We start from the raw sequence: 576,716 nt of genomic DNA on the forward strand, positions 1-576,716 counted from the left end.
GTGTCGTTCCAGAATTTCCTCCTCCGCACTCTCAACCCTTCTGATGTATTAAAGTCTGGGTGCTTATTCCAAATCATCAGACCATATCATTTAACAATGTTTGGCACGTTTATTTATTAAATATTTTCCAACAAAAGCCTGTAAGGCAACAGAAAAGTAAAGCGTAAAATACATTTGACTTAATTGGCAGCAGCAGACGGCATGCATCAGAAGGAATTAACCTCCAATAAAGCAGGATGTGCAGGAAACACAATGTACTAGTTTGATATGGTCTCTCAAAGCTACCACTTCCTGGAACAGAGGCAGAAACACAAGTTGGCTAAGCCTGGAAAAGGCCATTAGATTTATGTGCATGCAATAACTCTCAAAAGATCCCACACATGCACATCTAGAAACCTAGCAAGAAGGAATTCAGGATTCTCTTGCCATGTCAGGGATTTCATACTCTTTTTCCCATTCAGTGTTTGGATCCAAGGCAGATGGAGCAAAACATTTATGCTTCACCTCCAGTGATTCACCCACAATGTCCTTGCCCAGTCTATGATCTGAATATCAAAGCAGTCATGTAGTCTAACAGTGTAGTCTAACAGGAGCTGGTGGAAGGCCAGGACTTACGTAAAGTTGATAAGGGGGATTCAGACTGGAAAGCGGAATGTCTAAACAAGAATTACTGTCCTTGGGAGTAAAGCACATCCTGGAGAAATATGTAAGCTAATTAAGATGTTTTGGGAACCATCTGAAACAACTAGTAGAAGTGTGATAAGAAGCACCCTCATGCGAACTATCCTCATTATGTGCTGCTTTTGGCTGGGATAGAGTTAATTTTCTTTATAGTAGCTAGTATGGGGCTATGGTTTGGATTTGTGCTGAAAACAGTGTTGATAATACAGAGATGCTTTAGTTGTTGCTAAGTAGTGCTTATACTAAATCAAGGACTTTTCAGCTTCCCATGCTCTGCCAGGTGCACAAGACGTTGGGAGGGGACGCAGCTGGGACAGCTGACCCCAACTGACCAAAGGGCTATTCCATACCATATGATGTCATGCTCTGTATATAAAGCTGGGGAAGAAGAAGGAAGGAGGGGACATTTGGAGTGATGGTGTTTGTCTTCCCAAGTAACCACTACGCGTGATGCAGCCCTGCTTTCCTGGAGATGGCTGAACACCTGCCTGCCCATGGGAAGTAGTGAAGGAATTCCTTGTTTTGCTTTGCTTGTGTGCGCAGCTTTTGCTTTACTTATTAAACTGTTTTTATCTCAACCCTCGAGTTTTCTCACTTTTACTCTTCTGATTCTCTCCCCCATCCCACCAGGGGGGAGTGAGCGAGCGGCTGTGTGGGGCTTAGTTGCTGGCTGGGGTTAAACCACGACACATTATAATACTAAAAGTCACACCCCTTGAGCTGGGGACCCTGGCCCAAGCAGAGACCCCTCACCTTTGAGCGTGCGCAGAATATTAAAGTAGCACTGTAGCTTTAAGTTGAAATAAGAGAAATGTAGACCAATAGAAAACTGCTTTGTGTAATTACTTATGCATATGCATAACTAGACTGTATAAATACTGTACCTGTATGACCGAAGTTTGTGCTAGCTTTGTGGAGCTATCACCTAGCACCCATCTCTGTGCAGACATGAAATGAAATACCTCTGCCCTGTGTGTATATTGGTGTCTCACACACCGGGTAAACGACCTCACACTTGTGGAATAACAATGGTAGCTGTTTAATGAGGATAAATGATGAGTGCTGTGTCAGCTTAGAAAGCAGCAATAAAGTCCCAGTAAGCAAGCAGGCTGCCTCTTCCATCTTTTGTCACAAGATCCATTTTTATGCTCTCTCCATGACCTAAATCTTCATATTCTCCAGCCTCTCCCTCTCCCTCTCTTCAATGCATGTCCTTTTGTGTTTCTGAACTCATCGCTTCCCCTTCAAGTGTGCTGCTTTATGTTTTTTTTGTCTTCTAGAAAACTAAGCAGTGCCCTCCTTTGTCATTATCTTCATTACAGCTCTGCCACATCATCATTTGCTTCCTTCAGAGATCACTTTTCATCCCTTTTATAATTGTGTTCCTGCCATGCCCTGAAAATGCTCACCCAGAGATGCTCTTCATGTGCTCTCTTCCTTGCCTTTACCTTGCAGAGGCTTTCACAGTTTGCCCTTTATAACTAATTTTCTGCTTGATATACTTATTCTTTGAGAATATAAACAGAATATCAGGCAAGGCAAGTAGAAGACCCTAAGAGCTATTTGAGTCCACAAATAGTATTGTGGCATGCTAAATCAGGGAGATGCGTCAGGGAATTTTGTTCCCTTTGAGTCAATAACAAAACTTCTATTGATTCAATTGGAGCGTTATTTACCATTAACATTTGTGGGGCAGTTTAAGAACTGCCAGATATGAGGATGTGTGGGAGTAGAATGGAGACAGGCAAGAAATTTTTCATGCCTTTTCAAAGATGCTCAAGGCCAATCAAACAATTATACCAGAGATTTTTCCCCTATTCTGGAGTAGGTCACCTGGAAATGGATAGAGAGATGATAGGGTCTCTGTTCTGTGCTTTGCATCACTGACTAGGGGAGATCCAGAAGGAGATAAATCCCACCAGGCAAACAGATGCCATACAACCTGCATCTGTTTCAAGCACTGCAGAAGAAACACTGGGCTTCCCATATGCTTGATTTATGCAGGGCTGATGTACTCCATGATACCTAGGACCTGGAGAATTTTTTCAGAATTTTTTTGAAGTGCAACAGAGTCCCAAGAAGAAGCAGATAGTAATACTTAATATCTTCCTGATCCATACAAAACTATGTCTCATCTTTTTCCCAAGGACTCTCAACTTCTTTTCCCCTCTTCTTTCAACAGTTCTTATAAAACCATGGTGATCTGACTACTAGTTTTGCTGAATCAATTTTCCAAACATTTGATTTTTTAATAAAGGTCTATATTATCAATATGACATTTCATACAGGCAACAAACAACAGTAGTTTGTATTACATTGTCCTGGTTTTGGCTGGGATAGAGTTAATTTTCTTCCTAGTAGCTAGTATAGTGCTGTGTTTTGGATTTTAGGATGAGAATAATATTGATAACACGCTGATGTTTTAGTTGTTGCTAAGTGGTGTTTACACTGGTCAAGGACTTGTCAGCTTCCCATGCTCTGCCAGGTGCACAAGAAACTGGGAGGGGGCACAGCCAAGATAGTTGATCCAAACTGGCCAAAGGGCTATTCCAGACCATATGACGTCATGCCCAGTATATAAACTGGGGGGAGTTGGCCAGGGGGTAGCAGTCGCTGCTCGGGGACTGGCTGGGCGTCGGTTGGCGGGTGGTGAGCTGTTGTATCTTTCCCCCCCCCCTTGGGTTTTGTTCCTCTCTCGCTCTCTTGTTGTTTTCCTTCTCATTACAATTCATTATTATTATTACTATTATTTTGTTCCAATTATTAAACTGTTCTTATCTCAACCCATGAGTTTTCTTACTTTTGCTCTTCCAATTCTCTCCCCCATCCCACCGGGGGGGAGTGAGCGAGCGGCTGCATGGTGCTTAGCTGCTGGCTGGGGCTAAACCACGACATACATCATATTACTAGCAGCACTCCAAAGCCACTTTGGGATGAATAGTTTCCATAAGGAAAATGAAAACAGATCTTTTGCTCCTGCAAACTGCTTTAATACATTTGAAACTGATAGTGCTGATCTGCATAAGCTGAGAATGTGAACCAGTGGGTCTTGCTCTGTGTTATAAAGTTAATTGTCATAACGAAATGACTTATGATTGCACTAACATTCTGTTGAACTCCTCTTACAACTCCTGTGGTGCTTTCACACCAGTTATTCCTGCAGCTCACAGTAAAAAAATGCATAGATCATTTGATATGCCACACTTCACTGTGATTTCTATACTTTCTATTAGCTCTGAAACCTCTCTGTTAGTGCACTAGTGATGTGGTTCATTAATTGCCCATAAAAGGACAAACATATATTTTTTAGGTTGACATCTATGCTTCCCTTTGCTTTCTAGAACTTGCCAGATGGTTTTTACTGAAGGGCTTTGAGTAGGGTCCTGTCACTGATCCCCTGAAAGTCACTGGAAAATTTTTCTACTTAGTAACAGTAGAATTGTTCTAAAATTATGTGCATGCTTTGTGTTACAGAATAGCAAATAATGCTGTCATGAGCTCACACAACTTGCATACAAGCTGCAGGCATCTGCACCAACTAAACTTTCCTTAACACAAAATAAATTCAACATATGAGATAGCTGTGGAGTCTGGTGGGAAATGGTACCATGAGGGAGAGTGAGGCTGAGGTTGAGGCTTGTCTCTGCCAGCTGAGGATGAGTTAAGGTCACCGCAGTCAGCCTCCTTATCCCAGAGGACATGAACAACCTCCACTATCAAAAGTGAATTAAGATCATACTTTGACCCAAGGGATAGTACTCATCTCTTTATCCATACCTTGAGGGTGGAGTGTGAAATTCCCTTCTAAGCTTGAACTCCAATAATATGGAGGATGACCAAAGAAGGTTTGCACAGAGCTTCACTACTTCTGTGAACAAAGGATGCTCAGAAAAAAAGGAGGATAATCAGAAAAGAACATTATTTCTGATGACAGTTGTTTCTGACACACTTGGTGTTTTCATTATTTTCAGTTATTTCAGGGCAGAGATGAACAATGAAAGTATTCTAAGTGAATTTGGAAAACACTGAACTCATGCAAAATGAGATGAGAGAACAATATCTCATTAAACAAAGAGTACCTAAAAAAGGTTACAACCTACCAGAGCTTGTGCATTTCCTAAACTTTGTTTCTAGACTTTCAAAGGTTTTTCTCAGAGGTGGTTTAATCCACAGGAGCAGACAGTGCTGGAGTAGTTACCAGGGATGAAACAGTTGCACAGAGGTTCTAGCAAGAGCCTGACTTTACCCTGAGAAAGCAGATGGGGATGATGATCAAAGACTCCTCCCTGTCCAGAAGGAGACTGGTGAGGAGTATGGTGCTCTGACACTGTACATGGTGTCAATGACCTGGTGAAAAAGAGACCAGAGGCAAAAAAGCATGAAAAACTCACAGATGGAGTGCCTCACCCACCCAGACCTCAAATGACAGAAACCCAACATGCCCAAATCTCACTCTCCTGACAGCGACTCTCCCAGCCTTGCTCCATCATGCCTGCAAGGTGACAGCATGAAAGTACAGCAGAGCTCAGTGGTGGTGGGAGGTAAATCTCAGAAAAGAGCTGACGGGAGGGGAGATCAGTCCTGAGATACTACAGCAGCAAGCACAAAACTTGACAGTTCACAGACACTTCCAAGGGAGTCTTACCGCAGGCCTTTTAAAAAAATGTGGTTAGAGTTGGAGACCAGTGGCTTATACATCACAGAGCCTGGTAAAAACAGTGAGCAAAGATGTCAGTGCTTTTGCAAACTTGTCAAAAGCTGGGGCTATGCATATGTTAGAGAAAGAGGAGAAAGAAAAAAACCCCATCACATTTGAGATCTTTGGAGCAGCTCTACTCCGGTAACATAAAGTGATAGCTGTGAAAACAGCAGAGTCAGAGGGGTCACCTTTGTGGCTGAATGAGTTAGTCCCACCAAGCCAACCCATCCTGCAAAGCTTCAGAAGGGAAGAACATGAGAGGACACTAAGTTATCTATCCTGCCTGAGCATCGCTGCCTTCTCCAGGAAACAGGATTTACTTTCCATGCATAAGTTGCTGAGCCATTGGGGAAGGTGGTGGATCCTCTCTGAGGAGGAGGAAAAAGGAAATCTGATGTTGTTGCACAGGAACTTGTGGATGTTGAGGTTGACTGTATAATGGCAGATGACCACAGGCAGCAGCAAGTTGGAAAAGAAATTTAAAACCATGCTACAACCAGCTCCTGGTCCCATAGTCACAGCATGAGATTTCACAGAATGGAAAATACCCCTTGGCATACAGCCCTTCATCTCTGATGCTCAGTGAGGAGAGGGTTGGCTCCCGTCACCCCCTCGTCCATAACCCAGCCCCTGGGACTCCCTTCTCTGCAGGGAACCTGGAGAGGGATGCACCATCTGCTTGGGGAGTAGAAATCCCACCTGGGTGGCGAGTACTACCATACTGGTGCCTGGGGACACAATTTGGACCAGAGATGTTTCTGTTCATTTGGTGATACGCACAGCCTCAAAGTGTGAATCCCCCTTTTGTCCATGGGGCCCATGGCACAGTCCATTTTTAACTTTTAAGGATATTCTGGGAAAATGAAAAAAATAGAAAAAAAAAAAGAAAAGAAAAAAAGAACAGAACCAAAGCATGTTTTTCTCCATTACCATAAAGAGGGCTTGTGAATGCATGGTATTAGTATCCCAAAAGCTATTAAACTCCTTAGTGATGGGAAACAGATGGGAAATAAGACAAAAGAATTCACAACTCATGTTAGACTGAATTGAATTCCTTTAATTTCACACAATGAATAACATATGAATAGGATTAACTTTTTTTTTTCTTTTTTTTTTAGTTAAGTGCTCTATACTGTGCTAACCTGATTTGGTAGCAAAAAGACTGAGCTTTGTTTTAGAAAAAAATGTTTAAAAACCAACATCTAAGATCATGAAGGAGCATGACATTAAAGCATGCCAGATGTATCTAAGCCTCAAAGAACATCAAGTCCATATCCATTTTTAAATGTACAAAAATGCTTCATGAATAAAAACTGTTACAAAAAGAACATTTCAAACAATGTACAAGGTTTTTTTCTTGCCTCTATATTCAATAAAATACAAATACATTTTTTTGCTCTAAAATATGTTTACATACAATCAAAGTAGAACATGCAAATTACACTTTAAAAAAGGCTTTTAAAAACCACTTATGAATACAAACTAAAAATTAGCCAGCACGACTTATAGAACAATCTTGTGCCCCATTCGTTTGATTTTTTTAATTTTTTTTTGAAATACAGTATATACATATTTAACACTTCATGTGCATTTATTATTTAAGAAATAGCTTAAAAAAATAAAGAAAAAGAAAAATAAAACAAACCAACATGGGATTGAACTGCTTCCCCATGTTGTCCAATTGGCAGCTCTTTTCATGTTTTTACATTTTTTTTTCTTTTTCTTTTTTTTGTATGTAGTGTTTTATACAACCTAGGCAGGCATCTTAAGGAGAGCTCAAATATGTGTCTTTTGTTGAAATGTGCTTCTAATTATCTCAGAACTGCTGCACCCCAGTTTTTGGATGATATGGAAGGAAGAGGCATTGCAAGGGCATGATGTTTGTTTTCTCAATTCAGAAAACCATCCTGTTTTGTATTTTTTTCTTTTTCCTGTGTTTTTTTTGTTGTTCTTTTTACTCTTCAGGAGTACTTAAATGTGCTTAAGTGCAGTCCTGAATTAGGGCCTGTGAAAATAAGAGTTGGGGAAATCCTTGTGTACAGAACAGCAATTCCTGTTTATTTGTCATATTGCTGTAGCACTCAGAAGCCCCAGTGATGAACCAGCACCTCATTGTAACAGACACTACCCAAAAAATGTAACAACACAAACAGAATATTCTACATGAATGGTCCAAAGCATTGCTGTCAAGTGGAGAGTCATGGGCCCTGCTGTAGGATACCCTAGTAGCTGATGACTATTATCACTTACCTTTGGTTTTTTTGTTTTTTGTTTTTTCTTTTTTTTACAGTTACCCAAAAACATGCAAGGTGCTTCACAGAAAATTTAATATTGAAGGGCTCAAGAAACTGGCAGTATGAAGCTCTTGGAGACACAAGTGGTTGGGTTTTTTCCTCTCTCCCTGCACGCTTGTCCCCATTCCTGGTTTTACGCTGGGTTGAGGAATACAAGACCCACGGAGAGGATGCAAACCCGTGGCCTCATTTCATATGGCTCACAACCATGAGATTTTGTTTCACGTTTTTATTGAAGCATGCTAAGATGTGTGTTAATCTGTGACACAGTGGAGGTGTTTGGAAGGTCTTTTTGGTCTTAATGAGCAAAAGGGCTTTCACTCTGGTTTTATACAGTTCTTGGTAATGTGTGGAGAGAATTTAGAGAGTTCCTCGGTAAATCTTCCTAGTGGTAGGGGAAAAAAAATCAAAAAGCTCATTACTGGAATATTGTTGGGTAATAAACTGCAGGAGTGAGATTTTAGCCTTAAGCCCTAAAACTAAATCCTTTATGATCTGCATGTAGTACATCGCCTTATAATATTATTCTGTCAGCAACTTGCTTATCATATTTATAGACTATGCAACATGCAGAACACAAACTCTGAGTGCCATCTAACAGTATTATCAGCCTGCTTTCATACAAATTAACAAGCTAATCTTCCTGCCAGTCAGGACCAGCTGCACCGGGCTGTTGTTTGGACAAACAGCCAAGGCTGTATCACAGCACCACACTCTACCAGCACCTTCTTGCCATGAAAAACAAACCTTGGGCGTCTGGATAGAGCCCATCCTACACTGACAGCTTGCAGCTACCAAGTCTTGAACGCCACCCTTAATTTCTCTAGGAACAAAAGGACCTCTTAATTTTTTTGCTCAGTGAAGATTATATGGAGTTGTACCCTCTGAGTGGACGCTCTCCTTAAGCACTATGCCTCTAGCAGCATTCTGGATAGTACTTTTTGGAAGGATAAGAGCATTTTTTTCCCGAAGCTCAGGAGCATGGGAGGCAGCAGCCATTCAGTGATCCTTCCCTGGGGGGGTTGCATCCCAGTGCACCCAGAAAGGTCCAGCCCAAATCCAGCCCTTATCCAGCACTCTGTAAGGTCTGACACGTCTTGAAGCCACGATGGGCATTCAATGACAGAATTTGGTCCTTTCGGACCTTTGCTCCACTCGCTACACATTGAAATGTCCTTCAATGCTAATAAAGAGATCACTGAAGATAAAACTAAGGGTAAATTGTTGTCTGGCTTAGTTTCAGCTTATAGGCTACCTGGAATACCAAACTTATAGTTTTTCTTGCATTTTAAGCGACACTGTCACCTACTTTCAGGCCCAAAGGAGAGATGGAAAAAAAAGATTTCTGAATCAACTAAACCTCAGTCCAATGTTTTTTAAGGAAGAAGGGAAGAGCTCGAGGAGGCTTAAGCATTTTTTTCTGCAGGCCTACAACTTCAGTCAGTAACACTGTGCTAATTCAAGAGAACTGAAAAGCAAAATTGGTTGTAACGGAATGAGCAACTGGCCAGTTTATTTCTAAGCTGCATTAATTGGAAAACAAAAAGTGCAAATGAGTATGATGAATGATGCAAAACAAATTGGAAACAAAATTCTGTGATCCCTCTTATCAGTTTTAAGGAGATAGGATCTCAAGGTTTGTTCCAGCCTTTAAAAAAAAAAAAAAAAAATCCCCTCTCCCAGTCCCCCAACCCAATCCAAACCCCAAATGCATTCAGTTTTAATAAGCTAAGGTGCTATCACAGAAGAAAAATCAGTCTCTCAAAAGAATAAGCTGTATGTTTACAGTGTCCCTTTAACACCATAGTCTTGATATGATTTTTGTAAATAAATAACAGAATAGAAACACAATATTTTTTTTCAGGGACTTTTTTTGTTGGGTTTGTTGTTTTGTTTTGTTTTGTTTTTAGTGTCGTGCTATTTGAAGTTTCCTTGGCAATGAGCCAGTTCAAAGATTTCTCAAAAAAGGGAATAGCAGTTGGCTTGTGAATCATTAAGTAATTCCAATCCCCGCTCCCTTGCTGGAATTTTCCCTCCCCCCTCCTGTTTGAATATCCATCTTGCCATGCCAGGTGTTGAGTGTACTGAAGGACTTTCAAAAGAAATGAAATAAAGTTGAAAGTACCTATTTCAAATTTCAACAACTGACTTCTTTTTTAAAAGCATTGTTACTACAATGGAACAGTTTCATGTTCAGCCTTTGTTTCAGTTAAACATTTTAATTGGGCTGTGGAAATGGAGCTTGGGTATTTTACCCAAGTTAAATCAATGGCTAACGTACAACTCGAATGAGAAATGTACAATTTGAACTGACCATTTAAAGAGACGATTTGTCACACACAGTTTGCATCCATGCAGACTGAGAGCTTTATAATTACATTATGTACAAAAAAAAAATTTTTTTAGTTTATTAAGGCAACCACAACTTGGAGAACATGTCCAAAGTGGCATTAATACAATTGCAGTGGTGATACCCTTTGAACATTTTTATTTTTATTTTCAGATAAGAACACTTATTCCTTTTTTTTTTTAAGAAATAATTGCCAAGAAAGAACCTATTTTTCATAGGGTTTTGTTCTCTAGTTTTTTAAAACAAACATCTACTTTATCTATTTTCTTTAAAAGAACATATCAAGGCATTGCTACCCAATGCAAATTATTTGGATCCTGGGTTTCCCATCAATTTCACTGGGAATTGCAAGTGGTAAGAACTGGTGGGTTTGGGCCCTGTCTTTTTACTCTATTTTTTCTGTCCTATTTTTTTTCTTGTATGTTTTTTATATTCTTTTTTTTGGTGATTTTGTCCATGTTTACTATAACTCTATTCCCCAGAAGTGTCTTGCTGTTCTCTACTCCTATGTACCGAGCATCAAAACAACTTGGTTGACGGATGATGACCCCTTTTTCACATGCCATTGAAAATGCCAAGTTGCTTCATAGAAACATGCTATCATAATTGAATATCCATGTACACCTTATTTTAAATGCTATGATATTCCGTCATTCCTTGGGATAGCACTCGAAATGAGCATGCGCGCGTGTAAGGCTCTACTTTTCTATTGCCTATATTGCAGCTAGTTGTAACTAGGCAAGTAAATGAGAAAGAAATATATAGTTCTAGCAGGAGTCAGGCATTTTGGGTTATGCTGCCCCAAGCCTGGTAGGTATATAAAACTGGAAAAAAAAATTTCAAACAGATTATAATGAAGATCACAGTTGAGAAAATTACACTATTTTTGTTGGGGTTTTTTGTTTCTTTTTTTTTTTTTTTTTTTTTTTTTTTACAGTGATTTCTACTATGGTATGGTTACTCTTAGTTTCACCTGGCCTGCCAAACAGAATCAGAGTTGAGCATGCAGCCCTAGTGACAACGTTCAGCTCTCTGCGAGGACGACCTCCCGCCTCCGGGTATGGTATGAGAACAGCAATGCTGAGATGCTGATTAGTTTTGGAAACTCTGCAAAGTAGACGCACTCCCCAACTTTGACACCTGCCCCCCCTGCCCCCCCTTATCCCCTACCTTTCCTGCACCCTTTACCCCTCTTTCCTGGGGGGGCTGGGGCCAAAGCGATGAAGAGGAAGATGAGAGCCCTGGCTGGCACAGCTCTCCATGACGGGTTCCGGCCGCCAAATGGATGAGTGAGTCTGGTGCTGCCGCAGGGGCGAAGCGGACCACTGCCTTCAGTCCCTCAGTCCCGGCGTGCCCCGCTACCGGCACCCGACATCCAATGGGTGCGCTGGCCTTAGGGAAGGCCTTCGCTTTCACTCCCTCTGCCTTTCCGGTGCCGCTTCATTTTCACGTCCTCCTCTTCCTCCTGTGGGGACTTGCTTTTCCTTTTCCCAACCCGGGGCGTCCGGGGTGAAGGGAGAGGGGGGGGAGGGGGGGGAGGAGGGAGAGGAGGTGGCGGAGGTGGCATCTCTCGAGCCATGTGTATGACGGCCTCGATTGTGGCCATGATTGTATCTTGAGTGGCTGCTTGCTCCAATATCAAAGGATTGAGTGTCGGTCTCTGACCTCTTTTGCTGGGAAGGTCAATGCATTTTTCCAGAACGGGCATTTGGTCTCTGGAGTCTTCGTCAAAGGAGAGGGGTTGCTTCCGAGGACGCCCCCTCCGCTTCTTGACAAAGTTATTGCCTGTCTTTGATTGTCTCTGCAGCCTCTTGGCTTTCAGGATCTTGTTCACGTGATCCAGGTTCTTCTTCGTGGACAGGATCTTGGTGTAGTTGCACATCTTGCGCACCTCACACTGGATTGCTTCAATTTCACGGCGCTTGAACCTTTTTTTCAGTGGTGGGCTGGCTGTTGGGAGAAAAGAACAGAAACAAGGGTGGGTCAAACAACAATGAATGGAAACCCTCCTTTGCCCGCTTTCAATGTCATGAAGACTAGATGCTTTTAAGCTCAATAGGCTGAATATGACTACTGAAGAAGCAATGGCTGTGAGAAAGGACTCTGCATAGTAAAGCAACTAAAAGAAAGTGAAAAGATTATTTATTACAGTCCCAGAAGAATTGCTGTTACCTCCTTTTTTACTGTCCTAGATTAAAACACAACTTTGACTATTAAGCAGTCCTCAGAGACTTCTCTACAGCTCTTCCTTCTTCTAAAGCAACAAAGCTTTTCTACAGCAATGTTTTACCATGGGTTTGCTTCGTTCTCATTTCTAAACCTCTAGTGGGAGGGAAGGAAAAGCTGTTTAGCATAGCTGTCATATTGGCCCACCGTAACTATTAAACTTTCTATACCCCCAACATATGCTCCTGATGTCTTCACCCCAGCCTTTGATTCTTGCCATGGATGCCAGTTAGTACGAAAAGTGTTTGTTACCGAAACTAGTGGGCACAGACAAGCTGTGTGGGTCACCTCACCTGTGGCAAATTCATTAACCCTGCCTGAGTTTCTTTACTATAATCTCTGCAGATACTAGCTGAAATTACTCAGTCATATAATTGACTTTAATGGCCCCCAAAGTAAGCTTACTCCTGGTTCAGATCGCTTACTTTAGATCTGAATGAAGTCCAAAGTAGTTAAGTCTCTTGCCAAGGTCACTTTGTGAGTCATTGTCAGAACTGGAAAGACTACCCAACATTTCTTGGCTCCTGGTCCTTTGCTTAGGACACAAGACCTTGTTTGTTTTTCTTAAATTGTCTTATTGTCCTTTACTGAACGTGGCATCTGTTCAGAGTTCAGGATTTGCACATGGATTATAAGTAACTATCCCTTTGTGAGAGAAACAGAACGTATTAATTCTGCCATTGCAATAACTGCTGCTCCCTTTCATTCCTAACATAACCATTCTGCACTGCTGGAAAAGAAATGATGGAGTTCAGAATTTCTTTTCAGTAAAGAATAAAACATCCCACTAAATTAACCTCAGCCCACATCTACTGGCAAACTTAATTTACACCTGACTGTCAAGCAGTCATTTGGGTTTGAAGTCCTTGAAGTTCCCAGAGCAGCCAAGATTTCGAGAAAGGTTCATTTAGGGGTTATCACTTCCTTCATGGCTAACAGGCTAATCTTCTAGCAGTAGTTTCAGTAAAGTTGCTTTTGTAGCATTTTCTGTAGATAACCAGGAGCCATCGAGTAGTAGAATCTCCTCTTCCTCACTATGGGCTATGACAGATTCAGCATACAAACCTCACTCGCTGTCCTCCACTCCTGGAGAACATAAATTATTGGCTCTTATACCACCATGTTGCTTGGATTCAGCAAAGAGCTTGCGTAAACAAACCCAAGTTACAATGCAAGAAGTAGGAGTGAGTCATAAACAAAACACAGACATATGCTCTCTTATAAATAAAAACCTGGATGGCCAACTTCCCAAAGTCTGGTTTTCATTAATTACAAAACAAAATACATTTTCCATATGTAACCCACTTCCCACACCAAAAAGAAAAATAAAACTCACTTGCAGTTTGTGATTCACAGAGGACAAAAGAAAAGAGGAATGCAGTCATTTTGGTACCAAAGAAAAAGAGAAAGGAAATGAAATATCCAAGTTGCTCAGGAGAAGCTAATTAGTTGCACAAGATTCCTCTCAAGTAGGTCATCCCTAAAAAGTGTGGATGCGAGAGCCCTAAGGGCAAGTGGCAGTGAGCTGTTTCTTAGTCATCTGATCAAAAAAAGGTTAGATCCCTGTCACACAAAATTATTACTCTCATCTGGCCTCACTGGTGATTGACATATATAGTCCCAATATTTCCAGCCCTAAGCATTCAACTCCTTTGAGACCCTCCCAGATCCTGAGAGTAGCTTCAGGTCAGAAGATTTAAGAAATCAAACATTTTGCACACTCTTTGTATTTGCTGTCCACCTTTTGCCTTTTATTACTATTGTGAGAGCACATTTTCAAGACTTTTTTTTTTTTTAAATCAAAATGCAATTTTTTTCTGGAAAGTAAAGTTGAATTTTTTCAGTTGATGATGGAAATCTTGAAGATGGGAATTTTAGCAAAAATACAGGAAAAATTGCAAGGTTCATGGTGAAATGAAGTGATTTGGCATTGCTCTCAACTTTCATTGGAAAGAAAGTAAGCCAAAGGACAGGAAACAAATTTGAAGTAAAGCATTATCCAAGTATCTGCAAAGATTTTGTCTTCACTGAGATTTATCTGTAGTCGGTTGTTTCTGCAGCTTAGTATTACCACCTGTGAGAGACTGAAAGAGTTAATGTCTCAAACATTGTGGCAACTTGAGGCGCTATTTGCATGGCGACAGCAGGTCGGTGAGCATGGGGTGGGGGAGAGTGAGAGCAGGACGTGGAGAGCGCGTCGGAGGATGCGCGGTTCTGGGTTCTGCTGGACCTTACCATGTATGGCCAGAGGCCACACAGAGTTTACCTGAGGAAGGGGCTTGCGACAACCCGAGAGACCCCTCGCGACCACCCCCCTCCCCCAGCGCCTGCGCAGAAGATTGAGAACTTTCTAGAACAAGAACCATGTAAGTCCTGAAGGGGCGTACCTGGAGGTGGGGATTAGCCTATAAAAGACACGCCCTCCAGGGAACCACGCACGCGCCCACCACTGGAGGATTGTCATGTCTGTCATCGTCATCGTCATCGTGGGATCCAAGGGTGGTGATACTTTTCCTTTCTCTATCCTCCTCTGTTTTCCTTTCCTTTTCTTGCTTCTTTCTTCCTCTACTCTTCCAATATATGTAAGTTTGGGATAAATTGTGATGGGTTGCCCGGAAAATAGCTCCATTGCCAAATCGCCTCTGTTCATTCGTTGAGCTTGCCAGTTTGTTAAGTTTGTCCATTTGTTGAATTCGCCAGTTAATAAAGTTGCTGGCCAGACTGTTCCTCTGAGTCATTGTTGTGACTCTACCGACCACGCGGCTCTGCTGAGCGGAGATCAGCCTTTGTTGGTACACAAACTGTTGGGGAATCAAAAAGATTCACCCATCTCACAACCCACCGAGTGGGACGAGACACCACCCCATCGCAGTCAATGGAGATCTGGTCTGTATAGTCAGTAGAGGATGACCTCTGTTTCTAAAATGTTTCTAAAACTCAATGCAATTTAAGGTGACCACGGACATCCTTCTGACACCCTGATACTGAATAAGGAAGGTGCAGGTCTCCTGTCCATCCTGCCCAATCCAATGGGTGTCTTAGGCACCCAAGAGGTCCAGGTCATCCAGGCTGAGTGTCCTGAGTGGAGCCTGATGGTGACTAGACAGTGCCTGAGTGGAGCAAAGACAGGCATCTGCTTTCTGCCAAACTGCCTAGTTCTCCAAAATTAACTGATATGCAAACAGTTGTGGGCAGATATCTACACACATGTAAATCTATAAGCTGAACAACACTCTCAGTGTCTTCCTTCATGTTGTTTAGATACTTTTTTGCCCTCCTAAAACTTTGCAAGCTGATAGTCCATTTCCTTTTGGACTGAAACTAATTTTGGAAAAAAAACTTCTATGCTGTTCTATGCTGGCTTACTGCACTAATTTTTATTTCGTAAATGCTTTGGGGTGTTTATGACTTTTTCAGGAAGCTTGTTAGAAGCTACTAATAATCCTTTGGCTTTTCTTCCTAGCAAGCCTCTGAACTTGCAAGCTCTAGGAAGTATTTGAGTTGTGTTACATAGTTTGCCAATAGTCAGAATGCATGTACAATAAGTAATATGCTTTCAAGTCAAGCTTTTTAAAGGAGATACTAGGAAACCCAATATTATTTTGACTAGTGAGAGTCAGGGACATCTGATTCTACATTTGGAGTATGGAGACTATGTGGAAAAGAGTCTGATGGGTCTGCAGGGGGAAGATTTGATGAGGTGTGCATATGACAAAATATCAGGGAGATCAGCCAAAATAAACCACTATTGAAGTGAGAGCCATTAGGTGTTATCAATTCATCTGGAAGCTCTTGGTGAGCAATCTTTGATATAAAATATTTCACTATATTGCCACGTGATATACTGCTCTCCTGAAAACCAAAGCTAAGTACTAATCTTTTCCATTTTATCCAGACAGACCCTGCCCAACCCTGGACCCAAGTTGGTCTGCATTGTTTTTAGGCTTTGTTGTTCTCTTCCTGCACATACTTTGCTGTTTGCATGTGTAAATCTTGCTTGGGGAAGAAGACTTTCATCTTACACTATCTGGTGGAATTAATCTAAAAGGTGTTGAAGGGAAGGTGGGAAATTAGTAACACTATCTTTGCATGCAGACATGAAAAAAGGAATACGCTCCTACAGAGATGATATAACATGATGGCAACCTCCAGGTGCTGAGGATGCGGGGGGGGACACTTTGCTGCCTGGGCACAGTTATCTCCCTAAAATTCCCCAGGCTGCAGAGCCACGCGCTGCCTCCATGAAGACCTGAAGCTATTTGGCACAATCCAGCTCAAAGTGAAGAGAAACTAGAAATACTTGATGCAGCGCAGGCTTTTGTACTTTTCCTTCATCCTTTTCCCACTCTCCAAACAACCTCACCTAGCAGCTGCAAACAAGCAAGAACCAGTGTTAGTCTTAAAAACCACCGTTACATATTTAAAATAAGAGGCCCGGTGTTTCTCCCCTCCCTGGGGTACACAGATGCAGTGAGGCTCCGTCTCACAGACAGAGACAAATTGAAACAGCCGCAGGCCATGCTGGGAAGTCACGGAGGATTGATATGATGCTGGAAATAGCATCTGAGGCAAAGAGAGAAATGTCTACCAAAAATATACGTTTCCAAGGGCAGCTTAAAGCAGGCTGGAGGACCCACTCCAGCACAGCGGTGTTGAATGAGGAGGTGAGCCCAGGTGGGTCAGACCCCTTGGAAGTTCTCCATTGCTCCCCTAACTTTATTCTGGATGGCTTTGTTATGTCTGCAGCACTAAAGATCCTTCTTACTGCCTGTCATTCTCCATCCCTTCGGAGTTGCCCGAGGCCACTTGCAAGAACATGGCACAGAGAAGACTGCTCAACAGCTGGGCTCAGTTTGTCGACTTGGTTTGAATGGAGGAATTTTCAAAGAGCTCCCTATTAATTACAGGAAACCCATAGCGCTGTCCTGTTTTCCCATTAACACAGTTTCTTTCAGTTTTCAACTAAATTATTTTAACATCTGGGCTACAGATAATCCAACAATTTAATTAGACTTCTGAAAATGGAAAGAATGAACTATGCAGTCAAGCATACACTTTCATCTTGAAACTAATCATAAAATATTTGTGTGCTTCCATTCTCTACATTAAAAATCTGTCCTTAGTATATGTATAGGAAAGTATTAAAGACTAAACAGAGAATCTTGATTTTTTAATATAAAAATTTATCTTTATAGAGCTACTTTACAGCATGGATCCCTTGTTTTCACTATTTATTCAGGAAATGAGAGGAAAATCAAAATGAGTGCACTGAAACAGCACTTCAATTGCATAATTAAATATGTAATCATTCCATAACTCAGTGATACAAATACATTTTTTGTGAATGTGGAATCAAAGGGTTGACAGGACTATGAAAATCCTAATGGCTGCATGTAGGGTAATATACTGTGGGTTCCCCATTCCCTTGAAATTAAGACACAATGCAAGATTAACTTCCTATCCATGCCCAAGAAAAGGCATGATGATGCCTGAACGACTTGGCTCAATTTCTGACTGTAAAAAGCTATCACCTTTCTGATCTGATTCAAAATAGAAGCACAAAATATAAGTTCATTGAAAAACATGCTATTCTGACTTATTTATTCTGATATATTTTAAATCACTGTTCATTGCCAATTTCACATTTGCAAGACAGAATATTATGCTAAAATCACTGAAGTATGCAGAAAGATATCTCAGCTGCTCCTTAGCTATTCACTGTGTATTTGGCATGTTCATGCTACAGGAATAGGAATATTCAAATAAATGAACAACAGAGCTGAGAAAGGAAGCCGAATCTTGCTTCAGAGTCCCCTGCTAGACCATACAGGCTGGTGCTACTTGTGTCGTTATTATTGCACAAGTGGTGGTATGTGAATAAAATAGATTTGATATGCCAAGATATGATCATGATAAGAAAGTGTTCGAAAAATTACAGCCTGATTATCACATTAGATATGCACATTTGCAGCTACTTCTCCAATCAGGAAGAGCAGTACAAGCACATATTGTTCAGTGCAGTGCCAGAAGGAAGAAGATGGGGAAGATATAGAGGGGATGGAGGGAAACAACATTACCTGCTTCAGATGTTGCTGATGATGAAGGTAAGAGAGATAATACTGGAGTTGGCATTGCAACACTGTCAACAGCTGCTGGTTTCCTTCTGGTCATCATGTTACAGGCAGAACTTTCCATTTTACTATGAAGTGAAGTCTGGTCTGCTTTTAAGTGGGGACCTGCAATTCCTGGGGAAGGAAATAAAATTCGGATAAATATTGATAAAGCAACCTGTCTGGGGGATATCTGCAACAGAGTAGTCAGCTGCTGTCCTTGCTACCCTATTTCCACATTTTCCTGTGTATGTGCCTGTAATATGGTCTTGATACTAGCAAGGATCATGATTGGTTGGGGTTTTTTTTATATAATTTTGCTTCAGGATGTACCATCACTGATCTCTATAAACAATGGTAAACCAACATAATAATTCCACATTACTACTTTTTATTCTCCAATCAAAACCACACTCTGATATATGTATAAAGACAGACATGCTTCATATCTGTATTTAGTGGGATTGTCTATTTGTCATTCTCTGGCTAGTGTATTCTCCACACTCACACACTTCTCTTCTATAATGACTTGACTCAGTGTGTGTTTCATCTGAGTAAGGAGCAAGCATCAGGAATAGCCTCAGTATGTAATTCCCTGTCTAAAGTACATTATACTTATTTTTTAGGAATCCCCTTCCCAATGAAAATTTACCTTACAACTTATTAAAGAGGTGGGAGTTTAAAAAAAAGAGCAATTTGTCATCCATTTTTCTACCTAGGGATTACAATGCAGAAGAAATGAGTGGTAGAAATATACCAAAGAGGTCAAATATTCCAGAAAAATAAAACTTATGCACTCAGGGCTGGTAGATTCCTCCCTTAATAATGTTTTCCAAACTATCTTATGATTTGAACCCATTTTGTTTGCTTGTAAATGTGTCAAATTTAAACTGCTGGGATTGAAATTTTACATATTAGATATCTGCCTAATACACCTGAATGTGTATCCACTCATTTATATGTAGTATTTCTGTGAGTTCATGTGTGTGTATACATATTACATATATGTATAAGTATATGAATTTACCAAGCGGAAAGGCAGCTAAAATGCCTCAGTTTTTTTGCCCATTTTAGAAAACTCCTAGCAGTTGCTGCTTTGTAAAAACCCAGTAGCCTCACTCTCATGAGACCGGAGCAAAAGTCTACTAGGGTGAGGACTTCATGTTGTTTCTTTGCCAATTTATGAAAACCTCTCCCAGTCTCTATGATGCTGGGCTTCAACGTATCCAGGACAGTCATTCATTTTTCAAAGGTAATCCTTCATAAATTCCTTCTCTTTTCAAATATCAACCTGCACATGGGCCTCAGATAAAATACATCAGATTTTGGCAATTAAATTACATGAAAATTCAAAAATTGCAGAGCAGCTGAGATTGGAAGGCTCCTCTTGAGATCACTTAGTTCACCCCACCCTGCTCAAGCAGGGTCAGAGCAGATTGCCCTGGACTATGTCTGGTCAGGTTTTTAATATCTCCAAGGAGGGAGACTCCACAACCTCTCTGGGAGACCTGTTCAAGTGCCCAGTCATCCTCACAGTAAAAATATGTTTTGTGATGTTCAGACATAACCTTCTGTGTTTCATTTTGTGCCCACTGCCTCTTGTCACTGAGCACCTCTGTCACTGAGCACCACTGAGAAGAGTCTAGCTCCATCTTCTTTACTCTTCCCCATTAGACATTTGTACACGTGGATAAGGTCCCCTTAAGCATTCTCTTCTCCAGGCTGAACAGTCCCAGCTGTCTCAGCCTTTCCTCATAGGAGAGATGCTCCAGACACTCAATCATCTTTGTGGCCTTTTGTTGGATTCTCTCCCATATGTCCATGTCTCTATTGTACTGAGGAGCCCGGAACTGGACACAGTACTCCAGGTGTGGCCTCACCAGTGCTGAATAAATGGGAAAGATCATCTCCCTATCTGCTGGCAACATTTCTCCTAATGCAGCCCAGGAAGCTGTTGGCCTTCTTTGCTGCAAGGGCACATTGCTGAATCATGGTCAACCTGGTGTCCACCAGGATCCCCAGGGCCTTTTCTGCCAAGCTGCTTTCCCGCTGGTCAGCCCCCAACAGGTACTGGTGCATGGGGCTGTTCCTCCCTAGGTGCAGGACTTTGCACTTGTCATTGAACTTCATGAGGCTCCTGTCAGTCCATTTCTCCAGCCCATCAACGTCCGTCTGGATGACAGCATGACCCTCTGGCACATCAATCACTCCTCCCAGTTTTGTATCTTCTCCAAATTTGCTGAAGGTGCATTCTACCCCATCACCCAGGTCATTAATTAACATGTTAAATAGTTTTGTCCCCAATATCGACACCTTGGGTGCACCACTAGTGAATGGGCTCTAGCTGGACTTTGTGCCACTGATCACAACCCTTTGAGCCTGGCAGTTCAGCCAGTTTTCAGTCCATCTCAGCGTACATTTATCTAGTCTGTATTTCAACAGTTTGTCTATAAGGAAGTTAGAGTAGACAGTGTTAAAAGTCTTGCTGAAGTCGAGATAAACATCAGGTTGATCAGGCATGATTTTCCCTTCATAAATCTATGCTGACTACTCCCGATCACCTTCTTGTCCTTCATGTTTGGAAATGCTTTCCAGGATTATCTGCTCCATCATCTTCCCAGGGATTAAGATGAGGCTGGCCAGCCTATTGCTCCCTGGGTCTTCTTGCCCTTATTGGACTGACATTTGCTCTCTTCTAGTCCTCAGGATCCTATACCAGTCACCAGGACCTTTCAAAAATAATCAAGAGTGGCCTCATAATGACATCACCCAGCTCCCTCAGCACGTTTGGGTCCATCCTGTCAAGTCCCATAGACTTATGTATGTTCAGTTTGTTTAACTGTTCCCTAACCAGATCCTCCTCCACCAAGAGTAAGTTTCCTTTCCTCACCAGTCTCAGGGGCCTGGGATTCCTGAAGGCCAGTCTTATCAGTAAAGATCAAGGTAAAGAAGACAATGAGTACCTCAGTCTTTTGCCAGTCTTTTGCCACCAGGGTCCCTGCTCCATTCAGCAGTGGACCCACATTTTCCCTAGGCTTCTTTTTGATTCTTATGTACCTGTAGAAACATTTCTTGTTGCCCTTCTGCCCTTGCTAGATTCAACTCCAGACAGGCTTTGGCTTCCTAAGCCCATCCCTGCATGCTTGGACATTGTCTCTATAGTTCTCCAGGTCACCTATTCCTGCTTCCACCTCTTTTTTGTTTCCTTTTTATGTCTGACATTACTCAGGAGCTCCTTGGTCATTCATGCAAGTCTCCTGCCACCTTTGTTTGATTTGATTTGCCACTCAGATTTGGTTTGGTATGTCTCCACAATTTCCCTGATCCAAGCCCCAGGCCAGCAGCAAACCTCCCTGGACAGCAGGTCAGGTCAGCAGATGGGGGCCTTTGTCCCTTGCTGCAGTGAGCCCCCACTGCTATCCCTGGCTGCGCCTGGATAGCACCTGGTAGTTCCTCAAAGAGTTCCCACAAGTACCCTGATACCTTTCCCAGAAGATCAAGAAGATCTCGAAGCAGAGACAGAAACTGCTGCACAAACTTCTACGTCTGTTGGCTGCGCTCAGCCTCTCCAGATACCAACCAACATTTCCTTGTATTTGCAGCTTGGAGCTGCTATGAACAGTCCCTACCTTTGTCCCTTGCACATGAAATGTGAAATATCAGGAGACCTATGGGTTGTCTCAGAAACTGTGGAAGAGATCTCCAGAAGACTCAGGCACAGAAGAACTGCACTGGTGAGAGGAGTTTGAAAGACAGGGCTACAGAGTGGGCCAGTTGGAGATAGGAGTCCTGAGGGACCTGTGACCTGATATCAGCTTGGGACTTAACAGAGGAGAACGGGTCTGAGCACAGAAATAGTCAGGAGTGAGACAGAATTACAGGTCATGGCTTGGTGGAGATATGCAGAGGAGTTTCTGCCTATTAGACCACACATCCTTCCAGAGCCTCAAATCAAGTATTAAGCATCTCAAATTGTATCCATTCAACTTCAGTCTCTCTCTGCTCAGCTTCTGTATTGCAAATGAGAACAATAATAAACCCCTCATCTCAAGAGCAGTGCTGCAAAAATAAAATTATCAACATTCATGAAACATTCATCTATTCATACCAAGGCTTAGAAATGTGGAATAAATGAGACATGATGTCACACACTGAATAGTGAGAGGAAAATCCAGCTACCAAATAGTTGTTTGTTAGGTGAGCGCTATACATTGAATAAAGCAGTGTCCCACAGAATAACTGGGATATTTGACCAGGTAATTACGCCTATGGGATCGCAGCACTATGGAAATGTGCATATGCAAAACTGAGGTTTCACCACTCCATAGTGCTTGAGTTTGAGCCTTAACATTATTTATTCATTAATGTAGTTTTTGCGCAAGAAATGTGTACATGTGGGTGTATGTATCAATACACATACACATATATGCATGTGCATATGGTACATAATAATGCTAACAACCTCATAAATTCAACATCTGGTTCTAATTAAACTGAAGGGCCTATATAAAGAGCTGTATGAAAACATGCAGCTGTAACCTGTTGACCTCTATTAATAAAAAAAAAGTCTCTGTGAAGCTGTGCTTCAACATATCAAGGGACAGTCATTCATTTTTTCAAAGGTAATCCCTCACAAACCACTTATCCTCTCAAATCTCTACCTGCACACAGTGTTTGCATTAGGGACCTTGATTTATGGATTCCCACTCCTTGGATGGAGAGGCCGACTTCCTGTTGCCGTGGTTACTTGGATCGTGGTTCAAGGTTAAACTACTCCCAAATCAAAATCAGTGGCAGGCACAGCATCTAACAGCCAGGTTATTGACTACCCTAGGATGCTTAAAGGTCAAAGACCAAAGTGCTGCTTACTGCCTTTGGGGTGAGTCAATATTTTCAATATTTTTATTCTGTTTCTTCTGAAGAAGTAGTTGCTGCTCAATTACCACCTATCTGGCTTTATCAAGGTCATACAAATCATTGAGGAAAATCCTCCCCCTACAGAAGAGATACAAATGTAATGAATTACTTCAAAGTCTACATGGCCCAATTGAAGCTCATCGCCAGTGAATCATGGGTTCAGCCATCTGTCTTTTGTTTTAGGCACTTGGTTTCTTCAGCCTGTATCACTCACCTCACTGAAATTCTCATCTAAATTGAGGAACAGGAGTAATTTATGGATCTGGAGCAGCCAATAATGAAGAACCATCAGGTTTCTTTCACAGATACCAAAATGCAAACAGAGACTCAGAGGCACTGTTGGAAACCCACGGAGGTGCAGCAATTTGCTCGCAAGGCTGCGATTCATGCTGCAGTAGTGGGAGGCCTATCCCTTGAGTGGATGGACCTGCTGGCACAGTATCATCACCTTTCATTGGGCTATTTCTTCTCATTTGGGGTGCTCTGTTCAGAAGGCCTTATGTAAGAGAACCCCCCAGTTCAACACATCTTTGAATATGGTGAAAATAAATCATCTGCAACACCATCACAGGGGGCTCAGAGTTTAAAATTCACACACACATCCATGATTCCAGTGTATTTTATCCTTTGTCGCTGCTCCAGAAAGAGAACCAGATGATGTACATGGGTGGCCCGATTCAGACTTTATTTACCACCTGTCTGTTGATCTTTGTGCATTTCCTCCAAATTAGAGCCCGCTTCATACCATGAAAGACCCATACCTTAACTTTCCTGAGTCCTACTGATAGCACAGACAACACTGCGTGCACATGCAAGTGAGCAACGGCTGGCAAAGCAGGGAGGAAATCAATCATTATTTGTTTAATGAGAAAGGGCAAAGGGAAAGGACAGCTTCAAAAGCAAGGGCAGACATGAAGGAGATTATCAAGAACCTAAAACAATGATGGCATGATTATGAATAAATAATCATAATGATCATAAGTAAAAGGGTGAATCAGGAGAAGCACTATTCTAGTTCAGGGCTGTGACAGGTACGCACCCCCCCCTCCGATAAAGATCGGGGCTTTTGGCATGGCGATCACCGGCTTTTCGTGCCTCATTTTCGCGCCTTTTGTGCTCTGCCGTGCCCCCTGGCACGTACACACCTCGGCAGGGGGAGCAGGAGAGGGGCGGGACCCCTTGGTCGCCAGACAGGGTCCACAGCCAGTGAGGTGCCATGGCTCAGAGAAGCTTCTAGATCATGACCAATTATGACCACAGCTCAGATCCGACCCAGGGTATAAATGGGGCGCCGCCGGAGACCCACTTTGAGTGTAGTCTTCTCGGAGCAGTGGGCCTGTGTTTGGGACCTCTCCTCTCGGGTTGGGATGCCACCTGAGGAAACTTCCCGGGACTGAGTGCCCTCACCTCCTTTGGTGAGTGATTTCTTCTGGATATATCCCTGAGTGAGCCCTTCCCCCCCCCCCGGTGAGCGATTATATCTTCTGGGTACCCACAAGAGAGCGAGAGAGTTTCCCGGTTTGTGAGTGAGCGTGTGTGCGCACTTTGGATCATCATTCTTGTGTGTATTGCCGTGTAGTAACAATACCCTGACTGACACCTCTAACCTGTTCTGTGTTAAATGTTATTAGAGTGTTGATTGATTTCGGTTTACCCCTGTTTCTCATTGGTTTCTGTTGTGTGGTTTTGGCTGTTTTGTGAAATAAAGTTGTATGAGCTTGTCCCTCGTTTGAGTTAGTTTTGGTGTACACTGTGACAAGGGCAGACTGGCAGAAAGCCTGTGTATGAGGGAACACAATACTGATGTGAAACTGGCCTTTTTAAAAAAAGATTTATGGGTCCCCTGATACTTTGGATAAAAATCTGGCATTCTTCATTCACTGGCTAAGCAACTTATGAGCTCTGACTGATAATTAATACATTAATTTTAAAGGCCTAGTCATTATTGTTGTTTTTATTAAGTACTTACTTACGTTGCAAGTAATGTGGTCTAGCTCCATGTGGTGCTAGGCTCTGTACAAACAGATTAATTAACTATCCTTGCTTTACTGTTAAATCATGCTCACTCTGCTTATTGCATTCATCTGTTTTCTCTCATCTTGTACTTATATGGAAAGGTTCTTGGACAATATCCACCTTTTCTTCTTTAATTTGTGTACAGAATCTAGCACAATGTGCACCCAAGCTGCAACTCTTAAGTGCCAGTTCAAAAGAGATAATACATGTTAATTTGCCATTGGAAAACAGATAAAATCAGCTGACAAAAACTGATCTCCGTGAAGCTTCTGCTAGGGAAAATTTTTCTTAGAGAGTTCATTGCATTGGATTTCATACTCCCCATGGATTTCTGGAAATCCACAGCTGTACTTAAACTGTTTATGCATCTGACCATTGTTATCAGAAAACTCTTACAGACAATTTTTCTCCCAGTGTCTTTGTACAATGTAGCTATGCAATGTAGATATACAGGAATGCACATCTAAACATTAAGTTTGTCATAGTATTTGCATTTTGATAACTCCTCCATGTTGAATAAAGAACCAGAAGAAACCTTGTATCTGGGTGAATCTTTTCTTAAGGCTGATTTTAAATAAAACAGTCAAAAGTTTGGCATTGCATCGTATTCCAGAAGGGAGAACTGAATTACTATGTGATAAATGTAGTTAAGGAAAGTAATTATTCTTCTTAAAGTAATATTATTACCTTTCTAACTTATGGAATTCATTTCCGTGGCTTCTATTTGACATGTATTATCATTTAAAAATAACCGTACTTTCAATGTACAGCACTGCTTTATGGCTTTAGGTCCTTTTATCTTCCTCCCTTTTCTACCACCACATTAGAAACTTCAAATTCCACCTCTTCTATGAGGGATTTTCTAATCTGCAGGATGTGTCCCCCTGAATAAAACCAAGTTCCTGCAGAATAAAAAAAAAACTACTCTCATTGCCAACAGGCAAAAAATTAAGACATGGAGACTGCTTTATTTCATTCCAGCTATTTTCCTACTTTTTTTAAAAATCAGGATAGCTTTAGAGAAGGAAAGAGGGAGACCAAGAAAGCCATCATTAGATAGATCTTCTGATCTTTATCTGCAGTAGCACAGTCAGAAGAGCTAATGCTATGATGATAGCTTTGAAATCTCTTAGGAATTGGATAAAGAGAAGCAATAGTGATGAACTCCCAGCTAATAAACACAGAGTGCTTATTTCTGCAGAATGATCAATTTCCAGATGTCCTGAGGCTTGTCTGATACAGTTGATTTACTCATTCTCCCTCACTTCACTAATAAAGCTCAAGTCCAACATCAGATTAGAGAAGAGCCAGATTTCTTAAAGGGGCAGGAGGAGGGCTGGCATCATGGCACACAAATCCTGGGAGACATACTAATCTCTTCTGCCTCCTCCTATAATCACCAAGCTGTCTTAAACAGCTGTCTTCCTCTGCTGAAATCATACACTTTATCCGCTTTGGGTTAGTACAGTAATACAGACAATTAATTTGTTATCTTGTTAGTGGAAATTTAATGCAATGATCTAAAAGAACTCTTGCATATTGTGATAAACTTTAGTGCCTCCAGGGCGCTTCTCTTCCATAGGACTCATTTCACATCCCATCCATTATGTAAATGAGATGTGGAAATAGTTTAGTTCCCCTAATGTATCTGTACACTGATGGATTGCACAAAGTCAGCCCTACTGAAACTAATGAGGTTAAATGCATCTTGCCATTCCTTTCTACTTGGGTGAATCTCTGCGCCTGAGTTCAAGAAACACGGTGCAAGTCTTCCTCTTCACTTCTCTATGAAGATAATTGTGTTTCCTGACAGGGACATAGTGGCAACTGCTGCATACCTGAAGCCTTGCAAGGCATTACTTAATCAGGCAGAGCAGCTGCTGTTGCTATATACAGCTGTGGGGTTGTCTATAGAGGCTTCAGATCATCTTCCACTTTTGGGAGGTAGGTCCCAGGACTGCATGGAGCTGCAGGATGCAGGAATCTGCAGCCTACAATAACACACAATGTTTGAAAACAACATAGCTGTTAGTGTTATCCATGCAAGAGCTAAACCCAACGAGGAAACGGTAAGGAAGCATTATTTTGCTCATCAGGATGAGTCTCAAATTCCCATTGCCCCTCCAGCTAAGATGATGATCAGCTGCAATTTGATTCAAAAGGCCAATCTTCCACCTGTTTCAAGCTTATATTTGCAGTGAATTATAATTTCTAGGAGACAGAGTCTTGAGCCTTGCCTTTTGGTTTTGTTTGGAATTGGTTTTTCCTGTATTGCTACAGAAAGAATCATCAATCCTCCATCTCATTCCCTTGCCTCCTCTTCTGCACATTGCCAGTGTGAAAATGGAGGGGGCCTGAGTCATGAGATTGAGGAATAAAGGATGTGCAGCCTTAGTCATGGGAGATGAAGTGATGTGTGTCTGGAAGTTCAGTCCTTCATGTACTCAAAGATGAAAATGGATTTAATGGAGCTGGCGGAAGCAGTTCACATTCCAGGACAGTACAGGACAATAACCTGAGAAGGATGTAAGTGTACTCATACCCAGTCTCCTCTAGACCCCTGCATGCCCTTCCCAGGTCCCACAGCCCTTCAGAGTGGGACTGGGATTTGAAAATGTCATGGAAGAAACCACCAAATTCTGTCATGCCAGGAAGTGATGAGCATGTGAAATGAGGATTTCCAGTACAACTTGGATCAAAGTAAAAGAACGTGTTAGTTATATGCAAGTAACAGCAATCAATAAATTTAATGAGAGAAACCTGAGGGTTTTTCAGGGCTAATTCAGAGTCAAAGTCCCAGGCCTTGTGAACATGGATTTAAGCTAAAGGGGCTTACTAACGGGTTCAGAGTCAAAGGGTCTTCCTGTCCAGAGCCTGAAACTTTTAGTTGAGCAGAAAGTTATAGTTTACAGTTGTTGGAGTCTGACAGAATCAAGAGAGACAGACAGAGACCGATGGTGTCGGAGAAATGAAATTCACCGTGAAATATCTCGGTGAATGAATCATTTAATACATGGTGATGAATAACTAAATTCTCTTGCAGAGGGGGAAGGAGAAAAAAAAATCTTTGAAAGAAGTGAAATGAAAAAGAAGTGTCTGAGGGAGGATGGTTAGGTGGAAGAGTGAGCTAAAGGGCTCTTTTTTAAGGCATAAAAAGTCATTAGGTATGCTGAGGGGCAGAAATAAAGAGACCTACAGCTAGGAGCAAGGAACTACCTAGAGATGAGTAGTCACACTGAGATGAGCTGTCATAGTGGATGAGGATATGCTCACTGGGGAGGAAGGAAATGGAAGATAGGATTTCTTTCTCAAGAACACAGCTGAGGAAAGACAGATGGGGAAATTTCAGTCTGTAAGTAATGAGAAAAGTCAAGGGTGGTGTTTTAAGTTGTTGTTTTTCTTAACAACAGGGATGATAATTTTTTAAATGTGGCAGATAGAGCTGCTATCCCCTAGGCAAATGGAGTTGGGAGCAGTTTGTATTTATCACAGATTAAATGCGACGCTGACAGCTTTGGTAGGAGAGTGCTGGCATGAAGCAAGGGCAGAAGAGTCAAGTTGCTAGTAGGGGAAGGACAAATGAGGCACAAGGGCTGGGCTGGTGTAATGATGGACTCATTTTTCAGGCACATCCAGTGTACAAAAAGTGATGAAATCTAAGAGAAGTTAGCAAAATAATTAGCAAAAATCTTGCTGAACAAGTTTGACTAAGAGACCTCCACAGAAAAAACAGTGCAATATTCCTCCAGAAATGGTAAGGCTTCATTCTCCCTGTGTATGCATTCAGCAAAAGACAATATCTATATGATGCACAAATTCAGCTGATATTTTTTTCTTTCTAACTGAAATGTTATATTTGCATTACACCAGTTTAAGTAGTCCTGTGATGATGTCTGTGTTAGAAAAGTAAACAGTACCAGGGATATTGCTCAAACGCAGCTGTCCATACTGTTGCACAAAAGGAAAACGGAAGAACCAGGTGGCCACCTCCACCATCTAACTTAGTCCAGTAATATCTGAACTGCTCCCCAGAGGGGTTCACACCTTTCTACTCACCACAGCCACAAGCAAAGGCAGCTATGCCATGGTGGTAGGCACTTGGGGACAGGTGGGATAAGGATGGGTTGAAAGTCACAGAGCTGATAAGAGCATCCAAGAGTGCTGACTTCCAAGTTAGTGTTCTCCCTTCTGGGCAGCCTAGTCATTTCATTTTTCTTCTTTATCTGTAATAAGCTATGCCCCAGTTCATACAATGAGAAATACTCTGAGTATGACATGCATTTGAAGTGAAATCTCAGCACTTAATAGAAATCCCCATATACCTTGCAATCTAGGAGACTGTAACGGAGGAGTTTTTATTTTTAGAAGGTTTCGTGCTGTCTTTGTTTTAATATTTGAGTCTATTCATCCCACTTTAATGCTGATTTATCACTAAAATGAGTGCTTGCTTTATCAGCACTGGAGATGAAAAATAATGCACACTGGGAGTGCATATATTGTTCTTCTCTCTCCTTTTCTGTATTTCAGATCAATAGATATGGGGTATTTTTCTACCTTTCATTCTGAAAACCACTGTAATTGACTGCAGTATGAAAACTGAAGTCTGTTTAAACAGATGCATAGGTAAGATCATAAGTGTTATTGCTAATTAACCTCAGCAACAAAGAAGTTTAATAGTTAGCTAGCATTATGGTATATAGGACTTTAATTGTTACCCTATTCTAATGTCATTCTGAAAACAACTAAAATACTTGAAAATGATCAAATAGAGTACAGTATTTGGCATTATTTTCACAGCTCAGGGTTACTGTGAATAGAGAAAACACAAACAGACAGAGCTAGAATTCAGGATTTTTTGGAAGTTCATCCTTTCCCTTGTGTCCTATTAAAAACCTCAATGATATGCCTTTTCTCTGATATGAACTTTAGTGTAAAATCTTTGGATTTTATGTATTTTTCAAAGGAAAATTCAGAAGGAAATACTTCATTGAGAGTGGTTTTCATTAAAATTCTTGTTGGAGACTGCTTCCTATAACAGTGTAAGAAGGATGGCAGAGAGACCACGTGTAATAAGGTCAGAGACTGCCTCTATGGAGTATAGACACAAGAAGGGATATGACTGACGAAGAAGAGGTTAAAGAGGTGAAAAGTGCAAAGTGGAATGAAATAGGGAAATAGATGGAAATAGGAGACAAAGAATAGATTGGAAAGAAGCCAGAGGAGGGAAATCACTTATTACAGACATGTGTGAAAAGCAGGTTGACAAGAACCAGAATAAAGAACATACTGGGAAAACCCTAAATGCTCTTAACAGCTGACATTCGGAGTTACACTATCAATTTGAATGCTGCACATCTATGCCTGAGCCACTCTAAATTTCCAGAGTGCTTTTCTGCACAGCTTTGGTGCAAGCCTGTCTTCAGTTTTCACACTTACTGGAGCCAAAACAGGATGTTTTACGTTTTTCAACCAATGAACTTCTCTCCCCTTAGCCTTATATGCTTATTTTAGCAGACAAAAGCCTAGCACCAGGCAGACAAAATACAGAAAGGTGTATCAGGATAGGAATATGCTCCCTTTAAGCATCCACTCTGAGAGCCCACCATGATGGAACAAAAATGATAAAAGCAGAGCTTTTCTTTAATTATGATTGCTTTCCTGGGCTGTCAGAATTTTATTATCCAAAAGGAAAGATTTAACAGTGGCTGAATCTGCTGAAATTCTGACCCTGACTGAGATTTTGGTCAGGTCATCAAACTATGGAAGAAACAATGAACTTCAGTAAACTGCTAAGCACAGGCTCTCCAACCTTTATGCTTTAAATTAAGATGATACTTTATTTGCTCAGCAGTCCATGTCCCAGTACAGATTTACCTAAGGATAGGTCCCAGTTTCAGACAATTGTTTGCAAAAGCTTGCTTTGGAAGTTTTGCAGAAAAACTTCTTGGGAGGAGGAAGACTAAAGGGATTTTATTTAGCAGTTTGGGTGTGAAAAGGCACTCAGGCCTTGTTTTCTACTGGAACAACTGCCTAGTAAAACAGCTCAATCAGATTCAATATTTTGAATTTTATCTTTGAAAACAAATCTAAGGATTTGTACTTACACCCTCCTGATGGTGTTTTTTTAAATAACTAAGGGAATAGGGGGTTCATCTCATCTAACTTTAGGTGGCTGCAACCTGGGTGTCTACATGAGAGCTATGTGTCTAAGCTGCCATGACAGGCAAGACAGATCAAATTAATAAAGTCAGAAGACTGGAGTGGGTCTTTCATCTGAAAAAGTGGGGTCTACTTCAGTCCAAGATTAATTACTTTCCAGGCTTCATTGGCTAAACTTTCACTGACTATAATGAAAGCTGAGAAATGTAACTCACATAGCAATCTTACACTGTAGACACCCAGATTTGGGTGAGAGGATCCATCCTCCCCCTGAAGCTCTGTGGCCAAATCACAATCTCTCAGGTTTAAATTCCTCCTACTCAAATGGAGAGGCTCAAATGTGGATGGTGCATCCCTGGGACAGGAGTCTAAGCTCTACACAGGCACCTGGTTTTATTTGAAATGCCCTAAGGTATTTGAAACATCTGAGGGAGGCTGGCAGATATGATAAAGGGCTTCAGGCAAGACCTCTGCCCTTCTGCAAGAGCAGCTGGAGGCCAGGCAGGATATCCTAGGCATCTCAAATGACAGTTGACAACTACATGTGGGCAAATGAATTGAGCCCTGAGCCTTCATTTTCGCTTGTCCCAAAGCCTCCTGTGGGTAGGGAAATATCTCATCATTATAAATATCCCCTTGTCACCAATGAAGGAGCAGCACAAACATGCCCTGTCAACTCTTCCCTGAATGGGAAACAAAATGGCTGCAATGCAAGGCATCAAAGTATACATGCAGTAAATTTAAAACTGTGGAAATTTCCCATGATCAAAGGATGGATTTGTTAACCAGGAAGAAAATTAGAAATATTTTCTTCTGTCCCATGGCAAGGGTCTTTTGCTTGACGTTATAAGGAAGTGAGTACATTTTTTTTTCTTCCAGTAAACAGAGCATAAAAAAAAGAAAAATAAAAAATAAAAAAAATCCAACAACCCAGCAATTCGAAATTGTAGGTGAGAGAAAAACACAGGAACTCACAGGACACAGCTGTGTAATTGCTAGTACGTACAGAAGGAATCAATGAAATAAATATAGCCTATCCAGTAGATACAAGAACAAGCCACCCCAAGTGCATAATTTGCTTCATCTGTGTTTGAAGCTAACTCAAAGCAAAGAGGTCAAAATGTCTCAGAATGATTAGACAACTAACTAAGCTTAACATTTCCTCTCCCCTCTTGTTTATCCATTCTTCATTGTTCATTTAATGATGGGAAAAGGCTTTGGAAGCAAAACAGTCATGATGGCTTACACACATGTATCACTTAAATCCAGCTCAACCTCTCAAAAAAGCCTCTAAAGGCAGCCTAAGTTATGGTTAGGTCTTAAGCTGGGTTTCTCCACAGGAATTTTTCTCCTCCCCACAAACATAAGAGCTGTTTCATCTAGAGATGTGAATCCTCAGAGATGGGGAAAAAAACCCCACAAAACACCAAAGACACATCAGTAAAATATTTTCATTGATGAAGATTAACTGTTTCAATTAAATAAAAAAATGTTTAGCAACTGCTGGGCATTTCCAGGGCTTGCTGTGCTATTTCTGTATAGCTGTGTAGCTGTTTCTCATGCCAGGAGTTAAAAAGAGTCTTCTGTTTTTTTAAATGATCTGGAACCACTTGGCATGTGACTTCTGAAGTGTTTAGCACAGTCTTACAAAAACATCATGAAAATTTATCAGCCTAGGCCCCAAATCTACTTGCCTGCCTTGTATCATCAGTCATCATGCTAATGAAAATACTAATGACATTTCAATTGCGTTTCAAGAGAAATGAGCTGTTTCAACCGAACAGGAATTAGAAAAAAAAATTAAATTTTTACACAAGGAGTATATCACTCTCCTTTTTTATTATTATTAATTAGATGAAGTGTTTGGCTTCAGTGAAGGCTGGGGTCCCACTGTACAGGTCACAATAGAGGTAAAAAGTGAGAAATGGGCCACATGATTAAACAGAGAAAGGCAACAAAAGAGGTAAGAACAAGAAATGGAATGGGAAACAGAAACACTCAAAATGTTTTCAAGTCACTTAATGAAGGCTAAGCTAACTTATTTTAGGATTTTAGACGATCAACAGAGAGAATAAGACATCTCCAGAGGTCAACTCACTCCACCTGGGCTAGATGCGTATATTTGGGTACAATTAACTGCCCCTGCAGTTACCCACATTGGCTAGCTCAGACCTAGACATCAAACTTTCAGAAGTCAAAGTATAGCCATATGAATCGCAGGTAAAGCATCTCCCCACCACCTCACAGCAAGTCAGCAAGAAATGCAGCTTCGGTCTCCTGTTTCCCAACCCAATTCCCTATCACAGCCACCATCTCAGGGTCATTGCTAGGATGGGTGCAAGCAGTGCATCTCCTCTGGAGCACAGGGGCTGCAGAAACAGGTGGTTCAGCTCCCCAGGGGGCACCACATAGCCTGGCCTTGCATTGTCAGGAAGGAGTTGGACAGAGGCCCCCCAGCAGATGAAGGTGTCAGTAGGTGGTGCTGATGACCAAGGGGTGCAAGCCCTGGTTTCACTGCACCAGTGCACCTTGATCATGTGCAGTACCTGTTCCCTCCTGCAGCTCACATTTTCCCTGGAGATCATACACATTCATCACATCTTCTTCACAGACTGGCAATTTCTAGTGCAAGTTTTGCCTGTTACGTTTCTCAATTGCTGTCTTTACCTTAACCCACAAGTTTTTTCACCTTATTTTCTCCCCTGTCCTGTTGAAGAGCAGGAGTGAGAGAGCAGCTGGGTGGGTGTCTGGCAGCTGGCCAAGGTCAACCCACCACAGTAGTGGACAGGGAGGGGGTGCCCTTAGGGGGTCTTGTGATGGATGCACATGGGTGCCACGGTCTTACAAAGAAGCAGCTGTGGCAAGAAGCGGAGACTGGTGTGGGACAGCAAGGAGGGGCACTTGCTCCCAGGCATGGTCCCTGCTGTGTGGCTTGGGAAAGCACCAGCACTAAAGTAGCTACCTGCACCAGTGTGTGAGCAGACTTGACAACCCAGGGGATGCTTGCCAGGTCTGATCCTAAACCAAACACTTTACATTTTGGAAATTTTGGAAACTTTTGAACAAAAAGATGAAGGGGGCAATGCAATGCCTTTCCTAAAAAAAAAAGTAAAACAAAAAAGTGACCCTGGAAAGCCACAACAGTTCCCATGTTCCAATATGCTTTGCCATGAAACCAGAACAAATAGGCTGCAACACAGTTTTAAGAGTCGATTATAAAACACCCTATCAGAACATAAACATCCCACATCCGACAAAGTAATCTCTGTGGATCTCAGTGGGCCTGACCTGCTGCTGCCCTCTTCCTTGTATAGTCATGAATACAAATGCAAGGTGAATGCTGGCTGCCTTCTGATCTGCTGACATTTTACACCCGTGTTACTGATGTCAACAACTGCATGAAGGAGCAGAGAATCAAACTCAGGATAACCACTTGCAAAAAAACAGAAGAGCAAGCTAAAGGCATGTTTCCAAGGAGTTTAGGTATTTCAGATCTGAAGTTTACATGGCTAAGTTGATCCCTTCTGAACTCCCACATTTACTTAGGGAAAAGCCTTGTACTTTATGTTGGACTATAATTCATCGTTTGAACAGATGCTGCCCTATCTCAACAGGAGAGTTGTTCTCCATTCCTGCCATCTCACTTTGTGAGTACTAAATCAGTGCAGAGAAATACCTCCCCAACAAAACTATTCAGAAACCTTTGGAGATCAAAGCCCGCAACTTTTGTCTCCTGTATGCAATGGGAGAAAAATTATGAGTTGTGTCTCATTCTGTTCAAATGGACCTTTCTCTTTTTAAGCAAACAAATAAACAGCAAATGCCCTATTCCCACCTGGCATTAGTGCAATGTTATGTTTGAGGCTTTAAAAGCGTAAAAGTCAAACCATTCAAAATGGTGGGTCCTGTAGCAAATGTAACATGGTCCCAAGGGTACCTATGTAGTGTATGGTATTGCTGCACATGGTATTAACTTTTATGCCTTCATCTATATATGCAGTGTGGCTCATTTATAGTTGCTCTGGGAACCACTATGTTTACATAAATTTTAATTTCCTGTCTTTTGTTTGTTCTCTTTATCATCTTTCTAAAACAAAATTTTCCTTGTGAATTTTAGTGCTCAACCAATTATCCACAGATGGAGGCACAGGAGAATTGACATCCTCTGATTTTTCCATGTGGCCCTGGCGATATGCCTTCACTTTGGTTTGGACCCATTAGAAACCGTGGAGCTCCAGCAGTGGCACTGTATTTATACCAGACCAGGCCTGTTCCCATGGGTCATGGTGATTTTGGGCTGCTGCCTCCTGGGATCTGGCCAAAACCTTCCTGCTGCATTGACATGGGACATATTTACTATATCATAACTCATTTTCCTGTTTTTGTTTTTCTTTTAAATGCACACAGCTTGTGAATTGAATGAATCTGGTGGTTGACTTCATATAACGACACCTGAGTTCTATGCCTTCAGATTTTGGTGCAAAAGCCCTTTGCCACCTGCTCTGATAACTAAAACAAGGTGTTTACAGCTGCCTGAAATACATCTTTTGTTCAAGCTTGCAAAACTAGTGCCTCGCTCAGCAGAGATCTGATGGTACCTTGTTACAATACATTACTATAAAAGATTGAAACCTTAGAGACGCCAGTTGCACAGAAAAAAAAATCAATGATGGTCGAGCTACAGATTAATGCAGTTATCTTCATGAACTGTTAATTAAAATTCAGTGTTGACAGGACCAAGCCTTACTACTATTTTTTAGGGAAACAAAGAATAACAGATAAAGCCAAATTATAATAGGTCAGTGCAGCAAATACAAGAAAAATATGGCAGTTCTTGGCAGCTGTGATAGGAATCCTTCCTCTTCTTGAATAATAAAGGCTTTTGCTAATTTTAACCAGAGCCAAATCTGAAAAACCTGCAGTCGTGTGTGACTCAGAGACCCTCAAGGGAACGGGAGGTGGGGGAAGATATGTGTGTGTGTGTATGTCTGTGTGTATAATCTAACAGTGCCCAGAGCTTTTGAGATTCTGGACCACTTCAATCGCATAGGCCAGATTCATTAAAAACCCTGGCTACATTCCAGCAGTTAAAATTGAAGCAGCATATTTATTGCATTTTGCTCAAATAAATCTGAAAACGTGTGAATCATATTCCTTGGAGAGATGGGGAGAAGAAGTAAACAGTCTCGGGCTCACACTTAGAAGAGGGGTATGACGAAGAACAAAGATGCAGGAGGGTCATCGTCACAGGGTGCTGCAGGATGCTTGTCGAGTCAGAGGGTTTGGGAGGCTGAGGGCTCAGCTGCCATTTTCTCCACTGCTGCTATTCTGGCCTCAAATCGTCTGTCTAGTTTTCTCTATTTTATTTATACCTGTGCACACACACATGTGCACGTATATTTTTAAGAGCTTCTTAGCTTATACAACTCCACTTTGTGGTTCTCTGTGGTTTTCCAGATGCTGTTCATGATGCTGGCACCTCACCCCAATTGCAGCTGCATTCAGCTGGGATTCAATTACAGCCTGTCTTGCAAAAGCAGATTGGTTTTTCAAAGATAACATATTTTGGGGAGGGATTTTATTTTTTTTTCCTCCCCAAAAGTAATTTTTATTAAGAAAGGAGAGGCATGACTTGCAGCTTGATCTTGCCAGGTGCTGAATGCCTCCAGACAGGTCCTTAGCATCCTCGATATTGTTTTACTTCAGCACTTTTTACAGAGCACACAGCACCCCGCACAGTTCAATTCTGCGAGATTAAAGTGCTGGCAGAGGAGGCTCCAAGCCCCCTGCTCCTGCAGGGAAACTATCAGAAAAGGCATGTTGATAACCAGTTTTCTCATGACTGATTTTGCAAACAGTAATCAGCTTAAAATTAGCAAACCTTTTCATTGATTTTTTTTTTACAGATTTTTTTGGGAAAGGAGGGTAGATAGGTGTTGCAAAAACAGGAGGTGATTGAATAGTCCTCCAAGGCTTTCTCTGCACTCTGGACCTTCTTCTTCCTCGGGCAATGTGTAGCTCTGCCCAAGGTGATGCTGTGCAGAGAGGAGTCCCATGGCTTGGCTGGGTGGGATACAGGCAGCGTGGGAGGTGAAGGGGGGATCGACGCTGATGCCCAGCAGCTCGATGTGGCTGCACTACGGGCAGGGTGGGAGAGAAAGGACAGGTTTGCAGGGCTGCGATGGACTCTGAGAGACTGGTGTTGGGATTAAGAGCAGGTTCCGTGAGTGCAAGGTCTGGAGGGATGACAGGTTTTGAGCTTCCAGTCCTTGTTTTCACTTAACCACGTTTTCCTATTCAATTATTGGTTGCACTAATGAACGCAAATTAACAATGTTATTGCTTCCTTCCAGCTTTGGGTGGTGCTCAAAGAGGCTGAACACAGTACTAGGACTCGGGACACAGACACCACTGCTTCTAAAGCATCTTGAGAAATCAAACAGAGCGAAGTCATACATCACCTATTCCTGATATTAGACAACAAAATAAGCAGCCTGACTTTTGGGGATGCCAATTGCCCATGGTGTCTGGTGAAATCCTCGGGAGCAGCTGATAGCAGGGACCTTGGCAACCCAGGTGATAAAACATGGAGTTTTGGTGACTGATAATGTACAGTCACTTTGGCAAGTTCTGGTCCACACTCTCCTGCCTCAGTTTCCTCTATCTGTAATAGGAGCAAAACACTTCTTAGCTATGGGGCTGACAAAAATAGTGAGGAATATGAAAGTCCTTTAGAAACAATTGCTTATAAAGTAGAATCAGTGCTTATTAAATGAAAGCATGCTGATGCTGTTTGCTCTTATTGGATCGGACAGGGAGACAATAATAGCCTTATTTATTACTTGTGTACAGCTCTAACTTTCCTTAGTCCTTCTACATGTGATTTATTTGCATGCCATTAAATCCAACTGCCCTTTTCAGAGACTTACTGAAGTCTGTTAGTTGTAGGGGAAGCAGCTTTAGCACAAAGAAAGAGAATGGATCTAGGAAATACAACTGCATGGCTTTGATGGAGGAATTTCTTCAAATTAATAAAGACCAAATAGGTAAGGCAGGCAGAGCGGCAAGGAGACCAGTGTAGGCATGGTGCAGCAGCAGAGAGCCTCAGTATGTGTCCTCCTTGTGCCACTGAAGGGCTAATGGAGCACTGCGCTTTTACAGGTCTCTCGCTGCCTGTTTGACGTATTTAGCTGCAGTGGGAAAAGTTGCATAGGCCATGAAGAAACCACTCTGCATTAAAAAGATGCAAGAGTGGCTTGCAGCTGAGAGCAGCTCAGCACAGCTTCTCCAAAACCACCCAAGGAGTCCTTCTGCTGATGGGTCTTGTGGCCCTGGGCACAGGTAGCGAGAGGAGAAATGGAGCTGGGTTTTGCTTTGCAAAACTTCACTGCTTGGAGTTGGGTTTTGAGAAACAGCATCCAGTGGTGGTAAAGATCGACTCCTATTTAATCTGAATCCTAGAGTTTAATTATAGCTTTGCATGTGTCTCGTAGTGCCTTTTGCTTGAGCAGTGCAAAACATTTTTATATATATTAACAAATGCGGCTACCCAGAACCCCGGGAGGTGAAAAATATGATCCCTATTTCTAGTGAGTGAAACTAAGCATTCCCATTGATTTTGTATCATGATTTCTCTAGAGTTTTAGTGGGGAGGCATGCACTGTATCTAAAGGCAGACTTTCTGTATTATACCAGTGGTATCTGTATGGGCGTTTGAGATAAAGACAGAGTGTTTAATTCCCCAAATAATCTTTCCTTTTCTAATTAGTGAATCTGAAGACATAAAGAGTAATTGAAGGTCCATTCAACTGGTCCTAGGGGAGCATTGCCATCATAGCAGTGGGATGACATGAGATGGTAGCACAGGGACCGAGGAATAAATGAGGGATTTGACCCACAGAGAAGGACAACACTGCAGACCTTCAGCATCCCTGACGTTCATTCTATATAGTGCAAGGAACAGCCATTAATAATTATTTTAATGACGTGATCCTCAAGTACACTAAATAAAATATAATGCAAAGGAGGAAAAGGGAAGATATTTACCCTTCCCATACTAAGCACCTAGAGCCTGTACCTCTCCGTTGCCTGTATCTGTATATCTCTACCTGCATATTGCTGATTACCTATCAGACTGCTAAAAGTGTCTTGGTTGTTGCATGGTTTTTGACATCAGAACATCTACCTTGTCAGTTTTGCTTTGTAAAAATAATATTAACAAAAAAAACCCCAACCCAAAACATAGGGCCTAAGTCCCTGCTTGTGTTGACAGGGAGGAATTTAGAGTAGGTAGGGAAATGTTGTCTAAATATTGGCCCATCTGAATTCTGGAATGTGTTTAATAAAGATATTTTTCATGATGGCACAATCTAGTATCCACTAAAGCCTTGACTGGATTTCTATTGACTGCAGTGTGCTTTGGATTGGGCATGAATAAAATAAAATAAAATGAAATAAAATAAAATTGGGCAATGAATAAAATAAAATAAACATCTACTTTGTCAGCTTGATGCATGTATATTTAGTTGAAAGGTTTCCACTAAGTGGAGGGAGAGTTGTGAAGCTAAATCTCCAGGCATGACATCAAAGATTTGGCTAGAGAAACATATTTATTAAGGCTAAGCAGGACTTTAGTGAATGCAGTTTAAAAATAAAAGCATGGGTCTTGAAATGCAGTGCCAGCTCTCTGCTAATTCCCTCCTCCCTCATCACATCCTTTCCTTTAAGGAAAAACAAAAGCTCGCAGACCACTTGTGTGGCATGTTATTTGCTGCTTGCGAATAGAAACAGGCATGTTATAGGCCTCTGAAAAATGCAGTTTGTAACTCTAAGACCAACTGACCCTCAACTGCGGTGGCACTTTGTGGCCCCCACATGCAAACAATCATCTATTGATTCCCAAAGCCTCCAGCTTCAAACGCACTCTTGTTTTCAAGAGGCTTCCAGTTGCAGGCAAGACACTGTCCTTGCTAATTCTCCCTGCCTGGAGGGTGCTCGGTATTTTTGCTGCTTGCTTGAAGTATTATCAAAATAACGATGGCTTGCAAAGCAGAATTATTGAATGTTAGTTTTTCACTGTTTTGGAGTAGAGGCAATGAACTCATAGTTGTACAAATGGGCTTTTATTACCGCTCTCTTTGCACGTCTGCCAGAAAGAATATTGAGGAATATGATATTGGGAATATACAGCACCAGGAGGAGGGATGGAGTAGATCAGCCACCACTGCAATGTTTCCCAGGGCAAATTTCAGTGAATCAAAGGCCATCGAGGAAAGCTGCTTAAGGCTCTGTGTTCTCTATAAACACGTTACTATATGTACACCACAAACAAATCCACTTTACGGACTATGGGGAAGACAGGGAGGGATCCTACAGAATGAGACTCGAAAAGGAAATGCTTTCAAACCGTATCTTAGATCTTCATCACGACAGCAACAATTTGCATTTCCATTGCCCTCTTCATTTCGAAGTTGCAAATACTCACATCACTTTGGTATACCACCAAAGTGTGGGTGTGAGGTACACAACAGTTGTGCAGCACACACAACACTGCTATGCCAGCAGTTCAGGACAGGCTGAGATCATAATATGTTGGCTTGGAGAAGGTGGCTTAGGCTGTGATGGGCAGGGATAAAGTTGGTGACTGCACTCCCTCCCGGCCATGGCAGCAACTCATCTAGTCCAAGCAGAAAGGATTTGTGGTTTTGCTGGTACATTTAGGTAGATTAATATCAACTAACTGAAAGTGCCTGAACATTAGATAGGTACAGTCAGAGCTTGTGACTCAGGGTTTGGAGATGTGTATCTGAGGATGGAGATTCCAGTGACTCCTCTACATAGACTGTAATTGCTGACCTATCCCCTTGTCATTAGCCTCTCTCATCCCAAAGGAAGCAGTCCTTAATCTCTACTACTGAATGAGACCTTGATGGAAAATGGTGCATTACTCCTAGTGTGAGTCATTGTGGCAACCTAGAGCATTGACTTGGCACGGACTCTGGGGAAAATGAAGGATGTTCTGAATCTCTAACAATTCAAGTCACAACCCTCGCTCCCTCGTGGTGTTTTTTCCAGGTAATTATGGGGCTTCACTTTACTAAGCATGTGATAGATTAAACACACAGGAAAAAAAAAAAGAACCTGTGTTTGAGTAGAAGAGTTAATAGGTGAGCACTGGAGGAGAGCACCTCATGGGCTAGGAAATATTAATTACTGCTTAGGGACCTGAACTTCCTAACTATTAAATATCGATCTCCCAATAGATACAATGAATGTTTTTGGTAGAAAATGGCAGCCCTTACTTTCCCCTGGAAGAGGCATCCAACAAACTCACAAGAATGACAAATAACACAGTGTAAAGCAGAGGAGCTGTGGCTACATACAAAGAAAGAGCCACAAGAGAATTTGCTTGTTTGTTTGACTGAATGTTACTGTATTAAAAACAACTGGACAAAGATTGCAAGGGAAGTCTGGGTGGTAATCTGAGAATCCTGTTCAGACCAGCATGTAGATAGACCATGGAAAGAGAGAAGCCACACAAACGAATACTGCCAGCTACTGCAGCCTTAGCATCTTGTAATTTTATTGCACATTTTTCTTAAAAGTGGAAACTTCTCAAAATGAGTGATGAGTGCATGTCAGGTGTCTAAAAAAACCAAAAAGAGTTACTTGTGATGGGGATGAAAGAAAACACTTACTGCACCCTGGAAATACATGAAATAACAAGTTGAATACAATGGAAACTGCCTTTTTCATATTTGTAAATATTGAAAAAAATTGAATCATTCCCCAAATTGCTGGTGCCTGAGAGTGTTAGAAGCATTTGGGGTGTTATGGCATTGTTAGGGATCAATGGGATCATTGGGATCAATGTCTTCAGATGATAATTCAAGAGAAGGAGGAGGCCTCAGTGAAGTGCTTTACTGAGAGGCTGTGGAAGAAATCAGCTCTCCCTGCAGTAACCCTGAAGGTTTATGTTTATGTGGCTCCAACAGCCCCTATAGCCTCCTACAGGAGGGGAGCAGCACAACCGAACCTGCAGTATAGACCTCCCTTACATGCCCGGCGTGCTCTGTGTATCATCATGTTGGCAAACGTCGGCAAATGCCGGCAAACGCCCTGCACTTCTGCACTCAGGAAGAGACAGGTGTTGGGGAGGTATTAGTGTAAATGGTGGTGGTGTAAGGAGATATTGTTGATTGCACTCATAAATAAGCACAACAAAAGTCTCTCACAAAATCAGTTTACGAGGGTCAGAAAGTTGGAAAAACTGTCCATGAGGGACCAGATCCTAAGTTAGACAAAATGGAGGTTGTGCTGTTTAAGCTACATGGGCTTGCAGAGAAGGTATGTGTGGACTGATTTTTGAGCTCAGCAGCTCAAAAAATGGGCTTTCACAGATTTTGAGTGATGCATAGGCTAGTCTTCTCCAGTGTGACAGATACCACCCCCTTGAACTAAAATGTAATTAAAAAACTCTTAGATGGACACCTTATTACTTTCCCCCAAAGGCTTTCCAGGGGCTATCCTTATCCTCCAGCCAGCATTTTGCTCCTTACAGTAAAATCACACTCCAGGACTGACCTGGTCTGTGTTCATCTCCAAGGGGAGCAATTACTGAGGCTTTCAGTTAATTTCCCACATTTCACATTCCCTTGCTCTTTTGCCCTATAGGAAATGAGGTAGAGAAGGGAGGCTGCGACCAGTGTTACACATTGCTAAGGATAAACCAGCTTCCAGTCTACAGAAAAGTTGCTTTCCCCTAAGAACAGCTTTCTCACTCGGTATCGTTCCTGCAATCATTGACTGACTTGTGTTGAAGGGATATTATGCCAAATCTCTGACACTGGATCTCTGCTCAAGATGCACCTTTTGATGGGGGAATGGCAGTGTAATTGGTTGCTGTAGTAATCCCACAGCATTTTTTCCTGGAAGAATTCCATCTCGTCCCTTAAGCTAACCTGACACAATTTGTATAGTTTGTTTATTCTCAAAGCCCAACTTTCAGAGGGGAAGAATGATGAAACTATTGCAACAGAGATTCCCCAAAGAATTTGGGTTATAGAAACTGAAATGCCAAAGAAAATAAATATATATATATGTACACATACTTAGGCTTAGAATCATTCGTATCCTCAACAATCACCATGAAAATTAAGTAATACTTTATTTACTCCACAGACCATGGCAAGTGGGAGGAAAAAACAAGTTATGTCTGAACATTAATATCTGTGTTTCCAACTCAAAGTTTATTTTTCCTGCTTGGAGTGATATTTGTCGTTTACTTAAAACCTGCACCATAACAAGGTATACATTGATCTTCCAGCACTTTTTTCCTTCAGTGTTCTTTCCATAGTCTCTTCTTTTCTTTCTTTAACTGTTTCCCAAGTTCCCAAACAAGATGACATCAGTTCAGAAATAGGAGGCCTGAGCCCTTGCTACTTTTGGAGAGCAAAGTGTCTTAGCACAGAAGTTGGAGAGGGAAGAAGACAAAAAGCCACAACTGAATGTCCAGGGATCCTGTGGTTATGACTTGTCTGCCTACTAAAAATGCTGTTCCTCATTTTCTGGTGTGTTCCTTGAAAGCATATCTGCCTGCGTTGGTGGGTCTCAACAGTCCAAGTTTAGGTCAGATATATTAGAAATGGAAAACCCATATTAACTCAGCTAGCCTATCCTTCCAGCCATCCCAGAATAGGTCAATCCATTTAGCCTTAAATGACTGGGCTTCCCCAACTTCCCTGGGGGACACTTTTTCAAAGTCTGATAGGTTTTCCTTGTATGAGCTTCTCCTGATGTTAGATTAATTTAGTTTTGGTTACTGAAGGAGAGGGCTTAAAAACTGTCTTCTGATGTGGGAAGGACAGTGCTGTGTGGCTTAATTTGAAAGAAGAGATTTTCTCAAGCTGTCAAGCATCTGCAGAAAAGGTCTTTTAAAGGATCCTCAACTGGGCGAGCAAGGAACTAGGCTTGTTTTTATATACGTACATATAGAGATGGATATACATGTCATATACACATGTATATGTAATATAAAAATTATGGGTTATTAAAAGCTGGTGTCAGGGCAGAACTTAGGCTGAAATGCTTGTCTGAAATGTTTCTGAGTGGTCATCTCCCCAGTCCTTCTGCCCCAGGCTTTTCACTGCTTACAGGGGCAGAGGAACAAGTCCCCTAAGTAGAACTGAACATGACACTTTGCTGTAAGTAAATACGTTACACAGCCTCTTTTATGCTCTTTAAGATCATACAGTAAGACTTAGCTGTGGAAAGAACTCTCCACAGCTATGATGAGCATCCTTCCAGGCTGTACATACGTGATGACCTGGATTATCTAACTATTGGTTGTGTATGAGAATAATAGCTTTAATTATAATGGCACAAAAATCTCTCCTCAAGCTGTGTGGTGCTTGCTGCAATGACAGCAGACATGCTCCTGTGACTGGGAAGATGTTGGAGGAAGTGGGAGGAATGGGCTGGCTCTGGCATTGCCCTGTTCAGAGCAACAGCCTTGTAGGAAGGTTCGTGCTGAAAACAGTTTAGCAATACTGCCGCATAGCCCACATTACCACTGCTGTTTGTCTTCCTCTGCAGGCACTCAGTGCTGTTATTCCCTTGTCCTGGCTCCAACATGCATTACTCACTGACCTCTTTTCAGTCTCCGTGGCTCTTTTCGTCAAGGCAAGCTCTGCTGGCTTTAAGAAAACTGGCCCCAATTCCCCTTACTGGCCTTGACAAAGGAACTGGCAGTAGCTCAACTCTGTTTTTTATCTGACCTTGATCCGATGTGCTACCTTCTCTCCAGAAATTTGCCCCTTGCTACTTGCCTGCTAAGTGGCTAATTTATGCTGGGGACATAGTAATAATTACAAATTTAAAAAAAGCTATTGCCCCCAAACAAATGTTATCTTCTTCTGATAGAGACAGGAATAGATGAAAGGGTTTGGGTATAAATATTATGCCACTGAGGTTTTAAATAAAGACATCAGGGCTACATGTAGGCTGAGAGGGAAGGGGGATTAGAGAGACAACACATGCACAGCATCCTGACATATTTCATGGAACTGAGGGCCAGAGCCCACAATTTGTCCAGCGCAGCGTGGCAAATGGATCTGCCAGCTGACCTGGTCAAGAAACATTTGCCAAAGGCGATGCATGCACGTTGGAGGTGGCCGCATTGGCATTGTGCCAGTGACACCTGTTCAATAGAAGCCCTAAGTCGTGTGGGGTAAGGACGGCTACTGCACCTTCCCTCTGACAAAGTGAGGGACTCTTCTCTGGGAAATTAATTGGAGAAAAAAAGCATAAAGACATCCCTGAAGACTTTGGTGAGGTTTTCTTGTCAGTCTTTTTTTCATCCTTTTGTCTTCAAAAGTTTGTGTGGTTTTGAGAAAGATCAAGTAAATCTGCATGAACTACATGGGACAGGCAGGAGGGAAACATTGTCCTTGACCCTTGTGCAACAGGAAAAAAAAATAGGTTTTAAGGAGCAAATTAGGTGCTTTTGTGTCCTCTTTTTATCCATTAGGGATTCACTGAAGGTGGAGTGAGAAAAAGCATTCACTGCCCTGCAAAGGGAGGCCAAAGAAAGAGGGCAAATGGTGTCTCCCTCCAAACAAGCAGGTTTTGAGCTCCTAGAGTTGCAGAGCACTGCAGTTTTCTCCTGCCTTCTAGTAAACATCAAAGGCAGTTTATAGACAGCTCTATCGAGCTGACAATAACATGACACAGCCTATGGCTGTGATATTATTGCGATTTATATACATAAAAATGGACTGCCACGACCGCTGCGAACAATGTGATAGATGTGGATGTGAGAACAGACAGGTGGATAAATGGGCAGGGAGACAGAGCAACAAATACTATGCTCTAATACCAAACTAGAAATGAAAAGGCGCAAGGGTGGCTTTGCCCTCTCTTTGAGCTCTTCTCTCCTCCCGAAGTTCATCCTGAGGAAGTCATCAGGTTTCTCATTTCCCACCACCAATGCAGGGAAATCCACAATGACGAGGCAGTTGGGCAATGTTATTCTCTGGCAGTTGGCAATGTTAAGCGCTTAGGCAATTGGCAATGTTATTCTCTGGAAACCATAAAATGCTGAAACCTTTTTTCTCAGACATATGATTTCTGCTGACTGGAGACCTACAAAGAAGCAGGCCAGCATCAGAAAGCCTGAGGCTGCTGCAGATGGCCAGGTCCCTCATCCCTCAGATGGCCGAGGTCCCTCGCCTGTAGACTCAAAACCAGTTCAACAAACAGGTTGTGGCACTCCAAAAAGTTCACAGCATCTCCATATCCTGAACCACACTGGCCTTAATACCAACCCTAGCTCATCATAAATGCCCTCAGCACCCCGGGAACAGCTTAAACCCAACCATATGCAGCGCTCTGTGTGATCTCTCCACAAACAAGTGTTAATATTATGCTGACCCCATGTGTTCAGCAGACTCCCCGTTCCTGTGGATGAATCAAACTTGAAGCTGTTAATTTTACAGATGCTGCTAAACCAGAACCTGAGTTATGAGAATCTCTCAACGTTAGCACAGCTGCATGCTTTTGCCCAGTCTTTGCAAATATCCCCTCTCTTTTTAATGGACTAGTAGGGGGTTCAGAGCCCAAACTCAAGTCAGGGGTTTCAGCAGGATTCCAGACTATTTTGTGTATAAAGGACTTAAATGATACAATATGGACTTTTTCTTTTTTCTTTTCTTTCACATAATTTCTTTCCAGCCTACATCCTCTGGTCTGGGTGGCACACAGACTTTCCCAAACACTTTTGCTCTCATTTGAGAATTTACTTACATGTGTTTAGAATATACTAATAGCTTTTGAGACAGAAAAAGTAATCAAAACTGCCCATAACCCATAGTAGCAAAAATCAAGTGTCTTTAGCTTAAATACTTGCTTCCCCAGAAAAGTTGGGAAAAAACTTGCACTTTCAAGTCACTGATGGAGAATTGCCACCTACTACAGCACAGGGAAAGAGTTATAACATATCTAATATATTATCCCCAGTCCAGCACATTATGGCTAATTAGTTGGAACATAAACAGCTGAAGTTAAAATGCCAGAGGCAGACTTTGACTGCATAGCTGTGAGTTCAAACCACATTGCCATGTTTCAAAGAGCTTTGAAGCAATAAGGATTGAAGCAACACCAACATTTTGTCGCCCTACAGAGGAGGGGAGTGCAAAGAAAATGACCTGAGATTACAACCTTGCAGTTGACTTGTCAGAATTTTTAACATATCAGGAAATCTCCTGATTTCAGTAAAGTTCTGCTGATTAAAGGATCAACAGATACATCAAAAGTGCAAGCCACCAGTTCATTAAACAGAAGTTGGGTTAATCCAAACCCTGGTTTCAAAGCTAAGCTGCTCTCTCTCTGCTTAACAGCAAGCAGAGACTCCTTCTTATTGAGAGACTAACACACCTTTATGATGACACTAAACAGATACAACTGTCTTCTTATCTTATAGAAAAAGGGTGCCTGCCAAAATAACTACATTACTGGGTAGCTAGTGTGTTTCCAAAGAGCAGTAAACTCAAAGTTCAGATCAGTGCCATGCCAATAATGAGTCGATAGTAGTCATATATGAGCACAGATAATCAGGAGAGCAGGTAGACAGATAATGCTAAACTTTTATGGCCGTCTTCATTCAAGTATAGGGGAAACTGTAATGATTACCAAGCATCACATTAACAGATAAAGAAAAGAATGGGAAGTCTCTGGCTGCTCTGAGGGTTTTGCTGCAGCTCTGGAGTTTCCCTGCTCCTGGAGCAAATCGCTCTGTCCCTGTGCCTCAGTTTCCCTCCTGCAGTGAGGTACTCCAAGGACAGTGCTCTAGTGATGCTTGGCTTCTCCTGTAAGACCTTCCTTCAAGAGAAACACTGAGGAAAGGTCAGGAAAGTCATTTCAATACAGTGATGCTGATTCCATCACTCAGAGATGCTGAGTGGGAGTTGGTGCTCCCAGACCGGCTGGTCCCTCTATGTTACCTGGTTGGGTGCAGAGAAAAGCATCTCTGAAGCGTGATCCCCCTATCCCAGTTAGCCAGGAGAAAACGGCTAACTGGACTCCAACTGGAAAAAAGTCCAACTGGACTCCAACCCATCCTCCAGCACCTTCGCCCATTTCAAAGCCTCTGTGGCACCCACATCGGCAGTGCCCATTCCCCCACGTATGCAGGGGAAGCCCACTGCTGGTATTACAGCATTTAACCAGAAAAATGAAATGCAAGTTTAACCCATCCTCAGCCTCAGGGGGACCCAAGCCTGCCATCTCCCAGGACAGTGCTCAGAGCATGCAATGAGTTTTCTCTGTGCTCTGCCAGCACTCAGAGGCAGTCAGAGGGGGACCAGCTCAGCTCTAAAAGCTGTAGTGCCACGGTGAGCCGCTCTTAGAGCATTCTGCCAATATGACACATTTCTCACCCAGGCAGGACAAACCTGCCTTGAAAGCACCTCTTGTTGCCTCCTTCCCAGAGAGCAGAGTGGGACTCATCAGACTGAACATGGCTGTCCACAAGTGGAAACACTGTTTTCTGAGCAAGTCCTTTATTGGTAGCAAAAGCTAGTCATTATAGCCAACAGAGTTTAAGGGGCAACTCAGCCCAACCTAAAGTAGATGCTTTTGGATGAATGGCGCCACTGCCTGCATTGACCAAGCTGCACTGACCCCTTCCTCATCCACCTTTCTCATGCCATGCTGGGCTGGTTAGGGCAGTGGTTCTGGGTTTGAGTCCACTTGCACAGCGCAGTATCTACGAGTGCTGCATTTTAGGTGCTGCAACTGTCCATCGCTCACGTGTGGCGTCAGCAGAAATATGCAATGCAAATGAATTAGTCAGAATCCTACATCCTTTCACCTGCAACACAGCCCTACTAAATGGTGCATACATCACCCTCCTTCCTCGCATCCGTGCCGGCTGCAAATTTACGGCACTCAGGGGAGGACGACACTGTCTATTATCCCCTTCCTCTTCCCTGCGCCTGTTGCAACGTGTGGTATTTGCCACACACTCCCTGTATGCAGCAGAAAGGACAGCAGGGCTTGGGCTACGTCGCGGCATCCCACAAAAATGTCTTTCTGCTTTAAACATGCTTGGCGGAGAATGAGGGTCTGATTCTCATCTCCACCATGGCAGCATGAAACAGGAGTAACTTCCTTGCAACCAGGGGGATGAGATGAAAATGAGCCTGGGAGACAGGGGCTGCCTGCTTGATTGATTTATTGCATCAAAATTTAAGCTTTCAAAGATTTTTTCTTTTCCCTTCATTTTTGGTTTTACCTGCTAAAGGGTAGTCACTCCAGACTAAAATAATCATAATCATCATAAAAGGAGTCAAGCTGCTTCTCCCCTAAATGAGTTCATTTTCTTGGATTCCTCTCTTATAGTAGGAGGATTGAAGCAGGGCAGATAAAAGCTGGAGGCTGCGAACAGAGAGGGTAAAGCCACCCACACATTGTAATAACAACCAGTATTTTAAATCTGGCACTACCTTTGGAAACATTTACGGTCTTAAAACATAATTATAAAGATACAGGGGTGGGGGGGCGATGGGAGGAAAGACACACACTGAAAAGAAGAAAAATGAGTGAAACAACTGTTTAATTTCTTGCTCTCATTAATACCAGAGTATTAAATAAAATCTCCCAGATGAATAAAATGACTCTGTTGAGACAAAAACAAAATTCCACTGGACTGGCCCTGGTTTTTGCAAATAGTAATATGTGTAGGCAAAGGAATTCCTTGTCCCTGAAAATGTTTACGACTCAGAAATAACTGAAATCAGAAGTCAATCCTTTTCACAAAAAAGGGCCTTTTTTTTTTCATTTGTTTCTTTCTTTCTCTTTCTCCTGTCTCTCTCCCTCTCTGTTTCTGAAGGTAAGACTCTTAACCCTTTCCAGCTCAGATCAAGGCACAAAGCAGAATTGCCTTAGAGATGTCCCAGGTTTTCCCCCAACAATTTCAGCAATAACAAACCTCTCTGTCTAGGTCAATTATAGAAGAAAGGGGTTGCAATTCACTTAATTTTTGTTATTTCATGTTTTTCAGACAAAGATCTCAAAGCATTTTACAGATTTTAGTGAATCAAACCTCAAAGGGCCTCTGAAAGAGAGGAAAGTACCAGCATTCCCCATCTGCAGTTGTTACAACCACTTCTTTCCAGATCATAATTAGAAACAATTGAAAGGTATATGGAAAAAAATCCCATTAGAAGAAAAAAACATCCTGGTGACTCCTTTTTGGCTTTGTTTTCCACAGTACAAGGACTGTACAGTCAAAATTCCCCTCATTTTCCCTTCCCCTTCCTTTGTGTGCACCATTGGTTAAGTCATCTCCAAGGATTAAAAAATACTGTTGTTCCTTGACTCACTTGGCCTTCAGACTCCCATCAGGACATGGCTAGAAGAGTGTTCATGAGTAACAAAACTGGTGGTGAGCTTCTGCTGTGTCTTCAGGGGATTCGAGAGCAGGTCTTCCCAGTTAATTCTTTCTAGTGTCCACTCTTGAATTTTAAACAGACAGAGACTGGGCAGTCTCACTTGTGCATTTTTGAGTTGCTCAGAAACAAGATATTTATATGCTGAGACAATGCAATAGGTATTCTATTCTTCATTAAACTTCGTGTCTTACTTCTTTTACTTCTTTTTAAACATACATGTTTTCTACTGGAAACACAGAATTAAACTTCAATTTTATTTTATTTTTTACATTTTTAATTGAAAGGTATTTTATTTTTAGATAAAGAAACCTCATTTGAAGAATGGTACTTTTGACTAGCAGCAAGCCCTAGGAGGTTTCCTGCAGGACCAGCTGCTCCAGTTATTAAACTGTTTTGATATATTCCTAAGAAAAACATTGCCTGTTTTCTTTTTTTAGAGGCATGCCATGGAAAATAGAGTACTATATGTTAATTTTGATGTATACTGAAGCTTCCAGTTTGCACAAGGGGGAGGGGGGAGCCTGTTGTAGCCATTTTCCTCTATATAACTTCCCCAGGTGCTTGAAAGTGAAAAGCAAAAATGGGCAGCTGAAGATGTTTTATTCTATTTCTTCCTCAAAAACATCTAATGTGACTAAAAGGGTAACATGCCCCCCTCTGCTCCTTGGAGGGTGGTGTTAGGAGAAGGCAGGTTATCAAAGTGGTCCTTGGAGACATCTCCCATCACATTGCTTCTCTGACATCCAGGAAACACCAAAGGTTGTTGCTAGATACAGGCTTTAATTGCCTAGAAAAGGAGGTCCTTTGATTCACTGATTGATTCAGATAAACACACCAGCATCCACACCTTGCTTGGCTGTGATGCATAACAGGGCAATGGGACAGACACCAGGGGATTCAACTTCATGAAGAAGTACTTGAACAAGTCAGTGCTCTAGATATGATCATTTATGGACTAAGTTGTCCAGATGAAAGACTACATCTTCCATCATTGGTAGAGGACAACTTTTCTAACAGAGCGGATCCCTATACTCTCTGATGTACCCACACTAAAAACCTGCAGGCTGTGTATGTCATGTGTGTTGGTTGTCTCATCCATAGCAAGAAAAAAACCCAACTGATTTGTGGATTGCCTTCATGAATATATTTACTGTGTCCTTTGGAAGTATCTCCATTTGGTGACCATCAGATTTCAAGAAGAGGCATTTTACATATTTTCAGTAATTTTGGATCACACACTTTCAGAGTTTCATAATTTACATGGGGCCTCTTTTTTCATCTGGGAAGACTGCAATGATACTTTGTGGTCTTTTTCACAGTATTCATTTAAACAGTACTTCAAATGATGATAGTCATTCAATTAAAACAATTTGTCTGGAAACGTAGAGGGGGAAAAAGGGCACTGGCACTTTCTTCCTGATTTACATGAGGACATTTCTTGCTTTGGCTACGACGGGAGTTACCAGTTACCACTGGACCCTGTCTGCAAGCTGCCCAGATACAGACTTCACAGGCAGGAAGAAAGCAATGGTAATACCTCAGGAGCATGATCCTGCATCTGTGCATGGCTTTTGGGCCATATTCACAGTCTCAAGAAGAGCAGTTGGGGGCTGGTGGTGGGGTGAGGGATCTCTGACAATCTGCACACACACAACTGGGAAGTCAAAGAAGATCCAACAACTACAAAACATCCAAGGTGTCAGAGTTACTGCACCACTTTTAGGGCATTTTAATTAATTAGTCAATTAATTAGCAATCTCAAAGCAATGTCAGCTGGAAAGGGATAGTGTGTAAGCACAAACTAGACTGTGATTTGTTCCAACTCAGTCTGGTTTTAGGGCATGTGAGATTTTCCAATAAGATCAGGTCATGCGTGTCTTTGTCCATGAAGATTGAGAGTGGCAGTACAGCAGCAAGGCAGCAGCCTGTTGTAAGATCAGTGTGTGGCTCTGTCTCATAAGATTGTACTGAAAACTGCTTAAGATGAGGTGAATTTGTAGTGAGAAGACACAAAACTATAGGTCTGTGGATTTCTTTCACCCACCTTGAACTGTATTCACTACTTACTGGCTGCCTACCTTTAAATTACTACATACAAATAAATGGAGATGGCACATACGATCCTATATATTTTTAGCATCATTAAACATCATGTAGCAATTTCAGTCTGTTAAATAGGCCTGGGATCTGCAAAGATGCTAGCATCTAGATTGCTGCCCACTTCTGAAAGTGAAATAGCGCTAATGATACCCAAAACAGCAGTGGAAAATGTATGCTATTTTATGACACAGTCACCGATAGACAGGAATGACCTTCAGGTGTAACAACTGTGTATTTAAGTACCTACTTTTCCCCAGATGCTTGCTCCAAATAACAACAGGCATTAAGACAGGGTCAAAACAGGCTGAATTGCAAAAGTATCATATTTAGCACACAGCCTTGAGGAGGATATGTGACATTTCAGCCATATCTGATAATACCTGGCTCAGGTCTCTGTGTAGCTTCTTAGATCTGCAAAAACCCCTACCTAATGTCCCTTTAGGTAGTGTTTGCTGCTGAACAGTCTCTTACTGCCTCCAAAACGTGGTGCTAATTAACGTGAACCAAGTTACAATATGTGCTAAAGATTCCAGCTTTGTTACTTATTTAATGAGCTTCCTGGGATTTGAACATGAGGCTCAAAGTAGCAGGGGAAACCTCATAAATAGTTTCAATTAGAAGAAGTTCCTACGCATTACAACTATTTGATAAACTGCAGAGGGAAAAAGAACTACTGAACAGATACAAATCACTAGCTTTGTTTCATTTGTTATTATACTTATTTTCTTCTTAATTAGTGCTGATTGGCTTATGATCCTAATTAATGCAAAAGAATTTGGAATGGTATACAATGGTATGGCTTAGAAGATGCCAGAGTATACAACTGCTAAATTATTGCTAATTGTTATTTACACGAGGACAGGAAGACTAAGTAATGTGCTGCCTAATTAGCATTAAAGATATGGTTTCCATTTCCAAATTAAATGAAGGCAAATGGGATAAAATAATTACGGTTACAAAAAAAATCCTCATCCTTCTCTCTGAAAGTTAATAGTTGCATTGCCAACAATTTTTTAAAAAGAAACAACCAAAATGAGCCAAGAAATAAAAGACCTTCAAGAAAACGTAGACCCTTAATCCAAAGTGGACACTGTTAAAGCTTTTTCAGCTGGCACACAAAAAACGTTTAATGCTATATCCATTACGGGGATATATTACTAGCAGCAAGCACTGTGCCAATCTTAATTAGCGAAGACCATAACGATTTTAGCAGTTAGTACAGGTGTGCCCAGCCTATAGAATTGCTCTGCTTCAGTGGTTGCAAAGAGCTGGTGTCTTCAGTTACTCCCTTCAGAGCCATGCGGGAAAGCATCCAACCCTGAAACATTGGAAAACTCAGACAAAATTCCTGAATTTTATCCTGGCTTGGCCACCAACTCACTGGCTGTCCTTCGTGGTCACTTCACCTCTGATTCATCTTCCTCACAGACAAAGCAAGAGCAATAGTCTCTGGTAAATCCATTGGCACTGATAAAGCACTTGTCAAAATAGCAGATTTACATACCCATATCACTAAATACTTGTATACACATACACATCTATGTTATAAACATACATGCTGTAGTGATTTAACCCCAGCTGGCAACTAAGCACCACACAGCCGCTTGCTCACTCCCCCCTGGTGGGATGGGGGAGAGAATCAGAAGGGTAAAAGTGAGAAAACTCGTGGGTTGAGATAAAGACAGTTTAGTAGGGAAAGCAAAAGCTGCGCACACAAGCAAAGCAAAGCAAGGAATTCCTTCACTACTTCCCATGGGCAGGCAGGTGTTCAGCCATCTCCAGGAAAGCAGGGCTCCATCACGCGTAGTGGTTACTTGGGAAGACAAACGCCATCACTCCAAATATCCCCCCTTCCTTCTTCTTCCCCAGCTTATATACAGAGCATGACATCATGTGGTATGGAATAGCCCTTTGGTCAGTTGGGGTCAGCTGTCCCAGCTGTGTCCCCTCCCAACTTCTTGTGCACCTGGCAGAGCATGGGAAGCTGAAAAGTCCTTGATTTAGTATAAGCACTACTTAGCAACAACTAAAACATCTCTGTATTATCAACACTGTTTTCAGCACAAATCCAAACCATAGCCCCATACTAGCTACTATAAAGAAAATTCACTCTATCCCAGCCAAAACCAGCACACATGCATATATAACAGGACACTGCCTTTGCTTGTCTGAGTTGCCTTGTTCCAATTTGCTTCAGGGCTCAGAGAGTTTGTGCTTCACTGCCAGCAAGGGGCCTTTCATTTACCAGATCAATGCAGATAACTCAGCACAGCCCTGCAGTATTGCTGAATGAAGATGCAAGCTTGTGCATGAAAAATACACAGTTTTCCTGGAGAAAAATGAGCACTGAAATCTGAGCAACAGACATTTCTGTGACCAGCCTGCACTTAAGGCTCCAATGCAGCAGCTCAGACTGAGTCCACTTGGGCTTCATTCTCACTTACATGAAGTCCCCTTTTAAATTATAAAAGAGGCATTTTCCCCTATTAGGGTTTTAGCCTGCCAAACCTATCAAAACAGGGCTTTCTGGAAATCAGAACTCAGCCCGCAGCCTTTATTGATGCCACTTATATGCCTGAAGTTGTGTTTGTGCTTAAGTTAAGTTGCTTGTTGAAGCCTGAAGGCCTTTAAAAGATTTCATTTTTGTCTTGAATGGTATTCACAGTCTTTCATTCTCACTGTAACTCACCCTATGCTGCCCGCCCACACACAGCTCCTTCCTTCCATGCAATCGGCTCCACTCCTCCTCCCGAGCTGCCTCATCACCCTCTTGCACCCTGTGTAGCTGCTGCATCCCACTCCAGACACAGCCATGGTGGCACTGCAGTGGTGAGTGACACTAGCTTCACGTACGTGCCTGAGGATCCATTTAGAAAGATGGCAGCCTATTGCCCACTGTACCTTTCCCTGGGCTATCATCTCCCATTTCAATGATGTTTCCCTGGATGAACCATTCTAACATACTGCACAGCTACACCATGTTGCAGTCTCCCAGCTTTCAGGCTTTGGCTATCTTCTACATAACCTCCCTGGCTCACCTCTCTGCTGGCATATTCATATTGTTTAACCTCACTCGTCTCTGGGTACCTTCAGCTACAATGGCTCCTACTCTGTCCCTTGGAAGTGCCCTCAGAAACCTTCCTTAGCTTTGCTGTTGTACGGAGGACTCCCAGCCAGGCTCTGCCCTGCTGCAAAAACTCACCAGCTTTCAGCTCCGACCCTGCTCACCCCTGTGATTCAGCAGACCTCCATACCCCCACCAAATCTTCAAGGTCTTGGAAGCAGGACATGGCAAGAGACGTGCAAACGTGTTGATGACAGACTTGTCAGCTAGGCTAAACTCCAGCCCACCATGACAATGCTGGGGAAGGGGGAACAGCATTGGGCATGCCCGGGCCCCAGATGAAGCAGGGGCAAGAGCTCTGGGGTGTGTCTAGCAATGTGCCTTCTACCATGGTCTCCTGGTATGCAGGACCTCACACCCTGGCTGCGCCTCGGCATAGTCCCGCACTCTGTCCCCTTGAGGAGCCCATGGCAGAGGCACAACCTGGCACACACGGGAGGCAGCAGGGCTCCACTCCTTGCCAGCGCTGCAGGTGAGATCCAGCATATTTTCAATTCCCATTTAATTGTCATCTTGGCCTGGCTACTGAACAACTGCTTTTTTCTCAGTGGATTTTGCCAAGTTGGAAGTTTTTTATTGTCTGGTTTAAAGCATAATCTGGCTGTGAGTGAAACTGATGGTTGTTGTATTATTCATTTCACCTGGAGCAAGAACAGATCTATATATTTACCCAGAACCTGATACTAGCACTTATCACAGGAGCATCTGAGGACAGGCTAAATCGCGGCAAAACCGCGCACGGAAGGGAGAAAAAAAAAAAAAAAAAGAAGGGCACGGAGAGAGAGGGCTACCGCAGCCACGGCCCGGCCGAGCAGGAAGGAGGGAGCTCCTGACGAGGGCCCGGCTCTGACTCAGCGTGGGTGGGGACAAGAGTGACGGCGGCAATTCCCTTCCCTTCCCGTACAAGAGCAGCCCCCAGGGAGCGCGAGTAATCAGGACGGGCAAACAGGGCGTGGCGCGGCAGAAGGGCGTGGCGCGGCAGTTTGCGCGGCGCGGCAGTTTGCGCAGGCAGGGCGTGCAGGGAAGGCGAAGTCACCCTACTAGCTCAAGAGGAACTGTGAGAAGTGAGTTCATTCGGTAGTCCCCATCCTTTCAGAAGAAACTCAGCTATGGTATTCACTCGTCAGAAAGCGATGCCCTCTGCGCTCGCCAGAGCGGATGTGGCTACCCAGACGGAGCTCCCACAAAAACATGTGGCCACCCAGGTCTCAGGCTGCAGGGAGTGCCTGGGCCTCTCAATGTTCATGCATGGCAGCCGTGTGGACAGCTGTGTGAGGTGTGACCAGGTGGATGATTTGCTCTGCATGGTGGCAGAGCTATGGGAGGAGGTAGAAAGGTTAAGGAGCATCAGGGAGGCTGAGAAAGAGATCAACTGGTGGTGCCATGCTCTGCCCCCCCTGAGACAGGAACAGGAGCAGCAGCAGCCACCAGTAAGAACCCACGATCAAGGGGATCCTGTATCCCCCCCACACCGGGCTGAAGGCAGCAGCTCAAAGGAGGTGAGTGAATGGAGGCAAGTCCATGCTCGTGGCAGCAGGCGAAGGCCCTCCCTGCCCACCTCTCCTCCCCAGGTGCCTCTGTACAACAGGTATGAGGCCCTGGAGGTGGAAGGCCAGTCAATGGAGGATGGGGACGACAGTCTATCTGTCTACACCAGAGGTGTCGCCCAGGTCAGAAGAACGTACCTCTCGTTAACACCACCTCCACAAGGAAGAGAAGACGGGTTATAGTTGTGGGTGACTCCCTTCTGAAGAGGAACCGAGGGTCCCGATATGCCGGACGGATCCTCCTCTTAGGGAAGTCTGCTTCCTCCCTGGGGCCCGGGTGAAGGATGTCACGAGGATACTCCCTAGCCTGGTACGGCCCTCGGTCTACCATTACCCCTACTGCTCTTCCATGTGGGGGGTGACAAAGCTGCAACACGAAGTCCTAGGGCAATCAAAAGAGACTTCAGGGCCTTGGGATGGCTAGTAAGGGACTCCAGAGCCCAGGTTATTTTCTCCTCTCTCCTTCCAGTTGTGGGCAGTGACACTAGAAGGAACAGAGGCACCCAATCTATCAACTCATGGCTCCGTGGCTGGTGTCGTTGCCAAAGATTTGTTTTTTTTGACAACGGGATGGCCTACACAGCACCAGGTTTGCTGGCGTCTGATGGGGTTCATCTTTCTCAAAGGGGAAAGAGAATCTTTGCTCAGGAACTTGTGGGGCTCATCGACAGAGCTTTAAACTAGACTCGAAGAGGGAGGGGGATAATATCAGGCTTGCCCGAGGGAAGCTGAGGGACGACGTGCCACAGTTAGAGGGAGCGGGTGCCAGCGAGGGCACTCAGCCTGTGTCTCTGAGATGTGCAGGGTATGCTGGGGCACAGCTGAAGTCAAACAGAGTTGAGCTAGGGGATACTGAGGCAATAGGAGCCAAGAGGGAAATGCCAGTGAAACACCTCAAAGCACACAAGAGGTGTTCCTCTATGAAGGAGACACGGACGACAGCCCAGCTGAAGTGCCTCTACACCAATGCACGCAGCATGGGCAACAAGCAGGAGGAGTTGGAAGCCATTGTACATCAGGAAAACTATGATATGGTTGCCATCACAGAAACGTGGTGGGATGACTCGCACAACTGGAGTGCGGCGATGGATGGCTATAAACTCTTCAGGAGGGATAGGCGAGGCAGGAGAGGTGGTGGGGTAGCCCTGTATGTTAGGGAGTGTCTGGATAGTTTAGAGCTTAATGATGGTGATGATAGGGTGGAGTGTCTATGGGTAAGAACCAGGGGGAAGGCCAACAAGGCAGATATTGTGGTGGGAGTCTGTTACAGACCACCCAACCAGGATGAGGAGACAGACGAACTATTCTATAAGCAGCTGGGAGAAGCCTCACAATCGCTAGCCCTTGTACTTGTGGGGGACTTCAACCTACCGGATGTCTGCTGGAAATACAATTCAGCAGAGAGGAAACAGTCTAGGAGGTTCCTGGAGTGTGTGGCAGATAACTTCCTGACACAGCTGGTGAGTGAGCCAACTAGGACCCAATGGACCTCTTGTTCACAAACAGAGAAGGACTTGTGAGCCATGTGATGGTTGGAGGCCGTCTTGGGCAGAGTGATCACGAAATGATAGTTTTTGATACGTGGAGAAGTGGCGAGGGGGGTCAGCAGAACTGCCACCTTAGACTTCCGGAGGGCAGACTTTGGCCTGTTTAGGAGACTGGTCGACAGAGTCCCCTGGGAGGCAGCCCTAAAGGGCAAAGGAGTCCAGGAAGGCTGGACATTCTTTAAGGAGGAAGTCCTAAAGGCACAAGAGCAGGCTGCCCCCAGGTGCCGAAAGGCGAGCCGGCGGGGAAGAAGACTGGCCTGGCTGAATAGAGAGCTCTGGCTCGAACTCAGGAAAAAGAGGAGAGTCTATGACCTTTGGGAGAAGGGGCAGGCAACTCAGGAGGACTACAAAGGTGTAGAAAGGCTGTGCAGGGAGAAAATTAGAAGGGCCAAAGCTGAGCTAGAGCTCAATCTGGCTGCTGCTGTAAAAGACAGCAAAAAATACTTCTTCAAATCCATTAGCAGCAAAAGGAGAGCTAAGGAGAATCTCCAGCCCCTAGTAGACGGGGGAGGGAATACAGTGACCAAGGATGAGGAAAAGGCTGAGGTACTTAATGCCTTCTTTGCCTCAGTCTTTAATAGCAGGGCCAATTGTTCCCTGGGTACCCAGCGCCCTGAGCCAGAAGATAGGCACGGGGACCAGAATGGAGCCCCCATAATCCAGGGGGAAATGGTTAGTGACCTGCTGCACCACTTAGACACTCACAAGTCTATGGGGCCTGATGAGATCCACCCGAGAGTACTGAAGGAACTGGCAGGAGTGCTCACCAAGCCCCTTTCCATCATTTACCAGCAGTCCTGCCTAACTGGGGAGGTCCCTGCTGACTGGAGATTAGCAAATGTGACGCCCATCTACAAGAAGGGCCGGAAGGAGGACCCGGGGAACTACAGGCCTGTCAGCCTGACCTCGGTACCAGGGAAGCTGATGGAGCAGATCATCCTGAGTGCCATCACACAGCATGTAGAGGATAACCAAGGGATCAAGCCCAGCCAGCATGGGTTCAGGAAAGGCAGGTCCTGCTTGACTAACCTCATCTCCTTCTACAACAAGGTGACCCGCCTAGTGGATGAGGGGAAGGCTGTGGATGTTGTCTATCTAGACTTCAGTAAAGCCTTTGACACAGTTTCCCACAGCATTCTCCTGGAGAAACTGGCTGCTCATGGCTTGGACGGGTGTACTCTTCGCTGGGTAAAGAACTGGCTGGATGGCCGGGCCCAAGGAGTGGTGGTGAATGGAGTTTACTCCAGTTGGCGGCCGGTCACAAGCGGTGTTCCCCAGGGCTCTGTATTGGGGACAGTCCTGTTTAATATCTTTATCAATGATCTGGATGAAGGGATCAAGTGCACCCTCAGTAAGTTTGCAGATGACACCAAGTTGTGCAGGAGTGTTGATCTGCTTGAGGGTAGGAAGGGTCTACAGAGGGACCTGGACAGGCTGGATCAATGGGCTGGGGCCAATTGTATGGGGTTCAACAAGGCTAAGTGCCGGGTCCTGCACTTGGGTCACAACAACGCCATGCAACGCTACAGGCTTGGGGAAGAGTGGCTGGAAAGCTGCCTGGCAGAAAAGGACCTGGGGGTGTCAGTCGACAGCTGCCTGAATATGAGCCAGCAGTGTGCCCAGGCGGCCAAGAAAGCCAATGGCATCCTGGCTTGTATTAAAAATAGTGTGGCCAGCAGGAGTAGGGCAGTGATCATGCCCCTGTACTTGGCACTGGTGAGGCCGCACCTCGAATACTGTGTTCACTTTTGGGCCCCTCACTACAAGAGAGACATTGAGGTGCTGGAGCGTGTCCAGAGAAGGGCAACGAAGCTGGTGAAGGGTCTAGAGCAGAAGCCTTATGAGGAGTGGCTGAGGGAACTGGGGTTGTTTAGCCTGGAGAAAAGGAGGCTGAGGGGAGACCTTATTGCTCTCTACAACTACCTGAAAGGAGGTTGTAGTGAGGTGGGTGTCAGTCTCTTCTCCCAGGTAACAAGCCATAGGACAAGAGGAAATGGCCTCAAGTTGCACCAGGGGAGGTTTAGACTGGATATTAGGAAATTTTACTTCACTGTAAGGGTTGTCAAGCATTGGAACAGGCTGCCCAGGGAAGTGGTTGAGTCGCCATCCCTGGAAGTATTTAAAGGACGTTTGGATGAGGTGCTTAGGGACATGGTATAGTGGTGTTCTTGGTAGTGTTAGGTTTACGGTTGGACTCAATGATCTTAAAGGTCTGTTCTAACCTATACGATTCTGTAAGGCATCGGAGTCCTATGCTTGTTATCTTTGGTTCAGTCAATTGACCAACATTCAGGAGCAGAGCAGAAAAAACACTCTATGTTCTTCATTTATTGGCTGGGGGAGAAAAAAAGCCTCAGGAACAATGTGGATTAAAGGAGACATTCAAATTTGGAGGACATTTCCTGAGCAGTATAAGAAATTTAGATAAGGTCACATTCAAGAACTCCTTGAATATATATCTTTCAAATCATTTGTACCTCTCCAATGACACACTGACAACATTAATAAAAATCAGAGGCTGTGAACTAAAATCAGGTTCTGCCTCAAACTTATGAATTTTCAGTTCACAGAGCACTGCATGTGGATAGCTCGCTGGACTCAATGCCTTAAGCTAAAAATCAACTTCATATTCCCCCTCCCAGGCTGCTGCAGTTATCGTAAAGTTGTTCCCATCCAATTCCTGTCACTATTGGAGATGATCCTGTTACAAGAGTAGCATGAAATGGGCACTAATTCTTTGAACTCCTTTCTCAGACTTTGAAGTAAGGGTCGAGGCAGGCTGGCTGTAGAGCAGTGTGGGTGCTTGCTCTGTTACGGATTTACTGTTCTTGCTGAAGAGAAAAAAAGACTTAATTTTTTGAGAATATCGCATCCAGCGCTTTTCTTCTCATCATTAAGCTCAATTACCTTTTCACTAAACACACAGGAGAGCCTTGGAGGGGGGCCACTTGAATCTGAGCTTAGGAATTTATCTTGGATAGACTTTTAAATAGACTAAACCGCTACTTATATTTTGTCAAACACTGTGATTTTAAAATCAGGCATCATGAAAGTACTCAGTTTCCCCCTGTTTTTTATAGAGGTTTGTTGACCTTGCATGTAGCAAGGCTTGAGGACTCACTTCACTACTGTGAAAGTGTGCGATCAACTCAGCACAGTTTATTTTCCTGGTAAATAAAGGGAAGATCTGAATTCAAACCTCTAGACCTGCCTGGCACAGATGACTTTGTTTCCCACATTATCAGCTCTGAGTGAGGCCAGCCAGTCTCGGCAAAGGATAGAGGCCAAAGAGAAGGACCTGTAATAAGAGGCAAGTTTCTAACAGTGGAGATTTACTAGATGAAGGGTAAATCCTCCACAGCCTGGCACTTTTATACCTTGCCGGACTATCTCCTCCCATTCAATACCAAGCTAAGAAGGTTCATTTAAATAGTAACCAAGAGACACTCTTTCCTGTGCTGGAGCAATTGGGTGATGGGTTTGGTTTGTGCTTTGCAGCAGGTCACCACAGATGATCCTAACAACGTCGTCTATCTGTAAACCTCAGACCCAGATTCCCTGAGGACAGTCGCAGCAGCAAATGCTCAGCTTGATGCCTTCTCATAAATAACATCAGGGTTAACTGAAGTCACATGTGTGGACACCAAAACAGAAACCAAATATTGAAATAATCACCAAGTTCTTGATCAATAGTAATTATTAATATATATATTATTTGATAGGGATCTGGACCAGCTGTGACCAAGTCTGTACAGAAACAAGTTAACATCTTTCCACCTCTCAGGAAACACAGTAAAACACAGTGAAAAGGCACAAAGTAAGAACCACTTGGTTGGAAACTATCTGATTGCAAATCAACTTCTGTGTATCCATTGTCTAGGCAAAAACCCAGTATATCCCTTGGATAAAGTATCTTTGATACTTTGATACATCAGTCACTCCATGAGCAAAAGGAATGTACTGACTTGGTCCTAGTACATTATTAGAAGCAATAAGGCATTTAAGAGGAAGTCTGCAGCAAACTTAATATTGAGAAGAAAGCAGCAATGAAATAATATATACAACAAACACACAGAGGTGATGTATTTAAGAACCACAGAAAAAAAAATGTAGAAATATGTAGAACACATGCTACTCTTGACTCATAATGCACGAGGGCCTCGAGATCTACAGAGGAAAAGCGCTACAGCAGAACAAAGTCTCATTTTATTACCACAGTTATTGATCGAATGAGTGCATTTTTTAAAGCAGCACATGGCTATTTTCCTCATTTTTTGCTGGTAACAGAATCTCCCTCCTCCCTCTTACCCTTACTGTTTTACTGTTGCTGGCTTTAAATTAAGTCAGCAAAATGATGGCATTTTGTTGCAGCCTAACTGGTTAAATGCTGAAGCATAAAACAAATGGTGTCAAATCATATCCTCAAAGCTGATTAAAAGTAATCCTGCAGATGCTAAATATGGATTACCACAGCAATTACTGAAAATTCATAACCTTGCTAAAAAGGCATTCTAATGGAGTTCTGCAGCATGCTGTAGTTAAGGGCTGTTTACTTTTTCAAAACAATTTGCAGTATAATGTGTGGAAACATGGTCTTATACAAGCTTCATCCAGTTCTGATGACAAAATTGTTTGTGGCTTTTGAGAGCTCTCTCCTGGTATCTGATACCACCACAAACAGTGTTTTGGCTATCTCTATCTGCTGTTGGACCAGCTCTGACTCACATTATGTTCTCATTATATCTCTTACAGTTTAAAAAGGTTTGAAATCTATTTAATTCCTAATTTAAGGCCATTTCATACTATATGTCACTCTAGGGCAAAGACACTTATTGCATTAAGGTCTATATATTCAAGCCTGCCTACTACACAGACTTTATTTAGCACTGTTACACCCTATCACTGGTGATAATCTAATGAGCAAGAATCTTGCAGTTTTAACCCACAACCTCTAAATAATATATGTGAACACAGTAATTATTAAAAACTTTCTATATCCCCTCTTTAGTATAGATTTAGCATTGTTTTCAGTGATGGTTAAATCTGTGCTGAGCTTCGGCAAATTCTTATATTGGCAACTCTGCTACAACTGTTATTCTCACCAAACATCAGTGGTTAAAGTTGTCTTTTCCATGGCTGAGCTCAGATGGAAATAGAACATTGTCTCCCAGCTTCAGAAATGTAGAAAAAACAGAAGGGGAATGGATAAGTGCTTCTCTGTATTTTGATGACCTTTCTGGCAATGCAACTCTGTTGACAACAGCAGAGAACTATGAATGTAACTACAGCAGACTGTTGCTGTCTTCCTGAAGTTCATTTTTTCTAGACTGAAGATTTATGATTTTTTTTCTGATAATAAAAAAATGAATAATTGGGACTTAACTGTATTTTGTTTAAGTGGATAAAGTTCTTAAAGATTTTCTTCAATACTTATGGAGATGTTATAGCTGTAGACTTTTTTCTTATAATCTCCACTTAACCTGGAAAAACAGTAAAAATGAATAAGAATAATCCATGCATGAAGAAAACAGTGCTTCAGTTCATCTTACAGCATTCCTAGGTAAGAGTATTAGAGGATGGAAGCACAGAGATTAAATAATTTGATCTAAAGTTTGGTTAAGGTTAACACATTCTACCCTTCCTCCTCCTAGATTTGAAGGCAAATGAGATACATTTGCAAGTTTTGAAATCAGATGGCTCGATTACTTTTCCATTCCCCGATAAGGGAAATGTTACTCTACATATGGGGGAAACTGATTACGAAGGTACAAATACTTTGCCCTTATCTAGCATTAGTCCATGGATGTCATATTGAAACATGGTCCCTCTATATAAGTCTGATAATATCAAAGCAAACAAGAAATAAATATGTTTCAGCTGATAAAACCATCCTTCCTGTAACAACAAATGAATTTCATGAATCATATACTTAAAAAAAAAAGAAAAGAGAGAGCTAGCTTAAGTATTTTCACACTTGCTGCATTCTCCTACAGCCCACTGGCTGCAATTATGTGCTCCCAATGGATCAGGTTGGTGGTGGTCCCAGTCCCACCATCAAGCATGATGACAAATAAGCTCTTTGCTCACTTCCACCAGCTCAGATTCCCAAGGACATTGGTCACTAATGAGAACTTGCAATACAGGCTCTAGAGAGGGAAGACCCAAAATTGCCCTCCTTAAGCAAGTTCTGTGCTTCTCTCTACACTCTTCCAAAGGCACTAATGAATGTGAGACCTGAGGACTTATTGTTGCCTCCTACTCTTTTTAGTCTGTGTTCAGTCTCCACGAAACAGAAGATGCCAAGTTAATGAAGTTAAAAAGTTAACTTAGATTTTTTCCAGCCTGCTGATGCATTGCCTCAAAAGAGTTATCTTTTGTGTGTTTGCCTGTTGAGGGAAGAGGAAAGGCTTTTAATTATATCTGAAAAGGATTATCCCCATCTCTACAGAAGGGCTCTTGACATTTTTTGAAGACTAGGCACCTTCTGTTGCGCTAGCAATGGAGTGTGTATGACAGAAACAGAGTGTGTTGCCTTTCCTAGTTGGTAAAATGACCCATGCTGCTAATGGCAGAGCCCTCAAAGCTTTCTGTTTAGCAGGATCCTACACAAATACAGATCAATAGCTTCAATTTGATTTTCACCAGTCCATCTGTAAAAACAGTATCATTCATATGTCTGCTGTCAACACAATCGCTCTCTCTGATCCAAACAATTTGTTGTTTGTTCCTATTTGTTCAGAAAAAAACCCTCTGAACATTCAGATTAATCTGAAAAAACTACTCTTTTTCAAACTTCTCTGTGCTTCATAATACGTTTGCTCTATCTTTTATGCATTAAAGAGCAGTTATCACACAGAAATGCAGTTATTCTTTCTTGTCTTTTACAAAAAAAGCATGGAGTGACTTTGAATGATTCCTTCACTAATAGTGACTTTAAACTAAATAGTAGATAAGTTTTAATATAGAATACAGGTACTTCTTCTGGATGGTAAGAGCACTCTTTACCACGCTGGAGATAATGCTGCAACACTGTAAGGTGTTTAAGGAGAAAAGAACATAGAAAGAATGATGGAAGTTTTGATTTGCAGGGAAACATTACATTAATTACTTAAGCCCAAGTAAATGATGACTAAAACTAGAGGTGATAACAATCTTCAGGTGTTTGATGGAGACAAATATAAAGAGGAAGAGGTTTTCTTAGGGTCGTCCAAAGGGTAAAAGTAGCAGTAACGCTAGATGGACAAGATAAATTAATAGGTTTTCTCCACCTCTAATGACTATGATTCTATTATATTAAAACAGAGGAAAAGCTACAGAGAAATACTGAACCCATTTCTAATCCAGACCTTTGCTGACAGATTAAATAGTACAGTAGATTGTAATATCTTCTTTTGTAGTCAAATGTTAATTAGATTCCTCACAGCTGTCTGTATATCCTTCTGAGCTGGCTGATGAGAACATTAACAATGTGAACTGATTCAAGAGTAGAGAGAAACTTCCTTATGAAGGATAATGACACATTTGAAGCACAGACTGGTCCTACCAAAATACAAACCCCACTAGTACGCAGTGGCTCTGTTGCATATTTTATACCATGTGCACATGGCTTAGCTGCACTGGCAGGCTCCAAATAATCTACAAATCTCAGCTCCTCCACCAATGCAGCTATCGAGCATTAAAAAAACCAGAGAAATTGGAAGCTAATAGATATTTTTTTCCATCTTTTCCAACTAGTCATAGGAAATAGTCAAGTCACTTGATGCTTCTAAGCCTTCCTCACACATCTGTAAAATGAGGAAACATTACTTCTCTTGTTAGTTTATTGTTGGTAAAACCTCAGAGTGTCCTTGGCTGAATATTACTGAGGTGCAAACTATTATGCCACTATATCAGTGTCAGTTCCATTCATTCCCAGGCATTTTGTCATTTTCCTGGACCTTTAGCCAAGTAATAAACTGGAGATGGAGGTCTCTGTCCAATTACCTTGTTCTAGAATTGTCTTGAAAACAGTTCTTTCACAGTTAATTTTGTTTTGATTGTATTAAAGATAAGAATTAAAATTAAAATTCAAAACAAAACAATAAATTGAATTCTTCTGAGACACAAATTAATAAAATACTAAGAATGGGGTTAAAATTCAACTTTGGGTTCATTCTTTTAGATTAAATTATCTTAAATCACTGCTTAAACACATAATCCACCCACCTGAAAATCCTAGGACCAAGATTTTGACATATAACTTTCCACTGAAACGAATGAAACTTCATGCCTAAGTGCTCTGCTTGGCTTTGAAAATTCCACCTTTTATTTTAAAACCTAGCACATAACAGACTGAAACAGCTCTAGTTGTAACTGTAAATTTAGAATAAATGACATATATATTAAAGATTTGGGGCACAACTTTTAAAACATCTCCTACTATGTGCTCATAAATAGCTGTGAATACAAATTAGGGCAGGTAGGTGAGCTGATATCACCTTTAAATCAACAAAACAGATATCCAGTTGCCATCGTTTCCACCTGCAGTTTATTTTGCCAGCAGTTAGTTTTGGGGGTAATACCTAAAAACCTTCTTCAAAGGGTGAATACTGCAGTAATGACATTGCTTTCCGTAAGTCTGATGTTTTGTCCTTTTGAAATAATGAAATTAGACCTCAGGTCTGAAAAATGATCCAGCAGTGAAAGGAGAATGGAATATATGATCTAATAAGTCCTATGATTCTTGCTTATGATCTAATTGCCAGCCAAATATAAATTCTTCTTTAAAATAAAATCTGATTTTTTTCATTACATCAAAAAATTGCTTGAAATGTGACTCTTCAAGAGGAACAAAATTTTATTTTTGCACTTTGCTGATGCAGCCTTCACTTGAGCACTGTTCTTGCGATAACCACATAAAGCATTCCTGTTCAAAGGTTCTGTTATTGTCAAGGAGATGAATTATAAAACAACTTTATATTGTGCAATCTGCAGATTTTATTGACAAAGGTGTCAGGAGCAGAACTGGGAGTCTCTCTGCTTGTCATGGGATAAATAAGAGTATCTTCAGAGCTCTTAGCTTTATTCAATTTGTTTAGATACAAGTTGACTGTGAGCATTGATTCGATGCAAGACCGGTTATGGATTTTGAGGTAGGTATGTACAAGGTGGGGAGTAATAGATGGCTCTAAAGTGAGTACAAGGCTGCAATTCACTTGGGAGGCTGCAGAGATCATGCAAGTCCAGCTGTATAAGCATGCTGGATCAAGGGCAGACAGGTCTGATCCTCCAACAGAAGTGTTTTCTCCTCCCACTCCAGCAACAAAATATCGCTTGATCTCTTCTCCCATGGGGGAACATCATGACAGGTCATATTGGTGCGTTAGAGGGTCTCTATTCATAGCCTCTCATTATTTAAAGCTTAGTTTCCCACCCATAACCTCCACAAACAGTGAAAGTCTAAGCTGCTGAGTAATGGAATCACAAAATACCAGCTAATTTACTGGCTAAGACATGCCAGAGCATGAGACTAAGACCATACTTTGCTCTTTAACTACCTGGTTTCTGCTACAACACAATGTCTTTTCCTCATTCATATGCCACCTATCCAGTCTGCCATTTCCCTGGAGACATGGTCTGTGCCTTCATATCTATCTAAAAAGTAGTAGTTTGCTGAAGGCATGCTACAAAGCAGGTGCAGTTAATGTGAATGTCCAAGTAAAAAACATGATCCTAAGCTCTCATCCCACATTATCATGATTAAACCTAGTCCTGAAAACTCTTCAGGCAGAAATACCCTTGGGAGTCATCTCATTGGAAGCCCAAACCCAGTGTGGGTTTCCCTGGGCAAGTGAAAGTCAACATGAAAGTCAGTGGGAATACATTGCTAGGATGGTGGCTGAATGAGAAGAAGATCAAACTCTAAAAGATGATTCAATATCTTTTGCCCAGAGAATAGTGTTTTAGTAACAGTGGAAGCTCCCCCTGCACTTCTCTGCCAACTGGGCTTATAAAGTGTTTCTGCTGGGTACCTCCGATGGTGCTGTCGCAAAGATGGACGGGGCTCAGTGCAGAAGATGAGGAAAGAGGTAAGGGAAGGTGGGATTTATCTAATACTCCAGCCATCTAAAAGTTATATATCTAATCTTAACCAGTCATCTAGTCTGCCTCCATAAGGATAGGCAACTGTCATGTTGATTCAAATCTTTGGTCATATCTCCAAGAGGATTTTAACTGCAAACCAACGCATTTCAGGTCGAAAATCCATTACTTTGCAATTTTCACTGAGTATCAAGCTGGATGGGATTTGGTCTGAAATCTCTGGAATAAAGGATTGCTTCCTTAGTCTTTTGAGCTATGTAGGCACCATGTATTATACCAGTTATCAGGCTTTGACATTTCATAACCCATGCAATATAGTTCAAACCTATCCTTTGTTGCTCTGCATGATGTTGAAGTAATTAAAAATGGAAAATGCTCTGAAACCTTTTGCTGGTAATGGTACTTTAAACATAAAAGCCCTCCTTCATCTTCATTGAAACTCTTTGGATTTGCACTGGTATAAATTACTTGTTCAGCACCAGCAGAATTTTTGACTTAATGTAACACTGGAAAGAGAACAATGTATTTAGGAGGATTTTTTTTTTTCTTAGAAATTGTTTTCTTTCAGCCAGATCTCTAACTATTTCTGTTTATTTTTCAATTCCCAGTGATGGTGAGAAACCTGTAATGTTTTGATCTTTCAAACATTCTTCCCAAAATGCTCCAAGGTCTTTATCTTACAGATAAGTCTGTTCTTCTGTTTTATTATTTGTTCAGGCAGCTATTCCAAACTAAGAATTCAAACATTGTGTCTCTCAACACAAGTGTAAGCTGAAAGGGAAAAGGCAACTTGCACTTTTTTCCTTACTGGGGTGAACTGTCTCAATAAAAAGCTAAAATAGAAAATTAATTAAAACTTGTATGATCCACTAAATATAACTTCACTGCCTGTTTTCAAGTATTCTGACAATTTCCCAACATCATCCAGTTTCAAAATAACAGATCATTAAAACAAATCCATGAGAATGTTATCAGCTGATTGCTAAAGAATAGTGAATTAGGAGATCTGTCTCCTATTGCTAGATATAATCCAGGTTTGGGAAAGCCACTTAGCATCTCTGAATCTTGCCAGTGTTTCACAGAAGGATGTTGAAGAACTCCATGCTGGACCAGTGCCTACTTCCCAGCATCAGCAACACTGAGTCACTGACATTGGAAATGCTGAAGGTCTACCCATGACAGATGGAAGTACAGAACACCAATAAATCATAATACAGAGATGCTCAGATTTTAAGCATAGGGATCACATGTCACTGAATATCTTTTTATCAAGCCAAGTGATTTGTGTGTGAGTACATGCTAGCAGGCACCCAGTCTTGATCTGTAATCTTTAAGAAATGGAGCATCTACACTGTGGTAATCACAGTCATACCTTCATTACCACCTTGGCTTTCCTTTGCATTCCTCTCAAATTGCTCTTTAATCCCTTTGCCCGCATTCAGGTGTCTGAGTCTGGAGCTGAATCCCAGCCCTTCTCTTCACATTGGAGACCCTTCTGCATTCCATCAGCAGGATAACATCCCTCATTCTCTACGTAAATGGTGGCTGCTGTCTGTGATCTACCACACCATTTTCCATTGGCCTTCCATATATTTCTCAAATTAAACACTTCTGCACTATCTCCCATGGCATTTCTTACACTTCGATGCAGTTTCCTCTAATCACCCACAGAGTTTTTTCACTGTTTGCCTTCCAACTCTCCTTTTCTGTAGTACCTACAAACCCTTTCAGTCACATCAGTGTCCTTCCTATCAAACTGACTAATACAGTCTCATTGCTCTTGCATCCACCTTTACCCTCTATCTTTTGTTTTATAATTAGATTACAGAGGGTTTTCATCCCTGACCCGCCCTCGTTATTGTGGGCTAATGATGATAATAAAAACCACAGCATATGCGTGCAAGTGTTTGTGCACACAAGCCTTCCCCATATCTTTGCAGTGCTCTGCTCACTGTGCTCGTAAACCAGACAGTGGGCTGTTTTTGCAAGGCAGCCACAAGTGCTAGAGGCCAGGTCAGCAAAGCCTTCCCACGGCAGACACCATTCACTAGAGTGGGATACCAGGTGCCTGGGACACACAGCGAATCGAATCTGCAAGAGGTGACCAGTGCTTAATCATAAACACAGTGTAGGTACCCAGGGTTGTAGCCTAGCCACCAGTACAGAAACTCCAGAAACTACATCCTGGGGCTTTCCTCACTGGGGTTTCCAACAAAACCTCACTGTGTCTTTGAGTTGCAGTAATAGCAGTAGTACAGCTCTTGCAAGATAAAGCACATCACTGGAGAGTTTCATTCTCTCCTCCTCTCCCATCTTCCTTTTGCAATAAGGAACTGAAAGTATATTTGTAGGAGGAAAGGGCTAATTTGGTTAAGGGCATAAGATTAATAAACTCCTCCCCTTATGAAAATATCCTGTGATTTTTAATAGTCCCAAAGGATCTAATTTCTTAGGATTTAACTCAAAGGACTTGTTCTGCCTGTAGTAAATGGCCAAGTACTCAATAGATCTGCATTAGCTTGGTAATGATCCTGCTGGCATTTGAAATTATGGCTAGACTGATCTGAGGCACATGGCTTAAGGTGCTAAGCCATTGCCTGTTGTCTCTGTTTTTCATTTGAGTTGGTAGCTTCTTGAGGTCCTGAATTAATTCTTCAGGATAATGCAAGCTTTTCCTGGCAGTGAGTGAGCTGTCATGATTTACCTATGTGACATTTAAGTGGGGTAAAGAAGGATTACTCTAAATGCCTGACTTAACCCAACTAAAGTTTGACCTGGCACATTATATTTCAGTGTCATTTTCACATGTGTGGTTTAGTTATTTACATGTTGCTGTCTGTTTTCTTTGGAAAGTTTCAGATATTGAACAAGAGCCAATCTTTAACCCAAGGTTCACATAAACAGCAAACAAGAATGTTCTTAGTACCTGTCTAGAAGCAGTTTACTGACATGCCCTGTTTCTGACAATAATTCTATATGCTTTTGAAAAAATGAACTTAAGAAAGTGTTGGCATGAGAAATGCCAAAATTCAGCCTTTTTACAAAAACGAACTATCATATACTGCTTTAAAATAACCAGTTGAAATCAACTGCAATAAACTGGTGCAAAGGACAGGAAAAGTGGGTCTAGCCTCTGCTGAAATGGCTGATAGCATATATAAAAAACACTTGTCTTAACAGGGAAGGAAGTAAAATGTAACTCTCTTTTCACCTCTAACATCCAAATTTTTTCTCCTAGGCAGTGACACGATGTTCCCAGCAAGCAAATGGCACTTGAGTCACAGGGCTCCAGCCTGCTGCCTGCACTGCCTTCCTGTACAGCATCACATTGAGTTTTGTGGGGTGGAGGAGAAGCACCTTGGACCTTTCTTTCTGTTGTGGTTTAGCCCCAGTCGGCAATTAAGTACCACACAGCCGCTCGCTCACCCTCCCTCCCTGGTGGGATGGGGGAGAGAATCTGAAGAGCACAAGTAAGAAAACAGTTTAATAATTGGAACAAAATAACAACAACAACAACAACAACAACAACAATAATAATAATAATATTAGTAATGAGAAGGAAAACAACAAGAGAGCGAGAGAGGAACAAAACCCAAGGGAAAAAAACCAACAGTGATACAACTGCTCACTACCCACTGACCGATGCCCAGCCAGTCCCCGAGCAGCGACCGCTACCCCCCTGCCAACTCCCCCATTTTATATACTGAGCATGACGTCATATGGTATGGAGTAGCCCTTTGGCCAGTTTGGATCAACTATCCTGGCTGTGCCCCCTCCCAGTTTCTTGTGTGCCTGGCAGAGCATGGGAAGCTGACAAGTCCTTGACCAGTGTAAACACCACTTAGCAACAGCCAAAACATCAGCGCGTTATCAATATGATTCTCATACTAAAATCCAAAACACAGCACTATACCAGCTACTAGGAAGAAAATTAACTCTATCCCAGCCAAAACCAGGACACTTTCATGAGTAGAGATGTTACTGGACTTGTCAGAGGCTGTGCAGAGCAGCAGCAAGATGTGCTGTCAATCAGGGTTTGGGGTTTTGTATGCATCCTCCCAAACTCCCCTGTCTCTCTGGCATGCTGTCCCTCTCCAGGTCAACCTCCAAGGTAGCTACTGGGTCAGTACCTTCAAAGCACTCATTTTATGAGCTCATCACAGCATTTCAGCAGAGATGCATCATTAATCACATCTGGGACCAGAGGAATCCTAGGGAGGAGAGGGAAATCTCTCCACAGTCATTCCTGCAAATAATGTACTCCTGCCCATGGTACCCCTTCCTTTACCCAGGAAAGGCATGGCATGGCTGTCTCTCCCACATGCTGCAAAGCCTCCCTTTGGCAAAACAGCTCTAATCAGTGCTGCTCAGCAAATCACGGCAGTCACTTACGTTAACTTTATGAGTTACACAACTGACATGCTCATGCAGATGTTGTTTGCAGAATATTGGAGACGATGCCAGCCAGACACTTGGCACCAAGACCCAATCTGGGAGATGAGGAGCTTTCTAGGCTCATTCCTAACATTCATTATTTTCATATTTAATAAGAAAATTGACATGACATATCAGGGAGACTGGTCAGTCAGCTACTATGGAAACTATTAGTGCAGAAAAATGAATAGCCTGGCAGTTAAATGTCTGTAACACCCATACTCTCCCTGGAAACAACTTAGAAATAAGGTTATTCATCTGAATTTATCCCATGGTCCCTGGGCCTCATAACAGTGGTTGAAAGTCACTGAAACACTTTGCACTGCTTGTTGCTGGATCTGGGTACTCTGTGGTGAACAGTGAGTGTTTCTAAGGCAGAGTTATCCTAAGTCTTAAAATCCAGCAGGCAGAGCTCAGAAACTTCGCAGAAACACTTGTGTGCATTTTCCTGGGTACAAACCCTCTGGAGATCAGTTTCCTAGTGATGGCTTCAAGGGGGATCTGTAGTGTGATAGGTTTAAGAAAGTCATTTAGGTATAGTGGGTCCTGAAGTCTTTCTTTATAAATATAGTTTTCCATAGTCACTGTCAGTCACTCTCTAGCACCCATACAGGGAATGAGGGTCTTTAAAATGTGCATAATAAGAAAAGTCTCACTAACAGTGGGTCTGGTTGAGCAAGAGAGACAGGTTTCTGGGTGCAACCTGTCTCTTGTCTTGAGTGCCTCTTTTCTTGGGTGACTCCTCTTTCTTGCAACCTGTCTCTGGTCTTGGGTGCAAAAGACAGGTTGCTACTTGCACCCAAGTCCCAGTTTCAGACAATGCAAACGAAAAACTCTCAACTTCATCTTTCATTCTCTTATACTGCTTTCTTCACTGCTTACACCTCTTTGACTATATCTACACAAGTAAATAAAATGAGCCAGCATCCATTTTCCAATCCTGAATGCAAGTGGATGGCATGGCTTGTATTGCTAGGACTAAATTTCCTACCCAAAACAAGGTAGTCTTATCTGTGTCTTTCCAACTAAAAACCATCCCTGGCTCATGATGCCCACTGAGTCATGCTCAGGTGTTATTTGGAGAGAGCTTAAAATGTGCCAGGGAACAGGCTAACAGCAGCTCAGAAAAATCTTCTCCTGTCCCCATTCAATCCACCAGCACAGATGTTGCCTTCGGGTCTGCAGCTCAATTCATCAATTCAACACCATTAAGACCAGTGGATATTGAAGAGATTTGTACTCATGTTCGCAACAATGAAATTTCCCCCAACTCTTATCTTAGGATGTGATGAATCACCTTTACAAAGTTGCTTCCTCCCTCCAGTGACTATAGGAGGAGCTCAGATGACTAGTTTCTACTGGCTGCCTAACTTTTAGGTGACTAAAGTTAGATGAAAATCCCATGTTAAAGGATTAAGGACTTCCTCCATTTTTAAATCTGAATGGTATTAAAACCAACCTTGATTTTGCAGGGAATGAAGAAGTCCTACTTAGAACATATGCAGTTCAGTTCTTTCCTGTGAAGTTGCCATATGGCAGGGGAGTGATGGGAAGAAGAAAAATATTGACAGTGATGATATACCTTATTACAGAGCATACGGACCAAATTTTCCTCTCAGTTACATTAGTGAAAATCTGGAGTGAACAGCCCTGTCTCGATAGGAAAATCAGATCAGTCAGTGGATATACAAAGCCAATTATGAGAGTGAAACAAAAGCAAACTTGAGAAACATTATGGTATAGTAAAGAAGACGTGGTAGGATGCCAGAAGACAGGAAGTCATTGGACCCAGCACGCTTACTCTTCCTTTGAAAAAATCATCCAATCTACAGTAACCACAAGTGGTCAGAATCTTGTTTTATGCCTGAACTTGGCAAACTGAATGAAAGCTGCCCAAAAACATCTGTTCTGGGTTCCAAACATTTATATAGCCCTTTGTTAGAGTACCAAAGATGGCATTACATCAATAGAAAGGAAGCATTGGAGAAGAAAGCAGTACAAGGATGCTAGAGGGAAAAGTCCAAGATTAACACAAGACCTGCAACGTTTTACACACCAATAATTTTCATTTATTCCTTGCTGAACACTCAGCTGATCAAAACTTTAAACTATATTTGACAGACAAAACCAGCAAGTGCTTCAAGGAGAGAGACCATGGTGCATTCCTATTTCCATACTATTTAGAAATGCAACTTAGCAGTTGTATTACTATTTAGAAATACAACTTATAGACAACTTAGCAGCAAAAGCTGCAACGATAGCACTGTTTGTCTACTATGTTACAAAGACATAAAGGCAAACGTAGCTGAGAAGACTTCTGGAAATACAATGGGAAGTATATTTACTCAATAATAGTTGAGTATGGTTTATTTGAAACTTACTCTTGCAACCAACTAGCAAAAGAACTATTTTCTATTCAGGAACCTTTTCAGCCTGTGTAAGATAATCAGAAAAGTATAGTTTTTTGGACCTACATGGTAGGATGATGCCATTCATGTGAAATAGAAGAAGTAAACAGCAAGAACTCAGCCAGACAAAAAAAAATAAAAACCCAAATAGAATTACCATCAGCAATTTTGCACACAAAAGAGTTAAACTGCAACTTAATAAATAAACTATGTATATTTTTTCTTGGAGGCCTATAAAGACTGAGGTTTTGCAAATGAGTTCAAAGACAAACTATAGCCAACTCAGTGTCCACAGTTTCTTTGGAAGCAGCATGGAACATTTGGGCAGAAGAAACGGTTCCAACTATCCAGTGCAAAGCCTATACTTTAATTTGCAAAAGCAAAAAGCTGTGATTTATACCTCTGAAAGGAAGAAGTAAAAATAATAATAATAATAAAAAAATCTAACAGTACATTCTGTGTAGGTTTATTATTTTGCCAACAGTTTGTGGGTTAGATGATGAGGTATGTTCCTGAAGATTAGACATCACCTTTTTTTTTAAACAAACAAAACAGCAGGAAAAATCAAAATTCCCCTAAAGCAGAGGCAGTCCTTGCGAAAGTTCAGAGCTGTTGTGGCTCCCCCTTGGCTCCTTTTTTTTAAAAAGAAAATTCATCAACCAATAGCATTAATCAGCTTTGGCTCACAGACAGCATTTTTGCTTCCAGTTGAGGACAATTAGAGGCACAGTGTCAACTGGTCATTTATTAGGTTGTATAAAGCTCTGTGGATACACATTGTTTTTGTGACATCAAAAAATTCTCATGAAAAATGATGCTATTGCATGTAGACATCCCCTGGTTTCTTCTCCTTTTAAACTCAACAGATTTGCTAGTTCAGAGGAAACTAAGTAGTGTTTTGGAGAATAAATGCACACTGAAAGCGAGTAGTGTAGCTCCACTGACAAAATCAACTGACAAGTGAAAATCAAATGGGGTAAATGGTGAGCTATTAATCCATTCATTCATACCTGATGGTATCCTTCATAGCATAGCTAAGGGAATGGGGTCTTGATCTACTTAAAGGTTAAGTGACGAAATTTAAGAAGATGAAGATTTGGTCCTTTACAGTTATTGTGACAATATTGCCATCACATTATTGTCCAACATGATTTCTTTAGGCCTCCTAAACTATCAAAACCCCCTTAATGGATGTCTTTAGTAGGTGATCCACAAATATGCTCATGATAGAGCCTCAAGAAATTATTAAAATTTGGCCAGATGTTATGGTTAAAAATGGAATATTTTTTCTTGGAGAGGAATCTTTTTCATTGTCATGACTTCTCCTAGCCACCAAAGGCCTATTCTAAGACTGCAAATTAAAAGTAAAAATAAATATATCAACATTGTGCAGTAAAAGAGTCCGGCCAAAATAAAAAAAAAAGTGCATGAAATAATGCACTTTTGGGATGAAACAATGATGAAACAATGTCATTCTGCAGCCTGAAAAATATCACTTATTGCTGAAAAAAGGCACTCATAGGTTGCACATGATTAGATGGTTCTTCTGGGTTTCTTGGCAGTCAGTCCAGAAAATCTATTTCTTTAAACTTGCCTTTAAAGTATCTTATATATCCTAGTTAGAACAAGAGAAATTTGGGGAACAAAAAACCACATTTAGGGCAATTCCAAGTACCTGTTGTAATGCTACTCACAGTCTTCCAGTCCCTAAAATGTGTGTGGGATTTCAGCGCACCACTATACAACTGTCACTCTCCTCCTTAGAGGTAGTTGCCCATTAATGGATAAATGAATTTTCTTTGTAAACTTCATCTCCTTTGGCAACACCCAGGGCAGAAGGCATTCAGGCAGTGTAAAGGTATCTTTCTCCAGGTCCTACCTAGTATAAATCAGGATGCGTCCTTATTGAAATCTTAGCCCTGCCCACAGTTTCTCTCTGCTGAGCCTCATATTTTATGAATCATTGCTATTACTCTGGAGCTGGTTTCCATGAGGGCTCTCATTTTTAATGTTTTTGCTCCTAATAGACTGGTCACATTTCAACTTTCACTTCCTGTGGCAGGATTTATTGAAAGTATTATGAAGACAAAAAGACCCCATGAGTTTCCAAAGTGTAGATGGTAAGAGTGTTTACTATTATGCTGGAAGAGAAAAAGAAGGGATATAAAAAGTGATTCACAAGGACAAAAGCCAATCTGTTAACCAGGGGAAGGAGGAAGAGATGCCTTCCACAGACACATTGTGCCATTTTCTTCTTCTACATTCCTTCTCTTCCACATTCTTTGGATGGGATACCAGATATGGTAGATGCAGTATGGCAATTATTACATTCTTCTGAAACGTGGTAATTGAATAAAACACAGAAGTGTAGAACATCAGGTTGACACATGCTTATAGAAATACATGTGGCTGACCAGTCTTCATGGCAACTGGATTTTTCTCATTTGTGTGAATTTCACAAACTGCATCTTCCTCTTTTCCTTTCCTTTCCTTTCCTTTCCTTTCCTTTCCTTTCCTTTCCTTTCCTTTCCTTTCCTTTCCTTTCCTTTCCTTTCCTTTCCTTTCCTTTCCTTTCCTTTCCTTTCCTTTCCTTTCCTTTCCTTTCCTTTCCTTTCCTTTCCTTTCCTTTCCTTTCCTCTCCTTTCCTCTCCTTTCCTCTCCTTTCCTTTCCTCTCCTTTCCTCTCCTTTCCTCTCCTTTCCTCTCCTTTCCTTCCCTTTCCTTCCCTTTCCTTTCCCTTTCCTTTCCTTCTTTTCCTCTTCTTTTCTTTTCTTCTTCTTTTCTTCTTCTTTTTTTTTCTTTTTTTTCTATTCAATTTTGCCTTATTTTCTAGGACCTTCTAAACCAAGATTATACCCCACTGGCAAATTTTCCTATAGGAGTGTGATAGTCATCAAGAGAACAATGTCATTTGGATGAAATAAGACTCCCTAAGGAACCCCTTAAGAGCTGGAAAATCTATAAAAAGTTCTTACTGAAAGGTAACCCAACTTGTGATCTGGTCTTTTAAAGTAAAATATTAGGGATGCTTTATAGATTTGGGGCATTTCTCGTTATGGGAAAGAGAAGATCACTGCTTTCTTAGGCTATCAATATATATTTGTAGGGCAGCAATAATTCTTCCAGTGAATTTCATGTTCCCATTGAAATGTCTTTACTTGTTTTAAACAAGGCAAGAATTACAAAATGATACTACGCTGACAAGATCTAAAAATAAAGTCGCTTGGCAATTGTGTTAAAATAAGCACTGCTACTAGCTTGATGTAAATAGGAGGGAAACTATATCCTAAGAATGACTTCTGTTGCCTCTGGGCATAGTCACCCAGGTGGAGAAGTGGCACCTGTTCTTCCTTAGGTCATTTATCAGTTCTGGGGGAAAGAAATCTCTGGAGAGCACACCTGTATCTGTAGAGAAGAGGTCAGTACTGCTCTATTTCTGTCTTTGGTATCCCTGCATAACTTTGTGGTTGATGCTGAAATAAGAATTACTGACACTCATGCACAATGATGCATTTAAGTCTGTTGCAATTAGCTGTTTCTCGCTCTGACACTGACCTTCTGGCATTAGACCTCCCTGCACCTTGGTTTATCCGCCCCATGAAATGAGGGTAAAAATACTGACTTCTCTTGTAAAACCAGTCTGAGATTTACTGCTGAAAAGCACCACGTATAAATTAGGTAGAATATTTAATACCTAATAGCATATGTAAAAAGAGCACTAACTCCACTGGCTTGTCAACTCTCATCGCACTCTTGTGACATTCACTTCTGACTGAACTTGATTCAAAGTGGCCAGTTTACATGAGACTCCATTGACCACCAGACAGTTTATAATGGTAAATTTTACTTGGTCTTCAAGGCTTCTCTTATCTCCTGAATTAGGAATTATCCCTGGTGATGAACGTAAATCCTGTCTTTGATGAGGGCATAAGACATAAGGATGATAATAACAGAAGGGATGACGCTTTCTAGTTTTAGTAATGGGTTGGAAAAATGCATATTTTTCTGTGGCAGGGGTCAATACAAAAGGATCATTAATTCAGTCCAATTTAGTGGACTGAACACTATCAGGACAGTTCATGAGGGCCAAGCAGCAATGCCAGGACCCCTCCTGCACACTGTCAGGAGCAACAGAAGCTGCCAGAACCATGTTACGCACATGAAAAGAGCTGCCGCTGGTGCAGGAGACCTGCTGATAGGACTATACCAGCCATCTGCATGGCCATCCAGCCACCTCCTCTGAGGCCATCTCTTCCTGGTGGCTAGCTGAATGGCAGCATCCCTTGGGTGTTTAGTGGCATCACATGGAGTTATACTGTTTAGTGGCAGATACTCCCCCTCTCTCCTGTCTTTACCATGTAACATTTGCCTGTGTTTCACATAGCAGTGGAGGCAAAGTGCTTAGTGAGTAAGTTTGTAGCATCCTTCATTAAGAAGTTACATATAGAGAAAACTAAACCTGACTAGGAGCCTAATGAGCTATTTTGTAATTTGATGAAATGGTGTGACCTACCATTGGACTTAGTCCAAGGAGTTTTGTGTGCTAATCTGATGCTAAGCACAAGAAGGACTTTGGGGATACCAACTTCTCTTGGGTGTCTTGCTCACCATTGAAACTGCATGGCTATAATTAACATCAATCATACTGGAGAAATGGAAGACCAAAAGCTATCTGGGGGACTATAGTGCTCAGGATGAGAACCTGTGCTAGCCAGCACTGTCACTGGGGAGTAATTAGGTCTTCTGCAGATCCTAGTAGGACTCTCACATCTCTAGCTGCCTTCTGGCGCATCTTGCTTAAACACTTAGTGCTGGGTGACTGAGGACTCCAGTATAGATGGAGTAATACTGAGAAACAGGAAAAAAAAAAGAGGGGGAGCTGCCAGCACTTTGGACAGCATTATTAGAGTGAGAAGTAATGTCTCTTCCCTGGAACATTTTAACCAGTGTAAATATATCAATACTATCCACATTTTAAGTAGGCTTCTTTGTGACTCATGATGAATCAGAGGATGCAGCTGCCCTGCTCTGTGCTCAGGTATGGTGTGAAAATGAAGTAGAAAGTGCCGTCAAGTCATAATAATAAACTTTGTTTATAGACCTCATTTCATTTCCAACATTTCAAAGCCTTACCAGTATTAATTAATTAAAATCTTGCAGCAGCTCTTTGAGTTGGGCAAGGACTATTATATCATTATATCAGTTGGTAAACATGGAGACCCTGAAGGCTAGATTGAGACTGCCTGCTTTAGGCACTCAATTTATTTGTTGCAACATCTAAAAAAAATAGGTGCTTGGCTCCAGCAGAATGATTCAGATCACTTAAGGCAGGTGCTTATGCAACCTATACAAGCAACGCAGAGACGGATGCCTCTGAAGTAGCACCCAAGTGATGTTCACATGTTGCTCCATCAACTGAACAGTGAGCTGTGGGTCCTTCATGGAATGATTTAGTGTGGTTGCATGTAGCCACTCAGGTGTAGGCACTAGGAAATATTATTCTCAGGAGTGTGGCTGGGTAAGTGCTTAATTCAAGGCTCAACAGTGGGCAATCCTGCTTACGTGGGAATCAAAATGCAAATTCCCCTCTGAAGGGCAAGTACCTGTGTTGTGGGATAAGTTGGGGGAGGAAGCACAAGATATTAATGGTTTGAGCACTTATCCAGAAAATAGAAAACTAGAGATCTAGGCTCTCCAGGCCAAGGGGGTCTGACCCCAGCATTTCCACTTGTCCAGACTATACCAGGCAACAGGTAAGGCTGGAGTGGAGGCATTGCCTCTTCCTGCTGAAGGTCGACCACTCAACAACCAGACATGTGAGATGCAGAAGCTAGAGAGTTTCAGCCCAATGGAAGGGGAGGTCTTTTGCTTGTAAATCTTCTATTTTAGAGCTCTATGAGATAAATGGCATGAATTGAGTTAGGCCAGGGAACAGGCGTTCCCTCATACCGCAGGCTTAGCTGACACTTAGGAATGCCCAGGTGTTTCCACACTGCCAGACTGACTTATTCCTCTCCTGTACCCTGGTATCCAGGTCCTCCACACTCTGCACTTGTTAGCTGGCCATTAGGGAGCCATTTGTTCCATCCAAGAGGAAAGCTGGGCATGGCCAAGATGACAGTGTGCTCCAGGCTCTCCTCCAGGCACAGTGTGGACATGCACCATGCAACTCTCGCTCTTTACCTGGTGCAATATTGCAATGCAAGTCCTCAAACCCCAGTATCCTTCCTGTCACTTCCCAGAGCACACAGGAAGAAGATTGCTGCAGAAAAGCCCCTATTTTGGCACCTGTGTTAGGAAAAAAACCAACACAGAAATAACTATAATTGTACCCCAGGGCTACAGGGAGATGTTGTCCAGTAGAGATCAGGATCAAGCGCTGTGCAGGATGGATGGGACTGCCCACTTCAGACGCTCCCAGCTCTCAGCTGTGTGAACACAAGCCAGCCTGTAACAAGCAGTCCAGAGGCACAGACTCTCTTTCTGGTTTGGCCCACAAAAGCATTGTAAACATGTCCCAAATTTCTCTTGCTGAGGTGTTGCATGCTAGCTCAGCGCCACCTAAAACTGGTGGGTTTGGTCAGGCCATGACTTAATGAAGTGGGCCCTTTTCAACACCTCGGGAGATATTAGCAGCTCCTCACCCACTTGTGAGTCATGATGGACTGTCAGGAGCTGTCAGTCACTGAACACATGCGAAACCATATGCTTATGTGCTTAAGTTACTCTTAAGTCCAAAACACACTGTCCAGATTTATATACACACTCAGTTTCTCTGGGATGTAGGTTCTTCTTCTGATGAAATGGACTGAGCCATTCCCTGGGACTTAGACACATCCAGTTCGTTCTCATGGGGACTTAAGTTGACTCATGGATGGTTTAAATCACATTCACTTACTTCTTCAAACTATGCAGCATCTCAGAAACGGAGCCGAGAAAAAGACTCAGGAGTCCTGAACCTGGGCTTGAGCCTGATTTATTATCATTTTTACCTGCTAGAGGTTTCTTTGATGTCAGCAAGACTCTATCCCGATTAGCAGTAGAGAAGAAGAATGTGGGTTAATGCATCCTGCTCTACCCACTCTTTAACATAAGAGTGGCTCCTATTAACATTTTAGCAGTTTGTCCTTTTATGCAAGAACTTGCACAGCTGACTTGGCTAAACTTTTAATGGATACGCTTCTAGTGTGGGAGGAAATGTTAAGCGCTGCTTATTGTTACTTAGAATTACACACCCAAATGCCATAGCTTCATCCAGAGTTCCCAGGCATCTAGCTGCTTTACTATCATCTACCACAGCACACTATATCACAAATAAGATCTTCCTTACTGCCTAAAGTAATGTCATTATGCACTGTAGGAGCCAAAGAATGCTAGGTTTGCAAAACATATGCATTGCTTCAGATTGCAGTGAATTCATTTAAGAGGAGATCAGGCAACAACCATTAATTTCAGTGCAATAGATTTCTCTGCTCTTCTTATTTACCGAGATGTTGTCTCACCAGATCAAATCAATGAAATTACGACAGATTGCCCAGCGTACCAACAACAGCCAATATCTGCCTAGCATCTCGGAGAGGCATCCCTTTATCAAAAGTCTCCAGTTTCTGTTCTGCCACATCTCTACCATTCAGTCTGTTTTGTTGGAAATAGAAAAGTTAAAGTTTTCCAATGTACTTGGCTGAGTCAGAAGCTCTTTTGGGCAGTCATGCACAGGCGCACGTATTGACTGCCCTGCTAGCAGTAAATTTGGCCCCACTGTGCCAAAGGAGATGTGCTATTGTCCTTGGGTGCACTTCTGGAGGCCACGTGTGGGACATACACAACTCCACCCTCAGCTGAGGTGGGAAACTTGTTGAAAGTGGTTTTGAGGTTTTGTTAAGAAGCAAAACAGGAAATCTGTATGAATCTGGGGTTTAACTATTTTTTTAACTTGTTGCGCTCCCACAGTATTTTTTTAAAATAGAAAATAAATAAATGTCAGAATGACAAACATTCTGCAACTGACCACATCTCAGTTTTGGGCTAAGCCCAGGGTTTTACTGGTGCAGACTAGACTTCAGGCAACAAAGAGAACCTGGAGTAGTCCAGGGATTTTTTCTTTTCTTTTTTAAGCAAACCAAGCAACTCAAAGGCTGTGTCAACTTACTTAAGTGCTCTTTATACCAACTAATCATAGCTGGCAAAGAAAACAATGCTGACTATTGCTCCCTTCCCTGCCTACACTGGAGGCGAGGAAGGCCAAAGACACAGAGCTGAAACGGCAGCTCTGTGCCATCTGGAGACACTCCGTATCCTCAGCCCGGCTGCTTGGGATCAGAGAAAGGACCACTGAGTTGGTCCTAAAAATCAGTGAAAAGGACAATGAACACGTCAGTGGGGTAAGGAGCATCAGCACAAGCCTGCCTGCCCCAACACACTGACCCCCATATGCAGTACGGCTACCATTGCTGAGGGCATCTGGTGCCCTTGTCCCTTTTGTCACCAATATTCCCTCTGGTAACTGTGAAAAGCATAAGAGCTGGTTTTATAGCCTTAGTAATGTGGGCCCTCCCCAGCCCTGAGAAAACTACGGTGAAACCATCAAGTCGTCTCGGCGACAGTGCCAAGCAGCCCGGGAAGGGGAAAGCCATCACTGCTGGCCTTGATGTGGGACCTAACGGCAAAAACCTCCATCACCAGAACTGCAAACTGCTGTGCTTTGTGGTACATTGCTGATTCACATTCCATGACACTGCTGAGCAAACTCTACCTAGATGTCTCCACAACTCTGTTTCTAGTACTATATAACGCTGGGTTTGGGTCAGATTCTGTGATGAGATATGCTGATGTCATTCACAAAAAACACTACTAAGACAGAGTTACTGATAGGGATAATACAAATTGGCTGAGCTATATATTGCAATTGGGATCAACCAGGCAAGTTCCTCACAGTTTGCTCCCAGTTTATTTAAGCTGCTTGTGTGTGCTGCATGAGGCACTGGCAATGCTTTTCTGTTGCTCCAGCATCACTCTGACGTCAGCACTTTTATTTGATTTTCTGTCACTGTTCTCGCAGATTAAATTTCAACCAGTGACCCACAGCTTGATAGCTTATTAGCAAATCCCTCTGAGCCATCTAGTCCTGCCCTTGCTTAACAGTTAACTCTACATTGCACATACTCCTGAAGCCTCCTGAACTCAGCACCTCCCCATGTGAAAGCTCAGTCAGACCCAGTGCTGCTACAAAAGCCTATGGGGATCCATGCCCAGCTGCATGTTTTCAATGACAAATCACTAATGATTCCTATTATGAGTCCTTGGGTCTTTTCAAGTCTTTGAGGTTGTGTAAAAACTCCTCATGGACAGTCAAAGCTTTCCTTTCCCACCCCTCCCCTCAGCCCTTGATCTATAGAGGAATTATTCTGACTTCCTTCTTGGTGAAATCTTAAAACAGGGCATTCTTACTCCTTTTGTTGTTCAGCATCATTATTGCAATCAGGCAGACTAAGGCAGCTGGGATAATGCTCTTTCAGCTTTCTTTTGCTGTGATACATGAATATAAAACTCTTGGTAGGCAGTGGGAATGGAGAAGCTGTCTCAGATCATGCTCTGGAGGTCACAGACCCCAACTCTCACTTTTGCAGTTAGGTTGGATGGGACACAGGTTGCTGTGTCCCTGAGTGCTTTACAATCCCACTCACTGGCAGATATCTTGAGCTCAGCTCTTCCTATGCCCAGCGCTGAGTCACAGTGACCAGCAGGTTAATAGTGAAGATAGATACAGCCATTGCTTTGTTTTACTTCCTCCATGCATCTGAGCAGATCTCTCACCTTGTACCTAGATTATCAGTGCCTTCAAGCAAGAAATTATATTGTGTATAGTCTAAAGTGAGCTATAGCACACACTTTTCCTTCTAACTCTTCTTAAACTGCTACTTACACAAGTATCCAGACTGTGCACTGTCAAAATCTTAACCCACGCTCTTCCTCCAAGCTAAGAAAATCTCTACAAATGCTGAACCAAGACTGTTTTCAGCACCCAGCAGGTAGAGCACAGACACAAGGACTCTGGTGCACCCCTGCCGAAGCCACGGATGGGACTTCCCAGCCCCACAACCTCTTTTTGCCTTGACAGAAACTTCACTCCAGAAGTCAACCTCACCAATTTCAATGGGGAGACGCTTGATTTATGCCAGGCCGAGATGAGCATCCAGCCGTGATTCTTTATTGCCTTTTAAAGCCAAGAGCCCAGCAGAAGCCAATTGTCTCTGACGCGAAGCTGCTGCACACCCAACGTGGAATCTGCACAACTCCATAAACCAGCAGTGGTCTAAATAAAAACTTCAAACAAGACATTCTGGCATTGGCCAGAAAGAGCAAAGATAAATAGCTGGGAGCCGACAAGTTGTGAAGGAAGAACCACTTGACTGTTGGACAGAGAGCAAAGTAAGAGGCAGAAATTAGGCAGGGTGCTGGGAGGCTTGTAACACTCCCAAAAAGCAAAGGGGTCACAGCATTTAATTTGATTAATTCATCGCCGGTCCAAAAGACTTTGTACTGAGCCTCAAGCAGCGCAATAAACATACAATCATTAAGAGAGGAAATAAAAGATTGGTTGGGTGGTAAATACTCCAGCTCCCTCTCCCACTCCAGCTTCCCTCTTGTTTCTTCTCTCCTTGGTCAGTGCAAACGCTGGAGGCGACACAGTAAGCAAGTGGTAGCACTAAAACAACAACAACAACAAAACTCTCTGTATTTCAAATGCCTTGGTCAAAACACTTTCAAGGAAAGCTTTGACTTGTTTTCCCCACCATTTTTGTTTTCCCTCAACAGCCCATTCCTCTAGGAAAAGCCGTGGGCAGAATGGAGTGACAGTCATGCTAGCTTGGCCTCCTCTCCCCAGGACTGGCAAAAGACTTGGTGGAAGACAACAAGAAGGATGTTTATCCTAAGGGGGCTGGATAATGCTTTTGGAGGTCATTTCAGTAGTTTTGGTTGTACTCCATCCAGGGGCCCAAACAGCTGTTTTGATGCATGTAATTGTATTTACAAATAATGGTATTTTGTAAAGCTCCGATGCTAACTTTTATGGGCCAGATGGTACAGACACTCACCCTGTAACTGTACAGTGCCTGTCTCTCACCACAGGACACAGGGGGAGGGCACAACCCCCCCACTGACACTGGGGCTGGAAAACTTTTGCAGCTGCTTGAAGCTATGTAGGAGCCTGGCGTGTCCGAGGAAACCACAGCAGAGGCAGAGCTGGGGAAAGGGAGGGTGACTAATACTCCATACATTCTCAGCAAGTGAAGTTCACATCTGGCTCTTCTCCCATCTGCTTCAAGCACTGCCACTGCTCCCACGCTGCATTTGCTGGGCATCACTGTGTATCAGACCTCACCATGGCTCTGTACAGCAGGAAACTGCTTTTGTCCCCTTTTCCCAGACAGACACTGAGGTTTACCACAATTTAGATACTTTTCTGCAGTCACATGAGAAAACTATGATATGGAAGATGGGTCTCCAAACCCTGGACCACACATCAGCCTGCCTCTGCATCTATGCACACAATGCCATATGACACCTAGGTCCCGTTGAGTCAAATGCCACTACTGAAGAAAGCAAGGTGGCTTATACGTGTGTTTGAATTTATATCTAATGAACTTCGTTCATCACCTGATTGTCACTTCTCCTCCCTTGTTCCAGTATGTAAAGGTGTATCCATGAGTATATATGCAAGACTCAGCCAGTATGGACATTCATTTTATGTCTCTAAGCTGGTCAGATTAGAAAATGTTCATCAAATATAGTGTTGGACCACTGTTTCCCCTACTACCAAAATAATGTGTTTGCTGCAGAATAATGAACCAACTCTGTGATTCTGGAGCTATAAAAAAAAAATTATTTGTGGAAAGTATTATTATACAAAAATCAGCAAAGTTTGATTAATAAGGCAGTTGGCTAACCCTATTTGCCTGTGTCATCCATATACATTCAGAAGAACAAATATGCTTACCCACTACTGAAATACAGATCCTTTCTTGGTGTGAAAGTGTGGTTGATTAAGGCTTCATGATAATAGTCCAGAACTGCATATGCTGTTTCTTAAAAAAAAACCCCAAACAACACCCCCTTCAAACCAAAACAAAACTCATGGTGGCTTTGCCAATATTTCACCATGTTTGTTTTTGCTCATAGCAAGTCCTGTTTTAAATCACACTAATGCATTTGACTTCTGAGAGAGGACAAACCAGAGATTTATTCTGTGCTGTGTGGCAACAGTCCATTCCAGCAGGAAACTGAGCCATGGAGGGGAGTTTTGTCAGGGAAGAAATCTCATCTGGATAAATGACACTCCTCAGCAGAGCATTGTTACTTATATGTGTGTTTGTACTGACATCAGATGAATGCTGTTCATTCATTTGATTGTCACTTCTCCTCCCTTCCTCCAGTATTCCTCCTATTCTCCCTTTGGAAGGTTTAATCACCCAATGTAAGGCTTTTTAACAGGAACAAAGGTACTTTTAAGATAAAGATGTTGGAAAATAACTTTAAACAAATAAAACATACAGTTGGGCATTTAATAAGTGTGACTTGCATATGTACACATGCATGACACAGCCCCTCTTCTCCCACTCAAGTCATAGGGCCAAACACTACTCACTGTGTGATGCCCATCCTCCATCTAAAGCTGATACTGATTCCTTCAGAGTTAAACCAGCACCATACAGACTAGCTGAGGAGGAAAGGTCAAATCAGAAGAAATTCAGCTTGTAGCACTTCTGGACGTTAAGGGGGGAAGGCGTGGGGAGGCTTGTAGGTAAGTTAAGCATTAATTTGTAAAGCATGTTTGTCATGCTAAGTACCCAGCATTCGGAGACTGATGATTACTACCTTCCTAATAGCTGCATATGATTAACTTTATAGTCCTGTAAATTTACTGTGCATGGTGTCTGTGCTATATCTGCTGAAACCCATGTACTTATTAGCTGATCTTTGAGCCATGATGCCCCATATGCAAGCAAGGCAATCTTTGCTTGTATAATCATTGTTTAAAAAAAGAGGCAGAAATACGGTGAGCATAAAGTAGCATAGACCTTGATTAGTCTCGCTACAAAGACAAGCAGAAATACAGTCCTGCATATAGTGACTTTTGACCTCTGCTTCCCCCCTAGCTACATCCTGGCCTGCAATGTTTGTAACTAGGACATAGTCAAACAGGTCGTATACACAAATTGCCATCTTATTTATGCACCTTAAAATGTTAAATGTGCTTTTCCTCATTTGCTCACCTAAGGAAATAGGGAAGAGGTAACCATTCCTGCTTTTTTCCAAGGCACAAGCTATGGCATTGAGACTGCTTATCAACAATGCAAGTCTCTTCTTCAGCATCACATATGAAAGTGAAGCAGTCAGACACATGACAAAGAGATGTGGAGTTTGCTATGAGAACCTCTTTAAAATACAGCTCTGCTCTCAGTCTCCCCAGCTCAGCTGTGGCACCAATCTGTGGTCTCTCCCTGGGTCCCTCACCTGCGGCTTTAGTAACTACTGGAGAGTAGATGAAAGGATCTGCCATCCAGCCGTGTGCAGTGCCTCAGGTCACAGAGTGCCAGAGGGGCCCCAACAACATTTTGCAAATGCATGAGGTGTACCTCTGGCTGCAGGGAGTAGAAGGAGGGAGTCAACTGAGTCAATGCTTGGTGCACATAACTTGAAAGTTCAGTTTAGGATGTGCCCAAGTGACAGTATGACTGTGACAAGGCAGGATCTGAAACACCTTCTGCTGCATCCTTGCGTATAGGCCAGACTAATGCCACTGGACTAGTCTTCTGCATCAGCCAAACAGGAAAGCAGGGTTTAATTATTTTTGATTAATTAGTCTTTCTAAATGCAAGAAGGTTAGGTGAGCACAAGGATTCTTACAAGCACAGCAATTTCAGAAAAATGCAGCAGGAAGCAACAGGTCATGGGGAGTGGATGGGAAGGAAGGTGGGAAGAGTTATTAATTAGTGTTTATGGAAAGGACTCCATTTTCTCCAGAACAATGGTGGAGAAACAGGCGGTGCACTGGGAGAATAGCCATATGCATTAACACTGCATTTTTAACTCCAAGAGGTCCCAAGAGATGTAAAATGAGCCAAAGCTCACAAAGTCCCCATTAATGAATGGCCAGTGATAGTCCAAGCTGGTGCAGTACAGGGAATGGACGTTTGCTGTGGCCAACCAAGGTGGCTGGTGACACTCCCTCAATGGGACACTTTCACTCTTGGTATAGATTTCTTGTGCAAGGAGTGCAACCAGCTCCTCCAGAAAGTAAGAGGAACAACCCTTCCCTTGACATCCTAACCTTTTTAGATTGTAAAATCATACATAGGCTTTAAGGTTATAAGGCAGGACTGTTTTCTACTGTATGCATGACCACTGCATAGCACCAGAGAACACTGAACTTTTCAGAAATGGCTAAGTGCTGTTATAACACAGATAATAATAATAAAAATAACAACAATACAGTGGCACCTGCACCAGCACACTACACTGAAACAAACTGCAATACCTGAATGCCAAAGAGCACTAAACGGTTCTCCCATCACTCTTATCACAGATATCTCTTCCTAGCGTGGGTAGTTTTTGCTCCATATTTCATCTCCAGCAACATACAATGAAGTTGCAAATGGCATTACTGAGCATGCCAAAATGGTCATGCAGTAAAGATAACACTGAAATTGCGATACAAATCTATTTTCAGCTTTCATCTGAATATTCAGGATGTCTCCTCTTATCTCTGTTATATATTATTTTTGTATTGTGAAAGATGACAAATACCAAATGGCAGGAGCAATCAGGCTATAGAAATTGCCTCCTGGGACAGAGCTATATGTTCTCATAGGGCTTTTTTTCTTTTACCTTTTATTTTTATGATTAGTCAATCACTGTTTAGCCACCTCAGTGAAATGCAAGGTGAATTAGGAGAAAGAAGGTCAAGGTTATCGTGGAAAAGTTTAATCCCTCCTCAGTGGGAACTGGTTAATAGTTATGGCTAGACTCAAGTGCGGACCTCTGTTGGGAATCCCAGTGAAGGCAAAGACAGAGCGGAAAAAAAGCTGCACTGAGATCTTAGACAGTCATAAGCAGACAGATGTTCCTAGGCTTTAATGAGCAGTCTTGGCTCCAGGCCTTTCTTGGCAGAGCTGTTTAGTTTTAGTATTTTTCCTTGTAGTGCAAGGTATGGCTCTAGTTAGCTGGCTCTGCTTAGCTAACTGCTGATGATTTTTCCATCTAAATAATAGCTTGACAATGAAGAAACCAGTTCATAATCTGTGACTTGATGGATTAGGTCATGGGGAACAATTGTTGTAATCATGTTGTAATCATGAAAAGTAAAAATAAATAAAAATAATAATTTTAGTTTAAATGAGAACCAGTTTTAAAAGTTTAATCAACAAATCTGATGGAGCTCCTACTGCAAGTTCTACCACTCCATCTTACACTTTTATCATCATGGACAATAAACTATAGGAAAATAACATGAAATGGACTTTTTCTTTACCAATTCTATTTCCAAGTTAGCCTGGTGGGGATCATGCCCCTACTTTGGAAACTCATTTGGGTTCAGCAGTGCTGAGAATTTTCTCTTGAAAATTTGCTACGCCTAAGTGAAATAAATTGGAAAGTACAGGTTTAGCAAACATCTTCTGTTCAGAAAGCAAAAAGGCTACAAATCCAATTGTTATCAAACTGTGAAATCAGTAACTTCCAATAAATAACTGAGAAATAGCCTTATTAAAAATTTTGAAGACTTTTAACCCTTGTCTGCTAGGACACAACTTCCTTAATGCAATAGCCACCACAGCACTTGGTGGAGAATAATTTTGTTCTTTGTCAGGCATGTAGCAACCCTGATATAACCAGTGACTGAATTCGGTATTTTTTCCAATATTTCTAGGTGTCTCATTTCTGGATGTCACAATTGGTCTGATATAATATGATATCATGAATGGGAATGTTTTCATGGGATAAGCTCTCATTTTAGACTGCTTTTCATTGCTATAGTCCAGATCCTGGTCTCAGTGAAGGAAATGGAAATGTCTAGGTGGCTTAAACAGGAGCAGTCTTTGGATCTCAATCAGTTACAAGTCAATAAAAAACTTAAGAGCCTTACATTGGCAGGTTATACAAATTCTCTGCTCCCTCTGTGTTCTCAGCTGATTCTCTTTTCATTTTGGAGGTTATGAATTACATTTCTTTGAAGCTCTTTTTTAGCACATCAGAATCTCATTCACCACTGGTTTGTTCAGTAAAGTTCACCCTTTTCCAGAACTAAGTGTGAAATCTGCTTTGTGATAAATATATGATGGTGCAGGAGCTCTGGGATTGCTCCCAAGCTAAATTCATTTATATTGCAGCAAAACGCTTGCCTCTGTGTCATCATGAAAGCAGCTCCCTATTGTAAAGTACAATTCAGTCTCTCAGACAAGATTCAGATTCCTGTTTTTTTTCCCCCCCTCTGCAGGAGAGAAACAGATGTCGTTAGCAGCCGAAAGGAGCTTCCTCCCTCCTCATCTACCCAGCTTATATTTCCAAGTAATGAGTCCTAAAACTCTTCAGAGTCAGTCGGCTAGGGTTTATTGTTTCCATGACACCAGTCCCTTCCCACAGACACTCAATGCTCAGGATAATTACTTTACATGACTCCTGCCGACTGGAAGTGACAGATTTACACTAGGATTGTACCCAGGGTCTCCATATATTCAGCCCAGCTATCACCGTGATGGGTCCCTCTGGATCCGCAGTACACAACACCAGTCATGGGACCCTGACCCAGCTCCACATCTTCCTATGCATCTGGTCCATCCCATCAAGAAATGGCTTTTGTATGTTTTGTGGACCAGAGCAGAGGCTCTCTGCTCAGTACTGTGGCTGTTTTCCCAAAGGCTGGGCAATGACTACTACTCCACAACATTAAACACCAGTAGGAGGGATGCCTACCTTGCCAACGTGTATTATAATTGCTGCTGTTGCAAAATGCAATGGTGAGATTTTTGGAGTAAGTGCAACAAGTTATGAGAGATAGGCAAAGGTAGGACAAATATTTATAGAAATTCTGTGTAACAACTCAAAGACTTTTAAAGGTTTTGGCTTAATGCGTGGACAACTTTCTTGTCAATCTCCCCAAAGTTTGGATGCAGAATGGGAGTCAATTACAAAAAGCCAGAGAAGTTATTGACTCATAAACATATTTGCTGTAAATAGCAAGTCCCTCTTTGTTCAGCATTAAAATTTGAATGCAGTAAGTTAAAATAGAATAAAGCAGAGCTTACCTGAAGAGGCTGAAGAATCATAAGTACTTCTGTCCTTCCTATTTGTCCTGAAGGGCTGAATGTCCTTTTCCCTGTAAGTTCCAAACCCTTCAAAGCTTCTTCTTTTATTCCCACTTGCATCATTGTCCCTCTTCTCACTTGAGGAATTCATTTCACCAAACATGTCCAGCGACTCTGACCTTCCATTACTCTCAGTATTACCAGAGTATCTCTTTGTGCAAGAGTCAATGGGATCATTGCTTGAGTCACTTTTATCTTTACTCTGTGTCCACTGCTGGGCATCAGAAAGTGATAACGTAGATAGTGTATCCACTTCAAAGTTAGTCTTTGAGCCTTTGTGTCCGTTTTCACAATGCTGGTGCTTCTGCTTCTCCTTATGCTTGCTTTTCTCGTTGAGCAAGGAGAGGTCTTTATCTGAGCCGCTTAGCCTTTCGTTGATTGCATGGCTGGAGAAGCCAGTGGACTTGCTAGCAAAGAGACCACTCAGATCTTCATGTGTCCCCAATATCCGCTCATCCTTATGCTTGTGCTTATGTTTGTGTTTCCTTTTGTGAAGTCGGCCACTTGAAAGGCTTGTTCCTCCAACCTTTGGAGGGGCCAAAGAGGACTGCATGTCTCCAAGGCCCATTCCCACAGGTGTTTGTAGGTGCACTCCGTGTTTTGCTTTATGCTTGGCAGTGGTGGACATCTTCATATGAGAGCTTGCATGGAATTGGGGTGGGGGCACGGTAGGTCTCATAAATGGGGAAGCCGCTCCGAGCGTGTGAGACAGGTACAAAGGAGCTGGATACTGACCATAGTAACCAAGATTCATCATAGGCATTGATGTGTAAGGCATTCCATAGGGTGCATAGTAACTCCCACTGGGAATAGGGTAACCGAACCCTTGTAAAAAAGGCACCTTTGTCATGGTGTCATTGGTTTTGGCAGGTCTACCACGCTTCTTCTTAGACTTCATGTCAGAGGTCCTGCGAAGATAGAGCAATGGGTCATACTGGATATATGGCACAGGGTAGTAGTGATCAAAATTAATCCTGAAGATGCTGGGATATGGATTTTCATGATAAAATGTGTAACTTCTATGTGAAATCCTGAACACTTGAAACTTATTGATGAGTTCCTCAAGGTCTGCTAGAAACTGGAGGTCATCTCTGTTCTGCAGGCTTTTCCTTTTCCTCTTGTGCTTTGGCTTTTTAATACTCTCATGAGAGAGAAAATTATCCACAATGAGGTGCTTCTGCCGGTGACCATGCCTATTCTTTGTGCTGGTGTCAGATGGGATAGCCTCTGGATTGTCCAGGGTGCAGAAATCAAAGGAGTATCTCCGGCGGGATTCTGAGCTTTTCTCAGCTTGGTCAGAAGTGCTGTTGTTGTCTGTACCTATCCCACTGTCGCTTGGTATGGTTTCCTCGCTGTGAGACTCGCTCACCGGTGACAGTGTGACTTCTTTCAGAGAACCTATTTCACAGAGGTGGGAAGGTGAATTAGCCATTAACCTGGGTGGAGACAGCTTCCAAGTTCCACTGTGCATTCCTTTCTGGGTTTTTGTAGGAAGAGCACTGATAGGTTGAAGATTTGGCATAGTTTTTAACTCTGAAAAATTTGTTTCAGTGCTTGCAGGGCTAAGGTTGCCATTAGTCCCCACTAACTGTGTCGAAAATGGATGAATAGCTGCTGGTGACAATGCCACAAGTGACTGCAGGTTGGAAGGCACTGCTGGGTTTTCTGGCTGGCTGGAAACAGGCCTTGAGTGCTTGATGGCTGTCTTAGGTTCTTCTGGCTGAGGCTGCAGCTCTGCTCTTGGCTTTCTGCCCCGTTTTTTACCAATGTAGATAGTCCCCCTCTTGCTGACATTGATCTGCTTCCCTAGTCTGGCATCAATGGTGGTTGGCCCAGCACTAGACGGTGGCTGAACTTTTGCTTTCAGAGCTATGCTGCTGGAGCAGGAGGACAAGATCTGATTGAGAATATTCTTCCTCTTGAGGGTCTTCATTTTATTAATGGTCTTGATGGTCTTCTTATCCAAGACCCCAAGCTTCCCGACCTTTTTATGAAACTTGAGTTCACTGATGGACTTGTCCTCTCCCGGGACCATCTGGGCCAACTTGGCCAGATTCCGTCTCCTCTTCCTTTTCTTTGTTCCTGGAAATTCACGATTGATTGGACTCACTGGGCTGGTGGAGGTTCCCTCATGAATGGTTTCAACAGTGAGCAAAGGCTGTTTCTTTGGTCGTCCTCTTTTTTTCTTGACAGGTGTGATCACAGTTAGACTGTCTGTATTGGTATACAGAGGGCTGGACGGTGTGATGGGATAGGCTGAAGGAGGCTCCACCATCAGCTTCTCAGATGTTGTCATGGAGGTCTCCCGAAGGATAGATTTAGGTTTGCTGCAGGTCCATCGCCGCTTAGCTGCATGTTTGGGGTGCTGGACCTCAGATAATCTGCTAGCTGTGGGAAGATCAGTGGGTAGGAGAGTGGATGTCACAGCTACAGATTTTCTGAGTCTAGTGGCACTGTTGGGGGAAGCTTTGTCAGTGAGCACACCGCTGTCGATAGCTACTAAGGGGGACTCATTTTCAATCACTTTCCCTGGCTTTGTGGCTCGCAGATCTTTTTTACTCCCCTCTGGTTGAGAGCTAGTCCTGTTTGCTACTTCACTGCTCATAGCAAGTCCAGAAGGCAGGCTTTTCTCCTGGATAGTTTTCTCTATGGAAGATTTTGTGGATTGCCTTTTTTTCCTTTTGTGGCCAGATGTATCTGTTGTCGGAGACTTTATTGGGATAGTAATTCGTACATGACTGGTGTCACTTTCACAACTGCTAGCAGAAATGGGATTCTGCTTCGAGGGTGATGTATCCAACACACTGTCCATTGAGTAAGACTCCTTTTTCCCTTCCATGCTGTCATAGGATTTGCTGTCAAATGCTTTCTGAGCACTCTTCACCCATTCAATGTCTGCGGTTTGGATGGTTTGACTTATCAAGTCCTTTTTGCTGGACTTCTTCTTTGTACTCCCGGTGGGCTGATCGGGGGCCTCCAGCTGCACACCTCCCTCTTGATCACCAAGAGGCAAAAGCCCATTGCACTCAGAGGCGCTGCTTGGCTGAGCAGCTGCGCTGATGTTGTTGGGTGATGGGACTGCACTGCAAATGGCAAGCTCTTTACTACTGGCCGACAGCTGCCCCCACGTGCTGCTGGCACAGGACTTCTTTGCTTGGGATTTGCTGAAGGAAACTCCTGGCTCCGGAGCGGAGACCTTGGTGGCACTAACTGCTTCTCGACTGGGTTCTGTGTTGATGATGCAACTTTGAGAAGCGGATCCAGTATCAGAGCTCGCTGACCAGTCAAGATGGTGCTGGTTGCTACTTTTCTGCTGGTGCTTTGATTTTAAGGTGTCACCGGTGAAGTCTTGTTGGAGGCCCGGATCATAGTGCAGAGCAGAATGTTTTTGTGGTCTGTCATAAACCTGGAAGGTAGAGAAAATAAATAGCAAAAAAAAAAAAAAGTTAGTTTATCAGTCAGTTCATAACCCCTGGTTGCAGCTCTTTATTTGTACAGTGAAGGACAACTCCATAACCAATATGCTTGTAAGGGTTTGGAGCCTTTATAAAGTCTTCTTATACTTGATCCAAATTTGCATTTAGATTCATGCACTGTAAACAATTTTTGTTTTGTTTTCCCACTCTAAAAACAATAGAAATATTTCTGTAAATGTTAAATTGCTAAGGAAACATATTCTATTGATTTTTAATTTAAAACACAAGTAGAATATTGCCCTTCAATAGATGAATGGTGCAACTCAACCTCCTGGTGAGAATCCCTTTTTCCTAAAAAATAATCCCCTCAGAACTTGGTGCTCAACTACAGCAATTAAGCTCTTTGTTGTAAACAAGAAAAATGCAAAATTATCATCTCAGAAGTTGTAACAAACAAGAGGAAAATCCATAGGTCCACTTCCCTATGAAGCCAGAGTCTGCAAAGATTTACTTGCTTAAATTTCCACATAGAAGTCATCCCCACAAACTTAGTGCTTAAAATCATATGCATAGCGTCAAGTGTGTAAGGCACAGTTGGCAGGTTCAAGATTTGCATTACTCCCTTTCCATTTTAATAATCTGCTATTTGCAATGTTGGTAAGAGATATTTTCAATATGATTTCTAATCCAACAGCAGCTCTTCGAGCCGCAGAGGTTACAGTAAGGGCAGAATTATGCTGAAGACTTACAGAGCAAAAGAAAGTCTACTTTTTTTCTTGGTGGGTCTCCTTCAGCTAAAGAAATTATGTTTGCTACAGCTGTAACCTTCTGAAAAGTCTCTCAAAGCAAAGAAATTTTTTTTTTCTTTCATTAACTGACTCTTATAGCCATTTGTTTTCTCCTGTTAAATTTAGGAGCTTTTTTTGGAAAGCTCTGGATCAAACTGTGCAACTGATTTTGTATACCTAGTACTGCAAACAACTGTTCTTAGCAAACTGTAATGACACAGTTCTGAATGCCAAATAAATGATGAGAGACTTAAAATAAATGTGTAACTGAGGAAAGAACAATAGAAAACAACTGTTAAGTGTCTCGTGTTTCTGCAAACACCCTGTTATAATTAAGTTTCTATCATCAGCAGCGTTATGTTAGATCCCCGTTCAGGGTGTTTGCAACAGAGGTTTTGGGGCAAGGAGGCTGTCAGCATAAGAGGGTTTTGAGCTGGGAAAAGAGGTGTCCCCAGTTCTGAGCAACTTCAGAGGGATTTGAAAACTGCTAAACACCCCTAAGCCCATGGTGCATTATTTAGTGACCAGTAAACATACATGTTATGGGCAAATTGATGTTGAGATATCCTTCATGTGCATATAAAAATGGGCATGTGGCCTTTCTGGAATAGGCAATAACAATGAAGCTGTTCTGGTCCATCGTATGAGGAGTAATCAGGGACTCTTAAATCCTGTGGATAGTTCAGCTGTCGTGCACATGGACCAGCCATGCTCAGGGAAAGCAGAGATTTCCAGGAATTGTGGAGTGAGAAAATGAAACAGCGCAGCTGCGGTGGAGCTGCAGATGTCTTGGGTGAGTGACACCCGGTTTCTTCAGCCTGAGAAAAGAGCTGAAAGCATAAACAGCCCTCAGGGAATGAATAGGTTCCTCCTCCTCCTCCTCCTCCTCCTCCTCCTCGCAGTGGCCTCCCGTGCATGAGCCACACAGCGCGCAGTGGCCATGACCCACGCTGCTGATGCCCTCCTTCAGAAAATGGAGCCCACCTGCATCCACGCCCTTGGGATGAGGCCAGGGAGGGGTCGAAAGGAAATCAGCAGCACTCGCACTGAAGTTTGATAGTTTGTTTTTATTTTAATTTTTTTAAACTGATCACAAAGTTCCTGAGCTTCATTTTACCTCAGCCGTTTGGGGCTTCTCCTGTCCCCAGGCAACCAGGCTGGGTGCACTGTCAGCTGGCCATGAGGAGGTGTGCAGGTGGTAGCCATCCCCTGGTGAGGTCCCAGTGGGCTGGAGGTGGGTGCCCTCCACAAAAGCCTCACATGAAACATCATCTTCCCGAGGTACCATGATTTGTGACTTGGAAAAGCCCTGGAAATGATGGGCTGAGGCCTCTCTTGGCCCCCAGGACCTGCACAGAGGCAGGGCCAGTCTGTTTCTGTGCAGATCCTGGCCTTATGGCTGCAAACAAAGCAGCTCCTTACACCCATGTTATTTCCAAAATGCTGAGCTGTGAAACTAAATGACCTGAAAAATATCATTTGGAAGAAAAAGAAAAAAAAGAAAGAGGGTTACAGCCGTGAGTGAAAACATCACACGCTGGCAACACGCTGGTCCCTCCAAGTCCACCACACACACAGAGATCTCTAGTTTAAAAGGAGCAATAATCTCTGATCTATATTTTAAGACAGTTAATAAGGGCTCAGAACTGAGAGGCCAGCTATATATCAGCGATGAATGCTGATATATTGCTTGGCTCCTCCAGCCTCATTTCCTCAGCCTGCACATTATAAAATTATGATGCAACTTCCAACATATCCCTAATGATAGCCTTGTCATTACTCCAGCACTGCAGGCCACCACAACATCTATCTTACAATTCATGAGAAAGATATGCCTATGTCATCAAAGGTGCCAGCTCTGGAAGCATTTAATCACATGGATAAGCACTCCGATTTCAACAGGCCTTCAAAAAATGACCAGTCTGCAGGATCAGGGGAGTCCATTTCCTAAGTGGGACGTCAAAACTATATATCTGCCCAAGCACACAACAGTCTACTGGGTCTCCTCATGCAACTTCTTCCAGCATAACATTTACTATTCACTCTCCCTTGCCAGACACGTCCATATCACCCCAAAATAATTCTTCTGCAGCACAGCAACCAGAGATAATTTGGCTGCAGCAGGTTGGGTTTCACTGGCTGCAATGGATATGTGGGGACTGTTTACCTAAAAGCACTACTAAATCAGTTGAAAGTAATGTAGCCAAGTGTATTTTATTCCCCATTTATCCATCTGGGTTGCTGTCTGATCCCATTGGTCCTAGCATTCAGGCTTCAATTTTCCCTGCTGGGTGAGCACCACCCTAAGAAGCCAACAAGCCCCAGCTCAGCTAACCTAAGCCTCTGCTGAGCTAGTGGAGATGCCAGAGCTGTCAGTAGGGTGAGGGCAAACAGGGCTCTTCAGAAACCTGTATCTTGTTGCCTTTCACACAAATTCATTACTTTATTCATCAGTAAGTGTGCAATATACTGCAGCTCCATAGGTCTTGGCAAGGGGCTGTTGACTTGAACAGAGCTCTTATGGCAGCACAGCCGAGACCGGCATCAAGAATAGTGGGCTTTTTAATGAAAACAGAAAGATTTACCTTTATTTACTTTTTGGTTTATGAGATCCTAAAAATACTTCAAACTTCAGCACCTGCCTCTGTTTGTAGTTTGCCTTTTCATTAAATAGGATTTTCTTCAGCAGCTAGCTATTCTGCACTGGGAGTCTGCTGCTTCTTCTTTTGTGAAAGTAGAAGCGTAACTTAACCCATGCAGTTTTATCACATCTCATCAGACTTGGTCAATATTTCTCCTGATATTCAGTTTACTGGATGTACTTAGTGGGTAATAATCCCATCTTTCCTTTAAAGAAAATAAAATACACATAAAGAAGCTAATAGTTTTCAAAACTGCAAAGAAGTTTGAGCAACATGATCCAGCATATGCTAAACCTTAAACTAAAAAAATAAAGTTTGAATCCTCTTATTAGTAGTATATGATTTTAATGCCAAACTCATGAGTTTCAGTCCTCAGCTTTGGCAATGATGGGTAGACCTATGAGCAGGATACATCCCATATACTGGCAACTGAAGAGCACTGGCCAGAGAGCAGAGGAGGTGGGACTGTGTGTTTACACCTGCCTTGCCAGACCTGTGCAACCCTGCACCTGCAGAGGTGATTACTCCTCTTAACAGTCTTATTCTGGCATGCAGCCCTTGCAACTGAGGGGATGAGACTGTATCAAGTCCCATGATGAGTGGAACCCTATTGTGCAAGCAGTACCCAGCAGCAGAATCCATCCCTCAGGGACTCTTTTCATTTAACTACTGGATGTCTCACTCTGCCTCTCCCTTCCCTTGCCTGAGCTTCTCTCTAAATCCACATGTTGCTTCCAGTCTCAAAGCAAAAAGTGGGAGAAGATGCTAGCAACCAAATCAAGAGCTTAGTAAAATAATAATAAGAAGAAAAAATTCAAGTAAAAATGAATATAACTAAAAATAATAATAATGATGATAAAATACGCAATTAGAGAAACCCATCACCTGAAAAAAACGTGATTGCTTATAGGGGATGGTACCCCCCTCTTCCAAATGCACCTTTTTGAGGAGGTAACACACATACAGCTTGTCAAGAATCTGGCTTGCAAATCAAAGTTAATACTACAATGCCCCCTCTTTAAATCATTCACAGATCCATCTGTGTAATGGCTCCTCAAGTGTAATTCCCTATTAAGAGGCTTTATCTGGAGAGATAAGCAGCTGGTTCCCATGTCACTAATTGCTGTCTGCTGTGATTTTAAAACATCTGCACCATTGTGCTCTTCATTTTCATATTTTAATCACCCTGAAACTTGAAAAAGGTACATCATTGATTGTTTCTGTGGGTTAATTAGTACACAGTCTCCTTGTAGAGACAATTTAAGGCAGTCAGAACCTCAATCAGCAAGTTTGTTTTAAAAATTAATAACATCAGGAGTGTCTGTGGGGATTGGCATCCACAGTGACACATCAGAGTGTGCTCTGGGGACATACCATCCTTTGTTATCTTCTTCATAGACTGGAAATACAATTTAAAAAAAATAAAAGAAGAGAAAAAGAGGAAAGGCTTTCCTAAATGAATAATGTTATTTAGAATCAGAGTTTTGGGAAGTGCTTGCTTTTATCTGAGGGCCATCCCTGCCTCTCCAGCGAGAACGAATCTCATCAAAACACCGTATAATACCTCTGTGTGGTCTAGGAAGTTGTAAGCCATTTTTGGTAGCAATTTTGGCAACCGGGAGTTGGCATCTCATTGGAAATCCATGGGGTGAAGCTGTGACTGCTTGGACATATGTGAGCATTTGCTCTGCTTGCCACCTGGGTTGGCTAGATGCTGGGTCGCCAGGTGTTGTCTCTAAGACATGCAGAGAAGGATATTAGCTCAGGCACAGTGCTCTGCTATGGCAGAGATATTGCATGCAAACTGGACCTTCCTGAGCCAGCTCAGAGCAAAGGCAAGCCTGAATTCATACCTGCTTTAACTTAAGCTTATACTCCAGACAAAGCTGATAACAGACCTTTGGTGCCTAGCAAAAGGTCAACCTGAGATATTCGATACTGAATGAATAAATCAGGCAGCACTGAGGTTAAGTGGAAAATGCAATGGGCACCTGCCTTCTGAAAAATCAGACTGTCCTTCGCAAGGAGCTCCTAAAAACTGGAGAAGCTCCAGGTGATTTGTTCCTCTTGAAAAAGCTTTCTCTTCAGTTTCTGCTTCCTAGACATGCATGAAAACATGTTACTGGAGAAGAAAACCCTTTGAGAGGAAGAAAAACCTGAGATTTCCAGCTCCAACACATGAATAAATAATCCTGGCTCAGCTCATACTTTTGCTCAAAATTGAGCGTTTCCTCTTGTGTCCCAATGGGACAGCTGCAAACTGCTCACTCGAAGGCTCTAATCAGAACTACAGGTTGGAGATATTTAATGTATTTTGGTGAGTACACTGAGCTTTCCTGGGGTAGCATTGCTCTGTAAATAAAAGATGCCAAGCAGAGGAGACACCAGGTTCAGGGCAACTTAACTCTGGCTTGATGTCTTACAGGTTGAGCAGTCATTGACATGAGATGTGATCAATTTATAGGAGGGGCCTGTGGTCAAGTCAGGTCAGTTCATAATAGCAAGTGTCTGAAATGGTTTCAGGAAGTCCTTTAGGTCCTCGGTGACTCTAACCAGGGAGGAGGGATCACAAACTAGCATATGACACTTGCTGGAAGTGCAAACTGCAGTAATGTCTTCTGAGAAACCCCACTGAATCTGGTTCAGAACTGATGTAGGGGCTTTAATTCCAATTAAAATACTAATGGAAAACATGTCAGCAGACACTAACATAAAATTCATCGCTATCATCCCAAACAAGGGGATTTTCCAGAGCAGTTTGACAAATTTATCACTCCCAGAGTTTACTCCTTCCCCAGCTCCCTGAGTCTGCAACAGGACAAAGCCCAAACACCACCACACTCACAGGAGTGAGGATCATTCATTAGACATCAAAAGAGAGGCAGGAATTAACATGAAGCTGCAGGGGGACTACTTGAGAGCAAGACACAGCATGGGGTGGGAGTGAGTTAATTAAGCATCACCTGTTTGTGTCCATTCACCAAACACAAACATCACCAACTGTGGTGCAAGTCTCATGCAAATCAGGAAGATCTTCACTGAAGTTGCTGGAGGTCCTTCCAGATTTGAACTCCCATTGGGATGTAGCTCTGTCTTCCCTGAGATATTTGTGTAATTGTGTCAATACAGAGAAACTGAAGTTCAGGCTTTTGCATTATAATTGTTTTGAGAATACCTATCTAAAGCACTTGTCCTTAAGAAAAAGACAAAGCCATGCATAGAGATTACTGAAGGGTCCAAAGATGCTCACATAGTTACAAATTGTAATTTTTCATGCATTGTTTTCATACATTTCCCATTGTTCCTGGGAAAGTGTCATGATTTGCAAAATAATTCAGAAATTCCAAAGTTATTCCAAATTAATTTTGCTACCAGCTTTAAACTGGATGATTTGCACATTATTTCAATCTTCTGCTGGATTTCAACTTTCATTTTCCACATACAGGGATTGAGGATTTTATTTGGTCAAATTGCAACATGTTTAATTTATAAAGGTAGGATTTGATGCTGCGGGCTGATCTGCTCCTTACTAGTGGGATAGACCCATCTCTGCACATACTTTCTTTATCAAATGTTTAAACAACCCTGCTCTTTTCAGGGCTTTGTATTAAGCACCAAGTCTGGGAAAACTCTAAACAATGGGATTTTTCTGTCATCTCCAACAAAGAGCCTATCACCACCGACATAACAATGCAGTTTAAATATCGTGTTTAAGCATAACACAGTTTGCCGCCTCAGTTTAGGCAGCTGGGAGAGAACAATTGGGCACCAGCTAAGGTGGACTACAGTGGGACTCATACAATTTTGCCCATTCATCTGGTGAGATAACCCTGGTTCTTTCCTTGTTTGGCCTCAAGCCAGCGTAAAGACTTTTAAGCGAGCGTTTCAGACATTACGTCCACAAAGCCAGGGCTCACAGAGCAAGATGCCTTTGCTAAGCTGCATACTTTTGTTTGTTCAAAAGCCTTGCTAATGAACTTAGCAGGAGTGATATTAGGGCTTTATTATTCATATATTAAACATACTTCCATCCCTTCAGAAGTGGTATGGTTCCACAGAGCTCAACCTACTCTTCCCAGTGTGTAACTACAATGTTGCACATCCAGGTTTTTATTTCATCCTGCTCTTCCACTTTGCTCTGTAAATTCAAGTTGTAGAGGGCAATGTATATCTGTATAGTGACTTGGCCAAAATCAAACAGCAGAAGGATCCCAATATGGGCTGGGACCTGCAGAAATGTGAGCTGTAAGGGGTATTCATCTCTGAAAGGTTTGTGGTGTTGTCCAGGACGTTAATGTTTCAGCACGTCTCAGATTACTATACTGGAAATAAGGATGTGAGCAGCTGTGCACCGTAAGTTTCTTCTATAATTTTTAAAAGCCTGCAGTGCTTAATTTGTATTGAAAGATTTATTTTATCCTGCATTTAGTATAGGAATTGCAGTGTTACCCTGAATACTTTTTTTTTTCCAAGGGGTGGGGGAAATGTAAATGGCTTTTCCATTGAGGCCAGTGATTCTTTCCACTAGAGTTAAATAATTTGATTATAAATTGAGTCCTTAAATGTCAAGGAGATGCTGAATTCACCTGAAAACAGGCATTTAGAGAGCTCTTAAAAGCTGTGAGTTCCAGTCAGTTAGCTCATCATTCTTTTAGCATGCACTTCATTTAGCAGTTACTGACCACCAGATTAATTCTTTCAAAGCATCCTGATTGCAGCTAAGGTCTAGCATGAAGTATTGCATGTGAAACCGCATTAGCAGAAAGTCCAGAAATGTGCCAGAACATCTATCTATCTGGCGCAGATGGGTTAAAGCTCATGAAAATTTGCAGGAGAGGTCAAATATCCAGTGTCTTCCCACCTCACTGCATTAAGATCTGAGTCCTGTACCATGAGTGCAGAGAAAGCATCGCCTGTGCCTTTAGCAAATTCACCCTGAAAAGATGAAGTTCAGTGATCTGCAGCAAAATGTGGGAGGTTCGTTCCCTTTGGAAAATCTGCCTAAAGAGGCCATACGTGACGATTTTCTGGCTCCACTGGTTACGTACTGAAAAGTCACTGCACTCTGTGCAAAGCTAGCAAATGGTGTGGGGTGTACCATCTGCAAATGGGACATGTTCTGGACTCTCTCAAATAGCTGGTCTCAGATCAGACTCCCAAGTGGGATTCTCCTTTGTTTTCACCAGAAAAACAATTATCTGCTGATGGAAGGGAATAGGAGCACACTCATCTTCACTTGCACTTCATTCAGTCCTTCTAACTGTTCAAGCAGGCATGCAGTGAAACCTGCCCCATTGGCAAAAAGCAACAGGCTTCAGAAGCTTTGTCCTCCCAGTTTGCCTATAACCTGTGCCTATTTTCCAGCACTGTTGGCAGATAAAAAGTGATCCCTCTCCCCTTTTCCCTAAAACCAGCAGCAACCGCATGAGGTGATAACTCGGGAATTTTGCTGCGTATGTTGAAGATGTCAAAAGCATGGCAGATGTCTCTGTTTCTGAACTAGAGGTGATGCCCTTGTGACACAGTCGTTGAGGATTTTAGTCCTCAATCAGGTGATTTTAGTTTACACCCCTAAGGAAGGCAGGTTGAAGAAAGACACCCAGCACTGCACCGGGACGCCTGAGGCATGGACATATACTATGAGGATGCTAATGCCCACCTGCAAGTCCTCTTTCAAGACTGTAACAGTGGTGATTTTGGGCAGCAACAAAATCACAAGCTGCCCTGGCTAAACCTGAATGCTCTCCTGAAAGAACCGATTTTACCGTCCCTTGGATTTGGCTCCCTGCAGATGCCTCTTTCACCCAGATGCTTTTGCAGGCTCCCCGCCACATCCATAGCAAAGCCTTTCTCACTGGGGGAAATTCAACCAGGCTAGCAATAATGTTTTGGAGCAACAACAACAACAAAAATAATGACACAAAATATTTCTGTGGCAATGCTAGGTGAGGTGATGATGAGTAACACCACATTTTTGGGGCATCGCTGTGCTTTTTCTGAACAACACGTATCTCTGCTTTGATGTTCATCCCTCATCTCTCCTTCATCCCCTCCCTCCCCAGCTATGGCAAAATCACCTTTACTAATAAACCTCCAGCTCAAATAGCAGGTTTTATTTAGTGTGCTATAAAACCAGTCATTTCTCAGATCATAAAAGGGGCTCAACTGGACTGCATCATTTTGTTGAAGTGAGTTTTCTGGTGGAGCAATTATCTTCTAAATGCCATAGTCAGTACCAGTATTTATGTACCAAAATAAAATGCAATTTTCTGTATTTTATTAACTGTGAATCTCCAGTGGAAATCCGTCTGGGAGCTGAACCCAAGATTTAATTGTCCCTTGATTTTATACTTTCAAGACTTTCTCAACCGTTTTCACAACAGCAGCACCAGGCTAACTACAGTTTTATTAAGGTACAGCAGCATTACTTGAAGGTCCTGACCAAGTTTAGGTTTGGCTTCTACACACATAAATCAACAGCAGCACAGACCAGAAAAAGAGAGGGCAGGGAACAGTGGTCTAGAAAAGAGGATTGCAAAGCACCCCAAGCACAGCTTTATGCTTAAATGACCTCCCAAACTTCTCTAGCTTCTCACCTAAGAAATCAGGGGTAAAATTCAGCTTATTGAGTCCCCAGTCTTTCACCCATGAGGTTGAATAGACAGGTGGAAAGCCTTTTAGTATAAATTCAGGCCTGGGATTAGCATCCAGAACAGCAAAGCTTGTAGCTCTCCTAGGTCCAAATTTGGCTTATCCTATGCTGAAGGTCTGGAGAAACCCTTAAATTCTTGAACCTGTGCAGAAATTCAGTGATTTCTATGCACATGCTCCCCTTAGGAGTGGCGACATCAAGACCAGACAGAGCGATGGTGCGGTACCACCAGCACTTCAGAGCACTGCCCTTTTAATTGCCCTTGTTCTAGTAACTCACCTAAGTACATTTCTTTGCTCTACACATGTTGACGAAGCAAAACCATTCACAGCCCTGTTATTGCTTCCTCTTAAGTGCTGACTGTGTGCTCAAGTTGAGTAACCCTATAAAAATACTGACACTGAAAATACAGTCCCCTATCCAAGCAGCTTGGCACACAGGGTAAATCAGAAGCAGGCAGTACACGTTTCAGACAAAGTGCATTTGTCCATCACTAAGGGAGCAAAATTATGCCTCTTTCTTTTCGAAATGTAACTTATTCTGAAGAATTGGCATTGGAAGAGTTGGCAGAAGATAAGTGTTTCCAAGAGCTACTTAAGGAGAGAGAGGGAGATCGGCTAAAGCACAGGGGAACCTGGTGTTATAAGCATCTGAGATACATATCAAAGGGACTAAAAATACGTGGGGACAAGAGTGCCACAGAAGGTCCTTCAGTTTAGCAGATATACAGGGTTTGAAGCTGAAGCTAGAAAAACTGAGATGAGAAACATGGCCCACATTTTTAATAGGGAGTATAAATAATCATGAGAACAGCTTATCATAGCAATGGATTCTCTATTACCAGAAGTTTCTTTTAAATCAAGGCTGGGTGTTTTTCTAACCAATATGCATTAGTGCATGACAGCTATTGGACTTGTAACAGGAATACACTTAGGCAAATCCCCTGGTATGAGTCATGCAGAAGTTTTGACTAAGTGATCACAATGGTTCTTTCTAACCTTAAAAATCTGTGACTATATATCCTCTCTATATCCTCCAGTGTTTTGTCCAACCTGATGTTAAGCAATTCCAGCAATGTGTGTTCAACCTCTTCCTCTGGGAGGCTATATTCCAGCGTAATAAATCTCACTGTTCAGAATCTCTTCTCTCTTCCCCTGGAATCATTTCCATCCCTAGACATACTTCAGTTCTGGTTTCATCCCAACAATTCCTCCTCATCCTTTGCACCAAAAAGAATATTTCACATTTTTTAACAATTCATTTCACTTGCCATATTCCCTGCTGCTGTAAAGTGGTGTGTCCCACTGGTACAACAGAGTTGATTTACTAGGAAGGGCCTTCTATCTCGACAAGCCTGGTGAGATGTGGTTCCCCCAGAACAAGGATGGGCAGCATTGTACCACACATGGTTCTGCAAGTGTGAGCGATGCCAAATGCCATCGGCTCAACGCACTGAGGCTACCAATGTGGCACAGGGGAAGCTACTGTGATTCCTGTTGCCCTTCCTCTGCGCTGGCTGAGCATGGACTTTCGAGAGGCAAATATATGTGAAATATTCAAAGAATCACAGAATCGCACAGGTTGGAAAAGACCTTTAAGGTCGAGTCCAACCGTAAACCTAACACTACCAAGTCCACCACTATACCATGTCCCTAAGCACCTCATCGAAATGTCTTTTAAATACCTCCAGGGATGGTGACTCAACCACCTCCCTGGGCAGCCTGTTCCAATGCTTGATAACCCTTTCAGTGAAGTAAAATTTCCTAATATCCAGTCTAAACCTCCCCTGGCGCAACTTGAGGCCATTTCCTCTCATCCTATCACTTGTTACCTGGGAGAAGAGACTGACCCCCACCTCTCTACAACCTCCTTTCAGGTAGTTGTAGAGAGCAATAAGGTCTCCCCTCAGCCTCCTTTTCTCCAGGCTAAACAACCCCAGTTCCCTCAGCCGCTCCTCATAAGACTTCTGCTCTAGACCCTTCACCAGCTTCATTGCCATTCTTTGGACATGCTCCAGCACCTCAATGTCTCTCTTGTAGTGGGGGGCCCAAAAGTGAACACAGTATTCGAGGTGCGGCCTCACTAGTGCCGAGTACAGGGGCACGATCACTTCCCTAGTCCTGCTGGCCACACTATTTTTGATACAAGCCAGGATGCCATTTTGATACAAGCCAGGATGATCTGCTCCATCAGCTTTCCCAGTACCGAGGTCAGGCTGACAGGCCTGTAGTTCCCCGGGTCCTCCTTCTGGCCCTTCTTGTAGATGGGTGTCACATTTGCTAATCTCCAGTCAACTGGGACCTCCCCAGTTAGCCAAGACTGCTGGTAAATGATGGAAAGGGGCTTGGTGAGCACATCTGCCAGTTCCTTCAGTACTCTCGGGTGGATCTCATCAAGCCCCATAGACTTGTGAGTGTCTAAGTGGTGCAGCAGGTCACTAACCATTTCCCCCTGGATTAGGGGGCTCCATTCTGGTCCCCGTCCCTAGCTTCCAACTCTGGGGGCTGGGTACCCAGAGAACAATTGGCCCTGCTATTAAAGACTGAGGCAAAGAAGACATTAAGTACCTCAGCCTTTTCCTCATCCTTGGTCACTGTGTTCCCTCCCCCGTCTACTAGGGGCTGGAGATTCTCCTTAGCTCTCCTTTTGCTGCTAATGGATTTGAAGAAGTATTTTTTGCTGTCTTTTACGGCAGTAGCCAGATTGAGCTCTAGCTCAGCTTTGGCCCTTCTAATTTTCTCCCTGCACAGCCTTTCTACACCTTTGTAGTCCTCCTGAGTTGCCTGCCCCTGCTTCCAGAGGTCATAGACTCTCCTCTTTTTCCTGAGTTCGAGCCAGAGCTCTCTATTCAGCCAGGCCGGTCTTCTTCCCCACCGGCTCGTCTTTTGGCACCTGGGGACAGCCTGCTCTTGTGCCTTTAGGACTTCCTCCTTAAAGAATGTCCAGCCTTCCTGGACTCCTTTGCCCTTTAGGGCTGCCTCCCAGGGGACTCTGTCGACCAGTCTCCTAAACAGGCCGAAGTCTGCCCTCCGGAAGTCTAAGGTGGCAGTTCTGCTGACCTCCCTCATCACTTCTCCACGTATCAAAAACTCTATCATTTCGTGATCACTCTGCCCAAGACGGCCTCCAACCATCACATGGCTCACAAGTCCTTCTCTGTTCGTGAACAAGAGGTCCAGCGGGGCATCTTCCCTAGTTGGCTCACTCACCAGCTGTGTCAGGAAGTTATCTGCCACACACTCCAGGTACCTCCTAGACTGTTTCTTCTCTGCTGTATTGTATTTCCAGCAGACATCCAGCAGGTTGAAGTCCTCCACAAGTACAAGGGCTAGCAATCGTGAGGCTTCTCCCAGCTGCTTATAGAATAGTTCGTCTGTCTCCTCATCCTGGTTGGGTGGTCTGTAACAGACTCCCACCACAATATCTGCCTTGTTGGCCTTCCCCCTGGTTCTTACCCATAGACACTCCACCCTATCGTCACCATCATTAAGCTCTAAACTATCCAGACACTCCCTAACATACAGGGCTACCCCACCACCTCTCCTGCCTCGCCTATCCCTCCTGAAGAGTTTATAGCCATCCATCGCCGCACTCCAGTTGTGCGAGTCATCCCACCACGTTTCTGTGATGGCAACCATATCATAGTTTTCCTGATGTACAATGGCTTCCAACTCCTCCTGCTTGTTGCCCATGCTGCGTGCATTGGTGTAGAGGCACTTCAGCTGGGCTGTCGTCCGTGTCTCCTTCATAGAGGAACACCCCTTGTGTGTTTTGAGGTGTTTCACTGGCATTTCCCTCTTGGCTCCTATTGCCTCAGTATCCCCTAGCTCAACTCTGTTTGACTTCAGCTGTGCCCCAGCATACCCTGCACATCTCAGAGACACAGGCTGTGCCCTCGCTGGCACCCGCTCCCTCTAACCGTGGCACGTCGTCCCTCAGCTTCCCTCGGGCAAGCCTGATATTATCCCCCTCCCCCTTCGAGTCTAGTTTAAAGCTCTGTCGATGAGCCCCGCAAGCTCCTGAGCAAAGATTCTCTTTCCCCTTTGAGAAAGATGAATCCCATCAGACGCCAGCAAACCTGGTGCTGTGTAGGCCATCCCGTTGTCAAAAAAAACAAATCTTTGGCAACGACACCAGCCACGGAGCCATGAGTTGATAGATTGGGTGCCTCTGTTTCTTCTAGTGTCACTGCCCACAACTGGAAGGAGAGAGGAGAAAATAACCTGGGCTCTGGAGTCCCTTACTAGCCATCCCAAGGCCCTGAAGTCTCTTTTGATTGCCCTAGGACTTCGTGTTGCAGCTTTGTCACCCCCCACATGGAAGAGCAGTAGGGGGTAATAGTCCGAGGGCCGTACCAGGCTAGGGAGTATCCTCGTGACATCCTTCACCCGGGCCCCAGGGAGGAAGCAGACTTCCCTAAGAGGAGGGTCCGTCCGGCATATCGGACCCTCGGTTCCCTTCAGAAGGGAGTCACCCACAACTATAACCCGTCTTCTCTTCCTTGTGGAGGTGGTGTTAATACGAGAGGTACGTTCTTCTGACCTGGGCGACACCTCTGGTGTAGACAGATAGACTGTCGTCCCCATCCTCCATTGACTGGCCTTCCACCTCCAGGGCCTCATACCTGTTGTACAGAGGCACCTGGGGAGGAGAGGTGGGCAGGGAGGGCCTTCGCCTGCTGCCACGAGCGTGGACTTGCCTCCATTCACTCACCTCCTTTGAGCTGCTGCCTTCAGCCCGGTGTGGGGGGGATACAGGATCCCCTTGATCGTGGGTTCTTACTGGTGGCTGCTGCTGCTCCTGTTCCTGTCTCAGGGGGGGCAGAGCATGGCACCACCAGTTGATCTCTTTCTCAGCCTCCCTGATGCTCCTTAACCTTTCTACCTCCTCCCATAGCTCTGCCACCATGCAGAGCAAATCATCCACCTGGTCACACCTCACACAGCTGTCCACACGGCTGCCATGCATGAACATTGAGAGGCCCAGGCACTCCCTGCAGCCTGAGACCTGGGTGGCCACATGTTTTTGTGGGAGCTCCGTCTGGGTAGCCACATCCGCTCTGGCGAGCGCAGAGGGCATCGCTTTCTGACGAGTGAATACCATAGCTGAGTTTCTTCTGAAAGGATGGGGACTACCGAATGAACTCACTTCTCACAGTTCCTCTTGAGCTAGTAGGGTGACTTCGCCTTCCCTGCACGCCCTGCCTGCGCAAACTGCCGCGCCACACCCTTCTGCCGCGCCACGCCCTGTTTGCCCGTCCTGGTGGGCTCCTCTTGTACGGGAGGGGAATTGCCGCCGTCACTCTTGTCCCCACCCACGCTGAGTCAGAGCCGGGCCCTCGTCAGGAGCTCCCTCCTTCCTGCTCAGGGGCTGGGGCGTGGCTGCGGTAGCCCTCTCTCTCCGTGCCCCCTTTTTTTTGTTGGTTAACCGTGTTGGTTTTTGTTGGTTAACGATGTTGGTTAACGATGTTGGTTTTTATGTTGGTTAACGATGGAGCAGATATTTACCTGCAGCCTATGGAGGACCCCACGCCAGAGCAGGTGGATGCCCAAAGGAGGCTGTGAACCCGTGGGAAGCCCGCATTGGAGCAGGCTCCTGGCAGGACATGTGGATCCGTGGAGAGAGAGGAGCCCACCCTGGAGCAGGTTTGCTGGCGGGACTTGTGACCCCGCAGGGGAACCACGCTGGAACAGTCTGTTCCTGAAGGACTGCACCCCATGTAAAGGTCCTACACTGGAGCAATTTATGAAGAACTGCAGCCCATGGGAAGGACTCACGTTGGAGAAGTTCGTGGAGGACTGTCTCCCGTGGGAGGGACCCCATGCTGGAGCAGGGGACGAGTGTGAGGAGTCCTCCCCCTGAGGAGGAAGGAGTGGCAGAAACGTGTGATGAACTGACCGCAACCCCCATTCCCCATCCCCCTGCACCGCTCGGGGGGGAGGAGGTAGAGAACTCGGGAGTAAAGTTAAGCCCGGGAAGAAGGGACAGGTGGGAGGAAGGTGTTTTAAGATTTAGTTTTTATTTTCTCGTTACCTTACTCTGATTTGATTGGTAATAAATTAAACTAATTTCCCCAAGTCAAGTCTGTTTTGCCTGTGACAGTAATTGGTGAATGATCTCTCCCTATCCTTATCTTGACCCACGAGTCTTTCGTTATATTTTGTTTCCCCTGTCCAGTTGAGGAGGGGAGTGGCAGAGCGGCTTTGGTGGGCACCTGGCATCCAGCCAGGGTCAACCCACCACACAGAGGCTACAGCTCAACAGGGCTGTCTGCTGCTCACCAGTGTTTTGCTTTGAGCGAGATCTTAAGGTCTTTTCCAACCTATACGATTCTGTGATTCTGAGATAGGAAAAAGGCTCCAATTAAAGCAAAGCCTTTGTGCTTCCAGCTCTTGCCCTCCAGAAACAGAGTTTTTAGTTAGGAACCACAGAAAGTAAATTCTAGAGTCAGAGGTAAAATAAGAAATTCAGGTCAGGGTTCAAATCCAAGTTTCCTCCACATGACTGAGCTGTTTGTTACCAAGGCTGTAGCTTGGAGCGACTTAGTCAGGTATGAGATCAGGTTTGGAATGACACCTATTAAAATATTGCAGGAATTGGCCCTCCAGCCCCATCTGCAGAAAAGCTTGGTGCAGCTCGTCAGTCGGAGCAGGGTATTCACAGAGGGTGGCTCTGGCCACCAAACTCTGACCAACACCTGGTTTAGGAGCCTGGGTTCCCTATACAGTCCATGAGGCCTCCAGAGAGGACATCAGAGCATGCTAACTTCGCTGACTATATAGGGTACCTGAGCAGCTAATTCAGGCACTTAAATTAGACATCTAAAGGGAAGCAGGATTAATATAGCCCAATTTACATCAGTGTCCCGTAATACACGTTTAACCCCTTTCCTGCTGCTCCATATCAGACTCGAAAGGGCTGAACTGTGCCTTTACAAAAGTCTTTCAGAAATATTTCTTGACCAATAAAATATACAGAGGCCCAACCTGTTCCTGACAAAGCTTTCAAGATTTGCACCATTTTTGGTTTGTGGGGTTTTTTTTTGTGTAGAGATCCTTGAAGTTCTTTGAAAATGCATTTTGAATACAGTAAATTGTGATTTATTTGAGGGTTGCCTAATGTCATCCCTCCTGCCTGAAGCAGAGAATTTTTCATTCCTCACCATCAAGCTATAACATCACAAAGTCTTAATTTGAATTGTTCTTGAATGGAAGACTTCTCTTTCCTTTTTGAGGTAAATCATGGAAGAGCAAAGAGATAATCTCAGATACATCACAGTCTCTGTGCCTTTTCTTCACTGTTCCCAGGCAAATAAAAGTATTTTGAAAACAAAACCAAAGAAAAAACTTATGCACGCAATTCAAATTTAAATCCAGACTTTTTTTGTAAGTTAACAGAGGTTAACGTTTCCTTGTACTCTCCCTGAAAACGCCACGTTATACAAATGGGCATTTGAAAACAGACAAAATCTGTTACCAGGATTCAAGCTGGTCATGCTGTTCAGATGACCACACTTCTACCCTCTTGTTCAAACTTCTATTCCGTCTTTTGAGGTTTGCTCATCAGTAAAATCTTGAGTTATGGATATTCTGTTAGCCACAGGGTACGGCAGCTGACCACAGGAAGAATGCAACTGAGCCAGCTGCCTGCTGCCCAAGGAGCAGCACCACCACCTGCCTCTAGGCATCCTTTGCTCCTGCTTCTTCTATACGGTATTTCCAACAAGAGCACCTCTGCTCCATTTGTGGTGCTTCCAGAGAGGCTTCATCCCGTCAGCACACCTTTAATGAGCAGCACATTACTCAGCCCTCTCAGCCAAGTGCAGACAATGGCTGTGAGACTAGTGATACGTGACTGACGACTGACATGTATCACTCTGCTGTGATTAAATGTGGTTTAAGGTAGGTATACTCTGCTCTAGCTGGGTTTTTGACTCTTGGTCACTGTTCCCCAGGCTTATGGGTTCAGCAGAGGGCAAAAAAGAACATATCATTATGAAAAGTGCTAGGGAGAAAGCACTGTCTGATGTCAGACATCTAACCCGAGCGTGGGGAGTAGGAGCCTTGCCACCCACATGGTCAGTGGATTTTGACCATATTGATGCTGGACCAAGCCTTGGACCTTACTTGGGCATCCTTTGGAGGACTCATATCCCTTCTTCTTTCTTTCAAATACCAATTTATCATTCTTGTCACCTCTAGCTATTTTACCTGGAAAACACGCAGGACTCTGGAAGTAAGCATGGTCTAACTGATCTAGGAGTTTGGAGATCGTTGTTGTGTTCTTGTATCTGCCACTGACTTCAGCATTCCCTGGTCTTTGGTATGTCCAGGGACAGTCTTCTGTAGTGTGATTATTGGGCAAAACTGAACTGCAAATTTGGGAGAGGCTTCTAGTGTTATATAACTAGTGTTATATAAATCATTATTTTAGTAAAGAAGATGTTTCAGAGTTTTTTCCAATTCTAGGGGAGGCCCTGCTGAAGTGAGGGTGTCTGCACTATTTCCTCAAAGGAACACAGGCTGAAAAGCATTAATTTAAAAGAAAAAAACAGTGGATGAAACTCATTAAGTTTTGACCATCTCAGCTAATCACCTTCTCTGAAGGCCCTGTCCCATCACAAAACACGTAACTTAATGAGAACCCTTTTCCAAGAAAATAAGACGAGCAGATCACCTAGTTTAAACTCCAGTGATCTGATTTCCACTCCCACTAGGGTAGCAACCCCAGGACGTGGATGACATATCTTTCCCCCACTGGCAGGTGGGTTTGGCACCAGCAGCCCTGACCAGCAGACAATCTGCAAAGTTTAGCTGAAGTGTGTGCTATGCCTACTTGTTGGGCAAGCAGCAAGACCTAATACAACAGTGCTTTTTGTTAGTGAACTGAAGAAAAGAGCTAAAATTTCTCCCTTCCAACCAATACATCCTGATAGGAAAGAAGTAAAGTTTGACCCTTTCAGAAGAGCAAGGCTTAATGCAGGAGTTAGTGAGGGAGCCTAAGAGGCATCAGAGCAGCACAAAATCCCTTCTGAAGCACACAAGAGGGGCAATAGGTGCCTGTTTAAATTTTCTGCCCACGCTACAGTAACAAGGGCAGCAAGCAAAGCCAGGCTGCTGTCTAACAATCTTGCCTCAGAACCAGTGATGGTTTGGGGAAAATAACTGCAAAGCTATGGTGTAACTCAAATGAAAACATGAAGGTTACTAGGGATACAAGGAGACTCATGGAGTAATTAAATAACCAACAGACACACACCCCCCCACACACAGCCCTCATTTACTCGAAACCCTGACAGCTGTTTATTGAGAAGTAGGTGTTGACGGTTCACTTGTCTTGGATGGATTTCTCCCGGAAATGCTTTCAAAATGCCTGATCCCATTTTCTTGTAAAAGAAAAAATTTTAAAAAAATTAAACCCCCCCACAGACACTATATACAGAGCGGGTATCATTACTGCTGTGTGCTGTGGAGAGGGGACTCCATGTATGGGAAAGATTGAGCTACAAGAGTGTTTTGGAAAATGAAGAGTTATTTCGCAATAGGCCATGACATCTCCCTTGGAGAAAACTTGCCCAGATTCTGCAGATTACTTTGCAGATGGAAAAGGGACAATGTCTGATTGCAATATACTCTCAGATAAAGTCAAATTTGACTTGATCTAGAAACTTTCCCTCCCCAGGGGGCCAACACTGAACATTGAAGGCATCTATCCTTCTTTAAGCTAATCTTTGTATTCAAGTGCAGGTGTAATTGATAACGTCGGTGTAGTCTTCATTGTAAAACAGAGCCATTGAATGCCAAAAGGCTGAGTAAAACTCCCCTTCTCAGTCCTGGCGCTGTGCTATCAACAGCTGAAGAGACAGCTGGCTTTTCATAACACAAATAGGAGGAAAGGGATGAAATGAAAGGAAATTCAGGCTTACTATTAGAACCTGCTGACAGCAAGATGTATTAAGTTATAGGGCAGCCTACAAATGCAACAGGAAACCTGTGTTTTGAACATGTAGGACTAGAAAAAATAATAGGGAATGGAGAAAATGCTACAGGGAACAATTGTGCAATGATAGGAAGAGAGACAGAAAGGTGATCTATCTACATCTTTCCCATTCTTCCCTTCCATGTTTCTGCAGTAATCCCGGAGTTTCTGCTGTTTGCAGAATTTTATTGTGCATAATCAAAACAAGGCTACTCTGATACAGGTCTGAGAAATCTCTGATGATCATAAGGGGCAAACCCAAGGGTATGTAATGTTGAGCAAGGGTGGATTTCTGTATCTACACTGAGCTGCTGGACCAGCACTTCAATGTGCGTATGAGCCCACATTTACAAGTGTCTAACAGAGGTAAGCACCTTATAAGGATCCCACTCCTGACTTTCCTTGCATTAGAAATATAGGCACATTAATCCAGGGCATGGTCTATGTGTGCATTATCAAAGCCTGTAGCAAGAATCAATCCTAGATAGCGTGAGACTTGTTAGCAATGCTCCAGATTCCTGTGATTCTTCTCTCCTTATTCTTTTACTTGGCTTCAAGTGCTTTTAAAACCACTCCTATCCATACATCACTTTCGGGAGATATGCATTAGCAAACCCATCTGAACATATTTCTTTTGAAGGTATAATTAAAACCTTACACACAGTAAAATTTAATTTTTGCACTGGGTCTGAAACCATTTCACCAGGATGCTGCTAGGTTTGCCACACTCCCTGACTTACCAGTCAAAGCAATCAAGCAAATAACCCATCTCACACACATGTTTAAACAGGCCTTACACACTTGCTGCGTGCATTCTCCAGGGGACCTTCAGATGCTGTTTTGTACACAGTGCAGCATGGGCTTTCAGTGGTGTGAAATAAAAAGGTTAGTGCCACGGCAAAAGTTCCAAACACAGAAAATAATGCTCAGGTTGCATAAATAATTAAACAGTGTGCATTTAAAACATGAGCCATTAAAAACAGCCTTTGTGAGGGAAAAATAAAAAGAAACTGTAGGATGCAAGTTAATCTTTCATAAGGCAAACCTTCAGATGGTTGCTTCTTCACGAACACTTCATAGTGCTCGGTTTCCTTTTGAACGAAGCATTCGTACAAAAAAGCGTTTTGACAATCCCACTAGGATGCTCATCCTCTGTGTTCAGAGAGAGATTTATAAAGATCACAAGGCAGGATTGTGAATATAATGATCCCAGGGATTAGCCTTTCTTCCAAGTATGGAAGGGCAGTCCTTTGGACCTATCTGAAATCAGAGAGGGGGCTCTTGACTGTGAGCCAGCGTGTGGCTTTCTTCTCCCTACCACTATCCCTTCCCCACCTTCTCTCATGTGCTTGCAATACTTTAAATACTTAAAAGTTTAAAGCAGTCATATGTTAGCTATCACCTTCCCTGTCAAGGGAAAATGAAGGAATCTCCATTAAGAGTCAGTGAACTGATGCTCCCAGTCAGACTAGATCTACTACTGGGAAGTGCTGTTAAACTCTTGACAAAGGAGCATATTTAACCTACTGGAAAATCAAGCCCAAAGGATAAGAAAAAGCTTATTCAGAAAGCTTGTTCAGTGATTAAGACATTGGATAAGTATTTAGAAGACCTCTTATTTCCCCTTATTCTCTTATACCCTCTTTGACTTTGAGCAAGGAACTTGATTGTTACCAGCCAAAACACCAGAAGAGGTCAGCTCCTATTTAGGCATTTAAGAGTGATTTTAACAGGAGCAGGGCTCACTCCCTAGTCAAGATACCTGATTTAGGAACATAGTCGGTGGTCACCCAGAGGCATTTCTGCGGCCAGGGAGAGAGAAAAAGAAGCACTTCCATAGGGTGATTAGGCCAGTGAAAAACCTAACTTGTGCTCTAGAGGTCCATGGGCTATGGCTGGAGTCTAAGGATAAAAACAGTGTTCTCAGAAGATGATGAGACTTTGCAAAATGTTGTCCCAAATGCTGTGGCTTTCTGTCCAAAAAGGAGAGAAATAATAATCCTTCTCTTCTCTTGCTGCATACCCCCGTTTTGGCTTTAGCCTATAAGCTCCGAGGAGCAGGACCCGTCTTTCACAGTGCCTACCACAACAGGGGTCTGGTTTAGTTCAGATCTTCTCAGACTATCTGAATACAGTGGAGACACACACATTTAACTGAATTAACTGCTTTAATCCCTTGCACTCGAGGACTAAAGGAAAGGGCAATAACATCATAAAAGTAGTTGAAATAGTATCATTCATACAAGAAGAGCAAACTAGCATGCATGAGGAACTGTGTACTACCTGCCAATATTTCCCCAAATTTTTATGCATGTGAACTTTTAAGTAATCATCACATTGGTTTACATAAGCTATATAATAAGTATGTATAACAAATTACATAAAAGCTTGTCATAAAAACAGTACACTGGCAAAGACAAGAACCTGAAAGATCTCATGACTCGATGAGTTTGTGAGCGTGACCTCAATTCAGTCCATTTCTGCAAACAGATTAATGGTACAGACTTTAATTATATAGTCACATACTGCTCTTTTCTGCAGGGCCCCTGCTTCACTGAGTGCCTGTGAGAGGTTTTCATTCCTGTAACTTTATAGCACATTAATCATGGGTGATGAGGCCATGAATCAGTTATGCAAGTCATCACAAATACATACTGATGAAATCTGTAAACCACCACCCAGCACCCATATTCTGATTATCCACCTATGTTACAGATGAACTGTTTTTGGATTTTTTTTAAACAGGTCTGAGGATGTTTAGTGCTTTTTCAGTAGCACAGGGATATCTGACCCACCATCCCCATAATACCATGTGCCTCAGTTACCATGTGGTCATTTATGAAGGGCTCAGTAAGGAAAAATGTGGTGGTCCAATATTCAATGCCTTCAGTGGTGACCTAGGGCAACCTTCTGCATGGAAAAAAACTACCATAGTATCTTTAGACACAAGTCATATCAAACTACAAAATGTAGATAACCCTTTATGTGGTGTTACAAAACCCCTAACTTTGTGATCCATTTAAAAAACTTAAGCTCTGTGACAGTTTAACACATTTTTAAAAATCTCATTTGTACAAGGCAGAATGTTGCTCATTGCAATTTTACATCTATGTGTGTACAAATAAGATGGTCAAGATTTGGAGGGTATTTATCTTTTTTTAATTTTTTATGTATGTTTGGTGCTGGGTAGGTAAAAGGGGCTCTTTCTAGGAACAGCAAATGAAGATAATAAAAAGGCAAAGACAGGTAGATTTACTGTATTTCATTCCTATTCGTCATACAGAGACGTATACAGGTTGTTGCAACTATTGGTGTTATCCTTTCTTGTTTGTGGCTTGAAATCCACCACTCACTGAGTCATAAATATTACATTTGTAAGGACCTTTCAGGCCATTCAAGCCACCCTCTTGCAATAGGTACAATAGTCCCTACTGAATATTCATAAGCATAATTCAGTTTTGCCATCAGAAGGGTCATTTGCCTTCTAATTACCATGGAAATAATGCAACAGACCACTAGTTCTTCACCACAACACATATATTACTTTCCAGTATACTCCAATATATACACACATATATTGTACTTGCCTATTTAATTCACTGCTAAAATATGTCCAGCCATGAGTATGTTGTCCAATAAATCCCATTGCTGACCTGAAGTCTCAAACAAGAAACCTCTTCCAGTGTTTTAAAGTCTAATTTGAAAATGCATAGAGAGCTAACAGCAGCTTTTCTTTGACGAGTACTGATAGTTAAAATAATTTGCTTTAAAAAATTCTGTTTTACTAGGATTTTAGAGGGGGAGGAAATAAGAAACAATGGCTTTGAAGTAATTAATCTCAGAGAAAGAAATTAGATCAGGGTTCATATTTTACAATGATTTACATCTTGTGCAACCCCATTACATTTAATGGGACTACTGAAGGTCTGTGTCAACATGGAATGTGACTCTTCAGGCTTAAGTGCTGTGATTCACGGACTGGGTTACAGTGGTCACTGTTTTTAGGATAAGACTTTATCTCCTGGGACTACTGATAGAGACTTTAGTTTTATTTCTTTGGGGTTTTGTTTTCCCTTTGTTTGCTTCTTTAGGAATATTCAAGAGGATTAGCCAGGCTGTCAGATGCCCATATTTCATGTCTTTTGCTATCACAATTATTCTAAAGGGAGTACCTGGACTCCTGGCATGTCTACTGTCATGTTTTTTGATGGCACACCACTTTATTATTGATCATATAGAATATGTAGCACTCTGAAGGGAGCAGTACTGCCTGCAAGTGAAAACTAAAGGCCAAGGCCAAGAGAGGCAGTATTTTATAAATACATATGGTGATATTCCCCCTCTTAACTTCTATTTGCTTTCTTGTTTTTTCTTTTATTTTCTACCTACAAGAACCTGAAATGAGTATATGTGGGCTTATATATATTTTTTTCCTGTAAGGATTTATAATATTAAATTACTACCGTGGATGAACCAGAATTGCTACACAGTTTTTGACATTGTTGAAAAAAGCAGAGTGAATGCATATATTCGAGATGCTATTGAATGAAATGTTTTGGTGCCTTTCGCCATCTCTCAGGAGGGCTGTAAGAGTATAATGAATATTTAACATTTCTATTCTATTTTTATTAGCTTTTGTAGCACCTTATAAACTACAAGATGCACTGACTGCTTTGTCCCATACATACTTTTCCTGGTTGGGACTGTAAACTGCTAGACAGCTTTTAGAAACCATTCTGAAAAGGGAAAAATACTCTAGCAAAATTACTTCAGATTACTGAACTACCCTGAAATATATGAATAATTCTGTGGGATATTTCATAACTGCAGTTTCTAAGGAGGACTGCAAGCACATTTCTCACCTGAAATGCAGTACACAAGGCCCACTCCCACTCAGGAGTTTCCATTCGAAAGGAAAAAAAATCCCATCTATAAAGTCACTTGTGCTTTGCACAGAAACTAATGCATGCAGGAAACAGATATTTAACTCTACCACCAGTTTATTCTGCAAGGGCTGATGAACTTGCAATGGAATATTCCAAAGGAAACTACACTCAAGTCACGCCGGTGCAGAAGCATTTTCTATTTGATACTATCCTGGCAGCTGTTGGAAGCACTGTGTCCTTTCTCTAGGTGCAGTGACTATGCAGGAGTGGGATGAAATCTAATCTGGGAAACTCTAAATTAAGGCATGCCTACACTTCGTGCTTAGCCTAGGCTCTTAAATTTGTTTTTGTCCAGCTACGACTGCTGTCATGCAAAATCTTATTTCATAAAAGCTTATTTGTACCTTGAGCTTGCAACTCCTTGACCAGAAGAGGATATACATACAAATATTACCTTTTTGGTGTACCACTGCAGAAGACTGTGGGTATCCCCTCTCAAGTGGTACCTGAGTGCTCATTGCCTTTCACAACAGAAGTAAGATATTACAGGCGTTATGGAAAGACTGTTTTTCTCCCCCAAATTGGACACCAGCTCATTAAAATCAGGACAAAAGAACCCCCAAACCAAACACATAGGCTTGAAGCATTACTATGTCCCTTCCCATTTCAAATGTCAAAAGGGTGCTTTTGATCGTGTTGCAGAATTTATCCACTGCCTTCCTAAATATACATAAAAAGATCTTCAAGGCTCAGTTTGAATCTCCTGCCCTCTGACAGGGTGTAGGACCAGAGCCTGCTACTCTGCAGTTTGCTTCGCTTGTCCTTTATTAATGGTTTACCTTTCTCCCTCCTGATACCTCCCAGCGTGAGCACAGAAACCCCAGCAGCTATGTGACCTTTGCAGAGGCAAGGAGGGGAAAGAGAGGAGAAGAGAGTTTAGAGGTGGGTTTGATCTACTCCGCAAACACTGACCACACCACAAAACAAACAGCTGCAAGAAAAGACAAAGAAAGTCTGAGAACGGAAACCAATATATTCTGAAAGCTGTGAGCGGTTAAACGCGATGAAGAGCCACAGCAGCTGACGGGGAGGGAGCTGGGAGTGGGAGGAGGGAACTCTCTGTCACATGCATTCAGTATATTATCATTGTTCAATACTCACACTAAGAACAACCAAACCACAAAGTTTCATAACTTGTAATTTAGCTTAAGGGGGGAAGAAGAAGGAAAAAAAAAGGTTAAAAGAGGAATAATAAAAACATCTCTGAACCACAAAGAACTGCAAGGTGACCTTCAAACAAAATCTGGGGTGAGCAACCCACTTCTTGTCTTCAGATGTCATTCATTTCCTAGCTCGCTCTTTGCAAAGGAAGGACAAAAGACAGTTTCTTGAGTCGGCTGGAGGAAGACGAACAGAACAAGGACTTTCTGTTTCTACTTCTGTGTTCCTGTTTTTAAAATAATAACAGTGAAGAGTATGATCAGAAGTGACTGTCTGGGGAATTTTTTCTTTCAGTTTTTAGTGCACTTCTCCCCCTGAGTGAAGGATCCATGCAAATAAGTGGAGGGTTTGCACCGAAGAGACTGCATGGGGGAAACAGCCAAATTGATTGCACACCCATCAGTTTGCACACAAGCACTGCCAAGTGCCTGGAATACACAGTCCAAAAAAGAGAACAGCACATTGTGTTCTCTTGAACTGGTTTAACTTCTCACTATCTTAGGCACTCCTTGTAATAATTGCTCACATTTAAGATACAAGTCTGATTTTTCACTTAACCTTCCCTTGCTCTTCTATCGCAGTTTTAGTTCATAGATCTCAGGAACCTCAGGAGTGTCAAGATCTTTGATGGCATTTAGGTGGGGAAATGGAAGTGCAGAAAGATGATGTCATTTGGTCAATGTCACCTGTCCCGTCAGGGGATAATCCTGAAATCTCATTCAGACCTCCCAAATTCCAGTCCCTTCTTTTGCAAATTGCTATCACTTTAAAATATGTATGTGTAATAAGATATAAACTGTCATGTCTCAGGATATAAGCCAAACACTGAGCAGCAGCAGTGGATATGAAACTATTTTTCTTATAAGCAAATTATAACTACTATTATTCTCTACTACGTGGTTTCTTGCATGCTCCTTTGAAGCATCTGGTGTTGGATACAGTCAGTAATTGGAAGCTCATAATAAGACAATAATAAGACTTTGACTGGTGTAACAGTTCCTGTGTTCCAATGTTTAATAAATCTCAAGAGTTAAAAAACAACAACTCATTTACTCAATATTAGTATCTAGGAAGTTTTCCTGAGTGAATGAAGGCCAGCTTTTGTTGAATTCAAGCTTTCATTAGCAATAACAAAAAAGGGTTTAGATCCTTATATCCTCATTATAAATGTTAACTTTCTGAATATGAACCCATTCAATTAGTGATGAAATAAAGTCTTTCTTGTTTCTCTGCCACTGCTCCCAGCTCTGTCCTCCAGGTGCAGCAGAGGCTCTGGATATAGGGCTCTCAGCTGAGAATTATGAGACGGTGTTAAGCACCTCCTGGACTACAGAAGATGTTCTGCATTTCCCAAGATGGGGTTAGCACCTTACAGAACATATGCACCATCACAGGATAAAAGCTATTATTATCTCTTAGTAAATGTTTCCCACAGTATGGTAGAAATGAGGCACCTGAGTCAGAAAAGCAGTTAGCCATGAGAAAGCATCTCAAGTCATAAAGAAGTCTGAATGGTGGTGTGGGTCTCCATGAGGGTGTTGGTGTCTCCATGAGGATTTTGGTATCTCCATGACATCAACTTCTTGAACTACTCCTTGAAGAGGTGTGGTCCTGCTTGCTCACACACTTTCATATCCTCAAGCCAGCTAATGAATCTCACTAGCTTTTTCCAGTTTTCCCTTTTGGTGGGAGAAGTGTACAATCTCAATGATTAAAAATGAGAATGATCACAGTTTAAAACCAAACAAAATTAAAAGACTTTTCAAGAGAAAAAAAAATATTATAGGGTTACAAATATAAAGAAGTTTGTGCACTTCTTACAACCTATCAGACCACAGTGGCTCTGGCAAAGTGGGAAAAACAAATGTCACTTCAGAGCCAAGGTTTCACAGGTCACCCTAAAAGATTCAGCTGTTTATTTCCTGCTGGAGAGACCCCTTAGGCATTTTCTGTACCTATGCTGCAAGTGAAGCTCCTGTTGACGTCAGTAGGAGTGTGTCACGCAGGAGAGAATACCGCGCTAAAAGGCCTCTGCTTAACGGCATAGTGAATTTTTACAAGGGGAAGGCACGTGTAAGCTCCAAAAGTGCAAAGTTTCCTCTGTATCCACAGTTCAGGGCAGTGTACAGTGATTTTTCCCCCGGTGTCCTGGTTTTGGCTGGGATAGAGTTAATTTTCTTCCTAGTAGCTGGTATAGTGCTGTGTTTTGGATTTAGTATGAGAATAATGTTGATAACACACTGATGTTTTAGTTGTTGTTGGGCAGTGCTTATGCTAAGTCAAGGACTTTTCAGCTCCCCATGCTCTGCCAGGTGCACAAGAAGCTGGGAGGGGGCACAGCCAGGATAGTTGATCCAAACTGACCAAAGGGCTATTCCATACCATATGACGTCAGGCTCAGTATGTAAAGTGGGGGGAATTGGCCGGGGATGAGCGATCGCTGCTCGGGGACGGGCTGGGCATCGGTCAGTGGGTGGTGAGCAATTGCATTGTGCATCACTTGTTTTGTACATTCTTTTATCATTATTATTATTATTATTATTATTTTCTCTTCCTTTGCTGTCCTATTAAACCGTCTTTATCTCAACCCACAGGTTTTACTTTTTTTTTTCTGATTCTCTCCCCCATCCCATTGGTGGGGGCGGGGAGGGTGAGTGAGAGGCTGTGTGGTGCTTAGTTGCTGACTGTGTTTAAACTACAACAGTCCTTTTTGGCAACCAACATGGGGCTCGAAGGGTTGACATAAAGACAGATCTGTCCAGAGCGTGTTAAAACAAATTTGTTATAAGCATTCATTATATTAGTTTAGTAGCTGCTGGTCACAATGTTGATTTATTTGCTCTCAGAGTTGTTGTATTTGTTCTCAGAGTTGTGTTATGTAACACCTTACTTGCCGTATATACTGCTTATCAGTATTTATGTGCTGTTTATCACCTCTGGGAGGTGGATTAAGGGTATCACTTTGCTGTACTGTGTAACACTGGCTTATGGTATGATAAAATTGTTGGTCGTGAGATCAATCTGGGATTTCTACTCAGCATTGCCGTCACCTCTGTATTTTGGGAGCCATCTATGGGAAATTATTAATAATTACACTTTTTACCTCTTCTCGGAGAGCCAACCTATGGGAGAGACACCTTCCTCCATCTTCCCCTCCCTCTCCAGGCTAGTTACAAAAGCTCTTGAGAATTTTGAATATCCTTGGGATGTTCAAACCAGCATGGTCCTAATTGCTACGTCTCCTGAATGTGTGTCAGGTCTTGCTTAGGGTTAAACAACTACTTAAGAATACTGTGGCTACTCCAACCCCAGCGACAGGCACTGCGGTTACTCCAACCCCCATGACAGGCACTGCGGTTACTCCAACCCCTGCGACAAGCACTGTGGCTACTCAAACCCCAGCAAGAGGAACTGTTGCTACTCCAACCCCGGCGACAGGCACCGCAGCTACTCAAACCCTGGCGACAGGCATTGCAGTTACTCCAACCCCCGCGACAGGCACTGTGGCTACTCAAACCCTGACAACAGGCACGATGGCTACTCAAACCCCGGCAACAGATACTGCAGCTGAACCAGAGAACCAACCCGTGCCTGTATCAGTCGCCCCCATACACAAGAAGAAATCCTGGAAGCAAAAGTCAGCTCGTTTAGTAAGGGATGAAGAAGCTTCTCTTAAGAGGGAGCAGGAGGAAGAAGCATACTGCCTCGCCAGCGAGGAGGCAGACTAAAACTGGGCCATCACGAGAACAGGAGGAAGAAGAGGAAGAATTCCCTGCTTCCCCCTGAGGAAGAACTCAGTGGAAGGGTTCCTCCTCTTCCTTGGAGGGAAGAGGAAGAACTCATAAAATAGACAGTAACCACCTGATCTCTATCCCTAAGTGAGCTGCGAGATATGAGAAAAGATTTCAGCCATCGTCCAGGCGAGCACATTGTCACCTGGCTGCTCCGATGCTGGGATAGTGGGGCCAGTAGCCTGGAATTACAGGGTAAGGAAGCCAAACAGCTGGGATCCCTTTCTAGGGAAGAGGGCATTGACAAAGTGATTAGAAAAGGGGCACAAGTCCCCAGCCTCTGGAGGCAACTCCTGTCAGCTATGAAGGAAAGAGATCCCTTCAAGGAAGACGTTATATGTCACTCAGGCAAGTGGACCACCATGGAGAAAGGTATCGAGTACCTGAGGGAATTAGCTGTGCTGGAGGTGATTTATGGTGACCTGGACAACAAGCAGTTATCCAAAGATCCAGATGAAGTCAAGTGCACACAACCCATGTGGCAGAAGTTGGTACGGAACGCACCATCATCGTATGCCAACTCATTGGCAGTAATGACCTGGAAAGATGGAGAGGGACAAACAGTGGATGAAGTGGCTAGCCAGCTCCGGGAAGACGAAGAAAGTATCTCTTCCTCCCTTGTCTCAGCTGTGGAGAAACTGTCCCAGAAGGTCCAGCGACTCAAAGAGGATAGGTCCTACTCCCCACCTGTACGGGACCAGTGTCTCAGCTATTAGGAGTCAGCGTTCCTCTGCTCAAGAGAGAGACAATATAGAGGGTACACACCACGGGGCACCCTATGGTTTTACCTGCGTGCCCATGGAGAGGACATGAGGAAATGGGATGGAAAACCTACCTTGACCCTAGAGGTGCGGGTACGTGAGTTGCAAGGAAAAACAATCACCAAAGGGGGTTCTTCCAGGAAAATTGCTGCTCTGGTTTCCAGTGGGCAGTTCCCCAGACAGAGTAAAAGGGCTGATCTTACTCCTGATTTTAATGAAGAAACTCCTCACTCGTATGTACAAGAAGTGGGTAACAAATACTATGCCCAGGACTAGAGGGGCCCTGCCTCCAGCCAGGTGGAGGAAAGGGACAACCGGGTTTACTGGACTGTGTGGATTCGATGGCCTGGCACATCAGACCCACATAAGGCTCTAGTAGACACCGGTGCACAGCGTACCCTAATGCCATCAAGCTATATCGGGGCAGAACCCATCTGTATTTCTGGAGTGACAGGGGGATCCCAACAGCTAACTGTATTGAGCCTAACTGGGAATGAGTGGCAAAAGCACCCATTGTGACTGGCCCAGAGGCTCCGTGCATCCTTGGCATAGACTACCTCAGGAGAGGGTATTTCAAGGACCCAAAAGGATACCGGTGGGCTTTTGGTATAGCTGCCTTGGAGACGGAGGAAATTAAACAGCTGTCCACCCTGCCCGGTCTTTTGGAGGACCCTTCTGTGGTGGGGTTGCTGAGGGTCGAAGAACAACAGGTGCCAATTGCTACTACAACAGTGCACCAGAGGCAATATCGCACCAACCGAGACTCCCTGATTCCCATCCATGAGCTGATTCGTCAACTAAAGAGCCAAGGAGTGATCAGCAAGACTCATTCACCTTTTAACAGTCCTATATGGCCAGTGAGAAAGTCTAATGGAGAGTGGAGACTAACAGTAGACTATCGTGACCTGAATGAAGTCACGCCGCCACTGAGTGCTGCTGTGCCGGACATGCTGGAACTTCAATACGAACTGGAGTCAAAAGCAGCCAAGTGGTATGCTACAACTGATAGCGCTAATGCGTTTTTCTCAATCCCTTTGGCAGCAGAGTGCAGGCCACAGGCTGCTTTCACTTGGAGGGGTGTTCAGTACACTTGGAATCGATTGCCCCAGGGGTGGAAACACAGCCCTACCATTTGCCATGGACTGATCCAGACGGCACTGGAACAGGGTGAAAAGCAGAAAGCACCAGGGGAGACTCAAGGTCGACCCCTAGGGTTTTGGAGTCGGGGATACAGAGGATCCGAGGCCCGCTATACTCCAACTGAAAAAGAGATATTGGCAACATATGAAGGGGTTCAAGCTGCTTCGGAAGTGGTTGGTACTGAAGCACAGCTCCTCCTGGCACCTCGACTGCCGGTGCTGGGATGGATGTTCAAAGGGAGGGTCCCCTCTACACATCATGCAACTGATGCTACGTGGAGTGAGATGGTTGCACTGATCACACAACGGGCTCGGATAGGAAACCCCAATCTCCCAGGAATCTTGGAAGTAATTATGGACTGGCCAGAAGGCAAAGATTTCGGAATATCACCAGAGGAGGAGGTGACGCGTGCTGAGGAGGCCCCACTGTACAATCAACTACCAGAAAATGAGAAGCAATATGCCCTGTTCACTGATGGGTCCTGTCGTATTGTAGGAAAACATCGGAGATGGAAAGCTGCTGTATGGAGTCCTATACGACAAGAGGTAGAAACTGCTGAAGGAGATGGTGAATCGAGCCAATTTGCAGAAGTGAAGGCCATCCAGCTGGCTTTAGACATTGCTGAACAAGAAAAGTGGCCAGTGCTCTATCTCTATACTGACTCATGGATGGTGGCAAATGCCCTGTGGGGGTGGTTACAGCAATGGAAGCAGAACAATTGGCAGCGCAGAGGTAAACCCATCTGGGCTGCAGCATTGTGGCAAAATATTGCTGCCCGGGTAGAGAACCTGGTTGTCAAAGTACGTCACGTAGATGCTCACGTACCCAAGAGTCAGGCCACTGAGGAACATCAAAACAACCAGCAGGTGGATCAGGCTGCTAAGATTGAAGTGGCTCAGGTGGATCTGGACTGGCAACATAAGGGTGAATTATTTATAGCTGGGTGGGCCCATGACCCCTCAGGCCATCAAGGAAGAGATGCAACATAGAGATGGGCTTGTGATCGAGGGGTGGACTTAACCATGGACACTATTGCACAGGTTACCCATGAATGTGAAACATGCGCTGCGATCATACAAGCCAAGCAGTTAAAGCTTCTGTGGTATGGAGGGTGATGGCTGAAATATAAATAGGGGGAGGCCTGGCAGATTGATTATATCACACTCCCACAAACCCGCCAAGGCAAGCGCTATGTGTTTACAATGGTGGAAGCAACCACCGGATGGCTGGAAACATATCCCGTGCCCCATGCCACTGCCCAGAACACTATCCTGGGCCTTGAAAAGCAAGTCTTATGGTGACATGGAACCCCAGAAAGAATGGAGTCAGACAATGGGACTCATTTTCGAAACAACCTTATAGACACCTGGTCCAAAGAGCATGGCATTGAGTGGGTATATCACATCCCCTATCATGCACCAGCCTCCGGGAAGATTGAACGATACAATGGACTGTTAAAGACTACACTGAGAACAATAGGTGGTGGGACATTCAAACATTGGGATATACATTTAGCAAAGGCCACCTGGTTAGTCAACACTAGGGGATCTGCCAATCAAGCTGGCCCTGCCCAATCAAAACTTTTACACACTGTCGAAGGGGATAAAGTCCCTGTAGGGCACATAAAAAACATGCTGGGGAAGGCAGTCTGGGTTACTCCTGCCTCAGGCAAAGGCAAGCCCATTTGTGGGATTGCTTTTGCTCAAGGACCTGGGTGCACTTGGTGGGTAATGCGAAAGGATGGGCAAGTCTGATGTGTACCTCAAGGGGATTTGATTTTGGGTGAGAATAGCCAATAAACTGAATGGTATGATGGTAATTGCTATATAATACTGTATGTCATCACTTGGTGGTTATATGCCATATCAATGGTATTTCAGTAAGAATCACCCAGATTAATGAAGAATGAGCTTTGATGAAACCAAGCAAAGTGCAGCAGTGATGGAACCAGAACTGGCTTCAGCATGCAACAATCCAACACCACACACCCTCTCTCCTGCTCTGAAGGACTGTTATGACAGATGGAACCCGAAGTCCTGGACTAAATGAACTCAACGGACATTTTAGAGGGATGGCCCATAGACCAAGGGAATGATAGCTGTGTGTATATATCAAAAGACAGGGAAAGTGGTGGTGATTAATTGGGATGTATTAGAAAGGGTAGAACCTGGGCATGACGTAGATGGTATAGAATAAGGGGTAGATACTGTCCTGGTTTCGGCTGGGATAGAGTTAATTTTCTTCCTAGTAACTGGTATAGCGCTGTGTTTTGGATTTTAGTATGAGAATAATATTGATAACTGTAGCGGATTGATGCACGGACTCCGATCGAGGGATAAATCGAAGACCCTTTATTGAACTATTACATGGCTTATATACTTTCTAATTGTTTGTACATGTGCTACTGAGAGAACTCTTATTGGTTTATATGTCTTGTTCACGCGTCCTTCATGCGTTCCTTCAGCTAATACAATTGGCTATCTTTTTGCAACTTTGCAGTTCCTTTCTTCACAACAAAAAATCACTCCCTTATCTCTCTCCAATGCCATCCACTCCTACTCCTGACACACAGACTCCTTCCCTCAGGCATAACCCAAACTCTCAGTACTTCAGTCTTGTTAACCCTTTCACTCCTGCTATGCCTAATTCCTCCTTAGATAACACACTGATGTTTTTGTTTTGCTAAGTAATGCTTACACTAGTCAAGGACTTTTCAGCTTCCCATGCTCTGCCAGGCGCACAAGAAACTGGGAGGGGGCACAGCCAAGATAGTTGATCCAAACTGGCCAAAGGGCTACTCCATACCATATGATGTCATGCTCAGGATATAAACTGGGGGGAGTTGGCCAGGGACGAGTGATCGCTGCTCGGGGACAGACTGGGCATCGGTCAGTGGGTGGTGAGCAATTGCATTGTGCATCACTTGTTTTGTACATTCTTTTATCATTATTATTATTTTCTCTTCCTCTGCTGTCCTATTAAACTGTCTTTATCTCAACCCATGGGTTTTACTTTTTTTTTTTTCTGATTCTCTCCCCCATCCCACCGCGGGGGGCGGGGAGGGTGAGTGAGCAGCTGTCTGGTTCTTAGTTGCTGACTGGGTTTAAACCAGGACATCCAGGCAACCTTTGCACAGAAAACTCTGTCACAGCAAGTTTCATGCCTCCAAGGGAAGCAGCAGGTTAACACTCACCTCAAGCACTGTATTACCCTGGGCACCCTGGGAGGAGCTGCTACAGACAGAAAATTCACCACTGGCTGAGGCAATGCGCATATCATGTCAGCAACAGCTGGATGTGGCAAGAGTATCATGTCCCCCATAATTGGAGAGGATCAGATTTCTCTGCAGCAGCGAGTGGGAACTGAAGAATGGCTAAACAGCCTGTGGTACAGTATCATGGGAGCCTGCAAATTGCATAGGCGAAAAATCAAAAAGAGCTGCATAGTAATGACAATCCCGTTTCTTCCCATGCCATCTGGTTGCACCATTACTGCTCCACATATCAGGCTGCATGTGTAGTGATATAGGCAACATATTGCTATCTTCAGGATCAGTGGTGCAGAGACCCAGTCTGGGCATGGCGTCTGCAATGACACATGTTTACACAGCCCCTCTACTTCACAGAGCTTCCGAAATTCAAATTTATCCAAACCAGTGAGATATGCCAGGATTGCTCTGCCATTGCTTAGGTGGACAGCAGGAGCTGTTGGACGCTCAAGAGTAACTATCCAGAAAGATAATGGACCAGGAGAAGGTAGCCTGATAACAGGCAACTGGCAGGGACTGAGACTTGCTGTATGGCCATACTTGACTTCTCTGCAATTATATAGAGAGTGATAAACTCACTCTGCCTTGGGAATCCTCTATCTACTCACTGATGCACTATAAAGCTTCCTAGCTAGTATGTGGTCCAAGGTCAACCAACACCACCAATCCAAGCCATCTTGCAGTGGGAACATGACTGGGGCATCTAGGACACATCTCCCTCCCTGCGGTCCATAGAAAGACAATGACAGACTTTCCTGTGCTGAGGAACCTGTCAGAGGCACCCACCTCTTCCCTTGATGAGGGAGGGTGTTTAGGGTGGTTAAGCCTCTACATTAAACACCACAGTTGCTCACCTCAGATGTGGGCTGAGCATTGCTCCAAGTGGCTCGGAGCACACCTCTAGCGTGATGACAGGCTCATCATCTTGAGCGACAGGGCTAGACTCGAGGAATTTGGATACGCTACACAAGAGTCCGCTATTAACAGGATACGCAAGAGGCACAGGTCTAAACGGACACCAAGTGATGAAGTGAATTTGGAGCAGTGCCAGGAAGACTACAGGACAGGAAGAAATGAAAGATGAAAGTGTTTTTAACACTGTCTCCACATGTTCAACAAGAATTTTCTCAAGAGTCTTTGCTTTATAAATGCTCTGTGATGTATAGGATTTTTTCCAGATCTGCCCTTCATCTGATCATTGCTTACACAGAAAGAATCAAATTGCTATGGCAGTTGGATTAATTCTTGCAAAATGGCTCTTTTCTGTTTTTATTCTTAAGATGCAAGGCATGGTAATTCCACGAAAACCTGTGAGATTGCTGGGACTGTATACCAGAGTAACTCAGAACAGAATTTGTCCCACCTTTATCCACATCCGTGCCCCTAAAGAAATGAAGGTGATGTTCTCAGGTCCTCCTTTCAAAACACAGAATGCCTCAACAACATGGGAATATGACTCGAGCAGTAACTAACTCATGAATGATGCAAAGCAAGTACTACCACAAAACAGGTCTCTGCCCTATAAATTAAGGGCTGCTGTTCCACAACTCCTAGGTGTCCCACAGAGGGATGTGTCTTTCCTCAGGCATCTAAAAATGAGATGCCTGAATGTGAACGAGTCACCGTAGGCTTCCTTGATAGTCAATGGAGAGGAACAGGTACCCCAGAGGACAATTCATGCCACATTAAAACAGGCAGCTAAGGCATGTCAAATAGCTTGCTCCCTGGAGATGCCTATTTCTTACTGTTGACTGAAAGGGGAGCCCAGGGTGGCCAGTTCATCCTTAGGCATCTAACTTTAGACATCTAAAGTTGTGTGAAATGAATCACACCCGTAGAGGGATTAGTAGATCATCTATCTTTTATATGTCATAGAGCTTTAATTTTTACCCAGTTACTCTTTTGTTGAGCCCCATAACTTTTGTCTAAAACGTTTCCTCCAAAGAGGCCTTCAATCTTGAAGACATCAAAAAATGAAGAATTCATCACTTCCCCTGGCCCTTTGTTTTAATGATTAACCACTATCACTGTGAAAAACACTGCCGGTTCCAATTCACCCTTGGTTAATATTGTGTTCCCCCCCTGCTATTTTGAAGAGATTGCTGTATTTCTTCTCTGGAAGCACTGATGCAGTTTCAGATCACTAGGTCTGAAGGCCAAGTGGTCCAGCCTTTCTTCCTTTTCAAAAATAAAGATCTTTGTACAAACTTGTACCCACCTAGCAGAAAACCTGCTTCATTTTTACATGGAACTATGATATTCTTTAATAAGACTGATGTCTTTCCATACCCCAGCTTCCCAGGGATCTGAAAGAATGCTGCAAATATTAATAAATTGTGTCTCAGTGTCTCTTTAAATAAATATTGCTATGCACCCGTCGGGAACCAGAGAAACAAAATGGCAGAGAGGACAATTAACTGACTCATGTCTAGAGCAGAGATGGGAGCAGATCTCCTCTCTCCCGATTTATAACAATGTCTTTTAAGCACTGGATTTCAATTAGCACTCTGCCACCTTTAGTTACACCTTGTTTCTTTTCTACTGCAACGGGACATACATGGGTTGGAGAGGAGAAATTTTGTCTTCAGAGCTTGGTTTCCAATAACCAAGGAGCACCTTTTTGTTCTCTTTGTACCTGCTCCAAAAGAAAAGGTTTCCAGTCTCTGACTTGGGCTCCATGGCACTACAATATAAGTGTTGCAATACTCAACAAGTTGCAATCATCATCTAAGGTGGGCTTCACTTACTTACTTTTACATCTACATCAGTAACCACACCAGATCTCAAACAAATCTTTGCATTTGATGAAATGGGCATTTGCAGATAGAAACTGGGCAGTGAGGAGGGCAGTTAGCCAAATCACTACAAAAAATGCAAAAGGCTATGTGAATACTAAATGTGTTAGAAATAGCCCTTTGACACAAGTGTCTGTATTCTCTTTATTTGATTGCTATTATTTATATTATCATAGATGAGGAGTCTATTGCACCTTGCACTGCAGAATCAAAGAACAGAATTGATAGTCCAGGTTTCTATTTTCATAGGGCTCCATCTACTACAGCCAAAGTGAATGAATATCCTGGAAAATATCTCCATATAAAAAAGCCCCACAGCTCTATATAGATGCTAGATGGAGTTAATCATATCATGCAGATAACATGTTTCTGTGATCAGCTTCCAGACACACCTAGTAACAACAAAGTTCCTGCCAATTTTACGCCTTTCAAGCTATTTCATAATGGACATGAACAGGAGACATCCTTAAGTATAAACATCTTTCCTGGTCTTAGGTTCTGGTATCTTTATCTACAGTACTCTCTTCACTTCATATTTATTGCAACTGTGTGCTTTGCTTTTCCTACTTCAAACTGAATACTCCTCCTGAAGGAAGAACTCAGCAACTTTAACGCATCTTGTTATCACTATGCATGTCTAGAGCAGAATATGCTGTTATAAATTGTCCCCACCCACACTTTGCATGATTCGGTGACCTAAGAACTTTGTGATCAGAGTCAGCATAAGAAGATATTGTTGTATGTGCATGCGTGCACACACACACTCTTCCAAATACTACTACTACTGCTACTACTACTACTAATTACTATTATTATTACATTTTTCCATATATGTTCTTTAGCCACATTTAGCTTTTGAGGAACTGGTTTAACTGGATGGTGAAATTGTTAAGCACCTGCAAGACAGAGCTGGAACCTCATTGGGTTTGCTTTTATACCAACCATGCCAGAGCCTGCCCATCAAACCCTGTGCAAATTACTTTTTCCAAACTGTCCAACCAAAATGCAGATTTAGAAATGTCCACATACCTTCCCAGAGTGTTTAGTGTGCTTTAAATGAAGGTCATAATAAAAGTACTAGTTTTATTATTCCACAGTTTCAGCAGATGGTCTGAACTATTAAGAATCAATTTGAGCCTATTAAGAATGTCATCTATTCTATTTCCAGACAATATCGCAGCAGTTCAACCTCATTACTTATCTGTCACTATGAAAAGTAGCTAAACCTTCATCCATCACATCCAGCTACTTTTTGCCCAGAATTATTGATCTATTTTTCCTAGAATTTTTTTTTCTGCTAAATTATTCCTCTCCTTTAAGTTCTACAGCAATGTGGGCATTCATTCCCTGTTCCCACACAGAAAATTATATATGCTATAAGAATATCTAGTCTTCATGTAACACATTTTCTGAAGAATCTCAAAGTACATCACAAAGGACAAATGTATCATTACACCCATTACTCATCTGAGACATCTGAGGTATGTGGTCATTTGTCTACATAATTTAACAAATTTTGTGATCTCTGAAGGTAAATAAAGAAATCAACGCTGACACAGCACAAGCTTCATTTTTTAAATCATACAGGCTCCCAAAATTTCCAGAACTACTGTCAGCTCTTTTTTTTCCCAGTTGCTGCTTTACCTTCTTAAACCAATCATTTTTAAAAATAGTTTCCAAATAAATATTTCCAAATTTTGCCTTGTCTCAAAGTGATTTTTCTTTGGAAAATATGAATAGTATTTCTGCAAATTCTGTTCACTGACTCTTAAAATCTACACAAGTAAATCTTTAGAGCATGTATTTTATTTTATTCAAGGAATGAGTGGTGCTTCACACTGCATCTTAATTAGCAAAGTCATTAGTAACGTATTCCTAAGTTTTTAAAAACACAGTCTGATCTTTGGAGACCCTGTTTTGGAGGATCGAGATTCAGACTCATATTACATACTCACATCTTTCTTTTATCTCTTTTATAAAATTAGCCACAAACTAAGTAACTGCCATTTGATTATGAACAGGATTTTAAACTTCAAGGGTTATCCAGATACATTTGTTTTATCAATCATGTAATGCTTAATTATGTCTAACCTATTGAAACAAGACTATCATCATCATCTATGACTACCATATTTATTCATGCTTATGGACAGATGAGAAGTAATCACTAAAGGTACAGTCATCCAACATATCCTCATGTGACTGCAGCTGTGATATACTTTATTGCATTAATTCAGAGGGGGAAAGGAAAATTTTGATTGCAATAACTCAATCACATTAGGAGAAAAAATATGTAATACATATTATCTATCTATTTTTATATGACAACACAGAAAGAGACACTTAAAAAAAAAGAATGATGCTTTGAATTCACTAAAGAGATATATTTGCTGATATCTAATACAACTGCCACTTTAGGGGAATATGGCTTTTTTCCTATCACAGAGAATATCTGGAAACATGAGAAGCATCAATCAATACCTTCAGTTGCTCGAGATGCAGTATTAAACAAGAGAAAAGACCGCTTCCTTTTCTGCTGTGTTCTACTATGAGTGTCTACGCAGAAGGCCTATGTTCCAGCCAAGGCAATTAATGATTAATGCAAAGCAGACATAGCTTGTTTAGAGAAAGGGGGGAGCCCACGAAACTGAGCACTGCATGATGGCTTCATTAAAAAGAAAAAGGCTGAGCACCATCTTGGGGGGGAAAAAAAAAATGTCCGAAGCCTTTTTCTGCACTCTTTGAACTTCCATCAAGCAGGTTGCTGAACCTTTTTCCTATGGTGTTTCATGGAGTACATGGGAGTAGAGACCAGGTAGAGACCTGTACTGATATTGCCCATCTATGGTGCTCTGTGGTTCTTCTCATCTCTGAGTCACCTAGGTGGGAAATTACTTTGGACTTGATCACTTAATCTACTCCCTGAGGCTGTGGTTGCAGCCACTCTCACCATTAACATCCTTGACACACTGTGGCTGGACTATGTAATACACCGGAGAAGGTATCTCCCAACTTGACAGCTGCTTCTACTTACTGCTTGTAAGATCTTAAGAGCTGTAAATGTCTAACTAATATTTACTCTATTTCAGCTTATGGGCTGGATTTTGTCTTTTGTAGCCAGCTGGAGGGGCAGTGCGGCAGTGGAAAGCACAGGAGAAATTTGGGCTGGCTTGGCCAGAATCCTGTCTGGGATCCCCTGAGGAGAAGACGTTGCCATGGCAGCTTTACTGTTCCTTCAACTGGTGCAATAGCTGCTGTTGCTACATTAAGCCAGCTCTGCTGGTCTGTGAAGGTGAGCAGCCTTCTCCGGGTAATTAGAAAAGTACCTGCTTCCCCATGCACTTCTGTTACTCATCTCTCCATCTGCCTAAGATACACAAAGATTTTGTTATCCTTTCTGCAGGAGATGACCTGCCACAGCTGTCATGCTGTTCATCTCTCAAGATTGTAACAGCCAGCTCTGGCACGTAATGGGCTGCAGCTTTTACTGAGGGACTCAAGCTGGCCCAGTAAGGTACCTCCTAGAAATGAGAGAGTGATGCACTTTCATTTTAGATCCGAGCTCCACAGTGGCATTCATCCTCTCCTTCTAGGTTTTTTGTGCTTTCTCTAGTGCCTATGGCATCCAAAGCTACTACAAAAAATACCTGATGAAGGGCTGAACTGCTCAGGATTGACCCAGTTGAGAACTACAGCCTGGGATCTTCACCTGGTAAGAAGATCTCAGTCTTTTATTTGAAGAACTGAGCCAGCTTGTCCCCTTTGCAAACACAGCCAAAGTGCTAACACCCCTTCACCTCTTACACAAGGTCTGTGGCCTCGATCACACAGATGAGCCAGAGTTGAAGCTCTTTGTCTCTCAAATACACATCTCACCTCACTGGAGAAAGCCCTAAGGCCACTGATGACTGAGCAGCAGACATTCACCCATCTAGCCTGCTGAAACTGTGCCAGATGAAATCAATGGGATCATAAGCATTTAAACAGGAATTACTACTGCTCAACCAACTAAAAACTTCCTTTATCAGACACAGACTGAGTCGCATCCCTTCGTTTGAGCTATAAACAATGCACATCAAACTGGAGGTTGCATAGATCTATGTGCAGGTAGCAGCTTCTGCTCCTTGTCTTCTCAAGGTAACAGCCATTACAGAAGAAGGAAAGAAGAAGTAGGGTTTATTGCATATTAATCTTGCAGTTCTGGAAATGGTACAACTACCATACCCATTCACAGGGCAGTTCTAAGAAGTGAACACATGATTAAGAGCTTTGAGACCTCTATGTTAAAAAGAGACACAGCAATGTTGCTGTGATTTAATTTATGCATGCATGCACTTCAACTCAGACTAATTCCTCAGGGTTAAAATGAAATAGAGTTTAAATCTAACACGGGTAGAAAATCGTAACTAATTCCTAGGCTTCTCAAAGAGAATATCAAATGACATGAAATCCTTAATTGCCCTGAATGAGACACAGACATCTGAAATGGAGTTACTTGTCTCCTATCAAAAAAAAAGAAATTAAGTTAATTCTTTACCTTCTTTCTACCGCCCCTAGAAAATAAAACTTGTTCAAGCATAAAAATAGACTAAGCTTTACTAAAACCAAGTGCAGTTTTTAAGCACCTACTTTAAAAGGACAATTGTTTGCACAACTGATATGATATTATGAAACTTTAGGCATGTCTTTCACAACTGACAAGGAACTGAATGCATTAGACAGGCCTGTTTCACATCAGAAGCCACAAAGGCTCCCAAGTCCGTATTCCTCTGGATTTTTCTCTGAACTCCATTGTTTGTGGTTAAAAAACCAAAAGGGTCTGACCCATTTTAAAATAAGGAAATCATATTTCTTAGGCTGCAAATTATACTCTCTGCTAGCAGAAAAACAACTGGAGCTTAATCCTTGTGAAGAAAGGAAATGTCCCAGGTCAAAGTCACAACACATAATCCCCCACAGAAAGTAGGGGAAAAAATAAAATACACCAGGTCCAGGCTGGTGGTGCAGAACCACATAGCACTGGCAAAGGTTACAAATGGCTCTGTCAAACACAGCCGATTTCCATCTAACAATTAAAGGAGTGCAATGTTTTTGGTGGAAGGTTAGGATTACTTTTTTGGCAAGGCAGAATTGTACCTTTATTCTCAAATTTCGTTTCATGGTGGGAAGTGTTGCACACAGTAATGAAAAACAATAATCTGTCTTCAAAGTCCTTCGGAAAGGTCTAGCTCATTCCAGTTCCTCAGGGCAAAACAAGACAAAGCTAAGTGCAATTGTTTCCATTTCACAGATGGGAAAGACGAGGCAACAAAGCAAAGGATTAAATTGGAGGGGGTTGGTGTGATTCTGGTTTTGGGTGTTCAGATTGCAGTCACAGGCAATCCTTCTTTTTGCATTTGCATTCAACTTCAGGGTAAACATTTCTGTGCTTTTTACCAATGTAGCACATGAGATCACTACATCTGCAACTCATTGTGCAGTGTGAGTGCACCAATTGGCCTGAACATCGGGGAAGTAAGTCCACAAGTTTGGATGAATCTTTGGCTTTTTGCCAACCATGCAGAGATCTTGTTACTTAGAATAATTACTGAGTTAACCTCTTTGCAGGGAGAAGAGGAAATTACAGGAGCCAATTTTTTTGCCAAGCCTTAGTACAAGAACTCAGGACTTCCCGGGTCTCTATCCTGCTCAGATCACTGTGTTTCCTCTACGTTCCCACAATTCCCAATGCAAATAGATTTAGCAATAAGGAAGACACATACCCAAGCAGGAAGTTTGCTCCCGCTACTGAAGGAAAGAGAGACAAAGACAGCATGACTACAGACAATCTAGTACTGAACTTGTGGACTGCTCATTTTCCCTTGAAAACTCAAGTTAATAGCTTTCCCTTTTCTTGGCACTCTGCAATGAGTTGCTCTCTAAGGCACTGACCCTGTTACTACTGACTACCAAGCCTAACACTTATTATCATGATAAGTCTCATTGGTTAAAGCAGCCTTCTCCTAATGGTTTTCACATACACTTTACAGCCTGGCATAATTCACCACTGCCTCATCCCAATGCAAAAGAACAGTGAAAACCTGACATTTTATTTGCACAGTGTGTGTATTTTCTGTAGTGCCAATACTTCCAAGATGTAGGGCAATGTCCATTAAGACCCCAGTTTGTATTGGCCAAATGGAGGTTGAGAGGTTACTGAAACAAGTCTCTCTGTTGATCACAGATCAAAAGTAAGCAAGACAGATTTCATCTAGCCTTACCACCTGTACATTACAGACCACACAATTACCCTGGTTACTCCTTGAATCAAGTCCAGTAAAGTTTAACTAAATCACATATTCTGCAAAAACCTCCTATCATGTCCCAAGGCAGCAAATCTCCAGGAACCAACTTGGTTTAATCTGTTAAACATTTGCCCTTTTATTGTAACTTGTAATTGTCTGGTTTTAACTTCTGGTCATAGGTTTTGTTCTGGTTTTCTCACTGTGGTGGGTACTTTCCATGGGTAATTTCTTTGTATACAGAACTCCATGACTTGCATTTTATTGTATGACACTCTGAGTTGCCTGGCAAGTCAGTCTGTTCAGTCTGTTTCAGTGTCTGTTGTCATGAAAAAGCAATCTGTCCAGGAGAAGAAATTACAAAAAGGATGTGAAATCATGACAGTCCGGGTAATTTCCTTTCCAACTATAGCTCTGTTGACATTAACTACAACATTAGCAGCTATGAATTAGGTTTGTTGTGTACACTTCATGCAAAGAAGAAAAAAAATGGAAAAGTTAAATATTTACTTTCTGACAGCTTATTTTTTTGCAAGTGTATTTTTTAAATAAAGTTCTTCAAAACCATCCCAAACCATTTTGCCAAGGGAACTTCTGTTTGCAGGATCAGGAGATTGTGTTTGCTTAAGCATGTCTGTGGAGCCAAAAGAAAATAAAAAGAAAATAAATAAAAATTTAAAAAAACCTTCTTTCACCCATTCCTCATCCATTATTTTATTAACTGCAATTGCAAGGTTAGAAAAGTACCTACTCCATTAACCTCCAAGGCATCAGACACAGGACTCCAAAGCTCATTTTGTACTTAGTTCTGCTAACTTTCAGCACCTTCTGATACTGCGTGGCACCATGCAAAGTAGACTGGACTGTGATTTTTTTAAATGGCAACTTGGTCAAATCATGCTTTCGGTTATTAACAAATACCATACCCCAGTGTCGTGGTATGAATTCCTTAATACACTCTGGTTAATCTGTTATTATCTCAACCCTTCGAGCCCCACGTTGGGCGCCAAAAAGGACTGTCGTGGTTTAGCCCCAGCTGGCAACTAAGCACCACGCAGCCGCTCTCTCACTCCCCCCTGGTGGGATGGGGGAGAGAATCGGAAGAGCAAAAGTAAGAAAACTCGTGGGTTGAGATAAGAACAGTTTAATAATTGGAACAAAATAATAATAATAATAATAATAATAATAATAATAATGAATTATAATGAGAAGGAATACAATGAGAGAGAGAGAGAGGAACAAAACCCAAGGGAGGGAAAGAAAAGGGAAAGAAAAAAAAATTAATAAAATAAAATAAAATTATACAACCGCTCACCACCCGCTGACCGACGCCCAGCCAGTCCCCGAGCAGCGATCGCAACCCCCCGGCCAACTCCCCCAGTTTATATACTGGGCATGACATCATATGGTATGGAATAGCCCTTTGGTCAGTTTGGATCAACTCTCCTGGCTGTGCCCCCTCCCATTTCTTGGGCACCTGGCAGAGCATGGGAAGCTGGGGAAGAAAAAAAAAAAAAAAGGTCCTTGACCAATGTAAATACCGCTTAGCGACAGCCAAAAATCAGTGTGTTATCAATATCATTCTCATACTAAAATCCAAAGCACCGTACTATACCAGCTACTAGGAAGAAAATTAACTCTATCCCAGCCGAAACCAGGACACCCAGGGTCAGTTCAAACTTTCCACTACATGCTTGAGGTGACTGAATGATAAACAAACGATCAGTGGGAAATTTTGATGCTGGCATATGCCATCTGGTTAGCTTTTAGAAGGAGGAAGTGAGAAGATGTATGGTTGATTTTCCAAAGTAGTTTAAAAGAAAAGAAAAATATTTTTAAAAAAAGTACAGTCCTTCCATCTTCACTTTCTTATGCAGATACTTATAATCAGACTTTTACTTGTACAGAGAGGTGCCAAAATAAACAGGACTTACTCTCAGAGCATCCATTAACTTCAATTTGGGTACTCAGTGTGCTAAGGCTCTCTGTAAGAAAGTTTACTTTTAAGTGCCTAAAAAGGATTGAAGTGACTGGCTAGGAAACAGTCATCCTGATTTGGACCTTTCTGGCAAGGCAAAAGCATGAGGATAATGGGATGTCTGAAATTGATTCATTTCCTGGCTAGATCAAATTCCAGACTGATTTAATATAAGCGGCCAAAGCATAGAGAAAGGAACTAATGTGGCACTGTTCACTGTGAGTAGCGTAAGAAATAATGTAATTAAACTGAGGTGAAGGAAATATAGATGAGACATTAAAAGAAAAAAGTAAATGGTAAGCATAGTTGCATGTTGGTGCAGGTCACCTGAAGGACTCACCATCACTGAACATGCATAGGAACAAATTAGATGAATGTGTGTTAAATAGTTTAAGGTAGAGTTGGTTCTGCCTTAAGGAGGATGGATGCAATGACCTCTTGAGTTTGGTGTGTTAAGACATCTGTCATACATAGCTCTAGAGAGAAAGTATCTTCTAAAGGTGACAAGTGCCAGTACCAGACTGATGCTTCACTCCCCAGATGGCCGTACCTTTGGTACTACTGTGACCCCATAGTCTTAGTAAGTGAGGATGTGATTTGTTGCACCTAATTTAGAAGACTATAGACCTACCCACACCAAGAGAGGAGAGGAGAATAAAGGAGAGGAGAGGAGAGGAGAGGAGAGGAGAGGAGAGGAGAGGAGAGGAGAGGAGAGGAGAGGAGAGGAGAGGAGAGGAGAGGAGAGGAGAGGAAATCTTTTCCTCAACTTTGTGAGAACTTCTTTATAAAAAGCCAATAAAAGAGGAACAAATATCATCTTTCCCTGTGAAATTATATGGCATCTTTCATGTGAAGATCTCAAAGCACTTTTCAACCATTAATTAAACCCAGGGGGATGTCATTAATCTGCTCATTTGTAAAATGCAAAGGGAGCTAACAAGGTGAGGTGTCTTGCCTGCGGTCTGTATGGCAGAGCAGGAGCAAAGATGGAGGTGCAACCTTGAGGCCAAGTTTTGTCTAAACTCAGGAGATTTACTCCTCCAAGACCACTGAAAACAGGATGTTGGTAATACAGGAAAATTTAATTCCCAGCAGTTTGATGCAAAATGGAAAAAAACCCCGTAGCCTCATGGTCTTCGAATGCCATATGGATCTCTTTCTCCACTAGACCACACTGCTTATGCCCATTGTCAGCACTGAAACACCCAAAGGAAAAGCCAAAATAAAGCAAAGACCTCTGGATAGAGCAACATTTCTGTCACATACATGGGCAAACACTCACAGAGCACTGAGGTGGTCATGGTGCCATGTTATGGACTGCAGGACACATTGGCTATTCTAGACACCAGGTGTCTAGGACATAATGACCTCTTAATTAATGGCTAAATAATAACCACTTACAATTAAGCTGTTAGAAGACAGAGGAAAGAATAATGGTAAGTACAATTCCCTGTTTACAGTAGGAATCCCTCCCATTTCTTATGACCTGGGCTCAGTTCTTAAATACCTTTCTTGTCCACAGGTTTTTCCTTTCCTATTTTGCTTGCATAAAAGAGAAATGGAATTTCAGTCCCAAAGAAGCCTTCCTCAGGAAATGAGGAGTATCTCTTTCTGCATTCAGGTTGGGGACCAGAAAGGGAAGAAAAGACCACCTGAAATTTAACAATTGGTGTGGGAATACCCACATATGAACTCCAGACCCTTGGTTTTTCAGCTATAGCAAATTTTCCCTGCTGGGAAACCCTTGGGCCTGTCCATCTGCTGTACAGTATGGTGAATACTACTACAATGACACTTTAACAATAACTGTGCTCTTTTGAACCTCCCCATTCAAGTCACTCCATTGATTACTTGAAGAATGCAGACTCTTGTGTTATTTGATCGGCACATATACTCTGAGTATTTAATCCCCTCAAATATTTTTCAATAACTTCCTTTAATTACAAGGAAAACACGTCGAGTGATGCATGCATTGAAGAGCTTCCCCTCATGTCTCTCTTTTTTTTTTCCTGTTTAATGAAGAATTTGAATCACTTTTCAGCTTCTTAATCCTATAATCCTGGAAGGAATTTGCTCTCTTCCAAACCCTGGGGGTGATAGGCTTATGCTTAGTACAGTACACCCTGGAGATCTTTCAGCAGGGCCTTTCCAGAGGAGTCCCAAATACCTACATTCCTCAGCTGTGTGGCCAGCATGTAACCCAGCCTCACTGAAATCACCTTGCTTAAGTGATTCAAGGACTGACTTCTCCATGGGAGGTGTGGGGATAACACAACCCAGTAGCCACAAGGTGTTCAGAGAACCAAGCTTTGCCAGGAGGAACGGGTGCACAGCACCAAGCAGGATAGTTTTACCAACACATTTATTACATTCAATTATTCCATTCTTCTGGAGGAAAGAAAAAGGCAGGGAAAGGGCCACCTTGCTAATGCTACATCCTTGCATCCTACTGCCTCCCATTCCCCGGGGAGACTGAGGAATGATGGACAAGTCTGTACAACTGCTCTTGTTGGAAAGGTTGGCCTGAGCCTGTTGGCTGTACAGTCTTTGCCTTGAAGGGAGCTGGTTGCATTTGCAGTACGTGACGTTCTCCCCTGTGAGCACGATGTGCACAACACTTCAGACTTGTCTAGTTTTGTTCAAAGAAAAACCTTTGTTGTTGCAATAAGACACCTCTTTTTGCAATGAAACCGAAGTCCATGATTTTCCTCCTCCCGGTTTTCCTGTAGTATCAAGGATCTCCAATGACACTTGAACAGATTTTCTACCTTGTCTTTCCAGGCCGTTGTTTCTCAAGGGGTGGCCTGTGGATCTTTAGGGATCCATAAAATGTCAAAAAATGGTGCATGGAACAACTGCAAATGAGTAAAACCACAGTAACAACCCAAACCCTTCCCTTGTAATTCCATACGTGCCACCAAGCAGACAGGGGAAAAGAAAGCTGTAAATACACTTTCAAAGTTTTGCAGCATTTTTAGTTGGTTGTAAACCAAACACCTTGGGGCTCCCTTGACCAGAGCAGGTCTTGGCTTACTCTCCAAATGACTAAGTGTTCTTTCATTACAAGCAGCAGAGAAATGCCGCTGCAAAGGCATCTGCTATTCACTCCTCTCCCGTTCTAGGTCATGCTCCTCAGCTTGCTTGCTTTTTCTCATTCTTGTTAGTTCAAGTAACCATTGTTTCATTACTGGTTAGTTATCTAATCCTGTTACACATAGCTGTTGTCATTATATTTTGTGCTAAAGTAAGAACACTAACAAACGACTAAGAAACCTGAACAACCCTAAGTGTATCTCAGTGTCTTGCTGAGATAAGATGCTATCACAGGGCTCAGTTGAAATAAGGCTGGAAAAAGAGGAGCACACAGGACATGTTGATGTTAACACATGTGGACACAGCATGGATACAGTGCACACAGTAAGGACATGTGGGGCACGAGGGTATTGCTTGCACATCATCTCCCTCCAGTTGAGGGAACTGAAACTTGAAGGTCAATATTTCAGTGCTGGATCAGCCTGAAAGCCTGGCCTGTTTTCAAAGGTTTGTACATTTTAGTGCAACTCTGATGATCAGTTTTATGATCTGTCAATTGACAAACTTGCTAACACCTTAATAACAGCTCAGCTGGCAGAAGATTATGAAAAATTATGTCATACTGTGATGTATGACTGCTGCTTTCCATTGCCATGATAGACTCCGGTACCTATTTCATACCTGAATATCCCATCTCATGTTGCTCCTTCTACGGGGGCAATGACTTCGTTGCTTGCCTGGCTGAAGCACTGTATAATAAGCAGGAGCATAAATTAGGGGCCTATCACTGATACAAAGTAATTGCCTTTTATATTTTCCATAATTCTTCACCTATTTTACCATAAACTTGCATTCAGGGAACACAATTTTGCTATCATCAGAAGAGAGCTGACATAAAACTGACTGAAGGAATGCACCTCTAGGAATATTTTGCAGCATAAATGGAAAGCTGTGTATATATGACAGTAGTGGATGGGATACATGCTGATGTCCTCTCTAGGAGAAAAGTCTCATTAGAGCAGACAGGACTGACAGTTTCTATCCAGACTTTGCATGTACATAGTGCTGCCCTCACCTCAAGCTTGAAAAGTAGCTGGGCAAGTTTAATGAACAAAGCCCATTAAAACCCCCAGGTTTGCAGAAGGGTGAACCAAGTCACACGGAAGTTGTCACTTGCTGCAGGTCACACGTCAATTCAGGACCGGAGCTAGTGACAGAATCTAGGAAAAGAGCTGAAGGAACAATATATTTTTTTGGAAAAAATCTACATAAAATAGCTCAGGAAGTGTATTTTCTCATATTCTGGATGAAAATAACCATGTCCAATTCTTTTTACAGTCTCATTTACATTTCCTCTCTTTCATCCTTCCTCCTCTCTCCATCTTTCTCAATATAAAGTACGCCTTTCAAAAAGAAAATTTAAAACATTTCCTTGAAAATAGCAGCACTTCATGTTTTTTCCAGAGTTCCTATCTCCATTTTTGGAGCCAAAATTGTTGGGTAAATTTAGTCACTACATATGAACCATTTATTTGGGCAATGCTATACTTTTTTTCCACAGATTTTCTGGTAAAAATACAAAAACCTGAATAATAATCACCAGTCCTCACTAGGAAACCACATACCCATGCCTTTCTTCAGTGCTCACTGCCTTTGTCCTTGTAATAGTTGTATTATCAGCCACGACCCCAATGCTTACATGGCACTTCAAAGCCCCGTGAGGACTATTATCCCCTCTCAAAAAGTAGAAGAAAGCGAAATTTACTGCACAGAGGAATTGGTGAGCTTGTGATGGGACAAAATAAACATTCTGGAAAGGGAGCTCTGGTGAGATGGCTCACCTTGAGCAGCACAGACCAAGGGCTTTTCTGTAGCAAAAGGAGTTTTTTGCTCAAAGAGCCCCCCACCCAGCAAAAACAAACCTGGAAAGGCAGCGTCACAGCAGCCATAATCCTGCCAGGATGAACCAGAGCCTTCAGCTTGTGGATTTGTTGCCTCTGGAGGGTGTTGGAAGAGGAGACATGGGAGAGGGCACAGATATGTTCCCCTGGAGCGGGTGCATTTGGAGCTGGTACTGCGCATGGGAGTGCAGGGGTGAAGAGGAGGGGGATGACCCCAACCATATCTCTGCTCTCTGCAGTGCACAGATGGGCAAATTAATAAGAAGAAAGGATTCCAGCTACCGAATTGCCCTTGTCCGTGCTTGCCATGGTTTTCATTATTGAAAGACTCATTTATAAGATCCCAGGTGTGCTAAATAATAATAATAATAAAATCCTAACCATTCTCATAAACACAGATTATTCTTTCTTTTTATCTAAAACAAAAACCAGGGACGCCCCTGCCCACAGCAATCCCTCCTCTCAGCCCCACCCTCCTCCCTTCCCGGGCAGCAGGGCCACTATGAGCAAAGAAGGAGCAAAGCCCGAGGGCGCTGGCAGGGCACAGCAGTCAGTGTGTCACTGTGATAATCTGCTTAAAGTAGGAGGCCAGGGCATAATTAAATATCCTGGCCTGAAGTCCTAATAGAGCAGCTGGAAGATCTGATGCTCTCCCCATAATAAACTGTAGCTCATTTATTACTGCTTTGCATATGTATCTAGAAATGAGTTCAGCCCCAAGCCCTGACTCTCCCCATGCCCATCACCAGAGATACCAACCTCCTGTTCTCAGATTATTGTTGTGACTGTGACACCTACTTTTATCTACATCTGAGAAGCCACAAAACTAAGGAAGCAGATTTTGTCACATGTTTTCCTGTAGCAGCCAAAAAACCATGCGTGGCAAAATCTTCTTACAAAATCATTGCAAATGCACAAAAAGAAGAGGTGGTCTTTCAGAACACACTTTTCCACGATTTTGTTTTCATAGTATCAAGGAGGATGCATTGAGTTTCCAAACATCCTTTAGCAATTCAGCAGGATGAGGAACAACCAGCTGGAAGTCACACAGCAGCTGGCCACTGGGCTCCTCAAAAGAGAGGAAAACCTCTCTTGGCTTGTGTGAGTCCAACAAGACAGAGAGGATGCATTTGCTGTCTACTAGTATAACAGATATTTAATAACAGGGAGGTAAGCAAGCTGCTTAAACTCATTTGCACACTGTGAGCATGAGAGAAGAGGATATAAATAAATTCAGGATATACACTGGAAGAAACAGTGGGGACAACAAAACAAACAAAGGTTAAGATGGAACTTAGATTTGTGGTGAGGGGATTACAAGACACAGGGGATGCACTCACCATGAGCTGGATGTGACAACCCAGGAGACCCCGTCCAGCTTTACACTGACCAAATTCAACCTTTGCACAAACACCATTCAGGTAGTACAGAGATGATAGCAATAACAGTGGTTAGGATGCCTAGCGTGCATGGCTCTCTCCAATGCCCAGAGCTGTGTTTTTGCTGTACAGGGAGCCTGGAAGTCCGGCTGGGACTAGATGCCCACCTTCTTAAGACAGGTAATGGTAGGGTGATAATTGCACCCTCTGTCATCCTGTTTTCTCCTCCATATGTTTCCTTGTAGTCCTGAATTTGAATGCCTTTCCTCATCCTTTGGTGCCATCTATTTTTGGTTATTCCAGAAAGTGAAAATGAATTTCCTGCTGATGTAAAGCACCATAGCTCCACTTCTGCCATGGAGTTATGCGAATGTAAAACTGGCAGGAGATCAGTTAGGCCTTCAGATACAGCAGACATTAATGGCTGAAGTTCATTCAAAAACTGTAGCTTCCACTTGGATTATCTCACCCTTTTGTCAGGTTAATCAAAATGTGCCTGGCTGCCTTATCCCTGATGCTCAAAGAACACGCCATGTACTCTGACCTTTTGCAACATGCAAGAGGTCTATATTTCACATGCCAGCTATTCATCAGTAAGAATGGGTAAACCTAATGGCTTCCTGCAAGAATGCTATTTTTATAAAGATAAAGAGAAAACCAATCTAATAAAAGCACTGTCTTAGAGAGCATCTGTCATTTTCTTCTAACAAAAAATCCATTTTTGCTGGTAAGACAAATCAAGTCAGCCTCATAGACCTTTTTTTTTGCTTTTCAACTGAAAAAAAAGTAGCTGCAAGGTAAATAAAGTGCTAATTTTCAGGGGGCTGGAATTTGGGAAGGAGCAGACTTTTTCAAGGCTCATTCTTAAGCAGAGGTAGTGGCATGCACCTTTAATGTTTGGATGCCAAGCTGTCAGCAAGTGACTTCAACACCGCCTTTATCTCTGCTCTTTTCTATTTATACATTACACAAAGCTATTTTTTCCAGGGTTTAATTGCACATCAAAGGACCAACTGAATGGATCAGTTTGGGAGGTTGCTGATAGCAACGCTGGGGAATCCTGCAAATGCAGGTCTAAAATTTCAGTTCTTTCCAGTGGTATATTAGCTAATATGGGGAAAGCCAGTGAAACACTTAGCAAGCAAAAGCACCCTGGCTGTGCTTCTTTTATTTGCAAGTTCGAGCTGGACATAGAGAAGATTAAATAACTATTATATTAACTCCCTCCCTCTAACCACACATTTCCTACTGAAGGAAACACCAGTGACAACACTCATGTCAGTCTTTCAGAGACATAGTGGCAGATCTTTGAAGACGTTCAGGTGGCTCAGAGTCCATCAACATGTCCTGAAAAATGCAGTTTGCCCTCCTAGTCATTCAGGGATGTATAAAGTGAATCTCTCAGTTACCTTTAGGTCAAATATATTTGCCTTGGCAAATATGGAATTTGAAGGACTGTTCTAGGATTACAGAAATACAAAAATCACAACATTAAAATTTATTACCTTGGACACAGGTATCAGACTGAGTGTTTCACTGACTTGGTAAGTGAATAGAAATGCCTACACCTCTATATTCCCATTGTAACAGAGATGTGACCACCACAAAGTACCTCAGCTGGCTTAAAACCTTTTTCCCAGCACCAAGCCCATCTCCTCTGAGATTTTATGCACAAGAAAGGTAAACAAGCACAACTCCAGTCTAAGTTGCACAGCTTTTTTTGACACATTGAGTTGATTATTTTTGTCTACTTCCCAAAGCTTTCCAGCTCATACTGACCTAGCTTCTCTCAGATGAAACCTCTGGCAAAGCTGTTGGTGTTTCAAGATCCTTAAAACTCCTTTGAATGTCTCAGTGTCATTATTGCTTATTTATGAAAGGAAAGGAAAAGCAAAACACACCAACCCAGACTCAGGAAATAATGAATAGACAGAGTTCCACAGTCATAAATAAATCAATATACTTCCTATAGCTCTTACACAATCTTAAAGGGTTGTTTTGTTTTAAAACCAGCACCATTTTAGTAGGTCTTTTTGTTCTGCCACTGTTGTGTTACTTTTAAGTGGGCGAGGTGTTTGACAAGTGAGTCTTCAGTAATGACAGCTGCAGCTTTTATTCACTTTTTTGAAAATATTGAGCTAACTCAGAATTACTGAACTCAACAGCACTTGTGAGCATAAACTAAAACAACATCTGACTGGTACACATTGCATGAGAATTTATTTAATGTTAAACCCAACAGAAGCTGATGGCCAAACCTAGAGACACTTAAATGCTGTTGGAAAAACTTTTCCCTCCCTGGATATAGTTTAATAATCCACCATAATCCACCTCTGGGCTTTATTCCACTGCACACACACAAGTATAATTTACCATAATAATTTATAATGGGTGCATAAATTTGTAATAGGGCCAGTTTCCTTAATCTGTTTCCATTCACTTGCAGAAACGTGACTTTCTGAAGAGCACAGCCATACAAGGAGATGGACGCAGGTTTGGGGTGAGGTAGAAGAGCTGGAAGATAGCTCAGCCCTGATTAACAGTGCTTTCTTATGCCACACAGCTCTGCACAGGCCAGTCCCATGAGGAATGCCTCCAAATAGCTTAAGAGAACACACCTGTTTGCAGATACAGCAAACTAATTACATGTAGCCAAATCTCGGTGGAAATAATAATAATAATTAGAATGTTCCAAACAGTACTCATCTGGGAATCTCAATTAGCTTCATAAATGGTAATTAATTTAGCTTCTTAACTCTCTGCAAGATAGAGAATTATTAATGTTCCCATTTTATGGATGGGGATATACACATGCAGAAATGTCTACAAGACATTTAGAGTTAGACATAGACATGGAGTTAGGACAGCACATCTTCTCATGGCCTGTTCTCTACCTTGTGCTGTCTCCCATCATATCAGCTGGTGTTCTCCCATTCTTTTTATGCAAAACTATATTCTGCTGGTTTGGACCAAAGAAGAAATGTCTCCACGGTCTCCTAGGGTTTAACATAACCAAAGTCTGCAGTACCCGGCATGAGACCTGCATTAAATACCATTGGCTTGGCTTCCCCTGCGCTGTGATAGAAAATGTGTCCAGACAGGACCCTACTGGATTTGACTTAGTAACCCAACAGTGAAGTTTCCCTAATGAGGCCTATGACAAATTTGGCTTTATTTCTTCTGCTGAATACTGCTATTATCCAGCAGATGACCCTACAAAAAAGTCAGATTAGACACCAGGAGAGAGACCTCCCTGCCTTTGACCTTAGATGCAGGGCATGAAGTGTCAGGGCTCTGAGAGCAGCACTCCAACGTGTTGAGATAACAGGTCCTTCCCTAAAAACCAAGCCGGCCATACCAACTGTCGTGGTTTAGCTTCAGTCAGCGACTAAGCACCACACAGCCGCTCGCTCACTGTCCTGGTTTCAGCTGAGATAGAGTTAATTTTCTTTATAGTGGCTGGTATGGGGCTATGTTTTGGATTTGTGCTGAAAACAGGGTTGATAATACAGAGATGTTTTAGTTGTTGCTGCACTAGTCAAGGACTTTTCAGCTTCCCATGCTCTGCCAGGTGCAGAAGAAGCTGGGAGGGGACACAGCCAGGATAGTTGATCCAAACTGACCAAAGGGCTATTCCATACCACATGACGTCATGCTCAGTATATAAAGCTGGGGAAGAAGAAGGAAGGGGGGGACGTTCAGAGTGATGGCGTTTGTCTTTCCAAGTAACTGTTACGCGTGATGGAGCCCTGCTTTCCTGGAGATGGCTGAACACCTGCCTGCCCATGGGAAGGAGTGAATGAATTCCTTGTTTTGCTTTGCTTGTGTGCGCGGCTTTTGCTTTACTTATTAAACTGTCTTTATCTCAACCCGTGAGTTTTCTCACTGTTACTCTTCTGATTCTCTCCCCCATCCCACTGTGGGGGGAGTGAGCGAGCAAATGTGTGGTGCTTAGTTGCTGGCTGGGGTTAAACCACGACACTCACCCTCCCCCCTCCCGGTGGGATGGGGGAGAGAATCTGAAGAGCACAAGTAAGAAAACTCATGGGCTGAGATAAGAACAGTTTAATAATTGAAATATAATATAATAATAATAATAATAATAATAAAACAACTTGTAATGAAAAGGAATGTAAAATGTAATGAAAACGACGAGAGAGAGAGAGAGAGAGAGAGGAACAAAACCCAAGGAAAAAAACAAGTGATGCAACCGCTCACCACCCGCCAACTGATGCCAGCCAGTCCCTGAGCAGCGATCGCTGCTCCCTGGCCAACTCCCCCCAGCTTTATATACTGAGCATGACGTCATATGGTATGGAATAGCCCTTTGGCCAGTCTGGCTGTGCCCCCTCCCAGCTTCTTGTGCGCCTGGCAGAGCATGGGGAGCTGAAAAGTCCTTGACCAGTGAAAACATTACTTAGCAACTAAAACATCAGTGTGTTATCAACATTATTCTCATACTAAATCCAAAATACAGCACTATATCAGCTACTGGAAAGAAAATTAACTCTATCCCAGCTGAAACCAGGACACCAAAGGAGTCGCCTCTAGCTTTATAATCCCTTTGCCATTTTAAATCTCTGGATTAGTTATTATATTGCAACATACAGACAATTAGTATGTCAAGAACCCTCAATAGTACTCAGTAAATATATCGAGGATGGGGAGGACTAAAGAAAAAGACTAGTGACATTGATACCAATCTTATCTGACCTTGATTTACCTGCTTTCTGAAAAAGGAAAATCTTTGGGTATCGTCAAAATACTAAAGATGTTTGTTTTAGTTGAGGGTTAACTGAATATGGTATGGACTTAGTGACTGCTCAGTTACTAGCTGTTCCACAAATGCTCATGTGTAAAACAACTTTGAATGTAAGACTGGCCTGCAGGTAAGACAGGAGGTAGGAGATATTCTCATTTATTTTTAACTTGACCGCAAAATAGGTTTGTGACTTGGAAAATTCATTTTTCATTGTGTCTTGGTTTCCCACAAAGAAAACAAGGCATGCAGCTGGTGTCCATGGCAGCTCTGCTAAAGTGAATACAAAGTGGATTAAAAATATTACTACTGGACTGTGTAAGGGGGAGATTTCAGACCCACTCACATTTTGTAGCATTTTGGAGGACTACATAAACTGCCAGACCAAGGGGAACAAGGTCCATTGGACTGACACCACTGGAAAAAGAAACCACCTCCTGGCATGCTCCTCTGCTGAAGCCTACCTCTGCTTTAATTTTCCCAATTTAGGGTTACTAAATGGTTCCCCTGCAAATTTCCTTTGCCACATTTCTCTGATGTGAGCCAGCAGCTCATCTGCTTTGTGTCTATTTGTGGCCAGTATGAACTGTGAGGGATGAAAACACATCCAGAGGATCTTTTACAATTCCTGGTGATGAGGAGAGCTGCAAGCAGCAAAGTGTGTCACTTACATATTTGTCAGCTGCAAAGCTGAAACTGATTGCAGGGTACGAGTAGAGATCTGATAGCCTCACCTCTAGCTGATACTTCATGTGGCAGATCATGTTTCTGGGGTCTCCTTTGCCTGCCCCAGGGATGGCTAGAAACAAGTCCTGCTGCACCCCAGTGAGGATGTGCTCATGTTATCACACCAGCTGCCCGGGACTGAAAGGCCAGGGTAAACCAGGTGCACAAGAAAGCACTGCATGAACTATCTGCTGTTCGTCAATGCTTAAATAGTCACAGTCCTGTGTCGATCAGGATGGTGCTATTATGGCTTTGCTATTACTCCCTGCTTGTGATGTTCTCCAGGCACCTGCACCCAGGAGCTGGCTGTGAAGACAAGCTGGGAGGAAAAACTGAGCACAGGCCACCAAATCCACATGAGGCAGCTGGGAGCAAGGCTGGTACATGCAAAATGTACCATCACTGAGGAGGCTGAAGACAGCAGTGGCTGCTAAGAGAAGATGAAAATTGGAGGGGAAGATGTTACGCACCTTGGAGATGAAGCCACCCCTTGTTGTCTCAAGTAGGAGGACAGAAGAGGAAATGTCATCCAACCCTCTCCAGCCCAGACCTGAGTGGCGAGGGAAGGGAATTCAACCAGCTTTTAAAATCTCTGGAAGATATCACAGCAGTTTACATCATTGAAGTTGTCAGTCAGGCAGATGCACTCTTTAAACGTCCATGATTAGCCCTCTTCCCCAATTAGCAGGAAAAGAATCAGAGCTCTTGTGCAAAGTGGCTATGGAGACACCCATTAATTTCCATGGACTTGAATGTAAACAGTAATGAAAAGCTCCTGCTAACTTTCCAGGGAAACTGACTTTGAGTGTGCATGTGTCCTTGTGTGCCTTTGCCATCTGGAGAGACACAAGGTCCCTCTTTCTCTTCCTGAGACAAAAGCGATCAGCTTCAGAGCCACCATCCCCAGCAGATCCCAACTGCCTGCTCCTTGACAAGCTGCTTGGCTTCTTGGGAGGATTCTTTGTTTTTTAAACTTAGCATCAGAAGAGGAAGGCGAGGAACACCTTTGTATTCACAAAGTAGTTGGGAACAGCAGCAACATCTCTTGCTCCCATGAAACTCATTGCCCCTTGGTGATATCCTGCCCCAGCTGGAAATGAGCACAGGGGGAGGAGGGCTATTCTGGGCTCTGAGCTGGGCCCAGGGAAAAGAGAAAGCATGAGAAAAAAAAAGAAAGAGAAGCTTTGCAAATGAACAGTCAGCATAAACAAAGCGTATCAGCCCAGGCAAGAGGCCGAAGCACGACTGCACTAAACAAATCACAGTGGAATCAGCAATTGGCAAAGTAATTGGCGTTATTACAGCTGATGGAAAATTTCTGATGCCGCCCATGTTCGCTTTCGAAACACTACTCAGACATTTAATTGGCTTGGTTCTCATGTAGCTGATTGCTCTTTTTTTCCTTCTGGAGTGTATCAGGCTTGTATCTACAGACAGAATCTTTCGGATGTGCTTCCCTGGCTCTGTCCTCTGGCCATGAGATGGGGAATGGATCTTTGCACAAACTAAGCAACGTAGGAGAAATGCGTGGAGAGAAATAGGTCTGACCTGGGAAGCTGAATCATTTCAACCTCTGTGTTCCCCCAGTTCTTTGCAAGTTCAAGTCTAGCACTACCAAACAGCCCTATACTTGCAGCCCCTAAAATACTGCGAGTTAAATGCAGGGGTCTGGTGATGTCACCAGCATCTGGTGATGTCATCAAAGGGTGGTTTTGGTGCTTTAATTGCCATGCAGGTAAAATTGCCTTCTCTCTCACACACAAATGCTCGTGTGAGCACCCTCTGGCATATTTCTCACACTATTTGATAAAAAGTTAATAATGGCTGAGTGTCTGTGCTCAGGAAACCCTTCTTCTACTTGTTAGTCCATTTGGCCAAAGCATCCTCATCCTCTGATTTGAGCCCTCTTCCAGAAAACCAACTGTCCCCCATAGGTCAGACCTGCATGGACAGGGAAATTTCAGCCAGAGGCTTCAAAGTCTTTCTCCAGTGTTTTTTAAAAGCCTCACAAAATCATTAATCTGTAGGGAGCAGCCAGTTCCTTGAGGTATATGAAATTGGGGAACGGCGCTTTTTTAAGCTTTCATCAGAAAGAGCAGCTTGGCTTGGTGCTGAGACACACATTCAGCTTTTTTTTAACCTCCATTCCCTAGGTCTAGTCTTAGCCCATTGATCTGCCCTTTAGAGGACATCCAGGTCTAGGAGCAAAAAGCTCTTTCCTTGGCCAGGCAATGTGTCTGTAGGGCAGACAAGGCTGTGGAGGAAGGATGCTATTGCCCACTTCCCTCCTCCACTCCTCTAGTCTGTTGAGAGCTGTATGACCACAAGCTGCCTGAAAGAGAAATGCTGCGGTTGCAGTAGCTCTGCAGCTGCATGGAGGGATGGCTCCTCAATTATCAGGGAGTTGTTTTCAAGTACGCCTTCTCCCTGGAAGCAGCAGGAAGATTTCTGAACCCGCCTGATTGATTCATTCATCAGCTGATTTCACTGGGACACGATCCATTTAGATTTACAGCTCATTTCCAAGGAGGAGGGAGCCCAGAAAGGCTCATCCGTCATATCCTCCATCATTGCAAATCAAAGGCAGCTCCATGCCGGGAGACTCCCAATGCCAAAGGGAGAGGGCATTTGGCAATGTGGCTCCCAGAGATTTCTGGAGCTGCTGGACACCAATTGCCTTGCTTTTCTTGAGAAAAAAAAAACAACCTCCCTGCTAAATAGTCTGGTGCATGATGGCAAAGGACATTCCGGAGGATTTGAAGGGATGTGGTGGCCCTTCAACAGTCAGCACTGCATGGCTGGACCGAAGTGTGGCCCCTCAAAGTCTGCAGTAAGGTTGGCCAATATGGCCATCTGTAACACAGCAAAGCAATTTGGGCACACCACAGGTTCCCGACTCAGAGACCAGAAGGATGGTTTCAGGGTTAAGTCCCTGCTCCAGGGCTTTTAGGACCTCCTCAGAAGCATATGGTTGGGGATTGGGATCATTTTAAACAAGCAGGCGCCTTTCCACCCAAAACAACTGGCTAATTATGGGCAACCCAGTGCCACAGTTAGCTTTTGCAGGGAATTACAGTAGGGAATTTTGCAGGGAATTTTGCAGGGAATTACAGGCCCTCACGTCTCTGTGCCTCCTGAGTCACTGCTGCTACTGCCAGACACCAGCACAGGACCTGGTGAGTCCTACAGAGCTCCAGAAGAAGACCAAACCCAAGCTGCCTTCAAAGCAAATTTGAGACCAGAACATGACAAAGAGGCAGGTTCAACACAGGGGAGGACAGCTCTTCCCTTCTCCATGCCAAACAGGACTTACAGAAAATCCCACTAGAAAGAGCCAACCAACAGGCTATGGCCAGTGATAAAAATGGAAGGACAACACAGGCAGCCTCATCCTATTTGTTTTATCTACCAAGCTGAATATTTTCCCTTGCAGATACCACTTCTGAGTGCTTGTCTCCATCAGAGAAGGGCTGACAGTGCCCCAAGAAGCCAAGAGGGAGATGCCCTCTCCCTTCATCCCAGTTTGGTGCAAGTCTTTGATTCACACCTCATATGAGCCTGTCTACAAAAAGGTAAAGCTTCCCGTTGGAGATGTAGTGAACTCCTGGGATGGGATTTAAGAAGATTGAGGTCTGCTCCCAGCAGTGCTGCTCTGTGGCCACAATCAAATCACCTCACTTAGTGTTTTTTCTGTTCTCTGAAATGGGCATAGCATCCTGCCCTGCTTTGTGAGACACTGAGATTTATGTGCGAAAAGCATGACATAAAAACTAAGTATTGTCACATAAAGCAAGATGAAGCTATAAAAAGAAGCCAAGGTAATGTGTGTGCCATTAAAATCCTGACACTGAGTGCTAGAAGTGGCTTAAATTTGCTGTGGTACTCCCACTGTTCCCTTTTATTAAGCACAGGGAAATATTGCATTGCAGATAAACATTGTGATGTGGTAAATGTCCAGAATTTAATGTCCATTATAACTGATGAAAATGTAGCTTTCATTAGTTTATGAATGCCTTATTCATATACATTTTTTTAAAAAATCCAGAAAGAATGTTTTCCCTAGGCAAGTGCCAAGTAAGAGGGTAAACAACTTCTGCTAATACACCTTCATCTCTTCCCCAAGGCTGTCTCTCCTGCAGAGGAAAGGCTCTTGTTACACATCCACCAGCCTTCTCCATAGTTATCTTGCAAACCTCTCCCAGTGCGATGCACACAACCCCAGTAAGAGCTGGCCACAGCTGGGTGTGTCGATAGGCACCGCGAAGCCTTTTCCCACTGCTGCCTGCCTGCCTCTGCCAACCCTTCGGCTCCCTTCTTCACCTTTTAATGTCATACAGTCTTTGGGCCAAGAACAATAATATATTTGCTTTATGATGCTCTAGCCACGGCAGGGATTTTTATGGACTACCACAATATCATCTTCTTAACTGTGGACATGCTGCTGATTAAAGGGGTCACATTGGCAGCAAGGGAATCTATAATGTCTTTATTTGTTCACAGGAAGGATACACCAGGAATTCAAGTTTCTCTCTCCAGCCTCAGCCTCTCGGTGCTTTGATTCTGACCACCTTTGAGAATAAAAGGGGAATTTAGCTCTTAAATGTGATTCGGTCAATGGTGTCTCGGTTAACACCATCCATAAAAGGACTGGTTTCTTTGTTGCACAGGACAAGGCTGAGACTACAGAGTTGAAATAGGAGTAGCACGAAAAAAATGTATCTTTTTAGCTAAAAAGGGCCAATCGTTAACCATGTAAATAAATGAGTGGCTATTGACTTTTAATAACACACTCTATTTTGTAGCTCATTCATGAAGAGGAGTGAGGAGAAAATGTTTTGAGGCTTCGAAAGATTTTTTTTTTTAAATTAGAGAATTACACATCATGGTATTTCAGTGCCACAAACACCTGCTGACAGTATGATTGCAAAACAGGACATTCTTGAGGCTACAAGAAAATGGGCACAAAAAAGAGAATCCTGTTATCAAGTAAAATATCTGAAGACTGTGGTCGATAATGTGTTTTTTTCTCTGACTTTTAAAAGCGTCACATCCTCAATTTCAAACAAGCAGATGGCTGCCAGAAACACTCTGAAACCAGCAAGCTGCTTGCATTGGACACATCATTTTTGGTGTCTTGGCCTCTTGACTGTCACATTGATTTTTATTTCATTTGGTTTTGATCCAAGGCAATTGGAGAGGATTTTAAAGTCACCAATGACCTCTGAATTTCAATGATGGCATTTTATCTAAAAGAAGAGATAAGGGCAGAAATGGCCATTCACTCACCATCCAATGAAAAAAAAATATAAAGACATCATTTGTGGTTTCAGTTGAAGCAGCTGAAGTAAGCTGCTGAGGCTCTACAGAGAAGAGGTGATACTGCTGGAGGGAGAAATGTTTTGAAGAGCGTGCAGCCATGGCATCACCTCCTTTTGTTGATAGTACACAGCCACAACTGATGACAACTTCAGCTCTAACTCCATGTTCTTGCACAGTAGCAACCCTGAGCTATAAGTCATACCTGCTCCTGGCTGAGTGTCTGAATTTTTGTTTCTTCCCTCTGAAAGAGTGTAGAAATGTAATCTTTGATATGAAGTTGGGTCTTAGGAAATGCCAGTAGATACAGAGCCTTGCATTGCATCTCCCCTGCAACTCAGACTGCTCTGAGCACATCAAACCTGACCTTGCTTCCTCCCAGTAAAAGGTAATATGCGTCTCTTGTTCCTCATATAGACTTCCCAAGACATTGTCTTGAGCTTCATCTCCCAGGTGCTAAATGGCTTGCCATGCAGGAGATAAGCTGAAGCTCTCGGATGAAGGATAAGGCTGATGAATTTGCTCCTTGGCAGCAAGGGGACCTCTGATGATGTGGGTAAAGGTCACCTGGAAGACAAAACTAAGCTGGTAACATCATCAAAAAAAATCCCAAGGTTGACACCCTGTGGCACACATGCCTCCAGCCAAGGGGGACCCTGGCCACTGTTAGTCATGTTTCTCTATATGCTGTGGGAAGTGTCTCAGTCCCTGCGGGACAGCTGAGTGCGTGACCATGTTAGCAGAGTGAGTCCCTCAAGGTTCAGATGGCTCCATGTCAGGAGCCGCATGGGCTGGGGTGCTGGTCCTCCTTCTGCCACACGCAAGGAAGGCTCCTATGACATGGAGTGACCTAAAGAACAAGGAGCCTCTGGGTGTCTTCTCAGTGATTTCAGTGGGCTTTGTGCAAGGGGCTCTTTGCTACTGCCAGCCTGCTCCATTCATACCTTACCCTTCTGCCCGATACTGTCTGTAAGCACAGCAGGTCCTGACTACACTGAATCAAAGAGGAGGCCAACTTCCTGATGAGGGGAGCGAGGCACTGCAGAGGGTACCATTCCTCCTGATTCCCTCTTCCTAAGGCATGTGTAAGGAAAGCTGTTTTCCTCCCTCACCTTGGTAGGGGCTCTCATGAACTCCTTCCAGCCATCTGAGGCTCCTGTTTTTACCCTTCCATCATCGTCCTGCACCTTTTCCCATCCATGGTGGCATGGTGGAGCCACTCCCTTCTCCCAAATGCCTACATCTCCTCGCTTATCCTCACCGAGGTTATGCTCTGCTCACGTCCAGGTTACTTTCTCCCCAGCACTCTTATTATTGAAGTAGAGACACTTATTCAAGAAACACTATCAGTGACGGTAGCATCTTATAGTGCAGCAGCTGCTCAAATTCAAGAGACCAGAACTATAGTATTCCTATATGAAGAGTACTCTGCCAAGTAATTTTGGTGGCACATAGATAAAACACTGATTTAATTTATCTGGATCTAGTAAAATCTGAAAAGAGCTTATAGGAAATCATGCCTATATCTTAGTTAATGAAACTCTGGGCTGCTTCTGGGAAGACTGACAATTGTAAAATCAATGTGCCAAACTTTCGTTCACAGCTTCATTGTGAAGCCATTACAGATATAGCAAAGACCGCCAGACTCACAGGGGTGTGTGTGAAGGCACACATGGGAATGGGGGGCACCACATTTTCTTCCTCCCAAGGCAACCTGGAAGTCTGCGGGGGCAGGAGAGCAAAGAATGGATGCTCTTGACACTGCCAGCACACCTCAGTGTTGCAGGGCTTTTTTCCTCCCGACCGATAACTTGAGCCTGAAGTCACCTCCGCAAGCAAACCACACGAGCCTTTGTTAACGACATTGCTCACAATGCTTGGAGAAGGCTGTTGGAGGTCTCAAGCCATCCATCTGCAACCCATCTCACTCCTCCTGTGACGAAGAGCACACTGGGACCTTGATTAGTTTGGCCAGCCAAGCTGCTACATTGCACCATTAGAGGAGGATACCAGAGCTGATGCAGCTTGATTTTACCAGCGCTCCTTGCAGCTCATTTGCTGCACCCAGAAACCACAGAAGGCTGAAATGAAACTATATGCACCATATCTGCAGGTCGCGTGTGCACTGATACCCTTGTGTTTATGTTAATGCTCATTACTATACATGGAAGGAGGGTGTGCAGAAAACATTGGTCCCTGGGGGATAGCACGCCGTAGCGATTTTCAAGCTGCTTGCTCTGCAAGTAAAAGCCAGGGTGCTAGCAAGTAATGCCTGCAAAGTTTGATGCCTTGATTTCTGCTGTGTGGATCAATATTAACAGTAATATCGTATTTCCAGGGCATACTCAACTGACAGAACTATTGATTATTTGGTATGTAGCAGTGCACTGATACTTGATAGCAAACTGGGACACTGAAACAATAAATGTGCAGTTGTTAACAAGCAACACAGGGCATTAAGTTTCAGTGACACAACTGGGATATTGCTTCCTTTGTCTAAAATGAAACATCTTTAACATGTCAAAAATATAATTTACTTATATGACTTACTGAAATACCTGGAGAAAATACCTTCTTCACTGAAACCTGCAGATTAAGGTCATGTTTCCAAATATGTGCCAAATTACATGAATAATTTTGTCCCCACTGTGACCAAACACTTGAGATATTCTTGAAGGGAAAATATTTTGTTTGATATGTTCAAATGTGTATTATATCAGATCATCTTGTGCATGAACAGATTTTAATGTAAGAAAAGATAATGAAACATTACATTTTGGTTGCAGTAGTTGAGCCAAAGTTATTTTTTTCACCTAGGTTTTTGATTCAGTGTGAAAAAGTAGGCATGTATACATATATTTGGATAGGGCAAACTTGAAATAAAACTTTCTTTATCAAAGAAAGTGTTTACTTATATTTGAAAGACATAATGCTATATCCTTCCATGAGCTGTTTTATTATATATGTCTACAATTGTCTCCTATGGACACATTTAACTATCAACCACCAAACCATTAAAAGGAAATTGTACAGAACACCAGTCTTATGACTGGAACCTATTGAAAAAGGAGCCTTCCTACGGTGAGGGAGAAAGAAATACTTTTTGTGAAGAAAAATAACTTGTGGCACTTGCTGTTGCAGGAAAGAACAACTGAATGGCTTAAAACTCTTTTAATCTGAGCTCGGAGAGGCAGGGGAGGTGACTAGTAAATATGCAGGAAATGCACCTGTACTATACATAGCCTTTTTCTGGGATAATATAGCCTTTTCTCTGCTATCAGTGTGTTGAACCCTGTAGGCTTAGCTGCCTTAGCTGCCGTCTACGATTTGGAGAGGTCAGGACCAAGGGAGGCTGAATCAGCCTCTGATGGTGGCTCCCATCTCTCTCCCACTGCTGACAAATGGAGTTTAGGATGATGGAGTCCAGTTTCTCAGTTGGGCCTGAGCCTCTTCAGCCACTAGTAAATTAAATGTGCCCAGAAACATTCCCAGGCATTGAGGCCAACTGGAACAGAATGGTTCGTATCTCTGCTTGCAACCATGTCTTAGCTTCCCTAACGCAGCAGCTAAATGCAAATGGCTCACTGGGACGAACCCTGATCCATGCTTAGGAATGATTTAGGAGTTTGCTAGTTGTCATGGACCAAAAGCATGCCAAGGACTGGTCTAGTTGTTTGAGTATACCCAGTCACACTCTCATGCTGAGCGACATTCCCAGACACTGCTTAACTTGCTTAAGACATGCAGCCTAAGACATTGGTATGACATATGTCCTTCTTCACCTTTTCCCACCCAAGATCACCTCTTTCCAGTGAGGAGAAGGGAGTTGTATGTCTCTAAGTTTGGTTATAACAATAATCTTTTGCTGGTTCATGATATCACTCTTACTCAGTGAGAAACTGTAGATTACTGCTGTCTGCAATCTAAGAATAATTGCAAGGAACAAGATGTTATGTGTTTAAAATGACAAAGATGTTATGCATGGGCAGCTTAACTTCATAACCAAACCACTGTCCTCTTTTTCCCATCCCACACCACTGTCATCTGCCTGATACTCCATCTTCAACATTTGCAACCTTAAATTGCATACCTCAAAAAAAGCATCCCACCTCAAGCAGTTGCCATATGCTCTAACCATGCTACACTGGAGGACCATAAGATGTCTCATAGGAACTTCTGTGCTGAGCTGCCCAAGGCAAAGCGAGTCTGTTTTCATGGGTCCCTCTGAGCTACAAGAAGCTGAACTCAAACACTTTACTTTGAGAAGAACTGACTCTATCAGGGCAGGGACCATCTGGCAGAAGACACAGCAGCATTAATGCAATCCCACACCAAGAGGGAAGATCTTGGTACGGTGTCCTCCAAGTCTGGGCACCCTCCTACCCCCCACAGGGACCCAAGCACTACAAGGCAGCAGAGGGAGGCAGAGGAAACATTTTGTACCTACACCCTCTTCACCACACACACCACAAAGCCTTCTCAGTGGAAAGGTTTCAAAGCTGTCATCAGAAGCTCTTACTCTCAGATCAGAGCCATTCAGATAAACCTTTGAATGGTTTTGCTCATGATGCTTGCAACACTTCTCTGTGGGCATCACCCGTGCAGCAACCAACTCATGGTTTGCAGATGGAGCTTGGGAAGGAGCACCTTATCATAATGAGTCGGCTGTATTTCAGCAATGGCACTTTCTTGGTGAACAGACAGCACCAAGGCTGCCATCCACCCTTTGCAGTGCCTGCTTTTCCCAAAGAAAACGTGGTGGAGACTTGGGTCAGGCACCTGGAGCCTCCTCCCAGCTCCTATTTGGACACCTCTGTGGCCCTGGCAGCTGCAGCTAAAAGCACCATGTGGGTTCACAGCCTCAATGTTTCACGGCAGCTCCCTGACTTAGGAAGCTGTAATGCCAGGAGGATGGTGGATGACTTCATCCCAGCAGAATGTAATACCTTATGATCCTATGATCTAGTGCAAAAGGCAGGAGGAGTGGGAAGCCCAGCAGGCACCTGATTGAAGAGGCTGGGGGAGATAAGAGGAGACAGTGTCCTGCTGTGCATTTCCTCCACCTCCATAACCTTCTCATTTTCAAAGAGTTTCCATAGGGCTGTGGCAGCTATTGTTCTCCAGACCTGGTGCATCAGCATCCCCACTACACTGACAGCAGTTTGGTATTCACATACCGCCAGCCCTTCTCCCTCTTCCTATCAGGAAAATGAGCAGCTTGTTTGGCTTCAAGAGGAAACAAAACGTGTACAACTCAGATACCCCTGTGCTAACGTGTACAGGGCTATGCTACGTACTCCATAACCAGCATGGGCTGCCTGGGCATACGCTCATGCTCAGACAGACCCAAATGCATTTACATCAGACTTTACAAACACATGTCCATCCTTCCTTCCTTCTAAAAGTGGTCATAGCAGCCAGATCAAACTTTGGCACAACCATTACTGATGAGCAGATTCAGAAATGAATGAGTTCCTTTATACCCAATTATCAAGGAGGCTGAAGATTCATACAGGCCATTAAGATAAAAAGGAGGCTAATTTAAACCTACAGCAAGGCTTAAGGAGTAATCCTGCACAGGCAGGTAGGTAAGGTCAATGTAAAAGTTGTTCTTGTTTCTGTTTGGCTCCGTAAAAAAGAAAAATAATATCAGGGCTGTGCATTTTTTAAAACCTGCATTTTTTTTCCTAAAAAGGGCTGAAATAGGTTTAAGCATCACTGTTATTATCTCAAAAATTACACAGAGACATTTCCACATGAATGTTTCCCTTTGCAGTCAGATATCCATATTCACCATGTGTGCACCTTCGATTCGGGGACTGCAGCTCCCCTGTGGTCCAAGGACTCAGGGTCCATTTTGTGTAGATCTTTCTGCCAAAATGGGTTTATTAGTGACTGGAAATATTGCAAGGTCACCCACAGCCTTGATAGAAACAGCAGGGTAGGACAATATTAGGGAGAAACTGTAAGTTGTAATATCCAACTGTAGTTGGCAATCCCAAGTGTATTTGGATTGCCTGTACCAGTATTTCACTCCCTTGTTTTCAAATGATTGTCCTGGCCCTAGTGATTAACCACCTGAATATACCGAAGAAGGATATTCACAGGAAGGATCTCATGATAAAAAGACTATTCTTGGCCCTCTTTCCATCACATCATAATCTGTCCACTAATATGGCTTGAGATCTCAAAAAGTCATAAGATGCTGCCGCTAAGTATCATTCTGTTCAGCTGAAGGCATTTTTACTTCATGCAGCAGGCAGAGGAATGCAGTAGCAAAGCCTTCAAATCTGTTTGTATAATAGATGAAGTCTTTGCTATATGGCATTTATCTTCCTTCAGGGAGTGACACCTGATAAATAAATCTCTAGTTCCCAGTGAATTTAAATAAAACAAAGGCAAATCATACCCCTGCATGTTGTAAACATATAACTGCAAGAATGCAAGTTCCCACTCTCCCACCATTTCCTTTGCTACGAAAGCTATAAAGTGCTGACCATCCTCAAATTCTGCCAAAATCAAGGGACCCAAATCTCTGAGAACATTACAAAGAGCATGGTGATAACATAGGAGGCACTAAAAGATACATCACTCATTTAGACTAATGAAATGGTAAAATTTACTTTTTTTTTTTAAGTTAGCAAAAAGCAAAAACCAAAGAAAGGGAGCTTATTAGCATATCAATAGGAATAATGGAGTGAAAATGGGGGGAAATCTAGTAAATGGGGTGATGTGTTTCCCAGTGAATAACACTAAGGTGGACAATTTTCAAACATCCTGGGATAAATAAAACACCGAACCACATCCTACCCAACACCACCACATTGTCCAGTTGGTCACCGCTGTACTGCGGTGTGCCAGTGGCAGTGGGTCCATTGGTCCTGCACTGCACCCATCCCTGGATGCCAGCCATCACCTCCAGCACTGACCACAGCTGCTTCTCTGGCCATCCTGCGTCCAAGCGGTTGAACATGGGCAAAACCACAGATCGCTGCCCAAAACAGCAGGGAGAGAGGGTACCACTGCCAACAACCACCTGCCACCTGAAGCCCTTGTCTAGTGGGTCTGCAGAGCTAGTTTCTGTGAGCATTACCATGGGGAAAAGCACTGTTTTCCATCTTCTGCACACCTGAAGAGTCATCACAACCAAATTAAACCCCTCAGCATTTCTCAGACTATCTGCCCACTCCCTGGCTCTCCAGATGCAGAACTCTACACCAGGACCAACAGACAGTTTCTTTAACTGGCAGTCATTTTGCTCCTCTCCATGCTTTCAAAGCTGAGAGCCATCAAAGATTAGCAGAAAAAATCATGACTGTTTTTCCTTAAGAAGCAGTACTGGTAATAGGCTTCAGGAAAAATCCTCCTAGATGCAAGTGATAAGCGTAGACTGTGTGAAGGCTGACAGGTCTGATTATAATTATCACTGAGAGGGGACTAGCACTAACCTCCCTTCTGGAAGGCAATGACAATTCCTGGAAGGGAACATGCAAGTGAATTATCATAAACAAAATCATTGCAAGTGGAACTGTCTTTCACTGGGAAACTAAATAAGGCCCTGACTTGGGGGGAAAAAAACCCAAAACCTTGAGCACTCATTAAAGTTCATCAAAGAAAATGGTACTCAATCATATGTTTAAGTTTTGCTGACTTTGGGTTGATGGGAGTAAAAGAATGAAGAAGGACACTTGAAGCATGGGATGGAGTCACGCACGTACAAGGTGTTTGGAAATAAAGGATATCTTCTCAAACCATATTTAAAGAACATGCTCTGCAACATAACATTAACAGAGAGCCCCAGAGAGCATGTTGTTCCAGACTGAGCTAAATATTCAAAACCAAGACAAAACTCAGGCAGCCTTGTACCAACCTTTCTCCCTCCCTCACATCCTAGTATCCTCACATCCTAGCAGGAAGAAAGCCGAACAGAACCAACATGGCGCTCTTCAAATTGCATCTATACATTAAGTTCCTCAAGTTGCATTTATACATTGATTGAAAAAAAACACATTGCTTTTCAGCAGGGTTTTGAGGTAGATATGGTAGGTAGTATTCCTTCAAGATCATCCTATCCTAACCTTCTTTGTGCTTTCTCTGACAGCATTACATATTTCTTAGGCTGCAGGTTGTTTTGGCATTTCTCATTCTATTTCCATTGGAAACTTGGAAATAGAGAAACTTGGGCAATCTGAAATAAGAGTAGCAGTACAGTAGCTTTTTCTTTCTGAACAAAGGGAAATGGATATTGTCTTCTTAATAGTGGGTTATAACTGCAGAGGAGATGAAGAGGAGAGCCTCAGAGTCAAAGGCAGTTCTAGGAGTTTCATTCTTATTATATCTCAATGGAGTGAAGCAAATAAATTGCGCAAGGAGACATATGGAAGCTCACTATGCAAATGGCCTATTTAAGGCTCTTACTTCCTAATTAGGTCCTGGTGTCAGGAGGTTGGTAACAATTATTCACACATAGATCATTTGGATACAATACAAACTGTTCTAAAACCCAAACCATTATAATGGCATGCATTAAAAAGAAGCCCTATTTAGCTTGATCTTTTTAGACTCTTTTGCTTAGTGCTTGGAATATCAGTTTTTGTGCTACACACATCCTAAATTTCGTGTCTAATACTGCAATAATGGGTTTGGAAGGGGAAAAGGAAGAAACAAAAACTTTCACAGCCATAATCCTTGTTCTTACCTTGTTCACAGATTTCGTCACTGGACTCTGCACAGGGAACCCACACTCTCTTCCCAAATTCTTCATCTGACTCTGTGGCATTTCCCAGAGCAAAGAGAAAAGAGAAAACTTTGATTGTGGGAATGACTGTGCAGAAAATGGTCACAAGCATCCAAAGTTTTGCTCTGCCCTTCTCCATTTCATTACATCATTCTGCATGCCTACCACCACCTGCCAGCCAGGGCCCTCTGAGCACCTGGTGCTGGGGTTCACCCTCGGCCCCACTCAGTTTTGGAAGGTCCCCCAAGCTTCTCCTTAACCCACACAGATGCGTAGGCTTCTCCTCCCAAGTAGCCCTGGTAAGCATCACAGCTTTCCCCAGCAGCTGCAGGGCATGCAATGAGCCATGATGGCAGGGAGTGCTGCCATGGATTCCTATGACAACTCACATCAGAAAGGCTTGGGAAGAGCAGGAAGGTGTCACAGGATGCCAACCCACCTGCTTTGTTTAAGAGTTAAAGCAGGGAGCTGAAGCCAAGGATTACCACATTGCAAAACCATTTAAAACAGGGTAAGTGCTTGTGATTCAATATCATGACTGCGGCAAACCCACTCTGCCCTGTGCTTCTGCACTTCTGGTACGAAAATGAGATCTTCTTCTCCCTTCTTCCCCTCCTGCCTCCTCTCCCCTCTTTGTCCACCTCTCGAGCCATTCACATAAAGGTGAAATATTTTACATTTTCACCTGTGGTGATGCAGATCAGAGAGTGTTTGCTTTGCTTTTCACTGATTTTGCCCAAGGCATCCTTTTAAGCAGCAGCCTGTGCAAAGATAATAGGTGGCACGATTCTCTGTAACTGGAATCAGCAACAAATCAGCCATCTGCCACTCCAGGGGTCTGAGATTAACCCAGCTACTGGACCGTGACTGCAAAGCATTTGCACATTTAGATTACGGAAGTGTGAGGTTACTGGTCAAAAAAAATAAAAGACTGAGAGTGGGGAAGGTGTGGGGAGAAGGGGTGGAAGATAGCCTTGAAAGAGTCCTCTGGATTAACCCTTCTAGACACAAGTCATCTCCTAACAACTCCAAGCAGACAACATTTCTCATTATAAAGTGTTAAAATGATGAGGGATTTGAAGGAAGCAACTTGAGATTCATGAGACATCATGTTTCAGGGAAATACATCCAAAGACACTTCTTTGATACAGGGACAAATAAAGACAAAGACATTCAGCTGCCTTGTCAATGACTTGCAATGCTCCTTGGGAAGTGTGACCAAGCTGCCCAGATGGCTTACTTGGACCACTTGGAAAGTACAAGAGTAACATTTTTGTGCCAAGATGGACAAGCTCCCTTACTCCAGAGCATTGTCAAGATATCGAGGAAATGAAAGAGATCTGCATTCTGAAATATAAAGGTTTAGGAAGGTCTCTTCATTCACTGTCCTCAGTTTACCTTCCTGAATAACAAACATCACATTGCTAATTTGCAACATGGATGCCATTGGTCCGCATTATTATTTGTCTGTATCTTTGGGATCCTCTCTATAAATCTGTTGGGAGTTGTTGTTTGGTAACTGAAGTATTAAGAGGTTTAAATCAGTAGTAAACACAAGCTGGCTCCACATCTAAAAGCGTGAGCCATGCTCTGTGCTGGTGCATGGCAGGTTAGGACAGCCGCCAGGGTCTCCTCTGCTCACTTTGATGTGGGCTTTAATCCCCACTCCTGGCATTTGCTTTTGTAGGTTGGCATCCCATGGTCAGGGATCTCAGGTTAATAAGAGGCGGTTGTGGCCAGAGAAAGAGGTGCAGCTGCAGCCAAAACTATCGGCAAGGACTGCTGGGAAATTCAGGCAAGGTCTGCATGGTGTGTGCCCTTGGTGAGGATGGTAGCTTAAATACATAACTCATCTCATTAAGTCAAAAGAAGCAACTGAAAAGCAAACAGCAAGCACATGTGTGCATACAAAACCATGTATTTTTATGCGTATACTTTATTCATGAAGAACAGGTGGGATCTGGTGGAACGTACAATGGCACACAGATTACTCCAAGTTACTTGGCCAACCCTCTTGTTGACATTTGCCATGGTTTCTTCACCCTGTCCAAGGTTTCCTGGGCCAAGCACTACATGCCCCTCACTTGTGACAGAGAAAAGTGCAAGAAGAGACAACAGCATCTCTTCTGTGCAAGCTCAAGTTCAGCTGCAGCAACTACATGGTTCAAGGCATATCTGAGAGGAGGAAGAGTGAGAGATTGGTTGCTGCAGACATCCTACTCCATACAATGCCTGCTAGCATCACCTCAGAAATGAGTGCACCTCCTAGCATTAATTTGGGACTGATCTTTCAGTCCTCTGCAGAGGAAGGACCATTGATCTGCGAGGAGCTGTGAAAAGAAGAGAGTAAGGAGAGCAGGCTGGAAAACACCTTTAAGTCTCCCTAAATTCCCCACTATTTATCACAGTATTTCCAAAAGGCGTTACCTGAGCAGAATTAGGTGCTCCAAAACCAGGTCCACGTGTCTGCAACCAAAGGTGAGATTTGAAGTAGTTTGGGTATATACTTGGGCATGTTTTTCAGGTGAAAGACAGGTCATGGGGATCATCCCACGCCTGGGACTACAAACTGGGCCAAGCTAACAACCCACCAACCCACAAGCTTCTGAGATGCAGCAAGTTAATGAGCCTCTGCCCCTGCTTTCAAAAGGTCTCCTTGAACTTGACCTGATGGCTGTATGAGTGCTGAAACTGCTGTTAAAAAAGGATCTGGACCCATTTTCAAACCCAAAGGCAGGGGTTTTCTCTTTCTCCAGTCTCCAATTTCTGTAAAGCTAACATAAAACTTCAGATCCAAACACAACACCACCCAGAGAGGAGTATGTGTATGTGTGTGTGGTGGAAGATCTTTGTATTCAGTTTCAACTATTGGACTACTAAAAGAATGCTTGTGCTGGTAACAATTTTTAAAAGATTTTTAAAAAAATCAAAACCCCATATAAAAAAAAAAAGGTACTTTCATGTACCTTTTCCTAGCCTGTGAATGTAGGGAAGAGGGGATCAACACAGGGCAAAGCCTTTTCTTTCAGACAAAAATCACAGAAAAACTCCAGCCCATCCCTTACAAATTAATTAACCTTATGAATTGCTGTTGAAGTTTCAGCCCTATATGATTTTTTTTTTTGCTTGTTTTATCCAGGCAGGCTTTGCAGGAAGGGGCTTTTGCAACCAAAGCACTGACACTGCGTTAACCAGCTCAGCTGAGCCGTGGAGCCACCTGGAAGTTGCCTCGTCCCTCAGCAAATGAGAAGCGGAGGGGAACACCGACGCAGGCGACGCTGCACCTTGCAGAGATTCGCGTGTCCTAGAAGTAACCTTGCATCAGGATACAGAGCCACGAGAGCAGCCTTATGGGTATGGAGAGAGGAGGAGGAGGACAGCGAGGAGGAGGGGAAGGAGTGGCAACAGGAAAACAATCAGAAAACTCCCTGGGAATCAAATCTTCTCTTCCTCCCTAGGAAGAAAATTAAAAAAATAAAAATCCCTCCCCAATACGGAGATGGCAGGAGGGGATGAGCACACTCGCTCCTTCTCTGCTTATAATCCTTTCCAGCAAAGCATCGTAACAGACACACATAGGCTAGAGACCAGCTACAAGCAGAACATTTCTGCCAGGCGCTTCCCACGCTGCACCAGCCCCGGGGTGCAAGGGGCTGCCCCCCTTCTGCTCCCTCTCTACCCCAAGTCCCCAGCAAGGGTCCCCTCTTTTTCCCAGAACCCCTAAATATCACTGGGGGTGAACGATGGGGGAGAAGAGGGTCACATTTAAAAAGCGAAGGGGAAGCAGAGAGGCAGGGGAACACCCCTGAGCCCAGCCAGCAGCCCTGCGGCCGCAGCCATTCTCATTCCCAGCACGTTTCGCTGCTCTCCAGCGCAGCCCGGCTTCGAAATATTAGTGCAGCACAGAGTGCCATTTTTGAGTCACTGCAGCTCCTTTTTGGCACTGGTTCAGCCTTTTGTCTTGCCTTCTCCTCCGAGCGCCCAGCGGAGGGAGGAGGAAAGAAAGGAAGAAAATAAAGCCCTGCTGCTTCACTGCCAGGGCCGCCAGCCTCCCTGCGGCACCCCCCGCCTCGCCTGCGGCACCCCGCACCCACCCAGCCCACTCCCAACCGAACCCAATTGGCAAACATAAATCTCTTCCCACCTCCACAGCAGCCAGTTCACAGCCTCCTTCTCCCTCTCCCACCACCCCTTTTCATCGCTCACTCCTTTGTACTCCTCTAAATTTTTCTAGCCAAGCATTACAACCTTCCACCTCCCCTTTCTCCTCCATCCCCAGCCCTCCCACCTCCTCCCCTCACATCGGCAAAAAAAATCATGCCATGGTTGCCAATGCACTGGCATATCCTTGGAGTGGAGAGCCACTGCACCCACAACACGCCTGGCAGGTCCAGTCCAGCTCACAGCTGTCCAAGCGCAGGTGAGCTGCAGTGCTCACGGGCGCACACACACATGTCACAGGGCAGGACATACTCCGTTTGCATCCCTTGGCATTGCTGTAAATACAAACTTCCTGCAAGCCTGCGTTTGGCAACCGAATTCCTCCTCCTGCTTGTGGGGCTGGGAGAAAAACAGAGGCGGAATAGTGAGGGAGGGAGGGTGTATTTTTTTAAGCAACCCAAACATGGCACCGAGCGCTTCCACCAACAACTTCTCAGCCTGCTGAGCTGGCAACCAGCTGCCAGTTCCAGCCTGGCACCAGCTTTGATTTGTTTTTGTCTCCTCTTAAATGCCCTCCTACCAAATATTTATTCCCTTATTTTTTTTCTTTTTAGGTTTTTTTCTTCCCTTTTTCCCTCTTAGCTTGTCCATAGAGGGGCTCCCTCCTACTCCCACCCACAAATCCAAAGCAGCACATGTGGAAGGAGCACCAAAGGGAGTGAAACTCGATGGACCAAGAAGGAGGAAAAAAAGCCCATATGTACACACAACATATGTATGCTCTTCTCTGAGGAAGGAGAGAGTGAGAGGTGCCCTAAAAGCAGGCAACACAACTCTTGTGCATGCCAGGATGTGCAAGCCCCAGCCCCCTCCACGAAGGAGGGAGGAGACAGGTTTGGTTGGGAGGTAGAGAAAGGTTGAGGCAAAATACATGTTCTCCATGGAAAGGACCCGACAGAGCCAACTTTCAGCCAGTGACGTGACTCCAATTAAACTGGAGTTTGAAACACTGACATGTGCATGACAGAGATAAAGTGGTGTAAAATGCACCTTGTCTGGTGCCTGGAGGAGAGAGATTTGGAGAAAAACATATAACAGTGCTGATGCTGATGCTGGAGATGGCTTGGGAGAGGCATGGATGGAGGAGAGAAGATGCGCTGAGGATTTTAGCATGGTGTCACGAGTGCATTAAGCTGCAAGCCAAGCTGGTGACCCAGAGCAGGGAACAGCCCTGTAAGCAGACACTTGTGTCTGTGGGGCTTTTTATGAGCTTGGTTGGACCCCCTTGGGCACTGAGACACATCAGGAGGGGCTCCTTGGAAGCCACAAGAGTTAGAGGGTGGTGAAACAGATGAGCACTCTCTGCGCCTCAGACCCGATGCCTCTGCTCCCTGCGGCAACAAGTCCCTCAGGAGGCCTGGCAAAAGTGCCAGGAAAAGGTTGGTTCTCGCCAAACATGCTCTGGCCACCCTGGGGAATAGCAGAGCAACTGGCTTGAAAGTGGGGTCACCGAGACAGACCAGGAAGACAGACAGACAGCATGCTCGGGGTGGTACAGACAAAACAGCAGTGTCCTGAGCAGCTGCCTAATATGTATCTTGGCAAAATCTCGCCTGGCTGTGGATGAAGCAGAAATCGCAGGCTGGAATCATAAACCAGTCAGTTGGTCCGACTTTTGCTTCCCTGGCCTGCATGTATAACACAGGAGGAAAGCAGAGGGCTGGATGACACCCTCTAGTTGCCAGGAGCCACATGGAGGAGCTGGTCCTTTGGCCGCTGCCAGCTGCTGCGTGTGGAGCAGCTGATGGGCAGGTGCTGAAGTGGACTTAAAATAAGTAGATGCCTTGCTGTGACTGCACTCATTAAGGGACGTGTGAGTTTGCATACTTAAACCAAGCCTCGGGCCTGTGCCCTTAGGAGCACCTGTGCCACTGGGACATGTCTCCTGCTTAAGGTCCACGTTGGAGCTTTGTCCAGGCCACTGCAGCACAGCTGGGGCTGGCTGGGTTGGATGAAGCAATATCCTAGTAGGGCCACCAAACCCCCTCTTCTGAGTTGTAGCTTCACTGTCCCAGGCCCTTTGCATAAGGATGTCATCCAGCGTTGGCAATGGTTCCTCCCAACATCTGCTTCCAAAGTCAGCCGGTGTCCATCCGAATCCTCTCTTCCATCTGGTTTACACGTCTGTTTTCTCTCTTTGCTATTCCTCAGGCTTAGAGTGGGTTTCTGCCCTTCCCTCCAGCCTTTAATACCAAGTGCTGGCACTTGGCAAGGCAGACTGGGTCCTCCCTCACATGCGTCCATGGCAAAGCAGACCCTGAAACCTCAATCAGAGGCCCCCACAGAGAAGCATCCCTGCCCAGAGGTATCTGTAGCTCATTGAAGTGACTCCCAGATAGAGGCACTTTCAGATCCTTTGAGTCGATAAATAAAGGCACTATAAATAAAAGATATTACAGACTAACAAGTTCTCAGTTGCAAACTGGAGTGGGAAAGAATATTTTAGCATCCTCTTGCTAAGCACATTAACTCTTGGCAGACATGATCGTTCAGGTCTTCAGAGCTGAAAACTTCACACAGTACGCAGCACGTTGAGTCCACATGCTCCATTTCCAGTTTCAACAGCTCTAAAATCTACACTGCCGCTGTGCTATATCCCCCCAGTGCAGCGAGCATCCAAATATTGTGTCATTTTGGGGGTTACGACAGTAAATATACACTCTGCAGTGATCTTTCCCAGGAAAAGCTCAGCCTTCACCACTGTAAGCTCACAATAGATGGTGCCTAAAGATTTTTATCAACTGGTTTCTGATGCTTCCCTTCCCAGGGTGAGCAAACACTTTGTATCAATCTGGCTTGCTTTAGTGCAGTGACCCAGCGCTGTGCTCCGCTGCTGAAAGTTCAGGACCCAGCTGCGGGGCTAAATTCTTGCTGACACTGTGCTGATTTCTCCATCTCTGTCACCCATGCTGCCAGGGAGGGGGGGATGTTGTTTTTTTTCCAGGCTAGGAAAGAAAGAAAGCAGTTGTGCAAAACACAGAGAAGATGTGGCAAAGAAGGGGGAGGAAAGTGATCCCAACGTGTGCGGTGAGGTTGAGGAGAGGAAATCCTTTGGGCAGCATGGGGCACTTCATCGCATTCTTCTTTTTCTTCACCAAGGAGAAAATCTTGCTCAAGAGGCAATTAAAATGTTACGGGCAAGGAAAAGCTTTTAGGATGCCTCGAAGAACTTGTGTGCGTGTGCAAGTGCATGGGGAGAGATGCAGAAGGAGAAATCACTATTAGTGATGGGTGAACTACAGAAGGTTGGGTGGTTTGTTTTGGATAAAGATCCCCACATGCAGATGCTTATCTAAAGCCCTCAGTCTTCAGAACAGGGCTGGGAATGTCTTAAGAACAGACCCTTCTTGCATGATTTCCAGTATCTCTCAGAGCAGTCACCCATGCCAAAAATACCAGGAAAACAGGTTGGTTTTTTTCTTCTTCTTCTTTTATGCAGTGTTTTGGCTCTTCTGCTTCTGATTCCAAGCAAAACCTAAAACCGCAAAGTCTTTGACTTGAAGGTTGGACTGTGCTTATTTAATTTCAAGCCATCCTGGTTCTCATGACTGCACACATGAGGGAAATAAGGAAAAATGGTGCTGTGATGCTATGGAAAACTTTAAAAGAAAAGAAGACTCCCTGAAAATTGGCAGAAAAACAAGCTGGCTTCCCTAAGAGAGGACTACAAGCCCTGATTTCTCCCACCTTAAGCAGATTACTTATCTGTAAGCTGGCTATTCTTCTCATAGATAACATGCAAGATCACAGCATTCCCAGTTCAAATGAGCCTGTTTGTTAGCCTTGGGTGGTTATTAGTCAGTGAATACTACTGAATCAATAAACAAAATAAGGACTTTGAAGAGAGTCTTGTTTCCCCACCCGATCTTGAAACTCATCAGATCTGCAGTAGCCCTAATTTGACAGAGAAGAAAGAAAGAAAACAGTTTGAACATGGTCTGGTGCCCTCCCGTTTTCTTAAATCAGAGTGTAATTGAGGTAAAATAGCCCAGGGATGGTGCTGTTGGGATGAAAGCGGTATGTTTTGCTTAAGTCCCCTGGACAAACAGGGCTGTTGAAGGGCTGGTTTTGATCTCTGGCTGGATTTACACCAGGATATCTCAAGTAATGTTGCTCAGTGTGTAAGGCAGATCAGAATCAGGGCAGTGTGCTTTTAAGGATGTTGCCAGATATCCTATGTCCCTGGACTATTCGTCTCAGGAAGGTTAAAAGCACATACATTCACTCTACCTGTGGTAAAGAATGAATGTTTTGCTGTTAAAGACCAGAAGATGTTCTTCTTAAATGATTTCTTGTAGGTTTTTTTCCTGCCTTTCCTAATACCTATTCATTACTCAAGCAATGATCTTCAGCTCATCCAAATGGTTTGGAGACCAAAACTCGGGTCTTTAGCTGATACAAATCAGAATAATTCAATCCAAGTCAACAGAAACGATGGACAAAGTCAGTGGAAAAGGTATGACCAAGAGTTTATACTACACAGGCTTCCAAAACAAGGGCACAGACTTCTAGACAGCACAGTACATATGATCGAAGTATTTTCTCACTGAAGCTGATGGCATTTCTTGTGGGTGACCAAGATAGGTACAGGAGGCCCAAGTCCCCATTCATGTCCACATGTGTGAATCGGGAGCAGCTCCATTACTCATCGCATGCTGTGCTCTTTGCAAAATCTGTTCATCATGTCCTGCTAAATGCTGCAGGATGCTGATAAATTTTGCCAAAACTTGGCTCTTGTGCAGCTTCTTAGTTTAGATAGTGGGAGAAAGGGATGGGTTTAACTTTTGGCTTGAAAGAAAGAAAGTAAAAAATTTGGACCCTTTCAAAAGTGCTGAACAGTTGAGAAATCTGGCCTTGAGCTTTTTTGAAAAAGTGACCCAATCTATCTAGTTATTACACCATTCTCTACCTATAACTAACATAAGGATTGATATTTACTTGCAGGAAACGCTGGCAAGAGATGGGAGTTCCCATTCACTTATGTTGTTTACTGCTCCCCCGAGATCACAGGCTTCAGCAACAATGGAGCAGAACGCTTCACAGGTGCACAGTTTATGCACCAAAACGAGTTGTAAATCAGAGTGGAGGAAGAAAGGGCTGGAACAACTCTGGTTTGTAGAAGTGATCATTGGAAAGGGATGTTGACCATGTTCATTTTGTAAGTCTGATCTCCTAAGTCTATGCTTGCTCACACTGCGCCAGCGGGACAGGGTCCCGGGTTGGAAATCCAAGGAGCACATCAATAATTTGCCAGAGATTACACAGGGGGTGAACTTGTCCCTGATCTCCATTATTGGTTCAAAACTAGGAATTCTCACACCATTTCAGACAGATGGCTGGTCCTTCTTATGTTAGATTTCCCATTAAGGCTGAAAGAAAATCCACATTCAAGCTGAAAGTAAACAACCTGTGAATTCAAAAGGCATTAACTCGAACTGCCAGAGCATTTGCTGCGTATGCTGCAGATGTCAAATAGACACTTTCCCACAGCCCTGAGCCTAGACACATAACTAAGTTACACAGCAAAACCTTCCACCCAGCCCAAAAATCCATCCTATGCAAACCTCGCTCTCCTCGCTGGTGTTTTAAGGGCTGGAGCCTCAGCTGGAGTGAATTAATGTAGTCACTCTGATTTGAATAGAGCTATGCCAATTTATACCAGATGAGGATTTCACCCTTTGGAGGCCAAGTGGGAAATGGCTATCCACTACTTTTTTAGCAGTGTGGTTTGAGAAAAAAAAAAAATGTGTATTTTAAAGAGTGAAAGAGCACTAAGTAAGTTTATTTCCATTTTTATGATTAATTTTTGAAGAAAGCAATTACAGAGCTTGGTCCTAAACAATCAGGCTTTCCAGAAAAATGCATATAAATAACACAGCTTATAGATACAAACAACACAAGTTACCCAACTTATTCCGATTCCTGATACCTTCCAAAATGCCAACAAAAAGTTAACTAGGAACCCAAGCACGACATCGCTGTGGTATTGCAGGAAATTCAGAAAGTGGAAAGGACTGAATACACCAGTCTGTTTTTTCCTGCCAGGGCTGAATGAAGAGGACAAAAACCATGAAACTAAAGCATACAAACAAAAAACCCCACCCATATGCTTTGAAATGCTCTGAACATTAATACCATGGTGTGCTCTTTGGCCATAAAGATATGCAAGATTATTTTTCTAATATATTTTGGTGTAAATCAAACAGCACCACTGAAGTCATATTCTGTAAATCAGGATTCATTCCATTTAAAGCAACATAACCTCATGGTATACATTCAGGAATGATTACCCAAATTAAGCCTATGGTTTATTCTTTAGTATAGGAGGCCCGACTTGCAGACTCGGATGCACCTTGATTTTCCTCAAAGTAAACTGGAGGTCAAATATTACACCAATAGAAAAGACTGGAGATTTTTAAGACAATGGTAATGGGAAATCAAACCGCTAAACTGTTTAACTTAAAGCCACTAGACTGATGCAGCTCATCAGAAAATTAACCTCCTCCTTCCTCCAGCCATCCTTATTTTCACTTTATAATTCAGTGTAAGCTGGCAATTAGTAATACTTTGTTTATAGAGCCTTCCATCTGAGGATCTAGAAACACTTTGTAAATGCTAATGAATAAAGCTTCTTAACACCCCCTGTGAGACAGATAGTAGTATCTCATTCGCACAGCTCGGAGAAGAGGTGCAGGTTTGCTGAGGGTTGGAGCCAGCCAGTGGCGGAGCTGGGAAGCCACTCTAGACCCTGAACCTCACCTTCAGCTCAATAACACAAGGCTTTCAATAGATGTGGTGATGTGCCTGGCAACTTCTGAACCTTATAATTATCTCTCGGGACTGCCAGTGTGCCCTGATGTCTGACAGGCTGAAAACACAGACCGTTGAACTTCTACCCATAGAGAGAACTTAAGTCCCACTTACTGTTGGACAGAAACACCATGAATATGCCATCCGTCCTCCCCTGAAACAATCACTCACAAATATGATCCTCTGACATTGCAAACAGGAGAGGAAATTGGGAATTCAGTTGTCCTTACTTGGTTTTTAATAATAACACCAACCCTGGACAAAAAAAATACAAAGGTCTAGGAGGGTTCCTTTCCTTTTCTTTGCATCTTTAATTGCCCTTATCTTTTTCTCATGTAGAGGAAAGGTAAAATATTCAAGCCTGTTTGCAAGTCTTGATGACAAGAGGAACTTAAAGGATTTTTAAAGAAAGCCTAAAGGTTTTGCTTCCAACACTATCAGGAATGCTTAGATCCTAGGCAAGCCTTAGGACAAGATAGGCATTGATAAGACGAGTATTGTTTTTCCAAAACACAGTCTCGTTGATTTAAGAGCAGCTAATGTCTGGTACCTATTTGAAGCATTTTTCCACGTAGCCCTTCTCCAAATGCATGGCAAACAGACAATTTTCATGATGATTCTTCTGTCTAAAAATACACACCTCCCCCTCTTTTCAATTTATCACTGAGCCAGTCAGCTTGTTTATTGTTGAAGTTTTACCCATTTAATAGTGCACTTAGGAAAGCTTAATACAAACATCAACCAATTCATCACTATCACAAAAAGAAAAGCCTTAGAAATCATTAATCTAAGCAGGAGTAAAGAGCAAGAGTTTTTTATTTAGAGACCAGTGAATAAGAACAATGTTATGGAAGCTATTCTAAACAGATCAGATTTTAAAAAAATTTTTTAAACACCTCTTTTCTTCCACAGATTGAAATTGAGTAGAATAGCAAATACAATATTTGGTTTTGCTTTTGAAACTTGTTGGTGACCTTAAATCCCAGAAATGGGGAACTACAGAAGAGACAGGCATTTGACATATTCAGCGTGTTGATTTGTGAACTATTAGCAGATTGCTGTTTGCCTAAAAATACGTATTTGAAATTCTTTTCTAAAAACTCTTCTTGATCTCTTCCCAGTTCATGAGCTGTTAAATGTCTGTACAACACAACGATGTTTGTCTCCTGAACAGAGGGACATTACTATCCCTAGAAGCAGGTTTCCAGTGGGAATATTAAAGGCACTATTCAGGAATATTCTCCAGTATTTGCAGCTTCCACAAACACTCCTGCTTGCAAACATGTTTGCTGGAATATTTGTCAAAAGCAAACATGACAGGATGGTGGGAGAAAGTGTACAAAGTCTAACCAAGCTTATAAAAACCCAACAGCTAATGAATACTTGTGGAAAATATCTTACAGTATTTCCTCAGCTATGGATGCTAATTAGGAAAGCCTATAAAGCTAAAACTCTTTTGCTGCCTACCTCCTCATGTACTCCAGAATTGAAAGCCACTTCCATGGCTCTCTTTATCATGTTCATCCCCGTTACATCTGCTGGATCCAGAAGCAGTTTTTAAAGATTATTTGTGTGCGTATAAAATGGATGAGGTTATGAACAACTGGACAGAGGCCCAGAAACTCATTTCACATAAGCAGCTCAATGGCTAACAGCTTTTTACTGTCTCTGACCAAAAAAAGACCTAGAACAGATATTAATATATATGTAGATTGGTCAATATGTCTTATTGCCCAATATTGAATTGCCACAGTGTTACATAGTACTATGGATCCTCTCTTCAGGTCTCTTTCTTCAGTGACAAAACAGCTTTTGGATTGGGTCTTCTTCTATAAACAAGCCCAGCAGGCACCCAAAGAAACACAGCAAGCTCATGTTGCTACAGGACATTGGCTCAAAAGCACATGGCCAGGGAAGGGAGGAGAATTGCAAGGAAAGCCAGTGGACATCCACGGGTGTACATGTCTGGGTGCTTGAGGATGGTGAATTATGGATGCTGAGCCAAGTCAATGCCATACAGGTGAGCAGGAGTTTGTGCCTGAGAAAATCAGCTCTTACTGAGTGCAAACATTGCTTAAAAACCCAAAGCATTGAGATCCAGCATTTTTAGTTAACAACAACCAAAGGAAGCATTTGTGATGCATGGCAGCAGGACACATCACGAGGTTAACGTGAACCTGCCCATTGAAAAACCCATGCGGGGAGATAGTTTGCTCTCCTTCTCCCCTGAGCTGTATTTTACAAACTCTGGACTAAATTCTTCTCCTAAAGGGAAACTTTAATTCAGGGGGACTACTGTGAACCTCCTCTGCCACACTACTGATGATAACACAAGACAGGCTAGTCTGTGGTCAGGGCCAGGCTGAGTTTGTACCTGAGCTCCTCAAAATGCTGTTGCAATGTCAAGGCTCACCATAAGCTCTTGTAACTCACCACCGTATCTGTTTTCCAGTAAAGCATGACACTTCCTTTTTCACCTGACTAATACTGAGACCCTCAGTATGTTCACTGAGCAGGAGTTTACTGAAAATGATCTTTGTTCTGCTGTGCATGCAGCCAGCTCACATAGTAAAGAGATAAACTTGTTCTCCTTTCTCTAAAAAAATGCAAATCCTAGTTCACTGCAAATAGGTTTTTATTTTGCAATTTCTGCCTATTAACTGAATACATCATTCCTTATGTTTCTCTCTCCTGGAAGGTAAGGGAAAGTGATGGACCATCCAGAATTTTTACAGACTGTCCCCTCCGGTCATGCATTGCTAGAGATGGTACTGTATAATGCATGACTTACCTGCAAAGACATTGGAGGAGTAATGAAATAAGCAGATGCTCCATCAGCAGGCTTTTAAAACTGGTATTGCAATCTGAGATGCAGTCAGCCATTACATGCATATGCCCTTTATTTATGGAGCTGATAAAGGCTCTATGTCAGGAGCAGTCAAACTGCCTTTTTACTTTCTGCCTTTCCTCACATTAAAGAAAGTTGCTGTCTGGTTATTAATTCTCATGCAAGCTCCAGATTTGGGAGGAAAAGCGAGATTTACCTCCTGACTCATCTATTAAAAACAGAGGTCTAAAAAACAGACAACTTCATCCAAACAAATCACCAGGGACTCCCTATAGTGATTCCTCTCCTCCTAACACAGATGATGTCTGAAATAGGTGGATCTCACTGGAGTTACCTATTCCTCTCCATTGGCTAGAAAGGGAGCCCAGGACAACTAGCCCAGCTGTATGTGAGACCGCCACAGATGCCCACACCACCAGAGTAGCACACATTCACTCATATACAATTTCAATTTTGTATACTTTTCTATCATCAGTGTTGTTCTAGGTAATTTCATGACAACATTGAACACATTTTCCCCCAAACTCTATTCCAAGCACCAGTGTTAGATAAGAAAACAGAGGAAGGCTGGCACGGATCAAAGGGAAGGATGGTGTTAACATTAACAGCCACCATACGAGGAGCATTTTGCACTATAAATAAAATAGTGTTGCTCAGCTGCACAAGGAGCAAAGTTCTGAAATCACCGAGTCACATGGCTGTGGCTCAGGGGAGGATTTCGGTTCATGCTCAATGCTGTGTTTGATCACCGGTACATCACCCAAAGGTTCACAACAAAACAGATGATGGGACACAGAAAAGCTCTTCTTCCTAACACCGCAAAGGAAACTGCTGCTTGCTGACTGACAGCTCCCCAGCCAGCTTTTGTGCATCTAATTACTGAGCCACAACCCAAATCAAAATGCCCTGTTGCAGCTGGTGTCTCACTTAATCCATTCATAACATGAGCTAATTAGCATTGATGTTTTTGGGCAAGTTTATTCCAAATGTGGTCAAGTCCCAGGCTCTCAGCTTAGTTGCTAGGATCCATTGAGGATCCTGGGAGAGGCTGTGTTTCTGTCTAGAACATATTTCTGGCCTGTTCACGGCTTAGGAGTGGGTTCAGGGGAAGATGCGCTGGGCTGAGATGAACACTGGCATATAAGCATTGCTGATAAGCTGCTCTTGCTGCTACACCCTACCTCCATGCAGGAGAGTTTGTAGCAGAATCAAGATATTTCATAGTTTTCCTCCTGTCTGAATTCAAATGTCCTGATTGGGGAAAAAAAAAGAAGAAAAAGAAAGGAAAAAAAAAGAAAAAAGAAAAAGAAAGAAAAAGAAAACTTGGAAAGTGGGAGAAGTCAAGGAACAATCCTGTACTTTATGTTATTCTTTGTGAGCAGAGCTGAGAAAAAAGGCCAGTTACCAGAGCTTTACATTTCCTTTTCAACCTATGGGATTAGAAGATGAGAGCAGGTGCTAATGGGAATTTTGCCCATGGCAGAAAATCAGGATCCTAAATCTTCATTGCCGGAAATCATGAAAACCCCTAGCAATGATCTATAATGGTTGCACTTGGAAATTGGTGATATAAGGAATTGTCACTTGGCAGAAAACTGACTTTCCGCTCCTTCGGTGCACCACAATTTCAGTTTAATTTGTAACAGGATGAAAGTGTAAATGAACTGACAACAGAGCTATCAGCTATTCTGTTGGTAAAACTTGGAGCAATAGTTTCGATTTGACTAGACACAGCTGTCCACTGCATGGAACGACCTTTAGCCCCGTCCTTGGCGAAATTCAATTCTCTCCATGTCTGACTCCGTCCACAGGGACTTGAGTAGCGGAGCTGCCAGAATAATCAGCGCATTGCTTAATGACAGGCACTTCAACGAGCAACGCGGTTGTGCATTGTCAGAAACAGAGCCCGCAGATCTGGAGAAGGAGGGGTAGCCTCCTTGTTATTCAAAAGGAAATAAAGCAGTTGTATAGGAGCAAACACGGATGCGTGCGGCCACCTTTGCTTGACAAGCGTCACCAATGCGCTCGGCACTACATGCGTGTATGTAAACACAGAGTTTTCTCATGTGTTTGTCAGCAAATACACATTTTTATTGGATTTGCCTCTCAAAAAAGGCTGGGATTCTGCTGATGCTCTGCATTGTACCACTGCGAAATGTAATTTCAATTTATATAAGTTTAAACTTGCATACATCCCATATGGTGATGCATACATGGCTGTCCAGATGTATATCATTTAACATGTGTATACGTATGTATAGATATACACACTTTTGGTGGATTTATTACATTGGCCACTGCAATAAGAAAGACGTTTAGACTGCAAGCATCAAAAAAATAGGAATTTCCCAACTTTACAGCTATTTGTGCAAACTTACTTCTGTTTGAGTGGGTGTCTCTCCAGCAGCGTGTCCAAGGCACCCTCTTACACATGATAGGAAAGGCATGTCACCATGGGATTAACATGTATGTGGCCCAGCCCACATCATGGCTGGACCCACAAGGATGGACCTGGCACTTCCTAAATTTTGAGCTGGTTGATTCAGCAGCCTGAACACAGAAAACAGAAATTATGCTGGGTCCAAAAGTGGACCCGTCCTTTCCTTCATCGAGGATCATCGGAGATATGCACCGCTTTGACTGCAAGGCTTGATACAACCACTGCTAGTGGAGTATTGCAAGGGGTGAGACACCAGCTCCACCTGCCCCATGAGCCCCCAAGGATTTCTCTCTTTGTTATTTTTGCTTTGGCAGCACTGTGGGCCCGGCTCTGCGTAAGGTTTGTGTTCAGTTATTATTCTGACCCACTGCCAACATTTTCCTGAGAAACACAAGTGAGAAATGGGGAATAGCAATCTTGCACAGCTCATAACTCAGCCAGAACGGAGGGGAGTTTCATGGGAGAAGGGAAAGGCATGTCTTCAGCTGCAAAGCTTTTGTCCCTGCCAAAATTCAAAGGCTCTTTTTCAAACAATAGAGGTATTACAGCTTCTTTTAGGGGAAAAAAAAAAAATAGAGGCCACGAGAACCTTTGATAATGGAAAACATTAGGAATGTAAAACTCCTGGTCTTCATAGGTGAGAAAACAAGGTGGTCTCCAAAACTCTGTGAAATCATGTTACAGTGGAGCATGTTAAATAACCCAAATACAGGAGTAACTGCCACTGCCCTGTCACACACACCCTACTAGCTCCTCCTGCTATTTATTCAGGAGTGGGAGAAATAACACAGACCCTATATGTTTCTCCTCAAGTAAGTCCATCCAACAGGTTTGTGCAGACATGGCTGAGCACAGTTTGGCCCAGTCCTTACCATGAGGTTTCTCCCTCCCCATCCCTGTTTGCTCCTCCCTGGCTCTCTCCTTGACCTCCCCTGTCACCTACCCCACCGCACCAACACTTTTTCACCAGTTCCTTCAGTGGCCCTTAATGACCAGGTCCTCTCTTGCATTTGCCTTGTGTTAATGGGTTCACCGTCTTCGTTACTGACACTCATACTCTCCCTTCTTGCTTTTCCTTCACTTCCCTCACTCTATTTTTCATCTTTTCACCTGCAACTTTTGATGGCTCCATATACCTGCAGAAACATGCACAGCTAATACATGTTTTTTATTGTCTCCTTTCTCTCCAAATGCCTGAATTCGGAAGCTAATATTTTAGGATGGCTGCATACTAGCAACAGTAGAATAGTATCACCTCTTCAGCTAGCTCAGAAGAATATAGCACCTTGCTGGGAACTTGTATGAAGCATCACAAGAGTGTGTCATGCAAAAAGAAGATCAGTATAGCTTTTCTGGATGCTTGGCAGAGATGTTGTTCGAGTTTATGAGCATGTACTGCTTTTTATTGACTTAAAGCCAGATAGTCTTGGTTCAAAGTCCTCAATTAGTAATGAAGAAATGAAGCAAACGGAGACATCTATAAGATATCCACCCTGGTCTCCAGCAAGCAGACAACATGCACACAACTCAAAATGTGTGTTTTTTTCCATATATGTGCAAAATTTTAATTTCCTCTTTTGACAACCACTTTTTTCCCTCTTCAACTAAACCCAAATACGCAAAGTAGAAAATAGAGAAAAGTTGCAAAATAACTTTCAAAGGTACATAAATCAAACTCCTCATGAACAATCTTTCTATTTTTGTGCTCTGCTATCAAATCCATTTATGAAGGTTGAAATATTGTATTTCTGTAGGTCCTAGTAAAACAACACATTACAGAACAAATAGAAAGTCCCTCAGCAATGCACAAAAAGTATTTTCTGCAGCCCTGAGAACTAGAATATTAAACTGATCCTTAGATAAATAAGGCCTTCCCAGGATAGGTCATTGGAACAAGCAATGTAATACTAAAACTGGAAGGCATTTACCATCACACCGAGATGTATGGGCATTCCACCAAGTCTTCTGCCAATCTCAGTGGCCTAGAACCTTTCCTGGCAAGTCCACAATGTGCAACTGTACAAAGCACCATGTGTGCATACCAGAAAAGTATTACTAACAATGTAATACATATGGGACTCCAGAAACTGGGGTAAGTATGCAGGCATAGCTGCCCCCATCACTACTGTGGATGTAGCAGGAAGGGAAAAATAATGCCAGTTATCTAAATAAATAGATAGATAGATAGATAGATAGCAGGGAAAGGATGAAACACAGTCACTGTGAGAGCAGAGAAAGAACGCGGTGACATGACGTGGACATCTCTGCTCCTCTCCAGCCACCCATCTGCAATAGGGCTGGTCTCCACCATCATCCAGTTCCTTAAACTCTGACTCAGATACAACAGGTCTGAAAAGGATTTGAGGCCACAGTGACAGTCGTGCTTCCTGGGGGGAAGCAGGGAACAGGAGGAAGCCACTCTACTTTCCAGCTCTTCATGTTTGCCAAAAGCCCACACCTCCAGCTACCGTCTTTCAGAAATGCCTCTCCCATCCTTGAGAGCTGGAAACCTGCACTCATTTACTCACAAACAGGGAACTCTGCCAGCAGCCTCACAACCTGCAGATTTTGATTGCATTAATTTGTTCTGAAGCGGGTTTTCCTCTTGAGCCTGAAGTAGAAGGCAATTAATTAAGACCCATTTTTCCCCCCCTATCAGATTAAAACAAATTAAATGGTAGCAGTAGGACAGCCTTGCCTGGGATAGGGATTCTTGGAGAAGCAGGGCTTTCTCTCTCTTCTGCATGGGAAGCTGATCTTATTACTTTGCTCAGCTGAGGTTGGATCATCTCTAAAAGGTGCCTTACGTGCTAGGCCACAAGACTGGAAAGTCCCACTGCCGTTTCGCAAGGCACAAAAGCCCAACTGCAAACCAGTGTGAAGAAACACACTTTCTGCTCAACCACTTCCATTACGGTTAATGAACACTCTGCTGGGAATCAACTGAAAACAGCATAATGTACAGAAAAGCTCCTCCTTAACCTGTATGTGACTGCCATGTTAAATAGCCAAAAGCCACCAGTGCTTTTCCAAGGCCACTCTCCTCCTTGATGGTGAGGAAGGGGAGAGAGGACATTATAGGACAGCCCTTTGGGATGCCATGTACTCCTGGAAATACGCCCAGCATATAGTCCCTGGCTGGGTGAGAAACAGTCATAGCTAAGCAGATGAGAGTTGAGTAATTTCTCAGAAATTACAGATAGGCAAATCAATCAATTAAGTAAGAGCACCAAATGTACATCAAATTTGATCTACTCTTCTGAGAGGATTAGAAGAAAAGGAATTGTATGTAATCCACCCCACTCTGCCATCGTTTTCCATTGTATTCTCCAATTTCACAGCTAGAAATCAAACCCAAGATCCTCAAACTTGCCCAGGTACCTAATTCTGCCCAGATTGAAGACTACGGCGATACTTTAACCCAAATGCATCACACAGCTTCCAAACATCTTATGCATTACCTGGAAGCTTGGCTCAGTTCCCACAGTGGCAATTTGACCTGCTTAAGATGGAAACCAGAGGAAATCCTCTGCCAATGCCTACTACTTGCAGATGCAACACGCTAAGCTAGGGAACCACGTTCAGGATCAACCCATCAGCCCAAAGCAGAGCCTTTACCTTGCCAGTGCCACAAATGTATTTGCTGCCACTAGTACAAGACTTTACCCTGGGAGAAACGGCCGAGGTGGTGAAATGCTGCTCTTCTGTTTCCAAGCAATGTATAGAAAAGTGAAAACAACAACAACAGCAAAAATATTCTCCTTCTAATTGAAAACAGTACCAGTTAATGGTCTTTGAAGTGAGAGTGTGTGTGTGTGTGTGTTTCGTGGGGGAAGTGGGAGAAATGGGTTACTGTAACCATCAACACCCCAGAGGACTATAAATCAAACAGCATACAGCTGTTGGTATCAAATATAACTCCTTTCGCACTACATCAAAAAGCTTTAATTAACAACTAATTTATTCAAGCGAAAAAAAAATTCCCTTGCACCAAATAATTGTATTATAACTTGGGGACTAGGCTGTGTATTTTCCCCCTCTCTAAAGCATGACAGGAGAGGAAATTGAGCCTTTAGAGAACAGCTAAGTAGAAAAATGGATCAAAGATTCAGAGGTCTTGTTGATTGGCTTTTTGAGTCAGCAGACACCGAATCAGCCCATTTAATGAAAAAGCCACACTGCAAAGTCTGTTTGCTTTAGGACCTACCTTTAATAAAAATGCTTATAAAGATAAATGGCATCGGCTTGCACCAGGCATGGTGTGGACAGGTGTTGCACAAGCCTCCCTGCGTGGCAGTGTCAATTCTGCTCCATGCCTCTGTTTTGTCAGCCTTGGACAAGTCCTGCAGCTCAGATTGCTGAGCAAGGTTTCAGCTGCACGGGGCTTTTGGCAGAGCAGCTCAATGTCTGCAGGGCAGCTGACGGCAATATCCGAACATGCTTGCTTGGGAGCTAAACCACACTTGAACCCCAAATGTGAAAGACCAGGCTGGTAAATGAATTCCTTCCTTCCCCTAGTGCTGGGAAGCGTGTGCCAGAGCAGCCCAGAGTTTGCACGCACCCAACATTGCTGCTCTTCCAAAAGCCAAGAGCCCACGCACAAGCATCCCTGTACTCCAGAACCAGGACGGCAACCGGAGCCATGCGGCATGACCTGGGTCCTATCCTCACCTGCTGCCAGCCTCACTAAGGCAAGAATTGGAGGGATGTTTCTTTTTTTGTTTCTTTTTTTTCCTCCATAACTTTGTGCTAGCGATGACTAACTAATCTCTGGTGGGGTAAGGTAAATGCCATTATCCTGCTCTAATGGCTAATGAAGCCGAAGCAGAGTAAGTAGTTTACTGGTTGTCTCATCTTCGGGGCCCCATCATGCATGTTTTACTGTTTCTCTGAGCGCAGTAAAGTTTCCCGTTAATGCTGCCATTGATTACAGTGTACAATCTTTGGGGCAGGGACTGTGATTTTCTTTTCATTTGCTTAATGAAAAGCACACTGCCTTTTAATTCCTCTGGATTCGGTTGCCTAGGTATTAGGTGGGAGCCCTGATGTAAACGCAGAGGGGTACAGCCATGCGGTGGTGCCACATGGTGTGCATGAACCAGCTGAGGCTAATGCAGAAGACCCGGGCTGCAGCTTCAGAGCCTTTCTCTGTATTCAACCCCCTCTCTGAATCCATGCCTGGGTAGTGCTGGTTCACCACCATGCACAATGCTATTCTGAAAACTCTTTAAGTATATATAAGGCTCAATCAGGTTGTGACATGAACGATTTTTAGTAATAAAATGGTTTAAAGAAAGCATTGGGTTTGCCACTGCAAACATCAAATGTAACCGACAGTGCAACATATAAACACTATCCAACCCAGAGGACAATAATAATGGCAAACTGGTTAATTGTTTAGTTTAGGTATAAAATTAAATAATTGGGTACAGTGTTCTGTCTGCACGTATCTGGCATCTAATGATATATCGCACTGTAGGAATGATTTGAAAGGCAGGCAAGATTTATTTTGCTTTTGTGATAGCTTTATCCTGTTAGACCTCAAAAATTAATAGTAATGTTCAATAAAATCACTATAATTTATAAAGAATACTCCAAAAAGCTAAAAAAAGGGCTTAAAAACTGATCAGCTTAAATATTTTTGCTGTATTTAAAACATACAGGTATATGCTAAAATGTGTTTGCTGTACAGATTTCAGAGGTAACTTTCACAAGTGACATTGTTCAAGCTTTTAAATCACAATCTAAAGCTTTTACACATGTAAAACTCTGAAAAAAGACCTATATTAGTGCTATAGGCAAATGTTGTTAAAAAGTCTTTGTTCAGTTAGTTTAATTTGGTACCCCACAGTCCTGAACATCAAGCCCTGAACATCAAGCCCATAAGCAGGATAGCTTTACACACAAAACAAAGTATCCTGGTCCTCACCTCCCTGCAATAAATAAGTATGCCATTAAAGATGTCAATGTATTAGATAAGTTTCCCAGCCACCAAGAAGAGTTTCTAGTCATTCCTATTGACCTGCACTGGTTGCGTAAGAGAAAGGAAAACCAGAGAACATGGGAAGTCAAGGCTGCAGGGAGTGGATTGATTTGCGACCTGATGGTCAAGACACCTACCTAGGCTCAGGTCCTGCCTCTGTTAATGACTACAAAGATGAGAAACACTTCATCGTTTGAATCCTTATTTATAAAATAAAGATATTCAACTGCGTGTGAAATTCAATGGGCTGTGATGCTTAGGTTCCTTTGGGCATTACAAATTATGAAAAAATTATAATTTTCCAAGAACAATCTTCCTACTTGCTTCCATCAATGATCAATTTAAGCCTAGTACATAAAATCTGACAACTCTATTCTGTGCTTAAGTATCTTTTATTGTTGGCCATAAATTGTCTACCTCCTTATAAATCTAGTTACAGAATATAAATATACTTGGGAAATGTCTCCTTGAAATTAAGTAAAAAATAAAGCACACAACAGTAAGACCCTAGCTAAAAGAAAACCTGCTGGCATATGGAAGCCTTTTTTATTATTATTGTGGAAACTAAGTGCTAAATTCATGTTCTCCCTGATCTGGAGAATCCGTTTCTCCCACCAGCTGACCCGCTTGGGGCGAGTGGAGCTTCACCTCACCTTATGCCCAGGAGGAGATGCAGAGAGGAGGTGGCATCATGTGTGCTTCAAGCTAGAGATGCTCTAAGCACAGCAGCATCCCTCGTTTCTCAAGGGCCCTTTTGCATTTTGCACATTCTTTCCATTTCCTGTTTTCTCTTGCTCCTTCCCTTTCTTACCCCCCAAACAATAAAAGCTCAATGGGAATGCAAATGCAGCTCTCTGTTTAAAATCCCAGCCGAGAAGGCAGTGTGTCACCCATATTTATGAGCTCTAAATGGCTTTTATCAAAGTGAGGTCGCACTAAATCACCCCCAAGCTGTCATAAATACAAATGACTCGACATAGTCTGCAACAAGCCTTCGGGGGAAAATTATATGATCTGCTGTTGCAGTTATGCTATATCACACAGCGAGCTCATATATTTCCACTGGCAAGGTAACCTGATCCTTCAAAGGACACTAATAGGTGAAAGGGGGATGAGAGAAATAGTGAATCAAGCGGGGTGTGCCTGCACGTGTGCATGCATGTATGTGCATGCACCTTTGAGCTAAAACCCAGGCTCCTCTCATGAATGGGAGAGGAGGGCCTCGTGGCTTGGAATATGAGGTTTCCTTGGCTGCGTCAATGGAGCAGGGAAGCTGCCAGACAAGAGACAAAGATCCAGGGGCTCACCAGGTTATTTCCCATTTTAAAAATTCATGTGAAGGCATGAAAATTATTAAGATATGAACCAGAGCTATCCAGACTCCAAAGACTGGACCACTTCCAAGCAAATTAAAGGAGCCATTCCTCCATCTCAGCTGGCAAAGCCCAGGATTATAGCAAAGTCTACCACGATAAAGAGGAAACCCTTATAAAGGAGGCATGAACTGGGCAGTGGAAAAAAACAGCATGAACTCCTGAGATAACAGGCACTAATTTTTTTTTTTTTCATTAACCTCTCTTCTATATATTAAGTGCTGTTTATATGTGCATAAACATAGAAACACACACATATATAAAGAAGGAGGAATTCTAATCAGACACCATCTAATCCACAGACAGTGGCAGTAATTTGGGGGAGTCTCCAGAGATGGAGTTTAGGACAGCCCATCAAGCACTGCCGGCTCGCTGCAGACAGCCTTGCATGATTTGATGTGACGGTGCAGAGGCTCTCATTCAACAGCTCTTCCTACAGTCACGCTATGCTGTTGCATCAGTTTACATATAAAATAAGTCAACTCCAATGAGCGTTGGTTCATTTTTTTATATCTGGGATGAAGGCAGTGCCTCTGTCTTCTTGGCAAATGGTTACAATGATAAGTCAGTTCGGGTTTGCTATCTCTAACGTAATAGAGGCAATATGCCAATTTTCAGCAACCCAGGTTGGATGCAGACATTTATAATGGTACCTTTCTCGGAGAATGAGGTCTCTAACATTAAATTATATATTCTAATTAAAAGATGAACTTACAGAGCTTGAGCTACTAAACTTGATTTTCAACTGCTGTGAGCCTGGTGAAAAGCCAGTGGGCAGCACTGCCATTTTCCATTGTTGAGCTTTTCGCAACGACTCTGGTCAGAAAATCTCCTCACTTTGGAACTGAAAAGACAGCCTGGTGAAATGCACATTTGAGCAATTTACCAAAAAGCACACTGAAGAGGATGACAGGAGCAAAGCCATCAGAAATCCTGTGCTGAACTCCTTCTGTCATAATGCATTGTACTGCTTCCCCAAAATGGATCATCTCCTGCAAGTGTTAGGGGACAGGCAGACTTGCCTGGAGCTGGGGGATGAGGGTTATCAGCTCTGCCCTACCTGCTGGAAAGCCTGCACTGTCAAACGGGAAAAGCCCAAGAAGTAAGTGAGCTAAACACACTGCCTGAAACAGCTCATTGTGCTTCAGGAAGAACTTTACCAGCTTCCACAGCTGGCATCTTGGCACGAGCTAGCACTGCTCAGCTTCATGGGTAGGGAAGCAAAAAAGGCACAAGGCGTTCTTGCAAAACAATGAGGTCGTGGCAGGCTGACCTGTGCCAATGGGTCAAGCAACAAGGCTCACCATCTGAGAAATGGCACCTGGAAGCCATCCAGCCATCTGTCCAATGTGATTAAAAGCAAAATATTAAATGCTTCAGAAGAGAGAGAAATAGGATCACAGGTCTGGGTTGCATAATATCATGCATTTGTGTAACCAGTCTAAACAGGACGTGTGAGTCGACCAGATGTTTTTCATTTCAGTGTACAGCACTGCGGAGAAAATCAGAAACCAACAAGCACCAAACACAACAGTGGCTTTGCCGGCGCTGTTGTAATCGGAGTTCAACAAAGGGCACTGTCAACCCCAATCTCTGGGCCGGCAGGTCAACCTCCCGGCTGGTTAAAGAAGCCAGCTCGTTCTTTATGCTGAATACCTATATCTAAGCTAAATATCAGTAGTAGCTAGTAAATATGGGGTTAGGGCTCAGTCATTGAGTCAACCATCATCAGAAAAAGAGCCAGCAGGGATGTATATATTATTTGATCCATTCTGGGAGTGGGCCATAATGTAATATGTATTTATTTAGATAGAGCTGGATACTGACTTTGTGAGACAAAACTAACCCATATGAAAACATGGAGGAAAAATTAATGTACACCTTCATTTATGATTATAGTACCATTCTGGTTTGGAAACACTCACCTCTACTCAAGGACCAGTATTCTTCCGCCTCTCTGGACAGAGGAGGTACATTGGGTCAACGTTCTGAAGGAGCAACCAACTTTTCTATGCTAGGGGCCATTTTTGTTTCCAGATGGGCATGCATAGAGCTATAATGAATTAGTAAACCTTAGGCAGATGCAATCTGGATCTATACTCCCTTACACACACACGACAATATACTTGGTGAATTGACTCACTGACCACCCAGAATTCTTTGGCACCAGATAAACAACACACTATGCAACCTAACATAGCCTTGGGACACTAGTTGGTCATCTTTGTCTTAAACTTATATAGACAAGGATTAGTCACCAGGTAGAAGTTGCACTGCTTTTACTACATGGATAGAATTATACTAAGGTAAAAATTCTTCTAGAGTGCAGTTATGTGAGAACGGGAAGAAATTATCTTTACAGGCATCCTAATTCACAGAACTGTGTGTAATCTAGATATTATATGACTTGCTATTGTTATATTACATTGATAAAACACAGAGTGTTGTCCTGGCACAAAATGTATACTGGTTATACAGACCAGCCCTCCAAGTGTTACCTGTGAAAAACAGTATATGTCCTAGGTGCATTAAAACTTTGACATCAGATGGCTAATATAAGTGATTTTTTAAAGCTAAGTTGCCTTTTCTGAATGCTGTCCTCTAGTTTCCCACTTATGTTTATCTATAACATTGAAGTGAATATAAAGCCAAGTATGAAAAGGCCAGAAAGCCTGGAGGCTGAAATCTTCTCCCAGGTCTGCAGCAGGTGGTACAGCGCATCTGTGCAAGCCACAAGGTGCTTCCCAACTTTCAACTTGAACAGCTCCAACAGCGAGGGAGCAAGCCTTTTCTCATGTCCATTCGAAACAGAAGCAAAACCAAATTTTAAAATCCTGCTTATTGTGAGTATGACAGCAGGAGGAACCAGACTCAGAGTCCTACCTCTGCATAGACTGGCAAGCACAACACCAAGGAGGGATGTTCAATTAATAAACTCGATGTGCAAGTTTCCATGTTCAAATACAAATTGTCCCTCACCAACCTGATTTTACCCACAAAAACAATAAAACTTGCAAAATCTGATGGAACAGTTTTCATAACCTTTATGAAAGTGAAGCCAATTCTCCTAAAATCTCCCTTGCAATGGCTGTGAGAAACAGAGGACTGATTTGCCTTGGAGGAACAGTACAAGTTGGAACCTTCTTAAGTCCCAGCTTTCATGCAAGGGCTTCACTTAAGTGTTTTATCCATTTCTTTGACTCACACTTCTCCCAGGTTTTCCAGTCCAGCCCTTGGACTAGATTAGCCTTAAGTGTCCTTGTTTCCTGGGAGCAGAAGCTTTTCCTACAGCTTTTCCAGTTTACAACATTTAAAAGCTTAGACTACATTTTTGTCCTTTTTAAACATTACCTATTGACATCTGGCTAATGTCTGGCTTGTCTGGATCCCCAAAATTCCCAATAGCACCACAGCTGGGGACTTTTTTTAAGTTCAGATTTTCTATTTTGCAGCTCAACTGCAATTCAGTTGTGCAAAACATGAACTAATTTGAATGCCTAATTGGACCTTTTTTACCAAGCAAGGATTATTACACTGAAGATAAATGAAACTACCGAATTAATACACCTGTGTAAGCTTCAACATAAGCTAAGTGCAGTCAAAATATAAGTATTGCCTTCCACTATTTTTTAAGCCACTGCAACCCAATACAAAATGATGATAATGATTATTCCAGACGTGAACCCTGTTTGTTCATGTTTCCTTTTGCATCAAACACAGCTTAACCAGCCAGTCAAAAGAGGTGATTATCCCACTGTATTCAGCATTGGTGCAGCCTCACCTTGAATGCTATACTGTATGCAGTTCTGGGCCCTACAATTTAAGAAGGATGTGAAGGTCCTTGAATGTGTCCAGAGGAGGGCAACAAAGCTGGTGAAAGGGCTGGAAGGAATGTCCTATGAGGAATGGCTAAGGACTTTGGGCTTGTCTAGTTTGGAGAAAAGGAGGTTGAGGGGTGACCTCATTGCTCTCTACAGCTTCCTGAGGAGGGGAAGTGAAGAGGGAGGTGCTGAGCTCTTTTCCCTGGTATTCAGTGATAGGACACGTAGGAATGGCTCAAAGCTGTACAAGGGGAGGTTAGATTTGACATTAGGAAGCATTTCTTTACCAAGAGGGTGGTCAAACACTGGAACAGGCTTCCCAGAAAGGTGGTTGATGTCCTAAGCCTGTCAGTGTTTAAGAGGCATTTGGACAATGCCCTTAACAACATGCTTTAACTTTTGGTCAGCCCTGTTGGACTAGATGATCATTGTAGGTCCCTTCAACCGAAATACTTCTGTTCTGTTCTGTTCTGTTCTGTTCTATTCTATTCTATTCTATTCTATTCTATTCTATTCTATTCTAAAGCTTAGCTCCTCCAAGCTTAGCTTAGGGGTTAGAACAACTACCCAGAAAAGAATTAAACCAATGTTTGTTCTATGTGAATGATCAAAATGTTATATTTTAAACTGCTCTGGGGATACCTCTCTGTTTATTTGTTTCTTGAGGTGGGAAGAAGGATACTCTCTACTTCCATCAGGCCAATTTAACTATGATTTGTAGAAACAGAAATATTTTTAGTTATAGTAAGTGGGTGACAATGACAACAATTATAACAAACGGATCAAGCATACTCGAGTCTTCTACTTACTAAAATCTCAGAAGGAGAAAATTTCTACCTTAAACAGCTTTGTAGTAGTCACTGGAAAAGACAACATGAAACTTGCAGGCAAGCCTTGGTAGCAGATGACCAGAGCAGTTTTTGGACCAAAAGAGAGCAGACAACACGATGAACATAGAGGTGATAAAATATATCACAGCAGAGCAAACTTCAGTTTGGGATCTGGCCAAAATCAGCTTCCAGGTAATCTGGACTTTCAGTAAGTAGTCAGTGCATTTACCAAAGACTTATCATTTAAGAAATCTATATATTGCACTGGCATGAGTGAATGCCATTGCTATTGTGTGAAAGTAGTGTGATGGTAGAGAGAATATGCTTAGACTTTCTTCTGTACTGAAAAATCAGCATAACCCAGGTGAGTTCCCCAGACCTATTTCGTAAGCCGCAACTCCTCACGTTGGGAGGTCTCATCTGCTGTTGCATAGTTATGTGTTATGTTGGTAAAGTGAGCTTGCTCAAATCTGAAATCCTTTCTCACATCAGTAGCAAGTTTTTCAGCAACAGCTGAAAAAAAACAGCTTTACAGGTGCAGGCTCTGAGCTGACACAGGTTTTACCCCACAGCACTTTATTTGGCCCTACCAATTCAAACTCTGGGTAAGATTTGGTCACACTAGATATATACAATAGGGATCTCTTAAAGTTTCAAAAAATTCGGAAACTTATCAAAGGAACACAAGAAAACAGTGGCACCACCAGAGCAAGATTAATTCACAGCAAGGCTGCAAGAAGCTGCTTCAAGAGCACGAGACTGCGATTCTCTTTCAGGTAGGGCTCAAGAAATCAGGCTCATAACCATTGACTTTGGAAGGACATTCACAGAAATACCTTGTGGCTATCTGTAGATGTGGCTATCTACCTGGGGTAGACAAGATGCTATGCAGACCCTTTAGCAAATTCAGAGTAATTCACAGATTCATAGCTCTTAAGGCCAGCAGAGACCTGAGAGGATGGACAGACAAACTTTTTTGGCTGAATCACATATGGGAAGGAGTTACTGCTACCAATCCATGTCCAGTTGGCTCTTCTGGACAGGGATTGCTGCCAGCTCAGTTTTGCTGGCTGCCTCATCATCTGAGTGGGTCCTAACCCACATCTGTTCTCCAATGGGGCTAGAGATCTTTTGGATGAACAGCTAAACAGAGAGAGCCAAGAGACTGACATCCTGAAACCGTGGGGACTGAGAAGGCATGGGAACAAGCCATCCAGAGCGCGACCTGCACATCCCAGGTCTGCTGCAGACAGAACAATTTATCTGACCTTTCGTCCGGGTTATCCAAGCTGACCGCACAATTTTGCCCATCTACACTCTGAATCATGCTCAAAAATTGCCTGGCTCGATGAATCTTTCAGAAGGTCATGCAACCTTGCCTGGAGACATCAGGAGATGGAGAGAGCCTACGATGAGTTTTGCTCAAACAATTGTATCACCCTCACTGTTTAAAATGTGTTTACCAGCACTGATGCAGCCTGCCTGGTTATAACTTCCATTTGCTCGTGTACCTGTCTCTTCCAGGCAATATAGAAGAAGATTCAAGAGACAACAAGCTGCCTCTCACCGTACAACAGAGAGGACTCGCTGCTGTGCGATAGTGCCCTACAAGGAATGAATGTTTGAAATATCTAGCAGGAAAAAGAAGACAAAAAAGACACAAACAGACACACACACACGCACACACACACACAGACTGCCATTGCAGTCTCCCCCCACAGACCTCCTTTGTCCCCGTAGCTGCTATCACCCCTCGTAGCCTGTGCTCCCCTCTGTCCTCCCAACCCCTCCTCTCCCTCCATTCATTCTTCCAGAATTTATCCCGCTTCTTTAACTCGGCATGTGTCTGGGCAGATGTCCAAAAAACCTCCCTTCAGCAACCGGGGGGAGGAAATTCCTCCAATTCAGCCCAGGTTCTTTCCCCCCACCCCGCTCCCTGCCTTCACTCTCCCTCTTTTTCTTGCTCCTTCTTCTCTTTTAAGATGCTGAATGATTGATAACGCTCGCCTCGCCTCACCGCTGCCTGAGTCCTTTCTGCCCAGCATCTGCAGCCCTGTAGGGAAACCAGCTCTCCTAGGCGATGGGACATTGGGGACCCCCTTTAGTTCTTTTCACAAATTAAATAAATAAAAGGAAAGAGGAGAGAAGCACAAGGGAGTCTGGAAAGTTTCACAGGCGGGGAAAGGGAGCAGCTCAGAAAAGCCCTTGATTAGGACAGGTCCAAAGCAAACAAACAAATTAAAAGCAACTCCTCTGCATGCCCCAGATTCTCTGTTTGCCATGAAAAAGTGAGTAGAAAGCTTTGTTCTGTTGTTTCACATTTTGGGGCCCAATTAGTAGGTTTGTGCAGAACTTCTAGCTTCTCGTGATGCCGTCATGATGAATGAGTTTGTTGTCTTAAATTCACACCTTCTGGAGCCATTCATTTACTTGAAAATCTTGGCCTCAATTTAAAAATAAATAAAACTATATTTGTCTTTCCCGCAGTAGAAAGAGGATAGACAACATGAGCCCTAACACCTTATAGTTCAGAATCAAAAAACATATCTAATTCTATGTGTCATGTCATTGTGCATTATGTTCATACATATATATAAACATCCTGTTTTCATAGTTCTCAAAAGTATCCACAGGGTGCCATGCTAATGTCTAGATTCTGATTCAATTTTCACATTCACTTTATAATTTGGGTTTCAGGAATGAAACTCATTAAAATTGATCTTCAGGTTATGTTATTTTAGCATTGTATATAGTACGTCTAGTATATATGTATGATACACATGTACTACATGTAACAAACTCCCATTAAAGTAGTGATTTAAAACTTGATTATCATTACTATTATCGTCTGAAATGCAAGTGTGACCTCATGGCCTGTACCAGGATCAGAGCATCATTGCACTGGGCAGCATGTGCTGAGACAGAGAAGCCCTGAGGAGGTTCCAGAAGGATGGGTAAAAAGGAAAGATTGTTACGCCTATTTAACAGAGGGAGTCTGAAGAAGGACCAAATTATGAAGAGAAGGGATCATTTTATCTAACTTAGATATCCAAGTGTCTACTGATTCCAGACTCCACTATAGCCAACAAACCAGCATCTCCAGGGAGCTGTCTAAGAAAGACCTCAAGTAACTGTCTCAGATGTGACATGACTTTAGGATATGCAAAGTTATGTCATTTTAATCCAACCAATGCCACCCAGAAAGTCTCTGGGAGAGCTGAGATTTCTGTACACGTATCTTACTCCCTAGCCCAGCGCCTTAGCAAAGAGAGAGAAAAAAAAATATCTATTTTTCTTAGCAATGCTACCTGTCTTCTCAGTAATAGAAAAATTGCTATTTCAAAACAGGAGAAACAGATAGCATAAACTCTTCATATTTTATTAATCAGGATACTGAGTTTTGAGGATCTGCCTGAAAACTAAAGGTAGGTTTCTGTGACATGATAATTCAAAGTAAAATAAACCACTAGCATTTAAAAGAAGTTACATTTAAACCTTAATAAGATGAAAACAAAACATAATAATCAGCAAGTTGTTTTGTTTTTTCTTTCTTTAAATTGAAGCAAAAGACCATCATGTCAATAACACGTGGGAAAACTCTGTGTTGAATATTTATTCCTTGTTAGCTCATTAAACTCTCAGCAGCCTTGCAGTAAGTGATCTCCCTCTCCTGGGCCTGGAGGATACTTGGCGTTTCTGTGTAGGTAGCAATCTATCTACCTGCTGCAAGCTGCAACTACCTCATCAGGATCTGAGGAAGATAAGTCCTCATTTATTTATTTGAAACAACTATAAAATACTATTGGGAGATCTCAAATGTATTTCATTGTCAGATGTGTCCACACTGAAGGTCTCCTAATGCAAAGCCAGTAATTACCAGAGGTGAAATATCCAACACAAACATCTAGCCTACCAACCCAGCACTCACCCGGCATCACTGAATGACATATCCTGTGAAAATAATAGCAATAATAATCCATTTTTCAAAGAAATTTCCTGACATAAGGCTTGCTTCCCTTGGAGACAAGTGCTAATGTTGTCCCACAAATCCAACATGACCTTCACAAATAATTCATTGGTATCTGAAGCCTGATCATGTAAAGACCGGCAAACTCAATTGTTTTCAGAGAAAATAGTAAGCTCTTGATTTCTGAGCTCCCCAAAGATCACTCAGGAGCCCGAGGTGAAGAAATTATCACCAAGCTCCCAAAAATGTCCTCAACACAGAACTGCTCGTGTCCCATCTCAAAACACTGGGTGGTCTCAGCTGCTAATTAATTTCACTCTTTTTTGCCACACCTACTGCTGCATTTATAATATGGCCTTTCCAGTTTAAATACTGCAAAATACTAGGTAAGAAAAGTGAGACGCAACCCTTTGCTGCCCCACCACCCAACGAAGCCTTCCTGGTGAGTGTCACCAGCAGGCAGAGGCATCTTTTGATCCTGGAAACATGGCCCAGAGCCGGCAGTCACTCATCCCCATTTAAACAATCCCTCTGCGGGCTCAGCTGCAGGGATTTGAGCTCCCAGGGGTGTCAACATGAGGAATTCATACCTGCTGGGCCCTGAACAGAGGACTGCTAAATGGCAACCCTACATTTTGGGTTGAGAGGGGGAAAACCTCCTGCATCTGTCAGGTGTAGCAATGCTTATCTGGTATCTTCTTTCCAGACCTCTCATTGCTCTCAAATGTGAGGCCACTACAAACGATTTCAAGCCACATATTTGGAAGCAGTACGGGTTTATAGTTTCCACAGATGTCTTTGGTCTTTTTTACTTGAACATTACCTATTTAACTATCTGTCAAAGTACTCTCATTCTCCCGCAGACAGGCACCGTTTCTGGGACCGAGCCTACCCCTGCAATAAAGCCCAACCAATTCAATGTTTTCTTGAATGAGAGAGACATGAACTAAGCCTTATGCACTGCAGTGGGAGAGATGTCCACTTTTTCTTTAGTCAAGCATGCAGATAAGTCCCCATCTTTGACTTAGATTCAGATGCAAATTCAGCTAAAGTACTACTGGAGATCAGCCCCTTACCTCCTCCGACTAATGCCATCGCACCGCATCCCTGTCCCATTAGGAGGACTGTAAGGGTCACCCAAAATCCCATTGGTGTTGCTCTGCTCCGCGCATCCATGGCAGGAGGAGCTGCACCGAGCCAGTAGTCAGCGGGCTGGGGGATGCTCTGTGGGGACAATTGGCAGGGGTTTGAAAGCAGTATACAGCCACATTAGCATCTGGTTGTGCCTGAGCTAAGGGGCATCAGTCCTGTAATTAATTTAGGTGCTGTTCTGTGAGGATGCAGCTTTCTTGCTTCTGTCTCCCAAGAACAAACTTGGGTATGTGGTTCTATAAATGGTGTATATGCAAGTGTTCCTCTGAGCCACTGGTGGATGAAGGTGGAGAAGTGACTGCAAACACGCTGGGGTCAGTTCTCCTTCCTCTCCTCATATTCATCCTACAGACAATTCCTCTTTGCATCTGTGAGCCAAAATTTCTGATTTTTTTTAACCTGTGGAATCATTGGAATCTCTCCCAGGAAAAAAAAAAAAAAAAAAGGATGGCTTTGTCGAAATCTATGCCCATAAAAATAACTGCAGGCTTTGCTCTGAATGTACCCAATAGTTTTTAAACCATTTTGTAACCACTAGCAGCTAAGGACCCATAATGTCAATCTCATTTGTCATGGGTGAAGGGGGGAATAAATGCCCATTACCAATGATTTGTTTATGATTCCACAGAGAATGCAATACAGGATGAAAAAAAAGAAGGGGGGGGATAGTAATTTCTTCCCATTTATTGAGTAGCTTGAGATACTTGGTTTTGAACAAAATATAATTCGCCATTGGTACATGGCAGCAGAGCTATGAAGCAAAGGGAAGACAAGATAGCAGTGGGTTGGAGGGGTTTACATAAGGAGAACATGATGGAGCAGAAAGGAGACTATAAAAAACATGGAAGGCAGAAAATCTTATTAATAATTAGTAGCATGGCATCATATGTAGGCCTTGCCCTGACGTGCCAATAAATCAGACTCCAAGCCCCATGAACCTCATGTCTTTGGCTTCTGGTTGTATCCATGGTACAGGACACACTAAAATGGATATAAGTATCTATAATGATATCTGTATTTATATATGTATCTATATCTGTACCTACATCTATAATCATATCTGTATCTATCTATATCTATGCCTATACATATACCTATACATGTACCTATTTATCTCTGTCTCTATCTCTATGTCCATATCTATCTTTATCTCTATCTCCATATCTATATCTATATCTATCTATATCTATATCTACCTTAGGACTATGATTTTTATTTAAAAGTTTACAGAAGCAAACAGAAAATGGGTGCCTGAAGGACAGCACAGAAATGTAGAGGGGAAAATATGTGACAAAAAGAGACAAATGAAAGATTATGCATTCCTGCATTGTCCTAATCAAAACCAGCTTTTAAATGATTGTTTATGACCAAAGTTGGTCTGTGTCCCACTGGCCTTGAGTTCGGTGAAATCTCCTCGTTTTCCCTACGTAACGTATGAATTTAACCTGAAGGGCAACATTATCATTTGACCCGTGAGAGTGTAAGCCCCAAAGATCATCAATTCCCTTAAATTGGTGGCCCAGCCACTCATTTAACGCCTCCCCGTCAGCTCAAAATAAGACTTACAGTTTGACAGGTCAAAGTGAAAAGGGGAGGAAAGGAGGGAGGAAGAAGAAGAAAAAAAAAAAGACAGACTGATTGCCACAGCAATAAAATTAAAAAAAAATAAAATAGGAAACACTCCTCAGGGAAAGCATTGTCAAAAAATATATATATGGGGAGGAGCAATTTTACAGCCTCCTGTAACTCAGTGGTCCGGTCCTGAGGTATTGCCTTTCACTGTCTACCCAGGAACAGGCCTCCAAGAGGTTGTAAAAACACCATCTATTATTCCCAGAGACCGAGGCATCGTCTGGAGGGAGTTTTCCTGTACCGCGAGGCTTTGTGCTCGGTGCAGGCATTGCATGCGGGTGGCTGCCCGCGGGCGGTGCCCGCACCAAGAGCAAAGCCTCAGATGGGGTGAGTGGGTCAGAGGAGAAGGGAATGGGGTGCTTTTCCCTCTCCAGCTCCTGCCCTAGGGTCCCTGCAGAGCCACCCAGCCCTTGCAGGGTGCTGGCAGGGTGATTTGTGGATGTAGCTGCAGGGGACCTCACTCCTGCCTGCGTCACAGGGATGCAGGCAGGGATGGACGCAAATGATGCATTCGGATGTAAAGTGCACCCTGGGCTCTCCCTCACCCCCTCTCCAAGCCCATCGTCTTTGCCAGATTTGTTTGTCCTTGCCCCACATGCCTGGCTGCTCTTTGGTCACTGGTTTTCTCCCCATTTCTTAATGCTCTGCACTGAATTTCCCATTTTTTTCCCTTCCTCCCCCACCATAGTAGTGATTTGTTTCCTGATTTTCTTTTTTTTCTTTTTTTTTTTTCCTGCACTACCTGGAAGCAATAACCAGAGCAAAGGAAATGATTTGCTTATGAAGTGTGTTGAAGAAACTCTTGGAGGCTGGTTAAATAGACAATCAGCCTGGTTAAATAGACAAAATAATCAAAAACCAGTGAGGACACCAACTCTAGAAACCACATACACCCCCAAAAAGATGAAATAATAAAAACCTACACATAGAGAAAGTTTTCTCTGTCAAGGACCCCAAGAAGGTTGGGGACCAGTGGGACCTCCTGAAACCGAACCAGAGCAAGGTTGCATGGACACTCCCGCCTGCCTCCTGTCTCCAAGGCTATGGTCCTTCTCCCCCTACTCCAGCACTGCAGGATGCTACCAAACAGTTTTCACAGCCACAAAGCTCACATTTCTAGGTTTTTTAATCCAACATCATACTCGTGAGAAGAGTGAGGGGTTTAGACGCAGCACTTGGCTCTGGATCAGGGCCAAAGCAGGACACGTGGTCCCACCTGCATTCCCTGTGTCCCCTGTTTGGACCACGCTTCAGGTGTATTTTTCACCCTAGTTTTCAGGCCCATAGACCCAGGTATGTGCATGCTCACCATACCATCCATACTGCTCAGTGTCTCCATTTTAATGGGTTTACTTCCAACATGAGACACAATCCTGAACAGTCTCCTGAAAGAAGCAAAGCATAACTGCCATGGGTAGCAGCCCCTTTTCCCACCTCCCACTTGGTCCCACTTCTTTTTCTTTCCAAAAATGTCCAGCCAACCATGTCAAGGGCGAGAGCCCTCCTACAGATGTCTCTTGTCATCCCAGTTGTGAGCTGAGACTTGGGGTTTTTTAAGTATTATTATAAAATCCTCAAGCAGAGGTAGTCTGCAGGTGGGTGCAGCCATCTACAGTCTCTGCTGCTGGGAGCCAGTTGAGGTCCCCAGTGAGTGACCCTACCAGCCCTTCCTCCTTGGAGATGGAGGGACCATGGCCATAGGATCTCAGCTCAAGGACAGGGGCCCAGAAAGTGCCCCTGAACCACCTTGGCTTTTCGGAAATGTGATGGAAACCAAGGACGCTTGCAATTTGTATTGCTTTTTGCTGGTGTTCAGGTGCCTCCCACAGCACTGGTGTCCTCAGTCCCCTGGTCGCTGGAGTGGATTAAGCCAGCTGGTCCCGTACCTCAGGGCCGAGGTGGGGGGAGAGGAGGGACCTGCCTCCCGCAAGCCCTGTTTACATAGTAATGAATACCTCTTAGCCATATCTATTGTAATAAGTATTACATTATCAAATGGGGCCTTGGCACTCTACCAGGTGCTCAAGTGTGACTAAGCATCCAGCCTCTTGCTACAGGAGATGGGTTAAATTTACAGCCTGTCCTCTCCGGCCACAGCCAGGCCCTTTGGAGAAAAAGGCAGCTGCTCCTCCCTGGAGCACAGGGCACCTGTTATTGTCTGCCCTGATCAATGGCCAGAGGTCCCCAGGCAGAACGAAGCCCAGCGCAGTCCCTTGAGCAGTCCCTTGAGCAGTGTGCCACACAGCACCTATTCAACCACAGGTCCAGCACCGAGGAAGCGGAGGGATGGGGAAGGGAGCACGGGAGACAGAGGCTACCAAAGCCTCGGTAGGGGAGGGGCAGCCTGCTGGCATCCCCCCCAAACTCCTTTTTGGTGAACTGGTTTGTTGCCACTTGTCAAGTTGGGGAGCAAAAGGGTGCAGGCTAAACAAAATCTCTGAACTCATACTTTTTCCAAAGTGCTGGTGATCTGGACACAATGATATGGAGCAGGGCTGCAACAAGGTGCATGAACAACGTGACAGGATCGTTTTCCTTTTCCCCTTCCGTGGGGAAGTACGGCAAAGGGAACAGCCCCATACAGTCCAGGGCTGGAGCAGATGAACGGATGCCCTTGCTTTCCCTTTACAATACATTCATTATGATGCTGTATCTCACACGTCCTGCAAAGTGCTCAATATATAACTCCAGCAACTTCATTCCCTCTGCTCTGCACAAAGGCTGTATTCAGCATGAAATGATTTCATCACAGCTACTTAATTTATTTGCTTAGGCAGCAACTTTTGTCTTCTTGTTGTCTGAAGATCACATTACCCAGCACTTTTCCTGTGCCATTTAAACCTAAATTTCTTCTCCACCATCAATCCTAAATTTGACCTCTACCACTTGGGTCCAATCTATTGAAATAGATTTGTAAACTTTGATCAAATAATCAATTTATCAATACATTCAGTATCTTTAAAATTCAAGCAGGATATAAATACAGCAGCCAACAGGCTGCTTGTGAGCTATCTGCTCTGAGTCTGATTACCTATGACAAATGATCATGTAAAACGACCCAGATAGCTTTTTCCTGAAGCTCTTTGTGTACAAACCAGTATCTACAACCAGTCGAGGCATCACCATCTACATATGATTACTAGCTGTGTTCCCTCAGCGCATAAACTCAAGAACAGCCATTTCCTCACATTCACCTCTACAAAATACTCAGTTCCAAACCATTTCGAAACCAGCAGAGGATAATTGCTGAGTTAAAATTCAGAATTAATTAGTACATCTGAAAATCCTTCTTTCTCCAGCTCCTCCTATCTACTCCAGCTCTACAAGGCGATGGTGACTGGGAACTGTTCCCAGAAACTGAAACAAATCAAACTGGGAAAAACAAACAAACAAATGACCTGGGACAGTTGAAACATAATATAATTGGTCTCAAGGAACTCTTTCTGTTCCCTAAAAGAATTAAATCCCAAGGCTCAGAAGTCCTTTCCACTGTAATTTTCCAGCTTGAACCATAGTGAATGAAGCATGAGGTGGCAATCAAAAGAATAATAAAGCATGCTAAGTATACAAGTCTAAGCATCTACCCTTGCATCCCAGAGGAAAGAAAAAGGAATAAAGAAACCTCCTCAAAGGAAACTATAAATGCCTAATACAATGAAAAAGATAGAATTTTATGGGCCCAATTACATAACTGTGGAGCCAAGTGCATGCACGACTCCCATTTCTGAACACAAAAAACCCCGTCTGCTAGTAAAATCCATCTCTTTACTGATATACATTGCACTGTCCAGCCTCTTCTGGATTGTCCACTTGTTAAGCAGTTCTGTAAAGTACTCATGTTTTCACTCCGCCCAGTAGCTTCCTCTGTAACCCACAACTGTGGTATAAAAATGTGGCATGCACTGAAATATCCAAGTAAATCTTTTTACTGTATATAGTCATATGGAATAGTTTGAATGTGATCCTACTCTCACAAGAGAAGCCACACTGGATATCTGATAGCACAGAGAGGCAATATGTCAGTAGTATTATTATTATTGTATATCATGTTAATTTCCTTTCTTATCATTGACAAAATCACAAAATAACGAGTTTATTTATTGACACTGTTATTGGATCCAGCATATCAGGATATGATCCCAACAATCCCACACAAAGAGGAACCACAGATCTCAATTTAGGGAAATACTTACCAGATTGGGCCCATCTCAGAAACTTGTGTCTAATTAGGCATCCTTGATAAATAATTGCAGGTCTACCAGCACAGTAACTGGGACTGGGATTGCTTTCCACTACCGTGGCATCCTCTTGTGTCTGATGAAACCCACCTAAGGGTTGGGCACCTGCCATTGGAGATGCCCCCAAGCAAGGACAACTTTTGGGAAAGCAAGAATTGGTGAACACCATAAGGGGAAGGATCAGAGCCTGAATCATCAAACCTGTAGCTCTTTGTTTAGCTGTTGACTCTGGAAATCTCTGTTTTCTCAAGGTGGGTGCGACCCCAGGCAGGCAAACTCACACAACCAAGACCATACTGGTTGCGATTGCCCTATAATGAGGAAGGTAGCAGGGTTGTTTTTAGATTTTCATCTTGCAGAGTATTTTGCAGGGGCAACTTTGCTTCAGAGCAACCATTTGCCTCCCAACAGCGTGCCAAGTAAAACACTTTCCAAGTCCGGCAGCCACTACATATGATCATCCACCTCCCTTTTTAGCTAATGGGTTGACACACAGCCTCCAGTGCCTACCAGAGGGCATTCAGCTTAGAAAACACTAATGCGTAAAAACGTCTGCAGACTGACTACGTGAATGGCAATATACATTTTTAATTTGAATAATATGCAGTGTTTACCATAATTAGACAGCACATTAACATGATTAAACCAGTGCTGCAGATCAGAGTGGCAAGGCACCCGACTCGAGTCTGAAGCCTTTATTGCCAGGAGAAGCGTGTTGTGCTTGTCCATTGAGCGACTGCTTGCCCTGCCCTTTTGCAGCATGAGTTTGAAGCTGTCATTGCAGGGGGCAAAATTTTCCTTGACAAGCGAACAAATCCATTAACATGTTAACAGGTTTTGCATGTACGTGTGGAAAATATTAAGCACGCCAACACAACAGCATGGTTAGGAGGATAATATTTATTCTACGATAAGAATATGCTCAAGTTCTACTATGGGAGAGCAGGCAACATGCTTTTACCTATCCTGAAAGGCAGGAAAGGAATTGATTTTCAATAGTGGTTAAAATAACAGAACTAGAAATCAACAGAAATCACTGCTATTTATAGCTGCTAGCTTGTTGATCTCTAACTTTAGCATCCGTCAAATGGCCGCAATTATATTGCTATGTATAATTGCTTTGTGCATATCCTCCAAGTACTCCAAAGCACAGTCTGCTCTCCTACTTGTCGCTGGGAGCTTTGCCATTGATTTTAATCAGGCCAGAACTTCACCCTTGTTTCAGCCAGCAGAAATCTTGGCACCAGGCCTTTTCTCTGGAGCAAGCCAAACGTGATGGAAAGTGGAAATGATGGCAAATGGACACAAAGGCTGCCCACACATTTAAAAGTGGGAGCATCCAGTTGTGGAGCTCTGGTGGTGTGTGTGTGGGGTCTGCTGCGTTTATTTAATTCTGAGCATTGGAGGAACATGAGCATGGGTTGCTTTAGAAAGATAGTAACTGGGCGCATAGGAAAGAAAAAATAATAATCAAACATTAAGTAAAAGTGGATGGTGATTCATAATCCTTTCATGTTCATACTTTCACTTGCAATATTTGGTTTGTCCCTGTACATCAGATAAACATCCTTGCTTTTATTCATGAAGGAATTCGGCAACAACAAGAGCTATTCCAAAATGCAGCAGCTGCAGAGCATTAAGGGTGCTCTAACTGTTAAGGGGCATCTGGAACATCTCAAAATTAGTATTGCATCAGTCCACAGGCCACAGATATTTCCATACAAGGGGCACACTTCAATTCATTCCAGCTTTAGCTGTGTTCTAGCAGTATGCCCACTACTTAAGACTGGGAAAGCCCTTGCGAGCTGCACTGGTTTCACAACTGTCAGGGAATGATTTTCAGCATATAATCTGCAAAGCAAAGTGGAGCAACCCACAACACAGCAGTAAGATCATATCTTAACTTTTACAAATGTTTTGCTTATGACACAGATGCCTAAAGTCATGCCTAAAATGTCTTTTTGAGCAAGGTGCGATAAAAACTTGCAGGGCATCTTACAGAGTGAACACTACAGAGTGCTCTAAATGCCTAAAGCAGGCACAAGGTAGGGCTGAGATGCAGTCTATAAGTAGGATGAACACTGAGACAGCTGTAGATGCTATGTTATTCCCTGACATCTTGGTCCCATTCAGCCTAGTTTAACAGTGGGGTCATCTGAGTAGGGGATTAGTGGGAAGGGAAGACAAAGAGGATGAGGCGATGGAGAATAGACAGAACTAAACCACAAGAGCATCCTGGTGACACCAGCAGCCTCCTCAAGCCACTTTCTTGTTCCTCTTCTTCCACCATAGGGTCTGTAGCCAAATCACCCCTCCATTTTTCTTTCCAAGAGGGAACATGGCCTGGGGCTGAGGGAGTCAACAAGAATGGATATGGGAGAGGAAAAGGAAAAGAGTGGGTGTGTGTTGTTGGCCATAGTGGAGGGTGTAACTATGAGGTTTATATACTGTCATTGTTGTGGTGAAGGGTGTTGATGGAAGTTAAAAAGTCTCTATTAGATAATCTTGCCCAAGGGTTAGGTTTTGAAGGAGAAAGATGGGAGCGGGATATTCAGGAGTGTTCTGTATGATCCTGCTCCCACTGCCAGGGAACACAGGAGCTTCACTGCATCCATCAGCAGCAACAGACAATACTGAGCCCTTCTGAAAATCTCATTCTACGTATACAGAAAAAACCTTAGAAGACCAGAAAAAAGAAACCCTTAGTGGTTTATTTCTGCCTTAAACCCTCTATGGCATTCCTAGAAACCCAAACATAACCCTTTCACTGAATTTCAAGAGGATATGAGAGTCAAGCTCTGCTGGTCTCTTTTGAAACCTTTGATAACAGGATGATAAGAGCAACATAAAAGAGATGAGGAAAGAAATACAGATCACAGGATAAGCACAACTTCTGCAAGGAAAGGATTCTTTGTAATACTTTCTCACATCTCAGGACACCTGACAAGAGCAAGCAAAACATCACTCTGTATCTAGTAACAAATCCAAACTTTTCATCTCTGTTTTTCTCCAATTCCATGTCTAACTAGTGTTTTCCTTGCTTCCAGGAGGGAAAAAAAATCCAATCCTGAGGTTATCTGGGTGCTCCCACAATATACTGGGCTGGGGCGTGCAAGGGTCAGTCTTGATGGAGCTTGGTGCTTGCAAAGGCCAAATGATTTCAGCAGGAGATGAAGATGCTCAGCATCCTGTGTTCAGCACAGTGGATGCTTTCAAGCCTCAGAGACTTGCTCACGGACCGCAGGACTCAAAGGGACCTACCTACCTGGCGCGGCGCAGGGCTTGCTCACTCCTGGCAGTCTGACTACAGAGTCACAGCAGGGATTCCCCAAGTCTGACTTCAGCACTTGGAGGAGGAGGAAGGGTAGATATTTGCCTCTGAACCAAATAGCTCAAACTCCACTTTTGGCAGTTCAAAGCGTGCCTCACTGCAGCTGACTGCGCAGATACGAAAATATTGGGTTAAGGAGTGAAGCAGCTTCACTTGCGAGGCTCAGCTGGGGGTCCAGCCTTCGCGGTGGAGCTGGCAGCAACACTCTGCTGAGGCCATGGCGGAGGACGGCACAGCACCTTGCACGGATGAAGCTCCTAGTCCTGCTCCATTGCACTGAAATCACATTAACTGATAGTAAAACTGCTGGAGGAGCCTCACGCAGAATCAAACGTGTATCCCTACTCTTGTAAAACTCACTATAGAGAGGGGAGATGTTCCCAATGGGATCAGCAGAGCCACTGGGACTTGGGACCATTGATCCCCACTGTCATTGCAATATCAGCTTCCCAGAGATGACATCCCTCCTGTTCACATGCTCCCTACCCCATGGTGTGATGCCATTGCTTAATGACTGGCTCAAGCCAGCACCATATTCACAGCCCAGGGTGGCTCGAGACATACTAGGATATATATTCCAGGTTTGTCGCACAGACCCCTGAACTATAGATCATTTTTAGAGTGGCTAAGGGTTGTGACCTATCTCCTGGGCTATAAATCTAAGAGGACAATGTACTTGCTCTGCTTTGCTCTTCATACTCTAAACCAAAAAATGATTGTCCAGAGTGAATGGGAGGGGAAGGTGCACTTTTTCTCTATAAGCAATGAGAAGCAAGTATCAAAAATGTACAATCTGTAGTGCTCAGGGTATTGTAAAGGGGCTGTAACTAGAATTTACCAAATGAAATAATATGTGCAGTCCTTTTCCACACAGCCAGGGTTTGCCTGATTGTGTGTATGCTCAGTGAATGTGAAAGGACTAGAGATAAGAGAAAAAGCAAAGGTACAATGTTCTAGACCTCTTACAGATGATAAAGGAGAAAGCAAATAGAATCCTGGAACCTGGATCATTCCCTGCCATATGTTGCTAGAGGGTTCATTATGACCCCAAAGTCTTTAAATGCTTTTTTGTAAAAAATATTGGTTTGTACTAACCATTGTATGTATAACTAGACAATTCTCTGGAACTGGTGCTCTGGAGAAAGCACAGAGGATGAGAAGTCTGGCCTTAATGGTTTGTGCATCCATAAATCATTTGGGACACCGCACAGGTCCTGGCTGTGCACATTATCTAGATTTAAATCCGCAGGAGCACACAGCGACAAGGGGATGTGTGTGCTCCTTTCTCCCAAAGAATCACAAATCTGGCGCATTTGGACTAACAAGCCTGCTTCACTTCAAAACTGTCACTTCCTATGATACAAGAGCCTTGGGCTTTCCTTCCCAGGAAGAAAAAAAAAAAAAGGCTGTCTGAACTTCTGGGCACCTTGGACATTACCTTCAGCATCCCCATGGTTTGCCAAGTCTTCAGAGTTCCTTAATGCCTCTGCGCTGAGATGAGCTGTAACCCTACGACGCTCCTCCATAGAACCTGTCAGGATGAGCGCATCCCTTTCAACACTGGTGCTCTCCTGGCTTAAAAATAGCAGTCAAGGCTTGGAAGGGGAAAGAAAAAAAAGATTCAAATCCAATTACCTCGAAAGGCTTCATCCTCATTCACAGTAAAAGAAAGAACAGGCTCCTTTCTAGCTTTTCCAGCCCCAAAGAATCAAGATAAAATCTCAGAGGTGATCTCTCCATGCTCCTTCCCCATGAAGTCAAATCAGAGGGAGAGACCCTCGTGTTGACAGCGCAGATGTGGCACATGTGGACCATCTTTTTTTTGGTCCAGGCTGGGAAAGGACTTTTGAAGAATGCTGCTGGAAATGCAGATTTTGCCTTCAAAAGCACAACTTTAGGGTGTGCAAGGTCAGAAGGGGAGTCCTGTCTCAAATTCTAAATAGTGCATAAGAAAGTGTAACTGGGAAGGAGTGAGGGAGGAATGGAGGGATGGAGGATGGCAATAGAGGAAGGTCAGTGCAAAATATCTAAAGTATAAATATTCCTCACAGCTTTGACTGTAACTCCTGGAATCAGCCCCTCGCCAGGTATAAATCAGCACAACACCACTGACACCAGGGAGCCGTGCCAACAGGTGCCAAGAGGAGACCTGTGTCCAGACCAGCCCCACGTCTCCCCTCAGGGCCAGATCCACAGCCCTGGGTGACTGGCAGCAGGATTCCCACGGGGGTAGCAATGCCAGGCAAAAGAGCCCGGGAGAGCTCCCCGACCTAAAAGGAGCATCTGTGCAGGAACAACGTCCATCCGTCTGTCCGTCAAGCAGCACATTTTGTCCTGGCTGTCAGACACAGCCCTGTGTACGTTGCTGCCCGATCTATATTTAGCCCCTGATGTAACTAAAGTCAATAGTATTCCATTAGGGCAGCTGCTCCTAACTCCCAAATAGGCTTTCCTACACTGGCTCCACCTACGCATGTCAAGAATCTGGACATATACAGCTACAAAACCTTCCTGTGTTTATATACACAGCGGCACAGTTTTGAATGGAAAATATACGACTGTTAGCATAGTTTAACCGTCTGCTACATAACAGCAGCGGCACTTTTTTTAAAAGAGACATTGATTCTTCTTGTCCAGGGGTGAGTTTAAAGGGCTTAAGCTTTGCTGCAAGTCAATATTGGCCTTTCCCTTTTTAGGGTATGTTTCTGCATTGGAGCATTCCTTATCTGCTGCAGATGACAGGTTCTGTGGAGGGTTTTGTGGCGTTTTCTGGGAAGGAAGACGTGTGTATAAAAAAGAAGAATCACATTGCAAATCCCACACTTGAGCCTGTAAGAAGTTTACATCTGGTGTTTTGTATTACTTAAATAAGGGTTTGTGCCAGGCACCATATGAATATTCCTATATGATTGCTTTTCCAAAGTAAAATTCCAGTTTAAACATTTTGGGTTTCCTTTCAGTTTTGCTATGAAATGCTACAGAAGGCATTGCAATGCAAAGCGCTAGAGAATTGTAGTTCCCTACCACAGCCCAGGGAAGTGCAGGAATTAAAGTCATTACCAAGATAAAGAAAAGTTAAAGGCACAGACCTGAAATCATGAATGGGGAGGGGGAAGAAATCTCATATAACTATCATCTTCTGCAAAAGATCTATCCATCCCTCTACATGATGATGTACATAATAAAAATGGCCAAAATACATTAAATCTAACAAATAAATAGAATCCTGTAAAAGAAATACACTTCAAGAAATATTCAAGAAGTACAACAGGTTTATACCTGAAGTTAGTATTGCTTGTGTTCAGTCCCTTGACCTCCACCACATGTGCTAGAAGGGCACAGAGAACCTCTGTTGGCATTTCTTAGTAAATATATATATTTATTCCACTAGCAAGGTACATTTGGAAACACAAAATGATGACTCAGGAGTCTGCAGATATGTTGCCATTTAGATCAGTGGTTAAAGCCAAGCCAGCCAGTTATTAAGCAAAGTCTATTCCTAACCAATAGCTATCTAGTGGTTTTTAAGGAATGAACGGATGCTTCTTAATTTCTACATATAAAAATTTAAATCAAACACTATAAAGGATGCAAATTAACCAGGATTTGATGCATTCAGAGAGATCAGGGGTTTAATGGCAAAGTTTCCTTAACTACGCAGCCCAGAACACAAACGAACATGTCTGGTCGCACTAGGACATAACAGTGAAGTGAGACCCAAAAGGGCACCCGGACACTCACATGTACCTCCTGCAGCCATGCATGACACCACAGTGCTGTGACACCACACGGCCCACTTGGTTTTGAACGCCACCGATGAACCAGAGAAATAGTCCCATCTCTGTAGACCCAGACCTCAGCTGGGGCAGCTGCTGGGGGAGTAGCACCCTCTGGAAGTCAGGCTAAAACCGACCACTACCTGAACATCACAGGTCACAGCAAAAGCCCCCAAATTCACCTCCTAAAGGTGATGGTTGCTCTTTACAAAGACATGGAGACCAAGCGCTCAAAAGCATTGCTGTTTACACTTGTTTGAAACTTGCACCTGGGACGGGAGGCACTGGAGAAGCCCCAGGTACGTCAGGAAGGAGTAAGAGCAAGGAGGTAAAAACATTTCAGGAATATTGCCTAAGCAACACACTGACTCTCCAGTGAAGCCTGGGTACAACCTGAGGTCTCTGATTTCTTTTCAAACCTCTAGGCATAGAGACTTCTTTCTAAAGGCTTGCCTTTCCCTCTCCTCCCATGGTCATCAGGGGAGCTGCAACAATGGAGAGAAGCCACCTGTGGTGACAGATACCTGGCTGTGCTTCTCCTTTCCAGGGAGGTATGTCCCACCCTCCCAGGGAACAGCACAGGATTCATCACATCCCCCTTTTCTCAAGAACCATGCCACTAACCAGCTGGTCCATGGACATGTCTCCTGGGGATGTGAAGTAACTCCAAATTACCTGCCTGAAGGCTTGGAGGGTGGGATGATGCTAGAAATCCTTGGCATGAAACAGCAAAGCATGGATTATCTCAGCCAGATCAGCTCAAAAAAACCCAAATCAGTTTGTACTTCTCAAAATGATTTCTCTAGAATTCATTAGCATGGAGAAAACCCCTTGCAATGAGGATGTTCTCTGGAGGAGGAGATCAGCCTTAAAATATGGGAAGCCTGTAATTTTTCTGGCAGTCTATTCACTTGTTTTTCAAAAAAGGACGTTTGGAGATGTGTAAATTCTGGGAAATATATCCCACTGCATAATGGCACTGCCCAAAGTTGCTGAGAGAAAAAAGAGTATGTTTTCTAATCCTTTTAGAAATGCAAAATTTGCAAGTTTAAAAATTCAGGGTCAAAGCAGATGCTTATGGTGATGCTTGCAGTAGAACAATAGACCCGAACAGAAGAGAAACTCTATTTTCTTAATTCAGGTAAGAGCCTCATTAAAAATCAATAGGTCTAATTTATCCCTGATAACATTCTGTTGAAGTCTGTATGTTTACCCTAGGGATTAATTTAGCCTAATGGGTCTTCATGCACAAACAACATAGGCAAGGTTTGATTCTTGGAAGTTAAGGCATAGCAAATGCTACTACAGGACTTGGTCCTATCACTTGCGAAGACAGAGTGGGTTGAGGTATCTGATAGGCTCAAAGCCCTTGAATGATGTCCAAATACAGCCTGTGGTGAATAAATGTTTTATGGCCAATCATATGTCACTGTGAATCAACTTTTTTATTGATGGTGCTAATCATAAAATGAAAGAACAGAGATCAATTTATATATTTCAAAGAAAAAAAAAGAGACGCATGATCTTCCATCCCTTGTGGACACTGGCAAAAGTGAGTCATCCTGACCTACCGTGATCCTTGCAAGGAGATATTTTTCTCCAATTCTAGACAATGAGCGTTTGCCATGCAAGGCTCTGCTCTTGCAAAAAAAAAAAAAAAAAAAAAATCAGAACACTAAAGAGCTTGGTTTTACTGAGAATACGTGACAGTGAATTAGTGGCCCTCAGGTGTCGGTATACAGGCCAGCGAATTAAATTAAGCTCTTTGCTTCTGTTCTAATGTAGCAGAACTAATGCAGTCACGGCTCAGCACTGCAGCTTCTTAAATGTGGGCACTGCTGCTGCCACAGGGAAGGGAACCTGGTTTCTGTCCCCCGGGGAGGCCGGCTGGAGTCAGTGAGCAACCCTGGGAGCTGTGATATAACATCTGAAGACACGGGCAGGAGGAAGACCAGGCAGCAGAGGCAGCTCCAGTTCCAGTCTTAATGTCATTAGAGGAGAAATCAAGCACGGTGGCTTTTAAGCACAGTCTGAGGAAGCATCATGCTAGGAGGCCAAAAAAAATCCCCAACAACAAAATCCCAACAGGGCAGCAGTAACCCTTTCACTTTTGCTTCCTCGGGCAGAAAAAGGCAGTGCTCGGAGGTCCAGAAAAAACCTTTTCTGTAGAGCTGAGGCTGCCACGATGACAACCAAGGAGTGTTTGGCTTAAGAAAATCAAGACAAGCCCTACAGAACTGCTGGTGGCAGCACCACAGAAACATCTGTCTTCTTAAAAAAAAAAAAATATAGAGAGACTGTTTCTGAAGACTTGGTGTTCCCATACATTTTGTGCTTCCCTGACTGTATCTTCCACCTCCCTGCTCCTGCCCCTCCCATCACCCTTACTGCACAGTAGCAAGCTGGGTAAATATTAACCATGATAGGAAATGATTAATGAATTATCAATTGCAATCAAATTGCATAATGCAAACAGTTGGAGGGTAAGGAAAAGTACTGGCTGCTGTCTTTATTATTATATTGGAGAGAAGGTGTAGGCAGAAAGTAAATTAGAAGTCTGCTATGTCTACTATAGATCCTGAAATGTATCCTATACGCTGGCTATGCCGGGTAACTCTTTGGAAAGCTGAGCATAAAAACTCATGCAAAACTCTGTGCTTTATTTGCATGTAGACAGTTATTAAGACAGTGCATACAAAATCCCATCTTTGCCCATGCAAATGAAAGGGTAGAACTGCTGCCAGAAACTGCTTGTGCAAAGCCAGTTTGTAACAGCACATGCCTGAAGAAGAGTAAGAGCGGGGCAGGAGGGTCTTGCTCAATCCACTTTCATCAGCAGCATTTCCAGCTGTTTAATGAACAAATAAACACTCTGAAACTTTCTCATGAGGTAGTCAAGATATTTTTCCTAGTATCAGTCAAGCTTCACGATATAAAGAGCTGTCCTAGCAAGTTCCTCCCAGGGTAAACTGAAGCAAAGTGGTGATAAAGGTCAATATTTTCAAATGGGGTTGCCTAAAATATCCAGCAAAGTCAATAATAATCAAGACAACTACTAATTTGGATTACTCCACTGGGGTGTAAGTACACGACTTGAAACTTTCATGTTTGAAAACATCAGCCATAACCATTTGCCTGTGTTAAAGAGAGGGTAAGGAGCAGACCTGTGCCGGTTTTTGGACTTAACCACTAAACCACAAGGCGTGAAAAAGGCTGAAAAAGCAGTGTGGGCACAATGACTTGCTCGTTTATCTCCTTGAGAGAGGGCTGCCTGCTGGGAAAGGGCTGGGATCGAGGTGTTCCCAGCTGGCTCTGGAAAAGAGATCTGAGCTACTCGGCCCTTCTTGCTCCCTCTGGAAACACAAGTGCCAGTAGCTCAGATGCTGACTTCTTTTACATTCGGACACGGATGACATTGAGTGGCATATCTTTAACAGCTCTTGCTTTTCTAGTTAAGCATTAATGTTTAACGAGATCAGTCTGCAGTTGCTCGTTAGTGTGCAGTGCTCCAGCTAATTAATACATCACCGGGAGAGGCAGCCTGCGAAAGGAGAGCGAGGAAGTGCATTCCTGAGGCATTTCTCAGCCTTCAGAAAAGAGGGGGGGGGGGAAAAAAGGAAATATGGGCAAAGGGTTCTTCAGAGAGGGGAATAAAAAGAGTTGAGTCCTCCAAATGTTTGTGCAGAAATGTTCAGCTGACTTTCTATGAAGAGGCTGTCTCTCACCATGCTAGTATCCTCCCGATAAAAGATGAGTATGTAGCCCACAAAGAGCAGTGCTGGAGAACCAGCTCGAGTGTCACAAAAACACTTCAGCCCTGACAGACACACATTTTCCAAGCGAGAAGAAACAAACTAATCATCTTTTCCTCCCTGTCCCTGCTAATTCCTCCTGCCAGCTCACCTCCTGCAATGGGGGTCACAGGGAGATCAGGAAAGTCTTGTCAGCACCTGGCTTGAGGCTGCTCCATCACATTTGGCGGAGCTGGTACATGCTCAACAGGCAGGCATTTTGTTAGAAATAATATGCATTACTGCTAATTCTCACAAATGTAACGGGATTCCCGCAAATTTTCAATTTATTGCACCTACAGTCCCATTGCCTGCGTCAAGCAATAATTTGTCAGCCTTGCTGCTGAAAATAAAATCTTTAAAATGCAACTCCAGTATTTTCTAGCATTTCAAAATCCAGCAGGAAAACTGAAAGACCCTTTTGTGGTTCCCTCAATTCAAATTTCAGCCCAATTTTTAAAACAGGGAAGTACTTTTGGAGGTACTGAATTAAAAAAAATTTAATATCTGGGGTCGCTCCTACTGGAAATAGTGTCTTAGAGCCTAGCGTTCATTTTTTACAGCTATTTTGGAATGTAAAAGTGAAAAACATAATTGTCTCTTTTTATAGGAAAAGGCAGCCACATGGTATAAAACCTTCATTTGTATGTAATACGAAAGAGCAGTCAGGGTCATCAGAACCACTAAGCATAAAAACTTGTAGTTTAGTTTTTAGACATTTAGTCTTGGGAGTGTTGTAAGGAAGCAGAGAGATGGGCCAATATACCTATCACAGATTTAGGAAGAGGACCCAGCTTTTACAGGGGAAGTGTGTTGCAGCTGCCAACATGGAAGTGATAGTTATTTGGCAGTGAATCATACCTACTTTAGGATTAAAGATCATACCTATATGTGAGCCACTATCAGCAGCATTATAATTGGAGTTGCTAATACTGATAAAGTCAAAATATTTGAAGATTGTGGGCCATGCTCCTTAGAAACACTGAAATAGCTTTAAAATCATATAAATTAGATCCTATTTATGTGCCTTCTGAGTTTCAGGGACTTTACAATTTAAGCCTCATCACTCATTGATGCTGCTGCAGATGTTTAAAAGGAAAAAAAAACCAGGGAAAAACCAAACCACTGCACACCTCACATCATAACACTCTTAAAAATCACAAGAGTTGTCTATGCAGGTCCCAAAACCAAACTCAGCCCATACAAACCAACCATCCTTCCACTCCTGGATCCAGCTGAGTGCTAAGTGGATAACGTAGGCAGGAGGTAAAGATTCAAATGTTGATGCTTGAGCAAACTGAAATGAATCAGCAAAGTTAGGAACTTTGGCATGGCAAGAATGAAAGCTTTTCATTGCTGCATACTGAGTCTGTGGAGACTAAATGGAAACTGTGCTCCACCGCCTTTTTCATTACTTGGTAAATGACAGCTGATATAGAAGGACAATTTGCTGCTATTGCTGGAGTTGGAGTGAAGAAGGGAAGTGAGAGAGAAAAATAGAAGTACATTATACAAAAGGGAACAGCTGAGAACGACGCTTTAGCAGTAAACAGGACTCTCCAGTATGAGATACAATCTTTACTTAAGCTATGCTGTGAGCATCCTTTCCATAGCAGCAAATATAATACTGGGGGAAAAATATTCTAACTGGAGAGGAAACACTCATTAGACAATTCAAGAGCAACTACATTATTTAAGAGAAAGATCTAAATTAATTTACTTTTAGTCTTAAATCTCATAGACACAATCCTGTATATATATAAATATGTCCATGTGTAGATGCAAACTTTATTTTCAATAGCTATATGACCTGAATTATTGGAATAACTAATCTGTTATCATGATCGCTAATGGATTTCTCCTGGCACCAGTCTCTGAGATAAAGAAGTTGTGCTACCCCTGTTATCAGACAAGAGAACTCAGAGACAAGCTCCAGGGTGACCCAGCAAGGCTGGAGATGAACAGAGTTCAAACATGATTTTCAGTGGTCCAGGAAAGACTTGATTTAAGCAGGGGACAATTTGGCTCATAATCTTAGGTAGATAATGAAAAGTGAAAATGAGTATGAAACAAATAACTTCATAATTATTACGGAAGAAACGTAAGGGCCCTTGTTCAACTGAGATGCCACTGTACCAGGTCTTGAAGGAATACAGGTCAAGAGACGTGGAGGAGCTGAAGACTAGAAATAGTAATCTACTTCTAACTCCCAGTTACTGGGTGTAACTTCTCTAACACCCAGGTGGTGTGCACATGGGATCAGAGACAACACCACTCCTGCGTTGAAACCTGAGTAATGGCAATACTGACATGCTGCTGTTCAGCCACTGATCATTTCTGGAACCACCATACCTGTCCATGGGGCCAGTGACTCACTCTTCTGGCAATCAATTGTTAATGAATTGCCAATAACTGTATGTGGACTGAACAAAACCCAAGAACTTTCATGTAATCCTACACACATTGGAAAAGACAAAACAAAACAAAAAACAAAAAAACCCAAGACAAACGGATGATTCACTCTCCCAGAAAACTCATACACAAGCCTGCTTCATCTTCACCTGAAAACACTGGGAAAGAAAGGAAAACCTAAACGCACATCTAGCAGTACTTCACTTGGACCTGAGATTGTATCTATTGACAACGCAACACACGAAGGTGAAGCCTTCACCTCCACTGATGTCCTGACATTGCAACTCACTTGCTGCCTTCCCTGTTCATTTGGTTTCTTTCCATGATATTGCTGTCTCTGGGAAGGTGGCTGGACTGCCACTGCCGCTCGGGGAAAGCTCGTGATGAGGAGAGGAGGCAGCACCCATGGTAGCGCCCAGCACGTGGGGCCACTTCATCACAGAGCTTCCCATCACTTTTAAGGGCTGGTGTATAATGGTATAACTGGAATAGTTTGAGCATTTTAAAGATTAAAAGATGAAATGTAAGAATCATCTTCCCAAATGATAAAAACCAGCATGGTTTTAGCAATGCAGTGAAAATCCCCCTCCTCTGAAATGAACTCGGTGCGAGTCTGGCATGCAGGAGGGGAAGTTTCATCTCAAACGCTAAGAGTTGCCACAGCCCGAAGAACCAAATCAGGGACTTAACATGGGAAGTGACAGGCAACTTCAACTATAAGCAAGGTCATCAGCTCCATCTAAACACTTTCTTTGAAATATATCTGCAGGGGAATAAAAACAGGATGGCAAATGATTCAAGACTAAATACTCTGACATATCCTGCAATACCCTTTGCACTCTCTTTTTGACTCCAGGAAAAGCCGAGAAGCTGAGTAGCAACTCCATTTCCGTTCCCTTTTCACCTCCCCTCAAGAAGAGTGACTTTTAACCTTATTATTTATATTACCCTTGCATCTGCAATTAGGCACTGCACAAACGTGCGATCAGAGGGAAGTACCTGCCCCAAGGAGCCCACAGATGGGCAGAGGCAGGGGAAGCGTTAGACCGGGAGATAAACCGTTTCGCTCCACATCACGAGACAGAGCCGGGTGTATGGGCCAGCTCTCAGTTTGGTGACACTAAACCCCTCCTGCAGTGACACAGAGCAGCCACGCACCTATCTCCGTACTGCCGGCAGCATCTGCCTGCAGCAGCAATCGCCCATCTGGCTTCCCAGGCGAGGGAAGCCAAGCACAGAGGGGGTGAGCGCATCCCCTGGCCGTGTTCCTTTCTGCTGGGTTAGATGCAATTAGCTGGAGTCGTTCGAGCTGCCTTCATGCCTTCGTTAGAGCCATCACCCCTCCCATGAAGCCCATCCTGCGGATGATGGGTACACTCTGCTCCATCAGGGTCTTACTAAGGCCAGGCGGCTCAATGGTTGCTTGGTAAAATAAAGACCAAATCCTATTTGAGCAGTAGCTTTAAGATTTTTTATTTGCATTTTTTTGCAACTCCAGCTTTTTTTATCTCTCCTTCAATTTCTGCCTTTGTAGGCATCTATACTGTCCTGCTGGGGCCCACAGGCTGAAAACCTTTCATCCCTCTGCAGCTAGAAAGCAGTGAGATGTTTATTTTCTTCCTCTTTTCTCAGACTTAATGAAAGGTTTTAAACACAAATGGCTGGAGATTCACACCTTGCATCCAGAGTATATCTGAATTCAGGAAAAGCTCTTAGGTTTCCGGTCACCCAGTGAACATAAACAAAGCCTACAAACAACTACACCTCCCCTTGGAAACTACGAAAAAACAGAAAGAGCTAAAACCAGCATTGAAGACCTTTGGCTGACAGGTTGAATAACAAACGCACGCGCGTGTACACATGCACGCACACACCTACCTTGCTCGCGAGTCAGTCCCTGCGCTGGAATGTGTAATACAAGCACAGCAGCTGCCTATACCACTAATCTAAGGAAAAGGTCAAAGAAAGGTATGTATCCAGCATTTGCTTTGAAATACTCTATAAGGAGAATGTGGTGGGTTTTTTTCCTTTCTGTTGTCTTTTCCGTACTTCTTCACGGCCGTTTCACATTCATGCCACCAAGAGAAGCAAACAGGGTTGCCTCTGATATTATAGATCACTTAATATAGTCCTTTGAACTGGGTTGTGGGGTTTTTTTTGAGCAATCAAGGAGGAGGGAAGGTATGATTTGTTTTGGACAGGGAGTTGCTTAAATATTAAGCAGTCAAATGCAGTTGCAGCTGCTACTCAGGAAGGATAGTGGTGATCTTGAATGAGGAAGAGATGAACTTTTTGATGTTTTGAGGTCAAAAGCAACCTAATAATGGAATCGGGTAACAGGGAAAAAATTAGAAATCTTAAAATTGCATTCAAGGAAAAAATCTAGATTAGTGCTGTGCAGGGTAATCCTCTCTACAGACACTGCCTCACTCTTTGAGACAGTGTTCATCAAAAACCAGGAGTATTCTCTAAAGGACACAACCTTGTAGCAATAATGTTAGAATGTGGTTTTTACCTTGCTTAATTTCTTTACGAAAGTGGAAGGAAAATAGTAATCATTATAATTCATGTATTGCTAGCAAAATGTTTAACATCTCAACCCTGAGAAGAAAAGAGTAAATTCACAGGAATTACTCTGTGAATTTGCCTCAAAAGGATTCCTTCTCCACCCCTATTATTATTATTTTTTGGTGGTAGATTATTTTTCTAATAGGATTAACATTACCCTCTTGGCTTCTGTGTAAATGGGTGAGTTCACCTTGCCATAAGCTGTTTCAGCTGGAACAGAGAAAAGAGATTTCTCAAATCCTTGAGGTTTAAAAAAAAAAGTCTCCTGATGGGTTATTCTTCACATAAATAGAGACATTCATATTGGCATCCCTCATGACAGAAACATTCTTGATAAAGGCTATCCCAGATCCAACCGGTTAAACTTCAAGGAAAAGGTCTTGGAAGAACTTAATGGGCTACAAAGCTCTTGTCTTGTTATACAAAAAAAAAGCACACTTGAGGCTCAGCACTGCCAAAACCTGCTCGGATGGGCTGGCTGGACCCCCACACACTCCCTTCATCATTTCTGCATGACAAACCTATGCCCCTTCTTTTCACTCCTGTCCTATTGTTGGGGGTGATGCCTTTTTGTGACCGAGATCTACCAGAAAAAGGCTTCATTTCAGTGCTGAGAGAAATGTAGAAGGGTCCTTCAGGATGAAAGGTAAGATAAGAAAAGCAACTTATTCCATCAAGCTAAAGAGCAGCTCTTCCAGGGGAGGCAGACCATTTGCATGCCATTTGGGTTCGCCGGGAGAGATGCCTCTATTCTTCTCCCATCCCTGCCTCCCGGTCCGTGAGCGAACATGGGGCTGAAGAGGAGAGTCTACATTACACTCCAAACGCATTACTGCTCCCTGCGCATTGCTATAGGCCATCAGAACAAACCTGACAGCGCTTTGAAGTCTGTAAACCGATTCCTAGGTAACCGCTTAGAGTTTCTCCCCTCCCCATGCCCCAAACAGCTTTTCATTTGATGTTCTGGTGCAGAGCTAATCTGAGAAAGGATCAGAAACTCGATGCTATTGACAGTAGTGACAGGAGTGTCTCAGTGTGACAGCTGATTGAGCCCATCTCGCATTTCACTAACAAACTCAATTGCTCCAGTAAATCGAGTGAAAGTCAACACAGGCAGCTCCTCCTTGGGCCCTGGGCGCGTCCCTCCTCCTCAAGCCCTCCTGGGGGCCCCTCGCTGCTGCCACCTTTTGTAGGACCCAGCTGAGAGCCCCATCCCTGTGTGTGATGGAGAAATGGACCCACAGCTCACCACGCGGGCTTCAAGGGCAGCAATGCAGCATTCACCCTGCTTGGTTAAAAGCTTGGTTTATCTTACTTCTCCCCCTTTACCTTTTTCTTTTTTTTTCTTTTAATAGAGACATCTCCTGGAAAATCAATTTTCATCCTAAATCCTCAGCCCAGGCTTATGCCATAACAGTCAGGCAGTGTTGGAGGTGCAGGAGTGCAGTGTCTGCATGGCCAGACAACCCCAAGCAATGCCCATGTGGCAGTGCATGTTGGGGATAAGAAAAGGAAATACAGGTCTGTCTCAGCTGGCTTTCTCTGGTGTAAATCAGCAATAAAAGCCATCTGCAAGGAAAAAAATCTTATAAAGGTAAAAGAGGTGGGAGAAGAGGCTCAAGCCTGTTGCAGATGGCAACCTTGTGCTGGCAGTGAGTAACCAGGCAATTAAGTCAGTGACTTCACAGGCTTTTTCCATACTTTAATCGTGAAGCAGGGGTGCCTGTGGCTCAGAGCAAGCTAACCACAAAGCAGACTAAGCACCAGGCACGGGGAACCTGAATTTGCACAGAAAACGGTGCAGAGAGAAGGGCTCCATGGTGAGGAACATATGCAGGCTACTGTTTGCAAATGGAAATCAAATAGGTTGCCATTACCAATAATGAAGTGTGAGGTTGGCGTGGTTTCTGTCTCTCAGATTTCAGCACGGTTTATTTTTATAGAGGCAGCTTCCTCGTGCAAAGTGTTGGCAAACAGGCTGCTGGCAGGGAGGTGGGGAGGGGGGGAGCGGGGAGGACGGGGCTTCTTGGGGAGGGGACAGGAGCCTTTCCCACCTGCTGGGATGGAGCAGTGAGTGGCGGAGATGGAGCTCCAGGAGAGAAAAGTGAAATTTCATAGAGACAAATGGCTGAGCTATTAATCTTGTTGACAGGCGGAGTAAGGGAAGATGAAGGAGCAGATGGAGGGGAAAGTAAAATGGTGCTGAGCAGGTATCAGGTGCTGAAAGGGCAAGGGTTAAAGATGGCAAGCTGAGAGATAGAGCCGTGCAAACGAAATAACAGTCTCTCTGCCATGTGGAGTCGTAAGAACAAGTAACTACAGGTACCCCTACCTAAATATATTCCCCCATCCCCAAATTCTTAAAGCACGTCCAGCTTTGCCTCCCCTTACCCTTCCCAGCAAACAGCTGAGGATACAAAAGCTACACTGTTCTGCCTGCCTTAAAAGAAATCAACTTAAACATTACAACACCTCCACCCCAACGTTATGCTCTGATGCCAGGATCAACACATAGATGGGCTGCCTGCCCCGCTCCCACCGCTGCTCCCTGGCAGCTCAACACCTCGGAGCCAAAGCATCCTGCAGGCTTCCCTCCCTCCCGGCTCTGCACAGACACGTGTGCTCCCAACCAAATGACCTCATCTGGACCAGATCGAGCCTTCCAAGTCAAAATAAATACAGTATATTGGAACTGGCAGCAATTTTCAAAGGTTTAAGTTGGGTCCCTCTCAATTTTCACTCAGCACTTTATACATTTTGTCTGCTACAAAATGGGAGCATTTTATATTCCCAGCTCTGATACATATTTTATGAACCTTCAGAAAAGCTGCCTCCTATGCAGTTAATATTTTGGTTCCAAAGTTAACTGGTTAAAATGCATATTAATAGATTGGGCATGGAAAAAAAAGAAGAAAAAAAAATAAGGCAGGTGAGAAATGCTGAGGGAAGAAAAATAGCAGCAATGTTTGGAATGGCTCTGCAGCCAAGACAGAAAACCTGGTCTTTTTAATGGGACCACCCAAGTGAGTAAGACCTTAAGCTCTTACTCACGTGTGCTATGTTCACTGCAGTGTAATTCAAAGTCCAGAGGGGAGTTAGAAAAAGTAATAGTGGGGTTTAATAAGGGCTTAGCAGATGAGAGAAAGTACTGGGTTCCCACCGAAGTTCATTCCCAAACTTACCAGCAGAATATCATTTGATCTCAAGTCAGGTTCAATAAACACGGGAGCAGGGAGACTGTGCTGCTGGAACAAGCTGTCACTGCCTGGACTTGCCAGAAGTCAACCGTTGTTCATCAGCTTCTCCTGAATATACTGTTGTGGGATTTTTCTGGAGGTGAGTAACACCACCTCCTCCAAATATTCCTGACTTCCAAACCAAAAAAAACCCCAACAAACCCAAAAATCTCTTCTGAAAGCCGCTTAACAGAATAGCATTTGAGTTTGTGGTATTTTCTCCAAAAAGCAGCCTATACAGGAAGCCTTTCTTATTTTAAAGTCATTAGTTAATTCAACACCAATCCCTTATGTGTTATGAATAGTTCAGTTGGGTTGGCTGAGTCAGGTCTAAGGTTCATTTCCAGGTCATAATTAAAAATATTGCTGGTGAGGAAACTGTATTTATGATGCTGTAAGTGCCAAGATAAGACAAACCAAGAAGTAATAAAGGAAAGAGAAGTTTAGAAAGCCACTTAAAATAGGAGAAGTGGATGGAGATACAACAGATCACCCAACGATGGCAAAGCTGGGCTCTTAGATTACCTCCCCTATTGCTTTCTCCAGTCTAGCTGAAACAGTCCCATCAGCAAAAGCCTATCATTAGATTTAGCAATGGCATCTCCAAGGACAGAGCAATAGTCATGTGCAGGATTGGCTGTATCAGTATCCTTTCTCTCTGGGATTACACTGTTTGTATCCTAGCCTCTAGGAAAGAAGATGATTGATGTATAACAGCAGAGGAGGGAGGAGGGGGACAAATGGGAGGGGGAGAAGACAGCAAAATCTGGTGCCCAACATGAAACATTTAAGCCCTAAACTTCTGTGGGGATATGATCCTACCCTGCAGCATTGTTATTTTTTTGCCACAGAATTAAAAAGAAGGACTTTTCCTGGTGTCACTGCAGGCCACAGAGGATAAATCCAAATGACAGGGCTTAAGTTATGAATATGGGGAATTAGAGATGAGAAGTAAAGCAGCTTATAATGACTCTCCCATTTGCTCTTTGGAATACAAGCTTCAGTATTGATTTTGAAATACCCTGTCTTCATCCTAGCAGCTTCTCGAAAATGAAGCTTGAGAATTTCTTCACCTTGCAGCCTCCAGCATGATTTGATAATGATAAAAAGAGAATATAAAAGCTTTTGCAGGCTGTTATTCATCAGGAATCATTCCCTTGTTTTCTAAGTACAACCACTGACCTCTAAGGGGGATGTTGAGAGAGATATTTCAATTGACTTCCATATGAAGATAGCCGTGGTTCAACTCAGAGCCTCCGTTCTCAACACAGTCAGTGGAGGGAGGTATGGATGCCTCAACAACATGTCAGTCAGTCAGTCATCTAAAGTCAAACCATAGGAGTGCCCTGCAAAAAGCCTACAACAGCTCTGACCTTGCAGCACCGGGGAACACAGAGTTCATGGAAGGTGGCTAGCATCTCTTTGTCATCCTGTTTACATGGATACTCAGGCAGCCTCAGGACACTTGCCCAAGTCTTGGCCCATAACACCTATAGACAACACAAGTATCCATATCCAGATGGAAACTTTTGCACCACCTCATCATCACATGTTTTCCCATGCCTACAACATGACAAGGTAAGAGACCAAGCAGCCCAGGGTGTATTGAGAAGGACATAGGGTTGGGAAAGTTAATTTTATCACCTTTTCTGACCCCAGCTTCGGGGTAAGGTAATCACATTTCCCACTCAGTTGCAAAACATTTTGAGCTCTTTTTAAAGGGCTTGACATCAACTACCAAAATAGTCATGATGGGCATCTTTGGTGGGACAAAACACAGGGCCTCATCCCTATGGGGAAAGCTATGAAGCTTTTCCCTATTTGCTCAGTCTCAATGTGCAGGTAGAGTCTAACCCATTCCAACAATGGAGTGAAATAACTACTCTGTCAAATAACTCACATCCTTGAAGAGATAAGACTAAGAAGGAAAACTAAGGTGAAATAACTTGGCTAAGTTCATAGAACAGATCAGTGTTGGAGAATGAGAGCCTATTTCCGGGCTGCCTACACCAATATTCAGCTGCTAGACTGATCCTGCTGCCCTCAAAAAATGAACTTCACTACCTGAGGAAGGACAGTGAGGTTTCCTGTGGCTTTTTGTTTTCCTCTCCGTATTTTTTCTCAACAAAATAAAACCCATTAATATTTGATCATTCCTGCATGTAAGATGCAGTGGCTAAAATGGTTTTGCACTTAACAGCCTCCAGTTGTAGGCTAAATTCATGACACTTAAAATGGGCCCATGAGCCATAGCAGAATGATCCCATTACAGCAGTGCCTTAGTAACGTTGTGTTAGTTAAGGTCATGTTGTCTGGTTTTGAGGGTTTATAACCCAGCTGTGAATATATTCTCCAGGCTGGAACCAGTTGCAGAGGGGGTTTAGTCCTGCAGCGAATCATATGGCTTTTTCTTTTATTTTTCTTCCTACTTTAGATCAGATTTTTGTCTGGTTCTTTTTAAGATACGACATAAAAAAAGAATAAAACATCCCTCTGTCGGGATGCTAGTAGGAGCCATGCTATATTTCAAGCTGGTGTTAACCTACCTCAGGCAAGGCCTACACCACGCTAATATCCAAGTACTCCCCAGTCTTTAACATGAAGGATATCTGTTCTGCTTTCACTGCTTTATAAAAAGAGAGCTGAGGTCTTGTGGGAATTAAATCACACATCTGGTTGTGTAGGAAACCTGTGGCAGACTGAGGGACTGAACCAGCATCTCTGAAGGGTGAGCTGACCCCGTAGACAATGAACTACTTCTTCTTCCACCTGCTATAAAGACTTTCAAACTGTAGCTTGAATGATTTCTCCCATGCACAAGTGATTTTTTTTCTTCTGCAAAGACCACTTTGGTTACACTTTTATTTGACAGAGCTTTCTGAGTGGTTTCCAGGAAGCAATCTTTTAAAAACTGATTTTGACCTATATAAGGAAACTTTAAACACAAGGTACACATGTATCTTGGGCTGCTACTGTCTCTCACCAAACCAGACTCCTATGCATGAACAAGAAACTCACAAAATGGGACATAACAAAGAGTAAAAGGATATAAGGAACAAAAGACTGTTTAGATGGAGCAACGCAAAAATGTTCCTATCAGCATGGTCAACCCAACAGCAGAACAGGCTCCCATGAGAAAATCAGGAAGAGTCATCGCCTGAGCTGCTGGAAAATTCAACTGAATACATTTTCCATGAATAACCAATGTCATGACTGAATATTTGCTGAATGCAGAACAACCATATTGGGTACAATTCCAGACAGATGACCTGCTGAGATTTAGGACCTGAATTTCATGTTGTCTTGACATTGACTCTGGTACAATGTGAGTAAAAGGAGGGTGCAAACTGCCACCATTCTGCTTGGGTAGCATTTTGCACCCATGCCAAGATAGGTGTGAAGTGGTCCACAAGGTTGCAAGCACAACACTCCGACCAACAAGCGGGTCCTTCTCTCCATCTGCCACCCTCCACAAAGCCTTTGCACTTTCCTTGCACCTCACAGCTCTCAGCAGCTCTGAGCAAGCCATTCTCTTTGCATGAACCTCAGAATAGATGGGATCTGGATTCACATGGCATCTGTCATCTAAAAGGTGGCTGACTGATACTGACCCTGCCACGGTGTCTTCACATGTTGGCATCTGCTAAGGGGAAATAGGAACAAGACAGAGTGAGAAAGGCAGCAAATGCAGCCAGAATGCCAGAAAGCGATGGGGAAAGATGGTCCTTACTATATCATAATCAAATGGACAAGTCCAAATCTTCACCTATGCCTTTTCCTCATTCATCTGCATGTTGTCCCTGCCCTGGTTGAGTCTCCTCACAGCAGGTAAGCTGCTAACGCAGAGGGCATGGGACCGCTTGGAGCGGCTCTCTTGAGAGAGTGCAGCTTCTCTTGAGGGAGTACAGCTTCTCTCTTGAGAGAGCGTAGCTTCTCTCTTCCGACTCTTTCCCTCTGCTCATGTAGAGAGATCAGTGAAAACAACAAAATAGTTATTAATGCTCCCTGGGATTGCAGAGCCTGAAATGACATGAGACAGCATTTTCTTCGGCTGCTTTAGTTCTCTTTTAGCACGCTGCTGTGTGTTTGCCTTTGAGGAGTATAAATGACCCTTTCAAATTCAGGATTTGAGGCTGATGATGACAATTGATAACACTATTTTTTTTCATGTGTGAAGCACTTTTCATTCAGAGGGCTCTCAAATTGCTTTTCAAAACCATACAGCTTCCCTTCATCCACCACTGAAATGAACCTACCTCCGAGGTGGAACAAAGGACCCATCAATGCAAGGTGGCAGTACACAGCAATTTAGGGCTGGAAGTGAAGAATAACGTGTCCCACTGAAGGTGCAGGGTCAAGTCAAGTTGGCAGAATACATTTCCTGAATGAGAGCCTGGACAAAACATCATCGCCAGGACTCACATGCTCCAACTCAGAGGGGAAAGTGCCATGGGATCATCACTCACTAGAAAAGGTCAGAGCCCTAAGTTTTACATCTTGAACAAGGGCAGGGTACCGTGTTAGAGCGTGCATTCAGAACTGCCTCAAAAGAAAAAAAGCAATTTACTGACTGCCGTTTCTGAAGCCTTTCCTGCAAAAAAGGGCACTATGAGTTTTTTGGTGTCCCCCCCTTCCTGTAGAAAGGAAAGGCTCTATTGAACTTCAGTCTACACTGTGATACACTTTACAGGAAGCCCAACCCATTTTGAAATGAATATGAACTGTAAGAGGAGACCACAAGGTGGGAAACTCTTGAAGTAAGTACAAGACTATTCATAATATGAGTGAGAAAAGGAAATAGGTGATTATAAAAGGTCATATGAAATGTCAGTTTACCAATGGCATTGTATGAATGGAGGTGTAACCCACTGCAACACAAACCTATTACAGCTGAACTTGCAAAGAGCACCCGTAACCTCAATCTCTTTTGTTCGGAGGCTTACATTTAGGAAGTTTCTTTCATAACATCATTCCGCCAAAACTTACAGAAATCCAAAGAATGGGGACTTATCCACCCAACTTCCATTTCACAACTGCTTCAATTCCACACAACACATGAATGAAACCAAAAAACTTTCCCAGCCACCAAAAGCACAGATGCTTAGCCCTAGATTCAGCAATTACCAAACCACAACTGCTGTATGAATTTGGGAGGTCCAAAGAAAAGGCAGATGGTGAGTCTCTCATTCAAATATCTCTTGTCCCCAATCAGATCCCATTGAGAGGAAGAGATTTCCAGCTTTTAAAAAAGTTTTCTGAGATTAAATTTTCTACAGCATTTTGGTTCACCAAGTGGAACTGTTTCCCCCTACAGCACCACCAGCAGCAAGAAAATTGTGGTGGGTGAATGGAAAAGCAAAGGTGGTCCATCTTGCTGAGACCACACTCATATCATGGGGGAAAAACACTGATCTGGCAGCAGGAACAAGATATAGAAGTGTTATATGAGTGAGCATTTCAGAAAGTAAAAGATTAATTGGTGGGATGAGTGTAATGACAGAGCTACAAGGTTTGCCCTTAATAGGTACCAGTGCCAAAAGGGATGTGTTTATCAGTGGTGCTATATGTAACAGTTCCCTGAGATCTCAAAGGACTGGATGATCTAGGACAGTTTCCTATAGTCCTATGTTCCTTGTATGATCACCTAGCCTGCTTTATTCAATGAACAAAATATTTTTAAGGGTGCTTTACTGCCCAGACACCTCAGACATTTAACAACCTCTCTCTTTGTATTTTACTTCTTGTTTTAGCTTTTTAGAACCTGTGCAGAATCCAATGATTTTTCAAGCAGAGATTCAAACTCTGCCATAAACTTGGAGGAGGAGATGGTGGACAGCATACCTTCACTCCTCCAGTTCTCTCCTTGTGCTTTCTTCCATCTATGTATTTCCAAGTTAGCCAATGCTTTCATTTATTTTTATTACTCTTGTTTCTCTTAGCGGAGAGAAACATTAACCATGGAGGTGTGATACAGACTTGCTCAGATGGAGTGCGGGAGCCTTTGCACTCCCTCATTTCGTGCTTCAGTGCATTTCTTGCTGACAAGTGGAAGAATGCAAGGGAGAGGCAGCGAAGCTAAGGCAGATTCTCCGAAACCTGGTCTCAGCCCTCTGCTACACCCTCAACAGATATTACAGCACCGGCTGCCAAAGGAACTTAGCTCCGACACAGTTCAGGCCAGGCCAGTTAGCTATTTAAAGAGGTGGGTTTATTTATATACTTTTTACCCTCCTTCCCTCCTCCCTTCCAAACTCCCCCCCTGTTTTTTAAGACGGGAAATAACCAGTAGCCCTGAGCACGTAAAATTTGACACTGGTTTACCAGATAATTTGTACTGGTCCCTTTGTCTTTGCTGGTACTTTTATTCTTCAATAAATTCCTTCAACCATTAAACAATGTTACTCACAACAACTTTGGCAGAGATCAAAAGAGCGTGGCAGGTTTTCTCCAAGTTTCTACGGCTACCCTCCAGGTATCGAAGAGCTAGATGGAGACAAAAGATGTTTTTCTTTCCTTTGCTCTCTTCTAACAGGTTTTGTCCTGAATTTCCATACAGTCAATGAAAACATTTTTAAAAGTAATTAAGGTGCATTTTGGGGGGTGGGGGGATTGGGGAGATTGGTTTCAATCCAGTACTTAAGTCATTGTGCTTTTGCTGAAATAATGATGACATCCATTGATAGCACTGCCTCACCTTCTTAAAAAGAACATGTACTGCTAGAAAAAACAGAAAATTATGAATTAAACTACTGTCTACTCTCAGCAAATATGTGGTGACACAAGTGGTAAGGAGACATATTTTGAGAGAGAGAGGGAGAGGTAGATAGATAGATAGATAGATATACAGGCCTGCAATCCCCCACCCAGTGACCTGGAGAGAGAAGCTGAACTCCTCACGACTTTGTGCACGAGGTGAACAGTGCTGCACGCCTCACCTCAACAGTGCAGTGTTTCTTCAAGGAATCCAGAAATCCTCAAAAAAGGTGGTTGGTTTGGGGTCTACTTGGTACAACTGGAGTCATAGAGAGCTAAGCTCATCTAAAGTCTCGTCAGCTGTTGAAACCTGCTACAACCACTAGAATAGACCTTAAAATCTTATCCTTGCAAGGACTTCATGTGCATTAGGTTATACTGGAATCCACCTAAGTTTAAGAAGAAAATCAAGCAGACCAATAAAAAAGCATCAGAGAGATTATTTCATCCCCAACACTGAATTCAACCTTTGGAAAGAGGCAAACTCTCAGGAGGCTTCAGGGGAAAGGAGGACACTCAGATGAGGCCGAAGAAGCCCACAGGGGAAGCTGCCTATTTCATTTCTGGAACATGGATCATGTGCATTTATTTTTAATTTTGAACCAAGTTCCTCTGCCTCCTGCCAGAAGCGCTGAGCCCTGCGCTGGTGCAACGAGAGCAGTGGACCAGCCATCCCCTAATAGCTATTACTTCTTAATAAAGAGCAGCACTTGGGCAAGGGATGAGGTTACTGTTGGAGGGGTCATGATTAATAATGATTAATCTGATCCTTGCCAACATGAACTGGATCCACCGTTCACTGAATAATTACTCTGCAGTATGGATACCATTTCCAGAGGAGGTATACATTTGTCATATTAAAACCAAAAACAAACACACAGAAGGACAGGAGGATCTGACTTCTCAGTAACACCTGAGCTCACACGAGCCACTAGAAAAGTTAAGCAAAGAGAAAAAAGAAAAAAATCAAAGGGTAAGAGCAGTTAAACATTGATGAGCCGTCTACCTTTTGGGAGAAGCAATGGAAAACAAATAAAACTAAACCCTGAGAAGGCAGAGCTGCATGTGCTGAGAATATGGAGCACTCTGCTACTTCTGGTTCTCAACCTTATGCATACCTCTAATATGCACATTATTTGTCCACCCACACGTTTTCCCCCTGTTTTTAAATGACATTTTGCTTTCCTCAGAAAGTACACTAATGCAATCCCCAGGAAACATCTTTCCTGCTTTATGTTTATATACTACTTAGCACAAGGAAATCCTAGTCCAGGATTACCATTCTTATGCAACAATGCACCTCAAATAATAAGCAACAGTATAATAATTTATGGGGAGGCATAAATTACTGGGAAACTAATAACCACTCTGAAGAGCATATATGAACCTTACAATTACAGTAGGATATTTGTGGTGCAGAGACTTGATTCTGGGCCTTGGAGCACAGATGAATTTCACTCCCACAAAGCACACAAACAACTGGCAATGGTGCCAATGGCAGCCAAGGACACGGGGGTTTTGCTGCCAAGAGATGTCCTTATTTTGGGACTCCTCTCAGTCATCCTGCTTCACCGACCCAAAGCTTCATCAAGACGATCCATGGAGGATAGGACTCTAGTTCTTCAGTGCACTCAGCTGTATTCCCTTTGAGGTTTTCAAAGCTTTTGTGGGATTTATATTACATTGCTTAGCCTTCTGCCTCATCTTGTAGAGTTTGATTTGGACTGGGAGGCCACACAACATAGACCACCAGTCCCTCTCCTGCTCTGGTGCAAATCCAACATGAAGGTTGGGTTCCTTGTGACTGTTGTGAGATCCCAGCCCCATGTGAGCCTGTTTGGACTTCTGCCCTCAATAGTGATGGGGCCAGGATTTACACACTGGTGACTTGCACCATGGAAAATACCATGCAGATAGGTGTCTTTGGATGCCAGACTCAGGGAAGCAGATCTCAGGTCAAGGAGGTTAAGGTGCCTCCTCTTCTAGAGGCATACTGGAGAAATGCCAGTAAATGAAATCGTCAGCAATGGGGTCATGACTTGGTTCAGGTGGGGACTTTCACTGGTGGGACAGTGTGTCTAGGACTTTTTGCAAGTTTCCAAATTGACTTGAAAGAATGAAAAAATTAAAATCTTTGTAAAGCATCACCTTTCACAAAAAGTCAGCTGAAAAGTAGCTGGTTAGTCCGAAACCTTTAAATAGTTAATGGTATAAAGACCACATACCTACTTATGCATTCATTCATGAAAAAGAAAACTAAGTTGCATTTTCACACACCTTTAGAGGCATCACAGAAAAACACAAAGCAAGACCAAAAAAAAAAAGAAAGAAAAAGCCCCCAGCAACAATAATTAAGGTAAACCTTTAAAATCTGAGACAGGGTGTGGGAGGAGGGGGTAAAGCTCTGCAAACAAAACTAAATCCAGTGCAGTGCTTTTCCCCTTCACAAAGTGAAACAAGCTGTTCCTAAAATAATGCTTCCTTGGTTTTCTGGCAATTAGTGTCTTGAAGGATTAGCCTACAATCGTTGGCAAGTGTTTGCCTTTCCCAGCCGATGACACCATAGAAGTCTGTGTTTATCTACAAGGCCCAGGGGATAATTTATAAGCTGAGCTGAGGTCCCGTATTCACAGACAAATGTTCCACACTGCCACCCACCCTCCTGTACTAGTTTCCTCCCCATCCACCTCCTGTCCCCTGAAATACTGACAGGACCCTGCCAGGGGCACGATGAATGAGCTTTGCAGCCTCTGGAGCAGGCGCTTGCCCAATAGTTTATGCTGATGCAGCAAAAAAGAGTTACTGAGATGGTCAACACATCACTAGACATCCAAAATTAGATTTCAGAAAGTAACCAAATGCAAAGAATAATTTATCACTGTTCCAGAAAACATAAAAGAGAATGGGATTTTTTTTTCCCTCCAAAAACTATTGCCTACTGTATAATTAAAGTATTGCCATCAATGAGTTTTAGGTCCAAGACTCAGGGTTTGTTAGAGATAGTGTTTTGTAAAACCTCTCTGCAATCAAGATGTTCCCATGTCATTTATAATCTCTACTGCAAGCGGTCTGATGCTGCTCTAGTCCTGTTGTAAATCAAGACTGATTCAACAAGAGTACATCAAAATACAAAAACTAAGATTGGTAAAAGTGTTTCATTTCTAAATTAATTTTCTCCTGATCTGTTAGAACCTCAACATGAAAAAATTAAGCTCGTATTTGAGGGAATGGGAAGCTATTCTTTAAAGAAAAGTAATATGAATCCTCATCTCGATGGTGAACTGATAGTATAGCTAATGGCAATGAATTTGTTATTTTGAAAATACTAATTAAAGAAAAAAAACCCCCAACATCAGTGAAAGACTCAATCCTACAAAGCATTTATAAATGTGACCAACGTTCCTCACAACAGAGCCCACCGCAGGACAGATAGATCTGTTCTCAGATCTTCTCAGACATTAACAAGACAAGGCTTAGAGACATTGTTATTAATTAGGGTTGATGAACATGCATGTTGAAAATGAAAAACATTTTTCCTTCTGAGAATTAATCTCTTTTCCCATCAGTAAATTATTGGGAGTTCCTGGAGCTTTGTGGACACTGTTTGAACCTGCTTCAGGTCTATACGTGGTCACAGGTTGTTCACAAGGTACATTAGAGAGCAAAGTTATTTGATATTTGAGATCAACTGCTTCACTCTACCATGCTTAACATTGGATGACCCAATATTTATAAAATGTTTCTGCTCAAATCAAATTTTGTTTCATCTTTGGAAAGAATGATCTCTGGATTCAAATTTATCTTTAGCTACAAATCCAGAAGGCCATAACAACTGAAAATTTTGACAGGGACAACCTTGCTTGAGGGGTTTTCTACAAAGAACAAATAAATACAAAAATATTAATGTTGTGTCATTGTCAGCCACGCCAAAGACTCTGTTTGTGTCCAGGAACCCTGATATGCAACAGCACAGTTCAAATCAATCAGATGTTAACACATTCTTTTATTTCCACCAGTTAAGGTACATATTGACTGACCTGATCTGAGTCTTTCACTTGAGCATTTTTCCCTTTTTTGCAACCACAACTCATTAGCAGTTTTGCATCTCCAATGACTTTTCCCTACAAGAGATAAGGCAAGAAAAACATCAGCACAATCTGAACCACCAAAGACCAAGAGGCTTGTATTTATGAACAGAAGCAGGGGAAGAAAGGGCATTAGGAAAGCCTGTGGACTCATCCTGCATTGCTGGGAGATACCCTTCCACAGAGGGGTAGCTCCCAAGCTGCCAAGGAGAATTCCCCAAAGGCCAAACATCACAGCATCAGGGATGTCACATAAACAGGGGAAGAAGGAAAGCAAGGTGTGTAGAACAACACAGTGAGAATACGGGCAAGCCAAGCTGAAAAGGAACGAGTTATTTTAACCTAATGTTTTCATACACATACATGAACAGGAACAAGTCTACCAAACTCGGGGACTACAATTACCAAACTGGAGTGACTTGAGGTAAAGCTCATACACCAGCATTTCTGTTCACCATTACCAAGTTAGTGCTTACTTGCTTCTAGTGTAGCTAGATTTGGTGAAATAAAGTCTACAGGTGTGACTTGTCCACATTTGGACAACTGGTCCATATAACCACTGGCAAGTCCTTGCCAGGAATTCAACAGCCCACCCTCACCCAACACTGCAGTTTGCTCATGCAGACCCTGCAGCATCAATAACACATTAGGGCCAACGGAGATTTCCAAAGAAACAGGGTCACCTCTCCCTCCCTTTGCCTACAGCCAACAATTTGGGAAATAAGCTGAGCTCAACCACCTCCTTTTCATTGACAACCCATCAGGCTGACTGAGTGTGATCCAAGCAGCAAAGTCCCTCATGTTAACCTGGTTCTTTTCCAGGGATTATTTGAGTCACTTTGGATGCAAAGCATTTTTGGAGCTTATTATATAAGCATTAAGCACCAAAGCATTTTTGGAGCTTATCAGACCTGGACATCTTGATAAATCACCACGGCAGAAAGGGACCAGGATTCCAGATCTGGTCAAAATGCTCCTCAAGCTCAAACAGTAACACAGCCAATTGAGTCCCCACAAACCCATCGCAATTAATTGCTTTCCCATAGACACACACACAAAGACATTGCCTTTTTTCAGACTTTTGCTGTTTGCAGCTGAAAAATAAACACTTTCAGCATCTGCTGGGCAACAGAGGGAGAATCTGCTCGCGTGCAGCCGTGGAGAGTCACGAGATTTCAGCTGGATGAATTTATATGGAAAAGGAGACCTCAACATTAAAGCAGTTAATGAGTTTAGCCAAGTGGAAGCGCTCTGCCCTAAATGATGAGGAAGGGAAAGGGCACAATTAAAAGGAATTGCAGCCATTGCTCAATGTCAGGGCACAGCAGAGAGATGACCCTTGGTGGCAGGAATTACAAACAGGCAGATAAACTTCTGGTCACCTTGGGAGAGCCTGCAACCTGCCAGGTGTGGTGAGGTCTCTTACTTGGTGACCTCAGCATTTTATAAGTCCCAGCAAGGTCAGGTAATGTGCAAAAATTATCTTTTCTTCTCTTTCCAAAATAGACAGTGGAAAAAAAAAGACACTGAAAAGGCTGTACCTACACCTGATACCTAACCAAAATACCTAGTGTTTGGGCTGCTGATTGCAACCTGTCAAACTTTGAGGTTTTCAGGGGACTACTTGCAACTGGCATCCTTTGCCTGCAACTCCCATCTATCAAAGGTATTTTGCGCTTGCCCCATTACTACCATCCTTCAGCAATTAGTCTGTAATCTCTTAAATTCTAAAACCATTCCTCAGAAAGAACTGATTAAGCTAAATTTAAAGCAATTGCATTAAGTTATTATGTCAGAGATAGGAAACTGAGGCACAGAGACTTATTTGTCTAACCAAAGGAGACTTTTTAGACACCCCGGAGTATGAGATACAAGTTAGAGATAAAAAAGGGAGTCCCACATATTTCCTAACAGGCAGCTGATGGACAGCCAAGATACCTTAGGGCGCCTATAGCAGCAACATACTAGGAAACTGTGTTTAGGAAACTGGATCCATACATGACTTGCTGATAGTCAACTTGTCCCAGTATCCACTGCAAAGTCATTATGTTGAAAAAGTTACTCCAGCCCTTTTTACACCACAAACCAAGGAAAAACTCCCATTTTTAGACCCTTCTCTGTCTTCTAGGATATACTGTCATGCAACATGAGCTCATGGCAAACCACGGCCATGTTCTCCTGTCTGGCTGGAAGTATCACCAGCTTTATTTAAACAGAGAGAAATTGCAAGATGTTGCCCATAATCACCTGGAAAATCAAGAGCAGAGGGGGAATATGAACCCAAAACTTGATAGCTTTTTCTTTTTCCCTAACAGTACAAGAATGCAGGGGCTTTTCCATTCCCTAAAAAGGCAAACGCAAGGCATGCACTGGATGAATAATCCCATCTCCTTTTCCAACTGCAGATGTACCTGTCCTAATGCGCATCGCCTGAATTAGCTACTACCTCCACCTTCTTTTAGGAAAGCCTACTATGAGCAGATGCTTAATTTGGGGATAGGTGTCTAACATTAGGCAGCTAAGTTCAAAGGCAAAAAAAAAAAAAGCATATGGACAACATTTGCAGCCAGTCGCAACTCCGTTCAAGAGCAGATGGAGGCCTTGTCATTCAGGGGTTTCCTCACATACACCAAGCAGTTCAGTGGGGATAGGGAAAGGGGCTTCTGTTTGGATGCTTCTGTCTGGAACCAGATTAGAAGAAAGCACGCTTTTCTGCAGCACACGCCTTGTGTTACATTAAACATGCATATGCAACTTCAGCTTTTATTCAGCATTCTGAAACAGAGCCCTCCAGGGTACTAAGGGTCAGTGAGTTTTTGTTTGTTTATCTGTATGTTATTTTACAGTTTCTAGTGCCCAAGGAGTTTGTTAAGAAATTAAAACACCTCACTGGGGCTGTCCTGCTGTGGTTGTTGCATCCTAATACATCCCTCCTTTCTCTGTTCAGCAGCACCTGATGCTGAAAATTACCTGATGCAACATTGCAAAGAGAGGAGCCTCATCTCACTGAGTATTAGAGATGTTTGGTCTTAATTTATGGAGCATCATTTCCATGTTTCATGGCCTTTTAATAACAGGATTGAGGAGGAGCACAGTGGTCTTGAAAGCTCACAGATGTATTGCTACTAAATGCTCTTGTGCCGCCTGCTCTTGATGCGATGCTCTAGTTTAGAAGTAGGTAGGCACAAGGATTTCCAACGGAGGAGCTCCCTTTTTCCTTCTGCTGGCTTCCACCCATTGCCAGACATCCCCCTTCCCAAGGCAAAGAGCAAGAAGGCTCCTTGGCGAGCACTGAAGAGCAAAGCACATAGGTCCCGTTATCCCACCTCTTATAGGGAGTCTTGCTGGCCTCACCCTTCTCCTTGCACCATGGGCTCCAGCAGTTGGCCAAAGTTTGCAGAAAAAGAAGAAAAATAGCAATAGTAATAGAAACAGGCTTAATTATCTTAGCTGCACAGGTGACAGGAGCTGAGCAGTTCCCAGTTTTAACAGCTTGTGGTTGAGAAACACCAAACTAACTGCATCACCCAGAAGTCAAATGAGGTCACAACTCGCTTCATGCCAGCAGATCTGGGGTGAGGTGTGGGGGCACACACAAATCACTGCTGCTGGGACAGCCCCAGAGGCTGCGGCAAGCCCCTTTGCTGCCCTGTTGCTCAGAGAGGTCCCGTGCAGAGCTGCCAGCCCCATTTCAAGGAGTCAGGCATGACACACATGGCACTGGCAGGCCTCTGCGGAGCTGCCAGGCTCTGTGCTCCAGAGGAGCTGGCTGGGATTACCCAGAGGATTCCATCTTCCTCCCTCTCTCCCAAGTCTGCAGGTGGAAAGATCAGCTCGAGAGATTGGCTCGGCTTAGCAGCACCGTGCCATGCACCTTGCAGCCACTGGCAGGTCCAGCTGGGCTCTGACCTGCTCGGTTCCCATCAGCCTTCCTCGGTTTTGAGCAACGGCCATTGAAAATACTGGCAGTAGCCTCACCCCCAAGGAGCTGGTGCAACCTGCCTCCACTTGGCCCCTGGAAGGTCTCACTGGCTAAACCTGGCCCTGGATTTCAGCTGTTCATGCTCTCTCTATCTCTCCTGCCTTGCAATACCCTCAAAATGTCCCCCACCAACAAATGAAAATGTGAGGTGCAGAAAGGATAACCGAGCCTTGGTCCATGGCAACCTGGGGAAGAGCACAGCTTCCAGCATGGCCTTTCCAAGGTTTTTATGAGCATTTCAGCTGCTGAAGCAGCCTGGCTCTTCACAGAGAAGTACTTTTCTGAAAGAGCTTTGTGAAGCTGAGCTGAGCAGTGCTTCGTAGCCTCTTGCCTTTTCTTCCTCTCCTGTCTTACGCCACCAAAATAGCTCTCTAGCACAATATCCACATAAACACAGTGATCATACCTGCTTAGGAGTGACAAATGTGTAGGGAGGCGATGCCATCCTTTTCTGACTCTTGCTCCATCCATCCAAATATCCCAACATTTCCAGGACCGGAGAGCACATTTGCAGCTACCGCCCCTGACATCCCACACCAGGCAGGCTGTGCAATTCAGTCTGCTGTCCTGCCACTGAGCTTAATGGTTATTTTTTAATAAAATCATTACTGATTTTCACTATGGGCTACTTAGTAACAAGCCAAGAGGAACATGGTGGTTTTTTTTTTTTTTTTTCCCTAGGGCCATAGTTCAGTCTTTCACCAAGAAGAAAACATGCGTATAGCACTGCAACAGTGAACCCTAAAAAAAAAATGCCCACGGGTGCACAAATGACTTTGGGAAGAACAGCGTATTCAGTGTTTATGTTTTTTATGCTGTTCTGTCAGGGTGATCCACGTGTCTTGAAGAACCGGTGCCCAAGTGCCTACAGTGGTAGAGTGGGAGAAGAGAAGGGGGGAAATGAAGGGAAACAAGAACTGAACCCAAGGTGGAGGCAAGCGGCAGTACAACAGACAGCTGGTGTTTGGGTGGTGGTAAATCACCCTGAAATGAGCCTCTTCCCTCAGCTCAATGAGGCCTAAACAACAAAGGAAGGCACAGCTTGCAGCCGGACAGCCTGCTAGCCAACCACAGACACACATGACAGCTTCATTCAGGAGACCGGAGTCAATACAAAAGCTTCAAAATCAATCCGACATCCTGCGACCTCAAACAATGTGCCAAATCTTCTCAGAATTGGAGCCCCAAATGAGGGGGAGCAGCATTCAAGGGAGATCAAACCACAGGGCTGGCATTGAAAGGGACTAAAAAGGAGAAGAATGTTCCCAGTTTATTAATGGTGAGGTCTGGCCGGCTGCATCCCAGCCGCCATAGGTTACATTCATTAAAGGGCAGCGCTTTGCACATATTATGCAGAGCACCTGGAGAGTATGTGTGTGTGCGTGAGCGTGCGCGTGCCCCTCACTTGCTAGAGATCAGGATGTGCCTTTCTGCTTAGCACTGTTGTCTCCATCAGAAATTCCTCCTGTGTGAACCACAAATGGGTTTTTTTCCCACTTGAGCAACTGTATGGGCACAGACGTATGCACGCCCTTGCATATACGCACGCTCTCTCTCATCCCTGAGCCTGAAGAGCATAAAGGAACTCAGACAGGCTCTTTCCAAGGAAAAAAAAAAGCCCAGCGTTTCACATCCCCTTCCCTCCTGGCCCTCCTGGCCATACTTTCAGCTCACATGCACACAAAATCTATTACAAAAGGCTGAAGTATTATGCGATTGCCGCTGATGATGATGGAGTTGATTGCTCCATAAACCCTTGCCCATTTCTACATGCCATAAAGGACCTGGTCCCACAGCACAACAAATGCACAAATAGGAGAAAAAGAAAAAGAAGTGCTTCAGTCCCAGGAGTTGCCCTCTCTGGGAAGGATTGCCCCCTCTGGGGTAGTTTTACCTGCAGCATCTGTCTTGTAGCACCGCACACAAATGGCACCCTTCCCCCTACAGCAACAAAAAGGCCAAGCAAATCCTTTTTATCAGTTTCCCTTTGAAGGCAGGTGGAGAAGTGGAATACACACACACACACACACAAAAAGATAAATACCATTTGCAAAAGTACTGTTTGGATTTGCCTGTCCTAATTATCTTCTTTTCACCTGCCACATGTTTGAAAGAGCCAGACCTTGCAAGTTTTCTCCTCCTCAGCTGCACAGCCCAAGACGGAGCACTCGTTAGAGGAGGTCAGACTTGAAAAATGCTTCTTTTTTGTGCTGAAATGGGAGCAGATGAAGAGAAAGGGCTGAATTTTTCAAACCCATCTATGGATGTTGATGCACCTTTCCCATGCATTTAATTGAAGATGTGTCAAAGTCCAATAAACTTTGCTTTTAAAGTGTCACACTGATCTTATGTTCAGAACAGATACGGCTGTGGGAGCTAGTAACCTCCCCCAAATTTGGAGAAACTTAGGTGCACAGAAGCTGAAAACAACAGTAAATGTTCCTTAGGATGCAGCAATTTCAACATATTTTATTCTCAAAAATTGGGGAATTTAGCATTAAGGCTCCACAAAAAAACTTTATGCTTTACTCATCCTTTACTTCACTGAGCCTACACTACTATTGCCACAACTCTGGAGTACTTAGAGACTATGAGCATGATCCCTATCTCCTCCTCTGAGAAGACAGCTACAGTTTTACCTTGTGAGCATGTTATCCAGATATCAGAGGGCAACGGGGCAAAGACAAGTATAGCAGATTCAACAGGCTTTTTCTCCAGCACAAGGTAGGATGGAAGATCAACTCTACTTGCAAGACAAGATGAGGTGATATTCGAACCCCAGGTAGGAAGACTGGAGAGGTCCCCATCTGGTTCATCAGCAGTAAGACAAAAAGCCTCTCAATTAGCATTCGTAGAAAGAGGAAAACTGCCGCCAGGTTGGGCAACTGGCCAAAGATGTGGTAGTTGAGTGGTAGGAAACGATGGAGGGCTGCAACAATTCCTAGCACTGCAGATGAAACAGTCTGCAGAGATCAGATGGAGAAAGATTCAAGGTTAAGTTCGTTGGGAGGATAATAAGGTTGAAATCTTTCATTTTAAAATACGTTTTTCTTTGCAATGAAATAACACTTTTTGTTTCAGATATCTAGCGAGTCCAAATACGTTTTTCAAATTCAGGGAAACCAAGCAAAATTAGCTCTTACTTGAATGAGTTGCCATTTTTTTTTTTTTTTTTGCTTGCTTGCTTGCCTGCTTTAAACTCTGCTATTTGAATAATTTAACAATCTATCTTAAATATTTCACCACTAAATCACAGGCTTGTGTTTCTATTTCATGTTAAAACTAATCAGTGGAGGAATGCCTGAGCTGGAAGTTAAAATTCTGCTCCACCAAGCCAGGAATGCTTAATCATTTGTCCACAGACTCTCTGGTGAATCAAAACTTCTCTGAAGAATTAATATAATATAAAAAGTTCTTTGTGCAGGTGTAGAATGCAACTGCGGCCCAGGATCATCTGCATCCTGCCAACAGGACTTGAGATTTCCAGAGCTAATTGGTTTGTAGAGTTTTCCCACTCTGCCAAGCACAAGCATGGAACTCACAGCTGAATCCCATCCATAGGCGCGTCAAGCCGGAGTCCCACTCTGCTGGTCAGGATGCTAATATTCATAGAGCTCCAAATGGTCCACATGGGTGATGATTGTGTTGGGATTCCACGCTTGTTCCCATCAAAGAGGGGCAAATGGAAAAAAATTTGGATGTTGTCAGCTAAAATAAGAGATTTTTAAAAATGTCTCTAGAGTGAAGGAGATGAGAGCCTGTAACAAGGAACCCCAAATCTCATTGAGCATCAACAGGAATAAAACTTCTCAAGTTCCTAAATTGTGTAGGCATTTCAACTACATTTCAATGAAGTTCTGATGTAAAATCAACACATCTATAAAAACTAAGAAAAGGACACCTAGTCCCCCCTCTCCACTGTCTCCCAAAGTCCCAGTTCATCAAAATGAAGCCAGGAAGCCTCACATATGTATAATTTAGTGCAATAAACTCTAATTTTGTCCCTAAATCACTGAGACACATTCAAGGCAAAACCCACTTTGGTCTCAGCCAGCAAAATCCAAAATGCATGAACGATGTGAATAGATAGCAAGAAGTTGATAGCTACCATATTGAATCCAAAAAGCAAAACAGAAGAGAGAAAAATGAGTGTGAAAAGAAAAGGGAGGGGGGAAGGCAGTAGCTGTAAACTACATTATTACTAAGCTGTCTTTCATTTTGTTTTGTGTCAACTTTTTACTTAGTTTTGTAACAAAACTTTAAAACTCATGCCATTTGCTTCAAAGAAGTCTACCATGGATGATCTCACGTTGATACCCATAGTAATGTATGAGCAAAACATACACAATCATATGCACAGATAACAATCATCATGGGCTACATGATTCCTCTCCTGCAGCTGGGCAAACTTCTCTGCATCCCTCTTCCTAAGCCTGGCTGGAGCTTGCCTGGAGGAGGGTGGGCGAGCTGGAAATTGGAGAGACACGTCCTCCTCCTCATTTGAGGACAGACATCTCCATCTTTCCTCCCTGTGTGCAGCCGACAAGACTTCCTACATAAACTGACACGGAAACAGCTAATTTACTGCTTTGTGTCAGGAATGTGGTCAGGGCTTCGGTCCCCTGCACCCCAGACTCCCTCGGCTGGGCTGCTTGATCCCAAAAGGGGTCACCCCTTCCTCCTGTCCTCCCCTCCAGCACACACTCCTCCTCCTCCTCTTCTGCTTTTGTAACTTATCTCCCTGCAAACTACTTCCCAACAGGAGTCGAAATTAAACAGGCTGCCCATATGCCATGGCTCACTTGTTGTCTGTTCCTCTCACTGCCATCTGGCCTATTTGCTCAGCCAAAGGAAAAAAAAAAAAAAAAAAAGAGCGGAAAAGGGGTGGGGGGAGAAGAAGAAGAAGGATAATGCCAGACACAATGAGGATGAGGAGGGAGGTGATGATGCTGTCTCTTGCATCTGCTCCTTGGCCAGGCTCCCAGATAGATCAGTAATGGAGAGCAGCAGAACTAGTGACAATTAACCCAAACACAGTCCTGTTTATTTAACCTGTTCAGAGAGATCAGTTCATGTGCTGCTCCCCTGGCAAGGAGGCACCACGCTCCAGCAAGGAGCTTCCCACCGAGAAACCTCCAGCCAGAGGAGGCAAAGAGAGATCCTCATCTCCTGAACTGGGCTGGAGAAAAGCCCCTAGATTCTTCAGAGCACAACTGTGCTGCTGGGCTGAGGTTTTCCTTAATCTTCCAAATCACCTTATTTTTTTTATACAGCAGCACAGGCAGAAGAGCAAGGAGAGACATGACTGGGTATGGGGGCAGTTGCAGGTCTGCCCTGGTTTTGATGCACACTAATTTCTAAAGCTCCTGACCCTGCAAACCAGAGGAGAGGAAAGAAAAAAAAAATAAAATAAAGAAACAAGAAGAGAAAAGGCAAAATGATCCCAAAACACCTCGTTATTTCCACGCTGCTTCTCTAAACAAAGAAAAATTTTCAGCCCTGCAAGGTGCTGAGTGCAGAGATTTTTTTTTTTAAAAAGGAAACAGAAAAGAGGGTAGCTCAAGAAACTGCATGGTTCACCATCACTAAACATTTGTGCCAGGCTGGGGAGAAAGTCTGGGAGTAGAGCTGTGGGAATAACAGAAGTTATGTTTGTTTTTCAAGCTGAAATGCAAACCTCAAGATTAAAAAAAAATAGATTAACTTGAAAAATAGTTTTCTAAAAAGGACAGCTACTTCACCATTTACTCAGCAGAATGAAAAGGGGTAAGAAAACTGCTTTTTCAACACCTTTTACTGCTTTTTCTTTCTTTCTTTTAATGCACAATGAGACATTGCATACACGTGCAAAGGCTGGTGCATGCAGCGATAAGGAATTCAATTGCTTTCCAGTCCTCTTACCTAGTTTTGCATGTATTTACCTCTGAGAAATGGGAGCAGAATTCAGCTCTTGTTTGTCTGCAGAGTGCAAACTGCTGGTAGTACAGAAGCGTGTGTGCAGAAACATGTGCCTCGCACTGAGATAGGTATCAAAAGCCATACAGTTGGTTTGTCTCAAGGCAGACACCACTGAGCCATGAGACAACGATAATTACCATTACAGCTCCATGAGATCATGGTGGGGAAGCCCCTGCAGGGAGAGGCAGCTGGGGAGGAAGAGCAGACCTCCCCTTTCCAAGGCAGCAGGGGTTGTGTGCAAGCACAGAGAAGCCCCAGGTGCTTCCCAGGAAAGGTGTTGCTGCACAGACCATTAAGGAAAGAGCCCTTCCATTAGCTGTGTGCCTACACCTGAGTCCTTCACAAACAAAGGAGAAGAAGAGATGATCCTGCCTGAAGACAGTACCTTCTGATTCACACTTATGTTTTCCCATTGTAGCCTGACTCTACAACAGAGCAAAACTGAGCAGGTTTTCATGGATGATCATTCCTCTGCTTGCAACCACTGAGCAAAATGAGTGTTGCCTGTCTTGGGCTCCCCATTTTTCTACAACTGCATCTGCACAAGTAGGTACCTAACATGCAGAGCATGGTAAGGAGTGCCCCAAAGCAAAGGCTGCCTTGATTTTTCCAGCAGTTGGGTTTGTGGTCAGTACTAATAGAGAACAACTCTTTCCCCATCCAAGCAGCTTGCTTGCAGCCTTCAGAAAGGAAGAAATGGTTTGTGAATGTAAAATACTTTGTGACAGTGGGAACAGAAACCAGAAGTTCACCTAAAACTGAAACACAGCAGCATTTCTGACTTTATCGCTGCTGCAGTCACTCCACAGCGGGGCCTCCTACTTTGGGAACCATTAAAAGCAGGAACAACAACAAGAGCCAGAGAGAAGTCCTCTGCGAGGAGACAAATTCCACCGCAGGTTTCAGCTGACATCACCAGCCTATCCATGCTCCGCTCTTGTGGTTTATGATCTCACCACGAAGAACCTCCGTGGAGTCATTCCCTCCTATCTTACTGCAGCCCATCCATTATCCTCTACCTAATTGCTTCCACAGCGCTGCTGCAACAGAGATATTTCCTACAGCTGAACATTTGTATTTCCAAGAGTTGGCACCTGCCGGGTCAAGTTCCTCAGTCTTTACATTTGATGTTACTACAATGGGAAGATGTTCCAGTGAACAGAAAAGCACACGGAGCCAGCAATCAATCTGATTTCCCTGTTTGGATTTTCTTTTAAACAAAAGGGAACTTGCCAAAGATCATCTTACATTATTCTACAGAAATAGGATGAAAGGAAAGGGGAACGATGTCAAGCGCAATCTGTCCAATACACCATTAAATCAGAATTCCCCAGTTAGGGATAACAATGAACTGTAATAAAGTCAAAGGGAAGGGGGTGAAGTATGGCAAACTGGGAAGGGTGTGGGGTGGGGGGGGAGGTGGGAGGTTTGTTTTGAGAGGTGGGAGCTGTTTTGAGAGGTGGGAGCAACCAACACTGAGCTACACTGACTCCTGAATACTGTGCACCGTCCTGACATCTCAGCTTCCCACAAAACCAACCAATTCATCCTGTGAAGAGAATGCGGATGCTCCCCATTTTGTAGCTGGCAATGAAAGCCCCAGGAGATCCCCCGATATGCCCACTCTCAGGATGGCATCTGCAGCAGGTCAAGGAGCAGCAGGTACCATCTTTCACATTTCTGACTGGAGCTTTTAAGCACCAAGCCACCCCAGAAACACATCATTTCACATTTCCACTCTCTGTAGTGAGGTTCCAAAATACTTTGCATCTGCATGTTGGGCAAAGGGAAGATGCTGTCCTCTCATGTCTATACTATTGGTGTGATGCTGAGAAATTTTGGGGTTCTTGACTTGCTTTCCCTCTGTGAGTTTTTTGTATTTGGAAAGTCCCTTTAACTCTCTGTTGATTCTTTCCCTTCTTTTATGTTTAAGGGTAAGAAATCTTGCCATTATAGGATTTCTCCAATGAACCTGAGAGAAGTTTTTCAAACCAATATTAGGATCATCTCTAATCTAGCATACCTGAGGTATTCAACTGTGACTCCTTGATTTATGCCAACAGAACCTAAGACCTTCAAAAGCTCTCTTATCCAAATATCGGACTAATTCAGGCATACTGGACCTGTCAAGATCTGGATAATTCAACCTCCATCAGGTACAAGACCACTAGTAGTGAAACTCAAGGGACTGTATTTGCCCATCTTGGCCTTGCAAAGGCCAAAGGACTTTTGTTACCCTTAAAGAGGAGCTTCTTCAGTGCCATATCATGCCTAACCATGCCAGCAAGAGGGGGAACACACTCAGGGACTATTGCTGCAGCATGTTGCCACTTGTTGGCCAAGGAAGCCCAACCACATCACTAGTATGAGGAGTCAAAGACGTGAGAGCAGCCTGAAGACCTGAGCCCCTCCATCCTAAGAGTCCCACATCTCCCAGCCATGAAGCGGATGGGTGCTGGTGCAAGGCCGCAATGCTTGTCTTAGCTGGTGGTTCTCATTTTACCCCCTTAGGGGTGTTTTAAGGCCATTTCCCTTCCCCAACTACCTGAATCAGCTGTCTCAGCACCCAGTTTGGAAATTAAAAAAATCCCCAAGGCTATGAGTCACAGTGGGCTGCAAATCCACTATTTAAGACTAGACCTAAGCCTACACCTTCATACTGCTGCAAAAGCTGGACCTAAAATTACAGGAACTGGCATGGTATTAGGCAAGTCAGTGGTGAGCACAAGGAGATAGCCAGCAGCTGGGCAGGCAGCCTAATTTGTGGCAAAGGAGACAAAGCATGACCAAAAGCCCCTTAATTCCCAGCAGAGGATGGGTGCAGCCCAGGCGGAGTAGCAGAGCCAGGGCAGCACCACAGCAGCCATGGCTCCTGCCCGTCAGAGCCAGCCTCCTCTCTGGCCTGCCTGGAGTTTCAAAGGCCTAAATCAAACGAGCGGGAGGAACTTGAACACTTATAAATCTTCAGTTTGGAAGTTTGGACTTGGTTTAATAATGGTGTCAGTTTAAAAAAAAAAAAAAAAAAAAGCCCAATGCTCTCTCCTATTTAGCCAAATGTGGCCAAAAAACCCCATGTTTATTTTCATTTAAATTCCCCAAAGGCATTGTAGATTTTTCTTTGGATGCCCAAAGCCTGAAAAACACCCCAATTTCTTTGTTTGACAAAAGAATTATACTTTTGGGGAAGGCAAGGACAACTTCTTTTTGTTCAAAGTCTGAGTGAGATCTTTCCAACCAAACTTATCAAACTTTATCAAACTTTTCCTTTTCTTCAACTCCCACCCGTTACTTCACCATCTTTTTCATGTCCGATGTTCACTTTCACCTACACTTGCTCATTTTATTTGCCTCAGGTTAACAATACAAGTCAACAAGGGAAGGACGAAGTGTATCTATATTCCTAAATTATTCCAAAGAAGCAAAGTGTCCTGTAGGAAATGGGAGTTAACTGAGCCACTATCCTGGTTGCAAAATGCTACAGCAGCAGGGCAAGCAACTGATTTAATAATATCATGATGTTGGTAGCCCTTACTGTAAAATACCATCCCTCCTTTCAGTCCCGGATGCTAGGAACTGCATTGTTTTGAACTGTTATCACCCATCCCTCCCGCCCACTCATTTGAGAAGATAAAAATCAAGGTTTGGGCTGCTGAGTCAGATTACAAACACCCAAACAAGACATTTACCCAGACTTGTTTTCAGTCACTTCTTCACTGACACGCTGTGCTATGGGGCTGGCAGGAGGCGCTTTTAACCTCTTCCAGAGAAATGAGCCGCTGAGAAGCAGAAACCACATGCAGAGAGGAAAAAAAATAAATAAATTTGCTTTGTGAACGGGGCAAATTTCTAAACTTCTGGTCAGAAGCTGGTTCTTCACAACATAAAATCCTGAGCAACTGAGTAGACGACCGTGGAGAAATATTATGGCCTGGAGGATAAAAGACTAGCCTGGACATTGTGAAATTTAAGCTTTTTGGAACAGCAATGTCATGTATGAATAACCTGTGACAACTCAGGTTACAGCTGTGAGCCTCAGTTTCCCCTAAAAAATCATTTCCAAAGTGGTCTGGCTCTCCTCACAAAAAAAGCTCTACTAAAAGAGGCCGATATTATGGGTATTATTTTAGAAACTAAAACCTTTGAGGTGGTCAGACTCACCAGTCCCCTGAGGGAAGCTCTTCTCTTTTTGTTACATGAAAAAGTATGATTTCCCACTCCAGGGTGAGCTCAACTTTCAGATCATTACAGCTGACGACACCCCGGCAGAGCTCAGAGTTTCCATTTCTCTTGGGCTTCTTCAAGTCTCCTTTTTAGTTTCAGTTTAGATTTCCTGTCTCTCTCCCCACCTTCCTTTCATTTTTGGGGCTTCAAATTCAAACAAAAAACAAAAGCACTGCTAACTCAATATCTTTTTGTATTTCTCTCATTTTGACTAGTAACCAGAGCAGGCCAAATAAAATGAAGAAATGCTTAGATATCACTTTGGGGTTCAAAATGCTTTGTAGACCTTAGGAACTACCTCCTTTATCATAGAGGATGATGTGTGCTGTCATATCCCTTATTTGCAGAGAGGGAAATCAAAACAGAGGAAGTTTAATGGTTTGATATTTTAATTTTAAGCACAAAATCCATGTTTCCAATTCCTTGGCTTGCATACTGGATGCACCTGGGTATTGAGGTCCAAACCCCTTTGGAGTTTAAGCCCCAAACTTTCATGCAAATGTGATGCAGCACATGTGCTGAAAATATACGTGATTAAATAAAACCTAACCTCCCTTGCTGAACACAGAAGGGAGAAACTTCCCTTTTGGAGGCAAACAGGGGTTCACGGCTGGGAACCATGGTCTTTGCTGCAAGACACGGTTTTGTGTTAGTCTCAGATCTGCTGGCCTCTCGACATCCCCAAGCCAAATAAACAATGAGGTGTTTTTAACTGATTCTGATTGACTTCTCATTCTCTCACTGATTTTTTTGTGGCAGGGTTGCAAATGAAAGATCAGCTCTTTAGTGATTGAAGCTAGAGCTGTTAAAGCTCCCTTGCTCCCTGCCCTGTGAGGAGCGCAGAGGACGGGTGCTCACATCTTTCTCCTAATTTCAGCACCTGGGAATTATTCTCCCTTATCCTGAAATTTTGACCTCTTTTCCTTTCAGTGCCACTTGCACTTGGAAAGCAAAAATCTAGTCCTGGGGGAATATAGGGGATGTTTTACATCCCAGGACAACACTTTCAACACTTTTTTTTGGGACCGAAAAAGGAGGTAAGACAATCACCTGCTTGACTGAGCTCTTTGGAAGAGACAAACAAGTGTCACTTTGTTCTCACTTGTGCAACCCAGGCAGTGATTGAGGGGGGTATGGGAAGGTCAAGACAGACCCGTGATTTAAAGGCAGGAGGATGGTTTGGTGACTGAATGAGTTGGGGCTTCATTTTCAGCTCTTGCTGATACAGAGCTTTACACAGAGAGGAGGCATGTTAGTGCCTCAGTTTCCCCACGGTAAGGTGGTGAATGTGCAGTCTACTCCCATCACAGGGCTCCTAACAAAGCAGTCCTGAATCAAGGCACAAATCTGCAGCACCAAGCAACCCAACGTACCAGCCGCTTTGTGGCTGTGCACCTAGAAAAGAGTAATTCCTTGCCTTGCTCCAGGAGCAGGAGTATCACCCCAACCCGGTCACTTGCTTTCCAGGGCCAGCTGTAACGCAAGGCCAGCAGACGGGAACCCTGGCAGACCTCGGCATGCCCCACTTGAAGATGATCCACAAAGCAAGGCAAGCTCTCTTTCCCTTTGCTTAACAACAAAGTTTGGGACCTGCTGATGAATGCTGAAGCTTTAACCAAGCCCATATTGACTATAAAAAAGCTCCCAACTGCCTCTTGGGTATCTTTAAGGAGCACACAAGACTTCAACGGCCCAAACGCAACACAACTTGCTGGCCATGAGTAGGATATACCCCTGCCAAAACCTTCCTCTGCTGCAGCTATGGCATTCTATACATTTTATAAGCCAGCCTCTGAGTTTTATGACATGAGCATATAGAAGCGAATGTAAACTCCGCTGACCCTCATGCTGCTTTTTGGCTCAAGGAACTGCTTCTTTTTACATCTTTCTTCCCCTTCTCCCTGGCTCCTTAACTAATCACAGATTTCTAAGTAAAAAGGAAATTATGTTAATTGAAACCTTCTCAGTACGTTATCAGCTTTAGCAGGAGCATTTGGGGAAGGGGGAGGCAGAAGGCTTAGAGCAGAGGGGATGTGCAGGATTAAATCACCCCTTGGAGGAAGATATCAGGGTGTGAAAGGCCAGCTAACTGCTTTTGGTCACATGAGGCTGGAATTTCCTTCTCCCAAGTGCCATCGGAGACTCCCACCCACACCCAAGAGCAAGCAAGGGATGCTGGAGGGCTGGGCCAAGGCAGGACTTGGTGCCGCTGACCTGTGATGCACCAGACAAACACAATTTCTCTCCCTTTGCTTTCACAATGACTGTAACAGCCCTGCTCAGGCATGCGGGCATCACTCATCAGTCGGGCTTGAAATGCAGCCGAGTATTATCCACACTACAAGTGGACGTACTCGAGGGTTGAGTAGTTGTCATGTTTTACCAACACACCATCAAACTTCATCTGCATCGTGCACTGAAACAGCTCATTCACCTCCTGACCAGCAGATGATAGCTGGATCCTCACAATACCCAGATTTTTCATGATAGCACCTCCATGCAAGAAGCTAGACTTGCAAAGCAAGACTTCTGTGGCCGCAAAAACATCAGGAATGGGTCAAATTCTGCTTGGGAGACATTTTGAGTTCAGAGGGGGAGTATTTTGACACCACAGTTGCATGGGAAAAATGACCTAGCAAAACGTAAGCACCAGGCTCCAGGGATTTCCACAAGCGTAAGTGCAAAGTTTTTAGAAACAGGTTTAGTGGGAATGGTGCTTCCACTGAAGTTCTTCCCTCCTTCCCCTCCCCAGCTGGCTGACTTTCCCAGAGTCTCGATTTGCAGCCTGCCTGAATACCACTCTAAATATTTTCTCAATTAGAGGAGAAAACGGGAATTTGCCACTTGTCTGCCTCTATTCTGCTGCCTGTCAGCATTCAGCAAATATTTCAATCGTAGCCCTTTGCATGCTGCTAGCCCCGCTCATTTAACCTTTGGCCCTTCCCTAGGCTAATCCATCGGCCTTTACCTTCAAATCTTTACAGCCAAGGGTTGACTGCAGGACAGGCTGGCAGGGAGGAGAGGATGAAAGGGGTGTTGGGGGGGATAACTTATGCCAGACTCCATTACAATTTTAGGGGGAGCAGAGAGGGTGCAAATCTCTGACCATGCTCCTCAAATAATTCGATTACCAGCAGTTGGGATTTTGCTTCCACATCTGGAAGACGATGAGAAAAATTAACACATTAAAAAAAAAAAGAAAAGAGGGAAAGAAGGCCTCTGTCATCTCGGCTCTCCTCCACACGGCCGGCAGCATCCTGAGGCAAGTACCTAATTGCCCGCGGAGCCTTTGCTCTTCTTCTCCTGCCTCGACTGCTCTCCTCCCCATCTTGCATGTTGCCAAGATTAGTAGCTAACAGTTCCACTGTCAAAAGCGCATGTGATGAAAATAATGCCCAGAGCGCAGCCTGTCAGCCTCAGAAGCGCCTGCTAGACTTTGATGGCAGAGGACCCTGAAAGCCCATGCCTGCCTGGCCTTCCCCCTGGCCAGCCGCTCAGCTAAGCATCCATCGCAGCTCTCCTGGGGCCATGCCCAGCCTCCCGCTGTATGAGAAATCGCTGACCCTTCCGTCACGTGGACACTTTAATTGTTCACATCGGTATTTTGTTTCTCTCTACTGTAGACAGTTTACTGTCTGTTATCTGTCCTTCATATGTAATTAATTCTGCTGTCTCCCAGCTCGTTAGAAACAAGCCCCTCTCCTCCCCTTCCCCCTCTCCCCTGGCCAAGTCACAGTGTGCATTATTTAGGTTAAATCATGTTTAAGTAACTACATAAATAGTAGGTCAAGTTTGCCTTTTGTCTAGGCTGAGACTGTTGCTTGGCTCCTTTCTCAACGTGCCAGACCAGGAAAGCCCTTATCGCTGGAAGCTCTCGAAGGGAAACCCTTGGCGGGCAGAGCAGCCGTGCCACCCCAGGAGCAGGGGAAGGTCCTCCGAGCAGAAGGCTCGTCCAGTAGGTAACAAGAATGAGCTGCCAAACTTTAATAAGGCAGGCGTAAAAGTCAGTGCTGCAGAGTAAAAATTCTGCCAAGAGGATGTTCATCTTCTAGCAAGAGGTAACAGCAAGAGGAAGGTGAGGTTTCGTTTGGGGGTTTTTTTTCCCCTCTGTAGCTTATTCTAGCCAGTGAAATGCACTTCAAGTGACATCACACATCCCGGGTCACCCGCTACCATCTGAGCTATAGGCATTGAAAACTCAGGTGCTCCAATGCAAGTGAAAGACTCTGACCTTTCATTCAATTAAGAACGAAAGGAGAATTTCTGAAGTGGGTTCCCTCAGTGCCCCAGTTAAAAAAAAATGATTGAGGATGTGGGTATAAAGGTTCAAGCAATCTAAAAACCAACATGACTCATCACCTCGAACTCAAACAAAACCTGCACCAAACTGTCTTAAAGGGTTAGAGTAGTTAAACTAGAGCTTGTAAAGTTCATTTCCTCACTTTTCTGGGCCAAAGCTTAATGTCCTTGTAGACCATTTTCCTGTGCAAAAGTACCTCTAATATCAGCTGATGTAAAGATTTGAGGATTTAAATATCTGCTTCTAGCTGGGAATAACCACTGACAGAACAAGCACGAGAAAGCTTGTTTCCTCAAGATTTCCAGCTTAGCTTAAGAGATTTAATCATCGGGATGAGCTTAAGGTGAATCACCTGAACTTTTGGTTATCGACTGCAGCCAAGACCTCCCATCTTCTTTGTGTGTGCACATCCTTGCTGATAGACCTGAGCTAGCCAAGTGGTTTAACTGATTGGACCGGGCTCAGCTTTGCTGGATTGCCTGCACAAAAGTTGTGAAGGGCTTCAGTGAAGACTTCCACATGAAAAGCACTACAGACATTTTCAGTGGTGTTATATGAAGCTAAATTACTGCTTGGGAAAACTACTTATACCAGGAATGCAAGGCAATGAAGTTCTCTCTTCCCAGCACAATCTGGGCGCAAATGATGGCAGAACAAAAGCCTTCCGGGCTGCCTAAGACCAATGAATCTCACCAGTGACATGGGAAGACCACCATGAAGAGCCAGGGCATAGTTCAGTTTTCTAGTCTATCTACAGCTGGCCCTCTCCACCACAAGGGCTTAAAAAGGATGGAGGTCACAAGCATGTGTCATGCAAGTCACTAAAGTTGTTTTATCATATACCCTCAATCTAAACTTGCTGCCTGGGCTTAATACAGCTGCTGATCTACCAGGGAAATGTGCTGCTATTGAGCTGAACCCACCAAAATGGCAGTCTGGCTTCCCATCCCTACCCAACTTGCCCTCCTAATGCCGCTTGTATCACTTCAGGAGGAGACAGTCCCCCCTGCTACTTTTTCCAAATCTAGGCAGACAGAAATAAAATATCCAGAGCTTGGTTCATCAGAAACACACCTGGCTTTTAGGTGATGTTGTATTATTAATAATACACGCTTTAAAAAAAAAAAAGTTCTCAAGAAGGAATAGGAAGGAAGAAAGAAAAACATACATGAGTGGGGGAAGGGGGGAAAAAGGACAACGATCTAAGACTTTCAATGGGAATGTCCAAAAATAACACAAACAGGATCTCCCTGCCATCTGCTCCGATCCTCTCTGAATGGTTTTCAAAGCAAAAAGCCTTGCCAAAACCTGACAAACAAAGCACCAAGCATCAGTTTTAATGGAATACCAATACTGCGTTCACCCTTCCCCCCTTTTTGCTACATATACACACACCTTCCACACCCCTCCAGTTGCCAAATAAATGACACTATGCAAAAAAATTTGCTTCAGTTACGAAGCTGAATAAACAAGGAATAATTTTGCAAGTGCTCCCATATGTATCTGCTTCTCTGCTTACAATGGACACTAATAAGATTTGCCATAACTAATTCATTCTTTCACACCATTACCCTATTCTCTACCTTAAAAAAAAAAAAAAAAAAATAAATTCTGCCTATCCCACATGCATTGTTCCACAACTTTCACACAGTTGAAACACAAGGGTTTCAACAGCAAAGCCCATCACAGAGCAGACACTTTCTACTTAGTTTAGGCCCCTCAATGAGGTTTAAAGGTGAGTTTTACTGAACCTAAAGGAACAGAAAAATGTTTGTTACTTTTTTTCTTTGATTTTCCATTCCCATTTAAAAAAAAGCGAGATGTCTAAAGGGAATGATGGGGAACAGGGACGCATAGGAGAGCTGTGATCTAGACACCAAAGGCAATGTGTTAGTGCACATGAAATGGAAAATCTCAACTCCAAAGGCAATGCGCGAGCGCATATAAAGCAGAAAGTGAAATTCATTAGCTGCAAAAACCAGCAGCTCTCCTATGCTTCACCTCATCCCAGCTAAGCAGAGCAGACACAAAGCAAACACCCAGCAGCAACACCCCGGAATCGATGCAAACTTCAGCTCACACTCCGCTTTTAGTCCTTCACAACTAAAAACAGCACCAGGATGCGAAGATCTATCTCTGTGAAGGTCAGAAACAGATTTTACTTTGGGTTTTTATGTTATTGTTTTTGGGGTTTTTTTTAAATGATTCACATCTCTCCTGACAAACCTGAGAAACAAAAATGAAATGCTTAAATCCACACTTTTTTGTTGCGCTTTGTTCCCTCTGCTATTGAGATATTTTTATGTGTCAGGAGCACACCTTTACCAGCACCGATCAAGCGGGTTTCTTCTTTTTTTTTTACAAAAAAACCCCCACCAAACAAACCAACATCTGAGGCCTAAATTACTTGAACAAACAAAAGAGTTTTCCCTCCTTCTCTCCCCTGCTGCCAACTCCCCCAGTGCCGGATCTGCCCCTCCTCCTCCTCCGGCACACAAATGGCTTCACACCAGATGGGATGGAGGGAGGGAGGGCTCCCAATTACGCCTCTTTATTAACGAGGGGCCACAGCAGGGAATGGACTGGAGCAGGGTGGGGGACAGACAGCAGCTGCCGGCTCCTTCCTGCCACCCAAAATGGGGAGCAGAGGTCGCAGGTAATCTGCCGGGAAGGAGCCCATGCACAAGAGCTTTGGGCCACCTGCCGGCCCACCCCATGCCATGGGATGCCATGGTGGGTAGGCACTGCTGGTCTGCCCCCACCACCACATCTGGGAGAGGGTGGCAGGGAGGACCTGCAGGGACCCCGGTTGTTTCTTGCAGCCCATGAGAGCTGGGAGAGCTGGGTGGTGGTGGGAGCCTGATGGATGCACCAAGCCACAGGGATGGGCACAGGGACTGGCAGAGGGATTCTTGCTGCAGTTGGAGCAGAAGAAAGTGGGATGCCTTCTCCAGTGGCCCTGGGTGAGACACCTCAACTTTCCGCTTGCAAACTGGGGAGGATCTTAGGAAAGTGCTGAAAACCTACGCTCTTTGGTAGTGTTCAACCACAATAGTTACAATGTACTGCCTCCAATTTTCTGTCTGTACCTTCCATCATCTAACTCCTTTCTCCCCGTCTCCGTGGTGATTCACTTTCTTGTTCCACTAGGAAAGATAGGAGGGTATTTTTGAGAAAAACCCATGGTCAAAATCAAAAATCTTTCCTTCTCTCCTCTTTCAACCTCAGGCCACTCTTCACATTCACCCTTCAATGTTGTGGCATCACACCTGATGATAAATTTGCTGAGTCCCTCAGGCCTCCAATTTACCCATCAGACCTTCTCCAGCACCGCCTGCGTGGCTGTCTCCATCTGGCAGAGCCCAAATCCTCCTTTCTCCTTACCTCACTGTTTAAATTCCTCTCCCACTAGGCTGCCAGCTTTTCCTGGGGAACAAAGCACAGCTCCTGTGAGCAAACATTTCTACCCATCTGTGTCCAGCAGCCATGACAAAAACGGCTCCCCTTACTTGCAAAGCCCCCCATAATTTTTCCCCAGACCTCACAACATACTTGATGTCCTTTCCGACTCCTTCCCCACTCTCAAAAACTAGATTTGGTCACTTTGTCCAGTCTTGGGGCTTATTTATTTTTGGATGTTTATCCTACCTGTGCTCCTTGTCGAGGCTGCTTGGGGTCAACCTCTATCTGTGTTTCACACAAGGGACAAGGACTGTGGGCAGGCAGCAAAGCTGCAGGCAAGCAGAAGCAAAAGGGACTATAAGGGGAGCATAAAGCATTTCGACTTTTTCTAACCAGGGATTAACACATGGATTTTAAACAAGGGGACTCCCTTCCCAGCTGACAGCAGCAGCTGCAGCTTCTGACTTGCTCTCAGAGTGGCAGGGAATTGAATCAAAGAGAAAAGAAGAAAGAGGACAACCCTTCCTTGGGGAGTAGGAAACACAATACGAGCTATTCTAAAACCCCTGCAAATACTGGCTTGGTTTTAGGTCAGGCTCTCCTTCCCCCTTCTGTCCCAATCCTCCCCCCCCTTCTCGCAACAAAGGGAAATTAGTATTTTTTGAAATTCTTCTGAAAGCCAACCCGGCAGATGGTTCTTTCCATGCCGGGGAGGGAACAAAAAGAAAAACCTGCCAGGATACACATCACCGAGATGTGACAAAGATAGGCATGGTGGCTGGCCTCTGACCCAGGGATTTCACAGAGGCCTATTAAACCATGTGACCAAGATGGACTGAGTCAACTTGTATCTCCAGTGTGCAGCTGCTGTACCCCACAGGCTCATGCTAAGTTTTCCTGGCTTAAGTCCGGCCAGATAGACTGAAAAATGACAAGGTTTCTCTACATTTCCATCCCACCTTTTCAGCACCTTAGGACAATCCCCCATGCCAACATCTTAGCAGATGGAAGTGAAGTTCAGAGGCCAGATTCACCATGTAATAGTAAAAGGCTTATTTAGACAGTAATTAGCAACTGTCCTATTTTACCAAAGTCTTCATACACATCAGTAATAGCAACTCCTGCAGATGCAGAAAGCCAAGGGTAAGTCACTGTCAGTACCTCTACTGTACTCAAATGCTTCAGGTTAATGATCTGTCTGTCCATCACAAGCTCCCTTGTCTTTAAAACCTCCTCTTTGCTCTAGATGACATCAACAGCCAAATTCCCACTCTTTTCAAGGGTGCCCCAAGCAGACCCAAGGGCTCCACATCCCAAGCACCCAAGTTGCCTCCAAGGATGAAGTATGACTTGGTTACGTGCCATGTCTGCCAACCAAAGCATAGGGAGCAGCAAAGGATGCATTGCCCTCCCGCAGAGCTGCCCTATGCTTCACAAATTCCCGTGAAGCATGTTGGCAGTTGCTGTCCCCAAGAGACTAATAGCAACTCCTGCCCATGCCCAGAGTCAATGACCTAAGGACAGATTGATCCCTCCCCATCACGCTCTTCCTAGTTCCTCTTGCGATCGCTGTGCTGTAGTCACAGAAGGAAACAGGCTTTCCCCCCCACCTCTCCTTCAAATCAGGAATATAATTACAAGTAATGCAATGGAATTAAGTCAAGAGAGAGAAAAGGCTGGAGGGAATTTGTCCTAATGATTATATACATTGTTGAAGAAAAGTATCCCATGGAAAGCAAAAGGCTGTCTTTGGGAAGAGTACTCAGCTGAGTGTTGGTGAACACAATGTCAGAAAACAGGCAAGACAAATTAATTATCCCCATCTAACCTGCACATAAATGGGGTATAAGTAGTAAAACACGTTGTCAATCCAGTACCATCAGTTCCCAGTGGAAGATGCAATAAAACAAGTGCCTTCAAGCTCCCCGCTAATACAGATTAGGCAGGACACTGATGTAGGGACTGTCCCTGCAGCTGAAAAGACTTTGGTGGGAGGCAGAAATGAGGGCTGATCAAGCCCCTGTTAGTGCTGCTGCTCCCCAGTGGAAAAATATCTGCCTCAGGTCTATTTTTCTTAGTCTTAAGGGTGAGCTTTCATCAAATTACCCACCTGGGAACAGAGCAGGTAAAATTTAGGTGAAGCTACCCAGGCCAACACAGTATTTTAGCATATACTGGGGCACAGGGGAGACTACTGAAAAAAAAAGTCCATTTAGAAATTACTGTGTAGGCTGTACCTCAAAGGTATGAGGAAACTATTTCCTACATATCCTCCTGGGAAAAGTTTGCCAAGTGCATTACAGAAGTGCCTTTTGACAGAAGCACCAGGTGGGGAACCACCGACATTGCCCCATGGTGGAGCAAGGGCGTGATTGGTGGTGATACATCCGAGCGACCACTGCTCATCCCTTTCCTGGTCAGACAGAGCCATCAGTGAGAAGAACAGGGCTGTGACCTCTGGCTCATTTGCTTGTGCCACCGCATTCCTCCCGAGAGTGTTGGGCAAAGCAAAATTACCCGCAAATCCCCTCTGGGCTGATTCTCATCTTTTAGCTGTGCGGATGGAGAGCGGCTCACACGAAGTTACAACGCTGTGAAGTGCTGAAATTCCTCAATGAACCACCCAGGTTTATAGTGGTAGAGTTGTTGTAACACCAATGTCAATAAAAGATACCATCTCTCTCTACAAATCTTGCCACCCAGGTGAGACAGAGAGCCATGAGAAACTGATGAGAAGATAATGAGTCCTCCAGTAAATACTCCTCATTTGACTCTTACCACATTTTAGGGTTTACAGACAAGAAGGGACTATTAAGGGCATCTCGAATGACTGATTGCACACTGTCCCCAAAACTCCACCCCCCTCATTTCTGCATCAAGCCCTAACTCTTCTTTGAGTTAATTTTTGTATTTAAGCTAGCAGTGAAGATGCAGAGAGTTAATAATTTTGAAACAAATTTACCAGTTTCAATGACAAGTAGAAGAGGACTGGCTTCCAGAAGGGCTGTTCCAGCACTTGATGATCAGGTCACCACCTGGGAGACTCAGTTGTGTCATGGTTAAGCAACCACAGCTCAGTGAAAAAAGGCCTGAGTGTTACCCTGGCCTGTGACAGGTTCCCTGAGTGAGTCACTTAATCTCATTACTCTATTTCACATACTGTACTAAGAGACAAGGTTATTTCATTTATCCTCCTCTTATTTCTACAGAGCTTGTGAACTTCTTTGCAGGAGGACAGGCTCTCCTGATACCTTTGTACAGGACCTGCCAACAGTAGACATTGATGTACAGTAGGAACATGAGGCACCATCTTCAAACAAGCCTGGTAGAGACACACTTAGTTCTGCAAACACAGCTGCAGTTGACTGTCCATCTTGAATGACCATGTCCTCATCATCAGTCATGCTATCTTCCACAGTGGCCACAGCCTAAGCCACATCTCAAATACACAACCTCATTTACAACCTCAAATACACTGTCCTGGTTTCAGCTGAGATAGAGTTAATTTTCTTTATAGTGGCTGGTATGGGGCTATGTTTTGGATTTGTGCTGAAAACAGGGTTGATAATACAGAGATGTTTTAGTTGTTGCTGCACTACTCAAGGACTTTTCAGCTTCCCATGCTCTGCCAGGTGCAGAAGAAGCTGGGAGGGGACACAGCCAGGATAGTTGATCCAAACTGACCAAAGGGCTATTCCATACCATATGGCGTCATGCTCAGTGTATAAAGCTGGGGAAGAAGAAGGAAGGGGGGACGTTTGGAGTGATGGCGTTTGTCTTCCCAAGTAACCACTACGCGTGATGGAGCCCTGCTTTCCTGGAGATGGCTGAACACCTGCCTGCCCATGGGAAGGAGTGAAGTAATTCCTTGCTTTGCTTTGCTTGCGTGCGCGGCTTTTGCTTTCCCTATTAAACTGTCTTTATCTCAACCCACGAGTTTTCTTACTTTTGCTCTTCTGATTCTCTCCCCCATCCCACCAGGGGGGAGTGAGCGAGCAGCTGTCTGGTGCTTAGTTGCTGGCTGGGGCTAAACCATGACACTGTAGTAAGACACCTTAGCTCTTCTGCCGTCCCTTTCACTGCTAGCCCACAGCTCCAGCAAAAAAAGAAGATAATAACAAGGTGTTTTGCTTGATACCGCCCTGGAGAAGTAGAGTTTTTTCCAGGCTGATCATCCTATTTGGAAGCAGTGTACTGCTACTGGTGCACGCACCATGGCTTGAGAATCCCTCTCCTGATAGCAACCGCCTGCAGCTCAGTCTCCAAATATAATCATGATGTAGAAATAGCACTTCATGTCCTGAAATGAAAGAGCCAACAGCCACTGGTCTAATTCACGTTAGAGGTCATGGCAAGAAATGGAAAATAACACTCTTACGAAAACACAGCTAACTGGACTTGTCCTCGAGGGTCACGTATCAAATGGAATCATTTTAAGGTTCAAGAGTTGGAAAAGTCTCAGCATTAAAAAACAAAACAATGCATGTTTACTCTGGATATTTTTAGACTGGTTTCCTAAGGAAACAAGGCTAATGCGATCACACTGTGTTTGTGTGTATGTGAATGCACACACAAACTCCTTCCCTGCCTGCATGATCGTCTCAATGTTTTTGGAATATTTTGACCAATTTTGATCAAATTTGACATAAGAACAAAAATCTTTGAGATACGATATTCAAAAAAGTTTTGTTCAAATTGTTCGCTGACCAGAAGAAAAGGACCCCTGAGGGGCTCCCAAAGGGCTTGGCCAGCAAGTTCACTCATCATTAGACACCAGAGAAGCCACATAAGAGGAAAGTGGTCAGAAACCAACTTTCACAAGTTTCAGTGCTCTTAGAAAAAGAAAAAAAAAAAGACAAGCTGAGGGCACCAGGTGAAGCCCCTCTTTCCATTCAAATGAACTCAAGACGAGTCCATCATGCAGTCCCACTGACTATGCAGGGGAACGTGGGCAGTGAGAAGCCCATCTGGGAATGAAGCATGTGAAGAATTAGACCTGACCTGAGGGGGCTAGCTGGGTGTGCGCATGTGTGTGAAAAAGGGACTGAAGATGAAAAAGCTGGAGGTAAATCAGAAGGTATCTGTGGTCAGGCATGCCTGGAAGGAGAAGAGAGGGAGTACTGCATGCAAAAGTTGATGCTGGAGGAATGTGAGCATGTGCATGAAGGACTGACACTCCTGTGCATCCCAAAACCTCTGCAAATTAAGACACAACCAGTACAGAGGTTTGCAGCTCTGGGTGCACGTGCCAGCAGGTCGCGTCTCCAGCACATCTCTGTTAGCCTGGAGGCCACAGTGCTTTCGAAAGACAATCAACGTGCACTGACCTGGCCAAGCCTTTACAAGACTGCTGGGAGCAGCACTCATCCCCTCCTGCAGTTCAGTGGTGGGGACTGCAGGACCTCCAGCTGGACCCCCAGCTTCTCTGCACTGGTCCCAGTTGCTTCCCTGCAGTGTCTCCTCAAACCCAAAACCAGCACTGGGGACATTTTGTCAAGGTTTGAAAGAAAGGCACAGCACAAGCAAACAAGGAAATGTCACAGAGGGCCATCGAAACTCAGCTGTGGGAGTGACTGCTACAAAACAAAACCTGTCCTTGACACAGATGGCCTCCACAAGCCCTGGTCATATGGCAGCCAATCAAATACAGCAAGTCTTCCTCATTTGGCACTCCACGTTAAGCAGTAAAAGCCTGCTTAGATTTCCCCAGCCCATCCCTTCACTGCCAGATGTTTGCTTCTTTAAGAAATACTTGACTACATGCAAAAAAAAGTCACAATTCTTTGGGAGCAGACAGACAGTGAGGGATGGGCATCAGCTGGCTCAGGCAGAGCATAGAGCTGGAAAAGAAATTCTGCCTTATTCCTGTCACAAGATATCCATGACATGATGCAAGGCGGACACTACTCCAGCAGGCTTTGGAGAAGGAAGGGTAAGAGCTGGGATCCAGCCCTCCCTGCTCTTCACAGGGAGGACTGAACCACCTTCAGGAGGGACCAGCCTCCTCCAGGTGACTACGTGGGGGCCCAAGAGGACTCAGCTCCCAGTCTGGGCACCTCAGGTGCCTTCAAGGACCAAGATGAACCTGGACCTGAGTGGTTCTCAGCTCATAGCAAAACTGGTTTCTTAAGCTCTGAAGTTTTTACGAAGAAATTCATTCCTGCTCTCTTTTTGGGGGGAGCCTGAGGTAGTTGTGGTGGGAGGGCACCAAACTGCAGCTGTTTCATTTGTGCCTTCAATAATGCAGTAGAAAGAAAAGCTAGCCAAAAAGAAACCTGGGATGAATATCAAAGAGCTGAGTTTGTGTAGCTTTGCACCCGTACATTTGTGTAGAAAGACTGTATAAACACCAGGAGCCTCATGCCTGTTAGAGCAGCTCTGAATTGGTCTCTCAGCTGCTCAAAAGCCAATTTCACCTTAAACACAACTAGAAGATTTCCCCGCTGTGCTGGCACTTCTGGGGCTCTACCACTATTCCATAATCTGGGCAGAGACTGAGGTCTACACTGCTGGTGTGAGCTTCAAGTATCTGCCACCAGCATCATTTAGAGCAGCCTCAAGGATTTGCTAAGCAAGAGTGGGGACCAAACCAGCACAGAAACAGGTCCAGGCTGAAAGGGCTATGGAGGCTCTATCCTTTGGAGAAAAAAAAAGAAAAAGAAGCTGTAAATCAAAGCCTGCCACTTCAAGCAGGTACCACCACAAATGAGCAAGTGCCTTCTCCTCCTTGCTGAGCCACATGCAGCACAGAGAGCAAGCACTTATGTCAACTCCCCGAACCACGTTTGGGATCGCAACAAGAGCTGACTCAGAGGACATCTCACACAGGGATGCCCTTAGCAAAGAGGAATAAGCATGCACTATGAGCAATTGGATGATCATGCACACAAATCACCGGGGAGAGGAGTCTGGCACGGGGGTAATCCAACAAGACCTGCGGATGCACATGAGAACCTGGAAGGAAAGTGCAATGTGCAGTCAGTGATGCAAAGAAGGGGGAAGGAGGGGGGGGAAGCGTTCATGATCTTCTGGAAGAAGGAGGGGTACAAAGGGGAAAGCATGCGAATGAGAGAGTCCTCAAGGAAAGGTGAACCGCAGGAGAAAGTTGCGTGTGGAGGGCAGAGGAAAGGAAGACGATGAATTGAATTTCAAGGGAAAAACTGCTAGAACCGCTTCCTGCAGAGAAACGGCAAATACCTACAGGAACTCAAAGGAAAAAAAAATGTTGCAAGAAAATCCAAGGATAGAGTTTCCTCTGGGTGCACACAAGGAAGCTCTACTTCCAATTGACTTTCTGCCACTTATCTCCCAGCAATAAAATGCATTCACCCATCCCAAGTTCTCAAAAAACCCCAGTGCAATAATAATTACAAAAACATTAGTTTACATTCCCCGAAGCAGGACATTATGCATATGATGAAAGCTGCAAAGAAACTTTGTCAGGCTATGCTTAAAGAAAGAAGGGGGTGGAAAATGAAGTGTTTGCAGAGACAAGAAAATAGATAGAGCAGCAAATGTGGGGGCCGGGGGTGGGGGGGAAGGAAATAAAACAAACCCAGGGAAATACTGCTCATCTGGGGCTTGTTAAATGCTACATGACAGGCAGGGAATGCTGATGGATTGCTTCATTGCACTTGGTGCCACACTTTCAGTGGTCTTCCAGACTGACAGCATGTTTCCTTATCCAAAGGAAAAGGCACCTTTAGTGATGCTGAGGACGCTGGACTCAAGCAACCCTGATGCAGGTGGAAGAGTGGCGGCTGCAGGGCTTGCCAACATGCAGCAGGACATCCTTTGGGCTCCTGGCTTTTTTCTTCCCTCCCTCTCCAATCTGACTAAATGAAATGGAGCTATTTGTGGGTTTAGAAGTGGCAAGGGTTCAGCCCACTCCATCCCCAGGCACCAAAGGGTTGAAATAAGAGCAAACGCTTACAGAACATTTGTGCGCTTTCCAGTTGCCATACAAGTGGCTGCATGGACAGCCCAAGCTACGATTCATCTTCCGAGCAGCCCTGGGAAAGGGGTTAGGAAACTACCTTCACTCTTATTTTCAAGAAGGGGAAGCTGATGTGAAACTTGGCATGGTCACGACTTAAAAGAAACCCCAAAAGTTGCTGGGTTGTAGCCAAGCATTCAAGCCGGCAGAGCAGAGGTTCCCAACACTGATGCTCTCTCACCCCCTGCCTCCCTCCCTGCTCCAGGGCATCAGAAACCGTACCCAGCAAGATCCTCTCCTGGATTCCTTCCCCTCCCATTCATGATCACATAACATCCCCGGGGCAATTGCTCACACAGAAAAGCAACATGAGGAAAGTATTTAATGTATGTTTAAGTCTTAATATAGTGTAGCAGCTGGAATCAAAGGCAAAAAAAACAGGCCTCCGCACATGAGCAGTGTGGCTCTCCACAGAGCCCCCTTTTAATCACCACCACTCCCCAGACCACAGCTTTAGAAATCAGGCACTAGCCCCTATTGCCTAATTAGCAGAGCAGTGGAAAGATTAGGAACAGGCATATCTTCTTCCTCCCTAAATGGCCACTGAATAAATGCTATATCCTCAGTTCACAGCCCCTTTTTACATTGCTGGCATTACCAGTCCTTTGTGTACCCACATGCTGTTACTTAAATTGCTTCCATATTTTTGTTACTTGCCCTCTGTGCTGTGTGTATTGAAACTCCTGCAAGAATGCTGAAGTGGTATTTCAAAGCACTGGGGACTACTGGAGATGTGGCTGAAATTATTATGCAACAAACTTAAGTGATTTTTCAAGTCCTGATAGAGTTTGCTTCTCCTCAGGGGGAAAGATAAATTCAGGTGCTACTCCATGATGTGCAGGACAACCGCTCCCACCCACTGGAGACATGAGCATGGCACTTACAGCTCGGGTTATGCTCAGCTCTCCATCCTTATATACGGGTCTGTGAGGCCTGTATATATGCCCTGCATCCATAAGCAAGGTGATAAACTCAAATAGTGATGCTGCTCCCATGCACAAGGGTAATTTGTAGATTGGGCCAAACTCTCCTGGCAAAAATCCACTGAGGACAGTGGAGTGATGCCAGCTGAAGATCTGCCCCACTGGTTTAAATGCGTTGTTCCCTGCTGCTGCTGCCGGTAGCTGCTTTTCTGGAGTTTGTGCTGATTAAAGCAACAAGCAGTCAAACAGCCTAACTCTGAAATATCAAACCCACCAGAATCATTTAAATGTGACAATCACTTTTTATTTAACCACCACTGCAGCTCTCAACAGTTCTGCATGTACATGCGGAAGGTACCTGCATGCTCCTCTCTCCCAGGGAAACCCACAGGTAGACCAGACAGCTTCAGCTCCATTAGAGTTTCAACTTGCTCTTTCCTCCTAACTATCTTCCCCCAAAAATCTCCGTAACTGCCATGAGACACAAGCATCAGCCATGAAAGCAATCGCGCTGCCAGCACTGGAACTGTTCTCCCACTGAAAGCAATCGCGCTGCCAGCACTGGAACTGTTCTCCCACTGATTTCCAACCTCCCTCTCCTGTAGTGCCTTTCATCACCCCTTGATATGAGATGTTTACAGCCAAGGCCTGATCCTGCAACCCACGAGCTAAGAGGCAATCACGAGCTAAATCCCTTCAGCTGCAGAGATGCAGGATATTTACCATCCTGGGGATGCAGGCTGCAGGTCTCCAGGCATCAAACCCCTTGAGATCTCAGCACTGGGGTCCTCCAGATCCCTGCTGGGGACTCCTCTGCCACGGCCCCAGCTCAGCAGCTGCCACACAGAAGCCGTTGGGTGTTATGCTAATGCACGCGCTAGTGTGGCGGCCCCCTCCCCATCTGCTCAGAGCATCCACCTGCTGGGTTTTTTGTTTTGTTTTGTTTTAATGACCAGATTAGGCCAGTGCTGTCCCAAAGTGCTTCCAGCCTATGCACAGGGTGTGAACACAGCACCAGCCAGCTCGGACCTCACAGCACAAGTGTAAGCTGGATGCAGCCACGTTTGGGCCATGATCCGCTTCTTTCAAACTCCTTATCTTTCTGCAACTAAAGTCTCACCCTGAGCGTAACCACACTACAAGGTGTTTTGTTGTTGTTGTTGGGGTTTGGGTTTTTTTGTTGGTTTTTTTTTTTGTTTTTTTTTACACATAGCTTCCTTATAGTTAGCTTTATTTATTTAACCTTTTTGGATGGCCACATAGAGGAATGAACATGCCTTCCATACCTGTCTGACTGGGTGATAAATAGAAATGAAAGCTCCGATTTCTAAGCAGTCATATTCTCCACTGTCCATGCATGGTAGGCAGTGGTTTGCAAGTCTTTTTTTCTCCCTACATGGCCATGGAGGGATTGCTTGTGACACCTTTGCTGTCACTGAGCATGGTCTCACACAACCGCTAGTTCCCCTGAGATCTCTACAAGTATTCAGGGAGGAAAGGGAAGTGGAAATAAGACATTGCTCAGTGCTAAGAAGACAGTACATCCTTCTCCATAGGTGGGAAAATCTCTTCTCAGTGTATTACCAGGCCAAACCTCTGCTGTGCTAAAAAGACCTATTTTTTTACGCACACAGATTATGCCATTTAGCAGGATTCTAAGGAAAAAAAAACACCCTTGATTTTGTTTTTTTTTTCAAGTTCAGCTTCTAAGAGAAGTACTCTCAGAGTGAGCAGTGTTAATCTCCCTGGGCTCTGCCTTGAGTCAGTGGGAAATGTTGATGTTTCAATAAGTGATTTAGAGTTATCAGATTTTTGGTCTAAGTCAGTCTGCGGAGGAGACTGTCTCCAGGGAGAGATGTTGGCAATTACCCTCCTCAGGGCTTAAAGTAGCTCTGTGAGCATCCATCACATGTATAAGGTATGGGAGAAGTGGGGACTTTCTGCACAGCAAGGGATCCAAGCTGCATAAGCAGGAAAGCCAAGTCACCCCCAAGTTCTAATCAGTGTATGTCTACATCTCAGATGAGTTTGTCCAGGTTTTGGACACACTCATGAGTCTTACATCAAATCTGGGTTCCTATCTGAACTCATCATGATGCCCACATGTTGCTAAGGAGGCAGAGGTGAAGTATTTATACTGTGATAAAGCCTCAACCTGACCAAAGCTCCTTTGTCTAACGCATAGGACAGAAAACACCACTACACCCAAAATAACATGAGTAGTCACCAGGTGTCCCTCCCCCCACCAGTGCTGCTTAAAACACTTGAACTAAATTTGTTTTAAAGACCAAGTGTAGGGCACATTACTGAAAAATCAAGCCAGCAGCAAAACAAAAGAGTGCTCCTGAAAACAGCTCATACAAAGAAAGGTTTTTCTTTCTTTTCCCCTCCCTCTTCCTCTCTTTGACTAAATTAAAAAAAAAAAGAAATAAATTTTTACCCAAACTTAAAAGTACCAAAAATTTCTCTCCAGAAGGATATTTCAAGAAAATGATACGCATCTGGAAGAAAATGAGACTTATAATGGAAGTATTTTCTGAAGCATAACTACAGTGTTGCTAGCACAATGCTGTAATCAAGAATAATGGAGCCCTTCACCCAGTATACAGGAATGGATTCAATTGTTCGCTGTGCACATACCTGTATTTTAAAAATGTAGTCGAAAGCTTTAACTGCCAAAAGGCTCGAGCATTAGTGCTCAGACACAAAGCAGTTTAGAAGTAGGCTCCTTCCTTTATCACTCATGTAATGATTAATCTTAAATCTCAATTACGCACAAAAATAGAAGAGGCCCGACTGAACTTTTGATCCCTTCCAAATTGGTTCCTCTGAAGGATAGTTCAAGATCACCCCTGCAGCATACGCAGCAGTGCAGGATGATACCCATTCTGTATTACCTCCTCCGTGGCCAAGTGGGGCTTTGCAAACCTTGCAAAGGTTATGCCTCGGACACAAACTGTTTGAGCAGGTTTAATCCTACCCTCTCCCTCTGCTTTCAGGAGAAAGGGGAAATACGGGAAAGAATAGGACTTGACTTACCTTCTTTTTGGAGTGTGATCTGTCCTCCTCTTTAGCTGCTTTGCTATTTTTCCCAGCTCTGGAAAGCTTCTGCTCCCCAGACTGCTTGATGGTGATTTTGATCTCGGGAGGGCAAATATAGTTCTCCAAGTTCTTTGGGGGCTTCTTAGCTCTCTTGGTGGTCTGGATCTTTAGTTTTAAACTCCCCTCCGTGAAGTTAGCCTCCTTGATGGAAAACTCCTGCTCCTCCAGGCCATCTCCTGCCACCCATTTCTCGCTGTCCGCATTAGAAGTGGAATCCACATCTCTCCCAGAACCCAACTCATCCTCTTCCTCGGGCTCCAGCCTCTCGCCGCTCACCGGGATCCCTTTCCCCGAGCCCGCCGCAGGCAGCATTGTCTCCCCCACACAGCCGGAGGCAGGTGGAGGCTTCGCGGAGGTGACGGCGGCTGGCAGAAAGTCTGCCTCGGCCCCTCTTTGCCGGGAGCTGCCCAAAGTCTCCCTGGGCTCCATAGCAATACCACAATGCCCTGGAGTTTTATCAGAGGGAAGGGGAGCACAAGAGGAGATGAGGAGAGCAAGGGCAAGTACAATCCCGGGGAACGAATGGTAACTGTCCACCAAATTCAACGTCCCGATTGCCCAGAGGCTGCAAGGAGCTCAGAAGTGACCAAATCTGCCACTGTCAAAGGAAAGGAGAAGAAAAAAAGGAAGTTAGTATACGCACACGTATCAAACACGAGTGTGGAGATGACTGAAGCAGGGCATGCTTGGGCTTCTCCTGCAGCATCTCAATGCCCTTCCTTGAACCAAAACGGGAACCAAGGTTGGCCGGCATTTCTGAGGGCTGGATCTGGTATCGCAAAGCAAGGAACGATAGCCACATGTATTGCTAAATTGATGAAAATGGATATATTAAAAAAAAATGGTGTATAAATGCAAACGCCTTCAACTCTGGACTTGGGAAATAAATGAGGGGGCAACCAGTTCTCCACACCCATGAACCTCCTCGTTACTTCAAAGTGCTTGCTGTCACAGGGTTTTTTAGAGGGAAAAAACATGGAGGCAGACACTTGTTTGCATCACGTTAAACAATAACCCAGTCATCAGAGCACAGAAAACATGGTGTTGCCCTATGAATCAGGCAGAAGAGTTTCAAACTCCCTATTTCCTCACTTCTCAGGCAAGAGAGAGATGCCCTCAGCTGCCAGCTGTTCCGGGGGGACTCTGCTTTGGATGAATTATTCATCACATACTGGGCCAGGCATACACTGTCTGCAGTGCAAAATGCTCCCTGGGATACTGAAAGCACAGGAGGATCCACCTGGGAATCACAGAATCATATAGGTTGGAAAAGACCTTTAACATAATTGAGTCCAACCGCAAACCTAACACTACCAAGACCACCACTATACCATGTCCCTAAGCACCTCATCCAAACGGCTTTTAAATACCTCCAGGGATGGTGAATCTTGCAGAGCATATCAGGGACCCAAGTATTGAGGGCGATGGAGGAAAGCTAAACTCAATGTTTTCCAGAGTTCCTCATGTCCTTGGGTACCGCTGCTCTGTGGCAAAGGCTCGGGCTGACTGAAGCAAAGACTGTGCTTTCATGCTTTCAAATGTGGGCTTTCTTTAAAACATCGCAGATTGAACCCTTTGAGATGGAAGCACTCGTATTCAGTACCTTACAAAGTCTAGGCCAAGGTTAATGGGAGAAGCTGTGAATGTTCATTTGGGGGTCAGTCTCTTCTCCCAGGTAACAAGTGATAGGACAAGAGGAAATGGCCTCAAGTTGTGCCAGGGGAGGTTTAGACTGGATATTAGGAAATTTTACTTCACTGAAAGGGTTGTCAAGCATTGGAACAGGCTGCCCAGGGAAGTGGTTGAGCGGCCATCCCTGGAAGTATTTAAAAGATGTTTGGATGAGGTGCTTAGGGACATGGTATAGTGGTGATCTTGGTAGTGTTAGGTTTACGGTTGGACTTGATGACCTTAAAGGTCTTTTCCAACCTATACGATTCTGTGGCAAAAGATGTATCACCCAATGACACAGAAAGGCTAAGCCAAATACCAAACATTTGGTTAAAAAAAATAAATGTAGGGTGTTTTTAAAGGTGTTGAGGTGCTTTCAGAAACCGTCCTTAAAATCCCGCATATAGCCAGCCCCCACTGCCCATCATGGCAAGGCAATTTAGGCTACAAAATTAGCAGAAGAGTATCTCAGAGAGAAACAGAGATATTTTCTGCTACTTTAGCAGAAACAGCTCCCTGTGGGTCAGAGGAGTATCACTTCTGGCATACGGAGAAGGAAACAAGAAGGCACTGCCAGGAGTAGGTGCTGGGGGTGCAGACCTACTCTTTCTGCAGTAGCTCCCTGCTAGATTAGCTCTGCTACACTGCCAAACCCCACCCCTTGACCAACTGCAAGCAAGATCTGAGCACAGCCAGGGATTTCCCAGGTCATTCTTAGTAGCAATAAACCGTAAAGGAGAAACAAAAATGATCTTGCTACCTATCACCAAATCATAACAGCATTATCAGTGTAGACTACTCTACTTTAAAGCACAGCTCACATGTAGTTGTACCACTAGCTTCTTTCTGCTTTTTAAAAATACCTTGTATGAGCTTAAAATTCAAAAAGAAGTAATAACAAGCACCTTTTATTAGTAATATATCCACATTTCCACTGGCGTATGGCCACAGGTCACTTGTCTGACCCTGGCACATATGGCTACTAATGGAAAGCCCTAAGCATCCTAGAGCTCCATGAAATCATTGGGTGACCTCCACCCAGGTCCCAGAAGACACAAATTCAAATAAAGTTCCCATAAATAGCACAAGCTGACAGCCCAAGCAGAAAAAAAAAAAAAGGAAGAACTATCATGGAGCCTGAACTGCCATCTGGCCTTAGAGATGGTTTCTGTAGCTCATAGTAGATAGAAGTACACAATAAAAACACTTATGCTTAAGTTGCACATCTTCTGGCAATAGGGCGGAAACTCATTTCCCAGAGCTGCTGCCACTGGTGTCATTTAAGGTGATCTTGAAGAACTAACAGACCCAAGATCTCCTGCATGCCTGCCTTGACTCACCCTGCGGTCAGCAAGTCTCTCCATCTCACCACCTGTGAAACAAGGATAACGCTTACGTCATACAAACCCATTGTAGGGTGGGTTAGTTAATGCCCCTACATCGTTTTGAACCCAAGTGTTTACCATGTGGTAGTCACTAATTACTAACGCAATTAGTACATTAAAGCCACCCAGTTCCAAGGAGCTACTCCACCTAATTGACCAACCTTGCACCTTGCCTCTCCTTTATGCCTATGGAGGCGATGGGAGCCAGGGTTACCTTCCTCTTCCAACTGGTCCAATCAAAAAAAAAAAAGGTTGTCCTATTTATCTGCCATTTCACATTGTTAATCTCCTTGGAGAGGGACACAATGTACACACACTCCTGGGCTGCAACACAAACACAAGGTGGTAAAAGCCTGGCGGTGCAGCATTCCAGGGAGTTACTGCTCTGGTATGCATGCATGTACAATGGGCACTCTGTGCTGGCCTCCGCCCACAGGCTTTTAACCTCTCTTGCTGCTGGTAAAAAGGAGCAGGCTTCTGGCAGACAGTATCTAGCTCAGCAGGCAGGGCAGCAGGATGTGCCCACAGCCACCAAGGGTGCAGGGAAGGGACCACAGCCACTGGCGTAATGAACCAACCCGCTTGGGACCCTATGTTGAACGGGAGCTGAAATAAAACTCATGGCTCCAAGCTGGGAAGGGTCTTTCAGGTTTTGAATCATTGGGTAATGTTTTACGGAGGGTGAATAAAAAGCCAGGCTCCTGCTCCAAAGTCTGGTTGTGGGTCTTGGACCCAAGCTCTGGGTCATGATGTCCAAATCCTCATCCCTGCTTGGCTGTGTGCCTCCAAGTCAGTAGAAACAAGCAACAGATGAATAAAGTAATTGCATTACACTAGTGTCAGGTGAGTTCATGCCAAATCCACCTTAAAATCCCCCTTAAAAATATTGGCCTCCTGTTCTGCTGAGAGCCTGCAGATGATATCACCAGACCCACAGGTAGCAACAAATAACCCTGCGCTCAAACTCCACGCAGAATTAACTGGGTCATTGTTTTAGGTATCTCCTTACTCTCCTCCAGGGTTAATAGTTAAATGACTTGGGTGCAGGGACATTATACTCGTCTTTCTTGTTCGAGCAGGCTACCTGCACTTTGACTAATTAGGAAACCTCACTTCAGGCTTATGAACATGTAACCTCTTTTGGAAACTGCCCCATCTCCCCTGTCCAGGCTGCCTGTGAGCAGAAGCACTGAAGGGACAGCAATGAACACTTTTCCTCCAGCAGCTCTTCTGCCTTAGCTGGCAATGTGCAGATCTGGAAATCTAGGGAGGAAGCAGATTTTCCAGGAGACCTCTAGCTCTATCTTAAACACCCGAGAGATGGGGGCTGTCTAGACTTTCAAGTGCTCACCCCTATTACCCTTCCAGGCCTCCGAGGCTCACCAGCATCAAGTCCCGTTCAATAAGCAACTACAGAGGCATTTCACCATCTGAATTAAGCTTCAGGAGGAAAGTGTTACCACTAGCAAGCTTCCTGCAGTCAAGTTAAATTTGAGGAGGATAATTCACAGGTGAATGACAACAAATTTCACAGAAGTTGGCATTAGCTCTTAATTAGGGAGAGATTCACGCTTCCTCTGATAAGTACTGAGAAATAATCAAACGCCTGCGTGCTCAGCCTTGCTATGGCTGCTCATGTGTTTCTTATCAGCTCCTCTAGGCACCTCAAACACACTTCTGGAGGCAAAGGCCTGAAGTAAAAGTCCCTTTGGGTCATACTAGATGCCTCCCATTAAGGGCTCTGAATATGCTCCCTTCTCCTGCCTCAGGCAACTACTCATGCTTGCAAGTATTCAGATGCCAGGGCTATAAAGTTATTACACTGAAACTTTGCTGAGGACAAAAACAGAGGTGAGAGCCCACAGCAGGGGGGAGAAATCCACCTATCTGGGATTCTCTATGAAGTGAAAGTGGGTATAACACTTGGCATGGCTTTTATCCTATGTACAGGAGCAACCACATTAGTAACAAGAAAATGCTGATTAGACAAATGCAAGCAAGCCAGGTTCAGCTGCCCAACACTTGTGCTGCTGCTCTGATTTGCTCAAGCACTGGGAGCACCAGCAGAGAGCTTGGAGCAATATTAAGAAACACTGCCCACATGCCATAGTACACTAATCCCAGCCATGACTGTAGCTACTGAGACTGCTTTCGTTTTATCCATAGAGTCCAAAATGCCTTAGGATGAAAAAGAAAAATATTCTATTGAACAGGTTCAAGTGAGGGGAAACTGAGGCATGAGTCTGAGAATATCATAGTGAACGGTAGAGTCCATATCTTCTCAAACCCACTTCTATCATGTTGCCTTTGGATCTCACATTCTCTCATGTGACACACAGTTAAATCCCTAATCCCTGCAAAATATCAGAAATCCTGGAAGCCTCTTTACACTCCATCTTTTTAAAACCATTCACCACAAAGCACTGGAGACTATACAGCAATATTTAATGATGAGATATCACCTTTCACTCCAAAGACTCCTGGGTTGCTTCCTCGATTATATATGCCACTGCTGAAATGCAGCTGCCTCTGGGGCAGAGGCCAATGGACAACCCACATTACACTCGAGGGAAAGTTTTGGTCAGAAACCTGCTTTTATGAGAAGTGTCAGTGAAACTTCAGAATCCATCATGGGACATAAAAACCCAACAGCCTGGCATGCAGCAAGCTGCACTGAACTCAGTTAACCCACATTAGGAATACAAAAAAAAAACCCCAAAAACACAACTCCAACCTATTTCTTCATTATTGCTTTGCAAAAACCTAGGAATTTCAAGTGTGGTTGTGGTGATGGTCTATGCACTGCCAGATCACTAGCAGCACAAGTTTGATGCAGATCAGGAACAGGCATCTGATCACACTTCTATCGAATGGACCAGAGTACATAAAATGGGGGTTAAGACTTTCTTCATGCCAACTTAAAGGCAGTTCCAGAGCATAGGTAAAACTTGTGAGCCCATAAAGCCAGCATGGTGCAGACAAGTGACATAGTACGACGCAATACAAAGTCTGCTGGGATAAAATTAAGCCACTGCAAATTTCTTTGAACAAATTTGAACCAGGAGAATGAGTTTATACTGGATCATTATCATGTACCAGTAGCATATGTAATCTGCCGCTCAGAGCCCTGGAGCTAGATTTATCTCATCTTTGGACCACAGCCTTAGTTACTTCCTGTGGCCATGATACTCTGAAAGAACAACCCAGCTTTGGCAGGGAGCTGGAAAAATGACTGTGACAGCTATTTTCCGTTCACGCTATAGATCCCATAGGAAACACCCTCTCCCTTTCACCCGCCTTGCGTCAATCAGGACAGAAACAAGGCAGAAGGACTTCCCCTTCAAGCAAAACAAATGAACGTCATCTCTTAATAAAGAATCAGAGATGGCCTCATGTCCAAATCCCAACCAGGCACAACCCTGAGCATCCTTCCCTAGGTGACCCTGCGCTGAGCAGCGTGGTGGACTGGACAATCTCCAGAGGCCCTTCCAACCCCAGCCATTCTGTGCTTCTGTGATGTATTATTTGGCCTCTATCTCCAGTGCTGGGCAAATTGGTCTCTCTACTGCATGACAATTTTAAGCACGCTGCTAAAATTCCCATCTATAAGATATACCTGGATATAGGCATGTATAAAATAGATGTGAATATACAATAGATACAGTATGAGATCCTCAACTGATATGAATAATTGCGAGTGGAATGACCATATGTGAATGCCTGTAATCTGCAGATTATCTATAAAACTAACTAACTAAGGCATGTGATTCATTAATAGGGTGAGTTAGATGCACAGGGGGTTACACAGAAGAAAGGTGGTTCCTCTCCGTGTGGTCCCCCTGCCTCCAACACTGCTTTTGTTCCAGTCCTTCCACCTCTGCCTCTGATTTTGCATGGGTTATGATGTGAGGGTTTTCTCTGAAGTGAAGGGATGCAAGCTCTCCCAGGTGTGGTCTATCCACATGAAAACAAGGAGCAAGGATTAATGGCAGTTACCAGAACAACAGCAGACTGTAATCTTCACTCATTTCCATCCGATTGCCCTGAATCTAAGTGCTACCAGCCCTCTGCACCTCCACCAGCATGACTGAGTAACACTGACTGATGGTTCTGCCTCAGCGTGCCCAAGCGTGGAAAAGAGAGCCAGGAAAAGCCACACTGGAGAGGAAAAGACATGATAACCCAAAGAGCTCTCATGGCCAGATGAGGCTGTGAGCACCTCTCCCAAAATAAAGAGATGGAAATAAATGAGAGCCTAAGCGTATCCATAATTACAGAGGCATGTAAGTGTGCACATTACACACGTGTGTATCTGTCTTCTCAACACAGAGACATTAAGAGTAGATTATGGAATCATATTTGACTCCATAATTAGGTTTGAGACTCCATAATTAGATCAGATAGTCACCTTTCTATGTAAGTAACTATTGTACAGCGCTGAAGAGAGGGTCAACTGAATGATTAAACAACTGACACGGCCATAAATCACAAGGCCCATAAAAGCAATACTGCCCAAGGTACGGCTGTGGCAACAGCCAGCGTAGCAAAGCACCCATCTGCAGTAGGAGGAGAGATGCCCATCATGTTGCCCAAAGACTTTTACAAGCTCCTGCCTGAGAACGGTGCCAAGGTTTTATAAACCTACTCACTCACAACCTAAAGCTGTATCTGAGTGTTGGGGAAGGGAGTATGGTCATCAGACCTGTAAACACCTCCTCATGCTGACTTCTGGTCTCTAAAGGACCAACCTCATCCCACTTGTGCCCTCTGAGACAAACGCTGCTGCAGGACTGCTATAGAGCTGGGCTCGGTTCACTGGATTTACATCTCTGAATCAAGGACTAGTGTTTGATCCCAATGAAATCAAGAGTTGGTGTGTCATTTTTACCCATCACCCTTGTGAAGTTTAGGCCTCCAGGACACTAGAAAACAGAATGAGATGCCAACTGTGCCCCAGCTCATTACAACACAAAGAGCCAAGCTAGGCAATTTGCCTACGTCAGTTCAACACCAGGTTGCTGAGCTCCCAGACCAAGCATCATCACTCTCGGTGTGATGTATAATCAAAGGTGACTCCTGACATCATCCAAGAGAATACCCTGAGCACTCTGCTGGGTGCAGCAGTGTGTGCCACTACAAGGATAAATCTTATTCCATTAACAACAGACATAAAACTCTTTGGGGAAAAGTGTCAACATGCACGAGAAGGGGACTTCAAATGCTTACTCCGTTATAGCCAGCTCCTGCCAAGCACACCATCCTGGAGGTAGTGGCAGTCACTGCAGGCTACAAATGGAAAGTTTTATGGGTATTTAGGGAAAGGTTATTGGCACAGAGACCAGCCACAGAAAGCAAACCCCTGCACAATTCCATCATCTGTGTTATCAAACTTTCCTAGATCAACTCTGCTCTTGGAGAGCTGCCATCAGACACAGTAGCCTCCTTCTAACACCGTTGTGGTAGGGCAATAATCTCTCCTTCTCCCTCTGATCAAACATTTCCCTCTGCACCCTGAAACGTGTGGAAAATGATTTCTCTATATAAATCATTAACAAGAGGTTTGTTTTTATTTACTGCTGCTGCCACGGGACTCCTCCTGCCTCCTTTTTTTTTTCCCCTCCTCCATTATTTCATTTTCACTTGCACAAGTGCCAAATACACCAGCTTTCCCTCCCTTCAGGAAAAACAAAGAAATAAATAAAATAAAACAACACATCTGACAGGGAATGCACCAGGTCTTGGCTCAGCATCCATTCCTCAGAGCCATAAGTGATGGCACAAGGAGGACCAAAAAGGCTTCGGTCCAGGATCTATCCTGTGCCCAGTCTAGAGGCTGTACAAACAACACATACCATATTACTCAATTCTGCATGCTTCAAATGAGACTAGGAATAAGAAAGGTTGGATTTTGTCCATGCAGGCTTGCACTGTATGTTTCCATGCTGAGTAAGCAGTGGTGTCTTGCTTGGTGCTGTATAGGGTACCAAGCATTCCCAGCATCAAGGGGGGACTGTGCAAAAATAGGGCATACAAAGGGCATGCAAGAAGAAGAGCAATAATTTGGGGTATTTAGAGGAAGGCACTGAGACTGCTTTGCCTTGCAGTATGTATCAGTCTTTTGGCTTTGAGGGAGGAGAGAGTGTCTGGGTCAGCAAAACAAGAAATACCCTTAAAGCCTCATGGATTGCAGAAGAAAAAGCAGGAGGCAAAAGCAGCGCAGAACACAAGTGGATGTGGCTGGATGCGCATAGGGCAAAGAGCAGCCCATGGTGCCGGGACAGTGATGTCAAGAGACATAAATGTTAGTCGGGAGCATGCCAGTGGGAAGACCCGAGGCCAAGAATAAAGGCAAGATAACCGCCAGCTGCTATGGGCGAAGGAAAGGAGTAGCTTCACCTCTAATGAGGCTGAAGAGGAAGTGGTTACAGAAGTGCTGGGAGAAATTGAGTCAGACGGGAGATAAGAGCCTGCTGAGTACCTGCACGCCCAAAAGGCCTCTCCAGCTGAACTACTTCATTGTGCTCTTTGTGCGGCGTTGCACACATCGGACTCTCTCTGAGCTGACAAATAGGATCAGGAGAACCGGATTCACGACTCAAATATCTATTCAAGCAGGACCAGGATTTTGGGTTGTTATGTAATGCCACTGACTTCAGGAGGATGTTAAAGGTTGGGATGGGATCAGAATTTGGGAGAATCCAAGGTCAAGTCAGTCATGGGTGCCCCCTCTCTCCATTGATGACATACAGGTCTCTGTCTCCTAATCTGAGTCCTTCACTTAGGTCCCAACCAAGCAAAGTTTGGTCTGTGGGCTCTGATGGATCAAGAGACCCCTGAACTGAGGCATCCATACCACTGCTCCCCAGCTGGAGATGGATGCAGGTTTGAATAAGGCCCCAGTCCCTGCCTAGGGCCATGCTGCAGCTTATTGTTATTTTAATTGTTGCTCGCACTATTTTTTTCAGAGGGCCCTGGGAGATCTGTTCATTGAGCTAAGCCTGAAGAAAATGTCCTGGCCTGAAAGCCACACTTAAAAGGCAGCATGTTTTAAGAGCAGATGTGTCTTCATCTCTGATAAAAGGATGGAGAAGCAGGACCTATGTTTCTGTGACTACCTCCCATGACACAGAACTGGAATCTAATATAAACCAACACCTATAGCAAATGCCATTTATGACACTTATCCAGCAGGATTTGTAGGGACAGTGCCACTCTCTTTAAGCCAACAGACTAAAAGATCTTGATGGACTTTAGGATGCCTACAATGACACTTTTAATTTGTCATGGCTTCAGAAACCATGACATCCATTTTTTGGTCCCCCTCACACACCAAAAGAAGATAGAGGCCTTCAACAAGCCCTATGTTTATATCCATTTATCAGCTCAAAGCCCGGCAGGTTAGATGGCTGCCATGTTTAAAAGCATGTGGTTAGAATAATTTAAAAGGGAAAAGTGTTTCCTCTTTTTCCCCCACCCTCACTTTTTCTGAATAAATTGGGAAAAAAAAAAGGAACAACTGACAGCTGGAGAGAATTTACTCAACCTTTCAGGAAGAAAATTGCCATCAAGCAAAGAGAAAGCATGACATTTTTCAGCCCGTTAGGTGAAGGTTTATGGAAGTTACAAGGGTGTGAATATATGGGTTCATATTTTAAACTGTTTTGCAACCTTAGGAATAATGGGCATGTATAATAATACTTTGCCCAGATGCCTGCTATAATACTTTGCATGTATACAATCCTGTTCGAACACTTACTAAACTCCCCCAGTTAAGCTTCATGTCTCTGATCCCTTCTGAAAAAGAACTGAAGAATTCAGTAGAGAATTATTCCTCTGTACAGAATTCTATTGAATCCCCACTATAGAGCTCCATAGGAAGGCTTTAGAGAGAAAAAGAAAAAAAAAAAAAAAAAAAAGAAGAAAAAAAAAGAAAGAAAAAAAAAGAAAGGAAAAAAAAGAAGAAAAAAAAAGAAAGAAAAAAAAAACTACAGGAAGGATTTCCTTGTCTAGCAAACTAATAGGATTTCAGAGGAGTTTCAGTGGAAACCCCATTGCATTCTCCAAAGCCAAAAATTTAGCAAGACTCGAGGAGAGGTAGGCATGGATCACAGCATCGCTCCAGAATATGCTGGGTCTGGAAACACACAGGGAAGTTAGGCCAGTGTCCAAGTCTTAGAAATCACGTCAGTAGGATATGCAGGATATGTGGATTCATATGGAGGAAAGACATGCCTGTAACGACTTGCAGCTTGACCTCTGGTTTGAGTATCATCATTTTCTCCCTTCCATCTTAAAACCAATTTCCCCATCTGCTAAAATACCAAGACAGAAACAGAATGATTCATTGTATACATATATATCTCTCAGTTTTAAAGGTTAAGGCTAACAAAAATTTCAAAGTAACATAAAACCTCAGGCTTCCGATCTTTAACCCATCTCTAATTTTGAGGTATTTAAGTGAGTCCTGTGTTACCCCATGCTTGCCTACCACACATTCTTCTGAACAACTTTCCCAAACACTATTACAGAAGATACCGTACTACAGCAGAAGAAGCTTTGCTCTCATCACTGACACATTCATAGAGTCCTTAACTGCCCAGGACGGCACAGGAACCCTTACCGAAACAGGAATTCACTCCTTCAGAGACAGTGAGAACCTAAGTAAGTCACCCCACAATGGCATTTAGCCACAACCCCAGCACCCCACTCTGCCAGGCATTTGCATCCAAATATATCATCTACTGCACAGCCGAGCCTTGGGCCATGCTGTGCTCTGGTATTCACCAGAGCAGGTCAGAGCCTTGCCACCACCTTCTGACCTCGTGTTTGCATGGAAATTGGTCTCCTCCTGCATGGCTTTTCCACATAGTCAGCTTGCTTTCAAAGAAGTTTATCAGACTCACCAGCCCTACATAGGGAGGACAACTCAGGCTCATCCTTATCATCTGCACAACTTTTTTCCCTGCAAGACCTGCACTGGTTGCACACGTACACGAGCCCCACCACTGTCCCCACTCATAAGCAAGAGTAAACCTGATCCTGGAATCTGTGAGCAACACCAGTGACCAGACTCCCCTGAGTACTTCTCTGGCCACCTTCCTGTTTTGTCACCTGTGCTTCAGCCCCATCACTTTCCCCTTCACATCTGAAGTCAACAGGGTCATCGTCACATACTGCCAACAGCACATGGATTCGGTGGACAGGCAGCCAGGCAAAGATCATAGAGATACAGAGGCCTGAGACCTTGCAAAGATCCCCAGCTGGACTGGGAAGTAAACTAGGGCTGTAAAGATCATAATCAAGCCTGGATCAAATCCTCCCAGTCCTCGTGGTGTTTGAGGCCCAGAGTTTTGATTTGGCCTTTTAGAGAGAGAGGTGACTAACCTGAGAACTCTTTGAAATTTTCAATATCATAAAAGACAACAAAAGCCTACATGAAATAATGTCAGAAGATTCCTTTTCATATCCAGCTGCCCCACAGCTTACAGTAAAAGCTCATCATTGTGTTTGGACAATCTGTGCTGCAAAGTAAATCCAACTCCAAAAGGGCAAAATAGCCCCTAACTCTGCTCCCTCTCAAGAGCTGATAAACAGAAATTACCACCCCCTACTTCCTTCACACATTTGCTCAGCTCTGAAAGACAAGCTGCATTATTCTCTGACTGCTTTTATTCAATTTAAGAAATGATTTTGCCTTCCTTTTTTTTGTCCCCACCTATTTATCCCCCTCGCTTTGCTCTCTCTACGACAAGTTAAACGTGAATGCAGAATCCGGGTGCCTACTGGGGAGCTGCACTTGTTCCCAGCATCCAGCAGATCTGTAAGCAGGTCCGAAGACACAATGAACTTTTGAAGCCACATCAAGTGAAGCCTTCACATTGGGAGAAGGAGAAAGAAACCATCTCTAAGGGTTTGAGTGCACCTCAGAAGCAACTGTGCTAACAATGCATGCTTGCAACCTGATTTCATGCCCGTATCAGAAGGCAAAGCAGTCCCAACCTTGAAAGTTTGGAAATCATTTTCAGATCTGACAGTCCCCCCAGGCTAAAACTTGGAGTTGAGGCGTTTTAAAGCCCATCTTTAATCAAGATGACAATTTCCTAAAAGGATGAGTCATTTTATTTCCTCAACGATAATAATGGGAAAGGAAACTCTTTTTTTTTATCAAGTTGGCAAGAGAGAAAGTAACGAGAACAGAACCTATAATAGCAGCCAAACCAGTCCCAGTAGAAACCACAAGCCCTGCAGCAAAACACTGGGAACTTTCTCCGCTAAAGTTCTCCCACAGACTTTCGCCTTTCTTGCTAGGTTTTGGACTAGCTCTAAACCTTGGATCACTGCTGCCCTAAAAGTGCCTGGACTTCACAGCAACGATGCTAGATTTTGCCATAGGTTTCATCTGACCACCTATTTTTTTTGTGCACGGATTTGATGCCCTTTTCTCATCATCAAATGCATGCTTAATCGCAGCACTTAACACTCTCAAAACCCTGCATGCCTGCATGTTATGGTAGGCAAAAATGACATGCTGAATTCTCTGAACATGGCTTAAATCCTATTCAGTTGGCCCTACTTTTGGCCATGCATCATGGAGCACATTTTGGCAGTTATTAATGCTGCCTTTCAACATCATCGCAGATCCACAGATCACAGATACTCCAGAGATGGGTAGTTAACGGGGAGCAAGAAAGACCGCCTAGGCATATGGTTAAACAAATCAGTCATCAATTCACTGGGAGAGCTTTCATTTCCATCACAGCAATCTGTTAGATTGCAGAACTGTTTTTACGTGGTTCATTAGACAATAGCCTTTCTTGCTACTAGTTGGGTCAAGAGTCAAAATTGCTGTGTAATTGCAAGCCTCCGAGCACAAGGCAAGAGTTTTTCAGTCCTGGAGGGTGTTGTCCAAAGGGGAAAGAAAACAGAAGGGAAAGATTATGTGTGAGCAATTGAGCCCTACTGAGAGGGCAAAAAAAGACACTGAAACTGGGATTAGCCAAATCTTGTAACGGAAAACAAGAGTCCTGTTGGTAAACTGGCACTTACACCTAAGAGATGTGTGTGCTGGGGAAAAGGAGCTCAAAGGATGTGTCAAAACAGACCAGAAGAGGAGATTAAGCAGCATCTGAAGCAAAAAAAAGATGGTTGGACCTTTTCAAGCATTTAACTCCTTGAGTTAATTAAGCACATGGCAATAGCAGTTATTAAAAAAGAACAGTTCCCAACTTAATCAAAGTACATTATTGGAAATAATACTGAGGAACCTCAGTAGAGAAACCCAGTAAATATCAAGTCAAGCTAAATAGCTCAGTTATGATTATTATTAATAATAAATCATGGCCACTGATTCTTTTGTTTGCCAACAAATAGCATAGTTTATAGCTCTGCACAAACCTAACACACTATTTTATTACATTTCAGAGAGTGCATCCTCCTAAAATGATAATGTGTTAATAATCTATGCTGGGCTTTTTGGCAGGAACCAAAGAGCTCAAACAACTTGAAATAACATCAGCAAAAAATTATTTATTCCCCATCCCTAGTTGCAGAGAAAAAAGAGGTTTTCTTGGCTCAGTTACTTCTCAATAGATTTCTGGTTTCAATTAAAACTTTGAGTCTGAGAAGTTAAAAAAAAAAAAAGCAAAAGCCAATAAGTGATGGAGGAGAAGTCTCCATTCACTGAGTGTTTCTGCTTTTTTTTTTTCCCTGCTTTTACATAACCCTTCCAAGCTAAAAGCAGAGATTAAAGTACAACTACATTGTTTGGAGGGCTTTTTCTCCTTTCAGCTAAAAAACAAATGGAGATGAAAAAAGTTTCTCCTTTGAGTGGAAGTAGGTTCAGACTGAGGGGAGTAATCTCAGCGAAGGCCGAGGAAGGTGTGTGTGAAGCAGCCACTTGCACATTTTCCCTGATAGACATTTTTTCTCCCATCTAAGATAAAAGGTCCTAGACACTTGTTTCCTTAGGTTCGTGCTATTGCTGCCTAATGTTAGACGGCCGATTATATCATTACTGGAGCCTGCACCAAGTTAGTCCTGGCTGCAGGGGCTGTCGGATCAATAATTGTTCCCATTTGGGTCCATAATATTCGACATGGGATTGGATTTGCCAGCAGTCCTTTACCCCTGAAATCCTCCTGTCAATACGAAAAGGATCAAATTACTTTCCCTGACAGGAGAGGACTAGCAGGCTCAGCGCTTTGCTCGCCTCGCACATCCTTTGCGGTTTGACAGATGGACATATAAGGCAACACGGCGGGTCCCCCCCGGCCCGGCCCGGCCTGGCACGGCCCCGCCAGGGCCACCGCGGGCCCGCGGCTAATGAAACACCTCTGCTGCGGGGGGAGAAGCCCTGCCCGGCTCCCCCCTGCCTCCCCCCCGTCCCCTCCCCGCCGGCCGCATTTACTTGTGGCGGACTCCTCCCAGTGCCCGGCTCGGTTCGCCGTGCTCACGGCAGCCGCCGGCCCACACCCCCCGCCCGGGGCGGGGGCACCGCCACCCCGCGGCACCGGGATGGGTGGGCAGTGTCCCCCCCAGCCGCCCCCCCATGCACCCCCCATGCATATCCTCCTCCCCCGCGAGGAAGCCCCCCGCATCTCCCCTTGCAAACCCTCCCGGGGACGGGAGACCTGCCCGCCGGGGGGTGGCCAGGCCGGGTCCACCCCCGCCGCAGGCGGCCGCTCCCCGGTCCGGTTCCCGGCGGCGAAATGCCCTTTTAGCATCAGGCGTCAGGCCCGAGATTATCAGTGCCGTTTATTTGAAGCGGAAACGAATCGGAAATCCTTCTCTCAACTGCCTTTTTAGACACATAAATACACACAGGCAGGGGCGGGCAGCGCGGGGGACCGCCAGTGCCCGGCGTGATGCATACACACAACGCACACACTCACACACACGCTCACGCACACACTCAAGCAGGGAAACAAGGGCGGGAGGGGGCCTCCGCCTAGCCGGAGGGACCTGATTTCCCACTGCCCGCCGGGGAGACCCGGAGAGGAAGGGGTGTGAGTGTGAGTGTGTGTGTGTGTGAGAGAGAGAGTGTGAGTGAGCGTGTGTGAGTGTGTGTGCACGGAGGTGGGCAGGGAGCCTTGCGCCAGGGCTGGAGTTGACAATAGCCGCCCGCGGCTGCAGGCTGCGTTTTGCTCCCCCCCCCAAACACATCCCCCCCCCCCCCCGATAATATCGGCGATATTCAAACCGCCCAAAGCTGAACTCCACTTCCACCCGGGGGGAGGGGGGGGGTAAGGGGGGCCACCAGGGTCCCGGGGGCGGCAATCACCGGCTTATTAATAACCATTAATGCGCCTCACTTCACCACCGAGCAGGAGGGAGCGGGGGGGTCCCGCATTGCTAATTACTCCCCCACTTCTCCACCCCCCACTTCCCACACACTTCTTTGCTCCTGCAAAGAGCCGCTTTTCGGGGCTGCGTGTCCTTTTCAATGTCAAAACAAGCGCGGGGCCGCGGCGGCCGCCCCGGGGAAGCGGCGCTCCCCCCGCCCGGCGCCCAGCACCGCCGGCCCCGCGCACACACACACACTCACACACTCACTCACACACACTCACTCTCACACTCGCACTCACACACACATAAGGTTACAATGTTGCTCTCTAGCTCCACTTAACCTGCAATTTACGAAGCGGGGGGGGTGTCTCCCCCTTCTCCTTTCCACATTCATACACATAGCTGCCACCTACCCCCGGCACCGTCGGGGAAACACATACAGGCTACCAAAGGGGTGGAGGGGGATAAGGGGAGGTAAATACATTATGCAAACTCCTAAAAAAATTGCAACCCCTTCCCAGCAGCACGGTCTTACCCCCCACCTCCAACCACACACATACACACCCCCCCACTAGCCACAAAGCGTGGGGAGGGAAGGGGTCGGAGGGGGAGAGGAGGACTCGCATGCATGGCACAGCGGAGAAATATTCCCCCCCCCCAAATAAATAAAGCCCTTTCCGCGCCATTGCAAAGTCACAACACGAAAGAAAGGAGACGACATTAACTTTTGCATGCAGAGGGGAAAAAGGCGGGGGGGGGGGAGGGAAGAGAGAGAGGGGTAAAACCCTCCCGCAATCCGGATCATCAAGACAGACCTTTCCTCGATGGCTCAGGTTTTTTGTTGCCTTTTTTTTGTTGTTGTTGTTTTTACTAACCCATATCCCCAAAACGGCAGCGGGGGCTTCTTAGCAGCTTCCTCCTCTTCTTCTTCTTTCTTCCTCCTCCTCCTCCTCCCTCGGATTCCCCCCTTCTTGTCTCTTCTCTTTTAGATCCCGGTTTCAATCCCTCGCCACAGCCCCCAAAGGTGCTTTTGCTTGTGTTGCGGCAAACCCATGGCGGTGTTCATCTGTCAGATTAGGGGAGCTCACGGCCGCGCAGCACACGCAGAGCGGAGAGGGAGGAGGGCGGGGGGGAGGAGGGAAGGCACCCGGGGAGAGGGAGATGGACGGACAGACAGACGGATAGATAGCTCGATAGATAAATGATAGATAGATAAATAGAGCGAGATAGAGCGAGAAGGGGGGAAAATGGCGTCTTGGAAGCCGGAATCCCGGAGTAAATCAAATTAACACGCAACACCCAGAGCAGTCCCGGCTAATTTTAGCAGGATCCAAAATAAAATGAAAAGGAAAAGGGGGGTGGGAAAGAGGAGAAGGAGGAAGGGGGGTGAAAGAAAGGAGGAGGGGGGGGAAGGAGGATAAAAAAAAGGGGAGAACAAAACAAAAAAGAAGAAAAAAATCAATGCACTGAATAAAATCCTGGATTTGAAATCGATGGAGCTTGTCTCTATCTCTCTGGCTCGCTCGCTTTTCCTTTTCTTTTCCTTCTCTTTTTTTTTTTGGAGGGGGGCTTTTTTGCTTTCTGTTTGTTGTTGTTGGTTGTTTGGGGGCCTTTTGAAGGGGGGCGAGGGGGGAAGCGTTTTCGGTTTTGCTTTTCCCGGCCAGGAGTTTAAAAAAAAAAAACACGAAAAAAACCGGAAAAGAAAGAACAAAACCCCGCGACGAGAAAAGGGCTGCTTTGGCGGCGAGGAAGCTGTTCCCTTTATTCTGGCTCTCGTCTCCGGAGCGGGCCCGTGCTGGTGCCGGAGCTCCGGCGGGCTGCGGGGCTGCGGCCGCCCGCTCCCCCCGCCGCGCCGCGCCGCCCCGCGCCGCCCCACGCCGCTCCGCGCCGGGCCGCGCCGAGGGAGGGCAAAGGAGAGGCGGGGGGAAAAAACACCCCCTTTTCCTAACGGGCACGGGATCGATGCTCACACACAGACACACAGACCCCTCCTCGCTGAGAGCACAGGCTCGGAAAGGGGGCGTCTGGGGGCTGCTTTTTGCTCCCCGCTGGATTTTCCTTTCTCTGTCTTTTATTTTGTCTTTTGGTCTTGTTCCCCCCTCTCTCCCTCTCCCTCCCTGCAAGGGGCGGCGATTTGTTTAAGCAGATCTGGGGGCTGATGGCCCCGTCTCTCTCTTTCCTCTGTTTCTCTCGCTCGCTCCCGGAGTCCTGCAGCAGTGGGGCGGGGGGGGGATAAATGGTAATGATCAGGCGCGCGCACACAGACACACACACAGACACACAGTCGGTGTGGCTGCAATGCTCAGCCCTGGGTTAATGTACTCAACAGTGCCACTACCTGACACAACAGCAGCAGTGATGGGGGCAGGGGAGAAAACGCAGAGAAGGTGAGACTCAGGTTAGTGGTATTTATCCCACTCCAATCTCTCCCTCTCCTACGCCCCCCCCATCCTTTTCACAGCGCAGCCCCTGCGGACTCATGACCTATGCGGGAGATTTTTGGGGTCCAGTGACTGCCGTTCAGACCTGAGGTGAGGAATCCCTCTCTGGGGCTGGGGGAGACAAGCAAGGACTCCCAACACCTATTTTAAGGATTAAAGCCCCCCCCACCTTTCAGTATGAAGCAGTAACAGTGCCCAAAGTACAGCACAAATACAGCTCCGGACCAGTGGAGCTGTGCAAAATCCAAGTCCTTGGGCTTTTGCTTTCCCACCCTTGCTCTGCCAGCAGTCTGGATGACACTGCCGTTTGGGTTGCCAGTTTGGCAAACCTTTACTCACGGGAGTAAATTGTTGGCTTGCCTGAGTAATCACACAGGTGATGAGGAGGAACCCCAGAAAAGGGAAGGTTTGTGGGATGGAGCTGTGGAAATGTACTTACAGGTGAAGGTAACATTGCGGGGGAGGAGGGAGTACCCCCCCTGGGTACCTCTGCATGTTTGATCCCTTGCAGAGATGGTGCCACAGGGATCCCCGTCCCAGAGTGTTGCAGGAGGCTCAAAGTACACTGCGTTTCTCCCCTTTGCACTGGGACAAATGGTAACTGTAGGCCATCATCCGAGTGACCTGAATTCAGGGTTCAACTGATGCAGGGACTACCTGGGCTGACCCCCACCAGCCATGGAGGTTTATTCATATGCCATGATCCCTTAAATGTGTAGCAACAGATCCAGGACACAGGTCCCAATCTAACACCAGCTGGGTAGGAGAGCTTTGTGTGGCCCACGAGATGCCAGCGTAGCCCTCACCAACCCTCAGCAGACTTGACTACATGGGTGAGTATGTGCCCTCAGCCCTTCCGTGTTTCCTCATGCTTTCTGGGAAAAGCTCCTAGATAAAAAACACACCAAGCCATTATTTCCCTTTGGATCTCTCCACATGACTGACGTCTGCCATGTTACCTACAAATCCCAAACTGATGAGCTTGGGTACGCAACAGCTCAGGTGAGCCTGAGGGAACAGGCTGTGCTCGTCCTTCTCCTCTCATGGTCCTTTCCTCCTGCTTTTCTCCACCAATAGGAGACAACAAATAAACAAATCAATAAAACACACAAAAAGCCGATGACCGACAGATCAACCCCACCTCCATCCCAAACAAATACACAACTCAAAAACTTTTGAATCGGAAATGTCACACCGAAAATGTTGACATTTCTGATTGAAACGAAACAAGAATTGTCATTTTGAATCAGCTCTTTGACATGGAAGCAAAGCTTGTTTGTTGAAATTAAATCACCCAACTGGAGCTACGTTTTGTCATTTTGTATCCAAATGAAACAAAAAGAAATAGTTTCAACATTTCTTGGCAGAGCTGCCAGTGACATTTTCCTGTGAAGAATTTTGGTTTTGAAAACTTTTGGCAGTTAAACTGTGCATCGAAGAGCTCCATTGACCATCGTCTCCCCCATTGGAATAAGCCGACACATGGTTATGAAATAATTGGCTTGATTGGATTAACTCAGAAAACTAAACTATCGACCAAAATACTCAAAAAAAAAAAAAAAAGCTTTTGATTTTCTTTTGTTAGAAAATAGTGTTTTATTTATATTTAATAAGTTTGGTTAAAAGTGTTTTGTGAGCCTTTGCTCTTTTTATCTTGTATTTCTTTTCTTCTGAAGAGTATGCATATACATACACATACATATACATACAAATGTATTTAAGCAGCTCCACTTAAATCATTTCAAACTGAGTTCAATTTGGGAAGCAATCGAGATAATGACTTATTTAATGCTCACTTACTTTGAAAACATGGGGGAGTCTAAAAAAAAAAAAGCCTCAAAACTACTAAAGGAAGTTTTTGATTGACCCAAAGTTATTTTTAGGCCTGTTTTATGTATAACTGGAAAAAAAAAATCATACCTGGTTACCTGTAGACCTCAAACTCTGAAAAAAATGATCAGGATAAATTTCATAAGCAGAAAAATGCCCATTTCTTTGAGTGGTCACCTTGTAGGACGTGTGTGCATAAATCATTGTGGATCAGGGTTGACATCAAAGGTTTTCTTACTTACAGTTTTGCCTTCTAGATCTATAACGTTTTTCTTTTTTAAAAAAAATCTCCTCCCTCTGCTGTGTGTCAGGGAGTTCGTACAATGTAAGTGGATAATCTGAAAAAGGAAATTTCCTTCTCTCTGTTCTTTTCACTTAAAAAATACTATGGCATTCATAAAGTTGGTTTGGTTCCTGCAGTGGACCTGAGATGAGTTTCCTATTTGTGTCTAACAATCTGTACATAACCTTGACTGCATGAGACAGGCAGATGTTTTATAATGAAGGCCATGAGCCTGTTATTTTTATATAAATAGCATATTGAGTTAAACATGTATATAAGTCTTTCTAGGTTCAAGGTATGAATTAATGTTATGCAGAATTATTGGCTGATATGTAAATTAATGTGAAAGAAAAAATGTATCTTGCAAGGCCCCCAGTAAAACACTGGTAACACTTTATATGATTAAAACCCACAAACAAATCATTAAAAATAACCATTTACAATTAGTTTAATTGCTTAAACCAGACCAGTTTCCTTATGTGTTTTATCTTCTCAGCTGTCTAGCACAATTCCGAGCTTTATATAGAAGATATCTATCTATCTATCTATCTATCTATCTATCTATCTATCTATCTATCATCTATCTATTTATCTATAGGCACACACATAAACTCTTAGACATACAATAGTTAGCAATTCATTGTATCCCACTACAATGTAAGCAATGAGCGATTATATTCCAAGACAGTTGAAAATGGGGGAAATGTGAATGTATTTCAATCCTCCTATTTTTTTCTCAAGAATTGGAAATCCAACAGTTTGAACAATTGGCCCCAAAGCAGAAATAACAGTGATTTTTAAAGTTGCCCTTTTATTTTGTAAATCCCTCAGACATGTGGTATCAAGTTTCAACATTGTTGTGTGAACAATGGCAGGCAAGAATCAAAATTCAGGGCCAAGGGATTGGAAACCAAGTGAAAAACTAATTTTAGAAGACATAAACCCCCTCTTTTGCTTGATTCTCCATGGGTTTAGGATATTTATAATCCCAGCATCCCCAAACCATTTCCCTTGTACATTATTTTGATAACCGAGTACTGTTATCCCTATCTCAGCATCTTATTGATATTGACAAAGACTGTGCCATGCTCACTACTGTCCAAAAACAAAAGAAAAAGATTTTGTCACCAATTTCTCAACCAGGACAATTAGAAGAAAACCTTGGTAGCTTAGCAACATTGTATTACAGCATGGGAAATGACTTCATGGGAGGCTCAGGTTCAAGTCCAGACTTTCTTATCTATCAGATCTTTCCACAGCTTTCTGCCCCCTACAGAACCAGTGACTAAACATTTCTCTGTAATCAGGCAACATACAGAAGTTGTAGGGCTCAATGATGCAGCACTTGCTGACACACCAGCAGAAGACCAGGACCTGCCCTTTGCTCAGGCTGCTCAGACATGCGAGTCCTTTTGAAAACCTTTGAATGTTTGCCTCCTGTAGCTCTTTCAACATCCATCAGTTTGTTACTGCTCTTACAGTTGTGGTTATATTTCACAGTCTTTCCTGAGCAAACAAGTAACTCTGATCTCATAAGCACATGAAATTCTTTCCCTCATAAATAACTTCAAAGAAACTAATTACTAATAAGCATCAAAACCTATCCTGGATTCTCATGTGCATCGTTGATCTATGATGGTGTGGATTTCAATCACATTTTTCATACTGATTACAAGTTTGCATTTCTATATGTATATATAGCCTTGAATATATGTACTTATATATATTTAAGGCTTTATAAACTAATATAGAAGCAGTAACATGAATAAGAAGCACAACACATTAGCAGAAATATAACATCAGTCAATGAACCACAGCACCGGCAGGAGGTAATTTAAAGCTACATAATTTAGGACAAGGAGTGAATGGAAATACTGGATCTGCTTGGGAATTCCAGGTATAAAGAATTGTTTAATCTGTCTAGGAAAGTCATAAAAGGAATTGATAACTAGAAGTTGCATTCAGAGAAAAGATCACATTGCAATGAAGATGTATTTTGTTCATAGTGATTAATCATTCCAGAAACTTCATAGGAGGATTGGTAAAAATCACAATCCCGTGGCATTTTCAGGTTGGAGACTGGATGACTTCCTAGAAGATATGTTTTAGCCAAGCAAAAGTAATTGGGTTCAGGACAAGAGCAGACATGAAATGAGTTAAGAACTGCCTAACTGACAGATGTCTGAAAGTAATGGTCAATGCAGAATTATTGTCGAAGAGGAGTGTTACTAGAGTTTTCCCTTATGCTATTCATCAGTGACCTGGAAGTAAATATACAGCTACTTCTGAGGACATTTGTAGATGACATTATGGTTGGTGAAATAGCAAAGAACCAGAGTCCAGGGCAGCCTGATGTAACAAACTGCACCGCCTGGCTTGGGCAAACAAAATATATTTTAATGCAATAAGGTGCTAGTTTCAAACAGACAAAAACCTGGACAAGCAATTTTGTGCTGGCTTCGAGTTGGACCCTCAAATCTAAAAGTGCTGATGTGATCCTTGGCTCTGCAGCCAGGTGACTTGTGGTGTATGGCACTAGTAAGGTTGAACTAGAGAGGCTGTTTATGGGTCTGACAGTCACATTTTAAAACATATGGTGACAAAATTGGAGAGGGTACAGAAAAGAGCCACAAAAAATTATTAAGGGCTGGAGAAAATGATTTGCAGGGCAAGCATTGAAGAATTATGTTTAGCTATCAGAAATAGATTTGATTCCAGGAGAAAAATGCCTTGTAAGGCGAGGAAATTACATAGTACCAAGGGACTGGAGCGAGGTACCTAATTTCTCAAAGGAGCAGGGCTGGGACCATTCCTCCCTTCAGCATTTCCTACATAACAGTTTAAGTGACTCCTTCCCACTGTAAATCCAACTAATTTCTAACTCTGTCCACATATTGTAATTGAAAGACCTCACTTAAAGCTTTGGGGTCCACTTTGGGGCTAGGTGTTATGTTGCCCTGGTGCAATTCTGGATTTGGCCTGGGATTCCGTTCTGTAAACAAACTTTAACTGAATAAAATAAAACTATTCTTTATCCTAAGCCAAGCTGAAACATTGAAACAGGGATGACCTTGACAGGCTGGAGACAGACTAGATGGCTTGGATCATCCTTTCTGGCTTGGCAATCTTTGAAAATGAATTTGCAGAAGAATCAAGTAAAAGTCTCTTGAACTTTGACTGACAGCTACGTACACACAGTGCAGTTCTCATGAAAGGTGCCATATAGTATCAAGCAAAATATTACTTGTTGAAAGTAGCCATCCAAAGGCTGAAGAAACACTGCCATAAGGTGAGGACAAATCATGACTTTTCCTAAGAAATTGTTGAATCACTGAAACTGGAGGTTTTTGCTTTGACTGGGTATGGCTCAGAAAATTTCTCCAACCCAAGATGGACTTCTTGGCATAGAAAGGGACAGAGCCTTGCCTTCGTGGTAAGATGCCACTGATGATGTGTGATATCATCACTTCCATTTCCAACCTGTCCAAATCAGAGCGGATACCTGAACCTCATTTTCCAGGTCAGTGCTCCAAGTATGACACAGTTGTCTGTTCTTGGATGGGTCTGCCATTGTATTTTATTAGGCTGCTCTGTTAGGCATGGATAACATTAATTGGATCAGAAATACTTGATTTCTCTTGTCCAAGTATGTTCTCAGTCCCATGGAGAGGGTAACAAATTCTATTTTTCATGAAAAAACACAGAATGGCATTAGCTTTATTAAAATATGAAGTGTATTCCGCCCTTCCCCCAAAAAAACCCCACACCAACAACCTTCAGAGAATACGAAAATGTCTTCCTCCTTTGCTTTGTATGATTTCATTGGGCCAGTCACACAGTAGGAAACATGGACCATGAGACAATGTCAGCAGTCAGAGGGTGCATTTTGCAGGTGAGCTGAGGTTGGCCTCAGAAATTATTTGGAGGAAAAAAAATGAGCATGCTTACATGCTATTAGTATTGTGTAAAATCCTTCAGATGGCAATGGATAATATCCATATGGATATCCATCCATGGATAATATCTATATGGAGAATATCCAGTTCTCAGTATCTATCCACCTTCTTTATCTAAACCATAAATCATCTTTGCTGTTCCTTTCCTCCCGGGCTTTTCAAAACTTGACACATGGATGCTTTATATGTTTAAATTATTTATCATTGTTGTGGGACACCTGAAACTTTTGAGGATGGAAACATGAGGAACAAGGTGTATCACATTTCAGCATGAAGCTCTATCTGAATAATAGTTTGCTAACATACTTCAGGGTGTTTGGTATTGTATGCGTGAATGAACCTCTGCCAGCCCATGCACAGTGAGAACAAGACCCCACAAGGCCAGGGTACAATATTCAGCAAGAATCACTGCTGGTATTAAGCCTCTGTCATCTGTGTTGGGTCTCATCTAAGGGACAGCACCTTTCCCAGCCAGGCAGTTGATGGCATCAGGTTGGTCAATGTGCTTGTGGGACGCTCGAGCCTCTACCACGGTAAGCAGTAGCACACCCAGTAGAAAGCAGATTATATTTATCAGTGCCAGGTCTACAGCAGAGCCTCAGGATACCTAATTCTGCCTTTTTTCCCTTTGGCCTGTTCATTATCATGCCCTGACAGCCCCGTGGTGATAGCCAGCCTTGGCATCAGGTGGTGCAGAGATCCCCCGAGTCACAGCGAGTGGCATCAGGCATCAGCCCGAGCGACCCTCGCTCCTCAACCCAAGAAAAACCAGGCAAGAAATGCTAGGTCTGCAAAACTGACGGCTGATTGATTGCCCGTGCTCCAGGGAATGTGCAGCACAACTTTTTAATTCACACCTCGGTCATTTATCAATGTTTTCTTATCGTAGAGTTTCTCTATCAGCGAGTTAAATTTGGAAAAAAATTAAAACTACGTGGGTGCCTGGGGCTGACACGAGTGAGTTTTGCCACACGGCTATAGTACTCCCTTGCCTTTTGCACCATAGCATCTTGTTCTGCCCTTTTCCCCGCCAAACTCGTTAATTCTCTAGGTTTTCGGTGGTTTTGGTTGAACAGCCATGAAGCATTGCCCCCTGCCGGCAGGTCGCACACCTGGCTGCGGGTGCGGGGATGTCCGTACGTCTGTCTGCAACGGCTCCTGCAGCGCTTCGGCTGGGGAGAGGATTAAAAACGTAAAATTTGCAGCTCGATATTTAGATTTTGGAATAGAAAGGAGAGGAAAGTCAGAAAGAAATCATCAGCACCAAAAGCATTGCTTGTGTCCATAGAACTTAATACACAAATATGGTTTTACGTGCTTTTTTCCTTTTTTTTTTTTTTTTTTTTTGGTTGTGCTTTAAAATATTAACTGACGAAGCATTTCTTGCTCCAGCTGCACAGCATTGTGCTCATGCAGCAGCATGTGTGATTGAGAGAGACTCGTGCAGTCCCATTGTTCATCAGGAGTGAAATGCAGACTAACAGCATGGGTGGTAAAAAGTCACTGACAATAAAAAATTGTTTGAGAACAGGATGCAGCTACTTCAGGTGCTAATTTGGTCCTTGATTACAGCAGGATGTGAGCAGCTCATAGTCTCATAGAAAAACATTTATACTCACGGTCTCCAGGACTTGAGGGGACTCCAGTGCTCCTATTTTACAGAGAAGGAGGTGAGGCAAAAAAAATGAAATTTGTTTACATCGGGTTGCAATGGGAGCCTTGGGCAGGAGGGCTTGAGTTCCCTTTTCTCATGCCCTAGACTCTTCTTGCCCAGCTCACAGATGAGTTTTCCTCACTCTGAAGTTTACACCAGCTCTGTCCAGTTTAAGATGTGACGAGTTTAGGTAGCAGGATACATTTTTAACTTTTTTCACTTTGACGAAACTCTGCATCTCAAATAAATTATATAATATAGAGCAGAAAACTTCTAGTGAGAGCAAGCTAAAAATATAAGATTTTTTTTCCTTTTTTTTTTTTCCTCTCCATCACAGCTCCTGTTCCCAAATTACACTTGCCTTGCTCAGAGTCTTACAAAGCTGACACAGAACAAATTGTCCTATGTAAATTGCAAGTTTCCCTTCTGATTGACAGCAATCCACAAAGATGGACTAATTCCAGAGGAAATCAAGCGAAGACTGTGTCATAACTATTAACCCAATTTTAAAAATGTTCCAAATTGCTGCTGAGTTGCCAGCACGTCCTTCATATAATGGCACACGTAAATCCAAAGTACGGGAGCCAGACAGAGTACATGTGAACAGGATGTAGTGGGCTACAGGTTGTATATATGCAGTTTTGCTCCCCTGGCTATTGCAGCTTGTGTTAGGGAGGGACAACCACATAATCCTCGCTACCTCCTGGAGACTTTGATCTTGAAGATGTGGAATGGGTAGTCAAGCATACAACCAGTTACATTCTTTCTGCCTGTTTTGGCTGCTGTTGTCCTTAAACCAAAACAAGTCATTAAGGGAGCAAGGACAATTATTTTTTGAAATTTGTGTAAAGGAAAGGGAGAGGGAATATGGGCTGCTGTAAAATTGGTGTTGTCACACAGCTGATTTGATTATGATGTCACTCCTTACTGCAGAGCCGTGACTGAGTTTATCGAGGTCTCCCTTTGCAAGTGATAATAAACCTAATAGCTGCCCACAGCTTAATATTTTTTCTTGCACTACATATGTTCACTTTTGGTCCTTAGATTATTTTTTTCTTCACTCTCCATCTGTTCTTTTGCCTTTGAGGTACTTTAGTTACCATGGAAATGACAACATCATCTGGATGGGTGGAGCTTTGTGCAGTGTAAAGTTGGTTTCCTATATAAAGTGGTTTGCAAGGTATGGGGATGGCTCACAAAAATACAGCATTTTATGTGATAGCTTTTAATGTTTTAGGTGTGCAACAGAGAGAGATACCTATGTGTGCTCGTGAGTGCACGAGGCACGATGTGCCTGTTCCAGGAGGGGGCATGTGTTTCATTTTTGCTCTGCCAGATGAAGTCTTTCACTTGAGTCCTTCACGCCTGATTTCTTACAACCTTTAGTTGCAAGTTGGCTTTTATTTGAGAAAACTCAATTGTAAGACACTGTCTGAGTCCTATGATTGTCAGATGGGTCAGGCAAGATGGAGAGCTTGTTCCCTGGAGATGTGCATCTTTTGTCATCATTGCCATGAGGAAGAATAGGAGGAGTTAATTTAGTGGGCAGTTGTCACATGGGCCTTGTTGTCTGGTTATGTGTATGGCATTGCCTCCTTGGTCTCTGGGAGGTGTCTTGTGCCTTCAACAAGTCCACATGACAAATGATCCATGATCAATATGATCCAGAGATCACTTAAAACAATTGTACATGGACATCACACATTTAATCTCAACAAATCCGGCAAATCTAGGCCAGAGCCCATCTTTATACCAAATCAGACCGTATTTCAGTAGTGACCCCATGGACTTCAGCAGTCCCAGAAGCTATTATCCACTATTAGTCCCTGTAGCACCTGGCAATATTGATTATACAGCCTCCTGGAGATGAAGGTATTTTAGATGAATAATGATTTTTGGCAAAGGATATTGAGAGAAGGGCCAGATATGTCAAAAAGATGAGAACTTGGCCCATGAAACTTAATATTAAGGCCTGTACGGTCTCCAAAATGCTTTTAGGCTAGTTCATATATTCAGTGGATGTCTCTTAAAGAACCTGAAGTGCTCTCTGCTTGTCTAATCAGGTATGTGGATGGGGCCAGGGGATACGTCACAGAAAAGGTTTTAATGCAGTTTCCACTGAGACCAAAGGAATAGGAAAATGCTAATTCATCAAAGCATATGCAAACATGGGTTCCTGACGGAGAGTCTCTCAAACACAGGCTTGTCTGGCTGGCTAGGACAGCATTCAGTTCTTAGAAAGTTTGGTGGGGAGAGGGTGAGTATCGCACAAAACAACAGGGAGTCCCATGCAAACTCTGCTGAAGAGAGGAGTCTAAGGTCAAATCCTTGGGTCTTCTATCCCAAGCTTACTTTGTCATGTGGCTAGAGTGATAGTAACTGTTTATTTCTATTACGGTTATTTTTAGGTGCTCTAACTCCAGCTGCAGCCATTTCTTACCACAACAATCCTTTCAAGAAACAACCTCCACAGAAAAACTGGAAATCTTTCCCATGGAAAAAAAAAGCCCAACAAAAAAACCATAACAAACTCAGCCACCAGCAGCAGAAATCCTTCTCAAAGGCACATTCCAGCAATAAATAAACTCATGATTCTCAGAAAGCTCAGAAACTGGTGGTGGTGGTGGTGTTTTCGCAGCAATTCAGGAAAATCCATCTCTTGGTCCAGTATGGAAAGCAAACTCCAGGGCCAGGGACCCCTCAGCAGTCTCCTTTGATTTCTTTTTTGTGCCTTGGCTGTGGAGAGCTGGGGCATTCACATGTCAGGCACCATCCTGGCTAAAACACGAGCAATTGCACCAGTGAACTCCGGAGCAAAGAGCATGGCCTGTTATAATCGGTGCCAAGAGCTTTTAGCTGGGTGATGACAGGCTTGCACTCGGCGCAAAGGGAGCACAGAAGGAGTGCTCATCAGACAGACTCATCAGGAGAAAGCGAGGGCCCAGGGGAAAAAAAGGCTGGTTTCAGCCCTCTTAGAGATGGGAATGTCTGAAGCAACACCTCCGCAAAGGTGGGCGGCAGCCAGGGCCACTTCCAGCGTTGTGGTGTCACGCTCTTGGTGTGACAAACCGCTTAATAAGCCGGCAGCTGCTCCCAGCATCAGTTCATCTCTGGAGCAGTTTCCATCCGAGCCCCATGTGGAGTGTGTTTCAGTCATAGAAAAATAGGGCTCAGAGGGACTGGGAGAGGTCACCACCATCACCTCCACCACCCGCTGACACAGCTTATGCAGCAACTGCCAGATCTAAGAGGACAGCTTTGAAACCTCTTGGGCAGACACAGGCAGGAGAAAAAAAAACAAACAAAAAAGCCCTTTCCTGCTATAATATGGCCAGCAAGTGGGGATTTAGCAGTAGATGGCCTCCAGGCATCTCAGTGGTGCATTTCAATCCTTTTTGCTGCTTGTCTTTCTTTCTGCTCAAACTTAAAGCTGAATTTGTTGGGTTTGCTTCAGAGGTCCTCAATCATTTTTCCCAGGGATCAGTTTTCCCAAAGTCTCTTTAGCAGGTCACAGAATCTGCTGTCAGGTCCCTTTGTCAGGATGGTTGGCCACCAGATGTGGCCTTCACCTGTGGCAATGCTCCTCACAAGAATATGTGATCTTCCAAGGGAAGGGAGAAGATATTCCTCAGCCAGAAGCTCAGCAATCTCCAGCACAACATACACAAGACCCACATCTAAAGAGAGATCAGGTATGAGGTATGGGTCCATGTCTATGGACTAGTCCCAGATGTACAAATATGTTTTTCTTACATTAAACATAGGGTTGTCACAATCTACATTCCAGTTGTCTCCTTCCCTTGAGATGATTCACAGTGGAAATCCAGCCTAACTGAAGTTAATCCAAGTGCAGATCCCAAAACTGAGGTTCTTTGTTCTGGTCTGCTGTCCAGTTGAAGCCACAGTAGGGTAAGCAGATCCCTTATTTCATAATAGGTCTTCCCCTTACACTTCAAAAGACACATTTTACAGCTCAGACATAGCAAGAAGAAAAGTAGGACTTGATTTTTTTTCTGACTTAGACTCCTATAGGGATATGCACTGTAAAAAGTTAAAAACTTGGGAGTTTGTCTTTAATGTATCTGTTTTTAATGAACTATTTGTGTTCTACATTTGGCTTACAGCTTTGTGAGCAATCAACTTCTTGATCTGCTAGCCAAACCTCTCAAAATAATATGAATGTTTTTCTTTGAGGTTATTCAGCTATTAATTCTTTTCTTGCTCTTTTTCCCACCAAAATGGTAAACTGGGGAAAAAAAAATAGGTTGAATTCAATGTGTTTCTTTTTGTTATCATTTCTTAATTTTAGATAAATATGGAAATTAGAGAATGTGAAAATAAGAGATTTTGACTTGAAGAGATAAGTCTTTTCTGACCAAAGCAATCAAAGCAATTAAATGAATGAAATATGAATTCACACATAGTTTCAATCGATATGAATCTGGGGTTTTTTTGTTTTAGGGTTTTTTTTGGGGGAAGTACATATTAGTTTGCAAAATGTCACCAGGATCTAATTAGGATCAAGATGTTAAACTGGCATTGAAAACTAGAATGGAGGGTCTGGTACGTGGGCTTCATGTGTTCAGGGTTTCTTCACCCCTGCAGGAAGTGGGGAGAAGTGGTTTGTATCATCAGCTGCACCCTGTACATTGTTTTCTCATTCGTCACCAAATGCCAGGAGCTGCAGTAATCCATCCTGGAAGTGACAAACATATGATACCATGCGTCCTGATCCTGTGGGAGGAAGGGTGGAATTTCCTATGGGTGCAGATGCCTCAAGAAAAAGGACTTTTTTTTAAGCCTGGAGTCTCTTCCCGGCTGTCCCAGGTTAGTGATGAATGGACCATGATTTCAAGGCTTTGTACCATTTCATTAGTCTTCTCTAGTAATTTCTATTGTTTTTATTGTGAGTATTTCTCTATTGATTCCAAAGGGACCATTGTGGATTTCGAGTGTGGTAGGAATCATTCCCACCTATGAAAAACCAGGATGTTTTTATCCTTAATTTACTGATTAGGTATTCGCTGCATCTGTTACTTGTACCCTTGTTTCTCACAATCCTGTATCTGTCAGAATATACTCTGACCTTTAGCCACAGAAAAAAATAATCTTATAACAGGATTTACAATGAAAATGTGTACTTGTTTGATGAAAGCCATTGGAATGGCAGCCATCCTCTTAAGTGCAGGATTAAGGTTACAAAGGCAGAAGGAACATTATTATTTCCTGATCTGGTGAGTGTTGGACAGTCCAGCCTCCAGGTTATCTCACATCCTATATGATTTATCCATAACTATGAATCAGATGCAAAAACTTGTGTGCTGGAGTTCTTCAACAGATGTTCATAGTCCAGAGAAGTTGGGTGATTTCCATGTCATGTGCCAATATCTCCTCTCCTTCCTCACACCCCTTTTCAACATCCAAGGCCGAGACATTTGGAGCAGGAGCAGAAGCAGAGCCATACCCATCACATCTGAGATCCTGCTTGTGAACACAGTTATGAAAACTGAGGTAGCCATGGATTTGTTGTTGCACATCCACACAGTCACATGCAATTACACTGGTCCGTGGGTGTTTAATGATGTGCTGTTGCTAAATTAACATCTGGGGAAAACCCTGCTGAAATTGGTTTTGCCCCCCCTGTGTCGCTTGTGAGGTTAAAGGAGTCCTTGGTTGCTTGTTACATTATGGCTGTACAATCTATGATGCAGCTAACCCTGTATCTCCTCCTGAGGTTTGGCTGATGTGCTTTGGGCATCATCTTTCAACACATGGACAGTGCCAAGGCTTTTTTGATGTGGATGGAAAGTGTCTACTGCATAAAACAGAAGCGTTTCTCCCAGACTATCGCCAACCCATTGTGCAGCTGCACCACCAGCTCATCCCGTTTCAGGGGAGACACTGCTGCTGGTTACAGCAGTATTTACCCCAGGCTTAGGCAGGGATGTAGCTTCATGAGAAGCAGAAAAGAACAGTGCAAGCTGTAAAGATTTACAAAGCTTGGCCTTCACTTCACCCTGGGGACTGGTTCCCCATAGGCACTGCATCCTTTGGTTTGAATTCTGGACACTCTTTCTGGCTCATCTTTTCTCCAGGTGCCTTGCATCCAATATCTAGCGTTCTTTTATTTGCTCTTTCTCTTCTTTTAAACTTATTCTTGCTCTCACAGGAGCACCTGCAGTATATAAAAACACAACAAAAGCACTTAATCTAGTCTGACATTTTCACTCTGGAACTTTGGTTATTTTTCTTGAGTGAAATACCTTGTTTCCTACACCCATCAGTAGCTTTATACTCAATAAAGCTGGTAAGAAAACACATTTCCTGTCCAGGAAGAAATGTTGTTTTTTCAAATTTGTTCTGATTCAAAATTGAGCTTATAGAAAAACATCTTTTCAGAATTTCCCATGGAATGAAAATTCTGGTTAAAAAACCCCACCCACCACACATTAAAAAGCCCCAAACAATGAAAGGATTTGCATAGACAGAGTTCAGACTGTATGTTTATTATTGTAAAAGTAGTATGAGAGTGATCTCGATTCAGTTATCCACATATGGATTTCTAATGCTATTTGATATGTCAAAGAGTGTCTGGGGTATCTCCAGGGGCCTGAAGGATATGGCACAGGATTTCTGCCCTTCTGGAACAGCCCATAAAAACCTGGTGGGATACTCCAGGACATCTCAGATGCCAACAAACATCTGTGTATGGGTAACGAAACTGAGCTCTGAAATCGTGCACACCTTGTTTTGGGGGACTTAGTCTGTGAGCTCAGCCCTACCTCTGCCTCTTTGCTGAAGTTTGATCTAATGAATTTCACTCAGTATCAGCACTGTGCTGATTTCAGCATGTGTGCCCATGTCTGAGAGATGGTCCACTAAATCTCCTGCATGCCAGTGTTTCCAAACCAGGGTGTAGACCTGTGAAGCTTGCCTGAGTGCTTAGTGCAAATCTTGGAGTGTATGTGTGAGTGTGGACCTTGACTTAAATTTGACACATTTATCCCTGTAAGACTGCTAACACTGACAGCTCTTGTGTCACTCCAGAAAAATTCAATTTATACCATGTTTCCCAAAACCTTGCAAAGCCTGGGCCAGACAGACATCCTCAATGCTGGATATATACACCCTAGTATCAGTTCAAATAACTAGGAAAAAAAGAGGCACATAAATAAAGAGAACAGAGCAGATTAAAATAAACTGGGTTACAGATGCTGGACTCACTTTTATTCAGAGTCCAGCTCATTGCTAGCACTGCCTTGATAGTGCTCCCCTTCCCCCTTTTGACCTTCTCTTTTAGGTCAAGCCTGTAACCTTGGGTGATCCAGCTCACTTTACACCTTGGCCTAATTACAGCCAGAGTAGCAGAGGGTGGAATACGATAACCATCCACATCTTTATCATAGGTGAAAACAGGCAGAGTAATCATTTAGGGTGGCTGAAGTAGGTAAGGCTGGGAGTAATGAGATGGAAAGTTTAGATTGAATATCAAGATAAAATTACCCACAATACATTCTTTTAGGCAAGGGGATGTATTAAGTCTCAATTAGTGGCAGTATGATCTAAGAGCACCACAGCTACTGACAGCATTATGGTCCCTTGGCCTATTAAATCATCTTTCAAAGAAACCAATGGAAGGCTGAACTGGACAAACTACCGGTAACTGTAATATAAGGACTAATCCCATGATGGAGCCAGAGGAGAATAAATAGGTAATTTCCATGTCACTCATGAGAAGATATTGTACCACGTAATGGTATCCACCAAGCTCTGTGTGTGTGCAAAGATCCTTGATGGCATTTTCAAAACTGCCTAAGCGACTTAGGAGTCCTAATCATCTTTTGAAAACCAGTGTGGTAATTTAGGCATCTAAAACCTATTGTATCACCTAGTGAGAATGAGATTTATGAAGCTCCCTCTCTTTAAAAGTGCTTGGGTTTGAAATGCCCATCTAGACACATAGATTCATATTTATGTGGAGTACTGCAGGCAGACACAGGCTTGCTCTGCCTGTTCTCTACAGCGAAGGACTAACAGAAAGCTTGGCACAGGATAAATTAGTCCCCTATGCTTTTCTTTTTTGGCACACAGCAGGGGCTTACCTGCAATTTGCGGTACAAGCAAACCCTAAACCATGATGAAACTAGGATGAAGTCTCCCAAAGTGGCATTTTGTGGGATGTTTCTTTCTGAATGCATGTTCTGATGACACAGGTACTACATGAATCAATGTATGCCACTGCCAAATGTGATACATCTTCGATGCAGAAAAAAGTTAATGGCAGATGAGCATCCAGCTCAGAATCTTCATGTCACTGCCACAAGCCTGAATGCTATTGAAATCCAGAGCATCAAGGGTATTATTGCAATTTGCATAAGTAGAAAACACAGTGATTAAAAGTTATCAAAGAAAGCTATCGCTCAGTTGTCAGCTCCACAAGCAGATTCCAGTGATGTCTTTCCAGCTCCTTCATAATAATCTCCATAAGTTCTTGCTAAGAGCTGCATTGAAGTAACCTGTCATTTACTCTGTCTTTCACCAATTCAGCTCAAAGAGATGCGCCAGCTGTGATCATTTGGAGTCAGAGCTGCTGTGTTGCAAAGCATCGCTACAGCTGCGGGCAAAATGTACAATTCGGAGATCTGCCGAACCCAAAAGTCATGGAAAAAGCAGAGCTGTACCACCCATAGCACCCTACCATTGTGGCAGGAGAAGTACTGCCCTAGGAGAGGAGAGCTCAGTCTCCGGCATGCTTTGCATGTGACAAACAGGGGCACCATGTAGGAAGGTGTTCCTTGTCTGAATGGTGTCTTGTCTTCTCTTTTCATAGTTTCTGCTGGCCTCTGGTGTGGAAGCAGGGCGAGCAAAAGGCTGTGGAAAACACTATGGGTTGCACCTCCTGGTGGATCTGGAAAACCTGATGTTTTGTTGATGATGGGTAAGTCTTCATCTCATTCAGTTTTCCCAATGTGTACTGCTGAGTGCCACAAAACCAAGGAGGTGTTGTAAAGCTCCCTTAGGCAAGATGATGGCATTTCCAGCCTACATGTGCTTTGGAAGGATAGAAAATGCCATTATCAGTCAAACATGACCTTCCAAGGTAGAAAATGAGATTGAAACATAGTCTGTTCTTCCCATGGCCATGTTTCTCTACCCTAGAATGCATCTCCTGATACACATGCTCTCAGGTGGCTGGACTTCTGTCCCCCCCAGTCAAGATTTCTCTTTTTTTTTTTTTCGTTTTCTTTCCCTAATCTCCAAATGCAAGTGTTTAATGTGGACCAGTTTAGCACAACTGTAAGTCAGTACAATTTTACTGAAATTTCTAGAACTGACACCAATCTTGCATCTCTTTTTCTGCCAAGCAAAACTCATTTGCTGAGCCTAAAAGTGAGACCAGCTCTTCTGCTGACACTCAGGAGAAGGGGAAGCAAGAATGGTTCTGTGGGCTGTGAGCCCTGTCGTTGTGCTTCACTCAGACATTCGTCCCCACTCTCCATTTCATTACTCTTCGTCTAATGACTGATATCTCTGGGTGTAAAACACAAACACCCCTGTGACAGGGTTGTCTCAAACATTTGGGCTTCTTGGAAACCTCAGCCTATCAACAGCTAGTAGGTTCTTGGGGCTAAGTGGGATAATTACATTTGCTTCTATGGAGCCATTTAGAGGTTGATAACATTATCACAATTATCTGATTAAACTTTTGCTCGCTGTCCTTTAGAATTACTTCCAGTCCTCTTCAGACACTAAAAAGCATGAGGCTATGAAACAACGGTAGCAATGCCGAGAGCTTCCTTGGTGCTGTCATTGCCAAGAGACTGTGTGCCAAATGGTTCAGGTCTTCTTCAGCTGGGAAATCTCGATTAGTCTGGAACCAAACAGGTATATGAAAAAGGCATGGGGTATAAGCAGGCCAAATAAAAAAAAGACTTGTGGACTATTCTCCAGTGTCATGGTTCCCAGCTCATAGTCCAGGTTATGTTTCAAACCACCTTTATCATGGCACACCAGAGTCAAATCTCATCCTCAGGACAGCTTGATTAGACTAAGGATCTGTCTCAGTATAGTTAGATTCCTGAACTTGACTTAGTTAGCTATATTGCTAATCTCTAAGCCCATTATATCCAGAAGCACTTAATTTACTAAGTGAATTGTGAGAGAGAAAAACAACAAAGGAAGGAGGAAAAAAAATTGAATAAAAAGAAAATTCCAAGCTATTAAAGCATGCTTTTGGGGACTAGAGGTATGTGAGACCTCTCAGTGTGAGTCAATCTGAGTGGTTTTCTCCATATAACTGTGATGGGACATAAGTCTCTTGAAGTTTGGAAAAGCATGTGGTCAGACTTGCATCCAGATCTTGGAGCCTGAGGGACTTATCTGGGCTCTATGATGGCAATGCATGAGCACCTCAGCTTTTATATTTAAACAGATGCAGATAACTCTATTATTTCCAGATGAAACATGGAGGCACAGAGAGCTAGGTAATTTCTATTGGATTTACCCATATCCGATAGCAAATCTGTGACAGAGACAGAAAATAAGCCTGAAGCCTACCTGGCCCACAGAGGCCTTCTTCTCATCTGTAATTCATCTTTCTGCTCTCAGTCCAGGATTTTGAAGGTTCAAGCAATGCATGCAAAGAACTGCCTCTCTTTCCAATGAATGAAACACCATTGCCCTGAGTTCTTCCAGTGCAGGGCTAAAGCTCTGTGGTTCGCTGAGCCCAGGTTTTCAGTGCCTCTTGTTTTGGGTTGGAACTTCAAGACTGAACAAACTTCACAATTCAGCTTGGCTGCTTGCAGAGCGACATCACGTGGAACTGCACACCAGCCCAGCGCGAGACCCTGACAAGCTCCCCAATGAACCTGGCCCTGAGCTGGGTTTGCAGCCCAGCCCAAACGAACCTGGTTTCTGCTCTCATTTTCAACTGCTTCCCACGCCCTCCCATGTTTACTCTGGCAGCAGGTACCTTCAATGCCCAAATCTCATAAAACCTAAAGGTGGTCCCAAACCACATCACTTGGTTTTGGATCAAGATTCAAATTTCCAAGTATGTCTGAGTCCAGGATTTCTATTATTTGGCTGGCCATAGACATAAAGTCACTCTAGAAATGTGCATCTGGAAAACGGACAATTTCTGATCATTCAAGAGAGGTTTTGGATTCATGGGTACATCCATTTCTGCATCTAGCACAAACACTGGTATTCCAATATTTCACTAATGCCTGTAAATGCAATGGGGCTTCTAGGTCTTACTAGAGCCTAATAGGAATGAGGCCCCTTTTTGCTGAGTTAAGATACGGTGTTTAACCCAAAAAAGAAAAATAAATGCTCCTATATTACAGGCAGGTTTACTAATATTTTCAAGGTTAGAAGACAATGTGTTACAAAACTGAGAGCAGGACCTGTAAATCCAATGTTTCATTAAGAGGGTGGAACATATTAATAGAATAGAGGATATTGTCTGTTGACAAATGCTATGAATCAATTTATTTTATTCTTGGGTACATGTTCATGTGAAATTGGTCTAACTTTCCTCTCTGTCAAATATAATACATATGGTTCTAGCAACATCTGTTTTGTTTCACGTGCTAGAGCTGTGGGACTCTAGACTCAATAAGGTCTTTCCAATTCAAAGAATAAAAGCTCCCAGGAAAGCTAGCCAGGAGCCCCTGTTTTTACAATAGATTGCTTGGCTTGTCGCAATCCGTTCAGCCATTTTTTTACAGAGTTAGAGAGCACTGTGTGAATACCAAGTACATGAACTGTGATTAGCAGCTTTCCTTGGAAGCTTCCTTCTAGAAGATCTTATTTGATTTGATCTTGTCTCAGGTAAATAAAAGGAACAAAGTGGAAATGGCCTTTGACCCACTAATTAATCACTTACTTCTGTTAACTATTCCTCTGTCAATGTTATTAAGTGGCAGCATCCTAGGGTAAATAGGCAACCATGTAAAGAGGCTTAAGTGCCATCTGTCCTTACCTGCTAAGGTTTTTTTGCCCTTTGGAGTTGATCCCTTGGTCTTATTGCTTTTTTTTTTTTTTTTTTAATCTTAGGAAGAGATTTGCATGCAATATGATTAAAATACACAGCTGGCCAATTCAGCCCTAGCTCCACGGCTGTTTGAAGGCACTCAGTGATTGCAAGCAAGTGTGGTTACAGATGCACTGTTTATCTCTCAGTGATCAGAGTAACAAAGACAGCAATTGCTGTCACATGCAGAGCAATGGTGATTAGCAATAGTTAATGTGTGTGTTGAATATTAGCAGGGAAGTATTTATTCATACAGCCCTGATGAGGACTTGCAATGAATGATAAATACTCCTTCCAAGAACAAGCCTGGAAGATCACTAGCTGATCATACTCTTTCTGTTGGACCAGTTAGAAGCATGGCTTTAAGTCTTATTCATCACCCCCTTCTTATGGCATACATTTTGTCCTACGCAAGCAATCAGGTATGTTTTTCACCTAGATGCCATTTACGTGGAAGAAAACAACACAGGAAGATAGATTTCATTGATCCATCTCTGGGATGTGGGTGAATTGCTCCTGCAGGTGAGTTGAAGGATGGAGAATCTAGCCACTGATGCTTACAAATGCTCGTGCAAAATGATTGTACCCTTATTCACACATCTAGTTGCATCTTACTTCCTGTTATGTGATCTTTTTATGCCTGGATGGATGCTTGTTTCTATCAGGTGGCCTGATACCAGCCTTACTCTTCAGGTTTTTAGTTACTGTGTAAGGTCAGCTTTTGGGCAACCTATTACATTATAACAAGCATGCTCTGTACTTTTGCAGAAAGAAAGACTAAATTAGGTTGTGTGCAACACTGTACAGTGTAAATCTCAGAGTTCAGAGAGATTCTTCATGTTTTGCAATGCTCACAACTTCATCTCCACAAAAAAGCAGGGTTGAACAAGATTCCATCAATCTTCATGTCTACTGATGGAGGTGGGAGTTGTGGCACTTGTCAATTTTCAGGATTATGGGCCCTTATCTTTTGAGATTAAACTGGACCCATGTATTGTAAGGGTCCAGTCATAAGCCATTGATGTTCTCAGTGATTTTTTTATAGCCTTTAGGCTGGATGCATTGTTGAGCAGATCAATACTATTTACTCAAAATCCTTGCAAAAATACAATCATTGTTGCTTCTTTGCCACGAGCTATCCACAAATGTGGATGGGCTGTTTGAAATCTGCATACTTGCAGTGCAGAAGCGAAAAGTGGTACGATTGGTGGCGTTTCGCAGACTGGTAAAATGACCCTTGAATAAAAAGTGGCCGAGCCAGTGGAGTTGCACTAATGTAACTGAGGATACAGCTAGGCTACCAAGGCAGGGTCCTTTCCTCTACCTTGATGCATCAGAGAGCAGAACCTGGCTCAGAGCCTATAATCAGTTTGAACAATCTGTCAGGTGCTTTAGAATTTGGAGGTGAAAGGTGCTATGTAAATGTCAGTCATCATTTGCTGGAGCACTACATCCAGGCTGAGAAGCACAGCCTGCCAGAGACACTTCAACAGGGTGTTAGGAGTGATCTTCTTGCGAAACATATTGCACTAGATGTGTGGATGTTTGTTGAGCAGAATCATGTAATTCTGGTTACTATAAATCACCTGACACACTTTCCTTTATCTCCCTATTTTATCTAATTTTCTCCCAAGTTTTCTTTATTATTTAAATAAATCAAACCAAATAGCCATCTACTAAGATATTTATTTATACAAAACAGGTGTGATCTCAGCTCTGTAAAGCTTTTTATAGAAAATAACAGAGCAGAGTGAATCATTTAAGCTGGATGGTTTATTTGGTTGTGGGTTGCTCTTTTTGGTTCATGAAATGTTTATGAGCCAATCACAACATTCTCACATGCATTCGTTATTGAAAACAACCTGTGAAGTAATGAATAGCTCACACAGGGGCTGGGGAGGACATTCATTGCTGAGACTTCAAAACACACACAGCATCTATTACTTACGCTAGTCGCCTGGCTGTCTTGCTGCTTCTTGATTGCATTACTTAATTAATTAGCCAACAGAGTGTGAATTTTGAGTATTGCACCCACATATGTGGCTTGATGGTTACTCTGAGGGATATTCAGTGCCTCAGAAGATTTGAACCTAGGCCCAGATAAACAAATCAGTTCCAGGAGAGGGGATGGGCTGTAAACAACGTCTAATATGAATGTGATTTTTTTCCTTCGGTATTTGTGACTTTTATGTTCCAGGTTTGCTTTTCAACAGGCTAAAGCTTCCTAAAAGTGAGTGTAAAAACAAGGAAGGGACTATCCTCTTATTTGGGTCCTCTGTGATACAAAGCACTTTTCCAGGGGAGAAACCAAACACAAATTCATTTCTCTGAGTACCTGCAGAATATTTTTCATGCCATATGGCACCAACGAAGGGACTCCCCTTTCCTTCTCTGGGGGGCACAACAGGTGGTAGAAGAGGGAGATGTTGGGCAGCTGTGCAGAAAGAGGGCAGCAAGGCTCAGGAGGGATCAGAAGGAGCTTTTCTACTTCAAGTCACAAGATGTGGGGACACCATGGGGAATGTGAATGTAGACCAGGTGAGGCTGCTTTCCCAGGCTCTCTGGGCATGCTATGTTCGACACAGTTCCCCTCAGAGGGCAATTCAGAGCTCTCTTGACATTGTGTTCAGGAGGGGTCTGAGAAAACCAGGTTTGAGAGAGCCTCTGTGAAGACTTTCTCACCTCTCACTGTTCCTCCTTCTGTGATCCATTCAGTTCTTGATTTCTATTTTCCTCTCTTCCCTTTTAGTTTCTATTTTATGACAGCAAAATCAAAGTTAGGAGCTGTTTGTGTTTTTCACTTCAGTTTTGAAGGTGGAACATGCAAAATCCTTTCACCTGTGACATATAAATCCAAGTTTTCCTTAGCTAATAGCATGTTGTTAGTATAATTTAATTTCAGTATCTCTGAAGTGAAGGACTTTTTTCTCCTCTATATGGGTTTGCACATGTAAACAGCATCCAGTACCTAAGAATTGCAGAGGTATGGTTGTCAGCAAAATCATCTGGGAATAGACCAACCTGTAAGTATCACTCTAAATTTTGTACATTTGTTATCTTGTGTGTGTTTGCGTGCTGATGGAGCATGGTCGTCTTTTATAAACAAAGAAAAAAAAAGTATGTGAGAATGCTTACAAGCTAGAAAAAGGAGATACAGGAAACAGTGGATATTTCTGGAGTGGTCTTTTTGGAGCAGAGTTGTTTTGATTTGATCCATAAAACAGGAAGGTCAAGAAAGGCAAGAGAAAAAATAAAATTCTTGTATAAGACAGTTCTGCTGTTGGAAGTGCAATACTAAAAAGGTATTACTAAGAAGGGAGCTTCTTCAGTTTTGCATGTACCATAGTTTTTAGAAAGCTATTTTCCCATTTGAGGGCTGAAAAACAGATAGCATTCTTGGGCACCAGTAACACACCACCACCACCACCCCCTCTGAGAATCAAGATTCAAGTTTTCAACCTTGTGAACAGGGCTGAGAAGTTTTTAATTTTTTAAAATGAAAACATACCTAAAAATAATTAAAATATTTAAGTCACTCAATAATGGCATATTCTTTAAAAATATGTTCTGGGCATAAACCAATCATTTAAAAATTAGGGGAAGATATGAGACATCCCTCCACCCACTAGTATTTAGTTTGAGCATTTATCATACACTGGCAAGTTTAGAGAATGAACCTGGCAGCAGAGACCTTCATGAAATGATGGTGATATTTATGAAATATACTTGTGGCTTCAACCCCTTGGAAAGAGCGGGGAAAAAGGCACCAGCTTTTCTTGGGGGACCTCCTTGTCACAATCTCAGCTGAGACCTTAACACTAAGCCTGAGCAATTTTTCCTCATCAGCAGACTTAAGTCTCCCTAGAAGATGTTGAGAACAGTGATCACTTTGAGAAAGTATATGTGAATACAATAGGAAGGTGAAAGAAAAAAAATGTAAGTAAGTAGTAGCTTTTGCTAAATACAATGTAAATTGCTCAAAGGGTACATTTAAAGGAAATTGGTCATAAATTCTTAAGTATTTTCAAAGTTTGGATGCAGCCATATGTTAGCAAAAAGAGTCCAAAATAAAGTCAGACTTTGGAAATGTCTTAAAAGTTCCCTTTTCACACAAACATGAACTCATAAATTAACCATGGCTTTAGCTGAATATCCTGCCCACATCAATATGATCTTGTGTAACAACTAAGTGGTATAAATTTGTATTATTCATATTAGAAGGATGAAGCTAAATGCCAGCTTTAAGTTAAAAGTATTCACCAATAAACCCTAATACAATATACATGCAGCACAGTGTTCTGCTTCAAAAATGCATTATCATATAGAGATAAAATCATAAGTTTCAAAACACATACTTACATGAACTTGTGAAAAATACATGAACTTGCAGGAATTTGGCCCAGCCTCTCCAGTGTGACTCTCTAGAATGACTTTCCAGTTTCATTCCCAATGCCCATCACTAGCATCTTGCTTAAAACACTTTATTCTCTGAACCTCCCTTCCCATCAGAAGTAGGGGAGGGTGGCACAGCAGATACTTCAAAGTGACCACGATGCTAGCAGATCAAAGCAGCGTCCCCTCTGTCTCCCTCTATCACTTACTGTAGTTTACAAATTAGCGCTCACCTCAGTTCCAGGCTCTGCTCATGAAAGAGGCTACTAGGAAGTTTATGGCAATGCTTTTGCCTCTATTGCTGCCTCCAGAAAAGCCAGCCCTAAAAGAGAAGATAATAAGGCTCCAAGCCTCAGCCATATGATTATCCTGTGCTAATGTCGCCTGCTTCCCCTGGAGTGCAGAACTTGTAACTATTACATGACTTTCATTTTTACATATGTAAGGAAAATGCCTCGATTCCCACAAGCTGTCAGTTAATGTTACAATGCTTAACTGAGAGGCTGCAAGCATCACCCACTCCTTAAAATGCTAATGATGTGCCTCAGATGTGTGATCACGGAAGCCCATGAGCTGGGCTGTTTTGTAGTTCCCTTGTATTTTTAGCTTATAGCAATGATCTTGTGCTGTGTACTTCTGGGTTTGCAGTTTGTTTTTTGGGTTTTTTTGTTTTGTTTTTGCTTTTGCTTTTTTATTTTGGTTTTTTTGTTGTTGTTTTGGTTTTTTTAAGCCTCCTGTGTGCTCACTAGGTCAACTGGGGGGAAAAAAAAAAAGAAGGAAGCTCACCTCTAAACTTTTCTAAGTCATAAATAGAGGGAAAAGCAGGAATAAAACATGATGGGAAAAACAGAATGGGATATACTGCAGAGGCCTAGATACAAAACATCAGCTCTATTTAATCTTCCACTTCCAGTGCCTAGCCCCACAGAGCACTCAGATCAGTATCTGAAGCTACCTGTCTTGCTGTGTTATTGAGAGGCAAGAAGCTGAAGTTCTTCTGGAATTTCCAAATCTGTTTCTGAGATTCAAGTTCACTGTGTAACACTCAAGATCACATCTACTCGGTATGGGAAATTTAGTTTGGTGATGGGGCTGAGGTTACAGAACAAAAGAAAACATACCCACCCACTTCCTTGTTCTCCAGACCTTCCTCCCCTAGAAATAAGCGTCTCTTGGTAAATATGAAATATCTGATTGTTGCCTTAGTAAGGGCTAGGTGCTGAGCTTCATGGTCCCACAGAGACTTTCAGGAACTAAATGAAAATTAGTTTCAGTGCAAGCCTCAGTACATTTGCAACCCAGACTAAGGTCAGTGTTTGGACACGTAGAGAAGGTGAAAAGTCAAGTAAAATGTTGACTTGCTTGTCAGTAAAAGGCAATAATAACTAAATCAATAATCATGCTCTAGGATGCTGCTAGGGGGTTTTGAATGGCCCTTGTGTGTATCATCTTTCAGATGAGTTGTACTTACTAAGCATAAAACACATTTTGGTTGCTGTACCTGTCAGAACTTTTATTTATTAGGGAGCTGGTTGCTGTTGACACTTTAATTTTAAATCCAAACCCACAAAATAATAATATTACTCCATGCAAAGTGCTAATATTATTTTGAGACGGGTATCTTTCCCTCTTCCCAGTGACTGACTTAACTGGTCAAAATGGCCACTATCCCATTCTCTCTGTGCCAATGAATTTATTATTATTATTATTTTCTTCATGGCTATGCAGCCTCAAATAATGGAGACCTGAAGTTTCAGAGCCTCCCCATCCCTGAACTTTTGTTTGAGGTTCAGTAGAGACTGCCTCCTTGATGAAATATATTCCAGAAGACCTTCTTTAAAAATCCTGTCAGGGTAGTGTTGAATGGTGTTGGGATCTTGATGGCTTGAGATGTGGAAACCTGGCTGAGGTCTCAGCTGAGGCTTTGAAGGCTTTGGGATGATATCTACACAGGGAATTGGACTCCCTTCTTTTGGGTCTCATTCTTAGGCTAGAAAATAGTGTTCAGGCTGTCTCTCTTTCCTGGGGCAAGTAATTGAGCATCCAGTACATTTCACCTTTATTGGTTAGGAAAAGAGGTGATAAAAGAATGTAGTCTATTCCTTAGGATTTTATGGTGTCATTTCAATGAAGTTAGATGTTAACTACTTGCATGAAACACTTTTTAATGGAACACACTTTTGCAAGATGGGAGAAAACATGCCGCTTGCTGCTATTTTATTTTTATGCATTTCCCTCAGGCTTCATCTATATTACAGCCATAATCCAATTCTAAAACCCAATCACAACAAAGTTGCCATCTTACTCAGATGCAGAATGGATAATGGTTCCTGAGCTGAAGGGGTCTAACCACTATCCTGAAACAACGTAGGATGTTAGAGGGTACCTTAATACCACTTGCAGTTCAAGGATTTAGCAAGGTCAAAAGGAATTGGTTAGCGCCTCATCAGTCCTCCTGGTTCAATCATGTTGAACCATATTTTCTGGCTGAGGTTAGTTGTATTTTAATCCAGGTTTTAGGTTCACATCTCTCAGCATGCAGCTTGTACGAGCAATCATATTCAAGTGAACGCCGTTCCTTGTAATACTAAATGCTGCAGGATCAAGGGCCCAGCAAAAATAATAGTACTTGTCACTCTTTCCCCTTCACAGGAGACAAAGCTGGGCTTCAAGCCTGACTTATAAAACCCTGACCAGCTCCAAACTTTGACAAAGGTGACGGTATGTAGGTTCATGTGATTTTTTTTTTTTCCCTCGGGGCAGCAGAACCACCTGAGACCATGCAGGTATCTGCCTCAAATAGGCTCATGGATCTGGGATACGGGAAAGGTTTAATGAGGGAGTAATGTATTTAATACTGTATTTTCATCCTGTTTTTGGCTGAGGCTTGCAGTGCTATCAAGCCCATGACCACAAAGACTCAGCCCAGGATTTGACTATTAGTAGTTATGAGTATCCACTTCTTCCTGCAGTTAAATCTGCAGAAATAGGTGCCGAGTGCCTAGGAGTGTGAGCCCTAAAAGGATTTTGCCTTTCCTAGCTTTTCATCGCCCAAGGCAACACAGTTGCCTAGAAATAGTTAATGGTGTTCCTAGCAAAGCCTCATTCTCCTTTTAAGGGTCATCGTTATCTCCATTTTAAGGCTGAACTGAGATTTAAATATAACTTCACATTATTGAGATGCAAATCACCCTGTAAGTATTATATGTCTAAACCATATTTTTCATCATGAAACTCTCTCTCTTTTTAAAAAGTGTTTCCCTTTAAGTACATTTTTCCATTAAACTAAATATATGTTTAATTTTTTTCTCCTCCAAAGGCAAGGTCCTTTCAACTCATGCCAGTGGTGTTATTTCTCAAAACGAGTTTCATCTTGATCCATAAACATTTTATGCCAAGAATAATGCTGTTTTAAAGACAATAAGTGCCTATTTCTGCCTGAGGCCATTGGAAACCCCATAAAGGAGGCAGTAGGAATTAAAGACACTTAATCATATTTCCCCATTTTTAACTGTTATTTTTTTTACACTCTGAAGCAGTTTTTCTATCCTTCCTGAGTCCTATTGAATGCCATAAATCTTAATTAAAGATGTAATTTTTTTTCTTTATGAAATCTGAGCTGGAAAGAACATTTCTTATTTTTAAGACTAGCACTGTGTGCAGGCTCATAAAACAAACAAGACTTTTGCACTCACAGGGTTTCAAAACCAGTTATTGCTGCCATCATGTTGAATTGGTTCCATAATTATTATTATTGTTGGGTTTGGTGTTTTTATGATTATTATTAATGCCTGAGCTTTGCATTTTCTATGCACATGACATGATGGGGAAAATAATAACCTACACAATGTGCATATCTGTATGGAAAATGGAGGAAGGCTTATAGAAATATACCCATCAGCACAGGGATTTGTTTTTAATATATTCATAATAAGGTGTTGTGATTTTTTTTTTTTGGTGCAGAAGTTGTTTCAGTTAGGTAGACTTAAATATCAGAGCTTGTTTGGTGTAAACTTGCATCAGTTTATTGAAGCCAAGAGAATTACATTGCTTTATACTGGGAGAAGTGCTACCACTGATAATGTGATTTTCCCACTGTTCCACATACTTTTCCTATTGAGAGGAAGGAGGAGAGCAAAGTTTCACTGTCTTATCTGTATTGGTGGGAAGAAATAGGTACTCCATACCTCTCAAGATGAGACTGTATTTGTAGTATCTTCCTGCAGCTGAAATGGAAAACACCGCAGAAAGATTTTGATCTGAAGCCCATTAAATTCAATGGGAAGATCTGTGTTGCCTCTTGGTAACAAGCAGTATTTGCTCTGTTTTAATGGTGCCTTCTAGAAGTATATCATTTGACAGTCTTGTTCTGAGCACTGAGGGATTTTAGGAGCCTGCTCCAAAGTCAAGGAAAATCAACATGAATTTTCCCAATAATTTCACCACCTTTTTTGATTGAGCTTCTTCTAGACTAATTGAGGCAGATACCATCACAGTGAACTTCCCCTACCAACGGGGATGATAGAAAGCACTAGCTACTAGGTCGTGATGGTTTTCCAAGCACTTCTCATCACAGAAATGGACTGATGCCATCAAAGAGGAAGCCATTAAACTTAACAAATTACTGAGCACTCCTGGTGCGGAGGAAATGGCAGTACAGGCGCTTCCATAAACGTAGTCCATCTATTCACAGCTTCCAGCCTGGCAGACACTTAGGAAGCCCATTGACTTTCTATGGGATAATTTCAGACTTCATGTTAAGGTTAGTTATGTATTTACATACTAACACACTCACAGTCCTGCTGGTTGGTAATGATATGTCCATTTAAATTTGGCTCTTGTACCTGGAGATTTTGCAGTTAATACTGGTATGTCTCTGCATTTTGAAAAACAGAATGAAAGAAAGGCTATAAGTATTGCACACCAAGGAGCAAGCTGCTGGTTAAAGGTTTGAGGTAGGGTACGAAAACATGATTCTTCAGTCATTAAGCACATGAATAATGTTGCTCCTGTGAGTAATGCTGCTAAGTCAACAATGAAACATTCATATGAATAAACCTACCTATGGCTAAGTCTTTGTGGGGGTGCAACCTCATGCTCTCACCTTCTGCTGCAAGGTCACTGTGTTTCCACAGCTGCCAAGTCAACCAACGAGACACCAGTGGCTTTTATTAGATACTCATAGTTACTGTTCCTTAACATAACATGACCTTCCTCAATGAAGTGTGAATCAAAAGGCCATTGATTTACTAGCTGTGATGTTTCCTCACTGGCATCTAATAATTTATTTAAAATATAGTTTTGCCAGGAAAATATCTCATTATTTTAAATTCACGTCTCTGCTTTCAAAGGCATTTTGGAAGATAGCAAAAATGCAAAGAGAATATGTTTCCCATCACTGACTAAGCAAGAATAGCAGACACAGGCTTTATTTTGTGTAGGTTTCATGCTTGTGGCTACAGTATCTCACTTCTACATGGGTACTGAATTTGGGAGAAAAGCAGGAAGCACTTATTCTGTATTGCAAATCAGTTGCTGTATTTGGTAGTTTCCATTTCATACATGATAATAATTATGTTGTTACAGCTATTCTGAAGCTTCCTAGTGAAGGATCATCATTTTCATGCTTCGTCTATTTTATAAAGGGTGAAAGGACTATGATGGGGGAAAAAAAACCAGTTGGTAGCTTTTTTCTCAAGGTGGTATAATTTTGGGGGCAAGGATCATAAAAGAAAGACAAAACTTTCTTCTGCCCCTGATAAATACTAGTAGAAGGAAAGAAGAGAAGCATTCTGGGATCATGGATGGCAGGAAGAAAGAATGGTTCTGGGTGGGGTCACATAGTTAGGGAACCTAGTTTGAGGACAGGATAGATCAATATTTCCCAAACTTTAAAGATCCAGATCAACTAATCTGTTTGGACAAAAAACAAAATAAAATAGAAAAAAAAATCCAAGGATCATCTTGTGCAGCATTACTCCAACAGGCTCTATTTATGACAAAAACTTTTTAGGAAGAGGGTTTGACATTGAGTACTCAGTAATTTCTTTTTTTTTTCCCCCTTTTCTTTTTCTTTCTCCTTACATTCCTGGGACGGTGTTCCTGTGTGATCTTACAAAAAAAATTTTAGCAGCCATTTCGCGGACCTCATTCTGACACCTTCCAGACAGTCAGCAGTCCATGTACTACAGGCTGAGAAACACAGGACAGGACAATTTCTCCAGGTTCCAGACACCTTTATTTGCTATAATGCTGTGAACTTGCATGTTCTTGGGTGTACAAGTAATTTAATGCAGGTGAGCAGGGAAATGACATATAGGTCATTCTGTGTTATTTTAGCATAATTTAATTTTTCAGTTCATGGCATCTCTTGTTGTAAGCTGATTAACTGTGTTTTTGATTGACTGTTATACCACTTTTTTTTTTTTTTAAACAGTGATGAAAAGAACCCTTCCAAATCATAATATTAACAAAATCTCCTTCCACTGCCTCTGACAAAGGTTAGTGAAGTTTGCCCATGTTTTTAGGTCTTTTGCTTTTTTGTACTTTTATCAGCTATGCACACACACACACACATATATATACATACCTACATATGTATGCATACACACACACATATATAAAAGTTATCTGTTTTCTTGTTCAAGTCCTAAAGGTAAGTGGTGGGTACCAAGACAGAGTATTGTTAAAGCTATGTTTCGAGGGGAGCTTAAATCTGGCTTTTCCATATGTACATTTTGTGTACATCTCACAAGTTGAAAGGGTAAATATAAGTTCTGGATTGGTATGGATATGTACTTTATTCCAAGCCACTGATGCAGTAAACCTGCTGACACCAGATGGCTGTCCAATATCTGCAGAATGGTCAAATGTTTCTGATGAGTGTCTGCAGCTGAGGTTAGTTCTCCTCCTGGAAGTCTGGTGAGGAAATCAGTGGTTTTTTGTTTTTCTTTTTTCTTTTCAGTAAAGTTTCTGTTCCTTTGCAGTGGTGAACCTGGTACTACTAACCAAACCTCAAGAGAGTATAACTGTTTTCAGTGGGGATTAAAATATGCCTCAAAATTGGGATACTTGAACAGGTCTGGGTGGAGAACCTTAATTTATTGCCTTGCACCTATTCTATGACTTAATAGAAATTTTATGTTTAGGATTCTGTATCAAATTATTTACTAAATTCACTGGCACTTTAAAAAAATATACTGTAATTCAAGGACTACTTCGTACCTGAAAACATCACCTAGGCTGTTCTAGATATTAGAAATATTTATTAGAATACAAAATCTCCTCTCTGTTGTGACCTCAGAAGTTCAGATGAATATACAACGCTGGACTTGGATCTATTGTGGCTTGAATTAAAAAAGCAGAATCTGAAAACCACCAGACACTCAGATGCTGGGATTCGGATCTACTCTGATAGCTAAGGTTTATGGCTCAGGTTCATCTTTATAATAACATTATGTTAACTTTAAAAAAGACTTCCCAGCAACTTAATAGGCAAATTACAGCAAATAATTATAAGTTCCTAGCTCAGACTTTTTTCAGTGTGTTTAAACAGTGCAAGTACTTTAATTACATGATTATTTATGCAATAACATCTTTGTCAAAGTTAATGTTTTAATAAAGAAACAACAATTTTCTGATAATTAAATAACCAATGAATAAAACTATGCATTCATACTGAGAAATGACTGGTCTGCCTTAAATAAACAGACACATTTTCACAAGCCTGTGAGCTGTTTGTCTGCACTTCTGAACATAAGCTCTGCCTCCGAATGAAACAAAGGACACCTTTACCTCCTGGTGAAGGCAATGGAGGGAGTTGTTGACATCAGTGAGAAGGGGATCGTGGTGCACAGCTGGGGAGGTGAGCAGTCCCCAGCTGCACAAACAGACAGCCAGGTTTGCACAGGTACAATAAATGAATCTGATCTTCTGAGTCAGGTCCAGGAAAGGGCTGTGCATCTGAAACTCTAGACTGCTAAAAAAAAAAGAAAAGAAAAAAAAGATGAACCCATATATACCTATAGGAGTCTACCTAAGTGAAGGTAGGACTAAGTTGTGTAGAAAAGGCCTCCATTCCAACAAAAATACAGATGTTCATCTTTCATGACTTCACCCTTTTCATGATCGTATTCCTGCCACCTACTTTTTTAGTCCTCAGTCAATTTCTTAACCAAATAGTATCTTCTGGAAAATACAATTTCATAATAAGTGAAAAAAATATTCCAGGGGTTGGCTGAAAGTCCAGGCATTTTGAGCAGGTAAAGGTGAAAGGCATCAATTGAAGTTGTTGCCATCAGGTAAAATTTTTCATTTCAAGAAGATAAAAAATATTTTCCTCTGACTTTTTTATTTCCTAAATAGATTTTGACTACTAAAAATTTTTTTTAGTAGAATATAATGCCAATAATAACTCATGTAGTGTACATACATATATTGTATTCTTACCTTCTATATGTAAAAGCCAAATAGAGTACTTCATCAGAAATGAATTATTTTGTGGTTCCAACTCAAATATTTTTGAAGTCTTGTTCATCTCAATTTTTATAATTTTAGTGTGATTCAGAAAAGAGAAAAGAAAAAGATTTTTACAATATTAGAGCTACACACAGATTATTTGTATCTCTAAATGCTCTTGCTTTCTTTGTGCCTCGTCTGCTCACCTATGCTCATGATGGCCCTGCAGCAGCCTGGCACAGGAGAAGTGACCTGGACAGAGGGGAAGCTCTCGTGCTCCTGGTTCTGCTGCAGCCTGACTTTGCTCCGTGAGACCCAGCGCTTCTGCAAGAACTGGTTTATTACCCAATATATGGCCTAGCTGGAGGGTTTAAACCAGGCTGTGGCCTCTGGCAACTGAAAAGACAAAAGTGGAGCTCAAGCCATGTGGAAAACTGCTGCCTGTCATTAACGAACATCATCTGTCTCCAGAGCAGTGTGATACCACACACCATGCCTTTGGGGACTGCGGATGTGACAGGAACTGTTGGGTTGGGGTGTGTTGTTTGTTTTTTTGGGGGTGGGTTGTTTTTTTTTTTTTCCAAGCTACATGAACTGGAGTATTTATCTGTTTTGTGTTACAGTCAAGCATCCAGTAAGCTGGGTTGGACCCTTCCCTCTGGTTAGTTAGGATGCAGTGCAGTTGGGTGAATCAGACTCATCCGATTAGGGTGTTGTGCAAGACAGCTATGAGCAAGGTTAGTGAACGTGGCTGAAGAAGTGTGACTTGTGGTGGTCCTGCTCAGGGTTGGTGTGTTGACCCTGAGCAAGGGAGCTTGACTTTGAGGTTTGGGAATGAGGCTTTGGGCATTGAGCTGGGGGAGGAGCTGAACCCAGAAACATTTAATATGTATTTTCTCAAGATGGGCTCACTGCATAAACCACAGAAAACTCAGGTGTTAGCCTACCAGCTGTAACTAGTCTTCTCACCCAGTGTTGCACGTTGTATTTTGAAGGCAATAAGGCCTTACGTTCATGACAGGAAACTGTCACAGATGTAATTATATGTATGGTATGGTTAAATTCCAGTGCAATATTCATTACCACCCATCAGTTACAATAATGACTGTACAGATACAATCTGTTTCCTGATAAAATGCAGAGGTTCGTACCACACTATACATTGCACTCATAGAGAAAGCCCTGTGTGTGACTCAAGGCTCTTTATCCATTTTAATTGTTATTACCTGTAGCTGTGTGGTACCTGGAGGATAATTATTCTCATATTGTATGCTCTGTTCAGGCAGCTGAATTGGTAAGATGAGAACTAATGATCTGGATGGGGGAAGAGGTTGTCCACTCCTGGCCAGGTTCTCTTACTGGTTGAAAGGCCACCTGTGAATTGGATCACGGAATAATTCAGGTTGGAAGTTCTGCTAAGGGTTATCTACCCCAGCCTGTCCTGTTGCATGGCATTAGTCCTTCCCAGATACTGACTCAACTTTGGGAAGTTTCTGCAAGCCCATTTCTCCAGGCCACTAAAGTCCCTCTGAATAAGAGCTTTGTCCTACAGCATATCAAGCTCTCAGTCCAACTTGTTATCATCCACCAGCTTGCTGGGGGGACACCCCATGCCCTTGTCCAGGTTGTTAATAAAGAGGTTGAACAGTATTGTCCCCAGTCGCAATCCCTGAGGTGTGCCACTGGCAGCTGGTCACAGGCTGGACTTTGTACCACTGACCACTGCCCTATAAGCCAGGAGATCCAGCTAATCTTCTACACTCATCATAGAATGTTTATTCAGTTTATATCTTGACAATTTGGCTATAAGTATATTCTGGGAGACTGTCTGAAAGTCTTTGCTCAAGTCAAGGTGTATAACACCCACTGCTCTCCCCTTGCCCCCAGAGACACAATTCAAATCTCAAACACAAAATATCACACTAATTTTGTAGAGTGGGAAGTTGAGGCACAGATAATTGAATATCCCACTGATTTCTAGGGTCACAATGAAGGATATTAAGAAGGTAGATATGGTTTCCTCAAGCATTTTGAAGGGTTTGTGTCTTTTGCAGGGGTAAGGACTATTTTCTGCATGTTGGTTAAGAGTAGGTACAATGCAGCTGCTTGTATAAGAGGGCTGGATCCCAATAACACACCACCAATTTGTCTATGTGTGCAGTGTACCATTTTAATTACCCTGGGTTTACTCTCTTTACGGGCATCCCTTCCATTATTTGAAATCAGGCTTCAGTGCATCAGTCTACCCCACTGGCATGGTTCAAAAGTCTCAACCAAAAACATTGCCCTAATTTAACTAAATCAGGGGCATACCATATTTTTTAGTTAAACAAAGGCAACTCAGCATTTAGATCATCTTTCTTCTTTCAGCTGCTGCTCGTTGCCTGGCGTGTAAATTAAGAGCTCTTGTGCTAACCATTGATTTTCCTCCCCAGTACTAGGATCCCAAGGGGAAACATCCTGCTGGGTTTATTCTTGAGGAAGCCCATTCCACTGCTGCACAAAGCTGGCATTGTCAGGAAGATTTAGCTCCCGATGATAAAACATCTTTCATTGTGAATTCTTCTCATCATAAGGAGCTTACAAATCCTAAATCAGTGGGGCCACCCCTTCTTTTGCTCTCAGTGCACCATTGTAACTCTTCCACCTTAACTATCAGAGGAATGCCGTCTATGCCTCTTATCATGCCTGGGTCAAAGGTGAATATCTGAGCTTCTAGGTCACAGTGATAAAAAGTGCTGTGAAATATGGTAATAGCAATCTTTCAGGAATCTCTGAGGCCGTTCTGTAAATGTACAAGTGGGCCCATGTGACTGTTTTTTGTCTTCCAGTGCAGACGTGATGCTACCTTGAAAGAGGAGGTTAAAAATCCTCCTGAAAGCAACTTTTGTGTTTGGGATGGTGAGGGGGAAAAGGCCGGGTTTTAGCCATTGATAGTATTGGGGAACAGCTGGGAGGGGAGTTTACATAGCTATCTCTGGTCTGCAGTTGAGCTCACAAGCCTGGCAGGCTTGATACAGGTCACTAGTGTAAATAGACACTGAATACTCTTGGAGTCATTCAGTAACTCCTTCTCCTTAAAATAGAGTTCTTTGTTCATGGGAGGGAAAAAAATAAAACAAGAGTCGAATCCATGAGCTAAAGGCTTCTTCTAATTATCAATTATCCTTCCCTGAAATGCTTTTTTTCCCTTCCTGCTCGACCTTTGGCTTCCAATCTGGTCCCTACTATTTTTCTTTAAGTAAGAAAAGGGAAGGTGGGAAACAAACGGGTTAACTAACCACCACTGGCCTCCACAGAGAACTGCATCTTTGGGGAGTGCTTTCAGTCTCTCTGGAGCCTGGACAAATCCTAGGTATGGAGCATCACAATAAATGCCAATAAGAAATAGAGGAGCTTCCCTGGGCTTGTGGCAGGCAGCAGGGGAAGGCTGGAGGAGCTGTCGAACAAAGTGCTCTTTATTCTGTGGAGCACGGGGAGCAAGTGTGTGTGCATGGTAATTAGAGGGGAAAGGCCAGCCGCTGCCGGTGTGTTCTGAACCCGTAATAATAATAATTGAAATAAAAAACACTGTGAGATGGAGCATGATTTCCTATTGCTGGACACAGAGAGAGAGCACGGAGGCTTGCTCGCCTCTTGCTGCAGAGACCAGGAGACACAAAGGAGGCTTTTCCTCTGTGCATTTTGGTAATGGGCAGAATCTAAATATACTCTATTGCTGTAGACAGCCCTGCTGAAGCAGATGCAGGTCACTCCCTCAAAAACCCGTTGCATTTCCCTAACCCCAAAAGGAATTAAAATAAAGATGTGCTTTGCGGTAGTGCAGCAAACGTGCTGTAATAATACAGTGACATTAAATTTAGCATTCACTCAGCAGCAGATAGCAGTCCCATTCTCACATTCTGCTCAAAGCCCTTTTGGTCTCTCCCCTGTTCTCCTTGCCTCTTGCACTCCCCCTCTCCCACTGTATCTGACTCCTCCTCCTCAGCATGCTTAATATCCAGAAACTTGCTCTCTAATTACTGTGGTTACGATTTGCAACCTGTCCAGTGGTGCCAGGAAGTGAAATACAGCCTTTTCAAGTGTGGAGGAATCAATCTGGCTTCAGTCAAAAGAGAGAGATGTGTTTCCAGCTAATTTGGAGGTTCAGTGATGACAAGTCCCATTGAGCATAGATGGTTGGCTGTCAAGTGTGCAACAAAGTCAGGAACTCACCCCATGGGAAGGGAAAAGGGCTTTTTCTTTTTTACTTTTCTCTTTTGTACTCAACTTATATGATCACACACACCAAGGGGAAAAAAAGGGGAGGGGGAGCTGTCCCTGGACAATTTTAAAGCCTGTTTTCAATCAAACTGATATTTTTTTTCCCAAGGTCAGTGTTCCTCCTGCTCCCCCAGCCCTGCTTCCTCCTCCCCTTTTCTGAGCTCTAGGGTCAAGTTATTTTTTTAAGGCTTGTGACAAGAGACTTTGCAGACTTCAGATTTTTGATGTCATAAAGTGCAATTGGATATATAAGAAATATGAGGACTAGAGGCTTCACGCTCACAAGCTCTTGTCCTACTGGGGGACTTCAAGCACCCCGACATCTGCTGGAAAAGTAGCAGAGTGAGCTGTAGGCAATCCAGGAGACTCCTGGAGTGCATTGAGGATAACTTCTTAACCCAGGTAATAGACAGCCCTACCAGAGGGGATGTGATACTGGAACTGAGGGTCACCAATGCAAGTGAGCTCATCAGTGATGTCAAGATTGGAGGCAGCCTAGGCTGCAGTGATCACGCATTGGTGGAGTTCACAGTCCTGAAGGATATGGGACAGGCGAGGAGTATAGTCAGGATGCTAAATTTTAGGAAAGCAAACTTCCAGCTCTTCAAGGAGTTAGTTAGTCAATAGGATCCCCTGGGAAATGGTCCTCAGGGACAAGGGAGCAGAACAGAGCTGGCAGATCTTTAAGGATGCTTTCTATAAAGCGCAAGAGCTCTCAGTCCCCAGATGTAGGAAATCAGGCAAGGAAGGGAAGAGACCAGCATGGCTGAGTTGAGACATGCTGGTCAAACTAAAGAGCAAGAGGGAACTGCACAGGCAGTGGAAGCAGGGACAGGTAACCTGGGAAGAGTATAGAGACGCTGCCCGCTTGTGTAGGGAAGGGGTCAGGAAGGCCAAGGCGCAGCTGGAGCTGAACTTGGCAAGGGATGCAAAGAATAACAAGAAGGGCTTCTACAGGTATATCAACCAGAAAAGGAAAGTTAAAGAAAGCATACCTCCACTGATGAACAAAAATGGTGACCTAGCATCAACAGATGAAGAGAAGGCTGAGGTACTCAACTTTTTTGCTTCAGTCTTCTCTGGCAGCCACTCTCCTCACCCCTCCCGAGTCAATGGACAACATGTTGGGGACCAGCAGGGTAAAGCCCCTCCCACTGTAAGGGAAGATCAGGTTCATGACCACCTGAGGAACCTGAACATACATAAGTCTATGGGACCTGATGAGATGCATCCCAGAGTCCTGAGGGAATTGGCTGATGTAGTTGCCAAGCCACTCTCCATGATATTTGAAAAGTCATGGCAGTCAGGTGAAGTCCCTGGTGACTGGAAGAAGGGAAACATTGCGCCCATCTTTAAAAAGGGTAGAAAGGAGGACCCTGGGAACTACCGACCTGTCAGCCTCACCTCTGTGCCTGGGAAGATCATGGAACAGATCCTCCTAGAAGCTATGCTAGAGCACATGGAGGACAGGGAGGTGATTCGAGACAGCCAGCATGGCTTCACCAAGGGCAAGTCCTGCCTGACCAACCTAGTGGCTTTATACGAGAGAGTTACCACATCAGTGGACAAGGGAAGAGCAATGGATGTCATCTATCTGGACTTCTGTAAAGCCTTTGACATGGTCCCCCACAACATCCTTCTCTCTAAATTGGAGAGATAATGGATTTGATGGGTGGACTGTTCAGTGGATAAGGAATTGGTTGGATGGTCGCATCCAGAGGGTGGCGGTCAACGGCTCAATGTCCAGATGGAGATCAGTGACAAGTGGTGTCCCTCAGGGGTCCGTATTGGGACCAGTGCTGTTCAATATTTTCATCAATGACATTGACAGCGAGATTGAGTGCACCCTCAGCAAGTTTGCAGATGACACCAAGCTGAGTGGTGCAGTTGACACGCCAGAAGGACGGGATGCCATCCAGAGGGACCTGGACAAGCTGGAGAAGTGGGCCTGTGTGAACCTCATGAGGTTCAACAAGGTGTCGTGGTTTAGCCCCAGCCAGGAACTAAGCACCACGCAGCGTGCCGTCACCTCTCTGGTGGGATGGGGGAGAGAATCGGAAGAGCAAAAGTAAGAAAACTCGAGGGTTGAGATAAAAACAGTTTAATAGGTAAAGCAAAAGCCGCACACGCAAGCAAAGCAAAGCAAGGAATTCATTCACTCCTTCCCATGGGCAGGCAGGTGTTCAGCCATCTCCAGGAAAGCAGGGCTCCATCACGCGTAATGGTTACTTGGGAAGACAAACGCCATCACTCCAAACGTCCCCCCTTCCTTCTTCTTCCCCAGCTTTATATACTGAGCATGACATCATGTGGTATGGAATAGCCCTTTGGTCAGTTTGGATCAACTATCCTGGCTGTGTCCCCTCCCAGCTTCTTCTGCACCTGGCAGAGCATGGGAAGCTGAAAAGTCCTTGACTAGTGCAGCAACAACTAAAACATCTCTGTATTATCAACACTGTTTTCAGCACAAATCCAAAACATAGCCCCATACCAGCCACTATAAAGAAAATTAACTCTATCTCAGCTGAAACCAGGACAGTATCCACCCCTTATTCCATACCATCTACGTCATGCTCAGGTCTCACACTATCCAATACATTCTCATTACCCACTGTCACCCTTCCCATCCTTTGATATAATACACATATCATTCCCTTAGTCTATGGACCACCCCTACAAAATATTTGTAAAATGTCCATAAATGTCCACAAAATGTCCACTGAGTTCATTTAGTCCATGACTTTGGGCTTCATCTCTTGTGGTTGTTACTCAGGACAGGAGAGGTGGTGTGTTGCTTGGAGTTATTGGGCACCAAAGCCAGCTCAGGTCAGGTCACTGCTGCACTTGCACTGCTTCTTGTAAGGCTTCTCCTCCATTTGTTCAGGTGGTTCCGGCTGTAGTAATTCCTGTAACATGCAACTCAAATCATGGGTTACAACTATTTAAAGGTATATCCATTACAATCTCCACCCCTGGTCCCTTTGTGCCAGGTTATAGGGTTTAACATTGCAATAAACTCCTCCCCTTGCTCCTAGCCTGGCCAGCAACAAGGGGTTCCTGCTATAGTAATTCCCACAACATGCAACTCAAATCCCAGGATACAACAATATAAAGGTATTTCCATTCCAATCTCCACCCCTGGTCCCTTTGGACAGACCATCAGGTTTAACATTGCAATGTAGTCCTCCCCTTGCCCCTGCTCCAGCTTGGACTTATCCACAGAATGTAGTCCCTTCAGAAGTAAACTTGCTCCAACATGGCCTCATGCACAGCCACTGACGCTTCAAGGTGTACCTGCTGCAGCATGGACTTCATCCACAGCCACAGATGCTTCGAGGTGCACCTTATCCAGCATGGACTTATCCTTGGGCCACAATCCCTTCAGAGGAGAGGTATACCTGCTGTGGCACAGACATAACCACGGCCACAGACGTTTCAAGATATACCTGCTCTGGCATGGGCTAATCCATGGGCACAGACGCTTCAGGGTGTCCTGCTCCCACGTGGATTCATCCACAGGTCACAGTCCCTTCGACTCAAGTTCACACTGGAGTTCCAGCCTGTCCAGTACAGCAGCACAGAAACAGCAGCGATGCCCTGGCCATCTGCCAGCCCAGGCACATCGCCATTGCTGTTATCAAAATGTTCCCAGGCACAGCAGAGTAAGATGATAAGCAGGACAGCAGCAGGGCAAGCAGCAAAAGCAAAAAGCAGCCACTAACGAGCCCTAGACTCTAATATACAGTAAGGAAAGCAAGCCCCATGGCAAGCACAGAAGCCTGCTGATTAATAGCTAAACAGCAATAACAGCTATAAATTTTATCTATCTAGTGCATTCCAATCAAATCTGTCATTATCTCAAACCCTTCGAGCCCCACGTTGGGCGCCAAAAAGGACTGTCGTGGTTTAGCCCCAGCCGGCAACTAAGCACCACGCAGCCGTTTTGCTCACTTCCTCTGGTGGGATGGGGGAGAGAATCGGAAGAGCAAAAGTAAGAAAACTCGAGGGTTGAGATAAAGACAGTTTAATAGGGAAAGCAAAAGCCACGCACGCAAGCAAAGCAAAGCAAGGAATTCCTTCACTACTTCCCATGGGCAGGCAGGTGTTCAGCCATCTCCAGGAAAGCAGGGCTCCATCACGCGTAATGGTTACTTGGGAAGACAAACACCATCACTCCAAATGTCCCCCCTTCCTTCTTCTTCCCCAGCTTTATATACTGAGCATGACGTCATGTGGTATGGAATAGCCCTTTGGTCAGTTTGGATCAGCTATCCTGGCTGTGTCCCCTCCCAGCTTCTTCTGCACCTGGCAGAGCATGGGAAGCTGAAAAGTCCTTGACTAGTGCAGCAACAACTAAAACATCTCTGTATTATCAACACTGTTTTCAGCACAAATCCAAAACATAGCCCCATACCAGCCACTATAAAGAAAATTAACTCTATCTCAGCTGAAACCAGGATACAAGGCCAAGTGCAGGGTCCTACACCTGGGTCAGGGCAATCCTCAGTTTCAATACAGGCTGGGGGATGATGTGATTGAGAGAAGCCCTGCGGAAAAGGACTTGGGGGTGCTGATGGACGAAAAGCTGGACATGAGCCAGCGATGTGCGCTTGCAGCCCAGAAGGCCAACCGTATCCTGGGCTGCATCAAAAGAAGCGTGGCCAGCAGGTCTTGGGAGGTGATTCTGCCCCTCTACTCTGCTCTGGTGAGACCTCACCTGGAGTACTGCGTCCAGCTCTGGAGCCCTCAGCACAAGAAGGACATGGAGCTGTTGGAGCGGGTCCAGAGGAGGGCCACAAAAATGATCCGAGGGCTGGAGCACCTCTCCTATGGGGACAGGCTGAGAGAGTTGGGGTTGTTCAGCCTGGAGAAGAGAAGGCTGCAGGGAGACCTTATAGCAGCCTTCCAGTACTTAAAGGGGGCCTATAGGAAAGACGGGGACAGACTTTTTAGCAAGGCCTGTTGTGACAGGACAAGGAGCAATGGTTTTAAACTAAGGGAGGGCAGATTTAGACTGGATTTAAGAAAGAAATTTTTTACACTGAGGGTGGTGAGGCACTGGAACAGGTTGCCCAGAGAGGTAGTGGAGGCCCCATCCCTGGAAACATTTAAGGTCAGGTTGGATGGGGCTCTGAGCAACCTGATCTAGTTGAAGATGTCCCTGCTCATTGCAGGGGGGTTGGACTAGGTGACCTTTAAAGGTCCCTTCCAACCCAAATCATTCTGTGATTCTATGAAAATAAAGGTCTCGGGCCTGGCTGCTTTTGTAGCATCTCTTGACTGAATAGTAATTCTAACAGTTACAACAACAGTATTATTAAATAATATTGTAGTGGTAACAAAGGATAATAGTCAAATGTAAGAGATTTAGTATGATACGTAGGAAAAAAAAATCTGCATTAATTGAATAGTCAAGAAAATGTGAGAATGAATCTAAGTTTTCATTTACAGTTCTGACAGAACCAGAAAATAACAGATTTTAAGACCAGAAACAGACCTTAAACTATCTGCTTTTTCAACCTCCTATGTAACAAAGCTTGAAAATATCATCCAACTTTTTCAAGGGTTGAGAAATAGTAATTTAATTTCCCCTTTCTCTTTGTTATATTTTAAAAAATGGGGGAGGAAAGCAAAAGCATGAAAAAGTTGATGCAATTTTTCCCCAGTGTTGGAATTTACAGGTGCAAAACTTGGATTCTTTGGATCACACTCATATATATCCAACCACCAGGACTGGGGCAACAACCTGCTCCTTATTATGCAGCCACAAAATGTTATAGCTGAGATCTATTACATGCAATTGGCAGGAGGTCACTCCCAGATCCTTGTCCTAATACAAACAAGCTGAGAGCTTGTGAAGGGGCTCCCATTTGTTTCTGTACATGACATCTAAGGAAAAACCTGAGTCCTACCTCATGTTCAGATGTATTCACCAGTCTTGCAGAGCAGAGAAGTTGTGGGTACATATTGCAAATACTGTGGATGGATAACCCCAAACCCACTTGTGTAAAGAGCAAATGAAATGATGTGTAGCTGGTAACATAACTGTGAGTCTCCCCCATGTACTGTGTGTGTAACTGTGAGATTTCTATCTATGAAGATTGCTTTGTCCTTATGCTAATAATATTGAAACAATTGCATGAGAGGGAGAATGATATGTGTTCTTATACTGACTGTGATGCTGGTCTGGTTGGTATCACTGAAATCTTGGGGGATGTTCTGAACAAAACAAGAAGTTCCCTGGATATTGAAGGAGTTATTGCAGGATTAGATAACTGCAGGATACTGCAGTTAAGGCAGTGGATATTTTTCATGTTTAACTAGGCTGTTCAACTGGTCTAAGTAACTTACTGCTGTATCTTGTTTGCAATCATGAGTATGGGCAAAATTATCTTGAACTGAAAATGAGCAATCACAAAGTATTATTGCCCTATAAATTGCTGTATATAAAATTTCAGATGTATAGATGTATATTTAGTCACAGAGATGCAAGAGGAAAGAAAACAAACATCACTTTTCAACTTAAAGGGTAATAATTTGTGCTTTAGCAAGCTGTCTTTCATACTCCAAAGGAAGAAAAAAGGGATATTTTTTAGCTCCTTAACCTAATTAATAAAGCCAATGAAAAATTATGTGTGATCAACCATAATCCTTTCTAGAAAATGTATTTTAGAAAAAGCAAAATATTCAAGTGCACACAGTCAACGATAGACTGGAATCATAGGATAATACAGTTTGGGAGGAACCTCTGGAAGTCAAATCTTCAGCTCAAAGGAAGACCTAATCAGATCAGATAGGCCAAATCTCTACTGAGGTAATGAAAAAATCAGTAGGACTTTGTCTCTTGAAATACCTTAATTTGCACATCATTCCTGAATTTGAATCTAGCACCACTCGGTATTACTGAGGTCTGTTAGGTGCCAATGCTGAGATTGCCTTAGCACAAGGAACAGGAGACCAGCGCTGGCTCTGACAGGCAGCCCCACATTGTCTTCAGCTTGAGAAACTGCTGAGCTACCCTAGCACTACTCCCTCAGAAAAGACATTTCTTTCAGGTTTAGACATCTAAGTTGTAGTTGAACTAGTTTCTTCAGGCTCCTTTTCAGTCAACCGAGAGAAACAGATCATTTTAAAGCCTTATCCACCTGACCTACTTGAAATGTCTACTTTAGTATTTGATGAACTGCATTATAAAGCTCCTCTTTCTCTCCACTGGCTGTAGGGGTGATACCTGGGGTGATACCTGTAATGCAGCAGGGACATCCATCTGGTTAAATGGGAGTATCCACAAGGCAGGTGTCTTTATCACTTCACTAGCCAACCACCTTTAGCTCACTTTATAGTCAGCAGAATAGAAGGCATGATTCAGCTCATCTTAAAGTAGATGTCTCCACAGGCAGATGAACTGCCTAAACCTACACTGGTTAGATCTCCACCCACAAGAAAGTGAGACCATGGTAAATGTAGCTGCATGAAATTAATTGGTTAATTCCATTTTCAGTGCTTAAATTTGATCAGATATATTCCAACCTATACATCTGGAACCTTGTTGAGGTCTGGGCAAGATTTACTTACAGGTTGACTCAAGAACTGCCTCAGACAAATGTCTTCTAAACAGCCAAGTTTGAACTTTGTAACCAAGATAGACATCTTACTAAAAATGCTTGATAGCCCTAATTAGGAAAATGCTATTTGAGCTGTATATCTTGTTCAGGTATACTTTTTAATGTTTATGTTAAAGAAGTGAACCTGTTAGAGATTGAACTGATTCCCAAGGAAATAAATAGGAAGTCCTTATAGAAAGTCCAGAATGTGGCTGAGGTGAGAAAAAGCCCACTGTAGCTCTCACAGTTGTCATAATTCTTTCAGTTTCCACTCCTAATACATTACAGTTGCTTCCACTGACTGAAATATTTAGATACAATTGAGTTAATTATAGAAGGAATTGTTTTTTTATTCTTGTTCTCTTGAAATATAAAGAACTCTAAAGAAATCTATACTGATTGCTCCTCATGGGGTCTTATCTTCAAGAGTGACCAAGGTGACATGTATTTCAGAGAAAGGGAGAAAATGATACCTGCATGCAGCAGTTCTGACAGCAGTAGCCCTGAGGAGTATTTCCTCCTCAACTCCACATACTTAAAAGATTAGTTTAAGCCATGAAGCAGGAAGGATTGCTTTGGTATGGTAATAGAAACAATTGCATGGGATTCCCTTCTGAGTATGTTGGTTTTGAATGTGGAAAAAAAGAATTTAATGTTAAAACAAAAGGAAATAAAGAAGCACCATAATAAAGCTGAAACTGTGAGATTCTGACTCTCAAACCTGCCCACAAATTGAACTTATTTTAAATAGAGCATCATAGGATGCTGCCAAATTTCACTTACTGGTGAAAGGAAACTGAAGCTGAAGCTGAGACACCGCTCTAAAGTAAAAGTTTGGACTGTATTTTGATTCCATAAAAGCTAATTTGCTTAGCAGTTGTTTTCTCCTGAGCTCATTCAGCTTTATTTATGACTGCAGCATTACCAACAAAACCAAAAAACAAAACCCACACCAGAACAAGACTGCTGTTTAAGGGAAAATGTTTAAGATGTTTAGCTATTTCTTAAAAATCTGGGTGACTTTCATATGAACAGGTGGGCATCTGTCAGAGTGCAATTTCACTGGGCAGCTTAATTAGCTCTTTATGCTATTTAATGTTAAGATAAATGACTTACCAGAAGTTATTAATTAAAGTATTAAACTCTCATTATTTGTTAGTAATGGGGCATATGGGAAGAGGGAAAGGAATAGAACCTTATTATTAACAAATTTCAGGGAACAGTGAGTAAATTGGATAAACAGAGAAAATATAGATCTGGCTGCTTCCATTTGTTGTATAAATCATTTGATAGTTTATACCTGTTGCAGCAATCCTATAAATACTCATGTATGTCAAAATACTTTAAACTACTAGTACCGTTGGCTGGTGGTTAAAGTAAACCTTTCCATAGCCTGCTTCAGGAAATCAGGGCTTCCTCAAAGCGAGTTCTTGGCTCCTCAGTGTATATCTGTCTGTATTTAGCCACACATTAAACCCACTGTGTGAATGGTCATTTCACTTTGGCATATTTTTAATAGTGGAAATTGCAAGTGATTTGCTTGTTACTGAGCTGATTAAATGCTGTGTGTCATGGTGACAGAAGGAGATGAACCTCAGTATCCTCTCTGCTCACCCCCTCCTGTGTCACACCTTCAGGGAGTGAAGGCTTGAACTTTCCACTCTTCCATCAAGGGTTGGTCTTCAAAAAATCTCATGTTTATCCAGGAGCTGAGACTGTGTTTGGAGACCAAGGTTGCAGTTTCTCTCACCTGCCTTGAGGTGTCTATGGTGCATGTGTGTCTGTCTGAGTTAGGTTTCTAAGGTTGCCATTATCTAGTCACTATCTGGGTGCAATATGAAATTGAAGGTGTAATTAATCTCATCAGAAATTATGCCTAAATGTGGTCAGAGGAATTTGCCCCTGAATGCTATTGATAATAGTGTTAGATTTCATTCACCTGTAGCGGGAATGCAGATAGCTTGTACAGACAGATATTCATAGCACAGACATCTTCAGTCAGGAGGGAGGAATTTCACCATGGTTTTTATTTGCCAGTGTTTTCCTATGGTGTGTATAGTGATCAAACGGTTCTTTTGCAATGTAAATGTGGGTTTATTGAGAATGCGTGGGAATAACCCAATCTGATGGTGATGAAGGCTTGAATTACTCTGTCAAGTTCACCCTCTGAAAGGAACAGTTGATGCAATGGAGGAAAATACCCATTTTGGATAGCTCTGCAGGTTGTATGTTTCTTCAGATGACTTCCGTATTGTGATCTTCTCATCTTTTATGAGTGGTTTCTCATTCAAAGCTCTGTCTAAGGATGATGTTCAGAAAGCGTTATCTCATTGTTCTGATAAAGCAGAAGCAGTTCTGGTCATGTACAGAAGCAGAGTGTGTCTATGGGACAGCGGGTTGTTTAGACCTTCCACCTGGACTTCAAGTCAGGTATGCAAAGGACAGAGGTGGAGACAGACTCCCTCAGAGGCCTGAGGGTACCCCTCGTTTTAATGAAATGAGTGAGCAGATATCTAAGGGATTCCATAATTTGTTTGCACTGCTAAGTGCAAATAAAATCTACAGAAAATCTTAGCAGATCTTCTCAGACTTCTGCTGAACCTCACAGCAGGTCTCAAAGAGACCTTGAAAATTGTTCCTAATGAACAACAATCATAAAAACTTAATCAAAAGAATCAGTACAGATTTTGGTCTTTGTCCAAAAAGAGAGAGAGAGAGAGAGAGACAGTTGCTTGGTGCTGTTTCCACAATCAGATGAAAAGGAGAATTCTGGGTCCTATTGGACATTTCCTCCACACCACAACATTATAATGACCTTGGGAAAAAAGCTAACAAGATCAACAACAGCTTGAATGCATTGAAATTTGAAAAACTCCATAGGGTTTACATTTTGTCTAATTATGCAGCATGTCATCTAGGACAAGGAGGAATGCTGTGCTCAGCTATGGAAATATTTCTGGTCACTAAGAAGTATTTTGGCTAGGTCTCCTCCCCACAATCAGAAAGTGTCATGTGCCAAGCTGAACCACTCTATTTGTTGATAGATTCCAAGTATATGCATATGGAAGGAAAAAGCATACACAGTAAAAGCACAAAGATGAATTACTACTCAGGAAAAAGATCTTGAAGTCAGTGTTGAACATCATTGACAATATCATCTCATGTTCAAAAGTGGTAAAAAATGTGAATAAAATACTAGAAATTACTAGAAAAAATAACGAAAAAATACTAGTTACTGTATAGGTCTATGGATTGTCTATATTTGAAATTAGTCTCAGAAAGGGTATGGGAGAATAGTACAAAGGGTACAGCAGTGCAGACTGACTTCCATTTGAGGAGATGCTAGGCTGTGGTCTTAACAGCTTCAAAATGAGACAACCAGAGTGGATGGTGGGTTGTGACTAATGTCCATAAAATCATGAATGTTTTATGGGGAAAGTACATAGTAAATAATAATTAGTGTTTTCACAGTTAAAAAATAACTATCAGAGGGCACTGAATAAAATTGTCAGGCAGTAGGTTTAAAGCAAATCTGATGATGAATTACTTTGTAATAAAATGCATGGTTAAACTATTAACTCATTGCCAGAACTTATTGTGGAGGTCAGATATTAATTATTAAATATACTCATTGAGAAAGAAGCTGCTGCTTGAAAAGTTCATAGGATGGTGGAAAAGGGAAGTTATATGAAGAGGGGGGTACTATTCTACTACCTCATTGCTCAGATGTAAATTATTTTCCTAAGCATCTGCTATTAATGCTAGTACAGATAAGATAATGGGCTAGATAAGCCTTTGGTTTGACCTCTTATTCTTACATTTCATGTTATATTCTTATACCCTGACAGCCAGATCTAGACCTCCACCCTGAATGGGAAGAGGAAAGAGTGTGGATATCCCAGACCTGACTGTATGTACATACCAAGCCATAAGAACCTGTATTATGTAGCAGGGTAGATGTGGTAGGATTTAGTTGTTAGATGGTTGCAAAGGAATGAGCATAATACAGCGGTAAAAGTGATCAAAATGTATTTGACTGAGGAAGAGGGTCAGTAGGAACACCCTGAGCAAATAAAAGGGAAAATAATATTTCTCTCAGAAGTTATTTTCATTACTTCTATGTGTTTTAATGTCCTCAGTCAGAGAACACAACCCACCATTGTTTTTTCCAATCTAAAGTGAGCCCTTAAATAATTAATCTGGTTTGGAAGGTATACCACTTCTCTGGAGATGTTTTGAATAAATGCGTCCACCCTCTTTCAGTGGAGCTCAATCCCAAAGCATTTTGTTGGTAACTTTGTTGAGTACCCAAAGGTGCTAACTAGGGATTTTAGGGAGCCTGACCTTCCCTGACAAGTCAAGACTTAATGAGAATAGTTGTTGAACAATTAAACATCTGGCCTACTCCGATTAGGTTATATAATACTCTTTTTATGCAGCAGTTAAAAATATTTGATCTCCTGTATCTTTTGATTGTGTTTACTAATTTAGTTGTTTTTTACCTTTCTGCCATTCAAGTACAGACAAAAACAGTCATGGGAAACAGCATTTCAGTGCAACCAGAGAAGAAGAGCACAAAAATTTTGTTGTTGGAATGCCAGAAAACGTTGGGTAGATGTGAACTGTATCAGAGAGATGGGTTTAGTGACAAAATGCACCTTTGGCTCAGGAAATGGTGAATCCTAAGATTATATTAAGCCTAAGGGAATTCATAATAATAATAAAAAAGTGGTGAATACTTACCAGGGTGTTTGAAGAAATATCTTGCTGGGGATATTCATTTCTGGTATATCTGGGAGGGAAAAGATGGGACTGAGAGAAGCCAGCTATGAAAAGGAAAGAACTATAAACTTAAAAAATCATCAGGATGGATCACACTGGGAATGTAAAGTTTCGGAAACAGATTTTTTATTATTATCTTACAGCTTTTGCAAAGCTCTATAAACAAATAACTTTTTTATTTTTAAATATGTACCTAGGTAAACACTGTATTAAAGATGTCAGCACTAAGGTATTGCTGATCTTTGTGCAGGATGGGAAGATATGAAAGGAATTAAATTTTGCACATGTGCACATGCTACACATTAGATAAGTAATAATATTTTACAACAAATCCATACTTTTCATCCTCAAGTTTCTCAAAGAACTTCACACAGTAACTGTGTGTGTGTTTGGAAATCCTGCCACATGCATCCATGTATGTCCCTGTACACTATTAAGGCGGTACGAAAATGGTCCATATTGAACAAACACTGAGCAAACACTATGCTTATGTAAAGGGTCTGACTGACTGGCACATGGAGACCTTACCTGAAAAATGTTTAAGCTGTTACTGTCCATGACTTTTGAACCCACTGGGTGCCAAGATTACCATCCCCTTAGCATAAATGGCAGAACAGCGAGTATCCCCACAGCTCAGCAAACCAAAAAAAATGTAGAGCAAACCAAACATGTTTTGTCAATGCCTCCAATAAGAGATCATTGACACACATGCGCACACACACACATTCATGCATGCAAAGAAGGAAGAAACACTGAATCCTTTCCTCTTTCAGTATGAAGATGCCCAACTACACCACCCATCTGGCTGCCAGGAAGAGGCTTTGCCTCTTGCCTCCTCAGTTCTCTTCTGGGTTTCACTAATATTGTGTCATTATCTGTAAAGATTATAAAAAGTGGAACTATATTTGACATCCCATTAGCCTATCTTCCAATACAAATTCCTTCATTTTCTTCTTGCCTCCCTGATGTATGGAGCACATGCTGTAGCTAGAGGATTGTGGAGACCGCTTTCCTAAAAGCTGAGATGAATCCTGGAAAAGCTACGAATTACAGTAAATTCAAGATGTCAGTGTAGCCTGGACTGGAGTTGTGTGTACTTCTGGTTATCTGTGACCACGGGAGGTGATTCAAGTCTAAAAGTGATGCAGAGAAGGGCTTCAGGACTAGCAAAGGGACTGGAGGAGCTCTCAGAAAGAGGAACTACTGAATGAGCAGAGATGAAATCTCATGGGATTGCTCAGCCCAGTGAAAACAAAGGTGGCAGGGAAATGACTGCAGTCTCTAAGGAGCAAAGAAAAAGAACTGAAAGGACAACAGTTACACAGGAAATGTGTGTGAGCTGACCACATATGAATTTTAGCTGGAAAAAACAGGAACTACAGATAAGAAAAGGAGTTCAGGAGTACCCTCTAACAGGAGAAAGATGGGACCCTCACACCCTTAGAAAGGACTTGCTGAGGTGATTGCTGGCAATATGACAATCATGGTCTTTGTGACCAAGAATGTCTAATCTGGTCTTCTGATCCACAGAGGATGTCTTCTAGCACTTCAGCAATGTGGACACTGTGCATCTGCTTAAACCAGTTTTGATGCTGGCATCTCTCTTCCTCTTCAGTCCCTCTGACTGTCTGTCCCAGCTTGTAAAGGTCTTTGGAATGGAGACTGTCCCCTTAGATGCTTAGACAGCACCTAGTCCTTTAGTTACTCTTGCTTTAAGTACTACATTAAAAGATTACTGTTAATACTGTAATGATCATTATGCTGAACTTAGTAGAGAACCAGAGCTTAAGTTTTCCATGTGGCCCTAATTCTGACTTCCTGTGCAAATGACTTTTAAGTTTTAAATTGTAAGTCCTCATGCTCTTTTTTTTTTTTTAAAAAAAAATTTCAATTCACTAAAACAGAGAGTTGCTCCATTTTATGCACGGACTTGACAGATGCCAATAATCATGTTTCCTTTCTGAACTTGGGAAAACTTGGTTTTCTGCACTGAGCTGCAATTTGTATCTTTGCTCTGTGTACACATGCTTGTGTTCAAATAGAGAATATGAGCAGCCCACCAGGCTAACCTTCCACTCATTTTCAAGGAGCCTTATTACCTTCTTGCTGCAGGTTCTTCTTTCTGGTTTAGGTGACAGCAGGATAGGGAGCACCACAAGGCAACCTCACTGGACAAATATTCACTTCTCATGTGCCTGAAGTCACAGAGACAACTTCATTGACCATATATAATGAGCATTATAGCGTATTACACCCAGGAGGTTCCTAGGGGAATATATCTCTGCCCCTGGAGGAACTCCTCCAACCTCTCTTCATTCACAGGTAGTTGTTCTCATGCTGAGCTGCTGCTGCTCAGCCTGTACTGGAATCAGAGCACAAAAGTTATTTAGTTCCTCTCAAAACTGGATCATATGACAAAACCTGTGTGGAAATAGGTCTATAAACAATGTGCAATTCTAAGCAGCCAGCCATAAAAAGTAATTAAAGAGGTAGTCTAAATCACAACAAAGTGCACAGAATTTTAAATAGCCTATGTGTATTCCTGTCCTTTAGCTAAGTCATTCACAATCACTTGTTGGTTCTTTTAACTACATATTAAAACTTTCCTCTTCTACAGAGTAAGCATTAATATAAACACAGAGGTCAAATCCATTCTCCCAAAACTCTTCACTTCAAACTTTCTGAGAGGATGGGAGGAGACTGCAAATAACTGAGCTGCAACTTGACTTTCCATCCCAGCAAATCTATTGCCAAGTACTGGGTCTTCAGGATCTGCAGGGATTAAGGATAATAATTTGCTGCTCTGAAAGAGCAGCCTCTGAAATGGTATCTAAGTACTACAGGCTCTGCCCCTCACCCATCTCCTGGCCATGCAAATGCCATGCAGATAACGTGCGGGCTTAGTAATGAAGGCAGCCGGTGGTGTATTGAACTTCTTGGTGTGTATGGGTGCTGCTTGCTGGGGCTCTTCTGTTAGCCACAGAGGTGAGTCTTACCTTGAGAATTGCCACAGTGCCATGCACAGATGGTAGCTGAACTACGGGCAGGGGTAGGTTCAAACAATAAATTTCCCTTTCATCTAGCAATGCCACACTGTTGCACACTCTCACAAGTAGTTAACTCATGGGTTGGATTCAGCTACTGTAATTAACAAAGCAGTAAGTCAGCAAACCTCCGTGACCATCCATAGCTCCTAAGGGGTCCAAGAAGACGAGGTATTGTCAGTTTACCTCCTTCATGTGTTTGTCCTTGCTTTGCTTTTGTTTGCATTTTTGGTTAAGCTGTTCTCCTGGCATCAGTTTCACACCATTTTGTTTTAACTCACTATATGCCTCCTATCCACACATAGACAGCCTTTTAACCTGGTGATGTACTCTCTGCTCTGTCCACTTTGGGGTTAATGTGGGATGTTTTGGTCAGACAGTAGTTGCCATAAAGCCTTCCCCAAACTTTGCAGACATGGAACTAATATTTTTACAGTTAGTGCTGAGTCTCTGCTGGTTGTAATCCACAGCATCCACCTGGTTGTAATCCACCTGGATGCAATTGCGCTTGGATAACTAAACCTGACTGATGTGTTTCACTTAGTGGGGACTCCACTTGTTTCATTGTAAAGATTAGAGTGATTCAGCATTCATGAGAAAATGTGGCAACAAAAGGTTAGCTGAACAGTGCTAGGAGTGGAGCCACATTGGGAGCAATTGAAGGAGGAAATGGTCTGGATTTATTGTCTGCATTAAAGATATTGTGGGTCCCATGGATACCAGGAGTGTCATGGAGACACAGCTAATAGGATTTTTATTAGATTATTGTCAGGCTGTTGCACCTGCTTCTGAAGGGGACGGTGCAGTTGGTTTTCTGGCACAATCCTTGAACAAGGAAGCAGAAAGGAGCTATGGGAGCTGGAAGCTCCAATATTAATTTTTAAGGAAACTTTTACAATTGCCTCAAAGCCATTTCAAGCAAGCCACCAGCCAGTGAGTACCCCTTCTGTCCCTTTACAAAATGCTCATACATAGAAAATATATTGCTGAAATGAGTGAAGACACCAAGTCTCTACTCTCCACAGTCCAGATCTAGGTTAGTTTTTATTTGTATTAACTTGAAGGAAGGTTGCTTTTTAAAATTATTTTTTAAAATTGCAATTTTGATTAATACCATATTTCTGTTTCTTTCACGGTAACATTTAGCAATTCATTTGGTCTCTCATTTCCCCTGTCTCCGGTGTGTTAGATAGATAACAATACTTTCCTCCTCTGTAGTCTGCTTTGAAGCTCCTTTACCTGCATGTGTAAGTATTACAAGATTTTGATAAAGGTTTAAGGCGAGTGCCCTTTGTGGTCATTTCAACCCCTGCGAATCTCACACACAGTTTGCCTCTATGCTTCACATTCAGCACACCATTTCCCAGCTCCCTGTTTTTCTTTTTATTTATTCAAAGCAATCAGAGCACATTTTATCCAACAGAGAACTGAGCTGAGGGGAAAAAAAAGGGAGTTTCCATCACCAGTTCATTTTCATTTTCACCCCTAGTTTCTAATGATGGTGAACATTAGAGAAACTTGGAAGCCATCTAAATTCAGGTCTCAAGCTAAACACATCTAGTGTTGATTTAAGAGTGTTTTATTAGATTTTAAGTAGGTTTGGATGAATAATTTGTAACAAGTGGTCTCATGAATTGTATTCATGTCTTTGTTCAGGAGTTACTTGTAAAGGGAGTCAAATTATTCCATCCAGGACCTAATCCAAAGCTCTCTGTAGTTAATGGAAGGAAATCAATGCATTCTGGGTTAAGACACAAAATATATTCTGTTGAAGAATGTTGGTCTTGTAATGTATTCACAAGAACCCTTTCCTAAGATCATCCAGTCTCAAAGAAGTTGTGCTTTGATATGTATCTCTAATACGTGTTGTAGTTCTGGCCCACATATCAGGATGTTGTGACTTTTTTGTCTACATTTCCTTTACAAAGACAGCACCTTCTGGAATTTTCTGCTAGTGTCTTGTGAATATTTTACATCTTTTACTTTAAAGGTATTGTTTTAGAAAGTATTTTTGTCAGTTAACACCTGTAGGTAGAAAACTGAGATTGTGAATCTCTGAAGTCAGTTACTTTAACGTCCAAATGAATAATGACCTCTCATTTTCAGTTACTATTATCATCAAGAATTACAGTCAGTGGCTTCTCCAAATCTTTTTTTTCTCCCTCCTTCTCTTTTTACTCTTTTCCCTCAGTGATGCTATTTACTTGCTTGTATAGTACTCTCTTCTTCCAACTAACTAACCCTAAGGATGTTTGTAGCTACTTCTATTTTTTCACTTGTTTCTTTGCCTGAACTTTCTAATCTTTTCTTTCTCATTGAATCAGTTACTTTCTCAGCTTTCTGATTTTTTAATTATTTTTTTTTTTAGCCTTTTGGCCCATCACACTCTACTCACTTTCTAGTAACCAGTTCTCCAGTTCTCATATTTTTGTTCCCTTATTTCCTTTTGTTTTGAGCACTATTAGACCAGCAGTCAACATAGTATGGTATGCTGTGCCTCAAGAGTGACTAATTTCTGATTCTCATAATGAATTTAAAGAAAGCCTGCAGATGAAAGGGAAGTCATAGGGTTTAAAATATGTTTTGTGTTGAAAGAGATATATTTCACTTCCAGACGTCATTTTGAGGTTGTATCATGTCTTTGTGATCAGTTCCTCATCTCCAAGAAGTATATCACTAACAATAATACTATGTTGGAGATGTAATATAAGAATTTAAATTGATAGTGAAAAGATATAAGAATAATTTGCTTAGATAAGACAAATCCTTTCAAATCCTGGTTGCATTTTAACTTTGCTTTGTCATTAGTATGCTGCTGTTAATTCAGGATCAATCAAGGGAAATCTATACTGGCACACTGCTAGAATTTTCCCTTATGTGATATTTGCCATTGGCAAATAACTGTCCCAAGCACTTCCTCTGAAGAAATTGGGAATTTAAATATTATGTGGCAATTCTTAAAAGAGAGCCGGTGGTCTCCCTAGTTTGGAGGGTGAAAGACCTTAACAATAAGTATGTAGGCTCTTCATGATATCCTCCCTCCTTGCCAGAGTGTGGTCCTGAGTGTGCTTAATTTTCTAGTACAGGTGAATCCCACAGTATTGTGTTGTCGTCATTTATAATGCAGGTGCCTTCATGCAAGCACTTGGCTTTCTCCACCTCTTCTACGAGGCACCTACCAACATTTCTGTTCCTTTGTAGTGGCTAATAATAATATTAATAATAATAACAACAATAATAACATCTAAAAATATCCCACCTACTTTATAACTTGGTTTGTCCTAACCCTAGTGGATTAAGCTACACCCCTTTTAAGATGTATTTCAGAAGTATAATTTTGCACCCAAAGAACGGTGATGGGTAAAATTTAACACAAAAACTTTAGATAAGGAATTGCCTACTTTGAAATACTGTCAAGGAATATAAACTACCATTTCAGTTAGTTACACACTTTCTTTGATGACATTTTTATCTACACACAGTATAGGTGTGTATTTACACTCTAACAATAACAGATTTTTATAATTAATAAAAGTGAGGGAAGACAATTCATCTCACCATAAGGTAGGTTGAATAATTGCCTTCTGCAGCTGTTTTATGAATATAAAGTTGCCCTGAAATTACTATCTCAGGGATCTAACTCTGAGACTTTTAAAGCTAGGCAAGGCAAATTCTAACCTTAACATTTCTCTGTCTCAGTTCTTCCGCCTGGAAAATGCAGAGAATCTGAAATCTGTACTCATTATCTCACTAACATGCACATAATATTTAAGGGGCAAGCTCGAAGATGTGATGGTAGAAGGCAGTTTAGAGCTAATTAGCCAAGCAAGAAATCTGTTCCCAGTTTACTAGAGGAAAAGAGGTTGACTAGATAAAGAGAAGAGGGCAAGGTACTGAATTATCCTGCAAGTGACCTATCTGTTTGGGCTATGAGATGATTAGGATATGGATTGTATCTTTTAATGTGCCATCTAACTCATGCAAGGCAGAACAAACACAGAAGTTGGCCGCATTTAAATTGGAAATATTAAAATATGTCTGTAATCACTCAATTAGACAGTTCTGGGACAAGCTCATGGAGTTACTTTACCCCCAAGGATGTGTTTGCTAAGGTTGGCACTGGTGTGGATATATCTGTACTTCACTCCATCACTTAGTGTGCATACACCCTCTGTGCCTCCAGGCACTCTCTTAAGGTAGGTAGTACTAGAAAAAACTGCAAAGGGGAGGAGAGGGATGTGTACCACAGTAATGGAAACTTGGCTCAAAAGATTTGAAGAGAAAAGAGGGATTGCTGGTACTGCATGCAGTGACCTAGCTCTGATTGTGTGTGAAGTTACTGCCTGTAAAATCTGCCAGTTTAATATCTCTAGAGAATAGTTAGTTTTATTTATTGGCCATCCTGGAACCTCCTACAAAAAGAGCAGGAGAATCCTGCCAAAGTGTCAGCTCTGGTCAGGGACACAATATCATAAACTGAAAATGCAGTATTAGAGAGACACACTTATTGTGAACAACACACCACCTTGTATTGATATAAATGAGATTAAAAATAAAAGTTTATTTTGGGTTAAAACTTTTCCCCCAGCTTTATATTTTCTTAGCTAAAGTTTAAAATTTTGACCATTTCATTCCTGTAATTCCAAATATAAATAATAAGGCTACTACTAGAAAGCATTGACTCATACTACTCACTAATATTGCTTCTGAGAGAATAGTAGGGTCATTAAAAAAACAGTCATCACATCTATGGTCCTTTATGGCATCAGCCCAAGCTTTGTAAAAGAGTATTCCTCCCACAGGGGTTGTGAGCTCATTCAGATTTCTGCCAGTTTCCAGGATCAAACCCATGAGTTCACAGGATTTGTCTTGACAACTGGCTGCTGATTCCAGTGCTCCTGTTCCTAGGTAGGAACGGCCAAACGTCTCACTGCTCTCAGACATGATGCAGGATATGCTTCCAGAGTCAATACTAATAATGCCCCAATGAGAGACAGAAATGCAAGAAAAAAACCAACTTATACATACATGACATTGATTTATTTCACCCAATCTTTTGACATCTGAAAGAGACACATTTATAGACCAGTTTATTCCATCCCAGCAAGATGCCTGTAGGACTTTGGATGTATTTTCCTCCATGATGACAGAGGGAGCCTAGATGTCAAACTCTGAATTAGACAACTAGATACTGAATCCAAAGTTAGGTGAGATGAATCCCAGCCTATAAGCAATACTTCATATAGCTACCGTAGTGGAAGGAGAAGTTTGTCCCACATATGCCTTCATCTTATTTATTTATTTGTTTTGCAAAACACTAGGTTTACATGTTTAGGGGCTATACAAAACAAGAAGACAAAGGTTCTTGATGATCAGCATAAAGGATATGCATATCATATCATAGATCCATAACTCTCTCTAAATTTGCAAAAATGGCAAACAGTGTGGTCTGCACAATCACTCACCCTCCCAAGCACATGAGCCTGTACCATGCTGTTAAATCAGCCAGTAAACCAGCTGGCCAGTGGTGACCGGGGTGGCATTTTCTCATCTTAAGACTAGGCCACAAGATAATGAACTGTTACAAGTAACAACCACCTCAGTTTAATCTGGGCCGATGAAATAAATACAGTACAGATATGAGGTGGATTTGAACTGGTAGTTTAAAAAACGAAAATTCCTCCTTACCTTTGTCATTATCAGACGTGAAGATTCAGTTGACAGCATAAGACATTTCTTAGAAAATGAAAATTGTGTTAAGAAATCTCGTGCTGATGTTAGATTTGCTGAAAGATTTAAAAAGGTTCATGAACACTTCAACAAATATAGACAAAGTATTTACAGGGCTTGGCCCAAATTGTAAGGTAGAATGTGCCACTTCTTTTGAGAATGAAGGTCACGGGTATAACTAACGTGGGCTGACATATAGATATACTTTGCAAAACATTCGTATTTCCTCATCATTTTGTTATATAAGAAACTCACAACTATTCCTTTAGTTGTTTTAATTTTAGTATCGTTAGAAAGGTTCACAGCTGAATTTAAGATGGCATGCCTGACTCACAGACAGTATGAAAGAGACTCAGCTGAAAAAATATGAAGAGAGACCTATGGAGATGATATTATAAGGTTCAAAATGCAAACTGTCTTATATATTAGATTTGAGTAAACCTCTGAACTTTCAATCACATCATTAACTTTAAACTGTTTAGCAGTTTCTCTGAGATTTATTTATTCTTTGCACATGATTAAAAAAAAAATCCATGTAACTATACATGTTATTAATATGTTATAATGGATCCAATGTGTAGCCTTAAATATGAGAATCTCTCAGTATACTCACTAACAGTTTATTCAATTACTATTAAAAAGTCGAATAGAATATTTTTCAACCATCTCATTTTGGTCTTAAGGGCAAAAAAAGCACTATTTTGCATAATGTAGGAGGAAAAAGGAATTGCCTGATTCAAGGAAATGGGCTGATGATGAATTTTTTGCTTTTCTGAAATCAACCCTCAAATTCTCTGAGTTCACAAAAGGTCAGTTGTATATATTTCTCCAGTGATCACATAAAATCTTGGTCTTCAAAATAAGAACATTCCTGTTAAAAAGTGTTGTTTAAACTGTGGAGCAGTATCTGTCATATATATTTTATTGGAGATGTCACTATTGCTTATTGAGCAACTTTTTTGATAAATACTACTAAAACTGTGTAACTGTCTGAATACTTCATGAGATCATTTGTTGATCAAATTCCTTGAATGTTGTCAACAGATATATTCATGGAATAGTGTAAGAGAAGCTCTACGATGAAGTCTTATTGTTGAGCAATGGATGCTCAACAATATGGAAATGGCTCAAATGAACAAAGAAGTTGTCTGTTTTTTTTGCTTAAAGTCAGCACGAACATGAACTGAATTTCCAGTTTAGAAAGGTTTGGTTGACTCATCCTTCCTCCTCACCTCACCATTATTTTTCACTTCACTCTGCTTCTTGGTTTCGGTAAAGAGTAAAAAACACATGCACAGAAAAACTCTGTAAAAGCCTTACAGACTGCATATTCTCTTAGAAAACATAGGGCCTTCAGCCCTATTTTGAAAAATAAAAAAGCTCAGCTCGATGAGGGTGTCCCTCCATATCAGCCTTTTGCCAGACACATTAATTTATTCTCCTACCTCCTGCTTGCGTGTTCAAGGAACTATCCACAGGGTTATTTTCTCTCCCCAAATACTGATTTCTGCTCAGATGATCTCCTTTCTTTCCACCTTCAATTAGAAACAGTGGATATGAGCTTAGCTCTGCAGCCATGTGTTTATAACTGCACTGCGTTTACATGCACTCATTGCAAAATGTGCTTTGACAGCCCCCCGCTAAGGCTTTTCCCAGATTAAGGAATCTTAAGCAGCTTTGGACTGCTTGACCCTGCTGGTTCATCATTTATGATGTTCAAAACACGTACATGGCCAATTTGAGTTTATCTAAACACTTAAGAAGAAACTCTTCAATTAAAGATCATACTAAGTGACACTGACAGTAACTCTCTTACCAATATGGTGTGGCTAAATCACCATCAGATGCTGGGAAAAGTACTCTTCCTTTGCAAAACAAATCAGAGATCACTGTATTTGGGGCAGTTCTTCCTTAGAACTAATTTTTCATAACCTTGAAAGGAAAAAGTGGTTTACCATCAAATGTTCTAGCAAGATTTCACCGCAGAGTTTTGCTTGGGATGTAATTTCCAAATGCTTAAGTTTCAATGGAAAGAAAAATATATATATAAAAAAGAATGATACATGTTTTTTCAGTATCAATCACACAGAATGCTTTATCATTTTAGTAAATGATGCCGTATAATCTTTGTGTCACATTAAATGCCAAAGCAATAAATTCACTGGGGGATATTTACAAGGGTATCCAGGCTGAATTGAGATGTCTTCTAGTCCTTTTTCTAAATTGTCACATTTACTGCCTGCTGTAGAAAGGGGAAGCCACCAATTGATTTCTAATTCTGCAAACCCCAGGGTGTAAATGTGATTAGCAGTAATTGGAGAAGTTCAGCAACTGTTAATTTCTCCTCTCTTTGTTGGTTTTCCTATTTAAAATATTAACAAAATGCGTATGTAGGCCAAAACTGACTCCGATGCAGCTGAACAAAGGATACATATTTAATCAGAGCTGTGGGACCCTGATGCGGTTGTCTGAAACAAATGTGACATGTGCTTCCTCTCAAAAAAAGTCAGCCAGCTAATAAACAGCATTGGTATTTTGTTGTAATGTTCATTGTCTACATGATGTCAAGTTTAATGTCATTACACTATGTAAAAAAGCCAGAAGTACACTGCTAAATTTGTCTTTCCCAGTTGGCTGTCCCTGAGGAGATTATGATGCAAGTGGTGGCTTTGTTTGTTGCATGTATAAGAGTGCACATGTTCCTAAGTTTTAAGTTGTAAAGGAAGGTGGCGATAAGAGACTTTAACCCCTGCATGGCTGAGCATCTCCTTAGAATGAAGCAGTTTTACAGGAGTATCAAGTAATTATGAAAAAATAGGATTTGCTCTCTACCTACATAAAATATCTCACTTGTGTTTTTCTAGACAAGATTTTCCCCCATCCATAGGCATAAAAGTTTGCTAATACTTTTTAGCAAGGAAATGGCTCTTACATTTCAGCCCTAGAAAGGAACTTATGTTTACCTTTATTCTCTAGCATTAAATATTTTTCTTTATTAACCTAGAACTGGGAAGGCTGTCTGCACAACAGCGTGCAGTCCTACTCAAAATGCTTTGAGCATCTCAGGAAGCCAACTGGAAGCTTTGGTTAACTTAGCATGGATAGCTCACTCTTAGATGGCTAAAGCTAATGGTTCAAAGCTGTGCCAGAGGAGGTTTAGACTGGACATTAGGAAGCATTTCTTTACTGAGAGAGTGGTCGAACACTGGAACAGGCTTCCTAGAGAGGTGGTCGATGCCCCAAGCCTGTCAGTGTTTAAGAGGCATTTGGACAATGCCCTTAACAACATGCTTTAACTTTTGATCAGCCCTGAATTGGTCAGGCAGTTGGACTAGATGATCTCTGTAGGTCTCTTCCAACTGAAATAGTCCTATTCTATTCTATTCTATTCTATTCTATTCTATTCTATTCTATTCTATTCTATTCTATTCTATTCTAGATGGATCTTATCTCTAACTCTTTTGAAGCAACAATCTTATGTGGGAATGCCTGAAAATGAATTCAGTGATTTAATACAGATGTTGATGGAAAAAAGTGAAAAGTTGCTCTGTGGGAACAGTTCTTCACAGAAATGCCCTGAGGGCATCTTCTCATTGAGTAGTGGTGGGGCTGTATGGGGCTTATCATTTGGAAAGCTAAAGACCACAGTAGTGGCAGATGCCTAATTCCATTTTTGAAAGGCTAGGAGATTGCCCCAGGTAGGCATATTCATGGCTGGAGTTTGTACATTTCTAACTACCATCCTGAAAGACCACAGATATTACAGAGATACATGCCAAAACAGATCCCTTGGAAAGGCATGAACATGTTGGAAACAGGAGCCTCACCAGAGCCATCTGGTCCTGAGCTGCAGAGCTCACCCTGGAGAGTTAGTATGATCTCGCAACTCTCTCTACCAGACAGGGAGCCCCAAAACTTCAATTTACCTGTCTCACAGGAGATCAATAGTAAACTAAACCCCTTTGTAATAATCCCCAAGATTATTCCTTAGCAAGTTTTACTCCTATAGGAAGAGAAGGGAATCAAAAGGCTTTGTATAACTCATCACTCGCATTATCTGATGCATAAGAGATTTGTAAAACAAGAGTTCTGTGTGTTCAGATGCAGAAGTACTGATCTCACAGAGAAACTTCCAGTTTGGGAATATCTTTCCCTCTTGGATTGACCCAGTAATTAACACCTTTATAAATAGAGTAACACCCTATAAGTGTAACTTTTATGTCTGCCTGATGCTTCTTGTCTGCTCTGCTCTGCTGAGAGCTCAGGAAGTTTGCAAGATAGAGCATAGGTGCCACCCTGAGCTCAGTCAGGGTGTCCATAGCAATAGGAAGATCCATCTGACACATGAAGGGGTAGCCCACAGAAAATAGAGCTGTATCACATTGTGAGATGGAATAGATATCTCCAGACTCCAGTTCTGCCACCTCTTGGTAATTTATAAATTTAATTCGTCATTTATTCTATATTTCTTTCACTGGAAAACACAACTTTGACTTCTTTTGCAAAGAAAGGTCAAGAGACTCATTGTCTTTATGCTCACTTGACCTTAACCAAGGTCATAAGGATCCCAAGTATCATGAGGAGAATGAATCTTCTGTTTCTCAGTATTTTGAATTGTGTTTGTCATTGCTGGTCTATTTTTTTTTTTGGCAATCCAACCTTGACTTTAAAATAGGCAGCTATTGCTAAACCATGTTTAATATATCTTAAATATGAGGTAGTTAATAGTATTAATTAAATAATATTTAATTTAGTATTAATGTTATATAATAATATAATATAGTAATCATATAATAACATCATATATTATATAGTATCATTACGTGTGCAGTATGCATTTATATATATTATTTTATTGATTAAAAATATATTATTTATACACACACACATATACACACATGTACACATATACATTTGCAACATTTTCTACAGAACAAATACTGAGCTTGGGAACTAAATAGCTACAGGTGGGACTGCTTTCCCTTCTCTAGTAAAATCCAATGCTTGCTGCTATTTATTTAATGATTAATAATTCTAAGACACCTTTTAAAGTATAATAGAGTAATTTTTTCCTTCTGTTTTCTCTGGATTACATCCCAGATACAGAGAGGCACCATCATACTGGAAGTCAGAAACTGGAAACATGCCCCCTGGCTGTTTTGTTATCTGTTATGAAGTAAGATGGTCCAAGAGTTTTGTTTCCACTTCTGGCTGCTGTTAAAAACAATTTTTGGACAGAGTGCTTTGTTCCAATGACTCGTTACACAGCCCTATTCTGCACATGGCACACCGAAACTTGGGGTTCAGGGGAGCATTTCAGACACTGCCAGGCACTTCATTCCCTGGTGTACACCTTTCCTTAGGCCCCTAAATGCACAAACCCACCTGTGACCTGAGCTGCCTTTCAGAAATATGTTTCTCTCTGCTGACAACTAGAATGACTATGTCTACTATGTTTAAACAAAGTGAATCAAGGCCCTTGCTCTGCAGTTGTCAGAGAAATAAATATGCTCTTAACCCCCCTCTGAAGAAACCTACTGCAGATTTCCTCCCAGAAATACCTTCTGGAAGAAGTGGTACCATTCACCTCATTAAAGGGTAGCTCCAAAGGCAGGAGAATAGTCACCGCAGGACCTCCATACATGCAATGAAAGGAGATAAGTGTCTCCAGAGTATGAGTCAAATTATAGGACTCCAAATATCTTTCTTCCTCTTCTTTGATTCATGAGTGAAGCCTAAGAAAAGGATGGGTTGGACTCAGCTGGCTTAACTTCAGATGCCTAAGTCACCTGTAGGTATTTACATCTGGGCTTATCCTTCCTAGGTTGCTCCAGTATTTAGAAGAGGGCTTGTCAGTATAGTCAATGGAGTCAATATTCGTCTCATGAAATATATGCCTAACTCTAGTCCTGTGAAAGACACTGCAAGCTCCATTGACTACATGGACTACATCTCTGGGGCAACTGACTTGGATGTGAACACCTACAATGTAGACACCTGAGGTGGGAGAGAGGACTCTGACCAAAAGCTTCCAGATCCCAAATGTAATTTTTTGCAAAGTAGAACCCATTGTCATGAATTTTGTTTAAACCCCACTTCTTTAAATTAAATTTAAAAAAAAAAGGAAAACAAAGCCTTCAGTTTTCAAATTTATCCTTTTTTCCAGTTTTAGTAGAAGAATAAAAAAATGAGGAAGGCAGAGTAAAAAGGGAACTATTTTTCACAGAAGAGCTTGAAAGAAACAACAGTTTCTCCTTTGATCAGGAGAAAAGTATGGTTCTTCACTGGATACTGTAGTAATGCAGTAAATGAAGTTTAATGAAGTGAAATTATAATACATCTCATTCTTTGTAGAATAGTACCCAGGTGGAAAATATATAGACATGCCACATTAAATGCTGGCCTTGTTACATTCCCAAGAAAAACCCATTGCTAAATAGTTTCTGGAGTCAGAGGTTTGAATTTTTCTGCTGTCTCCTTTTATGTATCCCTCTCTTCTCCTTTCCATCTCTGACATTAGCCTTTATACTCCTCCACTCAGTTCTCTGCCTCCTTCTGTTGTGTCTCCTTTCAGGGAGTGCTTTTACTAAGCCTTTTTATCATGCTAGCATTCAGCTTGTTTGCAGATCTCCCATAGGAACTCATTTTTCTTCTCAGTAATGAAAAGGCAGTTCTAAACAGAAAGCATGCAAGAAAATGTAGTTAATAAAGATGCTGAGAGCTATTCATACCTGAGTGAGTCATTGATATGTCTATACTGCCGAACAAAAGAAGTCAAGGACAAATTTCTGGCCCAGGGGCTATGTGACAGTGACTGGCTCATATCCACATTGCTGCTTTGGGATAGATCTCTGTCTTGCAGAATTATCTTGGAGAGAGTTCATTGCCGTGGTTCAAAGCCAAGCAAAAGAGAGCTGTCTGTTAGGTGGCCTTATTTCTTATGCTCTCTTTTTGATTTATTTCATGGTAAAGGTGAACCCTGTGTCTCTTACTCAAGCCAGCTGTAAAGCTATGAAGAATACCATGGATTTTTAAACCTAGATTATAGACAGATGAACAACACTTGGTTACAATACTGTCCACTGGTTTAATCACCATAATAAGTCTGAAAACACGTCTTTCCCTATGTGTCACTGATATACTGTTATTTCTGCTTTTAGTTGCTGTTTAGATACTGCGGAGATAGGTACTATATAGTTTTGTATGCAAATAATTTTAGAAAAGTTTGCACTTCTGCAAGCATTTGGCTCATATTTTTGGTCTGAGCGTTCACAAAAATGTTGGGCTTCAAAAGTGGTAGAAAAAAATTGTTCAGCCACAAAGAAAGTCTTGGTGGAAAATAAATGTTGTGCCTTTTATACAAGATTGGCGAGATGAGAGGAAACATTTACTTTAGAGCTCTTCAGCTCCTGTTACAACTAGTCTGTGTCTTTATTTCTCAATTTGCCTATGTTGTCTCTTCTTACAGCCTGCTCCACACACATTTTCTCCCTAGAACAACCATAAAATTGCATTTACAGCTAATTTACCATGCTCAGAAACACAATTTAGATTCTTTAAGTGAGGCTGCCTCTTTCTAAAGAGAGGTCTCACTGCTTCTTTTTAACCTGGCATACATCTAACCCTGCTCCTCCAGAATGGCAAGTATGATAAATGTCCCACCTGGACACTCACAAGTCTATGGGGCCGGATGGGATCCACCCGAGAGTACTGAAGGAACTGGCAGAGGAGCTTGCCAAGCCACTCTCCATCATTTATCAGCAGTCCTAGTTAACAGGGGAGGTCCCAGATGACTGGAGGCTTGCCAATGTGACGCCCATCTACAAGAAGGGCCGGAAGGAGGATCCGGGGAACTACAGGCCTGTCAGCCTGACCTCAGTATCGGGGAAAATTATGGAGTGGTTCATCTTGAGTGCCATCACACGGCATGTGCAGGCCAACCAGGGGATCAGGCCCAGCCAGCATGGGTTCATGAAAGGCAGGTCCTGCTTAACCAACCTGATCTCCTCCTATGACCAGGTGACCCGCCTAGTGGATGAGGGAAAGGCTGTGGATGTTGTCTATCTAGACTTTAGTAAAACCTTTGACACTGTCTCCCACAGCATTCTCCTGGAGAAGCTGGCGGCTCATGGCTTAGGCGGGTGTACTCTTCGCTGGGTAAAAACTGGCTGGATGGCCGAACCCAGAGAGTTGTGGTGAATGGAGTTAAATCCAGTTGGCGGCCGGTCACAAGTGATGTTCCCCAGGGCTCTGTGTTGGGGCCAGTCTTGTTTAATATCTTTATCAATGATCTGGATGAAGGGATCGAGTGCACCCTCAGCAAGTTTGCAGATGACACCAAGTTGTGCGGGAATGTTGATCTGCTTGAGGGTAGGAAGGCTCTGCAGAGGGATCTGGACAGGCTGGATCGATGGGCCAAGGCCAATTGTATGGGGTTCAACAAGGCTAAATGCAAGATCCTGCACTTGGGCCACAACAACCCCATGCAACGCTACAGGCTTGGGGAAGAGTGGCTGGAAAGCTGCCAGGCGGAAAAGGACCTGGGGGTGCTGGTTGACAGTCGGCTGAACGTGAGCCAGCAGTGTGCCCAGGTGGCCAAGAAGGCAAATGGCATCCTGGCTTGTATCAAAAATAGTGTGGCCAGCAGGACTAGGGAAGTGATCATGCCCCTGTACTCGGCTCTGGTGAGGCCACACCTCGAATACTGTGTTCACATTTGGGCCCCTCACTACAAGAGAGACATTGAGGTGCTGGAGCGTGTCCAGAAAAGGGCAACGAAGCTGGTGAAGGGTCTGTAGAGCAAGTCTTATGAGGAGCAGCTGAGGGAACTGGGGTTGTTTAGCCTGGAGAAAAGGAGGCTGAGGGGAGACCTTATTGCTCTCTACAACTACCTGAAAGGAGGTTGTAGAGAGGTGGGGGTCGGTCTCTTCTCCCAGGTAACAAGTGATAGGACGAGAGGAAATGGCCTCAAGTTGCGCCAGGGGAGGTTTAGATTGGATATTAGGAAAAATTTCTTTACTGAAAGGGTTGTCAAGCATTGGAACAGGCTGCCCAAAGAGGTGGTTGAGTCACCATCCCTGGAGGAGTTTAAAAAACGTGTAGATGTGGCACTTCGGGACATGGTCTAGTAGGCATGGAGGTGTTGGGTTGACGGTTGGACTAGATGATCTTAGAGGTCTTTTCCAATCTTATATATTCTGTGATTCTATGAAATGTGTCAAAAACATTCACATCAAATCCATGTGATACGAGTTGTTATTTTGACTTCTGTTGACACCTCCTGTTCTCTTTCACCCAGATGTTTCCATGAAGTAGCACAAAACTTTTTTTTTTCCTTTTTTTTTCCCTGAGAGTAAAAACAGGCATTTCTGTTTCTAATGAAACTGAAAATCTTTCCTTCCTCTATCACTCTGTGTGTGTGTGTGGGTGCTTTTATGCAGGTGTGCATTTCTTTTCTGGAACTGTCTTCAAGACCTGGGGAGGCTTTCTGTCCAAACATATCATTGATTCACAATGAACTAGCTATATATTTTAAATTCATGCAAATCCTACGTGCATTTGCAGATATTTAGCTTGAAGAGATTGCTCCCCATCCAAAGAGAACAGATTATCACATGGTAAAAAGTCAATAATTTGTAGGCCAGAAGGTACATTTTTAATGGCTTTTAAGTCACAGAGTGTTAAAGGTTTCTAGACACCTAACTGCTATTGAAGTAATTGGCTTTTAAATACCTGCAAAAGGATAGTTCTAGTGATTATTGACATAATAGTTCAAAACTGCAACATTTATCCAAAGTCCTGTGCCCTGCAGGACATCCAGCCATGACTTAGAAGCTCAGGATCCTGCTATCAGGTACTGAAGAAAGTGGTGCCTATGAAAGCAGTTGTAGCCACCAGCACGGAGCTGCCTAAACTAGCCACAGTGAATGCCCAGGAGAGGAGTTAGGACTGCCCTTAAGGACAGGTAATCAACCAGGCACCTAACTATGGATCTGAAAGCAAAGTCTATTTTTATTCAGCATTTCCTAACATGACTCTCTCCTGAAGTCAGAGTGCCAGCCTGGGCAGCTGGACAAAGGTGCCCTTAAATCCAGTAAATTGAACATGGGTGAGGATGCTTGTTTAGCAACTGAACTCCTTTCAGTCCCTACCTGTACCTGACCTGAAACAAAGACTTGAATCCTTATTGCCTTTGTCTTAGTGGAGTGTCCTACCCATGAAGATAGTGCAAGTCTGAGCATATCCACCCTCTCTTCTCCCCTCCCACACATTCACCCCATTCTGCAAAAGAGTATGTCCTAAAATGCATCTTGTAAAGATTTTCATAGCATTAAGACCAGAGGGGATCATTGTAACAATCTAGTTAAACCAGAATATTTTACCCAGTGTTTCCTGTGTTAAAACCAATACCTTAAATTAGAGCAATCACACTTGGAAGGAAAGACAGACTAGATTTAAAGACTCGCATGATGGCAAATCCACCACATCCATTGGCAAAGCTGTTCCAGTGATTAATTGCCCTCACTGTTTAAAAAATTACATCTTGCTTCCTGTTTGAATTTTCCAGTGCTACTTCAATTGTTTCAGTCACAAGTTTCTTAACTTCTAGGTTCTGGCCACAACAGGAAACAGAAGTACCAAAATACCATGAAATAATATTTTTGTCTTGTTTTTCCTCCCTCAGAAGGAGAAGGAAGCAATGAAACTAGTGAAAAAGAAACTAGAGATTTGCTCAGTCTGGACATAGCTTCACCTCTAATCAGAGTCTGCAGAGGCATTATTTAAGCTAATCTCTTGTTATCAAATCTGTCTCAGCAGTTTTTCTCCAAAGTTTCTGAATCTCCGATATACAGTACGTAAAGTAGCTCATTCCAGCTGAATCACTGAGACTGGGATTCAAACAACATTAACAACTGTACAAATGCTTATGTGTTTTTCTACTGCTGCTGAAAAATTTGGCAAGTCTCACAAGACTGGGATTTATCAGAATTCCAGCACTTTTTGATTTGGGTCTAACTGATGTACCTTGTTTTCTTACAGCATTTGACTATTAATTCACCTACTTTCTTTGCATCTGATTGCAGGGAAGCTAGCTCTGCTCTGGGCATATTACTCTGTGGTTTCTGACTTTCTGTTTGTGTGTTTCTCTGCAGCAGCTGGCAGGAAAGCATGCAGCAAAGGCACTTAGTGCACCCAGGGAGAGTGAAGCATGTGTTTACATCTCTTCCTGAGCCAGGGTCAGAGTGGAGGTACTGGACTAGATCGTTTGTTTTATTCTGGCTTTTTAACATCAAGATCTGAGTTTAGCTTCTCCTCCAAGAAGTGTTTTAGTGTCAGCTTGGATTCAAGGGTAAAATTCTGGTCATACGTAACATCATCCATAACATTTGAATTGTTAGTAAGATGAAAATTCTTCAGGTTTCTTATGACTTTCTTTCCTCATTCCTTTCCTTTTAATGTGCTGCTTTAATAGCAGGATGAATGTATGTTGTGCATTTCAGTTTACACATGGTTCTACCATTAAGCACCTGGATTTGAAGTAGTTTATTCCCTGAGGATTTAAATAAATGCATTGCCCCAGTTTCAGGATCCAGGTTACTATGAGTTAGCCATGTGCCACACAGGAATATTAGCTCAGAGAACGCTGTAGCTGTTTGTACTGCAAATGCAGCTCTCTTGCCGGTCATAATAAAAGAAATCAGCTTGTATTTCTTTAATGACAAAGCCTCCCTGTGTATTAATTTGGTTCTATATGACAATACATCTTGTCAGAGCAGCCAGGCAAATGTGAAAGCATATACTAAGAGAATTGTCAGCAAAGTAATTTATGTCAGGAGGTTGATGATCTTTTGCTCTGGGTTGCATGGCTTTACTTCTGTTTTAGAAGCAAAGCACAGGAAGGCTCCCTAGAAATGCATACACTTATAAAATAATTTGTTGGGAAAATCACTTCTAAAACAAACTCAGATTTCCAGTGTCTTTTTAAAAATATAATCTAGTACTCATATTATATGCTGTGATATTAATATATAATGCTGTGATTTGACCTTAATTCCCAGGTCAAATACCTGCTTGCTTCTTTGTTTTAGATTCATTGTATTACAGAGCTGGGATTGGTACTGTGAGGGACCATGTTACTTGCAGTAATTTAAAAAGGCTTTTTTTATTAATCCATAAATATTATGATAGTTTAGCAGACAAAGAAAGGCACAGTAAACTGGATACTGAAATTATGACAATATCAAATTTGAAGTAAAATGGGAATACAAAATTGAATTTGGACTGAAATCTGGCATTCAGTTTGGAATTGAGTTTGGTCTGAATTATCGAAATAGTGTAATTTGCCAAGAATTAATTCACTCCCTATCATTTTACTCTCTAAAATCAAACCTGTTTCTTTTATATAAGATATACCATACTGACAAGTTACTGATTTCATTACTTTTTTTTCCTTTTCACACGTGAGAAGAACTTATCTCATCTAATCCTGGAATCGCTGAGTAATGTTATGTAGTTAGATAAGTCTATGCCACAGGTTAATCTTGATTATTATGATAGCCCTTTCTGACCTGAAAGCCTATAAATTTCATAAGCTATTATTTTAATTCACTTTAAATAAGATGTGCTAGAATGTATCCTTTGAAAAGGCTTATGCATATAGGAAAACATGTGGCAAGTGAACTGGCAACTATGCTGCTGTAGAAAACACTTTTAACATCTCATTCTTTTGGATAGGGATGATTCATCAGGAATCGTTTGCAAATCTTTGGAATTTGCAAAGTGGTGTCTTTGTGTAACAGAAAGCAAACAAAAATCCAGAGTGCTAATGCTTGTCAGCTTGATGCTTATAAATACTTCCATTCTGAGGACTGGGTTTTGAAAAGGAAAAAAATAACTCTAAGCATTGCAATAAGGAGTGATGAGCTCTGTAGTCACCCTGAAAACAGACTGTGGAGTGAAAGGTGGTGCCATCCCAATAGCAGATTAGCTACACAGGCACCTTTTCCATCACTAAATTTCTCAGAGGGCAGGGTTCATATTATGTGGCTTGATGGCTCCAGCCAACAGGTTTTCCACATAGCCCATTTCACCAGCTGTCAGGCTCACAGCGGTCATAACATTAGTCCTACACAGTGTTCAGTTTTAAATTTCCATCTGCTTAAAGTTATGCATGGACTGAAGTGCTTCAAAGGAGTGTGACTTAAATATTCATGCCCATACCAAGAAATCCTGCCCATGGTTTCTTGCATTGGTAACTGGTGGTATCTCAGACACACTTCGATGTTTAGAAGTGACCTTGTGTTGGAGGCTGAGATGAAATGTCAGTTGCAGACATATTGATTTGGCTTTAAAAACAGTAATAAAGCAAACACCAGAAACATATAGCCAGAGACAAATATTCAAAAGAGAAGAGAGTCCTTTCATTCCCCTTCCCAGCCCTCTGGCCCTGGAAAAGCCTATGGATTCCCTGAAGCCCAGGCTCTGTCAGCAAGTCCATCATTGCGCTATGAGTGTCAGAGCTCACTTGTGGGAAATTTTCAAGCCATGCTTGTTTGGTTTTCCTCTTCCTGTTTGACTTGTATCTTTAAATAATGTGGTTACTTCACAACAGCTTGTTTTTTGACTGGGGCACAGGGCATATTTTTCTAGCAGATAAAAAAAACTTCCCACAATTTGCCTTGTGTTATTTCCCCTTTTAAAGGGAGAGCTGATAAATTCAGGGTAATATGTAATAGATGCTTTCCTGTTTTTACTTATTGCTCTGTCAGGCTTGTCAGCCAGAAATTTATTAGCTCATTTTGCGGCTGTAATGTTTAAACAAGAGAGAGTAAACAGCACACTTACCCTAAAGAGCAAGTGTGAATAACAGTGCTTATGTTGTATCCTGCTCCATAGACCGGCATTGGAGAGGGATGGTAGGTCTTTTCCACACCAATAAGCCCTTACCCACATACCTATCTTCATTTTTAATATTTATTCTCCTCTGTGCTATTCTCACCTTCTGAGTAAATGGGAAACCAAAGGAGGGAGGGTAGGAATAGCTGGTGGTTTTAAGTTCATCCACCTAAAAGTGAGTTGACCTGTCTGAGCAATCACTGAAGCTTCCTCTTTAATCAATGAAGTGAAGAGATCTCCATGAGCTGATCTACCACATTTATTTCTGGATAGGGTAGATTATCCTCTAGATCTTCTTGTCTCTTCATTGCATGTAGGGAAATCCTAACTGATTAAATAACCACAACTGAAGTGGCAAAAGTCAAGGAGGCAAATGCCTCACTTCATGAGGTGGCCATGGAGAGAAAAGGAGTCTCAGGAAAAATCCAGGAACTAAGGCTATGTCTGCCTAGTTACCCCAGTGATGCTCCTGACACTCACACATCCTTCCTCCACCTCCCCCTGCTTATTCTACCATTCATATTAGTGTCTGATGGATACATTATCTTCACCTGACTGAGACTGACCCCACCTGAGGAATCAGTGCCAGAGCCCCTCTGCCATTCAAAAAAGACTGCATTTGCCCAAAGTGAATGACTTAGATCTAGTGAGGGATTGATGTTTGGTTGTTTTGTTTGTTTATTTGTCTGGAACCAAAATCTTTTTTTATAAAGGGAGGATGTGAGTGAGTATTTTCTGGGTTGGAAGTTGATGTGATAATGGGTTGGGGACAAGGAAAGAAAGCGGCTTATTGGGCACATGGGGTGCATGCCACACAAAATGGTGATAGGGGAGTAGAAGGATACTACAGATCTCTTCACTCTGTGATAAAACAGCTTCTAAATACTCTCAAAATCTAGAAAGGAGATAGAGTTGATTGAAGGTGGCAGAAAATCTGCCTTGCTGAGCTGAGTCAGTAAAAATCTTGCAAGAGTCAGAAGCTTTTGAGTTGAATTGTCCCCTTTTACCCAAACATAGGGAAAAATGTTAGCATCCCCTTGCACTTCACAGCAGCCATCAAAATGCTTCCTTATCTGGAGTTTCTTAGTCATTTCAGACTGCTGCACGCAGCAGGCAGAAGAAGCACTGGTCCTGCAGAGCAGCTGTGCAGATGGCACTGGTGTGGTGTCAGACTCATACCCACTGGAGCAGTGTCAGTGGAAATACAAACCTGGCCAGGACAACAGCCTTGCCAACTGGGTGGGGACTCAGGAGGCGATGTATTGAAACTTTCTGTGGTTGGAAAATGCCCTATTTTCTGTGCTACCCAAATAACACCCACCTAGGGCTTCAGAACTTGCACATTGCATGGAAATCAACTTTCTTCTACTGATTTTGCAGCCCAGGATTGTGCCCTACTAATATAAATTATCAAATGCATCCCTTCTTCCAACCTGCAGATCAACAGAGCAGAGTCACACACCATAAATTGCACTGCACAGAAGAATTTTGTGGCACTTTTGAGACAAGAAGGGATAAAGAGAAAGCAAAATCATAATTGCCAGACTGAGTCAAGTCAAAGGTCTCTTGTTATTGGTCTCCTTATTTTGACACTGGGTGATAGCAAATGAAAAGGAAAAATGTAAAAAGCAGAGTACCCCCAGAGTATCTCCAAATTGATCTTTCCTTGGTGCATCCAAGGTCTTGTTTTTGGATCAGATAAATCAGCATCAGCCTCCAACAGTCGTGGTAGGAACTGGGCAAAAGATATTGTCCAGAACACTGTTCTGAATGAAAAATATATGTGTTAACCTCAACCCAAACATCTGCCTGCCCATGGCATCACACCCTTTTGGAAACTAAGGTCTTTTCCTTCCACAGCTTCTCCGTGTGAGTGTATCCAGACTGAAGATTATTTTGTTCAGCAGATACTGCTGTTCTGAGTTTGATCAATTTAGGCACTTCACTTCTTCCACTTTGTTGACTGCAGATCCCACCAGTATTAGCCCTGAGCAAAACACCAAAAGTGGGCCAAACATTTGTCCTCTTTCTAAGAACTTGAAAATCTTGATGATGTCATTTGTTTAACCATTTTCCATAGTCAATGGCTACTGTATTCCCTGTGCCATTACTGTACTAAGGAACTGGCCAGGAAGTCATTTCTATCAGATTTTCAAAGGTGGAAAATTCCAGCACTGAAAAATAAATCATCTACAGACCATTTTATAATCCAAACAGATACTTGTAGGAAAAATGAATATCCCTTTATCCTGGAAGAGTGTAAGGAAATGGAAGCACAGTTTTGCAGTGCTACAGAAGGAGAAAACTCTGCAGTACCACTATAATAAACTTCAAAGTATGTTAGAATTTACTTTCCATCCCTATACCAGACACAAAGTCTACACTTTCTGTCACTACACACATAAAATGAAAACACTTTCCAATCCAAAGCAGGAAAGGGCTTTGCTCCTTGTTCAGCAATTAAGAGGTTCAGTTATGGAAACATTTTGCATTCTTCAATTTGAAAAGAACCTAGTTCCTTGTGGTGCCCGGTGTTATTAAATCCACATTAAAAGGACAAGGCTTACAGAAACAGTGAAGTCATACATCTGAATGGAATAACACCATAATCCATTTCTATCACATGTTGTGTTTTCCAAATTACAGCTCTTCATAGTTGTAGATTGAAGGTTGTATTATTCTATTTAGCTAACAGAAAATAACTTCTAGCAATTTTCCACCAGCAGTTCCTAAATCACCATAAACATAGAGCTTACCTAGAGTTTTGTGAATATATACTTTTTCAATTTAGTGGCCAATAGAAAAACAGCCAAACAAAACACTCCCTTTTGGTCTAAATTAAATGTTTCACATAACCCAAACTGTACAATTTCCTTTTTTTTTTCATCTGTTTAGTGATAATGTAATTTTGAAACAAAAGTATCAAAACTTTTTGTTTTGAAACTATTAAATGCTTTATGCAGAAGTTTACCACTTTCCACACTGAACTACTCATTCCAAAACCGTAGAAGAATTTATCAAGATAGAGTCAGGGTCTTTATGGACATGCATGGTGCATGGATATCAGGCAATTACCATAAACTAAACAGGGAAGGTTCTGACTTGATACAAATAAAACATTTCTCAGCAGGAGGACAGTGAAGCATTGGAAAAAGTTCCCCAAAGAGTTTGTGCAATCTTGGTCCTTGGAGGTTTTGAAGACCAAACTGGACAAAGCCCTGAGGAACTGGTCTGAATTAAATGTTGACCCTACTTTGAGCAGGAGGTTGGACTAGAGGTCTCCTGAGGTTCTTTCCAACCTAAAATATCCTATGAATTTATGAATTTGGCAGAAACAAATAATTTTGATTAACCCCAATCTGTCTTGCTCAGGAAATAAACCTATTCAAACCAAAGACATCTCATTTAAAGCTGGTCAGCCATGCACCTATGACTTTAACGTGAAGTATAACAAGGAACATTGTAATGTATTTGCTGGTTGGTGACAGCACAGCAGAAGATAGCATGTCAGAATTGTTAGGACTGAATTTGCTACTTTAATTTCCCTTTTGTTCCAGAATTCATGTCTTAAAGATTCTTCAGCAATATTTAGGTGAGAACTGGTCACAGATGCTCAGGGCTCAGGCTCCCTTTCCAGGAAGGGGATGTTATTTTCAGATAGTTGCACTGTAATATGCTAGAGCTTTAACAGTGAATAGTCTTTTCTTGGATGTGGTTAAAGCTGGCTAAAGCAACAAAATATAGATTTTTTTTCTAATAAGAAACTTGTACACAATTTTTTGTTCTCAGGAACAATTGTTCTTGTACTTGTTGCAATTACAATTGTAATTGTTCTGAACAACTTTTTCTGAACCATTGTTCTTCCTTCACAGATTGCTACTAAAAAAAATTGGTGAACATTGTTGTGTTTTACTGCACAGAAATGGAGCTGCCTAAATGGCCTTTTGGAATAGTCACTGTCTACATAGGCAGCTTTGATTACTGAGTCAGAAAATGAAGTTAGATAACTAATATTTGATGGAGAACATTCCCTGGCCAAAGCATGCAAGAGTGGGGACCTCAACTTCTCACTCAACTGACTTTTGAGTAGTACCAGCAGGTTCTAGACTAACCTTATTACAGGATGAGGCAAACTACGTCTTGATGGTTTCCTTCTCCTTGTCAGTCCTAATGCAATCATTTGGAAAATGATAACACTTTCAAGATTTTAATTCCAGTAAGGAAAAAAAATTAAAAAAATATTGTCATTTTATAGAATTAATTCCATGCTTTTGACCAACAGTAATTAGTCAACTGGAAAAATCTGGAAGAAACAGGCCAGCTGCTGCAAACTAGGTGACTAATCACAGTTTGACTCTTTATCCTCGAACAAGACAAGAGTCTTATTCAGACTCTTTATCCTCGACAAGAGTCTTATTCAGAGATCCCAAGACAGTCTTGACCAAACTAGCAAGTTTGGCTGTGATTTTGTTTTACACGTACTAAGACAAGAGTTTGCCCAGTGGTGCATAAACATAGCTGGAGGGTTTTCAGGGCCCACATGGCACTTTGTAGCATGGTATGGATGCCATGGCTCTGGTCTGTGCTGATTTGGGGAACATGTTCCACCATGACAAGCTGGCATTCCCTTACTAAACTCTAAGCCCTAGAGAGGGAGCATGAACCATTTACTACCTCTTGTGCATCCCCCTTGTGTTTTGTATACTGAGTTGTTGTCTCTTGTTGTGTGCTTAGACCATGATAGTTCATCAGGGAGGGACTAAGGCCATCTGGTTGTTACCTATCTACCTGCATTGGAGTGGACATTCCTGAATACTTGGTGCAAATAAACAACAATAAGAACATAAGGAAGTCCAGGCTGGTGGAGCCTATAAGCAAAGGAGCTGAGGAAAACATGTAGCCAGAGAGACATTACAGGAGTAGGGAATTACTTTGCATTGTTCTGATGCTTTTTCATTACTTCCTGCAGTGCAATATGACTGGGTGAGTCATCACAGCAGCAAGGACTAAATTTAGGACATCTTTCAAATAATGACCCTTCACTGCCTATGCTAAATGGCCTGTGTTTTCTAACTAAAAGGCTGCTAATTCAAACTGTGAAAGGACAGAGACTTTAACTTTTGGCCTAATACAGGGTCACTGGGGTGAAATTATGACATTCAGGAGATAACCATCTACTGGTGTCCTTTGGCAGTAAATTCTTAGAAGCCATACTATATAAAGCAGGAGTTATGGTTTTCTTCTGTCTTCTGAGACAAATGTAGTAGCAGTCGCACTTCCTAATGTATTCCTATAACTGTAAACTAATTATTGTGAACAATAATTGCAGTGATAGGGTCAGTTACAGCTCTCATCACTGCATTTTCATTAGCTAGCATGCATTCATTAATGATGCTAGCCATTAGCATAGCATATACCAGATATTGGAGATCTCAGGATGCTGATCTGCACACAAATCACAGGGAAAATTTCAAATAATTTTCTTTTACACTCTCCATCTACATCCTCATGCACCCATTTTTGTGATGAGGGAGCCCAAAGTTATATTTTAATGATGGAGAGTTATACCTGGCAGCCAAGTATCTGTGGAGCTGGAAAGACCAGAAAAAGCTGTCAAGGAAAGCTGGTGTTTGGCAAATGATGTCAGCCACTAAGAATCTTACAAGGCATATGATCAGAGCTCCCTGACTATGTGCCAGTGACTCCTGAAAAAGACCAGCTGTCAGCCATGAAAAGGAGAATGGCTCCTGGAATGGTGGCTGAGAGCTAAAAACTGCAGCAGTCTTGGGAGATGCAGAACTTGGAGCCTTGTATTTGCCCAAGCACCTGCAGAACATTGTCAAAGAGAAAGGAAAAAAAATGAGGAAAGGGAGGAAAGAAAAAAAAAAAGAATATTAAAAAAGGTTGTTAGGATTTGCCTGGGGCTTGGGGAGCGTGAAATATCTTCCAGAATGGATCACTCTGATAATGAAACTTTAGAACCCGATTAAAGCTCACAGCAGTGGGGAGAGGCAGCTCTATCAGCTCACAGCTGCGGCCAAGCCTGGGAGGAAAGAGAGTTCTGCCTTAAAATCCACCCAGGGAGAATGCAATGCTGGGAACACCTGGCACACCAGAGGAATTAAAAGGATCACTAGAGTGGTAAGTAGGGGAATGGACCTGGCAAGACCCAAGTGGAATTAGGTCAAAGCACCATACAGCATATACCCAGATATACGGCAGGTCCAACCCCCTTCAGACTGGGAGCCCACAGAACAGCAAAAGAAGGAAAAAGGGTTTTCATAGGCGTGACTGTCTGGGAGGGGAGGGAGAAATCTGAAACCAGGCGACTTTTCTGTAACAAATAGTTCACAGAAAATATTAAACAAGAAGTCCACAGAGTAAGATTCTAATGATGTTAATGCAAAATACATCTTCAGGAAAGTAGGAAGAACAAAACTTAGAAAGTGAAGATAGCCTACATTTCCTGAGAAAAATAAAAGCATACACTCTTTTGGAAAGTGAGTGCAGCAGGATAAAAGAAGTCCTGAGAGAAAGGGCACTTGATCTTTTCTTCCTCTGTTTTTTTTTCTTTTGCATGCCAGAATCCTTGCAAGACTCCTGGCCTTCTGAGGAAGGACACTAAAACAGAACTGCAGGTAACATGGAGTGCTCAGGGATTTCTAAGGCATATTTAGAAGGAGAGAATTTTCAGAAAACCGCAGACTCAGAGAGAAATAGATGACATTCTGTCCTTATTGAATCCAGCAGCTTCATATTTAAAAGACGTTTGGATGAGGTGCTTAGGGACATGGTGTAGTGGTGGTCTTGGTAGTGTTAGGTTTACGGTTGGACTCGATGATCTTAAAGGTCTTTTCCAACCTATACGATTCTGTGATTCTTATTCTGTATTGACTATTTGCTCCAGGCATAAGGGCAATTCTGAATAAAGGACAAGTAGAGGGGGGTGACCACAAGTATCCATTCTGAAAAGTGGCACCTCTAAGTATTTGTGTTTATGTACCAGGTCAGCTCAGGCTGTTTAGAATGATGGTAGACATCATTAGGTCTCATTAAGTCCATAGTCTGGATAACTGAGGACAACCTCACGTGTTTGAAAATTCAGGTTTCAGCTTCCTTTGTGATAAGTAAAGAAAGTTAAACCCTAAAGTGAGAGATTCAGGGAAATCTTAGGATGTTTTTTAACACCTTTTTTTTGGGAATAGCCAGAAAGTTGGAGAGACCCCAAAAGCAGCTGTCACAGAATTTAGTTCATTTGGAGCAAAGCTCAATTGGTCCAGACAGGAATTGTCTTAGAAGTTTGGAAGAAAACTGTTTTACTCTCCTGTGCAATAAAACTAGTCCAACGATGGATGGTGGCAGGGGAAAACTTTTGGGAAAGGCAATTTTGCTTCAAAAAAAAAGCTTCCCCCAGACTGCTGTAGAAACCTGGACTCTGGGGCCTCCGTTTTCCTCCCTCCACCCTACCTAGGAACTTTATACAGTCGAAAAGAAACCTAAACAATCTGAGGGAGATTTGGCTGGGAATGCTGAGAGCTGGCAAGGTCCTGCTCGCTCCCCAACTGCAATGGTTTATGATCATTAAAGCTAGTCTCTCTAGGAAAAAAAAAGGACAAAATGTGGAAGTGTATGAATCATACATTCCAAGCAGTAAAAACCTAAAATTATAGAAGTTAGACTATATGATTTTCCTGTCCCTCCCCCACTTCGCCTCCATTCCTGACTAAAAATAGAGAGAAGAAAGCTGCAGAGAAGTGAGACCAGGGATTAAGTGAGTCAAGAAAGGAATCAGCGGAGCTGCTCTGAGATCTGCAGGCAAAGCAAACAGTGAGCAGCAAAAGAAATAACTATAGCGACATGTAGGAGGAAAAAAGGCAACTTAGAAGGGTCACAATGGATTTATCTAAATTTATTTAGGATCCCTTATTCTGTTCTGCATCTCAGACCTTGAAGTGATATTAGGATCTCATACATGCATTGCAAGAGAGAATCCTCCACCTTCCACCTCCTTCTTCTAAACAGACAAAACAGAGCAAGGTAGAGAGGGAAAAACCCAACAGTAAAGACATTTGTGGCCCATCACTGTTCAAGGGGCAGAACAGCAGGAAGCCTTAAAAGGGATGACAATTCAGTGTTGAGAATACCGTGCCCTAGTTATATCATAGATCGCTGTATTGACCAGTCAGTCTCCATACACAAGTGCTCTAACTTCCCAGAGATACACATGACCAAGAAAAGTGCACAAACTTATCCATTTGCACATTTTCCTGCCTGGATCTGGGTTATTCTAATTTATGTATCAGTCAGGGTTAAAACTGAGTGAAACCCAAGAGTAACAGCAACTATAAGGATGGTTTTTAGCTCTGTTTTAACAATTTGTCGTCTTAGTTTTTGGAGGATGTTTTTGCTACAGCTGATGACATTTAGGTCTGAAAGACCTTGTGAAATGAAACAAAACCAAGAACAGTCAATGCAAAAAGGGTAAGCAGTGTTTTGTTCATTTTGCTTTCAACATTTCTTTTCCTATTTGGAAAAATCTGCACACCAAACTCAGTGAAACCCTATCTCCAGTAGGCACAAACCACCACAGCTTCACTGAAATGAATGGAGTTTACACCTGCTGTGGATCTAGCTCAATGGACAGAAACTTATGAAACTTTACACTAACTAGGAAAGTGGGCAAAGTAGTGTAGTGTTATTGTCAAGCCCCTCTCCCAGGGGGTGCATGTGTGCTCTTATAGAGGTAAGGAACATGAGTTTCCCTCAGAGGAATAACAAGTAGGTTTGACCAAGCATCTCTGATGAAGAAAGCCAAGAAGCTGCGAAAGCTGGTAAGAAGTTGTGACATAGTTGTCAACATGTTAATGATGGTTCTTAAGAAGCAAATCCATTGGAAAAGGCAAATTTTAGATTTTCCATGTTTTCTTGCCACTTGCAGAACTCAGCCTAAATCCCCATGCTATTTAATGGAGAGGTTTCATTCAATTAGAGGGTTGATGATGTTCCTATCAGCTCTTCACATCATTAAGTCAAAATGACTGTGGAAGTTGATTTTGACTAAACCCCTAGGTTAGAAGTGCCAGTTATGGAGCCTGATGAAGGGGGAAATTTTAGAGTCAGAACAGTCTAGTAAAGGAGAACGCATTTGAGTCCAGGAGCTTGTTACGAGCCCTAGTACCGCTTTGCTGCGTGATCTTGGGATAGCCCCCTCACCTTTCCATGCCTTACTTCTGTGCTTTCACTTTTAATGCACACCTTCTATAATTGTCCTCCTTTCCAAAGTAATGAAAAGTCTAATGAAAAGCAAAAAGCAAAACAGGCCTGCCTGTTCCTGCTCAAGAACTTTGAGATTTTAGATAAAACCAAGAGGTTTAGAATGAAATTTATAGTCTAAAACCTAATTTTAGGGTAGATGTGTTACCCTGAGGCTTTACATCAGTATGTCAAATTATCCATTTAATGATACTTTGCAAGAACAGTTTTGTTCAAAAAACTATACTTTTTGTAAAGGCAGAACAAAGTCTCATAGGAGAGCTCTGGGTAATCTGTAAACAAAGGGTGCCCATGTCCAAAACAACAGCCAGCATCTGAAACATTATGACAAACCCAAGGTTCATCTTCCTATCCTGGGCACAAGACAACATAAAAATTCAGTGACGCATCCCAAAATAGGGTGACAGCCTACCAGGACAACTGCCTGTAGCACCTTTGGGCTCTCATGTGACTCACAGCAGAGGATAACTGGCCCCACTTCTGACTGAAAGCTGAAATCAGGAAGCTGATAAGAAATGTTGGTCAATGTTCCATGGTGGAGTATGACTTTTAACAGTTCCCCTGTGGGGACCTGAGAGCCTCTGGGAAGGTGAGGGCACATGTGCAAGAAAACATCCTTGAGGACATCTGGGAACACGAGTTGCAGCAGGCAGAGACATTTTTGTCCCTATGGCAGGGCTCTCATTTTGGCACCCCCTGAAGACCTCTTTTCCTCTCAGGTCCCATCTGCCTCTTCATAGCAATGCTGGGGATCAGGCCCAGCAGTGAGGATCACGAGACGATGTAAAGACGGGCATCACTAAATCGTTTTGCCCAGAGCATGGTCAAAGAGGAACAGCTTGTGTGCAACATCTAGGAGAGCTTGGTGAGATGGGGAATAGGGGAAGGCACTAAAATGGCAAAGAAAATGAGCATATAAGAGTAAATATGGGTAATGTGTCTAAAGCTTAAATCAGCATTTTATTTCTCCCCCATTCATTCTACTGTGACTGCTGAAACTACCAGCCTTACTTTACTTACTGTCAGCAGTAACTGCTGATGGGAAGATGAGGCAAAGGTCACAGTTTTGTTGAACAGTGTGCACTAGTGTGACATAGCTTGGATGTCAGGGATGTAAGGGTCAGCAGGGATGTAATCTGCAGACCTGTGGAGCACTTTTGTTCTTGCAGCATTGCTTTGCTTTACAACTCTACAACACTGATGGGAAAAATAAAATATTAGCCAGAATTGGAAAGACTAATTTCTGATGCAGACAAAATATCAAAGCATCAGTAATTCTTGCCTTTTAAAAACAAACCTGTTTGTTATGCTTCTTTGATCACTGGCTAGCTAGAACACTACTGCATGTCTGTATATCTTCTGACAATTTCCTGTGCCAATATCATAGAGTCCTCTGATATGCACATTAAATCTAAATTAGTGTATTAAATGTGTTAAACTGCATGCAACTGTCAGCTAATCTGACATTTATCTCACGTACCTGATATACTGCTACCCACATCTTCAGCAGAATCCCAGTTGTGTTATTAGTATGGGGAATAAATGTGTTTTATACAATGCATTATAAAAATTCTTACTGCTGCATACATATAACTAGAGTTGAATATACCACAGATGCAGTGATTATATTCAGGATGATCAGCTGAGATTAACTGGAGTTCTGATGTGGACCAACACTTTCTACCTATGTCTAAGACTGCACACTCCAGACTCAGAGCACAAATTGCTTGATAGGAAAGTGCATAGCTATAGAAGACTCCGCTTCTGGAGACTTGACTTAACAGCACATAGCCTAAACAGTCTCCGTCCAATGCAGCATCGTTGTATGCAACTATACTTGCAAAATTATATGGCTTAATTAATGGAAATTTGAATACAGCCATCACTTTGAGTACCATGAAGTTATTCAAAGTAGCACTAAACTAAAGTGGCAACTAAAGTGGCAACCAAAGGCCAAATAAGAACTAATTTCTGTAAATTGATTAATTTGATTTAAACTGTGCCAAAACTTAGTTTGACAAAACCGTATGGAAGCATTAGGCAGGTAGTGCATGGGACATTGTGCTACAGATTGGGGTAAACCTTTAGCTGCTGAGAAGTATGTGGCCAGAGGGTGAGAACAGACAACTTGTGATGTTGCCATTATCCTGTAGGGTTACCTTGGGCAGCTCACTATGCATTTTTGCCCTAGTTTCCTGCTCTTTCTTGAGGACCATTATGCTATCATTTGTTATAACTCTGAAATAAACTTTTGAAATATGTTGTAAAAAAATGGATTAAAATTACTACAGGTTTTATAGACTATAGATGATGTGAATACCAGCTGAATATTGATCTTTCTGTAGACTTAAGGACAGCATCTTTTCAGGATTTCTCTATCCACTCTGAGTTGTCTGGGTCAGGTAGAAATTCAGTGGCACTACACCAACAAAGGGAAAGGTTTCCTACCATGTATGAGCAAGACAATCCTTTAAGAGAGGTAGCATTTTTAGAAATACTCTTCTGCCAGTCATGAGAAACCCAAGGAGACCAATGACAACAAGGAGCTGCTCTTATTAGGACAAAGAAGAGAAGGTATGATAGTTACAGCAAGATTGCCTGAGTTACTTTTACAAGCTGATCTTACAATAAAGTACACATCTTGCACACAGCAGACAAAGCCTTTCAGTTATTTTGGCTACAAACTAAGGAGGTTTAGGGAAGGCCACCTTAGTGACTTCCCAGGGAAACAAAATAAAGCAACTGTCTTTTGTAGGTCAGATAGGAAGGGAGGTACCTTACCTCCCAAGCTCTGCATGTCTCAGCATCAGGAGAATTACTAGTGGATGTAAGAGCATGAATGTCTCTTTACCAGCACTGTCTATGTAACACTGTTTTACCATAATTCATAGGTTAGAGGGTGTCCTGGTTTCGGCTGGGATAGAGTTAATTTTCTTCCTAGTAGCTGGTATAGTGCTGTGTTTTGGATTTAGTATGAGAATAATATTGATAACACGCTGATGTTTTGGCTGTTGCTAAGTAATGTTTACACTAGTCAAGGACTTTTCAGCTTCCCATGTTCTGCCAGGTGCAGAAGAAGTTGGGAGGGGGCACAGCCAGGATAGTTGATCCAAACTGGCCAAAGGGATATTCCATACCATGTGACGTCATGCTCAGCATATAAACTGGGGGAGTTGGCGGGGGGGTAGCGATCGCTGCTCGGGGACTGGCTGGGTGTCAGTCAGCAGGTGGTGAGCAGTTGTATCATTGTTTTTTTTTTCCCCTGGGTTTTTGTTCCTCTCTCGCTCCCTTGTTGTTTTCCTTCTCATTACAATTTATTATTATTATTATTATTGTTATTGTTATTGTTATTATTATTTTGTTCCAATTATTAAACTGTTCTTATCTCAACCCACAAGTTTTCTTACTTTTGCTCTTCCGATTCTCTCCCCCATCCCACGGTGGGGGGAGGGTGAGCGAGCAGCTGTGCGGTACTTAATTGCCGACTGGGGCTAAACCACAACAGAGGTCATGGCAGAGGTAAAACATTTGTCCACATTCATATGGAAAATTCAGCTATTAATACTTTCAATCATAAAACGTAATTTACCATAGCCTAACTGAAAAGGCCATCTGAGTTTTCTGGGCATTTTTCTTCCAGTAGCAAAGGGACCTGAATCACAACTGCTGAATATGTAGTGGTAAGACATGTTCACTGGGATGGTGCCAGTGGATACTTTCAGCTTGTCTCTGTTGTCAACCATGGCACAGACACTCCATGCACAAAATTTGGGTACTCCCTTCCCTAGAAAAAAAAGAACATTAGGAGAATAGAGGAGTGCTGAAAAGGCTTTGAAGAAGTGGCACAGCTCTTCTCTCACTCTCCCTTTCTCTCTCTGTTCCCAAAGGGACCTTGATAACACATCCCTCCTCAGCTTTTTCAAAGGAGCTCCCTTCCAGTTTGAGAGCTGCTACTATACTAAGGGTAAAACTATCAGTCTAGTTGACACATTCCTTGCATGATTTATGGACAGCCCAACTTACAGTTGTCCAGCTCTTCCTATGACCTTCACCTGTACTTGAGGAGTTCCTCTGAGGATATTGGAAGTTGCAGAGGTCATTATCACAGCACCAAAGTCTCCTCTGGGGTTTGGGTGTTGGGAAGCCAAGGAAGGGAAGCCTAAGGAAGGGAGCAACACCAATACATCTGCTTGTGAAATGTCACCTCTCCATTTCATAGCAACGTACCCATATTTCAGAGCAGTCTTTCATGAATATAACTTTTTCAGTGCCCCAGTTAATCATTGCATGAAGGAGGTGGGGAGCAGAGTCTCCCCAGAGCTGTGTGAATTGCATCCCGTCCCTTACCCAAACAGAGTTAGGAGGGTTTTACTCAACCATGACAGTATCAGGCTTTTGGTTGCTAAGAAAAAGTTTGCCTGGCCCACTCTGGACCCTGTAACTACTAAATTTCAAGATGACAAAAGAATCTAAACTCACTTTCTCTATGCAGTGATCTAAAAAGTTCTAAAGCATTTTCCAAATGACAGCAACACACAATGTACCATTAATCACAGCTGACAAGTTCTCCTGAGCAACCCCTTATTGATCCTGATGTTGTCAAACTTTCTTTTTCTTTTGACGTCTCTCTGATTGGCATCTCTCTTTAGTGCTTTTGTGACCTTTCTGCTGTATTGATCCAGACAAATTACAGGGGAGTGAGCAGTTTCATGAGGGGGCAAAGTTGATAAGAACAGGTCAAATGGTTACCGGGACCTCCGCACACTATTATTTTAATGATTGATCAGTGGGAATGTGGAAGAAGAGCCAAGGACATCAAACTTAGGAAATGATAAGGTCTCAATCAAGAGGTTCTTACAGTTTCTTTTTATGGCTCCTATTGAAGTCCCTTATCTTCTTAGGTTGATTAGTAATGTGAATAGACTTTGTGTTGCACATGGAGAACATTTTTAACAACAGGTTTATTGAAAGATCTGGTGGTTGCATGTAATGAGTTTGGTGGTGCCAGTTCTGCAGAGGCAGGTCTTGGCATCAGAAACTGCCCTTCCTTCAATATTGCCTTCACATGTTGGGTGGCCCCAAGAGGTGAGGGTCCCCACCAGCAGGGAAGCTGAATGCTCCATAGTTCTGGGGTCAGAGCTGTGCATGGCTGCATACCTTCTGGGTATCTCACAACACGCTGCAGAAGAATTGCTAGATAGGGAATTGTCTGTAACACAAAACTTCCTAAGACCCAGACATGCACAAACACATAGTAAATTAGAAAAATCTTCAGACAAACTGATAATGTCCACCACAAATGCACTGACTGGAATGTGGGAGTGCGTAGCAGAGTGAGCCTGGAAGAGGGCTGGCTGGAGCCGTATTCACAAAATCCGCAAGCAAAAGGAAATACACCACAAAGTCAGCCCCGCAGAGCTGTCACAGCACAGAAAGTCTTGCTTTATTCTGTTTTCCTCTTTTCCTCCTCAGGCATCACTCCAGAAGACACGCTGTTCAGAGGGATGTGTTAAGCAGGGAGAACAGGCTAGTTGAGAAATAATTTGCAGGCTGGATATCTGAACACTCAATTTTTAATCATTCTTTCCCTTCAAAACCTTGTGCACTTAATATGGAGAACACGTATGTGAACATGCATTTGTGTGCATCCCTTTCCTGAAGAGCAAAGTACTTTACAAGTATATTTTATTAGCAATGGCCGGGGCTATTAGTTTCTGTGATAAACCTGTTGCAGATTTTGAACATTTTGAATTCTGTTGCAGAGCCATCAATGTTGGTTTATAATGAGTGTAAATATGGGTTCAGTGCAAGGATATACTCACAGCACTGAGAAAATAATTATATTCCTTCAATATGGGAAGAACACATTTTCTTTAATCCATCTTTAGCCCTGCTTAGTGTCTCACATTGATCAATACCTTTCAGAAGTGTGGTAATGGTCCATATTTAGATATCAACCAATTTAGCTGTGCTGTATTTTGTGTTGAGATATCTGGTTCTTAAATTCTCATATTTTCCTCCCACTGCAGAATCCCAATAAATAAACCAAAATATTATTTCATGGGAAGCCCTGAAAATTCTGAGGGGCAAAAAAAATCAAGAGTACTGAAAAGGAACATTTTGTTCATGTAATATCTTCCACCCCAGCTGTGCTTCTTCCTGTCAGATGAAAATATTGAGTTTAAATTTTGTCACTGAAGTCCAATCAAAACACAATAAAAAAAATTTTATCCTCTGATTCTTTACCTCACTGAGAATGTAATTGAAATCATCACAGTTTTACAAAATGTTTCCATTTACTCAGAAAAGGTTTTCAGCAGGAAGTATGCTGATGCTTTTTAGAACTGGTCTCAAGATTTGATTTTTGGGAGGTATATTTGTGTCAATAGTGCTCATAGGGTGGTAAAGCTACACCTGAGCAATCTCATGGTGATAGCAGGAGAGCCCATCCTCCCTTTTTGTTCCTTCAACAGTATCTTAAGCTGATATTGCTTTTACTTTCTTTCTTGCACAGATATAAGACCTGCTATTATCACCCTCACACTATGGGGAACATATGATGGAATCACTACTCTACCTATTGTGTGTAGACACAGACTACCAATTTATTGGACCTTTCTGTTTTGGGTTTTTCTGGATGCTCAGTGGAGCAATGCAATATGAGATGACATTTTCAGCATCATCCAATGTCCTAAGGCAGAACAAGTCCAGAGTCAGAGGAGTGCAGTGGTTTACTTAAGATTTATAGGCTGAGTTTTAAAGAGTAATAAAGAGGAATATAATAATATGTGGCACTTTGAAGCCTGGAAGCAAAACTACCCTGATGTCTGTGCTACTAATCCTAATTATGTTATACTATTAAGTAATGCAATTATAAACTGTATCTTAGATAAAAGAGTTTTGGTTGTTTTTCTTTCCTATTTCCATTCATTTAATCTTCTGATTTACCAATTCTATTGGAAACAAAAGTATTTCTCTTATTTTAGAAGACCTTGAGTATCACCTGGCATAAAGAAAATTCAAGGCATGACCCTTTGGGGCAGCAGCAGGAGAAGTGACAGGCATCTTCAGTGATCTGCAAGATCAGGTACACATCTGATTGTCTCAGGTGTAATGCAGCGTTAACTTGGCTGGATTGCTTCCAGTTCTGGTTTAGCAAAGGGATCCATTCAATCAAGTACATGTATTTCACTGCCATTTTAGGGCAATGACAGCTCTTAAATATTCTTCTGCCTAAATGCTCTGAGAAGCCTGTTTTGGTGCTAATCATTTGAATGCACCATGTAAGACTCCTGCAATTGCAGCTTTTGCTTTTCTTTTCAAGTGATGTGGTAACACCTATATGTTGCAGCTATTTACTCATGAAAAATGCACTACAATAGCTGCGGTGTTCAGATAGGATTATCAACTTTTTATTTCTTAACCTGTAAGTATTTTTTTAAATGCACGAGCTCAAATTAATAACAAATTTAATGCTTTGTGAGAAGCAGAATAAACAAACTTTTCATTGCCTTTTTTTCCCCTTTGTTGACCTGTGCAGGACACTCATCATTTCAGCCATTTGTTATCAGATCCCTTTTTTTTTTTCTTTTGATAAGAAATAATTTAGATTCAAACCAAAGAGACAAGTTGCGAGATGGACATTATTAATTGTATTAAAATAAGCAAGACTTTGAAATATACTGGGCTGTGACAACATATTAAAATGAAACCGTACTATCCCAGAAAGCTTCCAGCTTCCCAGGATTTTGGGGTTTAGGAATGAACAAATGGTCAGGTGGCTTAGAAATGAATAAGGTAGTAATCACTGAACCTGAAGTGGGCTGCTTCTATTTTAGCTCTGAAAGAGGGTTTGTCTGCCTACAAACTGGCTCACTTTTTCTTGACTATATCAGTTACTCCAACTAAAATATTATTTCTTCCTGCCTATCTTGCTTCTCTTATTGTATGCACTGACATTAGTCAGATTTCTACTGAAAATGTAAATAGATTGAAATTAAAAAATGTTTTTAAATCCCTTGAAATTATTAAATGTCAGTGTGCACAGGATTTTTGCCATTTACCCTTTATATTTCCAAAACATTTCCAATTTAGATTTTGATTATGCCATTCCAGGTAAACACATTTTAGAAAAATTACATTACAAAATTTCAGCCAAACTAGATTTAAACAAAAATCTTTACAAATAAATAAATACAAAATATTTTAAACATTTTGCTTTTGCTTTTTTTTTTTTTTCCGATTCAACCTGCAAATATCCATACTTTAATATGGCATAACTTCACATAAGCAAATCTGACCACACAGGGTGGAGCAATTTATTACAAAGAGAAGACAAAAATGCCAGACTTGAAGAAGGTGATGTAATACATAAGTTCGAGAAGTGGCCAAAATCTAAGTTTTCAGATATAAAAGACTCTTTCCTATGTGATATGAGATTTATAGTAGTTTGGCATTCTGCATGAACAACATCATGAATTCTCTTTATTGACTCCAGCTTGATGCCAAATATCATTGCAACACAGTGTGTAGAGCAATCAGCTGAGGAAGAAGGTGATGGACAAAGGGATGAAGACACCAGAGGAAGACAAAGAACAAAAGAAAAGAAAGCAGTTTCTAGTTAATTAGCAACAGAAAGGCTTTTCTTCTGGGACTGGTGCTTAGACTTCATGGCAATGGGTGCAGAGCGAGAGCCCAAAATAGGTGACAGCTCAGGTGGCTGAAAGCCTTGCCTGCCTTTGTATGCCTTCCTGTTGCATTTCTCCACCACATTTCTCCCTTTCTTTCTCTTTCATTTGCAGTTTTCTTTACATTCCTCTTTCCTTTTGGCTCTTTTTCAGCTTTTCACACCTTCTCAAGGCTCATAGAGAACAATCCTATTAAAACTACCTGCAACCTATGTTTCTTTCTGGCTTTCCCTGCAAAGACCCATACCTACCTTTTGTCCATCCCCATCCATAGGCATCCCCTAAGCTCATGAAGCAGGAGCTGTGACAGGATCTGCTATTTTCTGATCAGGAGGAGTGTCAGAATACCCTTATTCCTAGGCACCAGATATGCTGGGCAATAGTAGGAGCTCCGTTACTTCTCCTTCCTCTATATACCCTCAATAACGAGAAGTGGTGATCACATGATTGCATGGAGTAAGGATCCAAACTCATCTTAGTTATTATCTTAACTGTGATGATCTGAATCTGGTTCCAGCTCTAATCTTCTCATCTTTTACATTCTCCTTGAAAATGCTCTGTAGGACCAGGCACTTGACAGCATTTTTAGATATATCTTGTTTCCCTTTGTATGTATTTGGTAGGTCCCACATTAGGATTACAAATGCAGTGTGCCTTCAGATCCATTATACGGAAATTTCCATAAAATGTGATTTTAAAACTACTGAAAATTCAAAGATTAGTGCTCTTCTTGGTGGTGCAGATCAGGAGGACAAGAGACAACAGGCATAAGCTGAAACAAGAGAGGTTCAGACTGGATATCCTATGAACTTATGCATCTTTTCTTCCAGATGTAGCTATCTACCTGCTATCGAACTTCTTGATGTGTCATTTCACTTCCATTTCCCTAAGTCTTTCTATACATAAGATAAGCATAATTATGGACCTCATTTCCTTTATTTTGTACTAAGGAATCATTAGATAAAGAAGGTGAAATAAGAAACTGAGATCTGGAAATACTACCACTACTATAGTCAATAATTTCTGCTCTAGCTGGGTTTTTAAATAAGTTTTTCTGGGTTGTTACGAGTAGATCAAAGAACAATGAATTTCAAATGTTTTTAAGTAAGGAAGATGCAGAGAAGACACGAAGTAGAAGCTTTTAAGCTCTGGATGGTGAAATGCTGGCATACATTAGTTAGGGGATCTGTAAGTCTTTGTCCTGGTTTCAGCTGGGATAGAGTTCATTTTCTTCCTAGTAGCTGGTATAGTGCTGTGTTTTGGATTTAGTATGAGAATAATGTTGATAACACACTGATGTTTTAGTTGTTGCTAAGTAATGTTTACACTAGTCAAGGACTTTTCAGCTTCCCATGCTCTGCCAGGTGCACAAGAAACTGGGAGGGGGCACAGCCAAGATAGTTGATCCAAACTGACCAAAGGGCTATTCCATACCATATGACATCACGCTCAGTATATAAACTGGGGGGAGTTGGCCGGGGGGTAGCGATCGCTGCTTGGGGACTGGCTGGGCATTGGTCGGCGGGTGGTGAGCAGTTGTATCACTGTTTTTTTTTTCCTGGGTTTTGTTCCTCTCTCTCTCTCTCTCTCTTGTTGTTTTCCTTTTCATTACAATTTATTATTATTATTATAGTTGTTGTTGATGTTGTTATATCACAGAACCACAGAAGCGTATAGGTTGGAAAAGACCTTTAAGATCATCGAGTCCAACCGTAAACCTAGCACTACCAAGTCCACCACTATACCATGTCCCTAAGCACCTCATCCAAACATCTTTTAAATACTTCCAGGGATGGCGACTCAAGCACTTCCCTGGGCAGCCTGTTCCAATGCTTGATAACCCTTTCAGTGAAGTAAAATTTCCTAATATCCAGTCTAAACCTCCCCTGGCATAACTTGAGGCCATTTCCTCTCGTCCTATTGCTAGTTACCTGGGAGAATAGACTGACCCCCACCTCTCTACAACCTCCTTTCAGGTAGTTGTAGAGAGCAATAAGGTCTCCCCTCAGCCTCCTTTTCTCCAGGCTAAACAACCACAGTTCCCTCAGCCACTCCTCATAAGACTTCTGCTCTAGACCCTTCACCAGCTTTGTTGCCCTTCTCTGGACACGCTCGAGTACCTCAATGTCCCTCTTGTAGTGAGGGGCCCAAAAGTGAACACAGTATTCGAGGTGTGGCCTCACTAGTGCCGAGTACAGGGGCACGATCACTTCCCTAGTCCTGCTGGCCACACTATTTTTGATACAAGCCAGGATGCCGTTGGCTTTCTTGGCCACCTGGGCACACTGCTGGCTCATATTCAGGCAGCTGTCAACCAACACCCCCAGGTCCTTTTCTGCCTGGCAGCTTTCCAGCCACTCTTCCCCAAGCCTGTAGCGTTGCATGGGGTTGTTGTGGCCCAAGTGCAGGACCTTGCACTTAGCCTTGTTGAACCTCATACAATTGGCCTTGGCCCATCGATCCAGCCTGTCCAGATCCCTCTGCAGAGCCTTCCTACCCTCAAGCAGATCAACACTCCCGCACAACTTGGTGTTGTCTGCAAACTTACTGAGGGTGCACTCGATCCCTTCGTCCAGATCATTGATAAAGATATTAAACAGGACTGGCCCCAACACAGAGCCAAACACAATATATGTTTCTTTTTCCCAATTATTAAACTGTTCTTATCTCAACCCATGAGTTTTCTTACTTTTGCTCTTCCGATTCTCTCCCCCATCCCACCGGGGGGGAGGGTGAGCGTGCAGCTGTGTGGTGCTTAATTGCCGACTGAAGCTAAACCATGACAGTCTTCATCACTGATGGTCTTGTACAGCAGCTAAACAAGGATCCATCAGGATTAGCTCATCTGATGGAGAAGGACAATGGTTTGTAGGAAGGACCTTGGTCTTTTTTAGCTCTGTGTATAGCTGTGCTGCAGCACACATTTGGACAACCAAACGAGCTTTCCATTTTACCTTCTTGGGGAATCCTGCTAGGTGGAATGTTTCTATATAGCCATTTGGTAAGACTTCTGCCATGAGCTTACAAACTGATGAATAAAATACTGTGGTGCTTATTAAGCAAGTCATTTCATGCACATATATATATACACACACATATAGTTTAAATAGACTGTGCTTTAAACCAGTGTTTCTTTAAAATTGTATATTTAAATTACCTATGACAAATAATAGCATTTATAGCAAGATGTGAAAATATTGCTGAGGATGGTGTGGTGGGAGGCATAGCTGCACCCACTAATGCATATTATGAGTCAAGATAAACCTTGCACTGGGCAATATGCAGTGGGGTGTGGAGGGGAGAGGAGCTTCCAGGGTTGTACATCCTCTGCTGCCTTCTAAATTCTTAACTGTTTGGGGCCAAGGTTAATAGAAGGACTCAGGATCTGCAGAAGACTACTTTAAGTACTAGCAATTTTCTAAGCAATATTTGAGATTCAGATCCCTCAGAGGTCCCTGCATTTGGGTTCCCCCATCTTCAGAATATTGGCTAAAGCCAGGCTAATTACTTTAGACTCTTTGGCATGTCTTCAGTACACTGTAAAAATTCAGAGGGTTCAGTAACCAGTTCTTTCTTACATCCTGTTTATGCAAATCAGTCCCCTGTGCTATGTTTGGAGAAAAGAATCAGTCTTTAGACTAACACATTTTCCTCTGGCACAATTATACAGTTCTGCTCATCTTCAAAACATATAAATTTAATTTTCCCTGATTAGACGGGAAAGTTTCTTGAAGTTATTTAAACTCGGTACAACAATATGACACTTCCACTCCTCTCTGCCATCAAAACAGGAATGAAGATGTTAGTTTGGGGAGCAATCAGGCAATCTAAATGATTCAGATCCAAAAGTTTTAAGTTTGAACAGTTTTTCAAATTCATTTGTATCTGGATTTCAACAGACTCAACCCATGTCTGTCTAATGAAGCTCCTGCTGAAAATCTCAGCTGGAAATTCAGGGAATCAAGTCTATCCATTATCTCAAAGTCATGATTATTTCATAAGCAACACTCAGTGTTCAGTCAAGTCTTTAACTCATAATTCGAGTTACCATAGTTTAACCATACAGGCATCTTTTAGAAGAACTCATGCTGAACATTACTTGATGAAGCTAAATTCCATTAGCAGAACAGAACAAAAGTCTGTGTCCTGACACCACAATAAGGTATACTTAAATATTCACAAAGGATACAGGTGCAGATCTCTCATCACATACTGGAGCACATCCAAAGCCTCTAGGAAGAATATTAATAACCCCTTCTGTTGCATTTTTGTTGGAGGAATAGCTCAATTAGTTTCAGTCTGCTGTCTTTCCCTTATCTGTTATACATTTGAGTGGTTATACTTTGTTTCTGAAAGTGCGCGTGGAAAGATATGCATTAACAAGGTAACAGTACACAGGGGAGCATATGGGCACCCTATACCAAGCTTCTTGAGCTGATGAAGACCTCTATCCACTTGTATGTGTATGTACACTCTTTGCTCTTCTGCCCTTTCCCCATGTTGCTTTGCACATTGAGAACTGTCAAATGAAACTGGTTGGAAAGCCCAGTGCCTCAGGTACAGCCATCCCAGTCAGCTTTGTGTGGCATATGCTATGGGTGCAATGGAATGAAAACACAATACAGAGAAGGATGAAAATGGTTAAAGGAAGGGGAGACCTGAAATGGAGAGACAGGATGTTGGTGAGGAACATAAGCAATGCGGGAGACTGCAGCTCCAGCGAAGGAAACAGAGGTGGGAAGGGAGAAATGGTTAAATCTGACAGGAAACCCAGAGAAAGGTCACTTCTTTTTGAACTGTGCCCTGAATGATTTTATTTATTGTAATATATGTGTGGGTTTGTAAAAGAATGGGTTGTCTGTTAGCCTTTTGCCTTTTGATTTCCACTTCTACTGAGTCATGAAGGAGACTTGTATGATTAATGATGTAGAATCATAATTTGTAGTATATGCACATTCCCAAACACCTTCTAGAGTTCAGTGAACAGGTCAATTAATAACACCTATCACCCCTTTAAAGTGGGTTAATCATCTATGGGGGATAATACTGTACATATTTCAAACTGTAATTACCTAACGTGGTGCTCTAACAAGGTTCATTTTCTATCATGCCATCTACCATAAATATTTCCCATGTGATATATAACATGATTTGACTTTTGAAAATCTTATAGACTACCATTATCTCCTAGGATACATATTAAAAAAGAGACTAAAACACATGTAAAAAATATCAAAAGAATGTCATTTAAGCTGGCCAGATACATTCAGTTAATAAATGATGGCTTAAGTTAAAAAATAATCATAATAGCTGTCAGAAAAGGTTTACTGAGTTTTACATTAAAATAGTGTAGAATTTCCTAGGCAGAAAAAATACATCTTCCATTCAGCTTGGAAAAAAAAAAAACTTCACGACTTTGTGGTTTGCAGAAATAACACTACAGAACTCCTTTTCCAAAACACAAGACTATTCAACTGAGGCTACAGAAAAAATTATCACCATCTGTTATCAGTATAGAGCATATAACACAACCAAGGAATTCTTTTTCTAGGCAGAAGGAAGGGTATCATGTACTGCAATAACAAAATCACTATGTTCACTGGGAATGAATATTCTAAATATTCTAAATATTCTGTTTGAGGTAGCTCTGGTATGAGGCTAGGGATGTGCCTTGAGTCATCTCTCGTTCCTGTTCAGAAAACACATTGCTAGGGAGTAAAACAGTCTGAAATGCCACTGAGACTGCTTGCATAGGGGATTGAGCCTTATTTGTGCTCTATTTTAGCAATTTCTCAGTCAGAGCACTGAACAGACTATGTGAATTTATGATTTATGATTCAGTGTGGCTTGGCTTTATGCTTGTGTTTCTCATCAGAACAGAATTGAAGCAGAAATATCACCATCACTAATGGAGTACCCCTTTACCAAGGATCCTGAATTAGGGACAGACCCAAGCCTCTCAATAATCTACAGCTCTTCTAGCTAGACCATCCTTTTTTTCTAGCAAGCGTACTCTCCCATTTTAAAGTGCTTTTTGAATTGCAACTGTCTGAAAGTCTTCTTGTAGCACTAACATCTCAAATGTGTTTCTTCATTCCATGACTGTTGCATGTAAAATGCTGTTTCTTGGAACATAAGCCAGAAACTTCTCTTTTCCCTCAAAGGAGAATACTGTAACCTTTAGGGTCCTTCTGGGCCAATAATTTCTTTTCTGATGGGTGGAAAATGTCTCTGCTCAGAACAGTTAACAGCTCCCAGGGACATCTATCTCCAAGAGCAGGCTAGACATGGGCAGAAGCTGGAACTGAGTCTAGGACTCCCCCTTCTCACTTTGATAGTCTCTAACTCACGAGCTGTTTGGTTCCCTTCTCCCCTACATGCTTTGAAAGAGGAGACAAGTATCTTGTTCAATTTTTTGAAGGAAAGATCAGAGACATCTACCTGCAGAAGAATGCTCTGAACTGCAGCTTCCCTGTGAGCAGAAGTGTCTCCTTCAAATATAGAGAAAAGCTTCTGAGAGGGAGAATTTGAGACTTGTTACCTGCTCAATATGTAGAAACATCATTGGGAAGCTCTTGGCTACTCTTTCTTCAACTTGCTGGCTGATTTAAATCTACTTCTAAAGTGTCTTAACTCTTCTTCTTCCCTGTACATTGATCACTAGGACCTTACTCTATGATATAAATCCCAGTCTGCAGAAAATTAAATCAGACACTGTAATATTCGGGGGGAGGAGGAGGAGAAGAGGCAATGGAAGGGAAATTTGACTTTCATCCTTCCCATCTAATATTTTCTTATCTCCCAGAGCTGTGATAGAGAGAGACACTCGGGGAAGCATGTACTATACTATTCTAATAGCACAATTAATAATGAAGTTTTACCTTAAAAGCACATATGAAATAATTCGTGCATGGAGATGGGAGGAGGATCACATCCTTTGCGTTGCTGTTAAGGAAAGGTTACAGTAAAAGGTTAGTCCCCTTGAACCTGTGCTATACCCATCGAACCCATGAAAACATCTTAGGTAGATATTTTAAGACATCTAAAATGGTTCTGGACAAATCACAGAATCACAGAATCACAGAATCGTATAGGTTGGAAAAGACCTTTAAGATCATCAAGTCCAACCGTTAATCTAACACTACCAAATCCACCACTACACAATGTCCCTAAGCACCACATCTACACGTATTTAAATACCTCCAGGGATGGTGACTCAACCACTTCCCTGGGCAGCCTGTTCCAATGCTGGACAACACTTTCAGTGAAGTAAAATTTCCTAATATCCAGTCTAAACCTCCCCTGGCACAACTTGAGGCCATTTCCTCTCATCCTATCACTTGTTACCTGGGAGAAGAGACTTCCTTTCAGGTAGTTGTAGAGAGCAATAAGGTCTCCCCTGAGCCTCCTTTTCTCCAGGCTAAACAACCACAGTTCCCTCAGCCACTCCTCATAGGACTTCTGCTCTAGGCCCTTCACCAGCTTCGTTGCCCTTCTCTGGACACGCTTGAGCACCTCAATGTCCTTCTTGTAGTGAGGGGCCCAAAACTAAACACAGTATTCAAGGTGTGGCCTCACCAGTGCCGAGAACAGGGGCACAATCACTTCCCTAGTCCTGCTGGCCACACTATTTTTGATACAAGCCAGGATGCCATTGGCCTTCTTGGCCACCTGGGCACACTGCTGGCTCATATTCAGGCAGCTGTCAACCAACACCCCCAGGTCCTTTTCTGCCTGGCAGCTTTCCAGCCACTCTTCCCCAAGCCTGTAGCGTTGCATGGGGTTGTTGTGGCCCAAGTGCAGGACCTTGCATTTAGCCTTGTTGAACCCCATACAATTGGCCTTGGCCCATCGATCCAGCCTGTCCAGATCCCTCTGCAGAGCCTTCCTACCCTCAAGCAGATCAACATTCCCGCACAACTTGGTGTCATCTGCAAACTTACTGAGGGTGCACTCAATCCCTTCATCCAGATCATCGATAAAGATATTAAACAGAAATGGCCCCAACAGAGAGCCCTGGGGGACACCGCTTGTGACTGGCCGCCAACTGGATTTAACTCAATTCACCACCACTCTCTGGGCTCGGCCATCCAGCCAGTTTTTTACCCAGCAAAGAGTACACCTAAGTCATGAGCAGCCAGTTTCTCCAGGAGAATGCTGTGGGAGACAGTGTCAAAGGCTTTACTGAAGTCTAGATAGACAATATCCACAGCCTTTCCCTCATCCGCTAGGCGGGTTACCTTGTCGTAGAAGGAGATCAGGTTGGTTAAGCAGGACCTGCCTTTCCTAACCCCATGCTGGCTGGGCTTGGTCACTTGGTTATCCTCTACATGCCATGTGATGGCACTCAATGAGGCAAATAAGTTGAGCTTCAGGTGTCCACTGACAGTAATGGCACCTATCTCCTAGCTCACGTGACACATATGTTAGATACTTAAATTTGACACATAATATGGACATGAATGCAAACTCAGCTGACTTGCCCAAGACAACAGAGAAAGTATATGGCACAATAGGAACTAAACTCTGTTGATTCACCAAATGATGTAGAGTATTAGAAAGGAAGGTTCCCACCTTGCCACCACCATCTACCTCTGGCAAAAATGAGTTGTGCTTGTGTTGTCTCACAAATGGAGTTTGTTACCTGGTGTGCAACACCCAATACGCACACAGAGCAGAAATATCAGTTTATTTCAAGTTTTGTGCAAGACCAGGTGCTAGGTGGTAGCTCCACAAAGCTAACACACCGCTCATTCATACAGGTGCAGTATTTATACAGTCTAGTTATACATATGCATAAGTAATTATGCAAAGCGGTTTTCTATTGGTCTACATTTTCTTGTCTCAATCTTAAAGCTACAGTACTACTTTAATATTCTGCGTGTGCTCAAAGGTGAGGGGTCTCTGCTTGGGCTGGGGTCTCCAGCTCAAGGGGTGTGACTTTTAGTATTATAATGAGGATAGTTCGTGTAAGGGTGCTTCTTATCACACTTCTGCTAGCAGTTTCAGATTGTCCAAAACCATCTTAATTAGCTTACATATTTCTCCAGGATGTGCTTTACTCCCAAGGACAGTAATTCTTGGTTAGATGTTCCACGTTCCAGTCTGAATCCCCCTTATCAACTTTACGTAAGTCCCAGCCTTCCACCAGCTCCTGATTGACTACACTTGAATTAATGACTCATGGTTTTATTGGCTGATGTTATCAGACTAGATATAAGGAAGAAATTTTTTATGATGAGAGTGGTGAAACACTGGAGCAGGTTGCCCAGAGAGGTAGTGGAGGTCCCATCCCTGGAAACATTCAAGGTCAGGTTGGACGGGGTTCTGAGCAACCTGATCTAGTTGAAGATGTCTCTGCTCATTGCAAGGGGGTTGGACTAGATGACCTTTAAAGGTCCCTTCCAACCCAAACTATTCTATGATTCTATGAGTCTGTGTTAAGATCGTAATAAAGAAGGTAGTTAAGATGTTAGTATTACAACAATAAAGCATGGTGGATGACATCATTAAAATTCAAGGAAGATTGTTTTGTAGCAATTCAAAATGCAAAATTTAAATGGCATAATTAATTTATTTTATTAGGCTGCTTGTGTAAGTAGTTGCTCACTGTTGAAGAAATAATACCTAATCACACAACAGTGTTATAACGGAACAACAGCACCTTTGGTGGGTATCTTGTTGGGCATTATTATCCAAGAAAATATTTATGCTCTGAGTTCCCAAAATGGAACACAATTATGCACATACTTAACTTGAGGAATATTCTTGTGCTGGATCAGGGTCTAAAACCCTTCGGATGGAATGTGAGAGTAAAATGAGAAAGAGTCTGTCATCTTTATGCTAGAGAGTGCAGCGGTTTCCATAATAATTGGGCTCCCATTTAGTGGGAGTAGTGATAATTGGTTGCAAAGGGCTGGCATGGAAATCAAAATAAACCATGTCGAGAAGCAGGGCATCTTCATATGACAGAATCACACTTACATTGAACATTTTGGTGTTATCTTTAGTGTAACAATCAAGTGAATTACACACCTGCACTACCAGACTGGTAACATTTTAAGCGGAGGCCAGCATTAAGTGCAGAGCAAACACCCACCCTGCAAGCAATCCTAAGAGGTAAACAGACTGGATCAAGTAGGATGAATCCAAGCTGCTGAACAGCTTGCTTTGACATGCAGGGTCCTTCACTGTGAAGATTCCTATTGAAATTGTTGACAGCTTTCAAGTATCTCTAATGCCTCTCTGCCTAGGGAGGGGACTTAACCTTTGCATTGCTGTGACACCTCGAGAAGAAAGGCTCTGAAACTGGAAGGAGAGATCAGAGCAGAGAATAAGCCACTTATGTCAGTAAAAACGGCTGAGTAGAAGAGAGGGAAAAATTCTGCTCTGTGGGGGAAAACAAAACAAAACAAAAAGAACTTGAGCATATGGCTCTAAATCTGTGAGTATGCACATATTCCTATCTCTGCACTAGCAAATGGTCTTATTAGCACCCAAGGATGCTGCTGGTACACAGTACCTTTGCAGATCTGGGTCCAGTTTGTAAAGTTATGATGCGGCTCAGGCCAGAGTCCATAAGCCATCTGGATGAGCTAATAAAACATGTGTCTTTTTTTTTTCTTTTTTTTTTTTTCTTTACAGAGTTTTAAACTGTTCCATGTGTTGTCTGTAGTGTCTTTACTATTTGGTCCAGGGTGGAAAACTAAACCTTTGTGATTTCAAATATCTATTCATTTTACTTTACTTCATATTTATCTTTGTCCATTCAGTCTTCCTCCAAGGAATAAACTCCCAGTGTTCCCCCTGGGATCTTTTTTCCCTCTTTGATATGAAAATCTGATATTTGTCTATTGGCAGGTGTCATAGGTGAAAAAATGGCTTAAATTGTGAATACAGGTGATAAATAATTGGGTGTGTATATATACACACACACACACACATGCATGTGTGCGTGGGCAATGTCCAAAGTTAGCTTTTGAAATCACAGGCAGAAGACTGGTACTTGCTAGCTACACCTGGTACAGGCTAGCTGCAAATTTTGATAACACCTAGACTAAACAGAGGTGGCACTTCTTGAGTCCTTCAGTATATAAGGAGACATGAGACAGATCCACCAGTTTGGAGGCTGATCATGTGATATGCTTCTGCACACAGACTGTTTAGACTGGGAAAGCTGGGGACCGGGTGCCTGGAAAGAAGAGGTGGTGCCAAAATAAAAAAAAGAAGAAAGAAGTGTTCCTGAAAGGAAGAAACAGCCTCAGAAAGAAGGTGAAGATCCTGGTGGGAGGAGAGATCCAGGAACTGGGGGAAGATCTTGGAGATCAGGGAGATGCGTGGGGATGAATGCTGGGTGATGCCCAGGGACCTGGCCCAGGACACCTGAGATGTAACTGGAAGAACAGCATGGATCAGCATGGCTTTCTGCCTGACCTTGCTGGGCCAGCGGCCACCTCCCTGTGGGGAAGGGCACTGAGATCACTGAGATCACCTGGTGATCTCAATGCTGTCAGAGAAGTGAGCAAGTGAGCGTGTGAGATCCATTCAGGTCAAACTCACATGTCACTGGTTCTTACATAAACTTTGGGGTCCAGATCCCATACGGGCTGTTGCTCACTCCATCTCACCCATGGCAGGAGGAGACCGTGATCCTGTGATTCCTTGGTGTCACAGGAAAACAGGTCCTACCAAAGCAGTGCTTAACAGCTGTGGGTTTCACGAAAATGACACAGCTGGGAAATTAATGGGCTGGTGGGAAGAATGAAAAGATCTTATAACAGGAGAAACGTGATCTGCTAAATTAGTAGTCATGGAGGTCGGGGCATGTGTAACATGGATGACCTGGTGAAGGGTCTGGAGAACAAGTCTTATGAGGAGCAGCTGAGGGAACTGGGGTTGTTTAGCCTGGAGAAGCGGAGGCTGAGGGGAGACCTTATTGCTCTCTACAACTACCTGAAAGGAGGTTGTAGAGAGGTGGGGGTTGGTCTCTTCTCCCAAGTAATAAGTGATAGGATGACAGGAAATGGCCTCAAGTTGCTCCAGGGGAGGTTTAGATTGGATATTAGGAAAAATTTCTTCACTGAGAGGGTTATCAAGCATTGGAACAGGCTGCCCAGGGAAGTGGTTGAGTCACCATCCCTGGAAGTATTTAAAAGACGTTTGGATGAGGTGCTTAGGGACATGGTGTAGTGGTGGTCTTGGTAGTGTTAGGTTTATGGTTGGACTTGATGATCTTAAAGGTCTTTTCCAACCTAAATGATTCCATGATTCTATGACTAAAGGGGGATTCAGGGCTCCCTTTTTGCTATATTTCGATAACGTGGGGTTGTAAATATCCAGTGAAGGGACAGAAGAGGGGCAGTGACTCTGGTCAGTCCTCCTCCACAATTCACAGGCCTATCCCCATCCTAAATTTACACAGCAGTTGAATACAACCTGAGTTCAGTTGATGTATCCCCCCACTAGATTTTACTAACCACAAACTGAGTGTCTGACACTTTCTATAGTTGATGGTGTTGTAGGGCAAACTGACCTTCAGAGGACTTGCCACCTTGTCTGCAGACGGTACAAGACAACCAGCTTGAAGTGAGATGCCTGCTGAAAGGCAGCTAAAGTAGGTACTGGCCTCAAAAATGGCCTCTGATAAGTACGAGGTAGTTTGTTGGCTTGTAGAAAATGAACAGCAATAGCCTACAAGGCCTAACATGTTGGCAGCCAAGCAGATGGATGAAAATTAGACCAGATCCACAGACAGCACAGCCTCTTGACAACTGGGAAGAAAAAATACTGTCGTTTTATACCTACGATTGGGTTAGTTATGTTACATCTACCACACATTTCCATATGTTTGCACAGAATTATTTATCTTTTCCTTGTAATTAGAGATTCCCTTTACTCCTCTGTTCCTCACTGTTTAATGTGACACCATATCGATTAGGTTTCCAGAGCATACCACTCCAGACATATTTATATGGCTGTTTCAAATGATTTACAATAACTAATGTTGTAACAGGAATATCATTTTGGAAATATAATACCAGTCAATAGCAGTAAAGGTTCTGCTAATGGCCAGAACTCCTTGTACCATGGGAATAAGTTGCCACTAACAACTTATCACCTGAAGGCCCTATCTTCAAGTTGATGTAAGCTGGCATAGGACCAAAATTCAGTGCTCAGTGGAGCTCTACAGAGTTATCTCAGCTGAAAGTCTATCTGTCCTAATTACCCTGACAGTAAAGCTGGATAGAGCACAAGCAAGATCCCTGCAAAACAGCAAATTGGTCTGAAGCTTGTCATGGTGCAGGAAACCAAATTTCCTGCTTTCCCTCTTTCCAGGGAATTTCCCTCCCACTGCAGAAACAGTTTGGACCAACAACTATCGATTTATTTCCATGAAACATTGGCCCTCCAACAGGAGAGAGGGTGATTGAGCTGGTTTTAATCCAATGTAAAAATACATTTTCTAGAAAGCTTTGAAATTTTATAAGGCTAATACTTCTATTAGTATTATGTTGTCCTATTTCTTACATTACCTAGACACAGAACAGACACTAATGATTTTAGCTTTGCAAAAGACTTATCAGAAGAAAAAATATTACAGATTTGGGATTATCCAAAGTTAATGGGGGATTTTATACTAGAACCTAGAATGGCATACATATCCAGTGCTTTTACCGAGAAGTGAATTCTCTTTCTAGGGATATCAGCATAAGGAGGAGTAATTATATAATTTAATTGTTAAGGTTTTATCTATGAAACCAACATGACAACAAGAAGTATATTGTTTCTACCTGAATACCAGTCATTTGTAAATATCAAGGCAATGACTATTTTTGCATAAACCTGCAATTTATAGTTTGCAAAATTCACAAGAATGAAGTCTAAACGAGTAAAGTCTACAGTCTGTCAGAAGAACAAGTGATCAAAGCTTTGCTTTGTAAGGTGGTGGTTTTATTAATGAATGAAAGAAGTTCCAAACAACCCTTTGAGTTGCTTCATCTCCAGATCTATTTGTAGGTCTATTTGTAGCCTCTCTGTACATTCCATAACAGTTGTAGAAAGGGCATCTTTGTTTTCCAAATTGAGGACAGCCTCTGCATTATGTAGGGGCCTTTGGTTACCTAAAAGATTTTTGTACAAGAGACAAAACCTCTCAAAACAGCAGTCTGAAATATTTGCAGGATTTCAAAGCAGTGGTTCAAGAGTGTCCTGGTTTCGGCTGGGATAGAGTTAATTTTCTTCCTAGTAGCTGGTATAGTGCTGTGTTTTGGATTTAGTATGAGAATAATATTGATAGCACACTGATGTTTTAGTTGTTGCTAAGTAATGTTTACACTAGTCAAGGACTTTTCAGCTTCCCATGCTCTGCCGGGCACACAAGAAGCTGGGAGGGGGCACAGCCAAGATAGTTGATCCAAACTGGCCAAAGGGCTATTCCATACCATATGACATCATGCTCGGTATATAAACTGGGGGAGAGTTGGCCAGGGGGCAGCGATCGCTGCTCAGGGACTGGCTGGGCATTGGTCGGCAGGTGGTGAGTGGTTGCATCACTTGTTTTTTTTGTTTTTCCCTGGGTTTTGTTCCTCTCTTGCTCTCTCGTTGTTTTCCTTTTCATTACAATTTATTATTATTATTATTAATAATAATAATATTATTAATATTTCAATTATTAAACTGTTCTTATCTCAGCCCATGAGTTTTCTTACTTGTGCTCTTCAGATTCTCTCCCCAATCCCACTGGGAGGGGGGAGGGTGAGCGAGCGGCTGCGTGGTGCTTAGTTGCTGACTGGGTTAAACCACGACAAAGAGGTAGACCTTTTACTCCACAAATGTAGCATGCAAATGTTATGGAAAGATTTGACAAAATCTCAAGTTTCTGCAGGAGAATTGCATCAAGAGTAAAATCTTCAAGTCCATGTAAAGCGATGGTGTTCAGGGAAATCTGACCTTTAAAAAAAATCTTCCTCTTCTTATGATAAACTCTTTCATCCAGAACTGATTAACCTAGTTGATTATAGACATCGAGAACTATAAAGTCTGACTTGAGATTCCAAATGCATTTTTTGCTGTCAATGGGTTAGAGGATTGGATGCATTTAGTAGCCTTTAACTAGGTGATGAAGACCAAAAAGGTACCTGAGTGTATTAGATACATTTAAAGAGTACTGCACTCCTTGAAAAGGTCTGAAATTTAGAAGTGTCAGTTTCTCATGAGAATGTAAAAACTGAAGAAAATTTTGAGATTTGTAATATATTCAGGATAGTTAAATAAACCATGTAACTCTTCAGTGTTTGTGAAATCCCTAATCCCTAATTTAAAATCAGATTTTAGATCAGATCCCCAAAAGGAAGAAAACATTTGTCTTCTGTTTCTGATTTAAATTTAAAAAAATCTATTTCAATAGATGCATAGTATAGCGAGAACAAATACAAATTTTTAGAGGGAAACACAGACTCATAGATATACATGAAGGCAAAATAAATGCAAATTATTCAAAGATAAATCTTCAAAAATGCAAATAAAATTCAAGCAATGTGAAATATAGTGTGGAAACAAATATATCAAAGCAGCATCTTGTTTATAGACAGAGCTTCATTTATTTGTAAAGTAAATCCATTGTAGGAAAGTACCAAAAAACTAGAGTGTGCACACACACAGACACACACATGCATATTGAAAAATGATTTCAGAAGTAATTTGCATGAAGCACTTGAGATGATCAGTAGCACTCCTGGAAGATGTTACACCATATTTATTCTGCAAGACAGCTACATCCAGTGACCAGAACACTCCCTTAACCACTCGTTAATATCTTATGACTTTTAGGTTGAGGATTTGCACACAAATCGTAATGGGACAAAGTTAATTTGATCTTGTAGAGTTTACTCACAGACAAAAAACATGATGATATTGAACACGCATGCAGAAAGCAGTATATACAAAATAGAATTCATACGCAAGCATATGGTGTGATGAACATTCAGGTAGAACAAAACTATAATCAAATAGATATGAAGATACATAGAGAGAACTGTAAGCTAAAACCAAAGCTAAAGGAAATACAGATGAAACAAGTCAATAAGTCAAATTCCCATCAAAGAAAACAATATTATGAAAAAAGCTGGGAAAGAAAAAAGGAATAAGTTTCTGACATTGAAAGATTAAATGTTTTTGTAAAACTAGAACTATGGTCCACAGCTGGAATAGATTTGTTTGTGTATGCTGAAAAAAATTACATCCTGGTTCTGGATTATTATTCCTATTACCCAGAAATAGTACTGTGTTAGAGAATACAGCTGAACATGTAATCTCATGTAGCGGATTGATGCACGGACTCCGATCGAGGGGTAAATCGAAGATCCTTTATTGAACTATTACATGGCTTATATACTTTCTAATTGTTTGTACATGTGCTACTGAGATAACTCTTATTGGTTTATATGTCTTGTTCATGCATCCTTCATGCGTTCCTTCAGCTAATACGATTGGCTATCTTTTTGCAACTTTGCAGCTCCTTTCTTCACAACAAAAAATCACGTGCTCGCCTATCTCTCTCCAATCCCATCCACTCCTGCTCCTGACACACAGCCTCCTTCCCTCAGACATAACCCAGACCCTCAGTACTTCAATCTTGTTAACCCTTTCACTCCTGCTATGCCTAATTCCTCCTCAATCTCAGGTATAAAAATCTATATTTTCTACCAACCGCGGTAATGATAGATAATGGACCACAATTTGATTGCTATGAGTTTAAATGTTTTGCAAGGTGGTATGATACTAAACCTTACTTGGAGTCTAAGGTAGCCACAGTCTAAAGGAGTTATGAAAAATGTTTTAAAACATGTTAAATGGATGCTTTAAAAGGCTTAGGAGTCAAGTTCTGATCCCTCTTTGACACCATTAAATTACAAGGCAGCATCTTGGAAACATCTGTGAACTAAAATATTGTTTAAGAGAACGCTTGGACTTGGGCTTCTCTGCTATAAGATCATTTATGTTAAAAATAGGAGAGTTGAATATTCTTGTAAAAATCAAACAGATAGAGGATCACATGAATGAAAACCTTGCTTGACTGCAGATATCCTTTGATGAAAGCAATAGAAAACAATAAATGTATAAAAGAAACAAGAGCACACCTTCACCAATTTCTAAGACAAGGAAAGGAAAGGAGTTTTGAAAACATGACACAGAAGAGATGTTGGAGAAACCAGGGGATCAGACAGTGTCAAGGGAAAAGACGATGCAGAGTATTGCAGTGGCTGAATTCATGAGATGTTTCTTTAGGAGAGGAAAGCTACCAGCTCAGAGAATTACTGAGAAATACTGATGCATACTCATATTACTAATACCTATTCCTTCATTGGAGAATGTCAATAAAAGAGGAAAGGGGCCCTTGAAGAGGATTAGGTTACAATATACCAGCCCTTGGAATACATGGGTCTACATCCAGATGATTGTTATTAGGAACCTGAGTTGTTATTAGGAACCTGAAAACATACTCATATGAAAGAAACACACTCAGACATAGGGACCCTTTCATCTCCCTCACAGGCTTTTTACTGTCACTCTCTGATATAAAGAGCACATGCACCTTTAATATCATCTCTATGGAAAATTCCTACGTACTTTTAATAAATAATAAGTTCTGTTGGACTGTTGATTTTATATATAAAATTACAGCAAGTGTTTGTGTATTTCTCCATCCACATCCACAAATTTTATCCCCACACATGTAGTGGTTATATATATTTCAACCACCATGGCTTTGGGATATTAGGAAATGGAATGAAGTTGACCAAACCCAACAAATATTAATAAATATATTATTCAACGAAAATGGAAATTTAATGTTGAATTCTACTAAGTCAAGTTACACTTCTAACTGAGCTCCAAGAAAATCATAGGTATAGGGATTACTTGGAGGCATTTTGGGATTAACTATTTTTAAGAAAAATTCAAAATTAAGAAAAAAGTTGAGAAGAAAGTTAATAATTTAAAATTTAGTTGAACACTTTTGTTAAGGAAACGAAGTATTGCCTGCTATTTATACAATTTTATTAATAGATACCTCATGCTATGTACAGAAACAGACTTTTCCTCTTTCCTACATTGCAGTGTCTGTTAATCTACAAGAGGGAATTCTTAATCCTCTGGAGAAGTTTTCAAATAATGGATGGAAAGTTAAGTAGCAGGATGTTTCCCAGTTCAAATGTTGTCCACAAAAATCTCCAAAGTAATCTTATAATTTCCAGTATGAATATATCTCCATTTAGATAATTTAATCAATGCAACACCTCCTCCAAAAAAAAAAAAAGGAAAAAAAAAAAGGAGGGGTTAATCCAAAACCTACTGAAATCTTTGGAATCTTCTTACTAATCTCAACATGTTTTGTATCAGACTCTTAAAGGTTCAATACAAATTCTTAGACCCATAAGTACAGTTCACATATAAAAAGAAATGAAACATTATTAGGACAGTTCAGCTCAGTAAGAAAGGAGGACATCAGAGCACATTATCAAATCAATGGCATAGGGGAGGTTAATCACTTGCTTTAATTGTTTTCCTAATGCAAGAGGAGAGAGAACTGCTAAGAATGGCTTTTGCCAAACACAGTGCACAGTTAACTTGCATCTTACACCATTAAGTACTTGCAGATGCAAACAGAAATATTACCTAATTCTTACAGAGTACTTTTCATCAAGATATCTCAAAAGTGTTTTTAAAATAATATAACATCATCCATTCCACTGCTAGAAATAGAGACATAGAGAAGTGAAATGACTCACAACACACACAAGCCCTGGAAGAAAATAAAGATTTCCTTTTCATCCAGTTAGTGTTCAATCCTGTAAGCTGCATCACTTCCCTGAGCCAACGTGTGCCATTTCTTAAGAAATCAGAAGCAAAAAGTGATGGGAAGCAAGTATAAAGAATGACTACAATAAATAAACTGAGCAGATGCTGTAGCTGTTTGCAAAGCAGCCGTTAAAAGGCTGTTTCCAAACGTAAAGGGCCAGTTCCCAGAAAGGCATACTGGAAAAACCTAACATTGCAGCAAAGTGCAAGATTTCCTACGGAGAGCAAATCTTTTCTGGGGAGTGTTAGTGGGAGAGAAGAGTGTCCAGAACATATGTTCAGTCTATATCAGGGCGTTACACTAAAGGTTATACTTTAAAGGGTCTTAGACAGTTTAATGTCCACTTTAACCCCTGGGCTTAGTCAGAGGAGAATACAGGCACGTCTGAGAATTCAAAGGTTTAATTAATGTCCCTGATTTAAGAGTCTCCCAGACCCCATCAAACAAAAGCACCAGATACAGGGATGTAGCTGGAAGTTAGCTTGAATATGTCTTTGTGTCTTTATTGATCTTCCCTAAAAAGATTGATGTGCAGATACTGATCTTATCTTCAGAAACACAGAAAGGCTGATACCAATCCTGAGGAACTCAACAAAAATGGTGTTACTTGGTGCTTCATAGTTGTCAGGCTCAGGTTCAAGCTGCATATAAAACTGCATACAAGTGATCTAATTATGCATGCAAATAGCTCGTTAGTGCTCCAGCTGATTATTTGCCTGTGTAATTCCTGCAGTAAAGAAGAACATATTATACCCAAGCATTTTTATACATGCAGTTCTAAAAGGCTGAAGCTCATCAAGCAAGCAATTTCTTCTCCAAGGAAGATAAAAATGAAGAAGAGCAGAAGCAGCATCTGTATGATCATCCATTGGGGGCCAGGGCCACCCGCTCTGAAAGGCCAGAGACCTTGCAATTAAGGCAAAATCTGCTCAGAGGGCAGGGAAAGTTTCTTCTTGGTTCTCAGTAGTTAAAAGTTGGTGCACACCAAAGAGCACAAGAGCTTTGACCCTTCCAGAACTCTGAATATTTTATCTAAATACATGCTAGACCCTTTGTAATCCTCTGAAATTCTTGGCTTTAATAATAGACTAGGGAATTATTGCCACTGATTTTAGAGCACTGTATGGAAATACACTTTCTTTACATATTTTAGATTCTAAGTCCACCTTCAGTGCATATCCCTGTGGGATAATTGCTGGAGGTGACTCAGAAATTGAACTTATATTCACACTTTTAGGTAAGGTACAGCATTGAAGAAGATTCCCGGGTGGAATGCAGCTGACATGCAAGGCCATTCCATGGAAGTTCCCTAGGCCTGTAAACTTAGACGTCGGTGACGCCAGGGGAACTTGGTGTACTGACTCTAAGAAGGTACTGTTCAGAGGGTGGAGCGGTGTGGAGACGCCGCGGCCAGGTTCTGCAATTAAATGGGAACTCAAAGGTATTGTGTGTGACCAGTAAGCTGCACATTTGCTACACTGGGCCAACAGTCTATCATGTTTCTGACAAAATGCTGTACTTTGATGAACTTTGCTCATTATAACATCATTATAATACCAAAACACACCTCCATCCCAAAAGCTACCCGCCTCTAAGGTGCGACCACCCCTCACTGAGCTTGCGCTTTGAATTTTTCCTAGCCTATACCTTTAAAAGCGAAGCGAGAAAACTTTACACCAATCCTAAACAAAGGTATGTATGACTAGAGTCACTCAAGCTCCACCCGAAAGGTGAAAGATAGTATAAAATGGCTTAAGAGAAAGAGAATGTTAGGGAAGACACCATCGTGTACCACTCTGACCTCTGGGATCAGTCGACGGGCTGAGCCTCTCTTCCCCCCCATCAGGACGCCTTTGCATAAGATTCGAACACTTGGTTATTCCAAGTGCCTCCCTGGGAAACTTAGAAATCTCTCTAGAGTTGCTTTATCACCTTTTAACGCGCTTATAGCCGGCAGTGTCACTCATACTCTTGGTATTTGCACGTGCTTTGCAGACAGTGAATTTATCACTGGTAATCCAAAGAATCTGTGTCTCTGTTGCTCTAATAAATTGCACTCTTCATTAATCTAGCCGTGGTAGTTATTGAACACGACCAGACTCTTTAAGTGTGGCCGTGATAGTTCATGCAACATGACTAGACCGGGGGTGCAGCACGTTTAAATTAACGCTGTCGCCTTAACTCTGATGAATGGCTGCATATACAGTCCTTAGAAAAATAACCGTTGACCAAGCCTGAGACTAAGACTGGACTTAGCCACACCTAGACTCCTCTCTGAGAAGGAGTTTAGAAAGCAAGGGGGTCCTGTCTGAACCTCGTGACTCAACGGGAGGGTTCCCCCCACCTCAGCCACTCCTCAGACTCCTACATGACAGTAATTCTTAACGCAACAATTCCCTTAATCTCATGTTAAAGAGGAAAGGTGAGTGCATATGCAGGCAAAGACCTGAATTGTCTCTATTTACATTTTTGCAGAATGTTCAGGAATGCAGCCTTGACCCTAATTCAGGTTTCTACATTTTAATTATCAGTTCATACCCCTGATTCATGCCCCAAGGATATCTTTTCAATTTAGAAAAGAAGTGGATGGAGATATACGCAGGTTGCAGAGACCCAGTTTCAGCACAGTTTTCTACAGATTGTTTCAGTAAACATTGCAAGGATTAAATACTTTAATTATTTCTCAGATTGATTTCTACTGAAGTTCAGAGATGGGGGCTGCTCTGTACTCATCATCTTTATAAACGGGGAAACAATAAACAATAAAATAACAAACAATAAAATGTTTCTTTTTCACAGTTGTTTCATTGTTTATCACATCTGTTTTTTTCACCTTGCACATAGCAGGTATCAATAATTCATGTCTGCGTGAAAACACTTCTGTAAAAGTTTACATACCTCATACCATTAGCAATAGATCACTTTTAAGCATCTTTAGAGTCTCCTTTCCTATTTAATCACCTTGGTTGTTATCTTCATTTCAATAAAAAAGATTTACAGCAAGAGGGAACTGCACAGGCAGTGGAAGCAGGGACAGGTAACCTGGGAAGAGTATAGGGATGCTGCCCGCTTGTGTAGGGATGGGGTCAGGAAGGCCAAGGCGCAGCTGGAGCTGAACTTGGCAAGGCATGCAAAGAATAACAAGAAGGGCTTCTACAGGTATATCATCCAGAAAAGGAAAGTTAAAGAAAGCATACCTCCACTGATGAACAAAAATGGTGACCTAGCATCAACAGACGAGGAGAAGGCTGACGTACTCAACAACTTTTTTGCTTCAGTCTTCTCTGGCAACCGCTCTCCTCACCCCTCCCGAGTCAATGGACAACATGTTGGGGACCAGCAGGGTAAAGCCCCTCCCACTGTAAGGGAAGATCAGGTTCATGACCACCTGAGGAACCTGAACATACATAAGTCTATGGGACCTGATGAGATGCATCCCAGAGTCCTGAGGGAATTGGCTGATGTAGTTGCCAAGCCACTCTCCATGATATTTGAAAAGTCATGGCAGTCAGGTGAAGTCCCTGGTGACTGGAAGAAGGGAAACATTGCGCCCATCTTTAAAAAGGGTAGAAAGGAGGACCCTGGGAACTACCGACCTGTCAGCCTCACCTCTGTGCCTGGGAAGATCATGGAACAGATCCTCCTAGAAGCTATGCTAGAGCACATGGAGGACAGGGAGGTGATTCGAGACAGCCAGCATGGCTTCACCAAGGGCAAGTCCTGCCTGACCAACCTAGTGGCTTTCTACGAGGGAGTTACCACATCAGTGGACAAGGGAAGAGCAATGGATGTCATCTATCTGGACTTCTGTAAAGCCTTTGACATGGTCCCCCACAACATCCTTCTCTCTAAATTGGAGAGATACGGATTTGATGGGTGGACTGTTCAGTGGATAAGGAATTGGTTGGATGGTCGCATCCAGAGGGTGGCGGTCAACGGCTCAATGTCCAGATGGAGATCAGTGACAAGTGGTGTCCCTCAGGGGTCCGTATTGGGACCAGTGCTGTTCAATATTTTCATCAATGACATTGACAGCGAGATTGAGTGCACCCTCAGCAAGTTTGCAGATGACACCAAGCTGAGTGGTGCAGTTGACACGCCAGAAGGACGGGATGCCATCCAGAGGGACCTGGACAAGCTGGAGAAGTGGGCCTGTGTGAACCTCATGAGGTTCAACAAGGCCAAGTGCAGGGTCCTACACCTGGGTCAGGGCAATCCTCAGTTTCAATACAGGCTGGGGCATGATGTGATTGAGAGCAGCCCTGCGGAAAAGGACTTGGGGGTGCTGATGGACGAAAAGCTGGACATGAGCCAGCGATGTGCGCTTGCAGCCCAGAAGGCCAACTGTATCCTGGGCTGCATCAAAAGAAGCGTGGCCAGCAGGTCGAGGGAGGTGATTCTGCCCCTCTACTCTACTCTGGTGAGACCTCACCTGGAGTACTGCGTCCAGCTCTGGAGCCCTCAGCACAAGAAGGACATGGAGCTGTTGGAGCGGGTCCAGAGGAGGGCCACGAAAATGATCCGAGGGCTGGAGCACCTCTCCTACGGGGACAGGCTGAGAGAGTTGGGGTTGTTCAGCCTGGAGAAGAGAAGGCTGCGGGGAGACCTTATAGCAGCCTTCCAGTACTTAAAGGGGGCCTATAGGAAAGACGGGGACAGACTTTTTAGCAAGGCCTGTTGTGACAGGACAAGGAGCAATGGTTTTAAACTAAGGGAGGGCAGATTTAGACTGGATTTAAGAAAGAAATTTTTTACACTGAGGGTGGTGAGGCACTGGAACAGGTTGCCCAGAGAGGTAGTGGAGGCCCCATCCCTGGAAACATTCAAGGTCAGGTTGGATGGGGCTCTGAGCAACCTGATCTAGTTGAAGATGTCCCTGCTCATTGCAGGGGGGTTGGACTAGATGACCTTTAAAGGTCCCTTCCAACCCAAATCATTCTATGATTCTATGATTCTATGATTCTAAGATTTATTTTTTAAAAAGCAACACACCTTAGGCAACTCAAACAGCACAACTCATGAAGGAGAATGTAATTCAAGTGTAAATACCTTGCCAGCATTTGCAAATAGATCTCATATATAAACCAAAACCCAAAGCCAACATTTTCAAGAACTTTGCAGCGTTTTAGGAGACGAATTCCCATTTTGTGGAATTAGACACTTGATGCTGTGCAAGGCTCATATTTCAGCCCCTGGTCACCTGGAGAAAAGTTCAAAACCTGGAATTAGACCTGTGTAACTACCATACACACAGATTTACTGGAAGGAGAAGTGCAATATCCAGACCATAAATTAACACAATCAGCATCATGCAACCTGATCCGAACCACACAGAGCATTTACAGCATGGCCATGAGTCACCTATATGTTGCCTGACAGATTTAGGTCCTTCAGTACAGTGACTGCACCCAGGGAAAGGGGAGCAGCCTCCACTAGATGCCAATGCTGGGCCAGGAGCAGGTCGCAGATGCCTGGTTCAGGCTTGCAGGCGACTATCTCTCTCTGCTCTGGGTTCAGAGCTCAGACTCATTCTTCAAGGATGGGTGTTTATGTCTCTTCCAAAGAACTGAGTGAGGATATGGCTTTTCTTTTGAAACAGGACTTCTAGAGAAGATGGTGCAAACAGCTTTCCTGTATATTGATGTCAAAGACCTCCAGGAGAAGAATAGATTACAGTTTTGCATCTGTGAGCTGAGGAGAGCCAGACTGTCAGCTCCTTTACCCCAGGAGACTGAACTAAAAGCCTATGGGGCTGGCTAAAGAGGGGGCAATCACCTACCCCTTGCTGAAACTGCACAGCAAGGCAGGACGTTAGAAACTGTTGAGCTAGAGAGAGATGAGGAACTCAAGCATGAGTGAGTGCATTGAGGCAAGTTTGCTCTATTTGACATCTTACTCATCCACCTCATTTTCTAATGTGTTCTTGGAAGTGAGAATGTGTGGAAAAGAAAATGTAGAAAGATAGAGGAATTGCACCCCCAAAAGGAGCCCAGTGTTTAGGAGGAGCTGGATTTCTGCCTGGAAGTGAAAGCAGGGTAGGTGTATCTATTACAGAATGCATCTTGCCAGCCGACCAGAAAGTGCTATTGGGATTTCTGTCTTAGGAAAGGGTGGGGAGTATCATCTATGCAAATATGCAAACACCATAAGAAATGCTAATATGCTGAAGAGCTGTGGGAAACAAATCCAGTCTATTTAGAGCAAGTGTATATTTGTAGCAGGTGATGACATTATTTGAAATTCAGCAGGTTCAGAAGTTTTAAGAGTTTTAACCATTCTTTTCCAGCTTTGCTGAAGCTTTTGCAGAATTGCTGATAGTACTCCTGATTTTATTTGAAAACTGAAAAAAAATGCTAGCAAGTATAATATTCCACAGAGGCACTGTTTTCTCCTGGGGGTGATTGCTCAAATGCAATATGTTGATGACTGTAAAAGTGATGCATTGCCTTCGGGACCAGAATGGTCTATAGTGATAGTAGAGATTTGGACATAGGAAATTTGAACATATATCTTGCTTTTATTTTGGCAGTGCATAGATGCAGTAACAATGATCAAATTCCTCAGTGTCCCTGGCACTGTACAGTTGCAGCATATACAACATGTATTACTCCAAATGACTCAGAGACCATATTTTTAAAAGCCAGATGTTAAAAACAATATTATCTGCTTGTAATATGGGAAACTGAGGCACAGTAAGAGTTAATACTTCACCCACAAGCTGAAAGGCTATGTTTGGCAGAGATGGAAACAGGATAGTGTTCCCATGTCTAGGCCTAATACCTTTAAGATTGACCTCCTCTGTTTTCCCTATAGCTTCACTTTTAAGCATATTATTAAAAATAAATGCTTGAGTTTTGTTTTGTTTTACATATTCTTTGACATAAGCAGCACTCAAATTCATTTTGTCTAAGCCCACCTACAGTGCAGTGGTTTGTGTTTGCCATTCCTTTTAATCAAGTTGTTGGTATGCTCCAGGAGAATGCTAGACTTCTTAGAAATTAATTGGTGCACATGTCTTTAAATGAATTTTCGCCTTTTGTTTTATCTTTATTTTGTTTCAAATGTTTTGAGTCTTTTCTGGCAGGCTTGCTGCCTTTTGGATTGTTCTTTGCTTCCTGTGGAAACTTCATGTAGTTTGTTTTGGTTCCTTTCTTTTCTTGCTTGTAATAAAAGGGTGTCTGAATAGCTCAGTGAGACTTTTCCAGGTCTAATTTTTATGTCACATATGAAATTAAAATTGCATCCCACCAAAATAATTAAGTGTTAACCAGTCACTGCTTCAGCTCTATGCAGTAATAAACCTAGATATACCCATATTTTAGATCATGTCTTCCTGGTAGCTATTAGAAGTTGCATATAAGAGGAAAAAGTGACATTACAATCCCTTCTGTCTAAATATGCATTATGAACAGAGTCTATCATTTCCCCTGTGCACAGAAGACTGACGAGCAGCCAGTGTTCAGATTTGTTAAAGGGGAATAAGCTAGAGTCTATAATCTAAGGATGAGACTGCCCAGTGTTATACACAGATCAAGAAAGAAATTTCCAATCTTCTGTGCCAAAGACAAACAGAAAATAGATGCAAATTCACTTTTGTCTATGGTAGGAAAAATATTTCTCAAAAAACACTTGAGCATCTTTTGCTTGATCATAGCTATATGAATATGGAGAAAGTGGCAAAGTTAATTTTATCTATTCTGGCCAGACTGTTAGAGCTTGCCCTGGCACACTGGGGCCAAAATATCTGACTGTTAGTGCAATATATGTATATGTGTTGAATGCAAGAGATGTGTGGATGCCTCACAAAAAATATGCCTTTTACTTTGGAAAGAATGTGCCATATCTCTGAGTTAAGAAGAATTAATACCGGAGCAGAGTTTGTACATGTACTTTTTAGACAATCTTATTATCTGTGGCTTAAAGCAGATAATAGCCTGTCTCAAAGGCACACATACAATTTTAATCTACAAGAGGAAGATAAACAGGCTTAAATAGGCAATATTTTCCTTAACTTTGAAGAGTTCAACATTTCTGTCTCTTTCACACTCAGGAGTTACTTTCAAGCCCCAGTTCTTGTTCTCACTCATGGTCTAGGAACAGCCTGTCCTCCATATCCATAACCATGGCATCATTTCCACTTCAGTGTGATTCCATTTTATTAGGCTATATGTGAGCTGTGATGTGTGTTTCAGTAGTGTGGAAATTTCAAAGCCTACTATACTGAAGAACAATAGATGCTGGAAGGTGTAAACCGTGCTATATTCCCCTGTGGTCAAAGTGAGACTTGAGAAGTTTTGGTGAGAGAGAGCGAAAAATACTAGCTGGCTATCTTTCTGCTGGATTTTTGGTTTGAAGAATTACTTGTATTCCTCTGTGAAGTACTAGTGTGGAGTATTGCCCTTTCAAACATCCAACAGGAGAGTTTCCTGTGGAAGCAGAAGTCACTCCAGATTAACTCGTACATGCAGCTGCTTTCTTTCCCTGTGGAAAATAAAATATAGTAGTTTGGTGTGGTTCAAAGAATATGAAGAATTTCTCTTGAAGACACTCCTTTATGAAAAGTTTCTTCCTTTTTCCAATAAAACAGTTTTCATGACAGCAGACCCACATCCATCCACTGCACTAGCCCTCTTCTGGGATTACAGCATTTAAAAACGGAAAAAAAGACTGGGGAAAAAGTGACTTATACTGCATCCCTGTGTGATTCAAGTCTCATGACAAAATCATTCCTTTGCAACTGTAATGGGTTTTGCTTTTTCAGTGCTTTACCTCAAAATTCTTGCCTGCATCAAAAACTTTGCAAAACAGCATATGCTAGTTCAGGACTTTCAGACAACTGAAATTCCCCCTCTCTCGTCAGAAAGTACATGCAAGCAATTCAAACATCCTTTCTCCAAATATGTGGCATGGCACCATTTCCCCAGCCGCAGAGTGAACAGTCACAATGTCCTGTACTTTAAGGAGCTCAGTCAAACAAGAAAAAGGAAAAAGGAAAAAGGAAAAGAAAAAGAAAAAGAAAAAGGAAAAGGAAAAGGAAAAGGAAAAGAAAAATATCTTGCATAGTTGCTTTAGTTGAAACTGGGACTTACCATAAACCTATTTCCAAAGCATCCTCTCCTCAGAAGTTCCCAGATCCTTGTATGTCACGACAAGTAGAAGTGTCTAGCTAACCTCTGCCACCAAAGCCAAGATAAACAAAAGTCTCAGACTACTTTTCATCGGGGTCTAAAAACAACCCACACTCAGCTATATCTGAAGGATTTACTTCGTGGGCAAAACATTTCCCTTACCTCATTTGCTTCTCTGGATTATACTTAGCAACTGTCCTGTGAGTCCTTATTCCTCCTCTTCTCTATACAAACCCAAGCTGGTTTCCAGAGATACCAGTGGGCTCTGTCTGACCTTGGTGCATGGTTCCTGCTCCTTGCCAGGGGTCCCAGCCCAGGACCAAGCCCCCCTTTCTGCTGAGATGGGCTTCTTATGCCGAGAGAAGCTCAGATGATTTTTTTCTAATAGTTTTGTCAGGCACAACTATTTCATCAAAGTACAAATAAAAAACATTTCACACTGTCTCCATTAAAGAGTTTTCCATAAGGACAACAATAACCTAGAGAAAGAAACCAGAACAGAACTTCAAAATTTCACTTTCATTTACTTTTTCACTTGATTTCTTTTTTTTTGTTTTGACATGATTTCTTGGTAGGTAAACAGCAGTTCCCATGTCATTCATAGTGTCATGACATGGCATACCGATAGCTGTAGTGTGCAAACTGATGTACCACAGCATACTGTGAAATAATATAAGCAGGAAAGGCTTGTATTAACATGCTTGTTGTTGACAGAAAATCTCATTTTTCTAGATCAAAAAATCTCTTGTTTTGTAGGAATTAAGCTGTGACACATTGAACAAGAAAAGGAATACACAGTTTGTGTAGTAATTAGGGAAATAGCTGGGTTTTATATTCAAGGAAAATAAAAGTATACTTGATTGATGGAGAGGCATAGAAGAGGCCTTGGCAGATCCAGGTTGAGCATCTTAGGTGGACTCCTGAACTCTGCATTATACAATGATTCCTCCTACAGCTCAAGGGAAGGATTTGGAGCTGTGACGGTGTGCTTCCCTTGCCCCCGACCTTTATCTCCTGCAACCCTGCTCAGGTGATAACCACTAGTGGTGATTGTAATGGATGCATCTGGTCATGATGGCTGCATCAGCTCAAAGTGGATTCAGGAGACAGATAACAACACAATAGCCTAGGGCTATTGTGCAATGTGCCCACCGAAGAAACTAAAGTCTGTGGTCAGCATGCAAATATGACTATGGGTCAATTATTTTATCCCCCATAAATAGTGAGCAGCCCAAGAGCCCTTTGAGCTCTCCTGTGTGGCAGTGGGCTGCATGCCAGGATCTCCCCTTGAGCAGGGATGCCTCTCAAGGTTACTCCTCAAGGTTGAGAGATTCCTTGCTGCAACAGATCCTCGGTAAGTGACTAATAGCATGCTAAACTTTGAAATCTTAGCTAAGTGATATAAAGGATTGATTGTGCACATATAATCCTTTAGACATAAACCGTTGACCAAGTCTGGGACTAGGACTGGATCTAGCCGCATCTAGACTCCTCTCTGAGAAGGAGTTTAGAAAGCAAGGGGATCCTTTTCCGAACCTTATGACTCAATGGGAGGGTCTCCCTGACAGTTTTGTTTGACCCTGTCCTCTATGCAGTAAATGATCAAGTGTACCTTGCCATCGAATCTTGTTAAACCACTGTTGCATTGAACTTTGTTAACTCCCTATTCTGTATCAATAAACTATATTTTTACTTCTCTCTTGCGAGTGAAGTGCACTCTCACTCCATCCACGAAAACTGTTCAGAAAATAAATAAGAGTACGGTTCTCCAGTGCAGTGATTTACACACTCACTGCAGGTGGGGGAAATTGGCTTTCCTTATTTTGGAATTTTTAATGCATCATACATTCAATAGACACACGATAAAATGAAATAAGTATTCTTGAAGCAGGCACTGGCCCCTACAGGCTCCCTGGGTGAGACCCCTCCAAGGCACCTGGGACCCACTGATTTTTGTGCTTTTCTCTGTGCAGCAAAGAGCAGGAGAGCTAGAGTTTGCCCACTATAACCATGTGTTTAAGAAACTTTGGTGTAAAGTGGTGGAAGCATGTCTGAATCCAGTAGGGGAGCTGGGACGTGAATGCTGCAATCCTTGTCTACAATGCACATAAAGAGCACTCCCACCTCTCCCTCAAAGAAAAGTGACCATAATTGCAGTGTCCAGGGCTCTGATCCTGTCAGTTAACACTGATTTGAGAATGTTACTGGATCCTGTTGTTTAGTGGTGTAAGGGAAGGGAAGGTCTAACACCTGTATTTCCCTTTAAAAACCTGCTGAGTAATTCCCTTGGGGTCAACATGGGCTGTAAGGATTAAAAGGGCAAGGAGTTGGTCAGCTATAGAAGTTGTAAGCCGGCTGTGAGAGGGCTTTTTGAATTGTTACTGTATTTAAATGTCACCTAAATTCTTCACAGGGTACCTACTTCTCTTCTTGGCTCATCTTGCAGAAACTTGAGTATTTTAAGTCCAAACCAGAAACAAACCAAAATGTGTTTTTTTTCCAAGAAGTAGAAATTCTGTAACATCCCTGCTCATCAATAAAAGCAAGACACCCTCCTCCCATCCAACATACAGTTATGGGATTGCAGGGTCTTATTTTTCTGGAAAAGTAAGAAAACAACAATAACTTTATGTGCCTTTTTCCAGCTGCCATTCTCTTTAATGCCAGATGCTTCTTAATAATTCAGGATTTAGAGCCTCCCCAGTATGTCAGGCCTGGAAGGACCATGTGGGGCTGAATAGTCTGAATGGAGTCTCAAGGAGCTGAAACTATGGTGTCATCACAAACTACCAAATAGCTATTTATTATTATTTCTCTACAGAGTGCGCAGTCTCTTTGCACAGAGTAAGGCTGCTGACCTCTGCACCCCTTGAGGGTAGGTGCAAAGGCAGTGCTGAGAGCCCCATTGCCTACAGAATAAATATCTCTTGGAAAACTCAGTGAATCTGCTCAGGAGGTGATTTCTCTTTTAAATTAAGGACTGTCAAATGAGCTAGATACTATGGTTAATTCCCTACCATCTCAGTTGTCTATGTCAGCTATGTGTGACAACATGGTATGGTCTGCAATGAAGTGGAGGATGCAGTGGGCCATGCAAGAGGAGAAGGTTATATGGTCTGAGTGCATCCTGGGAGCTTGTAAGCAATGTGGCTCCTTCGAACATGGGGCCTCGGTTGGTATTGCAGCCCCAGCCTTATAGGTGAGCAGTCCCAGAGCCACCCCATCCCAGGAGATACCCTCTAAAGGTGGAAGCTCACAAAGGGTCAGTTGTGTGAGTCCCCTGATGCATGGATAGGATTTGACCATTCTGGGAAAGGCCACAGCTGATATTTTGTCATTGGGGTTGGGTTTTCATCTGACATTTTATATAGCAGTCCCTCTGTGCTGTCTGTTCCTGCTGATATACTGAGGCCCCCATCTCTTTTTTTCCCTGTTGTGCTTTTTAAGGGCTTCGAGGGAACAATTCCCCAGCCTGCTAAAATAAACAAGGATGTCTCCTAGATTGTAAAAATGCTGAATCAATTACTGAAACTGTCTGGGAATCTTAAATGGCTCTTCTAAAATATATTGTCAGATCTGTTCAGGAAGAAGTAAGGGAAAGCAAATCTTTACTTGCAGTTAGCCCAGTGAGAAAATGCCTTCCCACACAAATCCTCCCATCTCTGCCTCCCTCCCTTTCCCTCTCTCTCTCGAATAGTGACACATCGTAGGAAATAACAACCTGAACAGCCGTAAACTATGGCAGTAACTTCCACCCACACACCTCATTAGGCCTTTAACACATTTTCCTTCGCCTTTCCCCAGCACTGCTAAGTGGCACAACTGTGAAGTTACCCTTTCACATTATAATTGGAAGCAGTCAGTGGTTTTGATGCTCTGTAATTTGCTAATTATATGGTCTGTCACTTACTGGACACTGGTCTGTCTGGTCATTTCGGGTTTTGGGTCTGTCCAGTAATCGTTAATCATCAAGGAGTCCTCAACAGCCCATATGCCTCCTCTGTCCACAGAATCCCTTCAGTTCTGCAGCCTTATTTTTTCTTTCACTTTTTTAGGTGTGAATGGAGAAACTATGACTTGTTCTGTGGAAACATCAATATTATATCCTGTCATGAGCTCAGAAGACCTGGTTCTATATTTTATCCCAGGTTTATGCTACTGAAACCCTGCAATTGCCCACTTGGCATTATCTGGAATTTGCCTCCGTGGTGTGTCCAAGCTATCTGACATGCTGCTGCTTACATAGGAGTTCTGGGGAATATTTACAAAAGCGTAAGTGAGAGTTAGCAACTTGATTCCATTAAGTTTTACCAACATCTGAGTGCTGACCTGTCCTTCCAATGTCCTGTATTTTCTTAACTGCTTATTATCTCCAGCCATTTTAGGCTGTGTTCTTATTTCGTGGAGCTAATTGACTTTACGCACCTTTTCCTAAAGAATGGTCTCATGGGCTAAGGAAAGACTTTGTAGTCAAATTTCCCAGTTCTTAATGACATTTTAATTTGCTCTATGAAGTCGGGTAGATCACTAACCTATTCCTCAGAAAGATATAACACTTTCTTATTTTACTGGTGAGATGAGGTTTAGCTAGTAGTGATTTTGGATGATGAATACAAAGAAAATTAGATACATAACATTAGGAACCTAAGGATATAAAGGAGTTAAGAAGTTAAACACTTAAGGAGTTAAATAAGTGTAATTGAAGCTGACTGTGGTGGGTATTTCATAAATATCGGACTTAGGAAAATGTAAGTTAAACAGTAAGAAAAGATTTAAAGGGTTAAAATCTGTGAAACTCCCACAAGGGCAAGTGATGTGATAATGCTAACGTTTGTTCTTGGGGCTAGGGCTATAGCTGTTGTGATAGTTTGGCAGCAGTTATTGCATAAATAACAATAATAAGAGTGATAAGAATATATACATATATGAATTTATTTTTGAGAGATAATGTAGATTTTTTTTAAAACACAGGCAGGTTTTTGTATTTTCCAGAAAAAGTGAAAACACAGAAGGATCAAGGCATAAGGGCTAACATACCAGTATGGAGTGTAGGAGAGTACAGTTCCCTTATGTAGCTGCCTAGCATCCTACCCTAATAACATGGTGAGCTAGATTCATTTGGTGAACTTCTGCTCCTGCAGATGGATGGAACAACTTAAGGGTGGCTTAAAATTAGTTATTACAGTGATGAAACCTAAGCCTTCCTTGTAAATCTAGCCATATTTTTCTTTATACAACAGTTCTCTGTCTCTAGTATAGGGCAAATATTGTTGAGGCTTTCTCCAAGGCGTTTTGAAGGCAAAGATACAGGTGCTGCCTGAAAGAGACTTTGTTCTGTGAGTATGAGAGTGTCCAACTGATTTCAGCTCTACTCAGGAAAGCAGAACCTATGTTCTGGTAAGCAAGTAGAAAACCATCAAAGGTACCTCATTGCATTGTCCATTTCTCTTCCTAATCCGACCATACCACTAGGATATGGATTCTGATGGTTGCTCAAGTCAGATGCAATGCTGTTGGTTTTTGCCATGCTGTTTGCTTCAAGGGTTTCTTTGTTTCAGAGCTGAAAACCCATCGGTTCCACTTTGACTATCAAGCATGAGAGTTCCCAACACTTCCATTCTCCTTCCTGCCACTTCCTTTAGCCTCTTGTTTAGAAACTGATGATCAGATATTAACATAAGAAGAAAGTGTCTGATTTTCTTAAAATCTTCTTTTAATTATACAGATGCAAATGCCAAAAGCTTGTTTTGTTTTCTGCGCCACACAGTAATTGATACCCATCTGCAGGTTTATGCAAGCTGGGGAATTGGGGTTGGACTCTTATGCTGCTCAAGTATAATTGAACTAGGTGGAGCTTCTTCAGTTGTAAACATGTATAGAAACTCTAAAATTTCCTTCTACTTGCAATGCTTTTACTTTGTAGCACTAAAACAAAACTCTGGTGTTTGCAAACTGTGGTAAACAGTAAACAAACTGTGACCCCCAAACTGTGGTAAACAGCCCTACAGAGCTTCAGGAAGGAACAAGGGACACAGGAGGGCGGGTACTTGAGGAGGCATCAACAAATCAGACTACACTCACATGACCAGAATGTTAAGCTGTCATTTCAGCTTCTGTGTTAATTGGTCCTGGCAAAGCACAGCCCCAGTGCAATTAACTTTTCTGCAGTGGAAGAGGAAATCTTTGAACATCGTAAGTGCTGTGCTATGCAACTCCTAAAGGTATTCAGTTATTGCAACAAAATTGTATAGCTAACAATGCCGAGTGAAATATAGAGGTCTGAAAGTGACAACAGGGAAATCAAGTACTGATACGTTGAGGTTACTGCAATCTGCAATTTACAGAGTATGAATATCTACTGACTTCAGTGAGATTTAGTTGTCTTCTCATGCTCTTCAGTGGATTTTGAATCAAAACTTAAATGAAGGAAAGGGGACAAATTGGGTACAAATAAAGAATGCTTCAGAACTCTTTCCTTCTAATGCAAAAGTAGGATATCTTTGATAAAGGTGGAAGGCAACAAAATTGGAAAAAAGGAAGAGAAAAACTATTTATTATGTTCTTCATTAACTTGTAAAACTGACAAGTGCAACAGGCTATCCAGGACAAAACCTTCTAGACATGCAGGTGGATAAATAAGGACAATCAGAGAGTAAACAGAGCCTATGAAGGGAATGACAGACAGAAGAAAGCCACTGACAGAATAAATTAGTTATTTGTAATTATCTTGTGTGGATTTTCTTAATTATCTGGCCCTGGACAATGTCAGAGAAGACTTAATGAAAAGGCAACAGTTCCGTTGGGTACAGATGCAATTATTTAAAAGTGTACAATAGGAACAGACTGTGTTAGAAAAAATGGAAGTGTGAAGAACTGGGACGACAACTCCTCAGATTATGCAGAAGATGTTCCACTTTCTCTTGTTGGAAGCAGATCTCATGTCTGGGTGTCTGTGGCTCTGATCTGACCCTGATGTTCTAGGATGGCCTACTGCGAGTTACTGCACGGGTACAAATTGATTACAGCAATTGCATGCAAATATTAACACAAATCAAATAAAAAAGTCACAAAGTGGGTTGCAACTTCCTCATCTGTCTGTTTAATAACATTAGTAGAAGTAGGAATTAAGATGGGTAGGATTTCCCTTTGAAGTTGTACTCTATTATTATTCTGCGTATTACCATAGCCTTTATCAGTTCTGGTGAATGTCCATGAGCTCACTATTGTAGATATAGTATGAATATAGACTTAAAAGTATATACTTCCCTCCAGAAACTCATGATTGCTCTTTCCTCATGGAAGGCCAGTGACAGAGGAAACATATACCACCCCAAAATTTTATTTGTGCACATCATCCCTGAACACAGAGTTACCACAGAGCTCTGAAGCAACGAGCCATTAGGAGGTTTTGCAAGGTCATATTCAAAACCCACAAAAGCCAGTGGAAAGAGGGGTAGGCCCAGAAAACACTTTCCTAACAGGAAAGATATCAAAGTGGTTTTCACTGTGTTCCACAGACTCAGAAAGGTGTTGATGGAGCTGCTACGAAAGCCAGCAGGTAGACATACTGACAAAGAAAGTTATCTCCTTAGCCAGGAGCCTGAGACACCCCTGCTAAGCTCAGCAGAAACCTCTTTGATGAGGGAGTAGTTGGAAGGAAAAGAAGGCATGATAAGTACAGGACAAAGAAACTAATAACAAACTGACCTTCCAGGAAAACAGGATTCAGCAACAACTATTCTGGCAACTGATGTCCTACATCCACATGTGTATCTACACCAAAAAGGTGTAAAAAGTAACTTGCTACCTACCCAAAATGAGTTTCTCTGCAAGAGCTTCCCTGCATGAGATCTCTTAGACAGACCGGACCCTTGATGGGGACACCTGGCTGACTCCAGACTCCATGATGCAGGTCATCTTTGAAGTGAGACTTTTCTGTTGTTGATTAGTCCAACAACAAGTGGAAGTGGTTTGGCGCACGTTGTAACGGTAACACTTCACATAATGTATTTATAGGCACGCACACAGGTAAAGGTTCATAAGTATATATTTGCTTCACTAGTTGGAATTCTGTAATAACTTGTAATACACTTATATTTGCTTTACCCTTGTAATATAGATACTTGCTTTCCTAGTGGTAATTTTGTAGTGGCTCATAATATAATATACACATACACAGACACACACACATATATTTTTATATGTATATAGATATTTGGTTTTACTAATAGTAGTTTTGTAGTAATTTGTAATAAATTCTCAGAAATCCAGCCTCTGTGTCCTTGTGTATTTATTGCAGAATCTCGAGAACCCCACGATCATGATCTTTACACACCTATGGGTTGGGTAACCCTCATAGGTCATGACCATGACTGACTGCTATAGGTGTTACCAGCAAAGCTGATACATACAGTGCTACTGTCATATAGCAATTTTTACCTGTAGATCTCAGAGCAATTTACTGAGGATGCCATTACTATCATTTACATGTTTCAGACAGGGAAGCTATAACGCATGGCAATCAAGTGACTCGTGCCTGCTGACTCTGTCACAGAGATGATAGCAGAGGTCAGATCTTTGGAGTCTTAGACTGGAACTTGAAGACCACCAACTCTCTAACTCCAAACCAAACATAAACTGTCAAGGGAATAGGGGATTCAGGTGGTAGTCAATTGTGTACAATGAGCAAAGAAGTTAATTTGCAATAATCACTGATGAACTTTCAGCTATCTTCCAAAACTAACCTTTGAAAAGTTAAAGCCACTCTCATGTCCTTTTTAAGATGCTTAGAATAAAACAAACTGTTTCTTGCAGCTTCTGGAAACTTCTCACTAGCTCCTTCTTGGATCCTGGCTTTCCAATTCCTGCTATCCCTTAACTTGGCATTTTCCTTTTAACAGCAAACATTTTTGATGGAGGCCCTCAGAGATGTTTCATTCAGCCTTATTTCTTCTCGGGCATATGGTACAATCTGGGTTGTTCCCAGAGTGAGATCTGGATTGGCTCACCAGCAACAACTATTGAAGATATCCAAGGTGTGACCAATCCTCGAAACACAGGAACAGAAAGAGGAGATCTTAAGGAGTCATCAACTACCTAAACATCCTGTCATTGTCAAAGCTTAAATAAAGATAAAATTGTGGTGTTGCATAGCAGTTAAGAGTCCAGACTGGTGTCCATACATTGAAGTTCTACAGAAAATTCTGACCCAGATGGGAAAGAGCTCTAAATATATCAAGCAGTTGAGGCTATTAATGTCCTTGAGCTGAAATAGAGGAAACATTACAAACTAGGCAGGCAAATTGAAATCCCATCTCCTGCTCCCTCATTCATTCTCCTTTCTGCTTTTTCAGTCATACCAGTTTGATTTCAATACACTTGGAGGCAAGACCATTGAACCAGTAAATTTTACTTCAGTTCCAGCTCATCTGTGACTGAAATTGTTTTGGTTTAGCTCTAATTCACACCAGTCAGAAACTCCTAACCTCAAACTAGTTGGAAATTATTCCTCTTGAAAAATACATTTAAAAATGAAAAGTCCGTATGACGAAGGTATCTCTGGAGACCACAGACCCCACCAGGAAGGGACTTCAGGCTACTTTTTCCTGGTCCTCTGTCACAGTCCAGCCAATGTTTGTGTTCCTAGCAGTGCCAACCGTATCACTGCTTGCTTAACGTAAGGAATTTAAGAGAAACTGAGCTGTTGAGCTCAGATCCCGGTTGTACCAGAGCAAAAGTAGAGAACAGGAGATGGAGTTTAATGACTGAAGGGGGTCACAGGCTTTCAGCCATGTGTACCACTGAAAATATATGTAGCACAGAAGCAGAAGGACATGGGTATTTCTGTATAATGAGGTACATGAGGCTGGCTGAGAGAGAAGCTGCAACACACAGTCCTGGTGGGCTGTGGGGGAGTAACAGCAATAACACCGAGTCCTCCAACATGGCAGAATCACAGATCTTTTCAAGACCACTGCCTGGAGGTGGTGGCAGGGGGATTCAGTTTGGGTTTGAACCCATTCAGTTCTGTCTTATGCTTAACAAAGAATTTGAGTGATTGCTCCAATTAATTTCTGATATGGGGAAAAGTAAGGGTTTAAACTGGTTTTCACTTTTGGTATTGAGGTCAGGTTTTTTGCCATCTTGGAGTCCCACTTGGACATCTTACTGGATGAGGACAAGATGAGACACCTCAGGTTTGTGTTGGAGGTGAGACTCTGATTCTGTTTGGCCATTGAGCAGCACCGGAGATGTTAGGGTCTGGTAGTGCTTTGAGACAAGTGCCTGAGCACCACCTGAGCCACTGTAGCTCTAGTGAGGGATATTTTACTGTTTGGTAGCTGTAAGCACAGAAGGAAAATGGGACAGGAGCTTACCTGCACCTCATTTCTCCTTCTGAACTGAGCCCTCCTTGGGTTTGTGGGGCAGCACTGAGAGGTGTCTTTCTGCACCAGATTATACAGTGAAATCATTGAGAAAACTAGGCATGGAAAGTAAGATAACACCAAGCCCATTCAGTAGGATTTCTGACAGTTTGTTGTGGGTCTATCCCCACATTGCTGCTTGACGCAAGCTGGTTAAGGGGGGAAGGCCTTTCTCACCAGGGCTGAGTCCCGTGCCATCGTGTTATCCAGCCACTCCAGGCCAAGTGTCTTAACCACATGGCATCTTTGCCTCAACTTCTGTTCAGTGCCTTCCCGCATTCTTCCACTTTTCATTTCCAACTTCCACAGCATTGTTTACTGCACTGCCAATGCCAAATAGGATTAAACCTGATAAAGAGAAGCAGATGCATTGCATCTGGCAGAAAGCAAAAGATCAGCATTTGGCACAAGGGTTTATTGTTTGTGACAAGGCTTTGGAATGTAATTAATTTCCCAGAGCCATGCCAATGAATGCCATTCAAACTCACCAGATGTGCCAGGGAGGGAGATGCCAACTCTTTTTCCAAGAGGACGGCTTGACGCCTGCTGACTCTCATTTGTGCAGCTCCATGGGTATCGAATAAAATAATGTCTCTTTGGATGGAAACAAAGAACAGGCTATTCTTTGCAGAGCTACTGCATATGCAATGACAAAACGGGCTTTTCTCTTGGTGGTGGTGTAGTTTTTCTGGGTGAATATGTTTTTATTTATTTATTTATTTATGTAGGATCTTTGCCTACAATCAAATTCTGTGCAAAACCAGCATTGGTCTGAAGTCACAAGCAGGCAAACACACAGGCACATGCAGACTAAAGAACCCGTACATACACACAAATAATTACTCATGCAGAATGGGAAACATGAGATAAAATGAAATTTCCTCATAATATGGCTTTATATCCAATTTTTGCTCACTGGGAAAACTTCTCCAGATGTACATCTTGCTTCTGGCAAGGGGGAAAGTGTGATCATTTTTTTTTTCTTTCCCCAGTTGTGGTTTAGCCCCAGACGGCAACTAAGCACCACGCAGCCGCTCACTCACTCCACCCCCCCACCCTCGTGGTGGGATGGGGAAGAGAATCGGAAGAGTAAAAGTGAGAACACTCGTGGGTTGAGATAAGGACAGTTTAATAGGGAAAGCAAAAGCCGCGCGCGCGAGCAAAGCTGTCCTGGTTTCAGCTGAGATAGAGTTAATTTTCTTTATAGTGGCTGGTATGGGGCTATGTTTTGGATTTGTGCTGAAAACAGTGTTGATAATACAGAGATGTTTTAGTTGTTGCTGCACTAGCCAAGGACTTTTCAGCTTCCCATGCTCTGCCAGGTGCAGAAGCAGCTGGGAGGGGACACAGCCAGGATAGTTGATCCAAACTGACCAAAGGGCTATTCCATACCACATGACGTCATGCTCAGTGTATAAAGCTGGGGAAGAAGAAGGAAGGGGGGACGTTTGGAGTGATGGCGTTTGTCTTCCCAAGTAACCATTACGCGTGATGGAGCCCTGCTTTCCTGGAGATGGCTGAACACCTGCTTGCCCATGGGAAGTAGTGAAGGAATTCCTTGCTTTGCTTTGTTTGCGTGCGCGGCTTTTGCTTTCCCTATTAAACTGTCTTTATCTCAACCCTCGAGTTTTCTTACTTTTGCTCTTCTGATTCTCTCCCCCATCCCACCGGGGGGGAGTGAGTGAGCGGCTGCGTGGTGCTTAGTTCCTGGCTGGGGCTAAACCACGACAGTCCTTTTTGGCACCCAACGTGGGGCACGAAGGGTTTGAGATAATGACGGATTTGATTGGAATGTGCTAGATAAAATGTATAGCTGTTATTGCTGTTTAGCTATTAATCAGCAGGCTTCTGTGCTTGCCATGGGGCTTGCTTTCCTTACTGTATATTAGAGTCTAGGGCTTGTTAGTGGCTGCTTTTTGCTTTTGCTGCTTGCCGTGCTGCTGTACTGCTTATCACCTTACTCTGCTGTGCCTGGGAACATTTTGATAACAGCAATGGCGATGCGCCTGGGCTGGCAGATGGCCAGGGCATTGCTGCTGTTTCTGTGCTGCTGTACTGGACAGGCTGGAACTCCAGTGTGAACTTGAGTCGAAGGGACTGTGACCTGTGGATGAATCCACGTGGGAGCAGGACACCCCGAAGCATCTGTGCCCATGGATAAGCCCATGCCAGAGCAGGTATATCTTGAAACGTCTGTGGCCATGGTTATGTCCGTGCCACAGCAGGTATACCTCTGCAGGGATTGTGGCCCAAGGATAAGTCCACGCTGGATAAGGTGCACCTCGAAGCATCTGTGGCTGTGGATGAAGTCCATGCTGCAGCAGGTACACCTCGAAGCATCTGTGGCTGTGGATGAAGTCCATGCTGCAGCAGGTACACCTCGAAGCATCAGTGGCTGTGCATGAGGCCATGTTGGAGCAAGTTTACTTCTGAAGGTACTACATTCTGTGGATAAGTCCAAGCTGGAGCAGGGGCAAGGGGAGGACTACATTGCAATGTTAAACCTGATGGTCTGGTCCAAAGGGACCAGAGGTGGAGATTGGAATGCAAATACCTTTAAATTGTTGTATCCTGGGATTTGAGTTGCATGTTGTGGGAATTACTATAGCAGGAACCCCTTCTTGCTAGCCAGGCTAGGAGCAAGGGGAGGAGTTCATTGCAATGTTAAACCCTATAACCTGGCCCAAAAGGACCAGGGGTGGAGATTGTAATGGATATACCTTTAAATTGTTGTAACCCATGATTTGAGTTGCATGTTACAGGAATTACTACAGCCAGAACCACCTGAACAAATGGAGGACGAGCCTTACAAGAAGCAGTGCAAGTGCAGCAGCGTCCTGACCTGAGCTGGCTTTGGTGCCCAATAACTCCAAGAAACACACCACCTCTCCTGTCCTGAGTAACAACCATAAGAGATGAAGCCCAAAGTCATGGACTAAATGAACTCAGTGGACATTTTGTGGACATTTATGGACATTTTACAAATATTTTGTAGGGGTGGTCCATAGACTAAGGGAATGATATGTGTGTATTATATCAAAGGATGGGAAGGGTGACAGTGGGTAATGAGAATGTATTGGATAGTGTGAGACCTGAGCATGACGTAAATGGTATAGAATAAGGGGTGGATACTGTCCTGGTTTCAGCTGAGATAGAGTTAATTTTCTTTATAGTGGCTGGTATGGGGCTATGTTTTGGATTTGTGCTGAAAACAGTGTTGATAATACAGAGATGTTTTAGTTGTTGCTGCACTAGTCAAGGACTTTTCAGCTTCCCATGCTCTGCCAGGTGCAGAAGCAGCTGGGAGGGGACACAGCCAGGATAGTTGATCCAAACTGACCAAAGGGCTATTCCATACCACATGACGTCATGCTCAGTGTATAAAGCTGGGGAAGAAGAAGGAAGGGGGGACGTTTGGAGTGATGGCGTTTTCTTCCCAAGTAACCACTATGCGTGATGGAGCCCTGCTTTCCTGGAGATGTCTGAACACCTGCCTGCCCATGGGAAGTAGTGAAGGAATTCCTTGCTTTGCTTTGTTTGCGTGCGCGGCTTTTGCTTTCCCTATTAAACTGTCTTTATCTCAACCCTCGAGTTTTCTTACTTTTGCTCTTCCGATTCTCTCCCCCATCCCACCAGGGGGGAGTGAGCGAGCGGCTGCGTGGTGCTTAGTTCCTGGCTGGGGCTAAACCACGACAAAAGCGAAGCAAGGAATTCATTCACTACTTCCCATGGGCAGGCAGGTGTTCAGCCACCTCCAGGAAAGCAGGGCTCCCTCACGCGTAATGGTTACTTGGGAAGACAAAAGCCATCACTCCAAATGTCCCCTCCCTTCCTTCTTCTTCCCCAGCTTTATATACTGAGCATGACGTCATATGGTATGGAATAGCCCTTTGGTCAGTTTGGATCAACAATCCTGGCTGTGTCCCCTCCCAGATTCTTGGGCACCTGGCAGAGCATGGGGAGCTGAAAAAAGTCCTTGACCAGTGTAAATACCGCTCAGCAACAGCCAAAACATCAGCGTGTTGTCAATATTATTCTCATACTAAAACCCAAAACACAGTACTACACCAGCCACTAGGAAGGAAATCAACTCTATCCCAGCCGAAACCAGGACAGTATCCACCCCTTATTCTATATCATTTATGTCATGCCCAGGTTCTACCCCTTCTAATACAATTAAGTTCATTTAGTCCATGGCTTTGGGCTCCATCTGTCATAATAGTCCTTCAGGGCAGAAGAGATGGTCTGTGGTGTTGGATTGTTGCATGTTGAAGCCAGTTCTGGTTCATTCACCACTGCACTTTGCTTGCTTTCGTTGAAGTTCATTCTTCATTAATCTGGGTGATCTTTATTGAAAAAGTGATGACACACAGTATTATATAGCAATTGAAATTATACCATTTAGTTCATTGGCTATTCTCACCCAAAATCAAATCCCCTTGAGGTACACAGCGGACTTCCCCATCCTCTCGCATTACCCACCAAGTGCACCCGGGTCCTTGAGCAAAAGCAATCCCACGAATGGGCTTGCCTTTGCCTGAGGCAGGAGTAACCCAGACTGTCTTCCCCAGCATGTTTTTTATGTGTACTACAGGGACCTTATCCCCTTCTACAGTGCGTAAAAGTTTTGATTGGGCAGGGCCAGCTCGATTGACAGATCCCCTAGTGTTGACTAACCAGGTAGCCTTTGCTAAATGTGTATCCCAATGTTTGAACGTCCCACCACCCATTGCTCTCAGTGTAGTCTTTAACAGTCCATTGTATCGTTTGATTTTCCCAGAGGCTGGTGCATGATAGGGGATGTGATATACCCACTCAATGCCATGCTCTTTGGCCCAGGTGTCTAGGAGGTTGTTTCGAAAATGAGTCCCATTGTCTGACTCCATTCTTTCTGGGGTGCCATGTCGCCACAGGACTTGCTTTTCAAGGCCCAGGATAGTGTTCCGGGCGGTGGCATGGGGCACAGGATATGTTTCCAGCCATCCGGTGGTTGCTTCCACCATTGTAAGCACAAAGCGCTTGCCTTGGCGGGTTTGTGGGACCGTGATAGAATCGATCTGCCAGGCCTCCCCATATTTATATTTCAGCCATCGCCCTCCATACCACACAGGCTTTAACCGCTTGGCTTGCTGGATTGCAGTACATGTTTCACATTCATGGATAACCTGTGCAATAGTGTCCATGGTTAAGTCCACCCCTCGATCACAAGCCCATCTCTATGTTGCATCTCTTCCTTGATGGCCTGAGGTGTCATGGGCCCACCCAGCTATAAATAATTCACCCTTATGTTGCCAGTCCAGATCCACCTGAGCCACTTCAATCTTAGCAGCCTGATCCACCTGCTGGTTGTTTTGATGTTCCTCAGTGGCCTGACTCTTGGGTACGTGAGCATCTACGTGACGCACTTTGACAACCAGGTTCTCTACCCGGGCAGCAATATCTTGCCACAATGCTGCAGCCCAGATGGGTTTGCCTCTGCGCTGCCAATTCTTCTGCTTCCATTGCTGTAACCACCCCCACAGGGCATTTGCCACCATCCATGAGTCAGTATAGAGATAGAGCACTGGCCACTTTTCTTGTTCAGCAATGTCTAAAGCCAGCTGGATGGCTTTTACTTCTGCAAATTGGCTCGATTCACCATCTCCTTCAGCAGTTTCTACCACTTGTCGTATAGGACTCCATACAGCAGCCTTCCATCTCCGATGCTTTCCTACAATACGACAGGACCCATCAGTGAACAGGGCATATTGCTTCTCATTTTCTGGTAGTTGATTGTACAGTGGGGCCTCCTCAGCACACGTCACCTCCTCCTCTGGTGATATTCCGAAATCTTTGCCTTCTGGCCAGTCCATAATTACTTCCAAGATTCCTAGGCGATTGGGGTTTCCTATCCAAGCCCGTTGTGTGATCAGTGCAACCCACTTACTCCACGTAGCATCAGTTGCATGATGTGTAGAGGGGACACTCCCTTTGAACATCCAGCCCAGCACCGGCAGTCGAGGTGCCAAGAGGAGTTGTGCTTCAGTGCCAACCACTTCCGAAGCAGCTCGAACCCCTTCATATGCTGCCAATATCTCCTTTTCAGTTGGAGTATAGCGGGCCTCAGATCCTCTGTATCCCCGACTCCAAAACCCAAGGGGTCGACCTCGAGTCTCCCCTGGTGCTTTCTGCCAGAGGCTCCAGGTAGGGCCATTCTCCCCGGCTGCGGTGTAGAGCACATTTTTTACGTCTTGCCCTGCCCGGACTGGCCCAAGGGCTACTGCATGAACTATCTCCCGTTTAATTTGTTCAAAGGCTTGTCGTTGCTCAGGGCCCCATTGGAAATCGTTCTTCTTCCGGGTCACTTGGTAGAGAGGGCTTACGATCAGACTGTAATTTGGAATATGCATTCTCCAAAAACCCACAATGCCTAAGAAAGCCTGTGTTTCCTTTTTGCTAGTTGGTGGAGACATGGCTGTTATTTTGTTGATCACATCCATTGGGATCTGACGACGTCCATCTTGCCATTTTATTCCTAAAAACTGGATCTCCTGTGCAGGTCCCTTGACCTTACTTTGTTTTATGGCAAAACCGGCTTTCAAGAGGATCTGGACTATTTTTTTCCCTTTCTCAGAAACTTCTTCTGCTGTATTGCCCCACACGATGATATCATCAATGTATTGCAGATGTTCTGGAGCTTCGCCCTGTTCCAGTGCCATCTGGATCAGTCCATGGCAAATGGTAGGGCTGTGTTTCCACCCCTAGGGTAATCGATTCCAAGTGTACTGAACGCCCCTGCAAGTGAAAGCAAACTGTGGCCTGCACTCTGGTGCCAAAGGGATTGAGAAGAACGCATTAGCGATATCAATTGTTGCATACCACTTGGCTGCTTTTGACTCCAGTTCGTATTGCAGTTCCAGCATGTCCGGCATGGCAGCACTCAGCGGCGGCGTGACTTAATTCAGGCCACGATAGTCTACTGTTAGTCTCCACTCTCCATTAGACTTTTGCACTGGCCATATAGGACTGTTAAAAGGTGAACGAGTCTTACTGATCACTCCTTGGCTCTCCAGTCGACGAATCAGCTCATGGATGGGAATCAGGGAGTCTCGGTTGGTGCAATATTGCCTCCGGTGCACCGTTGTGGTAGCAATTGGCACCTGTTGTTCTTCGACCCTCAGCAACCCCACCACAGAAGGGTCCTCTGAGAGACCAGGCAAGGTACACAGCTGTTTAATTTCCTCCGTCTCCAAGGCAGCTATACCAAAAGCCCACCGTTACCCTTTTGGGTCCTTGAAATACCCTCTCCTGAGGTAGTCTATGCCAAGGATGCACGGAGCCTCTGGGCCAGTCACAATGGGGTGCTTTTGCCACTCATTCCCAGTTAGGCTTACTTCGGCCTCCAATACAGTCATCTGTTGGGATCCCCCTGTCACCCCAGAAATACGGATGGGTTCTGCTCCCATATAGCTTGATGGCATTAGGGGACACTGTGCACCGGTTTCTACAAGAGCTTTATATTCCTGTGGGTCTGATGTGCCAGGCCATCGAATCCACACAGTCCAGTAAACCCGGTTGTCCCTTTCCTCCACCTGTCTGGAGGCAGGGCCCCTCTAGTCCTGGTCATAATATTCATTACCCATTTCTTGTATATACGAGTCAGGAGTTTCTTCATTATAATCAAGAGTAAGATCAGCCCTTTTACTCTGTCTGGGGAACTGTCCACTGGAAACCGGAGCAGCAATTTTCCTGGAAGAACCCCCTTTGGTGATTGTTTTTCCTTGCAACTGACGTACCTGTGCCTCTAGGGTTGAGGTAGGTTTTCCATCCCACTTCCTCATGTCCTCTCCATGGTCACGCAAGCAAAACCATAGGGTGCCCCGTGGTGTGTACCCTCTATATCCTCTCCCTTGAGCAGAGGAACGCTGACTCCTAATAGTTGAGACACTGGTCCGTATAGGTGGGGAGTAGGACATATCTTCTTTGAACCGTTGGAACTCCTGGGACAGTTTCTCCACAGCTGAGACAAAGGAGGAAGAGATACTTTCTTCATATTCCCGGAGGTTACTAGCAGCTTCATCCACTGTTGGACCATCTCCGTCTTTCCAGGTCAGTATTGCCAATGAGTTGGCACACGACGGTGGTGCGTTCCGTACCAACTTCCGCCACATAGGTCTTGTGCACTGGACCTCATCTAGATCTGTGGGTGACCGCACATCGTCCAGGTCACCATAAATCACTTGCAGCACAGCTAATTCCCTCAGGTACTGGATAACTCTCTCTATGGTGGTCCATTTCCCGGGGCGGTATACAACATCTTCCTTGAAGGGATACCTTTCCTTTATAGCTGACAGGAGTCGCCTCCAGAGGCTGCGGGCTGGTTCCCCTTTTCCAATCGCTTTGTCAATGCCCCCTTCCCTAGAAAGGGATCCCAGCTGTTTGGCTTCCTTACCCTCTAGTTCCAGGCTACTGGCCCCGCTATCCCAGCATCGGAGCAGCCAGGTGACAATGTGCTCCCCTGGACGACGGCTGAAATCTTTTCGCATATCTCGCAGCTCACTTAGGGATAGGGATCGGGTGGTTTCTGTCTCATTTACGAGTTCTTCGTCTTCCTCTTCCTCTCTCTGTGATGGCCCTGCTCCTTCATCTTCCCTTTCTAAACGAGCTGACTTTCGCTTCCAGGATTTCTTTTTATGTATAGGGGCGACTGATACTGACACAGGTTGGTTCTCTGTCTGAACCGCAGTGCTTGTAACAGAGTTGTCTGGAGCAGCTGCAGCTGCAGTGCCTGTCACAGGGGGGGCTGGAGCAGCCGCAGTGCCTGTCACTTTGTCACCAGATCCTTGAGGGTTCTGAATAGTGTGGAACAGGGCTCAGTAGGCATGGGCCAGACCCCAGCACATTGCAGTGATTTGTGTCTCCCTAGAATTGGCAGGGTGATGACCTACTTTTTCCAAATATTCTACTAATTTTTCAGGATTCTGCACTTGTTCAGGGGTGAAGTTCCAAAACACTGGAGGTGCCCAATAACTTAGGCATTTGCCCATGCTATCCCACACACCCTGCCACTCATAACTATCCGGCCTTGGGGCAGATCTCTGAATTATATTCTTAAATTGCTTACTAATCTTGGACAAGGTCGAAACAATATTCCCAAGCAATACCAATAGAAGTATCTTAACTACCCAAGGATGTTCAAGATACTGAAAAGTTATTGCAATGAAGGAGGAAGCATTGTAGAAGAAAGTAGTGAAGGTACAATTCTGCATTTCCTCCATAAGGTAATACCCGACATACAATAACCGTTTCAGTACAGCACTTAGATAATACCAAAATAAATCCAAGATCACTGTTTTAATAACAAATTTCACAGGCAAAACATCACCAATTAAAGCAGAGCACAGAAACAGCAGCGATGTCCTGGCCATCTGCCAGCCCAGGCGCATGGCCATTGCTGTTATCAAAATGTTCCCAGGCACAGCAGAATATGGTGATAAGCAGCACAGCAGCACGGCAAGCAGCGAAAGCAAAAAGCAGCCACTAACGAGCCCTAGACTCTAATATACAGTAAGGAAAGCAAGCCCTATGGCAAGCACAGAAGCCTGCTGATTAATAGCTAAACAGCAATAACAGCTATAAATTCTATCATCTATCTAGCACATTCCAATCAAATCTGTCATTATCTCAAACCCTTCGTGCCCCACGTTGGGCGCCAAAAAGAACTGTCGTGGTTTAGCCCCAGACGGCAACTAAGCACCACGCAGCCGCTCACTCACTCCCCCCCCCCACCCTCGCGGTGGGATGGGGAAGAGAATCGGAAGAGTAAAAGTGAGAACACTCGTGGGTTGAGATAAGGACAGTTTAATAGGGAAAGCAAAAGCTGCGCGCGCGGGCAAAGCGAAGCAAGGAATTCATTCACTACTTCCCATGGGCAGGCAGGTGTTCAGCCACCTCCAGGAAAGCAGGGCTCCCTCACGCGTAATGGTTGCTTGGGAAGACAAAAGCCATCACTCCAAATGTCCCCCCCTTCCTTCTTCTTCCCCAGCTTTATATACTGAGCATGATGTCATATGGTATGGAATAGCTCTTTGGTCAGTTTGGATCAACAATCCTGGCTGTGTCCCCTCCCAGCTTCTTGGGCACCTGGCAGAGCATGGGGAGCTGAAAAAAGTCCTTGACCAGTGTAAATACCGCTCAGCAACAGCCAAAACATCAGCGTGTTGTCAATATTATTCTCATACTAAAACCCAAAACACAGCACTACACCAGCCACTAGGAAGGAAATCAACTCTATCCCAGCCGAAACCAGGACACCAGTAAACTTCACTACAGCACAGACAGAATAATACAGGACACAATATGCAATAACAGGCATCTGTTAGTGTTTCATTTTACTGGGATTTAAAGTTTCTGTAAAGCTGACAGCAGAGGTGACAGGCTTTTAATGGGGCAGGTAGGTTATTCCTGCCAACTGGTGGCTGCTGTTAACACAAAGACCATTTTCTGCACTTGGCTTCAGGTGTCTGTGGGAGAAAGCTGGGGGAACCAGGTCAAGATGAAGCTGGGTGGGAGAAAGAGGCACACACACCAAAAAAGCTAGAGTCCAAAAAACTCAGTCCTCCATAATGTGAAGATGTTATTTCCAAATAAACTCAATTTTAGCACATTAGCATAATTTTTATAGCATAGCTGATGCTTCTGGCCTGCCAATCTTCTGCCTCCTGCACACATCTCCTGCCTTACGCTCCTGCCACAGCAACTGTGAGCTACTGCTAAAGGGATGTTTGACTTAAGTGGAGCCAGAGAGGCAGCAGGGATGGCAAAACAGCTCTCCCCTTGCTTCCCTCCCCAGCCCCTACATGTCTCCTGATGTATACCACAACTACAGGACCAGCTTTGCTGAACATCAGCAGGTAGCACTGCATATAGATCTATAGGCTTCTTCCTGTCCTTCAGTTTTCTGCACCCAAGAGATAACAAAGAAAGATGTCCTTTCCCACTGATAGGAGTTGCAGTAAGTTTAGAGGATGTTTAGGACAGAGAAATATCTTCAGAGCTGCTAACACTGAGCGTGAGAAGAGACAAGAGAGTAACAGGGCTGGAAAAAACTCCAGACTATGGTGACATGTCCAGGGCTGAGTAAGTTCATCCATAGCTATGAGACCTTCCCACATAACTCCCTTGCATTACAGCCCTATCCCAAACTCATACTTGCAGTAGCAGGTACATGCCTCCACCTCATTCTTCCCCACTAGGTTCAAACCTCACCAGTTATTATTAGGACACTGAGCAGGTAGACACAAGCTACAGTTTAGGCCACATTAATATTATGTAGCAAACTATTCCTGATCTATAGAACACACTAGCCATAATTCAGAAGAGAGAAGGGACAAGAAGCCAAGCTATCTTCCATCATCAAATGTATGCAAAATGAGCTAAGGATTTTTGTACCTTGTAGATATGACATGGGAGGCCAGCTCTTCAATGCCTTTTTGTTTGCATATGATGGCATTTTGATAATTAAAGATGTTTTCTTTCCTTGAGCACTTTTTCATTCAACAGAACCGATTATACCAGTGTGATTCTGCTTCCAGTCTCCCATTGGCCCCGTACAGGCTCTTTCCAGTCCCTGCAAACTTCAGCCTCCAGCCAAAACTTGGCAGCTCTGTATTCTACAAGATGTGTTTCCCCCAGACTAATTTTCAGAGAGGCTTTATCAATTTTAATTAAAATGCTGCCATCTCTCTTGGTGTTTGCTGCTTGGAGAACATGTAAGCCACAAAACATAACTCACCCTTTGCAACATGGAAGTGTGAAGTGAAATCTGATGCCCTGTGATGATGGTGCTAATAAAATAAATGATGTCTGATCATTTCTTTAATGTTTTAGAGTCTATTTCTTTGATCTGGTCATTGTTTATTTGGGATCTCTCTTATGAAAATATTAGCATGAGTTGATTTTGCTGAAGGAAAGAGTCCCACAGAAAGTAGTGGCACAATCAGACCTACTCAAAAAAAGCAGGCATCATACTCAAACATACAAACAACAGTATGCTACTTTCAACTGACATAAATCTTCAGCCATGGTACTGTCACCATTTTGGGGCCTTAGACTTCGAGTAAAGAGTAGACCAACAGGAGAAAATCAAGAAGAGAGCTATAGGAATGGCCTGAGGTAGAAACCATGACCTATCAGAAAAGACTGATGCACATGAGGATGTTAGTTCAGAGAGGAAATGACAAGAAAGAATTTTGAGAACCTTTAAACATGAAAAAAGCAGTTGGAAAGAAGACAGGAATAAGCCATTTTCCATGTCTACTGAGGATAGGACAGTCAGTCCGGTCTTAAATTTTGGAAAAGGAGATATAGCTTGGAGATGAGGAAAATGTTTCCAGCTGTTAGGGCAATGAACACCAGGGAGACTGCGGGCCTCCATTGCGGAAGGTTGTTACAAACTGGTTAGACAAATAGCTGCCATGAATGGTTTAGAAATAATTGAACCTAACTAAATAATCTCTTGAGACTTCTTCCAGCCCATGGCTTTCCCCTGGATCCACCCTCCTTCCCAACCCAATCAGAAGAAGGTGGTAGGAATCAAGACTGCTCATGTGAATGTACTTTGTGTCATGGAAATATTTATTTATTACACAAGGACATAATCATTAGGCCAGACCAAAACTCATTTTAGCCCAGTATCCTGCATCTGACAGTGATCAGTAACAGATGTTTTGGGAAAGAATATAAGAAACAGAACAAGTGCTGAGTGGTTGCTTGACTGGTACATCCTCCCAGCCCTCAGCAGTCTGCAGCTTAGGGATTTTTTGGAGACAGGGTAAGCACCCGGAGTTTGAAACCAGTGTCTTGGCACCATGTGTTACAAATCACCTGATACGTTTGGCACAAAATAATGCAATAATGACAATTAATGTAACAGAATTAATAAAACATCTTTTCCCATGAGATTATTTAAAGGTATCCCTAATTTCTTCTCCCAGGAAAGCAACTAAGGTTTTAAATATGTTCCACTCCCTGGTACTCTTCAGGAGCCAGCTGGGACCCAGCAAATTGACAACAGAGGAGTGAAAATGTTGAGGAGAGCTGGGAAAGTGGTACTCAATGTTTAGAAATTCAAAACTGCGACTTTCCAACTCTATTTCTTCCACACAGTTCTGGATTTTGATAAAGCGTTCTGGAAGACATAGCTCAGACCCTTCAACCTGTCAATTTGAAGCCTTTAATGCTGGGTTTGAAATGAGCTTCATCTCAAGAAGTCTTCTTGATGACAGAGGCAGCAGTCACTATGTGTGAAATGCTGGAGAAGAAACGAGGGGTTTGACTCATAGACATTTAATTCATTTTATTTTACGTCTGTATCCTGGTTGTCCTCCAGCTGTCACACCATGAGGATTAAGACTTTCCATAGTTTCTGCATCATATCTGTGAGCTCTGCAAAGATGTTCTGAACTCCCTAAGTTATCTCAAGTGGCATTATAGAACTAATCTGTGGGCAGCTGAATTAAGCCCAGAGTAAATGTCTCTTCCATGGTCATGTGTAATGATATTCTTGTCCCTGTGATCACGGGGATGTCTGTTAGTCCAAGGAAGTTCTGAACACATGCTAATTTGTTGTAAAGAACCCCTCCTATATACCTCATATACACAAGGGACTGAACTTACTCAGAGACACTGGACTTATTTCCAGTTTAGGAAATTTAAACTGGTGACTTTGATGACACTACTTGATGGTCTTATGTTGCTGTCCCTTAGGTAAAAACAGGTCAAAGTAGAAACCCCATAATGTAGATACTTCCCTTACTTTTAACTGTTTGTAGTGCAGGGACTTAATAATGCTGTTGGGGCTCTCAGTGCCTGAACTCTCAGTTGCATCAAACGTTGGTTGAGGTAAGAGGCACACAGAGGTGACGTGAACCTGGGCCACGAAACATATTTGTGGCAGAACTGAAGATTCAAGCAAAGTCTTTTTCTTCCTAGTCCCTTTAGGCCATGGGCCATACTGCCTCTCTGCAGGTAACAGTTTTTCCATTAAACAGTCATTGAAAGTATTGAGGAAAGCAATTTTCATGTGCAGTATTTCTTTGTTGCAAGAATAGAAAGGAAAAGGAAAAAAAAAGCCCTCAAAACAATCCTCACCTTCCAGCTAATCTTTACAATGCCATTTTAGCATTTTATAGTGTATAAACAACACCTTGATGTTATTGCTCTGCCAGAAGGCTGATTACGACAGAAGGCAATAATAGGCCACACATGTGCCAAAGTCCAACTGCTGCTTCAGGCTCGGTTTTTATAAAGGACACATTTTCACATTCTTCTTTATTGACTCCCCCTGTACCCCTCCCTCTATGTGCTGTTAAAGAAATGCCAACATAAAACTGGCTAAAAATAAAGCCAGTTGGGGCATATTTTGTATGTTATTGTAGGATAAATAAAGCTGTCTAAAGAAAGTATGCTATTAACCATGAATCATGGGGGAAGCATGGCTCTTACTTGACTAGTGTTGGAAGATATAAAACATTCTTTGAAAACAACAACTCTAACCCTATTTTAGGAACTATATATATATAGGGTTTTATTTTCAGGTACTTCCAGAAAAATAATAAATGCAATAGAAAAGAAAATTGATGTTAGAACCTGGGCCTAGAGTTTCGGAAAAAAAAACCCCCAAGTTTTTATAGACTGTTTTCTGACTCTCCATCTGTCTCCTTTTGTCACTCCTGTCCTTTGCTTTCTTTCTTCTCATGAATAATATGACCTTGCTACTGGAACTTGAGCCGTCCATCCAGACTCCTACAAGCAGGTAAGAAGCAACAATTCACATACACAGAATTGCAGAACAGCGGTAAGAGAGAATATAGGTACAGAAATTCAAATAGGAAGGGACATTACACCTGACACCCCCCCCACCACCACCTTTTATGAACCTTAAAAGGACCCCTTGGTTGGTTTTGTCACACTAAGCATTAATCAGACAATAGTAGCAGAGACTGAGATGGCTCTGTGAAAATGGGGTCAAACTGAGGATTTTTGCTAAGATGCAATACTGTGTAAATGCAGCTGTCTTGCTTTCCAAGACTTGCCCAGATTCAGGAGCTACTTAGAGCCCTCTTTCACAGGGGGCTTTCACAGGGGGCTAAAATACTAATTCATGGGACCATGAGCTCGTTAGTGTTTGCACTGGGTGAATAATCCAGAAGGAACTGTAGAGACTCATGAGGCAGGCTTCAACACCAGATTTAGGAAACTAAATTTAGATGATTGAAATATGTGTGCCATCTAATTAGATGCCTGAGCACTCAGAGTTGATGGAGATCTAGCCAATAAAGTCAACAGAGCTTAGAGAATGAGTCAGATGACACTGCACACTAATGCTTAGGCATTAGTCTTGTCCATAGTGGCGGGTCAATAGTCCAGTGGACTGCACAGATCTCCAAGCATCATCTCAGGTGCTCATGCAAGGCAGGCATCCTGTACTATTTCAGAAGCTCTAGGATGTCTTGCATGACCTCCAAATGGCATTCTAGGAGCAAATGGGTGCATGAATGTAATTTGAAATATCTAGCAATACCTTGCAGATATCTAGCATACAATAAGACATCTCAAATAGCACTTGAAACCTATATTTAATCAACTGAATCACTTGTGACTTACGGGTATGACATAGAACTTAGATGTAGCTATCTTTACAAGTAGACACCAAAACTTAATTTTCTGATTCTGTACCTGAATCCCATTTCTTATGCATGAGTCTAGCCACGGACAGCAAGATAGCATTAATCTAGACAATAAATCCTGTTGAACCAAGCTAACTTTGCATGGAACCAGAAATCAGAAATTATGATACCAATAAAAGAACAGAAAAAAATTATGAGGACAACAAGTTCCAGCCATAGGCCATGATGGTAAGAGGTTAAGGTGGAGCTCTAAAGAACTATTTATTAGCCGCCTTCCAACACAATGTTTGTGCCCTTTCCAAATCAGGGTGGTAGGACCTGAACCCTACTTAAACCTGAGCCCCATCACACATTTTTACTTCTTCAGACCAAGACCATGATACCAACATAAGCAGCCACCAGAGGTGACTGCCTTGAAATAATACTTGATTCTTACAGCAGTTTGAGAACTTTCAGAAGAAAAGCTCCTAAAAATTGAAACAAGCATAACCTTATTTGAACTGATTCTAAGAATAATTATAATTGTTCTCTTATTAAGTAAAATTTTAATCCATGATCTTACTCTTGTAGAAAAATATAGAGAAATAAATAGTTCCTCCAAATAAGATGCTTTATTCAAACTCTGCCAGGCTGCTTCAGCATAATTCTTTAACCGTCTTTGATTCAAATACTTAGAAAGTTGGTTTTTTTATGTGCCTTTTCATGAGTACTTTTTTCTTCAAGAGGTTATTGCTGTTGAAATGTATTGCTCAAATTTCCTTGACAGGCATCCCAAAATACATGTATGTGATCAGAGAGATGAAGAGGTAGTGAAAATACTGTGCTTCTAAAGCACTCATAATTACACTAAAATGCAGTAATCATATTCTTAAAGGAAAATTTGCAGATATTAGATGCACTATAGTAACCAGAGTATCTAAATAAACATTGACTATGTCTTCATTTAATTCTTAAGGTCTTCAGAAAAGGGGAATAACCCTCCTTTGAGCAACCCCCCACTGTTTTTGTTTGCTTGGTTTTGTTAAGCTCATCTTTTTCCTGAAAAATCTCCTTTTGGATGTAAAATTCTTGATTCTTTGTTGATTTACATAGTGATGTACACACATAAAACAAGTACAAGTGATGACGAAATAGAAATCTTTGTACATACTGGAGGTGGATATTTTTCTTGTTGCTAATTTGTACCATTTCACTGAGCGTCATATGAAATGCAAGGGGGTTTGTTTGGTTTTTTTTGTTGGGTTTTTTTTTTCGAAACTCATCTCCAGGGAGGTAATTTTAAAAGAAACTTAGCAAAACAATAGAGACTCATGTTGTTGGCTGTAGAATGCAAAAATAGGATCTGCAACAGCGCTAAAACCAACCAGCAATGAACTAAAAATCCAAGTTTAAAATCTTGTGATTTTTTAAATCCTGTGGCTGTTAATAACTTCAGATATTGTGGAGTGGCAAAAAAGATTCTCAGATGAGGGCAACATTTTTTAGTGACTATGGGGTCAATCCAGGCTGGTTGCTGCAAGTGCTTGACTTAGACACTGTTGGTGTCGTAGTCTACCTTGGTACGGTACTCCTTACCTAAATTTGATTGTCTGAGTATTAGAAATGCAAGTCTAAGCCAGTCACTCCAGGCTCTGTTTGAAGTGAATAGAAAGAAATTGGCACACCCAGTGGGTGACTCATGCTTCATCTTATAAGATGCAATGAATTGCTTTCTGAACATGCCTACTTTCCTCCACCAAATGTAAATGGACCTGAGGGATCTACTCACTGACTCTGAACACTTAACTTCTAACAGCCTAAGTAAAAGGAGACAAATCTTACCTATTATGTCTGAGTTCAAGAGGGTGATGAACAGTACAGGCTGCCTCCTCAGCCCTTCCAAAACCTTGCTGTATATACAGCTGATAGAAGAAGTCTTACCGCCTGGGTTGACACCTGCAGTAGGATTTTACTGCCCTTGCTTCTCAGCCTTATCTTTCTAAGTCTATGTGGTTCTGGTGAAATTTTTATGAGGAATCTGATTTTGCTGAAGTTCTCAATGTTCCCTCTGGGAAGTGGCAGGAAAATGTTTTGTTTCTATTAATTATCATACATTTTTATATGCATGTTCTATATGTCTGTATTGAGATCACAATGGCTGAGGGCGGTTAAAATGTTTATAAATAAACATTTGAAATGAATCTACATGAAGTGTGCAGCAGCATGGATGGATCATGTCTCTCTTCTTTTCCATGGCAGCAACTCCTACAATACATAACTGCAGTGCATTAGTGGAGTCTTATAGTGCAACATAGGAATTACAGTCTAGTTCAGCTGCCAAGCCCACTGTGAAGTGAGGTAGGAAAAGGTTAGAAAAATTACACCCATCATCAGGCACTGTGTTAAGACATCACCCAGATCCACTCACATCACACAGAGCCAAAAGGTAAGTTTGGTATTTCCACAGCTTTTTGGTACTGTTTGCTGCAAGGATGTCATCATTTGGAGTTTCAATCATGATTTAGGGTAAAAACAGTCTTGCAGTGTCCTGTGATATAGTCATTCTAACTTTGTACCAGCTGTATTAGTAAGACAACTCTGGAAAATGCCATTCAACATCGAGCATTAAGAAAGCAGTATTAATTTACACAAGTTAAAAATCATCTGCACTCACTGCTGTCCATTGATGTACTGCTGTCCTTTGAAAAATTTGTGATAGTGCAGTATTTTATTCAGGCCCTATGATGCTGCACAAACTTGATGAATAATAACCTTGATGAAAGAATAACTTGATGAAAGAAACTTCTCTCCATGCAGATAAAGATGGAGGTGAAATAAAAGTACTTCAAAGTGTCCAACAAAATTGTCATAAATGGTAAGTCCGAGGTGGGAACAACAATCACATCTTTCTAAATTCTGTTTATGAGGCAGCACCATCTCCCTGTACATGGTTGCCATACATCTGTGACCACACAAGCTTCTTCTGAAGCTTCAGGCAGCCCTAGCCACCAAGAGGAGCATCACACAGGCACTCCCAGATAAACAGGCTTGGTGATAATGCCTATTATAAGCAAGGCTCTGTTTAAATGTGGAGCTAGAAGTAGAGAAAGTAGTCATCTAAAAAGCAGTAAAAACAACTGAATATTTACAATCTGTTACTTTTTTTAGACAAGAAAACTACATATTTTGCTTTATGTTCCAGTTAATTTTGGGTTTATCAGATAACTGACAAAACTGATAGTTGAGAAAGAAGAGAAACAAATATGACAATAACAGGGTGTGAAAACTTAATTACGAGTCTGCATTCTTTTCTTTCTCTTTTTCTTTCATTTTTTTAAAAAAGAGATTAATCTCCTTCAGTATTAGTCATTTAAATGTTAGGTACCTAGTATAAGCTCACCGGTTCCTCTCCATCACCAGTGTAGAGAGACAGGTGTACATATAGACCTCTTGGACCCTTATAATATGATGAGTTCATCTCTGGATGTGTCTATTTCTCTCCCTTGACCACAGAGGATAACTGACATGTAAATAGCTTAGGCTAGAGTCCTAACATTTAAATGCTTAGCACTACAGCAGGTGAATCTATTCCAAAACACTTAGGCTCAGTTAAACAAGTTTGAGATTTTGATTAACTCCAGTACTAGCACACTTGAAAATGCTTATTTCCCTGTTCACTGGTTGTGTTACTCACCATGTGATTGTTGTACTAGTATATGTTGTTATGGAGCAAGTAAATGAAATTTATGCACAGATTAGTGCTGGAAGACCCTTAAAACAGTCATCTGCTTTAGGATGGGTGCCAAAGGTTTTTGGGCACTTTTTCACCAAGAAGCAGATGCATACATGTGTTGAGAATAGTAGACTGAAACTCTTAGGAAAGACAAAACACTTTTGCTGGGACTTTTTGTGCAAACTAGAAAAAAATAAAAGTAAAACTTGTTTCCTGATATTTTAGTATTTCAGCAACTAGTCCTGATTTCACAGAAGGGGCAAATAGGAAAAAAAAGTTCTTTAGAACTGAGGATTTTAGGTCCATGGTCAAAACAAAGTCTCATTCTTATCACATCTGAACTGCTTTTCTCATTCTGGATGGACATCAAGAGACAGTTCAGAACATCACTACCTATAACAGTTACATAATAGGTTGGTGACAGGGCTACCACAGTGATTAAAAATATGCTCTACTTGATAACACATTTTCCCAGATTTATTCCAAGGAAAATGTCCATCCAACTATTCCTGGAGTAACCTGGGCACACTGATTATATCAATGATTTCAGGATAATGTCATTTGGCACACAGTTGAACATTTTCTAGGAGCTTTACTGCAACACGTAGACTATTAGAGTTGGCTGTAATCAGTCTAGTGGCTTAAGAGATCACAACTAATTTAGTAAAGGGCAGTTCTGTAAAACTACGGAATGTGGTTTTTTGTTTGCTTGGGGTTTTCTTTGATTCTGGAGTCACGTTCATTATTTGTGCACATTTCTCAAGTGTCATGCAGCTCCACCCATCAGCCAAAAGCAATTTGGCCTGAAAAGTTTCATTGATTCCAGCAACTGCTTCATGTTTTGGGGAGATTCTAACTAGTGAACAAATAAAAACAGTAATAAAAGTAAATTTTCCGAGAATTTATCACACAATGATAGCTTATGGATACATCAGCCAACTCATCTGTGGTAGAGATTAATCTTGTGTAGTTTTAGATGTTTACACTGTATCTGTCTACTATTGATATGGTTATTCTGTGCTTCCATTATAGCCAATGAAGATCAAGAAACTTTGACATATGGAAGAGATTCATTTTAAGATTGAATGTAGCTATGGAAGAACCCTATCAGAGTCCTTCACCATCTGCCAAGAAGCACTATAGAAAAGACCAAGCCAGATGCTTCTTAGAGGTGCTCAGTGAGAAAACAAGAGACAACAGGCTCCAGTTGCAACAAGGGAGGTTTCAATTGAGTAGTAAAAAAATGCTTCCCAACAAAGTTGGTTCACCACTGGGACAGGAGTCCAGAGAGGCTGCGGTATCTCCACAAATTTAGGAATCCATAAAAAGCTTGACTGGACAAATGAGCAGATCTTTCTGTGAATTCAGCCTGGGTTTAGGCAGGATTGGACTAAGTGATTTGCATAGGTCTCTTCAAACCTAAATTTCTCCATGTTTCCATGAATTGTATCCCTGATATGATGACTTTACCCCATTGAGTCCTCTATGGTGACTAGCTAGAAACAGACATGGTAGGCTGTAGATAATTATCTTTTATCAGATTAATCTCAACCTTCATGCCTACAGCAGCAGCAGATTAACTTCACAGCCTGAAAAGGAGACCTTCCTTCATCATCTGAAGTGATGGTCTTTCAAACTGTGTTATCATTACTGTTTATTATGAAAATATGGAAGATCAAGTTTAACCTTTTGTTTTTAAATTTTATTTTTGTGCACTTGTACAGTCATTTGCATCTATAACTGAGGAGGAATTAGGCATAGCAGGAGTGAAAGGGCTAACAAGATTGAAGTACTGAGAGTTTGGGTTATGCCTGAGGGAAGGAGGCTGTGTGTCAGGAGTAGGAGTGGATAGCATTGGAGAGAGATAAGGCAAGCGCGTGATTTTTTGTTGTGAAGAAAGGAACTGCAAAGTTGCAAAAAGATAGCCAATCGTATTAGCTGAAGGAACGCATGAAGGACGCGTGAACAAGACATATAAACCAATAAGAGTTCTCTCAGTAGCACATGTACAAACAATTAGAAAGTATATAAGCCATGTAATAGTTCAATAAAGGGTCTTTGATTTACCCCTCGATCGGAGTCCGTGCATCAATCTGCTACATATAACCACAAGAAACTCAGGTCAGAGTCTTATTTCTTAGGTGGAAATATAGACTGAATAGTGCAAACTAACATTTTCAAAGTAATACAAAAGCATCAGGAACTGAACTCCCAGAGAAAGTAAGGACATTTTAAATTTCCAGCCATGGTAAAACTAACTGTATATCAAGAAAAATTATGTCAGAGTTTTGGCCAAAATGCATGTCTGTGCAGGTACCAGATCCCTCAGAAATATACTGCAGAGAATAATTCTGCATTGGCAGGTGGAAGGACTGGATGAGTTAATGAATACCTAGTATCTGTTATTCTCTGAAGGAACAAACTATACACACAGCTTTGGAAGCCTACAAAGAATTTTCTCTGTAGTAACTAATGATATTGTTGACCATTCACCCAAAGTGATGAATCATGTTGAGCAAGGCTATATCAACTTTCATTTTTTCATCCTTCAGTGCTCATTCCTTTTCATTGAACAGCCATTCTCAGGGTAAACTCCTCTACTTTGCCTGGCGGGGAGGTTTATAGTAGCAACAAGGACCATCTCTAAAAAAGAATGAATGTCGCTGGATTGCCCATCTATTGAAAACCTGTATAAACTAAATAACTAATAATGGATGCCTACAGGAGCTAATACTTTTTCACTTATAACTATTTGGATGAGGAATAAACCAAGGAATGCTTTATTATGGAAAGAGGGAATAAAATGCCAAGTTGGGGGTAAAAAAACCAGCATGAATGAAAATCTCTCAACTGTCATACACACATACACTGCAGTATCTTTTTCAAAGAAGGGTAATGAGGAGGATTGTAGCAGCTTCTCTATAAGACTAAATAGACCAGGACTCCTTTTCTTCGAAAAGAGATAATTGAGGGGTTTTAAAAAAAACATGAACAGTATTGATTGTTGACTACTGAAGCAAAATACTGAATGAGTTTCTACTGTTTATCACAGCACAAGAACATGATGAAATACCAGGCAATAAGTGTAAAGCAATAAAGGAAAAGTTGTCTTTTTTTTTTTTTTTTTTGTACAGGATGCAACCATATTTTGGAATTTGGTGTTGTGGAGTGCAAAATTAGATTAAACAAATTTTTGGAAGACAGGCCCAGCATTCACAATAGAATCATGGTCCTGATTATTTCCCTAACTAAGGAACTTTTAAACAGAACTGTCAGATAATGGAGGATATTTCAGTACCCTCTCTCTAGTAATTTTCTTTATGCATTTATTACTGACTCCTGTTGGCAACTGGTTTCTGACTAAGTAGCATTTTAAACTGGTTGAACTAGGATCTTGTCTTGTTCACTTTTTGTATATTTTCTATGGTAGAACTACCTTTATAAAATCTGTTCTAGAAAGGCTTTGGCAGTTTACTGAACACTTCAAACTGTTTATGAAGAGGAAAGACACCATTTTCATCATTTCTTTGGTAAATTGCATTGCTGATTTGACACATAAAACTTTGGTGAATTCCTAATAGTGTAGAGGATTTCAAAGCAAAAAATGGTGCATGTGTAAAATCTCTCTGCCACTGTATTGCTCTTCTTCCACAGAGGACAGCAGAGATCCATTCATTGAGGATCTATCTATGCTTCTTCTGGTTTGCCATCAGGAAGCTTTTTGTAAGGAGTTATCCACTTATAAATGTAGGCCCTCAAGCCAATATGAAATTGTGATGTGCTTTTCTCAGAAGTTGGATGTCAGCCATATTTGAATTGCCTTAAATGAAAAATGTCTAGAGGAGAAGCAGTAATGAGAGATTCTCTTTGGCTGGAGATGTTGAAATGTGTGAATACCAGAGGCCTTTCTAGAACCAGGTTCTGAGGGGCTTTCACAATTATCACTCATTTCATTCACTTTTAGAGAAAATTTTTACTATAACCTTATTCAAAGTCCATTACAGTCAATATAAAAAATCCACTGACTCCTGTAAGCTTTGGATCAAGCCCAGAATAAAAGGCTTCTTAATTTAGATCTCCAATTTTCATAAGAAGTTATTTTATAGCCATTTATATATGCAAATTAAAACACTGAATATTATGGTTGCTGGGAATCTTGGTGACTGTTTACTCCAGGTAGTTCTCAAATTTCTTTCATAACTTGTGTTATTGCCCTCTAGAATTACAGAGAGAAATCTTTCATCTAATTACTAGACTATATGTGCAAATGCTGTCAGATTTAATTAGTATTTTTCCCCCTTGAAATGATGAACAAAGCTCAAGAAATTTTAGATGGATCATGTTTTACACATATTGCATTAGCAATCCAATGCCTTTCCACAAAAGGTATTATAGCTGCATCTCCCCAAAGGATTAACAAACATGGGCTTGGCCTGTAATGAGTCTATTGGTGCACACAGTTAAAAAGGCCACATCTAAACGGCACAATGGATATTACTGAAATCTGTATTAGCATCCACCTGAACTGGTCGTCTATATACTGTTGCACAGAACTATACTAAAATATGAGTTTAGTCAGTAAAGAAACACAGATGTACTGGTATCCTCAATAGAATGGTTCAGGAGCAGAATTGATGTCAATAGATTATGTGAGTCTATACTTTATGTGTGTATATTGGTTTGTTTACAGTGTGTGTGTATATATATGTGTGTGTGTGTGTTCATAGACACACACTTCAGGTTATCTACTAGTAAGCCTTAATCTGGATTCTCCATCCCTTACCATAATTTCCATTTTCACTATCAGTTACATGTGGGAGGTGCAAAGTATATACTATAAAATGGTCTTTGCAAATGCTCCTTTGGTATACCTGATGGATCTAAACAGGAATGAGGTCAAATATCTTCCCATAGGGTACCAGGGAGAGATCACACAACAGGAAATACAGTGTGTTTTTGATAGAAGTGAGGTGCTTTTCTTTACTTCTAGAGTGCACATTCATGACACAAATCAGTCTTCCTTGACTAAAGAATAGGGCCTGACAGAAGAATGAATATTTGGTTCATGTCCTTTTGGGATCATATGAACTTCTTTTCTTGATTCATCCTTATTGGCCCTTAACACACCTATTAGTGCAGAGTAGCTCATGGACAGCAAATTTGTACCCAGCCTTAATGTTTACTCTCTTTCAACATGGTACTGTACAGGTATTGCCTTTCTCAAGATAGGAGTGAAGTTTAGGTGTCTCTGAAGGACAACTCAGCACACCAACTAGTGATAGAAGGAACCAAGTGTACTAGTTAAATTTATATTCCTAACTTTTATACATTTTAAATTCATTAAGATTACTTCCATCCAAGCACTATGCTTTCAGAAGTAGATTTGCTTTAAAGCTGTATGCAAGGATACAGCCCACCAGCTTCTTACGGAGACAGGTCCTTAGAGAGACACTTGATACTACATTGTGTAGTATGCCAGTGTAATCCATGTCATGATCCATTCTGTTTATGACACTTTTCTCAACAACCTATATTCTAGACCCCTTATACTTTTGTTGAACTGGAATCAGAGACTTCCACTGGGTTTGCAACCATTTATGAAATCTGGCCCAAAGATTCAAGTCAGTGACATAGTTATATGTCAAATAAAAGGAAGATCTCTTGACCTTTTAGAATTTTCATGTAAAAGTCAAAGGTTGCAAGATAATGAATAAAAGGTTCCTTTGGGAAGCCAGGAAGCACAAAACCTGATTTCTCTACTGGTGCTTGAAAAACACAAAAAATGCTTTAACAATGTTATTCTGAGTCAATGTAATGTAAACCGTGTCCTACACAAAGAGTTTTTTATGTGTTATCTACTCTACCTTGCTGAGAAAAGGTATAGTGATTTGGACTGCAATTTAAGCAGTTCTCTTAAAAGAGCCTCTGTAGATTCAGGAGAAGAAATTCACTGTATGGTTAATATCATTTAACCTTTTGATCTTTCCATTCCCTCCATCTGCTGGAGGGTCAAATACCAAGTCTGTCTCAGGTAAGACACTTGAAACTCATACATCTTTGAGTAACTAAGAAGGCTCAAAGAATCCAGACCCAGAAAATGCAAAGAACTGGAGAAAGATAGCTACGTCTTAAATGAATCCCAGTAGGACTGTAAAGAGTAGTCAGCTCCTCAGTGCATCCCTCATATTTGATAGGTAGGTTCATTACAGGACCATAACACATGATTTTTCCAATATTGCCTAGAAATCTAATAATCTGCTCAAAGACAGTCTTGTACAGACTTCCATATGGTTTGAGAAGTTGACCTCAGTGTTAGTGGCAGGATGGTTAGATGTTGGAAATACCAAACATACAGTTATTAATTACTCACAGGAATTAATTACATTGGAAAGTCAAACATAGTGGGAGAGGTTGCTTAGTGAATTTCTGCTGGAAGAACATAAAAGTTTGCATAGGAAAGGTGTGCAGGCTAGACTGAGAGTTGAATGAACTTTTCAGATTCGGTACATTTTACAGAGTATCAAGGGAAAATTTTAGGGTCTAATTAACTTGACTTTGGCTTTTTAGTGGTCTACACTAGGATAAGATAAATCATACCATAAGTATATTTATTTCTGCTTTGACAAGAGGTGATTAGGTCAACTATAAACAGTTACACCATCCAAGTCTAAAGTTAGGTGAAGTTAATATTTCTCCTAGTGATTTAAGGCAGTATCACTTGCTGTCTCAGCGATGCCAACATTTATGACCTCTTTCCTATTTCTCTCCTAAACGCGAAGGTATTTTCCTTTGAGCAATATCTAGGGGGAAAACTCTGTTCTGGAAAAATATGTAAAAAGGATTCAATATTTCAGATTTTTTCTTCACAAATACTCTGTCTGAAGGAGCTGCCAGGTGATAATAGTGAGGCAGCCGGGACACAAGGGCAAGTTACTACTACATCTGTTAAACTATTACTCAATTTCAGGCACCTGTGCCAGAGAGACTAGCTAGCTCACTGCATGTATTGATCCCAAATAAATTCTATTGATTTAAATAAAGTTTTAGCCTAGTTGCAGATTCAGACTCTGCATTTAATCCCAAGGGCTGGAGGAGCTGAAAATCTGACCTTTGAAGGTGAGTGGGATATGAGTGAATCTGCACAGGGGCCCCAGTTCATTGTCTGTCCACAGGCTAGTAGCAACTACTATTACAGTATGCTTTTGATCTGAGCTGTGCATGTTGGGAAAAATCAATCCATCTCCCCTGGCAAGCAGAGGTACATGTTGGTAAGTTTAAAAGGTGAGTAAGCTCACCAAGTTAATGTTTCAGGCAAGGCAACAAAAAAAAGCAGGTGAAATTTCTAATGCCCCAAGGAGAAGAGGGTAAACTTCAGTTACCTGAGTATAACCCCAGTTTCAGTATGTTCTTTTTAAAAAAGAAAGTTAGCATTAGTCTATTAACATTAGCCTTTTGCATAGGCAGGCATATGCTTCACATAAGCCCCATATCTGTGGAGGGGTCATGGTGCCCAGTTAAAGGAACCATCCTAGAGATCATATTTATCACATTCAGCTGTGGGAAGTATGGGAAGTCACCGTTCCCTGTTCCTCATTTGGAGGCTTGTCATGCCCTTGCCACCTGGTCCTGATCATGCAGTGAGGAGGTACTCTCCCTCTATGACCCACCCTTGGAATTTCATGCGTTGCCTGTATCACATGGTTAGACAATTTTAAATCTCCAGGCCACACACTTGCAATATTGATCTTAATTTTCAAGAGCCCAGCTAGCTATACAATAAGGAAAATAATTTTGTAGAGCTGGGCTGGATGGAGGCAAAAGGATATCAAAATGAAAGCAAAGAATTATCCAGCCTGATTTAGAGTTGACATCCTCAGGCTATTGCTCGCTAACTCTGCACTGCAAAGGAACAAAACAATTCCCTTGTTCATCCTCGAAACTAGTTTTATATTCTCATAACAAACTACTTTTCCAACAATCCAAGCACTCTCCTACTGGGAAACATTATCACCTGAAAAAAATTTTGTTCCATGCCTGTGAGTCAAACCTTCAAAGCTTTTCATAGGTGACCCTGTAATGGGGTGAAAAAAAAGCTGACAGATCAAGCAAGAAAGTACTCAACTTCCAGATGAACAATACACAAAAGGCATACAAAAGAGTCAGTAACTAAAGACAAAACTAACACAGAACAACTCACTCCAGCCAGGGTTATTTTCAGGCATTGTCTACACTAGACAAATCAATTGACTGTAATGTCCTTCAGCTGTTGGTAAGTGCTCTTGAGTCCTAACAGATTTGCTACAGTCAACTTTTCAGTGGCTATCACTGATAGTTCTCCAGAATTTGTGTGTCTGGGAGAGTTCACTCCACTGCTGGGGTAGATAGTACACATTCCACTACTTTACCATCTGCAGTGGCAGAGCATCTCTCATCTATTTTCTTTGCCTGTCTTGAAGCCATCTAACCACAGCCATGGTATAATGTGTTTTACAGAACCTACCTTGGGAGTTATTTTCTTTTTTCAATAAGCAGTTTCTGGTACAGAAGTGCCTTTTTTTACTTGTCAGAAACCATCTAGTTCCTTCCACTGTCACCGAAATCGGGAATCAAACTCCTTAACACCAATGTAGTATTAAGAAGCAGGCATTCTTTATTACGGCGCCAGATGCACGGGGGATCATTCCACCTAGTGTGCATACTGCAGGTTACATCAGCTGAAACTTATATTGTCCAGTTACATACATATGCATCAAATTTCCCGGAATGACCATGCATATTCATTCTATTTCCCGGAACTAATTATCATATTTGTGTGGTCATTGCGCATGTGTCCTTGAGCTCCGAGGGGCTTCTGTGGGGGATCTCTGGTGGTCCTTGGTGGTCGTACAGGTGTGTCCTTTAGTTGACCCCTTCTTCTGGACATGCGCAATCCCACCTTGCTTATGTAACTTGCTCCCCTTCTTCATGGTGCATGGTCCCTAACAATGATTTGGCACCCTTAACACAAACCAATTATTCTAACCAACCTCGACTCTTTGTCAAGATGGGCTGGGGCTGTACTGGGAACATAGTAGCATGTCCGTACTACTCCTTGTCCAATTGTCTTTGGGCATAGTAGCATATCCATAGCCATAGGTGTACAAACACAACATTAAAGCATTGTCTAACCTGCTCCTATCTCTATGTTGCTTAGTTACAAAGAACGAACTAATCATTTTGGTTACATCTGGTTACACCACTGTCCCTTTCTTCATCTCCAAGGGATGAGGAGCTTTGCCAATTCCTCGAGTATATGGCACCTCAGCTGTGCTAAGGAATATTGACTTTTTTTCCCCAATGACTGAGAATCAAAGGCTGAAGAGGGGAAAGGCCTGGAGACAAAGCCGCAAACTTCTGAAAACTTAGGGAAGTTATAATGAAAAAGGTATAATATCAGAGTGAGACCATCTGTCCTCAGTCCTTCCCTGAAAATCCATGGCTGCTTGAAATCACACCACTAGTTCAACAAGCAGGCAGCTTGTGATAACTGAAATGCAAGATTGAGAAGTTTGCATGTAACAAGTCCATTTACACTGATGCCTTTTCTTTTTTTTTAACCTTACTTAAGCTGCCTCTGTGCATCCAGTCTGGAGCTTTGCAGAATCAACTCTTCAAGAAATGTTGCTAGTTCTGCCATTTATACAAGGTACAGACAGAGACTTGCATCTCTTCCTCACTTTCATGGTTTTACAGAGGTTAGAAAAGGGACCAGAACGCAATGGTACACTGTACTGATTCTTCAGCCATGTTTTCTTAGATTTTCATAGGTGGGCTGTAACTTAAATAGGACTTAAAAGGGCTTTTGAATTGTCATCTGGACAATGGAAATGTACTAAAAGAAAACAAAAATTTGACATTTTCATTATTTAAGTCTCTTAAATGAAGATCTGATTTTGTTTTCATAATAATTGAGTGGGGCACATAATCATTGCCATGTATATTATAGAATGGCTGGAAATTGAAAAAGATTTTATTCCAGGCTATTTTGTTAATACTGCTCAAGTGGACCTTTTGCTGATGTTAACATCATTAAACTCAGACGTGGCTCCAGGGTACTCCCATGTGTGTTGGATGGAAGATATTGTCACAATACATAATCCTTCCTTTAAGTGCCACTGCTGAATCTTTGTAGTACTTCCCATGCAGTTTCTACAGTGAACACAGGCCTCAGAGCAATGCAACCATCACTTTTTCCATGAGTGGAAAGTGGGAATTGCACCTTTGCTTATTTTCACCACTGTCCTCAACATCATTTGAAAATCCTCTTTAAGCCTTGGCAGACATTTACAATTGTAGCTTGAGTTTTCGCAAGAAAGGGGAAAAAACATAACATCTCAACATGAGCTCAAGCCATCTTCCATACAATCTTGATAGACCAGGCTTGAGCAAGACCAAACATAAAATGGGGCAGTTTTCCTGTAGTTATTCCTAATTTTAGCTTCTCCTGGCAGCCAGGAAGGTGAACAGAAAGTTGTAGCTCATGGGGTTCAGTGGAGCCTGTGCTTCAACCATACGCAGTAGCTAGTGTGTTGTAAATTCATACGCTAATCTAACTTCCCCATGTAGACAAGCTGTGAAAGCAAAACCTACTAGGAAAGTATATGTGCATATGGCCACATTGAACTGAGGCCAAACTGGCTGCTTAGCTCTTCAGAAAGCAGAGCACTTACTTACTTACAAAATGTTAAGGCAGAGTACATCAAAAACATTACGCATACACAGGCAGTTCCCCAGTTAACACTATGGATACCTGGGCCTGACAGCAAGAGACACTAAGGAACAGCACAGTGATTAAATCTAAATCCCACTTTTTTTTTTTTTATTTGGAGCTTCATATTGGTGAAAGAGGAACTGACCGGTTTTGATTTTGAACCAGACCAAGTTTCTGTGATGTTAAAACAGTACTTTTGTGCCCAAGTAATACAGTTATGACAGACTAAATCAAACAAAAATAATTTTATTTGTGCTATGCTTCAGCCTCTTTGATGTTGCTCCAATAATATGAGTACTCCACAGAGATGCTGCAGGCCCTTTGTATGAGTAATTAATTCACTGTACCCCTAAGACAGGACAGCTGTCATATCTGAAATGCTGTGGTCTTCCCATGTACCTTGTCCTGGTTTCGGCTGGGATAGAGTTAATTTTCTTCCTAGTAGCTGATATAGTGCGGTGCTTTGGATTTTAGTATGAGAATAATATTGATAACACGCTGATGTTTTGGCTGTCGCTAAGCAGTATTTACATTGGTCAAGGACCTTTTTTTTTCCCCAGCTTCCCATGCTCTGCCAGGTGCCCAAGAAATGGGAGGGGGCACAGCCAGGATAGTTGATCCAAACTGACCAAAGGGCTATTCCATACCATATGATGTCATGCCCAGTATATAAACTGGGGAGTTGGGGGGGTTGCGATCGCTGCTCGGGGACTGGCTGGGCGTTGGTCGGCGGGTGGTGAGCGGTTGTATAATTTTATTTTATTTTATTTTATTAATTTTTTTTTCCCTTTTTTCCCTCCCTTGGGTTTTGTTCCTCTTTCTCTCTCTCATTGTATTCCTTCTCATTATAATTCTTCATTATTATTATTATTATTATTTTGTTCCAATTATTAAACTGTTCTTATCTCAACCCACGAGTTTTCTTACTTTTGCTCTTCCGATTCTCTCCCCCATCCCACCGGGGGGGAGCGAGAGAGCGGCGGTGTGGTGCTTAGCTGCCGGCTGGGGCTAAACCACGACAGTCCTTTTTGGCGCCCAACGTGGGGCAGGAAGGGTTTGAGATAATAACAGATTAACCAGAGTGTATTAAGGAATTCAGATCTGTTAGTAGTTGTGGGACGTGATATTGATCCATCTGTTCCTAGCATTGGTTTACCTGATCTGCACCATGCTCATTTTTTTGCTGTACATGTTAAAGATTGGTGTTGGATTTTGCAGTTTGCTGTGCTCTGCTTTAATTGGTGATGTTTTGCATGTGAGATTTGTTATTAAAACAGTGACCTTGGGTTTATTTTGGTATCTAAGTGCTGTACTGAAACCGTTATTGTATGTCGGGTATCATCTTATGGAGACAATTCGCAATTATACCTCTTCCTCTGAGAGGTTTTTTATGGAGGAAATGCAGAATTGTACCTTCACTACTTTCTTCTACAATGCTTCCTCCTTCATTACAATAACTTTTCAGTATTTTGAACAACCTTGGGTAGTTAAGATACTTCTATTGGTATTGCTTGGGAATATTGTTTCGATCTTGTCCAAGGTTAGTAAGCAATTTAAGAATATAATTCAGAGATCTGCCCCAAGACTGGATAGTTATGAGTGGCAGGGTGTGTGGGATAGCATGGGCAAATGCCTAAGTTATTGGGCACCTCCAGTGTTTTGGAACTTCACCCCTGAACAAGTGCAGAATCCTGAAAAATTAGTAGAATATTTGGAAAAAGTATGCTGTCACCCTGGCAATTCTAGGGAGATGCAAATCACTGCAATGTGCTGGGGTCTGGCCCATGCCTACCGAGCCCTGTTCAACACTATTCAAAACCCTCAAGGATCCGGTGACAAAATGACAGGCACTGCAGCTGCTCCAGCCCCCCCTGCGACAGGCACTGCGGCTGTTCCGATTACCCCTGAGACAGGCACTGTGGCTGCTCCAGCCCCGCCTGCAACAGGCACTGCAGCTGCAGCTGCTCCAGACAACTCCGTTACAAGCATTGCGGTTCAAACAGGGAACGAACCCGTGTCAGTATCAGTCGCCCCTATACATAAAAAGAAATCCTGGAAGCGAAAGTCAGCTCGTTTAGAAAGGGAAGATGAAAGAGCAGGGCTATCACAGGGAGAGGAAGAGGAAGAACTCGTAAATGAGACAGAAACCACCCGATCCCTATCCCTAAGTGAGCTGCGAGATATGCGAAAAGATTTCAGCCGTCGTCCAGGGGAACACATTGTCACCTGGCTGCTCCGATGCTGGGATAGTGGGGCCAGTAGCCTGGAATTGGAGGGTAAGGAAGCCAAGCAGCTGGGATCCCTTTCTAGGGAAGGGGGCATTGACAAAGCGATTGGAAAAGGGGAACCAGCCCGCAGCCTCTGGAGGCGACTCCTGTCAGCTATGAAGGAAAGATATCCCTTCAAGGAAGATGTTGTATATCGCCCTGGGAAATGGACCACCATGGAGAAAGGTATCCAGTACCTGAGGGAATTAGCTGTGCTGGAAGTGATTTATGGTGACCTGGACGATGTGCGGTCACCCACAGATCCAGATGAGGTCCAGTGCACAAGACCTATGTGGCAGAAGTTGGTACGAAACGCACCACCGTCGTGTGCCAACTCATTGGCAATACTGACCTGGAAAGACGGAGACGGTCCAACAGTGGATGAAGCTGCTAGTAACCTCCGGGAATATGAAGAAAGTATCTCTTCCTCCCTTGTCTCAGCTGTGGAGAAACTGTCCCAGGAGTTCCAACGGTTCAAAGAAGATATGTCCTACTCCCCACCTATACGGACCAGTGTCTCAGCTATTAGGAGTCAGCGTTCTTCTGCTCAAGAGAGAGGATATAGAGGGTACACACCACGGGGCACCCTATGGTTTTACCTGCGTGACCACGGAGAGGACATGAGGAAGTGGGATGGAAAACCTACCTCAACCCTAGAGGCACGGGTACGTGAGCTGCAAGGAAAAACAATCACCAAAGGGGGTTCTTCCAGGAAAATTGCTGCTCCGGTTTCCAGTGGACAATTCCCCAGACAGAGTAAAAGGGCTGATCTTACTTCTGATTTTAATGAAGAAACTCCTGACTTGTATATACAAGAAATGGGTAATGAATATTATGACCAGGACTAGAGGGGCCCTGCCTCCAGCCAGGTGGAGGAAAGGGACAACCGGGTTTACTGGACTGTGTGGATTCGATGGCCTGGCACATCAGACCCACGGGAGTATAAGGCTCTAGTAGACACCGCTGCACAGCGTACCCTAATGCCATCAAGCTATATCGGGGCAGAACCCATCTGTATTTCTGGAGTGACAGGGGGATCCCAACAGCTGACTGTCTTGGAGGCCAAAGTGAGCCTAACTGGGAATGAGTGGCAAAAGCACCCCATTGTGACTGGCCCAGAGGCTCCGTGCATCCTTGGCAGAGACTACCTCAGGAGAGGGTATTTCAAGGACCCAAAAGGGTACCGGTGGGCTTTTGGTATAGCTGCCTTGGAGACAGAGGAAATTAAACAGCCATCTACCTTGCCTGGTCTCTCAGAGGACCCTTCTCTTGTGGGGTTGCTGAGGGTTGAAGAACAACAGGTGCCAATTGCTACCACAACGGTGCACCGGAGGCAATATCGTACCAACCGAGACTCCCTGATTCCCATCCATGAGCTGATTCGTCGACTGGAGAGCCAAGGAGTGATCAGTAAGACTCGTTCACCTTTTAACAGTCCTATATGGCCAGTGCAAAAGTCTAATGGAGAGTGGAGACTAACAGTAGACTATCGTGGCCTGAATTAAGTCACGCCGCCCCTGAGTGCTGCTGTGCTGGACATGCTGGAACTTCAATACGAACTGGAGTCAAAAGCAGCCAAATGGTATGCTACAACTGATACTGCTAATGCGTTTTTCTCAATCCCTTTGGCAGCAGAGTGCAGGCCACAGTTTGCTTTCACTTGGAGGGGTGTTCAGTACACTTGGAATCGACTGCCCCAGGGGTGGAAACACAGCCCTACCATTTGCCATGGACTGATTCAGACTGCACTGGAACAGGCCGAAGCTCCAGAACGTCTGCAATACATTGATGACATTATCGTGTGGGGCAATGCAGCAGAGGAAGTTTTTGAGAAAGGGAAGAAAATAATCCAGATCCTCCTGAAAGCCAGTTTTGCCATAAAACAAAATAAGGTCAAGGGACCTGCACAGGAGATCCAGTTTTTAGGAATAAAATGGCAAGATGGACGTCGTCAGATCCCAATGGATGTGATCAACAAAATAACATCCATGTCTCCACCAACTAGCAAAAAGGAAACACAAACTTTCTTAGGCGTTGTGGGTTTTTGGAGAATGCATATTCCAAATGACAGTCTGATCGTAAGCCCTCTCTACCAAGTGACCCGGAAGAAGAATGATTTAAAATGGGGCCCTGAGCAATGACAAGCCTTTGAACAAATTAAACGGGAGATAGTTCATGCAGTAGCCCTTGGGCCAGTCCGGGCAGGGCAAGACGTAAAAAATGTGCTCTACACCGCAGCCGGGGAGAATGGCCCTACCTGGAGCCTCTGGCAGAAAGCACCAGGGGAGACTCGAGGTCGACCCCTAGGGTTTTGGAGTCGGGGATACAGAGGATCCGAGGCTCGCTATACTCCAACTGAAAAAGAGATATTAGCAGCATATGAAGGGGTTCGAGCTGCTTCAGAAGTGGTTGGTACTGAAGCACAACTCCTCTTGGCACCTCGACTGCCGGTGCTGGGCTGGATGTTCAAAGGGAGTGTCCCCTCTACACATCATGCAACTGATGCTACATGGAGTAAGTGGGTTGCACTGATCACACAACGGGCTTGGATAGGAAACCCCAATCGCCTAGGAATCTTGGAAGTAATTATGGACTGTCCAGAAAGCAAAGATTTCGGAATATCGCCAGAGGAGGAGGTGACGCGTGCTGAGGAGGCCCCACTGTACAATAAATTGCCAGAAAATGAGAAGCAGTATGCACTGTTCACTGATGGGTCCTGTCGTATTGTAGGAAAGCATCGGAGATGGAAGGCTGCTGTATGGAGTCCCATATGACAAGTGGTAGAAACTGCTGAAGGAGAAGGTGAATCGAGCCAATTTGCAGAAGTAAAAGCCATTCATCTGGCTTTAGACATTGCTGAACAAGAAAAGTGGCCAGTGCTCTATCTCTATACTGACTCATGGATGGTGGCAAATGCCCTGTGGGGGTGGTTACAGCAATGGAAGCAGAACAATTGGCAGCGCAGAGGCAAACCCATCTGGGCTGCAGCATTGTGGCAAGATATTGCTGCCCGGGTACAGAACCTGGTTGTAAAAGTACGTCACGTAGATGCTCACGTACCCAAGAGTCAGGCCACTGAGGAACATCAAAACAACCAGCAGGTGGATCAGGCTGCTAAGATTGAAGTGGCTCAGGTGGATCTGGACTGGCAACATAAGGGTGAATTATTTATAGCTGGGTGGGCCCATGACCCCTCAGGCCATCAAGGAAGAGATGCAACATAGAGATGGGCTTGTGATCGAGGGGTGGACTTGACCATGGACACTATTGCACAGGTTATCCATGAATGTGAAACATGCGCTGCAATTAAACAAGCCAAGTGGTTAAAGCCTGTGTGGTATGGAGGGCGATAGCTAAAATATAAATATGGGGAGGCCTGGCAGATCGATTATATCACGGTCCCACAAACCCGCCAAGGCAAGCGCTTTGTGCTTACAATGGTGGAAGCAACCACCGGATGGCTGGAAACATATCCTGTGCCCCATGCCACCATCCATAACACTATCCTGGGCCTTGAAAAGCAAGTCCTGTGGCGACATGGCACCCCAGAAAGAATTGAGTCAGACAACGGAACACATTTTCGAAACAGTCTCATAGACACCTGGTCCAAAGAGCATGGCATTGAGTGGGTATATCACATCCCCTATCATGCACCAGCCTCTGGGAAAATTGATCGATACAATGGACTGTTAAAGACTACACTGAGAGCAATGGGTGGTGGGACATTCAAACATTGGGATACACATTTAGCAAAGGCCACCTGGTTAGTCAACATTAGAGGATCTGTCAATCGAGCTGGCCCTGCCCAATCAAAACTTTTACACACTGTAGAAGGGGATAAAGTCCCTTTAGTACACATAAAAAACATGCTGGGGAAGACAGTTTGGGTTACTCCTGCCTCAGGCAAAGGCAAGCCCATTTGTGGGATTGCTTTTGCTCAAGGACCCGGGTGCACTTGGTGGGTAATGCGAAAGGATGGGGAAGTCCGATGTGTACCTCAAGGGGATTTGATTTTGGGTGAGAATAGCCAATGAACTAAATGGTATGATGTTAATTGCTATATAATACTGTGTGTCATCACTTTTATGGTTACTATACACCATATCAATGGTATTTCAATAAGGATCACCCAGATTAGTGAAAAATGAACTTCGATGAAAGCAAGCAAAGTGCAGTGGTGCTGGAACCAGAACTGGCTTCAGCATCCAGAACAATCCAGAACAATCCAGATTCAGAACAATCCAGCACCACGCACCATCTCTTCTGCCCTGAAGGACTATTATGACAGATGGAGCCCAAAGTCATGAACTAAATGAACTTAATAAACATTTTAGAAGGATGACTCATAGACCAAGGGAATGATAATTGTGTGTACATATATATATATATATCAAGAGACAGGAAAAATGGTGGTGATTAATTGTATTAGAAAGGGTAGAACCTGGGCATGACGTAAATGGTATAGAATAAGGGGTGGATACTGTCCTGGTTTCGGCTGGGATAGAGTTAATTTTCTTCCTAGTAGCTGGTATAGTGCTGTGCTTTGGATTTTAGTATGAGAATAATATTGATAACACACTGATGTTTTGGCTGTCGCTAAGCGGTATTTACATTGGTCAAGGACCTTTTTTTTTCCCCAGCTTCCCATGCTCTGCCAGGTGCCCAAGAAATGGGAGGGGGCACAGCCAGGATAGTTGATCCAAACTGACCAAAGGGCTATTCCATACCATATGATGTCATGCCCAGTATATAAACTGGGGGAGTTGGCCGGGGGGTTGCGATCGCTGCTCGGGGACTGGCTGGGTGTCGGTCGGCGGGTGGTGAGCGGTTGTATAATTTTTTTTTATTTTATTTTATTAATTTTTTTTTTCCCTTTTTTCCCTCCCTTGGGTTTTGTTCCTCTTTCTCTCTCTCATTGTATTCCTTCTCATTATTATTATTATTATTATTATTATTTTGTTCCAATTATTAAACTGTTCTTATCTCAACCCACGAGTTTTCTTACTTTTGCTCTTCTGATTCTCTCCCCCATCCCACCGGGGGGGAGTGAGAGAGCGGCTGTGTGGTGCTTAGTTGCCAGCTGGGGCTAAACCACGACAACCTTGATTTCAGGCTTCCTGTATAAGAGAAAACTTGTCACATACATTCATGGACAACTAGAGTTCAGGTCCTTCTTTGGGAAAAAAAAAATTAGGATGTTTCCCCAGTATGGGGTTCCAGGAGGGCTTGAATCTACACATTTCAGTATCAAGCAGTTTTCTAAAATCTGGAGGGACCAAATGACTTCCACATTAGTTATTCTTGTTGGGAAGGGTTGAGTTTTGAGTGTACCAAAATCACAGTGATATTTATGGGAAAAAACATATCTTCCAGATACACACTTTCCATCTGTTGCTTTTGCTCAGCAGTTAGTCCTAGGTACCCTCACTAAAAATGGCAGCAATTTCATTCATATACAATACACACCATTCGCCAGAGCTACAGTGACTCAAGGGAAATTTTTCAGGAATGCAGGAGGAACAAAAGTAAGGAACATTTGCCAAAAGATCACAGGTTGCTGTACTTTTCTGATTCCCCCTCTAATGATAAGCATGGGGCAGAGTTCTTTGGTGTTCAGACCAGAAAATCAGGCCCTGGCATGGGGTCAGTCTTTTTTCCCTTATTTTAAGGAGTCTGTCCTTGACATTGCTGTGTAAAATGCAATGTAGTAGCTTGGTTCAGAGCAGTTACCGTAGGAGAACACAAGGACAACCAACCTGTCCTTGCTAAAAGTATACTCTTGACAAATAGTATCTCACCTTCTGCTGCTTCACTTTTTTTCTTTACCATTGTCACTGCCACTCAAGAATTTCAGCTGAAGAAATTCATAAATCATCACTGCCACTGAAATCAGAAGGCCAGATAGCACAAAACAGCATTTCTTTTTTGTTCAGGGGAACCAAACCTACCTACCTAGTCTATGAACCTGTCGCAGAATCTGAGTCAATAAAACAGTATGCATTTTCACCCACAGGGTTACGCATGTCTTCTAGCACCTTTGCAAGATAGCTGTTAAACAGCAACAGTTTATTCAGTCTGTCGAAGCATACACTCACACTTCAAATCCTGACCACTGAAACACCTTCTTTTGTGTATTACTGCAAACTACTCATATATCCCGGTTTGCTTAGACCCTAAATTTATATTTATTTACTTTAACACAGTTAGAAGACACTAATTTCCATGGGCTTTGGATCAGAAGAGTATTGGTCTGTGCATTGTGCTTACACAAATGCAGTCTCCAAAAGCCTTGTGAGATGTGTAAGTGAAGATGCTGTGCATGCAGAAAAGCTCAGACTTGGTATGGGGATCTTATACCTCCAGCAGCACATGCAAAAGGCAGAGAGGAGTTACTTCCAAGGCAATAACATGTGGCAGTGAGCAAACACAATCAAACTTGATATTGCTGCACATGGATATAAAAAATTTATAAGACTGATTTTTCCCATTGAAACTGGAAAGAAGTTAAACACAAGTTGTCCTGTGTTCTTTGCTATTCTGGAAAGTGTTGGCAGGAGATAAGAGCGACTGAAGGAAATGAGCAGCTCCCCTGATTGCCAAAGTGTAGGCTCACTGTTGGTGTTGATAGGGCTTGTAGGCAGAGAAACATACAATGTCTAGAGATTTAAAAGCTAACAGGTGAAATCCTGGCTCAGCTGAAATTACAGCGTGTTTTGTTACCAACTAGAGAGACAGAATTTTTCCCACCTTTCATATATCTGACCACTATTTTTCCTTGATGGGCTTGAAACATCCTTCCAAAGGTGACTTGTAAAGGACCAGACATCCTGGAAACCAGCCTGATCTCAGCCCAGCATTGCTGAGTTACACATGTGAGGATTAAACAGTGTAAGATGGTGAGTAAGAGTTACCACTCAGTTCATTCTTCATGTAACATGTTCAGCTAATAAGTGCTGTAATTTCCATTATTAAAGACTTTTCCTTTGTCCAGTATTAAATGTAAAAGCTTTGAGACTGTTCTCACACATCCAATTAAAATGAAATTGTCTCTAAAATGAGCTGATGAGCTCAGCTGAGATTGCAGTCCTGAGGTGTCATTTGTCCATATCGCAGCTCTTCAGTTTCATTGCAACGGCCATCCTTATTAGCAGCTCCCGTATCTAACCACAGAGTGATTCATGCCACAAAGGTTAGCAGAGCAGAGAGTAGAAGGAGAAAGGGAATAAAGTGGTTTTGAGCCACTGGGATTGCTCCTTCAAACAGGGTCAGTTCTGAGAAAAAATATTGCCATTGACAAACTCCTCCAGCCTGAATGTAATTCAGCATAAATAGATACTAGCCTATAACTCCAGTGGAGATGGATAATTTTGGTTACTAATGGTTTTTATCCTCAGACTTGCTCTTTTCCAGCTCTAATTAGGCAGTCTAAATGAGTGCCTACCTAAAGACAGACACGGTGCAGGTGGGGACCCCAGGCCCCACAGTTTTTGAGATGTTCAGCTGTTGGTATACAACTGCCATTGCTTGGACAGATGAAAGCTAACATTAAAACTACCAGGAATTAATCATTTCACTTCCCATATAATTTCTAAGAAGCTTTCATCCCATGAAACATTTTGATATTTCAACTGCTTATACAATTCAAGATGAAAACACATGTGAAAACACTGCAATTCTGGTCCTTCTTCCCTCACTGTGTTTGTGAGCCAAATATACCTCGCAGACATTTCTCATAAAGTTGGAGGAATTTATATTGACTCTGGTGGACTTTCTCCAGATTTCAACTGACGTAAATGAAAGCAAGTTTTGGCCCAACAGCCCAGTGTCTGACGTGTCTATCAGCAATTAAATATACTTAACATGTGAAAAGACACAGATCACTATCAGTGGTGACTGACACTATTTACTTTTGACATGAAAGATCTCTCAACGGGGATGGCCAAAGCCAGCAAAACAAATCTTGTATTTCCTTTCCAACCCTTAATGCTGAAACAATCCTCTTTCTTCACTGTCTGGGCAGTGATAGGTCCTTGGCAGCTCCTGTGACTTCTCACTTCACCCCTGTGATGTAACACGAACTCCCCCAATGAGCCCAGTATGAAATGTTTCTCAGAGCTCACAAATTGCCTCATCTTTCCCAAGGGTTGTCGTGTCCTTTACTCCAACCTCTTTCATAGCAAACAAAGCAAGGCCAGCCATCAGGAGCCTTGCTCCTGCATTTCTTCCTATCCTCCCTCATTCTGGTAATGAGGTGCCTCCCTCCCGTGCCAGTACTATTGTATTGCAGCTGGATTAAGCCACTTTTTCAGTCCCTGGCATAAAAAGTCAAATGAAATGCTTTAAATATTTTCTAGGTGGTAGATTTTACATTTCAGGACTACAAGACATCCCTTCACTGGGTGATGGCCTTTTTGTGCAAAGCTGTGGAAGAATCTCTTTGGGTCACTGGCAACTGCAAGATTCAGAAATTCTGGTTGATGTGAAGAACTTTCAAGGAAGTTCTTGAAGAAACAACTGATATAAAATGAAAACATCCAGTTTTCTCATAGCAGAGCAATTTGTTTAAATTGATAATGACTGAATGGAGTATGTGCTGTTACCTGTGTCAGGACGCAGCAAGAGCAGGGCTGCCCTGTGATGAGGGACAAGTTGAGAGCAGAAGGTAGCCTAGTGCAGGCAGTGCCCTCACTGGTGGGGGAGTCCCGTGGGGTCCCATCATGGCAAGCAGAACCGGGGACCAGTGACAGGGTCTGTCAACAGCCCTGGACATTGCGAGGGGATGAACCATGTCAAGGGTTCAGCCACTGGGTCCCATCAGGAGCAAAGGAGAAAGGGCTGGAGGCAAGCCACAGTGTATGTCTGAGGGGTCCATACAGGAGATGAGCTAACTACAGTGCAGGTCTGAGGTCTACCAAGGAAGAAGGGTTGGAGGCCAGGGGTAAGAGGGGGTTTTCCCTGGAAGCCTGGTCAGGACAATTAAGGCCTGTTGGTGCCCTCAGGTTCCTTACAACTTGTAGCAAAAAGTATTCATAAAACTACAGGATTGATTTTCCTGGTATTTGGGAAGCACAGATGCACTGTTGATGTTGTGTAAGCCAAACCAAGAATCATCACATTTGTTCAGCAACCCACCATTCCTAGGTTATTTCACTCAAAGGAGTTCAGCAGCACACACTAACAATGCCTATCATTAGAAAGACAGTATCTCATTTATGTACTCTTCAAACACACAAAGGGAGCTGGCAAAGAATATGAAGTGAAAAAGTAAACTCTTCCACAGGTCCAAAGTGCCATGTTAGTTATTAGAATTCAATAAAGACCTTACTCAAAGGGTTGTTACTAATGTATTTACCAGCTTGAGAGAGCAGTCATGTTTTAGTGTTTGGAAGAGACAAGAGAACAGCTATGAACAACCTAAGGAACTTGGAGCACATAGGGAATTTACAGTAAGGAAGGTCCAAAGCCATAAATCTGAGGCAGCTATGGAATATTTTGCCCAGGTGACAGATGCCTCAGCTGACATAAATCAGTGTAACCCTGTTGACTTGAAATATTCAGGCAGATGCTCAGGTGAAGTAAAGAAGCACAATTGTATTGTTGTCAATATAGCCACTCTAATTTAGATTAGTCTGCCCACAGACTACAGTTACACTGATCAATTTACAGCTGAGCATATGGCCTGTAAAGTGTAGGTGAACAAAATCTAAGCGGGACCAAAGAGATCAAAGATTTCTCTTAGAAGATAAGACAAAAACGAAAGAAAAGCCAGGTTTTCTGAAGAGATGAGCACTCTTTTCAGCAAAGATAGACTGTTGAACTGTATGAAATGGAAGAAATTGCAGAGTTACGTGAAGGAAATAGGCCTAGTCAACAGGCAAAAAATCACTTGCCATTGAAAGGCAGGAAAAAAAAGTCTGGTCAGAAGCATGGAAGAAGTTACTACTGTAATGTGTAACGTGTCTAAGAAGTAACGTGTCTAAATAGTCTTGTTGACTTCTACAGAGAATTGTATTCATCTACTGAAGGCACCAGCTCTCTACAGATTTGGCACTTGGTGTCACCAGTTCTCAAGTTGATCCTTGCAGCTGTGACTTGCCATCCTAATGTGAGAGTTTCAAAATATGTTTTGAATGGTAGAGGCTCAGTCAGTATCGCTGCTCTGTGCTGTACATTGATTCACTGCTTTCTGAGGAGATACAGGACAGTTCCTGTCATATCCTCTTGAAACAACTAAGCATGATTGAAGGAGCAGAGGAAATTGAGCCTGTGGTAGTAAAGTGCAGAATTAGGTTTTGGATTGTAAAATTGGCAACTAAGTTAGAAAAAAGGAAAAGAAACCTTTCTACCAGAAACCTATTGCTGTTCTTGGTCATCACTGTTAGAGCCTCACCATGCCATTCCCATAAACTCCAAAATTCACCCTTCTCCATGACTACTTCATAATGATGATTTATGGGCTTTTCTGAGAGATTAGTGCTGAGAATCTATTTCATAAAGCAACATCCTGCATAATGCAGAAACCATTGCTAACCTCGCAGTGTGTTGCAGTTACCCATTTTACCCAAGTTACCCATTTTTTTGGAGAATGTGGAATCTAATAACAGCTGAGACTTTCCTGCTTTCTTATGTCTTACTTTTAACTTTAGGAAATATTGAACAGTTTAATTCAGTAGGGAGGAGAATAATAAACTGTGCATTATCAGAGAGACTAATCCTTTAGAGGACCATAAAGAAATCTGGATAGTTCCTGTACCTATAGAAAAGCTGTTTTGTCTAAGTGTCTCCAGCCAGGGTTACATAGCTTGTACATTCACAGCTTGTGGATTATTCTGTAGCTGATCATACAGCTACTTTTAAAACCAATTTTGGGACTTTCTGAAAGTTTTGTTGTTTTTTTTTTTTTAGGCCAGAGAGCATAATAGATCTCAAGAAGCCACTTGGTGAACTGATCGGATAAAAGGAATTCTTATTTAAGATACAAATGTGAATGAGGCTCCCATGGTGGAATTTATGAACCACATGATGGAAAACACAGTAATTATATTCATGACTAAGCAATGTTTAGTATATCACCCAGGATAAAGAAGGACACAAATGGCAAAAGTACTGCAAAATATACTACAGACAACACTAGCAAAACAATGGAGCAGATGAATAGAGACATATTTTTCTCATTTTTATTAATAGGAAGGATGGTAAAAAAACCCAGTGCACAAAACTGCCATCTGATAGAAGAGTTAAGATAATAAAAGATAATAATCAGGGGGGGAAACTGAGGGAGTACAATCACTTAAATACAGGTTACTACAAAATTTTGTACTGTAGTTTAAATCAGCTTACATTATGATATTCTTTTAAACAAATTGAGCCAGTAGTGCTACTTATCGTGAGCAAATGCAAAAGATCTTCATTTGTGGAACAAGAAAATAGTTGATATGTTATTGCAATTGAAAACATAACAGGTAACAAACAGGATTGATAACTGTATCCATCTATCCATCTCTGCAAAGAAATCCAAATGAGCTATGCAGCTCATCAGGAGCAAAAGGCTCCTGTTTAAGCCAACACTAGAAATTATTTAATCAAAAGCACAATACGAAACTACTATAGAGTATTTATCAACAGTTCACAGTCAAAATGGAAGGGCACAGGAAGTGGAGTTCTACCCTGATATTCCTGATATCAATGATGTGTATGGTGGCATAAAATATGACTTATAAATTATCAGATCAGACACAGATGGGAAAGTCTTGAAGTGTTTTGGTGGAAAGAAATTTTACTCAAAATGTCCTGGATATATTAGGGAAATGTTTTGAAAAAGAAATAAATTGAAATTCAGTGGAGACAAGTGCAAGGTAGTATATTTTGGGAGGCATAATCAGATATAAAATTGTAAGATGGAAATAATAGGCTTGATAGAAGTTCTGTAGGACAGTATGAGGAGTTCATTAAGGACCACAAGCTGAACACAAGCCAATGATTTTGTGCAGATATAGAGAAAAAACCCATCATATTAAGATATGTAACAAAGAATATAAGTTGACTTCCTGCCTTGTTCAACTTTATATTGCCCTTTTCAGATGACAACATGAAGACAACTGAAAAAGAATATTTTTGAAAGCCTGAACAGGATCACATTTCAACAGAAAATGTATCTAATTAAAATTCCAATAAGCTAAAACATGGACTTTAACACCAGTTTTGGTAAGAGAAAGCAAGCGGGTGAGAACAGGGGCAGTGTATAGGTATGGACATAAACATCCATGTGATCATGAGTGAAGCCAGGGAACAGATTTGAGGTGTGATCAGGTTGGCAAGAGCATAGTCAAGGCAAAGGAAAGGGGCTCTAAACAGTGAATGTTGCTAAGGAACTGAATTTTCATACCTGCATCAGGCTACCTAACTCATATATTCCTGTTTTACATATTACATCTGAATAAATTTGTCATAAACTGATCTCTAAGTTAAAGCCATGAAGAACATCTGAATTACTTATTGTGACCAGAAGATGCCTGAGCTTGTTTTATTTGCCTTCCCCCACACCTTCTTTTCCCTTCCTCTTTGTCTTTCTGGTTTTTTTTGTGGTTTTATTTTAATAAGATACCTTCACTTGAGCACTGTTGACATGTAAAAAATGTCAGTGTGTGAAGGAAGAAACCATGGGGGAGTCATATCCTATAGAGTACTTTCTCTTATTGCCAACTTTTATGTAGGACATAGTGTTGAAATAAAAAAGTAACAGCTCTCCTGTCAAAGCTCACACTGGTAACCATAGCCTGTTAAAGAAGGCAAGCAGCCATCAGATAAATATCTAAGTCTTTATGGGCAAAGGGTTGAAAGCAAAAAGACTGCAATTCATGGATGTTTTTTTCAGTTGGTTGATATTTTTCCTACACCTGAAAGGAGAAATCAATATTCTTGGTTGAAAACAGTTTGGAAAGTCAAGCCAGCATTTTAAAGCAGTTACCTATACCTAAATTTGTGTCTTGTCTTCCAACTAAGAACTTCAATTTTCAGTGTTCAGTGCAACACAACTGATGTTAGGGAACCAAAGAATTTCTCAAATGGGTATTATGAACAATGCCGTGTAAATTTTATGCATAATATAATTGTGCTTCTGGCTCAATAGGTAGAAATTGTGCTTCTGGCTCATATCTTACAGCTTCTAGTATGTATGGTAGTTATTTTCTCTACTCACTGTCTCTGAAAAATTATACCACTTATTTAGAGGTAGAATTTTTCAGTTACCATCATTAAAAAATGATGAGTCCTTGGAAGTCAGGAGTTTGCTTAAAATATAAAAAAATATAGAACTTCTTTTGTATGGATTTTGGGATTAAAAATGAAGTGCATTTATGATATATTCTCAAGCTTCTTTCCACAAATGCAAAACCACCTTGCCTTGCTTTGCCTTTCTACCCATGCCTATGCCCCTTTCCTTCCTGCAGAACCTCTCACACCGTCCCATAATTCCTGGAGCTCAGGCTTATAAAATATCAGTTGCTCCAAGACTCACTCATGGCAGTTGACACCACTGAACTTTCCCTAGGTGTTAATGTAGCACATATGATAATTCATTGTGGTTGCTGTATCATTTGGATCCTCAGTTTAGAGGTTTCCAAACCAGTGGTCATGACTTCTTTTTTGGTCACAAGCAAAAATGTTTAGAAAATATATTCTTGACTGTATGTGATATAAGTAATTAATTCGATTCTCAGGGAAGTAAGGAGGGGGGTCAGCAGAACTGCCACCTTGGACTTGTGGAGGGCAGACTTTGGCCTGTTTAGGAGACTGGCTGACAGAGTCCCTTGGGAAGCAGTCCTGAAGGGCAAAGCAGTCCAGGAAGGCTGGACATTCTTCAAGAAGGAAATCTTAAAGGCACAGGAGCAGGCCGTCCCTACGTGCTGAAAGACAAGCCGGTGGGAAAGAAGACCAGCCGGGTTGAACAGAGAGCTTTGGCTGGAACTCAGGAAAAAAAGGAGAGTTTGTGACCTTTGGAAGAAGGGGCAGGCAACTCAGGATGCCATGAAGTTATGCAGTGAGAAAATTAGAAGGGCCAAAGCCCAACTAGAACTTAATCTGGCTACTGGCATGAAAGACAATAAAAAGTTTCTATAAAAGCATTAGCAAATAAAGGAGGGCTAAGGAGAATCTCCACCCTTTATTGGATGTGGACAAAACATAGTGGCAAAGGATGAGGAAAAGGCTGAGGTACTTAATGCCTTCTTTGCCTCAGTCTTTAATAGTAAGACCAGTTGTTCTCAGGGTACGCAGCCCCCTGAGCTGGAGGACAGGATGGGGAGCAGAATGAAGCCCCCATAATCCGAGGGGAAATGGTTACCGACCTGCTACACCACTTAGACACACACAGGTCTCTGGGGCCGGATGGGATCCACCCAAGGGTACTGAGGGAGCTGGAGGAAGTGCTCACCAAGCCACTTTCAATCCTTTATCAGCAGTCCTGGCTAACTGGGGAGGTCCCATTGACTGGAGGTTAGCAAACATGATGCCCATCTACAAGAAGGGCCAGAAGGAGGATCTGGGGAAGTACAGGCCTGTCAGCCTGACCTCAGTGCCAGGGAAGGTCATGGAGCAGATCATCCTGAGTGCCATCACATGGCACGTACAGGACAATCAGGTGATCAGGCCCAGTCAGCGTGGGTTTATGAAAGGCAGGTCCTGCTTGACCAACCTGATCTCCTTCTATGACAAGGTGACCTGCCTAATGGATGAGGGAAAGGCTGTGGATGTTGTCTATCTGGACTTTAGTAAAGCCTTTGACACCATTTCCCACAGCATTCTCCTGGAGAAACTGGCTGCTCATGGCCTGGACAGGTGTACTCCTCACTGTGTGAAAAACTGGCTGGATGGCTGGGCCTGAAGAGTGGTGGTGAATGGAGTTTACTCCAGCTGGCGGCCGGTCACAAGTGGTGTTCCCCAGGGCTCAGTATTGTGTCGCGGATGGAGTGAGCGTGCACTTCACTAGTAAGAGAGAAGTAAAAATATAGTTTATTGATACAGAATAGGGAGTTAACAATTTCAATGTGACTGTTTTAACAAGATTCGATGGCGAGGCACACTTGATTATTTACTGCATAGAGGACAGGGTCAGACAAAACTGTCAGGGAGACCCTCCTGTTGAGTCATGAGGTTCGGAAGGATCCCCTTGCTTTCTAAACTCCTTCTCAGAGAGGAGTCTAGGTGCGGCTAGATCCAGTCCTAGTCCCAGACTTGGTCAACGGTTTATATCTAAAGGATTATATATGCGCAATCAATCCTTTATATCACTTAGCTAAGATTTCAAAGTTTAGCATGCTATTAGTCACTTACCGAGGGTCTGTTGCGGCAAGGAATCTCTCAACCTCGAGGAGTAACCTTGAGAGGCGTCCCTGCTCAAGGGGAGATCCTGGCGTGCAGCCCGCTGCCGTGCAGGAGAGCTCAAAGGGCTCTTGGGCTGCTCCCTATTTATGGGGATAAGATGATTGACCCATAGTCATATTTGCATGCCGACCACAGGTTTTAGTTTCTTTGGTGGGCGCATTGCACAATAGCCCTAGGCTATTGTGTTGTTATCTGTCTCCTGAATTCACTTTGAGCTGATGCAGCCATCGTGACCAGATGCATCCATTACAATCACCGCTGGTGGTTATCACCTAAGCAGGGTTACAGGAGATAAAGGTCAGGGGCAGGGGAAGCACACTGTCACATATTGGGGCCAGTTCTGTTTAATTCTTTATCAATGATCTGGATGAGAGGATCGAGTGCACCCTCAGTAAGTTTGCAGATGACACCAAGTTGAGTGGGAGTGTTTATCTCCTTGAGGGTAGGAAGGCTCTGCAGAGGGACCTGGACAGGCTGGATCGATGGATCAAGGCCAATTGTATGAGGTTCAAAAAGGCCAAGTGCCAGGTCCTGCACTTGGGTCACAACAACCCCATGCAATGCTACAGGCTTGGGGAAGAGTGGCTGGAAAGCTGCTGGGCTTTCCGGGTGGTGTTGGTCAACAGCCGGCTGAATATGAGCCAGCAGTGTGCCCAGGTGGCCAAGAAGGCCAAGAGCATCCTGGCTTGTATCAGGAATAGTGTGGCCAGCAGGACTAGGGCAGTGATCGTGCTCCTGTACTCGGCACTGGTGAGGCCACACCTCGAATGCTGTGTTCAGTGCTGGGCCCCTCACTCCAAGAGAGACATTGAGGGGCTGGAGCGTGTCCAGAGAAGGGCAACGAAGCTGGGGAAGGGTCTGGAGCACAAGTCTGATGAGGAGCAGCTGAGGGACCTGGGGTTGTTTAGCCTGGAGAAAAGGAGGCTCAGGGGAGACCTCATCGCTCTCTACAACGCCCTGAAAGGAGGTTGTAGCCAGGTGGGTGTCAGTCTTTTCTCCCAAGTAACAAGCCATAGGACAAGAGGAAATGGCCTCAAGTTGCACCAGGGGAGGTTTAGACTGGATATTAGGACATTTTACTTCACTGAAAGGGTTATCAAGCATTGGAAGAGGCTGCCCAGGGAAGTGGTTGAGTCACCATCCCTGGAGGTATTTAAAAGACATGTAGATGTGTCACTGAGGGACATGGTTTAGTGGTAGACATGACAGTGTTAAGTTAATGGTTGGACTTGGTCCTAAAGGTCTTTTCCAACCTAAATGATTCTGTGATTCTGTGATTTTATGATTCTAATAGTAACCGTAATGAAAGTCAGAAGAGAAATCATATTTCCAGGTGTGCGCAATTTCTTACTTGCAGATTATTCTGCATGAATATTATTATATAGAAATATATAGTAGGTTATTATTTGCATTTCTATATTCTGAAGTCTGAACAGGTATCTCAGTGCACATTTCCACTTTAGAAAATTAGAATGAAATATTTCCATGTTCCTGAGATCCTTGACATGTAATAATCGAGTTTTAATCAAGATTTAGGCTGCTGTTTTCTGTTAACATGTACAGTAAGAGCAATAAAATGATCCTTGTGCATGATTCCTATGTATAAACTCCTTGTAGCTATTATTGAACCAGCAATTGGTTCTCCAATCTTCTATTAAAATATCAATAGTATTTTTCAGAGCTTAAATTGAGCAGTGATTTTATTTAAGGCTGCACCTAGACACCACTTTTCTTCGAAGAATCTCTTGTTGTTGCTAAAAATGAAAGCCATTCAAACGAGTGTGATTGATTGAAACAAGGACAGGGAAAGGGAAAAAATCAATAGAACGTTTTCCAGGGTACTCTCTCTGCTTTTGAAAAGAGACCATTAATAACATGCTTACAGTAAAAGCAGCTGCTTGTTCAAAGTACATTCAAGGGTGAGTTGAAAGGATGGCTCTCTCTACACAGCCTCCCTGGAGAGAGAGTTTGCAAAGATTTAAAAACCCAACCTCAGACTATGGACAAAAGACTTTCCTAGGCATTTTAAATATTCTTATCTAATATTAGATAGTGAAATGGGGCTGAAATGCCTTCTAATATTTTGCTCCTTATGAAAGGCAATGTGGATCAGCGAATGAGCTATTGGTCTGAAAACTGCTTTACAGACAAAACACTGCAGGTCGTATTTGTATCTCTGAGGACTGTAGGTGTCATGCTAATGCAAATTGCTACAGCCCTCAACAGTGATGGGCAGTGCTGTGGGGCATATACAGCAGTTCTTGCTGAAACAGAGGGCTTGATCAGTTCATTCAGAAAATTATGGTATCTTGAGACAAATTCAAGTTAAGGGTTGGGATAGGACTGAATCTTGGATCATCACCTAACTTGCTTCTAGTATTATTGCATGTGCTGAAAGGTATGCAATGCTTTAGAATACATAAAAGATCAACAGTGCAGTTAATATGTAAGAGAACTTTTTTCATAGAGCTTAGCACGCTTGGGCATAATTTTGTAATCTCTTTCACTTGCTTTGTTTAGATAGCTGAAGCAGATCTATAGGTTTTCAGGAACATCAGGATGAAATATAAGGCATACCTATAACAACAAGCATACCACAGATGGCCAAAGACCTGAGCTCGTACTTATAATGTTACTAATTATAAGTTACTTACTACGCGCTTAACTGTCTTCTCTATGGAAACAATAGTCACTTGAAGAGCCTATAACCTTCCAATGTGTCAATGTTGTTATCTGTATTATACTGCTAATTAATCTAGCTCTGTCCAACCCTCGTGATCCTGGTTCCAGAATTTGGGTAGCTGGAGAAGCTTTGGTATCTGTAACATTAGTGCCTAAGGGCCAGATTCATCTCATCTCACCTCATTAGGGCCTCCAACAGCCATTGCTAAATTAAGATCCTAGTTGTCCTTGGTCTCTTCCAGAGTCACTGAAGACTGACAGGATTCTACAGAGAACAAGTTGGATCTTAGGTTGATTAAGAACAGACCAAATTCTACATTCTGTAGGGTTTTGAACAGAGATGTCTAGAGGGAATATCAGACTAAGGAGTTACAGCTGCTTCTTTCTGCCTTTGACTGCCTGTTCCTACACTCACATTGCAGGAGGAAACTGGTCCGGGTTAAAAAACCTCAGTACTACAAACAACGATAACATGATAACAAAAAATTCTCCTTCAGAACCAGAGGGAGAAAGCTCAGTTTCCTGATCCACCTCATACGCACATACTGTCAATAGTTGTCTTGAATCAAGGGAGGAAAAGGGACATGGCTGCTTCTGGCCCTGATTTGGCTCCTAAAGCTCCTGAATTGTGAAATTACAGCATAAAACTAGCAGAAAATTCCAAAACATACACTATAATGGCATATATTACTCTAAAAACAGAGATTGTCACTGAAATATTCAGTCAATCCTTAATGCCTTTCTTCCTGGTCTCAGCCCTGCTGACTACAATTCCATAGATTTTTGTACAAGCAGTGACGGTTTGGCATCCTTTACAGCAATGGATTAGTGTGGGTACTCAGGATGCCAGATCTCATTGATTATTATATCTCTGAGATTCTATTCTAAGGAGATACTACTCATATAATCCGCTGGGTTGATAGATGAGGAGATGGCATTATTGCAATGGGCTGTCCGCAGCCCCTTTTCATCATAGTTATAGCTATGGACTAGCAGGAGCCCCTCTGGAAATGAATGTTGGAAATCATAATGGCACTTTGCACAGTGCAATTTTATTTAGGGAAATACTATTCAAGACATAAAATAAGGAGCTCCTGTAAAAAGAAATAAACAACTGGAAACTTTAATATGATGTTTTCAATAAGGATCCTTATTGTTTTCAATAAGAATTCTGATGGAACTTTTATATTCTAGATTTTACCTTCATTTGCTTCAATTTTGTCCAAAGATTAATATGAGATGTTCATTTCAAAGAGAAAGATTACCACAGTGATTAAAATCTCTTTTGTTATGTGTAAGCAGAAGAAGCAGTTATTAATACTGAGAAATATATTACACACGTCTCCACTCTGCTCTGATTTCTCATGAAAGCTACTCCTATCAAAAATGTAGGCTTTTCTGGAGCACCATTATGATTTATTTTTATTTTTTACCACTAGCTTTGAGAATAATCAGTTGTATATGGTGTTTCTGGCAGTCATTTTGTGCAAAGGAATAGTCTCCCACTTGAACAAGCAGATAGGAAAAAAATCGCCCAAAAAATTTTGATACAACTTAGGGATGAAGGGTTAGACCTTATAGCTGGGGACAGGGTTTTAGCCTACCCAAAATAACTACCTAACCCTCATTAATGTTTTAAAAATAATATTTATTCTCTGAACTGCCATTCTCCCTACCTTAGTAAGAGAAGTGCTACTATCCCTATTTCACAATGGGAAATTGAGACATTGAATTATTTAATGGTTATTCAAGGAAGAGAGGGAGTCTATAACAATAGACTAAAATTTCCCTTTTCCAGCTGCTCATTAAATACCCCGCACCGTGTCTGATTGTCAAGTGAATTTATGCACTGAGGAATTCTGAAAATTTTTCCACCTTTTTTTAGTGAATGAACAGGATATTAATTTGATCACACACACACACCCCCCCTCTGCTGACATCTATCAGAGTTTGGTTTTCATACATGTCAGAGATTTTTCAATTCAGCCCTTAAATTACACCCACTAACCACTCAGTTGCTGTTGTAAATGGTAACTGCACACATTGGCCATATGGATAAAATAACCATTTTGTGCATGTAATACAAGTCATCTTAAATGAGGGTACACCAGAGCTGGCAAGATTTCTGTTCTGAGGCAAATTTTGACTATTTGGATTTTGAGTGTGACACAAATTGAGTTTTGGATGTTGAAGTGTCTTGAAAGGGACTGTCCAGGACTTGGGACCTCAGTGGGTTTACCTATTTGATTGACTCAACCTCATGATTAGAAACTTGGGGGTGAAGACCCTTCAGGCTCAGAGTGAATTGCCATGGGTTCTTCCCATGTTGAAATAAACTGGTTTTCAGAGTATGTCAGTCTTCAGCAGACCTGTCACAGAGCAGAGAATACCAGAAAGCAGGATTCCTGTTTTTGTGGCTCTCCACCAGGAGTTTGCACAGTCTGGCAGAAACAATACATGGGATACAGCAAAAGTCTGTCAACCCCCAAATCTTTCAAACAAAACAGCTTGATGCTCAATAAATCAGTGTTTTTAACACGGCTTTTAGTCAAAAAGTGTTCATTTAGCTGTATTAATTTCCAACATTTAATCAGGGGAAGGGAAGATACTGACTGTAATCACAGTCTGCGGTACTTAGCTACATTCATTACCTGACCAACATCTCAATTGTAAAAATAATACTGTTTATTTATAACTGGAATGGTCATTCTGCAGCAAAAAAGCAAATATAAGAAGACAGGGAGCGGTCAGGATATGGAGTGGGAAGAGCAGCTGCAGGGTCAGGATGCAAGGAAAGAAAGAAAGAAAATGTGGGGATGTTCTTTAGGAAGAATGTTAGTCTGGCAGAATATATGGGGGAAAAGGGAAATTGATTAATTTTGAGCCTAAGAAAAAGTGAGGAGGTCTGATGATGGAAATGCAGAAAGAGGTTTCAGAAGAAGGGGATGAGAAGAAGAAGAAAGCAGAAGAAGCAGAAGAAAGAAGCGGATGAGAGAAGAAGGGTAAAAGGAGGAAAAAGAGCAAAAGACAGATCTTTTTCAGAAATCTTCTCTCTTCTTGTGAAGCATAGGCACATCCTAGCAGCTGTAATGAGCCTTCGCCAGTAACCACAAATGGATATGTGTGTCATCTATATCACAACTGAATGAAACTAAGCTACTTCACTGATGAAGTCTCCAGACAACTTTACGTGAATGAAGGGAGTGTGATGTTGTAGTCTAACAGTGTAGTCTAACAGGAGCTGGTGGAAGGCCAAGGCTTATGTAAAGCTGATAAGGGGGATTCAGGATGGAAAGCGGAATGTCTAAACAAGAACTACTGTCCTTGGGAATAAAGCACATCCTGGAGAAATATGTAAGCTAATTAAGATGTTTTGGGAACCATCTGAAACAACTAGTAGAAGTGTGATAAGAAGCACCCTCACGCGAACTATCCTCATTATAATACTAAAAGTCACACCCCTTGAGCAGGGGGACCCCGGCCCAAGCAGAGACCCCTCACCTTTCAGCGTGCACAGAATATTAAAGTAGCACTTGTCGTGGTTTAGCCCCAGCCAGCAACTGAGCACCACACAGCCGCTCACTCACTCCCCCCTGGTGGGATGGGGGAGAGAATCAGAAGAGTAACAGTGAGAAAACTCGTGGGTTGAGATAAAGACACTTTAATAGGGAAAGCAAAAGCCGCGCACGCAAGCAAAGCAAAGCAAGGAATTCATTCACTACTTCCCATGGGCAGGCAGGTGTTCAGCCATCTCCAGGAAAGCAGGGCTCCATCACACGTAACGGTTACTTGGGAAGACAAATGCCATCACTCCAAATGTCCCCCCTTCCTTCTTCTTCCCCAGCTTTATATACTGAGCATGACGTCATGTGGTATGGAATAGCCCTTTGGTCAGTTGGGGTCAGCTGTCCCAGCTGTGTCCCCTTCCCAAGTTCTTCTGCACCTGGCAGAGCATGGGAAGCTGAAAAGTCCTTGACTAGTGCAGCAACAACTAAAACATCTCTGTATTATCAACCCTGTTTTCAGCACAAATCCAAAACATAGCCCCATACCAGCCACTATAAAGAAAATTAACTCTATCTCAGCTGAAACCAGGACAGTATCCACCCCTTATTCCATACCATCTACGTCATGCTCAGGTCTCACACTATCCAATACATTCTCATTACCCACTGTCACCCTTCCCATCCTTTGATATAATACACACATATCATTCCCTTAGTCTATGGACCACCCCTACAAAATATTTGTAAAATGTCCATAAATGTCCACAAAATGTCCACTGAGTTCATTTAGTCCATGACTTTGGGCTTCATCTCTTGTGGTTGTTACTCAGGACAGGAGAGGTGGTGTGTTGCTTGGAGTTATTGGGCACCAAAGCCAGCTCAGGTCAGGTCACTGCTGCACTTGCACTGCTTCTTGTAAGGCTTCTCCTCCATTTGTTCAGGTGGTTCCGGCTGTAGTAATTCCTATAACATGCAACTCAAATCATGGGTTACAACAATTTAAAGGTATATCCATTACAATCTCCACCCCTGGTCCCTTTGTGCCAGGTTATAGGGTTTAACATTGCAATAAACTCCTCCCCTTGCTCCTAGCCTGGCCAGCAACAAGGGGTTCCTGCTATAGTAATTCCCACAACATGCAACTCAAATCACGGGATACAACAATTTAAAGGTATTTGCATTACAATCTCCACCCCCGGTCCCTTTGGACCAGACCATCAGGTTTAACATTGCAATTAAGTCCTCCCCTTGCCCCTGCTCCAGCTTGGACTTATCCACAGAATATAGTACCTTCAGAAGTAAACTTGCTCCAACATGGCCTCATGCACAGCCACTGACGCTTCAAGGTGTACCTGCTGCAGCATGGACTTCATCCACAGCCACAGATGCTTCGAGGTGCACCTTATCCAGCGTGGACTTATCCTTGGGCCACAATCCCTGCAGAGGTATACCTGCTGTGGCACGGACATAACCATGGCCACAGACGTTTCAAGATATACCTGCTCTGGCATGGGCTTATCCATGGGCACAGATGCTTCGGGGTGTCCTGCTCCCACGTGGATTCATCCACAGGTCACAGTCCCTTCGACTCGAGTTCACACTGGAGTTCCAGCCTGTCCAGTACAGCAGCACAGAAACAGCAGCGATGTCCTGGCCATCTGCCAGCCCAGGCGCATCGCCATTGCTGTTATCAAAATGTTCCCAGGCACAGCAGAGTAAGATGATAAGCAGGACAGCAGCACGGCAAGCAGTGAAAGCAAAAAGCAGCCACTAACGAGCCCTAGAATCTAATATACAATAAGGCAAGCAAGCCTATGGCAAGCACAGAAGCCTGCTAACTAATAGCTAAACAGCAATAACAGCTATACATTTTATCTAGCACATTCCAATCAAATCTGTCATTATCTCGAACCCTTCGAGCCCCACGTTGGGCGCCAAAAAGGACTGTCGTGGTTTAGCCCCAGCCGGCAACTAAGCACCACGCAGCCGCTCGCTCACTCCCCCCTGGTGGGATGGGGGAGAGAATCGGAAGAGTAAAAGTGAGAAAACTTGTGGGCTGAGATAAAGACACTTTAATAAGTAAAGCAAAAGCCGCGCACGCAAGCAAAGCAAAGCAAGGAATTAATTCACTACTTCCCATGGGCAGGCAGGTGTTCAGCCATCTCCAGGAAAGCAGGGCTCCATCACGCGTAACGGTTACTTGGGAAGACAAACACCATCACTCTGAACATCCCCCCTTCCTTCTTCCTCCCCAGCTTTATATACTGAGCATGACGTCATATGGTATGGAATAGCCCTTTGGTCAGTTTGGATCAACTATCCTGGCTGTGTCCCCTCCCAGCTTCTCCTGCACCTGGCAGAGCATGGGAAGCTGAAAAGTCCTTGACTAGTGCAGCAACAACTAAAACATCTCTGTATTATCAACACTGTTTTCAGCACAAATCCCAAACATAGCCCCATACCAGCCACTATAAAGAAAATTAACTCTATCTCAGCTGAAACCAGGACACACTGTAGCTTTAAGTTGAAGTAAGAGAAATGTAGACCAATAGAAAACTGCTTTGTGTAATTACTTATGCATATGCATAACTGGACTGTATAAATACTGTACCTGCATGACCGAACTTTGTGCTAGCTTTGTGGAGCTACCACCTAGCACCCATCTCTGCACAGACATGAAATAAAAATACCTCTGCCCTGTGTGTATATTGGCATCTCGCACACCGGGTAAACGACCTCACACTTATGGGATAACAATGTGAGTTCAACGTGTATTACACAAGCCATACAGTTTTCTTTATCTGTTGGATGAGTTTTGATTGCTCCAGTTGCTGCCTGCTGAATTGAATACATCATATTCAGCTTAACATCCCTTTATCTCACTAAGTTATGAAAGATAGAACTTCAGTACCCAGCAACCAGGGTGCATATGATAACATTCATCAAGTTAGTCTCATTTAATTACTCCAGTGCTTTTTAAAGCAGGCTCCAGTTATTTCTATGCACGTGTTTGTGTTAAAAATTAAAACAATAACAAAAGTAACCCAAATCCTCAATGATGAAAACTTCTCCATGTGAAAATTAATTATGTTTATTTAATTGCAGTGTGTTTCTTCTCTAGTCTCAATCCCCTTGTGAGGATATTGGGGGAATGTTACTACCTGCTGCAGATTTGTTCTGTAAAGTTGTCTCAGTTTCACATATGTGTATGTACATGTTTTTATGTATATATAAAGCTATGTGGGAAGATTATTCAGGAGCACCTATTCAAAAAGCAGGAGGTCTTTGTCCTTTACCAATTTTCTGTGGCTCCAATATTACAGAACAAAAAATTGCTGTCTAAATGGACTGTAGGTCTGAAGGACAGAACAAAGAAAGGGTCTAGAAAAGTCTAGATAGTTCCACATAGCAGAAGGAAGTGGGCAACAGGTAAGACCTTTTGTAACACAACTTGTCAAACAGGAAAAGTTTCCTGGAAAAATAACAAAGCCCCACTAACCTTTAGGAAAAGCCATTGTTATGTTTAGGTGTATTAGGAGAACATAGTGCTCACTGCCTTGAAATGCAAGAAAAGACTGGTCTTCTTTGTGTAGATGGGATGGGTCAATTAAATACCTGTTCTTTAATGAGATTCACCCTTCCAAAGAGTCACATGAAAATTTGGAAAGATATCAGAGGAAACATTCTACACTGACATAGAAAAACCCAAACGATATAAATTTAACCTTCTTTGTTACCACATTGCACAGTCTTTTAATAGTATAAATAGTAAGGACTTTAACAAATCTGAATAATTAACTATCATATTCCCTATACCTTTGACTTAGTAGCAAGATGAATTAAAGATACTGTATAACTTAGGTAGCTTGAGCTTTTCTCTCTGTATATACCTCTTTCTAATAAATGCCCTGGTTCTACACTTCACATTCTACTTAATTTACTTTTGTCTATCAATTAATATGACTCTTGCATTAGAATATCACCAGACACATAATGTTGTCAAACACCAACTTTGCAGGCAGCTTGAAAAATGCACCCTAACTTCATTAATGTCTCATAAGAACACTTGACTATAAAATGTCTTCATTAGCTAGTACAAAGATTTTGTACCTAACATGTAGTGAATTTGCATGGTTAGTTGCTTAGATTACTCCATTAGCAGGGACTATGTGACATTTTCCTTGTATGTCCAAAAACTTAATATTCTTCTGCTTTACAAAAAAGCTTACAATCATTTAGCTAGACATTTAGATAGACTTTTAGTTTTAAATCCTCAGTAGAGAGACACCTGTAAATCAGAGGTTGGTACCAAACATGACAATCCATCAGCTACAGTCATCTCCATACTTCCGTGCATGATATTTTCTCAGCATAGTAGCTTCCTGTGGGTTACAGTCAGGTATCTACCTTTCCCAGAGCCTGGATTTGGAAACCTCGGGGGGTTCATTTCCAACTGGGGCAGGAATTGAAGAGTTAGAAGTTGCAAGTCTGAGTCATACAAACCTAAGTGGGAATTAACCTCATCCAAATGTAGTTGTCTGAAGATAGTCGGAGCTGAGCTTTTAGACTCCTTCTATGACCAGGGGACAGATGCAGGCAAATCCAAAGGAATATATCCAAAGAGATACATTTAAATCTGAGAACAAGTCACGTTACCTTTCCCTCCGTTGACTATAGATGGAGCTCAGATGAACAACTTTTGGGCAGCAAAAATTAGACATAAATTGTGCGCACGATAATAAACACCCATAAATTATGTTGTTCTCCAGCTACATGAAGTGGATGAGCTAGGGAAGGTTAGATGGCCACTTCAGTCAAACAAATCCAGGCATAAGAAAAAAACTGTATTTACAACACACCAGAAGTCAAATATGAGGCTGGACACAGAATAGCTAACTACTGGAATAAACTATCAAAGAGAAGAGCTGAATGTTTGTTTTGTGCAAGTCAGATAAAGGATACTGAGTTCTGTATAGGGTGATAATTTAAGGTGTGAATTTTACAGGGTCAGACTAAAGGTTGTACTAGTCTTTGCTGGACTGACTGAGTCTGTTAATTATACTTTTTGAAGCAGGATAGCTTATGCAAATACTTATGACCACGGACTCGAAATACAGCTTCAATGACTACTCTGCTATTTCCTTCCAATACATTCCTATTAGGAAGCTGGCTATAAAAAATTTCTTTTTTAAATTAAATTCAATGGTAAAATTCACTGACTGGTGGAGAAAACTAAATTTACTAATTCATGAGAAAAATTACTTAAAAATGGAGCTGTAATATAATAAAAGGAATACAGCATAAATGGTCAGAAGAATATTTTTTAGATTTTTTTTTTATGTAATCATTCAGTTCCTCATGTAACACTGAAGCTGCCTATAAACAAATCCAATCCTACATTGGTGTGATTCAAAAGAAAAATTTGCAACAGCTGTTGTGTGAATAGCACCATTCTGAGATTTGAGTTCCTAAGCTGATTACAGGCGAACATCTGGAAAATTGAATTGAATCCAAATCTACTAAAAATTACTGTGTCAGTTTGTTGTGTTCACTTCAGGAAATGAGCAATTTTATCATAATTTAAGGAATTTCATTGCATGGTTGGTGGCATATACATTGAAAGAATGAAGTAATCTCTATTCCTCTTCTATGGAGAAAACAATCTTTACAAAAGGGGAAACCATCCCACTTAGATCTCCAGACATCACTATGAGATCCTTTTCATGGAGTCTGGGCAGCCAAATGAAACCCCAGACCTCTGCATACTGAAATGGAAACTTATTTATGTACACAGATACCCATTTGTTTAGACCTTTAACCTGTGAACTGAATCCTGCCTCTGAAGTTGAGTTGAAGCCCACCCAATGTACATGGGATTGATTGATACTCAAATGTGAGCACAAGTTTTTACATCATGAATGAAGGAAAAAACAAAACAAAACAACCTTCTGACAAAATCGAAGGACTTTGTTTTGATTTTGAGTTTTTTTATCTTTTAGATTTAGAAATGTATAAGTGTTGAAACCAAAAGTTATTTTCAGCAATTGGAAAACATGTACAAAATGGCCTGTCCAGACTTGCTTAACAGCTTTGTATTTTCAGTTTAGGAAAAAAAGACCCCGTAAAATCATCAGGCATTTATAATATTAATAATTGTCACCTTTTTCTGGGGAAAAAAGAAAACGGAAAGAAAAAACACTGATGCAGAAAACACCACCCAGGTCTAGTTACTACCATATCTAGCAGTAATCAGTTAGACTCTGGGGCAAAGAATTAACTATTTATTAGCCTACCTATTCATATTTTCTTTATACGCTTATAAATTATCTATGGACACTTCAAAATTAAACACTAGGGAACACTTAATGTGAGAGGTACTTGTCAGGGGTATTATTATTATTTAAGAACTTTGCTTTATTTTTCAGTGAAAATTTGGAAATTTAAACTCAGGATATTTCACAGATAAATAAAAAGTTGCAGTTCTTCTACTTCTCATTTTGTGTTTGAACCCATTGACCTCATCAAAGATTTTCAATAATCAGAAGACATGTGGGACCATAGGTGTTCAAAAAGCTTGGTCTGAAAAAATACCTTGCCATTCACAGGGAAGTCCCATTTCAGTGGAGCTGCATCAGTGCACTGCCAGAAATATGAATTTAGTCAACACAGTTTACACCAGATTATTTTATTCATATTAAAATAGAGTTTTTAAAGAGACTCACACAATTTTAAAATAAATTTTCAATTGATGCATAATAATAACAACTTCAAAACGGATCCCTGCACAGGGGTACGAGCCAACAAATGTTTAGCTGTACCATCTGCCAAACTAAGGACACTTTCCTGAAGGGTGTCTAAGGTAAAATTCTTCTGTAGGTGCAATAAATTATGGGGGCAGATAAAGGAACACTGCGACAGTCACTGCAGTCTGAGACCTTTCTGGAAGATTTCAGTGTTATGTAAATTGCCTAAAATTTTGCACAGAAGTGCTGTAGAAAGATGATCCTTCTGTCATTTTGTTGAATTTTTGAGGTAAACGTACATGCCAAATAAACAGAGAAAAAAAGATGGAGTTTAAATGATAGCCAGGATCACATCAGTGTGGTCCTTCACAGGCATACAAATAAATAGCAAGAATTCTAAGCAGTGTGTTTAGGGGCAGCATAACACCTTGATTGGTTTCAGTGAGGTACAAATATGGGAATTGTTTAATGTAAAAATGGGACATATTGCCTCATTTAACATGGGGGGGGGAAGGAAGGAAGGGAGGGAGGGACGGAGGGAAAGATTTAAAGAAAGAAAGAAAGAGAAAGAATTAAAGAAAGAGAAATAAAGAAACAGAATGAAGAAGAGAAAGAAAAAAGGAAAGAAAGAAAGAAAGAAAGGAAAGAGAGAAAGAAAAAAGGAAGAAGGGAAGAAAAGAGAAAGAAAGGAAAGAAGGAAAGGCTGAGGTACTTAATACCTTCTTTGCCTCAGTCTTTAATAGTAGGGCCAATTGTTCTCTGGGTACCCAGCCCCTGGAGTTGGAAGATAGGGACGGGGACCAGAATGGAGCCCCCATAATCCAGGGGGAAATGGTTAGTGACCTGCTGTACCACTTAGACACTCACAAGTCTATGGGGCCTGATGAGATCCACCCGAGAGTACTGAAGGAACTGGCAGATGTGCTCACCAAGCCCCTTTCCATCATTTACCAGCAGTCCTGGCTAACTGGGAAGGTCCCAGTTGACTGGAGATTAGCAAATGTGACACCCATCTACAAGAAGGGCCAGAAGGAGGACCCGGGGAACTACAGGTCTGTCAGCCTGACCTCGGTACTGGGAAAGCTGATGGAGCAGATCATCCTGAGTGCCATCACGCGGCATGTAGAGGATAACCAAGAGATCAAGCCCAGCCAGCATGGGTTCAGGAAAGGCAGGTCCTGCTTGACTAGCCTGATCTCCCTCTATGACAAGGTGACCCACCTAATGGATGAGGGGAAGGCTGTGGATGTTGTCTATCTAGACTTCAGTAAAGCCTTTGACACAGTTTCCCACAGCATTCTCCTGGAGAAACTGGCTGCTCATGGCTTGGACGGGTGTACTCTTCGCTGGGTAAAGAACTGGCTGGATGGCCGGGCCCAGAGAGTGGTGGTGAATGGAGTTTACTCCAGTTGGCGGCCAGTCACAAGCGGTGTCCCCCAGGGCTCTGTGTTGGGGCCTGTCCTGTTTAATATCTTTATCAATGATCTGGACGAAGGGATTGAGTGCACCCTCAGTAAGTTTGCAGATGACACCAAGTTGTGTGGGAGTGTCGATCTGCTTGAGGGTAGGAAGGGTCTACAGAGGAACCTGGACAGGCTGGATTGATGGGCCAAGGCCAATTGTATGAGGTTCAACAAGGCTAAGTGCCAGGTCCTGCACTTGGGCCACAGCAACCCCATGCAACGCTACAGGCTTGGGGAAGAGTGGCTGGAAAGCTGCCTGGCGGAAAAGGACCTGGGGGTGTCAGTCGACAGCCAGCTGAATATGAGCCGGCAGTGTGCCCAGGTGGCCAAGAAAGCCAATGGCATCCTGGCTTGTATCAGGAATAGTGTGGCCAGCAGGAGTAGGGAAGTGATCATGCCCCTGTACTCGGCACTGGTGAGGCCGCACCTCGAATACTGTGTTCACTTTTGGGCCCCTCACTACAAGAGAGACATTGAGGGGCTGGAGCGTGTCCAGAGAAGGGCAACGAAGCTGGTGAAGGGTCTAGAGCATAAGTCTTATGAGGAGTGGCTGAGGGAACTGTGGTTGTTTAGCCTGGAGAAAAGGAGGCTCAGGGGAGACCTTATCGCTCTCTACAACTACCTGAAAGGAGGTTGTAGAGAGGTGGGTGTTGGTCTCTTCTCCCAAGTAACTAGCAATAGGACGAGAGGAAATGGCCTCAAGTTGTGCCAGGGGAGGTTTAGACTGGATATTAGGAAATTTTACTTCACTGAAAGGGTTATCAAGCATTGGAACAGGCTGCCCAGGGAAGTGGTTGAGTGGCCATCCCTGGAAGTATTTAAAAGACGTTTGGATGAGGTGCTTAGGGACATGGTATAGTGGTGGTCTTGGTAGTGTTAGGTTTATGGTTGGACTCGATGATCTTAAAGGTCTTTTCCAACCTATACGATTCTGTGATTCTGATTCTGTGAAAGAGAAAGAAAAGAAGGAAGGAAGGAAGGAAGGAAGGAAAGAAAGAAAGAAAGAAAGAAAGAAAGAAAAAAAAAGTAAGAAAGACAAAGAAAAGTCAGCCTTTGCTATTACAGTTTCAGCTTAGATGACACAAATAAAATGCTGGCCCCAAGATCTGCATAGAGTCATTTAAACAGCTTAATAGCACAGGAGATTATTATTATTATTATTATTATTATTATTAATAATAATAATAATAATAATGAAGAAACAGGAGACATAGGACTTGGAACTGTGCAGCTCAGCTCCAACTGCTGTTCAACAATCAGAACTATCAACTTCATTTCCTCCTAGCACGTAATAAATAACACATCTACCCAACATAAAAGCATTTTTATAATAGCAGTAAAGGAACTGCAGAGAGTGTGATTATCATGAACTAGTAACACCCTGCAGAAGATATGCAGCACAGATTGGAGATGACCTGAAAATGAGACTATGGTTTACATGGCTGGTACTGTACCTGACCAGACATTGTCCCATTTTAACCATGCTACCCCAAACTGCTACCATATTCTAATATTTTCTGCCTCTGCCACAGTAATTTACACAGAGGGAGTCCATTTATCATTGTGGGTTTTCTCTTTATGCAGTGGCTTCTTGCACAAGAGCTAAAATGAATGCCGTGCTTTAATTCATGGCGCTGTTAGCTCTGTTCATGCACCAACTCACACTGCCTGTAGTATTTTCACAGCATCACACATCTCGAGGAAACAGAAGGGAAGCTCAGCTGGTCTCTTTTTAGTGCCTCTAGTGATACTCTAGCTTTGCAGAGGTGATGACTGTACCCTCTAATGGGAGAGAAGAGGTTGCCTGGGGGTTAAAATATACAGCTGGCTATTAGCCAAATCAGATTTGCTTCCTACATTTGCATAGACTTGCGTGACTAGTGACTTCATGCTAGTCACTTGTGCTGTCTGTGAAGTGGATCCTGCCCTGCCTTACTCTGTCCTTGCACGTGACTTTGTTCTTGCACGTGTTTTACAAGGGACCCCAGCACGTGTCTCAGTACCGATGCTTGAATACCTGCGGAGGGGGAAACTGCTCTGGGTACTTACTCCATGAGATGCTTATTCAGGGAGGAATCTTTCACTGGAGACACTTGCACGTGCTCTGAAACAATGAAAAATCAGCCCAACAGCCCCACAGCTGGTATCATTGGGAGGGAATGAATGAGAACACAGAAACAGTAATTTAATAGAAGTCCATCCCTCAATTACAGCCTCACATAATATCCCTCAGACAAATTTTAACCGTGTGTGAAAGTCACATGAACTACATAATCTTCTCACATCAGGAAAGAAGCCAAAAAAAGTTGTGTTCCTATGGTTAAAGTGCCCGTTAATTTTAGTCACCGCTGTAAATGACTTTATCTCCTCTATGATGGGTGTTTGATGACCAGAAAATAGCTGCAGTGATCCAGAGCAGTCTTCTGTGACAGGAGCTTTTAATCTTCAGTTGAGTGTTGGTATCCTTTTTCCTGGTAAGTGCTGCTTGATAAGTGCCTTTCAACAAGAAAGCATGGGCAGCCCTGGCTAATCTTAGAGTTTTTGGTCTGAAATTCAGACTTTTATGGGATTTTATCAGATTTTTGGAACAGCTTGTATAATGTTGGTATTACAGATCTAAAATCATGCTGAGCAGAAGACAGAAGTAGTCACAGAGGAAAGACCTGCCACATCGTGGTGGAAAGAAGACAGATCTGTGCTCTGATCCTCTTCTAACCATCTATGGACAGTGAAGGACAGACCAATAATGGTCTGTTTGTTAGCAATAATCTTGGTAGGGCCCCATGAAAAAGTTCTTTGTTTTGTTTTACGTGGCAGTTGACTTAAAAAATGAAAAAAGGGGCTAAGTTGATCAGAAAGAAATATTTTTTTTTCCATTTTCTCACTAAAAGAAAGTAAAATACAATATCTGGTTTGAACATTTGTTCCACTTGAATTGGGAATTTTTATTTTCGGGGGAGAGAGGTGGCTTAAATAACCTAAAGTGCCTGCCAAGCTCATTTTCCTAAAAGTTATGATTTGGGTCATTTTGACACAATTCAAACAATGAAGCGGTAGATTAAGCAAGAGGATATTTGTCTTATACCCAACAGTTTTGCACATTGTCTGTAAATATTTTACAGTTTTGTGTTAGGGCAAGCTTTAATATATATCATAAAGATAAAGGGTTCTTAATCCTTTTTGTTGATGCTATTAAACATTGTAGGGACTATTTGAATATCCATCAAACAAGAATAGTGAATTTTCTTGGAAAGAGTGAAGAGACATCAGGCAAGGTAGAACTATGGTAAAGTGGAGACTTGGCTCGGCCTCAAAAGAAGTATGATATAATGTAAGAAATAAATAAGAGGGAAGGAAAGTGAAATTATATAATTCAGAGAGTGAGGTGTAAACCAATCCCAAACTTACTGTAGTGGGAACAGATTGTCAGTCCCTGAGGGAAGGAAGCAAAGGAAGCAACTGTAGGAAAATGAGTATGGTCATTTATGCAAATTACATTTACAATAGGTCATAGGATTTTTGTGGGCCCAGATGATTTCTGTGAGCAGTGAAACAGCAGGATCCAGGCTAAATTAATATACTAGTCTAGTCAGATTTTTTCCCCCCATAACAAAGAGATGTAAGATACTGGATCAGGACAAACATTTATCAGGACATTGTTTCCAATAGTAGCTACAGCAGATGCCCAGAAGAGTGTAGGAACAGCCTAGGGGTGTGAGAAAAGGGCATCATGATCCCCTGGGACAATTTTCTGCTTTCCAGCAGTAAGTAGTATAGGGACTGCTGAGCTGGCAACCGCAGATGGGCTGCTGTGTTTAATAGCTGCTGGATCTGTGGACCTCCAGTGGATGTCTAATCTCTTCTTTGAACTTATGTATATTTTTTGACTGCTGGAAAATTCTGTGGCAGAGCTTCACAGTTCAATGTGCAGCATAGGAAAAAAACAAAACAAAACAAAAACCCCAAGTAAAATTAAAAAAACACCTTTTAAATTTCCTCTCTGATCATTTCCGTGGTGTCTTGCAGATACTGTACTGTGAAAAAGTGAATTATTCCCCCTCTTCACTTTCTTCACACCATTCCTGATTCCATAGATCTCTGTTATATCCACTATAACCATTCCTTTTCATTTTCTAGAGGGTGTTTTATGCCTTTGATCATCTTTGTCACCTTCTCTCTACCTCTTCCAGTTCTTCTATATCCTTTCTGAGACAGTGTGATCAGTATTGAACATACTATTCAGAATACATGAATGAAGTACAGTGATACAAAGCTTATTTGGAGCCATCACTGAATAAGTATAGTTAGGGTTATTTTTCCACATGTGCATTACTTTGCATTAGTAGAAATTAAATTTTCTCAGCCATTTTATTACCCAGTCAGACAGTACTGCAAGATAATCCTGTGACTCTTTGCAGTCAGTATTAGATTTGACTACCCTGAATAATTTTTAGCACCTGCAAATGTTGTTCCCTTTTCAGATTACATGTGGATACTGTGAAGAACAGCAGTTGCAGTGTGGCTCATGGGGAAACCATCTGCTAAGTTCCCCTCACTGCAAAAAAAAAAAAAAAAGTGCTCCCACTACTTGTTTCTTTATCTCTTAACCACTCCTAAGATGAAAACTTTTCTGTACCAGTCAGACCATGACAACGTGCTCCTTGCAGGAGCAGCTTTTAGATCTACCAGGGAAATCGTTGTGTTGCTCTGTGGAGCAATGCATTTCTTCACCGCACGGTCCTGCCTGGGGAGAGCAGCAAGTGTCCCCAGTACAGGGAGAGCTGAGGTCTCCACCAGCACCTGCTGCCCACAGCAGCCCGTTGTGCAGGAGTGCCCATGCTTGGGGTAGCACTGCCCTCTCGTGTCTGCTCTACACAGCGAGCTGCCAACCCACTCGTGATGGAAACGGCAGCGCACCCGCGCCCATCCTCTGAGAAGGGGTCAGCAAAGAGGCAGATGCAAGTATATAATATTTGTGAGAGGGCAGGAGACAGTTCTCATCACCCACAGTTAGGTCTGCTGGTGCATGCTAGGACTTCTGTTGCCCCTGAACTAGGAGGGATGGCAGAAAGTTTAGCTGAGCCAGTCAACAGTTCTCTTTTCATCCTATAGCATTACCATTAGTTGTGTGTATATATGCATACTAGCTAATGCATGGGACATGAGATGACCTCCCTCACATAGCTGTAAATAAGTGTTGAAATTGGACAAAAATTGGTAGTTTCTGAACAGTGATGAAACAGTTCCCTGAACAGTTTCTGAAGCTGTGATGTTTTCCAGTTGATAAAGATCAGGTTGGACTTGATACCTTGACATGAAATCAGTTAAGTGAGGATGAACTACAAGCTTCAGATTTTTCAAGTCTTCCAGACAGAAGACACATTTTCATGCATTATGGCAGTATGTAGAGGTGTTTAATAAGGTATCAATTTCATACCAGAGCTGCAGACTACTGTCAGTTGTCTGAGGGAGCTTTACCTGGGTTGCAGGGTGCAGGCACTTGAGTTGACTATCAGCATATCCCACTGATTAGCCCCTTGGCAGGAGGGCCTGAGAGCACAGTCAGCTCAACCCTACTTGGCTTTCAGCACAGAAGTCTCCTCCTCAGTCCCAGCATAAGCTAACCCCCATGGCCGCAATCAATATCAACATTCTCATTGATACCCAAGAAGTGTATTCCTAGATCCTGAATTTCTAAATCCATGTCTGCCCACTCTATTTCTCATATTACTTTCATAATAGAAGATGCACCACATGGGGTTGATTCTTCCTTATTTTCATCTAGATGGGCATTGCTACTCATAAAAAGAATTATTCTTTTATGCTAACAGTCACATGCTGGTGTAAGAGCAAGGAAAACAAGGTCAACATATACTGTTGGCTGCATTTTGCTCTCCCAGGAGGAAGAATGGATTAGATCTTTACCACATGATGGACAGAGAAATGGCACTATGTTGACTGAAGCTACTCCTGATTTACACCAGGGAAGAGAGCAAACAGCTGCTCTCAAAGCTGGCAAGGAGAAAAGCAAAATACAAAACAGTTGGAGCTGACAGCAGCAATGCATTGCTTCTGGTCAGCATAATCAGATAGCGACAGCTTCAGGGCTCTGTTCTCCCCTTTTGACGAAAACACATAGCATTCATGAGCTGCAACAGATCCCAGCAGGCTAAACAGAGCAGCAGCAGATCCTCTGATTCCTCCCTTTGGTGTTTGCTGATCCATGAGCGCTGATCTTACTCTGGGTTAATTATGCCCATATTTATGCATCTACCAGAAGCTTCTCATGTTTAACATGTTCTCTAAATTTGTCTGTGTGTCTTTTTTTGTGGTCTATTCTGGTTGCCTTTGTGTAGCAGACTCTGCAGATTTCTCTTTTCTGCCTGTATTACCTCAAGGACCAGTTGAATGACATCTTCGGTGCATTCTTTAAGTGCAAAACATTTACCAAGCACACATAATGTACATACTAGGCTTATGGCAGCAGGGATCTACAGCCCTACAGCTAAGCCAAAAATAATCAGTAAATGTTTGTTGAAAACACTTACCAATGAAAAGTGGTTTTGACTAAAATGAGCCAAATGAACTGTAGACAGACAATGTTCATTTTTGTTGAACATTTTCTGTGTTTAGATAAAAAAGTTTTCTTTTTGGAAACTTCTAAAAATATCGGGGGGAGGGTGGTTTTTTGTTCCCTTTTTGCCCACTTTTTAAATTTTTATTTAAAAAAATAAAAATAATAATCTATTTCTTAATCTCCTGCAGGATCAATATCCAAATTGTGGCTGGAGATATAGGGAATGGGACAGGATTTCTCAGTCTTGTAGGACTTCTCACATCATGTGACTGAGACTTTGTCTGTCCTCTGTGCAGTAACTGTGGGGAAGGAGCAAGCTATGGTTTGTTCGCCTCTTTTCCCCTGAAACCCTGGCAGGTGCCCATCTATTTCCCTTCTTTGAGGTATGAGGAAAGGGATTGTTGTTGTCTCCTCTAGCTGGAAAATGACGTAGAAGCATCACTCAAAAAAATAGGGCTATACGATGCCCATAGCTGAGATTAGAACAATGCTATGGACAGTTGTATTTCAAGATGTGATAAGGATATTGTATTAATTTGTCATTTTTTGGCAGTTCTAGATGAATTCATGGCAAAAGTTTTAAAAGCAGACTCCTAGCTGTGTGTCCCTTCCTTGCTCCAGAATAATCTGGATGGGAAGTTCTCTGAGCAAGAAAACAAAATTCAGCATTGTGGTCGGTGGGTAACACCCACTTCTTGACGTCATTAAGCTTGGCTTCAGGGCACTAGCTTCAAAAAAATTCATGGTAACGATTTAAGCCTGGGCTGGCCCAAGGAAGGACTGGAGCAACTGCTGTGGATATGTCAGCAGCACAGCTTTATCGAGTCCTACATAGTGCGGAAGTTTGTGGTGGGAGAATTTCACCCAAAAAGAGCCATGGGAGAGGTTCTAACAAATCTAAAGGAAACCATCAAACCACAGTGTGCTGCCAGTCATTGCATAAGGGAAGGGAAAGGAATTGTAAAAAGATCTTTACATTTCACTGGTGACTGTCAGAAGTGGGAGCTGGCTGAAACAGAGAAAGGATTTGCTCAATTTCTTAATTTACTTGTTGATAATTCATTAGCTATGACAGTGGCAATTAAGCCCCAGACTAGCTTTTTCTGTCCTTTCATCTTTCAGCCTGCAAAGATGAACTTTGGCTAATCCATTCCTAGAGATCTTCTGTCTAATTTTCATTTGTCTTTCCCCCTTTCATTCACTGCAGACTCTATTTCTACTTTCAATTGCATTCAATTCTTCACAGCTTCCTTTCCTGGCCATATGCTATTATTGCTTTTCTATTTCCCAATGTGATCCTCTTAGTGCCTTCCTGACATTATCACCCACTTTGTTGCAAGAAACCTGGTCCTTACTCCATCATGCTCTTAATTGGCTTTTGACCTTCCCATAATGCTCTGCCCTGCCTGTTTGTAACCTTGATCTTCTCCACACCATTCTACATTCCAGGTTTTACATTCTGCATTTCCCTCTCTTCACTTGTTGTCTTCCTTAACATATTGCCTTCCTGGAATCCCTGCTCCTCAGCTTAATCTGGTGTGATTTTATTAACCTCTCTTTTGAAGGGAAGGCTGTTTTTCTGAGCCTGCATACGTAGATGGCATTCATTTCACCTCTCCTTTGCAAAGTTAAAAGAAGGTGTCGTATGGTAATGAGGAGATGCATTAGACATGCAGTATGTTTGCTGTGCTCTAAGTGATGGGTTTTGTAGATCTTATGTCATAATCAGTCCTTAGGTCTTAGCCCATAACCAGTTAATTTAGCTGTATACACAGTATTCTCTCGGAAGAGGATAATGAAGAATATCACTGTAACATGTTAAAAGCACCAGTAAAAGAAGGGAAATCATCAAGAGGGTAAAATATCTCTGAGTGTTTCGGTGAAACTCAGAAATAATATTTGGCTATCTTTCACACCATTTGCCTATTTTCCTCTGTTTACTTATATGCAGACATGAAAGATAATTTCAACTCTACTGTGCTCTTTCTATATCTGTTTATAATCAGAAATACAAGCAACTTGTGGTTCTTATCTTGGCCGGATCACACAGGCAACGTCTCGGGTGGTATAGCTCAAGCTAGCACCAGTGACACAGAGATATATTTATTTATACCAGTTGAGAATTAGACACCAGGCTTTTCTCTGCCAGTGGGGAAAAAATAACACTGACTTTCTCCTACTTCAAGTGAAACTGGACAATAACAGGTTCAGGAATTGCCTATTCTAATTTTCCAGGACAGGATCTTCCTGTCTGGATATTCATACAGCAGCTACCACTGTGGTATCTAAACCCCCTATTGATTTATTAAAGTGCACTCATAAAGCTCTCTGTATTTTTTTCCTTGCTCTGTTATTTTATGTGGTGTTATTGTGGGAAAGCGAGGTCAATGGAAGAATGTTTTACATTTTGTTCTGAAAGTGCTGAGGTTTACAGTCACTCTGATGTGTTCCAGAAGCAACTATCAGAACGTGGACCAGTAGCCAAGAAACCTCTGTCTCCTGCTTTCACAAGTTTCCTTCTAGCCATTCTTTGTGAGGAGTGGAGCTCCCCTGTGTGATCTCTCTGGTAATCCTGATAAATCGAACTGGGATTCTTGGAAACTGAGGAGCAAATTCTTGACTTCATGTAAGAAGTCATCAGTGTCAGCTCAAATGCTGGTTTGCTTTCAGCAGTTGCTTGTTCAGCAGATGGGCAGTTATGGTCTCCATCAGCTGGAGGGTGTGCTTTGTTTTGTTTATTTTTTTTAAGCTTGGCAGTTGCCTGCCTATCTACAGTTTGATATAGTCACCAAATCCAGGAGGTGTGGGGTAAGCAGGTGTGTCACTCTTTGGAGCTGCAGCCAGAGCTCACAAGGTGAAGTGAAATAGTACCCTGGTTGAGTCTGAGACATGCAGGCCACTTTGGGTGCCCACAGTGCACATGGGGAGTATGAGGAAGCACCTTCTCTTTAGACATGTGAATAATAGCAGTAATCTTCAATGGAGTGGGAATACCACCAGAGAGGAAGCATCGCCTCCACTTTTCTCAGCTCTGGCTGGAACAAATTGTTCTTCATTTAACTGTGAAGCCAAGAGACTGAACAGCTTGAGTGTATTCTGAGAATGGTAATATTTGAATGAGGTGATCCAGAGGGAAAACCTGCTCATGTGTTTCTGGCGTTCTTGTTCATGATATCTCAGAGTCTTCACTTCACAGGGAGGTTGGACAGGATGGAGCTGAAAGCAGGGCCCAAATGGAAGTGTGCACAGATGTAGTCTGGAAAGAAAGGGGCAAATAGTAGTTACAAGAAGGCATGAGGCATGGCAAAGTTGTGGTCTTCCACCATCTAAGGGAAGAGAGCAGAATCTCAGCTCACCTATGCCATGTAGGAGTGCAGGCAATGTAAGTATACATATCAGGTCGTTGGAAGAACAGATGTGAAGCCTCATGCTTTGCAGCACAGTTGCTGATAGCAATCACTAACAACTGCAATATCACTCCAAAGACTTGCAGTAAGTCCCAGACCCCACATAGCTGTGCAATAACTGATTCCCATCCATCACTTGCCATAGGAAGGGGCAAATATTTATCAATGATACAACTAATTTTTGCAGACATTCCTGTCTGTCCTCCGAACCTGCCAGAGTCCTGACTGACTGGTAAATTTTCTGCCATGGTGGTGAGGATGGGTTGGATTGTCTGCAGGGAAAGAACCTCACTACCGGGCAGAGCTGGTTAGTACAGCACTATAGAAGATTTCTGAACTATGTACATGGACAAGATTACACATGGACATTTTGTATGGACAGGAGCAGCAGGACTAGGTCATCCAGAGTATTTGCCTGAAACTTGCATACTTAACAACAAAGCAAACCAGTGTTATTAAAAATCCATAAATAGTTTTGGACATTTTAAAACAAATTGAACTTAAACTGGTATCTACAAAAACCAATATGTTGTAAATTAAAACCTTCATGAGAAAAAAATATGCCAGAGCTTATTTTTTTTGGAATTAATGTGTATTAACTGCAGCCAGCACTTGTTCATCACTGCGCTGTGCTGATACAGGAACAGACATAAATATAATCAAACCCAAGTCTCTTTCTTTCTCTTTCCTTCTTTTCCATTCTGACCAATGCTTTTTAATTCAGTCCATATGAATGAAGTTCAACCATTAATTTTATATAACCTGATCTATGCCACAGAATAAATAATACAGTATCTGTTGCCAAATTAGAACAGTCTAACTGAAATAGATATGTGCATTTAGTGAAGCCAAGGCATAATTTGCTTGAACCAATATTAGTACGGCAGCCAACATATGGGGTTTTAAACCCAAAGTACATTTGTATATGGGCTTTATAATGCAAATGGATACACGTTTTTCCAAACCAATGTATATGCAATAAAACCCACCAGCTTCCTGAGTGTCAGCTGATATAGCAGTGGATAACATGCTATCTTTCCTCCTTTCATTTTCATGTTTAACAAACTTCTTTCTAAACTTGTTTGGTTTGATTTATTTTGTTTCTGGCAGAAACATCTTCAAAAGCAGAATTCTTCCCTGTGATTCTAAGTTCACTCTTCTATTTCTCGCTAGCAGTCCTATGTCATAACTTAATCTGGAAGGAAAGGAAAATTTCCTCTACATACTTGTAATTATTTTGCAGTCCTCTCCATCCTTGGGATCTGTGCATTCTGAAATAAGCATGGAATTGAACCACCCAAAGGAATAGTTTTCAGAAAAGAGGCACTGAGCCAAATCTACCTCAGTTGGTCTAAATAGGGCAACTTATTTTGAGCATTAATCTGCATAAGCAAAAATGTTATTATCTTTGTTGAATATACTAATCCAGAAAAGTGCTTTTATCATTCACATTTTCAGCTGCTGAAAAGAAAGTTCTCTTAGTGCATCCCTTGCAGGTTCTGCTACTAGATGCAAAAATTTCAGGTTGAACTGTTTTGGTGTGGTTCACCAAAACAAGAAATCTGTAGCCGATGGTAATTTTGGAGGAGGTGAGAACTGATGTCAGCAACAGTAAACTGTGTAATTGTATGGCTGCATAGAGAAATTTCTTCCTAGCTCCAGATGTTAGTGTTTGGCTTATGTTTCTGGTGAGAATAAATAGGTGACCCTCCCTGCATAAGTGTTACTGAGTCTGTACAATATGATCAGCCACTTTGTGCTTGAAGAGACCTTTTGAGTTTCTGCTTCCTGGAAGTGTCATATTGGGATAAAATAAAAACAGAAGACTCACCACCAAAATCTTGGATTGCTTGTGCTGCAGGGCCTTCTCCAAAAGTTCAGTGAAGTAAAATGTGAAGCCTCCAATGACTCCAACCAGCCTTGGCTCTTCCCCCAAATTTTGATGTCTGGCTCACATTACAGCAGAGGTGGCTTATGGATAGAAAAGACTCAAACCCAGCTGAGCGTACAGATATGTATTCCAGGTGCTAAACTATATTGCACTTTCCCCTCACTTTTGAATGTTGTGGAGATTTCATTTCTAGGGTATAAAACCTGCTGGTATCTCTCATGAATCATGTTTTGCAGAAATGCTAAAGAGGATATTTAACTTTATTTTTAACATCACAAATTAAAAATTTGTTGTGAGTGATTTTGGTTCAGTTGCAAGATGAGTAGCTCAGAGCTTGCTTGAAGGTAGCTGCTACTTTGACAGTAAATCAATCAATACATCTGTACAAACTCCATCATGAATCTCTTTATCTCTGTTCTCCAAGAATGTTACATATATGTTATTCTACTATATGAACTTTTTCCCTCCTAATTATTGTTTTTACCTAAAGTAGCTATGTACTTAGAATACTGAAAGTTTTAATTATAGTCATCACAAGCTAAACTGAGTCCATAACTGGAAACAACATAAAGGAATACACGAGTATTCCTTTAACCTTCATCTGCCCTACATGGAAAACAGGCTAGTCTCCTGACCACCAAAAGCATATACATTTGAAGTGATGTTCATCTTACATACTTTCATGTTTCTATTGTGAAAGTGTCTACATCCAAACTAATTGTCTTGATTCTCATTGTAACCAATGGAGATTTAGTCAATATAGTAATATGGTTTAGAGCTGTATAGTCACTGGAATTTCACCAATGCAGGTGATCTCATTGTATTTTAGGATGAGATGAGTCATATTCTGTTGACCAGACGGATTAAGGGTTTGGATTAATTGCTTAAACATATGCCTGTAATGACCACTGAGACAGTACCACAGACTGGCAGATACAAAACCTGTGGGAGACCCACACTGTACAGGAGAGCCAAATGGGCATCTCAAATGGCACTAGATGTCCATGTTTGTACTAGGCACCTGTGCTTAGGCAATTTAATCAAGTCATTAGCTAACATTTTGAAAAGAATCAAAGTGAATTAGTATCCTTCTGTTTAGCAATATTATTGAGAAATGAGAGCCTTAATTCTTTAACGAAAAGGCAGGCTAACTAGTATACTTGTTTGGAAAGATTAGGGTGAACCCTGACCTCTTGGTAGCTTAAGGTGAAATTCATACTGACTTTAGTTCCCAGGAATCCTTTAGTTCTCAGGAAACAGCAGTTTTCTGACTGTTCTTGCTTAACAGTGCTACACTGACACTATTGGGACTATGCCAGTAAGCATCATATGAGGATCTGGCCCTGAATTACCCATTTATGGCATGAGGGGAAGTAGTAATAGTACAGACCCATATTAAAGGAGGACATTTGTTTCTCATGAAATCAGTTAACAGTCATGAAAACCACTTGAAATTAATAGAAACTAATTGAAAGTAATGGAGAATTACCTGAAAATGTAGCACAAGTAGATGAAATTAATGGAAGATAATTGATAGTGACTGGAATTAATAAAAAATGGAAACAAATTGGGCTTAATTGAAATTTATTGAAATTGAATTAAACTCAATAACTGAAAACCTATTAAATTTAATAGAATCTAATTGATATTAATTTTATGCAATGTTTAATAGTAACATAACATTCTTAAAAGGGATTTTTATTAGATATTTTATTTGTATAACACTATTTTCATACAATAAGAAGAATACATTTTAACAAAAAAAAAAAGAAGCAGAGCATAGAAACTTCGGGCTCCTTTTGTAATAGTTATGTGGATGGCATGTGATACTGATAACAAAAGTTCCTGACAGGATTTAGTAAGATTAAAAAGTCTCATGGATTTTATATTGTGGTTGAGGCTTTTATTAGAGTTTAATGAGAACATTCTACCCTTTAAGAAGTTGGCTTTGATTAGATAAATAACTCCTTGACCAGATGTTGAATCCAGCATCTGTCTTCTTTATGAATGTACTGTGAGAACCCTTATTTGTTATCTTTAACTATGAAGCATTTTAAGTCTTATGAGCTTCCTTACAGATTTCCTTCTGTTATATCACTAGTGTTTTTACCAACTCTTTCCACCTCCCTTAACCTTTGTCAGTTGAAAGAACTAAATACTTTCTTACATAAGCCCGTTTTAACAGATATAGTCAGCTCAATGATTGAATTATACTTTCTGAGGATGTGTGTTCTTGCAGCAACTTGCAGGAAGCTGAGAGATAATGTGAAATAATTTTTACTGAACTGGTGTTGAGATCCCATTATTTCAAGAACGTCAAAGATGAAGAAAGCAGAAAAATCACGAAGAATATATAAAACTAGAACAAAATGTATTTTAATGGATTATTTCTCAAACTAAAAAAACCCCTACTTATGATATATCTACAGGCTCTAATTCTAATTAAGCCCAAATGTGCAAGTGTATGTGGAAGACCAATACCATTCAGGAAAGCTGAAAAAGCAGATGATACTTTTGAAAAACAACCTTATGTCCCTGTAATGGAAAAAAAGGACATGGTTTAAGCTAAACACAGGGTTTAACTTTTATTTTAATTTTTTTTTTTTTTGGCTTTTGAGTAGGGACCTACTACTCAATGAAAACCTCAGGGAGAGTTAGATTTTGTAAAATGACTGATGGGTAAATAGTTATGAATGCTTAACACATGCCTGCAAGGATCAGTGGTGTCAAACGAACTTGGTTTTCCTATTCACACATGTGCAAATCTCTTCTGTTTGTATGTATCTGCCAATTTGCTGGAAAAATTAGGCAAAGGTAACAGAACTGAATTCCTTTACTTCATGCACCTTTCTTTGTGGGACATACACAACTGGTGAAGTTTAAACCTAGTTTTAGGAGACAAACAAGGTGGGATTCAACTTACAAACTAGGATACCAAAGTTTAGGATACTGAATATAGGCTTCTACAAACATGCTTCTGGCATCAATTCCCACTGTAGTCATTGGAAACCTAGCCAGTGCAGTCAATGGAGCCTAGAGTCATTCAGCTGACTAAATGCAGATGTCTTCTTTAGGTCAGGTTGATTAGATCTCTAGACCCCACTGATATCTTGGGTCTTGATTCTGTCCTACACATAGCACCGACTGCCATTCAAAACGTGTTGGGGATCCAAGTTATCTATGGCAGACATTACACAGGATCTACAGGATATTTGTGGCGAACTGGAGATCATGCAGGATACCTTAGGACATCTCAAAGAGTACTCAGTGCTTATGTTAAAGCTACTGAATCATGCCCCTGACAGTAATGGGAACTTACACACTCAGGTCACATTTAGTCATCTATATGCCAATGTCTAAATTTATGTACTTCAACCAACAAGTTGAATCATACCACTAGTTGGACCCGGTAATTAAAATCAGAGCAGAGGGTAATCTATGCATTTCAGTAACGTGGTTTACACTCTGCAGTCATTAAGTGGATTTTGATGACATTTCTAAAAAGAATCTTGTTTTGGCGAAGATTTTTTTTTAGGAGAAAGTGTAGGGATGCTTTCTGACAAGGACAAAAAGGAAGAAGTTGAAGAATTGAGGGAGAAAAGAAGAGGAATGAAAAAAGGAGCAAAGGAAAATAGGAGACAGAAGAGGGAAAGACAAAAAAAGGAGCTAGAATGAAGGAGAATGGGTTGAATAGATACTATACAATTGCCCTCCTGAACATACAAACACAGTTTTCATGTGTTCTCACACAAATCCCCAAGAGTTTGCAGTGGCACACTAAATAGTCATGTATTATGCTTCAGCTCTGATGCCATACATGAACTAGGCAAAACTGCCTCCGCATTCAGTCCTGAAGTGCAAATAGCTTTAGTAGCATTTGTCAGGGAAGTTCTAATGGGAAACAAAGCACATCATTGTGAAGCTCTAGAGAGAGCTGTGAAATGCACCTCAGGAATGAAACCTGAAACCGAAAGCCATCTATCCCCATTTGTTATTGTGAGTAAGTTAATGGCCTGCTCTGCCTGATGCATAACAGCAGACAAGCCTCTTTGATTTACTGATTATCTGGGTGATGTTTGAACCACATACAGTGCTAGGTAACACTATGGATTCTCCCTGCCCCCTCCAGCCTATTTACCCACTTCTGTCTTCCTGCTGAGACATGATTTACTTTGATTAAGCACTTGATTTTAATTGTAAAATGGAAACAGAAACATAAGACACATAATCTTTTTGAGCTGAGAGAAAACACCAAGTGACTTTAGGGTAGAAAAGGGCACAAAAATTCATTTCCATGTCCTGTACTTTTTTACTTCAGCCAGAAGCTTGTGGGATGATAGAGGAAAAGGACAATGAAGAGAATCCTTGGAGAATTTAAATAGGTGTGGGTAACCTGTTCCAGTGCTGCACTGACTTCTGTCATGGTTTAACTCCAGCCAACAACTAAGCACCACACACCGCACGCTCACTCCCCCCTGGTGGGATGGGGGAGAGAATCAGAAGAGTAAAAGTGAGAAAACTCGTGGGTTGAGATAAAGACAGTTTAATAGGGAAAGCAAAAGCCGCGCACGCAAGTAAAGCAAAGCAAGGAATTCATTCACTACTTCCCATGGGCAGGCAGGTGTTCAGCCATCTCCAGGAAAGCAGGGCTCCATCACACATAACGGTTACTTGGGAAGACAAATGCCATCACTCCAAATGTCCCCCCTTCCTTCTTCTTCCCCAGCTTTATATACTGAGCATGACATCATGTGGTATGGAATAGCCCTTTGGTCAGTTGGGGTCAGCTGTCCCAGCTGTGTCCCCTTCCCAAGTTCTTGTGCACCTGGCAGAGCATGGGAAGCTGAAAAGTCCTTGATTTAGTATAAGCTCTACTTAGCAACAACTAAAATATCTCTGTATTATCAACACTGTTTTCAGCACAAATCCAAAACATAGCCCCATACTAGCTACTATAAACAAAATTAACTCTATCCCAGCCAAAACCAGCACATTCTCCACCCCTTATTCATGCTCAGGTCTCACACTATCCAATACATTCTCATTACCCACTGTCACCCTTCCCATCCTTTGATACAATACACACATATCATTCCCTTAGTCTATGGACCACCCCTGTAAAAAGTCTGTAAAATGTCCATAAATGTCCACAAAATGTCCACTGAGTTCATTTAGTCCATGACTTTGGGCTCCATCTCTTATGGTGGTCACTCAGGACAGGAGAGGTGGTGTGTTGTGTGGAGTTAATGGGCACCAAAGCCAGCTCAGGTTGGGTCACTGCTGCACTTGCACTGCTTCTTGTAAGGCTTGTCCTCCATTTGTTCAGGTGGTTCCAGCTATAGTAATTCCCCTAACATGCAACTCAAATCATGGGTTACAACAATTTAAAGGTATTTGCATTACAATCTCCACCCCTGGTCCCTTTGGACCAGACCATAGGGTTTAACATTGCAATGAACTCCTCCCCTTGCCCATGCTCCGGCTTGGACTTATCCACAGACTGCAGTCCCTTAGGCGTTGTCGTGGTTTAGCCCTAGCCGGCAACTAAGCACCACACAGCCACTTGCTCACTCCCCCCTGGTGGGATGGGGGAGAGAATCGGAAGAGCAAAAGTAAGAAAACTCGAGGGTTGAGATAAAGACAGTTTAATAGGGAAAGCAAAAGCCACGCACGCAAGCAAAGCAAAGCAAGGAATTCATTCACTACTTCCCATGGGCAGGCAGGTGTTCAGCCATCTCCAGGAAAGCAGGGCTCCATCACGCGTAACGGTTACTTGGGAAGACAAATGCCATCACTCCAAATGTCCCCCCTTCCTTCTTCTTCCCCAGCTTTATATACTGAGCATGACATAATGTGGTATGGAATAGCCCTTTGGCCAGTTTGGATCAACTATCCTGGCTGTGTCCCCTCCCAGCTTCTTCTGCACCTGGCAGAGCATGGGAAGCTGAAAAGTCCTTGACTAGTGCAGCAACAACTAAAACATCTCTGTATTATCAACACTGTTTTCAGCACAAATCCCAAACATAGCCCCATACCAGCCACTATAAAGAAAATTAACTCTATCTCAGCTGAAACCAGGACAGGCGTGTACCTGCTCCAAGTGGAGTCTTATTTATGAGACACAGTCTCTCCATTGTCTATACCTGCTGCAGCATAGACTTATCCTCAGCCACAGTCGCTTTGAGGTGCACCTGTTCCAGCGTGGCCTTCTCCATGGGCAACAATGCCTTCAGAGATATACCTGCTCCAGCGTGGCCTTACCCACAGACAGAGTCCCTTCAGAAGTAAACCTGCTCTGTCATGGCCTTACCCATGGCCACACACTTTGAGGTGCTCCAGCATGACCTCATGCACAGCCACCGATGCTTCAAGGTGTACCTGCTGCAGCATGGAATTATCTACAGCCACAGACGATTCGAGGTGTACCTTCTCCAGTGTGGACTTATCCTTGGGCCACAATCCCTGCAGAGGTATACCTGCTGCAGCACAGACATAACCATAGCCACAGACGCTTCGAGATGTATCTGCTGTGGCGTGGACTTATCCGTGGCCACAGACGCTTTGGGGTGTCCTGCTCCCACGTGGATTCATCCGCAGGTCACACTCCCTTCGACTCGAGTTCACACTGGAGTTCCAGCCTGTCCAGTACAGCAGCACAGAAACAGCAGCGATGTCCTGGCCATCTGCCAGCCCAGGCGCATCGCCATTGCTGTTATCAAAATGTTCCCAGGCACAGCGGAGTAAGATGATAAGCAGTACAGCAAGCAGCGAAAGCAAAAAGCAGCCGCTAACGAGCCCTAGACTCTAATATACAGTAAGGCAAGCAAGCCTATGGCAAGCACAGAAGCCTGCCGATTAATAGCTAAACAGTAATAATAGCTATAAGTCTATCTATCATCTAGCACATTCCAATCAAACCTGTCATTATCTCGAACCCTTTGAGCCCCATGTTGGGCACCTAAAAGGACTGTCATGGTTTAACCCCAGTTGGCAACTAAGCACCACACAGCCGCTCGCTCACTCCCCCCCCCGGTGGGATGGGGGAGAGAATCAGAAGAGTAAAAGTGAGAAAACTCATGGGTTGAGATAAAGACAGTTTAATAGGTAAAGCAAAAGCTGCGCGCACAAGCAAAGCAAAGCAAGGAATTCATTCACTACTTCCCGTGGGCAGGCAGGTGTTCGGCCATCTCCAGGAAAGCAGGGCTCCATCACACGTAACAGTTACTTGGAAAGACAAATGCCATCACTCTGAACGTCCCCACCTTCCTTCTTCTTCCCCAGCTTTATATACAGAGCATGATGCGATATGGTATGGAATAGCCCTTTGGTCAGTTGGGGTCAGCTGTCCCAGCTGTATCCCCTCCCAACTTCTTGTGCACCTGGCAGAATATGGGAAGCAAGTACTAGCTACTATAAATAAAATTAACTCTATCCCAGCCAAAACCAGCACACCTTCCTACACCACAGCCTGTGACTATCTTACCATCTGTTGCCTCTGGAAAGAGTATAGCAACATCATCTTTGTAAGTCCAATCAAACAAGCTGCTATTGGATCCCCTCTCAGCCTCTTCCCCAAAATATACAAGCCCAGCTACTAAGCTTGTTATAGGTCATGTAACACAGGTCTCTGATCATCTTGTTAACTCCCCAGTGGACCTTCTCTAGTTTTTCAACATTGTTCTTTAGCTGAGGAACCCAATACTATACATAATAGTTGCCCATCCAGTTGCCTATCAGATTAGTCACTGGCTTAATATTTTGAGGCCTTGCATGAAATAAAAAAAATTCTTAAAAATAGAGGAATGGAGTATAATTGAAGGGACCTCTGAGTATAACAGATGCCAGACATCTTTCTAAATAGAGTTTGAACAAGGATAAGTCAATCAATCAGAGACAAATAACATGTTAGACTCTGATGACAGAAATTTTTTCCCCCCATTGCTTTCTGGGAGAAAAAAAAATAATAACTATAGCAGGTTTATCAGATGCTCAGGATTCCATTAACAGGCCTATAAGAACATTTGGGAGGAGGGAGAAACCTTGAAATAAGAATCATGAATGTGCTAAATCACCTAGAAATATATCCTGCAACAGTTTTGTGAGCAATAAAAGCATGTTACAATTTTAATGCATTTCTCAGTCCAGTCTGATTTTTTACAAACTGGCTTTGAGTGGCCAAGGAGATTTCTGAGGAGATGGATTAACTTCTGTGAATAGCTCCACTCATTCAAAATTGCTGTTTAGATATTCTCAACTGTCACATCATATCCTAGCATAAAAGTACACTTTTGCCCTTTCTTATAAATCATGAATTACATTATAACACTGCTCAACATTATTCAGTATCAGCTTTTCCTCCTTCTTCTTCTTTTCATTGTATTTATTTATTTATATCCTGATAATAACATCCATGGGGGCATTGTATAGGCAAGACGTATCTTGGCCTCCTCCTTTCCCCAGGAGTGCAATTGCCTCGCAGTAATTATAAGATGTCATATGTTATTATGAAGGTGCCTTATTGCTCAAACACATCAGGGATATCTGATAATGTAATTACTTTACCTTATAAAACTATTATAAATCATGCATGGGGAACATTTTTTTCCATAGCAAAGCTGTCTGAAGAATTATCATGTTGCATGGAATGGGAATATCATGGTATGGCTAGCATTATGTTCCCTAAGCCCACAGTAGGCAATGGGAGTATTAAAATAAAATATTTAACATGAATGATTAAAGAAAACACATTCAGAAAGCATGGATCCTTTCTAAAGGTCTAGGAGAACAGATTATAAGTGAGCATATTCTGCATTTGTGCCTTCTGAGACATGAATAGCAGTTGCAGATGTGCTGTTTCTCTTTTTTTTCTTGACTTTCCTCCTTCTTCCTCCTTCTCCCCAGCTTTCCTGAGTGCAGTATAATTGTTATAAAAGCAAATCAATAAGCACTTGAAACATTGGCTATTGTACAAAGAATTGTGCTTCTATTGGCCATCACTTTAATAACATCGAATGATTATTTCTCCTTCTTTCAGTCTCTGAGGTTTCCTGGCACTTTATTGATTAGAGCTTGTGACAGAGTTCTGATTATAATTAAAAATCATCAATGGCCAAACAGAAAGCAGTTCTACTTGGCAATAAACTGAAGGGATAATCACTAGGTTAGGTCATGCAACCACAAAATATTTCCAATAGTACCAGGAAGAGAACATCTGAAAGTCACTTGATGAGTTACAATTCAGTAGGACTTTACTGAATCTTAGATAAAGGCTTTTGTGTCCTAAGTAAATAGGTAGTGTTATTGCTCTAAATCAAACTCTTTCACACCCAGGGTTCCCGATTACCACAGTGGACCAATTTTTGAGATTTTTGGCCTGAAGATGGCAATATACCCCTCCAAGACTCACTCAAAAAAATGCAAGACTAGGTCTGATAATGTGACCGGCAAGTGTATAGAATAGGAAAAAGAGGGAGAGGACCTCCTTTGGCGGTTCCTGCTAGTGCATGTGCTTCTGGAGGCATGACCTTGAGCTCAGTCCAGCATTCACCTATTAGCTGTACCGAGTTGTGCACGTTATAGAAACAGAAGCTAATTTCCAGAAGAGGCAATGTGAAATGGCTGCTATGAAACTCTCCAGTGGAGCTAGGATCAAGTAAGGTAGAAGCAAGAAGAAAAATTACAAGGATGTTGTTAGATAGGGAGGACAAGAATAAGCATCGGTCCAAGTGCTTGGTTTTGGAACATGAACATCTCCAGAAGGGCTCTGACCAAATTCAGCTACAAATTTAGTTGATAAACTGGTATTTACACCATTAAGTAAATTGAGGCAATCTAGTTTAATGAGAAGGACTGGATAAAGAGTGTAGAGACTTGAACTCTTTTTCTCACACCTGCTGCTTTATGATCTGAGAGCTTCTTTCTCTACCCATTAACTTCGTCCATAATAAGTACCCACATCTGAGAAGATGTATCTTGGGTACCACAATATATACTAGATCTTTTATACCAAACAGTTATTTTTCTTTCATATATTTCAAAGGTTGCGTTTTAAGAGCTGGAAGCTCTAAATATTCTCCGCCCTTTCATCCAGAGCTCCACACAAACTGATTTATAAGATGCACTGGGAATTGCACTAAGATGCACTAAATGGCTTCAGCTTTGTCATAATACTCTGAAAAACTCATCTATATTCCTTCTCGTTGTTAAACTTGCATCAAGCTCAATAGTTAAACAAATATGAGGGAAGATGGTGCTTTTAATTTTATGGCCTGCCTACAGTACTGTATGTCCTCTCCAGTTCAGAGGATGCTCTAGGTAAGTCTGTGGAACTGGGCTGAGCAAATCCCATTTTTCTCACAATACATGCAACCGCTCTGGGAAATCATGTTGGATGCATTCATCTGAATCACCCTTCAAACCAGTCACCTTGACATAGCTCAACTTTGTGCTTCAGCTTAAAAACTGCACAAGATGATTTCTTAAAAGGTAAGGTGATTGTCTTTTATTGTGAGGAAGTAAAAAATATGGGACCCGCTATCAGTCTTCATATAACCTTTGTAAGCTTGCATGAATTATTTACAGAGTCATTTTCAGGCACATAAAAAGGAGTCAGTATCGTACTTAAAATTAAGTTACTTTAGCCTTGCTGTTTACCATGCATTGGCTGGGATCAATAGCCTGGTATCCCTTATGCTTTCAACATGCTTCCTTCCTTCTACCCATGGTGTGTCCAACTCACTTGGAATGCAACAGCCATAACCCAGGAGCTATCCTGTGCCATCAGCCCAGCAGCAGAGCCTCCCTGATCTTGTAGGAGTCTCTACATGTTGGAACTGTAAAAAGTTACTCACCATCATTATCTTCCACATCATCATCATAAACAAATGGATGAAAAATGTCCATGTAATGCAGAGCTACACAGTAGGATACTTAGCTCTTTTAATTGTTATTTGTACATACAAAAGTGCAATTGCCTGTTTTCTCATGTTCTGCATAATTAGCTGACCACCTTTTTTCTGTTTTAGACTGCTTAACACAATTAGGTATGAGAAGAGCACTGCATTTCTTTGCTATTGCAGCATTTTGGAAGTGCTTCACTAATGAATTTCTAGTCCTGCTAACTGACATATGTGTCCATATGAGTTTGAAATCTGCCTCCAGGGGCTTCCTCTTTGTCCAGGCAAAGGGTAGAAGGAGTAATGTGCAAGTGCTTCTTCTCAAATAGTTGCTGCACTCTGCTGGTCAGCCTTGACATGCCACAGAAACCTTGCATTTATTTGGAGGGCAAGGCAGTAACGATATGTGTGCAAATGCACAGGTGGGAATAGAGTAAACAGCACCGGTTCTTCCCCATATATATTACTAGGAACCATTTAGTTTTGTGTAGAGTGAAAATTTACTACAAGAGTGTGGGGCTGAATTTGTGGATCCAGCTGAGAAGGCAGGTACTCCATGTCCCATGGCAACAGAAAGGATGCCCCAATAAGTAATGCTTCAGATAGAGCATTGCACCTGCATCTATCCAAGATGAAGTCACCAAATTCACAAACAAGTGAATGGCAGGAGAGCCACACTCAGTGCGTGACTCTTTGGGGTAACCAATGGGAGTCAACAGAGTGGTCACATAGGAGAAAACTGCTTCCCTGTTTATATAATGGAGAGATGGAAACTGTGTAAGAGGAAAAAAAGTGAAACAAAACCAAACATCCAATCTATCACTTCATTTCCCAAAATAAATAGTCTGTGAATTCAACTGGCTTAAAATCTCCCACATTAGACACCTCCACATTTCTTTAGCTAATATTTGGATGTTTGGAAATTTCTCCTCTTAGCTGATTCCATGTCCTACCTCTTCTCTTTTGTTACAGCTCAAACTAGGAAATGCCCATTGCACATACCTCATTGTCTTTCTGTTTTTCGTGGCAAAGCTACATATGACTGATGCTGAATTTTACTGATAGCTAACACAGTACTATCAATTAATGTTTGCTGTGTCTATAGGCTCCTGCTGAGTTGAACGTTGACTGCTATGTATGCTGTGGAGCTGCTGGCCTCCAATTAGAATGCATGTTGAGAGGACAAAGTCTGAATACAATAGGTCAACAGTGGCTATTCCTCAACAGACTTCAAAATACTGAACAGATGTACGACTGTACCATTGAACTATAATTTGCCAATGTTGTGTAGTCTTACACAGTGATACAAAACATCTCTGGTCCACTATCTACACTGCTGGCTCATCTGGAGAAGACTTTTTTGCCTCTATCTGTTCTTCCTGTGCTCTGAAGAGGTCAGGCATGATCTAGTCCAGTCTAAAATCAGTGAAGCTGCACTAATCCTGAAGTACACCTGAAGCGACAAGGACAGGTAGAGAGACAGACACCAAAGAGGGCAGTTCATCACAGCTATTTTAGATCATTACCTTGGGACTAGCTTTGTGTTGCTATTTTTATTCCCAAACTTCTGCTGCCCACATGTCAGAACAGTGCTTTGGCTCTTTTTGGCTAGGAACAGTGTTGTTCATATTCCAGACCAGACCGGAGCATATTTTTCATGTTGGTTTTACTAACTCTAAGATGTAGAGTAGTCTTTATTAGACACAGCACAACAGTTACAGTTGTAAAGTCATAGAAGACATACAAAACATTGCTGAATGAAAATGCTGTGTATAGACTTTTTGACTGCCAGACACCCCAAGACATGCTTGCAATGCATCTTCCTGTGCTTACAGAGTTTTCGCTTGAGGACAAAGCAAAGGGGATCAGATCTTAGATGCTAGCTTTGGTGTAAAGCAGTTTTACTTACCCCTTCACCAACATATAACACTTTCTTTGCATATACATGCTCACTGACAATGCAGAATGCCTCTAAGGATGATACTTGCTGCTTTATTCATAGAATCACAGAATCATAGAATCATAGAATGGTTTGGATTGGAAGGGACCTTTAAAGGTCATCTAGTCCAACCCCCCTGCATTGGTTGTCATGTGTTGTGGCCAGGCTCAGGTCAGATTGCTTATTCTTGAGTTTCTATAGTCAACAGCATGCTCCTTCCTAAATAACAGGCCTCATCACTCTGAAGGAATGAAGATTTACACCATTACTTGCATTGTTCAGCAAGTGCCTGTAGGACTGCCAATATTCTCCATTAAAAAGTGGAGCAGTAACAGCAAGTCAAGTAGAAAAAGAATGGAAGAGTATACAGGGAAAGGAGTTGGGATATAGTCTACAAGTCTCATGTTGAACAAAAGTGTTAATGCCCTGTCTAGCCTGAAGTCAGCAGGACTCTACATGAATTTGTCTACACAAAACTCCATGCAGCCTCAAGGACAAGAAACAAGAGTGACAAGAACATCCTGAACTCACAGCTTAGTTAGGAAGGCTGTAGTGTACCCTCTTTAGAGTATCTTTTTCTGTCTTATTTTCTGGATGGTGGAAAGGATTGAAGATCTACATAATTGCATGTAACTACAAATACCAAGTGTTATTAGTAATGAGTCTGACTCTGAACTCTCATACTTGAAAATCTGGGCTGTTTTTTCTCACTAGCACTGGCATATCTAAATCTTAGTGCAAATTGGGTGAAGAAAATAAAACAAATCTGAAAACCTGGAATCATCCAACTGGAAACTAACAGAACTGCAACTCAGGTGAGATTTGAGAGAACTTATTTTCCATCAAACAGACAAATATTCAGCAGAAGCAGAGCTAAGCACATTTTCATTATTAAAGCAAGGTAGTTTAGTCTACATGCCCATATGTGTATGTCACTTGAAATTAAAGGTGGGTCAAATTAGCCATAAATAATCTGGCTGGTCAGTGAACCACAGGGGCTGGCATTTCCCAGATGCCACAAACATTTTCCCATTCACTTAACTTTCATTTTATTTAAAATAAAGTATTTGACATATAAAATGACTGGGGTTATTGCAGCTGGAAAAAAAATACACTTGGTCTATTCTTGTTTCTCATAACACCCTGTAAAAGGACATGTTTTGATTGATATAAACTATTATGACACACAGGAAGAAAAATGTATTAGAAACTGAACAAGGTGCATCGTTGCTGATTGTTCACCCATTACTCTAATATATCAAGCGAACATGTAGTCTTGATATTGCAATGCCTTCTTATACATTTAAGCCTGATATAATCCTACTGAAATCAGTGTAAAACTTTCTATTTCTGAGGGTGTTGAATCAGGCCCTAATGAAATTGTAAAAGCTCCCCATTTGTTTAAAATATGCTCAGAAGCAATTCAAAGTGAGAGGTTTCCCTAAACCCTTTACAAAAGGCCTTCTGAGCAGCACAGATGAAGTCAAAACTCTGCATAGCCACTTCCCTTTGTGGTGTCTAATAATAATATATTTGTGAATAATCCATAATTAAATGAGAAGAGCATAACATTAATTATTTCACTAGATTGTTAATCAGCAGGGTATTCTATGCCCCCCTCTTCCTAGTAGCTAACCTGTCAGGGCCTAATAATTGTTGCCATGAACAGGGTTGGGTTAAGGTCCCTGAGGAATGCCAATTCTCTTGTTCCATTAGTGAGAGCACATATAGATCATTTTCAGTACTAATCTAGGGCTAAAATCAATTATGTCTCTTGTATTTAAAAATTAAATTGACTTACCATGGGAGTAGGATAAAGGGAAAAAATACATTCCTCCTATTATGTGTAATTACAATTGTAAAACATTTTCCTTCGAAATGTAATTGCTGCCTATAGAGACTGAAGCTGGAGAGCTTAAACTGTTTAGCTGACACATTCAGTCGTCTTTCAGGTTTTCCTTTGGATAATTTAATGTGCTGAAACAGTCTTAAAGACTTCTCAACTTTTAAAGGCTCTCAGAAACAGCTCAAGGTTTAAGAAAAACAAAAAGAAGACTGGACAAGTAATTAATTCTGTCATCTTATTAAAAAGCATGATGAAAGTAGTTTATTCTTAGAGATGCTTTACTCTTTTAGGAAGAAAAATGATCAACCAGCCATAATCTTAAAGTTTCCTAAAGTTTTCCTAAAAACTGTATAGCTTGCTGCCTATGTCTGGCTTTTCTTTTCATTATTGCGTTCTTATGAGACATTCAAGAGTAGTTAATCAATGCTATGCAATATATATGACCTGCCATTCAGGGACAAGGCTTTGAAGGTCACCAGAGAGTGTAATATTGGTCCTTTCCTCTGCTGGGCAGGAATACACTGAAAATCATATTGTTCTACAGGATAGTCATGTGAAATATCGCTTAGATACTCAACAACTTAGGTGCCATGCAAGTCTGGGGTCAGGCTGCAATCCTACAACACTCTTTATCGGATGTTTTTGGTTCTCTGCAGTCTTTCATGTTGACCATTAGTGCCAGGTCTGTGCATCAACCACTTATATATGCTAAAGAAGAAGTTTCATATAACATAAGAAATTGCTGATGAAGAAATTGTGCTTCCTTGTTTACAGATATAGATATAGATCTCTGAAGGAATTCTGAGTAGTAACAGTGCAAAATTAACCTGTATCACCTTTCACACTAATCACATACTAAGAAATTGCTTATAAAAGATTTGTAAATTATCAGTGTCTTCCATAAATCAGTTGAAAAATGATTTGAGGGGACCTGTTTCCTTAGGTTCATTGACAATTTTCAACCTCTCATTGTTTTTGCCAGCTTTAGAACCCCTTGAAGAATAGAATGAATTGTTTGCAGGAACATACACAATAAATGTCTCTGTTTTGCATTTTGTTTCTTATTGCATTATTCACCAAGTCTAGTTATGGATACGAATGGTTATCTGTATAGTTACAAGCACCTTCCAGGATGATGGTTTCTGGACAGCTTATTATTCATGTGGTTTATTTGCCATGTTTAGAAGTAACCTCTGACTTGTGGATTCTATAACGATTGATTAGTCATTTATTAAGACATCTAAGAATCCATTATTCATCCTCCATAAATTATTTATAAATGTACTTCTAATTTGATGCATGACTGCTATATTTAGAGTACATAAATAAGTCAAGAAAGGCTAACTCCTGCAGTGTCCTAGCATTGATAAGGATTGTATCAACAACCAAGTACAAATCCACTGGGAATTTTAGTTTAAATGAATATTTAGTATTGAAACAATGACAAATTTCACCTCAGCCCTTGTGAGCCAATCAGACAACTTATTCTAAATGTTTTTTAAATTATAGAAGTCCATCATTTCTTTCACCCTGAGCAGAATGAAACACTAACCTTTGATTTGTGTGAAATTAATTCTATGTTTTTCAGGGACTGGCAAATGCTATTTCTTCACAAATTTTCTACACAGACATGGCAAGGTATTTACATTTTTCACAGCTGTGTGAAAAGGCTGAACTGAATCACAAACATGCTGAAAATCCATGGGTGGTTTGTCTTCAGCCTGGTTTAATAAACTGAATTTTTTGAGGCTCGTGAAGGATTAATGGATGTGAGATGGAAATGGCTGTGCCGCTGGGAAGCCAACAAACTTGTTGGCATTCATCTGATTTCTGTTCTGTCCTGTCCTGTCTTATCTTATCCTATTCTGATTCATCATGTAGTGCCTGAGTCAGAAAACTATGTATTTATCTGAGTTGTTTTCTCACCATATCAAACAAAAAACTTTCAGTATTTTTTTTCTAATTTCTGTTTTATAAAAATATACCCATTTCCATGTAACTTTTCAGAGCAGAGGAAATCTAAGATCCAAGAAGCACTCTTTGCACTTGGAGTAAAAAGGGGTGAGGTGGGTACTGGTCTTTCTGAGGTCATTACGTAAACTGGTACCTGAAGGAAGAGGTTGTGAAGTACTGATCGCAGGTCTTAGATAATGTGGGTCAGACCATGAGACATCCCAAAGGTAAAGATCAAAACATTGAACTGCACTGCGTATTGAGTGGCAAGGCCACACAGGGAGTCTGGTGAACTCACAGTTTCTTAAATTCTGATCTAACTGGAATTACCTAAAAAAATGGAGAGAACTGGACGTATTGCAATAATTTACATCAGCTGAGAAGTAATTAACATTATAAACAACAGAAGTAATGACACATAGTCTGTAAAAATAGCGAATGAAAACAAGTGGACAGGATTGTCTGGCATATCCAGCTTCCCAGCTAGGGTGATTTTCTTTGCATATGTGTATTTTTAAGTGACTGAGTTGAACAGTATCCATTGCTGTGTGCATTTTTTTCTCTTGGGCAAAAACGAAGAATGATCTTCTCTTCATTCCTTTCATCTCTGCTACACCAATACTCATGAGTGAGAGTCAGCACTGGGACTTTTACTAGCTCTGGCATCATCAAAAATTGTATGGTTGGTAATTTGAATAGTTTGTTCTTCATTATACAGTGCAAACTAAATAAAAGTATAGGGCTTACAGAACATGATCTGTGATATGATTCAAGGGCAAGAAAAATCTATGTTACTGATGAAAAGAAAAAAAATATGTGACATTCAGATCACAGAATGACTGCACAGAATTAGGGGAAAAAGTGTTTTGATGCAGCAGACATCAAACCCCAGCAACACTCTTTTTTAGGGACCAGATGCTCAGCTTGTTGAATTATAAGAGTGTTGGTGACTTTAGCTGAAGATCTGCCCCAGTAAAAAAGTAATTTCTGACTATAAAACTTTGCCTCAGATGCTGCTGCTCATTCCTCTGAAAAGATTTTCTTTGTCTATAAAACTGTACATTAAGAAGTGTTTCTGGGGCTGAAGTTCAGATGTTATTGTAAATAAATGTTATTCTGAACTTTCACAACTGGAAAGTGACAGAGGTGTTACAAAACCCAACAGAAATAAGAAAGCATCATCATTGCTTGAAAAATCTACATTTTACACCAGAAGGTAGATGCTAGAAGGCACAACAGAACTGCATTTTGTGCTACATTCTTTCCCTGACTGTGCCCATTAATGAGATATAACTTGTGAACAACCAGGAGGAGCAGGGAAGAGGCCAAATATAGAAAGGCAGTGAAAAATGAGATACCCTCTCCCCCTTCACCCAGAGATGACTAGTCTATTTCAAGTCTGATCTACCTGGGCTTGTGAGACAATGGGGAATATTGTACTGCCTCCGCATTCTCTGCAGATAACTATCACTCTCCATTACTGTCAATATGTAGGTGCCAAAATAGATATTGCTCAATGTCGTGGTTTAGCCCCAGCCAGCAACTAAGCACCACACAGCCGCTCGCTCACTCCCCCCTGGTGGGATGGGGGAGAGAATCGGAAGAGCAAAAGTAAGAAAACTCAAAGGTTGAGATAAAAACAGTTTAATAGGGAAAGCAAAAACCGCGCACGCAAGCAAAGCAAAGCAAGGAATTCATTCACTACTTCCCATGGGCAGGCAGGTGTTCAGCCATCTCCAGGAAAGCAGGGCTCCATCATGCGTAATGGTTACTTGGGAAGACAAACGCCATCGCTCCAAATGTCCCCCCCTTCCTCCTTCTTCCCCAGCTTTATATACTGAGCATAACGTCATGTGGTATGGAATAGCCCTTTGGTCAGTTTGGATCAACTATCCTGGCTGTGTTCCCTCCCAGCTTCTTCTGCACCTGGCAGAGCATGGGAAGCTGAAAAGTCCTTGGCTAGTGCAGCAACAACTAAAACATCTCTGTATTATCAACACTGTTTTCAGCACAAATCCAAAACATAGCCCCATACCAGCCACTATAAAGAAAATTAACTATCATCTCAGCTGAAACCAGGACACTCAAATACAAGATTTAGAAATGCAAGCAGACAGACAGTAAGAATATGACACTATTTGTCAGCAGTAAGACATTTTAAAACTCGCAAGGTTTAAACAATTATTTTAAATCCCTTCTTGGTATAACTGATGCATAGAATAATGAAAGGGAAAGAGGGAGTGTACCTGGGTGTTTTTCATGGATTATTTCCTTTTGCTCACCCTCACCATAGAAACAAGAAGCATCATGTCCCAGTGACATCTGACTCCCTTGCTATCTTTAAATGCTTCCCCAGATAATACATTATTGTGTTTGTAGCATCTTCCCTGTGGTTCCCACAGCAGCTTCAAAAACACTCTTGTTTATTGACAAAACAAATGAGCCTGAGACATTGTGACGAAGGACACGCTTTCCCAGAGTTTTCATGTAGAAAGGGCCACTGCGGTATTCATAAACATGCTGTTTAAAGCAGAGGCAGAAGGAAGATAAGAAAGCTGGGCAATTTGATCGGCTGTACACAGGGACTCAGAATCTTATTTGACTGGAAAATATCTGATTGACCTTGAACCTGAAACAACTTGTCGGGGGATCTGTTGGTTCAATTGCTCTCTGTCAGCTCCTCGGCTAGCAGCACACTGTTTCTCCCTTTCAGATTTCATCTTCAAAAAACCAGGCTGCTGGGAGTATGATAGCACTGGCCAGGGCAATGAAGACTCCATCTTTGGATCGGAAGAGAGTGTACTTACAAGATTTTTTTGCATTTCCTTTTATGTGAAATCTAGTGACATCTACTGAATCAAAAGATATGCAAGATCTGAAAAAGAGGTTAAAAAATCTCAAAAGAAATGTTGTGGCAAAAGGTGGTCAGGCCTAATATGAGCTGATTTAAATGAATAAGCAACTAATATAAAGATATTTATCATTAGGGAACAATGCACAGTGCTAGATACAGGTTTGGGACAAATACTGAAGTGGTACTCAAAATATACAATACATTACTGTGTGAATGATCTTGATTTTTATGAGATTATTTATGGATTAAAATACTTACCAGTAACATCATATGGCTATTGGGTACTTCAGGTGGTCATTTCATCCCTTTTCATCCCCCCCCAAAGTAAGATCAACATTGATATATTGTTCCTGTGGTTTGAGTAACCCACCCTTAAAGATTTTTAGTATGGGAAACTGCAAAATTTCCAAGACAGTCTCTTCCACAGCTTTGCTGTCTTCATTGATGCAAGTTTCCTTAACTCTCATTTTAACTTCTTGCTGAAATTATGTCTTGCCCTACCTGCCAGGAACAGCAAGAACAGATTGTTCCCTCTTCCACAGCAGCAGTCTGCTACAAATGTGTAGACTACTATCAGCAGCACCCCTAGGCTATCTTCCCTAGACTAAACAACCTGAATTCATTCAATCTTTCTGCTTAGGTCATTTTGCTAGACCTCTTCTGACCTCCCTTCTTATTTATCTTTTCTGAATTCACTATACCCAGACCTTTCTTGAGGTATAGTGTTCTATACCTCATATACTATAGCTATAGTATTCACTATACCCTTTCTTGAAGTGATATGTTCAAAACTGCTCCCAGCACAATATTGCAGTGATGTCCTAAGAGTCTGGGTATAACAGAAGACATCCTATCACTAAGCACTATTAATAATGTTTATTTTTGATCATTACAAACTATCCTTATGACATATAGAATTGATTCATCTACCCCAGAGAAAAGAAGTTATATTATCTTGCCCAAAGACCAAGGAAGCTACACAATGCTGACTAGTTCTTTTGAAGGTATAAATTAGTTTAACTCTACTAACTTGAAATAAAAATCAAGTCCATCCACTAAGCAATTCCTTCAAACCCATTTCATTTTTTAAAATGGCACAACTGCACAACAACATGCCCAATTGCCCCCAGTGACAGTAAGGAGAACGTAGTGGACTTAGATAACCATCCTTCAAATGTTTGAAGATAGGAAAGGTGAGACTTACTTTCGGTCACTGCTTTTGTGTTTTTCTAGTGGTGTTGCAAAGTAGGAGAAAATATCTTGGCACAATCCCTTGCCACTTCCATGCACTGTAACAAATCTGCATGCCTAATACCAGTCATCTGGTTTTCTCTGCTATTTATCCCAGGTGTTTTGGAAGCCAGGAAACTCTAAGAGATGAAACTCGTGGTTAAGTTACTATATCTTAACTATTAACACACATTAGCTGAGCCACAATCCATATTCATACTCTTACAGTGCAGCAGATAGGAGGTAATTTGATTAGATAGGAAGTAATTTGATTTTTAGTAAATCAAGTTAATCCCAGCTGAAGAATTTGAAATTTACTGATGTTAAAACCTGTATATAAGAAGGTACTGCTGCTTAGGCAACAAGTTTAAATTACAGAGTGAGGATCCCTTAAACTGAAGCAACTTTTTCAAAAGTTTGAGACAAAAGAATATTATATTTCCTGAAGTTATTCTTCCCCAGTGTTTTTGATGGTTCACAGGAAACAGCTAAAACATAACAACAGCCCAATTAGCAAATGATTTTTTGGTATTAAAAGACACAGTATTAATGATGGTTAGTTACAGTACCTCCCACTTACTGACATCATTACTGTGACATGTCCTTGTCTTCAATTCAGACATTATCAAAAGGAATACTGTAATTGACTCTTTTCTTAATATGGCAAATTGTGGAGACAAGTCAAGCCAATATTATCCCTGACAGCTGGTATAGCTTTCTTGTCTAAAGAGGGTGTCTGGCACCCTATCCTTTCATGACCTTTTCAAATAGGTATGAGAAAGGGACTGAACCTTATCCAATGTTATGAAAAGGACTTTTGAGGAGAGTCTCCACTTGCAGTGAAAAGGTAAGAAAACTTCTTTCCTCTATCTGAAGGTAGTTCAAGAGATTTCCTTTGAGATGTCTAACCACCTGTCTCCAGATATGTTGGTTCATGTTTTCCTCTTGAAAATTCACTTGGTCAGGAGATGTCCAATAACATATGATTAATGACCTACAAGATGAAGGTTTTCTGACAAATTTTCAACCTTTTAAAAATGTATAAAAAGAAGGGAAAAAAGCACCATTCCTATCCTGCCCTGCTCTAGTCTAATAAAGTGTGGGACCAGAAAGCAGTTGCATTTGGAGAATATTCTTTCTCTAAGAAATTTTTATGGGGAACTTTAGTTTAACAGAATGTTAACTTGTTCATGGGCTAGTGTGACTGCTATTTCAGCACTGTATGTGACTTATAAGAAATAAGCAACCTGAGCATTGAATTTCTAAAAAAATCCCCTTACAGCAGGGTCTTGCTATGGCAGTACTGGCAGTAAACCAGTGGAGTGGAGATCAGTGGTAGCCATTGAGCAGAGCATTGCAGTTGCAGTTACATGTCAGTTATGGGAGTCAAACCTTCTACTACAAGCCTGTGATCTTTTGAAGGTGTAGCTGCACTGCAAAGGGTACGCTTTGCCTCTGGAAGCCACAGAGACAGGCTTCCAGGCAAGGCCCGCTGAGATTTCTGTGTGCGAATTACAGCAGAGATGGAGAAGTTATACAAAGGGACCTAGAGACTTTAGAAATATGAGCAGGAAACAGTGAAATGAGATTCAGTCTGGAACAGTGGAAAAAAAACATTATCTAATGCCTCTGGAGAGAGGTGCACAAAGAGGTAATCTGAATCAGGCATTCAGTAAAGGGAAGATGTGATATTTAGGTTGCCATAACAGTGAAGGAAACCTGTGGAGTGACAATGAGCCATTGCTCTGGTAGTAAAAGACAGGCAAAGGGAGCAACAGTGAGTGTGAATGTGCTTTTGGGGAGTCCTGCAAGGAAACGTGACATCATGGGCCAGGGAGGAGGCACAACTTTTGTGTCACTCAGCCACGCTGGAATGATAATGATCCAAAGATGTTGTTACAATGAAAAGAATGAAGAGAAATGGTTGTTTTCAACAAAAATGATTGAAAAGCAGAAAGTGACTGGGAGCAAAGTGTCTATTGAGATAATCAAGAAGCAAAAGAGGGAATAATAATTACTTGCACAGTGTGGAAAGCTGTTGATACTGTGAAGGAAGGAGAATTATTAAGGATGGTCTAGGGTGGCTAGGCAGGAGAAATAGAAGAAACTAAACAGAGAAAAAAAATAGGCTGAATTAAGTAATTAACAGTTGTTAATGGAGAAGTCTATTAGATGAAGAAATGTTCTCCTAAGAGACATGGCTGTAAGCTCTTTAGTGCAGGCACCATGACTGCTTATATGTTTGCATTGAACCTAGCACAGTGGGGACCCCGATCCTTATTTGATCCTGTGGGTTCTACTGCAATAGCAATAACAAACAGCAATAATTATGTACTGTGGTACAGTCATAGGGGATACATGCTGAGGCTGAATTCTCCTTTTAGTTACACTCCGCTGAGGTCAATGAGATTATTCAGATACAGGCTGGTGGTGTTGACAGGAGAATTTGGCCCAGTTCATCTGCAAAAATAGAATATATGTGGTTTCTTCTCCCAAATCTACCTACTTATTATTTGTTGTAGAGCCATGCAAGCTAGACATTTTCCAGCTACACAAGGGGGAATGTTTCATGCCCAAACAACTCACATCGTAGGGCAGAGTGGTAGATGCATAGAGCCAGGGACTGGAATGCCGGTGGGTGTTTCTTCAGGGCAACAAAATTTGCTAGAAGCTGAAAACTATAAATCCGCTCCTTCAGGACTGGGGTTCAGTGGGTGAGAGTGCAGCCTTTCCTCCCTCATCACTTGGATTTCAAAAAAATTCCTGTTCAGTGTCTGATTCTTTCTCCAACAGACAGCAGTGAATTTTGAGAGCAGATCCTGGAATTAAAAAAAATCATGCCAATCCTGCAGAAACAAGGATACTGAAGAACATGCAGACAAGAGCCTCTGGCAGTGCTGTAGCTTGGGAGACGTGGGTTGGGGGCATTTCTGTAGGTTACATGGGGATGATAGCCTTCACTGACAATAACATGGTACTTTCCTGTTTAAAGGGCTGGAGGGTTGCCTTGTTTTTATCTGAGTGGACCTTCTTCTTCTTCTTCTTCTTCTTCTTCTTCTTCTTATTATTATTATTATTATTATTATTATTATTATTACTATTACTATTTTAATGGCTGAAAGCTAATAAGAACTGCGGCTTGTCAGAAAATTGAGCAATTGATGAGAAAGCAATTGATGACAGCAGTCCAATTCTAATAATTTCCTGTCTTGCTTTGCTGGTACTGGGGTGTACTTTAGCAAAATGACTGAAATAAGTGACACATTTTTAGTCAGCTTTATCCCTGACTCTTGTGCATCTGAGAAAGACCCAGCAGTGGGTTTGGCAGATAAAGTGGAAAGCAAGACAGGAACTACCATTATGAAATGCAAAAAGTCAATTTGAATGTCAACAGCAAAGGCAGGGGATGCAAGCTTTAAAGAGCTCCAGTTTGAGAAAATGAGGGCACCACGTTGTGTATCCCTCACTAACTGCTCATGTTTCAAGCTTTAGAAGAATGTTACATTTCGATGCTTTTTCATTACACATTGATTTTCATTATTTTAGACTACAGGACTCCCCACGCTTCTTGCAGATGGTACATAGGTCAGAAGCAAATGCTGCCCAAAAACATGAAGTTTGTGAACATCCAAACTTAATTGCGTAAGTTTTCTCATTTGGATGGGACAAAGCTGAACTTTGTCACTATTTAGGGAGAAAGTCCAGCTGCAGTATAGTATTATATAATACCCTTCTCTTCTAAAACTTGTTTTAATAGGAAAATTGCTGTATAAAAAGGAAAGGAGAATTGTTATCTCAGTTTTTGAGGCTGTAAAATTAGTGAATGGAGAGATTAAGTTACTTGCCTAGATTATAGGAGACATGGGACACTGCTACCACTAGGCTTCACTGTTTTTGATAAATCACCAGAAAGAAAAGAAAAAAAAAAGAACAAGAAATGGGGCTAAGGTTGATCACTAAATCCTACAAAGTTCTCTGCATCTCATTTAGCTTAATTAATGTTGTGATACTGGAGAGATGCAACACACTTAGTGACCTGCCTTGGGAGGAGGCAAATGCATACAATTCATTGATTAAACACAGTGGTTTTACCATTAATGTTGAAATCAAGACCAAAGTGTCCATCTTTATTCCTGACTGGGAGGTAATTCTCTGGCTCCTGGGTTTTCAAATCAGTTGCCACATGACCATAAATAAGTAGTTTATATGGTTTTTTGTTATAGATTTTTTTGTTTACCTGTATGTCCCACGGGAACCCTTCCTATGAGGTGCTGCCACTCAGTAACTTTCAAGGTCTGATCTCTTTCCTGACACCAGCCCTGTGTTTCCACCATTTCCTCTCACTGCCTGAGCAAAACAGACACTGTAGAGGTATGATTCATCCACATTTGAGACGTCTGTTTTAGGACGAGGTGAATCATGCTTGCTTCTTTCCATTGACTATAAAGGGAGACAAGGGTGACTAATCGAGACGTAGATGTCTGTAGTGCAGACATCTAATGTTAAGTGAAATGAGTCCCACTCTGACAGCCAGCTCAAGTCTGACAAAAATGGTGGCAGCCAGAATGGTCCAGCAGAGCTTTGGCTCTGGCACAGCACTACATGAAAGCATATTGCTTCCAAGGCTATTTCAAGATCAGAGAGCCACCTTCTCATGGTGCTCAGAGACCAGTAGCATGGAGGACACAAGCTGGCCTCATGCAGAACTAGGGTATCTCTGCATGTTTCTCTTTAATTAAGTAGTTCTGAGAAGTTTGGTACAGAGGCAAGGCATAGTAACTTAGGTTTAATACGATCTTTGTGCTTAAGCATAGCATTAACCTTGCTGTGCATGAGCTGGCTCCATGGAGAGCTTCTTGTGGATGTCTTCTTTCATGTTTCTAAAGCAGAGTTGATGTTCTATGCATTTCCACAACAAAATACTGTGCTAGTCACGCTTGCTTCTTGAATCTGTAGAGAGCTGATGGAACTGGGTTCGTGGCAATCAGCTTAGGTCTGGAGGCATTAATGTTTTTAATGCCTATTTTCTCTGTTTTCTATATTATGCCAGACCCTATTACTTGGAGTACTTGTCTGAATAGGCTGAATGGTCCATTTTTATGACCACCTCACTTCATGGTATATGAAGAAATACCATGGGTAATTCAGTTAGTCACAAACAGCATACTACTTTCCACATGGAGCCCAAGAAAACTTAAAGTAGACCCTTTGGGTCTGGAATAAAATTACTGAGATTGTGTCATGACTGAGAAATAGTGATATCTGATCTCTTCTTAGAGTCCACAGATTTGCTAGCCGGATTAAAGACTTGCAAAACATGCTGGAAGTGATCATAGCCTTGTTTTCCCAGTTCTCTAGTTAATGGGCTAATGACTTTCCTATCTTACTTGTACATCATTTAGTGCTGAAAGTGGGCAAGTTGAACTCTCAGTGATGCCAGAGCATCACTGAATTGTCTAAGAGCAAATCCTACCTCCATTTCCAGAGAACTTCATCTAGTTCCTGAAATTCTCTCTGCCATGACACCCCATCTCAATCAAGCTTTTGAGGAACTGTGAAATCCACAGATAAAATTTACAAGGAAAAAAACCCCCAAACATTACAAAACAATTTTAATTGATATGAAATACATACCCCTGTCCTCAGCAACAGTAAATCCCAATTCTCAACAATCACTCTGTGGAGGTTATTTTCCTCCATACTTTCCAACAATGTTACTGCTCAAACAAATAACTTGCCCAAGACTGAACACTGAATTTTGAATAGGTGATAGAACCAAAATCTCCCCCATGTACATTGTTCTGAAAAATCTTGATTGTTAATTGTACCATAAATGTTTCAATAAACATGCCAAAAAATAGCATGAATAATGTTTCACTTTTGCTGACATTTTTGTATGAATTGGTTGTTGAAAAGCCCAAACCTGCAAAGCTTAATTTTCTTAGGTATTTAGCTAATAAACACTTTTGTAAAGGGTTGGTCAGCCAAGATGTATCTTCTCTCCTCCCCCCTTATTTGTTAAGTTTGTGAGCAAAACAGAGGGCAAATTGTGTTTTCAATTAAAATAATATTTAAATAAAATATTTTATTCCTATAGAAAGGTCTGTCTTAATGAAAAACACATTTTTCACCAAAAGCAACATTTCAAATGAAAATATACACAGAATAGATGTGTTGTTACACGGAGTTAAGTCTGAGCACAGGGGAAGATGAATGATTGCTTTTGCAGTATGAGGGGAAGAACTGAAAGACCAACAAGGGAGGCAGAATAGTAATCAATGGAAGCGATGACTAAGCCAGTTTTATTTCTAGCAATAGAGGTAGAGGGAAAAACAAAGACACATTTAGGAGATATTAAACAGGCATAAGTGACAGGATTTGGAGTCTGAATATGGAGTTCTTCCTTGTTGTGGTTTAGCCCCAGTCGGCAATTAAGTACCACACAGCCACTCGCTCACCCTCCCCCCACCACGGTGGGATGGGGGAGAGAATCGGAAGAGCAAAAGTAAGAAAACTTGAGGGTTGAGATAAGAACAGTTTAATAATTGGAACAACAACAACAAAATAATAAATTGTAATGAGAAGGAAAACAACAAGAGAGCGAGAGAGGAACAAAACCCAGGGAAAAAACAAGTGATACAACCACTCACCACCTGCCGACCAACGCCCAACCAGTCCCCGAGCAGCAATCGCTACCCCCTGGCCAACTCCCCCCAGTTTATATACCGAGCATGACGTCATATGGTATGGAATAGCCCTTTGGCCAGTTTGGATCAACTATCTTGGCTGTGCCCCCTCCCAGTTTCTTGTGCACCCGGCAGAGCATGGGAAGCTGAAAAGTCCTTGACTAGTGTAAACATTACTTAGCAACAAGTAAAACATCAGTGTGTTATCAATATTATTGTCATACTAAAATCCAAAACACAGCACTATACCAGCTACTAGGAAGAAAATTAACTCTATCCCAGCTGAAACCAGGACATTCCTTAAGAACAAACTGACTTTTGAATTAAACTATCCATCAGCATGGTGTCTTCAAAAGGAAATGAAGAAAAAGCTGCTTCATATGCATCTTCCCACTAATAAAATTATAGAACATTACAATCCGGGAAACAGATCATCTGCTGACAGATCAGTTATGAGGAGAGTTTCCAACAGCACTGACTATGGTCAAGGAAAGAATTAAAACATATGCTTAACTTCATCCATCCATCACAGAAACAGAACTAAATAACCCTCGGTGTGATAGTAACTTAGTAGCTCCCGAGTTTTAATGTATTTATTCTCACCATCATGAAGTTGAAAGTGCTATTTATTATCCCTGATTTACGGGAGGAAGCTTAAACACATTTAGAGTAGGTTTCCAATTCCCACTGAGTTCAGTTCTTTTGAGGATCTGGGGCTACAGATCTGCACAGTGCAATGAAGCACAGTACAGAGAGATCTGAATCACTGCCAACTGAGCCTGCCTGTAAGCAGAGCTTATTAGCATGGGCACAGCACCATCCTAATGCTGCGATGTTGCTTCCAGCCCTGAAACAGAGCTCCTGCATAGTGCGGCATTGTTTTGTTGTTTTTTTTTTCATGGGCACACCAGCTCAGAATAATGCTAGCTTGGAGAGTGCTGTGCTCAGTTAAGCAATGTAGATTTAAATATCTTTGCACTGGTCACCCATCAGTTCCCCAGCATACAGCAAGACTGAATCCAGCTTTATGACTCTGACACTGTTATCCTAATGGATGGACTACTTGTCTCTGAGGAGCTGGATAGACAGTTCCTTTGGCTTTATCAGGCTTATCTATATATTTGCTTAGAGATAAGCACATTCTCAAATGCTTCCTAGAACTGGGCTGAGATGTTACTACAGATAGGGATTCCTAGGAAACAGAAAAAAATATTTGCTGAATTTCTAGACAAATGACATTCTCAATGCCACTAAAAAAAAAACCCAAACCACCACCCAATATTTTCTGTTCTCCTTTCTTTAAAACTTGTGAATAACTCTAGACAGGGATTCTAGAAAACCATTCCAGCTGAGAACAAGACATTACCAGGAGTTATTTAACAGGAGTCAAACTTCACATTGCAGCCCTTAGTAATCAACAACTGACTTGAGCATTAATGAACTAACTTTTCCATTAGGTAACAGCCAATAGATTGCTGTAGTCTTATATTGTCTCTGTGTTCCAATGTCCTAGTTTTCTCCAACTGCTAATTTAAAATGCTTTTCACTGTTGCAAAGAGCGTAGTTAACTGCTAAAGAACAATTTTATTGCCCTAAAACAGTAATATATTTGCATTCATTACTATGAGTCTTAAAACCTATTCTGATATAAAAGAGAGGATAACAACATGAAGGGTTTGAAGGGCAGTAGATAATAGTCTGAAAAGGGCTCTGAAATGCCTGAAGTATCAGACATAAAATAGGAATGATAAACAAGTTCATTATTTGTTAGTGACGGTTATGCTGGAGGGAACATTTTTTATATTATTTTTTTCCTTTTTAAAGTTTTATGGAGAATATATTTCAATCCTAAGCTGGGCATAAATTAAACATGTTTTACCCAGCTGTTCAGTTAAGAAATAGAAAGAACTAATGAGCTGTATAGTGGTAAAGCTGTTAAGCCAATGTGAAAGGACTCTATAGGGCAATCTATGAAGTATAAAAGAGAGAAAAGTCCCCTTTCCATAGCCATTTACTCCTTCTCACACATTTGGATTGAGCGCAACTCTATACCACCTTGAGGTATATGTGATCAGCAGAGACAATCCTATCTTGACTGTTTGGCAACCATAAAGGAAAAATATAACTATAATATGAAGGGACATAGAGATTCCTTAAACAAAAAGTACACTTCCAAATCCTTCATTCTGACAGGTTTTAGACCAGTTGTTCAGTGCCTGATTTTTTAGGTCCTGACCAGCTATTACTCTTAGAGGCTTTGTTTAAAGGTAGAGCTGCTCAGCTTCTCCAGAAATCAAGCCAGTGAAGGCATCTGGCCTGTTGAGAAGCTTGTATTTAAAAACAGTATTTCCTTTGGAGCACCTTGGCATAGATTGGTGATTTTCAGATCATGTTTGAAATTGAACATAGACACAGTTTTCTCTTCCTCGCTTGGAAATTTTCTTCCTCAAATATTGGCTGATTCACTTGTCTTAGCAGTAACCACTCATGAAAGTTTGGGATTTCCACACAAACTATTTTAAACATAAGAGAAAACACAAAGAGCAGTCTGCAGATACTTGCAGTGCAAAACAGACATCTTCATTGCTTTCTTTACTAATTCCAGTCTGAATGGTTGAATTATGCTCATTTTAGTCTCTCTAGCAGTTGAGATTGAAAAGCTATCTAAGCTATTTATTTCCTTAAACTATTGCACAGTATTGCTTCTCAAATGGTTACAGATTCAAAATCAATAGCTCATCCAATCCTTACGTATTCCTAGGTTTTGAAACTGTAAGCACTCAATAAACCCTAGCCTTTCAGCTCCTCCTGGGAAAAAGTTGAAAAGACAAGTTTACCAGAGCAGCTCTTCTTGAAGGATGCTCTGTAGAGATGGGCAGAGGTCTTTTGATTAACTCATCTTGAGATTAGATACCAAGAGTTTCACAGTTAGAAATCTAAATGGAACCAGATGCTTTATCAAGTGATTGCAAGGGTGTACTCCACTTCTATTCCCATCCTTGACTACGAAGAATAAACTCACATTTTAGTGTGTGTGTGTGGTTTTTGCATATCTGATTTAGCTTAGCATGTTTGACTAACCCCCAAAGTTTCTGTGATACCTAATATAATGGGAACCAGTCTGCCTATGATTTTTAGGTACTACTGCATCTTTCTTTTCATCATTATCACCATTATCACCATCATCATCATCATAATTCCTATTATTATTGTTGCAGTTGTCATTGTCGTTAAAGCATCCTCATCCCCAAACAGAAGAGCTATCAGCATAAAAATCTTATTAAGAAAGGATGAATAAGTGCTTAGTTGGTGCCTGACCTAAATTTTAGACTCCCTTTATAGCTGATGAAGATAAATTCACCTGGCCTGGTTTATAAATCCACTTTAGAATAAGATGAATCTTTCCCTAGCAAGCTTGGAGGCAGAGGTTTCCACTGTAGATGTTTCTTCTGGATGACAGAAATCCCACTTATCTGTTCTAGGTGACAGTGTTTCCAAAGCAAACTCAGGCACCTTTTTTTAAACTCCCCCATACAACACACCCAAGAAAGTTGTTTATAATGTTATCAGGATGCAGAAACCTGTTCTGCTGTGTTTCTGATTTAATAAACTGCACCACATATATTATTAGGCTGCCACAGAACAGCCATGTGAATTTGTAGTTCTATGACTAGCAATGAGAAAAGGAAGCTGTGAAGGACCATCCTCTTCCTTTAAAATAACTAGGCATACCATGAAGGTGATTGTGAATTGTGGTGAAAGAAAAAGATAGATAGGAAGAAAGAGAAAAAGAAGATGAAGGAAAAGAGAAAGGAAAAGAGAAAGGAAAAGAAGAAAAAAGAAAAAGAAGAAGAAGAAGAAAAAGAAAAAGAAAAAGAAAAAGAAAAAGAAAAAGAAAAAGAAAAAGAAAAAGAAAAAGAAAAAGAAAAAGAAAAAGAAAAAGAAAGAATAAAAGGAAAAAGAGTGAAAAGAAGAGGAAATTACTATGTTGAGTTTCCCAGGTAGTTTTTATTCAGCTGTGCTAGAGCCTCAGCGCCCACCAATCTGCACTATATTTTGAAGGCCTGAGGGGGTGCTTTGGCTTTATACAAGTGTCAAGACTGTTTTCAAAAATCATTGACAGGATCAAAGAAAGCTAATTAGATACAGAGAGAATAGAAACAAACCAATCCAAAGCTTCCAGCTGAGCTCGAGGTTGGTCTCTTCTCCCCGGTAACAAGTGATAGGACGAGAGGAAATGGCCTCAAGTTGTGCCAGGGGAGGTTTAGACTGGATATTAGGAGATTTTACTTCACTGAAAGGGTTATCAAGCATTGGAAGAGGCTGCCCAGGGAAGTGGTTGAGTCGCCATCCCTGGAGGTATTTAAAAGCCGTTTGGATGAGGTGCTTATGGACATGGTATAGTGGTGGTCTTAGTAGTGCTAGGTTTACGGTTGGACTCGATGATCTTAAAGGTCTTTTCCAACCTGTGCGATTTTGTGATTCTGTGATTCCATAAAGATTAGTCAAAATTTGTATTACTATAATGTTGCAGTCACTAGCTCATTTCTATTTTCTTCAGACCTAGCACTGATTTTTATTTTTTTATTTTTTAACTGAAAATTAGTTTTGTCATTACATAAGGTGAAAGAAGGAGCAGCTGTAAATGATGTGCATACAACACTACAGTTGTGACAGGAGCAGAGGTGACCTCAGGTAAGTCTTTGACTGAACCGTTTGTGTTAATCAGTCTCACTGTAATAATGATCAGGTTCAAATCATTATATAACTCATTTAAAAGGACAAAATATAAGATTCAAACATCCCTAAGAAATCAGCCAGTGTCTCAAGACAAGGTACCAGGGGCTAAAACATGTGGGATGTGGTCATGCTATATAACGTGGTAGGACTGAGGTTAACACACAGTCATAGATGGATCTCCCGGTCTGCAAATGGTGATTCCTCATAAATCATTATGAAAAATAGACTGACTGTGCTAGTTCATAAATTCAAGACAAGTGTCTATTTCCATAAGGCCCAAGCAGACAGATAGTGTTAGGGATGCAAACATGCCACCACCACATGCAGTAGTTAATGTGTTAGCATTTTAACAAATTGAGCCACTTCACTGGCCTATTTATCGGTTCAAGCTATTTAGAAATGTTGCTACCATATGTTGTCCATTGAAATGAATGCTAAACACTGCATTTATAAATGGTAATTTATGACTCATAAACATCTCTGCTATTAGAGTAATTCTGCCACTGTGAATGGAATTGATAGCAGTTTCTGCACTTCATGTTTTGTTTTTTTCACTCCCCTCATTTCAAGGATATTGTTGATATTAAAGCTGTAGTGCCTCATAGAGGATGTTATTTAAAAGACTGTGTATATCAGAGAGAGGTTATTTTTGTCTGCTATCCACCCTGTAAATTGATTTCAGCTTCTGAATAAACTTTTAGGACTAGATATTTGAAGAGGACCTCTGGAGTATGCAAAGTGATCAAACAGTTTTCAGTTATAACAAAACTGCCTTAAAAACCAAATAAGCAAACAAATGAGCTCCTTGTTTCCCTTCTCCTCTCCCTCCCTGCAAAGCCTTTTACCTATCTATATTTACCTCGGTACAGAGAAGTTGAGCCCAAAGTTACATCCTCTTAAATCCCTCTCATGACAAAATGCAAATGCTCAAGCAGATTTGCCTAAATGGTTTTGCTGCTTCTCAGCCTTGGAATTAATTTTGGTCAAAATTCTTGACTGGATCATTTACATATACTTTTTGAAAATGTTACCTATGTGCTTTCCTCTGAATGTTACTTCCTAAGGATAAAGAAATTCATAGCAGGTCTTGTTGAAAACTCTGCATTTATCAGAAATGGTTATTTTTAACAAGTAGGTTGATTGCAAGTTCCAAGCTGATTTTTAGGCCTAAATTTTCAAAGAGACCCTTTGGAGTGCCACTCCAAAGTGAAAATAATCTTTAAGTTCTATGCATCTGAAAGTTACTTAACACACAATTTGGTGACTATAATTTCCCACCATGGAAAAGACCTTGACAGGTCAGTTCATCCTGTGTATCTCAGACAGATCTTCACATAGCATGAGTTGCTCTCAAGAAGGGACTAAAGAAGGAGCCTTATGAGTTAATTTAGACCAGATACTTGATTCTTAAGTAGCTCAAATTAGGTAGGTGGAATTTCAACCTGGGAAAACACTCTTTCATGTGTCTAATGCATCTGCACAAATGTCCAAAGGCATCCAAGGAAATTAGATTTTTGTCTAGAAACGACTGTCTCAAAATCTATCAACTCTCTGCAAATATAACTCTGATACATGTGAACACAGATACACAGCTCACTACTCATTTTGAAAATTTCCCCAAAATATAGGGATGATTTCTGTAAAGTTGGACTAGATGATCATTGTAGGTCCCTTCCAACTGAAATAGTCTATTCTATTTTATTCTAAAGTTGCCTGTGTTACCTAGACTAAGGAAACATGTATCATTGCAATTATGTCACCTGTTAGTTCTGAGAGATCCCTGCTGTGGACACACCACACTGCACTGATATAAACAGTTCTGTTTTAGTGCTGAAAGATGTATTTTGTACAGAACATAGTCCCAAGTCTCCATGGGATTGTGCCTCTGACCAAGCAATATCAGTGCAAAGCATCCAACCAGCATCTTGGTGTAAAAATATTATTTACACCTTGATATTGAAAGTGTTTTGGTGGTATTATCTACAAAAAAACTTCTAAAGAGCTACTCATGTACATCTTCATTTCCTATTTTGCTGGCTACTGAGCAGGCTGAGTTATGATGGATAACAATAGAAATTACCTCTTTTGTCTTTTTTCAAATATGGTCTTTGTGACTACAGACAAGTCATTTGGTTCACCATATATATTCAGCTGTGGAATGGAAATAATGGTTCATGCTTATCTCAGAGATGCTGTGAAGAAAAAAGCTGTAGCTGAGTGTGACATACCCAAATACTGATTGTGACATACCCAAATACTGATTGTGATGGTCAAGGAAAAGAATGGGCTATTAATTTATTCATTAAACCTACAATAATCAGAATTTTATGTCAGATGTTCATCTCAGCAAGAATCTAGTTCTCAGTTTAAGGATTTTGGTAATATTGTCTCAAAAACACCTGGGTCAGGATCTTGAAAACTCTTTCCATGTCTAGAATAATCCCTTCAAGTAGCCTCTATTATTAAAGAGAAATAAAAAACCATCAGACCTGCTGTTACAGGTTGCAAGTACATAGGAAGTTGAAAAACAGGCTTCATTAAAAACAGGATGTGTGGAACAGGTAAAATGAAAAACAGCTATTAAAAGGATATGTTATCAGTGGCAATAACACTAAGAAGTCATATTGCAATATTTGCAAGGAAATGACTTTGAAATATCTCCTACAAATATTAATTAGACCTAAAAATTAGACCTCCCCTACAAACCACAAAATATTTTTCAGTAAAACATAAAGAAACAAAATTACTTGCTCACTATGCTGACTTTTGGATGGCAAAATCCGGAGCAGAAGGCCAGGCTGGAGCTCCCTCTTGCCCAATTTTAACAAGCATTTTGGGATGTTGTATGCCATGCTTCTGGCTTGTGCTGTGAATGTTATGGCTTTTACAGCTGATGTGGAGTCCTGTGTGGTCAACAGAAAAGTGAGAGTGTTGAAGGAAATGAAATTGGTATCATGCAGTTTTATTTCCTCTTTTTAAGTGTTGTTAATTGTTCTGTGAAAATGCCACTTTGGGGTTGTTTCTTCAGTTTTTCAGGGAACCTTTGCCACCTCACCCCCATTTCAAAGTAAATGGCTTTTTTGAGTTCTTGACAGAAAAAAAAATAAAAGTTGGGATTCCCACTGAAATGTTTCCTTTAGAGTCTATGTTTTATTTATTTTTTATTCAAAACAACATCTGTTTGTTTGTTTGTATTAATGCTTATGAAATGCCAAAACAATTCATCTATTTATTTTTAAATTAAATCCAGACTTGAGAGCTTGACTTTCAGAAGTGCAGGTCACTTACTGCTCTGGCTAAAGTAAAAATCACATTCATGAACTCAACACCTCTGACTCATGAAAATGTTACTTAGAAATGTTTGACTTTTTGTTTTAATAAGTCCATTACACTATTTGCATCCAGTGACTGAAAAAAAAGTCACTTTTAAAGAACCAGTTAGAAGTCTGGTCTGTTATGTATTGCTAAATTTGAGCATCAATCCTTTACAGCTAGTGTGATTTTAATTCAAAATCAATAAAAATTAAAACCAACAGATGGCAGGTGTTAAAGAATATTTTCTGGCAAAGGAATTGCTTTTCAGCTGAACAGAAAAATTGGAGACCTTATTTATATTATATCTAACTTGGACCTGCTCTTAGAGAGCTTCTGTGCTGCAACTGCCTTCTTCTGTGGTTCTTTCCAATTCTGAACTACTCATGTGTGTGAGGAGAAAAGGACATTATTGTACTGTTGAAATGAGGTAAAATACTGAAGCATAATTCCAATGCAATTTGGGATTTTTTATGCTCAATATTTTATGCTCATTCTTCCAGTGGCAATACCACATAAAAAAATACAGAGAATAAATTAGATATTCAATTTTCAAAGTGAAATTGTTTCATTCTGAACAAGGTGACAAGGGATTGAACATATGCAGTTTCAGTATGCTACAGTGACATCTGATGTCTAATGAAGTCAATGGGGAGAAATCGGCATTTGAAAAGAATGATTAATTTGATCTATTTTCAATGTCCAGAGGATGAGGTGAACTGCACCCCAGCCTGTCTGTTCTTAAACTGACAGCCAAGGGAGCCTAAGGTGACTAACACAGGCACATAGATCTGGAGTTTAATCTTTTTTCTTTTTATAAGCTAAATCCCAGAAACAAGAAATGTTTCACATTCTTGATGTTTCTCAAAATAGCCATAAGTAACAGAAGCATCTAGGGGAAGATGGAAAAAACAGACTTCTTTTTTAGAATTATATAAAAATCCATGAAAGCTGAATCTGACCTTAAAAATAAATAAATAAATAAATAAATAATAATAATAAAAGAAATAGAAAAGACAATGGCATGACTTGAATACAAGTGTCGATGAGTTTTCTTTAAAATAGTGCTCCTAAAAAAATTATCTAGCTATTTTAAACAGGCATAAGCTTCAGGGCATCTGTAATGGAAGAGCCATCCACTAGACTGACTGTGGACTGCTCAGAAAAGAAGGAACCCACTCAAACCTGTACCGTAACAGTTTCCGGAATGCTATTGCCAACTCCGCAGGGAACCTTTGTGGTGCTGATAACTTTTAGGGTATACACATAGGCTTCTAAATATGGATTTACAAGTTTAATTTTAGGGATGTTTTTTGTTTCATCCTGTGTTTTGAATACCAGCAGGTTGCTGATGTAATATTGACTTTGTTTCCACAACCAACAGAATAAAGTCTTTTTTTATCATTTATGTTAACAATTGAGTACACAGTGATTTGTAAATATTTTCTGCTATTAATGCTAATTTCCCAATACAATTGTTCACTATAATAGTTTTATTAAATGGAAAGAAGCCATGGCAGCCAGAAAATGAAAGAGAACACATTGCTATAACTTTTCAAGTAAATATTTCTCACTCTTGTCTGATTTGGAAATAACTGAAACTATAAATTTTCAAAAGCTGAAGCTGTGTTTCAATGTTGCACCAAATCTCTAAAGGCAAAGATCTGTCCCACATCAGCCTAATTTGTCTCTGAGGCAGACACTGGCCTTCCAGAAGCTTATTTTATTCTCTTTGAAGCACCTCTTACTACTCATGTGAATAGTCATTCTAGTCCACCTGGCCATTGTCGCTAACAATTAATGGAAACCAGAAACCAAGGGAAAGGCTATAAGACTAGACAAGCCCCTACTGAGACTTTCTTCAACATATCAAACTCTGTAAGAAACTTAGAAACTTCACTGCCTGGAATTCTTGAGCTAGATATTTGTACTTAATAACCATATATTTTTTCCACTACTTTGGGGAGCCCAGTCTCCCCTTGAGCTGACGTCAACTTGTAGCACCAACAACATCCCATGGCATCTTAATTGCACGTTGTGCAAAAATGAAATCCCTCTTGTTTCTTCAAAACCCGCCCTCTGGCAGCCTCCTTTGATACCTTTACTTCCTGAATCAGAAGATACAGTAGAAGTCTTTCCCCAATCACCCTTTCCATGCCACTCACAGCTTTATAGACCTCGATGCTAGTTCCCTTCAGCTACCACTTTTCAGGCTGAAGATTCCCATATATCTCAGTGACTCCATATGTAAACCCCACTTTCCACCTTCTACCTGTCTGACCACTGTTCTCTGACCCTCCTTGATTGAGACACTGAGAGTAATGAGATTTTGGGGCATATAGGCAATGATGCTAATCCAGTACAACAATTCCTGGTGGTCTTGCTAGTCAAGTCAAGCCCTGCCAATTTATTCCTGACAGCTGACAGGATTTTCATTGCAGATGTTTTCAGTTTAGGGATTATTATTACACTCACTGGAAAACCATTTCACAAATATATCCCTGCATTAGAACTTTCTCCCCAAAACTCCCTTAATTTAATTTGCTTCACTTCAATAAGAAAAGCTGAGAAAGAAAAAGGAAACAAAACTTATAAAGTAAAATAGAAATTTCCTTCTTAGTTATAGCCTAGTCTCTCCATCACTGGGAGAATGAAAGGCTGAACTGTTTATTTCCACGCAAAGATGTGCTTTCTTTCTTGGGGTTTGAGGCCATATCAGACGATCACAATTGTTTCTTCTGAGTCTTTTGTTTCTGTCTTGCTTGGCTAAAGAAAAATGTCTACGTCTCAACCACAATAGGTTATCTCTATTTGTAGTCTTGTTACAATACTTAAGTTTGCCTGCCCAGTACAACAAACACCACTAACAGAGAGGTCTAATGTGGTATAGATACACCGATGATATTATGAACCTGTACACTGGCAGATGGTTAGATAGAATACCAATAAATGTAGAGACAAAGGAGTAATTAATTTTGGCTTTGAAAGGTACAGCAATGGAGGAGGTCACAAAAGCCACTGTTAGAAGCTGGAATTTAGATGTAAAATAGAGAGATTTACATAGCAGTAAGTATTTTTCTTTATGGTCCTTTGGCTTTCTTTATAGTTGCAAAGTCCATACACACTTGTAGGGCACAAATCATAGATTCAGACATGTTGGAAAGGACTTCTGAAAGTCTCTAGTCCAAACCACCTCTCAAAGCACAACCAATTAGCTGAGGTTGCTCAATGCATTGTCCAGTCAAGCTTTGAATATCTCCAGCAAAGGAGATTTCACCATCCCTCTGGACAACCTGTTAAGTGCTTGAGCACCCTCATCACCATCCAGAATTTTTTCTAAATATGTAACAAAAATTTCCTACATCCAACTTGCACCTGTTACCCCCCCTCCTACCTCAGTGTACCTTCAAGAAGTCTGACTCCACCTTTCCTACACTCTCCCATCAAGTAGATGCAGACAGCAGTAAGATCCAGCTTAGCCTTCTCTTAAAGGTAAATAAACCCAATTTCCCACCTTCTTGCATCTTCCAAACTCTACTCCCCTGATCATCTCCTGCTCGCACAGTCCAGAGTGTAGCTGGCCACCTTCACCACACAGGCACACTGGTGACTCCTGTTCAACCTCTTGTCCATCAGAACTCCCAGCTATTTTTCTGCAAAGCTGCATTCTATTTAGTCAGCCCTCCATCCTGACAACTAAATAGATTGAGACAGAATGCTACTACAAGCAGCTATTTTTCTCCATAAACTGTAGAGAGAATCTAGAGTGATTAGCTCAAGTGTAGCTATCTACACTGAAGATGCCTAAACTTAGGTAAGAGGCATGTATCCGTGGACTCTTCCAAATTCCTGCACTTTGTTGAAAAAAGTTTGATTCTCTGGAAGAGATGTTAATATTGTTAGGTTAGAATTATGGAGAGATATCATAGAGGGACATAAAGGAGCAAGAAGACATAAAAGTATCAGCAAAGATTGCCGTCCTTCTTAGGCTCTTGCTTAGATTTCTCTCTAGACATTAAATGGCTTCCTAGGAACTTAACAGAGGGCTAAAATTCCAAGAAGAAAAGATTATCTTGCCTGCTGTTTGACCGTTTCATGCTAGGCTTGTAAATAAAACAAATTACACTTAGAATATGCATAGATTCCTTATCACTGATTTTTTTCTTTCTCCTCTTAGGAGACAAACCTGCTTATGTGACATTGACATCAAAACTAAACAGTAGATTAGGGACAAATAGTGAAACAATATTTTCCATTTCTTTTAACTCCAATTCTCCCTCCCCATTTTCCTGAATCTATTGCAAACTTCTTTTTTTCCCAGTTCCTGGCTCAGAACCAAAGAGGAGCACACTGAGGAAAGGCAGCCCACTTCCTATTGAAAGCAGCTGGTTTAAGAACAGTCAGACAATTTGCCATCATAAACATCCACCCAACCCTTTTGTGAAGTTTATTTTCTTTCATTCAAAATCACTCTATAATTTCATAATGGTGTAGTGATAATGGCAGAACAATAACCTTTTTACATATTCAGCAGGTTCCTACCTAGCAAAAGACATCTTACACATCAGTTAAAGTGATAGGCATATATTTTCAGTGAAAGATTTTTCCTCCATCTGTTCAGATGGTACATTTTCCAACTAAACTATCACCAAGCTTGGTAGCTTAGGGAAAAATAAAAGATGTATTTAAAAAAAATCAGCACCACTTTGTGACTTACTTAGCTGGGGAACAGATGACTCTGCTTAACACAGGAGAAGAGCTATGTGGGATGTGTCAGCTTTGCAACACATTGGTCACTTCTTCAGTTTGGATTAATGCACTCTTTCTTGCTTCTCAATGTAGAATGAGAACAGAAGTTATAGAGCTCACCCCTCCTCATGATTAAATTAAAGGCCATGGAAACTTATACAGCTTTGCTAGAGCAGGGTGAGTAACATGGACAGAGCAGTGGAAACAAAGTCTCAGAGGAAGTGTACATCACTGTCACACATAAGTTTCTACCACCAATGCTAGAGCCAGTCTTGGAGTCAGATGTGCAGAGCAGAGAACCCGATCTAGGACTGTGTGGGCGAGTTCAGGTCTGTAAGAATATTGCTGCACCAGCAAACATGGCAGCAGTACTCCAGGAACACAGCTGGAAGGGGTTTGATATTTACCAGGTAGCTTTGCGGTTAGGTCAGAGGACAAAGTAGCACCCAGGAAAAGACATATCTGAGCAAGGGACAACAGTACAAAGTCCCAGACCTACAAATATAACTGAACTCTATCCTGAGCCAGCAGTTTGGTAGCAACAGGATTCCAGAAGCTGGTACCTCTCTCTCTAGCAAAGGCTATTTGAAGGTTTGGTGTTCAAAATTAAGTTAGTTATACAAAACTCCTTCCATAATCAGTGGAGAAAAATAGCTCCAGAGAATGATTCATCTTGTTTAAGGACAGACATCAAAGATGGGTCAAACAATATGCCCTCTGGCATATTGAGTCTCCTCAGTTGGATAAAAAGGGTCCAGCCAAGAAACTAGGTCTAGTTGAAACGGTCATGTGAATACCCAATTGATCTAGAGCCTCCAGAAGTTTGGTTTCCCCTGGGCCTGCATGAGTATTCTCATGAATGCTCTTGGTCTGTGTTTGCTTACATTCTGACAGGGAACTGTTTCATAAGGGGCGGATCCCTAAGTCTTTTGAGAAACTGCAGTTCCAAGATCACTCACCGCTTAAAAAACTGAACTGACTTGAATGATTTCATCATCAAAACCTACCCAGGAAGAAAGTAGTTGTTGCCTATTCAGAAAACCAGTGGGAATCCGACCCTCTAGAATTTGCCACCTTGTGGGGATCTGGACCTTGTGCTCCTACCGACCTTAAACTCATACCTAGAGTGCTTCATATTCACTTTAAGTCACCCATGGGAAATTAGTTAAGGTTTGGGCAGGATGCTAATGCTAGCTACGCAATGAAAGTGCATCTTAAACTCAGTAAGAATTAGCTGCACTGACAGAGTAATATCCCTTCTGCACCTCAGCTAGTCCACCCAGGGCTGGTGTAGGTACCATCATGTGAACCTGTGTTTTGTTGTATGTCTCTAGCAGCCTAATCTGATAAAATGCATTCTTACAGATGCCTCTGGCTGTCTGTCTCTTGGCATCTAAATTCCTTTGAAAGCTTGGTCCTAATTGCTGGTCTAAATCACAGCCACTAACTCAAAATAATACTTGATTCTCAAATCTCTGTTATTTTCAACTACCTTCCTGGATCTTTTTGCTCTGTGTTGAAAAACAAAATAATGTATTTGTGAAAGAAGTTCCAAAACAACTACCCTAACTTTGCTTTTCAAGTTCATGGCACTCTTTGCTGTTTATTCAACCTTTACAATTCGTTTGCCTCCTTAAACCTCTCTCTACCTTTCAGCTATGTCTCATACTTTTTAGTTTCCCACCCCTCCCAGTGAACCCCGCACTGTCCCCCTATCCTGAAGCCCTCAAAGCTGAAAAGATAGCTTTAATTTCACTTTGCATTGCTTTCCTTTTATAATAATAAACCACCCACAAACACAGGCAAACTTTTGACTTGATTTAAAGCCAGCTCTCTGATGTGTCTCCAGCTTTGCCTTCTGACTTTCGGTCTGTGCAGATGTAAATTATTCAGTGAGGGGTGTTGTAGACATGCCTCCTTCATTAACGTCAGTGGGACTTGTGAGGCTGAAGGAAAATCTACCCTCCCCACAGGCATCTCATGTTGGAAATTCACACTTTATGGCTGTCTAGTAGGACCATATATCACCACACTCTTCATAACTGTTATTCATTCTCTGGAAGGAAAAGAAAAAGAAAAAGAAAAAAATAAAAAGGAAAGCTCTGGTGTTCTTTGCATTATACAGATCCTTTGCCACATTAAAAAAAAAAAAGAACATAAAAATAAAAAATGCTTCTGCTAGTGTTTACCACTCAGTAATTTCAAAATGTGAAAGGCAAAGAAGTGCCCCAAAATGGGTGTCATTTATGACGCTGTAATTAATCACACATAATTGCTTACAGTCTGTGTAGTACCTACTAAGTGATTTTGTAAAACATGGTTAGACCACAGATGTGATCCAGTTGGTGCTTTGTAACCTTTCCTAGATTTCACTGCTGAATAGATTGTTAGTTAAGACATTGACAGCCCACCACCAGCATATCATGTGATCCATATCAAAGCATTATTTGGCCCATGGGCAGTATAGTATCATCATTGTTGCAAAGCACAGAATAATAAGGCAGAGACATATACTAACAGTTTGGGATAGCCAGATTCATCTGATTCATTTTAATGAACAACTAGGCCAGAAAAGCAAACCCGACCATCTGTGCTGCAAAGACACTGAATGCTGGAATTTTTTTCCCTTCATCGTCATATTGCTATATCAGCACATGTGCTAACTTCAAACCTTTCCCATAACACATGTGTTCCAATTGCAATCATTTGGATGCAATTTGGTTTATGCTTCCATTTCCCCCCTGTTGATATGAGTGGGGTGGTTGTTGTTGCTGTTGGAAATGCTTTGACATCTCTGTCTCAATTTCTTAATGTTCTTCTATGTGACCTTGTCCAATCAAATCTAACAGGTACTGGCACACGTGCTTCTGCCTTGATCTGAAAATACACACAATTATGTGCTAGTCGTTTGTGATTTGTAATTGACAGTGCTTAAAAAATATGCATATATCTTCCTAATGAGGTAAACAAACATGCAGTGCCCTGTTGCAGAATGTGAGGGTGCAGGAAAAGGCATCTTACATGTTCTTTCATTGAATATTAAACTACTAAAGTTGAATCAATGCCAGGTGACCCACAAGCAAATACAAATAAATAAAAAAGATCCCGGTTGCATAAAGAAACCAACAGCAGTCTGAAAGCTGGCAGCTCCTTCAGTCATTTTTGCCTGGACTCATTTACCCATATTAGGCCCTCAATTTATGTTCCTGTTCATCCCAGGCTTCCTTTGCAGCCATGAAGAGGGAGAGAGAAGGTCACTTCAGCATCGCCAGGATGACGTGCTCCATTCAAGATCTGACTCATCCTCTGGAAACACCTCTTTGTCTCTCTCTCCACTGCCCATGGAAAGAGTGTGGGGGGACCAAGCTCCCTATCTAGTACCTCACTTAAAACCTTTCCTTCTGCAAGATGTGTTCAGAAGAATTAATATCTAATCACAAATGTAACCACAAATGTACAGCGTCTAAGGGAACACCATGGAGCAGTCACTCTACTTGGCAGTATGGGCAGAGCAACCTTTGGATCCAGACCCACTCTGGCCATATCAGTGAGTCCAATCTGATGGAAACCTCTCCTAATGAAGCTTCCCTGCTTTAGGGGCATAAATGAGTACTTGTGCGTGGCTTTTCACTGGTCTGAGTGGCTACATCAGCTCAATTGGCGCTAACTCAGGGATCTCTCCAATCGCTCTAGGCAGACATAACCCTATTGTTAAAATTGCTATTGGGTTAAAATGAGGCACACGGAACAGTGTTGGACGCACTGATTCATGCTAATTGTGATAGCTCCATTTCTCTTTGCTGAGCCAGGGGCATTTGGAAGTTGATATCTGTTCCATTAACAAACAAGGATGTTACAGTGCCACAGGGTGAAAACATATTACAGGTGTTAAACGGATGGGCTGAGTGAACGCAAAATGGTGTCAATAGTTGAATAATTTTGATTATTAGCTTTTTCAGTTTGTCGTGGTTTAGCCCCAGCCGGCAACTAAGCACCACGCAGCCGCTCGCTCACTCCCCCCTGGTGGGATGGGGGAGAGAATAGGAAGAGTAAAAGTGAGAACACTCGTGGGTTGAGATAAAGACAGTTTAACAGGGAAAGCAAAAGCCGCACACACAAGCAAAGCAAAGCAAGGAATTAATTCACTCCTTCCCATGGGCAGGCAGGTGTTCAGTCATCTCCAGGAAAGCGGGGCTCCATTACGTGTAATGGTGACTTGGGAAGACAAACGCCATCACACCGAACGTCCCCCCGGGTCCTTCTTCTTCCCCAGCTTTATATACTGAGCATGATGCCATATGGTATGGAATAGCCCTTTGGCCAGTTTGGGTCAGCTGTCCTGGCTGTGCCCCCTCCCAACTTCTTCTGCACCTGGCAGAGCATGGGAAGCTGAAAAGTCCTTGACCAGTGCAGCAACAACTAAAACATCTCTGTATTATCAACACTGTTTTCAGCACAAATCCAAAACATAGCCCCATACCAGCCACTATAAAGAAAATTAACTCAGCTGAAACCAGGACACAGTTGAAGGTGGCAGGATGCAAAGCCTGCGTGTGGGGATTATGAGGGGGGGAGAGGAAGGGACAGGGAGAGAGGAAGCCTAGTTAATGGACAAAATGTGATCATAGTTAAAAATAATGGTAGAATTATGTCTTTGTGCTCCTTCTGTGGTGAGAGGATTAGTCCATAACATATTCGCATGGCTACGGCAATGCTGTGTGAGAAGTTTTAGGGAACATCCATCATGTAATCCATGTTTTCAGAAGTCTCCCCACACTTATTCTGACATGAATATTTGTGCATACTTACTAACCTACTGCCTCAGTGCTTGTTAGATAAAACAGAGCTGTCTTCTGCATTTGTTGAACACAAGTTTTGGTCTTGCATGCTTTCTAGAGAATAATCTTTTTCTTCATTTCTGTAAGTTCTTTTATTCTGATCACTCTGGGATTTTAGCTGATGAGTAATTGGTGCTGGGTTTTGTTTTTACAGAAAAGCATTGTTGAAATTATTGTGGTTAATAGATGTTAAGTTTTAAACAGACTGTAGCAATTTTCTAATCTGTCCTCCTGTGTGTCATCAGCCTGGTAAGTTCTGTATCTATCCTGTCACTTACTTTTGGATAGTAGTATACTTTTTAGACAGAGACACCTGAAATGAGGCATTACAGGAGAATCTGTTGTTCTCACAGCTGCAACTACATGAAACCTCAGGGATAAACTCCCTGCCAACCCCTCCAAAAAAAGGCATATTTGGATCAGCTGAAAAGAAAAGTCTGAGTAAAAAATAAGAATTCTCAAAGAAATCCACAGTATGTTGTTTTATGGAGAGAGCTGAAATGTTTCATTTCATCACAACAATTTAGATACCTGAACACAGGTGTCTAAATCCATTTAAATACTTTGGAGTGTCTGACACGTCTACATGGGCCTGAGAGATGCAGCCCAGGAGCCACTGAAGAAATTTTTAAGGAAGAAATTTTTTGCAATGAGGGTGGTGGAACACTGGCACAGGTTACCCAGAGAGGTTATAGATGCTCCATTGCTGGTAACGTTCAAGGTCAGGTTGGATGGGGCTCTGAGCAACCTGATGTAGTTGAAGATGTCCCTGCTCATTGCAGGGAGGTTGGACTAGATGGCCTTTAAAGATCTCTTCCAATCCAAACTATCCTATGATTCTATGATCCTATGAAGACCTGCTCCTTTGCAAAGTGACAGCTGGAGATCAGGCAGACAGAAGACACCCAAGGTTAGGCAGCATAATCCCACCCAGAGTCTCTCAGTTCTTGGTTTCAGAATGTCCTTTTATTTATTTATTTATTTAGGTGAGGTTGTCTGTACCAGGAAACAACTATATAAACAAAAATACAAAAAGTGAAACAATTCACCACATTTGAGGTCACTGAAAAATTCTGTTCTACCCAAGGGTATTTTGGGGGTTCAGCAGATAAAACATTCCCATCTCTTCGTGCCTTCCAAAATGAAACAACACCAAACCTTTTTGTTTATTCTCCTCTCCTCAAATATTTCCAGTTTACTCAAATATGAATCACCTAATTTCAAAACAGTTATTAACAAAGAACCCCAGTTAGAGATGTTAATTTCTGAATGGATATAAAGAGAACCTAGATGAAAAACTGTGGTCAGATGCCTAACATTCAGCCACCTAAATTGAGTTGAGATGAAAAACACCTTTACAGGCAGGGTTGCCTTCTACTTCTGGGTTGCTTGAGGCAGGATTTTCTGAAGGGCCTATACAGTTCAGGGCAAATGGGAGGGCTTGAGATTGTCATCAGTTCTATGGTTTGGGAGAAAATTACTTAAGACCCTAAACACTGTTTAACGAACTTGTGACAGAAGTGACAAATTTACAGCAGAAGAATTCAGTTATTTAGCTGATTATGTGTCTGATAAAAATTAATGAAAATACCTCAATAAGGATTTATATAGTTACAATATTATTGAAAGTTTATAACCACTTGCTAATTGGCATCATTAATGAAAATTAATGTGGCTACATGCACTTAAGTATTTCACCCTGTAATGAGGAAATGAACAGTGACATGAAATACTACTAATAATTAATACTACAGATATTTTATTAGACAAATAGTATGTCCAAGGCTTTGCCAAGAGAAGGAAATACAATTATCCAGCCTGTGTGTAACATACAGTGGTACCGAGTTAGCATTCTAGCTAGAGATGTTGAGAATGATGCTTAGTGATACAGATACATCAAAAAGAGATCCCATATCACAGAAAAGACAGTAATGGTGCTGAACCTGAGGCAGAAGTTTCTAATATATCTCCCTTTGTCATGTTGGACAAGTTAGTTGCTACCTCTCTGTACGTTAGATTGGCATTTGCAAATACAGATTGTATCATTTCCCTCTCACTGTGTGGTAAAAAAATATATATACAGGAATGGGGGAGAGACTTTGGCAGCAAGGCTAAATAACTGTGAAGGCAAGATGCATCAAAGGACCTGCAGATCTTGTAGGTAGATTCTATATCAGAAGTAAAAGCTAGAATCATTTGTCAATTGTTTGGGCTCCCTGCACAGTGCATTTAGATCAGCATCATATCAAAAGCATCCAACATGCTTAATTGAGAACTTTGTAAGAAGCATGAAAGAGGAATATATTTTCCAGATCTTGTCCTTTTTTGAATTTTAGACACTTTGCTCAGTCTCTGGGATATACCATAACACATCGGGATTACAGTCTCAAATCTCTCTGGAACATATTTATTTATGACCTTTTTTTTTTCCCCAAAGGAATGAGGTGTCTTTTTTCACATATGAGAGTTTGGTGATTAGAGCAAGCCTTTAAAAGTGGGTGGCCCAATTTTATTTTTCTCTTTTTCTTATAATGATTCAAATGTCATCTGCAGCTTCCTGGGTTAAACTTGAATTTTTTAACAGCTGGATGAGATAGAGAATCAAGAACAAGCATTAGAGCACTAGAGTCCATGTCTAGCTGGACATCCTAGGACTTACCCACCCATTCAGTTTTATTCCTTTTTCTTGGGGCCAATTAATTAATCTTTAACTCCTTCCTATAAAATTAAAATGATTGCAGAGCAGAGAATGCTTCTACCCTAATCTCATTTGTAACATATCAGATAGGATACTTTCCTATTATGAACTGAGGAGGGCAGGAGTACTTTCCTGGTGCCCTATTGAAGGTTTGCCATTTAGCACAAAAAATTTTCAAGATTCTTCAGATGTACGAAGGGAAAAGAGACTAAATTCCTGCAGGGAGGAATTGAACATAGCTTTTCCAGTCCTGGAGGGCTGCTATAACCACAGCGTTACTGTTATGAAGACAGATTCTATCATTATTTTTTCAATCTTGTTCTCTGGAGGGAAGCTAGATGAAAGACTTACAGAATGTAACTTAGATTCACTGTATGTACTCCTCTGAAATGCAACCATGAGAGCCAGGGTTTTTATTTTGTTCTTATTTATTTTGTTCTGGGCTGTGAGTCCACCCACAGATTAAATAGCTTTTATCAATTTTGTCTCAGGGTGACGTAATGACAATTAATTGTTATTTGTTAATTATTGTGTGATCTTTGATATAAATTCCACTGAATATGTGAGGTCTTTTATTGATGCAACTTGTTTGACCATTTTCAAGCATTGCATGGAGTAAATTGAAAGTTAACTCCCATGGGAGTTAATTTACCTTTCCACTCTCCAATATACCCTGCATTCACAAAAGTATTTAACCATGCACCACTTTTTCGTATGATTTCTGCTCTTAAAATTGATTGTGAATTTATGCACAGAATTGCTTAAGTTTCCTTACAAGCTGGAGACAAACCTTACAATAAAGCTTATCATAGTGAAACCCTGAATTTTTCATTGACTTTTATTTCTCCTTTTTCACTCCATGTTTATTTAAAGAATAAGTTTAAAGTATGGTTGCAGAGATGTATGACACCTTTTGCCTTGTCCTCATCATATATAAGTAAATTAATACAATGAAAAGAATTAAGTTACCCCGACTGTTACATGCTATCAAAGGACTCATTTTTTCTGTCTGTCCTCCTCTGGTTTTGTGTTCTAAGTTTTGACCTTCTTCATGATGACTCACCCTGGTAGAATGTTTTCCCAAGGGATGTTTGTCTAGTAGGTAAGTGATTTTATTTCAGTTCTCAGTTTGAAAGTCACCTTTTGTCTGTTTACTTTGCTTTGGAGAGGTATATTCATCTTTGTGTTCAAAAACCTTTTTCAGCATCCATTCCATTATCTGGACTACGAAAATAAGCTGACTTGCAGTGTAGCATTAATTACACCTAATTTTGAACATCTAACTTATAGATGTTTCCATCCAAGCTGTTATTATAGGTTCTTTTTAATGACTATAGAAAGAAATAAGCACTTTTAGAGTGAAATTAATCTCATTTTGAATTAGACAGTTTAATGTATGACAAAACAGTCCTGCTTTAAAGCACCTATTTCTTTTCATAGACCATAAAGAGAGCGAGTGATGAGTATCTCAAATGGAGACATCTGTATTGTAACTGTCTAAAGTTAAGGAAGATGAATCTCATCCAGAAATGAGAAGTAATGGTAACATATCTAAGACCACAAGAATATGTTTCCTCTCTCTGCTCTTCCAGTTGGAGGGGAATACAGTGGAGCTGGCCACACATCACAAATAAGATAAAAGGCACAGCCAAAGTGAATAGATTAGCACAAAGCCATATGTAGAACCACTCAAAGATGCTGACAAATAATGTTGAACTTCTAACAAAATGCTGAAAATCAAAGCCTATTCAAAAAACATTTCAAGAATGGGGGTGGGGAGATGGAGGAGATGGGGGTGGGGGGAAGACAAGTGACATTCATTTAGTAAATTGTTCAGTGAGAAGGCAAGTGTAATCTCGGGCCTATAGCTTGTCCCTTGAGGTTGTTAAGTGTTCTCCCATATTCAGCAGAATGGGAAAGGTTTACATCACCCTTCCAACAAAGCGATATTTGGGCTACCTTCTCTCCAATCTACTTAACATCCTCATTTATATTCTACCTTTCTGACTTCTATTAAAATCAGGCTCCTTTTCCACAGTCCTGTTAAATGCCGCCATTCTACTGTCCATCATTAAATTATAGGCTTTTCTTCTTCTCTTCCTCCTTCTCCCTTCCTTTCTTTTCTGCTCCAGCCTGCATCTCCCAGAGGTATTTGCATTTGTGTGGCAAATACACTGATTCTTTTTGCATGGTTTGCTCCAGCATGACACAAACTATTTAATTGTAAATTATTAAGTCATCTGTACTTTCCTGAAATGATTCACAGTGGAATGACAGGAAATTATTCCTAGTGGAATGACAGGATATGATATGATGAAATCACGATTCACATGTAAATTGGATGCCTGCTGATAGAAATCTGAAGTCCACTGAGAATGCCCAAAAAGAAAATGCTGCAAGGTTTATCCATTGGGTAGATTATTTATTAATGGATAGCCCCTGTATTAAGTCTGTCCACTCTTAGTTGTTAAAACCCCAGGGGGATTTTTTTTTAGTTGTAGTTTGATGTGAAGGTTTTAGACAAACAGCTACATTTCTAGTCTTCCTATATATATTTTCCCCTCAACTATCTAATTTGTCAATCACACACACAAACATGCACACATATATAAATATATATAAGCTCTGACCACTAGCTGGCATAATTCACTGTAGCTTTATTGCTTGAATGGAATTGTGCCAGTTTACCCATGCTGATGTTCTGTAGACCACAGATTAAAGTGTACACAGCTACGCAGAAATTGTCATGCTTCTTTATTTTTGTTCCTTCTACAAAGCTGTCTGCACAAATTATCTCTTTGACTTCCTCTGATTTACTTTAAAAGTGTTACATTAATTTTGAATGCAAATTGCAATAATTAAATTTGACCTTATAAACTATCAGATGTGATGGGAATTTCCCTTCCTGATTTTTTATCTTAAATTGGAAAGGAACCAGATCAAACAAGCAGGGAATTTCAAAGTCAAAACAAATACCATTCGTGGCTAGGGACTCTGCTACAATAACAAAAAAGAAAACATATGTATGCATGTATGTATGTGTGTGTGTGCATAATATAGATGTTAACCACAAACTATCCAAAATCTTTAAATTTGTATGTAAAACTGGCAGTAGCTCATCTTTTGTTGTTAAGGAGAAAAAAACTACAATCAAAGTGACCCACATAGATATCTTTTTTTTTCTTTAATAATGGATACTTTCTGATATCTCCTAAGGTCCTATTCCTCCTGTCATGTTTAAAGGGTTTATTGTTTCCAGAAAAGCTTTTGCTGCTCCCTCTGGAGACTGAGCTGATCTAAGGTAATATTAATTCTGTGCCTCTTGTCGGAACTCGACTTCAAAGGAAATAAATGAGATGAGAGCTGAAAGAGAGGTTATGCAAGCTGTCATCCTCCATTGTGTTGGAGGCATCAATGACTCTCAGAACAAATTAGGTGTCACTCTACTAAATCGCAGTCAGAAAGGCAAATCAGTTTATAGAAGACTTATTTGGTCTACTGGAAAGCTCTTGCATTCAGAGCACAGTTAATCTTCCTTTTCTTTTGGTAATTTTAAAAATCCTCATTTTTTATTTCTTTTTAAACAAAGATGAAGCAGAATTTCCTCCCTGATGACTCATAATGTTCCCCATACAATTCATGCTGATTAGTTCAGTCTAATTTCTCTTTCCAAAAGAAAAAAAAAAGTCCCACAGAGGTTTGTTTCATTCCTAAAAGAGAAGAGAGAAATGACTACATATGTTTTATTAGACTTCTTAATTTTGGGATTGTGGCTTGGGAAAGAGGTCTGTGATAAAAAGAGTATCCAAAGAAAAAAGAATATTTATGAAGCTTGTCAAGTATGAATTCTTCCAATTTTGCAAATCTTACTGATTCTATTCATTCTTTATTAAGTGACTCTCAGCCTATAGAAAAGGGACTAGCATTAACTACCTGGTTAATATTTCAGCTCTGTCACTTGATTTAACACTTTTTTTTTTCTTTTTTCCCCCCAGTAAAGAGGCTAAATGGATTTTTGCATTCTAGGCTGCACAAGGAACTTTTTTCTTTTACAATCGAGTGATGTGCAATCAGGTTTTCACTGAGAAAGACATGCTCATCCACTTCTTGAAAGAAGAAAATTGCCATACTTTAGCAAGATGAGGACAAAGATGGAATACACCTCACAAACTGAGGTACCTATTCTAATTCAAGATTATGTCTATACAAGCAAGGAATATGGTGCAACAGGAGTAGATCTGCAGAGTGAAACAGCTGCTGTTGAGGACCAGTTTACATTTAAAAGGGATTTTTTTGAGATTAGCTTTAGTCTAGACCCATGAACTAGGATCCGATAGGTGCTGCAGTGCATGAAGTGTGCTTTTGAAGACCGTCTTTTAGTTTTGCTTCACTTGAAAGGTTTTGAGACCCCTCTGTGATGAGAACCAATGTATAATAACTGGGGGCAATCAGGAGATTTGCTTTAAAAGTACACTCTCAACCAAAGCTGAATGGAGATATACCATTAGTTTCTCATAAAGTCCAAGAGAACAGATAAGCACAGATGCCTAAAACTAAAGTGGGTCTCAGAAGTCACTATATTACTTTGTGATTGAAGCTGTGACTTGGGAACCCAGTGCTAAGTTTCCAAAGACAAATCACATTTAATTTCCTGAATTTTAGAGAAATCTTTATACTTCACCAGAGTTAGAGTGCTTAGGTTCCTTATAGAAGACATAGAGAGGGTTAAATGACTAGAACTAGCTTCAGGGAAGCCACCAGGCTTATATAGGAGTCCTGTAAACTTTCTAGTGGCAAATACTGAGGAAAAATTAGAAATTAAACCCCACTACCAATAGTTAGCTAAACAGCTAACCTTCTCCTTGAGCTGAACAACTAAAAGAAGTCAACCCAAATAAAAAGGAACCAGAGATACTCCTTCCCCATGGCAAATGACAGAAAAACTGTCCATGCACTCAGATGAGTGAGGAGATCTGCTACTGAAAGCTCATCCTGCCTACTTTGAAGCAGGGATTTAAAATCAGTTCTTCTATTTTTTTAGCAAAGTGCTGATACCACAGACATATTGGGTATTTGAAAATGAGACTTTCTGAATCACTGCTGTCGACATTTTTCTTCTTCAGGAGATAAGCAGTGTACTTTTGAACCTCCTCAGGCACAGGAGGGAGCTGAACTCAGTTCCCCCACATGCTGGAAGGTAGATCTAAGACTTGATTAGTCATTAAAACACTGTTAATTCCCTTCATTCCAGGTTTAAAAAAGAAAGACTTTTGCCTGAGCTTGTTTGTTTGTTTTCATTAAAGAAGAGACAGAGGGATTATGAATGAACATCCCAACTGGAAGTAAATTCCTCTTTACGGGCAAAGTTAAGATGTCAAAATTCTGAAATGACAGGGATATTCCTCAGCATTTCCTACAGATTTCCCTAAATAACTTACCAATCCTCCTCCTCCCGCATACAGAACCCATTCTGCGGATGCTGCCACAGTGACTAGGAACCTAAAAATTAAGCTCTGTGTTAACGAGCAGTATGGAGTCAAAGCATCATCGTATGCGAAGCCACATTCCCAGGGAACATCAGAGGAACTCACTCAGTGCCTTAATGTTTGTGGAATGTAAAATGCTACCGTAAAATAAGATGTCCAAGATAAAAGGAGGAAGTAGGATCAGTCTCAGTGTCAGCACTCTGATAGTTGAGTGATAACATCTTTTTTTCTCAGCACATTGCGAAAGCTCCTGAGCAGAGATGCCTGAACATAACTAAAGATTTTCTATAAGCATTACTTCCAAGTAATAAATACATTTGATTTGACTGTGCTCATACATCATTTATACTCGCTTCCTCTTGATATTATGGCAAATTAGTTAACCGGAAAGATTATTTGCAGAACCAGCTCATTTTTAAGCTCATATTGCAAACTATTTGAAAAAAAAAAAGTTAATATTCATTATGGGGAGTATCCATAGTGTAGGAGACTTGCTTTTATGAGCTTGATTTACACAATAAAGTGGTGGAAGGAGCTTTCAGACAGTGCAGCAGCACAGAGCTGATCAACCAGAAGATAATGACAGGCCTGAAATGGTGGGACATAGGCCCCATCTCCATTATTTGAACCAGGTTCCATAATCCAGCTGCTCTGTGTCACCAAAGTCAGGACCCTCACCCTTTGACTGCTGAGCTTGATCCAGTTATTTTACATAGAAGGATGGACAGCAGGTATCTGAGAAACGCAAGGAACAAGCCCAGAAAGAGTCCTCCTGCTAAGCAAGTGCATGACATGGGAACTCAGGGCCCAATATAAAGTTGTCTCCCCTAGCTAGCAGTCATCACATCAGTATCAGCACTCACAGCATGAACATCAGCAGTGACCATGCTGCACAGATGGAGAGGACACACTTTCTAGCTGAAAGCAGTCTGGAAAGCTGCAAAATTCTCTTATATCCTTCTCCTAAGATAGGGGCCAAAATCAAGGTTACTCTTTTTGCAAAACTGGGCTGGTTTATCGTGTGCTGCTGTTTCTAGAGATAGTAGTGACGTCCTCACAAAGGGAAATGGTGAAAAATCTTTGTATGTAGTCCCCTCATCCTTAACTACTCAAAGAGAAAAATGACACAGTCCCTCCATAAGTAGAAATCTGAAAATTTTTGACATGCTAAACTATATACTTAACTGTAAACATGTTTCTTTCTTTCTTTCTCAGACATTTCTAAAGTCTAGGCTTACAAAAGGGATTTCTAGAGCTGATAAAAAATAATAAATAAATAAAAGGGGATTTCTTGGAGAAAGAGATAGAAACACACTGTATTTACCACACAAATTGTATTCAAAGCAGTCAGAAAAACTGAGCATGCTGATGCTTAACCACACTTATGGTTTCATTTATTTGATGTGCTCATGGAGTACATCAAACATGGATTGAAAATCGGTGAAAGATGGGAAACAAAGGGAAGGAATAAATAGTTGGTGGCACAAGGTGAACAGTGGGATGCCTCGCCTCATTGTTCTGCATTAGATCTCATGTTTGAAATCTGTATTAATGATCTTGAAAGAGGGCAATACTGAGGTTAGCAAAACTTGCAGATGACACAAAGTTATTTAGCTAGCACAGACCAGAGAGATCCGTGAGGAACTTCAAAGAGACTTAGCTAAACCATGTGAGGACTAAAGTGAGGGCAAATGAAGTTCAATGCCAATAAATGCAAAGTAAGGCATACTGAAGGGAAAAAAATAAATTAAACTGCTTGTACATCTGACAGGGGTCTACATTCACTGTCTCAACCCAGGAAAGGGATCTGGGTATCAATGAAGACAGATTTCTACACCATATGTAGCAGTAGTTTTAAGGAAAAATTAGATCAAGATGTGAGGGTTCATAAGAACTGAGATGGGGAACGATGTGGTAAATACTACACAGCCAATCCATAAATCAAAATGTGGTCTCATCTGGAGAATTTTGTGAAGTATCATTATACTACCATAAAAACAAAATAATAAAAAAATAAGAAAAAAGTTTATCAAAATTAGAAAGGGCTCACCTGTGACAAATGAAAGTGATCCATGCCTTAAAAAAAACAAAAAGGAAAAAATCTGTCATGTAAAATGATTGAAAGATTGGGAAAAGTTATGTTAGAAAGGAGAGGGACAAAAGGACATAATGAAAGGATAAAAATAAATGACTTAGAGAAGATAGATTGGGTGCTTTTCTTCTCCTCAGCTTGTGGCAGGACAAGAGAATGTGCAATAAAATTAAGGAGGGTAGCAAGTTCAAAACAGATAAAAGGCAACAGTGCTCTTTTTTTCAATGAGTGATTAAGCCAGGGAACCTTCTGACACACTGAAAGTGAAAACTAAAGGACACTTCAAATAAACATTTAAACAGATAACAAGAATTGCTGAAGTTGAAATAAAAAAGCCAAATATTTGTTGGGAAGTATTTGAAAGCTCTTTTTTAAAAGCCAGTTTTCTTGAACTTTCCTTTGAAGAACTCTCCTAGGCCTGTGCCCAAATCCCACAACCTTTGGAGGAAAAAGACCCTGAGGACCTAGCGGCTCATGTTGGGGTTAGTTCATGTAATGTGATTTCTATATTAGAAAGTTGCACATGCTAAGCACCAGTCTTCATGTTCTGCACACAGAATATTACTTTACCCGTGCACCAAATATTTGTTTCCAGACACTCAGCAGCCTGGGCTGCCATGTACCTGGTAAGATGTATATGTACAGGTAAATGTGCTCATGAACTGCAGTTCAGACACTGATTCTTCAGTACAGGCTCTACAGTTTCTTGGCATAGGCATGACCATTTAGTAGGGACACTAAGGATCCATGTGATGTCTTATGTTTACTGTCCCAAATTCTTTAAGGCATGGTGCTGGCAAGTCATGGAGACAAGACACTGAGCTAGATGGATTAAAGATCTGACCCAGCATGGCAACACGTGCGTTCGTCTAAACTACGTACAGAGCCAGGCTGTCTATACAGACACAGCCTGTTATTACTTGTCCTCCCACTCTCCTGGACTGCTTGCTTTACCAAATCATTAATATTCATCTTTCAGACTGCAAGTTTATGGAGTGGAGGTATGATGAATGCCTTTGTGTTTGTAGGCTGTCAAACACAACACAGGTTCCACCTCATTGAAGCCTTAGGTTGTGCTAGTCAGAAAATTGTGAAACATCAAAAACTTGGGGCAGTATCAGTCCATCCCAGGGAAGGAGCAAAGGAGACATATTCCTTCCTTCAAATCATGAACGCCAACCCAGAGTACCCCAATGTCTGATACTGCAAGTGGTCACACAAGCCTCTGCTCTCTGGCTGCTCTCTGAGACTCCTCTTTGCAGTCATTAAAATGGAAATGGCATCTGACAGCCATGAACGTCATTTCACTTCCAGCTTCCTCAATTATCTCCTCCTTTCCACTGCCCTCCCACTCTCTGTGTGGTGAGAGAAATATGTTTTCAGAACTGTCATTTTAAAGAATAAATACTTGAACCACCAATAACTGCATGCACTTTGTCCCAGCTGAATGAAAACCTCCTTTGTGAGCATAGAAGCAAATGATACACAGTTAAGTAGAAAGAAGCTACCTGAATGTACTTATTTCAGCTAACTATTTCTGTATAATGGTAGCCTGTTTCCAGTAGATCAAAGAAACCTGACAGTGTTGTTTTTTTACACTGTGAGAAGCACAAACATCATTTAAATGCCCCCTCAAAATATTCAAGCATCAAAAATCCATTGAAGGCTCTGTCTATTCTCAAGCTCGCTTTCAGCCAACATTGTTATGTTGTTGTTGCATCATGATGGAAATAGCAGACAGCAGAAAACAACAAACAGCAAAGAAGACAAGTCTTTAAAAACAAATCTAAACAACAAAACACCCCCACTTTAACACTATTTAAAATTTCAATAATAGTAAAACTAATTGATAATTGTTCATTTACTGATTTATTTCTACAAAATAACATTTTAAATGCTGTCTTCTAGGATTCTGTTTGCAGCGTTTTTCTAACCCTCAGCCTTATGTTTTTTATTTTGTTGTGTGAAATATATATAGTGCATGGATGGATTTCTCAGTCGATGTGAGCAGTGTAGCTTCACTGAAGGTGACAATTAGGTCTTTCATAGTTAAGGTCAAGTAAGTCAGCAGATTAAAAGTAAATGGAATTATTCTCAGTATCTGTTGAGCTTTTTGCATGAAAAATAGTGAAGAATCTTGTGTCAAGCCATTAATGTCTTCATGAGGTCATCTCTGAGAAAGCTATCAAGTTTCTACTTAGAGGCTCCAGTAGATAGAGACCCTAGGTAAGTTATTCCAATACTTAGTTGTGCTTAACTAAACTTATAATTAAAAAATTCTCATGGTAAATGGAGAAGACTTTTTACAGAACACAGAGGGAACCTACGTCACTGAATGTGACATAACTTAGCTAAAATGCTAACATGCCCTTTGGTCTTCTGGGTACCTGATCCTAGATGGCTATGATCCAGTGTATCTACCTAACATGATTGTCCACATCCCCTGTACAGTCAGTTTGCAGACTGACGTCTCTGAAGATAAGCAAAGTGCAAACCTGTCCATCTTTATCTTTCCACGCAGATGCAGAATCCCTCAAAAACAATCATGTCATCACCCCAGGAAGCAGCCAATGCAACTTCTAGGCTCTACTGAACCTGCACTGCCTCAGAAACCTCTTTAACCACAAAGGCATTGGCAATCCCTATCCACCATGTTGAGTCTGAGCCACTGTGCATCCAGAACTGCAGCAGTACTGAGACCCACAGAAGGACAGCCAAGAAAATGCCTGACTGCAACTTGATAATTAGAGCATTCATCTGGGAAGAGCTAAAGCAGGATCTTAGTTTCAACTCTATGAATGTAACATCTGTATTTTCTTTTCAACCTTAATTTAAAATATATATATGTAGGTCTATGCACAATATATATATGTATGGTATATGTCTATGCACATGTAAAAGCATAACTCCTGGAGCAAGAAATAACATTCAAAATTTACTCAGCCTCAGCCAGACCATCAGTCTAGGATCAAGTCTAAAATGAATGGCAGAACCCCCACCACCATCAGAGAACTGCTGATGGGAGGCAGGCATTTATTTCTCCAGGGCAGGCCCTTATGATAGTGTACAGAGAAGTATATATGGAAATGTGTTTTTAGGCTGAGTAGGAAAATGCCAAATGAGTTTAAGTGCCCATAAGTTTTGGTAGTTCTGAAAAATATATGAAGTGATTTAGATTTATGCAGACCAGATTTTATCTAGACTTTGACAGATCTTCCCTTTGGAATTCCTTATTTCTCAGTGCGCTGGTTTTGGCTGGAGTAGAGTTAATTTTCTTCATAGTAGCTAGTGTGGGACTATGTTTTGGATTTGTGCTGGAAACAGTGTTGATAATACAGGGATGTTTTCGTTATTGCTGAGCAGTGCTTACACAGAGTCAAGGCCTTTTCTGCTTCTCACACCACCCCACCGGCAAGTAGGCTGGGGGTGCACAAGAAGTTGGGAGGGGACACAGCTGGGACAGCTGACCCCAACTGACCAAAGGGCTATTCCAGACCATATGACGTCATGATCTGTATGTAAAGCTGGGGGAAGAAGAAGGAAGGGGGGATGTTCGGAGTGATGGCATTTGTCTTCCCAAGTAACCGTTACGTGTGATGGAGCCCTGCTTTCCTGGAGATGGCTGAACACCTGCCTGCTGATGGGAAGGAGTGAATGAATTCCTTGCTTTGCTTTGCTTGCGTGCGTGGCTTTTGCTTTACTTATTAAACTGTCTTTATCTCAACCCACGAGTTTTCTCACTTTTACTCTTCTGATTCTCTCCCCCATCCCACCACGGGGGGAGTGAGCAAGCGGCTGTGTGGGGCTTAGTTGCTGGCTGGAGTTAAACCACAATACTCAGCTTTAGTTCTCCAGTGCATGTTCTGCTCTGGTGATTTCCAGCCTCGGTCTTTAACTCACCTCTATTTTGTGCAAGCATGGTGGCCTGGAAAGCTCTGTGGTTTCTACTTAAGGAGTCCAGCACATGGGAACTGTGCAAACAAAAGCCATTTGGCAAATGCTTAGTGGGAGCAGGGCTGCCCGGACCATTTCACTCTTTGCCCTTCAGCACTTTCATGATCAGATCTTTGGCTCCCTCATGAATTCATGTGAAATTCACTGTTGGAGATCAGCTTCCTGGTTTTGATGTCTTTCAGGAAAGGCTGGGCTGTCATTTTAGGCCTATGAGCTATATTTGCTGGTTGATGGATGCCTCCATATTGCCAGCTGAAAATCATCCATAAGTCGGCTATAGCAGATGTGCCATGTAATTACACTGTCACTGAAGGATTCCAGACATTGGCTTGGTAATTCTAAGAATCCATTTCTATCCATCAGAAAATTCCCAGTTATTTTTCCTAGATATTAAGAATTTCAGACATTTTTACTGTGATGAAAAATGTATTCCAGCAGCTTTTTAAGACAGCAAAGCCAAGATTCGTCTCATGTAATATTATGCCTATGGCTGACGCATCTTGAGCTAGGAGCCTAATGACCCTCCTTTCCCTCTTTAAGACATGTGAGAGAGACCTCCATGCAGTCATTCAGACCTTAGGTTGTACGATTCACCCACTGGAGCTGCTCTTTTATATGTGCTGGTAAGGAAGCTTACAGTACAACTGGCCTCCTAATTTGGGGGTCTCATTTAAGAGACTAAATACAAAAGAGCTGAAGTCACAGACAGATGAGGAGGCCCATTTCTTTTCTTTATTAGACCTCAGATACGGCATGAATCAAAGCAGAAGGTGTCAGAGTGCCAATGTTATAGCATCTGATATGCTGTGCTTTGGGCACCCTCATATTCAGGACAGTTGCTTAGCAACTAGGATACAGGCTGAGGATGCAGAGAGTCTGGGATCTTTTCTCTGCCCAACACGATTAGCATGACTTGGATAAATTACTTCACCTTTCTGTATTCTTCTTTCCTTTTATACATTTATTTATTCTGTCTTTTACCAAATGCTTCAGCAACTCCTTTGAAGATATCACAGCCTTCAAGTAATGAAATTATTCTTATCCTACGAAGCTGCAGATCCTGGACAAGGGACTCGGGTGTCAATCCTCTCACTACCTGTCTCTCACAGGTAACCACCTTCTCCTTAACTACATTCATCACTGACCCAAAAGAGCTGCCATATTAACTATCTAGGAACAGAGGCATTTCAGTGGGTAAGTGTTTTTCCTCTGTGTGTGTAAATTTCTGAACACAAACCATTGTGAAAAATCTAAGCTGGCATTTGGCAGAATGTCAGTAGACTTTATACAATAACACTATCCAACTAGACATATTAGGAGAACAGAATCTGCAAGACAGCATACTTTTGGCTCTGTTACATATTCATACTACTACTACTACTACCACCACCAGCAAATAAAGACAGGTGGAAGGACAGTGGGGCTAACATTAGACCTTCGTGAGGGCATTCTTTGCTTGACTGATGGTTCATAACCATTCAGCATAGACAGTGAGCTGTGAGGTTTTGTCATCCAAGTTAGGAGCTCTGGCTGATGGAAGGAAGATGAATGAAGAGTTGGTTCCAAAGTCTGTAACTCTTTGATTTCGTGGTTGTTTTCTGCATCTTGATCTCACTGCAGCTGCCACCTCAAAGAACAGGGTGAGAGTAATTGTGTTGGCTTGCCTCCAAAGCCTGGAGGAGTAGTCACTTGCTACTCCCAGATTATCTGCCAGGCAAACAGAAAGGTTAATGATGTAGAGCTTGATTACTCTGGTAGAAAGAAAGCAGTCAGCTTGATCCAAAAATCTTTATTGTGTGTGTAAGGGAGATACATTTAAAGGGCTCAGAACTGCAATACACTGTCTTGTCTATTCCATCTTTGAACATGGGAGTATTTGCCTTCTGGCAGGTATGGTCTTGTAAGTAATAGCTTTTTGCTGTGCATACATCTTTTTGCCTGAAGCTTGTCCTTTAATTTTAAGACATTTACAATAGTTTTGTTGTTAAGAAAGCCAGTCTTCTTCGAGACATATAAGCAGAAGAAACATTTGAACATATTTGTCCCTGGAACAGATTGAATACCATTAGTTGAAATATGTACATATAAATATATGTCTTTATATAAAAATGCATACATACATGTGTGTGAGAGACAGAGTGTGTGCGCATGGGTGTGTATACACATATATGTGTATGCCATAAGCACACGATTTCTGGTGTTCATCTTCAAGATAAATGCAAGCCAGGCCTATCAAGTCAAATGCAACAACACCCCCAACAACCCCACAGAAAAAGAAAATAAAATAAAAATAAAAATAAAAATAAAAGAAAAGAGAAGAAAAGAAAAGAAAAGAAAAGAGAAGAAAAGAAAAGAAAAGAAAAGAAAAGAAAAGAAAAGAAAAGAAAAGAAAAGAGAAGAAAAGAAAAGAAAAGAGAAGAAAAGAAAAGAGAAGAAAAGAAAAGAGAAGAAAAGAAAAGAAAAGAAAAGAAAAGAAAAGAAAAGAAAAGAAAAGAAAAGAAAAGAAAAGAAAAGAAAAGAAAAGAAAAGAAAAGAAAAGAAAAGAAAAGAAAAGAAAAGAAAAGAAAAGAAAAGAAAAGAAAAGAAAAGAAAAGAAACAAAGAAAAGAAAAAAGAAACTTTTCAGAGCTTTCCAGAAGCTGCCAGCTGAACAAATGAACAACAACAAAACTACAGGACAGGGAAGGTAAAAAAGAGTTTACCATTGCTAAAGACAGTAGAGTTTATAAAGCTGTTTATAAAGGTGTTTGTAAAGTTTGGCTTTCTTTTTTTAACAAGAATCTGTTTTGTGGGGATGTTTAATATTAAAACAAAAAAGCAAACAAGAAACTTTATGAACCCATGAAAATGGAAATCTTCCAGCCTTTGGTTGAAAACCAGAATATTCTGGCCCAGGACTGAAATACTGAATCCAAAGCCCAATATATTTCTCTCCACAGTGACTCATGGACTTTATAATTCAGAAGCAGTTTTCTTGCATTCTTCCATGCGTGTTTGATTCTTTGGCTGACCCATATCTCCCATGATACTTGGTGATGAAGAATCCCTTTGTCCCCCACATTTCTGTCAGTGAACAGTGGCTTCCAAAAAATTTTAACAGAAAATTATGTTCTGATTGGCTCTACATTTTACCTATTTTATGGTCAAGGACCTGGTGAAAAAGAAGTGCATAATAATTTGTTATGTGTCTTCTCCTGCTGATTCCTTATTACTCTAACACTTATTGTGATTTGCAGCTAGCTTTAAATGACTTATCTAAGAAGTTTCCACTTTGCCTTTTTATATTATTCTATGTTCTAAAAAAAATTTAATATAGTTAACTTCAAAATCCAAACTTCAACTAAGCTGTGGTGCTTTTTTTGTTGTTGGGGTTTGGGGTGGGCTTCTTGGTTCTCACTTGTATTTAACTCTTTGCTGTTAATTAGATCCTCTTTAAATAATTACATTTATTAATTTCGCCTTGCACTTATACTTCTATTTTCGATGTCAGTTTATCCCAGGCCAAGGGTGTCTGTACTGTGTTCCTTGACATACCTGCAGATCTAAAACCTGGGGACCCATTGTGGCTATGTCCCAGCCTCAGGGCAGGTGTGATCTCTGTCCTGTTGTGTTGGCTCCTCATCTTTGTCTCCTTGTATCTTAAGATACAAGATGATGAACATCTCCATGAGTGTTTCAAGTGCTGGTGGGGAAGAAAACCCCATTAAAAAAGAACCAAAACATAGGTCAAATCAATGATATTTTCCTTAATGGGGAAGAGTATGGTGTTGCTCACAGCAACTGAGAAAGGAGGAAGATTTTTATAAGGTAAAGGCCTAAAGAACAAGATAAAAAGAGCTCTATTCATAAGCAAGAGAGATACAAGTGGGAGAGGAGTGAGTGAGGAAAGAATTCAGGACAAATGTCTCAAAGCAGCTATGGAAAAAGCTCTTCAAAAACACAGAAAATGTTCTGAAAAGCTGAAGGGACAGGAAAGATGCCACCAAAGTTGCCTAGAAGTCAAGAACTGCCAAGTCAAGGCAAGCTTTAAAAAACTAAAAGTCAGGAAATATCATTCTTCCTAAACATCTGCTGAGGCCCAGGGGCATAACAAAGAAATCCTCTACAGCTGCATGGCAATTGGTAAATTCTTGTTCTCATGCTACATGCCAAACTCCTTTCTCTTTGCTTCTCTAATTCATGCGTCAGCGCATGGAGGTAATCCAGACACTGAAGAGACTTTTGTGCTAAAATGTCAGTTAGGAGAAAACCCTCAGCTCTTGATGGGAAGATGAATGTATAAGAGAAGCTCAAAATACAGAGTAGATTATAAAAGGAACTAGGGTCTGAGAGGAGAATGTAGCAGACAGTGAGAGAAAAAATGAGGCTAGTTTTCTGAAACACATGAGTTTAGTAATTATCCCTAGAGCTATAGCTTGAAAACAGACAACAAAGATGAATATCATGCCGTCTGAAATCAATGTAATCCTATCATTTTGAGTAAATGAGGTTTTGAGGTTCCACAAAATAGAAACTCAATGGAAAAACATTCATGACTCTAAGTTTTGAAACATAAATGATGAAGTGTGATGTGTGTTGAGGGAGGAAGGCAGGGAGTGTGTGTGCATGAAAAGCTTATCTTTTTATTTAACTGACAACAAATATGGTTCTGCTTGATTTCCAGAAGCCACATAAGACTATGCATGGGCTTTCTGAACTGCCTTACAGGCCACTGAAGAAATACAAAGGAAAGAAAAAAAGGGTGTCACTTTGCTTAACCAGTGACAGCAAGAACTCCCTCTGCTCAGTTACCTGCATGTCCTTCTGCACATAGCAGCCATCATACCTCTGGAATAAGAGATAGGACTTTTCAAGACATTGTGGCTTTCCATTTGCTGCTGAAAACCTTCCTGGTGGTCCAGGTATGCCAGGATTTAAGACAACCCATGCTTTCAGCAGGTGCTGTGCTGTGGATGGGAGAGCTGGGAACAGATGGCACAGAAACTGCTGCAAGTGCATGATGCTACTCAGGGACCCTCTTCTGCAGAAGTCCTCCAGGGGCTGAATTCAGCAGTTTTACAGGTGTTTTGTGTCTCTGAAGTGTCTTTCTTGTGCTCTCATGTAAGGCATACCTGTCTCCAGGGAGTGAGTCTTCCTTAAAGAGGGGGAGGAATTTGGTATTCTTATTCATTTACTATCTTTGTTTTCACTATCTTTGTTTTACCCCTGCTAATTACCCCTCTGGAATGAAACTGAACAGAACATTAAACCACTTGTCCTTACAGGACAAGGGATTTGAGTGAATTAACCTGCCAGGAAGATATCTGCGAGGTACATTCCCTTATGGGAAACATCTTCACTGCTCCTTTGAATGAAAGCAAATACAGAAGATCACCAAAGCGAATGGTTTTTACATTTCAGTTTCCATTTGTAGCATTTGAAGAGACTGGGGCAGGTTAATGTAGGTCTTAAATTCAAATGTTAAAAAAATAACCTTTTCAAAGCTTGACATTAGTATGAATCTCTTTTTCTCAGTTTCATTTTCTCATCTTTAAAGGTGACAAATTTGATGCAGTATTTATTACTCCAAATGGCAATATGGCATGCTTGACAATTATGTATGAAAACAGGGAAAAGGAATGCAAGTACATTTTTTTTGTGTACAGAACAGGCATTGGATGGAAGACTTCAGGATTGTTGTGCCACTGAGCCTGTTTCTTCTCTTGTTTGTCTTTCCTTCATAAGCTTACCAGAGTGTCACTAAGTATATGTTCAAATGTGCTCACAGCCTCCAGGCATTACCCTACACCTAATAGTCCCAAAGTAAATACATTGCATGATTGGTACAAAGCAAGAAAGATAGCCTGCCTTCATTTAAAGCGGTATAAAAAGCTCATGTAGATTTAAGGGGATACAGCATCTCACTCCAGATGTTCACAGTTCTTTCAGTTATAGTAATGTTATTAGTAGCAGGTGTAACATTCATATATTAAAACCTTTACTTTAATAAGAAAATGTTCATATGATTGGCATCAGATAAAAAGAGCAAAATAAAGATAATAAAAAAGGTAATAGACTTAAAGGCCTCTCACACAGCCCTTTTATCAACAGTCCTCAGTTTCCTACAAAAGAAGTGATAATCATTATGTCTGTTTTGATCATTAAGAGTTTGAAGAGGTTAGTTTCACTAGATTACCCAACCAACTCCACTGTTTAAAACAGAGGACATTACTGTTATGAACAGCAAAGATTACTCTTGGTTTTCAGACCATAACATCTTTTCCCTTGCTTAGGATGCCAGCGGGCTAGCATTAACACTCTTGCATGTCCAAACCACTGTTTTATTTTCAATAATAAAATAAACCAATAAACCAATCTCATTGTTGTCTCTACTGCTTTGGATGAAGTGACATCCTGGATGGCAGAGGTAATACTCAATGTCTATAGTGCAGCTCAGTAGAACAGGGTGCCAAACAGTCACAAAACTTTTCGCATAACAAATCAGGAATGAGCTAGCATACAAACCAGGTGAATGAAAAAGAGTGGTGACATCTTTTTGCCTGAATTGAAGGATCAGAATAGGCAAGGAGATACCCACATCAAAGCAAGCCAGACATTTGTCCAGGAAATCTTTTCATTGCACTATTGTGTTACAGATGAGCAATTAGATATCCAGTAATTCTATGGGTGGGGTTTTTTTTCATCTGAAACTGGGTAATTTGTGATGAACATGCTGATAAATCATTAACATTTTTATAAAAAAATGCAGTTGTTCACTGAAAAAAAGGCCTGCTATCTGCTAGTCACAGAAGCCATCTAGATTTCTGACCAACATCCTAAAACTTGAGGTGTGGAATGAGTGTATGTGTATGTCTGAGTGAGTGAGTGAAGAGGTCTGTTTTGCTTATTTTTAGGTTTCTAGTTTGGGTGCTATGAATTGTACCATTCATACATATTATGATCCTGAAGCACTTGAAGTCAACCACATGACTAACTCTTCTCTTCTCTTCTCTTCTCTTCTCTTCTCTTCTCTTCTCTTCTCTTCTCTTCTCTTCTCTTCTCTTCTCACTTCTAACTCAAGCATTCTGCTATTGTTTTGTCTGAGGATTTTCTTGTTCTTGCTCATTAAGATCAGGAATTCCAGATTTGATCTCTCATACTGAAAGTTTATTTGAAAACACTTCACTACAAGGAAAAAAAAAAAGAAAAAAAAATGTTGGGCTTTAGCCAATAGACAGTTTCACAAAACACCCCTATAATTTTGCAGAAAACAACTATCTGGCCATGCTGCTCAATACATATAGAGAAACCCAACTCCTCCCCAACTCCTTCCACAGTAAGACAATATTCCTCTGCTTGTTCTCCATAACAAGATTAGCCAGGCCTATAAAAGAGCAATTACATCACTACAAAGCATTTTAGGTTTTGATCCTATGAATTCAACTGCTGGAGTCATAAAAGACCATTCACTCTCTCTTTTTTGTATTTTTTCTTGGGGTGGTTTTTGAGGGTCTTTTTTGTGACGTGTGCAACTTAGGATGATGAGACTGATATGTACCAAGTTTTAGTACATGTAGCATGTGTTTGTCTCTGAAGTCTGAAAGCATGTGAGTCATCATAATGGCTTCAGGTTGTAAGTAACATCAATGATGAAAACATTAAACCACAAAACCAAGTTACTCTTATAATGGTTCATTTACCCTGGAGAAAAATAAATTACTAGGTGAAATCTCTTTTAATAACTAGGAAGGATTATCATGGACAATTCATTGCATCTGGCAGACATTTGCAGACTATCTCCTAGAGGATTATTAGGCCTACATCTTTATGAATGGCTGTATATATTTATTATTCCTTTATTTACAGCCATGCTACAATTCACTTTCTTAAGATTCAAGGCAGGGAGATCTGTGGACCAAAAAGCTTGACATTTATCCATAGACAGAGAGGGGGACAGAGGTTAGAGGAAGGAGAATAACAAGAGGCAATATAAATGAAGTCAAATCAGTTAATGATAAACAGCACAATAACACTTCAGCATTATTTTCTCAGGAAATTAGACCTTATCAATAATTGAACCTTGACAGTTTGGATGCTCTGTATATTACTAGCAATACCTCTGAGCCCTTCAAACAGCCAGTTCAGAAGGCTTGCATTTTTGTGAAGCTAGGGGGATGTTGGCTGAAACTGAATCGCTTTACTGACAAGAAAGTGATCAAGAATGCAGGAGGGAATGAGACCTCACAAGTGCTGATGTGGGTGACAGCTAAGAGAAGGCAAATCTTGGATTCAGCAGGAAACGCATTGATGGGGAATTTACACATCTAACCTGGGACTGGAAATTTTGCTCCAAGAGGCAATTGCCTAGGTATAGCACTGCTGAGTGCTGCCACACAGAAACCCCTTTGGGCACATGCCATTTAGGATCATTTAGCAGCAAGTGCTGAAATGGCAGAGAATTTAGGTTTTCTTTCCCCAAAAGGGAAGCTGAGCTACAGAAATAGAAATACTTTTTTGTCTTGACAACAGTGGATAAAATATAATTTCAAGTGCAATGAGAAATATTGTAAACAGACTGCAATTTGTATGCTGTACCATAAGATGAAAGCCAGTTTAGCTGCTTAATAATCTCATTCTAAAAATCCATCATGAAAGACAAGTGACTATAGGTCTCATAAGCAAAAAATGCAGCTTTCAAAGTTGCGTTGGCAGCTTCAGCTACCCTCTTCAGGAACTGAATTCCTTCTGAATATCATCGTGATATATGCTACATCCATAAAAAATGTAATGCATATTATAAGGTAAAAAGATAAAAAGCTGCTGTTGATATTGGTAAGTATCATTTCTACCCATCTTTTCCTTAAGTGAATATTCATTTTGCAATTTCTTATATGAATCATCCCAAAAATGTGTCTCAAAGGGAAACCTGAAGGGAAGTAACAGCCTCACGAGTTGGTTCAGTGAGAAGGCTCTGTGTATAAAGCTTCATGGAGGACATAGGACATCTCTGTGAGTGCGTGATCAATGGGAAGAAGAATCTGTTAGAAGAAAAGATGAAGGGCAGAGATGAGGACAATTTTGCTGGGAGAGCAAGCATTCATGGAAGGATTCAGTGGTCAATGATTTTTGTCAGCTTGATGTTCAAGACAGAATGTAATCATATGGTATACTATAACAATTTCTACAATACTTAAGAAACCAGTCAGAGCAATGTCTCCACTAATATTATTTATTTCTAATAGCTTACAGAAAACAGGGAGGTCTAGATGACTGAAGGTAGTCAAACATACTGACTACCCTTGAAAGGAAAAAAAAAAAGGTATTTTGGAGAATATTAACATTTATTTGCCAAAGAAATTGTAGAAAATTTTGTAAAAAATACATGTTTATATTTCTGTGAAGTAAGAAGACAACAATTGTAGCAGATTTGGCAAAACATCAAATAATCTTCTCCTTACATAGGCAGAGAGGGTGATAGATGTGAGTGTCCTGGTTTTGGGTGGGATAGAGTTAATTTTCTTCCAAGTAGCTGGTATAGTGCTGTGTTTTGGATTTTAGTATGAGAATAATATTGATAACACGCTGATGGTTTGGCTGTTGCTAAGTGGTGTTTACACTGGGCAAGGACTTTTCAGCTTCCCCTGCTCTGCCAGGTGCACAAGAAACTGGGAGGGGGCACAGCCAGGATAGTTGATCCAAACTGGCCAAAGGGCTATTCCATACCATATGACGTCATGCTCAATATATAAACTGGGGGGAGTTGGCCGGGGGATAGCGATCACTGCTCAGGGACTGGCTGGGCATTGGTCGGCGGGTGGTGAGCAGTTGTATCACTTGTTTTTTTTCTTTCCTGGGTTTTGTTCTGCTCGCTCTCTTGTTGTTTTCTTGTTGTTTATTTATGTTCCAATTATTAAACTGTTCTTATCTCAACCCACGAGTTTCCTTACTTTTGCTCTTCTGATTCTCTCCCCCATCCCACCGTGGTGGGGAGGGTGAGGGAGCAGATGTGTGGTACTTCATTGCTGACTGGGGCTAAACCACAACAGTCCTTTTTGGTGCCCAACGCGAGGCTCGAAGGGTTTGAGATAATAACAGATTAACCAGAGCGTATTAAGGAATTTAGATCTGTTAGTAGTTGTGGGCCACGATATTGATCCATCTGTTCTCGATATTGGTTTACCTGATCTGCACCATGCTCAATTTTTTGCTGTACATGTTAAAGATTGGTGTTGCTTTTTGCAGTTTGCTGTGCTCTGCAGTGATTAGTGATGTTTTGCCTGCAAGATTTCTTATTAAACAGTGATCTTGGGTTTATTTTGGTATCTAAGTGCCATACTGAAACCATTACCGTACGTCGGGTACCACCTCATGGAGACAATTCGCAATTATACCTCTTCCTCTGAGAGGTTTTTTATGGAGGAAATGCAGAATGGCACCTTCGCTACTTTCTTCTACAATGTTTCCTCCTTCGTTACAATAACTTTTCAGTATCTTGAACATCCTTGGGTAGTTAAGATACATCTATTGGTATTGCTTGGGAATACTGTTTTGATCTTGTCCAAGATTAGTAAGCAATTTAAGAATATCATCCAGAGATCTGCCCCAAGGCTGGATAGTTATGAGTGGCAGGGTGTGTGGGATAGCATGGGCAATGCCTAGGATGGTGGGTACCTCCAGTGTTTTGGAACTTCACCCCTGAACAAGTGCAGAATCCTGAAAAATTAGTAGAATATTTGGAAAAAGTATGTTGTCACCCTGACAATTCTAAGGAGATACAAATGACTGCAATGTGCTGGGGTCTGGCCCATGCCTGCTGAGCCCTGTTCAACACTATTCACAACCGTCAAGGATCTGGTGACAAAACGACACACACCGCGGCTACTCCAGCCTCCCGTGTGACAGGCTGTCTCATCCCACTCGGTGGGTTGCGAGAGGGGTGAATCTTTTCGATTCCCCGATGGTTTGTGTACCGACAAAAGCCGATCTCTGCTCGGCAGAGCCGTGTGGTCAGTAGAGTCACAACAATGACTCAGAGGAACAGGCTGGCCAGCAACTTTATTAACTGGTGAATTCCACAAACGGACAAACTTAACGAACTGGTGAGCTTAACGAATGAACAGAGGCGATTTGGCAATGGAGCTATTTTCCAGGCAACCCGTCACCATTTATCCCAGACTTGCATAAGAGTAGAGGGAGAGAGAAGCAAGAAAAGGAAAGGAAAAGAGAGGAGGAAAGAGAAAGAAAATGTATCACCACCCTTGGATCGCGCAATGACGATGACAGACGTGGCAATGCTCCAGTGGTGGGCATGCACGCTTCCCTGGGAGGGGGGGGGGGCGAGCCCTTTATAGGCTAATCCCCGCCTCTAGGTGCGCCCCTTCAGGACTTACATGGTTCTTGTTCTAGAAAGTTCTTAATCTTCTGCGCAGGCGCTGGGGGAGGGGAGTGGTCGCGAGGGGTCTCTTGGGCGGTTGCAAGCCCCTTCCTCAGATAAACTCTGTGTGACCTCTGGCCATACATGGTAAGGTCCGGCAGAACCTGGAACTGCGCATCCTCCGGTGCGCTCTCCCCCTCCCGCTCTCGCTCTCCCTCACCCCGTGCTCGCTGACCTGCCATCGCCATGCAAATAGCGCCTCAAGTCGCCACAATGTTTGAGACATTAACTCTTTCAGTTTCTCACACCACCCCGTGGCTCAAACATTGTCTATATAATCTTCGTCCAGGGTGACGATTTTCACATAGAGAAGATTGAGAAGACACAGTTCGCGAAATTTTTGACAAGAGTTGGCAGAGGGTCCTTGATTTTGTCTTCCAGGGTGGTGATATGAACATAGTGAACAGCAGGAGAAAAGAGAATGAAAGCAGAAGCAAGCAGATAAACAATAGCTATGCCAGTCATAAGGAACAGAAATCAGGGTTATTCCAATCTGAATTAACCATTTCCCCCACCCCGTGAGTCCCCAGGATTGTAGGAGGGAAGCGAACCAAGATCCGGGTGCATGCCCATTGAAACAGTCTTTCGGTTGGAGTGATCAAAATAGTTCGGCAGCTTGGTCGGCAATTTCTTTCATTTTGGTCCGTGCTGCCTCTATAGTAGTACTGACATGAGTGTAGTAGTAGTAGAGTGCAGTAGTAGAGTGCAGTAGTACTGGAGTTGTGAGATGGACAATGTTATACAACATTCTCCATCACTTAAATTCAACATTTAGGTTTTTGGGGCTTCTGCCACTTCCCAGCACACTCGTCAGGGAGGGGCGGTGAAAGTGAAAACACGAGATGGGCATAAGGATGGGACGACTAAGCCGCATTTCAGACCAGCGTGATATTTCAATGTTAAGCAGGAATAAAATTTCCTATTAGAACATCCCCAAACTAGTCCCAAGGGGGCCGGGGATATGCTAATTTTACAGGTATGTCAGGTTTTGCAGTGAGTGGCAGGCTCTGCAAAGGGCAGTGTGTACAGGGTATGCCACAATACTTGACTCTACCATAAGTCTTGTTGCACAGAACATCCCGGTTTCTATATCTGCGGGAAGGATAACCCCAACAACTACACATGTCCCTTATCAGAACCCTTACTCTCTCCAAGAGCCAGGTTTTTTGGGGGGTCCCCAGGACCAGTGTTATAGTTAAGAACTTTTCCAAGTTATACATAATATTGGGTAATGCAACAAAACCCACCACCACCACCACCACCAACAAATCTCAATCCTTGTTCGGTTGATTGGAGAAGGGCAACACATATCCCTTGGTCGGTTCTATTCCAGATTCTAGTAAACACATGAATTGGTTCCCACACAAGCTTCTAAGGAATATGCTTTCCACCCCCACCCCGTGTCCTCCTTTCCCGGAGGAGAGGAGGACCACCATCCATATGAAAAATCATAAATACATATTAGGACTATTATTACAACATTGGCAGTATTCATCAAGGTCCGACGCTCCTCCGACGAGATCGTTATGTTTTAGCAGGCGATGGTCTGGTTCTCCCCCTGCAAAAGAAAAGGAAAACTCGGTCCCCTTTTGGACCGGTTTTTAAAAGCAAGGGATTATCCACCTGGTGTTAATTTTGTGATCTTTCCCATGGGCGTCAGTAGCCACCCAAGCATAAAGGTTCAACGGAGTCTTTAGGGTTAGCGGAACCTCTCCCACCGTTGGTAGGTTTACTAGTACTGGTTGCCCCGGATAATATGGGACTCCTTTGGAACCCTTCAGTTCCTTCATCCCTGGGAGGAGACTTGGAGGTTTGGGGCAGAAAGCAGTGAGCCTAGGGCATCCATTTGCCCCCCATCGACTATTGACCTTGGTTACAGCATCTCTCAGGTGTCCCGGCCAACCAGGATCATGCGGCTTTAGGGCGCGTTTCAAAAGTCCATTGGTTCTTTCCACTATCCCGTTTGCTTGGGGGTAATAGGGAGTGTGGAATATCCACTGTATCCCCTCGGCCGTTGCCCATTCTTGAACCACCCCTGCGGTGAAGTGACTGCCATTATCTGATTGTATTGACTGAGGCTTAGGTAGGACGCTAAACCAGAACTTTAACCCCTTCACCGTACTTTCTCCTGTCGCTCGTGCCACAGCTTCGGCCTGAACAAGTCCGGACACAACTTCTACCCCTACTAACACATATCGCTTCCCCTCCGATTTCCTGAAAGGCCCTATGAAGTCAACCTGCCAGGTCTCCCATAAGCCCTTCCCATCCCGGAGGTGGAGTGGAGGATCTTGTAGTGGGTGTTTTTCCAGCCGAGTACGACATAGACCACACGTAGAAATCACAGTGCCACACATTTCCCTAGTGACAGGCCATCCTCTGCTCCCAGCTTCCTTGAGGAGGTCTTTAATTCCTGAGTGGCCGTGTTTTACATGCAGCCACTCTAATAGATGCTCCCATTTTTCCTCTTCTGCTTCTATTGTCATCACAGCCAAGCGGGTAAGTAAGTCTACTTGGTTACTTAAAATGTGTGCGGGGTGGTTCCCTCCCTGGTGGGCAGCCACCCATCCTATTAATATAGGGGTTCTCTTAGCTACTTGCAGAATGTCTTCCCATTTTTCCTTTTGCCATACTGGCACCCGGTTTACCTCCCATTGATTCTGCTCCCAAAAAGGGAGCCACTCGGTGCATCCTTTAAATACAGCATATGAATCCGTATAAATATACACGGGGTCGGTATTTTCTTTTCCTCTAGTAACTACACTCCAGACTGCCACCAGTTCCCCTACCTGTGCGCTGCCTTCACCCTCGGTTATGATCTGCCCTCCGGAGTCGACACACAAAGCTACTGGCCGATACTTCCAAACCCTACCTTCCCTTTTTGAAGAGGCATCTGTAAACCATACATTTTTTAGCTGGGGCTCATAGGGAGGAGCCTCCCTTATGTAGGTAGGGGGAGCCTCCTTTCCCAGGGGAACAGATGATCTGTCTTGTATTTGAAGTATTCTGGGTGTTCCTTCCTCCACCTGATATGCGTGGCTGTAATGCTCTAATTGAGCATACCATTTTCTGACTGTTTCCCTTTGCGCAACTCCCATGGGAGGTGGGGTGCCCGCCAGGACAGGCCTCAGAACCTTAAAGGGCCCTCGCAAAATTATAGATTGTTTCCGTATAATCTTTCCCACTTCCTGTAGGGCCAAGGTTACTACAAATAGCCCCTTCTCCCAGGTTGAATACCGCTTCTCTGCATCTTTGAAACTGCGTGAGAAGAATCCAAGGGGGCGAGTGGGGCCCTCTGGTCCCTTTTGCCATATATGTATTGATGCCCCGTGGATTGCAAAACCCCATTCAATCTGGAACGGGTCTGTCGGGCGTATCGGACCCAGGGCCTGATATACTCCCACCTCAAAAACTAACAGCTTTAGAGCCTCCTCGTGAACAGGAGTCCAATCCCAGGTGGCTCTTTTGCGCATTAGGTCGTACAGAGGGCGAGCTTTAATAGAGAAATCTGGAATGTGTTTTCGCCAGAAGACCAGTAAGCCCAAAGCGTGTTGCAGTTCCTTTTTGTTCTCGGGGACTCTTACCTGCCCTAAGGTAGTCAGGGTTTCAGGAGGTATGCAAACTGTACCACCTTTCCACCATATGCCCAAAAATTTCACCTCAGGGGCAGGTAATTGTACCTTCTCCACAGGGATTTGAAGGCCCAGTCCTTCCAAGTGGGTAATTATATTTTTCTGGGTTTTCTCCACGGTGGTGATATCAGCCCCCCCTATCAGTACATTGTCGATGTACTGGTAGGTTCTTACTCCCTCCTCGGGAGGAGGGGCTTCTGCTAGTGCCTGGGATAGAGCATGGTGTGCTAGGGTAGGTGAATGTTTGTAGCCTTGTGGGAGGCGGGTAAAGGTGTATTGAATACCATCCCAGGTGAATGCAAATCTGCCCCTATCATTTTAAACGCTCCTGAATTGGGAGTGCTGCCCTTAGGTGGTCCTGGATTTGTATGGCATGTAGCTTCAGGGGGTCAGGGAGGCCCTTTATCAGGGGTTTCATTCGACTGGGGTCGGCTTTTAGCAACATCGGGGAGGGCGGATGGGGTATTAAGTGCCGGTCACGCATGAGCTGGAGGCAGGCGGCTTTCTGCATGCTCTTGGTAATTTGATCCAGTCCCAGAGTGGGGATGGTCACCGGATCTCCCCGTTCCAAGGGGTCTAGCCCTCCAGCCCAGTATGCCGCCCTTTCAGTGAGGGACCAGGGGGCTCGAGTGTCGGGGACGGTTAGAAACATGCCTGGACCCCAGTATCCCTGTGCCTCCTCCTCAGAAAGTTTAATTCTGTCCCCCCCCATGAGGGAGACCCTCCACACATATTCCGTCTCCATTTCTCTAGGGAGCCTACTATATCTTTCTTGTAATTTCGCCAATTCAGTTGCACTATAGGGTATTTCTTTTGTTATGATTTCTGGCGCGATATCGGCAGCCCCTTCATATTGAAATTCCGTTTTAATAAGTGGGCGAAGTTTGGGAGCAGTTTTCTCATGTTGGCACTTTGCCCATTCCATTTCCTCCCAGGGGTAGTGGCCAGCTACCCCTCTGTCAGCCAGCTCGCGTTCCTTAGACAGACCGCAGTGCCCACACTCGCTCTCCAGATCCTCCCTCCGCGCCTCCGCTAGTGCCGACAGCAACTCGCGCTCCCTGACAAAAGCATCGCGCAACTGATTCTGCAACCTAGTTGCTGCTATTTCCGATCGCACCCGTTTTTTCTGCTCAGCTTCCAGCTCCGCTTGCAAGCTTTTAACCAAATCTTGTAACGATTCGCTCGCCTCTCGCTCAGCCCATTTTACCGTGCACTTATATTTCTGCACTGCCATCAGCGCAGCTACTAAAACACCCAAACCAACAGCTTTTAACAACTCTAACAGCAAAGGGGAGCAGTCCAGATCAGGCTGAACCCAGGAAGCCATGATCATCTATCTGCCGGAGGACTCAGCCGATTCACGTCCTCCCTTCTCGACTCAATCGATATCCCCTCCCTGTTCAACTCACTGATCAAGTCAGGGAATCCCACTTCTGACACCAAATTAATGTCTCGTCCCACTCAGTGGGTTGCGAGAGGGGTGAATCTTTTCGATACCCTGACGGTTTGTGTACCGACAAAAGCCGATCTCTGCTCGGCAGAGCCGCGTGGTCGGTAGAGTCACAACAATGACTCAGAGGAACAGGCTGGCCAGCAACTTTATTAACTGGCGAATTCCACAAACGGACAAACTTAACGAACTGGTGAGCTTAATGAACGAACAAAGGCGATTTGGCAATGGAGCTATTTTCCGGGCAACCTGTCACCATTTATCCCAAACTTGCATAAGAGTAGAGGGAGAGAGAAGCGAGAAAAGGAAAGGAAGAGAGAGGAGGAAAGAGAAAGAAAAAGTATCATCACCACCCTTGGATCCCGCAATGACAATGACAGACGTGGCAATGCTCCAGTGGTGGGCACACGCGTGCGCTTCCCTGGGGGGAGGGGAGCATGTCTTTTATAAGCTAATCCCTGCCTCCAGATACACCCCTTCAGGACTTACATGGTTCTTGTTCTAGAAAGTTCTCAATCTTCTGCGCAGGTGCTGGGGGAGGGGGGTGGTCGCGAGGGGTCTCTTGGGCGGTTGCAAGCCCCTTCCTCAGATAAACTCTGTGTGACCTCTGGCCATACATGGTAAGGTCCGGCAGAACCTGGAACCGCGCATCCATCGGCGCGCTCTCCCCCTCCCGCTCTCGCTCTCCCCCACCCCCTGCCGTCGCCATGCAAATAGCGCCTCAAGTCGCCACAATGTTTGAGACATTAACTCTTTCAGTCTCTCATACAGGCACTGCAGCTACTCCAGCCCCTTCTGCGACAGGCACTGCATCTGCTCCGGTCCCCCCTGCGACAGGCACTGCGGCTGCTCCAGCCTCTCCTGCGACAGGCACTGTGGTCACTCCAGCCCCCCTTGCAACAGATAATGCGTTTCAACCAGGGAATCAACCTGTGTCAGTATCAGTCAACTCTATACATAAGAAGAAATCCTGGAATCGAAAGTCAGCTCGTTTAGAAAGGGAAGATGAATGACCAGGGCCATCACAAGGAGAGGAAGAGAAAGAACTTGTGGATGAGACAGAAACTACCCAACCCCTATCCCTGAGTGAGCTGCGAGATGTGTGAAAAGATTTCACCCCATCGTCCAGGTGAGCACATTGTCACCTGGCTGCTCCGATGCTGGGATAGTGGGGCCAGTAGCCTGGAATTAGAGGGTAAGGAAGCCAAGCAGCTGGGATCCCTTTCTAGGGAAGGGGGCATTGACAAAGCAATTGGAAAAGGGGCACCAGTCCTCAGCCTCTGGAGGCGACTCCTGTCAGCTATGAAGGAAAGATATCCCTTCAAGGAAGATGCTGTATATCGCCTCGGGAAATGGACCACCATGAAGAAAGGTATCCAGTACCTGAGGGAATTAGCTGTGCTGGAAGTGATTTATGGTGACCTGGATGACGTGTGGTTACCCACAGATCCAGATGAAGTCCAGTGCACACGACCCATGTGCCATAAGTTGGTACGGAATGCACCATCGTCATGTTCCAACTGTCGCGGATGGAGTGAGCGTGCACTTCACTCGTAAGAGAGAAGTAAAAATATAGTTTATTGATACAGAATAGGGAGTTAACAAAGATCAATGCGACAGTGTTTTAACAAGATTCGATGGCGAGGCACACTTGATTATTTACTGCATAGAGGACAGGGTCAGACAAAACTGTCAGGGAGACCCTCCCGTTGAGTCATGAGGTTCGGAAGGATCCCCTTGCTTTCTAAACTCCTTCTCAGAGAGGAGTCTAGGTGCGGCTAGATCCAGTCCTAGTCCCAGACTTGGTCAACGGTTTATATCTAAAGGATTATATATGTGCAATCAATCCTTTATATCACTTAGCTAAGATTTCAAAGTTTAGCATGCTATTAGTCACTTACCGAGGATCTGTTGCGGCAAGGAATCTCTCAACCTCGAGGAGTAACCTTGAGAGGCGTCCCTGCTCAAGGGGAGATCCTGGCGTGCAGCCCGCTGCCGTGCAGGAGAGCTCAAAGGGCTCTTGGGCTGCTCACTATTTATGGGGATAAGATGATTGACCCATAGTCATATTTGCATGCCGACCACAGGTTTTAATTTCTTCGGTGGGCGCATTGCACAATAGCCCTAGGCTATTGTGTTGTTATCTGTCTCCTGAATTCACTTTGAGCTGATGCAGCCATCGTGACCAGATGCATCCATTACAATCACCGCTGGTGGTTATCACCTAAGCAGGGTTGCAGGAGATAAAGGTCGGGGGCAGGGGAAGCACACCGTCACACCAACTCATTGGCAATACTGACCTGGAAAGACGGAGACGGTCCAACAGTAGATGAAGCGGCTAGTCAGCTCCGTGAACATGAAGAAAGTATCTCTTCCTCCTTTGTCTCAGCTGTGGAGAAATAGTCCTGGGAGTTCCAACGATTCAAAGAGGATAGGTCCTACTTTCCACCTGTACGGACCAGTGTCTCAGCTATTAGGAGTCAGTGTTCCTCTGCTCAAGAGAGAGGATATAGAGGGTACACACCACGGGGCACCCTATGGTTTTACCTGCATGACCACAGAGAGGACATGAGGAAGTGGGATGGAAAACCTACCTCAACCCTAGAGGCACACGTACGTGAGTTGCAAGGAAAAACAATCACACCAAAGGGGGTTCTTCCAGGAAAATTGCTGCTCCAGTTTCCAGTGGGCAGTTCCCCAGACAGAGTAAAAGGGCTGATCTTACTTCTGATTTTAATGAAGGAACTCCTGACTCGTATATACAAGAAATGGGTAATGAATACTATGACCAGGACTAGAGGGGCCCTGCCTCCAGCCAGGTGGAGGAAAGGGACAACTGGGTTTACTGGACTGTGTGGATTCGATGGCCCACAGGAGTATAAAGCTCTTGTAGACACCGGTGCACAGCGTACCCTAATGCCATCAAGCTATAAAGGGGCAGAACCCATCTGTATTTCTGGAGTGACAGGGGGATCCCAACAGATGACTGTATTGGAGGCCGAAGCGAGCCTAACTGGGAATGAGTGGCAAAAGCACCCCATTGTGACTGGCCCAGAGGCTCCGTGCATCCTTGGCAGAGACTACCTCAGGAGAGGGTATTTCAAGGACCCAAAAGGGTACCGGTGGGCTTTTTGGTATAGATGCCTTGGAGACGGAGGAAATTAAACAGCTATCTACCTTGCCTGGTCTCTCAGAGGACCCTTCTGTGGTGGGGTTGCTGAGGGTTGAAGAACAACAGGTGCCAATTGCTACCACAACAGTGCACCGAAGGCAATATCGTACCAACCGAGACTCCCTGATTCCCATCCATGAGCTGATTCGTCGCCTGGAGAGCCAAGGAGTGATCAGTAAGACTCGTTCACCTTTTAACAGTCCTATATGGCCAGTGAGAAAGTCTAATGGAGAGTGGAGACTAACAGTAGACTATCGTGGCCTGAATGAAGTCACGCCACCTCTCAGTGCTGCCATGCCGGACGTGCTGGAACTTCAATACGAACTGGAGTCAAAAGCAGCCAAATGGTATGCTACAACTGATATTGCTAATGCGTTTTTCTCAATCCCTTTGGCAGCAGAGTGCAGGCCACAGGTTGCTTTCACTTGGAGGGGTGTTTAGTACACTTGGAATCGACTGCCCCAGGGGTGGAAACACAGCCCTACCATTTCCCATGGACTGATCCAGATGGCACTGGAACAGGGTGAAGCTCCAGAACATCTGCAATACATTGATGACATCATCGTGTGGGGCAATGCAGCAGAGGAAGTTTTTGAGAAAGGGAAGAAAATAGTCCAAACCCTCCTGAAAGCCAGTTTTGCCATAAAACAAAGTAAGGTCAAGGGACCTGCACAGGAGATCCAGTTTTTAGGAATAAAATGGCAAGATGGAGGTCATTGGATCCCAATGGATGTGATCAACAAAATAACATCCATGTCTCCACCAACTAGCAAAAAGGAAACACAAGCTTTCTTAGGCGTTGCGGGTTTTTGGAGAATGCATATTCCAAACTACAGTCTGATTGTAAGCCCTCTCTACCAAGTGACCCGGAAGAAGAATAATTTCCTATTGGGCCCTGAGCAACGACAAGCTTTTGAACAAATTAAACAGGAGATAGTTCATGCAGTAGCCCTTGGGCCAGTCCGGGCAGGGCAAGACGTAAAAAATGTGCTCTACACCGCAGCTGGGGAGAATGGCCCTACCTGGAGCCTCTGGCAGAAAGCACCAGGGGAGACTTGAGGTCGACCCCTAGGGTTTTGGAGTCGGGGATACAGAGGATCCGAGGCCCGCTATACTCCAACTGAGAAAGAGATATTGGCAGCATATGAAGGGGTTCGAGCTGCTTCGGAAGTGGTTGGTACTGAAGCACAGCTCCTCCTGGCACCCCGGCTGCAGGTACTGGGCTGGATGTTCAAAGGGAGGGTCCCCTCTACACATCATGCAACTGATGCTACATGGAGTGAGTGGGTTGCACTGATCACACAACGGGCTCGGATAGGAAACCCCAATCTCCCAGGGATCTTGGAAGTAATTATGGACTGGCCAGAAGGCAAAGATTTCGGAATATCGCCAGAGGAGGAGGTGACGTGTGCTGAGGAGGCCCCACTGTACAATCAACTACCAGAAAATGAGAAGCAATATGCCCTGTTCACTGATGGGTCCTGTCGTATTGTAGGAAAGCATCGGAGGTGGAAGGCTGCTGTATGGAGTCCCATATGACAAGTGGTAGAAACTGCTGAAGGAGAAGGTGAATCGAGCCAATTTGCAGAAGTAAAAGCCATTCAGCTGGCTTTAGACATTGCTGAACAAGAAAAGTGGCCAGTGCTCTATCTCTATACTGACTCATGGATGGTGGCAAATGCCCTGTGGGGGTGGTTACAGCAATGGAAGCAGAACAATTGGCAGCGCAGAGGCAAACCCATCTGGGCTGCAGCATTGTGGCAAGATATTGCTGCCCGGGTAGAGAACCTGATTGTAAAAGTACGTCACGTAGATGCTCACGTACCCAAGAGTCAGGCCACTGAGGAACATCAAAACAACCAGCATGTGAATCAGGCTGCTAAGATTGAAGTGGCTCAGGTGGATCTGGACTGGCAACATAAGGGTGAATTATTTATAGCTGGGTGGGCCCATGACCCCTCAGGCCATCAAGGAAGAGATGCAACATAGAGATGGGCTCGTTTTCGAGGGGTGGACTTGACCATGGACACTATTGCACAGGTTATCCATGAATGTGAAACATGCGCTGCAATTAAACAAGCCAAGCGGTTAAAGCCTGTGTGGTATGGAGGGCAATGGCTGAAATATAAATATGGGGAGGCCTGGCAGATCGATTCTATCACGGTCCCACAAACCCGCCAAGGCAAGCGCTATGTGCTTACAATGGTGGAAGCAACCACCGGATGGCTGGAAACATACCCTGTGCCCCATGCCACCGCCTGGAACACTATCCTGGGCCTTGAAAAGCAAGTCTTATGGCGACATGGAACCCCAGAGAGAATGGAGTCAGTCATTTTTGAAACAGCCTCATAGACACCTGGGCCAAAGAGCATGGCATTGAGTGGGTATATCACATCCCCTATCATGCACCAGCCTCCGGGAGAAACAAACGATACAATGGACTGTTAAAGACTACACTGAGAGCAATGGGTGGTGGGACATTCAAACATTGGGATACACATTTAGCAAAGGCCACCTGGTTAGTCAACACTAACTAGGGAAGGGTAGAACCTGGGCATGACGTAGATGGTATAGAATGAGGGGTGGATACTGTCCTGGTTTCGGGTGGGATAGAGTTAATATTCTTCCTAGTAGCTGGTATAGTGCTGTGTTTTGGATTTTAGTTTGAGAATCATTGATAACACGCTGATGTTTTGGCTGTTGCTAAGTGGTGTTTATACTGGGCAAGGACTTTTCAGCTTCCCATGCTCTTCCAGGCGTACAAGAAACTGGGAGGGGGCACAGCCAAGATAGTTGATCCAAACTGGCCAAAGGGATATTCCATACCATATGACGTCATGCTCAGTATATAAACTGGGGGGAGTTGGCCAGGGGGTAGCGATTGCTGCTCGGGGACTGGCTAGTTGTCGGTCGGCGGGTGGTGAGTGGTTGTATCACTGTTTTTTTTCTTTCCTGGGTTTTGTTCCTCTCTCGCTCTCTTGTTGTTTTCCTTCTCATTACAATTTATTATTATTATTATTATTATTTTTGTTCCAATTATTAAACTGTTCTTTTCTCAACCCACGAGTTTCCTTACTTTTGCTCTTCTGATTTTCTCCCACATCCCACTGGGGTGTGGGGAGGGTGAGCGAGCGGCTGTGTGGTACTTAATTGGCGACTGGGGCTAAACTACAACAGTGAGGCATATTGATTTTAATATGTCTTTATACTTGGTCCTTTGTGACATTCTCAGAAGCAAATAAGAACACTTCAAGTATAGTTTAGGTACACAGTTGGTCTTAAAAAGTCATATTCTTATGTGCATCTATCAATAGGGCAGTGCCAGACTGTGAAGATATTGTATCTAGGGATATAATTCGAGTCTCTTCCAGGAGAGTATTCAATTTTATTATGAATTACTTCAGTGGTGAATGACTATATAGGTGATACCAAGAAGCTCTGTGGAAAAACATAAAGCAAGTACACTGTATGATGGGATGAGAACACATGCTGATTTTGAGAAGCTGGAAGAATGATCTGAACTTAGAAAATATTACTGATGTGGGAAAGGTAGGGAAAGTTTTTTTTTAGCTTGAAGAAGAGAAGGCTGATTTTTTTTAATAGGAAGAAGAAATCACATAATTTTGGCTGTGTAGCCATTTAGAGAAGGTTACAAATAATCTGATTGGGAGCAAAGACAACAAGGAATAAAATAATTAAAATTTCATCTTTTTGTGTAGGATACATAGGAACAGGCTACAAGCTACTGCTCTGTCTATGGTTTTGGATGTTCTCAAGTACAGGCAAAGCAAAACCCCTTCAGAGAGATATGTTTGATCTTGTTACTTTGGTGGGAGACAAAATAAATTGGTCTTTTGGTTCCTTCAAGCTCCACATTCTTCTGAGGTTGCAGTTTTATGAAGAGTTTAGCAGCTCACCTTGTACTGCCTGGAGAAAACATGCCAAGATTTCTGTAGCTGTAAGCAATGGAGAAACATCAAAGATAAAGATCAGATCCTGAGTCTGGTAAGAGGAGTAGTCTTATTGGAAAGGAGAGAGGTGGAAAGGAGAGAGGTGGAAAGGAGAGATGAACACCCATGGAAGATGTACTGGCTCTTTTTGCCGTTACATGATTAAAGCATTATGCTGGTGAAACTACATAAACTGACAATGGTATTTTTTTTGTTTGTGAATTGTAGAAGGAGGTGTCAGAAAAATCACTGAAAAATGTGGGGTCAAGAAAGACAAATCAAAAGTGGAGGAGATGACCTACAGTTCTTGATTATAAAGGGTGTGCTGGGTGAATGTTACAAATAGCCCAAGCAAAGGATGCAAATGAAAAATAAACAAAGCTACAAGGGAGAGCTCCTTAAAGAAAAAGAGGACAAAACTCTGTATCCCTTATAATTCTGCAAAACAATGAAGAATCAATGTCAATATAATGCATGAAAAGTTGTAGTTATGAGCTGCACCATAGAAACTCAAGTAAGCTGGAAAACAACCTGATCTTCTAATTAATGAAGTAAGGCTGTAAGCAAAGGTTCTGATCAGAGGGAATTCATGCTAGCTTACAT

The 576,716-nt window shown here is 42.3% G+C and overlaps 1 protein-coding gene across 5 annotated transcripts; it reads right to left on the reverse strand.

Annotated features, from left to right (window-relative positions):
• Positions 1-6,431: 6,431 nt before the first annotated feature.
• Positions 6,432-289,806, reverse strand: SETBP1 (SET binding protein 1). 5 transcript variants are annotated; one of them, XM_072859825.1, is made up of 7 exons: positions 289,317-289,806; positions 272,039-272,699; positions 238,170-238,253; positions 168,912-168,983; positions 93,443-96,908; positions 18,328-18,495; positions 6,432-11,974 (listed from the first exon to the last, which is right to left on the reverse strand). In XM_072859825.1, the coding sequence occupies exons 2-7, from the start codon at positions 272,528-272,530 to the stop codon at positions 11,418-11,420; spliced, it is 4,839 nt and encodes a 1,612-aa protein (XP_072715926.1). In that variant the 5' UTR covers positions 272,531-272,699; positions 289,317-289,806; the 3' UTR covers positions 6,432-11,417. The 5 variants fall into 5 exon arrangements, with proteins under 5 accessions (XP_072715926.1, XP_072715927.1, XP_072715929.1 ...); XM_072859826.1 differs by lacking the exon at positions 289,317-289,806 and adding an exon at positions 289,257-289,281; XM_072859828.1 differs by lacking the exon at positions 238,170-238,253.
• Between the last annotated feature and the right edge of the window lie 286,910 nt (positions 289,807-576,716).

The sequence above is a fragment of the Ciconia boyciana genome, chromosome 4 (assembly GCF_034638445.1).
Source record: "Ciconia boyciana chromosome 4, ASM3463844v1, whole genome shotgun sequence".
Taxonomy (NCBI): domain Eukaryota; kingdom Metazoa; phylum Chordata; class Aves; order Ciconiiformes; family Ciconiidae; genus Ciconia; species Ciconia boyciana.

Coding starts and splice junctions, on each gene's coding strand:
- SETBP1 (XM_072859825.1), bottom strand. CDS start 272,530: ATGGAGCCCAGGGAGACTTTGGGCAGCTCCCGGCAAAGAGGGGCCGAG. Junction 168,984..238,169: donor AAGTGAAAGACTCAGATCAG/GTCAGTCAATAT, acceptor GAAATGCCACAG/AGTCAGATGAAGAATTTGGG. Junction 18,496..93,442: donor TGATTCTTCAGCCTCTTCAG/GTAAGCTCTGCT, acceptor TTCCTTCCCCAG/GAATTGCAGGTCCCCACTTA.